Source organism: Oryctolagus cuniculus, chromosome 9 (assembly GCF_051225735.1).
Source record: "Oryctolagus cuniculus isolate XC-2025 breed Fujian yellow rabbit chromosome 9, ASM5122573v1, whole genome shotgun sequence".
Lineage (NCBI taxonomy): Eukaryota > Metazoa > Chordata > Mammalia > Lagomorpha > Leporidae > Oryctolagus > Oryctolagus cuniculus.
Window position 1 is genome coordinate 70842023 of NC_142875.1, and position 487714 is coordinate 71329736.

General features: G+C 43.3%; 4 protein-coding genes, 2 long non-coding RNA genes and 1 pseudogene across 13 annotated transcripts; 4 read left to right on the top strand and 3 right to left on the bottom strand.

The window, feature by feature from the left end:
• Positions 1 to 16894: 16894 nt before the first annotated feature.
• Positions 16895 to 47156, top strand: SERPINE3 (serpin family E member 3). The gene is made up of 9 exons (XM_008273863.5): positions 16895 to 17117; positions 18141 to 18413; positions 24179 to 24412; positions 26068 to 26265; positions 28121 to 28319; positions 35494 to 35594; positions 42868 to 42954; positions 43420 to 43503; positions 45898 to 47156. Exons 2-9 carry the CDS (start codon positions 18158 to 18160, stop codon positions 45939 to 45941), a joined length of 1203 nt encoding a protein of 400 aa, XP_008272085.3. The 5' UTR covers positions 16895 to 17117; positions 18141 to 18157; the 3' UTR covers positions 45942 to 47156.
• On the bottom strand, positions 46897 to 139511 carry INTS6 (integrator complex subunit 6). 3 transcript variants are annotated; one of them, XM_051832218.3, is made up of 18 exons: positions 138854 to 139511; positions 138394 to 138471; positions 137453 to 137602; positions 118196 to 118285; positions 80404 to 80587; positions 75246 to 75371; positions 73731 to 73885; positions 67152 to 67304; positions 66855 to 66987; positions 64890 to 64984; positions 61763 to 61873; positions 60572 to 60787; positions 58804 to 58930; positions 57526 to 57668; positions 56049 to 56280; positions 50436 to 50810; positions 49379 to 49472; positions 46897 to 47525 (listed from the first exon to the last, which is right to left on the bottom strand). In XM_051832218.3, the coding sequence occupies exons 1-18, from the start codon at positions 138962 to 138964 to the stop codon at positions 47432 to 47434; spliced, it is 2667 nt and encodes an 888-aa protein (XP_051688178.3). In that variant the 5' UTR covers positions 138965 to 139511; the 3' UTR covers positions 46897 to 47431. The 3 variants fall into 3 exon arrangements, with proteins under 3 accessions (XP_051688178.3, XP_051688180.3, XP_051688183.3); XM_051832220.3 differs by lacking the exon at positions 138854 to 139511 and adding an exon at positions 138619 to 138698; XM_051832223.3 differs by lacking the exons at positions 118196 to 118285; positions 137453 to 137602; positions 138394 to 138471; positions 138854 to 139511 and adding an exon at positions 108967 to 109172.
• Positions 139512 to 144758: 5247 nt separating this feature from the next.
• On the top strand, positions 144759 to 146558 carry LOC149124607 (ATP synthase peripheral stalk subunit F6, mitochondrial-like; annotated as a pseudogene).
• Positions 146559 to 184220: 37662 nt separating this feature from the next.
• LOC138843807 (uncharacterized) lies at positions 184221 to 198685 on the top strand. The gene is made up of 3 exons (XR_016213310.1): positions 184221 to 184366; positions 191163 to 191239; positions 198443 to 198685. It is a non-coding gene; the product is annotated as an uncharacterized LOC138843807 (long non-coding RNA).
• A 58603-nt stretch (positions 198686 to 257288) lies between these two features.
• On the top strand, positions 257289 to 450873 carry WDFY2 (WD repeat and FYVE domain containing 2). 6 transcript variants are annotated; one of them, XR_011378806.2, is made up of 13 exons: positions 257659 to 258413; positions 333622 to 333689; positions 349200 to 349273; positions 386280 to 386334; positions 400014 to 400164; positions 409818 to 409930; positions 420045 to 420171; positions 429816 to 429921; positions 440407 to 440508; positions 441318 to 441448; positions 443014 to 443122; positions 444650 to 444839; positions 445354 to 450873. XR_011378806.2 is itself a non-coding variant. In XM_070048896.2 (12 exons), exons 1-12 carry the CDS (start codon positions 257495 to 257497, stop codon positions 444677 to 444679), a joined length of 1125 nt encoding a protein of 374 aa, XP_069904997.1. In that variant the 5' UTR covers positions 257289 to 257494; the 3' UTR covers positions 444680 to 450873. The 6 variants fall into 6 exon arrangements, 5 of the variants coding, with proteins under 5 accessions (XP_069904997.1, XP_089160324.1, XP_002720784.1 ...); XM_070048896.2 differs by lacking the exon at positions 257659 to 258413 and adding an exon at positions 257289 to 257553 and having other exon boundaries at positions 444650 to 450873; XM_002720738.6 differs by having other exon boundaries at positions 444650 to 450873.
• Positions 450451 to 483497, bottom strand: DHRS12 (dehydrogenase/reductase 12). The gene is given in 7 exon segments (XM_089303306.1): positions 450451 to 452690; positions 453600 to 453835; positions 455552 to 455663; positions 455766 to 455826; positions 474351 to 474418; positions 474421 to 474457; positions 483368 to 483497. Coding segments are annotated over 7 exon segments (1074 nt in total). The 5' UTR covers positions 483464 to 483497; the 3' UTR covers positions 450451 to 452226.
• A 3088-nt stretch (positions 483498 to 486585) lies between these two features.
• On the bottom strand, positions 486586 to 487366 carry LOC103352142 (uncharacterized). The gene is made up of 2 exons (XR_011378815.2): positions 487241 to 487366; positions 486586 to 486720 (listed from the first exon to the last, which is right to left on the bottom strand). It is a non-coding gene; the product is annotated as an uncharacterized LOC103352142 (long non-coding RNA).
• Between the last annotated feature and the right edge of the window lie 348 nt (positions 487367 to 487714).

A 487714-nucleotide genomic window follows, 5' to 3' on the forward strand; every position in this document is an offset into this window, starting at 1 on the left:
TGGAAAATCATAGGGAGATAGCCCAAGTGCTTGGGCCCAGAACTCACATGGGAGCCCTGGACGGAGTTCCAGGTTCCTGACCCAGCCCTGGCCATTGCAGCCATTTTAAGAAATGAACCAGCAGATGAAAGTTCTCTCTCTCTCTCTCTCTCTCTCTCTCTCTGCCTTTCAAATAAATAAATATTAAAAAAAAAAAACCTCCACCATTGTTCAGCTAAGGATTTTTGTTAAAGTCATAGTCATAGGTCCAGGAAATTATTCAAGTGTCTGGTCACCTCATACCTGGGGAAATGTTCAAATACAATCATCACCACATAACAACATTTCAGTCAATGACAACCCCTATAATGAGCTTATGACCATGGTCCCATAAAATTACATAGCTTTAGGGTGGGTGTTATGGTGCAGCAGGTTAAGCCATGGCTCACAACACTAGCATCCCATATCAGAGTGCTGGTTCCAGTCCTGGCTACTCTGTCTCCACTGCAGCTCCCTGAGAATGCACCTAGGAAGGCAGCAGAGGTCGACCAAGTACTTGGACCCCCACATGGAGTTCCTGGCTCTTAACTCTGGCCTGGCCCAAGACTATTGGCCTGGCTCCTGACTATTGTAACCATTTGGGCAGTGATCCAGCAAATGGTAGATCTCTCTCCATCACTCTGCCTTTCAAATAAATCTGGCACATGCTGACTCTTGCCTACATTCTTCCTGGGGCCTGTCACACACTTACCCCAGGGCACCCCGGCAGGGGCAGCCAGCACAGGCATCACCCCAACACCTCCTGGTTCTGCCCCCCTCATTGAGGCTGAAGGGGCGTGCTGCCCAGGCCTACAGAGGAGCACACACTGGGAGGAAAGTTGTAAGAGACCAGTGGGGAATCAGGCCAGTGTTGCTGTGATGGGAAGAAAAAGCCACCAGGACTCATGGCTCCACCTGCTATTTTGCATGCATTTGCCTCACAGACTCAGGCAGTCCTTCTCAAGGACATCCCATGGTCAAAGCTCCCGGTTAGTGTAGCGTGAAGCCACCTGTTAGGGCACCTGTGTCCCACGTTGGAGTCCCTGGATTCCACACCTGACTCTATTCCTGACTTCTGCTTCCTTCAGTGCCACCCTGGGAGACAGCAGCGGGACCTGGACTGAGGTCCTGGCTCCCAGTTCTTCAGCCTTTGCCTAGTCCTGGCCAGCACGGGCATTTGAGAAGTGAACCAGCAAATGGGAAGGCACTCTTCCTCTCACGCAATGCCTCTGTCGCAGCTCCCGTTTGGTGAGCGTGGTTGGCATCACTCCCTCCCAGGCATTCAGACACAAAAGTTCCTGCCCCTCCCCACAGAGTTCAGCTTACTCAGCACAGACCCCCAGGCCTCCTCACAGGTGGAGGATTTCCTACAAACTGTGTTGGGTTGTGTTCCTCCAGCAGACTTACTTGGTAGCAAGTTTTTCCCCTGTGTAAGAGTTTGAATGCCCAGCTTTTACAATAACTAACCACTGGGCCAGCTGACCTCCCACACCCCACAGGCACGGAGAAGGATCTTCAGAAACGGAAACTCACCACCCGCACCATGCTGCGTGCTGCTTGAGTGTTAGGTGTCACCTTGGCTGGGCCACAGGGGTCCCACACTTTTGGTCCAACAAGATGTGGGAGTGCCTGTGAGGGTGTGACTGGGTGGGCTGAGTAAAGCCCACTGCCCTCCCTGATGTGACTGGGCTTCAGCCCATAAAAAGCCTGGATAGAGGGGCTGGCGCTGTGGCTCAGTAGGTTAATCCTCTGCCTGCAGCGCCTGCATCTCATATGGGTACCAGTTCTAGTCCCAGCTGCTCCTCTTCCAATCCAGCTGTCTGCCATGGCCTGGGAAAGCAGTAGAAGATGGCCCAAGTCCTTGGGTCCCTGCACCCATGTGGGAGACCAGAAGAAGCTCCTGGCTCCTGGCTTCGGATGGGCGCACCTCCGGCCGTTGCGGCCATTTGGGGAGTGAACCAGTGGACGGAAGACCTTTCTCTCTGTCTCTCCCTCTCACTGTCTGTAACTCTACCTCTCAAATAAATAAATAAAATCTTTAAAAAAAAAAAAAAAGAGCCTGGATAGAACAAAAGGCTGAATGAGAGGAAAGTTCTGCCCCATTGCCTTGTGCTGGGGTCTCAGACTTCTGCCTTTGGACTCCAGTGGGAACCTGGGTTCTTCCTGGGTCTCAATGCTGCCAGACTGCAGAAGTACACCTTGGGCTCTCCTGGGTCTCCAGAATCAGGAGAGCTAGAGTCCTCCCCATGAAGAACACCCTTGCCAAGGAGAACCGAGATTAACAAGACAGGCCCTGTCACCCAGTGAGTAGCAACATGACGGTGTGGACTGGGAACAACAGTCTCGGGCCCTCTTGCCCTCCTTCCTCCCTGCACCTCCCTGAGGGTGCCGCCTCACCCCTGCGGGAGCCAAGCACACCCTCAGATACACACACCTGTCTCCAGCCCTTCCCCCTCAGCTCAGCTGGCCCCAGCATCTTCCAGAGGAAGAAAGAAAATGACAATTACCCACAAATAACAGTGGGTGAGGGGAATCTTGGCTATTTTTTTGTTTTCTCCTTGATAATGCTTTATTTCGTTAAAAATTCTGCAGTGACTGTGGGGAACATTAAAGGAGACAATGTTTGTCTCATTTGAGAGCTGCGTCTCTCAATGAAAAAAAAAAATCAAAGGAACAATGGAACTTCATGGTTGACAAAGTCCTTGCATGTTCTTTGCCTCACTTAGATACAGTTTGTGGTAGATTCCTTATTCCCATTCTACAGATCAGGAAACTGAAGCTCAAAGATGTGAAAAAGACAGGGCGCGTGCACCCGAGGAAGAGCAACATGGCAGAGCCCAGATGAAGCCAAGGGGCTGTGATATGACCTTGCCCGTGGACTTGCTTTGCGGGGCCACGCGGTCCATGTCTGGTGCAGAGGGCCTCACTCCTGCCCCTTTTTGGCACCTCAGCACACACTAGGGGCTCTCCTAGCACATGTACTTGCCCGGAGCTCCCTGCAAACTCCTGAGTTTAGAAGCCAGGCAGGGCCCCTAAGCCCTGCAAGCACCTCCCACTCTGTGGAACCTGGACAAACCCCAGGCCTGAGAGACACGGGAGGGAGGCCAGTTTCTCCAAAGAAGTGGCAGGACAAAGAGCCCTAGGGCTGGCACGGGCCAAGAGGCTGCCTCTGCCCAGTCCCTCACAGCTGCAGGAGCCAGGAGACAGCCCTTCACCTTGACCCCGCCAGGATACCCAAGGGCACAGCTTCCAAAGTACTGATTTTATTCATTCGATGGCTCAAATATCTGCTCTGTTCTCATCTCATAGAGGATGAGCTGACAAAGTATGGGTTCATTCTCCCATTCAGACTCTCAGTAATTATGTACTAAGCGCCCATCCTATGCCACATTCTGCTCTCAACATCAGACATACAGCTATGAACAAGAAAAACCACCCCCCTCTTCACGAAAAATAGCGTCCATGAAATCCAAACCTGAACAACTGGCAGCCAGTACTGTCAGTTCTCCATTATTCTGCTGAGCAGTTTTTGCAGTTTTTTCTTTTCCCAGTGAAAAGCTCCCTAATAAAAGCAGCACGATCTTGCTTCTAGGATGTCAAACTCACTGTATCAGAAAATGCAAACTTAGGGGCTGGCCTTGTGCTGTAGCAGATAAACACCACCTGCAGCGCTGGCTTCCCATATGGGCTGATCCACTTATGATCCACTCCCTGCTAACATCCTGAGAAAGCAGCAGAGGATGGCCCAAGTACTTGGGCCCCTGCTACTCACATGGGAGACCTGGAAGAAGCTCCTGGCTTCGGCATAGCCTAGTCCTGGCTGTTGTGGCCATCTGGGAAGTGAACCAGCAAATGGAAGATTCTCTCTCTCTGTCTCTCCGTGTCTCTCTGTCTCTCTTTCTTTTTCCCTAACTCTTTCGAATAAATAAATCTTAAAAAAAGAAAATGCAAACTTAGAATCTAAACACACATCGAAGCAAACAAGAGGTATAAACAGTAATTCACTGTAAAATCTGCAACCCGCAAAATAAATTTTTGGAAAGGATGCCTTATCCTATGTTTTAACAGGCAGGAATAAAAACTTGTTTACTGGGTAGAAACCCGGTAAACAAGCTTTTTCACTGAAAATGGTCGTTTGCTTGTAAACATGTTTTTCTCCAAAGCAGTTAAAGCTGTAAATGTTTACCCCATCACCAAGGAACCTGTGCCCACCTCCTTCAGAAGAGATAAATATCTGTTGCATCCCAAAGTTACAAACTGTACTGTGCAGAAAAAGTATGGAATATATTGGTAAGTCATGGTCCAAAGGTACTTCAAAGACTTCATGGAAAATGGAATGAAAAGATAAATTTATTTTTGTGCAAAAAAAATTGTAACCTGTACACATGAGGGGTCTTTCAAAGTTCACAGAAATGTGTATTATGAAAAAAAATTAATTTCAAAAAATTGATGTGTCCAAATAATCTTTTAATTCCATTTTCCACAAACTCTGAAATACCCTCATATAACTTGGAAACAACTTATATAGCCAATGATGTAATGACTGAATTACTTTTCAATGCAACCAACATGTTGCATGCAACTACAGGCCCTTAGATGGGAACCAGAGTACCAAGCCCCTCAGCATAGAGTCCCTGATGCAGGCCACCTGAGCCTGGACTGCTTCACCTTCCCCAAGAGAGATCATGGATGCCCCAGTGGAGAGCAGTGGCAGCCGAAGCCCTGAGAGAAACTGGCCAGCCCCCAGCAGCTGTTCATGCCTTCACAGGTGCGCCTTAGCTTGTTGAAGAAAACAAATGCACGAGCCCTTTTTAAATTAGGTGATGTTTGTGTGCAATGATTCTCCTCTTGACATCCTGAACCTTGCCTTGTTTTTTTGGGTTTTTCTCATGCTTTTATGTAACTTTTTTTTTCTTTTTATTAATATAAAGAAAACAGATTTCATTTATTTTATAAGTACAATTCTAAGATAACCATAAAGTCCTATGTTCCACTTACCCTGCCCCAATCCCCCTCCTTCCTTCTTTTTAATTTTTGTGAAAACATAATTTCAGTCCACTCTATAATCGCAGATGTAGTGTACCACTAACCATAACATTCAACAAGTAAAAAGTATAAAGACCACAGTTCCACAGGAGTAACAACAAGAGCTAAAAACAACAATCAAATCACAAGATGTCCATTTCAGTCCTGTACATTTACATTTAATATTTTTTTAAACTTTTATTTAATAAATATAAATTTTGAAAGTACAGCTTTTGGATTATAGATTATAGCAGTTTTTCCCCCATAACCACCCTCCCATCCACAAACCATCCCATCTCCTACTCCCTCTCCCATCCCATTCTTCATTAAGATTCATTTTCAATTATCATTATATACAGATGATCAACTTAATATACACTAAGTAAAGATTTCAACAGTTTGTTCCCACACAGACACACAAAGTATAAAGTACTGTTTGAAGACTAGTTTTACCATTAATTCACATAGTACAACACGTTAAGGACAGAGGTCCTACATGGGGAACAAGTGTACAGTGACTCCCGTTGTTGATTTAACAACTGACACTCTTATTTATGACGTAGTGATCACCCGAGGCTCTTGTCATGAGCTGCCAAGGCTATGGAAGCCTCTTGAGTTCACCAACTCTGACCTTAGTTAGATGAGGCCATAATCAAAGTGGAAGTTCTCTCCTCCCTTCAGAGAAAGGTACCTCCTCCTTTGATGGCCCGTTCTTTCTGCTGGGATCTCACTCACAGAGATCTTTCATTCAGGTCATCTTTTGCAGCAGTGTCTTGGCCTGGCCTTGCTTTGATGTGAGGTGTAATTGCTCAGAATACAAAAGCTAGTCACATCAAATGTGCAAGGCCAAACCCCACGAAGACTTTCTAGGGATCCCACTGTGCTTGGACATTCCCATCTCTTTTTCTTGAATAATCAGGGTTGGGCTCTGCTGGAGTTGCTCCAAGGAATAATGAAATGAGCCTTTTCCCAAAGTGATAACCTCATGATGTCCCCTGAATTCTCCACCAAGACCTCCATGCCTCACAACCTCCATCAAGAAGCCCACAGGGCCCATAGATCTTCATCTTCCAAAACCCCAACCCCAACAGGGTCTGCCTTATGTCAGAGGCCCAGCACTGACGCTGTCTCCTTACAGTGGGCTTGCTGGGGAGGGGTCGCCATCTGGTTTTGTCACTGCTGTTCACATGGACGTGGTCCCTGGCTTGTGCATTCACAAGCATTCCAGCCAGCGCCAGCCCTTGTGGTGCCTTTGCCCTGCCCCTCCCCCAGACTCACAACCCCCACCACCACATCACAATCACTGTTGTGTTGAAAATAGAAAGAAGACAGTTCTAAAACCTCAGTCCCACCCCTCCCCACTTCTCACCTCCTAGTCTCCTGCAGGGCTGCATCCACGAAAGTGCGTTCTGGAATATTCTGCCACCTTGTCACACAGGGCTCTGTAGCACAGCCCCAGCTGAAAAGTGGAGGTGCAGCCTCCTGGTATCCAGGACATCCACCCACACATCACAGTGCCAAGGGCCCACGTGCAAGGAGAGGGCTTTCATGAAACACCCTAAGCTCATTTGAATGTCCACTCTGTCTCCCTTATTTTCCTCTTCTTCCTGTGGGGAAATATACGTGGTCATTTTGTCTAATGTGCAACTTAGAATCAAGCAGAACTGGTCACATTGGTATATCCACACGGCAGCTGCTCAGTGCCCTCAGTCCGCCCAGGGACCAGGCGATTCTCTCTCAAGCCCAGGCCCACCCTGGGGCAGAACCAGTGTGAAGCCATCACTTTAAAGACTTATCTCACTCTCCCAACCTGGAGGCCCTCACACCCACTCCCAGGGCCCCCCACAGCGTTCTTTTTTTTTTTTTTTTTTTTTTTTTTGGACAGGCAGAGTGGACAATGAGAGAGAGAAATGTCTTCCTTTTCCGTTGGTTCACCCCCCAGTGGCCGCTGTGGCCAGCGCATCGCGCTGTTGCGAAGCCAGGAGCCAGGTGCTTCTCCTGGTCTCCCATGCGGGTGCAGGGCCCAAGGACTTGGGCCATCCTCCACTGCACTCCTGGGCCACAGCAGAGAGCTGGACTAGAAGAGGAGCAACCAGGACAGAATCCGGCGTACTTAAGATTTGTGGTTTTTTTCTCATTTCCCAGCCATTGTGTCACCAGCAGCAGATGTTTCTGGTGCCCTTGGCTCAGGCCTGCAGGACGGCACCCACAGGAATCCCCGGCACGGCAGTAGTCAGCCACATTCTGGTGGCCACCTGGGAACTTCAGGGTCCCCTGGCCTGTGTGCACCCTGCCACTCTCTTCACCGTGAATTCATTCCTGCAGGCACTTGCCCATGCTGCTGTCCCTTGAGTCAGCCAGTAGAGCCCTGAACATCGTGGGGTCACAGGAGGTCGGAGGCTCCACAGCTGAGCCGAGGTCCTTCCGAGAGACTTCCGGTGTTATGGGCTGGGCTGGGCTGGGCTGGGCCTAAATTAATCTTCCAGACTCTCGTCTCTTACTTAAAGAAGAATTCTAAGTACAAACCCAAACACAGCGGGCAGTGTGATAAACTTTATTTACAAAGTGAGAAAAATACACGGGCTCATTAGGGCTTTCTTTAGGGAGAGTGGGCCAAAGAAAGGGAATTAGCATACCCTCCCCGGCTCGCCCTGAGTCCACTGGGAGAAAGGGCCTCCATCCTTCCTAGCTTTTTTCATGAGGTTAGGAAAACGGAAGTGCTTACGTGGTACCACCCCCCCCCCCCAGGGTAAGAGGAAGTACTTCCTGGGGAGGGGTTCCCTGATTGACAGGTCGGTGGACTGGGTGAAGGAGGTGTGGCGTCCAGCTCATGAGCTTGCAGTTATCTGTGTAAGCTTTCCCGCCGCATCACAGGGACGACAAACGCGTTTTCCCCAGACGATTTTGGCACATTAAAGCAGCACCCTCGGGTCCTCCTCTGAGAAGATGGTAGGTCCCGGCCCAGCTCACTGGGAAGAACGGTTGTAATAAGTCAGTGACGCCTTCAGCTCCGGGGCAGGAAGGAGAGCGCGTGCCCTGTGCCTATAGCCCCGGGCGGCTTTTGTTCAACCAGCAACACCTGCCGGTTCCTGAGGAGCGAGGCTGGTTTAACGAGGAGAGCAGCCTCATCTGTCCAGGTCGCCATTCTGAGGGCAGAGAAGAAAACAGGCAACAAACTCACGTAAGTGGCCAAATACTGAGGATAAAGAAATACATGAGGGGGCGGTGCTGTGGCACAGCGGGTTAACGCCCCGGCCTGCAGTGCCAGCATCCCATATGGACGCCGGTTCAAGACCGGCTGCTCCTCTTCCGATCCAGCTCTCTGCTATGGCCTGGGAAAGCAGTGGAAGATGGCCCCTGCACCCGTGTGGGAGACCCAGAAGAAGTTTCTGGCTCCTGGCTTCGGATGGGCGCAGCTCCGGCCATTGCGGCCAACTGGGGAGTGAACCAGCAGATGGAAGACTTCTCTCTCTCTCTGTGTAATTCTGACTTTCAAATAAATAAATAAAGCCTTTAAAAAAAAAAAAAGAAAAAAGCCTTTAAAAAAAAAGAAAAACATGAGAAAATAACACTGAAAGCAAAATTTAAAGAAGCGGAGCCTCCAAACGCAAATAAGGGCCTTTCCTTCCATTTTCTTTCTTTTTTAATCTAATTAAGACAACCTTTATTTCTAGGATAAACACATAGTATATCTTATATATCAGAGTATTTCAAAAAAAAATTAGAAAGATGGAATTAAACGATAGATTTATTTGGTGCAAAAATTTTTTGGAATTCTTTATATAAACATATATAATGTTTATATATGCATTAATCTCTATTTTCTTCCTAACATTTTCAACTAAATATTAGTAGAGGATAGAAATCCATACACAAGTTCCTAAATCCATTTATTTAAAAAAAAAAGCTGATAAGTTATGCAAAATATGTTGACAACATTAAATCAAAATTAGGGATTTTTAATACTTTATGATAAAAGCCGGCGCCGCGGCTCACTAGGCTAATCCTCCACCTAGCGGCGCCGGCACACCGGGTTCTAGTCCCGGTTGGGGCGCCGGATTCTGTCCCGGTTGCCCCTCTTCCAGGCCAGCTCTCTGCTGTGGCCAGGGAGTGCAGTGGAGGATGGTCCAAGTGCTTGGGCCCTGCACCCCATGGGAGACCAGGAGAAGTACCTGGCTCCTGCCATCGGATCAGCGTGGTGCGCCGGCCGCAGCGCGCCGGCCGGCCGTGGTGGCCATTGGAGGGTGAACCAACGGCAAGGGAAGACCTTTCTCTCTGTCTCTCTCTCTCACTGTCCACTCTGCCTGTCAAAAAAAAAAATACTTTATGATAAAATATTTATGCATACCTTATTTTGATTTTTAAGATTCATTTATGTACTTATTGGAAAGGCAGAACAACAGACAGGCAGAGAGAAAGACAGCAGTGTGTGGAACATTCCTTCTATTTTCAACCTGCGTTACTTTCTCCTTAATTCGATCTGGTTTTAGGATTATCTCCCAGGTTAAGTAATGAAGGCTTTAAGTTTATCCTGCAGCCTTATCTGGAGCCAGCAGGCTTTTGAGGCAGAGGCACTATTCATACTGGTTCTGGGACCAGACAGAGCTACAGAGCAGCTGGGCTGGGGATTCAAATTCATTAGTGTAAATGAACCCGTGCTGCCCTCGACACACAGGCGGGGCGTTTGCAATGTCCACCTGTTTGCCTAATCGCTAAGTCTCTTACATCTTGTGCACAGCACCATATTCTTATACCATATTTACACTTTCTGCTTCTTGTAAATACAAAGTTTGATCTTCCCAATCAGAACCAAAATAGGAAAATTTAAAAAACATCAGACATCCTTCTGACAGCTGCCCAACACCACCTCACATTCAGTAACATTCTCCATCAGTCAGTTCCTGCAAGGCCATGTCAATCATGCGTCGATTGCATCATCTACTTTTCTTTGACATCTTCATATTTACCATCTTATATTCTATAAATATATAAAAGAAAAAAAGTGGGGTCTTGTGGGGAGCAGCTCGGACTAGACTAAGTTACTCGAATTAAGACTTATTCTATGCATCTGCTCTCCCACAATATGGCGCTGAGAGGGGAGGAAACAGCTTCTACACAGCTGCCTCCAGTTCAACCAACAAGCTGCAGGACCTGCTCCTGATTGGAGGAGAGCAGCGTACTCGGCGTGTGGGTAGCAGAGTTGGGATTGGTGGAAGAGGACTATAAAGGAGGAGAGAGACAACATGCACCAGGAACATCTAAGGGGAACATTCGGATAACATCTGTGCAGCCCCCGAGAGAGCCGGCCGGCGGTGTGCCGCTCCCCCATGGAAGTGGGGAAAGTGGCAGGGGGAACCGCCCTTCCACGGAGGTGGGAGGGACGGTAGCCAACCCGGGAAGAACCAGCAGCAAACCCGGGGAGGGCCAAGCAGACAAAAGAACAGCGCAGGGTCCTGTGTCGTTCCTCCACAAAGAGGGGGAGCGACATAATGGTGCCGTGACTCGGATATGAAGCCTAGGCAGGGTTTAGTGTCGTTCCTCCGCGAAGAGGGGGAGTGACAGGGTCTGTGTTGTGGTACAGTGGGTTAAGCCACTACCTGCGGTGCTGAAATCCCATATGAGCACTAGGTCGAGTTATGGCTGCTCCATTTCCAATCCAGCTCCCTGTTAATGTGCCTGGAAAAGCAACAGAATACAGGTCCCTGCACCCACATGGGAGACCCTGATGGAGTTCCAGGCTCCTGGCTTCAGCCTGGCCCAGCCCCAGCTGTTGCAGCCATTTGAGGAACAAACCAGTCAATGGAATTTCAACTAAATAAATTACTTATTTATTTGAAAGGCAGAATTAGAGAGAGAGGTATCTTCCATCACTCCTTAGATGCCTCAACAGCCAGGACTGGGCCAGGCTGAAGCCAGGAACCAGGAGCTTCTTCTGGGTCTCCCACGCGGGCACAGGGACCCTACCACTTGGACCATCTTTCACTGCCTTCCCAGGCCGTTAGCAGGAGCTAGATTGGAAGTGGAGCTGCTAGAACATGAACCAGCACCCATATAGAGTGACAATGCGGCAGGTGGTAGCTTAACCTGCTACACCACAGCACCAGCCCCTGAAGAGATATCTTATGAAAGAAGATATATAGACAGAAAACATGCATTTGAAAAAATGCTCAATATCATATGTCATTGTAGCACTACAAATTAAAACAATAAGGAGATGCCACTACACACCTAGTAGAATGGCTAAAATATAAAATTGTGCTAACACCAAATGCTGGCAAAAATCAGGAGCACCAGGGACTCCCATTCTTGCTGTTGGGAATGCAAAATGGCAGAGCCGCTTTAGCAAATAGTTTGGCAGTTTATTAGAAAGCTAAATGCAGTTTTACCATACAGTTCATTGTGTCTCCTAAGTATTGATCCAACCGAGTTGAAAATTTATACCAAAGCAAAAATCTGCATACAGACGTGTATAGCAGTTTTGCTCATAGTTGGTAAAACTAGGAAGCAACCAAGATGTCCTTCCATAGGTGAATGGATAAATAAATTGTGATATATGCAGACAATAGAATATTACTCAGTGTTTAAAAATAAATGAGCTTTCAAGCCAAAAAAGGAAAGACGTGGAAGAATCTTAAGTGTATTTTGTTAAGTGAAAGACACCAATCCAAAAAGGCCATGCTGTGTGAGCCCAGCTCTCTGACATTCTGGAGAAGACCAGGAGCTGAGAAGGCAGAGGAGGAGGGAGGGCTGACCAGGTGGAGCCCAAATGATCTTGAGTGCAGTGAGACTATTCCGTGTGTTACTGTAGTGGTCACACATCGTGACACGTTGGAGATAGCCACAGGACTAGACCACAGAAAGAGGAGCCATAATGCAAACTACCAGCTTTGGTTCACAGTGATGTGTCAGTGCACAGCAAGGCAGGATGTCAGTAACTGAGTGACAGCAACTCTGTTACACCCCCCCCATCTGCAGTCTAACTTTGTGCTGCCATTACCCTCGGGGCCACTGTGGTCCACAAATAGTAAGTGGAAAATCTCAGAAATAAACAATTCATAAAATTATTTAAAATTATGGTATATTATAAATAGTGTATTATATGATATGCGATTATTCTGTTTTATTATTAATTATAGTTCTTAAGTTCATACTGTGCTTTCATAGGTATGTACATAAAAAGAAAAACACAGTATATACATGTATAAGGTTCTATAGTATCCCTGATTTCAGGCGTGCATGGAACATCTCAGAACATATGCCCTGTGGGAGCTGGTGTTGTGGTGTAGCTGGTTAAGCCACTGCTAGTGACCCTGCCATCCTATAACAGGGTGGCAGTCCAAGTCCTGACCATTCTGCTTCTAATCCAACTCCCTGCCAATACACCTGGGAAGCAGCAGATGCTGGGTCAAGTAACTGCGTGCCTGACACCCACATAGAAGACCCAACTGGAGTTCCTGGCTCCTGGCTTCATCCTGGCCCAGCTCTAGCTCTTGGCCCATTTGGGAAGTGAACCAGCAGATAGAAGATTGTCTCTCTCTCTCTCTCTCTCTCTCTTTCATTTTCTCCCTCCCTCTCTCCCCCCACCCTTTAAAATAAACAATAATAAATAAATCATTTAAAAGATATGTCCCCTATGAATAAAGGGGGGGCACTGTACCTTCTGCTTAATTTTTCTGGAAACCTAAAACAGCTCTAAAAAAATAGACTATTAACCAAAATGTGGCAATAAGTATAAAATCTGGAAATTTAATCAAGTATACAAAAAGTTCTATTAAAACTATCTATATAGAAGATGATTTAATAAGTAGAAAGATAGTTAATAGTCTTGAATAAGATAATAATATTATTAATACATTCATTCTTTCTAGATTAGCCTGTAGATTCAGTGACATAATTATCAAATTTTAATTGGAATTTTTGAGGTGCTTAATAAGTTTGCTTTAAAATTGATTTAAAGGAATAATAAAAGTTTATGGAAAGCTGAATAAATATTTTTTAAGATAACCTTATTTATTTAAAAGGCAGAGAGAGAAAGTCTTCCATCCACTGGTTCATTCCCCAAATGGCTGCAGCGGTCAGACTGAGCGAATCTGAAGCCAGGAACCAGGAGCTTCCTCTGGGTCTCCCATGTGGGTGCAGGGGCCCAAGTACCTGGGCCATCCTCTGCTGCTTTCCCAGGTGCATTAGCAGGGAGCTGGATAGGAAGTGGAGCAGCTGGGGCTCAAATCAGCATCCATATGGGACTCCTCTTGGTGTTCATGTCTCCATAGGTGGTGTGTCATCTGTCTTTGGTGAACTCTCCAAGGGCAGAGCTACGAGTGAAGATTCTCTCAGTACAATCCAAGACAAGCAACCCACTCAACAAAGAGGAGATGCTCATGTACTAATTATGTTCTAACTGAATGAAATGCAATGTTCCTATCCATCACATTGGTTTGGAAGACCGCTGGGCTTGAAGAAAATTGGTTTATGCTTATAAGAAATCAGCCAGTGAAAAGAAAAAAAAACGTAACTAAAAAGACGCTAGGTCTCAAAGAAGTCCATCTGCAGGTGATTCACCACTGCATACCGCTACGTGCAGGCGGAGTGGACACATGTCATGGACCAGTACGCTCTGGGCTGGCACCAACCATAGGATTTTTGAGACCTTACACTTAGGCCTCTGACAGACACCACCAAGACTGATGAAAAGCATGACTCCTGGAGTCGGGTGGCCCCAGGTTCAAACCCCAGGTTGGCCTGGTAGGGCCTTGGGCAAGGCCTTCTGTTCTTCAGCCTTGGTTCCTTCTGCAAAATGGGACTCATAAGGCAGCCGTCATACATTATGGTGAAGACTCATTGTTATAGTGAATGGAAGTAGCTAACAGTGTACCTAGAGCACAGTAATGAACAAATATCCCCAAGAATGAAGCCTTCTTTAGCAGTGTCACTAGTACGATACAGTGTCCACTCTTACCTAGGATTCCTCTTTCCACAATTGTGGTAACTGATGATTAATTGTGGTCCACAAATATTAAATGGAAAATTCCAGAAATAAACAACTCATAAGTTTTAAGTTGCACACTGTTCTGAGTCACATGGTGAAACCTCTTATTGTCCTGCTCCATGGTGCCCCGGACTTGACTCATCTCCCTATCCAGGATATCCACGCTGTATACACTGCACACCCATTAGTCACTTAGCTGTCTTGGTTCTCTGATCAACTGTGGTATTTCAGTGTTTGTATTTAAGTAATCCTTATTTTACTTAATTACCACCTCAAAGTGCAAGACTAGTGATGCAATGAGGCTCCAGGACATAAGAAATGAAGGACACACGCACTGTGGCACTAAGTGACAATACAGCTGGACACAGAGGGAAAAATCAGTCTGTGTATTTCCATAGGGTTCAGTACTACCCAAGGATTCAGGCATCCACTGGTGGTCTTGGAACATATGTCCCTTGGATAAAGGGGATTATTCTATAGGAAATGTTGGTTGTATGTTAAATTTCCCTAGCATTTTCCCTTGAGAATGTTTTTAAAAAGCAATTTAGCACAGTGCATTCTTAGAGTTAGGAAGGATATTTGCAGAAGTCACACAGCCCAACGTTTTCCCAATTTGAGAAATTGTTTTACAGGCGTCTCTCCACCCCTATCACTGGCAAGTAGTGAATCAGCTTCTGCCTCAGTAATTCCAGCCGTCCTGACCTTGCAGCGATGCCAGGCAGCTCTTGGGAGTTACTGCACCTCCCTCTTTTTCTTTTTCTTTTCTTTTTTTTTTCTTTTTTGACAGGCAGAGTGGACAGTGAGAGAGAGAGACAGAGAGAAAGGTCTTCCTTTGCCATTGGTTCACCCTCCAATGGCTGCCGCGGCCGGCGCGCTGCGGCCAGCGCACTGCGCTGATCCGATGGCAGGAGCCAGGTACTTATCCTGGTCTCCCATGGGGTGCAGGGCCCAAGCACTTGGGCCAACCTCCACTGCACTCCCTGGTCACAGCAGAGAGCTGGCCTGGAAGAGGGGCAACCGGGACAGAATCCGGCGCCCCGACCAGGACTAGAACCCAGTGTGCCGGCGCCGCAGGCGGAGGATTAGCCTAGTGAGCCGTGGCTCTGGCCCTGCACCTCCCTCTTAACACTCTCAGTGCTGACACCTGAAATACCTACTCTGTGGACAAGACTCTAAGTCTTGTTGAGCCTAGACAGTTGATTCTCTGCTGTATCCAGCTCAGTGCCTTTGAACCCAGCAAGTGATCAGATCCTTGTTGATGGATGGATGGATGATACGCCCTCTCTGGGTGCCATAGAATAAGCCAATAGGGGAAGGCATTGTGGAGCAACGGGCTACGCCACCACTTGGGACACATGCATCCCATATTGGAATGCCAGTTCAAGTCCTAGCTACTCTTTTTCCCATCCAACTCCCTGCTGGTGAGCCTGGGAAGCAGCAGATGATGGCCCAAGGGCTTGAGTTCCTGCCACCCATGTGGGAAACTCAAAGGGAGTTCCTGGCTCCTGGTTTCAACCTGGCCTAGCCCCAGCTCTTTGTGGCCAATGTGGGGAGTGACCCAATGAATGGAAGAACTCTATCTCTCTACCTCTTTCTCTGTGTGTCTCCCCCTTTGTCACTCTGCCTTTTTAAATAACTAGATAAACTTTTTAAAAAATAATAAGTTAGGGGCCGGCATCATGGCTCACTTGGTTAATCCTCCGCCTGCGGCGCTGGCATCCCATATGGGAGCCAGGTTCTAGTCCTGGTTGCTCCTCTTCCAGTCCAGCTCTCTGCTGTGGCCCAGGAGGGCAGTGGAGGATGGCCCAGGTGCTTGGGCCCCTGCACCCGCATGGAAGACCAGGAGGAAGTGCCTGGCTCCTGGCTTTGGATTGGTGCAGCACTGGCTGTGACAACCATTTGGGGAGTGAACCAACGGAAGGAAGACCTTTCTCTCTGTCTCTCTCTCTCTCACTGTCTATAACTCTACCTGTCAAATAAATAAATAATAAGTTAAATGTATGTATTTATCATACTTAGAGTCTGACTTATGCAATAATGAATTTAAATCTAAATTAACCATTTTGGAGAAACAATTATAGATCTGTAACTATTCTATGAGCTATAATCTACATCAGACTTGAGCATCAGCTGTAAAATTCTGCTTTAAAGTAAATAACCTCCTGATTATAGGGATATGGATAACTTTCAGGTAAAAATAAGTCCATTATTTTAAACATATTAACACTAACAGGTGCCGGAGAGATAATTACTAAGAACTGCCTTCATTTCCAAATGGCTTCTCCTTTTTCTTCACCTAATTTGAGCTTAATACAACCAAGATCTTCGTAGGAGTGTGTATAATTCTGAACTGGTCACAAGGAGAGACTTTTGACAGCACCTGCTGATACGGAGTTTATTCACTGAGAGCCTGGTCTCTTTCTCAAGTTCAGTCGTTGAACTTCTTTAGTGTTGTAGCTGAGAAGAACAGGATTGTTAGTAGTGCTCGCATTTCTGATAAATAAATGAGTCCATTCACGTGTATTAATAATAACCGAGGCAAGTCACCCTGCCCCAAAGTGACTGAGCCATGGCCCACATTCTTTCTCCTTTACAGCATTCCCTTCACTATGAGTTTCCAGTGCTGCCCAATGACTGATTTATTGTTTTCTCCCCAGGAGGAGGGGGAAGCCTTAGGTACCTGGTACCCAGCAAAAGCCCAGACTCAGAGTTATCAGTGGAATTCCTCAAAGTGACAAAGGGCTAGGCGAGGGGTTCCTTGCTGGTACAACCAGGTCACAAGCCTAAGAAGGCTTGCCGGGTGTGGCTGGCTCCGTCCCCAGGGCTCTGCGCTGCTCCCGATCTGGGCTGTGCTGCCCTGGGGCTGGGCTGCTCCTCCTGGCCTCTGCAGGACCTCCAGGCTCCAGGAATTTGGACCGAGTGGTAGAGACATCGCCGGCAGAGACGGCGGTCGCCAGCTTCCTCCCTGCGTTGACTTGTGATTCAGAGCACATTCTGCTCCGCTTTTTAAGAAAGGGAGCACGTTAATGTTGGAGGCTCACTGGGACAGAACAGAGCAAGCAGACGCAACAGTGGGATCCAAGAGTTGGTGAGTGGGCAGCTCATCCGAGGGGCATGGACGGGTCATGGGGAGCCTGCAGGGTCAAGGTCTGATTGCTAAGAACTCTCTTGTGGATAGCTATAGCAGCCGCAGAAGTCTTGGGACTTGAAGCTTTCACAAATAATTCTGGGCTGGGGCTTGCTACCTCCTTACACACACACACACACACACACACACAGCTGGTGTGCCAAGGTCACCATGTACTGTGTCGTGTTTGGTCATAGGGAGGAAGAGTTGAAAAACAAGAAAATGTCATTCTATCTTGGACCTTGATCTAAAGCCAACACCATGGAACCAAGGGCCTTGCATGCATACTCCTCTAGGAAGTGACTTTGAACTTGGCCTCTCTCACATCAATTCCAACTGATACCAGAGTTAGACAGCTTAGCAAAAATTGCTGCTCACTGTCTGTGTGTCCCTTTGGGCTATGCCGTTCTCTTATTGCATTAATTTCTGCCTGATGGATGCTCTCTCCTTCTTGGAAGGGTGCATTTCTGTGGCAGGAGCACTCTTGGCATTATTCCACACTCTGTGAAGGTGCTTTCTTATGAGAATAATTTACATCCCCAGGATCCTGGTTTCCTAGGTACAATGAGCTTATACATCAATATTTTTAGGGAGCATACACTCTCAATATTTTATCAGCTGTAGAAGACCAGGGCTTGAGTCTCAGCCCTGTTGCTTTCCCCATGTGTTTCTGTGAGTCCCTGAGCGCTGTAAACCTCAGATAGCATCTCTAGAACATACCAGCTACCGTAGCTCTGACCAGAGCCTTGCCAAAGCCACACAACCAGTGACAGAAGCAGGATTTCCCATCCACGGTTTGGTCCTAGGGAGTATTTCTAGACTGACATAATAGGAAGCAATGAAGCAGGCTGGCCGGTGGCCCTGGGGGTGGGTGGCCCCCACAGCCTGCATTCATGCCAGCCCCCATGAACGCAGCCAGGGGTCCTGCTGCTCTGTGGGGTGGGACCCAGCCTCCTCACTGCATCTTTTCCCTTGGAATTACAGGAGCCCCTCCAGTCTCCATGCCGCCTCTCCTGGTCACCTTCTTCCTCCTCTGCTCCTGTGTCCCCAAAGCAAATGGCCACCTCCGTGAAGCCCTAGCGGTGCTGAAGGCTGAGTTTGCACTTCACCTCTACAGGAGCGTGGCAGCAGGTAGAAATGGGACGAACTTCGTCATCTCCCCCGCGGGCGTGGCCTTGCCCCTGGAGGTCCTGCAGTTTGGAGCCCAAGGGAACACGGCCCAGCAGCTGGCAGAGGCACTGGGGTACACCATCCATGGTAAGACACCTGCTCTCCCTCCTTCCTGCTCACTCTCTGGCTCAGGCCACCTCGGGAGCTGTGGAGCTCAGCAGCCAGTGGGTCACACAACTGGGCAGGAGGTGCAACAGCAGGTTTCAAACTCGGGAAATGCAATTACCCTTGATGATGATGATGATGATAATAATAATAATAATAATAACCTATGTACCTATGTACTTATTTTGGCAGAGTTACAGAGCCAGAGAGAGAGAAAGGGAGAGAGAGAGAGAGAGGGAGAGAGAGAGAGGTATCTTCCATTGTTTATTCACTCCCCAAATGGCAAGAGCCTGGAACTCCATCCAGGTCTCCCTCATGGGTGGCAGGGGCCCAAGTACTTGGGTCTTCTTCTGCTGCCTCCCCAAGTGCATTAGCTGGATCAGAAGTGGAGCAGCCAGGACTCAAACCTGGCTCAAATCCATATGGGATCTGGGATCACAGGCGGTAGTTACAGCCACTGCACAACACCAACCTAATTACCCTTGATTTTTAAGATCTCTTCTAACCCCAGACTTCATGGCAATATGTCCATTTCCTTCCACATCACTTTATGATGCTCACTAGGTGCTAGACAGCATTTAAGGCCCCTGGCAAGCGTTAATTAATTATCACAACAACCTCCCTTCTGAGGTTGGTGACTTTTTATTATCATCTGTATTTTGGAAAGGCACTAATAGGCACAGAGAGTGAAAGCAACTTGCTCTAAGTCACAAAGCCAGTAAGTGGCAGAGTTGGGCTTAAACCCAAGCTGTCTGGCTCAGAGCCCATGCTTTGGACCAACCCGCTTTAATAAATCCGTGATGTCTAGGCAGTGCCAGATCTGCCAGCTTAATCCTATAGATTCTGGATCTCAGAGCAGCTCTGCCAGCAGCAGCAAAGAGTCTCCCAAATGCAGGCCAGGTTCTCCTAGGCTACGTGCAGGGCCTCAGCTCAATGCTGGGCCCCCGCACCACCTACCAACTCCAGGCTAAGACAAACACAGGAGTTTTTCCTTCTCTCTCTCAAAAAAAGGCATCCATAAAAAAAAAAAAGATGCAGTGACCTTTGCATAAATTAGTATTTGTCAGAAAGCACAAGAACTAATGCCAATATATCTGGTGAGAGTGTGCTTTAGGACGGGACCTTGAACTGGCAAATAGAGGTCAACACTCAACGTGTCAGGCCATAAGGCCCCAGCAGAGCGTCCTGTCCCTCCTCCTTCATACTCCTCCCCCACCAAAATGATTCTCATGAGCCTGCTGGTTGACAAACAAATGATTTTTTCTCTTCAGGGACAACTGAAGTCAAAGGTAGTTTGTTGAGCTTTGTTTTTCTCCGCAGTGATATCACAGCTGTGCACATAGGCAGGGAGCTATTCCTCAACCATGTTAGATTCCGAGCCATGCCATTCCCGGAGTACTACTGTGCACCTGCTCCATGGGCCAGTGCTGTGCCAGGAACTCAGCATCGGGATCTATAAGGAAAAGCCTGAATGCAGGCAGCTCAGTCTCATAGGAGCCGTGCACATGGAAATGTGCTCCAGCACACTGCTGTAGGTACAATTTTTAGAAATAAGTTTATACAAGGGAGTGTATGATTTATTCCACCGGCAGCTTAAAGGGCTCCCCAGAAGATGTGATACTGGAGCTGGGTGATGAAGAATAAATAAAAATATCAAAGAAGGGCAGGCTTGTCGGCCTTAAGATGGAGTCTCATAGAAGTCAGGACTGGGGGGAAAGTGAGAAATGGAAGTGTCGCCACACTGCAGGGAAAGCACACTGAGCGCCATCAATTCTCCTTTGTTGGGACAGTCGTGGAATCTGGCTAACCAAACAGACGGACTCTCAGAGTTTCCATAGAGCCTGTGAGATGTTCTCCAAATGTCAAGGATGCTGAAAGCCTAACTCTTGGAACAATAATCTCACACTTTCCTCTTAATTAGAAACTGTATTTTTTTTTTAAGTTCAGTCTTAAATTTTTACTTATTTATGTGAGAGGCAGAGAAATTGAGAACTCTTATCCATTGGTTCAGTCCTCCAAATGCCTGTGATGGCTAGAGCTGGGCTAGACCAAAGCTGAGAGCTGGGAACTCAATTCAGATCTCCACCTGGGCAGCAGGGACTCAAGTGCTTGAGCCATCACTGCTTCCTCCTGAACTCTGCATCAGCTGGAGACCACAGTCAGCAGCCAGAGCCAGAAACTGGACCCAGATACTCAATGTAGGAAGTGGGCATGGTAACAAGCACTTTAATTACAAGGCCAAGTGCCCACCACCAAAAACTGCATTTTTCAACTTATGCAGCCATGGTTAATTATTATGAACCAGAATGGGCAACTTACATATGTCAGTGTGCTGGTTAACAGAATACCCCTATACTTTGATGTGCCCCAGGGTAGCTCAGAGAGTCACATGTGTGCAGCTTAAGACAGCCCACCAGAGCCAGCTCCCTATCTGGCCCAGTCCTTTTAAAAGTCAGTACAGACCAACGACACAGGTGTAACAACAGCAGCAAAGTCCATCCCAGGGTCTGGGGCCATAGTGCCTGTTTAATTGATGGAAAGACCCATACAAGTTGCAATGGGATACATCAGCATTGTCTCCTCGCTGTGCCTCCAGGCAGTAGGTGACAACAAGGAGCTTTGTGAGGGCACCGACCCGCTCGCCCTACAAATACAAGGCAAGATGTTCCCAAAGAGAGACCGTGTTTTCATTATGTGAAATGCAGAATCTCCCAGTGTTCCAGCTTCTGGGGATTGTTATTGTTCTTCAGTTCAAATTAATAAGGAACACTTTGACAAGAACTGTTCCAAGAACAGAGACCTCGCGGATGAAGAGTTCTGCTGAGTGACATCGCTGGGTTCTACTGTGGTGTTCGTTATGCATTCGGTCCTCATAGAAATCAGATAGAGTCACTAGACCTCTATTGATTTTCCAATTTTATAAATAAGGTAAGAGGATAATGATTTGGGGAAACTTAGGTCACCTAATGAACAAGTGGCAGAACCAGAATTCAAGTTCCAGACTTCCTGATTCCAAATCCCGTATTCTTTCAATAATTCCTTAGCACCATTCTAAACTATGGAGCAGTTGCCTTCTCTATTTCTATGTCTCACCAAAGGCATCTCTATTGCCCTCTAAGCGCAACTAAACCCTTTGGAGAGCATCCTAAACTTAACCTTTTTTTAATTTCTGATAACAAAAACATCAGCCTCAGAAAGATGGTTCTTACAGTTCATGAATTTTACATACATTAACTTTAAAGTCAAGACTCACCAGATTTGGTGCCATATTCAAGAGGTCAGTTTTGTAGATTATGGCACTCTTCATGCTGGTAGAGTTAAAAGGCTGGTTTGCAGCAAGACTCTAATACTTTCTTGCAACTCTTCACACAGCCTGGGACCCTATCCTCAAATCTTCCCTCGCTACATTCTTGGTCTGCCCAGGTGGTTTTCTTGCCTTCTTCTTCTTCTTCCTTCTCTTGCTCAACATCTTATTAGAACTACAAGTTATTAACCCACCTCCCAGCAAGGAAGGTGGCTTTCTATTCAGATGCTAAGACAGAGAGAAATGAAGTCAGCAGACGTGGTTCTCATTCAAGAGCTGTGACGGGACAATCCTGCCCTCACACTCGCATCATTCACCTCTGCCCCATCACAGAGAAGGAGCCGGAACGCCACATGTACAGCAAGTAGGAGGTTAGGAGCTGCATCGCCCCATGTTCACCCCAGGGCGAGTGAGGTGCTCATGTGCAGAGTCTTCTCAGTCCATCCATTCTCACCCTGTGAGGTCACTTTGTGACACTGCACTTCTATGCCACCCTGGCGGCGGATGGGGCAGCCAAATGCCACCACCTCCAGCTGGGTGACCCTGAGCAAGTTTATGAAGTTGTCTGACCTCAGCTCCCTCATCTATAAAACAGGAACAATAGTCTTCGTTCATAGGGTTATTGAAAGGATCCGATGCAATCAGGAACGTAAGTGTTTAGCACAATTCTGTGGACGTAGTCTACCTTCCGTATTCTTTATTCTGGCAATGCAAATTCTGGAAGGTCCAGAAAAGCCCTTTCTGTGTTCAGATGAGCACAAACACAGAGACTTGGTGGAGGCAAGATTTCGCACCAAACTAAACTTCAAGCAATTTTTATGCTATGCTAATGCTTCTGTCTAAAAGAACACTAGTTCTTGCATCCAGAGAGGGTAGGACTGGGAAGAAGGCACCAACCATTTCCAAGTTCACAATATGCACTGTGGACCAGTAGAATGTCTCAATTCTCCTCCTCCCACAGTCAACATGCTACAGGGATATGAGCCTGGAAATATATATGATCTCCCTCAATAGGGCAAAATCTGATTATAAAGTGTGTGTTCTTTTTCACTGCAATAAAATGCAAGCACTCAAGTTGGGTGATAACTCACGAGACCTATATCCGTTTTATATAGTTGTGGATTCTAACAAGCAGCTTTGGTAGTGTGTGGTATCTACCCACTACTATGAGGTCTGTGGCCTGGTGGCTGGGCACTTTGGCTGAGGTATATTCTGGGTGCCTATATCCCCCTCAGCAGATGCTACTCAGGCAACTTGGGGTTCTACTGCTGCCTCCTGAGTTGGACTCTGTGACACAAAGTGCATTGGAGTGGAGCCAGCCCATGCTGAGACAGTGGGATTCATGTACTGGGTGCTCAGGGAGAGCCCGAAGGGGCTGGTGGCTCAGGAAGAGATCTCCAGCATCATCAATTGTACACAGAAGGTTGTGGGCAGTGCCTAAGAGGGAGGAGAAGTGGGGAGAAGCAGTGGAAGGCCACATTGTAGAGTCAGCCTGCGCACAATGGTGCTTCACTCTAGAACTATCCAGCTGGCATGTGTCAGGAGTGGGAAGCTTGGGGAACTCAACTATATGTAGACTCACTGGTGGGCATGAGGCCTCATTCCAGATACAAGATGCCTAGGGGAGCTGCAGCCTGCAACTAATAGCATGCAAATGAAATCCACCATCGGAGATAAATGGAGATGAGGAAGCAATCTCCTGTGTAAATGGTAAATAAATAGAAGTCTGACTATTGTCCAAGAAGGTGGAAGCTATTGACTCTTGGCAATGGGCTTCTTACTTGTATGTCCTCAACAACATTCATGCAGTCAACGCCAACATTAATAACAGGAGCTCTCTGCTGGGTCTTAGGGAGATGGCAGAGGGGAGGAATTATTGTCCTTTGCATTTTTCACATTGAAAGCATAGTGCTAAAAGAGATTGCTTGTCACTGTCACTCAGGCTTCTGACAGGCAGTCATTGGGATGGATTTAAGGCCCCAGACAAGATGTATGGACAATGCAACATTCTGGCCACTATCCATCACTGATCTTTGTGACATTGCACATAAATCTCTTCACTTTGTAAATGAAACTGGGCCCTGGAACTGCCATTTTTCCAGCCCAAGATCTTGTGAGTGGCACTTGTGAGTACTCCTGAATCAGGAAGTTAGGAAGAAGAGCTTCTTTCCAGCTACAAGATGTTAGCGACGGTGTTTGTTTAATTTCATCACAGCCTGATTTCTTTCAGATCTTGCATGGTTTCTTCCCAATTTTAATCTTTGAGTCCAGGCTGATTCCTGAGTGATCAGCTCGGAGTTTTCCAAACTGACTGTGTGTGTTTAGACTTGGGACACAAAGTGGCATTGCTGGGGCCCCGTTCAATGCATTGTGCAGGTGGGAGTTGTGCTGGCTCCTTCCTCACACCCACTTTTGTCAATGGATCCCAACTTGTTTTTCACAGACCCAAGGGTGAGAGATTTACTGCACACCATTTATGCCACGCTGTCCAACTCCGGCCAAGGCACTGAGATGGAGCTGGCCTGCACCCTTTTTGTGCAAGCAGGAACGCCATTGTCCCCCTGCTTTGTGGAGCAGGTCTCCTGGTGGGCCAACAGCAGCCTGGAGCCAGGTGATCTCAGAGAGCCCAATGGCGCCACCATTCAAGTTGACGACGGGGCCTCCAAACAGACCTCAGGTAAAAGAACACCAAGCACCTCACGGGTAAGGTCAATGGCTGCACACACAGAGTATTTCCCATCACTGTCAAAGACATGGTGACAGTGTCCGTGCCACCCCCTTTGCAGCAGAGCTTGTCCTCTTGGGACACTGATCCTTGAGTGGCTTCCTCCTTGAAGCTTCCACAGTTGACCTTTGCCCCCCTCCAGCCCATACACTCACACACAAATCTACATGCACATGAGCACACCGAGAGAGACACACAAGCACACACACACAGAGAAGTGTGCTCCTCATGGCTTCCTACCTCGGGGCACATCCGGCAGTCTTTGTCCCCTGCACCTGTCTCCCCCACCGAGTTCCACTGAACTCTGCTCCTGTATATGGTTAAAAACCTGTGATAGAGGCCGGTGCCATGGCTCACTTGGCTAGTCCTCCGCCTGCGGCGCCGGCACCCCAGGTTCTAGTCCCGGTTGGGGCTCCGGATTCTGTCCCGGTTGCCCCTCTTCCAGTCCAGCTCTCTGCTGTGGCCCAGGAGTGCAGTGGAGGATGGCCCAAGTCCTTGGGCCCTGCACCCCATGGGAGACCAGGAGAAGCACCTGGCTCCTGGCTTCAGATCGGCGCAGCGCACCGGCCATAGCGGCCATTTGGGGGGGTGAACCAACAGAAGGAAGACCTTCCTCTCTGTCTCTCTCTCTCATTGTCTCACTCTGCCTGTAAAAACAAACAAACAAACAAACAAAAACCTGTGATAGAAAAATGAAGCAGCAACCCAAACAGTAGTTTCTTGGGAATTTAGGCTAAGGAAGTAAATCAAGAGAAGAGAAGTTACATTCAGTAAGATGCTTAGCTCAATTTAATTGATGAAACAGGCTGATGAACAACCTGTCCTACAGTTGGGGAGGGTTCAGGGAGGCACAGCACAGGCATATTGTACAGTTGTAATTATGACTGTGATGGTGAAAATCAGTAACCGTCACTGTTTAATTTATGTCTTATTGTTCTAATTTTAAGGGATCAGTTTGCCCTCCCTCACGATAATCCTAGGAGGTCAGCACGAGTCCTGGCCACATTTTACAGATGGAGAAACTGAGGCAGGCCGGCGCCGCGGCTCAATAGGCTAATCCTCTGCCTTGCGGTGCCGGCACCCCGGGTTCTAGTCCCAGTCGGGGCATCAGATTCTGTCCCAGTTGCCCCTCTTCCAGGCCAGCTCTCTGCTGTGGCCAGGGAGTGCAGTGGAGGATGGCCCAAGTGCTTGGGCCCTGCACCCGCACGGGAGACCAGGAGAAGCACCTGGCTCCTGCCATCGGATCAGCGCGGTGCGCCGGCCGCAGTGCGCCGGCTGCAGTGCACCAGCCGTGGCAGCCATTGGAGGGTGAACCAATGGCAAAGGAAGACCTTTCTCTCTGTCTCTCTCTCACTGTCCACTCTGCCTGTCAAAAAAAAAAAAAAAGAGAGAGAGAGAGAAACTGAGGCACAGAAGGTTGAGCCTCCTGCCCAGGATCCACAAAGCCAGGCGGTCTTCTCCACATGCTGAAAAAGGACAAAGATTACACGGCAATAAATGACATTCGAGGATGTTTTAGCTCTGCCCTCCTGGACCCGGCACCGTGGTGTTCATTTCAATCACAGGGCACTTGTCCCTCCCCTCCCCTGTTGCTGTCCCACCCGCAGGTGAGGGCCCAAGCGGCTCTCCATGGGGGCCCGTCGGCGCCACGTCTGCTCAGCTTGCCATTGTGAGCACCATGTCGTTCCAAAGCACCTGGAGGAAGGCATTCTCCTCCAGGGACTCGCAGCTCCTGCCTTTCACCTGCGCCCACGGCCTCGTCCTCCAGGTCCCCACGATGCACCAAATGGCTGAAGTCAACTACGGTGAGCGCTTTCCCACTGGGCTGCCTGAAGCGTGAGGAAGCGCGGGGCATGGGAGTGGGAGCCAGGAGCTAGCTCTCTCCTCCCACAGGCGCTGGGCTGTGTGTGTGCTGAAGAAAAGCCCAGTGTGGCAGGGGACTCTTACCTAGGGGTCTTGGAACGGCAGGAGGCTGGACAGTGAGGCTGCGGATGTGGGAGAAAAGCTGATTTCCCGCTTGACATTTCCCTCTGCACTTAGGAAAGGAGAGAGTTCATGTGAAGCCAAAAATATCCTGACCCAATCACTTCCCTCGGACAGGCAGCCCCACAAACTGAAAGCCACTTAGCAAGGAAGAAGATTGAGTCTAAAAGGCTCTCCAAGAGCACCCCAAAAAGTCCCCTCGTCCTGAAATGCCGTAGTTCTCTGTGCCCACCCTGCCTGATGACTCCGTCATCTTGGTCAGGGTGAGGATGTGGAGAGGGGGCAGGTGGCCAGTGCCAGCGAGGGTCTGGTAGCCCTCAATCCAGCAGGTTCCAGAAGGGCCGGCACAGCAAGGGAAGAAGGGCCCCCAACTCCTGCCTTCATACCCGACCTGCCCCACTTCCGTCAGCCCTCCTTGTGGGTTGGGCCTGTGGCTTGTGGGGCTCCTGTCAGACGTACTCAGAGAAAAGCCAGTGAGATGTCAGAGTTTTAGGGTCTCTGTCATCTAGAGGGCTTACTAGTAGTTCCACCCTGATTCCATGAGAGGCACGTGGTGCGTGCTCAGTAAATGTAGCCATTGGCTTATTCAACCACCAATACCATTGAGGCCGAGTAAGATGAGAACCTACCTATGTGACCCCAAGAACTCCTATGGGGTGAGGACACATGGACAAGCTAACCTCGCTCTTGTCCCTGCTGTTTTCTCAACGTAGCTGTGACCGGGCTGGCTGATTTGGCTGTGTGATGATAAGCAGCCTCTATGTGGCTCTGGTTCTTCCAGGACACAGTGTGCTGCCTGTGCACTGCCTCATAATGGATGCCAAATTAGTATCGATCCAATAGGGAAAGTAAGTAGAAGCTTACTTTCTGCCTTATCAGCCAGCCAAACTCTGCTGTGGCTCCACACCAGGGCCTCGGTCTCCCTCCTGCTCCCAGGAGAAGGATCGGGGCTGGAGTCCAACCCACAGTTCTTCTGTCCCCACCCCGCCTGGATCACCCCACATTACTCACACTCCCCTCCCTGTCCCCGGGCCTGGTCACAGTCTGCATTCACCAGCAACTGTCACTGGGTCTCCCTGTTCCCAGCCGTCTGTGTCCGCTGCCACCTGCCACCTGTCCCATCATGCTGCTCCACCTGACAGGCTGTGCTTGTCCTCAGCCAGCCACTGCCCTTGCCTTTAAGCCCCCACTGCCCATCCTGAGGTCTGTGTGTTTAGGCACAGCCCCCAGCTCATGTGCAGCTGGACTCGTGTTCTGTCACGCCTGCGTGGTGGTTTACAAGTTGGGAAATCTATGAAATCTAGATTTACAACTTTTATTGGAAGATGGGAAGATCTGGCACGAAGAGCCTGGGTTCCCCATGGCTGTGGTTGGCCAGGGTTGGACTGGCAGTTCCTTTAGGACAGAGCAGATTGCTCCCCCTTCTGCCATTGTCCCCACCATGCCCCACCACCACTGGCCTCTGTCCTGGCCCTGAGAGAATCTTGGAGATCCTAGGTGTTAAGATCAGAAAAGGTGACCATGTCACCCAGAAGGCTTTGCCTCAAACTGCTCCTTGCGGATGAGTGGGTGCCCAGTGAAGTGATCCCACTCAGGGTGGCCCCCGCGAGGGGTCTGGCACTGTTTGGATTCCCTGGCTCTAGGGACAGAGCCAATCCCTGACAGCTGAACCCCCAGGCCAGTTCCAGGACGCTGTCGGCCATCAGGTGGGAGTGCTGGAGCTGCCTTACCTGGGAAGTGCGGCCAGCCTGTTCCTCGTGCTGCCCCGTAACAAGGACACCCCCCTGCATCACATTGAACCTCAGCTCACAGCCAGCGTCATCCACCTCTGGACCAGCAGGCTGAGGAGAGCCAGGATGGACGTGTTCCTCCCCAGGTGAGCAGCGGCCTCCCCCTTCCAGAGTGCTCTGTGGCCAGTGGTCTGCACAGCACGGGTTTCAAGCCAGGCGGTCTGGCTCTGGGTCTGTTGCTAACCATGGGCTGGCTTGTCTAGTGTATCCCTAGAGGTAGAGCAAGGGGAAGTTACCCTAGAGTCCATCTGGGTCCATTTCAGAGTCCTACTAACTGGCTCATGGCTCAGGCTGACATGAGCTAACTCCCTGTGGTCTTCCAAGGCAAGCCCCTCTGTTGTCCCTGGGCCAGATGGATGCCCTCAGGCCCCTGCCCCAGCCTCATGCCTCAGCCAGTTTGAGAACAAGGGGAGGAAGTGCAGTGGGCTCCCCTTGTAGGAATGTGCCCCAAATCCTCATCGAATATGATTGTCACTTTTCCTAAACCAAAGACATGAGATGTCTTATTTGATTGAACAGTCTTACAAATATACCTGTGAACAGAAGCCCAATTAAGGCATAAAAATGTGAAACTTTAAGTCTCTGTGCTGAAGTCCTCATTTGTTGTATATAGTGGCGAACCCTCCCTTCAGGAAACCCAGTAGGTACAAATGCAGGTTTCCAGAAAGTTAAATGACAGTGCTCGATTTTTGGCCTCCCAAAGCAAAAGTCTATTAGGAAAACTCAATCCCTAACAAAAGTGCTTAGCACTTCTTTAAATGATGCACTTCTCTGAAATCAGAAATTTATCAGCAATTTGTGGACCAGCACTAGGTGAGGAACACTGTCCAGGGCCACCCGGAGTATGTGAATTCAAGCGCCTGCTCACATGGGGCCTGGCCTCCTGCCCTGCCTGGGCTCTCAGCAGGCCAAGGCAAAGGCCTTGGCCATGCTCCCTCAAGGAGTTAAAAATAAGTCCATGCAGCAGAACAAAAACGTACCAAGAGAGACCAAGCAAATAAAGGGCAAGGTCTAACGTAGCAGGTGGCCCAGCCCAGGGCCAAAGGTAAACTTAACTCGAAGATAAAGTCTATCTTTCAAAACCAAATAGTTGAAGCCCAAACCAAAGCACAAAGTCTGGGGAGGTATTTCAGCGGCTCTCTGTGGTCTAGAGAAGCAGCTACTGTAATCTTCTGGGCCTATTTTAGAGCAGCTCAGAGAAGGAAGGAAGAGGAGCCTTCAATGTCAAAAGAGGAGCGAAAGCAGAGCCCCATGCAGGAGCTTGCCGCAGTCATCCTGGGTTTGGGCAACAGATGGCTCGTCCCATCTTGGAGCACTTGATGGGAAACCCCTGGCTCCCCTAAGCCCTCTCCTTCCCTGTGATCCTGCCTCCAGAAGACTCAAACCCGTAAGCCATGATCTTGGAAAGCATTGGAGGATGGAGGAGGAATGAGAAGGCGGGGGATCTTAGCAACAAGGCCATCGGTTAACACTTGACCTCATTGTGGTCATTTTTGTTTTTTAATCTCTCTAAGATGGTCAAGTCTCCTGTCCAAGAAGAAGAGAAATTTTGAGGGAAGTGAGGCTATTTCACGGGCCCAACTAACCTAGTTCTTGTTTTGCGTTGTTTTTTGTTGTTTTTTTTGTTTGTTTGTATGTTTTTTTGACAGGCAGAGTGGATAGTGAGAGAGAGAGACTGAGAGAAAGGTCTTCCTTTGCCGTCGGTTCACCCTCCAATGGCCGCCGCTGCCGGCGCACCGCGCTGATCCGAAGGCAGGAGCCAGGTACTTATCCTGGTCTCCCATGGGGTGCAGGGCCCAAGCACTTGGGCCTTCCTCCACTGCACTCCCTGGTCACAGCAGAGAGCTGGCCTGGAAGAGGGGCAACCGGGACAGAATCCGGCGCCCCGACCGGGACTAGAACCCGGTGTGCTGGCGTCGCAAGGCGGAGGATTAGCCTAGTGAGCCGCGGCGCCGGCCTGCGTTGTTTTTTAAAGCTAGCTTCAAGTACTTCAGAGAGTAAACAGAATAAGAAGTGAAAACTGTCTTAGGTCTAGATGTACGTACAAGCTTTGGACCGAGGTAGACACAAAGTCATCATTTGGGCAAGGATTTCCTGCTGGTTGCCTCAAGCTATCCATTCCTCATATAGCATTTGTCACTTAACAAGGGCAAAAAAATGTGCATACTGTGAGAAGCCATGCAAGTATGGGGTGACAGCTAGGTGGTGTATGCTGCCAGGCAGTGGATTAGTAGCTTCTGGATAATTGATGATATTTAGCTTCCAAAGTAACTCTTTATTTATAAAGAAGCAAAGTCGAATGCATGGGACTATTCATCTTCATTAGGGACACTCAGCGTATTTCAGGAGTAATCAGGAAACCAAGACTGAGTGCTAAGAGTCATTTCTATTTATAATCATGTAAAGCCCCACAAGAAAGACTAATAATGTCAAATATGTATTTAATGAATGAAGCCCTTAGTTATCAGGTCAATCTTGTAAGCAGCTGAGCATGAACTTTTTTCTGATATTAAATATGATCTACGTCTTTTACAAATCCAGCACATTGCAGGTTTCCACAGGGAGTTTTGCTCTTCCTTCCAGGAGGTGCTGATCATCATTGTGTGTGCTTTATGTTTTTCCAAGAGGGTTTTCTTTCCTTTTGAAAAAATTATACAGTTCACATACAGTAAAATTCACTCTTTTAAAGTACACAGTTCAGAGATTTTTGTTAAATTCACAAAGCTATGCAGCTATCATTACTATCTAATAATTCCAGAATATTTTCATCACTTCAAAAAGAAACCCCAAACCTATTAGCAATCACCTCCCATTCTCCCCCAACCCCTGCCTCCAGCCGCTGGTGACTGCTAATCTATTTTCTTTCTCTGTGGATTTGTCTATTCTGGACATAGCAAGGAAATTAAATCGCACAGTATGTGGGCTTTTGTGCCTGGCTTCTCTTAGCATAAAGTTTCCAGTGTTCATCCTTGCCAGTGCTTCATTCCTAAGGCTTCTTTTGGCTAAGATCACATGTAGAGTTTCATTCCCTTTTTATGGCTGAATAATACTCCATTATATAAATTACTACATTTTGTTTATCCATTCATTAATCTGTAGATATTTGAATGCCAAGACACTTTTTGTCTTGTTTCCACTTTTTGGCTACTCCAGACATTTATTTTTATGTGGATATATACCTTTGATTATTTTTGGTATACATGTACCCAGGAATAGAATGGGTTACGTGGTAACTCTACATTTTGAGAAACTTCCAGACTGTTTTTCAGGTGGGTGCACCGTTTTACATTCGTATCATCAATATAGGGGTGTTTTAATTTCTCCACATCCTTGTCAAGATGTTATTTTCCATCTTTTGATTATAGGCTTCCTAGTCAAGGATCTCATTGTGATATTTCGTGGGCTGTCATTTGCATTTTCCTAATGACAAATTATGTAGAGCATATTTTCATGTGCTTGTTGATCATTTATATTTTTTGAGAGGTATCTATTCAGATTCTTTGCCAATTTTTATTAGTAGTGGTTTCATTGTTGAGTTGTTTCAGTCCTTTCTTTTTTCTGGATTCTAGTCCCTTATCAGATATGTGGTTAGTGAATATTTTCTCCAATTCTGTGAGTTTCTTTTAACTTTCTTGATGCTGTCCTGTGAAACACAAACATTGTTAACTTTGATGGAGTTCAATTAATCTATTTTTTCTCTGTTCCTTGTGCTTTTGATGTCATATCTCAGAAACCATTGCCTAACCAAGATCACAAAGATTTATGTCTATTTTTTTCCTAAGAGTGTCATAGGTTCAGCTCTTGTATTTAGATCTTTAATCCACTTTGAATTAATTATGTATGTGGTATGAGGACTGCATAGATATGCAGTCAATATTGACTGCATATGATATGCATCGACTGTCCATTTTTTCCCAACATCATTTGTTTAAAAGATTATTATTTCCCCTATCGAATTTTCTTGGTTTTCTCATCAAAATCAGTTACCCATAAATATATGATTCTATTTCTGGACTCTCAATTCTACTCTATAGGCATAAATTTATATACAGTTTTGATTACTGTAACTTCCCAGTAAGCTTAGAAATCAGGAAGTAAGAGTCCCACAACTCTTCTACCCTTCCAAGATGGTTTTAGTTTTTCTGGGTCCCTTACATGTCCATATTAGTTTTAAGATCCTTCTATCAATTTCTGCCAGAAAGTAAATGTGATTTAGCTGGGGATCTACATCAATGTGGGAAGTGTTGCTTTCTAAAAATATTAAGCGTTCCAAGTCATGAACTCAACATGTCTTTTCATTTAGATCTTTGTTTCTTTCAACTTCAGAGTGTAGCTTTCAGTGTACAAGTCTTACATTTCTTTTGAGAAATTCATTTGTAAACATTTGTTTCCTTTTGATGCTATTGTAGATGGAATTGTTTTCTTAATTTCATTTTCAAATTGTCCATTGCTAGTGCATAAAGACACAACTTATTTTTTTTATCTTGATCTTATTCCCCACCACCTTGAAAAACTTCTTATTTTCCAAAGGTTTCTTGTATATTCTTTAGGATTTTTTTAGTTATAAGACCAAACCATCTATGAATAGAGAAGGGTTTTCTTCTTTCTAACATTCACAGCTTCTATTTCTTTTTCTCATGTACTGTCCCTTCCCAGCCTCCATACAACATGAAATACAAGTCGTCAGAATACACGTCCTTATCTTGCTCCTGATCTAAGGGGGATGTTTCAATCTCTTGCCATAGCATTATGATGTCAGCTGCGGGGTCTTTTTTCCATGCCTTTCATCAAATTGAGGAGGTTACTTCTACCTCACGTTAGTTAAGTGATTTTTATCCTAAAATGCTATTCTATTTTGTTAAATGCTTTTCCTGCATCTATTGAGATGATCATGAGAACTTTGTCCTTTATTCTATTAATATTGTATAGTGTAGGAATTAATTTTCCTATGTTGAACCCACCTTGGATTCCTGGAATAAATCCCACTTGGTCATGATGGGATTTATATGGAGCTGGGTTTAATTTGGGAGTGCGTCATTGAGGATTGAATATCTATCTTCATAAGAGATGCTGATGTGCAGTTTTCTTTTCTCATGATATCCTTGTCCAGTGTTGGTAAAAGGTATTTTGTTTTGCCTTGTGTTAAGTTGAGCTATTTTTGTACCATTTCTCCTGGATCCTCCTTCAGGGCATGCAAGAAATCACTCTAATCTTTTATAGTCATACCTCACTTTCATTGCTGATTTTGGTTTACAAAAAGTGGTACCATGGTTTTATCATCCACCCTAGCTGTGATGCTTGGTTTCAAACAGCCCTTAGCTCTTTCTCAGTGTTGTTGAGAAGCAGTAATAAACCACGATGGTGACAGTGTGTGCACAGGCTGAGCTGGGTATTGTTCTGTGCATTTTCTAAGGATTATTTCATTTAGTCTCCACAACCCACAGGCAACCACTACTAATCTGTTCATTTCACAAATGAGGACAGCAAGGCAAAAAGAAGCCAATTAATTCGCCTCAGGAGTAAACTAACCCGTTCTTCGACTAGCCAGAGGCTGGGCCAGGATTCAAACCCTGACCCTGGGCTCCCAAGTTCATGTTCTTAATCACTGTGTTTCAGCACCCAGAGTTTTCAGAAAGAATGTGTTTTCAGTATTTCAGACAAACTTTAGAAGGGTCCAAAATTTTTTTGAAACATGTCAGCATACCTGGAGAGAGCAGACGCTGTTTTTGGAAACCATTCTGAAGAAACACACTTTTATGAGAAAGTTTGGTACTTTTATTTAAAATATTGGTCACATTGTCTTGTAGAACAATGAAGATCTTTGCTATTCAATAGTCTTAAGAGGCAAGTTCTGCATGGTTTATAGAGAAAGATCATCTAAATTCCATTTCCAATGCTTTTATTTCCAAAGAAAAATAATAGCAGCAGCCCCTTGAAAGGATCCTTCTACAGAATGGCGTTAGATGCCTCGCCCTGGGGGAACCGGAGAGAAGCTGATGTGCTGGTACTTTCCACTCTCCAGGGCTTACCAGCAAGGCCTTCCGTTGCGCTCCTTCCCTGCTGTGCATGAAAGGCACACGCTGCTCACAGCACCATGAAAACATGTCTTATCTGATAGAAGCATACGAAATGAGACGCTCTGTTAATTGTCCATTAGTCAACCGCTTCTCTTCTGCACCTCCCATGTGTGAGATGACACACAAGATAGGAGGTGGCAAAGCACAGATGATCAAAGCATGGACTCTGCACCCACACAGCCTTGCTTTGAATTGAGATCCACCACGTATGCATTAGGTCATCTTGGGCAAATTTCTTAAGCTCTTTAAGCCTCAATTTTCCCATCTGCAAGAGGAGGATAATAATAATAGTTATATGGAGATGAAATGAGATAATCTACATAAAGTTCTCATGATAGTACTTATTGTAAAACAAGCACTCAATATTAATTAGGACTAAGAAATAAAAATGAACTGGGATAGCCTCTCAAGTAGTTTACAATATCATAAAGAATGGTAGTAGGAAGCAGAATGTTTCATACATCATAAAAGTAGAACAAACTATTAATGGAGCTTTAAGAACCAAACGTAGTGTGGGATTATTCCACTCAGCAGTAACACACTGCTTGGGACTTTGCATCCCATATCCTGAATCCCATGAGTGCCTGTTTCATGTCCTGGCTCCTCCTCTTCCAATCCAGCTTCCTGCTAATGCACAACCTGGGAGGCAGCAGGTGATGGCTCAGCACTTGGGTCCCTGCCACTCACATGGGTGACCCAGATTGGATTCCAAAGTTCTGGCTTCAGTCTGGCCTAGCTCCAGCTGATGCACACAGTATGGGGAGTGAACCAGCAAATAGAAGATCTCTTTCACTTTCTCTCTCTCTCTCTCTCTCTCCACCTTTCAAGTAAAGTGAAAATAAATAAACATTGCAAAGGAAAGAGAACTAAAGATCAAAAAACAGCTGGAGAGAGGGGGAGGGGGTAACGAGTGAAGAATGAATAGTTATGAAAAGGCAGCCAACGGGAGTGGGAGAGACGTGGAATGGTCAGTGTGAGCCAAGGTGCAGAGATGGGAAAGACCCGAGTGTGGCCAAGGTTACCCAGTGGGAAGTGTTCATGGAAAGGAACAATAAAAGGTAAAACGAGAAACAAATGTGGTGGCTCCTGACTTCCAAATTAAGGAACTTTGGACTTCATTCCTGTGTATGAAAGATTGAGTGTAATTTTAAATGAAAGCTGATGGTTTGTTTTTGTTTCTTAGATTTAGGATTCAAAATCAATTCGACTTGAAAGGCATTTTAAATTCTTGGGGAGTCACTGATGTTTTTGATCCACTCAAAGCTAACTTGAAAGGAATTTCAGGTAACAATAGTTTTTCCAAGTCTTTTGTTTTTTCTTTTTTGTTGTTGTTGTTATTGTTGTTTAGTATTGTTTGGGGGTGGTTTTACTGGATTAATGGGTTCTCATTGTCTCTACAGTCTTCAGTGGTCACAGTCAGAGTCAACATCATGTAATGAATGACTAAAGAAAGTGCTTTGCTTTGGCTGAGAATATGTTGCTTGTGAAGCCAGTCACGCTTGGGTTAGATTTCATGGTGGAGGAGATGTTTTTGAGAATTTCAAGCATGGTTTTTGGAGACCACCTTCACAGAGATGTCTATGGTCATGGACCAGGGAGCCCACCTCTGTCCCAACAGAGGGTACCAGAGATGCTGGTGCAACAGTAGAACTCTTCCTCCTGACGGCCTGCTGTCATGCTAGCTCTACTTCCTCTCCCTCCCTGTACTTCCTCTGTCCTCTTTTAATTAAGCTAACTTGAAACTTGCCCTCATCTATCCAATTTCCTTTCATCAAATTACTCATACTCGTATAACCTTGCCCTAAAGTGTTCTACCAGCATCCATATTAAATTTCTTTGCCCATAGTTGACCTGCTACTACCAGTCAATAGCACTGAGACCTGCACTTCTATCAAATACAAGGGAACTTGAAAGGGTTCATGGGAAAATGGAATTAAAAAATAAGTTTATTTCAGTGCAAAAAGAATGTTGAAATCCATGCATGAGGCCGGTGCCACAGCTCAATAGGCTAATCCTCCTCCTGCGGTGCTGACACCCCAGGTTCTAGTCCCGGTTGGGGCACTGGATTCTGTCCCAGTTGCTCCTCTTCCAGGCCAGCTCTCTGCTGTGGCCCGGGAGTGCAGTGGAGGATGGCCCAAGTGCTTGGGCCCTGTACCCCCATGGGAGACCAGGAGAGGCACCTGGCCCCTGGCTTCAGATCAACGCGGTACACTGGCCACAGTGCACTGGCCGCAGCGGCCACTGAGGGGTGAACCAACGGAAAAGGAAGACCTTTCTCTCTGTCTCTCTCTCTCACTGTCCATTATGCCTGTCAAAAAAATAAATAAATAAAATAATAATAATAAAAAGAAATCCATGCATGAGAGGTCTTCAAAAAGTTACTGGAAAATGTTTGATGAAATAATTATGCATGGATTCTCATTTTTTTTTTTTGCACCAAAATAAATTTATCTTCTGATTTAATTTCCACAAACTTTTTAGCACCCTTATCTTTGAAGGGAATAGACTGCCAGAACCTGTGTCCCAGAATCCTCTCAGGAGACCATTGGCTAAATTACTTCCAATTCAAAGGCTCAGTTTTGTTTCTACTCTAGATAGAAAATTAACTGTGTGAAGACACTGTAGCAGGAATACTCCTTGGCCTTGACGTTCTCCTCACCTGATGAGCTAAAAAATCACTATCTTGAATGTTAGTTGTCTTAACACAGAAAAGTTCAGAATCTTCCTTTTTAACCAAAAAAAAAAAAAAGAAAAAAAAAAGAGAGAGAGAGTTTGATCCACAAAAGAAGTCGTGGCTTGGGCTTTATATGTGACCAGACTGACTGTCAGAGTTATTTATCACAAAACGCAGGAGGAAAGATCTGTTCTAGCATGTAAAAATTCTACCATCTTGGGGCAGGCATTTGACCACGGCTAAGACGCCAGATCAACATTGGAATACCTGAGTTTCATACCCAGAAATTACTAATACTGACCCTGGGATACAGTAGTAATGGCTCAAATAATTTGGTTCCTGCCACATACATGGGAAACCTTTACTGAGTTCCTGGCTCCTAACTTTGGCTCAGCCTGGCATTTGAGCAGTGAACCAATGGATGGGATCTCTCTGTGTCGTCTTCTAAATACATTTTAAAATTTGTATAATATTCATTTGACAGGAAGAGAGACAGAGACAGTCTGAGATCCTCTTCTACTGGGTCACTTGTGAAATGCTTACAACATCTGGGGCTGGGCCAGGCCAAGGCCAGAAGCCAGGAATTCAATCATGGTCTCCCACATGAGTGGCAGGGACACAAGCTTCTGAGGTATCACTTGCTTACTCCTAGGGTGTGCATTAGCAGGAATCTAGAATTGGAAGTGAAGCCAGGATTTGAGCCCAGGCATTCCAAAGCGGGATGTGGGCATCCCAAGCTGTGCCTGCCCCTCAAATAGATCTTTAAAAATAATTTTCTAAATCAATCATCTCTTTGTTGATTGCCTGGACATGCCAAGGGATAAGCAAAGCAATAGTCACACAGTGCCCAAGATGATGCTTGACATGTAGATGGAATAAATACTGATGATTTGGTTGAATGACTCAAAGTTTGCCTGGGTGGTACAGGAATAATCTGACACTGCAGAGAAAGGAAGAATATTGGAATACAAAAGATCCAAGGGCAAGAGTGAGCAAAGGATATGGAACTTAGGTGTGTTCTGTCCTTAATAATATGCGAAATCAAGCACAGCTGCTTCTGACTCCAGAGCTCAGCTATGGCATCCCCGTTGTTGTTGGCAGTTCTATTCTCTTTTTTTAAAATCATTCTAGTTCAAAACTTTGGGGCCATTTTTGACCTTTTCCTCCACACCACTATATTCAGTGAGTCACTGTGGCTTAGGATTCTTCCTTCAGAACTCTTAAAACTCTTTCATGTCCTAGGAGTACACATCTTAAAATGCCATCAATGCTGTTCTCAAATAGGACTGTCTCAAATAGGACAACTCCCCTATTGGCAATGACACCTAAGGTCCACATATGCCCCCCGACGAGATCTAAGAAACAATCTAGTTTGAAAAGTACCTTTTTAGCACCTAATCTCTTTTTTCTTAATGCAATTCAAGTCTACTTATATTAGTTCAAACCAGGAGAGACACGGACTCATGGATCTGGCTGCTGGAATAATTATTGAGCAGTTACCATGTGCCAAATGTGAAGCTTGCAATTCATGTTTCTTCTGGACAAAACATACCAACTTCTAGCTTTCTCCCATAAAGTTTTGTTCCTCTAAAGCAGAGGTCAGCAAATGACAGCCCACTACTTGTGTTTATAGACCAACTTTTACTGAAATAGCCACTCCCACTTATTTACATATCACCTATGACAGCTTTTCTACTACGATGTCAGAATTGAGTTGTTGGGGGCAGATACTATATGGCATGCAATGGCTGAAGTATTCAATATCTGGACTTTTATAGGAAATTTGCCAACTAAAGTATTGCTTTCCAATGCCCAAATGAGCTTTGGACTCTATTCTGATAGAGACAGGGCCGCTGAATCTTGATAAGAAATAATTTCCTCATTGCTAAAATGGGAGATCACCTACCTTACATCTTAATTGTAAAAATATAAATATAGTGCAGCGTCAACAGTGTTGACCAGAAAATAAGTCGTCAGGAAACACTGGCCTCCCTTTCTTTAATAAGAGGCTGCTAAGCAGTTTGTGCCAATGTTGGGAGCCTATAACCATAGGGGACATTTCTCCTTTTCTTTCCATTTGGTTCCAGAATCACTTTGCTTAAGTTCTCCTTCCCCATTCAGAGCTCTCTCATCTGTTTCTTCTTAGCATCACAGCCTTTTTTGCTGTCTGAAGACCTTGCTCAACATCATTTCAAGGCCCAATTGGCTCAGGGTTTAATTTTCCCCCCAGCCATCCTTGCCACTGTTATTAAGCTTTTTAAAGAGTAAATTGAGTCTCCCTTCACACTAGATACTAGCTGGAGACATTCTTTGCACAGTGGGCCCATGTCCTCCAGCATCAGTAGGTTTTGATACAGATCTGTGCCATCTAGTACAAGGCACACTTCTTGTGTCTAAACTTGAAACCCTGAAGAAACTATCTTGTTCTTCGCTTTAGAAGTGAATCATTAGTTTCCAATCTCAGCTCAACAAGAAGTACAAGCTCTCTCTCTTACTGTGACTTAAATGAGCAAACCACTGAGTTGTCCCTTTGAGTTCCTAAGTATGCCACGCCAGATGGCTGTCTAGTCAGAGCTGCTACACAGAGGAAGGAGTAGGTTCGAGGAGAAGCATGAAGAAAGCAACTAATCACAGCTCATTGTCAAAGGTCATCTCAGATCCTTCTCGGCACTTTCTATATCCTGCGCTGGGTGCTATGTGACACTCACAAACATACCCTCCAACTCTTAGCAACAAGGTGACAAGAAGATGAGAAAGATAAACTAGAAGCCATGCTCTGGCAAAAACTTGTTGAAAGCCAGTAACCCTGCCAGTAGTAAATAGTTGGAAAGACAAAAGAACCAGCAAATGATATATTTACCCTGCTTTATGAGAAGCTGAGGATGAAATGTAGGGACACTGATTTACATTTTGAAAATCCTGTTTACACAATGTCATGTTTTGAAGACGCTTAATCCTCTGGAGAGTATGACTAACTGTATACAAAGACTAATGGTCTCCACTAACAAAAGGGGAAAGGCGGCACTGAAATACTCATTTGGTTGAGTCTTGCCAAACATCCGTTTGCTATACCCTTATAGTTGCACAGACACCAACCAGCATTTCCTTACAAGGATAACCAGGTTAAAGAGCATTAGGGAAGTTTCCCTTATGGGGAAAAGAAACAAGCAGTTAGGGTGCGGGGTGTCTTGTGAATTCATCCAACATTTACTGAGCACATATCCATACCAAGCTTTCTAGTGCCAGCTGGGTGAGAAGTATTTAGAGTAAGACAATGTTTCTGCCTTCCAGGAGCTAAGAGTCAAAAAAAAAAGGAAGGTTAACGCCTGTAGGAGGTGCTATGAAGAATGCAGACTATGCCAGGAGAGAGGGAGGAAAAAGGGCACCTCCCTGCTGGAGACACTGAAATGTAACGCAGGAGCAAATGAGCTCTTGGTGGGCTACGTTCCAGAAGTATGTTCCTCAGAATGCTAACCCAGGAAATTTAGCCATGGAAGATGGCCAGGCTGGCTCCATGTTTAAATGCTATACATTGTAATCCTCCTTGTGGAGATATACACTAGAATGTCAGCAAATTAGCAGCTCTGAGAAGTTCCCTGCTAAAAACACAAGCATGAACTTGTTTAACTCTTATCTCCCACATTCAACTAATCTTGCAACCCTTTTTCCAGAATAGCACCTCGCAATGATTTTGAGAACAAATTCTAGGAAAATAGGTTGTTTGACTTTCAGTGGTACTAGGCAGCTGCCACTTCAGGTGAGGAGAAAAAAGCCAGGAGAATCCCTTTTTGCTTAAATTTTAGGTGGATTTCATTAGCTGCCTCACATTTCAAGAGCTAACAGGGATCTGTAATAGATCAAAGAAAAAACAAATTCACAGCTCCCAAATTCACATCTCCCCCAAACTCCTATCATACATGTTGGTCTTCTGAAATGTCAGTCTTACCAGAAATATAATTGAAGAGATGCTGATGTTGGGGCCATGTCAGGCTATGGGTCTAGCTGATGGCTGTGCAAACATGGATGCCAATTACTAGACTATTGCCACAGCCTACCTAACAGAAGACTCAGCCACACCAATTGGTCCCATTTCTCACACTGTACCAAAGTACCTGGGGTAACACACACACTGCTCATAGTGAAGAGCCTCTGTTCATTTCATCGACACTTGTTTAAAATGTTCAGACACCAACAAATGGTAACCAAGTCCCCTAGAATTGTAAAACCTTATGACTGTCAAAGAGCCAGGTTTCAACTATGAAGTTTTACATTTTGGTACTGCATTGCAGTTTGCTCAGTGACCTAGTCAGAGGAACTAATTATTGAGAGAGAAATTTGGTTCTTTTCTTAAAGATCCTGCCCCTCCCCCCAAATTAACTGTTAAAATAACCAATCTTCCACTAACTTTTAGGACAAGTGATGCTAACTATTTCCACTGATTCCCTCCCCCCACTCCCTCTGGCCTTTGCTTGTCCCCTTTGCTGATGCTGGAAAATAATTGCTCGTTTACAGGAGAGAGGCAGTGCACAAGAACGCTGCACATCCTCTACTCTGAGTTAGCTTTATTCTCTCATGACATTCACGGCCATCTCATTGTAAGTGCATTGACAAATGCAAATCCATTTAAATATTAATCTAACATGAAATGAAGTTCCTTCAAAACACAAGTACACGGTTACTTTAATTCTCATGCCATAGATCTCTTTCTAACCTCTCTACTTCTTTGCAGATTCTAGCTCATGAGGCAAGTTCATTGCATAACTGATAGACCTAAGTGCAGAATGCAGTCATGCAACATCAGGCATTTTTAATTCACTGAATGCCTCTTAAAACTTGTGTCTTAAAGATGTTTAAGATGCAATCTACTGAGGTTGGTGTTGTGACACAAAGTATTATGCCACTACTTGCAACACCAGCACCCCTTATCCAAGTGCTGGTTCAAGACCCAACTACTCCGCTTCTGATCCAGCATCCAGCTAATGTGCCCATGGGAACATAGAAGATGACACAAGTGTTTGAGTTCCTGCCACCCATGTGGGAAACCAGCAAGGAGTTCCTGACTCCTGAGTTTGGTCTGGCACAGATTTGACTGTTGCAGCCATTTAGGGAGTAAGCCGGGGAATGGAAGATCTCTCTCTCCCTCTTTCTCCTTTACAAATAAATAAATCTTTTAAATGCAGTTTAAGAAGGCATTCAAGGAAAATCTTAAGATGCTTGCTGAAAAAAGATTCCTGGGTTACAAATCTGCCTTTTACCACATATTGGGTGATTCTAACAACCACTGAAGTTTTAGAAATATTAGCTTAAGGCAAGACTTTTTGGGGGATTCTATGGTAAATTTAACAAATTGCATTTTTGGGAGTTATATAAAATATTGCAACTTAAGAATTTTCCAAGCAGATCATCTCCTTAGCTACACAATCAGCAGCATCAAATGCTGTTTTAGAAATACATGATTTTGGGGCTGGCGCTGTGGTGCAGTGAGTTAAAGCCCTGGCCTGCAGAACCATCATCCTATATGGGAACCGGTTCAGGCCTGGCTGCTCCACTTCCAATCCAGCACCCTGCTAATGCACTTGGGAAAGCAGCAGAGGATGGCCCACATCCTTGGGCCCCTGCAACCGTGTGGGAGAAGCTCCTAAGCTCCTGGCTTCAGATCAGCTCAGCTCTGTTGGCTCGCTCCAGCCTTTGTGGCCATTTAGGGAGTGAACTGGCAGATGGAAGATCTCTGTCTCTCTGCTCTACTTCTCTCTGTAACTCTTTCAAATAAATAAATCTTTAAATATATATATATATATAACTTTACAGTGTACTTAAATTCTTACAGTGAGTACATAAAAAATGTAAATGATAATTCACATTTTTATCATTTCCTGGAGTTAGGCCAAGATGGCTTTTATGTTTCTGAAGTGATCCACAAGGCCAAGATTGAGGTTTTAGAGGAAGGTACCAAGGCATCTGCAGCCACAGGTATGTTTCCCTTGGAAGTAAGCAATTCCCAATACATAGCTTACTTATATCTGCCTTTGTTAAATTCATCCAGTTGATTCTACAGTTCTAAACCTTTCCATTCAAAACCCCAAATCCACATGTAGTTAAAAAAAAAAGCAAAAATATTTTTGGAAAGTGATAGATTTCCATTTTGATCATCCCATAAACAAGGAATAGTAATTCTGTAAATTACTTGAGTAAGGAATTTATCTTTTGGAATATTTTGAAAATGGCAGACAGGCTTGGCTTAGTGTTATTTTTCTCTTTAATTATCTTATTTGTACCCCCTGCCCCGCCCCGCATAGTAACACTAGACAATGAATATTCAATAGGATGCTTTGATTTCTTCAAAAACTAAGGGATATAGCTAACTTCATATGCGACTTAAATTGTGGTTTCTGCAAATGAATAGAAAACGCAATGAGACTCTTCTCTTTCCCACAGCTCTGCTGTTACTGAAAAGGTCTCGGATTCCTATTTTTAAAGCAGATCGGCCATTCATCTTTTTCCTGAGAGAACCCAAAACAGGTATCACAGTATTTTTTTTTTTTTATATAGGATTCAGATAAATGTCTGACTAGCATCCCTCTAGCAACAAGAGCTCATTTGTCCACTGCAGCCTACAACAAGCATTTCTTCTAGCTATTTCTATAGTGTTTCCCAGTTGCTATGTCTTGTGTCCGAATAAAGGAAAATATTTTATAAGCACAAACTATTATAAATTTTTTTCTTTCTCATTCTCTGGGCTCATTAGTGGTTAATCTAGATTTAAAAAAAAAATTCAGTAAGCTTTTATTTCTTAGAAGACTTTGAAAAGTCATGTAAGTAAAATAAATCATAAATCTTGCCTTCTTTTCTCTGCTGTCCCCTATCTTGTCATTTTAGGTAAGCTGGTTTTTTCAGGCCACTAGAGTGTATCACACCGGTCGCCCAGTGACTCAGCGGCTCTAGTGTTCTAGTCAATGTACTAGGTTTCTATACTATTGTTCTGTTGATCTCTCTCAAAAATCAAATATTCTCCCTAGTACTCTTAAGTCCCATATACAATGATATTCTAATCCAAAGATGGCATGGCACAGACAAAGCCTTAGCACATCAGGACAGACAGATGCCATTGACGTTTCAACTGTAACATCTTTACATTAGTTCCTTTAGTGCTCCTCTTCCCACTCTGATAATTACTTATTAGCCTAGGAGGCAAAGAGATTCTCAGTAAAGAGTGTTGGCAAGTCTAAACAATGTACTTAAAAGAAATAGGATGGAACAAGACTAATAAAATCAAGCAAAGGTGGATCTACTTTAACTAAACATCAGGCTTTACTTTTATTTATGGAGAAAAAAAATGTCAGAAGTTAGAATAATGAAAAGTATGCATAGTTTTACACAAATTATTAAGGAAATACTGTCAACATCATTTTATCTGAGAATCATTTGTATACTGCTGTAACGTGTGCTAGAAATCAAAGGAACATTTTTTGTGACAAAAAGGATGAATATAATCATTCACTAGAAAATAATCTATTTGGGGATTATTTGGAGAGAAAAAGTCCATCGACAGAATATATCTTCTCAGTATTTCACCATGATCATCCCAAACCCATAGTGATTAGATGAAAATGTCATTCATCACTCAGAATAGGCAGCAGAGCCTTTCTTGGAAAGGATACATGTCAAGAAACTGAAAGATGAAAATAATGACAGGTTCTGCCCCCTCAAGGAATAATGGAAACAGGACTAAATTTGAACATAAAAGCCATTACCAAAAGTTGACAGCCAATAAAGGTTGATGATGGTTAAAAGAGAAAGATTGTTTTTGGAATTTAACTACATAAAAATGATGTAAAATCCTCAAAGTAGGAAAGGACACACCACTAAATCAATATGACTTTCAGAACTGCCTTAGTTATTAGAATGAAAATATAAGGTTAATCTAAAACCAGTTCCATAATCGGTAGCAAATCTAAGTATAATCATTGTGAATTTATTTCCCTCTCCTTCTGGGAGGCATTTGCCCACATCAGACAAAGCAAAGTGGTTTCTCCTCTGTGATGGTTATTGAAGAGATTAAAAATGAATCTTAGCCCTTCACCACTCCAAACAAATCTGATTAAAAAAAAAAAACTAATAAACCAATCAATTGACAGATGGGACAAATACAGAAACATGAAAAATAATAATCTACAAACCTCAAGATTAAACTTTTGGAGGATATCACTTATCAAGCCGAAGGTCATCCAGCAACATAGAGAGATTAAAAGGCATGCTGTTCTCCCCAGATAAAATCCCTTGCCCCTCTGCTGACAAGATGAATTCCACAGTTAAGTATTTCACAAATTAACTAACGTACTCTTAGTTTTTTGAGAGAAATGGGATGTTAAGCTGTAGTTATGAGGAACTTAAAATTGTAGAACTAGGTTTTGGGATGAAGATGCAAAGAGCATAGTGGCAGAGAGATAAAGGACAAAAGAAGACAGAACAGACCGCTATTCCCAACTCCCTTAAGAGTTCATTCTGAAAGATGCATACAATGCTGGGTTCTAAAGGATAATGACCCCTTGTGCAACCTGTGAGATGGAAATAAAACTTTTAAATAAGGAGAACTGCTAACTATTGGAATAGACTGATTCTGTCCTAGAGGTTCCTATCAAACATGGACTTTTATCTGAATGACTTCTAATCCCGTCTGTTACTCTCAGGAACTAACTATATCTAATTTAAGACCAGACAATATATTCTGGAATTTTGTGTAGCTCGTGTTGAATTTAGCAATGCTGACTGCAGGCAGTTTCCTTAACAATTCCTAATCTACTGAGTGATATCTTGCTTTACTTAAAGGTGTTTTGTAGAGGTAAAAAAGCTTTAGAGAATTGCATATAAGAATATTACACAATGCTAACATTAAAAGCTTCTTTTCCTTGGCAGGGTTTATCTTCAGTATTGGGAGAGTCTCAAGTCCCCTTGACTGAATTAGAAGATCTCAAGCACATTCTCCACTTTCATCTCTGCTTTACTTCATAACAAGTTACAATTTCATTTTGCTATACTCTCAAAGCTTAAAAAAATGTTTTGATAAAATGTAAAAGTTAAGGATATGTGGTTTTCCAATATTATGGACTTAATAGTTCAACTGTATATGTTTATTTTGCTCTGTTAATTCAAATCCTTTTTAACTATCTTTTCTACGGGGCACTCCCAAACCACTGAAAGGCACAGCAGTGATCTACGAAATATGAATGAGTCAGGCCACAGGACTGCTTCCCTAATCATGACACACAAGGCCACACTGGATTGAGGGTAGAAAATGAAGTGTTGGATTTCCTTATCCTGTATAACTTGGGGAGAATGCAAAATGGGCAAAGTCTTCTGAAATGTTTCCTTTTCATTTAATTTCTAAATAAAATGGAGAATTTCAGTGTGAGAACAGCAGAGCAGAACATGAGAGCCCCCTTGGAACCTCTAAATTGTGGGCTTTTGTAATAAGTGTGGTATCAAATTGCTAAAATTTCAGAGTATACAGTGTATCCCAAACTTAACCACTCCCTAACAGCCTCCACTTAGTGCCGTTACAATCCTAGTAAGAAGAAAACACAGTTGAAGGGAAATAAAGAAACCAATAATGTCCAAAGTTGTCTGCTTTTTAAATAGCTTTGAAAGTGTCTGTCTATCTGCCACAGACAATTAGTCACTCCCATTAACCTAGACAGAAATGGGAGTATGTTGGCTTGGCCAACAAAAACCACAAACATAGTAAAAAGACAATGCAGACTATGTAACATGTAATTACAGTTAGGTTTAACAAATATGAACTTCAAGTGTGCATTTTTCCAATGCTATAAAGCAAGGCCTTTAAAATTCCATTGTCTTAAGATGTTTTTTTGAGTGATTACTTTAAATGTGATTATTTCCTAAACCACACAAGAGTAAAATAGAGCATTTATTGATGGAATAACAAAAGTGCTTTTCTTAAATATTCTTCAAAATACATTTGTACAACTTACAATAATATATCCAAAATAACTGTATATACAAAACATTACCTAGTTTTAATGTATGTGCTTTTTTTCCCCAAAAATTACAAAGTAACTTCTTTTTAATTTTTTTTTTTGGCAAAGTTCAACCTTAACAGAGGTGACAATTTTAAAGGTTGGTTTAAGAAAATAGAACCTGAGGGAAATTGACACGCAAGAGTCAATGACAAGCAAGAGATTTGGAGGAATTATTTTTAGTTTGTTAAATAAAAATGTTTTTTAGAGTGATACTTTTCACATTACAAAAATAAACCAAAATGAAGAAAAGGTCACTGTAAAATGATGGAAAAAGGATCTGTAGACTTGCTCTTAGTATTTCAAGTAGCCAACAATGCATGTCAAAAAAATGAATGCAAGATCACAACAGTCTTGTATTTACTTTGTATTTGGAGAAGACAGTGAAATAAATGGCCACATTCTATTTTCTTTTAATTGCTATTAATGTGGTTGATCTGATTAGCTCTTCGATGAATTTCATCCAAGAAGTTCTCCAGTTGTTCTATTAGCATTCGTTTTTTAAACCTGTATAAAAATATAAATAATAACATTCTCAATTGCTTTTCTAATGAATGGCATGTTATGATGTTTAGAAAAGGGCAAAAAACTGTTTTTGGAAGATTTTTCAAAGTGAAATGAAAACCAAAAAAAATCAACAATCCATGACATAAAAATCTGTTGGAAGATTAGCATGTTATTTTATCAATACACTTTGATAGATTATCCCTAAAACAAATAGTCTAAGCCCAGAAATAACAGGAATGAGTTTATCCCTTCTACAACTTTTGAAAAGGAAAAAAAATCCTACCATCTGCAGATTGCATATATTCTAGGAAAATTGGGATTCCCAAAGCAATTATTCCAAGAGCTTCTCAAACTCTTTGAAAGGCATACAAAGAAAGTATAATTCTCCACAAAACAAAAGGAGAAATTAAAAAGGACAGTAATATTTAAAAACCATAATGTTCCATTATTATAATTTAAATAGTCAGCAAATCAATAATTAGACATATGTTACAGAGGGTATAGCAAGCACTTAATGTTCACAAAGTAATTTTTTAAAAAATTTTCAGCAATAAATATAAGTAGACTACAATTACAGTCCTCTACATGAATATTAATCAAAAAAACTAAATTCTACTCTACTTCCTCTCTTCCTGTAACTAATATAAAGTCGCCATAATATTATACTGCTCCCTGAAAGTGGCAGAAGCATAGTAGAGGTACCAGGAATAGAACTGAATCTATGAGGCTTCATTCAACAGAACATCACCACGAAAAGCAGAGAAAGCTAATTTGCTAAAATTGTATAGAAAAGTTATGGTCTTATCTTGATCTTTCAAAGTAGTTTATGCTCTAGCCACTCCAGGAAAAAAAAAAAATTGCTTTATCTAAATCCTTTACATGTAGCAATAGAGAGATGGAAGATTAATCAAAACATGAGTATGTTTATATTTGAAAGTCAGATGAGATAAACCATAAATCTTCTAATATTAAAATTCTCAAGGTCTAGAAGGAAACACTAAAAATGCGTGTAAACTCATACAAGTATGCTTTCCAATTAACTATACTTTGTAGTTACATTTATAATTTTGATCCACATTCCTTGTCCATAGTCCTGGGCTACTGAAACAATCAGATTAAGGTCCATCTGTCCAACTCTGGTCCCCTTAATAACATGTCTTCCTAGGGCCAAAACTGCGGCATAGCAGGTAAAGCCACTGTCTGCAGCACTGAAATCCCATATTGATATCGGTTTGAGTCCCAGCTGTTCTTCTTCCTATCCAGCTCCCGCTGATGTGCCTGGGAGTGCAGTGGGAGATGACCCAAATCCTTGGGACCCTGCATCCATTTGGGAGACCCGGAAGAAATTCCTGGTTCCTGGATTTGGATTGGCCCAGCTCTAGCCATTGTGGCCATTTGGGGAGTGAACCAGTGGATGGAAGATATCTCTCTCTCTAACTCTGCCTTTCAGATAAATAAATCCTTTTTTGTTTAAAAATGTCTTCCCATGCAAAAATGAACTGTATTCAAATACTGTCTTCCTAAGTTACTTCTAATTACTGATTGACATATAAAAGAGAAAAATTAAGGCCTATAAAATATGAAGACACCAAAAAGCTAAAGAGGTTAAATAAGAATTATGAAAAAAAACTAATAATTTGCATGGAGAAAAGGTTCATAATTCTTGAAGGATTTGTGTATCTACTTTTTAAGTGAACTGATTTCAGTAAACAGAAAAAAGTTCTCCTATGTATTTGTGTCATAAACATGCATAAACACAAATGCATGATGGGTACTAGTAAAATATTTTCTATAAGTATAAACTGGGGACCCATTTCATCACCAATTCATATTGTATAAAATAATCTGTTTACCTTGATGCTTCCTTAATGACATTTTGTAAAAATATTAGTCTTGTTTGTAAACTGCCTTGCACATGCTTCAGTAAAGTGAAGATTCTTTCATATTCTTAAAACAAGAGAAGCAAAAAGAAAAATTAAATGCCTTTCAGCATTAACATATACTGGAACAAACAAAAAGATACAATGAAACAAAACATTCTACATAAAAATTTCACTACTCCGTTTTACAATACATTTTAACATAGACTTGTGAGAAAAGTATGTGTCAACAAAGATAAAACAACTTGTTAAGCAATGCTTTTTTGGGTAAAAGTTCCCATGAAGGTATCAAACATAAAGCTTAGAAGAATGAGTTACACGGCTTTTTTGGTAGTACCACTGACAAGAAAAAGGCAAGTGGCCTTTTCAGAAACAAAAACCCCAAACAGTATAAGAACGCTACTTCAGTTTCAGGTTTTCACACACAACCCTGCCAAGGACTTATACACTCCTAAATGCCAAGTTCTCTGAGTCTTACCCACTTCTGGACCACTACAGGTCATTTTTGCACTATCAGAGCAAGTGATCTATTAACATCTTCTGAATGAATCCAAATAATATCGAATTTGATTACCATGAAGTACTTCTGTACTAATATAATTAGCTTTTTGGCTTAAGGATATTGTTGGTCACTATCATAGTTTAAATCTGAAACACAACGTACATTCTGTAAACAATATAGACATGAAGTCATTTAATACTATAATTTTTGGGGTTGGCAGGTTAAAATACTATGGGTTCCTGTCATGGTAGGAACCCCACACACAACCTATCTATAGTTTTCTTCAGCTCTCAGTTCTTACTAATCCTAACTCACTCAATTCCATAATCCTTTAGCTTCCATGACATTAACTTCTATCATATGTAGTACCCTGGACATTGCAGATAGTAAGTGTTTGCCGAATGAACAAAGAATCAATCTTAAATGGTTTAAATACTGCTCAAGACCATGGTGTATGCTTTCAGTAATTCAATCTGTTTTCTGAGCACATATAGAAATCAAATCTGAGGTTTGGCCAATTATACATACTTCTTCCTGGTTTTCGGATCTCTTTCATTATTTGTGCTTTTAGTTCAGTGTTGACCTCTTCATGGCTTCTGCAATGCATCAATTTCTTTCCTTTGTTGAGTGAAGATGCTGGTATGTTCTCCTCAGCACACTGTTCTTTATCTCTTGGTTCCTCATGATTTTCTAAAAATCCACCAACACTGAGGTCATTAGTTCCTAAATGATCATGACCAAGAGCCTCTGTATGATTGGTTGGTCGTTCCAGTAAATTGGCTGGAGAAGATGATGTTGAAAATTCAGTATCCATAGCATTTGGTGTAACATCTGATGAAAGTTGGTCTGCAACATGATTTTCAATCACATCATCTATTGTTGAATCATTAGTGGTTTCTGAAACTAAAAACAAAGGAGAAAAATGCTGAGAGCCAATTTGAAAGCACATGGTAAAGAAAGCCAATCACAACTTCTATCTTTGACTAAGGTAAATTAACAAATGATGAGATCTGGTTCTGAAGCTTTGTCAAAGATATGGTGGACTTCAATGTGCAACATTCACAATATTCACTAAATCTGTACACTTTTCTTAGAAAAAAAAAACAAATCAAAAAGCCAATTCTAACTAGATTTTAGTCCTCTGTTTTATTCGACAGTTTTATTGAAGAAGATTTTTTTAAAATTTTTTTTATTTTTTTTGACAGGCAGAGTGGACAGTGAGAGAGAGAGACAGAGAGAAAGGTCTTCCTTTTGCCATTGGTTCACCCTCCAATGGCCGCCGCAGCCAGCGCACCACACTGATCCAATGGCAGGAGCCAGGTGCTTCTCCTGGTTTCCCAGGGGGTGCAGGGCCCAAGCACTTGGGCCATCCTCCACTGCACTCCCGGGCCACAGCAGAGAGCTGGCCTGGAAGAGGGGCAACCGGGACAGAATCCGGGGCCCCGACCGGGACTAGAACCCGGTGTGCCGGCACCGCAAGGCGGAAGATTAGCCTAGTGAGCCGCAGCGCCAGCCCTGAAGAAGATTTTTAACACTTCAGTAAATACATGTGATGTAAATTATCATGGTCATCTTTATCTTAGAGAGCTTCAGCTCATTCTGATGATCTATTACATCTGTTACCAGTTAGAGGCAAAAGTAAAACATTGAACGGTTTTCGCTCTTCCCAACTTTGCAGAGAACATACTACCGAACAGGTCACGTTTCTCAGTATACCATTCCTTCTGACCAGCCAGCCAGTCCTCAAGAATTGAACAGTGCAGAGCCACTTGCTGTCTACTTCATTAGACCATTGCACCCACACACTTGCAAAGTTGCCAGTTAACACCAGGTTATTATACTTGGTCCCCAGAAAAGCAGCTGAATTCCAAGTCCTCAAGGACCAAAGCTGAATTCGTCTCTGCTGTCCTCCTTACACTATCTCCAAATGTCAATTCCTGGTTTACTCACACTTCCCTGTACTCAGCCCCACAATCCCCTGAACACCTAAATCCAATTTTGTGCCTGACTAACTCCTCTTTACTGGATATTCTCTACAATATTTTACACTTTGAGACTCAGTGCTCCTGTAAAGAAACTGCACTCCTTTTCAGACCAGCAGTAAAAACTGCTCTCCCTCACACACTCTTCACGTGCTTAAAATCTCCACATGGGGTCACAGATTCTTTTGCCTCCCCATGTCCTTTCAAGATTTCTTCGGGCACTCATGTAAAAATTCTTGCTCCTTTGAGGCTCAATGATGCCACTCATCCTCTCTCTCCTCATTACTACCCTATAACTTCAGGGCACATTCTTGGAGCCAGTGATGTCTTTGGCATCTGGTTCACAGCCTTCTTCTTATCCCCAAGTCCCTCCTGACAACAGATCCTTACTACTCAAAGTGTGGTCTATAGACAAGCAGCATTGGCACTGAGCGCCATCAGACTGAAGGAACAAGCACCTGCAATTTAACTAGACCCCCAGATGGTTCACATGAACATTAAAGTGTGAGAAGTGCTGTGGTGACCAGTGTCTAAGCAGATCACATGCCAAGAATCTGGCCTCCCATTCCCTGATTTTTTTTTTTTTTTTTTTGACAGGCAGAGTTAGTGAGAGAGAGAGACAGAGAGAAAGGTCTTCCTTCCGTTGGTTCACCCCCCAAATGGCCACTACAGCCGACGCTGTGCTGATCTGAAGCCATGTGCTTCCTCCTGGTCTCCCATGTGGGTGCAGGGCCCAAGGACCTAGGCCATCCTCCACTGCCCTCCCTGGCCACAGCAGAGAGCTGGACTGGAAGAGTGGCAACCGGGACAGAATCCGGCGCCCCAACTGGGACTAGAACCCGGGGTGCCAGCACCGCAAGCGGAGGATTAGCCAAGTGAGCCAGTGCCGGCCCCCCAATTTCTTAACTCCAAAGAGCTGCCTCCCCACCCAACCAATTCACATTCAGGGATGCAGGAGCACAGCCCTCATCTTTGAAGGGCCCTGGCTACGGTTCTCTAGCTCAGCCACTCCTCTACTTTCTCCCTCCTTTTAATTAGAGCTGTTCTAGACAGTGGCTTACCAGCCAGGCCTATCTCTCATGATACATCACTATTATCAATGTCTTTACTTCTCTTGTTCCATAGTCCTCCTAGGACACATGCTAGGCAAAACCTCAAGCTTCATGACTCATTATGTACCTCCTTCCAACCTGCATTCAGGAATGGTAAGCACTGACGGAGAAACAGGACCCTGCTCCAGAGTGGTCACAGTCACCATCAGTCTGCAAGTGCTCGGCACTGACCAGCAATCTTTTCTTCCCCTTCTGCAAAGATTATTCAAACTTCCACCATCCGCTTCAAATCTGACTTTCACTTTGACTCCCTTTCCCTCTCAGCAGTTTATCTTCTGTATCAGAGAAGAAAAGCAAAGCAAAGTTGTAGTCCAGGAACTTCCTCTATTCCCCCGACTAAACTTGTACCCATACCCATGCCAGGCAATGGAAGCAGCAGTCTTTCAACTGTGGTCTGATTTATGGCTCTTTTGCCTACTCAATGCTTTGGTGCTCATCATGCCTTTTCTCATTTTATCTCCAACTTCTCCCTCTACTGGTACTATCACACCAGAATTTAAACACATCCAAGTTTCTTTGATGTTAAAAAAACAAAGCAAAACCAGAGCCGGCGCTGTGGCGTAGCAAGTAAAGCCGCCGCCTGCAGTGCTGGCATCCCATATTGGTGCCGGTTCAAGACCTGGCTGCTCCATTTCCAATCCAGCTCTCTGCTATGGCCTAGGAAAGCAGTAGAAGATGACCCAAGTCACTGGGCCCCTGCACCCGTGTAGGAGACGCGGAAGAAGCTCCTGGCTCCTGGCTTTGGATTGGCGCAGCTCCGGCCATTGTGGCCAACTGGGGAGTGAACCAACAGATGGAAGACCTCTCTCTCTCTCTCTCTCTGCCTCTCCTTCTCTCTGTATAACTCTGACTTTCAAATAAATAAATAAATCTTAAAAAAAAAAAAAAAGCAAAACCATCATTTTCACCCCAACAAGACCTCCAACTACAATTCGTTTCACACCTACCTTTTATAGCTAACCTTCATAAACTGGTGGTTTACACTTATAATCTCCATTTTCTCAACTTACTCCTCTAATCCACATTTTTAGGGTTCTGCTCCCTTTACTACAAAGAAATCGCTCCAGCTAAGAGAGCCAAAGACCAAGAGTCCTTCTACTCCTCTCAACTGATCTGTTTTTTTAAGCAGTTGACTCTCAGCCACTCAAGTCTATATCCCTTTAGCTTCCATGACATTAAATTCTTCCCTATATTCTTATTTCATGGATTTTTCCTTCTCAATCTCCTTTTCTGTTTTCTAATCTTAATGTTTGCACTTTCAAGGTTCCGTTCTGACCTTCTTTCCCTCTGTTTCTTGCCTGGTGAGACAATTCACTCCAGGGGATGGTTAACCTCCCATATCTACGCCTCTTGCCCAGCCTTCTCCTGAGTCCCAAATTCAAATATTCATCTTCTAACTTAGTATCTCAATTATGCTACCCAATATGCATTTCTATACTAAACTCGATGATCACCATGTCTTCTTTCAGCTCCCCCAGTGTTTCAGAACAGATGCCCGACTCCTCCCTTGTCACTAAGTCCTTTGCTGATACATCCAACTATTTCTCAAATACAAACTTTTCGCAATCTCACTGCAGCCAGATCACAATCGTCTCTTCCCTGGGTTTTCTAACTAGTTACTGTGCATACACAGCAATTATTTAATAACATCACAAATATTCAGTCTACATTCTCCAATTACCTTCTATATATTTTTTTTTTGGTGGAAAAGCTTGATTTTTATTTGATTCTGGATCCAATCAAGCCTGTTACACTGCACCTGGCTTATATGCCTCTTACCAACCTCTCCATTTGTGAGATCCCTCTGTACTTCTCTCTTTTTACTATGTGTGTTTCATACAGGGAAGGGGAGAACAACAGACACTTGATTCTGTAGCATTTTCTAGAGTCTACATTTTGCTAATTATATTCCTGTTTTTTTATTTAACACGTTTCTCTGTCCTCTCTATTTTCTATGAATTGCTAGTTAGGTCTAGAACCTGATCACACCAACATTCCTTTTTCTTCCCTTTTTATTTGGGCAAGACTCCTTTAGAGGCAGTATCATATAAGTCCACCAGGAAGTTTACAATATCCGGTTTCTCTTCTTTAAGATATTTTAAGTCAGGAATGATGACTACCTTCAATTAATAAATCTACTCATTCATTAAGGAATCTCTAAATTCATTTTTCCTCCATCCTAACAATCCACACGTTACAGTCAGCTCAGTATTATAAAAATGTAGTCAGATCAAGTCACCATCTCTCAAAATCTTTCACTGGATGCTAAGTGTCCTTGGAATAAAGAAGAGAATCTTCACAGCAGCGTCCAAGGCCCTGTATTATCTGGCTTTTTATCTATCTTTCAGTATTCATGTACCTCACGGTCAACATCCTTGCTGTACTGGAATTCTTTTAGTTCCCTGAATGCCCCTCTTTTTATTAACTGTCCGAATTACTTGTCTTACATTACTGCTCTAGCATAGGCAAATGCACAGCTTTATTTAATTCCCATTCGTCCTTCAAGTGTCAGTTTAAATATGACTTCCTCAGGAAAAGTGCTGTGACCCCATTGACGAAGTTAAATCTTCCTGTCAAATGTTTCCACAGTATACTTAGCTTCTCTTTCCTAACATTTATAACACTTCTAATTATCTATTCAATGGCTTTCTCCCTTTGCTCACCATAAATGAGGGCAAAGATCACTACTGTCTTGTTCACTGCCGTACAATGCCTAGCATTGTCCAAAGTAGCCTAAATACTTATTTGTTTCTGAAATAAACTGAAATTGAATTATCTGCCAGCACTGATAATCCTTTCAAAACTACTATTTTGAAAAGCTCAAGAATCACAAATATTTTGGAGAATGACAGCTAATAAAGCATTATGAATTATTGAAATATTCAACAAATGGTCACAAAAAACACATACAAGTTATTACAAGCTAATTTAGAGCAAACATCTTCTTTAGATATTCTATTAACTTTTTTCTATAATCTATAGCAAAAATCTCTTCCCTAAAGAGGAACCCAAACAGCATCAAATAATGTTAAAAAAGAAAATCATACTTTTATGAAGAGGAAGGGGTTTAATAAGATCTGGCTGTGCTTGAGTCATAGGTACAGGTGGTCCTTTTCCTCCAATATGATTGTTCACTACAGGATTCTGTTGTCTGCCTCGCAGGAGGGGAGACATACACCGACGTCTTTTAGGGATCCCTTGCATATTTGGTTCTCCAGGGCGCTTATGTTTATTTTGAGGTCCAGCCACAAATTCATCTGCTTCATCTATCATCATACCCTAAAAAACATACATACATAATTTTGAGTTTACATACAACTGTTATTTTAAAATTTTGTCTCTTTTGTCTTTTTAATTGGCAAATTGTGCATGCTTACTGGTTACAATGTAGTATTTTGATCTCTCTCTATCACACACACATATATATAGACCTCTCTCACACACACACAGACACATATATATAGTAGAAAGATTCAATCGAACTAGAAATCTATCATCTCATCAATTGAGAATTTTTTTTTTTTTTTGGCCTGGTAACAATGTTAAGAATCTACTGTTTTAGCAATCTTAAGTATACAACAGATTATTATTAACTATGGTCATCATACAGTATAGTACATACATTACACCAATCAAATGGAAACTGTACCCTTTGATTAACATCCTTTTCCCCATCCTTCCTCCTCCTCAACTCCTTAGGTAATCACCTTTCTGATCTATTTCTAACAAAAGAATACAATTTTCATGAATTTATATACAATTTTTAAATGGTATAACTAACCCCAACTCCAATTCTGGGGTGGGTATCTCGTGTAGTGGTTAAAACACCACTTGAGAGTTTAGCATTGTAGTGCAACAGCTCGAGCTACTACTTGGTATGTTTGCATCCCACACTGGAGAGCCAGTTCAAGTCCTGAGTGTTCCACTTCCAATGCAGCTCCCTGTCGACCTATAATGGATAATGGACCAAGTACTTAGACCCCTGTTACCCACGTGGGAGACCAGAATGGAGTTCCTGGCTCCTGGTTTTAGCCTGGGCCATACCTAGCTATTGTAGCCATTTGGGAAGTTAAACAGCAGATGGAAGATTTCTGTTTCTTTCAAATGAATAAAAAAAAATGTCTTTTTTTTTTTTTTAAAATGCCACTTGGAATGCCTGCCTTCCATAGTGGAGTCCCAGCCTGGAGACACAGCTCAGTCCCCAATTCCAGCTTCCTAATGCATACCCAGGGAGGCAGCAGCTGATGGCTCAAACAGGTGGGTCCTTGCTACCCACAAGAGAGACCTGGATTGAGTTCCCAGCTCCCAGCTTCAGAGTGAGCAGAGGATGGGAGATCACTCTGTCTAACTGTGTGTCTCTTTCTGCCTTTCAAATAAATAAGTTTAAAACAACCAACTATTCTAACTATACTGACTCAGTTTGTTAGACAACCTATCAGGAAAATAGACTTTAGTTAAATTAGGAACTGTTAAATCAACAATGCATACTCAAACAAATTATATAAGGGAACACTTTAAAATTACCTTTTTATCCAGCTTAAATGGGTTGCCAAATGTATGCAACCTTCGAGGTTGATCGGGATCAAGTTCTCGTAGCGGAGAAGGTACTTGCTTGAGGTATTCCTGGTAATTTCCCATTTGTGCTATAGGAACACTGTGCACTTGATCTTTTCAAACACAATACAATAGAAGTTAACCTCACTAAAACTATATTCCATCCAGTTATCATATACACAAATGCTACCTAATGTTATTCTAGAGAGTATTCACCCTGACCATTTATTTTAGTTTGGTGCAATTATAAATATTGTAACACAGTCCTTGAGATTTTTAAAATAAAATTTAAAATACTAATTTCATTTCTATCAAAGCAAAAACACTGTAGCTAATCTCAGTGCACAGAATAAGAAACAAGTATGAATTTACCACAAAAGGTATAGCTTTTCTACTCTACCTGGTTCCAAATAAATAAAACTTGATTACAGAATTTGCAGAAAAGTATAAAGTGTAGTACAGTAGAAAATGGAAGTCATATAAATAACCCATTTATATAAAGCTGTACTTAGATTACTTAAATCAGAGATGGCAAGGGGTAAATTCCCATCTGATTTGATTTTCAGTAGATGCCATTAACACAGTAGAAAGAAATAGCAAAACATGCCATGTATTGGTCATAAAGTTACACTATGCTGTGGTGTAGCAGGTAAAGCTGTTGCCTGCAGTGCCAGTATCCTATATGGGAGCCGGTTCAAGTCCTGGCTGCTCCACTTCCAATCCAGCTCTCTGCTATGGCCTGGGAAAGCAGCAGAAGATGGCCTAAGACCCTGTGCCCCTGCACCTGCATGGGACACCCAGGAGAAGCTCCTGGCTCCTGGCTTCAGATTGGCTCAGTTCTGGCCATTGTGGCCATTTGGGGAGTGAACCGGAAGATGGAAGACCTCTCTCTCTCTCTGCCTCTGCCTCTCTGTAATTCTGCCTTTCAGGTAAATAAATAAATCTTAAAAAAAAAAAAAAAGAAGAGAAAATGATTGTATGGGCTTGCATGTAGGTAAGTGTGATGAAAGCTAAACTAAACTGTTAACAAAACTATTATTTCTGGGAAGCAGTCTGGGGTAACAGTGACAATCAGAAGGAAAGGAGAGTATCAGGGATCATTTACATTTGATTTCATTTGTTTAAATTTACAATGGGAATGTAACACTAGTGTAATAATCCTTTAAAATTTATGCTACCATACTAAATTTTCTTAAATTATAAAGAAAAGAACTATAAAAAATACTAATATTAAAACCATGATCTAACCTTCATCCTGTCCTTTAAGAAATTTACGGGTGCTCTTCAAAAGATTAGATCGCATTCTTGTCAAGTGATCCAAAAGATTACGTCTTGGGATGTCATAAGCATTTCTAAATGTCTGAGGCTTCAAATCCTATTGAAAAACATTCAAGGACAAAGTTTATTTTCAATTCAGAGTTAAAAGATACTAAAATCTCTAGACTGCAGTATGAATTTAGAAATAAGATAGGTAGATTAACAAATTAACTAAAAAAAATAATAATAATGACACATGGTATTATCTTAGTGTACTAATTTAGGGCCAAAGGATGGAAAATATGGTAATGAGCACAACTATACTCATATAATCTCAAATGCACATCAAAAATCTATTAAATTTTTATTATACCAATCTCCAAATTTTGAAGATTGATAGTTTTGTAAAATAGCTTTGATATATAATGTATATACCATATAACTACTTATTTGAAGTATACAGTTGGATGAGTATTGGCAAATTTAGTCATGAAACCATCACCACAATTCAGTATTAGAACACTTCCACCATTCCAGAAAGTCTCCGGTACTCAGTTGTAGCCATTCTCTATTCTTATCCCCAGCCATCACTGATCTCTTTCTGCATTCCATTTTATAAATGGAGTCTTACAATATCTAGCTTTTCATATCAGGCTTCTTCTATTAAGTATTATGTTTTCATCTGAGATTCAAGCATGTTGTTTATCTACCAGTAGTGTGCTCTTTTTATTATTTCAGAATAATTTATTGTAAGGATACACAGCACCACTGTTGTAGAATTATTACAGAATAATCTACAGTAGCATTTGCATACTCAATATATGTTTAACTTCTTAAGAAACTGCAAACTATGTCCCATCAGGCAGTAGTGTTTTAGTTCTCCACATCCTCACCAACACCTGACACTCTTCAGTCACACATTTTAGTCATCCTACAAGGTATAAAGTAGTATCTCACTGTGTTCTTAATCTGTATTTCCCTAATAGCTAATAAAGTTGAGCATCTCATGTGTGCCTGTTTTTACTTGTATATCTTTGGTGAACTGTCCAAATTCAAAATTTGGCCCATATTTATTAGGGAGTTTGTCTTTCTATATTATCTAGAGTTGCACAGATTTGTTATTTATACATGTTGATACAAGTCCTTTAGGGATATGTGCTTGTGTTCCAGCCTGAAGCTTGGCTGTTCATTTTTAAAGTTTCTTTTAGGGGTTGGCACTGTGGCATACTATGCTAAACCTCTGCCTGAGGCACCTGCTGGCATCCCATACGGATGTCACGGATGCCGGTTTGTGTCCCAGCTGCTCCTCTTCAGAGCCAGCTCTTTGCTTATGGCCTGGGAAAGCAGTAGATGATGGCCCAAGTGCTCAGGCTCCTGTACTCAAGTGGGAAACCCAGAAGAAGCTCCTGGCTCCTGGCTTCAGATCAGCCTAGTTCCAGTGGTTGCAGCCATTTGGGGAGTGAACCGGTGGATGAAGACCTTCTCTCTGTCTCTCCTTTTCTCTGTAACTCTATCTCTCAAATAAATAAATAAATAAATAAATAAAATCCTAAAAAAAAGTTTCTTTGAAGAGCACAATTATTTTTTATCTTAATGAAGCTCAATTTATCAACTTTTTTGTCTCATGCTTTTTGTATTATATTTTAGAACCTCTGTTAAGGCAACATCATAAAGATTTCCTCTTACAATGTACAGAAAATCTGATTTATTCAACAATATAACACAACATAAAGTACTGCAAATTTTATTTGACTAGTACCTTATTTAGCAAAGCAACTTGGAACCCAGTGTATTCCTTCATGTTAAGATCTAGCAGTCTGTGAGGGACATCCTCTGAAATTCCCTGGAGCAGTTGTTGAAAATCTTTCCTATATGCCATTGATAAACCATGTGATCGACTTCTGACTTTAATACCAGTTTCCTGTACTACTTTTTTGCCTACAGATCCAATGACTCGATCAGATTCTATTTTGGCCTAAAGTAAAAAATAAACAACAGTTATTTTGACATAATCTAACTTGATAAATCAGATACTAATAGTTACAGTCTTCTATAAGTTTTTATTATATATTCAAAAGTATCTAATAAGAAATTTGAAACTCAAGTAGTAGAGCTTATGTCAACTACTGAGTAAACTAAACAATGAGGTCTTATGGTTTCAAATCATTACAATTCTAAGTCGGAGCAGGACAAACAAGCACAATTTCAAATAGTTATTTTATCTTTTAATCCCTACCACACTTAAACCATGAAATGTAAATGTGCCCTACGTAAAAATGGATATTCCCAATTGAGGGGTTATAGGAGATTACAACAACAATCACATCAACATTTACCTAAAGACACTGTATTAGCACATAAACTATCAAAGATACAGCAAATGATGATGCAGTTTTTCAGTGGAAAATAAAGAGCAGTATTTTGACTCTTCCCAAACTGCATTCCTGATTAGCAAATAAGGTACAGATGTCAGAAATACTAGAAAAGTAATATATTTCACAGAACATTAATAAACTGGCAGTCAGTTAAACTATATACTGCTTGACTATCATAGGATCTGTTAATGTGATTTATAGCCAGAATAACAAAATTCAGTGTTTCTAGAAACATTTGAAAAGAGATTCTCATTTTCAAGAAAAATCTACATGTTGTAAAAGCAGCTTTCTAATATGAATTTCTCAAAAGAAAACAATGCTCACATACAGGAAGTCTGTCACATTAATGAAGCCATTTTCATAAATTGGAATTATAAAACCTTAAAATCAACATTTGAAAGCACAGCACACCAAAGACCTAAGACAGAATTATATTACTATGTGACACATAGGGGCTTTAAAATGCAATGTTAAAAAAATGGAATTCCATTAGAATCATCAATAGTTTCTGCCTATTGACTATCTTAGCCAATATCTTGAAAAACCTAAAAGCTCATTAAATTTCTTGACAGTACCTGTTGACTCAACTTCTTGAGGTATGAAATGACACTGTAACTAAGTCCATATTCCATACTGTCTGCTATCAGATTAGGTGCTCCCATCATTCTAACGGCTTTCTTCAAAGGCTACAGGAAAAAAACGAAACATTAGTCAACATTAAGCTTAAAAATGTATGGTTCTACGTATAAAGTTCATTTTAAAAATTTCTCCAAAAAATTTCCCCTTTTTTCTCAATAGGTAAGTAATATAATCATATTTATATTTCAATAAAATGTCAGTGTTGTGAAAAGCACTTTGAAACAGTTAAGAAGGATTGGAAGGCATAAGAATAAATAATTTGGGACCAGTATTATAGCATAGTGGGTAAAGCTACCACCTGCAGTGCCAGCATCCCACATGGGCTCCGATTTGAGTCTCAGCTGCTCCACTTCTGATCCAGCCCTCTTCTATGGCCTGGGAAAGCAGTGGAAGATGGCCCAAGTCGTTGGGCCCCTACACCCATGCGGTAAGACCCAGGGGAAGCTCTTGGCTTCAGATTGGCGCAGGTCTAGCCATTGTGGCCAATGGGGGAGTAAGCCAGCAGATGGAAGACCTCTCTCTCTGCCTCTCCTCTCTCTCTGTGTAACTTTCAAATAAAAAAATAAATCTTAAAAATAAATAAATAAATAATTCCCCCAGCAAGAAGGATGAAGTGCTACATTTCTTAGTACTATAGGGAGATAGAATTCAGTTGAGATGAAATGGACAGGAGATACATTATAAGGTAGATTTAATATAACTCAAGAGGCAAGTAAAAAGGACTCAGGAAAATATGATTTCTACTTGGGTAACTGGCTGGGTCTGACTCACTCAGAAGCCATATTATTTGGAACCAGCTTATAGAGCCTCTCTGTGACTGATTTCTCATTTGTATAGTGGAAGTAACAATAGTACCTACCCTTGTAGGATTATCATGATATTAAATAAGTAAATACATGAAAAGCACTTATAAAAGCACCTGACATACAATAAGCACTCAATATGTATTAATCATTACTGTTATTAGTTGAGCTGAAAAAAAAAAAAAGAAAATCTCAAGAAAAAATAAGTAGGAAGAAAAACTGGTCTAATATTTGTAATGGATGTGGTATAGTGAAAAAACTTACAACTATAAAGACAGATTGACCGAGAACTACTTTGTGCAGTGAAAAATACAATCAGCAGGAGCACCTAACATAGATGAATGGGACAGAGTCAGAGAGAAATCACCACTGACATTCTAGAAAGTATATGAGCACTACTGTCGAACTGGAATCAAAGCCCTGATCTGTTACTTAATACCTATGTAACTTTGGATGAGTCTTCAGGGTTTAATGAAATGGAAATGAGTCAACACATGTACCAGTCATATTCCAGATATTTCTTCCTTTTTGTTCCTTTACGTGCCAAGTATTGTGGCCTAGACATTCAACATAACTTATCTCTTTGAACTATAACATTATTCTGATTTTCAAAGCTCAAGAAATTAATCTTCAAATTAAATTAGGAATCATTTAGAAAGATTAGTTATAGCCAAATGCTGTAATAGTTCTGTGTCAAAAACAGAAGTAATGTGTTAAAGCAGTTTCGGCATAGACCTTTATAAGAACTTTTGGGGGCCATTGCTGAGATGCAGCAGGTAAAGTTATCACATCCCATATGGGTGCCGCTTCGAGTCCCAGCTGCTCTGCTCTGATGCAGCTCTCTGCTAATGTGCCTAGAAAAGCAGAAGATGGTCCAAGTGTATGGGTCCCTGCTACCCATGTGGGAGACTGGAAGAAGATCCTGGCCCAGCAGTGGCCACTGCAGTCATGTGGGGAATGAACAAGAGAGGAAGACCTCTCTCTCTCTATGCATCTTTCTGTTAATCTTTCAAAAATAAATAAGTCTTCATAAAAAATGGTTACTTTTTGCAAGCTAAATAAATCAGTGTATTTATTAAAATATGTTATTGGTCTTACCTACAGTGATACACTAGTTTCTAAGAATAAATACTTGTCCACTTAAAAAGGTGTTCCTGGAGATTTGGGAATTTATGCAACATAAACCATTTTGTACCCATAAGGAGAAATAATCATAAAACTGCAAATGGGGGACAGCGCTATGGTGCAGTGGGTTAACGCCCTGGCCTAAAGTGCCGCCATCCCATACGGGCGCCAGTTTGAGACCCAGCTGCTCCACTTCCGATCCAGCTCTCTGCTATGGGTCCCTGCACCCATGTGAGAGACCCGGAAGAAGCTCCTGACTCCTGGCTTCTGATGGGTGCAGCTCTGGCCATTGCAGCCAACTGGGGAGTGAACCATCAGATGGAAGACCTCTCTCTCTCTCTCTCTCTCTATGTGTAATTCTGACTTTCAAATAAATAAATAAAACTTAAAAAAAATTAAAATAAAAAAAACTCTGCAACAGGGGGTCAGTGTTGTGCAGTGAGCTAAGCTGCTGCCTGCGACACGGGCATCCCACATTACAGAGCTGTTCTCAGTCCTGGCTACTCTACTTCTATAATTCAGCTTCTTGCTGATGTGCTAGGAGGGCAGCAGAAGATGGACCACGTACTTGAGACAGACAGAGCTCTGAGAACAAGCAGATGGGAGACAACTGTCTCCCTTTCTCTCCATCCCTCCCTCTCTCTCATTCTGCCTTTCAAATAAACAATAAATCTTAAAACAACAACAACAACAAAAACCTTGAAAAAAACAAAAACTGCAATAACAAGGTTAAAAACCTAAATTCTAAAGTCAGACTGAATTCCAATTCCCCTTATCCATCCATTTATTAGTCATGTAACCTTGGATAAATTGCTCAACACCTTAATGCCTTAGCTTCTTCATCTATAAAATAAGAATGACAAACAATTCCACCTCATATGGAGATTGTATGAATTAGATATTAACACATGAACAGTACTCCAGAGAGCACCCAGCCTGGAATAAGTAGTATATAAATATTCTCATGATCATGATCCTCAGCATTGTTCTATAAATCTCAGAAACCTTTAACATTACATCTATATTGGCCATTTGTACACAATTATCCTGCTGTTTAATCTACAACAATTTCTTATACCTAAGCTATGAATACAAAATTTAAAACAAGTTCTCCTTTTAACAATAATAACCTTACCCCAAGATAGTAGGGAGGCATTGTCTTCAAATAATTTTCAAATGACTGTCTCCATTTCAATGTTGGTTTTGCTTTATGCACTTTAAACAAGTCATCTATAAATACAAAACATAAACAAACTATCACCACTCATCATTTCTGCAAATAAAAATCAAGTCCAAGAAATTTTCTTTTCAAAGTCTGCTTTGTTATTTGTGACACAATAACATTAGATACATGTTTTTAACAAAATTAAAAGCAGGAAAATTTCTGGTTTTTGCATTTTCTATTTGTAACATCATTTTAAAAATGAAAATTATATGCAATTACAGAAGAATCAGGAAATAAGTAAGTAAAATCCACACCCTATCTGCAGCCCTGACAACAAAATAGATTTGAGGCCCAATGTTTGGGAAAAAAAAAAAAAGAAAAAAAGATTTGAGGACAGAAACTACGTACAATGTTGAAACACACCTACTAACATTCTGGCTATAACTTAAAAATCAGATATGATTTCATGGAGGGAAAGAAGTTTTCTCGATCATACTTCTCAAAAACTCATACCCAAAAGATACCTAGAAACCAACTTTAGATTTTTATCACAGTGTTTTATAACAAATTCCATTTTCAAAAAAAAATTTGCCAATTAAAATTAAAGTGTTTAGATAAATTATAAGAAAATCCACTCAGATCTTACAGTATGCTTCCACAAAATGTCTTATTTACCAAAAAGAAAGGGTGTAAGAAGGTACTTCAAAAAGTTTATAGGAAATAGAATTAAAAGGTAAATTTATTTTGGTGCAAAAAACCTGAAGTTTACACATAGTTTTTTTCATAATATACATTTTTCATGAATTTCTTAAGACCACTTTTATGGATAGGTTTCAAAAATGTTTTGCATCAAAATAACTTACTTAAATTCCATTTTTTCAAAAACTTTTTTAAAAAAGATTTATATATTTATTTGAAAGGCAGAGGCAGAGAGAGACAGAGAAAGAGGTCTTAGATCTGCTGATTCTCTCCCCAAATGACCGCAAAAGCCGGAATTACGTCGATCTGAAGCCAGGAGCCTGGAGCTTCTTCTGGGTCTCCCACGTGGGTGCAGGGGCCCAAGGACTCAGGCCATCTTCTACTGCTTTCCCAGCCATAACAGAGAGCTGGATCAGAAGTAGAGCAGCCAAGTGGCCGGCGCTGTGGTGTAACAGGTAAAGCCGCCATCCGCAGTGCTGGCATCCCATGTGGGCACTGGTTCGAGTTCTGCTGCTCCACTTCCAATCCAGCTCTCTGCTATGGCCATGGAAATGGCCATATGGGATGCCAGCACTGCAGGTGGCAGCTTTACCTGCTATGCCACAGCGCTGGCCCCTTTTTATGAATTTTTTGAAGTTCCCTTATAATATCAATTCTAACCATGTAAGATACCCAACTTGCAGAAAAATTAAAAGTTTTAAATATACTATCTTTATTATAGACTCAGAGCCATTTCAACACTAAATTTTAATTACCACAAACATGAACAACTTCTATAAAAATGTCCTTAAAGGGGTTGGCACTGTGACGTAGTAGGTTGAACCTCTGCCTGCAGTGCCAGCATCCCATATGGGATTCCTCCAATTCTGATCTAGCTCCCAGATAATAACCAGGAAAAGCAGTGAAGATGGCCCAAGTGCTTGGGCCCCTGTACCCACATGGGAGACCCGGAAGCTTCGGATCACACAACTCCGGCAGCTGCAGTCATTTGGAGAGTGACCCAGTGGAAGGAAAACTTCTCTCTCTGTCTCTTCCTCCTCTGTCTGTGACTCTGCCTCTCAAATAAATGAATAAATCTTTAAAAAAATTTCCTTAAAGACATTTAATATTTTAAAATACTAAAAACATTTTCAGTAATTTTGAGAAGATAAGAATTACAAAGAGATGTTCCTAAAGTTCATGGTTAGGAAAATTTTCATATGCTAAGCCACAGAGAACATGATAAAAATGACTTACCTAAGAGGGGAAGAAGGACTGGATAATTGTAAGGCATCACAAATAAATTGACACAATTCAGTGCTGTACTGGCTTTCAAGTAACCAAAAGGATGACCAAGTTCGCTATATTTTGCACTATTGCTCACATATACCTGTTAAAAACAAATGGTTAAAACATCACATTTACTGACCTTTGAAGAAATGATTCTTTAAATTCAAAAAATTTCATAGTTTTTAAACTTTAACTTTCATTTTTTTCTTCAAAAGTTACATTAAGTCATTTAAATTTTAAAATCACTACAGTTGTTCAGCTCACCTGCCAACATGTTTGAGGAGATTTCCTTTCCAGGATAAACTGAGTCAGTGGTGAAGGTTCCAACTCGTATTTGTCAAAAGGCAGTTTATCAATAACCATTGGTTCACAGTCTGTGCAAGAAAACTTCACTACAGGATGAGATGTACGAGGTGGCTAGAGAGAAAAGTCTTACTATTACTAGTTACTCAAAATACCAGAAGAAAATTCATTTTAAGTATACCTCACTATGAAAATTTACTTAGTTCCTCAGTTTTGCTAGTGAGTTTAATTTACAATTAAAAGCAATTATTATGCTAAAAGAAAATACTTGAAAATGAAATGTTTAAATTGAATAATACATACCCAAAAAAGACAAAACACTTAAAAATCTATATAAAGTGAAACTTTTAGGGATTAAAATCCAACTTATCAGAAGTTAAATGAAAACTTTTTAATTAAATGAGCATCCATTAATTTTTACACCCAAGAAATAATATATAGAAAGCGCCAAGTTCTCATTTGCAATAATTTATTTACACGTGAGTTCCAAACTAATCATATACTGCAGGGAGTTTTTGAATACAAGTCAGAACTTCATTTATTTTTAAATTACTTATAAATTACTAATATATGTATACAGGGGCCAGCACTGTGGCACAGTGGGCTGGGCCTCCACTTGCAGTGCCAGCATTTCATGTAGGCACTGGTTTGTGTCTCACCCGCTTCTCTCCTGATCCAGCTCACTGCTTGTGGCCTGGGAGGGTGGCAGAGGACAGCTCAGGAGCTTGGGCTCTGCACCCATGTGGGAGACCCAGAAGAAGCTCCTGGATCCTGGCTTCAGATCAGCCCAGCTCCGGCCATTGTGGCCATCTGCGGAGTGAACCAGCAGATGAAGAACCTTTGTCTCTCCCTCTCTCTGTCATGGCTCTACCTCTCAAATTTAAATATATATACATATATAGCATATATGTATATAATAAAGAATATCAAAATAATATTACAAAAGAGGAAAATAGAAGTTCTAATGTTTTTCTCCCTTTTCCAATGAATTGCTTTGGTTATTTCTGTTGTACACATAACACCTTATTTTGACTCCTGTTCTAGAAGAATTAGAAACATAACTTGTTAATATTCTTTTTTACTTATTTGAGAAGCTGAGAGACAGAGACAGAACTATCCACTGGTTCACTCCCCCAAATACCCATAGTGGCCCCCAGTTATGTAATTCAATCCAGGTCTCCCAAGTCAGTAGCAGGAACTCGATCACTCGAGTCCTCATTGCTGCCTCACAGGGTCTAAATTAGCAGAAGCAGGAATCAGGAGCAGAACTGGGAATGAAAGCCAGGTAATCCAATATGTGGTGGGGGTGTCTTAACTAGCATCTTTTTTTTTTTTTTTTTTTTTTTTTTTTGACAGGCAAAGTTAAACAGTGAGAGAGAGAGACATAGAGAAAGGTCTTCCTTTTTCTAATGGTTCACCCCCGAAGTGGCCACTGCAGCCAGCGCATTGCGGCTGGCACATTGCACCGATCAGAAGCCAGGAGCCAGGTGCTTCCTCCTGGTCTCCCATGCGGGTGCAGGGCCCAAGGACCTGGGCCATCCTCCACTGCACTCCCGGGCCACAGCAGAGAGCTGGGACAGAATCCAGCACCCCGACTGGGACTAGAACCCAGGGTGCCGGCGCTGTAGGCGGAGGATTAGCCTAGTGAGCCGCAGCACTGGCCCTTAACTAGTATCCTAACCACTAGGACAAACATTCCCTAAGAAATACAACTTTTTAAACAGGTGTATTACTCTCTCATATATCCCTTAATTGTCTCTTTCCTAAAATTGTCACCAACTGTGATGAAAATGTGAGCTGTAGGGAAGTAATCTGGAATTTCCAAGCAATTAAGGATTCCATTGGTCACCCTGGTAGCTCTCAAATCTGTTAGGACCAGATCTCTCTCATTCTCTTCCGTATCCAACTACCTAACCCAAATCTTCTACAGGTCCCTACATTATGTCCAACTAGTTATTTCTCCCCCAAACCACAAAACTTGTTCTATAAATCTAGATGTTATCCTTAGTATTTCCTGTTTATCTAGTCACAAAGACCTAGCTAAAATGATATTGCAAATCCTAAGGCACTCACCAAAACACATAAACATGGCAGGTGTTCAATATGTTCAATACAATGGACCCCTGAACACATATGGGAGACCTGGAAAAAGCTCCTGGCTCCTGGCATTGGCCTGGCCTAGCCCCGACCATTGTGGCCATTTGGGGAGTAAACCAGCAGATGGAAGATCTCTCTCTCTCTCTCTCTTTTTCTCTTTCTGTATTCTTGCCTTTCAAATAAATAAATAAATCTTTTTTTAAAGTAGTAGCCAATCACCTAAAAATAAGCCCAGACTCTTTTAACATCACTGTGAAATTGATACATATTTTTTTGGTTTCATCCACTGCTCCTGGCTCTTAATTCTCTCCCCATAGTAGGATATAGAAACCCAGGAGAGCAATCTTAAGCCCCTCCTTGCTGCAGAAGGCTCCTGCGCCACCCTTAACAGAGAGGAATGCGGGAGAATCTGCACACACAGGCCTGGCTGCGCACCCACCACCTCCCTGCCTGGCATATCAGCAATGACGCCTATGTCTCCACAAAAAAACAAAGGGTAGGGTTGATCAGCTTCCACAGAGCTGAACGTGTGGAGGTTCCTGGAAGGTGGTGCACCCAAAGAGGACCTGGAAGTTCTGTGACCCCTACCCCAGATCTCACCCTGTGCACCTCTGCATCTGTATCCTTTGTACCATTCTTATAACAGGCCAGTAAACCCACCTGTTTCCTGAGTTCTGTGAGCAGCTCAAGCAAATTAATCCAACCTGAGGAGCTGTGGAAACCCTGAATTACAGTTAGTTGGTCAGGGGCACAGGTGAAGGGGAAAGGCAGTCTTTGGATCTGAGTCCTTAACCTTTGGGATCTGACACTACCTCCAGGTCGATAGAACAAAATTCAGTTAGAGGAACTCCCCCAGGTGGTATCTGCTGCTACAGCACTGACCAGCTTGCCTGTTAGTAGGCAGCAAGCTCTATACCTTTAGAGGTCAAAGAGTCTTCTGTGTTGATTGTTGTGGTGTGAGAGCAGGGGAAAGATGGTTGATTTTCCCATCACTTATAAAGATCTTTGATGATATTACTTTATAAAGAACTACAAGGAGTTTGTAGGTTCCCAATATTAAAAAGAAATGATAAATGTTTAAGCGAACACAAACTTTAATTGTCCTGATTTAATCATTGCACATTGCATACATGTTGAAATATCACGTTGTACCCTAAAAATATGCAGAAATGTTATATGTCAATAAAAAATAAACATTTTAAAAAGTATTTTAGGCACTGGTGTTGTGGCTTAGTGGGTATAGCTGCCAGCTGCAATGCTGGCATCCCATATAGGCACTGGTTTGTGTCCCAGCTTCTTCACTTCCAATTCAGCTCCCTGCTAATGTCCTGGGAAAAGCAGTGGGGGATGGCCCAAGGGTCCCTGCATCCACGTGAGAGACCCAGATGAAGCTCCTGGTTCCTGGCTTCAGCCTGGCCCAGCCTTGATCTTTGCAGCCATTTGATGAGTGAATCAGCAGATGGAAGATCTCTCTCCCTGCCCCACCTCTGTAACTTTGACTTTCAAATAAATAAATAAATCTTAGGAAAAAAAAGTATTTGATGATCTGGTCACTGTCTTTCTACTACCACATCATACAGATCCTGTGTTCCAGCCATGCCAATCACATGCCCAAATAGGTCATCATCCATGTCCCATGTGTCAACCCTGTATTTTCTTCCTTGCATATTGCAAACAACCTTAGTTTTGAAGAATGAGTTGACAAGTACAAGGTTCTAGAGGCAGCCCTTCCTACCTTGTAGGACAAATACATCAGGTAGACAGGCCCTACCTCCTCTGCCTCAGCTCCATTCCACTAATACAGCTGGCACACTGTTCTCTGTGATGTGCATGTCTGACCTGCCCATGGAATGGTAAGGCTCAAGAGAATAAGCACTATGTTTTATTCATCTGGTGTCCCTGAACCTCGTTGCTATCTGACACATAACTTTTTCTACCAGTCCACGAAACACACTTTTAAAAAAATCCCCAAACAACCCTGAGATAGGATCTATTATCTCCATTTAGCAAATGGAAAACTGAGGCTTAAATAATAGAATTAACCAAAAACATATTTAACATGTCACGTGATTCAAAATCAATAAGTTTCTAGGAAATCGCATTTAATTTCAGTAGTCATACTTCTTGTTTAAAATATTATAAAAATTTCATCTCTTCTAATATCTACCAGTTACTAAATTCTGTCATCTTTCCAGTATTATCTCTTATGAGCCTCTCTCCTATCATCTTAACTCATCTCTTACATTATCCATAGCCCTCTAAATAAAACAACCTGCCTTCCAATTCCATTTAATCTTGCTGCATGTAACAATCAACAAATTAATTTTCCTAAAATGACAGTCTGTTAAAAACATCTTCAATTATTTTTGAAACCTCACTAGAAAAAAAAAAACCTCATATTCTTTAACTTTGCATTTAAAGTCACAGGCAATCTAGTTTACTCAATAGTATTCTCAATGTCCTACATGGATGTTACAAGCCTTCCATACTCAGATCCTTATCATTCCTCTAAATAAATCTTGTTCTTTCCTACTGCCATGTTTTTCTCAAACTATTCCTGCTCCAATTGAAATTTTACCCATCCTCTATCGCTTTTAACCATGTGCAAGACTACTAGAGCAATATTAATAGATACGGCTTTTAATTCTGATTTTGGATTTCTTTCCATTAAAGAAATAGAAATACAAATATGGATAGTATTTGTTTTATATGTGTTGAAAATGTTCCAAAAGAGAAAATAAAATAACCAAAGAACTGAAAGCTTCTTTATAAGGCTAGAGTAAGAAAGTATAATGGTTCAATCAGAAAAAACAAAATAAAGAAGATAATGAAATCTGTAAAACCTTACACACAATATACAACTTCATTAAATCCCTAATGAATAAAGGAAATATCACTTCATAGACTTTGTATAGATTCAAAGTAAACATTACCTGGAAAATATGACACAGTTTTAAAGTACAAAAGGTTTCAAAAAGGATTCAGTTAAATTCATAGTTGAAGGAAATATTATTAAAGACTGCTTAATGATCTTTGAAATATAATTCTTATCTTTTAAGAATATCAAAAAGAAACACTCTCTCACAAAATATCCCTTGAAGTCCTCAGATACTAGAGAAAAAAACTAATCTGAAAAAACTACACTGACAAGACTGAATAGATATTTTTAAACATTGACCCCATTAAGAACCATATAATGAATACTAATAAGCATGGTCAGTCAATAATCCTCAGTGTTCCTAAAAACAACTCACATAAACAAGACCAGAAAATCTTTTTTCTGCTTAGACTTCCAGATTGCAACATTAAATATAACCAAAACCATACAAGTCAACATGAATTTCTAAGACTAGATCACGTCCTGGGGCTAGCATCATGGCACAGTGGGTTAAGCTGCTGCCTGTGATACCAACATCCCATGTGAGTACTGGTTTGTGCCGGGCTGCTCTTCTTCCAATCCAGCTCCCTAGTAATGTGCCCAGGAAAGCAGGGGAAGAAGGCCCAAGTGCTTGGGCCCCTGCCACCCATGTGGGAGACCTGGATAGATTATCTGGCTCCTGGCTTCAGCCTGGCCCAGCCCTGGCCTTTGCAGCCATTTGAGGAGTGAGCCAGTGTATAGGAGATCTATCTGCCTTTCAAATTAAATAAATAAATAAATAAATCTTAAAGGAAAAAATAAAAAAAGACTAAGTCTTAAAAGATGGCAGGCAAGCTATCAAAATAATTTTTCTTAAAGATGTATTTATTTATTTGAAAAGCACAGCTATAAAGAGGGAGGGAGGAACAGAGAGAGTGAGACATCTCCCATCTACTGGTTCACCCCCCAGATGGTCCCAATGGCCAGGGCTGGACCAGGCAGAAGCCAGGAGCCTGGAACGCCATCCGGGTCTCCCATGTGGGTGGCAAGATCCCAAGGACTTGAGCCATCTTCTCTTGCTTTCCCTAGTGTACTAGCAGGGAGCTGGATCGGATGCAGCTGGGACTCAAACCAGCACCTACATGGAATGCCAGTGTCACGGGTGGCAGCTTAACTTGCTATGCCACAACACTGTCCCTCAGAATAATTTTCTAAGCTTTCATTTATATTCAAATTGGGTCATCACTTCTTGGCCTTTTGGCTAAGATCAAGTGTAGTAAACTTTAAACTGTGTCCCAAAGACAAATCCTCATGCTACATGTTTACAGTCCTAAGACAAAATCTTGCTACATATCCAGATGGCAAAAATAAAAACATAAGCATATACTAGATTCTAAAGCATTCTTTTGCTGTTCCATAATGAACAATATGGTATATTAAAGCACATAACAGTTTATCATAGCACTGTGAAATCTATCTAGTTCTAGTAAATGAACCACATTTTTGACAATAGTACTTAAAAAAATTACAAAAAAAAGCAGCTATATGGATGCTATTAAATAGTCATAAGTTTCTCTCATACTTACTAGTGTGGGAGAATTCTGGTCTGGCCAAAAAGATTCTGGAACAGGCCAATGACCTATAGGAACCCCTGTTTTAGGATTTGGTCTGACATATATGAGTTTGTGACAGCTATGCCAAGGTTGAGATCCAAAAGGTCTTGATATATCTGGCTGTCCATCTATAGCAAAGCAATTAAGACAAAGCATACATCATTTGGGGAAAAAAACTGTAAAGTTAAATTATATTTATTATTACTTAATAAAAATGTCCTGATACTTCTTCATTCCTATATTTTCCTTAAATTTTCTTAAATGGCAGACTATTATCTCTGCTTAACATTTAGATTATAATTCACTAGATAGTAAATCCCAACTCTGAGTTTACCTCTTTAAAAGGAGGTCCCAGAGCATCTTTTTCTTGCCCAGTCAAAACATATAAAATCTATTTGGTGGTGAATATTTGTGTAATGAATGCCACTCTTCACCCCTACCCTGAAATAAGGGCAGGCATCCAATTTGCTTTCATCATCACACCCTCATTGATAAAAACAGTGCAGGTACAGGGTAAATACTAGGTAAACATTGCTTAACTATAGCCTCATAACTAAAAGAAAAAATATATTACACAAATCTAGATTCAAATCACCCATCTTTAATCTAAAATAATTCTAGCAAGAGAACAAGTCTCTTATTATTTACTTAGTGCCTAACTCTAAACCAGGTGTTAAAATAATTTTAAAATAAGTGCATTCTATTTCTAAACAATTTCTTAAAGAAGATTTTTTAAAGTTGTTTTTTTTTTTTAAATCAGACACAGTAATACAACTTATTCTTATCACCTGCTCCTTCCCTATACAGCTTTTGAATGCATCGTTCCGTCTTCTTTTTCTTCTCTTAACTACTCACTCTAGTAGATCCTCTCTGCCAGGTGTCCTTAACAATCTTCTAATTCTTGAATGAAGTTATAGACAATGCAGAGGATCTCAGTTGTAAACTGTCCACTGGTGCTACTCTAACTCCTGGTACCCATGGGTTATTATAAACAGTTCACTATCACATAAGCCAAAAATAAAGCTAGGTGAGGCTTGACTGGATTAAAAGAATCAAGCTTAACGGCAGAGGCTAGTTCCTTATTTCTCATCCACAAAACCCACTTGGTTCTGATCAGCTTGATTCCGGAAACAAAGGTAGCTAAGGAATTAAATAAATGGTCTTATAATGAAGGCACATGGGAAAAGCATATATACTAGAGAGAAGTTACAATACTTAAAGGAAAATATGAGATTGCTTAACTATAAATGCTTACAAAGGTTTTTTGATCTTACTAAAATTTTAGATTGAACAATCGTTAATAAAAAAAGGTGATGCTACTGAACCACCATCAGTTAACCTTGATTTTCTTATTTAATCAACCCTCTTACCAAAGCAGCTTTGTCATCTTGATGATTTGGCCTTGTCAATCTTAAAATCAAATTTTCAATTCTACTTGAGTAATTTTTAAATCAAGTTAGAATTTCTAAAAGAAAAGTTCAGTAATACCTTCTACAGGGGAAGGATCTGGTCCTGCTTTTTCAAAGTTTATTACCACCCCACTTTGCACTTTCTGCACCAACGACTCCAGACACTGATTAAGCATTCTTGGAGAACACACAGAGTATGAACGGCCTGAGATAAAAATAACAATAACAACAAAAAACTAGTTAGTTGTGAGAGTTCCTACCTTTAGCAAGAAAGAACCACGGTGGGGTTTCAGACAGTATATGACCAATTAACAAAAATTCAATGGGAAAGGGTATTGTCTTATGAATGAAGGAATAAAATTAGTTATTTTCAACCAATCAGTAATCCTATTTTTGTGAGATAATGTAATTTTTTTCTAATTATCACTAAATGGAACAGAGAAAATTTTGATTTAAACACACCAAAAGGAAAAAAAAATCACATTTTTTACGTAACACTATATCCAGCTTTCTCCAATGTAATTTTTCTTTAAAACACACACACATGCATGGACAGACACATACAAACACATACGCACACAAAAATATCCAGTAATGATACTTGTAAAATCTTTATCCAGCATTGGAAAAGTATAATCACTAAGATTTATGCTAATCACATAGAAGATGCTTAAAGTCATTTATCTGGTCTGCTAGCAATTATTGCATATTTTTAAAATGTTACATTTTGATATAAAGATAGTAGCATGTGCTTTTCTAAATTTTATTTGGCCTATGTACTTGTGAACTACCTCTTAAATGAATTTCTCTTTAGTATATTTTAACCTATAACATCTTTAGTTTATAAACAAAATGTTACTGATTTTTTTAAATGATATTAGTAAAAAGACCTTTGAAACAAAAATTTTCAACAAAAACATCAAGACTTTTTTTTTTTTTTTTTTTTTTTGACAGGCAGAGTGGACAGTGAGAGAGAGACAGAGAGAGAAAGGTCTTCCTTTTGCCGTTGGTTCACCCTCCAATGGCCGCCGCTGCAGCCGGCGCACCGCGCTGATCCTGGCAGGAGCCAGGAGCCAGGTGCTTTTTCCTGGTCTCCCATGGGGTGCAGGGCCCAAGCACCTGGGCCATCCTCCACTGCACTCCCTGGCCATAGCAGAGAGCTGGCCTGGAAGAGGGGCAACCGGGACAGAATCCGGCGCCCCAACCGGGACTAGAACCCGGTGTGCCGGCGCCGCAAGGTGGAGGATTATCCTATTGAGCCACGGCGCCGGCTTAACATCAAGACTTTTTGCCATCTGATACCACACACACTAGCCAGATTGGATAACGGAGAACTTGAAATATGACTAGTCTTAAAAGAGATATACAGTAAGTACAAAATATACACCTGATTTTGTAGGTCTCATATGAAAAAATGTGAAATACCATTAATAATTTTTAAATAATTCCATGTTGAAATATATTTTGGATATACTGATTTAAATAAAACATATTACATTAACTTCACTTCTTTCTTTTTAATATGGCTACTATGAAACTTTTTATTACGGGACTTAAATCAGAGTTCTATTATACAGTACTGATACAGACCAACATTCAAAACCTTCTGAGCTAAAACTCAACGTTCAACCTAACATCTTACAATCTCATTTGTAATGAGCTCAAGATAAAGTCCTACTCCTTTATAAATACAGCCAATTATTTCAGAAAACAAGTTACACTATTATATTTAACATCAAATTACTGATATCAACTTAACATGATTTGCTAGAGGCTACTCAGAAAGAGAACATTAAGCAATAGTGCTTCAAACCCTCATAAGTAAGCATTACTTAAAAAATAAGTATCACATTAACAACTTACCTGTAAATAAAATAATGACCATAATTGTAACAATATCTACCAACTACTCAATATATGCCTGGCAGTGTTCTAAGCTTTTTATCATATTAATATAGTAATAATCATATAGCTTATTCCTCTCATTTTACAAACAAGAAAACCAAGGCACAAAGAGGTTAACTAACTTCCCTAATTTAGTACAGTGTACAGCCAAGATTCAAGTCCTTACAAGGTACGAGAAACTTTACTGTAGATACACTTTGTACACCACAAATTATGTACTAATTTGAAACAATATTTAAAATATGGAACCATGCTTACTTGAATAAAGTGATTTTAAATTTCTCCTAAATTAAGCATATACATAAAACAATACACAAAAAGGCTGACCATCTTTATACACAAACCACTTAGAAGATTATATATAAATGTTGATATCTAATGTCATATAATTTAAGTATTTTTCCAAAATGTTAATAAACAAATATTTAAGCATATGACCAGTACTATTCCCCTAAGCTATATCATAAATAAGCTGGTTAGAAAAGTATATGCAAAACTAGTTATCATCTTAAAATGAAGTAAAATTACCAACAAAGATGTTTTCTTAAAATTAGAGAAATCAGATGTCACCCTCTATAAAAAGCCCTCCAATGGCTTCTCAACATATTTGGAAAATAAAACATATTATGGCCTAAAACTGTATTCAATATCTGGCCCCTGCCTGTCTCTCTAAACCTATATGCAACTCTGCTCCTCCCTACATAATCACCCACAACAGCATTCCTGTTGCTCCCAAGTGTACACAGCATGTTCCTTCCCTTTATTTCTTCTGCCTAGATCTTCCTGCAATTAACTCCATTATTCAGGTCTCTACTCAAATGTCACTTCCTCTAAAGAAAACATACCTAGAATTCTGCCTTGAGTTACTCTCTAATCTCTAACCCTGTTTACTTCTTTATATAGCTGGAACCACTCAATAAAATTATGCTATTTATTAATTTTACATGGTTATTATCTAGCACCCAGTTCAAGGACATAACTTATATCTATTGTTTCTGATGTACTCTCAGCATCTAGAACAGTCATTTGGCAAACAGTGGGCACTCATTAATTACCTGATAACACAAGAAAAATGTTTACAATAACTGTAATTGTGGAATCTTTTAAAAGCACATAGAAAAATACAACAAAATATTACTTTTATAATACAGGCAAGTTTCACTTTTTCCTTAATTAATATGAATAATTCTTTGACGGTTAAATAAGTGCGCGTGCACACATACACACACACACACACACACACCATTCAGCACAGGAATTGTTAGTAAGTAACTATATTTGGACAGTACAATACCAGGAGACATTTGCTATTTTGTTCTTTCTACTTTTCTGGTGTTTTATCCTCAAACTTTCCTGAGTGAACATTCTTTCTTTTACATTAAAAAAGAAAGAAAACACATTATTCAGATATATGAAAATGTGAGTGGCATCTGAGCAAGGTTCCCATTATTGCTAGCAAGAGCACGAAAAGGGGCAAATGGATGATTATATTAGGAGGGATTCAAACTAGATTTAGGGAAAGCTTCCTCATTTTTTGACTAAGATTTTTGGAGCATTGAAAAATATTACCAAGGATGACTTCAGAATCTTCTCCTTTGGAGATGTTCCTTTCAAAGAATAAACAAAATATCTTTAGTACACCACTGCCCAAAGGCAAAGATACCAACTACTACATGATGTCTCAAGGTTCTTTTCAGATCCTCTCTGATTATACCACTCACTTCATTTCACACTAAATATTCCTGATTCCACAAAACAAAAGTCATAGCACACATATATATATAGTCCCACATCTTCATCATAATCCTAAGTTGAGACTTAGTGATTCATAGTAAGAGATTTCCAATGAAAGAATGTTTAAATAACAGCCTCAAAGCCCTTCATGATCTGTTAAGTAAAAAAACACTTAGTTAAAAAACAAAATCAAGATTTTAACAAGTAGATCAATTCAAAGCTGAAAACAAAAATTTCTTAATATATAAATGTACATCCTCCCACAGAAACAATTAAGACTACCAGTAAAAAATATGATTATCCATATACATAGGAAACTGTTAGCAAATGTTTCAACTTAGATAACAGGTTGTCCCTAAGAATATATGCCTACCTCTCTTGGGCGGGGAGGGTAAATCATATTGTGTGGAAATATTAAAACAATTCACAGAGTTATTTGGTGGGAGCATTTAATAATGTGAATAATAATTTCCTAACTTTTCCCACTTCATATACCTCTCTAAAGCTAATCCCTTTCTGTCTGTGAACATTTGCGGATTTCTAAAATTCATGGAATTTTAGAAGCAATGTATCTAAAATATTAATCAGCATTTATAGTTTCTCTTAACTTACGTAGCTTGGCTATGATGGAATCTCAATAAAGCATCAGCTTTGGCTGGAGCCCCTGTCAGAGGCCCCATCACATATGAAACAGCAGTAATGCCAGATTTCAACATTTTAATATCAGACTACTTAGGTGAGAACTAAAATGTTCCATGAAAGCAAAAACACCATGCTTGCTGTATTCACTATTAAAGCCCTAAAGCACACACAGTACTCAGGACAGATTGAGTATTCCTTATCCAAACTGCCTGGGACCAGAAACATTTCATATTTTAAAGTTATTTGGATTTTGGAATATCTGCAGAGACTACCAGTTGAGCTTCTGTAGTCCAAAAACTTGAAACCCAATATGCTCTAAAATCTAAAACACTTTGAGCAAAACATTCAAAACATTCTATATTTTGAAGCATTTCAGATTTCAGCTTTCTGCATTAAGGATGCACAATCTGCACATAGTAGGCACTCAATATAAACTTAATGAAATTAATCTACTTGGTAGTTAATCTCACACTGTAGAAATTCTGTGTTCATTACAAGTTCTATGTCAAGATTTCCATTAGTGTTCACCAAGCACAGTGGCCACCTGATTCCTCTAAGCCATCTACCTCCTTGTCTCTGGGAAGAACTGCCCTTATCTAGGCATAAACATCAAATGAATGATGAAATGATGCTCAAAGCATTTTCCACAGAAAATGATGCTACAGCATTTATAAATCATTGGCAATCTTTGTAGACAGAAAAGTTAACAACTTCAAATACCAGCAATTTCACATCTATAAGGATATTTAAAAATTACCATTCACTATCAGATCCATTATTAAACACACCCTATTAAAACAAAACCATTAAGCCATCATTAATTAGTTTTGAAATCATACACTAATTCTAAATAATTTGTTAAGCAAAAACAAATATGAAGTTTTTGAAATGTAGATTTTAAAACACTCAGGTAAACTCCGCTTTTTAAGTTGAATTACCGCCAGCATAAAACTTACCGCCTGTCACTTCACACATTGGTGTGATGGCAGAATCATCCAAAGGCACGCCTGTCAACTGTTCTGATTCTACTGACATGGTGCCAGGCAAGCGCAACACTAATGCAAAGAGTCTCTGATCCCAGCGGAAAGGTTCCTTGGTCAATTCACTTCCAGGCAAAGGAGAATTAAGAGGTAAATGGAGCTGAAAGTAGAGGGGAAAAATCTGTAAGATTTCCATACACCATATTCTTCAGAAGGCCACTTACATTAAAACTGCACTGAGCTTCCTATTACTCCAAAAACAAGCTACAAATAAATCCTCATTCAAGTACAGTTAAAATAGCACATGATATCATTACCTTGATTTAAATTTTACTCTGAAGAATTGCATTGAAAATTAAATCTGTAATACTGTAATGCCTTTCAGATTTTGGCTCAACTAACTGCCAGGTACTGGAATGATTCCAAATAAATCATTTTATTTAGTCATCAAAACAATTCTGTGACAGATACCTTTTATTCCTCTCTGGGCCCAAGTCAATATTCGTTCTATTACACAAAGCAGCCCCAAACATCTTTACAGTACCTTATCAATTTAAAATGTTTCATTTTATACAAGATATACATTCTCAAAGTATTTGCATAAGAGTAAATTCTGCCACTAATTACACATTGAGTGTAATAAAGTAGTGATTCTTATCGTACCTGAATAAATAAATGTAGAAGAGATTGGAGTGTGTGTTTAATTAATGCTTTTCCCCACTGCCATCAGATTTGTTAAATAAGAATCTCTTTTAAGATTCTTAAGAATCTTTGAAAGTTTTACAGTGATTCTAATGAGCACCTCTGCATCAAGAAAATTCAGCATACCAATAGATTGCACACATCAATCTTAGTTTCACCGGAAAAGGGACAACCAGACAGCAATTGTAAAGGTATTCTTACCAAAGAAGAAAAAGACTAGGAAGACAGAAGAAATAGAGACTGGTCAGGAGGCAAGGGGAAGAGACAGGAAGGAGAAAAGGAAGAGAGGGGGAAGGAAAGGGAAATGGAAGGGGAAAAAGAAAGGCTTATTCTAAATCAAAACAAACCTTTTGTTCTAACTACCAGTTTGCCAGGAATACAAGATCAAGTTAAACATCACTACATGGAAGCAAGCAGTCAAATCCAAAATGAGACATTCTATAGAATGAATGACCAACATCATGGAAAAATCCAGGGTGGGGAAGAGTTGGAAATGTCACAGAACAAGAGAAAAAATACAAACAAAAGAAAGCTTTCTGGAAACAATCAGGAAAGATTTAAATATGCTATTAGAATTATTAATAGTATTTGATAATGGTATTGTGCTTAGGGACACAAAAGTTCTTATCACTGTAAGACTTTTAAAAATAATGTCCAGGGCCAGGCATTTGGCAGAAGATGCCGCTTGGGATGCCTGCATCCCAACAGAACGCCTGGGTTCAAGTCCTGACTCAGCTTGCAGCTAATATACACCCTGGGAGGCACCAGGAGACATTGTTAGTACTTGGCTTGACCACCCGTCATGGAGACCCAGACTGAGTTCCCAACTCTTGGCTTTGGCGTAGCCCAGGTCCTGGCTGTTGTGAGTCTTTGAGAAATGAACCAGCAGATGGAAGCACGCTCTTGCGCATTCTGTCTCTCTCTCTTTTTCTCTTTCTCTACCCAACTCCCTTCCTGCCAGCTTTTCAAATAAATTTAAAAAGCAAATAAACAAAGCCCAAGATCAGAACACTCACAGACTTATTTCCACAAATATTAGAAGTTTGGTTTTTTTTTAATAGAACACAGTTACAAATTATCAAAATTAACTGCCAAAGTTTACAGTAATTTCTTCATAAAGCAATACTTAATTACATTTCCTTACAGCCCTTCTAAATCTCAGAGACTTCTGAAATTGATAAATTGGAGACTGAAGTCATTCTACACTTATTGAAGATTCGATTCTCTTCATTGACTTACATCAAATCCTTAAAAACATCTCTGATTCTATTCTAGGAAGAGTTCCTAGTGAAGCTGTGCTATGCTTGCTGGCACCTCTCCCCAAAAGACTCATGCCAAGAGAATATGCTGTGAGACTTTACCACGATCAGCCAAGATTTTGTGACCATGGACAGGAGTCATGAGCTTTTCCTCTGGCACCGGTCCTACTGCAGCAGAAGGCAGAGGCAAGAGGAAGGAATGCTGAAGAAGTTGGGGCCAGGACGTTCTCTGAGGAAGGTTCCCAAACCTTCAAGGCTCTGGGACACTTGCAAACAACTCAAGGAACAGCTCAGGAACTCCAGACCCTCGCTATTACCACACCCTGCCAGAAGACAGGGGAGAAAGCACTGTTTATATATAATCTTCTTGCACCACAGACCAACCAACCACCTTAGTATTTAGGAAATACAACTACCAAATGTTTAGCCATTTTTTTCTCTAAAATAGCAGAAACAACAAAGCACCTGTGTCACTGGTTAGAGAGGATTTTAATTGTTAATGCAACTGCTTGGCATAGTAATGGGTACATGAAACTGCTTTGAGAATTCAGGGACAACAAACACTGCAAAGAGACTGTAACACACACACACAAACACAAACTAATCATGTGATGATGAGCATCTGCAGAGCAGAAAATAAACAACAAAACAGTTTGCTTTTACAATCTAAATCTAGAATGCATTGAGTCAAAGTATTTTTACAAGCATTTTACAACACAGCTATTTCAATTTTATAAAACCTTGTGAATTCTTATTTTTCTATTCTTATTTTTCTCCCCCCATATAACCATCAACCTCTCACCACCAAAGGGTAGGAGAGAATTCCATGTAGTGGAAACATATTATTAAAATAGGAAGAAGTAATGCCAAGCAAACAGGAATAAAAGAGAAAACATTTGTAAGTAGACTGAACTACCCAAACCTGAACTTTACAGCTGAGATTCTAGTAATATCATAACATCACAAAGAGGAAGATTATTCGGTAGTACTTTTCAACGCAAATTGCACATAAATCAAGAAGAGAAATATAAAATTAACCATTAGGAAAATGCAATTAAAATGAACAGAATTACGGTAAGTGAAAATTTAGCAAAGGAACACCCAAGACGAAATCAACATGGCCTTTTAACAAGTGGAAGGATGCTGAAATACACTGGTTACTGCATAATACAAACCAAAGTATCAGTGAGATATAATTTCACACCCATAAGGTTACCAAAAATTTTATAAGTTTGAGAATACCAGTAACAAGAATATAAAAACAATGTGAACTATCAACTTGAAAGTCTAATAAGGCAATCAAAAAATAACTGTGGTAGGTTCTCATATTACCGCTGACAAATAAACTAGATCATAAAACAATCATGTTGGGGCAATTCAATATATATACATAAAAAAACCCACAAATTATAAAGGTACAGCTTGATGAAATTTCAAAAACTGAACATATTTGGGCAGTTAGCATACACATCAGGAAAGATTATTAATTTATGCCTCTTCCAGGAACTACCACTCCCCAACTGATTATTTTTGCCTGACTTTGAACTTTACATAAGTGGAATTATACAGTATGGTCTCTCTGGCTTATAGCCTCTTTCATCACTATAAAGGGTGACATTCATCCACACTGCACATGAAACATGTAGAGCATTCATTCATATTGCCATACTACGTATGGGTCTCTGAATATACCATAATTTATTATCCATTTTTCTGGAGGGTCAGCACTTGGGTTATCCGTACTATGAAGAGTGTAACAACAAAATACCAGTACACGTCTTATGGAAAACACATGTACACTTTTCTGTTCAGAATATACCTAGGAGGTGAACTGAGGGGTCATGGGGCATGAAAATATGTACTTTCATTTGACACTACCAATTTTCCAAAGTGGTTGTGCCAATTTATACTCCCACCAGCGGTATGTGGAAGAACAAGGTGTTCTAACACATAGTATCAACTATCTTTTTCATATTAGCCATATTGGTATGAGTAGAGTGGTATCTCAGTGAGGTTTTAATTTCCCTGACGTCTGTGGAAACTGAATACCTTTTCATACATTTATTCACCATTTCAATGTGTTCTTAAAGGTATGTTCTTTAATGTATTTCTTAAAGTCTTCTGCCTTCTTTTTTTAACTGGGTTGCCCATCGTTTTCTTATTGACTTGAAGGACTGTTAATATAATCCCAATATCAGTCCTTAGTTGGACATAGGTACTAACACTACGTTCTCCCAGTCTGTGTGTGACGTCTTTCATTATTTAAGAGCTATCTTTTGATAAAAAGAATTTACCTTAATTTTGTTTTCACAGTTTGAGGACACAAAGATCTTGACAACTTTCTCCTATGTTTTCCTCTAAAAGCTTTATCATTTTATCACTTAAAATTAAAACTGAAATAAATTTCTTACATTAGGTGACTATGCATGTGTGAGTCTATTTTTGGGTCAATATTAGATAAAAATAAAGGGTAGCATGTGACATGATATGCACAGAATCTATGCACTGTTAAGAATAAACATTACTGGAGTGGCTATTTGACGCCGTGACTAGAACACTGCTCAGGATACCCACATCCCATGTTGGAGTGCCTGGGTTCAATTCCTGGCTCTACTTCCTATTTCAGCTTCCTGCTAATGTGCTCCCTGGGAAACAATGAATGCGACACACTTCATCTTCAGTTTCTGTTTTGCTTACTCAGTTTTAAAAAGCCAAAACAGGGACTGGCGCCGTGGCTCACTTGGTTAATCCTCTGCCTCCGGCACCGGAACCCCATATGGGAGCTTGTTCTAGTCCTGGCTGCTCCTCTTCCAGTCCAGCTCTTTGCTGTGGCCCGGGAGGGCAGTGGAGGATGGCCCAAGTGCTTGGGCCCTGCACCCCCATGGGAGACCAGGAAGAAGCACCTGGCTCCCTCCTGGCTTCAGATTGACCCAGCGCTGGCCGTTGCAGCCATTTAAGGAGTGAACCAATGGAAGGAAGACCTTTATCTTTCTTTCTCTCTCTCTCTCGCTCTCGCTCTCGCTCTCGCTCTCTCGCTCTGTCTATAACTCTACCTATCAAATAAAAAAAAAAAAAGAGCCAAAACAAAAATGGAAAAAACTAGACATATATGGCAGAAATTCTTCTTGTCCAGAATACTAGAACACGTTAATGTGGAGACAACTGTCAACACTCAGGAAATTACTCATTCAAGTAATTATCTACACCTCTTTTTTAACACGCCATTATTCTTTGCAAAATCAGAACCAAGAAAGTATCACATGCCTCAACTCAATAAGAGGTAGATTGGACAAAATTACTAACCCAAAATTCAGACATTTGTAAGGACCCTTTCAAAGAGTTCTACTTGACCAGCTATTAAAGTGCTCTGCAGAAGGGTTGAATACTTCCTGGAAATTATGCATAATATTCACTCATCATTTTTTATGCATCAACCAAACCTGAGGCATGTTGAGATTCTGGGGATTTAAAGACAAATAATAAAATACTGTCCCTATGGTATTAAAAGAGTTCTGAGAAGAGGGATCATTTTCTGAAAGGAACTTGTTTAAAGATAAGTCAGCAGGCTGGCGCCGCGGCTCACTAGGCTAATCCTCTGCCTTGTGGCGCCAGCACACCGGGTTCTAGTCCTGGTCGGGGCGCCGGATTCTGTCCTGGTTGCCCCTCTTCCAGGCCAGCTCTCTGCTGTGTCCAGGAAGTGCAGTGGAGGATGGCCCAAGTCCTTGGGCCCTGCACCCCATGGGAGACCAGGAGAAGCACCTGGCTCCTGCTATCAGATCAGCGCTGTGCGCCGGCCGCAGCACGCCGGCCGTGGCGGCCATTGGAGGGTGAACCAATGGCAAAGGAAGACCTTCCTCTCTGTCTCTCTCTCTCTCTCACTGTCCACTCTGCCTTCAAAAAAAAAAAAAAATTAAATGTCTAAAGTAGTGAAGCTAAAAATACTGTTATATAGTAACAGTAATATTGTTATAGTAGCTGCTACTAGATCCTGATATTATTCTAAACCATTCATATTTGAGTATAGTAATTCTACCATCCAAAAAATGAACAAGTCAGATAGGCACTATTATATTCCCTATTTACAAATAATAAAAACTGAAGTACAGACAGCTTCTGCAATTTGCGAGAAGGTATACAAGTACTAAGTGGCAAGGAGAACTCAAACCTAGGTAGTTTGGCCCCTTCTTTGTTCTTAAATACTTCACTATACTGCCTAATTAACATTGAAGCTATAACCTGCAGTTTTAAAATCAAATGTTGGGGCCGGCATTGTGGCAGAGCAGGTTAAGCCGCTGCCTGGAACGCCAGCATCCCACATATGCCCCTGGCTGTTTCACTTCTGATCCAGCTCCCTGCTAATGCAACTGGGAAAACAGCAACCATGTAGAAGACCTGGATGAGTGTCTGGCTTCAGCCTGGCCCAGAGCTGACTGTTATGGCCATCTGGGGAGTGAACCAGCAGATGAAGGACCCCCCCGCCTCTCTCTCTCCCTCCCCCTTTCCTCCTTTCTCTTTAATATTAATAAATAAATCTTTAAAAAATAAAAATAAAATGCTGAGATATCTGTATTAAAAAGAAACTGATTTTGAGGTCAGCATTCTGGTGCAAATTAGGCTGCCGCCACCCCCAATACTGGCATCTCATATTGGTGCTGATTCAAGTCCCAGTTGCTCCACATCCCTGCAAATGGCCTGGGAAAGCAGAAGATGACCCAGATCCTTGGGCCCCTGCACCCACATGGGAGATCCAGATGGAATTCCAGGCTTCTGATTTAGGCCAGCCACAATCCCGGCTGTTAAGGCCGTTTGGGGAATGAACCAGCAAACAGAAAATCTCTGTCTCTCCTTCTGTCTGTAATTCTGCATTTCAAATAAATAAATACATACATACATATATATATATTTAAGCTGTACCTATGAAATTTATATTTATTAAATAGAAGCCTTCTTAAAAAAAATGATCACCTTTAGAAAAAAATGTTAATCAAATTTCTCCATCAGTGATTTTAAGCCATTAATTAATACATCTTATAAATATCTTTTTTATACTGTACACTTATATGCTTTTCCCATAAACTTTTATCCAATGGAAAGGAGTAGCAATATAATTTTCTCACTCTTGCTTTTCTGTTTCAATTCTCAATAAATGGGTAATAACAATTAAAAACAAACAATAATAATGATATCAAGCATATGTTGAATATTTACAATGTTCCAAGCATTATCTACTAGCTTTAGATATAATATTTATAACAAGCAAGTGGGGTATATACTATTACTATCCATATCTTAGAGATGAGTTGTAACATAAAATTGTATAGTAAGACACATCTGCTTGGAGAATATACTCAAGTTAGCCCTGCCATACAATCAAATTTAGAACACTTAAAAAGGACTGTAAATTTTAAGAATCAGATAAATAATGCATGATTCAATAATATAATTTTTCCATAACCGTGGTATTTCTGGCCTTTATAAGGGTCTTTAAAGATTATACTTACCAAAGCTTCAGTATAATGGTCTAACAAGCCAAGAAAATTATTGTTTATTCCTACCAAGTTTTTTTTTTAACTTGGATACAATATTTTCTATATTTTTTAAATGACTAGTGTTATCACCAATCTAAACATCTTAATTATCTAGAAAAGGAAATGTAATTTAAATTTAGAAACACTCCTAATTTTCCTCCTTTCCTTCAGAGACTTTTCTACCTTTTCACTTTTGAGTCATTTCTGAACTTACAAAAAAAAAAACCTTAATTCTAGCAATAGTATGAAAAATGAATGGTAAATTAGGCAGGTAATGATCTATATCAGGCATGGCCATTCTTTGTACATTTAAAAAATGAAGCTTCACCTTTATTTGATTGTTTACATTTAATTATGGTTCTGATCCTCATTATTTGTGATTTGGCTAAAATTGGACTAACACTCAACTGAATTCTAATTACTTATCCAGAATGCACATGCCATAAACATGACACTATTTCAGGATTTAATAAGGATAACGGAAGCCAGATAAACAGCATTCAAATAAAATTTAAGCTAGCTCACTTAAAAAAAAGTTATTAGTTATTATAAATTTCAGATAATGTTTGTTTTTATTATTAATATTATTTATTTAGTATTAATATTCTTTTTTTTTGACAGGCAGAGTTAGACAGTGAGAGAGAGAGACAGAGACAGAGAGAAAGGTCTTCCTTTCTGTTGGTTCACCCCCAAAATGGCCGCTACGGCCAGCCTGCTGCGCTGATCCAAAGCCAGGAGCCAGGTGCTTCCTCCTGGTCTCCCATGTGGGTGGAGGGCCCAGGCACTTGGGCCATCCTCCACTGCCTTCCTGGGACACAGCAGAGAGCTGGACTGGAAGAGGAACAACCAGGACTAGAACCTAGCGCCCCAACCAGGACTAGAACCCAGGGTAACAGCACCACAGGCGGAGGATTAGCCAAGTGAGCCGTGACATGGGGCTTAGTATTAATATTCTCAATACTCACTATTATTTATTTAGTAGATTATTCTATATATAGTTATTATTAGTAGTAGTATTATTTAGTATTATAAATTAGTTTTTAAACTGCAGAATATAAAAAAATAGAAGCAAGTAGTTAAAAAAGGTAGAATTCGTTTTTTTTATTTTTTATTTATTTATTATTTTTTTTGACAGGCAGAGTGGACAGTGAGAGAGAGAGAGACAGAGAGAAAGGTCTTCCTTTTGCCATTGGTTCACCCTCCAATGGCCTCCGCGGCCGGCGCGCTGCGGCCAGCGCACCACGCTGATCCGATGGCAGGAGCCAGGTACTTCTCCTGGTCTCCCATGGGGTGCAGGGCCCAAGCACCTGGGCCATCCTCCACTGCACTCCCTGGCCACAGCAGAGAGCTGGCCTGGAAGAAGGGCAACCAGGACAGAATCCAGCGCCCTGACCGGGACTAGAACCCGTTGTGCCGGCGCCGCAAGGCACAGGATTAGCCTAGTGAGCCGCGGCGCCGGCCTAGAATTCATTTTTAAGACATCTTTAACTCAGGAATATAAACAGATTTTCCTAGAATACAACCTAACATGACTCCTGGAACAGATCACGCCAGTGCCCACCATGAGTCAAGGTTGATCTGTACCAACAAATAAAGAGGTTTCTCTTTGAATCTGGATGTTCCCCCAACTGGTTCTATTACTGAAGTAATTAAAATTATTTTAAGTCCTTTCTTAAAGTACCTCCCACTTCAGTTTTAATGAGCCATTTCCTGAGCTGCCTAATCCTATCAGTTTAGAAGGGGACAAGAAAAATGTGTTTCTTTTCTCTGCCTCTCCATATTGTCAAATGTGTAACTGAGGTCCCACTCCCACAGTCTAGGGAAAGTACAAGAGAAGTACAGTGAGAGCTGTAATCAGTGCACAAGCACCTCTCAGTGTGCTACAAACAAAAATTGTGCTACTTAGGTTCAGCACTGTGGCACAGCAGATAAAACCGCCACCTACAGTGCCGGCATCCCATACTGGCACAGCATCAAGACCTGGCCGCCCCACTTCCAACCCAGCTCTCTGCTGTGGCCTGGGAAAGCAGTAGAAGATGACCCAAATCCTTGGGCCCCTGCACCTGTGTGGGAGACCCAACAGAAGCTCCTGGCTACCGGCTTCAGATGGGCACAAGTGGATGTGGATGCAAGGCTTCTCTCTCTCTCTCTCTGCTTCTGTCTCTCTGTAACTACGCCTTCCAAATAAAAATAAATAAATCTTAAAAAAAAAATTGTGCTCCCTCCAACCTAACATACACACACACGTACATGTTTACTAACAGTTTCCATGGAAATGTGTGTGATGGATCACAGAACTAGATAGTTTTAATTCTAAGAGCTGCTAGTGTGTTCCTTGTGTGTGTAACTAGCTCATTATCGTGACCCTTGTATGTATATATACACCCTTGTATGTATATATACTCCTATATATATACACACTCATATATATAAATATTTATGAGTAAATATATATAAATATAATATAAATATCATAAATATATGAGTGTATACACACACACACACACACACACCTAGAGGACACAAAGATATGAGCTGCAAAATCTGCCTCATACCTGAAGGACAGGGTGGGGAAACAAAGATTTCATGTCCTGGTATGACAGCAACTACTCCATGCAGCTCAGGATATAACAGTCATAATGAAAATTTACAGACATACTTCTGCTGAGGTTCACATGGAACATAAGCTCATAAATGCTTGCTTTATTTATTCATAGTAAGAGATATAAAAGGATTTGACTACACACTATTTCCTATAATTTTTCATCTCAAACACTTAACTGTAACTTTTCTTCATAGATTATCACACTGGTTAGTACCAGTAAACTTGGAACAGTATCAAAGAGGGTCATTATAAATACCCATATTTTAACTATTACCAATGAGACCTATTTTTTAAAACTAATGGGACTGCCAATCAAGTTATGTCTCAGAAGTTATTAAATGAAAGACAACTCATTAAACATGGGTATTTACTACCTTCAAGACATGTAAGTAAATAACTATAACATATACATCAGCAAAACTATACATAGGTACATGAAAAGGAAAAAATTATCTGGGGGGTAAACCAGGAAACACTTCCCAGAGGAAGTAGATCTGAACAAGTTTGAAGAATTAATATTTACTGAGAATCCAGAACTATCTGCAGAGGGAACAATGCAGAGTGAACAACGTGACCAAAAACCCAGGAGGCAAGAAATAATAATGAAGGGGCAGGTGTTCAACATAGGACCTGCTTGGGACACCCTCTTTCTGTATCACAGTAACTGATTTCAAGTCCCAGCTCCACTCTCAACATCAGCTTCCTATTAATGTGCACCCTGAGAGGCAGCAGGCAACAATTCTCTTATGTGGGTCCTTGTCAACCATGTAGATGACCAAGAAGGTGTTCTGGGCTCCTGCTTTGACCTGGTCTGGCCCTGACTATTGCATGCATTTTGGAATGAACCAGTGGACGGAAGATCTCTATCTGTTTCTGCCTCTCAGTGTCTAATTGCCTTTCAAATAATTAATAAATATTTTTAAAGGAAGTTATAATGGAAAACAAATACTGAGATTAAACACAACTTCAAGGGGCCGGCACTGTGGCGCAGTGGGTTAAAGCCCCAGCTGCTCTACTTCCTATCCAGCTCTCTGCTGTGGCCTGGGAAAACAGTAGAAGACGGCCCAAGCCCTTGGGCCCCTGCACCCACGTGGGAGACCTGGAAGAAGCTCCTGGCTCCTGGCTTCAGATCAGCTCAGCTCTGGCCATTGCAGCCATCTGGGGAGTTAACCAGCGGATGGAAGACATCTCTCTCTCCCTCTCTAATTCCGTCTTTCAAATAAATAAATCTTTTTTTTTTTTTTTTGACAGGCAGAGTTAGACAGTGAGAGAGAGACAGAGCCAAAAGTCTTCCTTCCATTGGTTCACTCCCCTAATGGCCGCCACAGCTGGCACTGCGCGGATTCGAAGCCAGGAGCCAGGTGCTTCCTCCTGGTCTCCCATGCAGGTGCAGGGCCCAAGCACTTGGGCCATCCTCCACTGCCCTCCCAGGCCACAGCAGAGAGCTGGACTGGAAGAGCAACCGGAACTAGAACCTGAGGTGCCAGCACCTCAGGCGGAGGATCAGCCAAGTGAGCCACGGCGCCAGCCTCAAATAAATAAATCTTAAAAAAAACTTCAGGAACAGTTGGACAGTAAACAACTTTAAAAGAAGAGAGAAATAAAATATTTTCTCTTAAGAAAGTCTTTGAGATTTTAAAATGGGTAGAATTTTAATATCAGGAGACAGAAATAGTAGTTAGGGGAAGGAAGAATGTGAGGAGAGAAACAGTAAACATTCAGGAAATTAATCATCTAGGTCAAATTTAGGGACCATAAGAGAATGGCTAGGAATTTTTCTTCATCTCCTAGTCATTTCCCAGTCCTCTCACCTCACTAAAAGATCTCTGAGAGTAAATCATTTGTGGCCTCTTTTGGGTGTCAGTGGTAGGTGACACGCTGTGGTCAAAATATTCTAGGCCTAAATCTCCCAAGGCCTTGCAGCTTCATTTTCACCTACATGAAAGCTGGCCACCACATAAATAAGTTTAAACCAGACTACTGAGTGATGGACAAACAGAAGCCACAGGGAGGAAAAGCAAGGTGCCTAGCCAACAGTCAGCACCAAAGGCACCAAACATATATAAGAATATGTTGCATGTTCCATCCCACTAAACCCCCTACTGAATGCAACCATACCACAGAATTTTAATAACAAATTATTGTTGTTTTAAATCACTCAGTTTCAGTATGACTTGTTACACAGCGATGGGAATCATTAAGCCTAGTGGAGACTTTCCGTTTTGGCTTCCACACAACATTCCAAATGCTTCCCACTCTTTTCAAAGCCATCTTCCTTTCGTTTCACAGATGTTTTCACAGCTTTCCTCCTTTTCTCTGGCCGGTGGCGCGTCTTCTATCCTCATCTCCAACCCACACTCAGTCTCCAAATGCCAGCAATCATGTGCCACAGATCCTTAAGGCTCACTCTTATGCTTTGGTCAATTTATACTCTCAATCCTCAACCTCTCTACTCACAGCTTCAATTACTCATTTTTACATAGATAATATTCAAAAATTATCTGTTCAGCTTATTATTTCACTTCTGAGCACCAAGTATTCTTCTATCTGCTTGACATTCCCTTTTGAATGGCTCATAGGTACCTAAAACCAAACATGTTCAAAATCAAACTGATAATTTTCCCCCACCAAAAATGGTCCTCTTCCAACAACATTTAATTAGTTCAGTAAATGGCATCATAATCTATATAGTTTTGTAAAAAGCTATTTCCCTGCTCCTTATACCCTCAAATGTAGGACATATCAGTGAATTTTATTGCTTTTACTTCCTAAATACATGGGGCCAGTGCTGTGGTATAGTGGGTAGAGCCACTGCCTGCAGCGCCAGCATCCCACATGGGCACCAATTCAAATCCTGGCTGCCCCACTTCTGATCCAGCTCTCTGCTAAGGCACTTGGGAAGGCAGTGGAAGACAGCCCAAGTACTTGGGCCACTATACCCATATGGGAGACTGGAAGCAGCTCCCAGCTCCTGGTTTTAGATCAGCCCAGCTCCAGCCATTGTGGCCATTTTGGAAGTAAACCAGCACATAAAAGATCTCTCTCTCTGCCTGCCTCTCCTTCCTTCCTTCCTTCCTTCCCTCCCTCCCTAACTCTGCCTTTCAAATAAACAATTTTTAAAAATTTCCTAAATATCTCAAGACTGTTGCTTTTTTCTATCTCTTCTACTGTCAACCAACTTCTTTGTCAAAGTTATTGTCAAGTTTAGCCCAACAGTGCAACTGGTTTCTTGACATCTACTTTTGGCTCTCTTTCCTCCACCTCCTACCTCTAAATGAAACCCTCTATGGTTTCCTATTACTTTTATATTTACAACAGTAATACTTAGCATGGCCTCAAAGCCAAGTTCAACCTCAATTTCCATCTTGTACTACAATCCTTCTTCTATTACACTTAAAGCCACATTAGCTTTCTTTCAGTTCCTCATTCTCAAAACACATTTCCTTCAAAGGAAAAAAAAAAAAAAAAGCCTGTGTATATGCTAGTCCCTCTACCCGGTATGATCTTCCTTCCCACTTTTTGTGTAGTTAAGTCCTACTGTCTCTCTAGATCTTAGCCTTCCATGACCTCCTTGACTAGATGTAGTATGTTTATAGTGTAAGCTCTCATATCATAAATCCCACCCTTTTGTAGAACATATGATTGCAAATTTACTTTCACCTAGGTGGTATTTTTATTAATATTTGCCTTCTCCAGACCCATGGAGAAAGGGGTGCTGTTTCATCTGGCTCACCATTTTATCCTCAAAACAAGGCAAAGTATCTGGTTCATAAAAGAAGTTCATTGAATATAGTTGAATGAATACATGGATGAGTAAATAACATGACTGGCTATACTGTCAAAGGCACTGAGGAATCTAGTGGATAGTGGAAAGCAATAAAACATTTTGAGTAGAATAATACACTAAGGTGGTATGCTTTACAGGAATTCTAATATGTAGGAAGATTGAGGGCAGTCAGGACGAGTTAGATAATACAATGGTTTAAGAAAAGTACCAGGGTGACTCACAGCAAAAGGTATACGAATAAAAGGGAGAAACTAAGAAGAGCAAAAGGCAAAGAACTAATAACAAAGACAAACATGGCATAAAAGATATAGAACATGGTATGTCCTAAGGCCCTAACACTTTCTGTACCTCTACTATTACAGAAATGAGTTAACATTCTCAAAGGATAACAAGCAAACATAAAGTATGATGTAAGAAACGACAAAACTAAGCCGGCGCCGTGGCTCAATAGGCTAATCCTCCACCTTGCGGCGCCGGCACACCGGGTTCTAGTCCCGGTTGGGGCGCCGGATTCTGTCCCGGTTGCCCCTCTTCCAGGCCAGCTCTCTGCTATGGCCAGGGAGTGCAGTGGAGGATGGCCCAGGTGCTTGGGCCCTGCACCCCATGGGAGACCAGGAAAAGCACCTGGCTCCTGGCTCCTGCCAGGATCAGCGCGGTGCGCCGGCTGCAGCGGCGGCCATTGGAGGGTGAACCAGCGGCAAAGGAAGACCTTTCTCTCTCTGTCTCTCTCTCTCACTGTCCACTCTGCCTGTCAAAAAAAAAAAAAAAAAAAAAAAAAAAAAAAAGAAACGACAAAACTAAGTTCCAAACACACATACATGCTTCCCAAAAGAAATATTACCAATGCTAAAAACTGTACGTAATTATAAATACCCACGAATTTTTCCGAATTTAGCATAAAACATTTAGACGAGTAAGTCATAAAATATTAAGTCAGAAGTACATAGGTAAAGAAATTTAAAAATAAAGGAAAAATTTTGTGAAACATTTTGAAGAGCTATTATTTTCTAGGTAATTGAAAGCAAATTAAGACCTCACACACAAAAAAAACTTATCAACAGAAACTTACTGCAGTGCATTATGTATGTCCTGACTTGTGGAAATAGTTTTTTTTTAATGATAATCTTTTCTCAAAAGTTCAAAAAATCAAGTCTTTGTAGGACTCGTGTCCAGTCCAGTATTGCCCAAAACCACATAGCAAGTTAACAGATGAACAATTCATCATTTATTAAACTCTTATATCAGTTTTAATTAGATACTCTGTTATATCACCTTATTTAATCCTCTAATAAACCTATTATCTATAACTTAGATTCTAAGGTATACTGTCAATGTATTTGATTCCCCAAAATTTAACTTTAAATGTATATTAAAAATCTGATATGCCATGTTCACAGATCACAATCATCAATAATGTAAATAGTACTCATTTCCCCAAAATAACTTCTATTCAATGTAATTTCAGTCAAAAGTACATTATAGTGACTTTTCTTATAAACATTTAGAAACCTAATTTATATGTAAACTCAAAGAACCTAGAATAGACACAGCAATTTTGAAAAAGTTAGAGACTTAATACTGAGTTCAAGAGTTATACTATAAAACAATAGTAGTTCAGAGTGCATATTGCCAAAAGACACAGATACTAACAAAACAGAACAGAAAGTCCAAAAATAGACATACAAATCTGTGACCAACTGACTTTCAACAAAGATGTCTCAGCAATAAAACAGAGAAAGAATAATCTCTTCAACAAACAGTGCTAATGCAATTAGTAAATCATATGTCAAAAAATGAACTCCAACACTTTTCTCCTATCTCACATATAAATTCTAAATAAGTCATGACCCTAAAAGTAAGTGCTGATACTATAAATTTACTTGGAGAAAATACAAGAGAAAAATCTTAATCTTGGGCTGATAAGGATTTCTTAAACAAGACACAGAAAGCATAAAATATCATCAAAGAAAAAAATAGAGACCAGCATTGTGGCACGATGAGCTAAATCACTGTTGGCAACATGGCATCTGATACTCCATATATAAGAGCACCAGTTCCAGTTCCAGCTGCTCTGCTTCTAATCCAGCTTCCTGCTAATGCTCTTGGATAGGCAGCAGATGATGGCCCAAGTAGTTGGGCCCCTACCACTTATGTAGGAGACTTGGAGAAGGTTCCAGGTTCCTTGCTTCAGAATGGCCCAGACTTAGCTGTTGGTTGCAGTCATTTGGGGAGTGAACCAGCAGATGGAAGATCTCTATCTCTCTGTTGCTCTGCCTTTCAAATTAATAAATACTTAAAATTTGTTTTTAATTCACTCTTCAGTAACACTGTAAAAAATGAAAAAGGAAGCCACAGACAGGGAGAAAAATTTTTAAATATTTATTTATAAGTCAGAATTACAGAGAGAAAGGGAAGGGGAGAGAGACAGAGAGAGGGAGAGAGAGAAAGAAGGAACTTCCACAAATGGTTCACTCTACAAATGGTTCGCTCCACAAACGGTTACAATGGCTGGGACTAGGCCACTGAAGCCAAAAGCTAAGAGCTTCTTCCAGGTCTCCTATGTGGGAGCAGAGGCCCAAGCACTTGTGCCATCCTCCGCTGATTTCCCAGGCACATTAGCAGGGAGCTGGATTGGAAGTAGAGGAGCGAGAACTTGAACTTGCACCCACATGGGATGCCAGCACAACAGATGACAGCTTAACCCCCCACGCCACAGAGCCAGCTCCGGGAGAAAATATTTGAAAAAACATATATTCATAAAGGACTTATATCCAGAATATGTAAAAAAAATTCTTATAACTCATTAACAAGAAGATAACTCAGTACAAAAACAGTCAAAGAATAAGAATACTCACTTCACCCAAAGAAGATATACAGATAGCAAATAAGCACATAAAAAGATGTTCAACATCTTTAGTCACTAGAGAAATGTGAACTGAAATTAAATCAAAATAAGATACAATACACTCACTATATTGTCTTAAAATCTGGAAAACAGTGAAATTCAAGCATTGAAAGGATGTGGAATAACTGGAACTCTTATATTTCTGGTGGGAATACAAAATAGCACAGCCAGTTTAGTAAACACTTTTGCAGTTTTAAATACAGTTAGATACTACTATTCAACCCATCAATTGTGTGCCTATGTTTATAACCGAGAGAAATGAAAGTATGTCTATTTGAAGACTTGAACATTAATTAATGCTCACAGTGGCTTTATTCCTAATGACTAAAAAATCTAAATGTTCTATTTAGTGAATGGAATATTAGCAATAATAAACAAATTACTCATATATGCAACAAGGATGAATCTCAAAAACACTACACTAAGTGAAAGAAGCTGGCCAGTACAACATTACAAACTATATGAATCAACTTTACATGAAATTTTAGAAAATATAAAACTGGCTGGTGCCGTGGCTCACTTGGCTAATCCTCCACCTGTGGCACCGGCACCCCGGGTTCTAGTCCCAGTTGGGGTACCGGGTACTAGTCCCGGTTGCTCCTCTTCTAGTCCAGCTCTCTGCTGTGGCCCGGGAGTGCAGTGGAGGATGGCCCAAGTGCTTGGGCCCCTGCACCCGCATGTGAGACCAAGAAGAAGCACCTGGCTCCTGCCTTTGGCCATCTTGGGGGTGAACCAATGGAAGGAAGACCTTTCTCTCTTTCACTGTCTAACTCTGCCTGTCAAAAAAAAATTTTTTTAAATAAAATATAAAACTATAAATGACAAAAAGCAGATCAGTAAGTGTCAAGGGAGAGTGGTAGAGATGGCCAGAGATGGCCCAAGATGGCCCTTGTCTCCCTGCACCTGCATGGGAGACCTGGAAGAAGCTCCAGGCTCCTGGATTTGGATGGGCTCAGCTCCGGCCGTTGGGGCCAATGGAGGAGTGATCAGCAGATGGAAGACCTCTTTCTCTCTGCCTCTTCTCTCTCTGTGAAACTCTAACTTTCAAATAAATAAATAAATCTTAAAAAAAAAAAAAGAAATTAACTATAAATGACATGAAGGAAATTTTTCGCTAAAATAGATATTTTATATTTATACTGTGGTATTAATTATATGACTACTTACATTTGTCAAAACTCATAAAGTTTTATACCTGAAATTGCTTTATTATATATATATATATTGTACCTCAACAAAGGGGACAAAACATCAACAAAAAGAAATATAAACAAACGTAAAATTTGAGTATCATATATTTAATGGCCCAAAAAGAGAGGAGTCATTTGATTTAGGATCTGCTGCCTTAGAGTGTATCATGCTGACTTCTTTCTGAGAATATCTCCTTACAGATTCAATGGCAGGAGAATATTGAGTGGGGAGCCACTGTGGCACAGTAGAGCTAAGCTGACGCTAGCATCTCATATGGGCCCAGGTTCCAGTCCTGGCTGCTCCACTTCCCATTCAGTTCTCTGCTAATGTGCCTGAGAAAGCAAAAGACAGCCCAAGTACTTGGGCCCCTGCACCCATGTGGAAGACAAGAAGATGCTCCTGGCTCCTGGCTTTGGCCTAGCCAGCCCTGGACATTGCAGCTATCTGTAGAGTAAACCAGTGGATGGAAGATCTCTCTCTGTCTCTTTCTCTCTCTGTAAAATTCAGCCTTTCAAATAAATAAATCTTTGAAAAAAATTCCACAGGGACACATGTAAGAGGCACATGCACACACACAAATACAAACACTCCCAAGGAATACGAGAGTTCAATTCTTAGGAGGATAATCTATGCATCTATTTTCTACCACTTAAGGCAACATAACAAAAAGGAAGCATCAGAGTTGCTTCATTAAAGTACTTTAAATTTTAATTAACAATCATTACTAAGCACACATTTCATGATATACCAGTATATCCACACTGTAGCTGAAAATCTGACCCAAACAGATGGAGCAAAAACCAATTCATTCATTGACCTAAAATCTAAGAACTAATACTGCTAGTTAGTGGATAAATGAGCCAAGATCTCTAGAGTATTGGAAGTTATTGATTTTTAAAGAACTTAGCTTAATTAGTAGTCCCTGAGCTACATACAGCAGAGTTAGCAAATAAGGTTATCAATTGCAGACTAATAATATATATATATATAATCAAATACTTCACCCAGGCTATGAATATCAACTGAGTGACCAGTATGTACCACACACTGGGGTTACAATGGTAAACAAAAGGAAAATAGGATAGTTTGTCTTGATGGGGCAAGAATAAAGGCTGAGAGTAAGAAATTAGTGTACAGACTACAAAATCATTACACACTATCACACCATGATAAATGCTATGAGGAGAAAGCATTTTTTTCTTTTTTGAGGGCAAATAAGGACCTGCGCTCTTGTCTTGATCATAGCCCCTCCCCTGGCAAGTACTTTGTCTGGATATTTCTTTTTTATTTTTTTTTTTTTTTTTTTTTTTTTTTTTTTTTTTTTTTTTTTTTTTTTTTTTGACAGGCAGAGTAGACAGTGAGAGAGAGAGACAGAGAGAAAGGTCTTCCTTTGCCGTTGGTTCACCCTCCAATGGCCGCCGCTGCAGCCGGCGCACCGCGCTGATCCTGGCAGGAGCCAGGAGCCAGGTGCTTTTCCTGGTCTCCCATGGGGTGCAGGGCCCAAGCACCTGGGCCATCCTCCACTGCACTCCCTGGCCATAGCAGAGAGCTGGCCTGGAAGAGGGGGAACCGGGACAGAATCCGGCGCCCCAACCGGGACTAGAACCCGGTGTGCCGGCGCCGCAAGGTGGAGGATTAGCCTATTGAGCCACGGCGCCGGCTTCTTTTTTATTTTTTTAAGATTTTTACGTATTAATTTGAGAGGTAGAGTTACAGATAGTGAGAGGGAGAGACAGAGAGAAAGGTCTTCTTTCTGCTGGTTCACTCCCCAATTGGCCTCAACAGCCAGAGCTGCGCCGATTCGAAGCCGGGAGCCAGGTGATTCTTCTTGGTCTCCCATGCGGGTGCAGGGGCCCAAGCATGTGGGCCATCTTATACTGCTTTCCCAGGCACAGCAGAGAGCTGGATTGGAAGAGGAGCGGCCGGGACTAGAACCGGCACCCATATGGGATGCCAGCACTGCAGGTGGAGGATTAACCTATTGCGCCATGGCACTGGCCCCTGGGTATTTCCTTTAAATAAACATCTACATCCCACCTAAAACCCAACCCTCTGGTATGGCGCAGGTGTTACCAAGTCTTCTGTAATTCTTTTTATTTTTTTTTTTAAGATTTATTTATGTATTTGAAAGAGTTACAGAGAGAGAAGGAGAGGCAGAGAGAGAGAGAGGTTTTCCATCTGTTGGTTCACTCCCCAGTTGGCTGCAACAGCCGGGACTGTGCTTATCCGAAGCCAGGTGCTTCTTCTGGGTTTTCCATGTTGGTACAGGGGTCCAAGACTTGAGCCATCTTCCACTGCTTTCCCAGGCTATAGCAGAGAGCTGGATCTGAAGTGGAGCAGCTTGGGCTTGAACTGGTGACCATACGGTATGTCGGCACTGCAGGCGGTGGCTTTACCCGCTAGGCCACAGTGCTGGCCCCCTGTAATCCTTCTAAGAATCTCGGAGCCAGCACTGTGGCACAGTGGGTAAAGCTGCTGCCTGCAGTGCAGGTGTACCATATGGATGCCAGCTCATGGTCCCAGCTGCTCCACCTCCAATTCAGCTCCTTGCTATGGCCTGGGAAAGCAGTAGAAGATGGCTCAAGTGCTTGGATCCCTGCAACCATGTGGGAGACCCGGAAGAAGCTCCTGGCTTGGGATCAGCACAGCTCTAGCTGTTGTGGCCATCTGGGGAGTGAACAGGCAGATGGAAGACCTCTCTCTCACCTCTCCTCTCTCTTTCTCTCTGCCTCTGCCCCTGCCCCTCTGTAACTCTGCCTTTCAAATAAATTAAGCAAATCTAAAAAAAAAAAAGAACAAGGAATCTCTACTTGTTGTACTGTGATAGAGACTAAAGTCAGCAGAATTTCTTAAACAGTTATTATCTCATTTAATCATTACAACTGCCATGAGATGTAGTTATTATCCTCATTCTAAAGTTAAAGAAACTAAAACTTGGAACAAAAGAGAATATGGTTATATTTATTTTACTTTCAATTACTGCAGAACCAAGAACCAAAACTTGGTATTTATGAGGTAAACATATTCTTTAACCAATATGTTTTAAATACCTAGATTCAATTTTAATTGGAAATGCTAGTATGAATTAATGACATATTTTCTTTTTAGGAAAAAAGTTTTTGTGTAGCTCTGTCTACTGAAAAGGACTGAAAACAGTGACTAGCTCAACAGCAGTGATCACCCCTTAAAATCCAGGTTATGGTCTCCATATACCATTTCCTAATACATGGAACTTGAATTGATTCCAAACTGAAGGCAAAAATATCCAAGCTTAGAACACGCTGAGACACTAGAAAACAAAGCAGCTTTCAAGCTTTTAAAATATAACTAGCTTCTTAACCACCCCTTTTATTTTAAAAACTGTTAACTGTACCCCTTTCAAATCTAATCTCTCCTTCTTCCTCTACTAATCAAAACCCCTAAATTTTAGGGGGAACATAGCCACCAAGCTGAGATTTTAGTTTTCACTCTGCCTTGTAGCTGAGTTCTCGCTGATGGACTCTGATCAGAAATGCCATGTGTTACATCATGCTCATACTAGGAAGTTGCCTGCCCTCTACACTCTTGATGCCTTCCTACAGGCTAGAATTCAGTTGTTAAGATATGTTGTAAAACCAACATCAACAATTAAGATGAAGGCAAAGACAGCAATAAAGTAGATGGAATCTAGGACAATCACTTGGTAGAGATCCATCCCACCTCCTTGACTACTAAACTATTCTGTGGTGTGAAAGAAAAAGCTTTTTATCTTTTTAAAATAATATTATGGGGCTGGTGCTGTGGCGTAGCAGGTAAAGCCGCTGCCTGCAATGCCGGCATCCCATATGGGCACCGGTTCGTGTCCCAGCTGCTCCACTTCCGATTCAGTTCTCTGCTATGGCCTGGAAAAGCAGTAAAAGATGGCCCAAGTTAGGAAACTCCTGGCTCCTTGCTTCAGATTCACACAGATCCGGCCACTGCAACCAATAGGAGAGTGAACCAGCGGATGGAAGACCTCTCCCTCTCTCTGCCTCTCCTTCTCTCTCTGTGTAACTCTTTCAAATAAATAAATAAATCTAAAAACAAAACAGAACACTATTAAGGTTTTCTCAACTAATATCCTAAAAAATACACCTTGCCCGAAGCTTTTCAGAATCCTTGAAGGTTCAATTAGATGCCTGTCAATTTGTTATTCTTTACTGCACAAAACGTGCAATGAGGCACTGTATGTGTTATGGGCAGGAAAGCACACATTCTAATCAAACTAATGCTAAATGCCGTCATGATTCACTTAGAAGGCTGGCACCTCCAGCTCAAGTCCCAGTTACTCAAATTTGCTTGGATAATGTGAATGGGAAAAAAACTTCAAATAAAATTTTAACATTGTTAGTATAACTATTTCTTAAATCCCATTCCTCAAATATAACACAATTTTAGATCTTAAAACAGTAACAATAAACCATGTTCAGTAGTGACAGACCTTTACAGATGCATTTCAGTTTCCTCCTTCCCAACAGATACAGCGATAGTTCTAAGATTGAAGATTTGATCCTTCAAATGCCTTTCTCTCCCTACCCTCTAACAATCTCAACTCCTTGGTTTTTGTTTTTTGTTTGGTTTTTTTTTTTTTAATTATTTCCAAGAACAATACAGATTTCAAGAATTTCCAAACTGAAATCATGTGGTTGAAGATAAGTTGACTACAGAGACTTGTCCATGCTAGAATTGGTTGCTTGGGAAACTCACAAGTAAAGAACTACTACACTGTTATTGTGCCTTCACTTCTGCCAAGTATGAATAGTGTTATTAAAAAGAAAGAACTGATGCACTAAATACAGAACTGATCACTTTTAAATGACTTTGTTTTGTTAATTTCATCTCAAGTGTGTGTGTGCATGTGTGTGTATATATATAAATCATTAGTAAAAGCAAAGTCAGTTAAGGAAAAGTCCCAGACAGTACAACAAAGATAGGAGAGAAATTATTAAAAAAAAGAAGAAATCAATTCAGAAGTTTGATATTTACAAAAAAGAGAGAGGCATAGGAGGGGGAAAACTGTCCAAGAAATAATACAACATTTCTGAAAGTTAAAGTCAAACTGAAAGGCCCTTCAGGGTCTGGCGCCGTGGCATAGTGGGTTAACACCCTGGCCTGGAGCACCGGCATGCCATATGGGCACCAGTTCTAGTTCCGGCTGCTCCTCTTCCAATCTAGCTCTCTGCTATGGCCTGCGATAGCAGTGGAGGATGGCCAAAGTGCCTGGGCCCCTGCACCCATGTGGGAGACCTGGAAGAAGCTCCTGGCTCTGGATTGGCGCAGCTCCGGCTGTTTCGGCCAGTTGGGGGGTGAACCATCAGATGGAAGACCTCTCTCTCTCTGTCTGCCTCTCCTCTCTATGTGTAACTCTGACTTTCAAATAAATAAAATAAACCTTAAAAAAAAAAAAAAAAGGGCCTTCCAGGAACCTAGCACAATAAATGAGGAAATATCTATACTACAGATCATCATCTCTTTAAGTCTAAAAACTTCAAGAGAGAAAAACAAAAACAACAACAAAAAAAACTCTACAGGTCACAAACAGAAATAAGAATCGAATTTCATATATAGCAACACTCAAAGCTGTAAGTGAACAGAATATTGTCTTAAAGAGAAACCATTTCCAAACTAGAAATCAGAAACCACAATGATTATCAATAAAATAAAAGGCTAAAACAGAGATTAGCAATTCAACAATGCTTTTAATTTACCTCCCATATGAACCCCTTCTCCTGAAGCTACTGGAGAAGAATGTGCACCATCAAAAGGAGGCACTTAAAAAAAAATCAAGAAATATGGCGCCGGCGCCACGGCTCAATAGGCTAATCCTCCACCTTGCAGCACCGGCACACCGGGTTCTAGTCCCGGTCGGGGCCCCGGATTCTGTCCCGGTTGCCCCTCTTCCAGGCCAACTCTCTGCTGTGGCCAGGGAGTGCAGTGGAAGATGGCCCAAGTGCTTGGGCCCTGCACCCCATGGGAGACCAGGAGAAGCACCTGGCTCCTGCCATCGGATCGGCGCAGTGCGCCGGCCGCGGCGGCCATTGGAGGGTGAACCAACGGCAAAGGAAGACCTTTCTCTCTGTCTCTCTCTCTCTCACTGTCCACTCTGCCTGTAAAAAAAAAAAAAGAAAGCAAGAAAGAAAGCAAGCAAGCAAGCAGGCAATACAGGATCTAGGAAATAGGAGAAGTCGAGTTGGGTGTTTGAACTATCTGTTACACGTTCTGTACACAGAAGTGCCTGGCTCACAGGCCCAGCTCTGCTCCAACTCCAGGTTCCTGCTAATGTGCATCCTGAGAGGCAGCAAGTAATGGCTTTAGTAGTTGGGTCCTTGTCACCCACATGGGAGACTCAGATTGTGTCCCAGACTCCTAGCTTTAGCCTGGCCCAGCTCTGGCTGTTGCAGGCATCTGAAGAGATGCAGCAGATGGAAGATATCTTTCTTTCTCTTTTTCTCTCTCTGCCTCCCAAATAAACATAAAATAAAACTTTTCAATAAAAAACAAATTCTCACACTAAAGTATAAAGAACAATGCACTTGAAATAAAATGAGAAAAATCAATGGTAAAGTCCCAGCTCTTACTTGGGAATCAGTTTTAGTAAAAGTCATTTCCTCCATTCCTACAGAATTGAAAATTAAGATATAAAATTATTATGTGTACAATAAAAGTGTCTATACTTTTTTCTTATACAATTAAGTTTATACTTGTTTTCTTATTTATATTAAGCTCAATTTCATAATTATTTTGACAACCAGGAATAAAACAAAGTAGCATAGGGGCCACTTGAGACACCAGCATCCCCCATGAGCACCAGTTCAAGTCCCAGTTGCTCCACTTCTGATCCAGCTCCTTGCTAATGTAAATGGGAAAGCAGTGGAAGATGGCCCAAGTGCTTCTGAGCCTGCCCCAACATGGGAGACACAGATGGAGCTCCAGTCTCCTGGCTTTGGCCTGGCCACTGAATCAGCAGATGGAAAATCTGCCTTTCTCTCTCTCTCTCTCTGATTCTGCCTTTCAAATAAATAAATACTATTTTAAAAGAAAGTAAAATAGTAAAAAAAAAAAAAAAACTTCATAATTATTTCTAAAAACAGTACCTAGTCATAGCAAGCCCTAAATATTTTTAACAACTTTACTAAGGCGAAATTACCTGTCATAGAGCCCAATTCAATGATTTTTAATAAATTTACAGACTTGTACAACAGTCACCACCCTGCAGTTTCAAGACATTGCCAAAACCCTAAGATCCCTTTTGCCCATTTGCAATCAGTCCCCACTCTATCCTCAGGCAATCACTAATCTACTTTATGGACATGCCATATAAATACAATCACAAAGTATGTGGAATTTTGCATCTAGTATTTATTTATCAGAAAGATAAAGTGACAGAGAGAGAAAGAAAGACAGAGATCCTCATCCTTTATCCTTCATCTCAAATGCTTGCATCATTTGGAGCTGGGCCATGCTGAAGCCAAGAGCCAAGAACTCCAGCCCAGTCTACCAGTCTACCATGTGGATTACAGGACCCCAATCATTTTAGCAGAGCCAGACTGGAAGCAGAGCAGCCAGGACTTGTACAAGCACTCCATTATGGGATGAAGGCATCACAAGCAGCAGCTTAACCTACTGCACCACAACACCTGGTATGTTTCTTAGCTCAAACAAGTTGTAGCATTTCAATAGTTTATTGCTAAATAGTATTCCAAGTTATTCCATATATCTGATATAAGTTAACCCATAATTGTATCATCTTTGCCAAAATGTAAAAACAGATAAACTGACAAAACCATTCCTCATATGTACAGTAATGTACATATATCTGCTATTTCTCTGAAACACAAATCTGATCATTTTTATCTAAAATCTTTTCAATAGTTCCCACTAGCCTATAAGGCAAAGCCCAAGCTTCTTGGCCGACCATATGCACGTGGGCCATGCTAACGTGTTCAGTCTGATTTGCTGCTATTCTTTTCTTGAACATTTTACAAACCAACAATACCGAGGTACATGAGTCCCCCAAATTCTCTTCTGCTATTTTTTGCATCCATCAAGTCAATCATATCTTGAATTAATCTTTTAAATCTCAACTCAATACATTTCCCAGAGGCAATTTCTTATTTTTCTCAACTATACCATCTTATTAGCTTATATTTCAATCATGTTACATTTTATTCCATGCCATAACTTTCACCAATCTCTCTAAACACGCTCATGAGCTAATGTCTAACCTTGCGTCTCAACTTTATTGCTGCTCAATAATTATTTGTTCAATTAAATTGAATAACATTCCATTAGTGTTCATAGTCTGCTTTATTAAGGAAGATCAATTGCATGGATAAAGTCTACTAGCAAACGAATGTGAAAAGGACCTAACAGAAGCAGTTACCTCCAAGATGTAAGGTAGTGGTATACAAAATAGAGTGTATTCCAGGGGTGGGTACTGTAGCCTAGTAGGTTGAGTCACTGCTTGGGACACTACCATCCCCTAGGTGCCTGGCATTTATACCAACTGTGCTTCCCAGCTTCCTGCTAATGTGTACTCCAGGAGGCAGCAAATTATGGCTCAATTGCTTGGGTCCCTGACACTCAAGTGGGAAAACTGAATGGAGTTCCTGGCTCCAGGCTTCAGCCTAGTCCACCAGAGATGATGCAGGCATTTGAGGATGGAAGATACTTTCTTTTTCTCCTGCTCTCCCTCCATCCTTTCTACATTTCAAACAAATTAATGACTTAAGAAAATAGAGTACACTCCAGAGGTCAGCAAACAATGGCCCATCAGCCAAATCCAGCCTATTTTTGTAAACAGAACTTCATTACACACAGCCACATTGACTCATTTAACATACTGGTTATGGCTGTTTTTGCGCTGAGGCAGCAGACTTGGTTAACTCCAACAGAGATCATATGGGCTGAACACTTCACTCTCAGACTCCTGGTATGAATCAGGATTCATACTGTGCAGAAACAAAGTATCAGAACTTCCTTCACACAAGTTTTCTTCACCTCATCTTTTCAAACTTTTATTTTCAGTGCCAATGTTTCATAAATGTTTATATGGAAGTGATATATTGTTTAAAAATGTATACACATTGGGATGGTATTGGTGTTCAATCTAAAAAAAAAAAAACCACTCATCCTTCCTAAGTCTAAGGACAAATTTTTTTTTTTTTTTTGAAGATTTTATTTATTTGAGAGGTAGTGTTACAGACAGTGAGATGAAGAGAGAAAGGTCTTCTTTCTGTTGGTTCACTCCCCGAATGGCCGCAACAGCCAGAGCTGTGCCAATCCGAAGCCAGGAGTCAGGAGTCTCTTCCCAGTCTCCCATGCAGGTGTGCAGAGACCCAAGCACGTGAGCCATCTTCTACTGCATTCCTAGGCCATAGCAGAGAGCTGGATTGGAAGAAGAGCAACTAGGACAACAACCAGCACCCATATGGGATGCCGGTGCCACAGGCGGAGGATTAACCTTCTGTGCCACGGTGCCGGACCCAGGACAAGTTTTAATAGTTTACTTATATTTACCCATAAAGGTTATTACATGGGGCCGGCATTGTGGTGTAGCAGGTTAAGCTGCTGCCTGTAGCACTGGCATCCCATATGGGTATCAATTCGTGTCCTGGCTGCTCCACACCCAATCCAGATCCATGTTAATGGCCTGGGAAAGCAGTGGAAGACGACCCAGGTGCCTGGGTCCCTGCACCCAAATGGGATATCCAGATGAAGCTCCTGGCTTCTGGCTTCAGTCTGGGTCAGCCTTGGCCATTGCCATTTGGGGAGTGAACCAGTGGATGGAAGACCTCTCTCTTTCTCTGTAACTCTTTCAAATAAATAAAATAAATATTTTTAAAAAGGTTATTACATAAACAACTGGGTTCTGTAAGTGCTTCAAATCATAGACAAAAGACCTAGAATTAAATGTTTTCAAAACTGAAATGCTCAAAACATCTCTAAAAAATCTGTTCATGATACTGAGATTATTACTTTAATGATACAGGTACTACTAATATTTTTCAAGTTAAATATGATAAAATATGAAATACATAAATCCAAACTGCTTCAAAGGATGTTTTTTAAGTTTATTATGACAGATCAAATGCAAACTTGTGCTAGGAACCCCTGAATTTCAAATGCCTGATACATCATTGGTATTTGATAGGTACACAAACTAAGAGAACAATCTGCTAGCTAATTTTTAAAATCTATCTGGTCTTAGCGACTTAATGCAATTTTGTAATCATTATGTTCCTTAGCTATAGCTAGCTGCAAGGCTATTTGTTCAAGACAACAGAACCCAGTCTAAGGCCCTGAAGATGAACAGCCCAGTAAATAACAGATTCCTCTCTTTCTAGATCTTAAGCTTAATAAGGTGATTTCTAACAACTCAAAAGTTGGAATCTGATCATCATCATCAACCCACTTTATAAGCTCAAAGTTAATTTACCAATTGAATCTGGATTTCTCAGGTTACGATTGTCATTCTACGTTGAATTGGATTCTCCAACAAATAGTCACAGCCCCCAGAGAGAACTACACTCTACTCTGCTCACCTTTAAGGCTTTTTCTGAGGCCTTCTGAGATGACTAGCATCAGACTTTTGAGGAAGGCTAGCCATTAGACAAGGCTTTTCCCCACGATCTGACTGCTTGAAGTGACATCCAGGATCAGGTCGATCCTGTATCCAGGAATCACGACCCTCCCTGAGGCACCAGTCATCATGAGACAGTCAGTGCACTTTGGCACTTCTTGAAAATCACTGGGCTGCGCCTTTAGCTGAAAGGAAAAAAAACATCAAAACCACAACAAACAAAACAAAGGGGGGAAAATCAGTAATTCAATCTGAAAAGACAGAACGTGGGGAAAAATACACAAAAACAGCCTTGTCTAGATCAAAATGTAGTCTTGCCTTGAAATAAAGAGCATAGTTTGAGTATCATTCCAGTCACTGCATAAGATTTCTACCTAATATGCAAATCTAAAAAATTTTAAATCTACTGTATTGTATCTGAAAAGAACTGAAAGTTGAAGTTAACTATAAAAATATCCATACAGCTAAATAAGTATAACTTAGGTATTTATAACCTACTAGCAGTAACGCTTATATGACTGTGATGCCTAACATTTTTATTCTCAAATTGAAATCTCACTTACAGGGGCATGAAATACCCAAAAAGGCTGAGTTTAACAGCAGAGTACCAATGCAGTTAAAATCAATCTACTAAGTTCTTAAATAAAAAATTAGACTTGCATGCTCTTTAACTGACTGGACACTAACACAAGGTATACCCCCGTCCACACCCTCCTTCCCCACACACAATGCTCTAGGTCCTTGCATTCTGTTAAATTTCAATGTTGATGCTTGCTTGAAATAAGCAATTTTAAATGTTCACATCATAATATCCTTAAATTTAAAAAAAAAATTGAAAAAGCTGATGAATAAATAGGATGCTTAATGTTTATTTAACCTACAAAGTTACTTTCCTAAGAAACAATACAAAAGGGCAAGAAAGGGGCCAGCACCATGGTATAACAGGTAAAGCTGCCACCTGCAGTGCCAGCATTCCATATGAGTACCAGCTACTCCACTTCCAATCCAGCTCTCTGTTATAGCCTGGGAAAACAATAGAAGATAGTCCAAGTGTTTGGGCCCCTACACCCGCATGGGATACCTGGAAGAAGCTCCTGGCTCTTGTTTGTGGCCATTTGGGGAGTGAACCAGTGGATGGAAGCTTATCTCTCTGCCTCTGCCTCTCTGTAACTTTGCCTTTCAATAAATAAATCTTTAAAATAAATAAATAAATAAATAAATAAATAAATAAATAAATAAAGGCTCCCTCCAGGGCCATTCAGGAGCGGGGAGGGGGAGGTGGGAGGGAGGGAGGGAGGGAGGGGAAAAAAAATAAAAGGCAAGAAAAAGTCTCAGCCGGCGCCGCTGCTCACTTGGCTAATCCTCCGCCTGCGGCGCCAGCACACCGGGTTCTAGTCCCGGTTGGGGCGCCAGATTCTGTCCCGGTTGCCCCTCTTCCAGGCCAGCTCTCTGCTGTGGCCCAGGAGTGCAGTGGAAGATGGCCCAAATGCTTGGGCCCTGCACCCACATGGGAGACCAGGAGGAAGCACCTGGCTCCTGGCTTCGGACTGGCGCAGCGCGCTGGCCATAACAGCCACTTGGGGGGTGAACCAATGGAAAAGGAAGACCTTTCTCTCTGTCTCTCTAACTCTGTCTGTCAAAAAAAAAAAAAAAAGTCTCTGAGCTACAGCCTTACTCTAATCGTAATAATACTCTATCGGGACCATCACTGTGGCACAGGGAGTTAAGCAATCCCAGCATCCCATGAGTGCCAGTTCGTGTCCTGGCTGCTTCATTTTTGATCCAGCTTCCTGCTAATATCCCTGAGAAGGCAGACAAACATTGTCCAAGTTCTTGGGCCCCTGCCACCCATGTGGTACACCCAGATGTAGTTCTAGGCTCTGGGCTTTGGCCTGGCCCAGCCTGGGCCACAGTGGCCATTTGGGGAGTGAACCAGCAGACAGAAGATATCTCTTTAAAAAATAAATATTTCATTAATAACTTCCTTTTTCCTACTTTACCATGTCTCAGTTAATACTACCAACATTCACACAGACATCCAAGATGGAAACCTGGATCAGACTAGAGTGAGACTTGATCCCAGGCTTTTATCAGAAAAATATGCATGAAGACAGATAAAGAGTACTTAGATATGATTTTGGCAAATTCACAGAACCCTCTGAAGTCCAAGTATGCTTGTGAAATACTTTTTTTTTCCCTGCTACTTTACCTGCCATTTTGAAAGCCTGCCTAGCATATCTATCAAATCTCTCAGATTTCTGGCTTTCTGTTCACTGCTGGTTTATTTTGGGCATTCTCCATGTTTTCCCTGGGCTGTTACAGGCTTGTTCTTCCCATCTTACCACCTTCAATCCATCTTTTTTCACCTTGCTAGCAGAATAACCTTACTAAATACAAAATTGACCATGTCACTCACCTACCTAAAATCTTCCACACTTCCCCTGCACATGTTAACAGAATTAAGTCCTATCTCATTATGGTGATATTATGTCTTCTACTGTATTTCAATCACCCATTCCTCCCACCTATATTTCCCATACTCCTGACATACAATTTAGAATCTCCTCATACGTTGTGTTCATGTCTTAGTACTTTCACATACTGGTCCCTCTTCACGAAATGGCTCTATTCCTTACCATCCCCTCAAATCTTAGCTTCTTTCTTCATGCTCTTTCAGAACTTTCTGTTCATTTCTTCCACAAGATTTACCCCAACGTGTTATGAATGCTTATTACTTCCCTGTCTTCAAGAATGTCATGTTTAGAGGCAAGGGCCTTGCCTAATTCCTTCTTTGTGCCCCCAGTTTAGAACATAAAGAACCTAAATGTAAGTGCATGGGGCAGTCACTATTCTCATACACAGACAATATCACTATGTATCACAGGGAACATTGTTGCTGAATTAATCTACCTCTGGTTCACTGACCAAATGCTTGCAACAGCCAGGACTGGGCCAAGCTGAAGCTAGGGGCTGAGAATGCCATCGCAGTCTCCCACGTAGGTGGCAGAGACTCACGCACTTGGACCACTACCCACTGCCTTCCAAGGCACATTGCCAGGAAGCTGTATAGAAAGCAGAGCAGTTGGTACTTGAACCAGAACTTGAATATGGGAGGCCAGAGTTAAAAACAGCAGATTAACCTGCTATGCCACAATGCAGTACTCAGATTTAAAAAGTTTGTGAAGGTATCCATCAACAGATAAATGGATAAAATGTGATATATGTACACAAATAATTATTCAGTCATTTTGTAAAAAGAATGACTTTGCCGCAAGATGGATGGAACTGGAGGACACTATGTTAAGCAAAATGAGCCAGACACAGAAAGACTACCTACTGTGTGTTCTCACTCACATGTGGAAGCAAAAGACTAGAATAGAGGACACCAGAGGCTAGGAAAGGGAGAGGCCAGTTATCAGGTACAACTAGTTAGGTAAGAGGAATAAGCTTTAATATTCTATAGCACAGTAGAGTGACTACAGTTAGCAATAATTTCTTATATATCCCAAAATAAAGGGAAGAAAAGACTTTGAATGTCCCCAACACAAAGAAATGATAAATGTCTGACTTTGGATCAGCACAGCTCCAGCCATTGTAGCCCTTTGGGGAGTGAGCCAGTGGATGGAGGATCTCTCTCTTTCTCTTGCTGCACCTCTGCCTCTTTGTAATTTTAGCTTTCAAATAAATAAATAAATCTTTAAAAACAAAATCATCTGTGCTCCATGAATACGTATACTTATGTATCAATTTTTTAAAGAGGAAAAAATTCCAGTTATCTTTTAATCATTAATCGATAATACAAGGCATAATTATAGATCCTTGCCATTTACATTGCCTAAAATGATCCATAAAAAAATCACCAATACCAATCTACAACTCAGAGATTAAACCTTTGTCTCAACTTCTGAGGACCTACAAACTGAAATATAAATCCCAATGTACAACCTTTTCAACACCTACCTGGTTTCTATAAAGAAACACATTCCTGGCCGGCGCCGCGGCTCAATAGGCTAATCCTCCACCTTGTGGCACCGGCACACTGGGTTCTAGTCCCGGTTGCCCCTCTTCCAGGCCAGCTCTCTGCTGTGGCCAGGGAGTGCAGTGGAGGATGGCCCAAGTGCTTGGGCCCTGCACCCCATGGGAGACCAGGAGAAGCACCTGGCTCCTGCCTTCGGATCAGCGCGGTGCGCTGGCTACAGCACGCCAGCCATGGCGGCCATTGGAGGGTGAACCAACGGCAAAGGAAGACCTTTCTCTCTGTCTCTCTCTCTCTCACTGTCCACTCTGCCTGTCAAAAAAAAAAAAAAAAAAAAGAAAAAAAAAAAGAAACACATTCCTTACTGAATATCTGACCCCCAGAAGTTATAAAAGTAGTTGTCCTAGTTGGCCATAAAAAGCTGGGAAAGCTAGTAAGAAAGCAAAACTGTTATCACCAAAAATCAATGGTTTAGTTTGCAAACACCTTCTCTAAAACATTAGCCTCCAGGGCAATCATAATATTGATAAAGAGGTACAGAAGGCCTCTTCAGCATTTGGAAATCTCAATATTTGAAAGATAATACTACTCTTAGCACTTTCAAGGAAGAGAAAAATAGCTGCTACACTATCCTGGGAATGTCATTCAACACTAAGAAGGTACTGGCAGGATTTCTTCTGAGCCACTTTATTGAGCAATATAGTTAGCCACCTGTTTTGGAATCATAGTACTGAATAGTTTTCCATTGCAAAGTAGTACTAGAGATGATCTCTGCAGGAAATAAAAACCATAATATTTTCAATAAGTAATATAATTTGGGTGACTCTACCAAAACATTTGAGCTATCAGTAATATAACATAATGAATAGTACCTATGAGCATTTGGCCACATGTATGTTTAACATCAAAGATAACTACTTAGAAAGGTAAGCAGTATAGTTTTCTTATGTTTTAGAATTCAAAGTCATATCTAATTCACTCCCTGTAAATAAAAATATTACAGTTTTATAAAATAGCTACATTTTTTTAAAAATGAAAAAAATAATTTCCAACCCAAAAGATCAGAAGAAGTCCTAAACAGTTATTCCAAAATGCTACACTAGAAACATCAGAAAATAACCCAGACTTTTATTAAAGGAGGCCCAAGAAGATAATTAAAGTCATGAATTAAAGTAAAATTATACACAGCTCAGGATTTTCACCCATTATACAACTTCTATTACTCTTTTCTCCTAATTCCTAACACATTTCTAAGTGATAAGCTGTCACAGGATTTTCCTAGATTCCTTTGACAAAAAAGTTATACAAAATTAGATCATTTTGGCCTGTATGTAATTAGCCAACTGAAGGACAACAGGACATCAAATTTTTCCATTACCTATTTTCTAGGCTCGAAACAACTTTAAACAAGGTTTCTTTATCATTTTCAGAGACATAAGCTATCAATCACATCCTATATCAAATCACCCATATGGTCCTTGGATTTGGTTAATTAAATTAAATTATACTGTAAAAGTTCACATGACATAGGATTTGACACATACATAAGATAGTTAATAGGGGCCAGTACTATGGCATAGTGGGTAAAACTTCCGCCTCCAGTGCCAGCATTCCATATGGGCACTGGTTCAAGTCCTAGCTGCTCTACTTCCGACCCAGCTCTCCACTATGGCCTGGGAAATCAGCAGAAGATGGCCCAAGTCCTTGGGTCCCTGCACCTAGATGGGAGACCTGGAAGAAGCTCCCAGCTTCAGATCAGCACAGCTCTGGCTATTGAGGACATCTAGGAAGTAAACCAGGGGATGGAAGACCTCTCTCTCTGCCTCTCTTTAACTCTGCCTTTCAAATAAAGAAATAAATATTTTTTAAAAAGATAGATAATGTAAATCCTTCCCTACCACTTAAGAATCAACTACCAATGCTTAGTAAATATCTACTTTATTACTCATAAAACTGCTTAACATGCTATTCCTTATAAGACTGTGAACTTTTGAGAACCAGAAATCCACCTTGTTCATCTTTGTTATTCTAAAAACGCTCTGGTCAGAAGTCATGCATGGAACACCGAATGAGTAAAAAACAGAATACCTGTATTACACTTGTACACAAAGATTAAGTTGACAAGCAAGAATTCAGGTAAATAGAAAGTAAGTTTTAAGAACACACAAAGATGAAATGAAATGAAGAGGCAGTGCGCATATCAGGAAAAAGGCACTAGTCTTGAAGGGGCTGGGATGTCTTGGAATTTAAATTCTAATCTGAATATTGGCAATAACAAACACTATCCCTAAGCAAATCCCTTTTTCTCTCTGGATCTCAATTTCCTCATTTGTAAAATAAAAGGTAAGACTAAATTAGCAGGCACTATGATATAGTGCTATGGTATAGCGGGTAAAGCCACCTGCTGTAGTGCTGGCATCCCATATGGTGCCAGTTCGAGTCTAGGCTGCTTCACTTCCAATCCAGCTCTCTGCTATGGCCTGAGAAAACAGTAGGAGATAGTCCAAGTGCTCGGGCCCCTGTACTCGCATGGGAGACCCGGAAGAAGCTCCTGGCTCCTAGTTTTGGATCGGCACAGCTCCGGCCGTTGTGGCCATCTGGGGAGTGAACCAGCGGATGGAAGACTTCTCTCTCTCTCTGTAACTCTGACTTTTGAATAATAAATAAATAAATCTTTAAAAAAAAGACTACATTAGCTTTATATTTCCTCATATGCTCAAAGAATGATTTTAAAGCAGCAGGAATACTTATTCCTGAAAAAACAGCACTAACAGAACAGTTAATATATCACGTCAGATGACACGACTGTTGAGCAAAGTGTCATACGGGTAGAACATACCACTCCATAAATAGTAATAGGTCACACCAACAGCCGCCACACAGTCACCCATGAATTATATATACACATCCCTAATGTTCTGGCAAAGGCAAAGGTTAGGAGATCGGAAGAGAAGATATAAAAGCAAAATTCTGCTTATTATTCCTTAGTAGAAACTACAACAATATTGATCATATATAGCACTCATAAACATGTATACGTATACATACAAAAGAAAATCTTTGTTTTTCTATGAACTGAAAGGGGTTTTAAAAAATGAATAACATAATTCAACTACTTGGGTGAGTACTTTGCAACATTTTTCCACATTTTAGCAAAAATTAAACTTCATCAACATACACATCTGGGGTACATTTGCAAACTGCCACCCAAAAAATGAATCTAAAGATACTCCCTCACTTTAATACCAAAATAACTCAGAGGAGTACGTTCCATTCATAATGAAAATAAACCTCTCCTTAAAACAAATGATCCTTCTACTTCATAAAAAAGTAACAATAATCAATTTTGAACTTGATGACTATGACTATCACATTCAACTCAACCACACCTATATTTAATATTTTTAAAAAATATAAATATGTTCTCTGGACTATGCTAAATATTGTAGAAGATAAAAGTAAAAGATCCTTGCCCACAGGAAAATCTTCCTAATCTTGCTAGCAAACACATAGGTACATTTCTCCAATATCCTTTCCAAGGAAGGACCTAGAAGAGGAGTAAGCAATTCTAATATACATATATATTTCAAGAGATTTTAAGATAAAGGAGATCCTACAAAACAAATTTTACAATCCAGATCCAGATATATGGCAACAAAATATACTGTAGCCTAAACAACATTTCAAAGGCAGTAGCCTAAGCATCTTGAATGGATAACCTCACATGTGAAGAATATTTCACAACAGAAAACAGAAGTAACTTTTCAACTGAAACCATTCAGGATAAAGACAAAATAATCAAAAGACTTCTAATGTATACAAAACAAAACTGAATGAAGATGTTAATTACCATGAGTTCTATTTAGAGGGAAAAATCACCATGGAAGTTTCAAATTTAAAGTGACATTTCTATTGCTTATTTACATATATAATTCAATGTCTATCTATTCCTGATAGTGCCAGAACCATAACTGGCTCTACATGTCAGTTAAGACTAAGAAAGTCCAAAACCCATTAAGTTCAGCTATGGAGTGTTCCAAGGCTACTAAGTACACAGTATATAATCCACCTGAACTTTTCAGCTTATATCCTGAATTCCCTTTAATAACAATGGCTCACACAAAACAACTCTAGCTCACTTCCCCAAATCAAGATAAGGAAATCATAGTTCTCTACTGGTTCTAATACCTCATGACAGAGCAAAATACTACGTATTTTTCTTTACAGTCTACCACGTACTTGCATATTCATTATTTCAATTCAGACATCCAAGAACCTTAAAAGTAAGCCAAAATTATTACCTTTATTTCATGGATAAGAACAGAAACTTAGGGAATTTAGGTGAATGGTACAAAAATCTACTGCCAGAAAAGTCACTGAACCATGTGTCCTGATTCCAAGTCCTATTTACATTACACAATGTCACACAAATGACATTAAAATCTATACTTTTCCCATTTAATCAAACCCTTATGAAAGTCACAGGAATTAAAAATTAAGATTCTAAAGCAAATGCAAACAGTAAAAATAATAGTCTAAGCAATCATCTTTCTACATCAGTAATATTAAAAATTAAATAGTGTCCAAAATCAGTTTGAATACTACAATAAAAACACCTTAAAGTTAAAATTAAAAATAAAAAACTTGCATTCACCCTCCTACTACACCACACACAACATCTCCATAAAATGTATGCTGGGAGAAAACACGTAGGGGGAGCTATAAATTATTTATACTGTATTTTACTTAGATAAATAAAAATGCTCAAAAGTCATTACTTCTCCTGTCTTAACCCACTCTTGGGTTTGCTGCATGGCTGTCTTGGGGGCCCACAGTAGAATGCACATGATAATCTACTGAAATATGGAAAGAAATTATTAGAATGCTGTTTCCATTTTTTAAAACCTAAAATAAAAATTCATTTTACTAAAATATACAATAATGTACTAACACTGTCCCCCTCATATAAACTCCATAAGCAAGCATGTAATAGAGGACATACAAAAAATTTCACAGAAGGGATTCCTATATAAGAACATATGGAGGCTACCCCTTTAAACAAAAAAAGTAAATGGATCCCAAGAGACAGATTCTGGACTACATCAAATAATCAAAGAGAGAACCTATTCAGGGTGTTCAATATCCTACTTTGCTTACACAAATAAAGATTTTTTCATCTGCATCTGCATATTCTGTGAGATATAAGCAAACTTACCTCTTCCTGTACTCCACTGGTAGTAGTCAACTTGCTCCCATCAGTAATTGTGATAATTATTGCTGGCTCCAAGAAAAAAGGGTTTCTTCCCTAAAGTAAAAAAAAAAAAACAAAACACACATTGATACTATTAGGATTCAGACACTGGCTTAATTTCTTTTTAGTAGGAGTCAATTCTCAGAACACAGCATATACTCCCTTCCTGTTAAAAAATTTTACACATAATATATACCTGCTTATTTAAAAACCGGTTCAGAAAAACTAAAATGGTTAACTCTGAAGAAGCAGGATTGAGTGGATTAATTTCTTTATATATTTTTATATTATTTTAATTTCACATTTAATTTTTACAATAAACATTTATATTAATATACCTAAAAGCACTTTTTAATTTATTAAGAGACTCTAATAGTTCAATTCTAATTAGACTTTTTTAGGTACTACAAATTACATTAAATAAAAGACTATTTTCTGAGAAACTTTCTTAAAGAGGAAGGCAATATTACCACGATCTTCAACTCTAAACAAAATGTCTAAGTAAGTAATTATGTATATGGGTGGAAAAACTACAAAAGTTAACTTCATGGCAATACTAGGGCTACAATAAACTTTGCAAAATTTAATAATTATCCAAGATGAAAAGTTAAAAATTAAGAATAGTAACCAAAAGAAAATGACTGGGAAGAACACTAAACAACAAAGAACACAATGGCACAGAGCTCTCAACGATTCTACACATAAGCTTTGTAAAACTTCAGTTCATTGAGCTCTCTGACCCACCCGAACTAAGTACTATGATCAGTTTCAAGTGACATCCTATGTAACAATAAGACAAAACTAAGACCAAAGGGTAGAAATGTCAAGAGCATAAACTTTATGCTTGAAATCAAAGGTATCAAACTCTCTGCTGCTAATGGCAGCAAATAGTAAATGAAGTTTTTTTGGACATGATATAGAACAATATATAATTTTAATGTAAATATGAATCTCCTGGAGATCTTGATAACATGCAGTTTCTGATTCAGAAGTCTGGGATGGAGACTTAGATTCTGCATTTCTAACACGACCACAGGCTAGTAGACGCTAATGTCCACAAGCTACGCTTAGAATAACAACGTAGAATTACATGTATATAATATTCTATGATTCTATAGCCTTTGTCTTACATTTATAAAATTCCAAATTCCTAGTGTATTATAGTATATATTTATTGAATTCATACTAAGTACGTAAATACAATTTAATCATCATGTAGAGTAAATGTTTCGGGTTTTTTGTTTTGTTTTGCTTTTCTGTTTACTTATTTGAAAGAGATTTTCCTCAAATGCTTACAATAAACAAGGCTGGGGTTAGGCTGGTCAGGAGCTGGGACATCGATCCTGGGCCTCCCACATGGGTTGCAGGAAGCCAAGGACTGGCTCTATCATCTGCTGCCTCTCAAGGTGTGCTTTAGCAGGAAGCTGAATCAGAAGTAGAGCCAGGACTCAAACCTAGACACTACAATAAGGGATGCAGACACCCCAAGCTGCGACTTATAACTGCTCCACTATCCACCCACACCCAAATTAAATGTTTTGACCTAGCCATACAACTTAATGGAAAGTATATTTACTTTAGTCAAATGAACTTAAAATATGTTGGATATAATCTAGAAGATTTTGAGCATATTGCAGCATTAAGAGGTCACAAGAGTATCATAGGAAGAAAACATGACTTTTTATCCTATCTTCCTCTCTGCAACATGTTAAATGGAATGCATTTTAGGAAACATTACATTATACTATTTTGCCTTATGCCATTACCCCCAAAATGAATAGCCTCTAATAATTTAGGTCTTTCCATGAAACTAGAAACATGCTAAAATGCTTTTCCTTTTCCATGCTCACAACCTATCCAATTCTTACTCATTCTTTAAAGATTAGTTTAAGTCTTTCTCTTCTTGCCTGAAGACTTCACTGGGTTACCCAGGCCCTCAGTAACAGCTCCTTTCTTCTCTAAATTCTAATAGTGGTAGCTTTCAAATTTTAAATTAAATAAATATGGGCCAGCGCTGTGGCACAGTGGATTAAAGCCCCAGCCTGCAGCACCAGCATCCAATATGGGCGTTGTGGTCATTTGGGGAGTGAACCAGAAGAATGGAAGACCTCTCTCTCTTCCTCTGGCTCTACCTCTCTCTGTAACTCTTTCAAATAAATAAAACTAAATGTTTAAAAAAATAAATTATAAAAAATTAAATAATATACATTCATGAAACCTTTATCACAGTGTAAATGAGCATTCACCAAACTCCACACGTAGCAATTCACAAATCTGTTGGGCTACAATGGTATTTAAAGGAGCACTGCCTCCTTCTGATGTCTACCCACTATCTACTGACCACACATTCATATTAGCTATTCAATTATTTATTGAGTGGCTATTTTAAATCAGGCATTGTGTTAGGTACATGATAGATCATCTCTACTCTTATGTATAATAAACATATGTACTTATAGTAATTATCTTCTTCCTCGGTCTCTACAATAACATTTTAGCCCAAAAACTGACAAGAGGGAACAACCAAAATATCAAATATCTTCTAAATAATTTTATCTTGCTCCTAATCTTAAAATAAAACTATTTTTGTTGACTGGTTGCCTCTCAAAAACAAATCAACAAAGCTCTTTAAAGTCCCCAAGGAAGGATCAAATATTTATAGTAGGGTCTTCTGTATAACTTCTTTTTACCCTAAATCAAAGTCAGATTTTCTGACCAAAAGCCTTGACATTCATCCAATTCTTATTCCTGTATAAGCACATTGAGAATTATTTTTCAGAATAATAATAATTATAATTTAAAAAACTTACCATATTAGACCTTTATGGATGATGATAACTATAAACTAATGCAGTTGGCTGTCCCCATCCATGGATACTGAACCCACAAACTAAAACAATCACAGATTGGAAAGATTTGGAAAAAAGAATTGAGTCTATACTAAACAAGTACAGACCTTTTTTCCTATAATTATGCCCTAAACAATACAGTACAACAACTTATTTATATAGCATTTTAACATGAGGTAGTATAAATAATCTAGAGATGATTTAAAGTATATGGGAGTGTATGTGTAGGTTTACATAAACACAACATTTTATTTAAGGGACTTGAACATCCACAGGTCTGGTAACTGCAGGGGTCCTGGAACCAATTCCCCATGACTACTGAGGGACAGCTGTACACACATTTTAAAAAATCATAATGCAGGGGCTGGTGCTATGGTATAGCAGGTAAAGCTACCGCCCACAGTGTCAGCATCCCATATGGACACCAGTTTGAATCCCAGCTGCTCCACTCCCTGCTAACACGCCTGAGAAGGTAATGGAAGATGGTCCAAGTGCTTGGGCCCCTGCACCCACGTAGGAGATTCAGAAGCTCCTGGCTCCTGGCTTCAGATCAGCTCAGCTCCAGCCATTGTGGCCATTTGGGAAGTGGACAGATCATCTCCCTCTCTGACTCTGCCTGCCTTTCAAATAAATAAATAAATCTAAAATAATAAAATAAAATGCATACAGATCAAGTTAAAATGTATTAAAACATAGCAGAGTCTGAATTATTCAGATTATTTAATCTAAATTTGAACACTAGAATCAAAGTTACCTTTTCTTAAGACAATAAAACAAAACTTTTAAGTTGAAACTTTATACTAGAGTTTTACACATAATACCATCTGTAGAGGCCGTGTTTGAAATTACTATAATGATCAGATTCTTAACAATAAAGCACTCAACATTATTTCATTTGACCATAAAAAGCTTGGTGAGGTAACACATTCAGGGAGATTAAATGCTGTTAACTACACACACCAGAACCTAAATAAGACTGTCGATTCAAAATCACACAGCCTTTCTTCATCTAAACGGCTGTCTAGGTAGCCCCAGAATTCTCTTGGACACAATTCTACAGCAACCTGACTGTGTAATATTCACCAAATAAAGCATGGCAGTAACAACCAATTAGTTTTCTTAATATATTCTATCTGCAGTAAAAGTACCTATAATAGGACTGACAGTCCCTCTAATAGGTGGTTTTCTGTTCCATGATTTTCTACCATTTTTTAAATATATTAATCAATATTAAAAACAAACAAAAAAAAGACTGCAGGGCCCATCCCTACCTCCACTCCCTCCACCAAGCCCCTTTTCCCAAGAGACCAGCTGCCTCCACACCCACCCAACCCCCGCTTCGCCCCCTCCCCCAGGCCTGATTGCGAACTGCCAGTTCAGTTCACAGTGAAATACTAACCGCCAGAGTGTTCATGAGAATAAACTAAACAGCTTTGAAAAAAAAAAAGAAAAAAAAGCGCAATTACTTTATAAATTTTTATTCTGAGTATGTGTTTAAAGTCACTTGATGTAGGGCCAATGCACTAGAAGTTTCCTCGATATTCACCTTGTCAAAAAGTTACAAAGTCTTTATCATAATTTATAGTAAGCTATATACTTTCTAATTAAATTTTTTTAATTAAAAAAAAAAAAGTGCTGCTACATCAAAGGCAGCCAGTAGAGGGACTAGAAGTTTACTTTTGTCACTGGCAGAATAAACTCACAAGCTTCACTGTCAGACCAGTGATTCTTAGCATAAAGAAATCCAAACATATCCCTAAAAAATATAATGCAAAATAGTTGTAAAACATGTTCTGCATCTAGAGCTATTTCCTAATGGGAAATTTTTTCCATTTAGAAAAATCTGATTTCAGTGTTGGCCAAAAGCCTCAAGTAAAGGAATATTGCCACACAGTATTATAGAGTAAAAACTCACTTCACTTAAGATTTCCTATTATCATTCTCTCATCAATTGATTACCATGATGCTAATTCAATTAAGGCATAAAATCTCAGTGAGAAAATTTAAATTAAGGTAAGCAGATATTGTCCACCTCACTCACTTATTTACAAAAAAAGTTTCTCAATATTAAAACAAGTTACTTTGAAAATGTAAACAGAAGGTAATTTTCCCCAAATATAAGCTAATCTACATTCCAGATTCAAGACTGTTTCTACTCAAGAAAATGAAAATGGGGAGGGGAGCCTAGGACTCTTACTGCACCCTTAAGAGGCCATAACTAATCTGAAACAAAGGGAGAGCAGCCCTGAGCATTCAGTAAAACTTGTTTTTCTTCCAGTGCCAAGGCATTCCACCACGTGTGCCAGTTCTTTGAATAATCTGTAAAGCACAGTTAAGCACCTATGGGCACTACAATTTTCCCATGGCTTAAGACTTCTACTAAAGAGAAAAGTGCACCAAGAGTTAGCTCTCTGGCTCTCCTATCACATAACTTTCAGTTATACATATGTTTTATACTGGTCATGTGTTTTACTATATTCTAGAAAAGTGATGGTCAACAGAATTTAACAAATTAGACATTAAAATATATATCCCTAGGCCACAGATTAGCACCAAGTAAAAAACAAAAAAAATAGATAATACTTTGTGCTTTCTTCAATACAAAACTTCAGATTCAAATAAAAACCAGCAACACAACAAGCCAAAAGATGAAAAAGGTCACCTTAAGAGATAAGTACAACACTTACACATATACTGGACAAGCATGTCAGAGGACTGTTGTTTAAAACCTCCTAATGGTTACACTACTAGACTAGATCATCTCTAGGTTCCCTTCATTATTATCTTTGTAGGATCTACATAGACAGTAAAAATCTTAAAGAAATGAAATGTGTATTATCTACCCACTTTCCTCTACCAATATATGTGGCTATACGATAGGAGAAACTATCTCATATTCATTTAGAAACATTTCCTGATATTTGGTGATATAATTTGTCAAAATTCAGATTCCATAAAGCTAGTATTAAACTACAAAATATAAAAATATTCTCCTACTTTAAGCTTAGTTCTAAAATTGCACAAATAAGATCCAATTCATATCCAAAAACTTATTAGTGATAAAATTACCAATAGTAACAGTTACTACTATATAAACTGAAGAAGCTTCTTTTAATTCATACTTTTCAAAGCAAGACAACCAGATGATTTCTTAGATCATATCTTTTCCTCTAATCAGTTCCATTTCCATTAATCCTCAAAAATAAGATCTAAGAAATTATAGTTTTGATGTGCTAGTTATATTTGTCTATTCACATTATTAATACTGTTAATTTTTTAAGGTATTTAAGGCAGTTCATTAAATTAGGGGGTGAACACACTATTAAACATTCTAAACAAAATATAATTATTGAAGTCATTAAAGGCCTGACAAATCTACATTAAAGTCAATATTCCAAAGTGAGAATTGGAAATTTTGTTTGTTTTAGAATTCAGCAATACTACTTTTACTGTTAAAATTTCAAATGGTGTGGTTGATCTTTTGATGTCAAACTTTAAAATATTCATCTTAAGAAATCAATCCTTTTGGAGGCCGGCTCTGTGGCATAGTGGGTTAACATCCTGGCCTGAAGCAAGAGCCTGCTGCTACTTCCGATCCAGCTCTCTGCTATGGCCTAGGAAAGCAGTAGAGGAAGGCCCAAGTCCTTGGGCCCCTGCACCCATGTGGGAGACCCAGAAGAAGCTCCTGGCACCTGGCTTCGGATTGGCACAGCTCCGGCCATTGCAGTCAACTGGGGAGTGAACCAGCAGATGGAAGACCTCTTTGTCTCTCTCTCTGCCTCTCTTCTCTCTGTGTAACTCTGATTTTCAAATAAATAAATCTTAAAAAGAAATTGCTTTTAAAATAATACCTTTGACTTATACATAAAACATCTCTGAAGGATATATTAGAAGCTGGTGAACCACGCATGCATTGCCTCTGAAGAATGTAAGTGAGCAACTGGATAACTTTTTATAAAGCTTCAACTCTTTTTAACCAAAGACTTTTATTATATATTCAAAACAACTATTCTCTAAAATGAAAATGTGCTTGATATGCCAAAATAAAGCTTTAAAAAATCTGCTAGTGAATAAAAACCCAGTATTTTAAGATACATTAAATCTGTAACCATAGAAAACGTTTAAGATCCACCCCACCCGAAAGGGGCCAGAGCTGTGGTGTAGTGGGTAAAGCTGCCGCTTGCAGTGCCGGCATCCCATATGGGCGCCAGTTTGTCTCGGCTGCTCCACTTCCAATCCAGCTCTCTGCTGTGGCCTGGGAAAGCAGTAGAAGATGGCCCAGTCCTTGGGCCCCTGCATCCTCATGGGAGACCCAGAAGAAGCTCCTGGCTCCTGGCTTCGAAGGCGCAGTTCCAGCCGTTGTGGCCAACTGAGGAGTGAACAAGCGATGGAAGACCTTGCGACCTTTCGACCTCTCTCTGCCTCTCCTTCTCTGTGTAACTCTTTCAAATAAAAAATAAATCTTAAAGAAAAAAAAGATCTACCCTAAAATACGAGAATTTCTATTAATTTCATTATACAATTGTATATCAATTCTTTTATTTAAACATGTAATAATTCCTTATATTAAAAATATAATAGCATTAAAACCACATGGAATAAGACTTGAGCAAAAGTACAGGGAGGCAATCTTATATATTCTAATAAAATGACTAAGGAATACTATCCTAGGATTTGAATTAAATAATAAACCAAATAGTAATAATTCATGAAAAGAACTTGAGAAAACTGACAGTGTATTATTACCCACTTGTGTTGGTTGAAGGCCTACCTTAATTTAATTTGGTAAGACAAATACAAGATTAATTTCAGGGATTTTGCTTCATAAAAATAAAAGTAAATGTGGATTTTTAGTTTTCTAACAAAGAATTGATAGTAACTCAATTCAGTAAGATTTTTAAGGAATACCTTAAGTTCCTGTAAATCCACTAAGTTTACAGACTTGAGTAAAAGTTCCAGGAATCAATTCTTGTTAGATTCTGATTCAAACATTAAGTGATATTTGTGCTAAATACCTTCCCAAATGTTTACAGATTTTAAATTTTCAAAACAGATGACATTTTGGGAAACAAAAATCTAAGCATATAATATTGGGCTTCATCCTTTAAACACTTTGTTAAGGCTTCCTAACTATATATACAAATTCAGCAATGATTTTACCTTAGAAATATGCTCCAAGAAGCAAATATGGATGACTGTACAGAATCACTACATGTTTCAGAATATTACTTTACCTCATTAGGACATGACAAATTACCATTTTACATTAGGATTTGCACTCAACATAATCCAGTTTGGGATAAGACATTACTCATTCTGGATTCCTGTAAGATTTAAAATAAAAACCTCTTATTCTTTTTATTACCTCATTTAGGCCCAATCATCTGGATGCATTCTCAGGTTTTCTAACTTAACTGGTTTGAGAAAACTGTACAAGTAATATCAAATTTTTTATTCATTATTACGCGCCAAAGTACATAAATGACCAAGAACTATCACAACTCAGGCAGTGTCAGAGGCCACCAAGACATCATTTTACTAAGGACTGATGAAGGACTGTACCTTGTGTCTTGGAGACAGCCTCATGCAGCCAAACCTTTCACGGCACACTGCATACCTAATCATCTTCAACTCCTTATGTAAAACAATCCATTGTTTTGAATCCTTTCAAAATTCCATTTGGAAGTTTCCACTGTTGAAATCCCAGAATAATCACAAAACTTTGTTGATATTTTCTAATAACTAACCAGGGGCACTAGTTTTGAGACAGAGAAGTTTTCCTTTAATATGCCAGAATCAGTCCTGTTATGTACTAATTATAAAATGTATCACCGAATAATTAACATTACAACTTCTTTTTATCACATATTCAGAACTGTTTTCATAAACAATAAAGTTTTGTAGATGATATTCTTCCAAGGACCTTCATCACGAGTCCTACTTTTTTTTTTTTGACAGGCAGAGCGGACAGTGAGATAGAGAGAGAGAAAGGTCTTCCTTTTGCCGTTGGTTCACCCTCCAATGGCCGGCGCACTGCGCTGATCCGATGGCAGGCGCCAGGTGCTTCTCCTGGTCTCCCATGGGGTGCAGGGCCCAAAAACTTGGGCCATCCTCCTCTGCACTGCCTGGCCACAGCAGAGAGCTGGCCTGGAAGAGGGGCAACCGGGACAGAATCCGGCGCCCCGACCGGGACTAGAACCCGGTGTGCCGGCGCCGCTAGGCGGAGGATTAGCCTAGTGAGCCGCGGCGCCAGCCGAGTCCTACATTTTAATTGGGCAAAACTAACGGATGGAAAAATGTTAAAATGGCATACTGTTTTAAGGCATAGTTTTAAAAAAAAATCTCATCAGTTACCCTGCCTTTCAAATAAATAAAGTTAGAAAGAGGCAGGGACTTCATGGCAAAGCTGGTTAAGCCACTGCTTGGAACACCTGCATGCATTACATTATGGGAGTGCCAGTTCAAGTCCTGGCTATTCCGCTTCTGATCAGAGTCCTGCTAGTGTGCCTGGAAAAAGGAGCAGATGATGGCCCACTTACATGGGCCCCTGTCACCTATGTGCGAGGCCAGGATGGAGTTCCTGGCTCCTGGCTTTTGGCCTGGCACAGCCCAGAGTGTTGTGGCCATTTGAAGAGTCAAACAGCAGATAAAGATCTGTCTCTCCCTCTCTCTAACTCTGCCTTTCAAACAAATGTTTTTTATTTTTTTTAAATAGTATATAGATAGGACTAGAATACATTTGTTAACACTAATCTCAAGATTAACATAAATTTGTCCTTTTGTTAAAAGGAATCTTCTTACAAGATTTTTAGGTTAACATGTTTCAGATACAATTCTCTCTCAATATACTAATAATCAAATTTCAAAGCACAGATGACCTAAAAAAAAAGAAATATCTTCATATAAAACAGCTTTCTCAGGCTAATCCTATTATATTTTTCCCCACATATATCTACAAGACAAATTATAAGAAAGATCATACCTTTTACATTTGACCTTTCTTCTGTACAGGAACATCTTCCCCTATATCCACCCCATTACAGCCATCACCAACTTGAATTCTAAAACATATAAAGTCCTAGAAATGGGCTCTTCTCTATATATCAAGTTAAAACATTTCTTTCTTTGAAAATCAAAAACATTAAAAAAAAAAAAAAAGAATTTTCAGAGCCATCTTCAGAGCTTCAATTCAAAGCCAAAACCACCACGTGCTCCATGACAAGAAATTTTACTTCAGCTAAACCACTGCACAGCTATGCTAGCTGCTTCTCAAAGATACATGTCAGGTTACGGGACAATTTTACCATTTTTTGTATAAAGTTTCAGATCAGAAAGCTTTTAGCCTGTAAGTGTTTACCACAATATTGGGATGGCGGTCATCTACACCTGAATCTTACCAGATGACAGGCACTGTGCTGGGTGATTCACAATTAGTATTTCAAAATCCTTCGAAAATTAAGGATGAGAAACTTGAACCTCAGAGAGGTTAAAGGACTTATCAAAACATCATAGGTTGGTGAGTGGCAGGGCCAAGCATAGCTAGTTCTTTAAGAAAGCAGTTCTTTGAATATCACCACTGCTTGTTCAAAAATAAAAACAGCAGGATACAAAAAAACTCTGTACCTATAATTTCAATACTTAAAATTCAAACAGAAATTCACCAAAAGGATAACAGGTTGTGTTACAACAATAAACTGTTACATATCACTAAATCTTCACCACCATCCTGCAAGATACATCCTATCTTTTATCTTCCTAATGGGGAAACTGAAGCTGAGAGGTTATATATCTTGGCATACGTAGATTAAGAATTCATAAATTGAGCCAGAGTTTTCTGAATCGTTAGCTATAATGCTCAAAAATTTTCAAAAACTTCTTTAAGTCAAAGAAAAACATGGTAGTTAACTAAGTGTAAAACTGTCCAGATGAAAAGTTATGATCTATAGTCCTAACATTAGCTGGCATACTACATTGGAAAAGTAAACTATTATCAGAAATGTTAATTATGAAATACACAATCAAAAAGTACACTAAGTATCTACATATAATGGAATCTAGGCCTTTAAAAAACAATGTATGAAAATCCTATCCACTATGCTCTCATTCTTACTCTTTTTTCTAAACAAGGGGGAAGAAGGAATCCAACAGAGGCTGATAATGTAACAAACAGCATTTAGATAGAATGTTACAAAAAGGCTAACTGTAACATAATGTCAAAATGAAATGACTGATTTTTCAACAGGAATTGAGAGAATTTATATTGTACAACTTACAGACACAACTCAAGAAAGTAACTCAGATCTACTGGTTCTATCTCTATATAAAATTTATTCCTAAATAATATAAAAATTACTAACAAAATCTGTAACTACTGTTCCACAAATAAATCATTTAAAATATCTTATAAATATGAAGTAATAAGTATGTTAGCCTTCCTGGGCCTTACTTTCTCAACCTATAAAATGATGAAAAATGAAGTTAATTTCTAGCATCACATTATTCTAAAGCTCTATAAAATATGTGAAACACAGAAAATCTAATGAAAAGTTCTGTCAATGGATACAAATTACAATGTTTTCTTCAAGAATATATATAAAAATTCACTGAGGCTGACGTTGTGGAGCAGTGGGTTAAGCTACTGTCTGCGATGCTGACATCCCACATGAACACCAGTTCAAACACAGGCCGCTCCACTTCCACAGCAATTTCCTGCTGTGATCCTGGCAAAGTAGCAGAAGATGGCCCACGTGCTTGGGCCCCTGCCACTCCTGTGGGAAACCCAGATGGAGTTCCAGACTCCTGGCTTTGGCCTGGCCTAGCTCTGGTTATTGCAGACATTTGGAGAGCGAATCCTTATATGGAAGACCTCTCTCTCTTCTCTGGCTCTCTCTCTCTCTCTGTAACTCTGACTTTCAAATAAATAAATTAAGCAAATAAATCCTTTTTAAAAATCACGAAGCTTCACACTTACAATTTGTGATTTTAAACTACATCTAAATTAAAAAGTTGGGGGACATAAATCAGGGAAAAAACAAATCAAGACAAATTCATTTTAAAATTCAGTATTCATTTATAGTCTAGCAACCATGTCTAAATTATATATGTTAATAAGAGCAAGCAAAAATAAAATAAGTTACTTTTTAAATTTTAAACAAAGGAACACAGGGCTAGTATATAAAAACCATACAAAGACATTTTACTAAGAATACAGATTTGAGTGATGGGTATAATGGCTGAAAACAACTTTTAAGTATTTAGAAAACATTTCAAATTATAAAATAGTATATAATCTCTTTGGAGAACTCCAAGACATGAACACAGCTCAACAATTCTTTTAGTCTATTCTAATCACAAATAGCCTTAGGTCTATTCAAAATACTTGAATAAGTGAAAAATTCTTTCATTCAAATATTAAATTTGTTCCTGGTCTTTTAATTTACTCCATATAATTTAGTACATAATTATTCACATTCTCTTATATGAAAATAAAATAAAACTTTTATTTTTGCCTTTTGTACTTAGGACTTGTTTCGGATAGTTTTTAATTAAGAATGCAATGTCCTTAGAATATTATTTTTCATTTTCTTTTGAAAGATCATAACCCAGAAATAGTGATTCTTTAGAAACCAGTATTTAATGAATAAAATTATTTAGAAATGTTATGGCAAGTATTCTGAAGAAAAATTTCAAGCCATGAAATATTTTTCACTTAAACTGCCACTATTCAATGTTCAAAAGGAAATCAATCATATCCATTTGATGCTACTCTGAGCTTACTCAAATCTTACATAAATATTCTTTGATTCACCCAACAGAAGGGCTCCTAAAAGGTTCCCTGAAAACCAAACTCACCCTGAACGCACTAGGGGGAGCTCCCTATTTGAAAGAATCCTAAAACACATGCTTTTGTCACAGCAGTGTTACCAGCAAAAAATGACTTTTTGATTTGTCTGGTAAACCATTCAGATCCAGTTTTCATTTAATCGGTCTTTTTAAAAACACCATCCCTGTTCTTTAAAGTTTGCTATCATTTAACATATTTCTTCTAAAATACCACACCATGCTTATCAATTATTGCTGGTATAACTTTGATCAAGTTATATTAGTTATTTTTCTTTCATATCTACTTTCCTTAGGATGAAATAAAAAGCCCAAGGCAAAATATACACTTAAAATGCTAATAAAATTAGCTTTAAATACCATTAGATTTTTATAATGGAATTTCAAATATAAAACTGAAAATACACAAAAGTAGAAGTAAACTAATCTTTTGGGAAAAAAGTATGCTTTGTATCTATTGAGCACTTTGTAAAGTACATCTTAAATATGCCAACCTACTTAAATCTCTCATCGACTCTACTAAAGGGTACAATGACTTCTTGACTACTCATTTGGAATAGGAAGCAGAGGTACAGAGTGGTAATGTAATTCCCAATGTTATATGGTAATTCAATGGCAAGGTCAAGATTGGGATTCCAATTCTCACATTTCTGCAGAATGCTCTTCTCTTAACAAAGATGGAAGGAAAACATTAAGTTTGACTACAGAGTCCTCTATCCATCAATTGTCAAAAATACTTTTTAGGTAGCTTAAAAGTTCAGGGACTTGCCAAGACTGTTCAGTGGAGAAGGGGCAGGCTCTTCAACAAACGGTGATGAAGAAGTTATATATCAACTCATATTTTGATTAGATTTCTATCAGGTTAAATACCTAAACATAAGGTCAAAAAACGACAAAACGTTTTAAAAATATGAAAAAAACTCCAGAGACACTGAAATTAATAATAACTTTGTGACTGACAACAAAAGTACAGGTAAAAAAAGTAAATTGGACTATATCAAAATTAAAAATTTATGTGTATCAAAAGACAGAACAAAATAGGCAATGTAGAGAATGGGAGATAATTTATGCAAATAATATATCTGATAAAGAGTTAATATTCAGATATAAAAGAATTTTTATAACATCAACAAAACATTTTAAAACTGACTAAAGGACTTGAATAGACATTTCTCCCAAGGCAGTATATATATGGCCAAAAAATATGAAGATGTTCAAAATAAATAATTCAGAGAAAATAAAAACACAATTAACTATCACCTCACATCCATTAGGATGGCTTTAAAAAAAAAAAAAAAGCAGTAGGGGCAGGCACTGTGGCATAGCAGGTAAAGCCACCTGCAGTGATGGCATCCCACATGGACGCCGGTTCTCGGTTGTTCCACTTCTGATCCAGCTTTCTGCTATGGCTTGGGAAAGCAGTGGAGGATGGCCTAAGTCTTTGGGTATCTGCACCCACATGGGAGATCCAAAAGAAGCTCCTGGCTCCTGGCTTCAGATCTGCCCAGCTCCACTCGTTGTGGCCATTTGGGGAGTGAACCAGGGGATGAAAGACCTTTCTCTCTCTGCCTCTGCTGCTCTGCAATTCTGCCTTTCAAATTAAAAAAAAAGTGTTGACAAGGATGTAAAGTGACCCTTATGTGTTGTTGGTCAGAATGTGATGTAGCTGTTAGGGAAAACAGTATGGTACATCATCAAATAATTAAAATCAGTGTATCATCCAGGAACTCCACTTCGGGCTGTATATTTGAAAGTACTGAAAGCAGGATCTCAATGAGATTTGTGCACCCCTGGGGCCAGCGCAGAGGCGCAGCAGGTTAAAGCCCTGGCCTGAAGCTCCAGCATCCCGTATGGGATGGATTCTAGTCCCGGCTGCTCCTCTTCCAATCCAGCTCTCTGCTGTGGCCTGGGAAAGCAGTGGAAGATGGCCCAAGTCTTTGGTGCCCTGCACCCACGTGGGAGACCCAGAAGAAGCTCCTGGCTCCTGGCTTCGGATCAGTGCAGCTCCGGCCGTTGCGGCCATCTGGGGAGTGAACCAGCGGATGGAAGACCTCTCTCTCTGCCTCTACCTCTCTCTGTAACTCTTTCAAATAAATAAAATAAATCTTAAAAAAAAAAAAAATTGTGCACCCATGTTCACTGCAGCATTATTCACAAAGGCCAAGGGGCGGAAGCAACCAAAGAGACCATCAACAGATGAGTGGATAAGCAAAATGTAGTATATACATACAATAAAACATAATTTATTTAGCCTCAAACACAAAGAAAATCTGACACAGCTACTACATGGGCCTTGATGGTACTAAACTAAGTGAAATAAGCCAAGTCACAAAATGACAGTCATCAGTGTCTGTGGGAATGGGTTCCAGGTTCCACCATGGATACCAAAATCCAAGGATGCCCATACAACCTATGCACATCCTTCCATGTAAGTTAATAATCTTTAAGTTACTTTCATACCTAATACCATCTAACTGTTCCATATATAATCATTGTGGGAATAATAACAAGGAAAATTTTGCATAAAATCTGTACAGACGCAACTTTTTATCAAATATTTTCTATCCGCAGTTGCTTGAATCCATTGATGTGGAACCTGCAAATATGAAAGGCCAACTGGATGGCATGATTCCACTTTTGTTGGGGATCTAGAGTGGTCAAAAAGTTACTGCCATGGGCTAGGTGGGCAGAGAGGGAAGGAATATCTATACTTAATGTGCAGAGTTGCAATTTTGCAAGACAAAAATATTCTGGATACTGGCTGTACAACAATGTGAAAATACAAAGGTACTTTAAAAAGTCTCTGGGAAAATGGAATTAAAAGATGCCTATTTTTTTGTACAAAAAAAATTGAAATCTATGTATAGTTTTTTCATTACAGACATTTTCCATAAACTTTCTGAAGACCCCCTCATCTTAACACTACTGACCCACACACATAAAACTGGTTAATACATTTTTTTGTCACATGTTTTTCCAACTTTTTTTTTAATTAAGGGACTTAAATTTACAAAATGTTATTCACCAGTGTTTCCAGTTCACAGTCAGGCCAGTATGACCAGGTTTAGTAATCTACTTTCTTTTGAAAAGATGTCTATATCTTAATAAATACCAAATTCTTAGTTGATAGCTTTAGGGAACCCAAATGGGAATCATGTTTTCACTACTTCACCTGCCAACATTAAAAGAGAAGCCTGTATTTTCAACCACTTTAGTTCTGAATGAGAACTACTTGGGTTAAGGGAAAACAAAGTAGTCATATTAGAACTTTACCTGGAGTATCTGCTAAATTTATAAACACATCTTTATGCTGAAAAATAAAGTTTGTTAAAGTTATTCTCCCCAAGATCTTATCTATCTAAAAGTCACCATTTCCAATGAAAATCCTCAAGAAATTAAGCACATTTTATCTCCATTTACGATACTGGTCATGGATTATCTTCACTAAGGGCACTTAATAAATCGGTACCATTCTAAGTCCTGAAACAATCTATTCCTTACTAGCATCCTGACAAGTAAGGGTGTGGAGTCAGACCAGTGACAAAATAAAATTACAGGCAAGAACAAGATTTAGCAGCTAATTCAAAATGGAAATTAACTTTCCAAAGAAAGAAATGATAATGTTAAAAACATCGAGGGAAAAACAGAAAAATCTGGAACAACATGAAAATAAAATATACTTAACAAAGTTTTAATGAAAGCCCTAAAAATTCATACATTTACTAATTTTGTAAACTAATACTGGTTCCGATTTTCGGTGACTCTCAAATGATCAGCATTATTTGAAACTGTTGAACATGTGAAAAAATGTCAAATTTATCTGCAATGATAAGCAATTTAATAAGATAGTGCTAGAAAGGAAAAGATTAGAGGCTATACATTGTTTCCTGACTGTAGAAATGTCAGCAAATGGCATTGATTTTTAAAATTAAATATTTATAGGGACTTCTATCAGTAAAAAAAATTTTAGTGGGCTATCCAAAATGCTTGAGGAAAACTTTGAACAAGAATTGTTCTTCTTTCTCAGCTACTTTTCTTTACAGATGCCCTATGAATTCTGTAGCACTCTAGTTAATCTCAAAAATGTATTTGTGCATATGCTACTAAATTAACAGGTGTAATAGACATTAATACTCTTGTAATTCTGTAATTGATTATGGAAAATCACATATGTGCATGTGTGTGTGGGGCTGGAAGATTATCTAGGTAAATATACAAGTAGATACACATTAACCTATATTTAGACTTTTAAAAAATAATTGTATAAACTTTTCTAAATGCTCTATAAAATAGACAGGCTGTCTTCCATCTAACTCACCTTTTCTTATTTCCTTCACTACCTGAGATTACATACATGTGGTTGGTACTGTGGGTTCCACAGTTCTTAGTATACAGGGGAAGTATTTATGTAAAACACTGAGGTTATAGAACGAAGGTATTCCATAGAAAACAAGTAGATACAAAGTGCTTTTACAAAGAACACATGAATGGTGTGTAGTATTAAATATTTTGAGGCATCCAAAATTCCTGACCATTTATCTCTGCTTGTGAATAAAAAATGTGAAATATTTAAATGAATGTGATAAAATTTTATGATGAGAAAAAAATCTTCTAGAAAGATATTTTCTTCTAATCAAAAACTTTACTCATTTTGTTCAGAGATTCAGGCTTCTTCAATTACTTTAATGTTAGTGTCATTTTTATGTACCAACCAGGATATAAGCATTAGTATTACTTCTTGCATCTTTGTTCATTCATCAAAATAACTGAGCATTATCCCTCCCTGTTGATGACTTAATAAGCCCTAAAATGCAAAAACATCCCAATCTCCAGGCTCTTCTCTTGGTCAAAGAAGTAGCAACAGCATAGAAGGACCACCTTCACCCTCAAAGTTTTTATAAGCTTTACAGACAAAAACTAAAGTGTTCTCTGTGGAAGATGGCAACTGGAAAAAGAAAATACAGGGGTAAGTTCCAAACGTCCTCAGGCTTCCATTAGGAGCAGTTCTCTAAGGAAGTATCCCAAGGAATATTTTGAATATTGAGGCGAATGTGTCCAAATACTTTTCCTACTAGACATGTGATGCAGAACAAGAAGAAACAAATAGTTCTGCTATATACTGACAATCTAGTCAGCTAACCAAATAATGGCTACTTTTGAATGTGTCTTTGAACGCAAAGCAGTTTAAAGTTTTAGCAGTGAAAGACTGTATACCTTCTACCCAACAAAGGAATATGAGAAGGAAAAAAATCCATTGTAATTTTTACAGAAACAAACCCAAAAGTTCATGGCAAGCTTAGTTCAAGGCTAAGTTATTAAGAGTTCAAAACAGAGCAACACAGACAAAAGCTAAAGTGATAAGAAAATACATATTTACCTAATTAAATGATGGAAGTGCAATCTGGCAAATGGTTCTAAATAGCAATGTATACTGTAATTGCTTTGGGACTAAATTCAACCATTTCTAAAGTTGCTTAGGGGCTCAACAGTTATCCCCGGGAAGAAAGTCATAAAAACTTCTAAAACAGAAACAATTCTGCTTCCAGAAATGTGCAAAACTCATGCAAAGGGTGTACAACGAACTTGAGAAAAACCACCCCTAAATGCACAATTTTAATAGTGCTTTGTACTACAATGAAAGACTTGAACTCTTTTGTGTATAATATTCTGTGCTTATGAATAACACTACACATTCTTCAGTATCTTTTTAATTCTAAGATAACAATATCCTAAAAAGTCATATGGATCACCTTGCGTTATTCCTTAGTGAACCATCATTGTGATTCAAAGCTTCTCTCACACTCAGATACAAGTGCTATACAGAGACAGCAGGTCAAGGAAGCTCTGTCCTATTTTCCAGACAGCCTTGTTTTCCTTGATGGTTTGGAGATTTAGACTTTGTTTTTCTAATTAGGAAAAGTAAAAACTCTGGATTCTGGACCTGTAATTTAATTCAGACTTTCTCTTGCAATAATTGCTAATTAGAAAAAATCGTAATGTACTCAGCCAGTTATTGTGCTTCCATAAAAATCTTACCTTTGAGAGAACTCACACAATACTAGAACACAGGGTTAAGTTAAACCCTGATGCAACCAACAGGATAATTCCCTCTGCCATGCTTACTAAGATGGAAATGAAGACCACTGACAACTAAGTCCAACTTGGCCACCGCTAAAGCTGCACACCTGCCTGAGGATGGAGGAGCAGAGCAACTGAGGATGCTGAGGTGCGAGGTCTTCCTGGCCTGTCTCCCGTGAACTTTCAAGGAATGAAAACCACATTCACATTAAACTCTACAGCAAAGACTTCAGATTCTACTTCTGAATACAAATGCCTTTTAAGGGAAAAGAAACTAAGGGATATAAAACCATGCACAGTAAGTCAGAGCTTCACCTTTGTACTATGTGCATACTGTATTTTACTCTGAAATGTTCCACACTTGCACTTCACCTTAGATAGTTTGGGACTGGGCTGTTTTCTTTTTCCCCACAAGAAAAATCAACTATTTTTCCACTTTTAATATTCAACCTACCTGCCCATAGTTGTCTATGCCAGTTACTAATCTATTTAAATTTAATAAATCAAAAGCTGTCCTTAGGGATTGGCCAAGAGTCGTAAGTCCTTCAGCCTGAAGGTTTTTCAGTTCATTCATAAACGTTGCATGGTTTTCTTTCCATCCGGCCTGAAAAGAAAAACGTGAGAATTTTTTTTTTCTTCCTGTAACGCTAAATGCACACGGCCAGCCGTTACAATCTGACGTGCACCATGTAGCTGCTTCACTTTGGGTTGACATGGTTGGGTTAACGTGTTAATACTGTTATCGCTGCTGAGGAAACTCTCTGCCAAAGGTAGCCGGCAAGCAACCGGCCTGCTCTACAGCTTTTGGTAGCCAGCAGCCTGCACACTTTCTAACTTCACACTGGGAAATCTACTACCTAATCTAACCCTCAAAATGTGGGGATGCAAACGTCCTAGGGGCAGGCGGCCGGGAGCGGCACTTGGGAAGTTAACCTCCAGCGGCCCTCCCAGGGCGAATCCGAGCAGCCCCAGCCTCGCAGCCCCCTTCGGCGCGCCTGATTCCCCTTTAATGCAAACCGGGGCTCGGCGCGGCCGGGCCCGGCTGTCACTCGGGCTAACTTGAATAAATATCCCCCACAGTTCATTGCTGCCGCTCACGCCGCGGAGGGGAAATGTCGGCCATGTTGATCGCAGCGCCGCCGCCGCCGCCGCTGCCGCCGCGGGGCCGGGCCGGGCCGGGGAGGGGACGGCGGTGGCCCGGCGAGTCCGCGCCGCGCCGGGACGCTCCCGAGCGGGGGAGGGGGGTGGGAGCCCGCAGGGGAAGGGCCCTCCGCCCCGGGAGCGCAGCGGGTGGGGGAGGGGAGCATAATGAAGGGTGAATGGGGGGGCGGGGAGGGCGAGCGAGGAAGGAACTGGGAAGGGAAGGAAGGGAAGGGGGAGGGCGAGGGCTGTTACCTTGATAGCATAGGGCGGCTCTTCGAAAGTGACCAGCATATACCTGTCTCCTCTGCTGGCAGGGTCCCGGGCACGGAGCTGCGGGCCGGGAGGAGGAACGGGGCGGGCGAGAGGGAAGCAGAGAGGCGAGGTTACGAGGCGAAGAAGGGGCGCCCAACGTCCCCCGCCGCCCCCCACAGTATCCGCACACGCAGCGGCCACCCCTCCACGCCGCCCCACACACACCGATCGCTCCCCACACACCAGCCCCGGGGCCGGAGCCCGGGCCCGGGCCGAGCCCGGCTCGCAGCGCCCGCCCGCCCGCCCGCCCGCGCGGTGGGGGAGGGGGTCCCGGAGCCCGGCAGCTCCCGCAGTCAGGTCCCCGACACCCCCGCCCCGCCGCCCCCAGCCGCCCTCCCCCACCCTGCCGCCCGCGGGCCGCCGGGCCGGGGTCGCCGCCCCGGGCTCGGTCAGTCGGTACCTTCATGAAGGTCTCTACCGCGCCTTTGGCCGTGTCCAGGTAGGTGGTGCCCAGATGGCTGCGCTGGTTCATAGAGGCAGACGTGTCTATCAGGAACAGTAAGATGGGCATAGTGCTGGCCGGGGACACCGGGGCCCGAGGTGGTGGAGAAAGAGGAGATGGTAGAGGTGGAGGCGCCGGTGGCGGCGGCAGTCGCCGCCGCTACGCGGGGCGGGGGAGCGCGGCCCCCGGGAGGAAAACACCGTCTGGGTCTTTCCTCCGGCTGCGGGGAGTTTCTCCCCCGATAGTTGAGAGGAAACTCCCCAGACCCAGTCCTCCCCGTCGTACCCCCGCCTCCGCCTCCTCCTGCCTGCCTGCCCGCTGGGGCGGGCGCCCGGCCGTCTGTCTGTCGGTCCGTCCCCCCCGCCTCGGGGGTCCCGTCCCCGCTCCCGGCCCCTGTGTGTGTCCCAGCGGGAGACGGGCCTGGCTCCCCCACCCCACCCCCGGTGCAGGGAGTGGGGACCTGGGAGCTGGCGAAGAGGGGAGTGGGCTGAGGGGAGATTGGCCCTGGGGCTGTTGGGAGAAGTTTCAGGGACTCCCTCCGCACCCCGGCGGTGTCACCACTTTCTCAGCCCCTCTCGCTACTGAAGCGCTTTTCTCTCTCACACTCCGGTTTTAACTCGGGTAGGGGCTGCGGGGGCTCCGCCCCCTGACACGTCCCCGGGCCACGTGACGCACCGCCCCGCAGTTCCATTGGCTAATCCCGAGGCTCTTATTAGCATATTCAAACAGGTCAGGGGCGGGGGCTGCTTGTAGGCCGGCTCTGAGGGTTGTTATCGAGCATGCGCGGAGGCGGGGCGTCGGGTGCGCGCGAGAGCGAGCGCGAGGGACGAGCAGGCGGGCCGTCGCGGAGGCGGGCTCTGGGAAGGGGCGGGGACTGGCCTCGGAAGGACCGCGAGGTGGGGGGCGGGGGCTGCGTCGGCGCGCGCAGGGCGGCCGCCACTGTGAGCCTGCGCGTCAGGGCCACTGCCTCTCCTTGGCTGTTGGAGGTGACAGGGGTCGGAAGAAGGCAAATGGAGATTGTCCTCAGCTCGCCCTCCGAGGTCGCTGGTAACGTGGACGACCGAGGAGGGCTGAGTAAAGTGAACACACACTCGGTTAAGGGCAGGGGGCAGGCCCGCGGCCGCCCTCGCGAGGAAGGCTCGGGACCCGCGGTGGCGGGAGGAGGTTCCCGGGCCTGGGAGGGCCGGCCCAGCGCGGGCGGGCCCGGGGCGGGGGAGGGGAAGTGAGAGGTTGTTTATGACCGGGGACTAATCGCGGCGAGTCACACCGCTCCCGCTGGGGAGTGGGCCCGAGGGCCTCGCCTCGCCCGGATCCTCGGGCGCTGCGGGGGCGACGGCCGAAGGCTGAGGGCGGCGCTCGGCAGACCCGGAGCCTTGCCGTCGGAAGGGGCACCCAGAAAGCCGCCGAACCCGGGAACGGCCTAGGGAGAGACTGGAGCTTATGGATAAGTGCTTTGCTACCCTTTTTATCCTGAGCAAACGTAACTGCTCCTTCCCAGAGAAAAAGACTTTTTCCAAGCTGTTTACTCAGGGTCATAGGATATCAGTTTCAGAGTTGAAAGGGACTTTAGCAAATCATCCATTGCCCTCATTTTAAAGTGAAAAACCTGACATGAACTTGTCCAGATAACACAGTGACGGGGGTTCCCAGAACCCTCCCTTACAAGCAGCCCCTCCAACTCCAAAACCCGTGTGTGTGTGTGAGAAGCAGTCTCGGTCAAGCCCCTGCCTTACCTGAAGTCATGAATCTGCTCCGAGAAAAACAGCTTCCTCGAACTCGCTGAAAAAAATGAAGACTGCCTTAGATACAATTAAGAGACTTAATTAAGCGGCCTTTGTAGGGTTAGCTAATTTGTAGGACGCCTCCCGTTAGCCTGTCCTTTCCAGATTTTATTCTTTAATCTTGAAATTTTATGTGCCTACTGATCATTTAAAGAAATTGTTCCTATTAACACAGAAGACATGTTGTGGCATTTTTTTTTAAAATCTTGAGTTTCAAAACTTCCCGATATTTATGACAACCTTGGAGATTTTTTGTTAATTTATAGTCAGGCTATTTCAGTGAAAAGTGTTTTGTAAGTGTGGACCATAGAAGAGGTATGGATACTTGTAAGAGTATTTGGACTAAAAATTATGACGGAGTACAGGTCTTGCAGCCAGTATTTGCTAAGGACCTACTGTGAAATAGGCCTGCTGGAAATAAATGAATAAAATGTGGCCACTGCCTTCAGTGAGCTTACGGTTTTCTAGGTGAATATTTTTCATATGTATTATTAGCTACTCCAACGTAGAAAGTGATAAGATACTAAATAATTCAGGAAAGAGAAATTTATCACTTGGAGTGATGAAGAACATTGTCCAAGCTTCATATATTTAAGCTGTGCCATTTTGTTCCTCAAACTGGAATCATAGATGTGAAGAAAAGAATCCATTCTATTGCAATATGCAAATTACTTTAGCAGCTATAAAGATTGAATTTTTCAGAGTGATCATTTGCACAGTTCCATAGACTTGCTCTGTAGTTTTCTGTATCCGTGCTTTTCAAACTGGTCTGTGGACCCCTGCCTGTCTGAAAACATATTCTCTAGGATCATAAGCATTTCTTTTGTGAGTCTTCTTTCTTTTGTGAGTTACTCGAGTTTGAGAGACACTGCTTGAAAAATTGGCAGAATTTGGATATGGATGGGGAAGCTCCTGGTAAAAAGTCCTTCCAGAAATTCCAAATGTAAAGAAGTTAGGACAGCTTTGCTGATTGCTTCCTGAAGGACAGTGATTTTCAACTAGGCTGCAGCACCAGGTGCGGGAAGACAAGTGTAAGATCCAGAGAGGTGGCCGGCGCCGCGGCTCACTAGGCTAATCCTCCGCCTGCGGCACTGGCACACCGGGTTCTAGTCCCGGTCGGGGCACTGGATTCTGTCCCAGTTGCCCCCCTTCCAGGCCAGCCCCCTGCTGTGGCCAGGGAGTGCAGTGGAGGATGGCCCAAGTGCTTGGACCCTGCATCCCATGGGAGACCAGGAGAAGCACCTGGCTCCTGCCATCGGATCAGCGCGGTTCGACGGCCGCGGCGGCCATTGGAGGGTGAACCAATGGCAAAAGGAAGACCTTTCTCTCTCACTGTCCACTCTGCCTGTCAAAAAATTAAAAAAAAAAAAAATCCAGAGAGGCAAGTCAGATCTAACTGGTAGATGGCTTTTATTCCAAGCTATTTTGTCCCTATAAATTGGAGAATTTTTTGTTTGAATGCTAAATACAAAGCAATGTTTGAAGGGAATTGGACTAGCCTAGTGGAGATTAGTACACAGTAATAAAAACCTTCCTGATTACAGCTAATCTGAAATCATTTTCAAATAGAGTCATCATGGCTCCCTCTTCAATGATGTTGGCAGGTTGTCATACTACAGTCATACATGGAGGTGTCAGGGACAGAGTTAGATGCAAAGGTCAAGTACAGTAAGCTGACCAGGAACATATAACCAGAACTCAGGCTTATGAGGGTGCCAGAGATCAAAGATCAGGTTTCCAGTTCAGAAGTCCAGAAGCACTGGAAGGCAAAGCCCTGGGGCAGAACAGAAAGGAATGAGGACATACATAGGCAGCAAATCAAGAGGCACACAGAAACCAGGAGACACTGACAAGCAGTCCTTAGACAAAATTGTGAAATAGGCCAAGTTTATTCTTAGTTTCTCTGGTTGACAATTCAGCTGTTGGTTGATAGTGGCTTAAAACAGTGATTCTGGGGCCAGCGTTGTGGTTTAGCGGGTTGGGCCACTGCCTGCCATGCCAACATGTTATTTAAGTGCTTGTTTATGTCCAGACTGCTCCACTTCCAATCCTGCTGTCTACTAAAGTACCTGGGAAGGCAGCAGAAAATGACCCAAGTGCTTGGGCCCCTATAACTGGTGTGAGAGACCTAGATGAAGCTCCTAGATCCTAGATCCTGGCTTCTTCCTGAGCCAGCTCCAATCATTGTGGCCATTTGAGGAGTGAACAAGCAGATGGAAAATCCCTCTTTCTTTCTCTCCCTCTCTTTCCCTAACTCTGCCTATCAAATAAATCTTTAAAAAAAAAAAAAATGTGATTCTTAGCTGGGAGATGTACATCAGACATGACCTACAGAGCTTTACAAAATAACATACCAGGGCCAGCGCTGTAAGTTGGCAGGTAAAGCCAACGCCTGCAATGCTAACATCTCATATGGGCACCGGTAGGAGTCCTGGCTGCTCCACTTCAGATCCAACTCCCTCCTAATGTGCCTAGGAAAGCAGCAGAAAATGGCCCAAGTCCCTAGGCCTCTGAACTCACGCAGGAGAACTGGAGGAATCCCTGGCTCCTGGCTTTGGCCTGGCCCAGCCCTGGCCATTGCAGCTATTTGGAGATTAAACCGGAGAATGGAAGATTCTCTCTCTCTCACTGTTCTATCCTTTTCTCTCCCTCCCTCTCTCTCTAACTGTGCCTTTCAAATAAATAAATCTTAAAAATAATATACCAAGTGTGCATCACCAGCAGAAAGTGATTCAGTAGATTAGACTAGGCCCTATTTGCCAATTTTTAAAGCTCAACAGATGAGTTTTACAAATAATACTGGTGAAGGACTGGAGGCCTAATATATTAGAATAAGGTATCTACTATCAGTACTCTTCACATAACTTCAGAGTTAGTGTATTGTTAAAAAGAACTAAAATAGGGGTGCGCATTTGGCTCGGCAGTTAAAGATAGGGTTTGAGACTCCCACATCCCATACAGGGTACCTGGATTAGAGTCCCAGCTCTGCTTCTGGTACCAGTTTCTTGCTATTGCACACCTTGGGATGCAGAAAGTGATAGCTCAAGTAATTATGTGCATGGATTGAGTTCTTGGCTCCTGGCGTTGACTTAGCCCAACCCCAGCCACTGTGGGCATTTGGGAAGTGCTCCCTTGCTCTCTTGCCTGCTCTCTCTCCCTGTCTTTTTGCATCTCTTATAAATGAACTAAAATCTGTATGCTAAAAAAAAAAAACTGTAAATGTGACTAAAACTCATTTATGGTGGATTTCTATTATATGTTTATTTAAATTGCTTGAATTCTGCCACGTTTGGGAAAAAAAGAAAATACTGCTGGAGATTTCACAGTGTTTTCTCAGTGAACTTCAGCCCTCCAGTAAGCAGACAGGTGTCAGGAACTCTTCTGGGCCTCCCACGTGGGTGCAGGTGCCAAAGCACTTGGACCATCTTCCACTGCTTTCACAAGCACATTAACAGGGAGCTGGATTGCAAGTGGAGCAGCCAGGACTCAAACCGGCACCCATATCAGATGGTAGCTTAACCTTCTACACCACAGTGCCAGCATCAGCTCTAAATTTTTTATTTGAAAGTAGAGCTTATCCTCAAAAATTTACAAACTACAAAACCAGTAATAGAAAAAAACAAAAGTCACTTTTAATCTCACTTCTTAGTGATAGCCACTGATGACATTTAGTATGTATGCCCTCCTTTATATTTTAAATTAATTGAGATCTTATTAAATATTTTATATCTTGCTTTTTCCCACTTCATATAATGTGATAATTTGTCATAGCAAATAATTTTTTTAAATATCACTTTAAAAATATTCATTTATTTGAGAGGCAGAGTTACAGACATCTTCCATCACTGGTTCACTCCCCAAATGGCCACAACGGCTGGAAGCCAGGAGCCAGGAGCTTCTTCCAGATCTCCCACGCAGGTGCAAGGGCCCAAGCACTTAGGCCATTTTCTATTGCTTTCTCAGGCCATAAGCCAAGAGCTGGATCGGAAGAGGAGCATCCTGGACACCAATCAGTGCCCATACGGGATGCCAGCGCCTCAGGCGGAAGCTCAACCTGCTACACCACAGCACCAGCCCCTAAATGTGACTTTAATGAGTATATAATATTCCACCCCATGGATATATTAATGATTTAGTTTTCTCTTATGACTGGATATTTTATTTCCAGATGTTTCACTTTTGTAAGTAATGATGTATTGAACAACACTATACAACAAACTTTGTAATAATTCAACAACTAGTTACTGCTCTGGATATTGGAGATACATTAGTGAACAAACCATCCAGAGTCCCTGCCGTAATGAGGAGGAGAAACCATGTAAACTGAAGGTTATGTTAGATGACGGTAAGAACTCTGGAGAAAAATAAAGCAGGAAAGGGAATAAGAAGTGCAGTGGTGGGAGCCTGAGGATTGTATTTTTAAGGACAGTCAGGAAGGAACTTGAAAATGACATTTGAGAGACGACCTGAAGGCAGTGGAGCAGTAGGCCAATGAAAACATTCGGGGCAGAGAAAAGCTTGTAAAATCCCCAAGTTTGGTAGTGGATTGGGCTTGTGTAAGCAACAGCCAGGAAACTAGAGCAGGCAAGGGAAGCTGAATGAAGTGGAGTCCAAGAGCCGGGTGAAGCCAGCTCATGTTGGACACTGCTGATCACGAGTAGAGTTCGGCCCCTAACTGTAGAACAGCGGCAGCTGTGGTGGCTCTGGCAGTTCCATACCAAGTCCAAGCAACATAAAATCACCATGATTGTGCACAGGCTCCTCAGGTTCTCCTCGGTTGTCCAGTCGGCAGTCCCAGTCCATCTGCAGAGGAACATTGGCATTACAGCAGTGGGTTTTTTATTTTTTTATTTGAGATTTATTTATTTGAGAGGCAGAGTTACATAGAGGCAGAAAAAGAGAGATCATCCATGTGCTGGTACACTCCCCAAATGGCTGCAACAGCTGGAGCTTGGCTGATCCGAAGCCAGGAGCCAGGAACCAGAAGCTTCCTCTGGGTCTCCCAGGCAGGTGCAGGGGGCCCAAACACTTGGGCCATCTTCTACTGCTTTCCCAGGCCACAGCAGGGAGCTGGGTTGGAAGTGGAGCAACTGGGTCTCCAGCCAGCACCCATTTTGGACGTCAGCACTGTAGGTGGCGGTTTTACCCACTACACCACAGCGCCAGCCCCAGCAGTGGAATTTAATAAGGAACTTCATCTTGTACAGAAACTCTGCATGAACAAGACTAGAGAATACAAATCTAAGCAGGATTTTTTTTTTTTTTTTTGACAGGCAGAGTGGACAGTGAGAGAGAGAGACAGAAAGAAAGGTCTTCCTTTGCCAGTGGTTCACCACTCCAATGGCCGCAGCGGCAGGCACACCGCGCTGATCCGAAGGCAGGAGCCAGGTACTTCTCCTGGTCTCCCATGGGGTGGTGCAGGGCCCAAGCACCTGGGCCATCCTCCACTGCACTCCCTGGCCACAGCAGAGAGCTGGCCTGGAAGAGGGGCAACCGGGACAGAATCCGGTGCCCGGACCGGGACTAGAACCCGGTGTGCTGGCACCGCAAGGCGGAGGATTAGCCTAGTGAGCCGCGGTGCCGGCCTCCAGCAGGATCTGAAGAGGGAGCTTTTTAAGGTGCAGCAAATATTTGGTAAAGCAGACGTGAACATGTTCCCTCAAATTTGAAGAGCCAAAAATTGAAACCAACAAAAGACCCTGGTCCTGAAGAAGTAATGTAAAATTAATCTGTTGTAGATTAGTTGTACAATTAATCAGAAGCATTGGAGTAAACATACCTTTCACAATTATCAAATGTTATTTTAATTTTGATTCCAAATAAATTAATTGGTAATGTTGGGAGAAAAAATAACCAAGAATTTGGCCTCTAGACTGACTTAAATAGAAGGGTTTTGAGCCGAGGGATATCTAATCATTTTGACTTTTCTATAAGGGGTAGAAACACATCAAGAGATTATTGCTATAATCCAGGTGAGCAGTGATGGTGATGGTGGTTTTGGGACAAATAGGATGACAGTAATTGGGGTGAGACGTGGGTTTTTTTTTAAGGGGGGGGTGAGACTTAGAAATATGATATGAGAGAAAAGAGGCAGAGATGACTTCAAAAATCTCCAATTAGCATCTTGGGATGACTTTCTAGAGGGGAAAAAATCATTATATGCATTTTTTCAGGTTCTTTTTACCTAGGGCTAAATTGTTCACCTGAAGAATCAATTTATACTTGCAGAATTCTTTTTTTTTGTTTTTTTTTTTTTGGACAGGCAGAGTGGACAGTGAGAGAGAGACAGAGAGAAAGGTCTTCCTTTGCCATTGATTCACCCTCCAATGGCTGCCGTGGCCGGCGCGCTGCGGCCGGCACACCGCACTGATCCGATGGCAGGAGCCAGGTACTTCTCCTGGTCTCCCATGGGGTGCAGGGCCCAAGCACCTGGGCCATCCTCCACTGCACTCCCTGGCCACAGCAGAGAGCTGGCCTGGAAGAGGGGCAACCGGGACAGAATCCAGCGCCCCGACCGGGACTAGAACCCGGTGTGCCGGCGCCGCAAGGCGGAGGATTAGCCTAGTGAGCCGCAGCGCCGGCCGTTATACTTGCAGAATTCTATAAAGAATATGGTTTATAAAAGTTTTTGAGGGGCCGGAGCCATGGCTCACCTGGCTAATCCTCCGCCTTCGGCACCGGAATCCCATATGGGCGCCGGGTTCTAGTCCCGGTTGATTCTCTTCCAGTCCAACTCTCTGCTGTGGCCCAGGAAGGCAGTGGAGGATGGCCCAAGTGCTTGGGTGCCTGCAACTACATGGGAGACCAGGAAGAAGCATCTGGCTCCTGGCTTCAGATCGGCATAGCTCCAGCAGTAGCGGCCATCTGGGGGGTGAACCAACAGAAGAAAGACCTTTCTGTCTGTCTCTCCCTCTCACTGTCTGTAACTCTACCTGTCAAATAAATAAATAAAAAATCTTAAAAAAAAAAAAGTTTTTGAGAAAAAGTGTCCCAACCAGAATTTTGAAAATAGCTTTACAAATTACTTTAGCCTTCATAGCATTATCAGAGAGCTGAAATGTTCACTGACATTTTCATGTTTATGTTACCATGTTTTAAACAGGAAAATCTTTCTGGTAGAGATTATCAAGGGCTAAGTGTTTCTCTTTTGAACTTATAGAAATAACTAAAACATGGAGTGAAATACTATGAGAAACATTTACCCAAAAGGACAGGACAAGGAAAAGGAACTTTAAAAATTAGAGGAAAAGGCCGGCACCGTGGCTCAATAGGCTAATCCTCCGCCTTTGGCGCTGGCACACCGCGTTCTAGTTCTGGTCAGGGTGCCGGATTCTGTCCCAGTTGCTCCTCTTCCAGGCCAGCTCTCTGCTATGGCCCGGGTGTGCAGTGGAGGATGGCCCAAGTGCTTGGGCCCTGCACCCCATGGGAGACCAGGAGAAGCACCTGGCTCCTGCTATCAGATCAGTGTGGTGTGCCGGCCGCAGCGCACCAGCCGCGGCGGCCATTGGAGGGTGAACCAATGGCAAAGGAAGACCTTTCTCTCTGTCTCTCTCTCACTGTCCACTCTGCCTGTCCAGCTTGCTCACTGCAGGTCTTGGCGCTTCTTAGTCTCCATAATTGCAAGAATTGTGTGTGTGTGTCTTCCATCAGTTCTTTTCCTCTGGAGAACCCTGATTAATACACCCCATATATAGTCGATGTTTAGTGTATGTTGAATGACAAAACCAATCGTAGTCAGAAGTGGAGGAGACGGATACACAGGGATCTCTGGGAGGTAGACAATTGTCCAAGCTGACCAGTGAGACTAAGGGCCAAGCTAAATGCTCTTGGAAAATGCCTTTGGTAGTATGGACTAGCAAGCAGATATCTGGACTCTAGATGGGCAGAGATGCAGACAGGCAGGTGTTCCTGTGAGTGTTCAGAGATCTGTGTCAGGAGAGTAATGGTAAGTAACCCGCAAAGACCAAATGTTGAAAGCCTCAAGAAAGCGAGGAAAAGCAAACATTTCTCTGTCAGTTTGTGGTGTGGCTTTCCCCGATCACTTAATCCAACAAATCTGGAAGTCCAGTGTTCTTGCTTTATCAGAAAAGGAAATGGAGAATAAAAATAAATAAAACTATACGAACTGTGATCCAGGGTAGAGACTCAGGCACAGAGGAAAATGATAGGGAGACAGTCCTCAAAATACCTTGCATGGCAGGAATTTGCTCATAAGAACAAGGATGGGAAGGATAAAACTGGATGTTAGAATGGCATTATAATATTCAGTTCACCAATCTGCAAAGACCCATGTACTAAAAGAGTGAATGAAATAGCTTAACATCTTATTATGCAATTTCTATAATTGATGATGGGCACGCAAGGAGTGCTCCTGACATCCACTTCATTTGCCAGATTAACTGATGCTCCTCATTTCCTCTTTCACACATATCCTCTGCATGGTATATGCTGAAAATGAGTATAATTCCCTCTAACATATTTGGGAACCTCTGCTCCCACTACAGCTTTCTTGCTTGTGGAGCCACTTGCATTTTCCCCATACCTGTTTATGCTAGTTAAACTTATTATTGTAATTATGTTAATTAATTAAGTATTATGTGAACCGATGAAATGCGAAAGAAATACCACTAAAGAAGTTACTGTCGGGCCGGCGCCGTGGCTCACTAGGCTAATCCTCCGCCTTGTGGCGCCAGCACACCGGGTTCTAGTCCCAGTCGGGGCACCGGATTCTGTCCCGGTTGCCCCTCTTCCAGGCCAGCTCTCTGCTGTGGCCAGGGAGTGCAGTGGAGGATGGCCCAGGTGCTTGGGCCCTGCACCCCATGGGAGACCAGGAGAAGTACCTGGCTCCTGCCTTCGGATCAGCGCGGTGCGCCTGCCGCTGCGGCCATTGGAGGGTGAACCAGCGGCAAAAGGAAGACCTTTCTCTCTGTCTCTCTCTCTCACTGTCCACTCTGTCTGTCAAAAAATAAATAAATAAATATAAAAAAAAAAGAAGTTACTGTCAAACGAAGTGTAAGCAAGACAATTAGAAGAGCCTAGCAAAAATTAGTAAATATCCATATTTATATTGCAGGCGAATGACAAACATTTGTAGTATACATTAAAAATGGAAAGTTTAAGATACATATGCATCATGTTTTAATCATGCCATTTTAATTGACTTTTCTGTCCACCAATCACCTACCAGGGTTGGAGAAGAGAGCTTTTACTATGTGCTGTATTTGTGTAGCACTTTGGATCCTTCCTTCTATAAAAACACAAGTTGCCTAGAAAAACAAAAATAAAGGATGGAGCCTACATTCTTTCGTGGCTGTGTTCAGTACTTTTGTGTGAAACTTTAGTACAGAGTATAATACCACATGTCTGCTTTGCCTGTTCCTGTTAGTCTTAGGCTAATGTTTCTCTTATGCATGAAATTTTGCAGCAGGAATATATGGGGCTCACTAGGAATTATGCATTTAGATGCCAGGTTGCTGTCATTGTCTCTTCATGGGCCAATGTGTATGGTGTTTTGATAGTTCTCTCTGAAAGGAGCCTTAGAAAGAATCTAGCGCAGTGTTCTTGTGTTAAACACGAGTAGCGGCAGGTGTTTGGCCTAGCGATTAAAACATCTGCAACCCAGATCCGATTTGCTTGGGTTTGAGCCCTGCCTCCAGCTCTTGACTCCAGCTTCCTGCTAATTTAGACTTTAGGAGGGAGCAGTGATGGTTCACATAAATTGATTCCTGCCACCTAAATGGGCCCCAGCTTCAAGCTCAGTCGACTTGGCTGTTGTGGGCATTTGGGAGTGAACCAGCAGATGGGAGTGCTCTCAATCTCTCGCTCTCTCTTTCCCTCTCTCTCTCTCTCTCTCTCTCCCTTCCCTTCTCAAATAAATAAAATATATTTTTATCAAAAAAAGTTTTAAATAAAGATGAGTAAACCAAGCACAAGGAATGAAGAAACTTTCTCAGTGTAAAAAAAAAATTTTTTTTAATTTGACAGGTAGAGTTACAGACAGTGAGAGAGAGAGAGACAGAGAGAAAGGTCTTCCTTCCGTTGGTTCACCCTACAAATGGCTGCCACGGCCAGAGCTACGCCAAATGGCCCATGTGGGTGCAGGGTCCCAAACACTTGGGCCATCCTCCACTGCCCTCCTGGGCCACAGCAGAGAGCTGGACTGGAAGAGGAGCAACCAACACTAGAACCCGGCACACATATGGGATGCTGGCGCCGCAGGCGGAGGATTAACCTAGTGCACCACCACATTGGCCCCAGTGTAAACATTTATTAAATTAAGGGAAATGTTTATACATCCCTTAACATTGTATCTTCTCCATGATATGTAACACTTGTAATCCAAGGATCTCAAAGGATTTTTAAATTAGATAATTAACTATTCTTATACCTATATATCAAATTATTCTCCTAATTTTTTTAAGATTTATTTTATTTGAAAGGCAGAGTTACAGAGAGGTAATGACAGAGAGAGAGAGAGAGGTCTTGCATCTGCTGGTTCACTCCCCAGATGGCCACAATGGCCAGAGCTGTGTCAATCTGAAGCTAGGAGCCAAGAACATCCCCTGGGCCTCCCACACGGATGCAGGGCTCAAGGACTTGGACCATCTTCTACTGCTTTTTCAGGCCATAACAGAGAGCTGGATTGGAAGTGGAGCATCCAGGACTTGAACCGGTGCCCATTTGAGATGCCAGCACTGCAGGTGTGGCTTTACCTGCCATGCCACAGCACTGGCCCTATTCTCCTAATTTCTAGCAGCTGTGTTACCTCCTGTCAGACACTGAATTAAAATTCAACATTCTCTTTGCTGGTGAATCAGTTAAGAGTTATATTAATCTGAGAATAAGACTCCTGAAAAACGAGGGTTATTTTTATCACTTAAGTCACAAGTAGGCAATCCAGGCCTCATCTGTCTCCTCTGGGTTCTCATACTGTCATCAGAAACATTTATGCTTTTTCTGTTTTTTTGTTCAGCCATTTTCAGAGTGTGCTTATCATCTCATACTTAGCTAATCCACCTCAAGTATTGTAGGCTTGCTTTGGTAAAAGTAATAGGAAGGAGGGGAAAAAAGCATGAAGCTGATCTGGCTTGCCTTCAAAAAGAGATTTTCTGAAACTGCGCCTAGTCATTTTATCTTCCACCTGACTGGCCAACCATGTCACATGACCGCTTGTATCTGCAAGAGAGGCTGGGAAATGTGGTTTTTGGCTGAACATTTTGCCACCTCTAAACAACTGAGGCAGTTAGTAAGGAAGAAGGAGAGAATAAGTGTTGGGTAATTAGCCATCTCTGTCACTGCAGGACTGGTGCCAAAATGAGAAAGACTGTATGATACCTCCCATGTACCTGGCACTTAATAGATGCTGAAAAGCTGGTAGCTCTTATTTTCTTAAAAAAAAAAAAAATGAAACCAATGGTGATGTCCCAGATTTCTTCCATAGAAATTGTGAAGAAATATTTTCATACAGGTAATGAATCAAATATAACAATAAAATAATCTTTAATAAAAAACAAATTTTTACTAAATTGCCATGTAGCATTAAAATATTTGGAGACATGTGTTTGGCAGTGGTAAAGATGCAATTGGGTCACCTTCATCCCATATCAGACTGCCTGGTTCAAGTTTTGACTCTGCCCCTGACTCCAGCTTCCTGCTAATGTGCACCCTGAGTGGCTGTAGGTAAATACTCAAGTAGTTGGGTCCCTGCCACCCAAGACCTGTTGAGTTCCAGGCTCCTTGCTTTGTCCTAGCACAGTCTTGGGTGTGGGCATTTGAGAGGGTCAACCAGCAGAGGGAAGATCTGTCTCTGTGTCTCTCTCTTTCAAGTAAAGTCAAAATAAACAAATAATTTTTTTTTACAAAATCAGCACTAAAATATTAGTACAACAATTTTTTAAAACTCATTTGATTAACCAGATTATCATTTGAACATTGGTCAGTGAATGTGTACTATAGTCTGAAAATTTTTAAATACATCACTTTTTTCTCTCCTTATGTTTTCATAGTTGAAAAATATTCATTATATTTATAAAATAAAATATTGTGTATTTTATCTAAGTAAAATGGTGACATGTTGAGTAAACAACATCGGTTGTGTCATTAAAATTGTATTACGAATATTTATTTGTACTGTTCGTACATTGTTAAGTGAAAATCTTGACCTTTGTTTTTTAATTTTTTTTTATTTTATTTTTATTTTTTATTTTTTGACAGGCAGAGTGGACAGTGAGAGAGACAGAGAGAAAGGTCTTCCTTTGCCGTTGGTTCACCCTCCAATGGCCGCCGCGGCCGGCGTGCTGCGGCCAGCACACCGTGCTGATCCGATGGCAGGAGCCAGGTGCTTCTCCTGGTCTCCCATGGGGTGCAGGGCCCAAGGACTTGGGCCATCCTCCACTGCACTCCCTGGCCACAGCAGAGAGCTGGCCTGGAAGAGGGCAACCGGGACAGAATCCGGCGCCCCGACCGGGACTAGAACCCGGTGTGAGCCGCGGCGCCGCTGAAAATCTTGACCTTTGAAAGATGTTCCTGTGGAGATCATTGGGTTTCTGATTTAAGTGGCAAGAATTTTTAGTTTCTGTAGACATTAATACTAGAATGGCAATTCCAGAAGTTTTATGTATGATGTTTGTTTTGTGAAGCAACAATAAGAAAAAGGCAAATATTTTTAGAAAAGCAACTCTTTTTCACATACAGAAATAAAAAACATCTTAGCATTTCATAGATATAAAAGTATCTAGGCCGGCGCCGTGGCTCAGTAGGCTAATCCTCCGCCTTGCGGCGCCAGCACACCAGGTTCTAGTCCCGGTCGGAGCACCCGATTCTGTCCCGGTTGCCCCTCTTCCAGGCCAGCTCTCTGCTGTGGCCAGGGAGTGCAGTGGAGGATGGCCCAAGTGCTTGGGCCCTGCACCCAATGGGAGACCAGGAGAAGCACCTGGCTCCTGCCATCGGATCAGCGCAGCGTGCCAGCCGTGGCGGCCATTGGAGGGTGAACCAACGGCAAAAGGAAGACCTTTCTCTCTGTCTCTCTCTCTCACTATCCTCTCTGCCTGTCAAAAAAAAAGAAGTATCTAGTACTAACATCTGCCTCACACACGTGATATATTGTGCAGTCAATCCCATGATAAAATAGAAAGCTAACCAGCCGTTGCGGCCATCTGGGCAGTGAACCAGTGGATGGAAGGCCCCCTCTCCCCCACCTCTGCCTCTGTGTAACTCTGCCTTTCAAATAAATAAATAAATAGTAAAAATAGAAAGCTGGGAGCCAGCACTGTGGCGCAGCAGGTTGAGGCCCTGGCCTGGGGCGCCTGCATCCCTCATATGGGCGCCAGTTCTAGTCCTGGCTGCTCCTTTTCCAATCTAGCTCTCTGCTGTGGCCTGGGATGGTAGTGAAGGATGACCCAAGTTCTTGGGCCCCTTCGCCCATGTGGGAGACCAGGGGGAGGCTCCTGGTTCCTGGCTTCGGATCGGCACAGCTCCAGCCATTGCGGCCATCTGGGGAGTGAACCAGAGGATGGAGGGCCTCGCTCTCTGTCTCTACCTCTCACTGTAACTCTGTCTTTCAAATAAAATAAATAAATAATAGAAAGCTAAAGCACAATCCAGTATTATTATACTGAACCTTTATCATATATATTGTTTGTAAATGCATAGGCATAATAATAGTTCATATAAACCTTTCTCTAAGTATTTGCTTTAAAATGCACTAAATATGAAAAGGGTATGTGTGTGTGTGTGAGAGAGAGAGAGAGAAAGAAGGAAGGAAGGAGAGAAAGAGAAAGAGAGAAAGAGAAAGAGAGAGAGAGAGAAAGAAAGAAAGAAAGAAAGAAAGAAAGAAAGAAAGAAAGAAAGAAAGAGAGAGAGAGAAAGAAAGAAATCTAGCCATTTAAAAAGATTTTCCAGGGACCAGTGCTGTGACGTAGTAGGCTAAGCCTCCACCTGCAGCACCGGCATCCCATGTGGGTGTGGGTTCAAGTCCCAGGTGCTCCTCTTATCCAGATCACTGCTTAGGATGTGGGAAAGCAGTGGAAGATGGCCCAAGCACTTGGGCCCCTGCACCTGCGTGGGAGACCCGGAAGAAGCTCCTGGCTTCGGATCAGCTCAGCTCCAGCCATTGCAGCCGTTTGGGGTGTGAACCAGTGGATGGAAGACCCCTCTCTCTCTCTTTCAAATAAAAAAAAAAAAATCTTTAAAAAAATAGTTTTTCTAAAGATGGATGTTGATGCCTGGGTTTTGAGTCCTGGCTGTACTTCTGATTGCAGCTCCCTACTAATGCACACTGTGGAAACCAGAAGGTTCCAAGTACTTGGGACTTTTCAACCATATGAGAGACTCAGATTGAGTTCTTACTCCTGGCTTCAGCTTGGCCCAGCTCTCACTCTCTCTCCTTCTCTCCTCTTTCAAATAAAATGCTTAAAAAATTTATTTATTTGAAAGGCAGAGTAGCAGAGGGAGAGGGAGAGACAGCTATATCTTTAATTTGCTGGTTCACTCTCCAAGTGGCCACAACAGCCAGGGCTGGATCAGGCTGAATCCATGAGCCAGGAGCTTCTTCCAGGTATCTCACATGGCTGTCAGAAACCCAAGTACTTGGACCATCTTCTGTTGCTTTCCTAGGCATATCAGTAGGGAGCTGGGTTGGAAGTGGAACAGCCAGGACTTGAACCAGTGCCCCAATAAGGGATGCCAGAGTCACAGGCAGCAGCTTAACCCACTATGCCACAACACCAGCCACCTCAGTTTTTTTAAAAAAATTTTAATTCTACCACAGATGATCTCTAAATTATAAGTCTTTCTATGTAGGAGTCATTATGCTTAATACTCTATAAATACTTATGTCTCTCAATCTTTACAGTAATTCTGGGTAGTTATTACTCCAATGAAAGGAATCACAGGGAAAGGAGACAGAGAAATTATGTGTCTCATACAGAGACCACAGAGCTATGATTCGAACTCAGATCTGACTGTGAAGCCTATGTAGGTTCCTCTTTTCCATACCGAAAAATGTCATTGCTCTCGAATCAGACACAGCCTCTTAGTTTTTAAAGTGACAGTTTGGTGACCTCTGATATTGGTTTTTTTTTTTAAAGATTTATTTATTTTACTTGAAAGTCAAAGTTACACAGAGAGAAGAGAGGGGGAGAGAGAGAGAGAGGGAGGGAGAGAGAGGTTTTCCATCCGATGGTTCACTCCCCAATTGGCTGCAATGGTTGGAACTGCGCCGATCCAAAGTCAGGAGCCAGGAGCCTCCTCCGGTCTCCCAAGCGGGTGTAGGGGCCCAAGGACTTGGGTTATCTTCCACTGCTTTCCCAGGCCATAGCAGAGAGCTGGACAGGAAGTGGAGCAGCCGGGTCTCGAACTGGTGCCCATATGGTTTGCCAGCGCTTCAGGCCAGTGCATTAACCCACTGTGCCACAGCGCCGGCCCTGACCTCTGATATTGTTAATAGATGTAGTTCTCAGATCTGTGAAATTTAATTTTGATTCAGATTTACTTTCCAAATACAGCCAAATGCAAGCAGAATAATATGAAGAAATGAATAATTAATGAATTCAGTTTATAAAGTTTAAACCCAAATTTCTCCCCTTGATTGTAGGATTTAGCTTTTTTTCACTGTCATTACCAAAAATACTTGACTCCCTTATCCACTTAATTTTACATATGTGTACATCTAGTATGCTTTATCTGTGTATGTGTGTATGTCTTGAAATTGCAGCTTTTAACCCCATCGTTCCACCAGGAAATTGTTTCTGCTTTTTCATTTTTTTTTTTAAGATTTATTTATTTTTTTGAAAAGTAGAGTTACAGAGAGGTCTTCCATTCATTGGCTCACTCCCCAAATGGTTGCAACGGCTGGAGCTGGGCTGATCTGAAGCCAGGAGCCTGGAGTTTCCTCTGGGTCTCCCATGTGGGTGCAGGGGCCCAAACACTTGGGCCATCCTCTGATGCTTTCCCAGGTGCATTAGCAGGGAGCTGGATCAGAAGTGGAGCAGGGCTGGCACCGTGGCTCACTTTGCTAATCCCATATGGGCACCAGGTTTTAGTCCCGGTTGTTCCTCTTCCAGTCCAGCTCTCTGCTGTGGCCCGGGGAAAGCAGTGGAGGATGGCCCAAATGCTTGGGCCCCTGCACCCCCATGGGAGACCAAGAGGAAGCACCTGGCTCCTGGTGTAGCTCCGGCTGACACAGCCACTTGGGGGGTGAATCAACGGAGAAAGGAAGACCTCTCTCTCTCTCTCTCTCACTGTCTAACTCCATCAAATAAATTAAAAAAAAAAAAAAAAGTGGAGCAGCTGGGACTCTAACTGGCACCCATATGGGATGCCTGCGCAACAGGCAGAGACCTGACGAACTACTCCACAGAGCAGCCATGTGTTTTCTATTGCAGTTTTTCTTGCTTGTCTCTCCTTGAGTTAGGTTAATCCCATCACCTACAGTTAAGCCTGTTTTTGATGACTTTCTTTAACTCCATTAAACCTAACCCCACCTCCTCTATTCCCATGCCACACCTCTTCCCCACCCTCATTTAGTGTACTTCCTGTTCTTACCCATAGTGCCTATGTCAGTATTATCATTTCCTTGGCAACATCCTCATGAGTGGAAGTTAGGCCTCATCACAAAGAATTTGTTCGAGTATAAATATCCTTTTAAATAACTGAAATAAGGATACACAGAATACAAAACATGTAATGCTTATGAGCAAAATTGACATTTTGAGACTTGATTTTTGTTTTCAGCCCTTGTCTATACTCTTGAGTAAGTGGTTTTTCTACTTACTACTTGTTGAATTCTTTATTTGGTGGAGGGTTAAGTTTGTGATTACGAAATAAATGGAAAGTATGTAATTGTGAAAATTAAAAGAAAAAATAAGGAAGGAAGGAGGAAGGAGGCTGAGAGCATGGTAGGAAAGATGATAGGGTGGGAAGTATCATTATACCCTTAAATCTATATATATGAAATATATCAAATTTGTACACCTTATATAAATAAAAAATTTTTGAGGGAACTGAAATAAAATGCACATTTTTAATTCTTTCTGTCTTTCCCAAACTTCTTAGTGAGCCGGATGATGCCTTTCTAAATTATTTGCATTACTCCTTCCATATTTATATTTTATCTCTTTCAGTTTTTCCTGATTTCCATTCCAGAATCCTTATAGTACCCAACTTGTTTTATGCTTTTTCCACTCCCACGTTAGTAGAATGTGCACTTATCTCACTGAATTTAATTAAAGCATAGTGCCTTCAGACAACTCTATAGCTTTAAGGACTTCGCTTAAAGCAGTTTTCTCCCTATTTCTCTTAGCCCCCTCATTTCCAGTACCCCAGCTACCATCCTCAGCATCCTCCTTATCACTGTTCCAGACCAAATTCAGAAGGCCACTTCTTCCGCCTGAGTGCTTTGCTCATTCCTCAGTTCTAGTACTCTGTAGGGCTTGGGACCATGTTATACTCATCTTAACCATTGCTCAAATATTTTTTTTTAATTTTTTAATTTTTATTTTTTGACGGGCAGAGTGGACAGTGAGAGAGAGAGACAGAGAGAAAGGTCTTCCTTTGCCGTTGGTTCACCCTCCAATGGCCGCCGCGGTTGGCGCGCTGCAGCCAGCGCACCACGCTGATCCGATGGCAGGAGCCAGGTACTTCTCCTGGTCTCCCATGGGGTGCAGGGCCCAAGCACTTGGGCCATCCTCCACTGCACTCCTGGGCCACAGCAGAGAGCTGGCCTGGAAGAGGGGCAACCGGGACAGAATCCGGCGGCCCGGCCGGGACTAGAACCCGGTGTGCCGGCGCCGCAAGGCGGAGGATTAGCCTAGTGAGCCGCGGCGCTCCACCATTGCTCAAATATTGAATTGGTGAATAGTTAGGCCAAATGCCTTATCCAATTCATCTATACTTTTACAAGTAGAATTCTCCTTTACAGTAAAACAATTTTTTTTCATTTTGACCTTTTCCTGAACATTTCACTTCTTGTTGCCACTGGATATCTCCTTCTAATCCAGTTGATCTTTTGCAGATGAAAGATTTTTTTTATTTGTTAAAGTGTACTCTATTTCTCTTTCTAGGGCATCCAACAGGATCCTTTTGTACTTGAAAGAGTACTATTTTCACTTTCATAAAGAATCCCAAGCCTATTACCTCCTCGGATCTGGAAAGTCTGCTCCTGCCCACAGGTCAGGCTGAGCAACACCCCTGGCAGAGCAGCAGCAGAGACCCCAGCTGCAGGCTGCTGGATCCCTCCACAAAAAGAAAGGGCATTGAATGTGCTTGCAAGGCCCAGTTCTTCCCAACCATCTCTAACCCATAGCCAATGAAGTGGTAAGCAGAAATGCATGGCATGGTAGATCTTAAAAATGAAATAAAAAATGCATATATGCATTATGGATAGACTACTTTGTAAAGTATATTCTTGCCTTATTTTCTTAGGGATAAAAATATTTCAAGGCAATTACGATAAAGCAAATGTTAAGAAACCACTAAAACATTTTTTCAGCTGTTTTCTTTGTGTCTGACTTAAAATGTGTATTTCAGCACTGTGTTATACTACAGAGTATGTAGGTTTGTCTGTCCTGTCATCGCTTTCAAAGGGAAGTTCTTATTTTTAAATCTCTACATCATTGTTAAATAGTTCTAATAATAAGAGGCCTAAATTTTAAGTCTTCAGGGACATCAAGGTGTCTCATCTACTATTTTATTCAAGCTCTAGCAGAATATTGCAAAACAAGGATGTGACAGGCAATAGAGGGCAAGAACAAAGCCTGAAGTTACTTTGCTGTTGACAACGCCTAAGACACAGCATCAAGTTATAACATTTTTTTGTTTAAAACTGGTTGGCTACTAAGCGAACGAAAAGAGGTAGAAAGCTTCTAGGCATATCTGTTTCAGGACAAATCTTGTAACTATTTTTCCTCCTTTAGTAATTATTATATTCTTCCTAGTACCTAGCTCAGAGCACTGTTAAAACATTCTTGGGAAAGTAGTAATTTATTTTTTTAAGATTTATTTTATTTATTTGAAAGACAGAGTTACAGAGAGAGATAGAGAGATAGAGGTCTTCCATCTGCTGGTTCACCTACCAAATGGCCCCAGTGGCCAGAGCTGAGCTGATCCAAAGCCAGGAGCTTTGGATCTCCCATGCAGGTGCAGGGACCCAAGCAATTGGGCCATCCTCTGCTGGGGAAAGCAGTCATTTAAAAACAGAGTTAAGAAACTCACATTTCAGCCTTGCAATATGGTTTACTTGTGTAATGACCTTAGGGATTTACTCCAATTGGTCGGTCTAATAAAGTAGACCAGGCATAGCCTACAGAATCTAAGTCCTAGGATCAGGTGTTTAGCCTAAGTGTTAAGATGTCCCAAATCCATATCATAGTGCCTGGGTTCAATTCCTGGCCCAAGCTCCTGACTTCAGCTTCCCAGTAAAGCAGACCCTAGGGAGCAGCAATGATGTTTCAAGTGATTGTGTTCCTGCTACCCACATGTGAGACCTGGATTAAGTTCTCAGCTCTTGGCTCTGTTCCTAGCCCAGCCCTTGCCAAAGTGGGCATTTGGGAAGTAAACCAACAGATGAAAATATTCTCTCTGTCTCTCCCTCTCCTCCCTCTCTCTCTGTCTCCATCTCTGTCTCTGTCTCTCTCTCTCTTTGTGTGTGTGTGTGTGTGTGTGTGTGTGTGTAGCTTGCTAGCTGATTGGCTGGCTATCTCTCTGCCTCTCAAATTAAAAAACAAAATTAAGACTCAAAAATTTATTTCAACTCTACCAAATATTTTTAGTTACTACAGTTTCCTTGAGGAAGGGGTGGAGCTAATGAAAGTGCAACAGGCATTTGGTAATGATCTGAATTTTGGCAGCCAAAAATAACCATAGTGGAAAAATATCATGACTGACAGTTGTGTAACTTTGAGATTGGGCACAGACAATTCAAGTTTACCTTTGCATTATAAAAATGATTTACTAGGCACATGGGTAAACGTTAGGGTTTATCTTACTTTATAATGAATGTTATTTTATGCAAGATCTTTTATCCTCCAAATAGTTTATTCAGAAATAATAAAGCACATTGCAGACATACCTTCTTGTTTCCCCCAGAGGCTACCCTCTGGTGTTTTAAAGTAACAAAATCTGACTAATACTCAGCCTCCAGTTTAGAGGTTCACAGTCCAAGGTCAAGCAGCCTTACTGGAGTAGCATCTGAGGACCTCAGAGGATGGAAGAGGGATGACCATATGGAGAGCCAGGAAGCAGAGGGGGAAGCTATATTGAACGTGGCTTAAATAGGCAACCCGCTCGTGAGAATTACCTTCCAAGGGCAAGTCCCATGTCCTAAAGGCCGCCTACCAGTGCCATAATTGGACCAAGCCTGCACCCTTAATCCATCAATCCATTAACCACGAACATAAACTTTGGGGTGTGTGGCTGACATTGAGGTGTAGTACGTTAAATCACCTCCTATAATGCCAACATCCCATATTGCCGCCAGAGGCTGCTCCACTTCCAATCCAGCTCCCTGCTAAAGGAGCAGGGGCCTGGCAAATTAAATACTTTAATCACAAATAGGGCCAGATAATATCACCATTCATAGGGAACTTCCAAAAATAGCAGGAATGGTATCATGTTGATTCATTCTCTTCCCAAGATTGTCACAAAGTCCAAAATCCACTAAACTGGAATTGATGACCAATCCCCTGTCACTCTTGGTTTCTTTTGCTACCTTCCAGACCTTCACTTTGTTAAAGACTTGATATTTTCCACGTATTTTTAGCCACACATTTGCGTTATACATATGCACCTACTTTTCTTAGGAGACTCTAAAGTGGCCATATCAGGTGAGCACCACTGTGGATGTTTCTCAAACCTCTGTCTCAGCCATCGTCCCCTCCCTTGTCTTCCAGTGTTCATGTTCCTGAGAGCTATTAGATGTCACTACTGAAATACAAATATTAAATCTTAAAATCCACACATTTTCCCCCTTACAGTTCACATCCAAACCATCAATGTGTTTGGTCTGCTATTTTAAAAATACATCCAGAATCTGATCACTTCTCGCTACCTCCATCCCAATCTGATGGTGGCCATCAACCCTTCCTGGATTGTTCCAGTAGCCTCCTCCCTGGTCTCTGTGCTTCCGCCCTCACTGCGCTCGCTTTCTTCTGAACATGGCAGCATCACAGGGTGAAACTTTAAAAATGGAAGTCACATCACAGGACAGCTCTGCACGCACCCCTGCACTGGCATGCCATCTCATTCCAAAGATAAACTAAATTTCTCATGATCTGTGAGGTCTCAGACAACAAGCCTTGGCCCCCATCTCTTACTCCTCTTCCCTCAATCACTATTTCCCGTGCTCCCTCTGACTAAAATGTGCTAAATCTTACTGATTCCTGAATGATTTGCTTCCTCACACTGTTACCATTAAATTAATACTTTTTAAAAAATATTTATTTACTTATTTATTTATTTATTTGAAAAGCAAAGGCAGAGTGACAGAGAGACAGAAGCAGAGAAAGAAAGAGAGCCAGGAGATTCTTCCAGGTCTCCCATGCGGGTGCAGGGGCCCAAGGACTTGGGCCATCTTCTACTGCTTTCCCAGGCCATAGCAGAGAGCTGGATTGGAAGTGGAGCAGCCTTGGAGACGGTGCTGTGGCATAGCAGGTAAAGCTGCCACCTGCAGTGCTGGCATCCCATACGGGCGCTGGTTCAAGTCCCGGCTGCCCCATTTCCGATCCAGCTCTCTGCTATGGCCTGAGAAAGCAGTAGAAGATGGCCCATGTGCTTGGGCCCCTGCACCTGCATGGGAGACCTGGAAGAAGCTCCTGGTTCCTAGCTTTGGATCGGCGCAGCAGATGGAAGACCTCTCTCTCTCTCTCTCTCTCTCTGCCTCTCCTTCTCTCTCTCTGTAACTCTGATTTTCAAATAAATAAATAAATCTTAAAAAAAAAGAAAAAAAAAAAGGAAGTGGAGCAGCCTGGAGCAGCCAGGACTAGAACTGGTGCCTGGCACTGCAAAAGGCAGCTTTACCTGCTGTGCCACAGCGCCGGCCCCTAAATGAATACTTCTTGAATAAATCAAAAAGGCTGACTCCTAAAATAAGATCCTCATGTGATTTTCTTGTTTATCCTGAAGGGCCACAGTTTTCTTCTACTAAAAATCTACCCAGCTTCAAAATTGTGCTGTTACCTTTTGTCTCTGTCACTAGGCCTTCTGATTAGTTACCAAATACTTTCAATTTCACAATGTTATTCAAACCCTTCTCCTTCTTTCTATGGCTACCATTGTTAATATGAGCAAGGCTGGAATCAGGCAGACTTGGATTTGAGTCCTATCTTGTAACTGATCTTAGGCAAGTTCATACGGGGTTGGAAGAGAAGGTTTCATTGATCAAGTATTGTACAGGCTGGTTGGAATAGGAAATGAGATAATGTATCTGAAACATCTATTCACACCTGACACAAGGGAAGTGACCAGTCCACTCCCTCATGGCTAATCCATAACAAATGGGTATTGTCCCTTCTCCTTGTCGTACTCCTTTTTAATACTGTACAGCAGCATATCACTACTACCAAAAAATCTTCCATAACTATTACATGCTACCCAATTACTTAGCCTACTATGGCCCAAGGATTATATACACGTTATATAATTTAATACTACCAAACCATTCACCTAGCATTCATAGCCCACCCAAGTCGACCTCTCCTCTTCCTAGCTGTGATGGTTAACTTTGTGTGTCAAAGTGGGTAGGCTACTGAGCGCAGTATATTGGGTAAAACACCTGTGAATGTAGTGTTTAAGATGAGATTCACATTTAGCTTTGAGTAAATCAGATTATCCTCCATGAGGCATGGCCTTGACCAGTCAGTTAGTTGAAGGTCTTAAAGACAAAGGAGGAGGTCCCATGAGAAAGAAGGAGTCCCTGAGAGAGAAGACTCCAGCTGCAACATCCTCTCCTTCCACCTGCCTGCCCGGACGAATGCCGACTTGCCAGCCCCACTCTCATGCGAGCCAGTTTTTAAAAACCTCAGGACCTGTCAGAATCCTACCTGTTCCCCCTGTCCGCACTCCTCTCTCATCTGTGAGCATTTTACCCAGGAGGGGCTCACTGGTGACTCTGGATTCCTTGAACTCCTCAGACACATTTCTTTGCATTGCTGTAATCTGTATTCATGATAGTTTCCTGACAAGGATGTAAGCTGTTCCAGCTCCGCCACTGAGTTATCTGGGGGAAGCTACGGAACATCCAGGAGCTTCTGTTTCTTCACTCAAAAACGAAGATAATCAGTTTCTTACTGAAATGATGTATAGGGAATATACATGCACACAGTATTGTGAAACACACAACTTGGTATGCAAAATGTACTTAATACCATTAATCTCCTGGGAAGCCTGTGTGGCAATGAAATGAGCCATATTATGTCCTGTCAGGCTGAGGAATGAAGACAGATCTGCAAGGTTAGGTAGTAACTGAGAATCTCAGAGCACAGACGACGTGTGATTCTAAGAATGAGCACACAAGGATGTAAGTGTGGAGGCAGACCCATAACCACAAAATCACTCCAAGACAAAGAGAGCTAAATAGACTCAAGATCCAAGGTACTCACCCACTCTGGAAGAGAATCACCACTACTTTAAGTAGATGGGATGCTGGGGTCAGCGGGTTCCCAACAGTAAGAGTCCAGATATGGACATGAAAGTATAAGGCCAGGGGTTGAGTGAGCTTTCTTACATTAGTGCAAGTTCAGTGGTAACAGGGATTCAGTACAAAAAAATCAATGACTGATGTTGTGACCACCTAACTAACTATACACACAAATGGTTCTATAAATAAGGTTAAGGTTAATTACAGGTGATAGCTAAATTGCTTCAGGTGATTGGAATAAAGCATCCGGGAACAGAGAGCTGAAGTGTTTATATAGTAGCATTTTGAGAGAAACAAGACTTAGGGGTGGGGACAGAGGTTTGGTTAAGTAGCCACTTGGGACACCTGCTTCTCATGTTAGAGTGTCTGGGTTCGAGTCCCATCTCTGCTTTTGATTACAACTTTGGTGGAAGCAGATGGTGAACCAAGTGCTTGGTCCCTGTTACCCCCATAGGAGACCCAGATTGAATTCCTGGCTCCTGACTTGCATCTGCCCCAGCCCCAGCTATCATGGGGAATAAGCCAGTGGATGGCAGCTCTCTGTCTCCCTCTGTCTCTCTGCCTTTCAAATAAATAAAATAAAATCTTTAAAAAGAATTAAGGATTCCATCCTCTTATCTGTGTATATGCCAACTTGCTTCACTCATAAAATTAGCATCTTTATCAAAAATTGTTGGATTAGTTTTAGGAAGCTTTATTTTATTAACCAAAAGTCCTGCTTGCTCAGTTGCATGGCAGAGTCTGGGTAGGAGCCCAGGCTCTAGGCAGAATTATGGCTGGAATTAAATTTTGCTATTGACTCCAATAAATAAAAGGAGCTATTGATTGGAGATAGAACAACCTCAGTGTTCCCATTTGTTCACCTGATCAACACTTATGTTCCTGTTAGAGTTTACCAGGCATAACAGGTGTTTCAATCAGCATCCCAACATGAAAAACAAAGGAAAAACTCACTCTAGGATAATTTAGTAAGGTTTATAAAGCACAGGGTTAAGGAAACAATAGGGATGAGAAGAATTTGGATAGCAATTGAGCACTTACCCCTCTTGGGAACAAAGGGGGAGAGAGAACTTTACAGAGCCTGAAAGGAGAATCATGCACAGCAGGTGCCTTGAGGAGTGCAGTGAGTGACCCTAGCATAGCGGTCATAGCCAGCTCAAGGCAACATCTCACTCTTGGCTCCTCTTTGGATCCCCTTTAACTAAACCCTTCCTGACCTGAAGTCAAAGGGTAAGGAGTCACATAGGGCAGCCCCTGAGTTGAAAGTAGGACAGAGAAGGCTGGAGGGTGAGTCTGGAGGACAAAATACATGGTATCTGGCACCCCTGGGTTTTCAAAGCACAACAGAATCCTTTTTTCTTTATCCCTCTAACGAATCAATCTTTGTCTCTTCTTTCCCAGGTTATTCTTTTTTTTTTTTTAACTTATTTGACAGGTAGAGTTAAACAGTGAGAGAGAGAGACAGAGAGAAAGGTCTTCCTTCCGTTGGTTCACCCCCCAAATGGCTGCTACAGCCAGTGCTGCGCCAATCCGAAGCCAGGAGCCAGGTGCTTCTTCCTGGTCTCCCATGCGGGTGTGGCGCCCAGTCACCTGGGCCATCCTCCACTGCACTCCCAGGCCACAGCAGAGAGCTGGACTGGAAGATAAGCAGCCAGGACTAGAACCCAGCGCCCATATGGGGTGCCGGCACCGCAGGCAAAGGATTAGCCAAGTGAGCCATGGCGCTGGCCCCCCAGGTTATTCTTAAGCAAGACCACTTCCCAAAGGTTCACCCTCAAAGAACTTCTTCAAAATCACTGTTCTCTCTCGCTCTTTCTCATGGGTTTAATTCTCATCACTATGCATAATTCCTGAAAATGCAGTCCTACCTCTAACGTACTCTTTCTACCTGTTGAATAATGACTTATATGTCTATTGGTACCTTAAAATCAATGGAGCTAGGGGCCAGCGCTGTGGCATAGTGGGTAAAGCCGCCAATTGCAGTGCTGGCCCCCATGTGCTGGCCCGCCAAGTGCAGTGCACCCATATGGGCACAGGTTCGAGTCTCGGATGCTCTATTTCCTATCCAGCTCTCTGCTGTGGCCTGGGAAAGCAGTAGAAGATGGCCCATGTGCTTGGGCCCCTGCACCTGCATGGAAGACCTGGAAGAAGCTCCTTGTTCCTGGCTTCGGGTTGGCGCAGTTTCAGCCATTGCGGTCATTTGGGAAGTGAACCAGCAAATGGAAGACCTCTCTCTCTCTGTCTCTGCCTCTCTGTAACTCTGCCTTTCAAATAAATAAATAAATCTTTTTAAAAAAATCAGTTGTGCCCGAAACAAACCCATAATCTCCCATTCTCTCAGAAACAAACTAGCTTCTCCCTCTAAATTACCTTACTTCTGTGAGTCGCACCATCATTCCTCCAATTCCTCACGATTGCAGATTCAGTCATGCTTACCTGTGCCTTCCTTTTCTTATTCTCCACTGCTCACAAACCCAAATCCTACACATTTTCTCCTCTGGTATGCCTTTATAGTGTATGTCTAATCTCATGACTGTCCATGGTCTCCACTTTTTACCTGGACTATTGTAATAGATTCCTAAATGTTTCTCTAGCTCCAATCCATGCCAACGCACAACCATCTGAGTTTACCAAATCGCCTCCTTGACACCATGGTTTCTGTCTCTGTGCTTGAGATGGGACATTTAAAGGGAAGGGACAATCTAGGACTTGAGTCTTCCTGAAGCAGTACTTTACTCCTTTCAACACGGAACATTTACAGTATATGTATGCGTAGAGGGTGTGTAGCACATCGCCCTCATTTTGCGTGTAACAACCTGAAGCCCAAGGGGGCTACTTGTCCACATAACCTGTCTCCAAAACCCAGTGCTCTAAGGCTCCTTTGACAGCTCTCTCTTCCCTGTCTGGCTGATGGATCAGCAGTTCTGCAGCTTGCCTTTACAGGCTGCTTCTGCAACCTGTTCCCAGCTCATCTTTTTAATCCTTTATTCTGCAACCACCCTATATATAGCCTACCCTCTATGTAAAGTCAACATTCTGGAATACAACTTGTGACCGTCACCATTAATGTCCTTGCTCATGCCTTCTCTGTTTTAATTGGCCTTCTCACCCTCGATTCTCCAAATTCTACTCGTTGAAAAATCCATGTATCCTTAGAAGCATATGCCATAAGAACTCTTCCTTTAAAATATCCATTGCAGAGCACTTTACAAAGCCTTTCTAGATTTTTCACAATCAAATATGACCTTTCTGTCTTTTGAATTCCCCAACAACTTTCAGTACTGTTATTTTACCCTGAGCTATAGAATATTTGTATCGCTTGTCTCAACCCCATATTATAGTATCAATGCAGTGTATTTCATAGACATATCTTTGAAGCTTCAAACATTTTTAAATTTTGACTTACACTACTTTTTTTTTTCATTGGAAAGAAGCAACTGTATTTGTCCACTATGTTTTTTTTAAGATTTTATAAATTTATTTGAGAGGTAGAGTTCTAGACAGTGAGAGGGAGAGAGAGAAAGGTCTTTCTTCACTTGGTTCACCTTCCAGATAGCCACAATGGCTGGATCTGTGCCAATCCAAAGCCAGGAGCCAGGAGCTTCTTTCTGGTATCCCATGTGGGTGCAGGGGCCCAAGGACTTGGGCCATCTTCTACTGCTTTTCCAGGCCATAGCAGAGAGATGGATTAGAAGAGGGGCAGCTGGGACTAGAACCAGCACTCGTATGGGATGGCAGCGTTGTAGGCGGAGGATTACCTACTGCACCACGGCACCAGCCCCTGTCCACTATTTGAATATCACATATCTCATACATTCCTCCCTTTAGCAGGAGGGGATAAAGTTTTGTTGTTAGTGTTAGCTTCTTATTTACTAAGATGATGATATCTACCAGAGCATATATCATTTTCCTCTGCTTCCTTACCATCCTCCTTATCATGTTGGCAGGGGACAAAGACCAAGCAGTTTAGTCTTTTTTCTAAGTCTCTTTGCAGTTAAATGTTGCATGGAAGATATATTGAAGAAATCAGTAATTGAAAGATTTCACGCATATTGTTTTAGTCCATTTGTGCTTTTTATAACAAAATATCTGAGACCAGATAATTTATAAATAGATACTTATTTATTTCTCACAAGTCTAGAGGCTTGGGATATAAGATGTAGGTAGGTTTAGTAGGATGGCACCTTGTGCTATGTCCTCATGGTGAGTGGGACAGAAAGTAAGAGAGAGAGAACAAACTTCCTCCACCAAGCCCCATTATGTTCATCCATTCATGAGGGCAGAGCTGTCACAAGCAAGCCTGTTCCCCAAAGTCCTTGCATGCCAACACTAGTGCACTGGGGATTAAGTTTCTAACATGTGAATTTGGGGGACACATTCAGACCATAGCATATATCAGAACTGGTACTAGATATACTTTCTTTCTCTTTGGACATATTTCTATTCTAATCTTACCTCTACTACTATCTAACCAAAATACCTTGGGAAAGTAACTCAATCTTTCTGAACCTTAGACAGTCTGGACTAGGTCCAAGTTTTCGACATTGCTTTTAAGCCGAGAAACTTAAACATGTAGTATGTAAAACTGTTGAAATCAGAGTCAGAAGTAGTTCGGCTGAAAATTTGGGAAGGCAATTTGAGAAATGATGCGTGAAATCCAGCAGACAAGGTGACCTCAGATCCAAACTCGCACCAATTAGCAGGGGGTTCTAAAATGCAATTGAAATGCAACTTAAATGGGCCAGTATTGTGGCACAGTGGTAAAGCCTCTGCCTGGACACAGGTATCCCATATGGGTGCCAATTCATATCCCAACTGCTCCACTTCTGATCCAGCTCCCTACTAATGCACCTAGGAAAAAGCCATGGAAAATGACACAAGTACCTGGGCCCCTGCCACCCATGGGAGACTTAGATGGAGTTCCAGGCTCCTGGCTTTGGCCTGACACGACTGTGGATATTGTGGCCATTTGGGGAGTGAACCAGCAGGTGGAAGATCACTCTCTTGCTCTGTCCCTCCCTCTCTTTGTAACTCTGCCTTTCAAATAAATAAAATAAATCTTAGGAAAAAAAAAAAAGAAAGAAATGCAACTAAAAAGGTTGTACTCACTAGAGAAAGACCTGAACAGCACTAAATCAGTGGGTCATCCCAGTGGCTCTCAAGACAAGTTAGACTGTTCCTTGTTCACTACAGTGGTCTGAAGCCTATGTCCTATTTCTAGTAGAAGTAAGAAGGAATGAGGCTACAACCAGTGATCAATATCATCACATTGTCGTACTTGCCTATGAAAGGCTTGGGGAATCCAGAATTGGCTTGATGGCCCTGTGTCAATCCACTGAGAGAACTCAATCACAGCTCTGACTGAGGCAGTGCTCAGCAACTGTGGCCAAGGGAAAGGGAGAAACTTTGAGGACACAGCTTGGAGCCAAAAGGCTGGCAGTTCTCAGGGAAAGCCTTGGTCGGGGCCATAGTTTTAGCCTATCTTTCCAGCTGAAGCTATTTCTGAACAAGCTTGCTATCCAACAATTACCAGACCTTCCTATCATCTGCTCTGTTAGTATGGCTGTCGTAACACAGAACACTATTAAAGCAGTTCGTTGTCAAGGTTGTAGCTTTATAATGCCTGGGACCCAGGTTTTTGCTTTTATTGTTCTGTCATCCTAGGGTGTGGTCCTTTTCATCACGGTCCAAGATGTCTAATTATATTCAGCAGCAAGATGGAGAAAAGGGAGTGCAAGGCATACTCTTACCCTTGAAAGTCACAACCGTAAGCTTGCACATATCACTCAGAGGACCACAGACACACTCAGACACCAGGGAGGCCGGGTGATGGAATCTGTCCCTGGTATCCATCTAAATCCAAGGTTCTTTACTAAGGAAGGGTAGAAAGGGTATTAGGGCAACAGTGCCTTCCAGGAGGTCTGGTGCCACCCATCGTTGGCAGCCAGCTTCTCCAGGCCAGCTTCTTGGCTCTCAGAGCTGTGTCTTAAGCTGCTTTCTCCAGCTTACACAAGGCTTTTAGGGCAAGAATCTCTGACTCCATATATCTACTTGAATCAATTATGAAGTCCACAAAGACAGACTAACTGGAGATTTAGTGGTATTTTTATGTGAAAATATTTTACTAATGAGAATTGTAGAGAGAAACTCTCGTAATTCTGGTATAAGTAGGAGTAAAAGAGGCCAGTTAGGTCTCTGGAACTTGATCTGTCGCTGTAAAGTGGAAGATTTTTTTTTTTTTTTTGACAGGCAGAGTGGACAGTGAGAGAGAGACAGAGAGAAAGGTCTTCCTTTTGCCGTTGGTTCACCCTCCAATGGCCGCCGCGGCTGGTGCACTGCGGCCGGCGCACAGCGCTGATCCGATGGCAGGAGCCAGGTACTTCTCCTGGTCTCCCATGGGGTGCAGGGCCCAAGCACTTGGGCCATCCTCCACTGCACTCCCTGGCCACAGCAGAGAGCTGACCTGGAAGAGGGGCAACCGGGACAGAATCCAGCGCCCCGACCGGGACTAGAACCCGGTGTGCCGGTGCCGCAAGGCGGAGGATTAGCCTAGTGAGCCGCAGCACCGGCTTAGTGGAAGAATTTTTAAGGATGGAATTTTGTGATCTTGGTAGTGAGAAGTTTTGGGTTTCAGGGAGAAAGAAAGTTTTCGATAGATATGGAAACATATTCGAGTAAATAAACACAGGCATGGAAATTTCAATAGCGGCTGGTGTCAGGAGTACGGGGCTGTTCTTCAGGTTATCACACAGAGGCAGGCTTCTGAGGCCTCCGAATATTCGTTTGGTCACTGGTCAGCCCCGTCTCATAGCTTCCCTGATCCAGAGAAAAACACTGAGAACGAGCTGTCCCAGGGAAGCTTCCAAGCCCTTCAGCACTGCAGAGCCAAGGGTGGCAGAGTCCTGATGAGTGACAGGTCCTGCTGTCGGGATTCAGGAAGCTGGCAGTGCCACTGAAAGAGCAAGCACCTTCCACCCCAGGCAGCACTTCTAACATATCACAGCTGAAGCAGACGTCAGCTCTGGGGAAGCTGCAAGGCACAGTCTGGGCAATGAGGGCAATTTGGACCCTTGAACTGTGAAGTAGGCTGCTGGGATTGCTTCTGCTATCCCCAGCCTCATGGCTCCCATAATTATTGGTATTCTCAGTCTCACTCAAAGACTATAGGAGCAAACATGTTGTCCTAACTAGGGTTTGTTTGTGAGACAGACTGGGTGGAATGGTCCTAACTGGGAAGGTTAGGCTCAAGGTTTCAAACAAATCCACAAGTTTAAGCAACGGCATATAATTAAATATGGAAACATTGCCAAAACCTTTTTGTTGCAGGGTTAGCCTGAAGGCATGTGAATTCAGACAGTAGATCTGCAACCACGATGCAAAGCCTAGATGGAAAAGTCCATTTGGAATATGAGTTCCCTCATCCAAAATAAGCAGAAAGAGATAATGGATTCAGCAACAAGCATTGCAACCTCAGGAAGAATTCATTTCTATCTAGAATTCATTCTTTTTTAATTTTAAAAAGTCTATTTATTTGAGAGGAAAAGAAGGAGAGACATAGAGGTCCCATCCACTGATTCACTTTCCAAATACCTGCAACAGCTCGGGCTGGGCTGGGGAGGGAGTCAGGAGTCAGGAAGGCAATCCATGTCTCCCATGTCGGGGGCGGGAACTCAGTTACTCGAGCCATCACTGCTGCCTCTAAGCGTCTGCATTCACAGGAAGCTGGAGTCAGACCAGAGTTGGGAATCAAACTCAGCTACTCTGATATGGGGCACACAGATGTCTTAACTACTAGGCTATATACTTGTTCTGACTATTTACAGTTAGAAATCTGTGACACAACCTAATGACGATTGGGCGATCTCCCCAAACCTACTGTTGAATTAGAATTAGCAGTCAAAAGTTCCACAGTTGGGGCTGATGCTGTGGCGTAGCTGGTAAAGCTGCTGCCTGAAGTGCCATCATCCCACATGAGTGCTGGTTTGAGTCTCGACCACTCCTCTTTTGATCCAACTCTCTGCTAATGGCGTGGGAAAGCAGTGAAAGATGGCCCAGTCCTTGGGCCCCTGCACCCATGTGGGAGACCTGGAAGAAGCTCCTGTCTCCTGGCTTCAGATCTGCTCAGCTCTGGCCACTGTGGCCATTTAAGGAGTGAACCAGCAATGGAAGGCATCTCCCTCTCTCTCTGCCTCTCCTTCTCTCTCTGTGTAACTCTTTCAAATAAATAAATAAAGTTTTTAAATAAATAAACAAATAAAGCTTTTATTTATTTATTTGAAAGAATTACACAGAGAAAGAAGGAGAGGCAGAGAGAGAGAGGTCTTCCATCTGCTGGTTCACTCCCCAATTGGCCGCAATGGCTGGAGCTGCGCAGATCTGAAGCCAGGAGCTAAGAACTAGGAGCTTCTTCAGGGCATCCCACATGGGTGCATGGGCCCAAGCACTTGGGCCATCTTCTACTGCTTTCCCAGGCCGTAGCAGAGAGCTGGATTGGAAGTGGAGCAGCCGGGACTTGAACAGGTACCTATATGGGATGCTGGCACTGTGGGTGGTGGCTTTACCTGCTACGCCACCGCGCCAACCGCAATAAATAAATCTTTAAAAAAATGTAAAAAGAAAGTTGCACAGTGAAGCTTGAGACTTCTGTATCCACAGGTGATGAGCCTACATTAAATTAAACACCAAGTAATGATGGCCAGTTTTATGTGTCAACTTGTCTCCAGTTATTCTATCAAATACCAATCTAGCTGCTGCTCTGAAGGTATTTTATAGATGAGATGAACATCTACAGCAAGTTGACTTTAAGCAAAGAAGAGTATCCATGATAATTTGCTTGATAAGCAGTTGAAAAGCCTTCCTGGAAGAAATGAGGTTTCCCTGAAGAAGAAATTCTACCTGTGGACTGCCTATGCCTTCCTGATAGCTTGCCCCAGAGATTTCAGATTTGCCAAGGCAGTCCTTGCAATCACATATGCAATTTGTTAGTTTGCGTGCGCACACACACACACACATAATATGTATGTGCCAGATTGTATCTATTCTTTTAGAATTTTGTTTAATTTATTTGTTTGAGGGGAAAAGAGGTTGGGGGTGTTCTTCCATCCACTGGTTCACTTCCCAAATGGCTGTAACAGCCAGTGCTGGGCCAGGCCAAAGCTAGGAGCCCAGAGTTTTTTCCAGGTCTCCCATTTGGGTGCAGGGCCCAAGGACTTGGGATGGCTTCTATTGCTTTCCCAGGCCATAGCAGAGAGCTGGTTCAGAAGTGGAGCAGCTGGGACTCAAACCAGCATCCATATGGGATGCCAGCTTCGCCAGGCAGGGCTTAAACTGCTATGCCACAACACTGGTCCCATGGTTATCTTAGAATTGTACCTATGGGGGCTGGCACTGTGGTATAGCACATAAAGCTGCCGCCTGCAGTACCAGCATCCCATATGGCCACTGGTTCAAGTCCCAGCTGCTCCACTTCTGATCCAGCTCTCTGCTATGGCCTGGGAAATTAGTAGAAGCCAGCCCAAATTCTTGGGTCCCTGCACCCATGTGGGAGACCTGAAAGAAGCTCCTGGCTCCTGGCTTTGAATCGGCTCAGCTCTGGCAGTTGCAGCCATTTGGGGAGTGAACCAGTGGATAGAAGACCTCTCTCTGTTTCTCTCTCTCTGCCTCTGCCTCTCTGTAACTCTGTCTTTCAGATAAATAAATAAATAAATAAACATATTTTTAAAGATTTGAGAGTTAGAGTTACAGACAGTGAGAGGGAGAGACAGAGAGAAAGGTCTTCCTTCCGTTGGTTCACTCTCCAAATGGCTGCCAAGGCTGGAACTGCACCGATTCAAAGCCAGGAGCCAGGTGCTCCTTCCTGGTCTCCCATGCGGGTGCAGGGGCCCAAGCACCTGGGCCATCTTGTACTGCTTTCCCAGGCCACAGCAGAGAGCTGGATTGGAAGAGGAGCAGCCGGGACTAGAACCAGTGCCCATGTGGGATGCCGGCTCCGCAGGTGGAGGATTAACCTACTGTGCCATGGTGCTGGTCCCAATAAATAAATCTTTTAAAAAAATGAATTGCACCTATGAAATACATGAAATTGGTTATTTTTATATTAATAAAAATTTGAAAAATATATTTGTAACCTGGATGTATATCTACTTATTACATTGTGAATGAATGGCTTCTTTACACTCATATTATTTCTGGTGCCCTTCACTCTTCTGGACCAGGAGTAATGCAATCTTTGCAATTCTCAGTTACCCACAGAGGAAAAATAGTGGAATGAAAAATCCCAATTGGCAGATCTTCCCAAAATCATTTACGTTTGACCTCATATTTAATCATAGGATATTAAACCAGACAGTCATTATAAAGGGCCTGGAAGAACACATCACATTTTCACATATCCATGGTTCTCAATCCTGGCTTTTCAGCAAGATCTGCCATGCCAAGGCCTTGTCCCCAGAAGTACTTTATTCAGTAGAGCTGGAGGGAGTCTTTCCTTGAAAACTCGCTTGCTTTCCTTTCCCACTTGGTGAACCAATTCACTGATGCCCTTGATGTTCCTCTGGAATCACAACACATAAGGGTAAAGGGGTAGAAGCTCAATTCTGTGCAATCAGTCAGTGATAAATCACTTGAGCAACAGCCCAGGTTAGCAGCCAGCCCGGTTTTAAGGACCTGCAGTGACAAGCACCTAAGGCATCTGCTCCATTTCAGGAGAAGGTTGCTAGAGAGCTTGGCTATTTTTTTTTTTTTTTTTTTACATTGAACAGAATCTCTCTGAACTTTACATTCATACCTCCTTCTCCAGTTCTCCACTTAGGACTCATTCCTATCATTCTGTCACTTTTACTCCAAGTCTATCAAATGTGTTAGAAGTCTCAAAAAGGTATTGATGGCCGGTGCCGTGGCTCACTTGGCTGATTCCGGCGCCAGCACCCCGGGTTCTAGTCCCTGTTGCTCCTCTTCCAGTCCAGCTCTTTGCTGTGGCCCGGGAGGGCAGTGGAGGATGGCCCAAGTGTTTGAGTCCCTGCGCCCGCATGGGAGACTGGGAGGAAGCACCCAGCTCCTGGTTTTGGATCGGTGCAACACCGGCCGTGGCGGCCATTAGGGGAATGAACCAATGGAAGACCCTTCTCTCTGTCTCTCTCTCTCACTGTCTATAACTCTACCTGTCAAATAAAAATTTTAAAAAAGGTATTGATTGGGTCTGCTGCAAATCCGAGTGATTCACCATTGCTTGCCATCTCTTGTATTCATGTTTTTGACTGATTCTCAAATTCCTCACAGCTGCTAAACCAAAATTTTATTTTTGCCCAAGTCCTATTCTTACTCCCGCACTTTCCCAAAAGATAATCTCAGCTCCCTCTTTGATTGTGTATCAGATTAAAGCCAGCTCTGGGTAGCTATCTTTTCCATCTCTAAAGGGCTCTATTTTCACTATGAAGATGCTACTTCCATTGAGTATCTATTTCTAAAAAAGAAAACCCAAACCTGTATTTTTTCCACGTCTTGACAAATTTACTTACGTCCATCTAAGCCTCTCATGCTTCACCGGACATTTCCTGTTATTCCTTGCATATTTACCCTTTCTCATTACCTGAAATTACAGCACCTAACCCATTCTGATTTGTATTACAGAGTCTGCAGCCTGTCTGCTAGGTCCTACTGGATGCAAAGCCACTGGAAGGCTCATTAGCTTCATAGTACTGAGCACAGTGACCCACACAAAGAAGGCAGTCAGTAATTATTTGATGAAGAATGTGCAACACCTTAGAAATTTACAGCGCAGCCATGTATCACTTCACAAGCCGGATATGTTCTAGGAAATGCATCATTGGACAACCTCATTGTGCAACCAATATGGAGTGTAAGATGTGGGCAATGTTATCTTCCAGGACCACTGACGTATGTGCAGTCCACTGTTGGCTGGAATGTTGTTATGTGGCACCTGGCTTTATTTTAAGTCACAATGAAGCCACATAGCAAAAATATGTCTTAGGAGGCAGCTACCCTCTCTCCATGGCTCCTTCTTGTCCTCTTCACTTCCCTCTTCTTGTTGAAGATGGCTTTTATGCTGATGAAATGTGTGTAAGAAACCAAACTGAAGCCCAAATGAACCACCTTCAGCTTTGTCTCCCTCTTTCTGATTTATTATTCATTAAATCACATCTGTGTGCACACATGTGTGTGTGCACACGAGAATACATAATCCACACCTTATTCTTGTTGTATAGAATTCTTATCAAGCAAACTAAAACATAAAGCCCCCTCCTCCCAGAGGTAACTGCCAGTGGCACTTGGATGCATATGTTTAAGTTATTTCTTCTAGGCATTTAGTACCTTCAACGGAAATGCAGAGCAAGATCTGCTATAAATATCCCTGATGAAGATAATCAAACACTGTAGCCACGTGATTTCCTATTTGTCCTTCACTGTGATTTGTATCTATGCCACGTTCTTGGAGATCCACCTACTCCTGTTTATCGCTGCAAATTCCTGGACGCCACGTCCTCCTGAATGGTATGCATTGCGTTCCTTTTTTTCCCCCAAATACACAAGGCTTTTAACAATCTTTCCTCTACAAGGAAAATGTATAGCAAACACAAAATGCCACATCAATTCAGGTTTTCAGAGAAACCCTGAAAGAATCAAAGCAAGTACATTTAGCTAAGCTGAGTAACAAAATGATTGTTTCTAGGGAAGTTATGACTCAGGAAAATGTAGAGTGCAGTAAATAGACCAAAGTTCTCAATTGAAAGTTCTGTGATATGAATATAATACAAAACTTGTTTCTGTTTTTTTTTTTGAAATGGAGAGCGAGAGAGACAGAAACAGATGGAGAGAGATTCCCCTACCTGTTGGTTTACTCCCCAAATGCTGCAATGGCCAACTGCTAGAGCAGGTCTAAGCCAATAAAATTTATTTTCAATAATAAAATGGCTGATTTGTATGAAAGCTTATTAAGTATCAGGCACTGTTCTAAGATCATTGCATGCATTATATGATCTAATCCTGAGGGAGGTACTTTTGTTACTTATTCACATTCTGTAGATGGTGGAACTGTGCCCATGTCACATGGTTTGTAAGCAGTAAATCAAGGTTTCAAATTCAGGTCTGTCTGACTTCAAAGCTCACTGATTTCCCTTCAACAAATAGTCGAGTCCCTACTCTGGTGAACAAGCAGCCAATGGCCTCTGTCTGCACAATTTACAAGGCAGCAATGGAGGTAGACCTGCATCAGTAAGACAAGAGTAATTATTTAAACTAAAATTGTGATCCTCACCATGAGCAAAAGGTGGAATGTATCTTCTGATGTATTCCAAACTCACAGGCAGTGCTTGTGTTAGATGCCCCATAAGTATTGCCTGAAAGTTGAGTAAGGTTCTAGGAGGTAAACAAGAGTGGGCTTAGCCAAGTGTTGGTGGAGGCTGGGAAAGGCCTTCTCTGAGAAGGTGGCTCTCAAACAGAGTCCTGAAGGCTGACGTGAGCGACTGCCAAGGAGGAGAAGCTTGCAGGGACCGGGGACGGGTGTTGGCAGCTGCATGCCTGCGGTGCTTGACTCAGGAGAGACACTCTGGAGACAGAGAGGAGGGACAGAGGGCCCTGAGGTGAAGCACAAAGGGTTAGGAGAGCACAGGGAAGCAAGGGCAGCCTAAGACAGACTGCAGGCAAGAGGGGCTATGATCAAGCCCTAGGAGGATGTTATTTCTTGGTCCCCAGAGCAATGGTTGCTAGGGAAGTGCTCTAATGAGAAGAATGCCAGCCACAGATTTCCACTGCTCATTTGAGCTGGAGTGTAGTCAGCTAGGGAGTCAGTTAGTTGTCAAGTGCAGTGGTCCAGACTTGGAGAAGGATGATTTCAGTGGAGAAACACAGAGGCGAAGAGATGAGTGATGCTCATGTGACTGCCTGGGTATGAAGAAGACAGGGAATGCATCTGTCAGGAGGCCTGCTTTGGTTGCTAGTGCTATGTAACAAATTACTCCAAAATGGAGTGACTTAAATGATAATTATTTATGATCTCACACAGTGTCTTCAAATATTAAGAATCTCAGAAGCTGGCGCTGCAGCTCACTAGGCTAATCCTCTGCCTGCAGTGCCAGGACCCCGGGTTCTAGTCCCGGTCGGGGCACGGGATTCTGTCCCGGTTGCTCCTCTTCCAGTCCAGCTCTCTGCTGTGGTCCGGGAGTGCAGTGGAGGATGGCCCAGGTTCTTGGGCCCTGCACCACATGAGAGACCAGCAGGAAGCACCTGGCTCGTGGCTTCAGATCAGCGCAGCGCGCTGGCTGCAACATGCCAGCCATAGTGGCCACTTGGTGGGTGACCCAAAGAAAAGACCTTTCTCTCTGTCTCTCTCTCTCTCTCACTGTCTAACTCTGCCTGTCAAAAATAATAATAATAATAATAATCTCGGAGCAGCTTACCTAGTTCTAGTCACCTTGTGTTGACACACCCTGACCACTCGTGGTTTCCCGCATGCAGGTAACTTTGACTAACAACTGAAAGCAATCAGTTTTCTAGCTGGGCCAGTCAATGAACTCTTTCTTAAAAAACAAAAGACTCTGGTTAAAAGAGAATTTATTAGGAAGATATGGGACAGCTCACGGAATCCCAAGGCTTGGGAAGGACATTCCCAGATTATCCCAGTGGTAGAAGACCACTGGACTCCTCAAAACATCATTGGTGAAATAAATCATATCCCATTTATTTTATTTTATTTTTATTTATTTATTTTTTATTATTAGAGAGAGAGCTCTTCCATCCGATGGTTCACTCCCCAGTTGGCTGCAATGGCCGGAACTGTGCCAATCCAAAGCCAGGAGCCAGGAGCTTCTTCCGGGTCTCCCATGCAGTTGCAGGGGTCCAAGGACTTGGGCCATCTTCCACTGCTTTCCCAGGCCATAGTAGAGAGCGGGATCAGAAGTGGAGCAGCCGGGACTAGAACCAGCGCCCAAATGGGATGCCAGTGCTCCAGGCCAGGGCATTAACCCACTGCACCACAGCGCCAGCCCCATCCCATTTATTTTAAAGATTATTTATTTGAAAGGCAGAGTTACAGAGAGAGAAGAAAAGACAGAAAAAAGAGAAAGATCTTCCATCCATTGTTTCATTCACCAAATGGCCATAATGGTCGGAGCTGGGCCAGTCTGAAACCAGGAGCCAGGAGCTTCTTCCAGGTCTCCCACATTGGTGCAGGGGCCCAAGCACTTGGTCCATCTTCCACATCTTTCTCAGGCCATCAGCAGGGAGCTGGATCAGAAGTGGAGCAGCCAAGACACAAACTGGCAGCCATATGGGATGCTAGCATCTCAGGCTAGCACCTCAGCTTTACCAGACCCCATATTCAAAGATTTTTTAGTGGTCCTTGAGTTATGCTAACCAAGATTAACCGTCCTAGAATAAAAGGCGATTGGCTAACCTCAGCCACTAACCACTCTTGGCAAAAAAGAAGGCAGGTTCCTTAACTAACAGTCCTATTGGAATTGCTACAATGCGGAACCAGTAATTCCCAACAAGGAATTCAGCGCTCTGTTAAGAACAGAAGGTGGGACCGGTGCCGTGGCTCAATAGGCTAATCCTCCACCTAGCGGTGCCGGCACACCGGTTTCTAGTCCCGGTCGGGGCGCCGGATTCTGTCCCGGTCGCTCCTCTTCAGTCCAGCTCTCTGCTGTGGCCTGGGAGTGCAGTGGTGGACGGCCCAAGTGCTTGGGCCCTGCACCCCATGGGAGACCAGGAGAAGCACCTGTCTCCTGCCTTCGGATCAGCGTGGTGCGCAGGTCACAGCGCGCCAGCCACGGCGGCCATTGGAGGATAAACCAACGGTAAAGGAAGACCTTTCTCTCTGTCTCTCTCTCTCACTATCCACTCTGCCTGTAAAGACAGGCTGGAAGGCTGGGAAGGCTATGAGCAGCAGATACCCCCTTCAATCTGGGACCAGACCTAGTTCCAGGGTCTCTCCTGGGTTGCATGGGGAAAGGGACCAACTTTCAAACCATTAATGTGAAAGGAATTAGGAATTAATTGTTCTTTAAACAATTTCTCAGCATCATGTCAATAATTCAGAATGCCATACTATTTGACATTGACTTAGCATTTAAAAACCAAATGCATTCAAATAAATATCGGAACTAAAATAGGAGGGGCCAGCACTGTGGCACAGTGGGTTAATCCTCCTCCCTCGGCGCTGGCTTCCCATATGGTTGCCGGTTCTAGTCCTGGCTGCACCTCTTCCAGTCCAGCTCTCTGCTATGGCCTGGGAAAACAGTGGAAGATGGCCCAAGTCCTTGGGCCCCTGCACCCAAATGGGAGATCAGAAAGAAACTCCTGGCTCCTATCTTCAGATTGGCGCAGCTCTTGCCATTGCAGCCATTTGGGGAGTGAACCAACAAAAGGAAAGACCTTTTTTTCTGTCTCTCCCTCTCACTGTCTCAAATAAAATAAATAAAATCTTAAAAAAAATAAAATAAATACGAAACTGAAAGAAAACCCAAGATACGCTGATGTTTAAAGGAAAGTCAAATGCCACTGTTTTGCCAAATCTGGTGACCACATAAGTATGTTTTAGTAGCATTGGGAATAAGTAGAAATTTTTGAGATAAACTAGAGACAGATGGAACTATTGTGAGTTTGTAGGAGATTTTCTGGTATGCTTCAGCTATAAAAATGAATTAAGAGAAAATGTTCTTTACAGCCATGGGTCCCCTGAGTTGCATTGTTCTCCTTCTCTCTCCACTCCTCTCAACTCTGCTGCCCATCAAGACCCAGCTCCACATGTCTTCTGCTTCTTTGAGCCTTCCTGGACCAAATCCAGACCAATCCATGACCAACTAGTGCTTCTTGTCTGTTCCATGTGCTAGGAACTTCCCATAGCTTTCTCTCTCTCTCTATCTCTCTCTCTCCCTCCCCCCCCTCCCCCCTCCTCTCCTTTCCTCTCCTCTCCTCTCCTCTCTTCTCTTCTCCTCTTCTCTCTCCTCTCTCCTCTCTCTTCTGTCTTCTCTCTCTCCTATCTCCTATCTCTCTTTTAATTTCTGTCCTTCATTCATTCCTTTTCTTGCACATCCTGAATTTTCATCTAGGGTCCAAGAATATTGGAGGCAGGATCGCTGATGCTAAGTTGGTTTTTGGAGGTTCCAAGTAATATTTTTTAAAATTTTGGTCTTTCTTCCCTTTTCTAGTTCTGCCTAACCTTGCAAATATGGATTTTAATAAGGGTTTGTCTCCCTTCCCCCCTTTTTTTTTCTACTTCAAATATTCTGTGTTTAAGATTAATTAATGAGAGAGTACATGTAAAAGTTCAGGTAGCACTTACATTCAAGTGTTTTAATTTTATCTGATGCTCATGCTACATGTTATTCCTCAATGATCTCATCCACTTGGGTAGTTTCAACTGTGATCTTTAAGGGGGTGACTGCCCATCTGCCTCTGGCTGACTCATCTCCCAAGCCCCAGGTCCACATTTCCAACTGCGTGTTCTGTAAATGTCTCAGACTCAAAACGTCCTAAATTGAACTCATCCTTCCATCCAAACGTAGTCTTTTCTCTTTGTAGAAGCTCTCAATCTCAATTCATAACTGTACTAGTTGTTTATTATGCTTGAAGACTCAGAATTATTTCTGCTCCGGAATCACCCTCTCATTCTCTTCTTCCCACTATTGGTTGCCAAATCCTGGCTGAGTCTCACACTGTGCTCCTAATAATCCCTTTTCTCAGCTGCTCTAAGTCTGACCTTTATTAACTCTCAACACAAACCATGCTAGAACATTCTGAATAGTTCCTTGATCTCTGTCCCCTACCTCAGGCTATCTGCTACACTGTCACTAGGGTTCTTTTCCTAAAACACTGATAAGATCTTGTCAAACTCCAACAGTGCTCCCCACCCCTCCCCAACACATACACCACATACACCAAAGCTTTTGGTTCCCTTGCTGTTGCCCGTAAACAATTCAAGCTGTCCACAAACAAACTCTCTGGCCTCATCTCTTTCTACAGTCTCCAAATCTGCCACCTCTTTGTTTCACATCCCAGAATATGCCCTTCATGGTCTCATGTTTTGTTGAAGCTGTTTCCTTTGCCTTGAGTGATCTTGCCACCCAGGATCTTCTCAATCTTGCATCCTCTAACGCAACTTACGGATTTTACCATTTTAAATTAATTGTAACTTTTCATTGTAATAACCGCCTGATGTAGAGAACTGAATGCGTGCCACAGCCATTGCATACATTTCCACATTTCATCTTGACCACCATCTAGCAAGTAGGTATTACAGGCCCGCAATTGCCCTTCCAAAGTCGTGAGGCCAGCTGTGCCCCCAGTTCCGAGTGTGTTGTTTTTCAGAAAGGCAATACGTAGGTATGCACCTCAGTTCCTCCTCTGTGAAATGGAGGGGACGAGTGCAAATGCAGTACCTCCCCATTGAACTTGTGAAAGAGACGATGCATGTCCTCAGAGAGGAGGAGCCTTGTGCAATGTCTTTTTACGTGCATTTGGGTCTCCTGTTTGTCTGTCAAATGATATGTGGGGTCTTGTGTTTTGTTTCACTGCTATAAATACTACTGGTTTATGAAATATATGGATCTAACTTTCACAATTAGCTTATGCATACCAGGGACGTCATTTAGATGGTGAGAAGAGCCGTCATTTTGTTGGAAGTAGCATGTCATTTTCTTTCTTAGCTTTTACTTCCTTCTGCTACTCACCCCACCCTTTACTCAGCATTTCCCACAATAAGCACAGGCCTCCTGCTGCTATCATAAGAGCTCTTCCTTCAGTTTTCTGGCCTACTTTACTATTAATTCATCATTTTTTTTTCTGGCAAAAGAAAAAATTATGCCAGACAATTATTCTCTTCCTCTCTGACAAACACCTCATGACCACTATTGCTAAATTTTGAGAATTGAAAGTAAACACAGCGAGCAGGCTCTTTCCCTTTTCTGGATGAAGAAGAGACCAAGAATTTAGTGCTACAAGGGACATTGAGATCAGTTAGTCCATGTGACCCTGGTTTACCTGATTATCTGCTACATTTCAAAGAAGCAAAGGAGCAGGCAGGCAGTGATCTGCTCAAGTTCACACTGCTAATTAGTGACGTGACACTGCTAGACCCCAGCCCTCCCATCCCACCCCCAGTCCCAGGCAACCACTGATCTTCCTGTTGCTCTAGGTTGGTTTGTTTTTTTCCTAGAATTTCAGATCAATGGAATCCTATAGTATGTGCTTTTCGTGTCTGGCTTCTCTTATTCGCTATAATGTTTTTGAGATTCACACACATCATTGTACATTTTTTTATTGTTGAGTAGCAATTCATTATAAAGATAGGCCATGGTTTATTTAGCCATTCTGCTGGTGGACATTCAGGTTATTTCCAGGCTTTGACTATCATGAATAAAGATACCATGAACATTATTGTGTATGGCTTTTCATGAACATATTTTTATTTCCTTTGGGTAAATACTCATGAGTAGGTTTGATGGGTCATAGGGTAGGCATACATTCAGTTTTAGGAGAAACTGCCAATTGCTTCACATCCCCAGCCACAACTGGAATTGCCAGTCTTTTAAATTTTAGTCTTGCTAATGTGTGTAAAACTATCTTACTGTAATTTGAATTTGCATTTTCTGGATTATTAAGGTATATTTCCCTGATGGATATTCATGTACTTTTGGGCCATTATCTGCACCTTCTTTTGTGAGGTGTCTGCTCAAATGTTTTGCCTATTTGGTTGAATTGTGTTTCCCTCTCAATATTGAGTGGTTCATTTTCATTACATAGTTTATTCTCAATACAAAGTCCTCTGTCAGATATATTTATTACAAATATATTCTTCTAGGGGTCAGTGTTGTGGCACAACCAGTTAAGCTGTTGCCTGCAATACTGGCATCCAATATGAATGCTGGTTCAAGTACTGACTGCTCAACTTCTGATCTAGCTCCCTGTGCCTGGGAAAGCAGCAGCAGATGGCCCAAGTGCACCTGGCTCCCGGCTTCAGCCTGGCCTAGCCCCACCATTGTGGACATCTGGGGAATAAACCAGCAGACAGAAGATCTTTCCCTCTCTGTCTCAACATAACTCTTGGTAACTCTGCCTTTCAGATAAATAAATAAATCTTTAATATATATATACATATATATATTCTTCCAGTCTGTAGCCTATATTTTCATATTTTAAAAATGCCATTAGAAGAGGTAATTATTAAAATTTAATGAGTCTAATTTGTCATTATTTTCTTTTGTAGATTTTACTTTTTATATCTTATCAAAAACATTTTTTATTGCTTGCATACTTCAGTCTCACACTTCTATATTTTCCAGAAGTCTCATAATTTTAGCTTTTTAAAAAAGATATATTTTATTTATTTGAAAGTCAAAATGACAGAGAGAGAGAGAGAGAGGCATAGCAGGTAAAGCTGCTGCCTGCAGTGCTGGCATCCTATATGGGCACCAGTTCAAGTCCTGGCTGCTCCACTTCTGATCCAGCTCTCTGCTATGGCCTGGGAAGTAGAAGATGGCCCAAGTCCTTAGGCCCCTGCACCAGCATGGGAGATCCGGAAGAAGCTCCTGGCTCCTGGCTTTGGACTGGCCCAGCTCTGGCCATTGTGGCCATTCGGGGAATGAACCAGCAGATGGAAGATTTCTCTCTCTCTCTCTCTCTTTCTCTCTGCCTCTGCTTCTCTGTAACTCTGCCTTTCAAATAAATAAATAAATATTTTTAAAAATTTGTATGCCTTCTATTTTTCTTTCCTTTTTGAGCCCCACCACTCCTCCCCAGACATTGTCCTGCAGGTTCTCTATTACAATGTTGAGTGAAAATAATGATATTGGACAGGCTTACTATAGTTCCAGTATTGGAAAACATTCATTCTTTCAGTATTAAGGATGACTTTTTTTTTTAAGATTTATTTTATTTATTTGAAATAAAGTTACAGAGAGACATAGAGACAGAGAGAGAGATCTTCCATCTACTGGTTCACTCCTCAGATGGCCGCAATGGCCGGAGCTGTGCCGATCAGAACCAAGAGCCAAGAGATTCTTCCAGGTCTCTCATGTGGGTGCAGGGGCCCAAGGACTTGGGCCAACTTCTACTGCTTTCCCAGTCCATAGCAGAGAGCTGGATTGGAAGAGGAGCAGCCAGGACTACAACCGGTGCCTATATGGGATGCCGGCACTGCAGGCCAGGGCCTTAACCCACTGCACCACAGCAATGGTCCCAGGATGACTTTAATATTGAATATTTGGTTTTAGTTTTTGTCTTTTAGATGTCCTCTATTAAACTAAGAAAGTTATGTTCTTTTCTAAATTTATTGAGAATTTTCTTTTAAGATCTATTTATTTATTTGAAAGGAAGAGTCACAGAGACAGAGGGGGAAAGAGAAAGAGATCATCCATCCACTGGTTTACTCCCCTAAATAGCTGCAATGGCCAGGGCTGGGCCAGTCCAAAACCAAAAGGAGCCTGGAACTCCCTCTTGGTCTCCCATGTGGATGGCAAGGGCCCAAGCACTTGGGCCATCTTCCACTACTTTTCCAGGGGCATTAGCAGGAAGCTGGCTTGGAAATGGGGCAGCCAGGAAGTGAATCTGTGCCCACAGGGGATGCTGGTGTTGCAGGCAGCAGCTTAACCTCCATGCACCACAATGCTGGCCCTGAGAGATTATTATCACGGCAAATTCTTTCCCAGTGTGGTGATTACATTGATCAATGTTCAAATGTTGACCAATCTTGCATTCTTGGAATACATTCTCACTTATTTATTATATATTATATTACTTTTATATCTTACTGAATTTGATTTTTAAAATTTATCTAAAAATTTCTTTGGCTTGAGAATATTGAGAGCCAATGGTGTTAGTTCTAGTCCAGAAGTCAGCAGGCTAGAGCCCCAAGGAGAGCTGACTTTTCCATTTGAGCGTGAAGGTAGAAGACCGATGTCCCAGCTCCAGCAGTCATGCAAGACCATCAATATTATGAAGGCCAACTTTTTTTATTCAGTCTAGCACATCAAATATTCTCATCCAAAAACACACTCAAAGACACACCCAGAATAATGTATGACCAAATGTTGGAGTACCCCACATTCTAGACATGTTGATTGCAAAATTAACCATCACACCACTGAAACAAAAATTTGAACCTATAAATTTCAAAGCTGAAAAATAATTTTAAAATTTCTCTTCAGCACTCTCTTGTTGTGTAGGCAATGAAGGGATGTCCAGAGTTATAAAGCGCTGATGTAGGGGCTGGGGCGGTGGCATAGCAGGTAAAGCCACTGCATGCAGTGCCGGCATCCCATATAGGCGCTGGTTCGCATCCCGGCTGCTCCACTTGTGATCTAGCTCTTTGCTATGGAAAGCAGTGGAGGATGGTCCAAGTCCTTGGGCCCCTGCACCCATGTGGGAGACCCAGAAGAAGCTCCTGGCTTCGGATTGGTGCAGCTCTGGCCGTTGCGGCCAGCTGGGGAGTGAACCAGCAGATGGAAGACCTCTCTCTCTCTCTCTCTCTCTCTCCTTCTTTCAAATAAATAAATAAATCTTTAAAAAAAATAAAGAGCTGATCTAAAATTATGTACAGGGGCCAGTGTTGTGGCCTAGCAGGTAAAGCCACCACCTGTGTCACCAGCATCCCATATGGGTGCCCAGCTCCCTGCTAATGGCCTGGGAAAAGCAATGGAAGTTGACCCAAGTGTCTGGGCCACTGACACACACATGGGAGACCCAGATGAAGCTCTAGGCTGCTGGCTCTGGCCTGGCCCAACCCTGGCCATTGTGGCTATCTGGGGAGTGAACCAGTAGATGGACGATCTCTCTCTCTCTCTCTCTCTCTCTCTCTCTCTCTCTCTCTCTCCCTCTGTTTGTCTATCCCTCTCTCTGTAACTCTGATTTTCAAATAAATAAATAAATCTATTTAAATAAAATAAAATAAAAATCAAAGTCTTCATTTATTCATTCACTTAAAAGTTTAACATTCATTTTAAAACATTTATTTAGTGCTTACCATATACCTGCTATTAAAGATACAAAATGAGGAAAAACTGAAGACTGCTGAGTTGGATATTTAGGCTGGTCAGTGTTATAGTATATAAATTATACTTCCAATAAAACTGTTAAAAATAGGTAAGATCCAGTTCTTTCCACGAAGGAGATCACAGGTTAGTGGAAAGACAAGCTTCAACAATCACAATGAGATGGGAATGCGCTGTGACAGGCCTGTGTGCTAAGCTGCTCCACTTTGGAGTACTATGGGACTCAGCCTTGGCACCCTGTTATTTTCCTCCTATCACTACTCCCTTCGTGATCTCAGTGTCATTGCTTTAAAAATCAATTGTAGGCCGGCGGCGCGGCTCAATAGGCTAATCCTCCACCTAGTGGCGCCGGCACACTGGGTTCTAGTCCCGGTCGGGGCACCGGATTCTGTCCCGGTTGCCCCTCTTCCAGGCCAGCTCTCTGCTGTAGCCAGGGAGTGCAGTGGAGGATGGCCCAAGTGCTTGGGCCCTGCACCCGCATGGGAGACCAGGATAAATACCTGGCTCCTGCCATCGGTTCAGCGCGGCGCGCCGGCCGCAGTGGCCATTGGAGGGTGAACCAACGGCAAAGGAAGACCTTTCTCTCTGTCTCTCTAGATCTCTTTCCCAAACTTCAAGTTCATACATCCAGTTGACACACCTAAAAGCATTTCAAACTCAGTATGTCTAAACCACTCTGGTTTTCCCCTCCAATTGTGCTCTCGGTGACTTTCATCATCTCAATTCCATCTTTCCAGTGGCTCAGACCAAAAGCCATGGTGTCATCTTTGGTTTCTTTCTCTTATACCATTCATTTAATCCTCCCAAGAACTCCTACTGGGTCCACCTTCAGCATGTATCCAGACTAGGACCACTTCTCACTAGCCACCCGGCCGCCCTCCTGGCCCACACCACTGTCTTAGCTTGTCCAGATTATTGTCTTCTCCTCTAACGATGCATATCCTGGAACAACCTGAGGGAGCCTTTAAAAAGATCAAACCTGCTGAAAAAATCCTCCAGTGGCTTCCCATCTCACTGCCGGAAAAAGTCACAGTCCTCACAATGGTCCCTGAGACCCATGAGATGTGGGGCCCCATCATCGATTTTACCCTTCTGATCTAGCCTCCGTTTCTCTTCTTCCTGTTCACTCTGTTGTACTCACGTGGGACTTCCTGATGTTCTTCATGTATCGTGCGCAAGCTCCCCGCAAAGGGCTTTGAGAATCTGTTTCCTCCACCTGGATGTCCCCAGTGTTCATTCCCTCACCCTCTTCAAGTCCTTGCTTAAACCTCACCATGTCTATGAGCTTCTTCCTGGCTCTCTGTTTCAATTCACCCTCCCTGGGCGCTTCCTTCTCCCTTGCCTGCTCTATTTTTGCCATTAGCACTTATCATCTTCTAACATACTACATAAATAATTTCTTTATTTAGCTCATTGTCTGTTTATCTCCATTAGGCCAAAGGCCCCATGAAGCCTTGTTGGTTTTGTTCACTAGTTTTCCCAGCCTCTAGAACAGTAGGCATTTAATAAAACATTTGAGGAGGCGAATACATGTATCTAGGACTCTTACAGAAGGAAATGAGTTGATTTCTTCTCGGGCCAGGCTAGGTTTTTCTTGGAGGGAGGAGGACGGCGAAGATGAAGGGAAAGGTTGCTAGCCATCACCAGTCAAGAGTTCACTGTGGGAGTGACAGTCGCCCTGGATTGTGAAAGACAATCAGAAATTTTCCAAACAGAGAAGGCAGTGAGGAGCGTTACAGGTAGATGGAACGGTGTACGCAAGGCCAGACTATTTTGTACAAGTCCAACATGGCCAAGAAAGCTGAAGAGGTGAGTGTTTCCCCGGGGAAGTGTGGAACAGGACAAGAGAATTGGTGGAGCCAGAGAGGACTGGAGGGCCAGTCCACGGCAGCCATGGAAGACAGAGACAGATCCGATCCCTGTCTCCCAGAGCCCTGCCTATTGCTTCATTCAGACTCCTCTTTCTGCCTAAAACTTCTTTTTCTTTTAGGTATTACAGGTTGATAACTTCACCAGCTACATTTTCCTTTAGAAAAAGGAATACATTTATGATTCCCAGTGCAAAATTTAAGGCAGGTAATTATAAAAAATACGCACATTTTCAAAAATAAGAAGCTGAAAGGATTTATATTTTGAAATGGATTATAAATTTTTGATCACTGAAATCCAAAAGAGTGAAATAATTGAAACTTCAAAAGAAATGACAGCTGTTGCCTGGTGCCAGCCTATTTCCATCATCAATTTCACTCTGTAGGGAAAAAGAACAACCACAGAGGACTGCAGAAATAGATGTAAACTCGAGAGGACTGGAAAATATCCTTCAGATTTATTGGCAATTGGCAACTGTTAAATTTACATTGATTTTATATTAATTACTATATAATAATTTGAATTGTTAAGTAACGAGGAGTAGGAAATTGTCATAAACTGATCATGGACTATAATTGTTTTAATTTTTAGAAATACTTTAATTCTCCTTATTTTGATTAGAAAAGCTGAAAATGTCATAGTTTTTTTATTTTAAACATAGACAATGAGAAAACAATTATACATCGGATCATTCAACAAATTTTTTATATTGTCCTATGACCAAAGAATATAATTTAGGTTTGAATTCCAAATGACCACAAAAGCAAGTGGCTATTTCTCTTTTCTGAAAATTCTCATGAGGAATACATAGGTCTAGTGTGCAGAGAATAACCATTCAAGTGAATCTGTGAGGCTACAGTTTTATTTGATGAAGATGAAGTAGTCTTGAGAACTCCTCACAAGTCCTACGGGAATCCTATCAGTTCCACAACGTGTATGTGCAAAAGCTAGCTAAAACTCTGTCAGCTCCTGGTTCTCGTAAAAATATGTAATTGGGGCCAGCACTGTGACATACGTAGCGGGTAAAGCTGCAGCTTGTGGTGCCGGCATCCCATATGGACGCCAGTTTGAGTCCAGCTGTTCCACTTCCCATGAGCTCCCTGTTAATGCACCTGAGAAAATAGCAGAGAGGATAGCTCAAGTCCTTGGGCCCCTGCACCCATGTGGGAGACCTGGAAGAAGCTCCTCACTCTTGGCTTCGGATAGGCACAGCTCTGGCCGTTGCGGCCATTTGGGAGTGAACCAGCGGCTGGAAGATTCTCTCTCTCTAACTCTGCCTTTCAAATAAATAAATACATCTTTTTTTAAAAAGAAAATATGGGGCCGGCGCTGTGGCTCACTTGGTTAATCCTCTGCCTGGGGCGCTGACATCCCATATGGGCACCAGGTTCTAGTCCCGGTTGTTCCTCTTCCAGTCCAGCTCTCTGCTGTGGCCCGGGAGGGCAGTGGAGGATGGCCCAAGTCCTTGGGCCCCTTCACCTGCATAGGAGACCAGGAAGAAGCACCTGGCTCCTGGCTTCTGATTGGCACAGCACTGGCTGTAGCGGCCTTTTGGAGAGTGAACCAACGGAAGGAAGGCCTTTCTCTCTGTCTCTCTCTCCTGTCTATAACTCTACCTGTCAATATAAAAAAAAAAAAGAGGCTGGCGCCACGGCTCACTAGGCTAATCCTCCACCTTGCGGCGCCGGCACACCAGGTTCTAGTCCCGGTCGGGGCGCTGGATTCTGTCCCGGTTTCCCCTCTTCCAGGCCAGCTCTCTGCTGTGGCCCAGGAAGGCAGTGGAGGATGGCCCAAGTGCTTGGACCCTGCACCCCATGGGAGACCAGGATAAGTACCTGGCTCCTGCCATCGGATCAGCGGCCATTGGAGGGTGAACCAACGGCAAAAGGAAGACCTTTCTCTCTGTCTCTCTCTCTCACTGTCCACTCTGCCTGTCAAAAAAAAAATATATAAAAAAAAGAAAATGTGTTTTTGTCTCCAAAAAGAGATGTCTTCAAGATGCTTTGCACTGGAATGAACCTACCCCCATCTAGAACCTGGCGACCTGATACTCTATAACAAGGTACATATGTATGTACTTACATACACACATATATATGTATATATATGCATATGCATATACATAGCATTATATTATTTTTAAAAATTTGAGAAGCATCAGGAGAGTAAGAAAGCACTCCCATCCACTGGTTCACTCCCTCCAAGTATTTGTGGTGACCGAGGGTACAAAGCTGGGAGCCAGGAACTCAACTTAGACCTGCTAGGTGAGTGGCAAGGTTCCAACTACTTGAGCTACCACCATTGGCTCCCAGGGGCTGCATTAAAAAGAAGTTGAAATCAGGATCTGGAGCCAGGACACAAACCCAGGCACTCTGATGGGGAATGCAGGCATTCTAACTGATGACTTAACCAATAGCCCAAATAACCTTCCTAAAGTGTGGTCTTTGCAACAGGTAGCAAGAACCACACAGCTATCCTGTCTCTTTGACACAGCAATCCTGTTCCCAGAACTCACAAAGGAACTAATTCTACAGAGATAGAACTCTAGATGTACAAAGACTTTTACTACAAGGCATAGACGGCCAAAAAAAAAAAAAAAAAAAAAAAGGACAAAATCTGGAAGCAAAATAATTTTCCACATAAGACAATTACTTAGAAAAGTGTAGTGCATCTGCAAGGTGTTCTACTATGTGATCATTAAAAATTATAACTACATAGACTACAGAAGTGTCAAAATATGGTTGATAAACCTTAAATTAAAAAGCAGTGCTGGGGCAGGCATTTGGAGTATTGGTTAAGACATTGCTTGAGATGCCCAGAGTATCTGGGTTCAAGTACCTGCTCTGCTCTGATTCCAGCTTCCTGCTAATGCACACCCGGGGAGGCAGCAGGTGAGGGCTCAAATACTTGAGTCCCTGCCACCCATGGAAAAGCCTCACGTTCAGTTCCTGGATTCTGGCTTCAGCCTGGCTTTTGTAAGCATTTGGGTAGTGAACCAATAAATGTACTCTCTGATTCTCTCTCTCCTTCTCTCTTTGCTTTTTAACTAAATAAAGTAAATATTTTTTTAAAAAGGAGTTTGCAGGATCTCAATACAAAGAAATGATAAATGTTTGATGAGATGGAAATGTCAATTACCCTGACTTGACTGTTACGCATTGTACACAGGTAGAAGATTACCACACAGTGCCTCATAAATATGTACAATTGCTACGTGTCAATCAAAACAATTAAAAAACTTTGAAAGCAGCACTCTTCAAATGACATTTAGACTGTATTTACAAATATGCAAAAGCGTATCTATAGAAGCATGTGAAGGACTAGAAGATAACATGGAAACTGAAGACAATTGCGTTAGGATGAAGGAATTAGGAATTTACTTGACTTATAAAAATGACTCAAGTTTTGGGGCAGGCCTTGGCACAGTGGTTAAGTTGCTCCTTCGAACTCCTCATTCCACAGATACAAGTCTCTTTACTTGTATCACTGTTTTTGTTTGAAAGTACACATTCAATCACCTAACAAATATTTGCATTGAGCACCAACTATGTGCAGTGGTATGGGTGCTGGCTGTGTAGCAGTGACCAGAACAAATGGGAAAACAGACAATAACTGAAATAAATAAGTAAAATATGTGATCTACTAAACAGTGATAAGAGAAAAATAAGGCAGCTGGAGGCTTAAGGATACGATGGTGCTTTTAAATAGGAAGGCCAGGGAAAGTCTCACTAAGGTTCCCATGGAGTAAAGACCTGAAGGCTGGAAGAGAGGGAGGAGTACGTGTGTCAGCCAAAGAACATTCCAGAACAACAGAGAAGCAAAGGGCCTGTGGTAGGTTGGAAGGAAGCCAAATAGAGCAGTATGGCAGAAAGGAGAGGAGATGCCATAAGAGAGAGGGCAAGACACCCATCACGCAGGGCTTGCAGACCTTTTAAAGGGTTTTATTTATTTATTTGAAAGGCAGAGGTACAGAGAGGCAGAGGTAGAGAAAGGGGGTGGGGGTGGGCTTCCATCCTCTGGCTCACTCCCCAAAGGCTGTAATGGTTGGAGCTGAGCCGATCTGAAGCCAAGAGCCGGGAGCTTCTTCTGGGTCTCCCACGCAGGTGCAGGGGCCCAAGGTCTTAGGCCATCTTCTACTGCTTTCCAGGCTACAGCAGAGCTGGATTGGAAGAGGAGCAGCCAGGACTCGAACCAGCACCCATATGGGATGCCAACACTGCAGGTGGTGGCTTTCCCCACTACACCACAGCAATGGCCCCAGAGCTTGTAGACCTTCTGCTTGGAGCCAGGAGCCGTGCAGCGTGCCCCACGTGTCAGCAATGTTACTTAGGCTGCTTCCGCAGGCTTCGGAGCTAAAAGCAGCTGTGAAAAACATGCTGGATTGGTTTCCCAGGACTGTCAAAACAAATTGCCTCAAGTGGTGGCTTAGAGCAACAGAAAGTCATTGTTGCCATTTCTGGAGCCTGCAAGTCTGCAACCAAGGTGCCTGTCGGCTGGGCTAGTTTCTTACAGAGCCTCTGAGGGAGCTCTGTGACTCCTCACTCTGGTGCTCGCTGCAATCCTAGGCCTTGGCCACTTTGCTCCACGCTGCTTCTGTCTTCACACAACACGTTTCTCCATGTGCATTTCCATATCTTTGTGTTGGAATCACCCTCTCCTTTCTCATAAGAAACCGGGAATTAGATTTCAGACCCACCATAATACAATATGGTCTCATCTTAACGACTTCCATCTGCAAAGACCCTATTTACAAGTAAGGTGATATTGACAAGTTCAAGATGGGCATGAATGAGTGGGGGAGAGGGATAATATTCAACTCGCTATGCATATCTATTGCTAAAATACAGCAATGAAAAAAAGCTAGCCTCTTTAAAAAAAAAACTACATTAGTTCCATTTCTGCAGTTTCTAGGATGAGAATACCATGTGAAATGACGATGGCCCCTCAGCAAGGTGGAACTGGCTGAAAACAAAGTCTCATTCCAAAGACCACAGCCTAGGTCTAGAAGACTCACCTATTTCTTTTTGTTCAGAGTAACAGTGACCATATATGAACACTTGAAAAGAAACCAAATCCTGCCACAAAATTACCTTCAGTAACGATGGCTGCAGCCCTGGCCCTGGCAAATGGCCAGACTCTGGCCAGGTGGTCCAGCAGGTGTCTGCCCAGCTCTCCCTCCGATATAGAGCTGGGCTAAGTTGCTGCCAATACTTCACCGGCCACTTTTTAAAAGGGAACCTGTTTGTACTCCATGAACCAAAACTGGAATAAATTCAACCTCTACAAATAATAATCTTCTCTCCTCAGTTCTTACCTGGCCTCATCTGTCCCCATGACTCACCCTTTGACACTTTGCTCCACTGTGCTTTCAAGGCCCAGTTCACCAAAGTCCAGGAAATCCCCAGAGAGAAGGTCGACATGGACCACATGGCTCCCTGCCCCCTCTATCTGCCCGGTTTGCTGTGGCTAGCCATGCTCTTCAGATACCATTGTCATAACACATTTTTGCGTGGCTGTGTCTCCCTAAATAAAGTCACAGACATTTCCAGGGCACATATTGCACAGGAGGTTGTTTGCAGCCATGAGCTAGGAGTGTCTGGTTATCACGGGGATGCTGTGTGCCTCTCTCCCTGGTGTGTCTCTCTGTTTCTAACACACACATATACACACATACACATACACACATCCAGGCACACATCCAAATACTAAATTAGTTCAGTCCCTGTAGTTGTCAGCAAGGAAATCACCATGTAAAATGAGGGTCAGTCCCTCAGCAAGTTGGCATTGGCTGAAAACAAAGTCTCGTTGACAAGGAGAAAGTCCCACCCCACATTCATGCCCATTGAGAACTTGTCAGACACACATACTGACAATGTGCTTTGGTTCATGGCCTCTTCAATGCAGCACCACACCCCACGCCCACCCATGCACATTTTGCCCTCCCCCACTGGCACCAGTGCTGGATCTTACTGAGGGCCTGCGCCTCCAGCTCTTTGCCCCAGTACTGCCTACCTGGTCCCCATATTCCTGCTTCCTTCCCTTCTGCAGGTGTGACACAGCTTTAGCTGGATCACACAAGAAATCAAATTGCCTGCAAAAGGGCAACTCTGTCCACCATTCAAGCTACATTGAGAGAGTCACCCCACCATTCTGTGCAGGAGCAGCAACCATGGGGAACAGCAGTGTAGACAGCATGCATTGCCTCTTCTCACCGTAGACCACCTGCCCCAGCCTCTAGCCCATGTTTTTGATCTTTCAATATTAAGGCTAGACTGAAGCACAGAATAAATATGAAAGCCCAAAGATACTGACAAACACCTTTTGCATAGCAGTTCATGAAGGTGCAGGCTCTTTTACCATTCTTTTGGGTTTCTCACTTTTCCATCTAGATGTTTATTTACTTACTTATTGAAAGGCAGAGCTGGTAGCCTACGTATTCGCTCCCCCACATATCTGTAACAGCTGGAGCTGGGCCAGGTTGAAGCCAGGAGCTGGGAACTCAATCTAGGTCTTCCGCATGCGTGGGAGAGAGCCAAGGACTTGTACCTGGAAGGGCTGCTTCCTCCTAGGATGTGCTTTAGCAGGGAACTTAGGTACTCTGATACGGCATGCAGGCAGAGAGACAGAAAGGGGAAAACAGAGACAGAGATCTTCCATCCACTGGTTCACTCCCCAAATGTCCCCAACATCCAGGTCTGTGCTAAGCCATAACCAAGAGGCAGGACCTCCACCCTGGACTCCCACATGGGTGGCAGGGGCCCAAGTACTTGTGTCATCATCTGCTGCGTCCTACTTGCGTTAGCAGAGAACTGAATTGGAAGCAGAGCAGCGGGGACTCAAACCAACAATCTGATATGAGATGCCAATGCTGCAGGCGGCAGCCTAACCTGCTGTTCCACAATACTGGCCCCAATATATTTTTTTAACTTTGGATTATTATGATCTCAAAGGTTTTTCCAAACTGAAAAACACAAACTTGAGATAAAATAAGGCATCGTCATGCTCAGGTACACGGGGAAATGCTTGTCACTGACCATGTGAAGTTCTGGGGTTGTTTATTTAAAAGCTGGGGCTGGCATTTGCTGGTGGTTAAGATCTTGATTGAGATACCTGCATCTGATAGCAGAGCACCTGGAGTTGAGTCTGGGCTTTGACCTTGATTCCAGCTCATGCATACCCAGGGTCACAGCAGGTTGGGTTCCTGCCACTCACGTGGAGACCCAAATTGACTTCCCAGTTCTGGGTTTTAGCCTGGTCCACCCTGGTGGTTGAAGGCATTTGAGGAGTGAACAAGCAGATAGAAAGACTTCAATCTCTCTCTCTCCGCCTTTCAAATAAATGAAATAAATAATAAAAAATTTTAAGCAAAAGATTTAAAAGTGAAAGAAGGCATAATCAAGAAACACAGAACTCAAATGAAGACTCCATGAGGCTTTTCTGAGGAGTGGGGGTCAATCACAGAAAGCTAAGAAAGGCAACCAAGTGACAACACAGTGCAGTCCTACTCAACACACACACACACAAACACAAAAGTGACAGTGCAGTGCAGTCCTACTCAACACACACACACACATACACAAAAGTGACAGTACAGTGCAGTCCTACTCAACACACACACAAACACACACATACACAAAAGTGACAGTGCAGTGCAGTCCTACTCAACACACACACACAAACACAAAAGTGACAGTGCAGTGCAGTCCTACTCAACACACACACATACACAAAAGTGACAGTGCAGTGCAGTCCTACTCAACACACACACATACACAAAAGTGACAGTGCAGTGCAGTCCTACTCAACACACACACATACACAAAAGTGACAGTGCAGTGCAGTCCTACTCAACACACACACATACACAAAAGTGACAGTGCAGTGCAGTCCTACTCAACACACACACACATACACAAAAGTGACAGTGCAGTGCAGTCCTACTCAACACACACACACATACACAAAAGTGACAGTGCAGTGCAGTCCTACTCAACGCATATACACACACACACACAAAAGTGACAATGCAGTCCAGTCCTACTCAACACACACACACATACACAAAAGTGACAGTGCAGTGCAGTCCTACTCAACACATATACACACACACAAAAGTGACAATACAGTGCAGTCCTACTTAACACACACACAAACACACACAAAAGTGACAATGCAGTGCAGTCCTACTGAACACACGCACACAAACACACACAAGAAAAGTGACAATGCAATGCAGTCCTACCTAACACACACACCCACACACACACACACACACAGAGTAACCATTTCTGCTTCTGCTTTCCTCCATTCTCCATGAGGGTGGGAGCATAGTCGGTCTTAAACTAATATTGACCGAAAGAAATCACATGTGCAAAGGGAGTAAGTCACAGCTATCAAGGTGAGCTTCCTCCTGCAGCCATGGGGCACAGGGCAAAGGTGAATGAGGCTCTGAGTGAGGCTGAGGTGGAAAGCAAGAAACAGTCTGTGTATTGATTAGCAAGGATTCTGCAGAGAAACAGAGCCAGTGCTTTTTTTTTTTTTTTTGATGCATATTGTGAAAAAAGCTATGTGTGGATTTCAATATTTTCTTGCACCAGAACAAACACCTTTTGATTTCATTTTCCACAAATGTTTTGAAGTACCCTCCTGTGTGTGTGTGTGCAGAGATAGAGAGAGGCTTGGAAAGCAAAAAGGTCTTTTAAAGCCACCCTAAGATACCTCACCAGAGGGGCCTCGCTGTGGCGCAGTGGGTTAACGCCCTAGCCTGAAGCGCTGGCAACCCATTTGGGTGCCAGTTCTAGTCCCGGCTGCTCCACTTCTGATCCAGCTCTCTGCTATGGCCTGGGAAAGCAGTAGAAGATGGCCCAAGTCCTTGGGCCCCTGCACCCACGTGGGAGACCCAGAAGAAGCTCCTGGCTCCTGGCTTCGGATCGGCACAGCTCCAGCCATTGCAGCCAATTGGGGAGTAACCAGTGGGTGGAAGATCTCTCTCTCTCTCTCTCTCTCTCTCTCTCTCTCTGCGTCTCCTCTCTCTGTGTAACTTTGACTTTCAAATAAATAATTAAATATTTTTTAAAAAAAGATACTTCACTAGAAATATCTGGAGAATGACATCAGAGCCATGAGCTGAATAAACTTCTATTCTTTATAAATTATAGTTTGTAGGGGGCTGGCACTGTGGCATAGTGGGTAAAGCCCCAGCCTGTGGTGCCCACATCCCATATGGGCACTGGTTCCAGTCTCAGCTCCTTCTCTTCTGATCCAGCTCTCTGCTAATGCACCTGGGAAAGCAGTAGAAGATGGCCCAAGTGCTTGGGCTTCTGCACCCACGTGGTTGACCTGGAAGAAGCTCCTGGCTCCTGGCTTCGGATCAGCCCAGCTCCAGCTGTTTCAGTCATTTAGGGAATGAACCAGTGGATGGAAGACCTCTCTCTCTCTCTCTCTCTCACTCTCTCTTTGCCTCTCTGTAATTCTGCCTTTCAAATAAATAAATAAATCTTCAAAAATTTTTACAAATTATAGTTTGTGATATTCAATTCCAACAACAGGAAATGGACTTAGAAAACTTTTAAGGGGGCAGAGAAGAGAGGACTATACAAAGTAAATTGTTTATTTCCATACAGTGCCTTTCTAATTCTAGAGAGAACTTCGCTGTCAACAAATCTTTTTGTTTGAACTTCATTAAGTTCCAAGTTGGGGGCAGAGTTTTGGTGGAGTGTTTAAGACTGTGCTTGGTATGCCCACATCCCGTATCAGAGTGCCTGGTATGAACTTGGTTTCTCCACTTCTGATCCAGCTTCCTGCTGATGTGTGCTCTGGAAGGCAGCCAATGATGGCTGAAGTACCTGAGTCCCTGCAACCCACATAACTGAGTTCTGGGCTCTGGAGTTTGGCCTCGCTCAGCACTGGCTGTCGTAGGCACTCTAATAATAGTGGAAGATCTAACTCTCTGTCTTTCAAATAAAATCAAAATAAATTAAAAAAAATTTTTAAAAAGCTCAAGTTAATAAACCTTTCTGGGATGAGTATTATCTACATCGACCAAGGTGGGCAATATCTATGTGAATAAAGGTCAACATTTCCAGAACAAAGTCAAGGGAACAGTCCCCTTATAGAACTCTCTCCTGAGAAAAAAAATGGTTAAAGGATTAAAAAAAAATTCGGTATGGCTTATTGGTTGAGGTATGCACTTACCCATCCACACGGTACCACAATAACTTGCAGACAAGCTCATTGCTTGATGAATTTACGTATTGGATAACAATTCATGGATAGTTCATGTCTATCTATGCCTGATGAAGAAAAGTTACTAGATCCTACCATTAAGGCAACTCAAGTTTAAAAAAAAAAGGGGAGAGGGGAAGGAGAAGCAGGAGAATTCAGAATACGACTTCATAACATGGATGAAGTGTGCTGGCTTGGGGATAAGGGTGCATGCTTATTTCAACATTGCTGGAGTACACACTATGTCTGCAATTGCAGCAATGGCCCCTGAAGATGCCCAGCCCCTCTCCAACCCCACAGTGCTGCTTAAAGGCACCACCTCTTCTTGGCATCATACATCATTCAGCAAGCCATTCATGAAAGCAAACACTGATGAAATTCTGTGAATATTATCATGCACTCTGAATTAATGTATCCTAATAAGCATCATTTTATTACATCTGATAGTCTTACAAAGTAAAACTTTGCTGAATCTTCAACTAGTTGGTTCTTTGGCATTTGAGAAAGCATGGAAAAGAAGGGACAGCCTCTGGCTTCACACTGCTGACCTTGGGACAGCCACTGCTGCTCTCTGGCTGAGGATTTCCGCCGCGGCTTTTCTGGGCCTGGGACTGAGACATGATGTTTTAATCCCTGGAGAGGGGACATGGCCACACTTTGGCACATCTGCCCTTTTTGCATGCTCCCAAAAAGTTAACAGCTGCAACTAGGCCTGCCAAAGGGATAGTTTGGTGACACAAAAAGCCTTTCATTACAGTTCTCAGTGCTATTTGTGATGTTTGAATTCTTCTGTTTTTACTGTTACTCTTAAAGGTTGCTTCTCATTTGAGGCACAAGTTAAAACTTGGGGATGTCCTTTCCGTAGACTTACACTATTGTATGCACATGCACACAGTAGTACATAAGCACACTCAATATACTGTTTGGCACGAATCATCTTTTCCAAATGGAGTGAGAACACCTGAACTACCCAGTGCAAATCCTCCTTTTTAGTAGGTGACGTACAATGTCTCACATTTCAGTGTGGCAATCTTCTGGCCTCCAGTCTTCATCATGTTTTAAACAGGAAAATTTCCCTTCATCGTATTTTTTAACGAAAAAGGAAATATTAGACAGATTTTCAAGTTTACAATACACTTCAGAGATATCAATTTATTCACTTTGTACCCACTGGTGAAAAGGCTCCCAAGCTAACTTAGAAGGGAGCAGGGTATTTTGACTTTTAGGCTTCTGTGCAATTAATAAGGACAACAGGGTGGTGGAGGGGAGCCTTTCATGAAAATTGTATCTTTAGGTTTACTCTCTCTCTCTCTCTCTCTCTTTTTCTTTTTGCCTTAATATAACATGTTGGTTTCTAATGCCCCTCCATACCCCATAATAATTAGGTTAGTAGCCAATCAGAAAGCAAAGACTCCTTCCTTCCTTCCTTTCTTTTTTAAAGATTTATTTATTTATTTGAGAGTCAGAGTCCCAGACAGGGAGAAGGAGAGGGAGAGAGACAAGAGGAGTGTGAGGGAGAGGGAGAGAGAGGGATTCTATCCACTTGTTCACTCCCCAGATGGCCGCAACAGCCGGAGCTGCACCAATCCGAAGTCAGGAGCCAGGAGCTTCTTTCGGGTCTCCCACGTAGGTGTAGGGGCCCAAGGACTTGGGCCATCTTCTACTGCTTTCCCAGGCCATAGCAGAGAGCTGGATCAGAAGTGGAGCAACCAGGACTGGAAACAGCGCTCATATGGGATGCTGGCACTGCAGGCGGCGGCTTTACCTGCTATGCCACAGTGCTAGCCCCTCAATGTAAGTTTTGAAGGAAACAAAACTATATTCAAACCACAGCACTTAATAGAAAAAGGTTGGGGGCCGGCACTGTGGCATGGTAGGTTAAGCCTCCATCTGCAGTGCCAGCATCCCATATAGGCGCCAGTTTGAGTCCTGGCTGCTCCAGTTCTGATTCATCTCTCTGCTAATGCACCTGGGAAAGCAGCAGAGAAAAGCCCAGGTACTTAGACCCTACACCCATGTGGGAGACCTGGAGGAAGCTGCTGCTTCCTGGCTTTGGTTTGGCCCAGCTCTGTCCGTTGGCGGCCATTTGGGGAGTGAACCAGCAGATGGAAGACCCCCCCTCCTCCACCCACCTCTGCATTTCTGTAACTCTACCTTTCAAATAAATAAATCTTTTTTTTTTTTTTAAAAGCTCATATTGAAATTTGATTGCCATTGTGGCGGTGTTGGGAGGCAGGACTCTTAAGAGGTGATGGGGTCCTTAGGAGAGGTTAACGCCGTGCTGCAGGACTGGATTCATCACTGTTAAGAGTGTGCTGTTGGGGCCAGTGCTGTGGCATAGTGGGTAAAGTCACAGCCTGCAGTGCCTGCATCCCATATGGGAGCCAGTTCAAGTCCCAACTGCTCCACTTCCTATCCAGCTCTCTGCTATGGCCTGGGAAAGCAGTAGAAGATGGCCCAAGCCATTGGCCCCTGCACCTGTGCAGGAGACCCGGAAGAAGCTCCTGGCTTTGGATTGGCCCAGCTTTGGCCCTTGTGGCCATTTGGGGAGTGACCCAGCAGATGGAAGACCTCTCTCTCTGCCTCTGCCTCTCTGTAACTCTTTCAAGTAAAATAAATAAATCTTAAAAAAAAAGTTGATACAAAGTTGTTAGAGCGTGAGGCTGCCTTTTGTGTTTTATCTTTGCCGTAAGTGCCCACTTGCCCAGTGTTGTTGTGGATCAGTGGGTTAAGCCACCATCTGCAGTGTCTGCATCCCATATGGACACCAGTCCAAGTCCCTGCTGCTCCACTTTTGATCCAGTTCTCTATTAATACTCCTGGGAAAGCAGCAGAAAATTGCCCAAGTCCTTGGGCCCCTGAACCCATATGGCAAAACCTGATGAAGCTCCTGGCTCCTGGCTTCGGCCTGGACAAGCCCTGGCTGTTGCAGCCATCTGGGTAGTAAGCTAGCAGGTAGATCTCTCTCTCTCTGTCTCTCCCTCCCTCTCTGTAACTCTGCCTTTCAAATAAACAAGTCTTTTTTTTTAAAAAATTAGCCTCCAAAACCATGAGGTTAAGTAAATTTCTTTCTTTCATAAATGACCAAATCTCAGACATTATGTTAAGCAACAGTAGAAGGATTAAGGCGTTAATGTTAAGTAGGTATTTAATATAATGAATCATTCCTAATTTTTAATTGTAACACTAATGGGGGGTGACGTCATTAGATAAGTTATCCCCTTCAAGACACAGTTAATGTTATAATTAATTTCTTTGATGTTTGTCTAGTATTACTGAGTTTCCAAGAGGTTGGAGCCATATGCTACATGTATTTCACTTTTTTTTTTGAGCCCAATATAACTTGGGGATCTGTCTTCGAGGGTCTTGTTAAGCAGTAGGAGAATTCAAGCGCACAGATATGCAAACATCATTACCCGGCTGTTGTCGAGCATCATGTTAGAGGTGGCATTGGAGCCACCTTCAGGACTGTGCTCATCTCTCCAACTGCTAGGAGTCCTGGGGACCCACAGCCTTCAGATACACCCTTTCCCCAGATTGCCCTCAGCTAAATATTGTGTCCTATCTAAGATCCAGCTATTGCCCGAAAGCAATCTACATCCAATGACTGCTTGCGTCAGGAGAGAGTAGAGACCCCAGGCCCTTGCCTCACCGGGGCCATCCCAGTGGCAGAGCACTCTGTCGGATCATTCGATCTTCCTTGCAGTTACATCATAGTTCCACTCCTGCTGTCTAACCCTGCTCTGCAGGGGCTCACCCCCCAGGCCCTTCCTAATGTTTCCCGCATGCAAATCTCCGTCTCTGGGTCTGATTTCTGGGGAAACACCAGCTCCAGCAGCACCAAATGGTTGTGTAATAAAACTGGGAGGCTCAGGTTTTGGTCTTGCTCCTGCCACCGTGGTGATTCACCCCTCTGTAACTTCCTTTCCAAGGAAGGGCTGGACTAGATCTCTGAGATAATTTATATCTCTAAGTCTATCATATGTTATACTAAGCGCTCAGTTTTGATCGCTCTTATAAAAATCATAACCACTAGCAACAGAAAAGAATGCAGAATAAAAATCCAATGAATTGGATTCAGTTCCCTAAATCAATTTCTAATTTGTTTGGCTACACAAAATAGAGATTCTTCCCAAATGTCTTGGACAAAAGAAGCTATAATGCCACAGTATTCTGATTTCAGTCCCATAGCTTTCCGTTTCTTTCTTTTCGCTAGGAGCACAGGTGAACCTATTCAAGTATCTCCCTACAGAAGTAGATCAGCCATCTCAGAGATGTTTGGTAGAATCCATCTGGCATCAGACATTCAGAATCAAACAAGACTGCATTAGAATTCTTAAATGGTGATTTTAAAAGAAGAAAGGATTCCTTTAAAACAATTTGACAGAGAAAAAAATTATAATCAACTTACTAAATGGAACATTTCCAACTAATTGCAATATATGACTCCATTACTTAAATCCTCAAGCCCTTGCTGTCTTGTTTTAGCCCCCATATTACTTTTTCTGATGTAGGTGTTGTTAGAGGCAGGGCAGGACTCGCATTAACCCTCTCCTTCACGGCAGGTGCTTTGAACTCCCTCTGAAAGGGCTCCATTGTCAGTGGCTGCCACCAGCACACTCATACAAGAGCATCCTTGCTAATGATAAAGTGGACCTTTTGGTTTTTGCTTGCTTGCTTTCTTTCTTTTTTTTACAGTAATGAGTAATAGTTGTGCCTTATCCTACAGAAGTGAAGATGGACAAGAACATGTGTTCTCTCTCCACTATTTTGTTGTATATGCTGTTCCCCCTGCCTCGAACACAGTTGCCCCACTTCTTCATCTGGTTACTTCCTCCCATTATTCACATCCTAAAAACCCTCAGTTCAGTCATATCCCTACAGAAAAGTGCTCCTGATGTCCCAGCATGGATGAAGAAGCTTCCACTGTTTTCCACAAACTTCTGTCATGTTCTTACCAGAAAGAGATGTATCTGTCTCTTCTAAGTGACTATGCAGAACAGCTTAAGGACAGGAGAAGGGACTTCAGGTCTGCAGCCTCAGTGTCCAGTACAGCATCTGCTACATAGTATGAGCATGTGATAAATGACTTAAGGATAATAAAAAAGAACGAGCCGGCACCGTGGCTCAATAGGCTAATCCTCCACCTTGTGGCGCCGGCACACCGGGTTCTAGTCCCGGTCGGGGCGCCGGACTCTGTCCCGGTTGCCCCTCTTCCAGGCCAGCTCTCTGCTATGGCCAGGGAGTGCAGTGGAGGATGGCCCAGGTGCTTGGGCCCTGCACCCCATGGGAGACCAGGAAAAGCACCTGGATCCTGGCTCCTGCCATCGGATCAGCGCGGTGCGCCGGCTGCAGCGGCGGCCATTGGAGGGTGAACCAACGGCAAAGGAAGACCTTTCTCTCTGTCTCTCTCTCTCACTGTCCACTCTGCCTGTCAAAAATTAAAAAAAAAATAAAAAATAAAAAAGAACACAGCCTGATAGTCTTTACAAGCTGTGCCAACGCAGTGTCCGGTACCACAAGCCACCATTTTACAATGGCATAAGAAGCCAAACCTTATTAAATTCCCCTTTTTCAACACTCCTGGGAAGAACTAAATTGTTTTCAGAGTCACCTAAAAGAAAATAACTAAGTTAAGTGGTGAGAAATTAAAACAAAATGTCACCATTATCTCAGCAAGATAACCATGGAGCTAGTAACAGTAGTGCCGAAAACCTACGTGACAATAGCAAGACTGGAGTCATTTCCACACAGCAGCCGTGGTTTGACTGATAAAACTACATGGAGCAGGATGTCAGAAGGACTTTCAGGAATGCCTTTTGAAATGATAAAGGCATTCAAATACCTCTGATTGTCAGGGAGGAACAAAAGACGTGAACCCAACTGCAGCGAGTGGTTTTGATTTATGCTAGAGGGTCATGGCTGTGACACCCCTCCCCACGGTGGTTTAGGGTGACCTGAGGACAAGCATGAGGCATCCAGGGAAGGAAGACTTGGGCAACAGTGGGGGAACATGGCTCCCACCAGGGGAAAAGTTTTCAAGTTCACTTCCTGACCATCCTTGATGAGCTCCTCCTAGGGTGGCTGCTACCACCGCCCCCATGGTACATATGAAAGGACTTCAGAAAGTTCATACGGGAACTAGTGTTTGGCCTAGCAGTTAAGATGCTACTTGAGGAGCCAGTGCTGTGGTGTAGTGGGCTAACCTGCTGCCTGCGGTATCACCATCCTATATGGGCGTTGGTTCGAGTCCCAGGCTGCTCCACTTCCAATCTAGTTCTCTGCTATGTCCTGGGAAAGCAGTAGAAGATGGCCAAATTACTTGAGCCCCTGCACCTGTGTGGGAGATCCAGAGGAAGCTCCCGGCTCCTGGCTTCGGATTGTCCCAACTCCACCTTTTGCTGTCATTTGGGGAGTGAACCAGCAGATGGAAGACCTTTCTGTCTCTCTCTCTCTCTCTCTCTCTCTCTCTTTTTAATATGTTATTTGAGATGCCTTTATCCTACATCAGTGTGCCTGGGTTCAAGGCCCAGCTTTGTTCTAGAATTTAGCCTCCTGCACACCCTAGGACACCCTAGGACATAGCTGGTGATGGCTCAGGTAGTTGGGCTCCTGCTATCTACAAGAGATACTTGAATTCAGTTCTTGCCTCCAGCCTGGCCCAGTCTCAGCTGTTGTTGCCTTTGAGTGAGTGAAGCAGCAAATGGGAGATCTCTCTCTCTCACACACCCTTTCTTTTCTCTCCTATATATATATGTATATGTGTCTCTTTCTTCCTGTCTTTGGGCCCTTCAAATAAACAAATTATTTTTTAAGATTCATGCAAAATGTGTTATGAAAAAACTCTGCCTGAATTTCATAATGGTTTGGGCACCAAAACAGACTTATCTTTTGTTTCCATTTTTCCATGAACTTTTGAAGCATCGGAAACAGCCTCATCTCCACATAGCCAGGATTCACTCTTCCCTTGTGGTGTTGTGAAATTCTGCTGACCTGGAGCCAGTGAGGCCAGCCATAGCCATTTGAGTGGACCAGAAGGTTCAGAGAGTGATCCTGGGCAGGGCTCTGAGTATTTTAAGAGCTGAAATCTTAGTCCACTAAAATGAATTCCTGGTTTTCCGAGTTTCAGGCATGGTCCAGTAAAGCAGTGGGAGGGGCTTGGGCCTTGTCCATGGCAGCGGTGGCTTCCACCTCCTCCAATGGCTGGTGTGTCTTAGATCTTACTTATTTTTTTTCTTTAAAAAAAAAAAAAACTTCTCTTCCTTCTATAAAAGCTTGCCTAGGGTTATGGTCCCTAACAGAAATTACAATCGCATGTACTATTTTGAGGAAAACCATGGTTATGAAAACCTCAGGGGTAATCTTTCATCCAAACACTTCATATTATCTGGAACTATCAAAAATGAATATAACTACAAACTTCCACCCCCCAAATCAGAGCAGGAAGAAAGGCATTTGGAAGTCTAACAGTCTTTCCTGAGCAAAAATTGTTCTGGAAAAAAGAAAAAAAAAATCCGAATCTGCCAAGTCTCGGCCAGGCTCTTTTGGTTGCTGTGCAGACTGCTGCCCGGTTCCCAGTGGCTCCCTTGCCCCTCTCCAAACTGTTTACAATCGCCCCTCCCTCCCCAGGGGTTTTGGAATGAATCATCAGCTTTTCTTTTTCAAGCGCACTATTAAATTAGGCTACAGCCTGGAAGCGGACGTTTGTTCTTACAAGCATTTCGTTCGTGTCATCAGCCGTAATGGAAACCAGAAATTCAGGAGGCAGAGGCCTTATCTCCAATGAGGCAGGAGCGGCTCCTCAGGCCCACACTTGGGCCCTCATGCACCATTTGGGCGAAATTTAAAATCATTTTTAAGGGTTGGGGAATTAGTGCCAAATTAGGAAAGGCCAATTTAAGTTGATATAAAAATTCATAGTTCATTTTAATTCAGAAGCAATGTATGTCATTTCTAGTGAGTGAAAAGTTAAAAAACAGCTTCCTCCTCTGCATTCCCATCCTGCCTCAGAAGCCTTGAAAGGACATCCACATGCTAAAATAAACAGTGTTTTTCCAACTCCAGCTTCCAGAAATTAAAGGAGTTTTCAGGCCATTTTTTATTTGGTTAAATATAAAACCACATAATTATAATGAGGGCTATCATTTAGTGACATAGTATGAGAATCACCTCTGATCAACAGGGGTCAACGAGGCAGTGTAGGCAAACATGCCTAGCATCCTTCATGAATTCATCCACCTGTTCAATGGACAGGGTTAGCAATCTGCCACTATACAAGGAACTAGGAACGTAACAGGGGACAACACGTACCCAAACCCCTGCTGGGAGGAACTTTGATACACGAAGGGTGGGGCAAGATTTATAAACAAAACTTATCAATACATAAAAAGGAAGTCAGGTGGTGACAGGCTATAAGGAAAGAGGGTGGGGAAGGAGACTGCGAGGTGGTTGTGGGTTGTGGGGAAGTTGCCATTTTAAATAGGGCAGTCAGGAAAGGTGGTGCTTGAGGAAGGCCATGAAGGAAATGTGACTTTGAAGGAATAGAAACCTCCAGGCAGAAGGAACCACAAGTGCAAAGGCCCTGAGGCAGGAGAACCTGGCATAGTTATGGGACAGCCAAGAGTACAAAATACAGAATGAGGAAGCTGTGGAAGTGGGCTGTGGCAAGCAGATTGCATAAGGGCTTCCAGAGCGTTGCGAAGATTTTGCCTTTTACTTTGAATGAAGTGGGAAGATTCTAAACCGGGAAGTGACATGAGTTGGCTTAAGTCTTCAAAGCTGCTGTGTTGCAAAAAGATTTGAGAAATTTAAGGATGGAAACAGGGGGGCTGGCATTGGAGCACCACCGCTTACGCCAGCATCCTATATCAAAGTGCCTGTTCAAGTCCTGGCTGCTCTGCTTCTGATCCAGCTTCCTGCTAATGTGCCTGGGAAAGTAGCACAGGGTGGCCCACAAGCTTGTGCCCCTGCCACCCATGTAGGAGACCAGGATGGAGTTCCTGGCTCCTGGCTTTGGCCTCGCCCTGCCTGGCCCACCCTGGCTGTTGTGGCTATTTGGGGAATGAACCAGTAGATGAAAGTTCTCTCTTTTTCTGATACTCCACCTTTCAAATGACTAAATACGTAATTTTTAAAAGATTTATTTATTATTTGAAGGGCAGAGTTACAGAAGGGCAGAGGCAGAGAGAGAGAGAAAGAGAGATCTTCCATCTGCTGGTTCACTCCCCAAATGGCCACACTGGCCAGAGTTGGACTGATCAGAAGCCAGGAGCTTGTTCCAGGTCTCCCACCCAGGTGCGAGGGCCCAAGCACTTGGGCCATCTTCCACTGCTTTCCTAGACCATAGCAGAGAGCTGGATTGGAAGAGGAGCAGCCAGGTCTCGAACCAGCAGCCATATGGGAAGCTGGCACTGCAGGCAGCAGCTTTATCCGCTACGCCACAGTGCCGACCCCATAATGTTTTTTAAAAAGGATGGAAGCAGGTAAATACCAGGCACTCCAGAATATTTTCTAATTATTATTTTATTTTTACATTAAGTTCCCTCTATTTTCATCTATTCTACTTTTTTGAAAATGTACTTTATATTCCTTGCTTTTGGAGTTGTAATACATGAGTGGTCTTCAAAAAGGCACATTCTAAAAAACCTATGCATGGATTTTGTCGCTCCCCCTCTTCGTGGAGGAACGACACAGGACCCTGCACTGTTCTTTCGTCTGCTCGGCCCTCCCCGGGTTTGCTGCTGGTTCTTCCCGGGTTGGCTACTATCCCTTCCACCTCCGTGGAAGGGCAGTTCCCCCTGGCCACATTCCCCACTTCCGCAGGGGAGCGGCACACCGCCGGCCGGCTTTCTCGGGGGCTGCACGGGTGTTCCTTCAGCTAGATGTTCCCCCTTAGATGTTCCCTGGTGCATGCCGTCTCTCTCCTCCTTTATAGTCCTCCTCCGCCAATCCCAACTCGGCTGCCCACACGCCGAGTACGCTGCTCTCCTCCAATCAGTAGCAAGTCCTACAGTTTATTGGTTGAACTGGAGGCAGCTGTGCGGAAGCTGTTTACTTCTCTCCCAGCGCCATATTGTGGGAGAGCAGATGCATAGAATAAGTCTTAATTCCAGTAACTTAGTCCAGTCCGGCTTGCTCCCCACAGGATTTCAAAGTTTTTTGCACACAAACATTATTGGGGGTGGGCATTCAGTCTGTTCGTTATAATACCACATTCCACATTGAGTCCAGTTCTGATTCCAGCTCCTGACTCCAGCTTCCCACCAGTGCACTCTGGGAGGCCATAGACAATGCCTCAAGAACTTGGGTTCCTGCCGTCCACATAGAAGACCCAGACTGAGTTCCTGGCTCCTGGTTTCAGCCTGGCCCAGCCCAGTCAGTTGCAAACATTTGGGGAGTGAAGCAGCAAATAGGAGCACTCTCTCTCTATTTCTCCCTCTCTGTCTCACAAAAATTTTTTAAAAGTTATATTTTAATTCCACATTTCTGAAAACTCTTTGAAGTCCCCTTCTAGTTACAATTTTTTTTAAAAAAAAGATTTATTTATTTATTTGAGAGGCAGAGTTACAGAAAGAGAGAGGGACTGAAAGAGAGGTCTTTCATCCCTCTGGTTCATTCCCCAGATAGCCGCAACAGCCAGAGTTGGGCCAATCTAAAGCCAGGAGCCAGGAACTTCTTCCTGGTCTCCCATGTGGGTGCAAGGGCCCAAGGACTTGGGCCATCCTCCACTGCTTTCCCAGGCCAGCAGGGAGCTGGAGTGGAAGTGGAGCATCCGAGACCTAAACCAGCATTCATATGGGATGCCTGCACTGCAGGCAGAGGCTTAATATATTACGCCACAGCACTGGTCCCTTCTAGTCACATTTGAGAGCAATACAATTGCATTTCTTTATAATATGGTATCCATTTCAGTCTTTTTAAAAGATTTATTTACTTATTTATTTATTTGAAAGACAGAGTTAAATAGAGAGAGCGAGAGACAAAGAGCTTGCATCCACTGGTTCATTCCCCCAAGTGCCTGCAATGGCTAGGGCTAGGTCAGGCTGAAGCCAGAAGCATGGAATTCCTGCACATTAGCAGGGAGCTGGATTGGAAGCGGAGCAGCCAGGATTCGAAAAGGCACTCATATGGGATTCAGGTGCTGCAGGCAGCAGCTTAACGCAGTGTGCCACAGTGCCGGCCCCCTGCTTCAGGTTTTTATCTCGTTTGATTTTTCTATTTCTTTTTCCTAATCTGGAGAAAAGATTAAAAATAGTGTCTTCTCCCTGCACAGAGACAACCTGACAGCAGTAGACAGAGTAACCCTAACGCAAAATGGTGAAGAGTCTTTGCAGGTTCCACGTGTACCAGGCACACTGTGAAGGCAACCAGCGACAAATTCGCTCCATTAATCTCTACTGTGATTGGCTACTTCATTTCAGGGGAGAAGGAGGAAAGCTAAAGAACTACCTGAGGTGACATAGCTGATGTGTGGCTCACGATCAAGGGGCTCAGCACCTGCACAGTTACCTGTCCCTTACCTATTATCTGCCAGCCATCTCCAGGAATGCCTTTCTGAGACAGAAAAGAGAAAAACACCCTCAGGGGACTGCCTGGAGAGCAGCTTTGCAAAGCAAATCTGATCCACTATGTTCTGAGTTTTGTGTGTGTGTGTGTGTGTGTGTGTGTGTGTGTGTGTGTGTTTTAATTTTAATCTTAATTGGGAGACAGAGAAAGAGAGAGGCCCCCACCCACTGTTTCATTCCCCAAATGCCCACAACAGCTGGAGCTGAGCCAGGGATGAAGCCAGGAGCCTGAAACACAATCCCAGTGTCCTGCAAGGAGGCAGAGACCCAGCTACCTGAGACATCACTCGCTACCTCCCAGGATCCTCAGGAGCACAAAGCTTGAATCATACCCAGAACAGTCTGGTGCGGGACAAGGGAATCCCAGCTGGAGGCTTCTGCACCAGGCCAAGCACCCACCCCCATTCAGGGTTCTTGTGGTTCACATCTTGAAGCAATGAAGTGTTAACAGAAGGGAGTGGAAGGAAAAGACTCACAAAGTAGAGATGCAGTACAGTAACATACACCAGAGTTTACCCACCAGTGCCCAGGAGGTAGAGGGCTTACGTATTGGTCAGGAGTCTCCTGCAGAGTGGGACAGCATATTACTTTTTTTTTGCACAGTGAATAAAACACTCCTCTAACCCCACCCTGTGCTGGCTAATGAACAGATTTAGAAATCTGTTTAGAAATCAGCCTTTTGTGAGTTTGGTTTGCTTGAGTTAGCACCTCCCTGCCTCCAGCCCGATCATTTCCTCCTCCCCACCCCTCCCCCATCTGCCTGCACTGCCCAGACCCTTATCAACCCCAGGCTGGGCTATAGTGACTCCAGGAAAGCTGCTACTCTGCACCCGGCAGCCAGCTCGCTTCTATACAGACTCCCAAGCGATTCCTCTGGGTTGTTCATAGCATGATCCCAATGTATTTGGGGAAGGCTTATAAGCTACTTCGGTGCCATGATTTTGATTTATTTAGGCTTCTACCATCTAACTAAAGCTGCTTAGCACATTTGGTACAGACATCTGATCTGTCATTTTGTACTCGTGATCTATGGCATCTCAGGAACGTGTGGTCCCCATTGCATGTGCTGGTGGTGGGCATTCATATTTTATGCACTTAATGTGGCATAGATTCTAGATTCATCTCTTGCTGCAACTTGGTGAGGAAGCGCATTTGGAGTTTAAATAAGCTGGGAACTGACAGTACTAGAAACCCTTGGAGTTTTCTCAGCTGCTTCTCTTTCTCTCTTTAAATAAAAAAATTAACTTTAATTTGAAAGAGAAACAGAGATCTTCCATCTGCTGGATCACTCCCCCAAATGCCTGCAAGAGCTGGGGCTGGGCCAGGCGAAAGCCAGCAATCTGGAACTCAATCTAGGTCATGTCTCCTGCATGGGTGGTAGGGACATCACCTGCTGACTCCCAGGTGCATTAGCAGGAAGGTCAATCAGAAGCAGAGCAACTGGGAATCTAACCAGGCATTCCATATGGAATGTAGGTGTCCCAGGCAAAGGCTCAACCTCTCTTGCCACATGCCCTCCCCTTCTCTCTCTTTCTGTGAGCAGACTCAAGGCTCCTTCTTAGGTCTTGCCTTCCATGTGACTCCAAAGTGCATTGTTCTCCTGTATAACCACTGACATACTCTTGTACGTGTATTGCATGTATCTGATATACCTGTCTCTGTGTGTTTGTGTGTATTGTATAGGTATAGCTTTCTTTTACTTTCTTCTCTTCTTCTTCTTCTTACTTTCTCTTCTTCTTCTTCTTACTTTCTTTTCTTCTTCTTCTTCCCTTCTTCTCTTCTTCTTCTTCTCCTTCTTTTTCTTTTTTTTTTTAAATGCCTGCTCTGTAGTAAATATAGGAGGCACTTGTGTGGAGAACATGATGACCAGGAATGGGGTTCAAAAGAAGAATTCTACTGTATTTAGTATTTTCTTCCTTTTGAAATTTCTGCACTACCGTCATACAATGCTTAACAAGGGGGTATATTCTGAGACACGTGTTGTTAGATGATTTTGCTATGATGTGAACATCCATAGCATACTTACACATACTAAGAGGGCTATGACATCATTAGGCAATGTAGTCACACAGGACCACTATCGTAAGACTTCCAAGGACTTATAGTGCATGACTATATTTGTGAACTAGCTATTCAAATCCATTAATTTATTTACTTTTTTTAAAAAAAGATTTTTTTTTTATTTGAAAGACAGAGTTACAGAGAGATGTAGAGCCAGAGAGAGAAAGAGAGAGAGAGGTCTTCCATATGCCGGTTCACTCCCCAAATGGCTTCAACGGCCAGAACTGAGCTGATCTGAAGCCAGGAGCTTCTTCCAGGTCTCCCACATGGGTATAGGGGCCCAAGGACTTGGGCCATCTTCTTCTGCTTTTCCCAGGCCATAGCAGAGAGCTGGATCAGAAGTAGAGCAGTCGGGACTTGAACTGGTGCTCATATGGGATGCTAGTGCTGCAGGCCAGGGCTTTAACCCGCTGTGCCACAGTGCCAGGCCCTTCATTTACTTTTAAAATAAAAAAGTATTTCAGACTAAAAGAAAGTAATCCCCTCTTTTTGGAGGGTCAAAAGCACCATGATGTTTATAATCTGTTATTTTTAAAATAGTCAGTTGCTAATAGCATATGTTCGTCTTGATCTGTGGTAACTAATAGAGTACCTAAAAGGTAATCTAGGCTGGTGCCACGGCTCAATAGGCTAATCCTCCACCTGCGGCGCCGGCACACCGGGTTCTAGTCCCAGTCGCAGTGCCAGATTCTGTCCCAGTTGCTCCTCCTCCAGTCCAGCTCTCTGCTGTGGCCCGGGAAGGCAGTGAAGGATAAGCACCTGGCTCCTGGCTTTGGATCAGCGCGGTGCGCCAGCCCCAGCACCGGCCACGGTGGCCATTGGAGGGTGAAGCAACGGCAAAAGGAAGACCTTTCTCTCTATCGCTGTCTCTCACTGTCCACTCTGCCTGTCAAAAAAAAAAAAAGGTAATCTAGAGGAGTGAAATCGACACTTTGAGATGAGATGATCTTTAACAGTCCTTGTCTATACTCTTGAGGAGAAGTGTTTTGTTTTGTTTTCTTCAGACTATTTGTTGAACTCTTTACTTAGTGAAGGGTTAATCTTAGGAGTGTAAATTAAGCTGAAAATAGATCTTTGTAAAAATCAAGAGTGGGACTAGGAGAAGGAGGAGGAAGAAGGGTGGGAGCATGGGTGGGAGGGGGGTAGAGTGGGAAGTATCACTATGTTCCTGAATCTGTTTATATGAAAAGCATGAAATTTGTATACCTTAAATGAAATTTTTTTAAAAAAGAAAAAACAGTCAATTGCTTTGGGTAAATACTATTTTAGGAAAATGGTTTCTCAAACATACTTTGTAAAAGAAGACTCCCTCCATAAATATTAAGCTGTTGTCTTAGTCCAGATTCTGTTGCTGTAACCAAGTGCCTGAAAGGAGTTGATTATGAAGAGCTAGGGTTTGTTTGCCTCCTGGTTCTGGAGGTGGGGAAGATGGAGAGCATGGGGCAGGCACTGACTTGGCCTCTGGCTGACGACCCACTTGTTACCCCATAGCTTGGCAGAGGGAGAGGGCATCACGTGACAGGACAGAGCAAACAACGTCAGCTCAGATCTCTTTTCCTTTTCTTGTGAAGACACTGATGCCATCATGAGGGCCCTACTCTCATGAGCTAATCACCTTCCAAAGGCCCTACTTCCAAATATCACTATCATGAATTTGAGAATTGAGTCCCCAACACTTGGGGAACATATTCAAACCACAGCAGCCATATTCAGGTAGAAATTATGATAATATATTCCTCAAATATAATTTTAGGGGCAGGTATTAAAGTCACCAACCAAGATGCATGTATTCCATATCAGAGTAACCAGGTAGAGTTCTGGTTCCTATGCTTCCCATCCAGCTTCCTGCCAATGCATCTTGGGAGACAGCAGATGACAGCTCAAGTGCTTGGGTTCTTGCCACTCATATGGGAAACCCAGATGGAGTTCCAGTGTCTGACTTTGTCCTGGTCCAGATGCAGGTGTTGTGGGCATTTGGGGAATTATTTAGCAGATTGAAGATTTTTTTTTTTGACAGGCAGAGTGGACAGTGAGAGACAGAGACAGAGATAAAGGTCTTCCTTTACCGTTGGTTCACCCTCCAATGGCCGCTGCAGCCTGCGCGCTGCGGCCGGTGTACCGCGCTGATCCAAAGCCAGGAGCCAGGTGCTTCTCCTGGTCTCCCATGTGGGTGCAGGGCCCAAGCACTTGGGCCGTCCGCCACTGCACTCCCTGGCCACAGCAGAGAGCTGGACTGGAAGAGGAGCGACCGGGACAGAATCTGGTGCCCCGACCAGGACTGGAACCCGGTGTGCTGGCGCCGCAGGCGGAGGATTAGCATAGTGAGCCGCGGTGCCAGCGCAGATTGAAGATCTTTGTCTGTCTGTCTGTCTCTCTAAGTCTGTCTCTGTCATATATACATATATACACACAGAGAATTTTAAAGAGGTTTCACAGTACTACCATACATAAGTTTATATCAACAGTAGCAAAGAAGCAAATGGTAGAGATACAGAAATGCATTTGTTACTAAGTAAGCACTGAGTGCCTTACTTAGTCCTGTCAAAACTCTAGCAATATGCCCACTGAAGTGGAGAAAAATACAAAGATGTTGTGATCAATATTATTTCTAGTATCTGAGAAGACAAAATAAGTATAAATATTGTTATGATGAAGGCAAAATGGTAATTTATTTTGTATGTGCCATTACCTACTTGAACAAATAGAAGAATCTATTAAAACTAAGAGAACTAATGTTAGGTAGTAATTAGAGAGTGTTTAGAAGTCGACAGGTTAGGTGCTGGGACAACAGAATATCCCCATGCAAAAGAATGGAGTTGGGTCCACTTGCCCTTTAATATACACAAAAATTAACTGAAAATGAGTCATAAACCTCAAGATACAAGTGGAAACTACCAAAGCAAAGACAAAGGCAGGAGTCAATCTCCATAACCTTGGATTAAGCATTTCTTAGCTATGACCCAACATTACATATATCAAAATAAAAACTAGGTAAATTAGACTTCATCAAAATTTTAAAATGTGTGCTAAGTGAGGACAGAACTAGAAGGCCCATCCACAGAGCATGGGCCCTCACTGGGCATCAAGTCCACTAGCACCTGGCTCCTGGACTTCTTAGTCTCCAGAACTAGAAGACATAAATGTCTGTTGTTTATGAACTACCCAGTCTCAAGCATTTAGTTTCAGTAGCTAGAATGGCTAAGACAGTGCTTGTTCAATCTCTACCTCAATGAGGGGTTCCGCAATTCAATGACACGAGGGCAGACCCCACAACTAAAAGGGCCCCGTCTCCACAAGGCTGTTCTTGTTTCAGACACCAGCCATGCCCCAGTGTTCCCCCTAAACCACCGGCACCTCTCACCAACCACTTACAAATTCAGGGGTTGGCATGACCCCTTTAGGTGAGGTAATTCATTAGAACGACTAGAGGACTTTTCCTGCCATTCCTTTGCTCTTGCCTCTGCTGCAGCTCTGCGTTCCCCAGGCGTGCTCCTTGACAAGCTGACAGGAGTGCCATTGTCAGCCAGGACATCATCATGTACAGGTGCAAGTCTCACAGAACAATCAATCAGAATAAAAAGTCCAGAGGTTGATTTAAAGTTATTTAAGGATTTAGTATAACTTAAAGATAGCATTTCAACTGAGGATAGAAGGAATGGATTATCTCATAAATGTTGGAATAATTGCCTAACAATAGGAAAAAATAAAGATAGAATCCTATCTTAGGGCAATAATCAAAAGTTTGGTAGATTAAAGATTTAAAGAATGCATAAATTACTAAGACAAAATATTCTTTCTCTTAAGGTTGTTTATGTAATCTTGAGTACAGAATATTTCTTCTTTAAAGCAATGCAACATAAGCAAAATTATAAAGAAAAAATGTTTTTACATTTGTGTATATTAAATTTAAAATTAAGACATCAGGAGAAAAATCAGTGGGATTATATATAATTCTATACATATGATAGGTATAATTCTCTATGAATATATATTTTTATGATAAATATGTAGATAAGACTCTTAAAACTCAATTAAAGAAGTAATAGAACTACAGACCACAGCAGGCAGGTTAAAAAGAAGCCATATACCTGGCCAGGAATACTTTAAAAAATTCTGGCTCACTAGAAACCAAAGATGTGCAACTGAAAACAAGATCCTGCTTTTTGTCTATTAGATTAGCAACAATGAAAAAAGAATGATGTCCTCAGGGTGACAAGGACATTCTCAACTACTAAGGACAGGAATATAAATTGCAACCATTTAGCAATAAGTGTTTTTTAAAATCTTAAATGTGTGCCTACTCTTTGATCTAGAGATCTCACTTCTAAGAATTTGTCCTAAGGAAACTGCCAGCTATTTTTACAGAGATGTATTTGTAAGCATGTCCATTGATGCACTGTTTATAGAAGTAAAAAAAAAAAGAAAAGAATGTGAATGTTTAGTAGCAAGATATTAAATAAATTATACACCCATGCTATAAATTATCATGTATGTATTAATATTTTAATAGAGTGAATATTGATATGGACAATAATTATTACATGTTGTCAAGTTAAATTATAAAATGAGCATGTTTTGCAAAAATTATAAATCCTATATCCAATATTTGACCAAAGTCTGGAAATGAGTGAACAACCATGGTTTCTGGATTACAGATTATGGATGATTTTTCTTCTTCACTTATATCCCACTTCCATTTTTTCCATAATCATATAATAAAAATAATTTTTAGCAAAGAATGAAAAAACTTACAATTTAAAAAGGGCGGGGCCAGCGTTGTGGCATAGCATGTTAAATTGCTGCCTGCAATGCCAGCATCCCAAATGGCTGCTGGTTCAAGTCCCGGCTGCTCCACTTCTGATCCATCTCCCTGCTAATGTGCCTGGGAAAGCAGTAGAAGATGGCTCAAGTGCTTGGACTCCTGCACCCACATGGGAAACCCAGAAGAAGCGCATTGCTCCTGGCTTTAGCCCTGCCCAGCCCTGGCTTTTGCAGCCATTTGGGGAACGAACCAACAGATGGAAGATCTCTCTCAGTCTCTCCCTCTCTCTCTCTGTAACTCTGCCTTTCAAATAAATAAAATAAATCTTTTAAAAAAGCTGAAAAGGGAATAAATGGAGAAATAGCAATTAAAAAGTGTGAGAATCCTGGGGTGGGTATCTGGTCTAGGGGGTAAGATGCCCACATCCCTTATCAGAGTGTCTTGTTTCAACAATCGACTCTGACTCCTGACCCCAGTTCCTGATAATGCAGACCTGCAAAGCAGTAGTGAGGGCTTACGTTATTGAGTTCCTGCCACCGATGTGGGAAACCAAGACTGAATTTTTGGTACTTGCCTTCAGCACCAGCTCCCCAGCCCCCAGTCCTGGCTGCTCTGGCACTTGGGGAGTGAACCAGCAGATGGGAGCTTTTTCTATCTGTCTGATTCCATCAGTCTGTCTGCCTGTCAAATTTAAAAAAGAATCTGAAAACAGACCCTTTGTGACTTACCTTGTGCATGTTAGTTGGGCTACACTGATGCTATGAAAAAAAAGCCCTGCCCTAAGTGATGGGAGAGGACAGGAACGCTTGAACATTCTCTGGGAATGGCCTCCACGGTGCTATTTTAGAAATCTTACTAATGGTTGCAAAGGAGCTTGAAAAGTGAGAGCTAAACAAACTACAATGACAGAAATTTATCTGCAGAAAAGATCTAGGATCTCAGAATTGTTACAGGTATGACAAACCAACTCAACATCAAAGGCCTAGTTTTTAGATGCAGTCACACAGCCCCTACTGGGAGATTCTTAAGGAGAATAGTTATTTCATGATTACTGTTCCTTTCTTCTAAGAATACTCGACCTGAAATTGGACTCCCTGTTGTTACACATCCTTAAGAAACAAAAACAAATCCTAGCATGATGAGATCAAAACTCGGTTCTCTCATCTTGTAGTGCACTCACAGATCAGTTATGGTGAACAAAAGACAACTCCCTGCTACATCCAGAAATATGCCTCCCAAAACAGGTATAAGAAAGCTTTTCTCTTCCAGAAATCTAAGTGTGATAAGCACAAAATGCATCCAGCAAGCTCTGGACACAACTGAGAGTATGTTCTAGACTTTGGGCATTATCCACCATGTTTGCCTTTTACACTGTGGCTTAGCTTACACAAAACATAATCTGTAGGATTTGCTTATTTATTATTTGAATATACTGGGTTTTCATCAAATTATTTATTTATTTGAGAGGCAGAGCTACAGACAGAGAGGGAGAGACAGAGAGAAAGGTCTTCTATCTGCTGGTTTACTCCCCAAATGGCCACAATGACCAGAGCTGGGGCAATCCAAAACCAGAAGCTGCTTCTGGGTCTCCCATGCAGTTGCAGGGTCCAAGCACCTGGGCCGTCTTCCACTGCTTTCCTAGGCCATAAGCAGAGAGCTGGATTAGAAGTGGAGCAGCCAGGACTTGAACTGGCATCCAAATGGGATGCTGGCACCATAGGTGGAGGCTTAGCCAACTATGCCACAGCACTGGCCCCTGAATATATTATTAATGAGCTCTACTGGTGTCTTAGCTTAGGTCCCCCCAGGAAATAAACTCTGAGAAAGAAATTTGCATGCAGAAATACTGTTAAGGAATGACGTCTGTGAGGGATAGAAGAGGACACAGATACAGTTTGGCCTCAGCTGACGTGATGGGGAGCTCAGGGATGAGCAAGGCTCATCCACATCATCTCAGACTGAGGCAACTGGGCTGAGTATTTGTAGTCCCTCCTCCCTGCCATTGCATCTACTCCTTGTCCCCAGTGGCATAGAGACCTATGGGAGCAGTTACATCACCAAGTGTATGTCTTTGGGAGGACTCAGTTGTAACTGGTCAGCAGCCAATCTTTTAGGCTCCTGAGAGGTTGAGGGTCTCCCCTTGAGATGGGTGCTATGCTATAGAATAAAGGTGTTGGGGCCCTCATCCTCAATGTGATGGTATTTGGAGGTGGGGTCTTTGGAAGATAATTAGGTATAGAAGAGGGCATGAGCTACTATGATGGGATTAACGCCCTAATAAAAGAAGGAGGAGGGGGCCGGCGCTGTGGCACAGCGAGTTAACGCCCTGGCCTGAAGCGCTGGCATCCCATATGGATGCCAGTTTGAGACCCGGCTGCTCCACTTCCAATCCAGCTCTCTGCTATGGCCTGGGAAAGCAGTGGAAGATGGCCCAAGTCGTTGGGCCCCTGCACCTGCATGGGAGACCTGGAAGAAGCTCCTGGCTCCTGGCTTCGGATCAGCACAGCTTGGTGGTTGTGGCCAATTGGGAAGTGAACCATTGGATGGAAGACCTCTCTCTTTCTCTCTCTCTCTCCATCTACCTCTACCTCTACCTTTACCTCTCCTCTCCTCTCTCTGTATAACTCTTTCGAATAAATAAATAAATCTTAAAAAAAAAAAAAAGGAGGAGGGGCTGGCACTGTGGCATGGTAGGTTAAGCCTCTGCCTGCAGTGCCGGCATCCCATAGGAGTGCCAGTTCAAGTCTCGTTGCTCCACTTCCAATACAGCTCCCTGCTGACAGCCTGGGAAGGCAGCAGAGGATAGCCCAAGAGCTTGGGCCCCTGCACCCATGTGGGAGACCTGGAAGAATCTCTTGGCTCCTGGCTTTGTATCCACCCAGCTCTGGCTGTGGCAGCCATTTGGGGAGTGAACCAGCAGATGGAAGAACTCTCTCTCTCTGCCTTTCCCTCTCTGTCTCTGTTACTCTGCCTCTCAAATAAATAAATAAATCTTTATTAAAAAAAAAAAGGAGGACCCCTGAAATGTGTGTGTGTGCTCCTAGGAAGGTCATGTGAGGACACAACCAGGAAGACAGGTGTTATCAGAACCTGACCATGCTGCCACCCCAGTCTCAGAACCTGGTCTCAGACTTGCAGTCTCCAGAAATAAAAAAGTTGTTTAGGCTCCCAGCCTCCAGTAATTTGTTACAGTAATCCAAAGTGACCAAGATACTGGGCATCACAGCACACTACAGCCAACACTCTCCTGCTTTAATATTAACACTGGGACCATTCCAAAGTCTGCCCTTCTCAGGATAAACAAAGAAGAGAAAAACTAGCAGGAATTTGAAGGTCAAATTCCTTACAGCAGGTTTGACTTTTTACCAACTAATATTTATTCAATTTCTAGAGCAATAAAATAGGAAAAATTATTGCTGCACTGTCACTGTCAGTCCAGGGTTTGTGGAGTGACTGTTGATGGAGATGTGAACTCATCTAAGACAGAATGTTTACATCACATGTGATTCCCTGTATTTCTGCCACTACAGGAACCTGTCCTCATCTTAGCCCATTTGTGCTACTATAAATAGCAAAATACCACATGCTATGGAATTTATAAATAACAGAAATTTATTGCTCACAGTCCTGGAGGCTGAGGGTCCAAGATCAAGGCTCCAGGTTTGCTGTTTGGTAAGGAGGCCTGGGCCTCGGTGTCAGAGATGGTGCCTATTGCTACATCCTCCACAGGGAAATAGCACCGTGTCCTCACATGATGGGAGGGAAAGGGTAAGGACACAAACTTTGTGTGGAGTATTTTTTATTATTATTATTTTTTATTTTTGACAGGCAGAGTGGACAGTGAGAGAGAGAGACAGAGAGAAAGGTCTTCCTTTTGCCATTGGTTCACCCTCCAATGGCCGCCATGGCCAGCGCACTGCGGCCGGCGCATCGCGCTGATCTGAAGTCAGGAGCCAGGTGCTTCTCCTGGTCTCCCATGCGGGTGCAGGGCCCAAGCACTTGGGCCATCCTCCACTGCACTGCCTGGCCATAGCAGAGAGCTGGCCTGGAAGAGGGGCAACTGGGACAGAATCCGGCGCCCCGACTGGGACTAGAACCCGGTGTGCCGGCGCCGCAAGGCGGAGGATTAGCCTATTGAGCCACAGCACCGGTAGTGTGGAGTCTTTTATAAGGCACTTAATCCCATTCATGAGAGATGAGCCCCTCCTGGCTAAATCACCTAACAGCCCCATTTCTTAAGACTACCACATTAGCCATTACTTTCAAAACATCGACTTTTGGAGGTCGCATGTCCACAAGACAAGAATCCTTTTGCACTTTGTCCCGGAGATTGAAAAGGCCACTCAGAATAGGAGGCTTTTGTTTCACAGTAAATAGTGAAAATCCTTTGATTTTAACTGTATCTTGAAAAATGAAACAAAAATTGTGAAAACAGGGGTCAGCATTGTGTCACAGTGGGTTAAGCCACCACCTTACCAGTCATCCCATATGAACACTGATTTGGGTCATGGCTGGTCCACTTCCAATCTAGCTCCCTGCTAATGCAACTGAGGAAGCAAAGGAACATGACCCAAGTGCTTGGGTCTGTGCCATGCACATGAGAGACCCAGATGGAGTTCTGGGCTTCTGGCTTCTGCTTAGAGAAGCCCCAGCCATTGTAGCCATTTGAGGAATGAACCGAAAATGGAAGTTCTCTCTCTTTTCTCTCTGCCTCTCCTTCCCTCTTTGTGTAACTCTTTCAAATAAATAAATCAATCTTTTTTTTTTTTTTTTTTTTTAAAGATGGCCCAAGTCCTTGAGCTCCTGCACCCACATGGGAGACCCTGGAGTGGCTCCTGGCTTCAGATTGGCTCAACTCTGGCTGTTGTGGTCATCTGAAGAGTGAACCAGCGATGGAAGACCTCTCTTTCTCTCTCTCTCTCTGCCTCTGCCTCTCTGTAACTCTGCCTTTCAAATAAAATAAATAAATCTTTTAAAAAATGAATCAAATGATTAGAATTTGGGGACATAAAATTTCCAGCAAAGCTTCATAATGGCCCAAATTATGTTCTTCACTTTAAATTTTCTTCATGTAGCATGATAAAGAAGATGGAATCTTCACAAATATATGGGAGGATTTTGCTAATTTTCCCCAGTCTCAATCCATTCATTCTGAATGTATTATCTTTGGGAACATTTCTTCTTCTGTCATTAGCCTTCCTGATGCTTCTCTTTAGTTGTAGACCTCTAAGAGGCACACCAGGCTTGATGTATCCAAGACAGAGCTCTCAAGTCTCACTTTTCCCTGCTCTCTCTACCTCCACCCCATCTTCTATTCTCCTGTGTGTTCAAGGCACACTTCTAGCAATTACCCTTGATTTCTTCATTTTTGTTTTGTTTTTGTCTCTTACATCCCATATGCAACGCATCAGCAAGTCCAACTGGGTCTGTACCCGCAAGCTGACTACTTGTCACCACCTCCACTTCTACCTTCCAGTGGTAGCCACCATCAGCGTGGGTCTGAACTACTCTAGAGGTTTCCAAAATGTTTTCCCAGTTTCTAACCTGCTGTCCTCAGGTGCTACTCTCTGTGAAGCGGCAGGGGGTGATTTTTAAATGTTTTCGTGTTTATCAGACAATCACATTTACATGATTCACAATACAGCATGCTGTAGAAAGGTATGCTCAGAGAATTCTTGTACCCCATCCTGCACTCCTTACCCCAGTCCTTTAACAACAGTCACTTCCATTGCTGTTTTTGTCTATCTTTCCAGGGACTTTTATGGCAAGCACAGAATATAAAAACATATTTTCTGCCATCTTGTCACATAAAAGTTGGGCTACCACATACATTGTTATTTTTTTTTTTTTTACCAAAGTCTTTCCCCATACCAATATGTCCAAAGACTTTTCCATACCAATACAGACATCTTCTTTGTGTGCTGTTGCTATGGTTTCAGAGGCACATAGACAAAGAGAAAAACAGAGAGGGCAAAGTACATGCTTGGAAGAGAAGGGTGGGGAGGAGAGCGCTCCTATCCTCCTATCCACTTGTTCATTAAATGCTCGAAAAAGCCTGGACTGGGCCAGACTGAAAATGGGAGCAAGGAATTCAATCCAGATCTCCTATGTGGTATTGCAGAAACCAATGGAGCCATTACCACAGTCTGCCAGATGCTCCATTAGCAGGAAGCTGGAGTCAGGAGCCGGAGCCAGGTACTGGCCCAATTATTTTTTTAACTTTTATTTAATGAATATAGATTTCCAAAGTACAGCTTATGGATTACATTGGCTTCCCCCCCCACCCAATGACTTCCCTCCCACCCGCAACCCTCCCCTTTCCCGCTCTCTCTCCCCTTCCATTTTTATCAAGATTCATTTTCAATTTTCTTATATTCAGAAGATCAGTTTAGCATACATTAAGTAAAGATTTCAACAGTTTGCACCCACATAGAAACACAAAGTGAAAAATATTGTTTGAGTACTCGTTATAGCATTAAATCACAATGTACAGCACATTAAGGACAGAGATCCTACATGAGGAGTAAGTGCACAGTGACTCCTGTTGTTGACTTTACAAATTGACACTCCTGTTTATGGCATCAGTAATCTCCCTATGCTCCAGTCATGAGTTTCCAAGGCTATGGAAACCTTTTGAGTTCACTGACTCTTATCTTATTTAGAAAAGGTCATAGTCGAAGTGGAAGTTCTCTCCTCCCTTCAGAGAAAGGTACCTCCTTCTTTGATGACCCGTTCTTTCTACTGGGATCTCACTCACAGAGATCTTTCATTTAGGTCTTTTTTTTTTTTTTGCCAGAGTGTCTTGGCTTTCCATGCCTGAAATACTCTCATGGGCTTTTCAGCCGGATCCGAATGCCTTTAGGGCTGATTCTGAGGTGGCCCAAGTATTTTAATAAATACCTGTACCTCTTGACTGATTTTATAGTTTCATGACATACTATTATTTATTTAACCAGACCCCCTTTCACTGAATATTGTGATTGGATCTAGTTTTTATTCTTCCAATGATGAATAACCATGTATATGTGTCATTTCATACATGTTGGAATGCATCAGTGGAACAGAGTTATATGATTGCAAGATCATATATTTTAGTGCACTTGCTGGATTCAAAATAGCAACTTTAGAGATATATTTGGTTGTCACTTCCCATGCCGAAGGTCTCCAGGAATTCCCCATCCCTATCAAAAGGAAAACCATTGGTGAGATACACAAGGCCCTTCCTTATCTGGCCCTTGTCTACATCTTTGATACCACCTGTTAAATAAAAAATGTTAAATAAATTAAATTTAGTAGAGTTTATTTGAGCAAAGAAATGCATCGGGCCACAGTCTGGACCAAAAATGGTTCACAGTGCTCCATGCTACAGCAACTCTAGGCTATAATTTAGCCAGAAAAAAGGACATGACATCAGAAGCAGTCTGATCGGCTATAACCAGTATTTGCCTTAAGGGGGTGTGGTCATGTCTTGGCAGCTGCCAACCTCTGATTGGCTAGAGGTTCAGCTCTTATGTTTAGCTGAGAGTCCACTACTTCTTAGCAAAATCTATTTTCATGTTAGCTTGCAATTTGTTTACATATCAAGTTAGGTTGCAATTCATTTTGTACAGAGAAAACTTTGAGTCAAATAAAATATATATGGAAGCTGCTTTAGGCCAAACTTTATTCAATTTAACACACCTATGTCTTTTCCCCCCTCTATGGACTAGGTAGCTCTCATTAGTAAAAATCCTGTAGTTTGGCAAAAGTTGGTTTGCATTGTATTTGTACTGTATTGTCATGTGTTTAAAAATCCCATCATTAGTTAGAGACTTGACAAGGAAGTTGATATTCCAAAGGAAGAAGTGATGTCCAATGGAAATAACTATTTCAGTGGATTTTATAAGCAGTCATTGGAGAAGCAAACATTTCTGGGCTATGCTGATTTTCAGTCTCCTGCACAGCTTCAGACCTCAGGGATGTAGATAATGAATGATAAGATTGTGTGGACTTTCTCTCCTTCAGGAGCATTGTAACCATGGATCTCAGATGCATCCAGGTCAAATGCTGACCTTATACAGAAATATAATATGGTCAGATAAAGAGCATGGGGCTAGGGACAGCAGGTCCTGGGTGCTGTTGCAGAAGCTGCTACTGATTAAGCTATGAGTAGTTGTGCAATCGATTTAGCCTTTCCTTACCTCATTTTATTGGTAAGAAAAAGAAGAAAATAGAATTCATACTGATTCTCGATATTTTTATTCACCAGGGATTTCTTTCATCTCCCTCCCTCCCCATGTTTGTATATTGAAAAATTTGGGGGGCTGGTGCCATGGCTCAGGGGTTGATCCTCCACCTGCGGAGCCAGCATCCCATGTGGGCATCAGTTCTAGGCCCAGCTGCTCCTCTTCCAGTGTGGCTCTCTGCTGTGGTCTAGGAAAGCCATGGAAGATGGCCCAGGTGCTTGGGCCCCTAAACCCACGTAGGAGACCAGGAGGAGGCTCCTGGTTCCTGGCTTCGGATCAGCACAGCTCCAGCCGTTGTGGCCGTTCAGGGAGTGAACCAACAGAGGGAGGACATTTCTCTCTGTCTCTCCCTCTCACTGTCTATGGCTCTACCTCTCAAATAAATAAATAAAATCTTAAATAATTGGGGGGCCTCTGTTGTGGCATAGCAGGTTAGGCTGCCACTTGCAAACACTGGCATCCCCTAGGGGTGTTGGTTTGTTCCTGCCTGCTCCACTTCAGATTCAGCTCCCTGCTAATGTGCCTGGAAAAGCAACAGAGGATGGCCCAAATGTGGGAGACCCAAATGAAACTCCAAGCTCCTGGCCAGCGCCACGGCTCAATAGGCTAATCCTCCACCTTGTGGCGCTGGCACACCGGGTTCTAGTCCCAGTCGGGGCGCCAGATTCTTTCCCGGTTGCCTCTCTTCCAGGCCAGCTCTCTGCTGTGGCCCGGGAGTGCAGTGGAGGATGGCCCAAGTGCTTGGGCCCTGTACCCCATGGGAGACCAGGAGAAGCACCTGGCTCCTGCCTTTGGATCAGCGTGGTGTGCCATTGGAGGGTGAACCAATGGCAAAAATGAAGACCTTTCTCTCTGTCTCTCTCTCTCTCACTATCCACTCTGCCTGTCAAAAAAACAAACAAAAACAACAACAACAAAAAAAACTCCAAGCTCCTGAAATCTGCAGTTATTTGAGGACTGAATCAGTGCATGGAACATCTCTCTACCTCTCCCTCTCTGTCTATAACTCCACCTTTCAAATAAATAAATAAATCTTTAAAAAGAGAGACAAAAGTGAGCTAACAAAATATATACATTAGTAATCTGTTCATGTTATATTTTTGTAATCATTAGTAATACGTAATACGTTCATGTTATGTTTATTGTTCATTAACATGCAAATATTTGTTATTAATAAAAGATATATGGTATATAATTTTTAATTCTATTTAGTATTAAATAATCAACTGACATTGGTTGAGTTGATACAATATCATCCAAAGTAAAGAAACTTTTTTTAAAGGTTTATTTTTTTATTTATTTGAAAGACAGAGTTACAGAGAGAGGTAGAGCCACTGGTTCTCTCCCTAAATGACCACAATGGCCAGAGCTGAGCTGATCCAAAGCCAGGAGCCAGGAGCTTCTTCTAGGTCTCCCACGTGGGTGCAGGGGCCCAAGGATTTGAACCATCTTCTACTGCTTTCGTAGGCCATAGCAGAGAGCTGGATTGGAAGTAGGGCAGCTGGGACTCAAACTGGCACCCATATGGGATGCCAGCACTGCATGCCGGGGCTTTAACCTGCTGCACCACAGCACCAGCCCCAAAGTAAAGAAACTCTTAATTTGCCCAAGTAGTTTTTTGTTGTTGTTGTTGTTTGTTTAGTCCTTAAGAACTAAGAGACTGCAGGTTGGGAATCTCTGCACCCAACTGATTATGCTTGCTTCCAAATCTGTGATCCAATGTTATTTATATTTATATTTAGTTCAGTGAGTTTTCAGGACTCAGTAGAGTGGCTCAGGAACAGAAATAGGGGTGGGCAAAGGGTCCCCAAACCTATTTTATACAGAGTATTCCCCCCTTTTTTCCTGATCCAAGTATTGAGTTCTGCTGAAGATGTTCTTTGAGGGGTCTTCGTTGTGGCACTGCAGATTAAGCTGCCCCCTGTGACACTGGCATCCCATTCGAGCACTTGTTCAAGTCCTGGCTACTCCACTTCTGATCCAGCTCGCTACTAATGCACCTGGGAAAAACAGCAGAAGATGGCCCAAGTGCTTGGGCCCCTGCCACCCACGTGGGAGACCCAGAAGAAGCTCCTGACCTCTGGCTTCATCCAGGTCCAGCCCTGGTCATTGTGGCCATCTGGTGAGTGAACCAGTGGATGGAAGACACCCCCCACTCTGTAACTCTGCATTTCAAATAAACAAATGAAGCTTTTTTAAAAAAAAAAAAAGTTGACTATATTATTTGTAGAAAAGTTTCTCTGCCTCACTGCCTTACATGACCATCCCATTACCATTGTCACACTGTTCTGCTTATGTGCCTGGGAAAGTAGTAGAAAGTAGCCCAAGTACCTGGGCCCTGCCACCCATGCGGGAGACCCAGAAGAAGCTCCTAACTCTGTTTCTCTATCTCAGTCTCTCTCCCTGCAACTCTGACTTTCAAATAAAATAAATAAATCTTAAAATAAATAAATCTTAAAAAAGAAATTGGCCCAAGGTTACAGATGTAATTAATGGTAAAATATTCTCCAATCAACAAATATTTAACTGAACACTGTGGAAATAAGCATTATAAATATAATAGTCTTGATCTACAGTCTTGGTATAAAAACAATGTGTGGGTCACTGTGGCATCTGATCCAAAGCATTATGATGAAAGAACTTTATAGGCCGGCGCCGTGGCTCAACAGGCTATGACTATTGGAAATGTGTAAATTTAATCTATAAGACATATTTGTAAAAATAAATAGGTTAGGCCGGCGCCGCGGCTCACTAGGCTAATCCTCTGCCTTGTGGCGCCGGCACACTGGGTTCTAGTCCCGGTTGGGACGCCGGATTCTGTCCCGGTTGCCCCTCTTCCGGGCCAGCTCTCTGCTGTGACCTGGGAAGGCAGTGGAGGATGGCCCAAGTGCTTGGGTCCTGCACCCCATGGGAGACCAGGAGAAGCACCTGGCTCCTGGCTTCGGATCAGTGTGGTGTGCCGGCCGCAGCGCACCAGCCGTGGCGGCCATTGGAGGGTGAACCAACGGCAAAGGAAGACCTTTCTCTCTGTCTCTCTCACTGTCCACTCTGCCTGTCAATAAATAACTAAATAAATAAATAGGTTAGATTTGTTCAAGTTGAGATGTTAATAAGTTCACTGCCATTGTGGTAACTTACCCACGACTGGGTCTTGGGTATCTCTTGTTTGTCTGAAAACTGCAGCTCTTCTGGTTCTCACTTGCTCTTTGCAGACTATTTAAGGCAGAAGGCAGCTTGGGCAAATTCAAGTCCAAATAAAAAACACAAACCTTTGTTATTTCTCAATGCTAATTAAGAGCCAGTCACTGAGGATGCATCGATGTACATGTTGGACAAGTTTCCTGCTTCTGTGGACTACAGCTGGGGCTCTTGATTACTGGTCTCATGCTGTTCCCTCTATGGTACACAAATCTGAAGACACATTCCACTGGGTTACAAGTACCTGTCATTGCAAAGTATGTCTATACCTCTTCAAAATCACTGATTCAACAAAATACATTGAGTAGCTTCTATTATCAGACTCTATGATATTACTAGCTCTTGAGGGCTCCTAGACTTAGAGGAACATACACCTGTACACGAATTCCAAACCAGAGTTATAAGTACAGTGAATAGGAGAAGGACAAGGTACAAACATAATATATAAAAGTGACTGATGAACTCCTTCCAGAATAACGCCATCAACTTGGTTTTGGAAAGTTAACAGAAGTTTCCCAGGCTTATCAAGGACACTGGGGCCAGGACTGACCTGTAGGAAGGTACAGAGGTAAGAGAGAACACAGTTCTGGGAACTTAAACTATTTGGTATTGAAGGAGTATAAAGTACAAGGTCGATAGGATGCAGAAAATTGAAGGAATTTGTGTTTAATGGCCTTTGTTTTCTCTGTGAGATAAGAGAGGCAGCATTTGTGGAGACTGTAGAAGGCAGGTTCTAGGCAGGATATTTGGGGAGAGGTTTAAAAGAGCTGCTAAATTGTTTGTAAGATAGAGAGGACTGGAAAAAACCTAGAGGTTCATCAGTGGGGCATGGCCTTAGCACATTACAGTCCACCCATGCAGAATGCCACACAGCCAGGAGGGAAAGACAGGCGCTGATGTGTGCTGATATGAAAAGCACTACGTGATAAATTGTTTAGTGAAAAAAGGCAAGATGCAGAACTGTGTGTACCAAGTTACCTTTTGTATAAAAGGAAGTAGGGGAAAAACATTTTCCTTTTGTGCATAAAATGTCTTTGGAAGTAATAGCTTCTGTTGCTCACATGTTGAGAAGCCAGATGGGTAGGGAGCAAGAGCTGGGGGTTGGGGGGGATAGATTTTTATACTATACAGTTTTGAATTTAGGATCATGGGACTGTATTATTTATTCAAAAGGTATTAGAAATGAAATCTCTAATACCTTTTTAATAAAACAAGAAAGAATCACTTCTAAGTTCAGTGAAAGTAAAATAGTGTTCTGCATCCACCAATGCAAGCAACCGCAGATCTGTACTGTATAATTATGGCTGCATGGCTATGTCCATACTGAGCAAGTACAGACTTCTTCCCTTATCACTGAACCCTAAAAAATACAGCAGAACAACTATTCCCACAGAATTTACATTGTATCAGGTATTATAGGTACTCTAGAGATGATCTAAAAAAATAAAGGAGGATATGAACAGGTTCAGTGCAAATACTATGCCCTTTTATATAAGGGTCTGGTGCACCCTTGGATTTCGGTACCTACGAGGGGTGGAGTGCTTCTAGAGCTAATTTCCCCCTGGACTCACAGATGCAACTGTAACTGAATTTTATCCTCATGGATATTTGCCTCTGGAACCTTGTTCCTAAGCCTACTATGGGGAAATAGTTCTTTTCATTAGGGGTTCCTAATTGGGAAAGGTGATTTGGTTAAATCATGAGGATCAGAGCAGGTCAGCAGTAGAAAGATAAGTGTAGCCAAGACTGCTGGTTTGGCCTCTCATAGCTGGGGGTTTCTAACCACAGTCTTTCCATCATACTCACAGCATTGCTTTGGTTATATCAAAGCAGCACTCCATGAAAGGATTCTAATTACTTTGCTGTATGTGTTGGTACAAAACCCTATTGCTATAAAGTGAGTCAAAACAGGGCTGGTGTTATGGCACAGTGGGATAAGCTGCTGCCTGCAGTGCCGGCATCCCATATGAGCACTGGTTGGAGTCCCAGCTGCTCCACTTCCAATCCAGCTCCCTGCTATTGTACCTGGGAAAGGAGCAGAGGATGGCACAAGTGCTTGGGCCTCTGCACCCACGTGGGAGACCTAGAACAAGTTCCTGGCTCCTAGCTTTGGATTGGCTTAGCTTCAGCCATTGTGGCCATTTGGGGAGTGAACCAGCAAATGAATACCTCTAGCTCTCTCTCTCTCTCTGTAACTTTGCCTTTCAAATAAATAAAATAAGTCTTCTAAAAAAGAAAACATGAGTCAAAACAGACCACTGGAAGTGAGTGTTCAGTCTAGTAGCTACAATGCCTTCATCCATATCAGACTACCTGGGTTCAATTCCCGATTCCAGTTTCCTTCTAATGCAGACCCTGAGAGGTAGTGGCAATGATTCAAGTAATTGGGTTCTTGCTGCCCACATGGGAGACCTGGACTGAATTTCTTCCTCACAGAAATGGCTCCAGCCCAGCCATGGCTATTACAAGTGTTTGGGGAGTGGATCAATAGATGGCAGATCTCTCTTTATCTCTCTCTCAAATTAAAAAAAAAAATTTAAAAACAAATAACCAGAACTCTGCCCTTCAGGAGCTACAATATTAAAACACTAATTATTATTTAACACATTAATAGTAAGCAAGACCTTTTGTTTGTGGATTGTTGGATCAGATTCATTATCTTAGAGTCAACCCCCTTTCTCTCTAGAAAACATTCTCAGTATTCAGCAATGAGCCTGTGAAGTATTGTCTATGCACCAGATAACGATAGACAGTGGCGACATGAGGACAACCAGATTGTAGTCCCCGGTGTCTGGGACCACACGGGGCAGAAGGAGAGAGACATAAAGAGAAAACCGAATAAAATAAAATCTATGATAGAGGCATGAAGGGAATCCGGGGAGCACCCAGAGAATCAGGGAGCAGCTCCGCCAGGAAGATGGAAGAAAGGCCTCACCGGGGCCAGCATTGAGCCACGGCATGTTAAGCCGCTACCTGGGATTCCGGTACCCCATATGGATACCAGTTCGAGTTCTGGCTGCTCCACTTCCAATTAAGCTCCCTTCTAATGCACCTGGAAAAGCAGCAGAAGATGGCCCGAGTACCTGGGTTCCTGCACTCATATGGGAGATGCAGATAAAGCTCATGGCTCCTAGCTTCGACCTGGCACAAAGCCAGCCATGGCAGCCATTTGAGGAGTAGACCAGAGGATAGAAGATTCTCTCTCTCTCCCTCCTCCCCCCTCCCCACCCCGTGTGTGTGTGTGTGTGTGTGTCTCCCTCTCTATGTAGCTCTGTCTTTCAAATAAATAAAAAATAAACCTTTTAAAAAAAAAAAGAAGAAGAAGAAATGCTTCGTCAAGAAGAAAATGCACGTAAGTCTTACACAAGGAATTGAACTTGAGGGGGAACAAGAAGAACATTCCAGGCAAAGAGGATCCAATGTGAAAGACAGCAAAGATAAAAATAACACTATGACTGTGGGACCTGGAACACCTCTGTCTGCCTCCAGAGTCAGGTGCTTTTCAGGGAGTGGCATGAGTCGAGGCTGGACAGGCAGGTTGGGGCTGGGTAATGAGGTACCACATGTGCCAGACTAACAAGTCTAGACTTTGTCATGTTGGCAAAATACTGTGTTCTCAGTCGACATGCTGAGAAGCCCTACCTTTCCATTCCTGTGCAACCCCTTCACTTGCTTTCTTGTTAAAGATTCAATTATTTATTTGAAATGCAGAGCTATAGAGGGAGAGAAAGACATCAAGGGAGAGACTAACACAGGGAGAGAAAGAGAGATCTTCCATCCACTGGTTCACTCCCCAGATGGCCACAACTGAGGCTGAGCCAGGTGGGAGGCAGGAGCCAGGAAATCCACCTGGGTCTTTCATGTAGATGCAGGGGCCCAAGCATTTGGGCCATCTTCTGCCTTCCAAGGTGCATTAGCAGGGAGCTGGATTGGAAGTAGAACAACTGGGATTAGAACCGGCACTCCAATATGGGACATGGGTATCACAAGTGGCAGACTAACCCACTATGCCACAATGCTGGTCCCATGTATATAACCCATTCTCCAATGGGCTGCCCTTCTGTCAGCTTCCATATTCTTGAAAGAGGCACAAGGTGATATGGAAGGCAGCCTACAAGAGTGGCATTCTCCAGTCTTCCTTTTCATTCTTCATCCATAGCTATTAAGCTACCTAAGCCTATGACTATCCTGTTACAATTGCTTTCATTCTTTTTCACTGATCAATCACATACTAAGAATGTACCTGTGACAGGTACTGGGTTAAGGGCTTTATATATACCCTGTTGCTCAATCCTTAAAAAAGCCCTGTGAGGTCACGCCAGAGTCAGGGTTTGGTAGCAAACAACTGGCAACTTAAGCAGAATAGGGATTTATTATAAGTGTATCAGGCAACTCATAATATCCATAGGAAGGTGGGGGGCTGGGTTAGGGTGGGAGCTAAAGGGAAAAGCAGAGCTGAGTTGACATCCTACCTCAGTAACAATTTCCCAGGACAGGTTCTGTCATGCCTCTGGACCCTTGTGACAGTCACAGAGGCTTGAAGATTCTCAAACTGACCACAGTGCCTTTGTATCACTACCCTCAAGTACTGACAGATGAATGAGTATCAGGGGACTTTGCCCAGAGTACATGCCTTTAGCTACCAGAGGTAGGCAGAGGAGCAGCTTCTCTTTCATGGCTTCTCACTTACACTGAGATTGACTCAAATTAGGAAGGGTATTCAGATTCCAGACAGCCAAAATGACAAACACCACCAGTGTATTATCATTTCCTATAGTTCATGGATGAAGGAATATACTTAGATCCCAGGTAAGTTAGTTACCCAAGTAACACAGCTAGTCAGTGGTGGAGCCAGGATTGGAGCCCAAGTCAGCTTGTCTGCAAAGCCCACGCTATTATGCAATTGGCTGCATTGCCTTCTGTAACGCATCCCAGCTATATTTCACAGCCCACACACTAGTCCAGGCTCCCATCACCCCGTTTGCATTACTGCCTCCTACCTGGTCTCCCTGTTTTGTGCTTCTCCCATCTCAGTTCATCTCTATCTAGTTGCTAAGATAACATTTTTCAAGTAACATCTACATCATGTCAGCCTCTTGTTCAAAAAATCTGTGACTCAACCCTCTGAGAGCTTGCCCTGACTAATGTCATTCCACACTGATCACTCCCTCAGTAATCAGTCAAATGCTGCTGCTGCTGTGCCATCACAGAGGTATAATTTATACTATACTACCCTGTTCTTATTAATAGTCACTAGCTGTTACATCCGTGTCTGACTTCACTGAGGTCATTGAACCTGTCTTCTCCACCTGTGTGAGTCTAATGCTGGATAACAGCACCTAACACAGTGCATGTGCCACCTCTGAGTCCCATGAAGAATATTACTCTCACCAAGGCAATTATTTGCAGAGAACTTCTTATGTGTTCAATACATTATTGACCTCCCTGAAATTGCCTAGTTGCTTTCTGTGTCTCTCTACCACATATGGTGCACTAACAAAGGTAAATGTGTTTTAAAATTGTTATTGTGATAATAATTTTATTTAACTTTTTTCCTAAATGTTTAATTCTTTATTCCATCCTCAGATATAATAACCTGAGGAAGGTAAGAGTAGTATACTTTTCTCAGAGTTGTGAGGCAAGAGCAAATCATGTTTAATGCTTAGTTATTCTGATTAAGAATAATAAAGGTTGGGGCCGGCGCCATGGCTCACTTGGCTAATCCTCCGCCTGCAGCGCAGCATCCCATATGGGCACTAGGTTGTAGCCCTGGTTGCCCCTCTTCCAGTCCAGCTCTCTGCTGTGGCCCGGGAATGCAGTGGAGGATGGCCCAAGTGCTTGGGCCCTGCACCTGCATGGGAGACCAGGAGGAAGCACCTGGCTCCTGGCTCCAGATCAGTGCAGTTCCAGCTGTGGAGGCCATTTGAGGGGTGCACTGGCAGAGGGAAGACCTTTCTCTCTGTCTCTCTCTCTCTCACTATCTATATCTCTACCTGTCAAATAAATTTAAAAAATAGAAAAAAAGAATAAAGGTAAAATAAACATGGAGTATAAAATGCAATGTTCATTTTGCTGGCCAAGTTACCAGGTTGAGCTTCCTCTAGGGAAGGCTCTTGCTGGGTCCTATCTTTCTATGGCAGATGGCATCATTAGCAACTAATAATGCTCTACATCACAAGGACCTTTACATCCCTCTAAATTCAGACCAAATAGACTGAGATTAGAGAGATGCAGCCAATTCAGCTCCCATCATGAAAGAAGTACAAGATAGTACAACACAAACCATACGTCTGTCTCTTTCTTGAATGTATAATGCCTGAGGACATTACATATACACGTAATATACAACTTGGTGACCAATACCTCTCATAGAATTAATAAAACCTGGAATTTATTCAAGCTACACTCATATATACCCTGGTTGTTTCATGGATGCTAGGCATAATGATATATAAGAAGAAACTTCTGCTCTCAAGAGTCAACTTTTCACCCGGGGAGGCAAATCTATTCAATGAACAGTGACTTGAATGAAGGAGGGAAAGCAGTAAGTTACATCTGTACCAGGTATAGAATGGCACTTGGAAGGGAGTGATCCATTCTGTTCAGTATGAGACCCCAAAGGTGTTTATAGAGAATGAGATGCTTGAGTTGGGATTGAGGGAAGAGGAAGAGTTTACCAGAAAGATGAGTGAAGGTGCTTTCCAGCAAGGGAGAAAGGGGTTTCTCAATGAAACGAAAAAACTTGCAAGTAGTTTAGACTCTGAAAATGCGTATTCATTACCCTCTCTTCCCTTCTGTCCATATTTCCCAGTCATAGCATTGACTGCTGTGTGATTGACCAGATTGTCCGCTGTGAGGGTGGGTTCTGATGGCCCTTAGCCAGTTCACATAATCCATCCCCTTAACACAATAGTTTCTCATACAGGCACATTCCTAGGTTTGACAGGATTTGACTCCCAAATTCATTCAGATGTTGAATCTTGGAGTCATGGGTCAATGGTATGAAGATGGTAGAAACAATCAAGTTACAGTGATTGCAAGTGGGGACTAGTGGGAGGTCCTTAGGTCACAGGGGGCCTGCCCTTGGAAAGTGACTTCCAAGAGACAGGGTTGGCTATAAAAGTCAAATTGAAACCATTTGCTCTATTTTCTGGCTTGCTCTGTGATCCTTTTTCCACATCCTTTCCCACCATTGCCATCCAGTTTCACCAGATGTCCAATCCAAAGGGGCCTGTCTGGCCTTGGACTGTGAGCCTCCAAAACCAAGCTGAAATGAACCTTTGTTCTTCATAAGTAACTTGTCTTAGGTATTTGTTGTAGCAGCAAAAAGCTTACTAATAGGAAATTGGTACCAGGGAAGTGGAGCGGGTCATTACTATAATTGGCTCAGTGGGAAGATTTGGAGGAGCAGGCTGGAGAAAGCCCAGAGTGCTGTGGACAGAGTGTTGAGGATGATTCTGATGAGGGCTCAGAATGCTCATAAAAACATGGACAGTAAAGGCCATGCTGATGAGGTTTCAAATGAAAATGAGCACTCTACTTAGAAGTGCTGCAGAGACAAGACTTCAACCTGTAAGAACTGAAGCATGGGCTGTGACCAGCAAAGCCCCGTCAGTGTGCCCTGGCTATATGGTGTCCATGTAGTGAGGATTGTGGGAGAAGGAGCTTAAGGGTGGTAGACTAGTTTGCTTGGTGGAGGAGATTTCAATGTAGTGAAGTATTCCATCTACAGCACAGATGCTACTGGCTGTTGTTAGTAAGTTTTACAGTGAGAATCAGGAGCATAATGGAAAGATTTGGAAAATTCACAGCTGGCCAGAGAAGGAAGGAAGAATAAGTTCGTTCCAGACAGGAAAGTGAGGTGCAGAAATCACTTGCTAAAGAGATTAGCACATGTGCTAATAGCGATGGACCCATGTGCTAATATGCAAGAAAATGGGGAAAAGATCTCAAAGGCATTGTTGAGATCTTTGAAACTTCTCCTCCCATCACAGGTCCCTAGATTTTAGAGCACAGAATGTTTTCAAGAAATCCCGGGGCACTTTCTAAGAGCTTGCACAAGGCTGAATTAGGGTTCCTTTCCCTGCATTCAGTAGCTGAAGCATTCTGGGGGATGCAACTGTGATTCTACTGGGCCCAGGTGGTGCTTGTGCTGGTGGCAAACGTTGACAGTGTCCATGCGATGCTGCTTTTGCAGGGGTACAGAATGCAAGAGTTATGGGTCATGGTAGCTTCTATTGAGATTTCAGAGGAATGCCTGGGGAGCCTGAGAGAGAGATACTGCAAGGTTGGAACCCTCGCGGGGATCCCCTGGTGGGGCAATGTGTAGTAAAGCTGTGGGAGTGAAGCCAATATGAAGAGCCCAGGAAGGAAAAACAACCGGCAACATGCCATCGCCACCCAGGAAAGCCGGAGACATCTGTGTGCAGCCTCACAGAGCAGTCATGTGGGAAGAGACCATCAGAGCCATAGAGGACTCCACTAGATTTCTTTCTTTCTTTCTTCCTTTTTTTTTTTTTTAAGATTTATTTATTTATTTATTTGAAAGGCAGAGTTACACAGAGGTAGAGGCAGAGAGAGAGAGAGAGAGGTCTCCTATCCGCTGGTTCACTCCCCAATGGCCACAACAGGCAGAGCTGCACCAATCCAAAGCCAGAAGTCATCTTCTACTGCTTTCCCAGGCCATAGCAGAGAGCTGGATCAGAGCGGAGCAGCCGGGACTTGAACTAGCACCCATATGGAATGCTGGCATTGGAGGTGGCATCCTTACCCACTACGCCACAGAGCTGGTCCTAACCTAAATTTCAAAGGACATCTCAGACAACCTGGGGGCCCAACCTATTCCAGAAGTAGAACCACTGCAGGGTCCCCACTATGGCAGTAACAAGTAGAAATGTGCTGTTTGATCTTCTGCAGAGGGTCCTCGCCACGGCGATGCCCAGTGGTGCTGCAGAGACAAGACTTCAACCTGTAAGAACTGAAGCATGGGCTGTGACCAGCAAAGCCCCGTCAGTGTGCCAGAATGCCAGACTAGGAGCTTTAGGATTTAATGTGTGTTCTGCTGGTTTTCAGTCTTGCTTTGATCTGATTAATCCTTTCTGTTTGTTTGTTCCTTCCTTTTGAAATGAAAATTCACTCCCTGTGGCTGGCTGATCCATCATATCTTGAAAGTATATAACTTGTTTTTGACTTCACAGGGCTTCAGCACTCAAGTAGTTTGCCTTGAGTCACAGGATGAGGGTTTGGACTTTGGACTTCTGAATTAGTGTTGGACTGAGTTAAGACTTCGGAACTATTGTGAATGGAATTGTATGTGAGAAGGATGTAAATTTCAAGGATCTGGGGTGGGGTGGGATTTTTGGTTTGAACAGTATTTGGTTCCTGAATTGATGTGCATGTTAAACCCCAAGGTTAATGGAAGCAATCCAATTGGTGATCAGAAGTGGGGGCTACTAGAGCTCTTTTGGTCATTGAGGGCAAGGACTTGGAAGGAAGGTCTTGTGACAGGGTTGGTTATAAAAGGCTGAGTCAGGCCCAGTTGTTTTTTGCTTCTCGGTGTATCACACCCACTCCATCATTGCCATCCTCCAACCCTACCAGTCAACCAAACCAATGGGGCTCACTTGATCTTAGACTATGAACCTCTTCAACAGTGAACTTTTCTCTTTGTAAGTAGCTTGCCTTAGGTATTTAGTTACAGTAACAAAAAGTTGACTAAGATACACATCATCCAGGCCTAAGCAATAAGCCATGGTGTTGTGTTCCTCAGGGATATTAGTTGAGAGCTGTATATGTCCAATTGGAAAAAAAGCCCAGGACTTTGTTGTGCTGGTTTGGTGAAGAAATGCACTCCTTGCTATTGAACAAGGAAGAGGAAGCATGGAAACCTAAAACTACTGGTTTCCATTTTACTACTCCAAAGGAAGTCAACCCCAGGATAAAGATATCACACTGAGCTAATGGAATTGCAGAAAAATGGCACCATTGACCTCACCACAATGAGTAAATGGCTGCTGGTCTTCCTTTCATAGTTTAAAAAAACAAATAGGATGACTTACAACTAAAATTATTCTATCAGGATGTGTGTTGTAGCACAGATGGTTAAGCCACCGCCTATAAAACCAGCATCCCATTTGAGTGCTGTTTTTTTTTTTAATTTACTTATTTATTTATTTATTTGAAAGTCAGATTACACAGAGGGAGAAGGAGAGGCAGAGAGAGAGAGAAAGAGAGAGAGAGATCTTCCATCCGCTGCTTCACTCCCCAGTTGGCCACAACAGCTAGAGCTGTGCCGATCTGAAGCCAGGAGCTAAGAGCTTCTTCTGGGTCTCCCTCATGGGTACAGGGGCCCAAGGTGGTAGGCCATCTTCTACTGCTTTCCCAGGCCATAGCAGAGAGCTGGATCAGAAGTGGAGCAGCCGGGACTCAAACCGGCGCCCATATGGGATGCCGGCACCGCAGGTGACAGCCTTATCAGCTTCGCCACAGCACCGGCCCCTTGAGTGCTAGTTTGAATCCCAGCTGTTCCACTTCTGATCCAGTTCCTTGCCAATGTGCTTGGAAAGGCAGTGGAAGATGGCCCATTTACTTGGACTCCTGAAAACCATGTGGGAGACCTGGATGGAGTTCCTGGCTTTGGCCTGGCCCAGTCCCAGTTGTTGCTGAGATTTGGGGAGTAAACCAGCAAATGGAAGATCTCTCTCTCTCTCTCTTCCTCTTTTTCTGTAACCCTATAAAGTAAATCTGGGGCCAGCGCTGTGGTGTAGTGGGTAAAGCTACTGCCTGCAGTGCTGGCATCCGATACAGGTGTCAGTTCGAGTCCTGGCTGCTCCACTTCCAGTCCAGCTCTCTGCTATGGCCTGGGAAAGTAGTAGAAGATGGCCCAAGTCCTTGGGCCCCTGCACCTGTGTGGGAAAACCTGGAGGAGGCTCCTGGCTCCTGATGGGTGCAGCTCTGGCCATTGTGGCCAAATGGGGAGTGAACCTTCTCTCTCTCTCTCTGTGTAACTCTGACTTTCAAATAAATAAATAAAATCTTTAAGATTTTAAATAAATAAATCTTTAAAAATAAATAAATAAATAAATAAAATCATTCTACTTTGAGGAGATAGAAGGTGGAAAATGGGATTGTAGAAGGAGATGTGAGCCAGACAATAAGTACAGATTCTATTCTAGAGACATGGAAAGCTTCTGAGTGCTTTGGGCCTTGTCAATGTGTAATGTGATCTGATAGTATTTCAGAAAGATTACTATAGGGGCTGGTGTTGTGGCATAATGGGTTAAGCCCCTGCCTGCAATGACAGCATCCCATATAGGCACTGATTTCCATCCTGGCTGCTCTGCTTCTGATCTAGCTCTTGCCAATGTGCCTAGGAAAGCAGTGGAAGATGGCCCAAGTGCTTGGGCCCCTGCGCCCAGGTGGTAGACCCAGAAGCTCCTGGCTCCTGGCTTTAGCCTGGCCCAGCCCTGGCCGTTATGACTATTTGGAGAGTGAACCAGCGGATGGAAGATCTCTCTCTATCTCCACCCGCCCTTAACTCTGCCTTTCAAATAAATAAAAAAAATTTAGAAAAAGAAAGATTATTGTAGCAACAATGAGAAGGATGGTTTGGAGAGAGCAAGGTTGAGAGTAGTGAGGAAACTGGGTCGCATTTCCACTTCCTTCATCATTCCATTTAAGAGTGCCACTGCTAACTCCTTATTGCACCAAACTCAAAAGCGAACCACCTCTTTAAAAATACTTAATCTGGGGGCTGGCGCTATGGTGCAGTGGGTTAGAGCCCTGGCCTGAAGCACCGGCATCCCACATGGGCGCCGGTTCTAGTCCTGGCTACTCCTCTTCCAATCCAGCTCTCTGCTATGGCCTGGGATAGCAGTAGAAGATGGCTAAAGCCCTTGGGCCCCTGCACCCATGTGGGAGATCCGGAAGAAGCTTCTGGCTCCTGGCTTTGGATCAGTGCAGCTCTGGCTGTTGCAGCCATCTGGGGAGTGAACCAGTGGATGGAAGACCTCTCTCTCTGTCTCTGCCTCTCTCTGTAACTCTTTCAAATAAATAAAAGAAATCTTAAAAAAAAAGACTTAATCTGGTGTGAGCATATGGCCTAATGGTAAAAATGCTGGTTAGACCCGCAATCCACACCTGGGTTTGATTCCTAGCTCCGGCTCCTGCTTCCAGCTTCTTGCTAATATGGACCCTGAGAAGCAGCAATGATGGACCAAGTAGCTGGGTTCCTGCCACAACAGGGAAGACCTGGATTGAGTTCCCAGCTCCCAGCTCCATCTGGGGTCCAGTCCTGGCCACTGCAGGAAATTGGAGAGTGAACTAGCAGGTGGAATGTTCTCTCGCTCTCTTTCTCCTTCTTAAATACATCAGAAAAATTGCTTAAAAATCTTTCCTCTATGAATGTGTGATGGAGGTCTTACTTTTTTTTAAACATTATACCCTGCAAGGAATGATGCATATTGTAAGAATTTTTCTGGAACTGAATGTAAGTGACCCAAGTTCAGGTTACACTATTTGGGGTCCCTCTGCTTCTCTTTGTTCTATACTCCAGGTGAACTCTATTTATTTGTCAATGTAGTCTTTCATCTCACTGTTAGGGTGTTTTTGTTTTTGTTTTCCCTAGAGACAGACCTGCAGTTGAAGAAAAAGAGTAACAATAAGTTATATGGCACAAAAGCCTTTTTCCCTTGGTATCTGCTACTCTTGAGGGAGATTCACCTGAACCCAATCAATTTCATTTAAGATGAGTCACCTTTGGTAACAAATGTTTGCCCTGAACACTCTGGCCTCCAGGATGAACTGCCAAGTGAGTTCTGTTCATAGAGTTACGTGGGCATGTAACGCTGCTCCATTTTTACTGAAAACTGTTCAGCAAAGATATTAAGATTCAGTCTTTCTACTTCCTTGTCATTACTGATCTCCTTCTTCACTCTTTGCACTATGCTTAATACTAGGGGCAGTACAAGAGGTCTCTGCTTAAAAAGAGCTTACATTGCAGAATCTGACGATGGGAAGTACTGCTCCTAAAACCATGCTGACGAAGTCTAAGTACATACAACAACAGCACAGCTATGCTGTGCTAACTAAAAGTGTTATCAGATACATCCAAGACTTTCAGATAAAATTCTCCCAGGACTCCAGTGACAGCATTAACATTTTGAACAAGCTGACCGTCAGTCAAGGTCCTTGAGGATAATAAAGACAGTTTGATTCTTTGTTAACAGAACCACACCTTTTCCTCATTTTAGGTGGAAAATGTAACTAAAAGGAGCCACTTGTTGAAACACACATTATCCCTCAAGACTGTCACAAGGTATAAATCATTCATCCTTAATAAAGCAACCATAGTTTTATATGAGGATTTGGAATGCATTCCTTCCAAATGATTAAATAATTTTGCCTGCATAGTAATATATCTTACCCTTTGCCATTTCACTCTTTTGTATGGGCAATCTTCATTTTCAAAGGGCTTCTCTCTTTTTTTTTTTTTTAAATATTTATTTATTTACTTGAAAGTCAAAGTTACACAGAGAAAGAAGGAGTAGCAGAGAGAGAGAGAGAGAGAAGAGAGGTCTTCCATCTGCTGGCTCACTCCCCAGTTGGCTGCAACTGCCGGATCTGTGCCAATCCGAAGCCAGGAGCCAGGAGCTTCTTCTGGGGCTCGCACACAGGCGCAGGGGCCCAAAGATGTGGGTTATCCTCCACTGCCTTCCCAGGCCATAGCAGAGAGCTGGATTGGAAGTGGAGCAGCCGGGATTAGAACCGGCGCCCATATGGGATGCCAGCACTGCATGCGGCAGCCTTTACCCGCTACACCATAGCGCTGGCCCTGGGCTTCTCCTTTTTCACTCATCAACATGTTCAAGTAAAAATTATTTGGTGCAGAAGGCATATAGCAGACCTGACCACATTATTATGTCCAAGAACTGCAGCATAAACATGACTTTGACTTTTAAACCAAATGCTTGTCACACCAACTCCTCCTCTCTCCTTGCTCATTGTCCCCTAGAGCCAGGATCCTTGTAATGATAAACTCAATATATGAGCCACTTTGAGCTCTGTCCTTGATTTCACAAGAGCGTTAGTCATATCCATCACCCAGCTCACTCCCTGGTACATAGCAAGCACTGAACAAACATCTTCCGGAAGAAAGAATGAATAAAGACAGTGTCCATGCAATTTTGAGTGGAGGTGAGTGTCCTTGAGCTAAACTGAGAACTGTAACAGATTTGGGACTCTTGAATAGCAAACTGAGGAGTAGAGATCTTCATTCATGCTTTCAGTTAAGCAACATATTTCTAAAAAACATTTATTTGAAAGGAAGACCATGAAATAGACAGAGATCAAGAGATTTTCTATTCACTGGTTCACCCTCCAAATGACCACAACAGCCAAGGCTGAAGTCAGGAGCCTGGAACTCCATCCAGTCTCCTAGGGACCAAGGGTGGCAAGGGCCCAATCACTTGGGTCATTTGCTGCCTTCCCAGACACATAATCAGGAAGCAGGATGAGAAGCAGAGCAGGCAACCCGGGAACTGGCACTCCAACAAGGGATAGCAGTGTCACAAGTGGTGGCTTAGCCCACTGTACCACAATGCCATCCCCAACCAAAAAACTTTTGAAAGTCATCATAGTCTACAACAGTAGATGTACTTCCCTTGATCAAAAGTCCTTGCACTTGGGATTCCCCTGTTCTAGGTCTTCTAAGAAGCTGACCTCATCAGCCAAAACTCTTGCTTCTTTTTACTTCAGCCCAGCATGGGCAAGTCTTGTGGTGACGTGAATGTTATTAGGAAAGAGAAAGCAAAGAAGGAACAAAAACACAGAAGCAGAAACTCTCTTCCTTCCTCCTTTCCCCCCCCCACTATTTTACCCTATTACCATTTCCCTAAGATTAGTTCCTACTACCACTTCATTCAACCCTGTCCTCCTAGTTTCATTGTAAAAATTCCAGAAGAGTGAGCATTTGGTGCCTGGGCTTGAGCTGAAGCTTGGAATGGCTGTACCCCTTTATGAGAATGGCTGGGAGTCTTGGCTACTCTGCTTCCAATCCAGCTTCTTGCTAACATGTACTTTAGCAGGCAGCAAATGATAGCACAAGTACTGGGGTCCCTGCCCCCAACATGGAAGATCTAGATGGAGTTCCAGGCTCCTGGCTTTGGCATGAACCAGTCCTAACTGTTGTGGGTAGTTGGGGAGTGAACCAGCAGGTGGAAGATTCTTACTTGGTCTCTCTACCTTTCATACAAAGCAAAAATAAATACATAAAATTTTCTAAACTTCCAAGACAGTTGGTTTTCCTCTGAAATTTAGATAAATCTATTCTCTTATTCATTGTTGGTAGAAATACAAAATGATACCATCAATCTGGAAGTCAGTTTGGTAGTTTCTTAAACAATTAAACAGTTTTAGAATACAATCTAGCAATCATTCTCCTTGATATTTACCAAAACAAGTTGAAAACTTAAGACCACAGACAAATCTGCATGTGGATACTAATTACCACTTTAGTCATCATTGCCAAAACTTGCAAGCAACCAACATATCCTTTAATAGGAGAATGGATAAATAAACTGGTAGGCACCCATACAATGGAGTATTATCCAGCATTAAAAAAGAAATAAGTTATCAAGTTGCAAAAAGACACAGAGGAAACTTAAATGCATATTACTAAGTGGAAGAAACCCGTCTAAAAGGACTATAAACCATGGATTGCAACTCTGTGACAACGTGGAAATGGCAAAGCTAGGAAGACTAAAATAAGAAAATAAAAACAAAAAATCATTGACTGCCAGAGTTGTGGGGAGAAAGGGATGAGTAGGTAGAGTACAGGATTTTTTAGGACAGTAAAACTACCCTATGTGATACTGCAATGGTGGAAACATGTCATTATCCATTTGTCCAGACTCACAGGGTGTACAACATGAAGAGGGAACTCTGATGTGAACAATGGACTCTGGATGATAATGATGCACCAACGTAAGTTCACTGATGTACCACCATGGTGAAGCATGTTGCTAGTGGGGAGGCTGTGCATGGGTGGAGACAGGGGTACTTGGCTTTTCTGTAGTCCTGGCAAAGTTTTTTTTTTTATTTTTAAAAAAAGGTTGAATTATAGACAGAGAGAGGGAGACACAGAGAGAAAGGTCCTCCATCTGCTGGTTCACTCCCCAAATGGCTGCAAAGGATGGAGCTGAGCCAATCTAAAGCCAGGAGCCAGGAGCTTCTTCTAGGTCTCCCACACAGGTGCAGGGGCCCAAGCACTTGGGCCATCTTCCACTGCCTTCCCAGGCCATAGCAGAGAGCTGAGCTGGATAAGGAGCAGCCAAGATCCGAACTGACAAAACAGGAAGTGGCTTAGCCCGCTTAGCCAGCTTAGCCCACTATGCAATAGCGCCACCACTCCCCTCCCCCACATGCAGTTTTGTTATGAATCTAAAAGAGCTCTAAAAAAGAAGTCCATTAACAATATAGATAGATAGTAAGAGATAAATAGATACTGAAAAGTATATGGGTGATTCTTATTTCAGCCCTTGCTATGTGAAAATCTATTGTTAGCATATACTTGCCTGGATTAGAGAGGAATAGGGAACACTGAGGATGCGGAGAAAAAGATTGAGGCAGAAGCCTAGTAAAAACCTTGTGCTGGAGGTGCTGTGCTATAGCAGGTTAAGCCTCCACCTTTGGCCAAAGTATTCCATATGGGCACCAGTTTGTGTCCTGGATGTTCCTCTTCTGATCTAGCTCCCTGCTGATGCATCTGAGAAAGCAGTAGAAGACGGCCCAAGTGCTTGGGCCCCTGCACCCATGTGGGAGACCTGGAAGAAGCTCCTGGATCCTGGCTTCCAATCAGTCCAGCTCTAGCTGTTGCAGCCATTTGGAAAGTAAACCAGTGGATGGAAGACCTCCCTTTCTATCTCTCCCTCTCTCTGTCTGTAACTCTGCCTCTCAAATAAATAAATCTAAAACAAAACAAAACAAAACCTTACACTAGTTTCCAGTACTGGTGAGTAGAGGAAAAGTCAGAGGCTGTGTTCACAGAAATGTGACACTGGGCTGGTTAGAAACAGCTACTGCTAACAGTGGCAAAACAAGTGAGTTGGCCATCAAAGAAAAGGAAATGAGAGGTGTCTCATGGTTGGAGGTCTTGCCCTCTATCTACACTGTGAGACATTCTTCCCGAACCTTCCATTGGATTCCCAGGTCTGGGATTCCCAGATGAGATATAGGTATGCAGAGCCACCTGCACTAGAATCACTTGGAAATACCTTATAAAAAATTCATAGGGTTGGGGCCAGCACTGTGGCCCAGTGAGTTAACGCCCTGGCCTGAAGCGCCGGCATCCCATATGGGCTCCAGTTCAAGACCTGGCTGCTCCACTTCCGATCCAGCTCTCTGCTGTGGCCTGGGAAAGCAGTGGAAGATGGCCCACCTCCTTGGACCCCTGCACCCACCTGGGAAACCCGGAAGAAGCACCTGGCTCCTGGCTTCACATGGGTGCAGCTCTGGCCATTGCGGCCAACTGGGGAGTGAACCATCGAATGGAAGACCCTCTCTCTCTCTCTTTCTGCCTCTCCTCTCTCTCTGTGTAACTCTGACTTTCAAATAAATAAATAAATCTTTAAAAAAATTGATAAAAAATTCATAGGCAGCTGGCATTGTTGCAAAGTGGGTTAAGCGACTGCTTGCCAAGCTAGCATCCCATATTTGAGCTGCAGCTTGCCCTACTTCTGATCCAGTTTCCTGCTAATGCACCTGGGAAAGCAATGGATGGCTCAGGTGTTCCCATGTAGGAGACCTGGATGGAGTGCCTGATGCCTTGCTTCAGCACAGCCCTGACTCCTATGTCCCTTGGGAAGTGAACCAGCAGATGGAAGAGTTCTTTCTCTCTCTGTCTCTCCCTCTCTCTCTGCCTTTCAAATAAATAAAATAAATATTTTTTAAAAATTCACATTCTTGGGGCTGGCGCTGTGGTTAAAGCCCTAGCCTGCAGTACCATCATCCCATATGGGTACCAGTTTGAGTCCTGGCTGTTCCACTTCTGATCCAGCTCCCTGCTAATGTGTTTGGGAAAGCAGTGAAGGATGGACCTGTGCACCCACGTGGGAGACCTAGAAGAAGCTCCTGGCTCCTGGCTTCAGATTGGCTCAGCTCCAGCCACTGCAGCCATCTGGGGAGTGAACCAGCAGATGGAAGACCTCTCTCTCTGTCTCTACCTCTCTCCGTGACACTTTCAAATAAATAAAATAAATCTTTTTTTAAAAAAATCACATTATCAAGCAAAAGCTCTTAGAAAACCAAATTCATTAGTTTGGGAAGAGGATCTAGGAATCTGCATTTTCAAAAAGTTCCCAGGCATTCTGGGGTACAGCCAGGTTTCAGAACTGCAAAGCCTTGCTGCAGAGGGAGTCCCTGTGCCTGCTGCCAGGAAGGGAATGAGGAAAGCAGGAGGAAGACAAAATGGAAGAATGTTTATCTGCTGCTCCTGGTGGTAACTAAAAAATACTCTTCTAGAGAAGCATTGTTTGTCGTGGTAGTTATATGCCCAGGGACCATCAGCTTTATACCACGGGGATTTCGTGAGCATGCCTGGGAGTTACCAAAGCATAATTGAGCCAGCAAGAAAATTCACTCATGTTCAAAACAATGAATTCTAGGCAGCTGACTGAGAATTAAAGGTGAGAATCATTCATTCTCTATTCTCAGGTTCTGAGCTTTGAAAAATTGGGACTTGCTCTAAGACTGTGGCCTTGGCTTATGATGCAGTTCTGATCATTAGATTTCTGTCTTGTTTTGAGGCAAGGTTGCTATCTCCACGCCCTCTCTTCACTCTGTGCCCACTGTGGTTCCCTTCCAGCTCCTTCTCCTCTTTGCCCTCTTCCTTTGGAGTAGTTAGTTGCCAACACTGGGTTGGCTTCTTCAAATGAAGACCTTATTTATGTTTCACAACCACTCCATAAGACTGGTGCTGTCATTATCCACAGGTCACTGATGAAGAAGGTGGGGTATTTAGTCCATTTTGTGCTACTATAACACCTGAAGCTGGGTGCTTCACAAAGTAAAAAAGTTTCCTTGGTTCATGATTCTAGTGGCTGGGAGGTCCAAATAGCATGGCACTGGTGTCCTGGCAAGGGTCCCCTGGTTATGTCACAACATGGCAGAGACACAGAAAGAGGGCCAATCATGTGTAGAAGGGGCCAAGCACATGGGAGAAGCCTCACTTTATCACAGTCTGCTCTCATGAGAACTCACTCACTTCATGAGACCAGCATTAATCCCTTCCTAGGTGTCACCCCCATCACCTAATTATTTTCCACTAGGCCCCAGCTCTTAAAGGTTCCACTATCTCTCAGTGCTGTCAGACACATGAAACTTAGGGGCACAAACCATTTTAGGAAGTCATCCAATAGATTAAGGGACTCACGACAAGACGCCCTGTTAAGTGGTTCTCCTTTTACTTTATTCCCTAGTCTAACACCTAAGATCATGTCTAGCCCTCCCAGCTGAGAACAGTAGCCTCCATAGCCCCAAGTCCTCACGTTGCCTTCCTAAGCTGTCCCCACAGATTTGCATCTTGCTCTTGAATTCCAGCCTGGAGGACAGTGCACTGCTGCCTGTTAGCGGATGTCACTGCTGCCCTCTGACTGCTTTTCTAGGACTCAGAACATTGTTCTGAGATTCCTCTCGCTAGGCCAGGGTTTTATCTGATGCTGCTTGGGTCCCAGAACCCTGCTCAGCCTTCTATTCTTCATCCAGGTTGCTGAGGATGTGCTGGGAAAATGCATACTGTGTACCACCAGAAAGGGCTTTGGACTCTGCTCTGAGCCTTCTTTCCCTCACTTTCATATTGTTCCCTAATTAGCTTTCCAAGGAAGAAGAATCAAACTACCTTAGTCCAATTGTTAAGAATAATCTACTGCTGGCCGGCGCCGTGGCTCACTAGGCTAATCCTCCACCTTGTGGCGCTGGCACACCGGGTTCTAGTTCTGGTCGGAGTGCCAGATTCTTTCCCGGTTGCCCCTCTTCCAGGCCAGCTCTCTGCTGTGGCCAGGGAGTGCAGTGGAGGATGGCCCAAGTGCTTGGGCCCTGTACCCCATGGGAGACCAGGAGAAGCACCTGGCTCCTGCCTTTGGATCAGCGCGGTGCACTGGCCGCAGTCCGTCAGCCGCGGCAGCCATTGGAGGGTGAACCAATGGCAAAGGAAGACCTTTCTCTCTGTCTCTCTCTCACTGTCCACTCCGCCTGTCAAAAAATTAAAAAAAAAAAAAAAAGAATAATCTACTGCCTATGTACAAGTTCCATCCGTCACTAGAGCTGCTCCCTGCCATATCTACTCCATGTTTCCTGGATTAAAGGTGTCCCAAATGCAGCAGTGCAACTCAGGTCTGCAAAAACCCTTCCAGTGGTGCACAGCTGAGCATCATTTTAAGGTTATCCATTTCCAAGTCTTAAACTTTCATAGGTACTTTTTTCTAAAATCAATTTGCCCGAGGATGTGTCTGCATTTACATTATTCTCCCTCTTCATAACCATTATCCACTCCCAAACTTACTGGGACACTTTGTCTTGAGTAAGAGAAAAAAAAAATCCTCCTGGGAAGCAACAACAGCAAAATACTAAAATATTGTTTTTTGGGGGGAAGTTTGATGATTAATAAGGCAACTTAACCAGTATATCATTCTGATCTTTCTTGTCTTACGAGTATTTCTATGAAGGGAGAGGTAGCAAGGTGATTTGGGTTGTGAATGTAAACATAAGACAGAGTAAGGCGAGTGATGGCAGTTTTTGTGTGAAGATGGCCTCTTCCCTCTACTGGATGTTGCCAAAGAGCACTTCATTCTGGAAGAAGAGCGCTGGGAGAGTGAAGCTCAGTGACCCACAGTGAAAAAGCCGAATGACCCAAGTGCCTTTTCTCATGTATTTTCCACAAAGTAGCTCTTTCCAGCTACCCTCATTACTCATCCCTAGTATGAGTCATCATCTAGGAAAAAGAAAAGGCTCTGGGTGGCTGAAGCAGCATAAATGAATGACACTGATCCTGCTCTGTTCAATGGGAATCTTTTCTGGTACTACCAAGCTTTCAAAATATGTTGGAAAAAGAAACCGGTTTGTTAAGCTAATTTTTTCAGATTCAGTTTTTGTTACTGAATATGGTAGTCAGAACCTATTTATCAAATCATATGAACTATTTATTTTATTTACCATTAATCACCATCTTATTTTATAAAATGATTAATATTTTTTATTTACTATTAACACAAATTAAGTTATATGCTAATCCCAGACCAGTCATGTTTAAGGGGTATTTATCTTTCCCTTTTATTAAAAAGATTTTTTATGATTTTTAATCAAATGTAGTATTTTTATGATTCTTGTATTTGATGATTCTTTAATTGTTCTCAAAAGTTTAACACCAGAGTTCAAAATACACATAATTATTCAAAAATATTATAGCACACTTCTTATTACTTTTCTTGTTTCACAAGAAGTTATTACATTAAGTAATACGAAAGTATACTGGGGGCCAACATTGTGGCATAGGGGGTAAAGCTGCCACCTATGATGCCATATGGGTGCTGGTGTCTCAGCTGTTCCACTTCTGATCCAGCTCCCTCCTAATGGTTTGGGAAAAGCAGCAAAGATGGCCCAAGTGTTTGGGCCTCTGTACTCACCTGGGAGACCAGGAGGATGTTCTGGTATCTTGGCTTCAGTCTGGCCATCTGGGGAGTGAACCAGTGGATGGAAGATCACTTTCTCCCTCTGTTGTTCCCTCACTGTAATTCTGACTTTCAAAATAAATAAATAAATAAAAAGAAAAGCATATTGGTTTACTATTTTCACAAACTATTAAAATCGATAAATTAATATTAGATCTACATCATTGAAATTTTGACATTTAACAATCCATTTTAAAAAATGCTTTCCATTATGTCTCTGTGATATTTCTCAAAGTGCACATTAATATTTATTTGAATGGAAAAATGTAGTCTGAATTTTTCTGACAGAAAGTAAGTCTTATTTCCCTGATTTAACTGTCTTGACTATAGGACTTTTATAATTAGGATACAAGGTGGATGTTTTTCGTAAGAAATCTGCATTTGGAGAAAAACATACTAAAGCATGTGATGAGGTTGAAGCATTTTATTACAAAACAATTATTGTAGGGCTAAAGTTGTGGCACAGTGAGTAAGCAATGTACTGTGCCCCATATTCTGATCCAGCTCCCTGCTAATGCACTTGTGAGGCAGCAGATGATGGTCCAAGTACTTGAATTCTTGTAGCCTTCTTCGGAGACCTGAATGGAGTTCCTGGCTCCTGCATAGCCTAGACTTTAAAAATGGGTGAAGGATCTGAATAGACATTTCTCCAAAGAAGATCTGGATAAAGTTCCTGGATACTGGCCCCAGCCTGGCCCATACTTGGTGTTGCAGCTTTTTGGGGGAGTGAATCAGGGATGAAAGTGCTCTGATTCTGACTCTCTCTGTTGTTGTGGGCACTTGGGGAGTGAACAAGCAGATGGAATATCTTTGTGTTTTTCCGTCTCTCTGTCACTGTGCCTTTCAAATGAATAATAAACCTTTAAAAATTATTGTATTGGCAAAAGCATACTGATTTTAAAATAATATAGATGTTGCCCAATTTTTAAAAGCATATGGGGGGGCCAGCGCTGTGGTGTAGTGGGTAAAGTTGCTGCCTGAAGCACTGGCATCCCATATGGGCACCAGTTTGAGACCGGCTGCTCCACTTCCGATCCAGCTCTCTGCTATGGCTTAGGAAAGCAGTAGAAGATGGTCGAAGTTCTTAGGCCCCTGCTCCCATGTGAGAGACTAGGAAGAAGCTCCGGGCTCCTGACTTCAGATCAGCACAGCTCCGGCCTTTGTGGCCAACTGGAGAGTGAACCATTGGATGGAAGACCTCTCTTTCTCTGCCTTTCCTTCTCTCTCTGTGTAATTCTGACTTTCAAATAAATAAACAAATCATTAAAAAAAAAAGTATTGGGGCTAAACAAACACCTTTAAGTGAAAGAGTATCAGATTAAATAAAAGTTGTATTATGTGACTTTATGTATTTCCAGAAATTAAGAAAATGAATTACTTTAATGATTGCATAAAAAATACTTCCACATATCAGGTCCCCAATACTTTTACTGTCAATAAAACGGATGGAGACCCAATATAACTTACCAGCCAGTTATGGAAAGTATTTTTGGATAATCAACCATGGTAATTTACATAGCATAATTCACTATTTTAAAGTGTGAAATTCAACCACTTTAGTATGGTCACAAGCTGTGCAACCACCACACAGTCAATTTTAGAATACCTTTATCATCCCACAAAGAAAAGACGCCCAGTGCTCCTTAGCTGTCATTTTCTATCTCCTTTACTCCTACCCTCCCACCAACATGGGCAATCACTAATCTGATCAGTATCCCTATAGATTTTCCCTTTCTGAATATTTCAGATAATGTAATCTTACCATTTGTGGTTCTTTATGTGGCCTTTTTCACCTCACATATTGTTTCCAAAGTTTATCTATATTGGAGCATGTATCAACATTTCATTTCTTTTTTTTTTTTTATTATTTATTTTTTGAAAGGCAGAGAGGCAGAGAGGCAGGGAGAGAGAGAAAGAGAGAGTATTCCATCTGCTGGTTCACTCCCCAGATGGCCGCAATGGCCAGAGCTGCACTGCTCCGAAGCCAGAAGCCAGGAACTTCTTCCAGGTCACCCACACAGGTGCAGGGGCCCAAAGATTTGGGCCATCTTCTGCTTTCCCAGGCCATAGCAGAGAGTTGGATTGGAAGTGGAGCAGCAAGGACTCCAAGCAGTGCCCAAATGGGATGCTAGCACTGCAGGCAGCAGCTTTATCTGTTACGCCACGGTACTGGCCCCTCATTTTTTTATCGCTGAATAATATCCCACTGTATGAATATACCACCTAAGTTTTCATTTCTCTTGGGTATATATTTATGAATGGAATTGTTGGGTTATATGATAGCATTATGCTTAACCTTTTGAAGAAATGGCCATACTGCTTTCCAAAGAGGTTGCACCATTTTACATTCCCATCAGAACTGTATGAAGAGTTCCAGTTTCTCTCCATCCTTGCCAACTTTTGTTTTTAATTTTTTTTTATCCTAGTCTTCCTAGCAGTTGTGAAGTATTCTCACATTGCAGTTTATATCAGCATTTCCTTGGTGGCTAATTTTCAGCCATTTGTATGTCTTCTTTGGGGAAATGTCTATTCATATTCAGATCCTTCACCCATGTTTTAAAAATTCTGTTATTTGACTCATTATTGAGTTGTAAAAGTTTTTTATATATTCTGATAGACATCTACATTATGAAATTGTATGTAAAATTCATTCTGTTCATACATATATGCCTTCTCCTCTAGGGGAAACATAATATTCATCTGATTTTTAATAATGCCTGTGACCTAAAAAGTTTAAGATTTGGGGCCCACATTGTGTTGCAGTGGGTTAAGCCACTGCCTGTGACATCTGCATCCTATATCAGAGGGCTGGTTCAAGACCCAGCTGCTCTGCTTCTGATTCAGCTCCCTGATAATGTGCCAGGGAAGGCAGCAGAGGATGCCCCCAAGGACCTGGGCCCCTGGCACCCATGAGAGAGACCTGGATAAAGTTCCTGGCTACTGGCTTCAGCCTGGCCCAGACCTGGCTGTTGTAGCTTTTGGGGGTGTGAATCAGGGGATGGAAACGTGCATGTTTTCTCTTTGTCTGTCTCTCTCGCTTTCTCTCTCTCTCCCTCTGAAACTTTGCAGTTCAAATAAATAAATAATTCTATAAAAATAAAAAGTTTAAGAATTACTATGTGTAACTACCACCTTCCTATCACCTCACTGTTATTCTTACTACACCAACAAAGTATGCTTTTGTGGAAACCAAAAGAGTTTCAAGGCAAGAGTGGGGGTCAACTCTGCTAAATGCTGCTAAGAAACAGATTAATATGAAGGTAAAGAAGCGTCTCTTGCACTTGGCAGGACAGAGGGTGTGTGACCTTGTCAAGAGCAGTTCCAATGAAGTGTAGATTTAGGAAGTTTCTTAAGATTAGTTCAGAGAGAATGGAAAACGAGGACGTGGGAATCATGAGTCCACACAACTTATTTAGGAAGTCTCCTGAGAAGAAGAACAGAGAAATGGGGAGGTATTTGCAGCCAGGAGAGTTTTCTATTTATTTTTTTCAATCTGAAATAGTAATGCACAATGTATGCTAATGGAAAGATCCAATAGAGAAGGGAAAAACAGTGCAACACAGACAGTAAATGACTGCAGGAGTCCTGAATGGGCAACGACAGGTCCATTTATCTTGGCTCTAATAGAAGCACAGACTCTGCATCGTTACAGAAGAAAAGCAGAGCGTATGGGCATGGCTGCAGGCAGACTGACAGATCTGATGACATGAAGTTGAGCTAGTTTCTACCTGGTTGTTTCCACTTTGTCATTAAAGTCTGAAGAGAGATGAGGCTTACTAGAGGCATGCAGTTCTGAATCTAGGGTGTGACCAATGAGCATGACCTGTGCAATTTTCTCCTTTAGAGTTCAAAGCAGGTGTGCAGTAGGTGAGAAGTTGAATTAGGATTGGGGTTTAGCCTGCCAAGAATGAGAGACAGGTAAAGATGTAAGGGTTTTTGTGAGATATTGTTAGGATAATGGAATATGGGAACTAAGTGGTAAAAGCAGGAAAGAGAACATGGAGAGGATAATGGAAACTAATAATATAATGGCAAACCTTATGAGGTAGTTACTGGGTGCTAGGCACTGCTTTTAGCTTATTACATATAATAGCATGTAATCTTATGAGTACATTGGAGAGTGAAAAGTGTTACGGTCAGTGGATTAGAAGTCTCCGACGAAGTCAAAGACTCACTGGGTTGGAATATTTGAATAAATGAACTGGATGTTAGGTAGACAGACAGACTTAGAGGTATCTGACCTCTGCTACCTGTTGTATCTATGTGACTACAGGAAAGGCACTTCACCTCTCCGACTTTCCATGGAATAATCCAATAGAAACCTCCTCCTTTCTTTTTGCAGCTAATGGTGCTTTTGTTACGTGTGACCAAGGGTCTCAGAAAATACAGGAATGAGGGTAGAGTGCTACTGTCAGGGAAACACCATGAATGTCCTACAATTACTAATTGTCACCTCATTCCCCTCCCAGCAATGGCCCTCAGTAGATGTCTCTTGTATCATTCCAGGGGCTGACTTTGTGCTGGGCACAGTAGCCTTGTGCTCTGAGAATACAGCACTTCTCCTTCACATAAATGTTAAAACTCAAGCTCCCAAACAAGGCTCTCTGCACCTTCCTCAATACATCACTTGTCCATGTTCCCAGTCCAATTTCATGGACTTTAGCTCTCCTCAAACTTTGCCCTCCAGCTAGCAGAGGGTCCCAAGAGACACAAGGCATTCTGTACTTCCTCACCCCTTGCACATGGTGTTCCCTCTGGATTTTCTACTCCTGTTCCTGCTGTAGAAACCCTCCCTGATTTCCCAACCAGATACAGGTGAGGGTTTCTAGTTCCCATTGCACTTCACAGCTCAGTGATGTCAGCTGCCACATTGTAGTGTTACTGATGGTTTCCTTGAGTGCCCATCCCACCTGAGGATGGCATGGCAGGTGCCCGGAATGCATTCCTTCCTAACAAGGACAAGGCACATCAGGCCACGGTCCATACTCAGGTCCTGTATGTCTTCATCTTTTTTTTAGCTCTGCTGTTAGCCTCACTAGGTTTCTGTAGCTATACTGAATTTCTTTCATTCCCAAACAACCATGCGAGGGCTGCCACCTGGCTTTTACTCCCCCATTCCTCCAACACACTCTGATCCCAAGTAACTTACTTGCTTTTGAGCACTGTTTGAGAATCCATATAGACTAAACCTGCTCAGGGCAGCTTTTTCTGCACAATCTTCCCTATTGCAAGTCAGGTTACATACTTATGCCCCAATCACAGCTCTTGCCATCATCATTGTCCTGTCATGGCCTGCTCCCTTTCCTTTCTCTAGTGATCTGTGAGATCTTTGAGAATTGAGAGGTCTGTGTTCAAATCTTCATTCCCATCACCTACTATTGAGCAGTTACTAAATATTTCTTGGATGAATTACAGGATGGAGATTCTGTTCTTTAGAACTGAAGGTGAGAGTCAGGGTTGTTGATTCTGTGCCCAGGACGTTTTTCTCATAAGAGCAGGGGTAGTCGCAACCTTGTTCACACCTCCTCCGTGGTGAAAAGACGCTCTCCAGGGGGAAGGGGTCTGGCTCATAACTGTGTTGCCACCAGTGTGCAGAGAGGGCTTAATGCACATGAAGGCACTCAAGTCACTTGTAAGCCTCACAACTACCACCCAGGTGTTCTCATAACCCCGCTTTAGAGATGGAATACCTTGCTTTATCTCCTATAGCTGTAAACTACCAGAATCTCCTTTTGGAGGTCTTTTTTGAAAATTTCTGCAAAAAGGGGCAATGGTGAAGAGTTGCCTTGTGTGCTTTGAGACAGGGCCTTTGCACCATATAGCCTTGGTTGCCACAATCCTCCCTTAGAAATTCATCCCATAAGGCCTGTGCCACTCTTCGCCCAGCTCTTGGCATATTATTTTCTGGCTTCCAGAGCTCTGCCAGCCTGATGACATCACACAGACCACGACCACTCCTCAGTTAATTTAACTCCTGAAGAGCCCAGTGGGGATTATCACATACTGAATGGCCCCACAGGGCAGGCCTTGTGCGTGCACCTAATATCCATTCAACAACCACAGTAACTGTCCACCATCTCAGGCAAGCGTAAAACGCCGTATTACTGCAGAAAGGAAACACCCCAGCAGGCGGGGCCTGGGTTCAGGTCTTGGGGAGTGGGTCGTGTTTATCCTTAACATAGGGTTAAAGTAACTGTGGTTTAGTAACTTACCTATGTAAGAGAATGAGGAGTTTGACAATACAGAATACCGCTAAGCTCCCTCAAAGATGACTTCATGAAGAGATTCTCTGCCCTCCCACCACGCATAAGCCAAGTCAATATACTTGGTAATAGCCCGTCCCAGGGAGTGACGCCCTGCTCAGCAGGAGGCTGCCTCGCAATTCCCCGTCTTAGAGGCCGCTCCGGGCTCTCTTGGCCTTGGGCCCCAGAGGCCTCCGAGTTCCCCAGACCCAGAGCGCTGTCAAGTGGGCGATAGGTCATTCCAGGACAAGGAGAAGAGGCTACGCGGAACTACAACTCCCAGGAGGCCACAGGCTGCAACCCAGCGGCCTGGGCCCGGTGCATGTTGGGAGCAGTAAACTGCCCTCTTGCCTCGCTTCATTGTTCAGGACTCTGCGCCAGGTAATACGCACGCATGCCCAGTCCTGTCTCAAGTAGTTTGGCTGCTTTCCCTCCTGCCGGCTCTTTCCGGTCTTGCTGAGGCGCGTTTTTCCCCGCCCCCTCTCCGCCCCTTTAGGGGCTTTGGAGAAGGCGGAACCCTGGAAAGCGCGTTCCCGGGGGTGTGTACACGCGCGTTCACGGGAGATTAAAAAAGGAGGGGTATAAACTCAGGACGAGGAAGATAAGGCAGGAGGAGACCGTAGGGAACGTAGGGCGCATGCGTCCTGGTGGTGCTGCAGCGCACCATGAGCCGCCGAAGGGCGGGGCGGAAATGGGCTGGTGGGTTCGTGGTTTGGCGCACGCGCATTGGGTCCCCCGGAGCCCCGCCTCCTTTCAGGTTTCCCCGCCTCTTTCACCGCCCTTCCGGAAGTGGAGCCGCCCTCGCGCCCACCAGCGGCCACCCCCTGTGGAAGGCCCCGCCCCCGGCCCCGCCCCCCAGCTCTCCGCCCCCTCCTCTAGTGGTGGCGCCGGGTTGCAACCCCGGTTGTGGCGGTTTTGGTGCCTGAGGCCGGGAGCGCGGAGTCGTTCCCAAGAGAGGCGGCCAGGCTATGATCGCCGGGCCCCGGCGTCCCTATCCGGCCAGCGAGACTCCCTGTCTCTGTCTGTATCCTTGCCCGAGCGGTCCCCTCAGCCCGGCCCCGCGGCGCGGTTGGCGGCGGCGTCCGCGGCGCGCCCCCTCCTCCGATGGCGGCGGAGATCCAGCCCAAGCCGCTGACCCGCAAGCCGATCCTGCTGCAGCGGGTGGAGGGGTCCCAGGAGGTGGTGAATATGGCCGTGATCGTGCCCAAGGAGGAGGGCGTCATCAGCGTCTCGGAGGACAGGTACGGACTGCTGCCCCTTGGCCGCGAGGAGATGCCGGCCTGGCCGGACTGGAGGTTTCCGAGCCAGCGTCTGGGGGCCGTACCGCGCGAATGTGGACGTGCTCCCCTGAGTTTATTATAATGTGCATCCAAGTGGTGCTGGTGTCCAGCTGTGCGACGCTGCCGCCGCCGCTGCGCGGCCCGGGGAGGCTAAGCCCGGACGGCGGTGTGCGCTTCTGCCACGCCTGGGGCCGGGTGGCGCCCTCGGGTGCACGGGTGGCCCTTGGGCTAACGGTGTGCGGACCACCGCACCTTGATCCACCTCGGGACCAGAGAGGAAGAGGCGGAGACTGCCCTGCCCTGCAGGTGTGTGCGTGGAGATGATGCTCCGAGCTGCCTCTAAAAGATAACTCAGGGTTTTCGGGTACTCCCTGGTTCTTTGGTCTCCAGAGTGAGAAAGCAAATGCCACTCCCTTCGCCAGACGTTCCGTCTGAATCCACACATAACCCGAGTTGAATGAATAATCCAAGTTGTGAAACGAGTAACTTTGGGCTTCTGCGTTGTGCCTTCTCTCTTTTATCCTTATCTCTTCGAGCTCAAGGGGAAGCTCCGAGAACATGCAAGGGACCACTGCTGCAAATAACTCGATTTCCTTCCCTTCGTTTGCTTCCTTTCTTTTTGCTTAATTTGCAGAAGTGGAGCTACTTGTATTGCCTTCACTATTTCACCGTTTTTGCTTTAACTTAGTGTCCTTTAATATGCAGGAAAAAAGGTGTACAAAGATGCTGCTTGAATATAGTAGTTACGGTCATGTAACCAGAACTGTTACTTCAGTGATATCTGCAAGCTTTCTAAAAAAAAAATCTAACGCTAGAGAGTATGTGACAAGGGGCCCTTACATTAAAATGGTAGTTCAGTTTTCTTAATATAAGTTCCAATCATGCTAAGGTCGAGATATTCACCCTCCATGATTCCTAAAATTGCAGGGATAAAGCAGCCAAGTATTCATTACTGTGTTTGGAGTCACTTCAGCACTTTGCATTTAGTGTGGTTTCAAAACTTTTGCTTGATCTATTCCCATCTTAGCTTCTTCAGTATAACTAAGATGAGAGTATATTAATAGCATGCCCTTGTCTACATCATGCTCTATACAAATGGCTCCTGATTCATTTCTCATGCAGACACAATGGAAAACATTGTAAACATACACCGATGGAAAGCAGCAGTGAACAAAAGAAATCCATGGCTGAAATGGAATAGATGGATATAGGAGCTTTTTGAAATTTGCAAACAAGCTTTATGAAAGTGTATAATTTTACCATACAGGCAAAATTCTATTAAAAGAGACTGCTTCTGGACCTGGAAATTCTGTCATCAAATTATTTTTAAGGAATATATTCTATAAAATGTACTGATATTTGTCACTTTCCTAGTCTGTAAATATGAGAGATGAAGCCAATTAATTCCTAACAGCTATAGGAAATTAATAAGTAAGTTCACTGCATCAAGTAAGAGAAGGGGGAAAGGTAGATAGATCTAAGCTCCTTTAATGTGACTTTTGAAACTTTTGATTCTCGTTCTACTACGTTTACTTTGGAATTGTTATTTTTTACTAACTGATTTTATTTACTGGAGAGACAGACACAGAGAGATCTCCTATCTACTGCTTCACTCCCCTGAGTGGAGGTCTGGGCCAGCTCAGGCTGAAGCTGGGAGCCAGGAACTCAGTCTGGGTCTCCCATGTGCATGGCAGGAACCCAACTACTTGAGCCATCACCTGCTGCATCTCAGGGTGCACCGTTAGCAGGAATCTGGAATCAGAAGCAGAGCTGAGACTTGAACCTGGGCCCTCTGATGTGGGATGCAGCATCTCAAGCCCCAGCACCCCACTATATATACTTTGAATGAAGCAGCTGTAGTGAGGAATATTTTCCATAACATTTGGAGAACCTGAAGTAATATATCTGAAAGAAACTGAAGAATAAATTTCAATTTATTACAGGAAAAGGAAAATGTTTACTTTATCTTAGCTTGATTTTTATTTTCTTAGTTTACAGTATAATTAATACAAATTATTTCATCACAGAGTTGCTATTATATAAATAAGATCCATGCACAAGTCCAGGATTATTCCTTACATATCTTTTATTTTATTTTTTTTTTTAAACTTTTATTTAATGCATATAATTTTCCAAAGTACGACTTATGGATTACAATGGCTTCCCCCCCATACCGTCCCTCCCACCCACAACCCTCCCCTTTCCCACTCCCTCTCCCCTTCCATTCACATCAAGATTCATTTTCGATTATCTTAATATACAGAAGATCAGCTTAGTATACATTAAGTATGGATTTCAACAGTTTGCTCCCACACAGAAACATAAAGTGAAAAATAATAGATGATTTTTTTAAATGATGATGAAATCAGAGCAGACCTATTGTCATGTTTAATCCCAGTGAGAGTCAAGTTGGGAATTGATAATTTTTTTTTTTTACAGAGGATCAGTTTAGTATGCATTAAGTAAGGATTTCAACAGTTTGCACCCCCATAGAAACACAAAGTGAAATATATTGTTTGAGTACTCGTTATAGCATTAAATCTCAATGTACAGCACATTAAGGATAGAGATCCTACATGAGGAGTAAGTGCACAGTGACTCCTGTTGTTGACTTTACCAATTGACACTCCTGTCTATGAAATTACATATCTTTTATTATTACAAGTTGACAAGTTTGTTTCTTTGGATCATATGCTCACACGTGAAAATAATTATTTAGAGCTCGGTTTTGTATATGGTTTTCATTAAAAGAGAATTCATTGTTTTCTCACTTTTCAAAATCCAGAGTTGATGTTACTTGACATAATGCTGAAGATATGAAAATAGAATATTGATTTTCATCAAAACCTACAAAGCCATTACCATTAACCGCTTCAGCTAGAGCTAGTCATCTTCATTCCAGAACTGTCAGGTTAAGCCCAAGCAGTGTCTTAACCACTGTGCCAGTGCCTATCCTCTGTAAGTTCTTAGGAAGCCTTGGCTTTACATGTTGACCTCTCACTCTATATAGCTTTCATTTCTGCTTTCAAAAAATACTTAACATTTTCTGGTTTAAGCAGTATTATGTAACCTTCATGTACATTTTATCTCCTCTTTGGAGTTCCTTATGGAGTTTCATGTGCCATCTTAATTATCTTCAGGGCCTAAGGTAGAACCTGACACACGGTAGCATTTTGTTGTATCAGGAACTGATTTTTTTCAAACGTTCCTGAAAATACAGCATTTTAATTATGGTGCATGTTTAATTAATATTTGTTGAATAAATTTTATGATGACTTATGAAGAAGGGCTTATGTGGACAAATGTACTCTTGTTTGTAAAGTTGTTGGACTGGGTAGCTTTTTAAGGTGCCCTAAGATCAAAAGTCCATGCTCTGCCTCATGTATTCTATCCACAAACATGGGTACAGAATAGTGATGAAAATGATAAGTTCCTTTCAAGATGCTGACAGTTCAATGGGAAATTTTAGAGTATTGCTTAATAAAACGAAATCACTACCTCCAAGATTTTGTATTGAAAAGAGAATTTTCAGACGGGGAAGAATGCAGGATTCCACAGACCTTTTGTCTCCTAAATTTTACCTTCCTTTAGAACATTCTTTCACTTGCTTTACTGTTTTTGCCCTCAAACTGCCCTTGGTAGTGGGCTGATATACTCAAATTTTCCAACCCAAGAATAGGTTCCTTCGAGTTCATCTTGGTACAGTTCAGATAACTTCTATAACAACGGAAGAAATCTAAAAGAACCTAAGAAATATACAAACACTGATTTACAAGTAAAGATTTTCAGTGCCTCCTGATGCAGAGACTGTTCCCAGCACTCACTGGCCTTAATCTCAGTCTGTTTTGCTTTGATTGGAGCTGGGTTCTGTACCCACTAAACACACCACACTTTGGTTCTTTGGGTTCCTCAATGCTCGGCCTCTTTCTGGATGGTCTTTTCTGAGTGAATGTTGTAACGTTCCAAGCTTAAGAGCTTCCTCAGACATTTCTGTTCTTTTTGGTCAAGACTTAATGTCTAATCTACAGATTGTCAGGGGCCCTCTTATTTGGTGGTAACTTCTTTTTTTTTAAAAAAATATACTTATTTATTTAGTGATTTATTTGAAAGAGTTACAGAAAGAGAGGGAGAGACCATCTTCCATATGCTGATTCACTCCCCAGATGGCTACAACGACCAGGGCTGGGCCAGGCCAAAGCCAGGAGCTTCATCTATGTCTCCCATGTGGGCGGCAGGGGCCCAAGCCCTTGGGTCATCTTCCACTGCTTTTCCCAGGCCACTAACACAGAACTGGATCAGAAATAGAGTAGCCATGAGAGGAACCAGTAGCCATATGAGATGCTGGCCTCACAGGCAGGTAGACAGTAGCTTTGCCCACTAGGCCTTGGGAATGGCTCTTATATTCTGACTTTATTTGGCATTAATTTATGCAACATAGTTAGGTGTATTCTCTGTAAACCACATGCCTTTCACAAAGGAGATAGGCAGTATGTGTTCACCAAGTGAATTAAGCAAAGCTGAACAATCTTTACCTTTTTGGAGTTTCCTTGAGTAAATCCTTAAGCTGAGCCTGAGAAGGTTTAGCAGTTTACCTTAGGCCAAGGTAACAGTGTGACACAGGATAGGGGTGAGAATGAGCTGGGTCAAGGTAGGGGTTAGATTTTTTTTTTCCCCTATATCTAAGACCTTTTTTTTCCCCAACTCCAAACTACTGTGACTCTAAGTGGTCATGACTGTTTCTTGAAAAGATAGTTAAAATAGAAGATAGAAGTTTCATTTCCTCTTATAAACCCCTATAGTATTGGCTCCTTTAGCTTTAACTCTCTTCATTGTGAAATTGTACTATCTCAGTTCTCTCCTTCAATTATTAGTTTCACTAATAATTGGACCTTGGCTCTGTTCAATTGAGTTCCTGATGAGGTTTTATGTGCTATATATTTTATAATATCTGTGTAAAGTTTTGAAAGAAAAGCAAATCAAAATCTTTCCCCTAGTGCAAACATTTCTGAAAGTTGAAGTCTTCCTTCAGCGATGGAGTGAGGTCTTTGAAGTCAGCAAAATTAGAACCCTAATCTTTGAGTGTGTGAAATCTGTTTAGTGGCATAAAATTGACAAATTTCTAGCTGTGCACTTGAGACTCATCACTTGGCAGTGATAACTACTGGTTTCAAGATTCCAGAGAAAGAATTTGCTCCATATGATTGTTGAAAACTAGACCTTTACCCTGAATTTAAAACATGAGGCCGCCTTCGTGTCAGTGAACATTTTCTGCAAACAGGCTGCCTGTGCGTTTCTGAAGGTCAGGCACAGGCTGTGTTTTTAAGCAACGATCACTGTGGAAAACTTGTTCAAGGAAGCTCACCAGAGGCGGCTCGGTTTCAAGTGCCCCTGGAGCTCCCTCCGGGCTCTGAGTTTCCTACGTCTCTAGTCCTGCTTTCTGTCCAGGACCTCACAGAGGTTAGTCAGCGCACGTTCACCCCGATGCTGCAGCACCATGGTTATTAGGGCTGCAGTTCTATCAGTCCTAAAACAAGTGATTCTCAGATCATGAAGTCCTGACCAGCTATCTTAGACCTCAAGCATTACCTAACTTACTGTGAAAAAGAAAAATGGGTAAAAGGCACAGGATTTCATAGCCAGAGAGACTTTAGGGAAGTGGTCTTTGCCAAGCAAACAAAATTGAAACTTTTAGAAAGAAAATAGGACTTCTGACTTGTATAGCATCTTTTCCTGGCTCTCTGCTTTTACTTCTTTTTGTTTTGTTTTGTTTATTGTTGAGAATCATCATGATATCATTGAAAAAATAATAGCCTGGGAGATACCAAAACAAGTACACTTGTGACTGGAGATAATTACAAATAGTGATCTGTTGATATCTGTAACGTTAATTATATACAATATATGCTTACTGAGAAGAATGTGGCCAGCAAGCTCAGGTTTTCTTCTCAACTTCAGTATAAGAATAGAAAAAATTCAAAAGGAGGCAATAAACCTTTATTTTTATATGAATAGGTCTCCCAAGGACAGAGCCATAATTAATTTAGAGACTCCCTAGCAGAAAAAAATAACTTTCTTGTGCAAGTTCAGCAAGCAATCTCATTAACTTTTTTTTTTTAAGGGCAAGGAACTTCATCCAAAAGCTTCATTTAGTCATAACTAAAAATTATTTCAGAGGTATAAGAAACTAACCAATAAGATCAGAAATGAAGAAGTATGGTTTAATTTTCTCTTGCCTAGGAGTGCTAATTTGTGCCCAGGTGTGCCTTTCATTTAAGGATTCCTGGAAAAGGACTGGGACTGGGAGCCAGATCTCAGCCACCTCTGCTCTCCATTAACCTTGACAGCTCCTAAGGTGTCCCATCCCTCTGAGCCTCAATTTCTCCATCTTCAAAGGAGGAATTTGGATTTCCTAATACTGTATTGTGTCCACATAATGACCAGATAAACATAAAGTCTGCACAACCACATTATCTTTTTATTTTTTTAAAGATTTAATTTATTTATTTGAAAGACAGAGTTACAGAGAGAGGTAGAGACTGAGAGAGAGAGATCCTCCATCCACTGGTTCACTCCCCAGATGACTGCAACAGCCGTAGCTGTGCCGAACCTGAGCCAGGAGCTAGGAGCTTCTTCCAGGTGTCCCACATGGGTGCAGGGGCCCAAGGACTTGGGCCATCTTCTACTGCTATCCCAGGCCATAGCAGAGAGCTGGATGGGAAGAGGAGCAGCCGGGATTAGAACCGGAACCCGTATGGGATGCCGGCGCTTCAGGTCAGGGCTTTAACCTACTGTGCCACAGCACCGGCCCCACAACCACATTATCTTGAAATCTCAAGTTGAGAAAGTACATAGTGGGGAGAAAAGCAGGGTATTTGCATGAGATTGTTAGCAGCTTTCAAACCATGCTTTACTTTCCCTAGCTTTTGGATGGTAGTGATATTTATTCCAGGATGAAATGTTAAAGAAGTGTTTATCTTGTGTTGGTGTCTAATACCCAGTTGAACTGGATTCACTGCATTCCTACTTCTAGATGAGTGCTTTAGTTTCAAGCACTGAACACTTTTTAGCTCTGTTTGGTTTGCTGGCACCCACATCAGGACCTGGGTTATCTTGAGTAATGCTTAGGAAACTTTTTGACCATATATCAAAGTAAGAGGTATATTTAGCATTGCTACCTGAGATGCTGTCCCGTGTATACAAATATGTAACGGAAACAAAAGTTTTTATGAAATGATGTCCTTTTAATGTGATGTGCACGCTCATACTTTCTGATCTGTTACAGCCCTTATAAAATCCTGCTTGTGACCCTTTTGATCAATTTCCTGACCCATTAATAGATTATGAGCAACAGTTTGAAATACAGTGCTTTAGAGGAGTGGTTTGAAGGTTTATACCCTCTTTTTCTCTGTGAAGTTTGTTTTCTAGAAGATGGACATATGATTCAGCTTGGGGACCTACTTCCCGCCAGACTGACTGGAAGCCTCTAAGTCAGGGTGTAAATTCTGAAGGGTATAACCACTATTCCAGCCCAGAGTCTGAAGGAGGTTGGAAGAAACTAGGAATGCAGCATTGTTGTTAGTTTTAACATTTATTTGAGAGTCAGAGAGGGAGAGGAGAGTTTCCATCTATTGGTTCACTCAACAAGTACCTGCAACAACCAGGCTGACTGGGGCCAAAGCCCCGAGCGGGGAACTCAGTCCAGGTTTCCATGTGGGTGGCAGGGCCGATTACTTGAGCTATCACTGCTGCCTCCCAGATCCATATTATTGGAAAGCTGAGATCAGGAGCCAGAGGTGAGCATGAAACTGAGCCTAGGCATCTTAACTGCTAGGTAAACACCCAACCTAGAATGCAACATATTGAGCAGCTGTTTGAGTGACTGCATTTTGGCTTCCTGTGATATGTTCATTTATTACTTAGTTTTAGGACTCAGAAATGATACATCTCATCTAAATTATGAATGTCAGTTGCTAATCTCTCTTGATGATTATGCTTTTCTTTTTAAAAATCTGTCTCCCCTTCCCCTCTCCCTCCTTACTCCTTTGTTACTTCTTTTTCATTTTATTTGAAGGCAAAGAGACAGATATAGATGAAGAGAAGAGATAGAGAGATATCTTTCATCTGCTGGTTAATTCTCCAAATACCTGCAACAGCCAGGACTGTCAGGTGGAAGCTAGATGCCGATGACTGCATCTGGGTCTCTCACTTGGTGGTCAGGGGCCCAGGTACTTAAGGCATCATTTCTTGCTTCCCAGGGTGTGCATTTGCAGGGAGCTGGATTGACAGCAGGGAAGCTGGGACTTGAAGCAGGCACTGTACTATGGGATGCAGACACGTCAAGCAGCAATTTAACTGCCTGCCAAACACACACCCCTTATGCTTTTCTTTTTAGCTGGGGCAGATTTACCTACAACATAGAGCTATTTGGAAGTTCTTTACACATTTTCCATTAGTTATTAATTTTTAAAAAAGTTTCTCCAGTTTTTAAGGATTAACTTAGATTTTAAGCAGTCATAATAAAAAAAATCTCTTTTGGAGTGTGTTTACCTTTAAATAAAGATAATATAACCACAACAAAGAGTAACTGCTCATAAACCTCTTAACATAATTATTCTTAGTATTTTACATATTTCCTTCAGGCAGTTTTTATGATGCAGTATTCAAAAATATGATTGTAATCATATACTTATATATTCGTGCTCCCACTTAAAATTGGGCTAGCATCTATGAAATTTTTAACCATCATTTTAAGTATATATTTTCTTTGCTTTCAGTGTTCACTTATACCTATATTTATTTAATACTTTGTTTATATTTATATACTTGGCCGTGGATTTACCTACCAGCAAGGGAAATCCTGTTTTCAAGGTACTAGCAATGTAGTGGATATGTCAAAATTTATCCATCTCTGTATTGCTATCTGTATTTAAAATATTTTTCTGTTTTATAAATATTGTAATGAACATTATTGTGCATATTGGTGTCTCCTTACCACCCACTCTCCAAGTTTTTGATTATTTCTTTGAAATATTAAAAGAACAAAGTGCCATATTTCTTTCTAGAGGTTTATGCTACTTTAAAATATTTATAGTGGGGCCGGTGTTTGATGCAACAGTTAAGTAGCCACTTCGGAAATCTGCATTCCTTATAGGAGGACCTGGTTCACTCTTTTTTGAGCTTCTTTGCTTTCCATCCAAATTCCTGCTATTGCCACCCTGGGAGGCAAATGATGGCTCAAGTACTTGGGCCCCTGCCACCCATGTGGAAGACCAGATCAAGTTCTGGACTCCAGGTTTTCAGCCTGGTCCAGTCCTGTCTGTTGCTGGCATTTGGGAAGTGAACCAGTTATGGGAGATCTCTGTTGATCTCTCTTCTCTCTTTCTCCCTCTGCCTCTCAAATAAATAAGAAGATTTTATAAAAAGAAAATAAACAGATTTTATAAAAGATTTGAATATTTTAAGAGTTATCTTGGATAACAAAGATTAGGCTCTCAAATTTTTGTTTGTAGATTTCTGGATCCTCTCTTCTCTAAGCATATAAGCCATGAGGTTTACTCTATTGTGTTTTTTTTTGTTTGTTTGTTTGTTTTTTACCACCACTTTCCAGACTTGCCCCATGAAAGCCAGTGATCAGGAGAGGCATGTAGGGAGTGGGTGCTTTTGCAGGCTTCTGTATCTCAATTTGCTGTCTTGTCCCAAAACAGTCTGCTCATTGTACCCAAGGGCCACCTTGAGGGCAAGGGCTATATCCTCATGTCTTCTCATTTAGTAAGCTCTAACTAAATGGTCTTCACCTGGAAGTCTGGGCATTATAAACTGGCAACTAGTGCACTAAAGTCCGACCATGTACAGACTTTGAGTGGTCCAGACATGGATTTTTCAGAAATTTTAAATTTGCAGTCAAGGTTTAAAAACACTAATTTCACATAAAAATCCAGATTGCCAGCTTCTCTTGACAAATGGAAAGATGTTGCTATGCCAAGTTTTGAAATCTCTCCTGTAGATCTTTGCTTTTGTTCAGCCTGCATGGGCCAAGGTTATCAGAGTTGGACGGTGAGAGGTGAGTTGTACTTTGTCTGGGCTGCCTGGTGGGAAAACAGCACGTGAGAACCAGAGTCTTCCTCCAAAATCTGAGAGGCTTCCCCTTTTATAGAGTGGTTCCAGCTTTGGGTTTTTGTTGTTGTTGGTTTTTTATTTTGTATTTGGAAGAATAAAAGGGAAATTGAAAGCTATCTAGAAAGCATATTTCCACAAACTTAGTGGGAGTTTTGGAGAGGAAGCATATACTTCAAAAATTAAGACACTTTTTATAACAGATCCTGATGTTGTACAAGGAAAATATGTAAATAAAGGTAAGTGTTAGTAAGTTAAGGCTGCCGTTTACCCTTCCTTATTCCTTCTGTGAAGGTGTTGTTTGGGACCAGGGGACAAAGCCAGGGAAGTCTGGGTTTGACTGTTTGCCACTAACCAGTGATATGATCATAGGCAAGACATTTCACTTCTAAACCTTAGCTGTAAAGGGGGAGTTTAACAAATTTACCTCATTGGCTTCTTCTCTGAGCTCAATGATTCACTGTGGTAGAATGTTGGCACCCAGCCATTCTTCCATTCCTCCATGAATATTAGGGTTTTCTCTCCGTTCTTCCAAAATCAGTTTCTAATTCTCCAATGACTGTCTGATGTCTTTTACTCTTCTTTATCTTTTCTTTGTCTTTTAATCAGTCCTAGTGTTTCTCTTTCCTTTACTCCTCTAGTTTCTCCCCATTTTGATTTGATAAAGCAGTGCTTCTGGAAAGAGTACTCAAGCATCACATTACTAGCCTGATGACTTTTGGAAAGTGACTTTCCTTCCTCACTCCTCACCTGAAGTTGATTTCTCATAATTTGTAGTTACCTCATATATGTGAAAGTTCTTTGTTAACCATAGGCTTCTACAAATATTAAAGGTTGTTATCATTTAATTGGTCATAAACACAAAATATGGAAATATACATTTTTATATTAGAGAGTTTGTATTTTTCATCTTCGTTTTAAAAATAGGTACATAGCTACATGTAATATTTAAGTATATTGAAATTATAATTTTAGAAAAACTTAAAGTTATACTATTGCTTTTTATTTTGTAGATCTGGATTAATATTTTCCTGAGTCAGTTTCCATGCCTTGCTGTTAGAATCTTAGCAATCTGTTTTAGTATTTATTGGCACTTTTGGACTTTGGAAAATAGTAGCTGTTTTATGTTTTGTATGTTGATCTTTGTTGGAGGAGAGGGGTGTTGGGAATGGATAATTTATTTAATTATATTTTGACTTTTGGAATACTTTTGGATATATTTGATTTATTAAATTCTGTTTACATTTCAAAGCTTATTTAGATTGTTAAATAATTTTGAAGAATAAACAATTTTTCTCCAGAAGGTAAAATTGAAGAGTTTAGTTATGCTTAATCTGAATAATTAGCTGAGTTGGCATGCTGATTGGACGAATCAAATTGATTTGGAATTTGGTGGCAGTGTGATTTCTCCAACTTATTTTTCTTGTTGAACTTCCATTTGGAAAGTTTCTCTCCTATCAAATATATTCAATATAGATCCTTTAGCAAAGCTTGAAGAAGGAATGTTCACTCTGAAAAGGTTCAAAGTAGCAGAGGGAGAAGGGGAGGCATAAGTACAAGTCTGCAGGCTGCTGAAACATGTGTGAGTTTGTCAGTAGGGAGAGCATATTTCTGTAGGGTGTGGTCTTCCATCACTCCATTCTCATTTTTTGTTTTCCATTCAAAATATCCTGCCTTTTTCTTTAAGAATTTCTCATTACTGTGGTGGGCACTGTGGTATAGTGGGAGTGCATGGGTTCTTATTCTGCCTCTGCTTCTCTCTAGCTTCCGCTAATATGAATCTGGGGAAGCAGCAGATGATGACTCAAGTACTTGGGTTCCTGCCACATACGTGAAAGACCTAGATGGAGTTCCTGGCTCCTGGCTTCAGCCTGGCTCTGCCCTGACTGTTGCAGCTATTTGGGGAGTGAACAGGGGATGGAAGATCTTTCTCTGTTGCTCTGCCTTTAAAATAAATTAAATAAATAAGCATTTTTAAAAAATCCCAAGCCTTTAAAAAATAATTTCTAATGACTAAATTAATACTTTAGAACTGTACACTTCTGGAAGTATAGATCAGTATAAGTTTTTTGATTTTAATATTTTATTTGTTTAATTGAAAGGCAGTCTTAACAGAGAGAGAGGGAGATCTTCCCTTCACTAGTTCACTCCCCAAATGACTGTGATAAAGCCAGGAGACGGCCCCAAGCACTTGAGTCATCTTCTGCTACTTTCCCAGGAACATTAGCAGGGAGCTGTATTGGAAGTGGAACAGGCAGAACAGCTTCATAGGCGGTAGCTTAACCTGCTGCACCACAATACTGACCCCCGTCAGTATCAGTGTTGAACCTGAAGAACTATATATGCTCCAAGTTGTTGATTCATTGACAAGTGAACCAAAGGTTGATTTCTTGAGATAACTGTGTTCTGAGTAACTTCCAGGGGTCTTAGACATTGTTCTGCTTGTCTTGGCTATATTTTGGACCAAGCTCTTTTTGATGTCTTACTGCTAAATAATGATTAGAAAATTCTATTCTTGATCATGAAAGACTGAATATGAAGTTGAAAGCCTGAAAGCCTGAACCAATGAGCAGTTTTTTTTTTTTTTTTAAGATTTATTTATTTGTTTGAAAAGCAAAGTTACAGAGAGGGAGGGAGGAAGGGAGGGAGAGAGAGAGAGAGAGAGAGAGAGAGAGAGAGAAATATGAATACAGAGAGACAGAAAGAGAGATTCCCTCCACTGATTCAGTCTCCAGATGGCCACAACAACTGGGGCTGGGTCAGGCTGAAGCCAAGAGCTGGGAGCTTCATCTAGGTCTCTCACGTGTTTAGCAGGGACCACACAAACACTTGAGCTATCTTACACTGCTTTCTCAGGCCATTAACAGGGAGCTGGATAGGAAGTGGTACAGCAAGGACTTGAACTGGTACCCATTTGGGATGCCAACATTACAGGCAGTAGATTGACCCGCTGTGCTACAATCTGGCTGCTATGGGTGGTTTTTACTTTGCACATATATCAAGTTTGTTTTTTGGGGGATGCTGCTGTAGTCAGTATTTTCAGTGCCCAGCATTGCTTATTTCTGTTTTTCCAAAACTTTTACTTAAAAAGTTGAACTGTCTGTTGTTTTTGTTGGTGACAGACTGTGTTTATGTATGTGGAAATATAAGGTTAATACTGGTAACAAAAACTGGATGGATTTGCAGAGAGAATGGGGTAAAAATGGCAGAAACATTTAGTTACTTGAAAGTGAATTTAGCAAGGAGGTTGCAACAGTTTGAGAATCGAATTATATTACAAAAGAAATAAGATTTTATAAAAATAGTTATTTATTTGCGTTCTGTTTCCTATGAAACTAATCCATACCATAACTGAAGTTTTAAATACTTGATGAAAAATAGCTGGAATAAAAGTAGATACTAGATTTAAGAAATAATTGGCCTTTTTTTTTTTTTTAATTTATTTGACAGGTAGAGTTATAGACAGTGAGAGGCAGAGAGAAAGGTCTTCCTTCTGCTGGTTCACTCTCCAAATGGCCACAAAGGCCGGAGCTGTGCCGATCCAAAGCCAGGAGCCAGGTGCTTCTTCCTGGTATCCCATGCGGGTGCAGGGACCCAAGCACCTGGGCCATCCTCCATTGCCCTCCTGGGCCACAGCAGAGAGCTGGACTGGAAGAGGAGCAACCGGGACTAGAACCCGGCGCCCATATGGGATGCTGGCACCGCAGGCGGAGGATTAACCAAGTGAGCCACAGCGCTGCCCCCCTGGCCTTGTTTTTAAGTTAATAGTTCATATAAAGGGTCTTCAGTGTGCATATTGTGCAAAAACTGCATGGGGTTCAAACTTTTTTTGCACCAAAATAAATGTATCTTTCTTTCTATTTTCCACGAACCTGTTGAAGTACCCCCTCATTCATGCATGTATACAATTCCGACATCTGTGCTGTGAAGTTAACCACTTGTGGGTTTTAAAATTTTGTGAAAGGAAAACTGATGGGATTTGCACATGCTCCGATAGATGCCCTGAAATGGATCTCTGTGGGCGTATCTGCCTTGGCAAATGTAAGCTTTCACTGCTCTGGGGATTAGTGGTGTTTGCGTGTGGCCACCCTTCAATAACCTCCTCCTCCTCCCCAGCTCCTCCTCTTTCCTCGTCTTGTCACAGCTGCGTTCCCTCAGCACACTCTTCATGTGTTTGTTAAAGCGCTGCCTCACGTGCATTGGCAGTGTTCACCTTCTGCCCTGGGTCCCTCATCTCTGTGTCACTCAAAGCCTTCTAGCTCAGGGTCTAGAACATAGCAGGCAAATTGGAGCAATGTAGGCTTGTGTTGTGTATTTGGTCATGGTGAGGGAGGGAGTCACTCTGTAAACCAGTTGTCTTCTAATGATCTATAATAATGGCGTCTCCTAGCTTTCTTTGATTCAGAAACCAGCTCTGACATTTCTTGGCAGGAAACTCAAGTATCTTGCAGAACCCAAGGACAGGGATGTAAAAGGGCCTGAGGAATAGAACCAAGATTGGAGCACGAGGAGAACCCAACCCGCAGATCCCCTCTCCCTTCTGCTTCATTCTCTCTTGCTTCCACTGGCTTCTTTGGTTTCTTTCTTAGTCCACGTGGCAGAACAGAGCCGCCAGCTGTTCCTGAATTTTACATGCTACAGTCCAGACAAACAGGCAGAGATTGATGTCAGGCTCCCAGCTTTAGTTGCAGAATTCCCTGGGAAAGGACTTACTGGTCCACCCAGGGTCAGCTGTCCACTTGGGGATTGTGGCCACAGGATGATGTTGCCCACATCATCCCTGCTGCTGTCTGTGGGTGCAGAGAGGAGAGGGGGAGGGGCAAGTCTCAAAAAAGTGCTGTGCAGTCATCAGTCTCGTAGGTGCCCACCTGGCTGCGTGGGCTGGGGCAGGGCCTGGGAGAGCTTTGTCCCTGTGTTGTTGGTTGTTGCTCCAATAGCAGCAGAATCATGAACACTGACTTTTGCTTTTTCTCCTGACCATCATTGTTCTGTTTTCCTTTAAATTTGCTCATGTAGCACTTGACATGTTCGCATAGCCATTGTCCCCTCGTGACTTCATTTGCTGACTTGACATGTGAACTGCTATGTTTCTGTAGTGAATATAAGGTGGGAATGAGTAGGTTTTTCACTATAATGCTAAGCAAAAGCCACTGTTATGTGACAAATTTCAGCAGTCCATGCATGAGTAGACCCCATATAGTAACCGGATTTCTTAAACTCCAAATCAGAACACATGTCTCAATAAAAGATTTTTCCCCTGATGGATATATCAGGGGAAAAATCATTTCATGATATATTTAATAAAATGAAACTTTAAAATAGCATGAAACTAGAGTGGAAGGGTATTATGGCACAGTGTATGTTCTGTCTCAGGAAGGAGGCTGAAATGCCTCCAGTATGTAATAGTAATTAGTAATTATTTTTTCTGAGTATGAACCATGTGCCAGGCACTGTGTTAAGCCCTTTACATGCCTTTTCTCATTTGAACCTCAGGAGGCTTTAATGAAGTAGTATTTCACTCTGTTTTAAAGATAAGGAAACAGATGCAGCCAGACAGAGGCAGAGTGGGGATGTGCCGGTGGTTCTTCAGGCCACACAGCCCTTCCATCCAGCCTCACTGTGCTCTGCCACCTCCTTTCAGGCTCTGCTAAGGAAGGTGTGGAGGGACAAGTATGGAGCCTTCATGGAAATCCCAACAGGCTGAACTTGGTTTTTCAGAAGAAAAGCTATCATGTCAGCTAACCAGTCAAATATTACAACGTAAGCAGAAAGGGAGTAGATGTTCCTGAGGCTTCCCATTTATACTCTTTCGACTCTTTTTTTTACTGGCTCTCAGTATTGGTGTTACAAAATTGTGATGGTGTGAAAATGATCTAGATCCAGTAGAAACTGTAGTTTGAATTTTGACCTTTTCCTAGGCTAGCAATCTATGGCTGCATCCTCTCATGATCTGGGCAACTCCAAGTCAGCCATGCAGTCACAAGAGTAAATAGCCAACACCCTACAGTGTACTATGTTGCTAGTGTTTCTTTTTTTTTTTTTCTAAGTTTTTTTTTTTTTTTAAGATTTATTTATTTGAAAGTCAGAGTTTCACAGAGAGAGAAGAAGAGGGAGAGGGAGATGGAGACAGAGAGGGAGAAGGAGAGAGAGAGAGAAAGAGAGAGATCCTCCATCTGTTGGTTCACTCCCCAGTTGGCTGCAACTACCAGAGCTGCACCAATCCGAAGCCAGGAGCTTCTTCCGGGTCTCCCAAATGGGTGCAGGGGCAAAAAGGTTGGGCCATCTTCTACTGCTTTCCTAGGCCATAGCAGAGAGCTGGATTGGAAGTGGAGCAGCTGAGACTTGAACCGGCGTCCATGTGGGATGCTGGCACTACAGGTGGCAGTTTTACCGACTATGCCATAGCACCGGCCCCACCATTGTTTTTTGGATACAGGTATTTCAACAGACTACCTGAGATTGTCAGCACTGTATTATAAAATAGGCTTTGTGTTAGATGATATTGCCCAACTGTAGGCTAATATAAGTGTTCTGAACATGTTTAAGATAGGCTTGCTAAGCTATTGGTTAGGTTAGGAGTATTAAATGCATTTTTGACTTACAATATTTCCTGATGAATTTATTGGGATACAATCCCATTGTAAGTTCAGGAGCATCCGTGGTATGATGCCTTATGAGGTCTTTGGCTAAGGAAACTAGTATTCTTTGTATTCAGTATTCTTTGTATCAGTGTTGGGTTTTAAGCTAGGAGTAGCTTTGTCTCTAAATGGTTTCCATTGGAATTTTGTGCTCTATAAATTGATCATAACTTTTCCTCCACCCCCTAACTCTGCTCTTGTTGTTTATGTTTCAGGACTACCTTTGCTGCTTAGAATAGATGAGCAGAATAGAATCAATGTAGTAGTCTAAATCTTCTTATCTAGGGACTGTGGCTTCTTGAGGTCACGCATATGGGCCTGGCATTTTTATGTATGTAAGTACTTTGGCCGCAAACCACCCTAAAGTTCATCAGTGAATCTGGCAGTGAGAAATTCGAGGAGTAAGAACCCATCCCAAATTATTCCTTTGCTCTTCTCTTTAAGATGCCAGATATTGAACTTCTGAGAAGATTGTGTCAACTACTGTATGCTTCCTAAAATTGCAGTCTGTTTTCTACTACTGGTTTTACTCTGGAGCAGATGTTCCTTATTGGGGTTTAAGTTACAGGTGTGATGAGGTAGTGATGCATTCAGCCTTCTGGGTAGCCTGGAGAACCAGAAGCTCCCCTAAGTCCCCAGCCCTGGCTGAAGAAAACCTGTCTTATTACCTTGGGTGCTATGAAGGGTTAATAAGTCTCTCTGTGAAAATACTCAGTGTCTTTTCTGTTGCAACAGACAGATCATCAACCTGGCTGTGCGTTCCCAGTGACATTTTGAGCAAGATATTGAATGATGTGTCCTTTATGTTATAATGTAAGGAATTTATCCACAGTTTCAACTGCAGCTTTGTCCCTGGGCTGTTGTCAAACATTGCCCTGTGGTAGGTAGCGTGAAAGGACTTAACAGGACTTGAGTTAAAACCATACTTCTCCTACATATTCCTTCCTTTTAAAAAAAGAGTTGTTTATTTATTTGAAAGGCAGAGAGATCTTCTACCTGCTGGTTTACTCTGGGTGGCCACAATAGCCAGGTCTGAGACAGGCTGAAGCCAGGAGCCATCCTGTCTCCCAGTGGGTGCAGGAGCCCAAGCACTTGGGCCATCTTCTGCTGCCTTCCCAGGCGCATTAGTAGGAAGCTTGAGGGAAGCGTAGTAGCCACGACTAGACCCAGCACTCCAATATGGGAATGCAGGTTTTGCAAGCAGCAGCTTCACCTGCTGTACCACATTGTGTCCCCTTTCCTTTATTGTTTGTATAATTTTCCTGAGAGTCATCTTTTGTAAATAAGGAGAATAATACTATATTCTTCATAGGATAGTGGTAAGAATTAAGTAAAGTAATAAATATGAGAATTCTTTGTAGGGGCTGGCACTGTGGTGCTGTGGATTAAAGTTCCAGCCTGAAGTGCCAGCATCCTGTATGAGTGCCCGTTTCGAGTCCCAGCTGCTCCATTTCTGATCCAGTTCCCTGCTAATGTGCCTGGGGAAGCAGTGGAGGATGGCCCAAGTCCTTGGGCCCCTACCCCCACATGGGAGACCCAGAAGAAACTCCTGGCTCCTGGCTTTGGATTGGCTCAGCTCCATCCATTGTGGCCATTTGGGGAGTAAACTAGTAGATGGAAGACCTCTCTATCTCTCTTTGTAACTCTGTCAAATAAATAAAATAAATCTTTTTTTTTTTTAAAGGAAACATGTTTCTCTAACACTGAATATTAAAAAAAAATTATAAAGCTTTGTTATGGGTCACAGACTCACATGACCATTGGTGTAAGCAGGTGAAATAGATGAGTGAAGCTGTATGCTTTGCCTTGGAATCAGAGATGCACAAGGGAGTAGGGGGGATTATGGCACATAGGAGAGCGTTTCTCTAGTGAAAGAGATGACTGCTTCATGGCTCTAGCAAATGTTTACCATGTAAGAATGCTGCAGACCCAGTGTCTCCAGATGTTTGAATTTTTCCAGAAGTGCTAGAAGTCCAATCCTAGAAATCTTTCAATTTTTAAAGTTAGTGCAAATTAATTAATTAGTTTTTTTTTATTTTATTTGGAAGGCAGAGTTACCAAGAGAAAAGGAGAATGAGAGTATTTCAGGCATGGAAAGCCAAGACACTCTGGCAAAAAGATCTCTGTGAGTGAGATCCCAGTGGAAAGAACAGGTCTTCAAAGAGGGAGGTGCCTTTCTCTGAAGGGAGGAGAGAACCTCCACTTTGACTATGACCTTGTCTAAACAAGATAAGAGTCGGAGAACTCAAGGGGCTTCCATAGCCTTGGAAACTCATGACTGGTGCATAGGGAGATTACTGATGCCATAAACAGGAGTGTCAATTTGTAAAGTCAACAACAGGAGTCACTGTGCACTTACTCCTCATGTAGGATCTCTGTCCTTAGCGTGCTGTACACTGAGGCTTAATGCTATAACGAGTACTCAAACAGTATATTTCACTTTGTGTTTCTATGGGGGTGCAAACTGTTGAAATCTTTACTTAATGTACACTAAACTGATCTCCTGTTAAAAAAAAAAAAAAAGAAAAGAAACTATCAATTCCCAAAAAAAAAAAAAAAAAAGAGAAAAGGAGAAGCGTGCACACATGCACACACACACACAAAGATTTTCCATCTGCTGGTTCACTCCTCAAGTGCCCATAATGACTAGGGCTGGGCCAGGTCAAAGCCAGGAACTAGGAGCTTCTTCCAAGTCCCCGACATGGGTGCAGGAACCCAAGCACTTGGCTCATTTTCCACTGCTTTCCTGGGCTCATTAGCAGGGAGCTGGATTGGAAGTGGAGCAGCCAGGACTTGAACTGATGGCCATATGGGATTCCAGCACTGCAGGCGGAGACTCAACCTACTACGCCACAGTGCAGGCTCCTATTTTTTTATTTTAAAAATTTATTTGAGAGGCAGAAGAGAGGGAGCAAGTGAGAGAGCACACTCTCATCTACTGGTTCACTCCCAAAACACCTGCAACAGTTGGCCCGAAGCCAGAGAAACTCAATCCTGGTTTCTCAGATGGGTGGCAGGAACCCAATTACATGAGCCGAGCCATCACCGCTGCTTCCCAGTGTCTGCATTGCAGAAAGCTAGAGTCAGCTTCTGGCTGGGAATCAAATCCAGGTACTCTGACATGGGATGCCCACGACTTAACCAGTGTCTTAATGGCTAGGCTAAATGCCCACCCTCAACTTTACTTTTTTAAAACACTACAGACCAAGGGGCAGGTGTTGTGGTACAGCTGGTTCAGACATTGCCTGGGACACCCACATCCCATATCAGAATGCCAGTTCGAGTTCCAGCTCTGCTTCCAATCCAGCTCCTTGCTAATGTGCCTGGGAAACAGTAAAAGAGGGCTCAAGTACTGGGGTTCCTGCCACCCATGAGAAAGACAGGGATGGACTTCCTGGCTCCTGGCTTCACACTGCCCCAGCCTCAGCTCTTGGGAGCCATTTGGGGAGTAAACCAGTGGGTGGAAAATTTCTCTCTCTGCCTTTTGAATAAATAAATAAATCTTTTAAAATCAACAAAAAAAAAATCCACACACTGTAGACCAAACACAATATTAATGTGGATTGAAGTCAGCCTTTTGTGCTATAAATATTAATTTTTTTTGAAAGCAATACATGCCAATTTATAATCTTTATTGACAAGGTTTCTAGTTCAAAAAGATGTTTGAATTGAGGTGGCTTCCCTCATCTTGCCCCTGAAAAAATTCTGCTTCAGTTTCTCCACTAAAAGGTTTTTGCCTAGATGTGTTGAGGGGAACATGTCACTATCGTCTTGTGTCTATGAAACAGAAACTCTTGTGGAATTCATTTTACTACTTGGGAATCAGACTAAGTCTTGAATTTTAGTTAAGAAACAGAAATGTTCCCGAAGACCCAAAGAAAGGGAGAGTTTCATATGAACCTTCAGGGTAACTCCTAGAAACCAAGGAAGGAGTGTGGCTGGGCTTTATGAACGTCAAGGTTTGAGAACCAGAGAGATTTGAGGACTGTGTGGAGCCGTGTTGTGTCATATGACAGCCACTTGACACAAGTAACTCTTTAAGGTTAAATTTAAATGAAGTAAAGTTAAAAATCTTTCAGCAGCATCAACCATATTTCAAATGCTCAGAAACCACACATGCTGAGTAGCTACCATATTGGACAGTACAAATTGTAGAACACGTCCCTCATCACAGAAATTTCTATAAGCATTGTGGATAGAGAAGTGTGGGCTTAATGCAGGAGCTCTAGGTAAAGGTTAAACTAAATGAGGGTGGTTCCTGAACTGGAGCATTGGCAATAGGGCACATTGAGAAGGATTACAGAGTTACTAAGCAAGCTTACCCTTGAGGAGGCTGCATAGAGTCAGGATTAAGAGCAAGGGTTGGAGATACATTTGAGTCCTGCTCTACCATTTTTGTTAGCTGTGTGGTCCTAGACAAGTGACTTAAAGCTGTTTCCAAGATTGAAAAATGGGGATTATTGAAGCCTGGGGGACGGGACCAATAATCCAGGGACAGTGGGTAGAATGAAAAGGAAGGAGGGTGGACAATGATCAAAGAGAATGCTATGGCCGCTCACAGTGAGGAAGGTAAGAGGAAGGAGATGGTTGCTCACCACATTTCTGAAGGTGAATGGATTCTGGATATTTGAGTTGGTCAGTGTCCACGTATGGATAACATGCACTGGATCGAGAGCATGGCATTGGAATCACACCGGGGTTCAGCTTCATCACGTAGTAGCTGTGTGACAATGAATAATTAACACACAACATTTAGTGACCTGGACCTTTATTTTCTTAAGTACAAAATAGGGTTAGTGATAGAATTTATCTCAAATGGTTGTGAGGATTAAGGGATATTGTTCATATTGAGATGTATTAAGGGACCGTTATATGGTAAATACTCAATAGATGTTAACACTCCTTGTTAGATAGAATCCATCCTTGAAAGGTGACAATTCAATGTGGAATAATAGAGAATCACTGTGGATGTTGATTATACAAATATTAAGAATTTCCATACAAATATGTATTATTAAAACTAAAGGACATCCTTGCTAGGTACTTAGAATGTAAGAAAAGTCATTTCAGTATACACGAAGAAGTTGTCCTTTACATTGTTATTACTTGTGGAACTCATTATGCAGATCCTCATAGAGAAATAAGTTTAAGTGAAGTTCAGAGTGATTAAAGTCCTGAGTGATGAATCTACCCAGTACAATTAAGGAGCATGCTAGGGGTTTTGTTGCAACTGAGATGCATATTAAGGTGCAGGCAGCCTTGTCACTGTTTTCTCTGGGGGCTGACGATCCCATGCCTTCCAGGGAACAGGCTAGAGTACTGTCCTTGCATTTCATCTTGGTGACTTGTTTCCAGGATGGCTGCTTTTTCATTGTTCCTCGGTGAGATTGTTCTTTGCTTTCATTCTAGCATAAATGCAATTACTCACTTCTCACTTATCAAAAAGCACAAAGCAGGGAGGCCTTTATTTCTATTGCTTATTTATCTTCAGTGATGCACCCAGGTAGATGTTTTTATAACTGCATATTTGGGAAATAAATTCTCTGTAAGTGAGAGCTATTATAGTAACCTAGAAGCTGAATTTTAAGGCAACGGTACAGAAAACGCACCTTTTACAATGGGGCTGACATTTGACCTTTTGGTAACAAGTAGATCTTATTTGCATCAATGGATTATGAACAGAAAGATCACAACATGCTTGCCCATTTTTTTTTTTAAAGATTTATTTATTTGAAAGTCAGAGTTACACAGAGAGAGAAGGAGAGGCAGAGAGAAAAAGAGAGGTCTTCTATCTGCTAGTTCACTCCCCAGATGGTCACAAAGGCTGGAGCTGCACTGATCCGAAGCCAGGAACCACGAGCTTCTTCTGGGTCTCCTGTGCAGGTACAGGGGCCCAAGGACTTGGGCCATCTTCCACTTACTTGCCTATTAATGCAGCATTGTAGTAAGAGATAGATAGAACCTTTTTATTATATTTATGATAATATTGGTTAAAAATTACTGATAGAATAAAAAAGGGAGTGAATGATCCAACATGGGAAGCAGGATACACAGCAGACTCATAGAATGGCAGATGTCCTAAACAGCACTCTGGCCTCAGAATCAGCCCTTAAGATCTGGCTGAAGAGCCCATGAAAGTATTTTAGGCATGGAAAGCCAAGACACTCTGGAAAAAAAAAAAAAAGGACCTAAGTGAAAGATCTCTGCGAGTGAGATCCCAGTAGAAAGAACGGGCCATCAAAGAAGGAACTACCTTTCTCTGAAGGGAGGAGTGAACTTCCACTTTGACTATGACCTTGTCTTAATAAGATCGATGTCTGCGAACTCAAAAGGCTTCCATAGCCTTGGCAACTCATGACGAGAGAGCCTTTGGAGATTATTGACGCCATAAATAAGAGTGTCAATTTGTTAAGTCAACAACAGGAGTCACTGTGCACTTACTCCTCATATAGGATCTCTGTCCTTAATGTGTTGTTCACTGTGAATTAATGCTATAACTAGTACTCAAACAGTATTTTACACTTTATGTTCTGTGTGGATACAAGCCTCTGAAATCTTTACTTAATATATACTAAATTGATCTTCTGTATATAAAGATAATTGAAAATCGGCCGGCGCCGTGGCTCACTAGGCTAATCCTCCGCCTAGCGGCGCCGGCACACCGGGTTCTAGTCCCGGTCAGGGCGCTGGATTCTGTCCCGGTTGCCCCTCTTCCAGGCCAGCCCTCTGCTGTGGCCAGGGAGTGCAGTGGAGGATGGCCCAGGTGCTTGGGCCCTGCACCCACATGGGAGACCAGGAAAAGCACCTGGCTCCTGGCTCCTGCCATCGGATCAGCGCAGTGTGCCGGCCGCAGCGCGCCGGCCGCGGCGGCCATTGGAGGGTGAACCAACGGCAAAGGAAGACCTTTCTCTCTGTCTCTCTCTCTCACTGTCCACTCTGCCTGTCAAAAAAAAAAAAAAAAAAAAAAGAATCTTGATGTGAATGGGATGGGAGAGGGAGCGGGAGTTGGGAGGGTTGCGGGTGGGAGGGAAGTTATGGGGCGAAGGAAGCCATTGTAATCCAGAAGCTGTAATTTGGAAATTTATATTTACTAAATAAAAGTTAAAAAAAATTACAAATGTACTTAAACATACCTGGCGTTACTTTGTTTTCTGTTTTCTGTGGGGTGGGTGTTCAGTGCAGCCCATATCACAGGCCTGGTTCTAGTCTACTTCCAATCAAACTTACTGCTAATGCAGACCCTGGGAGGCAGCAGTTGCTGGCTCAAGTACTTGAATCCTTGCCACCCACTTGGGAGACTCAGATTGAGTTATAGATTCCTAGCTTTGACCAAAAATGCATTAGTAAAATGACCCTTTCCTTGGGTCTTTGGGAACATTTGTACAACATTTTGCTTGTTTATTTAACCTTTTATTTTAATTTGTTTTTAAAATTTTTAATTTATTTGAAAGGTAGAGACACACATACAGAAGGAGAGAGAGAGAGACAGATCTTCCATCTACTTGTTTACTCCCCAAATGACCCCTGTGGGATACTGGCATTGCAGGCTATAGTTTAACCCATTGCACCCCAAAAATAACCTCCAAAGTTAAAACTTTAAGAGAAGAGTAATACATGTTTGCCATTTGGCTCCTAATTAGGGTCTTTCACACTAGTAGCAGGGGAGGCAGCTTGGTTGACTCAGTTGCTTCACATTTACCTCTCCTTAAAACAGGTATAGGAAATCTAGTGTCTTTCTGGATTTAAAAAGAAATAAGTTGGTATGACCTTGAGTAAAGTAAAATCAATCTCCAAAAAGCCCTACTGAACACTCATTTGTTTAGAAAATTTAGGGGTTTTCCTGCAAATAAATGTGCATAAGTATTATGTATGTATTGTATAAGGCTACTAAAGAAATTTTTAAAAAATATTTTATTTACATTATTTTCCTGAAAGTCAGAGAAAGACCCTCCATCTATTCCCCAAAATGCCCACAATAGTTGCGGTCAGGCCAGGATGAAGCCAGGAGTCCAGAACTCAATCCACGTGGGTAGCAGGGACCCAAGTATGTGGGCCATCGTCTGCTACCTCCCTAGGTTGTGGAATAGTGGGAAGCTGGAATCTGAAGTAGAGCCTCGCAAACCTAGGGACTCCCATATGTGCTGTGGGCATACCAGACAGTTAATTAACTACTGCGCCAGACATCTACCCTTGGAGGGTATTCTTTTAACTAGAACCCAGGGGATAGATTCTTGCTAAAGTTCATATATTTCATTGTCATTTTTAATTGATGTGACCCTTTGGTAGCATTGAACTATTTTTGCAGATAGGAGGCATAAGGCAGCAAAGACCTCTTTGTCTCTTTGTATCCAGTAATATGCCTATCCTGTTCCATTAGGATTAGTGTGAATGTAACATTTATTTGTACCATTCTTAGACAAATGAATAATGTTGCATCTACTTTCTGTTAAATGGACAGCAATCATGGAAAATCTACATTGTGGTATGTTCTTATGACTGATTCTCTGGTTATCTGTAGTTGCTGTATCTTTGATTTAGACTTTAGATAGTGTCAGTTTTAGTTTTGAATTTTGCAACTACCATTTTCAGAAATGGAGTGTGCATCTGCTTTTTGTCACTAGCCCAGAATTGGGGAGAAAAAAATGACAAAGAGGAGTCTGGTTACCATGTGTCTGTTCTGTTGGTGACAACCTTTTTCCGCCCCACCCCACCCCAGATCTATGGTTTTATTTCTTTGTGGGGAAGTAGGAGAAGTAAATAAAAACCAAAGTTATTGTAATTAATTAAAAGTTATATGTGTTTTACTGATTTGAGTTCAACATATGTTAGTAGCTAAGAATGTTTATCTTCAAAAGTTGTTACGCAGCCGAGTATACAGTGTAAGCACCCCCATGTGGAAAGTTTGCTTTGTTCACTGGTATCCCCAGTGCTTAGAATAGTGCCTGCTACATAAAAAGTACTCAGAAAGTATTTGTTGGATGCAGAATGGAAATGTATGTTGCTTGTAAAATCTATTACTGATGCTTTACTTGGTCACTCTGCACGTACTTGAAGAATGCATATATTCATAGTAGCTCAAAACCTCAGGGGCCCGTGTTATGGTGCAGCAATTTAAGCTGCTGCTCAAGACACAAGCCTGCTATATTGGAGTGCCAGTTATAGTCCCAGCTGCTACACTTCAGTCCAGCTCCCTGTTAATGTGCCTGGGAAGGCAGTGGAAGATGACCCAAGTACTTGGGTTCCTACCACCCGTGTGGTAGATAGGCCCAGGGAAAGTTCCTGGTTCCTGGCTTTGAACTGGCTCAGTGCTGGCTGTTGTGGCTTTTGGGGAGTGAAGCAGCGGATGAAAGATTTCTCTCTTGGGCATGTGTGCCCTCTCCTTGTCTCTCTTTTCCCTCTGTTTGTTTCTCTGCCTTTCAAATAAATAAATCTTTTGAAAAAATACCCTCACATTTTTTTTATAAAATTTGAATGATGATCATTATAGTTTGTTATTTTGTGATCTTTTAAAAAAGAATTATCTATAATTTTCACTGAATATATATTTGATTTCATCATTAAGGCTTTATTTCGTTTCCTAACAGATCTCCTTAAATGAATGATAATCTCTCACATCTATAAAACATTCTATAGTTTATAGTTTCTTTGCGCTTTGTTTGATTCTCATTATAGTACTTTGAAGTAAGGGGTTCCTAACACTGTTGATTATCTGCCCACTTGCCTATTTCATGTTTTTGGTTGGCTACACCCCAATTTTGCTCAGGTGTCCACCCCTTTCCCACATGACTCTGGACAAAATCCTGATTAGTCCAAGTCTGTTAGGTTAAGTTCATTCCATTCCCCAGGGGTTGGTTTAGGCCTAGGCAGGTGACCCACTTCTTGCCTGGAACCTGAGAGGGGACGTCTGCTATGGGTAAGGTAGGAAATACATCTGGGAGAAAATCCTCCCTTTTTGAAATTTATATGTTGCCTGTTGTCATTACTGGGAGTGGCTACTTGTATATTTGTGACTACAAGGGGATATAGCTTGAAAATAAGTTGATATGCTGAATATCATGGAAGAGAAAGATGGAAACAACCAGCCACCAAATGAACCAACCCTAGAGCTGCCCTGCTGCCTGACTTCTTGTTACTAGTCCAGAAATTTTCCTCGTTCCAGTTGAGATCACGCTCATTGATACTGGTGTCATTATTCCCATTTTACAGGGAAGGAAACCGGGACTCAGTAAAAATGGAATGATCATTAGATGGTGAATTCACTTTTGAAGCCAGAATTAAAACACATATACTTATTCCTACTCTAATGGTCTGCCTGCTCCATTGTGTAGCTTTTGTACAAACAACGCTGCCTATGTTTGAAATGCATTTGAGATATACTATTTGGTGGTTGATAACCTGTAATGGATACTGTGTTGAAATTCATGTTGACTTTTTTGTTATGCGCTCTTACATAAATTAGAACTTATATTTACAAATTGAAATCTGAAAGAGAAGTCCTTTTACAGCTAATTTTTTGTTACTGTTTTATGGGTCTACATTTCAAATATCTACACTTGTAGATGCATGTATTTCCAAAAGTATACTAAATTCTGAGGAATGATGTGGTCCATTTGTAAAATGATAAGTTAAAATAACTGGCCAGCCCATTGGACTGGGAGGGAGTAGTAGCAGGGGCTTTCTGTCTGGCTTTGGAGGTGTTTTTAACCCGGAGAGTTTATGGTAGACCACATACACGATGTTCTGTGCACTGGCATTCTTTGTGGGCCTTCTTCTGTTTTCTACCCTCTTCTCAGCTCCTTTTTCCTTTCCTTTACTGGAGGTGGGTAAAAAGACTGTGATCGTAGCATGTGCTACATTCCCCTTATTGCAGAGGCAAATCGGGACAGTATTCAGTCTGAGTAAGTGAGTTTATTCATAGTTGAAGAATCCAATTTAAAAATATCCAATGCCACGTGAAAAACACTGTCATGGGGGAGGGCTAGGTATTTTTAAAAAGCAAATTATTCTTGGTGCTGATAAGGAAGAAGCAGCAAAGATGACTAAGATATCCCAGCCTCCAGGCGGGACAGTCTGTGACTCCCATCACCTCTGCTTTCTGAAGTGGAAGTGACTGCCATGTTGGAGAGGACCTGGTTCCATGGACTGTTTACTTCTCTTTCCACCCTTATGCTCCTTCCGGGTTGAAGGCAGGCTGGCTGCAGTGAGGACAGAAATAAGACTAAATTTTGAGATTGTTCTTCCCACTAACAGGGGTTAAACAGTTTTCTCAGGTGTTCTTTTCCTCCCTTGTCTAGTGAAGTACTTAAAAAGTTTTCTTTTAAATTTTATTTTTAAAGACACACACAGAGACACACCCCACACACAAAACAAGAGCTCCCTTCTGCTGGCTTACCCCCCAAATGCCCACAACAGCCAGTGCTGGGGTCAAGCTGAAGCCAGGAACCTGGAACTCAGTCCACATCTCCCAGGTGGGTGGCAGGAACCCAAATTAATGAAATGCTTTGAAGAATATAGGTCTTTTTTTTTTTTTTTTTTTTTTGACAGACAGAGTGGACAGTGAGAGAGAGAGAGACAGAGAGAAAGGTCTTCCTTTGCCGTTGGTTCACCCTCCAATGGCCGCCGCGGCCGGTGCATCGCGCTGATCCGAAGCCAAGAGCCAGGTGCTTCTCCTGGTCTCCCATGTGGGTGCAGGACCCAAGGACTTGGGCCATCCTCCACTGCACTCCTGGGCCATAGCAGAGAGCTGGCCTGGAAGAGGGGCAACCGGGACAGAATCCGGTGCCCCGACCGGGACTAGAACCCGGTGTGCCGGCGCCACAAGGCGGAGGATTAGCCCATTGAGCCACGGCGCTGGCCTGAAGAATATGGTCTTGAGCAGAGGTGGGACTTTCACTGGCCATCTTCTGGAGTATTTTTCCAATTCCTAATTTCATTTAAAATGAGTGAGCTAAAATTCTTGGGAACTATTGATGAAAATTCAATATTGTATAACTGTTTAGAATACTTCCTTAGCTATGATTTTTTTTTTTTTTTACTGAAACATCTATGTCCTTAAAATTTTAAGTCACAACTAAAATAAGCCATGGAGTATCCCGAAAGGAGTAGTTTAACAAAAAGATTAGCACAGGAGACATCGTATGTTGCTGGTTGCTGACTCCTTAAGGTAATTCTTAAGTTCCTATTTGAAGTGTTGAATGGCTTGATTTCTCATTTTAAAAAAGTGTTTGTTTATTATTTTTATGTTCTCGGAAGGCAAAAAGAGAGATAGATCTTCCAACTTGCTAGTTCATTCACCAAATGCCCGAACAGCCAGGACGTGGTTGAGCGAGGCCAGGAGCCAGGAACTCCCAACAGGGCTCCTGTGTGGTGTCAGGGGTCTGTCCAAACACTTGAACCATCATCTGCTGCCTCTCAAGATGCATTAGCAGGAAGCTAGACTGAAAAAGGAGTAACTGGGACTCGAACCAGACACCCCTCTGTGGGGCACATATGTCCCAAGCAGTGTCATAACTCACTGCACCAAAACACCCACCTCTCTCCTTTTTAAATTAAAAATATCTGTGAATGGAGAACTTGTTCTTCCAACAGTGTAGCTTTTCTTTCAGAAATTACCTGAATTTATAAAAATGGAAATTGTGTTTTAAAATCTACATGAAGATGTGTGAGCCCCTATAGTGTAGATATTATATTGTGCTATAATGAACAGAAAACTTGACCCATTAATAATGTCTCAAACAAGGCCGGCGCCGCGGCTCACTAGGCTAATCCTCCGCCTTGCGGCGCCGGCACACCGGGTTCTAGTCCCGGTCGGGGCGCCGGATTCTGTCCCGGTTGCCCCTCTTCCAGGCCAGCCCTCTGCTGTGGCCCGGGAGTGCAGTGGAGGATGGCCCAGGTGCTTGGGCCCTGCACCCCATGGGAGACCAGGAAAAGCACCTGGCTCCTGGCTCCTGCCATCGGATCAGCGCGGTGCGCCGGCCGCGGCGGCCATTGGAGGGTGAACCAACGGCAAAGGAAGACCTTTCTCTCTGTCTCTCTCTCTCACTGTCCACTCTGCCTGTCAAAAAAAAAAAAAATAATAATAATGTCTCAAACAACTGAAGGGGTTATTTTTCTCTTTTAACAAGAAGTCCAGAGGTGGGCATTCATTGTTGGTCAGTAGCTGTAGGAAGCCATCACAGACTCAAATTGCTTCTGCTTTGCCATTCAACCATCCTTAGTAATCTTGTCATTTGGAAGTCTCACGATGGCTGCTCTCTAGTCAGCACTGTGTCTGGCTTCCAGGCAGGAAGGAGGAGGAGGGCAGATGGCAAAAGGCATATACCAGCTGTGCCTGTTCCTTTTCGGAGTGCTTCCTGGAAGCTCAGTTCAGTGACTTCTGCTTAGACTTCCTTACTCACGACTGTGTCATGCTGCCACACCCAGCTGCATACAGGGCTGGGAAATGTGGCTGGCCCTGCTGTCACCACCTGAGTACAATTGCAATTCTCTTGGAAAGTGTTGCAAAAAAGAGTTCTGTGTCTGCTTTCGCTGAACTGATAGAACTCGGGAGGAGTATAATCATTGAACATGTATAGGAAATGTACAACATGTTGAATGCCATGCCAGTTGCTTTTGAGCACCTTAGCACTCTGAGAGCTGGCTTATATTTGCATTATGTAAAACGATAAAGTGAGCTCAGTGTGTCTTTGAACAGCTAAAAAAAAAGCACAATTAATCATATTCTTTGTGGCTATGTTCTCTCAGTTGACCTACTAAACTTGCAGTTAATTGGCTAATTAATTTGAAAGGTGGAGAGACAGAGACCTCCCATTTCACCCTCCAAATACCTGCAACAGCCAGAGTTGGGCCAGGACAAAGCCAGGGGCTAGTAACTCAATCCATGGGTGGCAAGGATCCAACTACCTGAGCCATTGCCTGCTGCTTCCTAGGCTGTAATTTAGCAAGAAACTGGGATTGGGAACAGAGCAGGATTTGAACCCAGTCAGTCTAACATGGGATGTGGGTGCCTTAACTGCTGTGCCAAATGCCTGCCCTGCTTGCAGTTAATTGAAAGGACTATATTTTGAAACCCAAATATTATAATGGGAAATTTTGACAAATATAATAATATTTTTAAAATGTGTGTTTAAAGCCACCATTCAGAAATGCAGTATCAAATAATTGGAGAAAATATTTGCAACATATATTTAAAAACCTTAGTATTCATGGGGCCTGCACTGTGGCACAGTGGGTTAATCCTCTGCCTGTGGCACCAGCATCCCATATGGTTGCCAATTCTAGTCCCAGCTGCTCATCTTCTGATCCAACTCTCTGCTATGGCCTGGGAAAGCAGTAGAAAATGGCCCAAGTGCTTGGGCCCCTGCACCCGCATGGGAGACCTGGAAGAAGCTCCTGACTCGTGGCTTCAGATCAGCACAGCTCCGGCCATTGCAGCCATTTGGGGAGTGAACTAGCAGATGGGAGACCTTTCTCTCTGTCTCTGCCTCTCACAGTCTGTAACTCTACCTCTTAAATAAATAAATAGGGACTGGCGCCATGGCACAGTAGATCAATCCTCCACCTGCAGCACTGGCATCCCATATGGGCACTTGGTCTAGTCCTGGCTGCTTCTCTTCCAATCCAGCTCTCTGCTATGGCCTGGGAAAGCAGTAGAAGATGGCCCAAGTGTTTGAGTTCCTGTACCCACATGGGAGACCGGGAAGAAGCACCTGGCTCCTGGCTTCAGATCAGCGCAGCTCTGGCTGTTGAGGCCATTTGGAGAGTGAACCAACGAAAGGAAGACCTTTCTCTATGTCTCTCCCTCTCACTGTCTGTAACTCTACCTCTCAAATAAATAAATAAAATATTTTTAAAAATAAATAAATAAAATCTTAGAAAAGTATTCATCATAGATAAAAGCCTCTACATATAAATAATTAAAAGAAAATTAATCCTACTACTAAAAACCAAACACATGTATAGGTGGATACTTCTTCAAAGGAAATAGACAGGTAATCAAAGTAAGAATCAGAATCAGATATTGAAATCAGTGCTAAGTAAAGGAAACACTGAAACATTACTTTTGATTCCCAGCTTGATAAATATTTTTGATGGCATCAAATTTTATAAGGAGAAAAGGCACTGCCATGTACCAGGCATCTTCAAAAAATCCATGGAAAATACATTTTATGAAAAAACACTATGCATTGAGTTCAAATTTTATTTTGCATCAAAGTAAACTTATTTAAATTTTTGTAAAAATTTATTTAATGGAGAGACAGAGAGAGAGAGAGAGAGAGAGAAATGCTCCAATCTGCTGGTTCACTTGTGAAATGTCTAAGATGGCTGGGCTGGGCTGTGCTGAAGCTCAGAGCCAGAAACTCAGTCAAGGTTTCCCACATGGGTAGCAGGAACAGGATCACTTGAGCCATTTCCACTGCCTCCCAGAGTGCATTAGTAAGAAGCAAGAGTCAGGAACTGGAGGTGGGTATGAACTCAGGCACTCTGATATGGTACTTGGTATCTCAACTACTAAATGCTCACAAGTATTTTATTTTATTTTATTTTTTTTAAATTTATTTATTCAAAAGGCAGAGCTACAGAGAAGTAGAGGCAGAGAGAGGGAGAGAGGTCCATCGTCTGCTGGCTCACTCCTCAAATGGCCACAATGGCTGGAGCTGAGCCAATCCAAAGCCAGGAGCCAAGAGCTTCTTCTGGATCTCCTACATGGGTGCAGGGGCCCAAGATTTAGGCCATCTTCTTCTTCTTCTTCTTTTTTTTTAAAGTTTTTTTTTTTTTTTTTAATTTATTTGAAAGTCAGAGTTACGCACAGAGAAGGAGAGGCAGGGAGAGAGAGATCTCCATCTGCTGGTCACTCCCCAATTGGCTGCAACGGCTGGAGCTGCGCCGATCTGAAGCCAGGAGCCAGGAACTTCTTCCTAGTCTCCCACATGGGTGCAGGGGTTCAAGGACTTGGGCCATCTTGTGCTGTTTCCCAGGCCTTAGCAGAGAACTGGAGAGGAAGTAGAGCAGTTGGGACTTGAAATAGTGCCCAAATGGGATTCTGCCACTGCAGGTGGTGGCTTTACCAGCTATGCCACAGTGCTGGCCCCTAAAATATTTTATTTTTATTTATTTGAAAGAGATGTTATCTTCCATATGGTAGCTCACTCACCAAACTCTCACAACAGCTAGGGCTGGACCAGGCTGAAGCTACAATTCTGTGTTTCATGTGGGTGGCAGGGACTGAAGTGCTTGAGCCATTACCTGTTGCCTCCCAGTGTGTGCACTAGCAGGAAGCTGGAGTTAGACATGGGGCTTAGACTGGAACCTAGATATTTCAATACAGTGTGCTGGCATTCTAGCAGTGTCTCAACTGCTGTGCCAACCCCTGTATTTTAATTTCGCTTTTACACAAACTTATTTATGGTTTCCCCATGAACTTTTTAAAATACCCTTGTACTATTGATAGTACAGTTGCTACTGTCATTTTGGTAGTTTGGCAGTACTTGTTGATATGAAATTTATTTATCATTGCGTTTAATAAGCCTACTTCTTGGAATAAATTTTATTTTTTTTTTCTTTTAAAGATTTATGTATTCATTTGAAAGGCAGAGCTATACAGAGGCAAAGGCAGAAGCAGAGATAGAAAGAGAGTCTTCCATCTGTTGGTTCACTCCCTAGATGGCCACAATGGCCAGAGCTGTGCCGATCCAAAGCCAGGAACAAGGAGCTTCCTGTGGGTCTCACACGCAGGTACAGGGCCCAAGCACTTGGGCCATGATTTACTGCTTTCCCAGGGCACAGCAGAGAGCTAGATCGGAAGTGGAGCATCTGGGACTTTAACTGGCACCCATATGGGATTCTGGCACTGCAAGCAGTGGCTTTACCCGCTATGCCATGGTGCTGGCCCCAAATTTGGATTTTTTTATTGTTTATTTTCTTCTCCTTGAAAGGTAGATCAAGAGAGAAAGAGTGAGAGGGATCCTCCATCTGGTGGTTTAGTCCCCATATGTCTGCAACAGCCAGGGCTGGACCAAGCCAAAGCCAGGAACTTCACTCACATCTCCCACGTGGGTGGCAGGGACTAAAACCCTTGGACCATCATCCACTGCCTCCCAGAATACACATTAGTAAGAAATTGTATCGGAATTGAAGTAGCTAGGACTCAAACTGGCACTCCAATATGTAGTGTGGGCATTCCAAGCAATGGCTTAACCCCTTACGCCACAACACTTGCCCCCAAATTTTACTTCTTAGAACAAATCATGCTGAAGAAGTTTTAGCAAGATTTTACAAGGTGTTTGTTATAGTACTGTAATTAAACAAAAATGTGGAACAAGCTAAAATATTTAAATAAATTACATTATGATCATACAATACTGGAAAACTATCTATGGACTATTAAGTAAGCAAGTTGCAAAGAATTATGTACACTGTTCTTATGATATCTCTCCTAAAAAAGTTTATATATGCATGTGAAAGAATCAGAGTAAGAGTCTGGTTAATTTTTTACTGTTTTAAAATTAATAAGGAAACAGTTCATCTAGCTCATAGAAATGATTCTGGAATATAATGTTACTTCCCTCCCTCCCTCCTCTTTTCTTTCTTTTTTTAATTTTTAAGATAATAATATTTTTAATTTACTTTATAGTCATAGGCTTAATCCTCCACTAAATAAGGAACTCAACAAGTAAAAAGTAGAAAGACCACTGTTCTAAACAGGCTGCCCACCTTCCTTTGGAATCACCACATTTACAAATGTACTATGAGAATAGCAAGGGAGCGGTGAAGGCACCCGCAATCACAGTTCTTGTGAAGGCAGGTTACCTGTGCAAGCTTTCTGGATGTTTTTGTTTTAGCATGAGCAAACCAAATAGGATAAAGGATTTAGCAGGTCTTCTGATGGTTTTTGTCCCTGCCTCGTAACTGAGTGCCAATCTGATTGTCAAGTTTTTTTTCCTTCTAAATTGTACTTAAAAACCCAAATGCTGTGAGGTTTTTTTGGGTTCTTTCTTCTCTTGGAAGCCCCTTCTGTGCTACTGCGGCTAGAGGTCCTTGATTCTAATAAATACTTTTAAATCTCAAAAAAAAAAAAAAAAAAAGACTACTGTTCTGCAGGAATATAGACAAGTCTATAAACAATAATCAAATCCCAAGATGTCAGTTTTTAAGTTTTTGTTTGTTTGTTTGTGTTCTCTCTCTTAGTTGCCACGAATCAGAGTAAACATGTTTGTCTTTTGGGGCTTGGCTTATTTCAGTAGTGTAAAGATCTCTAGTCACATCCATTTTGCTGCACAAGGCAGGATTTCATTCTTTTTATGGCTGAGAAGTATTCCATTGTGCATATGTATCACATTTTCTTTATCCAGTCATCAGTTGATGGACATCTGGGTTGATTCCATATCTAGCTATTGTGAATTGAGCTGCTATATACATGGGGGTACAGGTAACTTTAATATGCTGATTCCCTTTCCTTGTATATTTTCCTAGGAGTGGATGGCTGGATCATATGATAGATCTATTTTCAGATTTCTGATTAATCTCCATACTGTCTTCCATAATGGTTTTGCTAGTTTACAGTCCTACCAACAGTAGATTAAGGTACCTTTTTCTCTACATGCTCTCCAGCATTTACAATTTTTTGATTTTTGGATGATAACCATTCTAGCTGGGGTGAGATTAAACCCTCACTGCAGTTTTTATTTGCATTTCCCTGATGATTAGTGATCCTGAATATTTTTTCATGTGTATGTTAGCCATTTGTATTTTTCCTTTAAAAATGCCTATTCGTGTCCTTTTCTCATTTCTTAACTGGATTATTTGTTTTGTATTTTTTTTACTTTTTTGTACTTAGTATTATCTGGATTTTTTACACTGGAAAATCACTCTGTGCTTGTGTTTATTTTACATGGATGAATTACTGTTTTTAAAACAAATAATTATTTTATTGTGGAATTCGATTTTATTAAGCAATTTTAAAATTTATATTTCTTAGAAAGGTAGACAGACAGAGAATGATTGAAAGAGATCTTCCATCCACTGGTTCATTCTCTAAATGCCCACAACTGCTGGGTCTGGACAAGGCCAACGCCAGGAGCCCAGAACTTAATTTGGGTCTCCCACACGGGTGGCAGGGAGCCAAGAACTTGAGCCGTCCGTCACCTGCTGTTTCCCATGGTGTGTATTTACAGGAAACTGGATCAGGAGTGGAGGCAGACTTGAACCAGGCACTCTAATTTGGGATGGGGACATCCTAAGTGGTATCCCAACAACTGTGCCAAATATCTGTCTCGTAATGTGGATTTTTTTTAAAATAAAGGAATATATAAATTTAATCTCAAAATGGTGAAATGTAGATCATTTTGCTTCCTGGGAGAGATGGGGAGGCAAATGATGTGATCAAGGAGACCAGAGTCTGAATTAATGAACTTCTGGATTCTCGAATATTGGGAAAGAAATGGAATCTGATTTCACTACTCAGCACTCACTTGTGTCACTGAGGATAGGCTAGGTTAAGTTACAGTAACTGAGGGCCCCCAGATCTCAAGGGCTTGACCACAAGTTTGTTCCCCTCTTGATGGTCCATGACTCTTGCAATTATCTGCAGCTCTAACAAGGTCTGTGGCTAACTGAGCCCCTATCAGGTTGAGCAGTGCCACTCACCATGGTGGGGGGAGGGGTTTAGCACATCCTGCAGTGACTGTTCAAGGCTTCTTCTCAGAAGTGACACACATCCACTTATTAATCAAAGCAAATCTCATTGTCATGCCTGAATTTAAGGGGGCTGGGAGCACTGTCCTCCCCTGTGCTCAGGAGAAGAATCACAGCATTGTGAACACTCTGGCAGCTAGTACATTTTAAACAGGCAGAGTGAGATGAGTTAGCATTTGTAAAGCTTTTAGAAGAGTGCTTGCACATAGTTCTAAGTATTTTTATAAATACTCATACAGTAACAACTCAGCTAGAGGAATTTCTCTTTTTTTTAAGATTTATTAAATCTTAAGGATAGGGAAGAGATGGAGGAGAGGGAGGAGGAGTGAGAGGAATGGGAGAGATCTTCCATCCACTGATTGTCTCCCCAAATGGTCTCAACAGCTGGGGCTGGGCCAGGTTGAAGCCAGAAGCCAGGAACTCCATAGAGGTCTCTCATGTGGGTGCAGGGGTCCAAGCACTTGGGCCATCTTCCACTCCTTTCCCAGGCACAACTGCAGGAAGCAGAATTGGAAGGGAAGCAGCTGGGACTCAAATTGGTTTTAATATGGGATGCCAGCAGGCCTTGCAGGCTGCAGCCCAAGCTGCTGTGCACACTACTGGCCCCTGGAGGAATTTCTTTTTTCTTTCTTTTGTTAAAAATTATTTTGTTAAAATTTATTTGAAAGGCAAAGTTACAGAGAGAGAGAGAGAGAGAGAGAGAGAGAGAGAGAGAGAAATCTTTTCCATCTGCTGGTTCACTCCCCAAATGCCTGCAATGGCTGGAACTGAGCTAGGCCAAAGCCTGACACTCCATCCTGGTCTCTCACATGGGTGATAGGGGCCCAGGCACTTGGGCCATCTTCTGTTGCTCTCCCAGACGCATTATCAGGGAGCTGGATCATAAGCAGAATAGCTGGGACTCAAACTGGCACCCATGGGATGCTGGTGTTGCAAGCTTTGGCTTAACCCACTATATGCTGTGCTCAGCACAGGACCCTAGAGGAATTTCTTAAGAAATACATAAGAAGTGGTTTACATATTTGTTGAATCAACAGGTATTTGCTTGTTTTGTTTAAATCATTATAATAAACCTGTTAAAGATATAAAGTTAGTTTTGAAGTGAGATTCCGTGAACAATTTTTCTTAAATGTTTTTGAGCCCCTAACACCTCCCCCAAACCCTTGTTTATTCTAACTCTGTGAAGGAAGTGCTTGTTATAAAGGAAATTTCAGTGGAGTACTCGGTACACTTTTATGAGCCTCTGGCATCGTTAACTCTGATAAACTGAAAGTAAAACTCTAACTTAACCTAGTTAATAAAAAATTCCTACTTATATTAGCCATCGGATGTGTTTTACGACAGTAATTCCTTAGCTATGCTTGTAGGATTTGGCTGAGTGGGAGGGAACATTCCATGACAAGAAAGGAAATCTTTTTAGCCAAGCCCAGTACACATGAAGTCCAAGGGCAGAGTTCTTTTCTATTGCGATATCCAGAAAGCCATCATTCAGTACAAAGTTGTCCTTTGGTCATCATGAAGTTCCTTCTCCCTCTCTGATCTTTTTTCCTTTCTTTCTTCATAATCCTCAGTCTTTTTCCTCAAGGTCCCCAAGGACTCAGCCCAGGACCATAAGTTCCATCCTGCTCTCCCATAAATGAACAGGCTTTTCAGGTTCTTAGATTCCTAAGCATGAAACATCTATAAAACAGACAAACCTTTCTCCTAGGATCTGGGAGGAGACAAGAAATCCCTCCTTCCATTTTAATAAAGGTTAGGTTGAGTCTTATAAATTTCAAGAAATGTGTCTGCAGCTTGATTTCTTTGTGATGCAGGCTAACTTCCTAGGCCTCAAACTTTCTGTGTTAATGCATGTGATTTATTGTTTTTATTTTTCTTCTCTAGCTATAAGAATAGCAAAAACTCTTAAGCCTTTGCCTTACTTAAAGAAACTTGTTTATAAAAGGTGAAGCTGCCGATGTGTTTCTATTTACTGTTAATTTCACTTAGCATTATTCAACCAGTCACTTCCTGATTGATGTAGATGTACACTTTAATGTGAAAATTTGAGATGCCTCTGGAGTATGAATGACAAACACTCTATGAACGCAACAGAATTTTGTCTCATTAGCCTCAGGCCCCTGTGTTAAGAGATACTTCCTTGGTAGTTTCAGTACAGAGAGGATAGGAAAGAGCTAGCTTTTTTTGTTTGTTTGTTTTTTTGTTTTTTGTTTTGACACTGTGTGCCAGCACTGTTACATATGTTCCCCCAGAAATTTGCTTTGGGCTAACAGGTGGCCTTGTTCCTCACACTAGTGGCAATGATATTAATAATAAATTAAGAATCGGCATGATGTGCTTTTCTAAAGTCTGTCCTCATTTCTAGCTTTTGAACTTCTTGAGGGAATGGTTTGTATCTTGCCTAATATATATCTGCAGGGATGTTGCACAGTGTATTATTAACAAAGTTACACATGTTTCTTGACCTGCGATGAGGTTATGTCCTGATAAACCTATCCTATATGGAAATAAATGGGAAATTTCCGAAGTTGCAAACACATACTGGTGACCTATCAGACATTGTAGCTGAGCAACATGATACACTCTAGGGTATTGCTTGTTCCCCTTGTGATGGCATGCGGGTCACTGGGAGCTGTGGCTTGCTACAGTTGCCCAGGATCATGAGGGAGTGTTGTACAGAATATCACTAACCTGGGATGAGATCAAAATTTAAGTCCTAGTACAGTTTCTACTGAATGCATATTGTATTCATGCCATCGCAAAGTCAAAAAATCCTGAGTCAAACAATCATAAGTTGGGGACCATCTTAAATGTTTGAATAAATGAGTGGACTTGGAGTCAGCTGTACCACCTGACCCCTAATCTGGAGATCTTTATGATTTAGAAATAATTAGTGGATCTTAAAGTAATTGTTGGTTGTTAGGGGGCTTTCCTACTTGATAGACAGCAGTACAGTTTGTCTACCGTGTACCAGTGAACCCACCTGTTGCTGTCACTCATGATTCCATCCCAGATTCTCCTTGTTAGCATCCAGCATCAGCCTGGGGCTGACTAACCCATCTTCTCACAGAATGTTGCTGGAATCTCCCTGCACACAGAAGATCACAGTTGTAGGAGATGGGAGGTTTGCCAGTGCAGAACAATAACCGCTTGGAGGGCCTCCTCCCTGCCTGTCGCCATTGTGAATGCTGGAGGAAGGAGTGTTGGAGGGGGAAGGGACAGTGCCACATACCTTTCATCAAGCAGCAATCACAAGACTGCTGGAGCTTAGCCACCTTTGGTAAGGTTAGAGGAGTGAGCAAAATACATGATGGTTTGGCTGCTCTAAAATGTTATTCCTGTAATGGTGAGCTAAAGAATAGCTCAAAGCAGGAAAAAGCAAAACATGTCTCCCATCTCTCTCTCTCTCTTTTTTAAGTTTTATTTCTTCATTAGAAAGTCAGAGTGAGAGAGAGAGAGAGAGAGAAAGAGAGAGAGAGAGAGAGAGAGAGAGAGAGAGGAGTCTTCCATCCATTGGTTCACTCCCCAGATGGCCACAATGGCCAATCCAAAGCCAGGAGCCAGGAGCTTCTTCCAGGTCTGCCACGTGGGTGCAGGGGCTTAAGGACTTGGGCCATCTTTTACTGCTTTTCCAGGCCATAGCAGAGAACTGGATCGGAAGTGGAGCAGCCGGGACTAGAACTGGTGCCCATATGGGATGCTGGTGCCCATAGGGGATGCCGGCGCTGAAGGCGGTGGCTTTACCCACTACACCACAGCGCCGGCCCCCTGTCTCTTTCTTTAACCTTCCTTTCTGTCTCAGCTATTTCTTTTCCTTATTCATCTTCAGAAACAGGCAAATAAGAACTCTAGAAGGTATTTAGTAGAGAATCTGCACCCTCCCACCCCACCCAAAATTGCATCATGGAAATGAGGTCCTTCAAATACAACCAATTTCTCTAGCTCTCATTCTACCTCAAATATATTAAGAGTCAAGAGAAACTGGCTGTGTATGCACCACGTGTATAGAAAGAACGGTCCCTTATTTTCTAATCATCTAAGATCTTTATAAATTCCTTCCCAGTATAGAAATAAAAGAAGTGCTAAAATGTGGCTAATCCAGTGAAATGAGTCAGATACAACAATTTCAATCACTTTTAGGTAAATTCTTTAAAAAGCATAAAGTTCTCTGATTCTCTTACCCCCTTGCCCTCCATGTTCCTCACTAGGATGGCACATGTTTCTCACTAGGGGGCCAGTGGGTTGATGAAGTCTGTAGACCCAGCTAGCCACCTCTGGTCATTTTCAGCTCTGTTGTGGAGCAGCTGCTCTGACCTGTGCTAGGGATGGAGCTGGCTGAGGGAGGCTGCCCCTGCCTGGGCCCTCTGTGGAGGACTCTGCCTGGCCTTTGCCTGTCTCCTTTCTGTCATGGCTGCTGATGGGCTCCGCAGCCCTAGGCGCTTGTCACTGCCTCCCCCGTGTCTGCCACGTCTTGCTGTTGACCTAGTGATTCCCTGCAGCCTTTGCCCGGGCATCATCCCTTCCCTTCCCACTGAGGGAGCCAGAACTCCTGCAGCTCATGACCCATCATCCCACCCCGTTTGCATCCACTCACTCTTCTTGCTGTCATCCAGAAAGTGGAAACAAATGTCAGGACCACAGAGGGAAGATAAATGAACTCCAGCTATTGTTCTGACTTTGCTGTAACACTGACTTTTCTTTGATATGGCTGACCCAGGGATGATGACTATGGCCTGTAAGGCAGTCTTTTCCCAGAATCCTAAATGGGGAGTGTGCCAGAAGCCCCCCACCCCAGCCCAGGACCCTTGCGTGAGGGAAAATTGGACACACTCAGTTCCTGCACCTTTCTCCTTCCTGTGGCTCTCCTAGTTCCCCCTCTCCTCACCCTGTCAGATTAGAACTGCATTTAATGTAAAACTCTGGTCAAGTCCTATGGGCTTCACTATATTTTATTGAGAGAGATTTGGAAAAATACATTTTCTTTGGAGAAAACGGGTAAAACTTCCTCTTCTCCCTGCCTCTCCCCTTTCTGCATTTTTGCTTTAACAGAAGCCCTGCTTGAACAAAGGTTACCTGTGATAGATTGTGGGGTGGTCATATTCCATACAAGTACATTAATAGCTCTCACATATACTTTTTTTCATGGGCAAGAGTTTGGCACAATGGTTGAAATGCTGTTTAAGATTCCTGCAGCCCATATCAGAGTACTGGGTTTCAGTCCCAGCTCTGCTTCCTGTTCCAGCTTCCTGCTAATGTGTAGCATGGGAGGCAGTAGGTGATGGCTCAAGTAGTTGGGTCCCTGGAACCCACCTGGGAGACCCAAACAATGACAGACACTAGCTTCAGCCTGGCCCAGCCCCAGCTGATGTGAATGTTTGGGGAGTGAACCAGCAAATGAGAGATCTCTCTGTCTGCCTCTCTCTTTCACGTAAATAAAATAAAATAAATAAAAATTTTTAAAGGGGCATTGATTAGTGAGAAAGTAGATTTTGAAGCAATTAAAACTATTTTGAACTGAAGATTCTTTCATACTTTATATTTTAAACGGGATAGGGGGTAATCGTCTCAGCTCTCTGGGGTGAAGTTTTAAAGGACACAGTGTGATGGTGGGTACAGGAATGAAGGGGAACTGCCCCTCTGCCTCTGAAGTTTCGCTGGAATTAACTGACAAAACGGATTAAACAGGGGAAAGACATCATATGTATTACAAGTGATTACGGACTGTAGTTACTGAGCCCCAGATGACTGGGAAGCATCTGTGCCCCATTTCTATAGGGGAAGGGAGACTGTCAGCAGTTTGGAGAGGTTCAGAATTATATTTAGGAGAACTCAGTGGGCTTGGAGATATATGATGACCTGTTTGTCCCACACAATGGACTGTGGTTTATAAATGGCTCTCTTTGGAATGTTGAATGGGACCAAAATAGAAAATGGTGGTGTGTAACCAGAGTCTTTCAAGGTGTGTTGACAGACTTCAGTCTCTCTTCTTGTGACGTGAGCTTAGTTAATGGAAACTCAGGGAAGGAACCAGAAGTCATTGTTTTCTTGCTTGATGGGTCCAGAATTTAAGCAGATGATGGGCTGTCAGAGAAACAACCTCTACCAGCATTTGCAGCTTTCTAAGTCTCTTTGATTTAAACTTCAGTGTGCCATGGTGCCATATTCTGGGGGGAGAGTCTCTGGACTCCTTCACTGACCAGATTGGTACTTTTGGGTTCCTTCAGGCACAAATGACAGACACTATTAGAAAAGATACAGTTAACAGCCACATGGTACTAATGACTGAAAAACTTGGATGGAGGGTAAAAAAAAAAAAAAAAAAGAACTCCCTTAATAAGATGGACTGTTCCTAGTTACAGTCAGTTACAATGCAGTGCGAGTGTTTTTTTAAAATCAACTAAAAACTGGACTATGGTTCTTTTTCTTAGTTTTGTCTTTTTGTTCATTTTAGCTTGATATAGAAAAAGAAGGTGTGCTTATGAGACAGAGAGGGGAGCAATTAAACACTGCATTTTAGGTTTATAAAACTGTGCTGAAATTGGAGGTCATCATTAGTTCCATTTTCACAAAGGCACAGTATTAACTCAAAGCACATTTGTGTTATGATTCACTCCAGGAAGCCATATGCTCACTCTGCAGTTTTGTAGTATTTTCATCCCTAAAGATAATATCTGATTTTTAAAAGAATATTTAATAGGTACCCTTGACATTCCTATCTGTGTTGTGAGCCCCTTTTCCTGTAGGTAATTGCTTTCCTTTTATTATTGTTCTTTATTTCAGTTTTGTAAATTTGTCCAAATATTTATAAGCCCATGCACATTTCCTTGCTTCCACTGCCTCTGATGGTGGCCCGTTGGTGGGTAAATGGATATTCCTGGGCAGCAACACACACACAGCTTTGGCACATTTTCGAATTGCATGATCCACGTTGCATACAATTGGAGCAGTTTATGAGTTTCCAGTTCTACACCTGGTGGAAGGCAAACTCCTTCTGTAAAATGAAAATGAACCAGTAGGAATTTTAGGATAACATTCATTCATTCATTTGTTCATTTAATGAACATTTATTAACAGTATGCCCAGCACTATGCTGGATGGTGAGCATAAAAACATAGGATATACAGTAACCATTCTCAAAAAGTTCACAAGTCAGTCAAGGAGGCAGGTAAGTAAACTGTTACTGTAGAGGAAGAGAAGCATGGTCATATAGTTATTTATAGTCTAAACCAGGACAGTCTAAAGAGTGGAGATAGGTTGAATTGTATTAAAATGGCGTTTTTCATTTGTTTTTTTTGCAGTTGAAAAAAAGGAAGTGAGGGAGTCAGTGCTGTTAATGGACAATGCCATTGAGGCATAAACCAGGGCAGCTGTGGGCAAACAGGATGAATGGCCAAGTCAAGTAAGAGCAACGCTGGAAAGATGAAAGGGAGCCTGAAAGAGCAGCAGGAAGAATGGCGGGGACTTGGAGAACCCTGGGTCTTACTTTCCTCATCTCTAAAATGGGTGTGATTATAGCACATATTTCATAGGATTTGTGATGAGGATTCAGTCAATGAATTCCAGCTCCTGGAATATTGCCTAAAAGTTCACTTTTAAAAAATCTCTTTCCCATTTTTTATTTATTTTATTTATTTGAAAGAGTTACAGAGAGAGGTAGAGACAGAAAGAGGTCCTCCATCCGCTGTTCATTCCCCAGATGGCCGCAACGGCCAGAGCTGCGCCAATACGAAGACAGGAGCCAGGAGCTTCTTCCAGGTCTCCCATGTGAGTGCAGGGACTCAAGCACTTGGGCCATCTTCTACTGCTATCACAGGCCATAGCAGAGAGCTGGATTGGAAGAGGAGCATCTGGGACTCAAACCGGCGCCCATATGGGATGCCAGTGCTTCAGGCCAGGGCTTTAACCCACTGCACCACAGCACCAGCCCCCCCCCCCCCCCCCCGCCTTTTTTTTTAAGATTTATTTTATTTATTTGAAAGAGTTACAGAGAGAGGTCTTCCTCATTTTTAAATAACCACCTGTGATTTTCCTTGGATGCAGATGTTGATTTTGTGTGTGTGTGTGTTTTGACTGGCGGAGTGGACAGTGAGAGAGAGAGAGACAGAGAGAAAGGTCTTCCTTTTGCCATTGGTTCACCCTCCAATGGCCGCCGTGGTGATCCGAAGGCAGGAGCCAGGTGCTTCTCCTGGTCTCCCATGGGGTGCAGGGCCCAAGCACTTGGGCCATCCTCCACTGCACTCCCGGGCCACAGCAGAGAGCTGGCCTGGAAGAGGGGCAATCGGGACAGAATCCGGTGCCCCGACCGGGACTAGAACCCGGTGTGCCAGCACCGCAAGGCGGAGGATTAGCCTATTGAGCCGCAGCGCCGGCCTATGTGTATGTTTTACAAGTAGCTCTTCAGTGAATGTTTAGGGTTTAAATCGGCCAGCCCTTGTCATTCTGTCATCAATGAATACCACCCCTCAGTCCTGTGCCCCACACATCAGAATGAATGTACATCTTACACCCTTGAGAAGCTACCTTTTTTTCCAGTAGAAATTTTGGGTGCTCTGTGGTTTCTGCCCTCCCAACCTTGTGGCCATTTCTGTCCTTCCACAACAGGTAGTTATTACAGGCAATTCCTTCTCTCTCTCTCTCTCTCTCTCTCCCCTCCTCCTCCTCTCCCTTTTTTAAAGGGATGGGTCCTTTTCCCATGAAGTAGTTTATTCAGTATATCCATCCTATTTCTGCTTTGAAATAAAGGGGGCACAATAAAGAGATATAGACAGTATTCCTTCTGTTGCCCAACATTTCTTTCAAGAGATGTCTTTTTTTTTTTTTAAGTTTATTTATTTATTTGAAAGAATTAGAGAGAGAGAGAGGGAGAGAGATCAAGATCTTCTATCTGCTGGTTCATTCCTAGATGGTTGCAATGGCCAGGGTTGGGCCAGACTGAGCCAAGAGATTCATCCAGGTCCCTCATGTGGGTGGCAGGGGCCCAAGTACTTGGGGCATCTTCTGCTGCTTTTCCTAGGCCATTAGCAGGGAACTGGATCAGAAGTGAAGCAGCTAGGACATGAATTGGTGCCCGTATGGAATGCCAGCATCATAGGCGGTGGCTTTGCCCACTATGACACAAGACTGGCCCCTCAAGAGCTGTCTTTGAAGTGGTTGAACCTTATTTTGAGATAATCTGATAAAGCATAAAGGATTAGAGAAAGGATCAGGTTGGGAGAAACCAGCATATGGTGAAACTGATTCATTTAATCCGAGGCTGCTCCAGGCCACGTTTCTCTTGGGGCAGTTGTGGACAGATTACTGCTGGATTCTGATTAAATACACTTGCTAAAAGCAGGACTTCAAATGAGATGCCCAAACTCGGAGGCCTTAACTGATTATTTATAGTTCTGTCCCCAAGAACTGTGGTGGGAGTCACTGCTTTTGCAGTTTGTGACTCGTGATTTGCTTTTTCCTGGCTCCATTTGTTGTGTTGAGTAGCAAGAATCTTCTGTGTTGAGATCTTGATATGACTGTAGCACCAGGCCACTTCCACTCTGCTTATTTTACTTCAGTTCCTTATGTGTTCAGCAGATACCGGTGAGCCCCTGACTCTGGGGCAGGCACTTTTTTAGGCAGAGAATATTAGTAAACAAAACAAAGATCCCTGCCACTGTGGAGCTTATGTGCTTGTGTGGAGAAATAAATAATCATAATAGATAAATATAGAATATGTTAGAAGGTGATAAGCACTGTGGGGAAAAGAAACAGAGCAGGGTTGAAGGACTGGGAAAGTAGGTATGAGCAAGCAAGGAAGTGAAGTTTCTACTTTTTAAAAAGGAAAGGCTCAGATGGTGCTCACTGAAAAGGTGATTTTTGAGCAGAGATTTGAAGGAGATGAGATTAGCCACAGGGCTATCTGGGCAAGAGTCTTGCCAGAGGGAACAACTGGTGCAAAGGTCTGTGGCAGGGTCAGCTTTGTCCGGCCAGAGGCCACTGGGCCGGGGTGAAGAGAGAGAGAGAGAGAACGAGAACTAGAACTAGAGAGAGAACGTGTACTAGGTGATGAAGTTCAGGGCATGTCACAGAATGAAAGATTATGCTTTTATCTGATAGAATGTGGAGCCGTGGCAGAGTTTTGAGCAGAGCAGTGGGAGATTTAACTTAAAATTCTCACACAAGTCAGTTAGGAGGCCATCCCAATAGGAGAGGTGATAGTGGCAGACATGGTAAGACAGGCTGTGTATACTTTCATACTCTAAGCTTGGCAGTTTCTGGCCAAGTTATGCTATTGTGAATTACATATTTGGTCTTCCCATTCCCAGAACTACAGCTCTTAAAATTCTTAAACTCTCTAGCATAAGATTTTTTTGTGCCCTAATGAGATGACTGGTGGCTGCAGGCTTCTAGAAAGCTTCAGGATGGGAACTGGTCGTCAGAAAGACTAAGGCAGGGTTAGAGGGTTAGGGCTGAGGGTCGAGCACATCACCAATGGCCTGATTTAATCATTTGGTCATCCGGTGTAATGAAGCCTCTATTAAAACTGGAAATGACAGGTTTCCAGTGTCTTCTGGGTAGGTGAGCAGGTTCAGGTGCAGGGGGAATGCCATACCCAGAGAGAGCAGGGAAGCTCTGTGCCCCTTGCACAAGCCTCGCCCTGTGTGTGCCTCTTTTCCCTCTGGTTGTCCAGCTGTGTCCTTTGAGGTGTCCTTAGTAATATTTTTTATAGTAACATGAGTAAATATAAGTAAAATGCTTCCCTGAGCTCTGTGAGATGCTCTAGCAAATCAAGCCCAAGGAGGGGCTTGTGAGAAGCTTGACTTATAGCTGGTAGGTCAGAAGCTTTGGTCACACCCAGGGCTGGTGACTGGCGCTTGATGTGAGGAACAATCTTGTGGGACTGAAGCCTCACCTGTGGGGTCTGAGGCTGTCTCCAGGTAGATGGTGTCAGAATTGAATTGAATTGGAGGATCCACAGCTGGTGTCTGCTGCAGAACTGTGTAGTGTGTGGGGAGCCCCCTGCCCTCCAGTCTCTTGTTAGAAGTGCTGTGTTGAGTGACTGTGTAAGAGAGACTAGAAAACACACTTTAGTTTTTCCCTCTCTTAATACCAGTATATTCTGACTGAACAACATGTAAACCGTACACATTCCTAGTGTCTGTATGATGGTTTCCTCCTCAGTGAAGAGGACCTGTGGAAGCATCTTTGTGTGTAAATGTTTGGGGTACAAAACTTCTATTCTTGAATTTTAGTTTGCTTTGTTTTAAAATTGGAATAAATGGACCCTTTCTTTAGCTTAAGTTGTGTAATAAAAAGGTATATCTGCTTTATCCTAAAAATAACACATTTTTTCTTACAATTCTGATATTTATACAATATATACAAAACAAAATTATTGCGGTCTGCTCCAAAGCATCCACCTCTAAAATTTGGTACCTATTCTTAATAAGAGTCAGTTAAAATATTCCCCATTTGGGAGGTTTTCAGAAGCTGGGTACAAACATGGCAGTCATTTATAGAATAGGTATCTCTGGACTTGAGAGCTAAGCAAAAAATAGAGGCCAACTAAAATCACATGGAATTCAGCCAAGATGAGGCAGCTCAGTCAGCTCTGGCCAAGGGAATGCTGACAGGGCAGAGATGAGATGCAGCCAGGACTTCCAGAAGGAAACTGATGTAACAGAGGGAATTTTTGCCATATGTGGCATCTAATACCTTTCATTCCAGTGAGTTTCTCCTGCTGGATTATTTTAATATTTCCATGTGTTGTTGTTGATATATTGATCAGTAAGTTCAGGCAAAAATTTTTAGTGGCCCCTTCAGTCACAGTTGGGTAGCCCCGAGCATCCTGGCACAACAGTGGCCTCCTAGTGAGGATCTAGGGAGTTGGAAAGGATATGAGGTGCTTCAAAATATTCATGGAAAATGGAATTTAAAGACAGGTTTATTTTAATGCAAGATTTTTTTGAAACTCATGCATATAAGAGGTCTTTAACAATTCATTAAAAATTTTTATTATGAAAAAACTCTGCATGGATTTCAAAGTGTTTTTACACTAACTTTCTTTTTTAATTCCTTTTCCACAAGTTATTGAAGTAGCTTCAAATTTCAGAATTTCACTTTGAAATCTTGACATCTTACGTAATCGAGGGACTGAGGCTCAGGTTTGTCTCTAGAACTTCAAACCTTCAAGATTAGGATCTTTTTCTGTTCTCTGTAAACACTGTGGTAATGTTTGCACAACAGAAAGAAGACAATATTGGCAGTGGGATCAGACTAGCTCAGATTCCAGTTTTTCTTCCTTATACTTGTGAGATTTGAGCATCCTGTATAGAAGAGGCTTTGTTTGATTTTAAGATTTATTTATTATTTGAAAGAGTGACAAAGAGGGAGAGATAAAGACAGAGACATCTTCCATCTGCTGGTTCACTCTCCAAAAGGCTGCAATGCCTGGGGCTGGGCCAGGCTGAAGCCATAAGCCAGGAACTCCATCTGGGTCTCCCACATGGGTGACAGAGGCCCAGGTACTTGTGCCATCTTCTGCTGCTTTCCCAGGTGCATTAGCAGGAAACTGGATGAGAAGCAGAGCAGCTGAGACTCAGCCAGGTGTTCATATGGGATGACAGCATCACAGGCAGAGGCTAAACCCACTATGCCCAACGCTGGACCCTAAAAGAGGATTTTAAATACTAGAAGTGTTGTAAGGATCATACCAGGCAGCATTTATGGAAATACAGGAAGCATCTTCCATGGTGCAGGATTCACTAACTCCTTCCTTCCTCTTTCTCTACCAGTAGGGCTCAAACCATTAATTTTGATGGAAAATTAGTGTCTCAGATGTTTATAGTTTTTTTTTTGTTTGTGAAGTCTGAGTCAATAAATTATGTAATTACTATAACAAAACCTAAAAAAAGGAAACCTAACAAAAGCTTTGTTTTAGTAAATTTTTGTCTACAATTAGGTGTTTACAAATTCCTGTCTTCAGTGTCTTCTGTCTTGTTATTAAAGACAATCACCATAACAACAACAAAAGAAGGTAGAGATTAGTTCCATTCCTTGTTGGAGAAGAAAAGGCAGGATGACCTAGTAGGGCTCTTGCATTATAGATGCCAATTAGGTGCTTTAGTCTGCACATTATGCTTAATCCAATGGAATTTTCTTACCTACTGGAGGATTTGTAATATTTAAAAAGGGCCTTAGAAACTGGCCAGCATTTTAAAAATAGGGTCATAACTTTCAGACTGAGCAGCAGGATAAACCCCTGCAGGGTTTAGACCTCTTCTGAAAACATCTTCATGTGCCCTGTGGACCAAGTTTTTCTGTTTCTGTGATCTCGTTTGCTGGTTTTAAGCTGTATGTTGAGTTACCTTGGGGATGAAACGAGGAAGTTGAATATTCTCTTTGCATGAACTTCAACTTTGAGATGGAAGTTCTGAGACCCAAATTTTTTTAGTTTTAGGCTTTGGAGGAAAGAGTTTTAGAAGACGAAACTAGCGGAGAAGTGATTCTCCACACATGGGAAGTGGCCCCATCTGTTCTGTCTCTTCATGTGTTAGCACAGGAAAGTCACTGAAGCACACCAAATGGAAAGTGTGACTTGCTCCATGCCTGCTTTGGTCTCAAAACATTCATTTTGTCCACAGTAGACTTAAGAGTACAACTAGCTACTGCTATTAATTCGATATCCCAAAGAACTTGAGCCCCTTAGAAATTGATCTGAAACAACCATGGATTTGTTTTAATCTATCTTTATGAAGAATAGTGGGTGAAAAGAGGATGCGATTTAAGCCAATTGCATTTAACTGTCCTAATTATTAACTGTGGGAGAAGCTCTTGAATGATTACAGTTTCAAAGCTCTTCACTGCCAAGGCCTGTTTACCTATTGTTGCTTTCCTTATAGATCTGTAAGGGTTGTAGGAAGTAATGAATGGTATAGAGGCATGTGTAATACTCTGTGGTCTGTTCAGTTCTACACAAGTGTTACCCTATACGTGAAGGATTATCATCAACCCTATCATGTAGTTTTTATATAAAATTACTGTGCTTTTGGTGAAGAATTTAATCACCTCATAAACAGCAAATCAGCTGGAAAGAATTCTATTTGGAAGTTGAGCCCTGGCTTTTTCTTGAATAAACAGTTTCCTTCTAGTTCATACACACACACACACACACACACACACACTTCTTTCTTTGTGTGTTTTATACACATATAACATTCTTATGGAAAATATGGAGAGGACAAAAAAAGGATATGAAGCAGAAGAAACCACCCATGATCTTGAAGCAACCATTATTAATAAGTTTTTCAAAAATATTAATTTATTTGAAAGGCAGAGTTACAGAGACAGAAAAGGAGAGACAGAGATTGATTTCCATCTGCTGGTTCACTCCCTAAATGGCCACAAGGGCCAGGGCTGGGCTAGGCTGAAGTCAGGAGCTTCTTTCATGTCTCTATGTGGGTAGCAGTGGCCCAGATACTTGGGACATCTGCTGCTGCTTTCCTTAGGCACATTAGCAGGGAGCAACATCTGGCGCCCAACGTGACTGAGAGACAGCATGTCGGACTTGGCGAGGTCCCCCCTTGATTTCAGCAAGTAGGCCCCTCGGTGTTTTGTGTGTTGTTCAGTTCTGTGAAGGTGAGCACAGAACCTGCTTCTACGCCCCTTTCCCTTGTCCCTGTCCTCCCTTGAAGTGACCCCAAGTTAGGCACACACTGCCCGGAAGCATAACGCCGCTTCTTGGCTCCTCCTTTTACTTTCAGTTTGCCTGGTGAATTCACATAAGGGACTGATCATCCCAGAATTCGGAACCAAGTCATCTTCCCTCACTTGAGGGAGGTGACGCTTCGGAGACACCGTGTGGGCATACGGCCTTGACCTAACGAATCAAGGAAGTCCCCCACTAAGCTCAGGACATACTTAGGATCTGATACACCACTGTCTGTTTGTCTAACGTAGGGAACCCCCTGCAGAATGCCATCAGCCCCTGAGGTGCTAGGAATTTGTTTTGTTATGGCAGCAGTGCTCTGTGTGTCTTTTCCTTTGGCTAGAGTTGGCATGGTGCACTGCTCTTAAGCGCTCAAACATGGGAAGGATGCCCCCCTCTCAGAAACCCACCCAGATTACCAAACGTAATGAATCTGTGAGTGATAAGAGCCTGTCACTCCAGGCCGCTGCCTCACAGGCAACAGTTGATGATTTAGGGAGAGAGAGCTCTGACAGTGAAAATGACAGGACAGCAGAGAAGGCAGCAATGCCTAGTCAGCCACCCCCCAAATATCCGTGGGATGAACTTAGATGACCTCGAGGCAATAACCCACACGAGGTCATCCCATCCGCACCCAGTAAGGGTCCCCATGTTTTTGTGGTCATCCCCGGGTACCCCAGGCTCTCAGGGCAGCTGCTAGACCCCATCCCACCTGCATGTTTGCCATTAATGTCTGAGCGGACACAGAATTCAGGCCCTGGATTCCAACGCCTGTAGAAAGGTTTCTGCTAAGCAAGGGCCGAGGATATGCTTGTGTCTTTCCAGAGAATGCGGGACAGCCCATTTGGGTACCAGCCAGAAACATCAAGCCTGCAACTGACAGTCAACCAGAACCAGCTGAACAAGACTGAGAGTCCGCCTTGTTAGCGAATGCACCTGCTACCGACTGTCAAGCCCCTGCCCTGTCATCCTTCCCTGAGGAACTGCCCATAGCCACATCCGCTACTGCTTTATACTCCCTAGCTCTGGTCAGCCACTCAAACAGCCCACAGCCTGCATGTGGTCATACCATTCCTGATTACCATTGTTCCTCATTCCTACCCCCATCTGAGCAAGCACTCCTGTGGTCTTCTGTTTTGAGGGCTGGTTAGTCAATGACGGGTAAGATCCCCTGGGGGACAACCTAAGACAGGCACAGCCGCGTATAGAGACCACATGGAAACGGGGTCAACAATGGTATGGCCAAGAATCATGCCTTCCGTTGCTCAAAAATAAACGAAAAGGGGGAAATGTGGTGGAATGAGAAGGCCATGCCAAGGTGGCCGCTGGCAAGCGAGCGTCAGTTACTCAGGAATGGCTTCGGAAACCACCTGGGAAACCACCTGGCGAAGGAGCCTGCCTGGCAACAGGCTGTGATTGGTTAGGGCATAAACTGCCCCTTGACCAGATTGAACCCCTTGAACTGCCTCAGTTACATAAGCTGCTGTACCAACTGAAATAAACGAGTCTACGGGCTGCTCGCCTCTGACCCGCTTTCCCCCGACTCCCGGTGTCTATGTGGTGACTCCGCCGTCTCTTGCCTCTGAGAGCAGAAGCCTTATTTTGAACAATCGCGAAGCCTGTTCTGTTGATTTTGTGTATACAATTAAAATAACTCACAAGCATCCCTAACTCTGAACCCTGAGTGTCCAGGTTTTTCTGTTTTGGTTCTTGGAGTGGGGAGGCTAGCTCCAGCTGGAGGGAGCTGAGTGATGGAAGAGCCCCACTGTGCTGCTCTTCTCAGAACGTATCCACAGCAACATGGAGCTGCTGGACTTGAACCAGTACCCATATGGAATGCCAGTACTGCAGGCAATAGTTTAACCTGTTGTGCCACAGTGCTGGCCCCAATGGGTTTCTTTAATTCTTCTGTTCTTTTGACCTTAGTACAGTTAAGATCACTTTCTGTATATTAATCACATTAACCTTGTATTCACTTACCATGATGATACCAGCATATTGAAGGTGACAGAGGAGCAATACACAGGAACCTCAGGCATCACAGATAGCGGATTACTGAACTATCCCAGAACTATCCATTTTCTAGTCCTTTGCTGAATCAAGTCTATTTCATTTAATCACTAATTCAATAACAAAATACTGAACTGAGAAAATGAATCAAATTATTCCCATGTATGATTTCTTACTTTTATAGCATGTGAATGTAGACTACATTTCTAGAAGTGGAACTTTTGGGGCAAAGATTATACACTTTCTTATTTTTGATCTCTGAGGATTTCTTGCCAGCTTGTTATCAGACTTAGTTTTTTTTTTATTTTAATGATTTTGGTGTTTTAACCTGGTGAGGTTTCCTTTCTGTTTTTCCTTTTTTTCAGTTCACCACAGTGTTTGCAATGCTATTTTCTTCTTTATGTACATGTTTTGAACAACTGCTATATACCTGTCATGCTTGCACACATTACCTCATTTAATAATCCCTGTTTTTCATTATTTTCCTTTGCATTCCAGGAGATTTCATTGAGCCTGTCTTCTCAGGCACCTGTAAGTAGCCAGTCTGCATTTGACTGCCTCTTACACTACCAGCTTTGCCTTTTCACTTTCAAATACTACTTCCTATTGCCCCCTTTCACCTTCATTAGCAGTAACTTCTTTTAAAAAAATTCAGTGATGTTGGCCGGCACCGCGGCTCACTAGGCTAACCCTCTGCCTGCGGTGCCAGCGCTCCGGGTTCTAGTCCCGGTTGGGGCACCGGATTCTGTCCCGGTTGCTCCTCTTCCAGTCCAGCTCCCTGCTGTAGCTCAGGAGTGCAGTGGAGGATGGCCCAAGTGCTTGGGCCCTGCACCTGCATGGGAGACCAGGAGGAAGCACCTGGCTCCTGGCTTTGGATCAGCACAGCGCACTGGCCGCAGCAGCCATTTGGGAGGTGAACCAATGGAAGGAAGACCTTTATCTCTGTCTCTCTCTCTCTCACTGTCTAATTCTGCCTGTCAAAATAAATAAATAAATAAATTGAAAAAAAAAATCAGTGATGTAGTGTCCTTTTGAGTCTTACAGTTTGCAAACTTGTCTTGTTTCTTTAGTGATTCAGATTTTTCCTCTTAAAATATTAAATCTTTTGTCTAGTTCGCTTGTTTCCTCTGAGCCAAGTGAGGCGTAGTGTGTTCAACATCGGTAACTGAAATATGCTTTGTCAGAGATTGTGTAGGACGTTGTTCACTTAGTCTTTCTATGCTAGGCCAAAATTGGTGGGGGAAGGGGGTGAGATTTACTGTAATTTTTCATTGGCATCTTAGAACTCTAATAGTCTGTAGGCTGTGGGAGACAGCTGCAGGACAGAGTTCACCTTTGTTCTGGAACAGTGTCCCTTTTGTGTCTGCTGTGGCCACTTGAGGCCTGCGTAGTTGTCTGGTATTGCCATCCAGGCAGAAGCACTAGCACAGCTGGTTCTCCAGCACTGGTCTGCTCCAATTCAGGAACTCGTTGTAGGTTCTGAGGAGGGGATCCTGAGGACTTGGCTCCTGTTTATAGAGTGGATTGATTAAGAATTTATCCTTGAGTCTGATCACCAGTGTGTTTCAGATCCAGCTTTGCTGCTTCTTAGCTGTATAACGTTGATCATCTTGTTCAACCTCTGAGCACCGCTTTACCCCGTGGGGCTAGTAATACCGACATTTGTTAATGGGTTAAGGCACTTAGTAGGGTTTCTGGCCCTCAATAATTGATGAATGGCAGCAACCTTATTGTTGATATTCTGGAAACTGGCTGCTGGCTGGGCTCTCTACTCACTGTGCTTTTTCCCTCACCATTTCCCACTGACTAAGGGTTCAGGTTCATGAATGAGGCTCTGGGTAAGTGGCCAATTCATTTAGAGAATCTTCTCTGTTCAATTAGTTGTGTCATTTTAGAAAAAAAATGATGAGGGGAGGGATTCTATGCATCAACTCTGTTCCAGATGCTCACATATAATTCTTTAAACAACTGATATTTATTTTAATAAATAGAATGAGGTAATTATTTGGAAACAAATAATTAAATGGTTATGGTACCACATTTTACCATACCATATTTATAATTTATCTATCCTTCTGTTACACGTAAGACTTTTCTTTTTATATTTTATTTATTTATCTTGAGAGGTAGATTTACTGACAGAAAAAGGGAGAGACAGAGAGGTCTTCCATCTGCCAGTTCACTCCTCAAAGGCTACAGCAGCAGGAGCTGGGTCAGTCCGAAGCAGGAACCAGGTCTCTCATGGGTGCAGGGGCCCAAGTGCTTAGACCATCTTCTACTGCTTTCCCAGGCCATAGCAGAGAGCTGGATTGGAAGAGGAGCAGCCAGGACTTGAACTGGTGCCCATATGGGATGCTGGCGCCATGGGCAGAGGCTTTGGCCCACTATGTCACAGTGCCAGCCGCATAAGACATTTTTAACATGCTAATTTGGACATATAAGTCCACCACAAAACAGACCAAACATTGGAGTTAAAGGAAAGGTTTATTGTCAGGAGGGAGAAACCTGACAGGCCAGAGGGCGAGGGCAAGAAAGCAAGAGAGAGAGCGAGAGAGAGTCAAGAGTGCACATGTGTAGGAAGCAGGTCCTGTTATGCTCTTGCAGGGAGTAGGGAAGTGGGAGCAGTGAATCCTGTTAGGGTGGGGGTGGAGCTGACACTTGTGGTTAGGCCATTTGGTCACCTGACTTACAGCAAGTCAGTCTGGGCTTAGGACCGACGCTTACTATGCAAGATGGTATCGGGGACCAGAGCCTAAGATGATGCCTGGGACTTAAGATGGCACCACAGATAAGACCGCACCATTTTACTAGCAGGACATAACTTGGATCTGTATATACTAGAGATTGGCTGTTAATAGGATGGCGCTGGAGACAGGCTGTTGGGGTTTGAATTCTGATTCCTTTAATTCCTAAGAGAGTAAACAAATGACTTCTCTGTGTTTATTTCATCATAATCTCTAAAATAAACATAGTAATAGTGCCAATTTATACGATGATTGTAAAGATTAAATCAAATAGGGGCCAGCACTGTGGTACAGTGGATTAAAGCCCTGAGCTGCAGAGCTGGCAACCCATATGGGCACCAGTTTGAGTCCCACTTGCAATGCAGCTCACTGATAATGTGCCTGGGAAAGCAGCAAAGGATGTCCCAAGTCTTTGGGCCCCTGCACCCATGTGGGAGACCTGGAAGAAACTCCTGGCTCCTGGCTTTGGATCAGCTCAGCTCCAGCCATTGCAGCCATTTTGGGAGTGAACCAGCAGATGGAGGGCGCCTCTCTCTCTCTCTCCTCTCTCTCCACCTTTCTCTGTAACTCTCTTTCAAAAAATTTTTTTTAAAAAACTTAAAAAAAATCAGATCAAGTAATTTCTCATGAAATGATTAAAACTGAGTTTGCCACAATGAAATAGCTCAATAAATGTTAGTTATTACATTTTAAAATCTTCTGGGGCAGGTGTTTGTTGTAGCAGTTAAGACACCAGTTGGATGCCTACATCTCTTATCACAGTGCCTGGGGTTCAAGACCCCAGCTCTACTCCTAACTCTAGCTTCCTGCTAATGTACACTGTGGGAGGCAGCAGTTGATGGCTAAGTACTTGGGTCCCTACTGTGCACATGGGAGGCATAGAGTGTGTTACTATTTCTTGCCCTGCCTATTGCAGGCATCTGGGGATTGAATCAGCAGCTCAGAGCTCTTGTCTCTCAAATAAAAATAAATAATTTTTAAAATTTAAAATAAAATCTATTGCCTTGAGCAACATAGATGTTTATTTTTGAGACTAGCTTCCAAAACTGAAGATCAAAAAACTGGATTCTACTTCTGTTTCATTATCTTCGTATCTCTCTCTGTCTCTAAGAAAATACTGTTAAGTGGCCTTAACAACGCCAAGAACTAGTAATGTGGTCTTGGAAAGCCTTAGAGGGGTGTATTTTGGAAACAGTGGATGAAAATCCAATTCTGTGTGCTCTGGGACCCATTTTTACTCTCTTGTCATTTCTAGTGCTAGTCATGGTTCATGTTAAATACATGCTTTTCAAAATGAAGAAAAAATAGTGCTTTAGACTTTCAATAAACAAAGATTTTTTTTTTTTTTTGACAGGCAGAGTGGACAGTGAGAGAGAGAGACAGAGAGAGAAAGGTCTTCCTTTGCTGTTGGTTCACCCTCCAATGGCCGCCGTGGCCGGCGTGCTGCGGCCGGCGCACCGTGCTGATCCGATGGCAGGAGCCAGGAGCCAGGTGCTTTTCCTGGTCTCCCATGGGGTGCAGGGCCTAAGCACTTGGGCCATCCTCCACTGCACTCCCTGGCCACAGCAGAGAGCTGGCCTGGAAGAGGGGCAACCGGGACAGAATCCGGCGCCCCGACCGGGACTAGAACCCGGTATGCCGGCGCCGCTAGGCAGAGGATTAACCTAGTGAGCCGCGGCGCCGGCCAATAAACAAAGATTTTTAACATATCAAGAATCTAGGTAAGAAGTTAAACTTTTATAATTTAATATTTTAAAATTGAAAATGGCTAAGGCTGATTCTTCTCATATATTGGCGCTGAAATAACTTTACTAAGACAGGGAGGACTTTGTTGCAAAAACTGTGCACTGCTGAAAGCAATTGGGTATGCTATGGTTGGAATAAGTGTCTTTCATCCGCGCTGTCGATGCTGGCTGAAGGAAAGGACGGTGAAGTGTGCAGAGTATCCCCAGAAAGAAGCCCCAAACCTTTTACTTGGCTTCAGAAGAGTTCAGAGCTAAATTATGGAGTGATCATTCTATCTTATACCAGCCTGTGAAGAACAGCAGCTTTATTAATTGAGAGAATTTCACAGAGCAGCATGTTTTGATATCACAAGATATCAAATCCATATCCAAGTAATGCACTGTGCAAGGTGCTGTAAATGCCTGTAAGCTGTTTTCTTTGGATTCCTGTCTTTTGGTTTCTAAATAGTGAAAGCTTCTCACCTAACTTACTCCATTTTTACCTTTTGTCCTCATGTTCTGGTTTATTCCTTTGTGAGCATTCAAAATTCAGATAAGTTTTGTGGCACATTTTGAACATCCCTAATCCAAAAATCCAACATCTGAAATGCTCCAAAATCCAGAACATTTTGAGTGCCAGCCTGAAGCCATGTGGAATATTCAATACCTGACTTAATGTGCCTGGTCGTAATCAATGCAGAAGTGCACCAAAAATATTGTATGAAATTACCTTCAGGCTATGTGTATAATACAAGGTATAGACTTTATGAAACATAAATGAGTTTCTTGTTCGGACTTGTGTTCCATCCCGAAGATACTTCATGTATCTGCAAATTTCAAAATCTGTAAGCAAAATATCTAAAAACCCAAACCTGGGATCTAAATTTTTTTTTTAACTTTTATTTAATGAATATAAATTTCCAAAGTACAGCTTATGGATTACAATGGCTTCCCCCCCATGACTTCCCTCCCACCCTCAACCCTCCCCTCTCCTACTCCCTCTCCCCTTCCATTCACATCAAGATTCATTTTCGATTCTCTTTATCTACAGAAGATCAGTTTAGCATACATTAAGTAAAGATTTCAACAGTTTGCTCCCACACAGAAACATAAAGTGAAAAATAATAGATGATTTTTTAAATGATGATGAAATCAGATCAGACCTATTGTCATGTTTAATCCCAGTAAGAGTCAAGTTGGGAATTGATAATTTCTTCTTCTTCTTCTTCTTCTTCTTTTTTTTTTTTACAGAAGATCAGTTTAGTATACATTAAGTAAAGCTTTCAACAGTTTGCACCCCCATAGAAACACAAAGTGAAATATACTGTTTGAGTACTCGTTATAGCATTAAGTCTCAATGTACAGCACGCTAAGGACAGAGATCCTACATGAGGAGTAAGTGCACAGTGACTCCTGTTGTTGACTTTACAAATTGACACTCTTGTTTATGGCCTCAGTAATCTCCCTATGCTCCAGTCATGAGTTTCCAAGGCTATGGAAGCCCCTTGAGTTCTCCGACTCTTATCTTGTTTAGACAAGGTCATAGTCAAAGTGGAGGTTCTCTCCTCCCTTCAGAGAAAGGTACCTCCTTCTTTGAAGACCTGTTCTTTCCACTGGGATCTAAAATTTGAAATGCTTCTGGTTCCAAGCATTTCAGATAAAGGATGTTCAACCTGCATAACTCAAGCTTTGGAGTCCTGCTGCGTGAGGGTAATTCCTGGTTCTTCCTCTCTCTGGATGGGGGATCATAATCACATTAATGTCTTCACTTCTAAAATGGAAATGAAAGCAAGATATCTTTCCTAGAACTTTTGTGAGGTTGAAATAATGTAAAACAAGTAAAACACAATGTTTCACATAAAAAATCCTAAATATATTGTTATTGTTCTACTAATATTTAACTTTCTCAACTAACAGAAGGAGAGGGGAAGAGATGGTCTCTCTCTCTCTCCCCCCCCCCTCTCTCCCCATATATATAATATATGTATAATATATATGTAATATATATATATAACATACATATATATATATATTATAGTACTGATTTTATTTGAAAGGCAGACTTACAGGGAGAGATCTTCCAGCCACTGATTCATTCCCCAAATAGCCACATCAGCTGAGGCTGGTCCAGCCTGAAGCTAGGAGCCTGAAACTCCATTCAGGTCTCCCTCATAGGTGGTGGGGCCTAGGCACTTGGGCCATATTTGCTGTTTTCCCAGGCATGTTAGCAGGGAACTGGATTGGAAGTGGAGCAGCTGAACCAGTGCTCACATGAGACGTTGGTGTTGCAGGTGGCAGATTAACCTGCAGTGCCACAACCCCAGCCCCTCCCATATATTTTAATCTGGCTTGACTCTCTTAATGGAAGGGAAGTAATTCTGGCTTTTACTTATCTTCAGGTCAATCAGTCACTTCAGCTACCTTTGTAATCCATATTCATACATAGAAACATTAATATACTAACACATAAACTGATTTGTAAACATGTTTTAGACTTAAAAACCCCCCATTTTGCAATTACTTTTCTTTATCTCTAGCCATGGTTAACTAAATCTTATCAAAATGGACCTGTAGGCTATGGTCAGTAAAACTTGGAATGTGCCATCGTAGCAGAAAGGGCAATGAGGGAATTGACCTTGACCCATGTGGGCAGGATGGAAAACAGCTAGTTTTTTGGCTCTGAGGTAAGAAATGTCTCTTTACTCATGGAAAGCAAAATCATTGCAGCAATTTCCCAGGGTCAGTTAATTGAAAGGGCTCACAAGACTTCACAAAGTATATTTACCTAAGGCTAATAAAGGCAAAGCATACAGTACAGCAGAGGAAAGGAAACACAGGCAAACATCAGAAATGTTGGGGACATTCCACATCCTTTGTCATTTGCTCAGAATGCTCTTTGTCTCTGAATCATGAGCCATCGTGCTATATGTGAGATAGCTTGGCCTAGACAAATAGATCAGTGGACTAGAGTCCAGGAAAAGACCCACACACAGATGGTCAGTTGATTTCTAAAAATATTTTTATTAGTTTTATTTATTTGAAATGCAGAGGGAGAAATATATATCATTTCCCAAATGCCTGCAACAACCAAGGTTTGGCCTGGCTGAAGCCAGGAACCAGGAACTCAATCTGGGTTTCTATGTGGGTATCAGGGACCCTGATATCCTCCTAGGGTGCATGATAGCTTCCTAGGGTGCACATTAGCAGGAAGATGGAATGGGAAGCAGACTGGGACTCCAACCCAGGCATTCTAATATGAAATGCAGGTGTCCCACGTGTCCTCTTAGCTGCTGTACCAAATGCTGGCCCTGGATCAGCTGATTTTTGACAGAGGAACGAAGGCAAGTCAGCTGAGAAATGATAGTTGCTTTAACAAATGATGTGCAAATTATTTGATATTCACAGCAAAAAAAATGAACTTCATTCTATATTTTATACCATGTACAAAAATGAACACAAAGGAGACTTAAGTGAAAAACCTGAACCATAAAGCTTCTAGAAATATAGGACAAAATATTTGTGACCAGAATCTGCATTTTAACAATATCTCCAGGCATGTTAAAATTTGAAGTGGACTTGCCTGTAAGGTAACTGCTGAAGGATATACTAGTTATGCGCATGAAAAAGGGGTTGGAGGAGGGACAGATGCTTCAGCTTGAGAGCCAGCCTGTCCTGTGACATAAGATATGAGTTAGCAGAGTGATTTCATTGAACACTATGAGGCATAAGTTTTTATATCATTGCATGGGAAATAAAAAAAGGACAATACAATGAGTTTTTTTTATTTTTGAAATTACATTTATGAAAGCTTTCAAATTGTAAGACCAGTCCTTAATCTTTACAAAATGAAAGTGCTAGCAAATTGCAGGTTTTGTTTTTGTTTGAAATTCATTCTTGGCAAATAAAAAGTTGGCAACCCTATGTTTAACTCACCACTTTTGCAGTTGTTTTTGTAGTTGTGGTTTTTCCTGAGCTATGAAATCCAAAGGTTCGGCAGAAAAAAATTAGAGAACTAAGAGTAGCTTAGTAGAGTATGGGACTAGCCAATATTGGGCAACTAGGGTTTTACCTAGGTCCAAAAAGCAGACAAAAGTCAGATCCTGGAGGGCTTGGTGGACCATAGAATTGGACTTGATCCTCAATTATTTTTGAAGGTTGTGACATAATTATTTTTGTATTTTATATGAGAAGCAGACAGGCAGGCAGACAGAGAGCTCCTATGTACTAGTTTATTTGCCATATGCTGCAATGGCCTGGCCTATCCTGGACCAGGCCAGAGCTGGGAAGTGGGACCTCAACTGATGTCTCCCATGTAGGCAACAGGGACCCAACTACCTGAACCATTACTGCTGCCTTCCAGGGTCCAGATAAGCAGGAAGCTGGAATTGGGAGCAAAATGGGACTAAACCCTGGCCTTCTGATATGGGATGTGGGCATCCCAGTCTGTGTTAGAACTGCTGGACCCAGTGCTTGCCCTTTAAAATATTTTAAATTTATTTTTACTTATTTGAGATGCAGAGAGAAAGAGGGACAGAGAGAGAGAATGAATCTTTGCAGTTTAGAAAGAACATGTCAGTTGCTGGGTGAAATGGGGGTCAGAGAAGGATGAAATGGGAGTTAGGAGGCAGCTCAGGGGCTCTTTAAGGTATCAGTGAGTGAGAATAAGGCAGCATGGATAGCAGAGAGTGGACCCCTGTTACTTACAGTAAGGAAGTAGTTTTGACAGGGCTTGGCAGCCTATTGGATGGAAGAAGTGACTTTACATTATTTAAACTATTTTCTCACTTTAAATTTTGCTGAATTTAATATGCCCAAATAAGTGCATTTCTCAAAAGTCCTAAGTGGATTGATTTTAAATGACTACAGAGCAGAGTGATTGAGCTTCTGTGCAATGTAGTCCCTCAAAGACAAAGAGAAACTCATTAAAATGAGATCAGAGAGTTAATCCATCTTTACACATAAGTACCCATTCATGAAAAGCTATGCTGTGTGAGTCAGAAAATGCTGATTTCATTCATTTTATTACATATAGAACTCCTTGGGAGAAGCTGCCTGGTGGAAAGCTTGGGTGTAATGCTAAGCTTTTCAGACTTTTATTTTTATAGGGCTTAACTTGATTCTGGTACATATTATATTGAGCAGTAATTTACATACCATGCCTGTATGATGGCCTTTGATGGAATGGAATTGTGGCTTGTCAGTCTTAGTTCAAGATTCTCAATGAATTTGAGAATTGTTTTGCAATTTAATGAATTCTTGAAGAGAATTTTAGAAAGTAATTGAATTGCAGCTTTTACTTTTACCCCACTTCACCCACAAAAACATTAATAAAGGTTGACTAATAAACAGAAGGTTCTGTTCCCCCTGGCTTCTGTGTGCATTTAATGGGCTTACTTGTAGGCTTTTCTGTTGGCACAGTTTAAAATCAAGGCAGTCAAGATATAATTTATTACTTCCGGTAATAGACTTTTCTCCAACCAACATCTAAATAAAATTTGCTATTGTAGGTTCATCTCTCTCTTTTCACACCATACGACTATGATGCATTGATGTACAATTTGTGGAAATTTATGGGAAAGGTTCATCCAATATTGATCTATGGGGTTTATTAGCATTAGTGAATATATATTATCTATCTCCAAAACCCAATGGAAGAAAGGTCGATTATAGAAGGGAGGGATTACCTGTGTACTGTGGTTTCTCAAGATAACATGAGATGTTTTTCAGTCATTCATTCTAAATCAGCACTTTATATCAAGAAACACTGTAGAGGACAGCAGCTACTGTTACATGTTTATTTGACTTGGCAAAGTAAAGATGTAATATCATTTGTCTTTTTGATTTTCCTATTTTTTACCTGCCTTTACTACTATAAAACATGTCAGCTGTGCTTAAAAATGTGTGAGAACTATGATTCGTTACTTTTTAAAAGAGGTTGGATTGTAAAGGCTTTTATGCTTCCACCTAAAAACTCAATACTTGTCTCTTTGTCTAAAGCAGAATAGTCAATGGGTGCTGGAAATAATGTAGATTATTTAGTATGGAATCTGAATTATTTTAGGCCATTTAGTGTTCTCCAGTAGAGAAGGATTTAGTCTTCTACTGAAATGCATTTAAGCAATGCAAAAATAGGCATTTTCATCCACTATAACAACTTTAAAGAAGCCCATATGTTCTTGTCTCCTTCATCATTGACATATACTATCATATTTATATCAAGAATATTTGCCATGGGAACTTTAAAATAGTTTCCAAGCAAAATTATTCTGATACTATATACCAGTTTTTTAATAGTTGGGCATATTATAACAGTCTCAACTGTTCAAACTTTTTAAAACATAACAGATTATCTGTGGGGAGCAATCCGGACTAGACTGTTACTCGAATTAAGACTTATTCTATGCATCTGCCATCTGCTCTCCCACAATATGGCGCTGGGAGAGAAGTAAACAGCTTCCGCACAGCTGCCTCGAGTTCAACTAATGAGCTGTAGGACTTGCTCCTGATTGGAGGAGAGCAGCGTGCTCGGCGTGTGGGCAGCCGAGTTGGGATTGGCGGAGGAGGACTATAAAGGAGGAGAGAGACGGCATGCACCAGGAACATCTATGGGGAACATCTAAGGGAACCCGTGCAGCCCCCGAGAGAGCCGGCCGGCGGTGTGCCGCTCCCCTGCGGAAGTGGGGAATGCGGCCAGGGGGAACTGCCCTTCCACGGAGGTGGAAGGGATAGTAGCCAACCCGGGAAGAACCAGCAGCAAACCCGGGGAGGGCCGAGCAGACGAAAGAACAGCGCAGAGTCCTGTGTCGTTCCTCCATGAAGAGGGGGAGCGACATAATGGTGCCGTGACTCGGATATGAAGCCTAGGCAGGGTTTAGTGTCGTTCCCCCATGAAGACGGGGAGCGACATAATGGTGCCGTGACTCGGATAGGAAACCTGACTTGGATAGGAAACCTAGGACGGATAGGAAACTTAGGAGGGAAGAAACGGGAAGAACTGGGAAATTACCGGAGAGAGAGACTAGCAAACAGCCTAGGGAAAAGCCGGACGAAAAGGGTGCCGGAAGAAGCTATTGAAAGCCTAGGCATAGACTCAGATACGGACTACGGGGGGAAGCTGGGAGAAATCTCTAAGGTCGAAAGCGAAAGTGAAAGCTAGAACAAACAGACTCGGACGCGGACTAGCAAACAGCCTAGGGAAAAGCCGGACGAAAGAGGTGCCGGAGGAAGCTGTTGAAAGCCTAGGCATAGACTCAGATACGGACTACGGGGGGAAGCTGGGAGAAATCTCTAAGGTCGAAAGCGAAAGTGAAAGCTAGAACAAACAGACTCGGACGCGGACTGTGGGGAGAGGCCAGGAGAAATGAGGGAGGAATATCGTTGGAGGAAAGTTTGGGGAAACATACCGGGTAGAGAAAAATGTTAGGGAAATTGAAGCCGCGGGGGGCAGGCCGAGGCGGAAACGGAAGCCACTTTGGGGTTCTCAAGTTAGCCCGGGAATAGGGGGCGAAAAGTTGAAACCAGAAGCTGAGACGTAAGCCAGGTTGGGATCCGTCTGATTAGCCCGGGGAGCAAAGGACGGGAAGCCAAACCGTGGGGCGGAGACGTACGCTGGGTTGAATTCGCCAGGCTAGCCCGGGGAACTTAGATTGAATGCTAGTGGCGGACACGTAAGCTACGCTGTGTTACTCGCGGAAGCCGCCGCGTGCAGAGAGAGCACGGGGCGTGAATAAATAGAGAACGGGGCTGGCGTAGGCCGTGGTTCAGACGCGAAAGGGTTAAGCGTGGAGACCGCGGAGCGCGCGAAGCCGAGCCGCGCAAAGCCGGGAAGCTGCGCAGATGAGAGAGGCACGCGGGCTGAAGCAGCGCAGAGCCGGGAACCCGCCGGCGGGGCGAGGTGCCAGAAAGCCGCGGGGATAAGAGAAATAGAAATTTAGAAGCAAAGTGAGAGAAATAGGAATGCTGGAAGATAGAAGTAAAATGGGAGAAATAGGAATGCCCGGAGATAGAGAAATAGAGAAATAAAAAGGCCTCCCTACAACACTGCAATGTGAGAGCTTGGATTCGGTCTGCCTAATCAAGTGAGGCGATGAGCACCTGCGGGCAGCTAGCAGCTTATGCGCCGCAGGTCACCGAAGACAGGCACGAATTAACATCAGTAAGGCTTCCCCACAATACAACAATATTAAGCTTGGATTCGGTCTGCCTGAATTAAGGCGGTAAGCGCCAGCAAGCAGCTTGACCAGAGTATGAGCTGCAGGTCACCGAAGATAGGCACAAACCAACACTAATAAGTCTCCCCCACAATACGGCAATGAGAAGGCTTGGATTCGGTTTGCCTGATAGGTTTTGTAAGCCCCTGCAGGCTCGACCAGAGCATGCGCTGCAGGGCACCGAACACAGGCACACATCAGCGCCTAAAAACCTCCTCACAACATGGCGAAGAGAGGACCCGGATTCGGTTTGCCTGATGGATAGGACTTGTAAGAGCCTGTGGCAACTCTAGCAAGTAGAGCAGAGTGTGTGCCGCGGGACACCGAAGACAGGCGCGTATCAACGCTAAAAAATAAAACGAAAGGGGGATCTGTGGGGAGCAATCCGGACTAGACTGTTACTCGAATTAAGACTTATTCTATGCATCTGCTCTCCCACAATATGGCGCTGGGAGAGAAGTAAACAGCTTCCGCACAGCTGCCTCGAGTTCAACTAATGAGCTGTAGGACTTGCTCCTGATTGGAGGAGAGCAGCGTGCTCGGCGTGTGGGCAGCCGAGTTGGGATTGGTGGAGGAGGACTATAAAGGAGGAGAGAGACGGCATGCACCAGGAACATCTATGGGGAACATCTAAGGGAACCCGTGCAGCCCCCGAGAGAGCCGGCCGGCGGTGTGCCGCTCCCCTGCGGAAGTGGGGAATGCGGCCAGGGGGAACTGCCCTTCCACGGAGGTGGAAGGGATAGTAGCCAACCCGGGAAGAACCAGCAGCAAACCCGGGGAGGGCCGAGCAGACGAAAAGAACAGCGCAGAGTCCTGTGTCGTTCCTCCACGAAGACGGGGAGCGACAATTATCCAAGATTGTCCATTTTCAGAACTTACTGAATGAGTATACACTATTTTGCTATTCATAATCTCTTCAGTGCTGCCAAAGAAGACTGTTGTATGTGGCCTGTGATAGCTTGAGTCTTGTTTTTTTACTTTTGTACCCAAATTTCCTTGCTGCTCCCTTTGTGCACGGGAGAATTTATTTCTCATTCTCCCTTAACACTAAAGGTGTACTCTTTGTGGATCCAGCTTTAAATGTGGTCTCTTTTATGTATTTATTTTTAAAGATTTCTTTATTTGAAAGGTAGAATGACAGAGACAGAGATCTTCATCTACTGGCTCACTTCCCAAATCTCCACAACAGCCAGGTCTGAGCCAGGCCAAAGCCAGGAGCCAGAAACAGTATCTGGGTCTCCCACATGAGTGGCAAGGACCCAAGCACTTGGGTCCATCACTGGCTGCCTCCCAGGTGCGTTAACAGAAGCTGCATCTAAAGCAGAGGTGGGACTTGATCCCAGGCACTACAATATTGGGTATGAGCATTCTGAGCAGTGGCTCAGCCCCAAATAGGATCTCTTTTTAAATTTTCCATCTGTGTCCAGACCTAGGCCTTATCTTTTACAAGGATTTGTGAAGATGGAATTAAAAGGTGAACTTATTCTGGTGCAAAATAATTTGAAATCCATGCATACTTAGGGTTTCTAAAAAAATCATGGGAATTGTGTATTATGAAAAAACTATCCATAGATTTTAGCTTTGTAGTACCTCATATTTTCCTTGCCATGCCCAGTGTAGCGTTAAAATGGGTACTTGGTATCTCTAGGATTCAACAGAAACTCCTGAGGTTTAACACTTGAATTAAAAACTCTTGGGATTTGGGGATCTGCAGATTCCCTTCTTTCAAGTATCTTGCAGCATTTAAAAAAATGACAAAAAAAAATTCTTTATCTTATCTTGCATTTTGATGATTTTAATGCAGAAGAACTTTCCAGATATCTGTTTTGTTGCACTGCTGAAAATAAGATTTTCCAGTTTGTCTCTTGGGAAAATGATTCCATTTTATGAGGCCTCTTATTTCTAAAATGTGAGTGTGAAGTGTGTACTGGAATGAGGCTCCATCATCAGGATGCCTTCTCCAGACTAGAAAAGGTGTAGCCTCCTTTGGCTCCTTCCCCTTCTCCTGATTTTTCTTGGAAACATACCAGGTCTTTATTCTCTGTTCTCTTGCCACTCCTGTATTCATACAGGTTGGTTGCCATAGGAGGCTCTCAACCGGTCTTGCGGCCTTTGGTTTTTCTCTTGTCTAATCCAAGTTGTTCACTACTGCCAAAGTAATCTTTTGTAAATACCTCTTTTCATTATGTAATCTTACCCATGCACACGTGGTTCAGAAACTCTGTTTTTGTTTCTTCTTTAGGGTACCACGTCTAATTCTAATTCCTCCAAACCCTAAGTTCCAGTTGGTTTGAGTGCTGAATAGGTGTCTTGCCACCCTACTGCGCTGGAGTGGGCCAGTGAATTCCTTTTACACATTTTTAGCCAAGAGGCTGTTTGCTGACCTGTTCCAGGGCTGATGTGTCCACAGCTAACTTTTAATTGCTGCTTCTTTGGTAAATCCATGAAGACTGCAGTTTTGGAGAGATAGACATTCTGGTGTTTAGTTTTTATGTGTGTGGTAAAATATATATGACAAAAGTTACCATTTTAAGTACACAATTCAGTGGCATTAATTGTAATCACAATATTGTGCAAACATTACCACTATCTATGTCCATAACTTTTTCAGTAGCCCCAACAGAAACTCTGTTCCCATTAAACAGTGACGTTCCATTTCCCCTCCTCCCAGGTCTGCTGTTTTTAAAGTGATTGTCCTGGAAGAGAACCGTAAATCTGGCTGCAGATTCAAAGCAGTGCAGCCAGTGGCATCCTCTGAATCACTGTTCCTTTATTTTAGTATTTCATTAGGCCCCTATTGAGCATTTGTCACGTACCGGCCACTGTGGCAGGCCGTAGGAATACAGTGTTGAGTAGTAACACACAGACCATGTCTTCCCACTGTGTATGGAGCCAAGTATAATATTTAAATCTGTGTTATTCCCCTAATGCTATCATCCAGCTTCCTCCTACTCAGTGATGAGATGAATGCTCTCATATTATTGAAATGCTTAGACTGATAGTTCAGGGTTTATACTCAGGTTTCTCTTACCTGTGGGGGACCCTGGCTGAGGAGCAGATATCATTGCTGATGCTGCCAGTCAGGGCTGTTGTCCAGCCTCTCTGCTGTTCTGCATTGCTGTTCCTAGTGCCTCCCTGCAGGGGGTCTTCCTCTCCATTGTGTGCAGATGGGTGTCTGTTTCTTCTCTTTCCTTTCTTGTACTTTTTTCTTTCTTTTACATATTTATAAGGCCTTTTCAAGCTCCTCCTCTATGCATATGATAGAAAATCCAAGTATTGGTAGTACTTTAAAAAAATAAAAGATAAAAATATTCCAAGATAAAAATCTTAAAAGTCCTCAATGGATTCAATGTCTCAGGCATAGGAGGGTGGACCTGCTCTAGTGTAGACTGCTTGTGTGGCCTGTTGTGACCTAGGCCTATACAAGGTACAGTGCGATGCTGAGCTGAGTTTTGCCAGAGTAAGTCCTGAAGGTTTCATAGGAGAGTCAAGCATACAAAGGAAAGTGGATGTTCATGTAACACTGGCAAGAAGGAGGGAGTCTGGGAAGTGTAAAACACACAACTAGGGGCTGGCCCTGTGGAATGGTGGGTAAAGCCGTTGCATGCAGTGCGAGCATCCCATATAAGCACCAGTTCCAGTCCTGACTGCTCCGCTTCCGATCCAGCTCTCTGCTATGGCCTGGGAAAGCAGTAGAAGATGGCCCAAGTACTTGGGCCCTTGCACCCCGGGTGGGAGACCTGGAAGAAGCTCCTGGCTTTTGGCTTCAGATAGGCCCAGCTCTGGCCGTTGTTATCATCTGGGGAGTGAACTAGCGGATGGAAGACCTCTCTCTTTCTTTCTCTCTTTCTCTCTGTGCCTCTGCCTCTCTGTAATTCTGCCTTTCAAATAAATAAATAGATCTTAAAAAAACACCCCAAATCCATAATTATCCAATGACAGAAACGATTAAGCATTAGCCACTAAGAGTGAAATTACCAAGAAAACAAAATATACAAAAACAAGTATACAGTGCAGGAACACTATTTGCAAACACAAAATAGTGCTTCATACTAATCATGCTAGTTAGATTGAAGACTGTGTGGGGGTGTCTTGCTCTCCAGGCTCTTGCTACATACTGAGAAACACAATTACAGGCATTTTGTGTTTGCTTTCACCCAACTTTTTACCTGGTGTATAGATCTCTTTAATCTATGAGACTTTGTTTTACAGATTTAAAAAGCACCAAAAATGTTGTCACTTGATTGTGATTTTTTAAGATTCTAAATTGTGAAGGCTTTTTTGTAGCCTTTGGATTAGGAGAAATGACCTAGTTGATTAAAATGCAGAGGGGAGATAGCTGTAATAATGATGCACAGGACTCCAAGTGATCAGAGTGGCCATTAATATGTGTAAAACCAGAATGTCATTAACAACCCAAGGTGTTGAAATATGAAAGGGCCACACTTTTTCTTCAGCCAATTGCTGGGTTGCTACAATGAAGAGGAAAAAAAAAATCCAGGTGTCTCTGATTCAGTAAAGTTGTTCAAGTCTCTTAGAACAGGGTCTGCATTGCTGGGAACTCTGCCTGGCAGAGGGGACCAGAGCTGGACAGGACCCAGCTACAGCCCTGCAGTTTAACCCTCTGGCTGCCTTAATTCACTGGCACTTTCTACATAGCAGCTTCTGTCCGTCTGTGGAGAAACCCTGGATACCAGAGATGCACAGTATGTTGTGATTAAGTTTATTTACTATCCAGTCTTCAGAAAGTTCGTGAAAAATATGTGTTAGGAACAAAAGTTGTGCGGATTTCAAGTATTTTTTGGCGCCAAAATAAACTTATTTTTCATCCATTTTTTCTACAAACTTTAAAAAGCATCAACATATGTGATCTGGTTGCAGTTATTGGGAACCTGATTGTTTATTCTTATTACAAGTAATCAGAAAGATCTGTTAATCATAAAGAAATAAGCATTTGTAAAAAGTCTTTCAGATAAGATCTCTAAGAATTTTCACAACAGTCTATGCACTAGAGACCTTTTTTTGCTTTTAGACAAATCACTGAAAAAAAAAAAAAACTACAAAAGGATACCGGCTGACTTCCTGTTCCTCAAAGTTTCTCCATTAGTTTGCAGATCGTTAGGGGCTTCCTTCCTTCTGTTTGTGTTGCTGTTGCAATGTATAATCTATTAGAAAATTATTCCCTGGAAATTCAGGGTCTTCAGAAAACACTGAGATTCACTCCCCCACTCCCTTACCCCAAGTTACTTCAGTGGTGGCAAAAATAACAATTGTCCCCTGGGAAATGAAGCTCATCACTATGGTAACTGTGAAGGTTGCATCATTCTAGGGCACATTTTTAAAAGCCTGGATTTCAACATGGGTAGATACCTCAACTTATTTTATTCAGTAGCTTAGCAACCTGTGGTATAGTGTTTGTCACTACCTGCATCTGCCCTTTCTTCTTAGAACAGCGACCTATATAGACTTATATAGGATATAGACTTATATAGACTTATAGGATTCTGTTGTCAGCATGTTTTTACTATAAATTTGGTTTGATTCTTAGGGATGTTTTTGATGACCTTATATTTCAAGCCAAAAATCAGGACACATTTTGTGTGTGAGAAGTAAAGAAGGATTTTTCTTGAACCTCTTTGGTGACCTGCTCTAGGTTCTTCACAGATGTTTTCTCTCTACACAAGATATTAGTGTTACTCAAAGGGTTGTCGTTGGTTATCTTTTCTCCTTAGTCACTGATCTTATTACTTATATGCTGTGACTCCCAAACCAAGTAGACTGCTTAGTCCTCTCTTAGTCTGTTTTCTGTTACTGTAACAAAATACCTGAGAGGGGGTGATTTATAAAGAATATTTGGCTCATGGTTCTGCAGGCTGAGAAGTCCAAGTTTGTGGTGCTGGCATGTGCCTGGCATATGATAAGGCCTGCATCAGCCTCACAAATATGCATTGTAATTTGGCAAGATGGAGCAAGTGAGCCATCTCAGATCTCTCTTCCTCTTCTTATAAAGCCACTAATGCCATGGGCCTCCCCCCACACCTGGGACCTCATTTCACCTTATTCTCCCAAAGGTCCTACCTCCAAATATCATTAATAATATGAATTTGGGTATTAAGTTTTTAATGCATGAACTTTTTTTTTGGCATATGGCGGGGGGGCATTGAAACCATAGCAGTCCACAGATTGTTCAAGATGAACTCAACATTGCCCTCCACAACAATCAGATGGCACCACCTACCATTTATGTGGCAGCCCACATCCAGTCACCCTGCAAGCCCAGATGCTTCTTCTGGAATGCTCTAAAATCTGTTGTCATCTCTCTTCTAGGACCTCCTCTTTTTTTAAATTTGCTGCCCACCTCTTCCAAACTGGTTACATCAGAGTAACCAGGCTTCCCCCAAACAAATTTCTCTGCTTATCCTCAGTGGATTTCATTGTCCTCAAAGTAAAATCCAGAATCTTCCTGATGGACTCCAAGACCCTTGGTGGCCTCATGCCAACCTCTTTGGCTTTTTTCTCGCTGCTCTTACTGCTCTTGCCTCCTTGAGCTGCTGGGCTGCTTCTAGTAGGAGCCTACCCTGCCTCTCCAGTCTCCACTCTCTGCTTGCTGTTCATCCGCTTCTAAGACCACATCCTTTCCAAGAAGCTTTCTCTGACCCCGGGCTCCATACTCAGAGTTAGATGCTCGTGTAACAGCATGAATATCTCCTTACCTTGACGGGGGTGTGAGGGTAGAGAGAGAAATCTTCCACCTGCTGGTTCTCTCCCCAAATGGTCATAACAGCCAGGACTGGGCCAGGCCAAAGCCAGGAGCCCAGAATTTCATCTGGTCTTCCACATGGTAGCAGGGGCCCAAGCACTTGGGGCACCTTCTGCTGCCTTGATAGGCACATTAGCAGGGAACTAGACAAGAAGCAAAGGAGCCAGGACCTGAACTGGCGCACTGATATGGGACACCAGCTTTGCAGTTGGCACACCACAGGTTATGTTCTTCCCAAAATAGTCCAGCTGCTGGACTTTGAGATGCAAATTGCCCATTTCCTGGCTCTCCTAGTGTCTTGTTGCCTAACTGGGGGGAGCTTAAGGCAGAGAAAGAGGGGGAGAGTGGACAGTGCAGTGCAGCTGGCCCTTTTGGGGTATGCGTGTGTGTGTGTGTGTGTGTGTGTGTGTGGTTGGATGACTGGGGGGACACTTTCCCTTCAACAAGCATGCATTTTTCTTCCCCAACACACTGACATCTATTGGCTTCAATGTGACTCTTTTCTTTCTCTCTCTTTCTCCCCTCCCTCCCTCCCTACCTCCCTGCCTTCCTTCCTTCCTTCCTATCAGATAATACTGGTCTCTTAGAATGTATGATAAAGTATTTCCTCCCAGATGTTTGGTTGATTTCAGCTGTGAGGCCATGTGGTCTGCACTTTTCTTTGCTGGCAAGTTTTTCATTATTGATTTGAGGTGTGTTGAGATTATTCTTGAGTCATTTTTGGTAAATTGAATGTTTCTAGGAATTTGTTCTTTTAATCTAGGTTATCTGGCTGGCATATAAGTATTCTTTAATAATTCACTGACTTTCTTTCTTTCTTTAAAGATTCATTTGAAAGGCAGTTACAGAAAGAGAGGGAGAGGGAGAGGGAGAGGGAGAGGGGGAGAGAGAGAGAGAGAGAGATCTTCCATATCCTGGTTTACCTCTCAAATGGCTGTAACAGCCAGGTCTAGGCCAGGCTGAACTCAGGAGCCCAGAACACCCTCCAGTTTACCATTATACCTGTTCACCTCATAAATTAGTATAGTTGACCACAAACACTAAATTTTGCCTGTGTCTGTACATACCACTACATTATAACTTGTTGCCATTTAGTGAAAAAAACATTGCTTTATTGTGCCTGTAGTTGGTCTCGCCTTTTTCCTGCTACTTATTTATAGGAGATCTACCGATTCACATGGGGAGAGTATCCAATGCAGTTTAAAATTTGGTCCAGTATAATGACTTAAATAATCTCTCTCTTTTTTTTTAAGATGTATTTTATTTATTTGAAAGTCAGAGTTACAAAGAGAGGTAGAGACAGAGAGAGAGAGGTCTTCCATCCACTGGTTCACTCCCCAGATGGCCGCAACAGCCGGAGCTATGCCAATCCGAAGCCAGGAGCCAGGAGCTTCTTCCAGGTCTCCCACGTGAATTCAGGGACCCAAGGACTTGGGCCATCTTCTACTGCTATCCCAGGCCACAGCAGAGAGCTGGATTGGAAGAGGAGCAGCCAGGACTATAACTGGCACCCATATGGGATGCCGGCACTTCAGGCCAGGGCTTTAACCTGCTGCACCACACACCGGCCCTTAAATAATCTCTTTAGATAAGATTGTCCAACTCTCTCTGGGAGAAAAATGCTCAATTTCTCAGTCTACTTTTATATTTGGGATGATTTAAGGGAGTGGGGCAAGGTATGTGGCTTCTGTGGGAGCAGCAGTGGGACCATTTCCCTTGGTTTGAGGTCCGCCATATTCTCTGGTCCAGAGGGTGTGTTTGTCTTGTGCCATGGCAAATGCAGATGATATCAAGGTTGGTGGCCTTCATGGTTGGCCTTTTCATGTTGGTCAGAATCTAATGATCTCCCTAGCTGGTTCAGACTGCACTGCCTTTGGCTGCTGCTCTCTGAGTTCTCCTGGGTACCTTGTCCCTATCCAGCATGCTGGCTTGAAACTTTATTCACAGCTGTTGCTTCCAGATCTCCCTGAGCCCCGTGACCTGCCTACCAGCTCAGGAAATCAGAATATCAAAGTTTACCATTGCTTGACCATGCTTAGAAAAACTGTGCCTCTGGATGATGACCTGGCTTTCAAGACTATGCCTTACTCTGTAATCCTTCCTTTCATGTCAGATGCTGCACATTATTTCATTTGATCTCCTTGCACTTCCTTCACTAGAAAACCTAATAATTCCCTAGGCAGGTGTATGCTTCCAGCAGACTAGGGCAAAGGTCAGATGCTTGGAAAGGCAAAACAACAACAAAGAAAATAATAGCTTTCAAAATACTATTACAATTAAATGTGTGTGTGTGTGTGTGTGTATATGAGAGTGATTTTCACAGAATCGTAGGTAGTTCTAAATCTACAAAAGCTTTAAATTTAAGGAATATAGGATTTTTAGAGAGGCATGTGTACATACATATATGTACATATACATACATATATACATTTTTTAGATAGGCATGTGTGTACATATATGTGGTTAAGGCATATACTTAATGTGTTGAGACATAATATGTGTATAATATGAAGAGGTTTGCTTTCTGTATATCAGCATTTTGCCATAATTAAGCATACTGTGTTTTCACGCACCCATTTTTTTCTTCTGTTGTAGGACAGTTCGTGTTTGGTTAAAGAGAGACAGTGGACAGTATTGGCCAAGCATATACCATGCAATGCCTTGTAAGTATCTGAATCTCTGTGTAAAAACACCAGACATGCACCCCAACTCCCTTTCCTCCCCAGATTGCCTTCTCTGTATTTTCTTCTTAAGTTGGGAAGGCTGAAATTTAGAAATCTCATTATAATGAAAAGTACCATATTAAATCAATTGAGATTTTCCAAGGTTCTCACTATGTAAAGTAGGAAAATTATCTGAAATTGACTATATACTCATAGTTTCTGAATAAGATTAATGGAAGAAAGAGTACAGCACACAGATTCTCTGATCACAGCAGTCTTTCCCTTTTTCAACTTTCTGTTTAATTGTTTTGTAAAGTACATCCTTAGGCAACTCTAAATTTTGTCCAGTGATTACATTTGTGAAGTAAATTTGTCCTTGCCTTATTGTTGTATCACTTATTCAAATTCAAGACATTCAGCATTGACAATTCAGTTTCTCACAAAGATTTGTTTAGGATTAAAACATTTTAATTAGAAGTGGATCTCATTTCTCCAATATCTTACTTGACAAATATGCTGCTGCACTGATAAGTAAGGACTATTCCAAGTACACTTTAAAGAAAGAAATGAGTGATTTTAAGACTGTTTGACAAAAGTTCCCCTACAGGTGGAGAAGAGCTGGCCTTCCCCAAAATAAGAGATTTCTTTTTAGTCTAGTTTTTTATCTTTAAGATGAATGAAGTTTGGGTGTGCTATCCCATGTTTATTTTTGTGCAGAATAATTATTTAAATTCATGATCAGTTGCATTCAGTATTTCCTTTATTCTTTTTCTTCAACTTTTAATTAAAATTGGCCCCCTAGAAAAATCTCCCAGATTTGTGTTAGGGCTCATATACCCTCTGGTTTCCTGCAGTGTGCCCCCCCCCCAACTCCTCTGATAGAAGTACCCCAGTTTCAGAGGTACATACCACTATATACAACCAAAATAAATTCATGCTAAATTGTAGATGTGATTAAGTTTATGCCTCTGGCAAAAGAATAGTGTAATAACAATTTTGCCTGTTTATGAGCAGATGAATTATTAAGGATGTAATGCTTTTCATTGATTTTTCAAATTATCTCCAAGGCTTTGCATATCTTTAGAATAGTAACTAGATGTTATCCATGAAGTTGTACCAAGCATTCAACTTTTTCTGTGATGAAGAAACTTCTTCTAATTCTGAACACAGTATTCTTCTTTTACTTGTTGTGCTTCCAGCAGAAACATTATATGTTATTGGCACAAGATAAACTTGCTTTTCAAGCCACAGCAGAGATGAGGGTTTACGTAAATGGAAAGGGAAGAGAATTATCTGGCTTTTAAGTGATATAACCAGTCTTTTCTGTGGTCTTGCTTCATCATCAAACTTGATAAAATCTCTAAAGGGAAGGGATGGAGAAGAGCTATCACTCAGCAGTTTGAAGTTGGCTCTCAAGACCTGTAGCTCTGTTGGCTGTGCAGACAGGAAAGGAGTATCTGATAATTCTCTTCCTCAGTAAGCATGAATTTGTTGTTCAAAGTGTTGTCTATGGACCAGAAGCATCAACATCACCTGAGAATTTATTAGAAAGGCAGTAATGGAATCCACAACCATGCTACTGAATCAGAATCTGACTTTTCTTTTTCAATTTGAGAGAGAGAACTGGTAACTCAATCCAAGGCCCCCATGTGTGAATTAAGGACCCAACTTCTTGACCCATCACCCAGAGTGTATGTTAGCAGGAAACTTGAATCAAAGGTAGAGCCAGGACTCAAATACAGACACTCCAATTTGAGATGTGGGTATCCCAAGTGGTGTCCTAACTGCTCTATCAAATGCCCACCCTAGAATCTGCATTTGAATAAAACCTTTAAGTGATTTGAATATACAATAAAGTTAAAGAATATTGTCTTATGGCATTATAACCAGCATGTTGATTATCTACATATATAGGTTTGTAGGAACACATGTGAACCTCATACATAGCGGTGATTTGGAAATACTTAGATGTAAGTACATGTGCTGGTCATTCAAGGATTTACTGCATACCATACCTGCTGTACGCAGGCTACCAGTCTAGGTGCCAGGGCTTTGCAAATGAACACATTGCATATGATGAAGGTGGTTTCTGTAATATTTCATTGTTAGATTGCTGTAAGAAAGCGAAAGAAAAAAGGCTATATGCCTCACAACTGGACAGAGATTGCCTTTTCTGTTCCTGGGGTTCTTGTGCATTCAGATGACATAGTCACTGATTTCTGAGCAAGAATTTGAGCATTGTTTAACTCGAGGCAGAATCTGATTATGTAAAGAAATAAACAGTACTTTAGTCAGTTAGAGAACCAGAAATAGGTTTTAAAAAATGGAAAAAGAAAGTGGGGGGGGGGGGTAGGCCAGCACTGTGGTGCCGTAGGCTGATCCTCTGCCTGTTGCACTGGCATTCCATATGGGTGCCGATTCAAGTCTTGGCTGCTCCTCTTCTGACCCAGCTCTCTGCGGTGGCCTGGGAAAGCAGTGAAAGATGGCCTAAGTGCTTGGGCCCCTGCACCTGCACGGGAGACCCGGAAGAACCTCCCGGTTTTGGATAAGCACAGCTCCGGTTGTTGCAGCCATTTGAGGAGGGAACCAGCAGATGGAAGATCCCTCCCTTTGTCTCTCCCATCTCCATCTGTAACTTTGCCTCTCAAAATAAATAAATCTTAAAAAAAAAAAGAAATGAAAAAAGAAATAGGTTTGAGTTTCCAGGGATTGTTTTGCAGTCATTTCTATTGGAAGGTATTTTGTTAAGAGGGTATGCAGCATTATCCTTAAATAATGACTGTGCTATTAGTTACAAAGTAAGTGAAAAGGTACAACCTATCTGGAGGCTGTAATATGGACATCACAAGGCAGATATACTACATTTTGTGTTTATAATTGTACTAGCATGTCAAGGAGTATTCCAAATACAGAAGACAAAAATATTCTAGGCATTTACAATATAATTTATTGGCTTATTTTATCTATTAAAATATCTTTTAAATGTGGTACCTGTTATCTACTGGGTAGGTGAGTAGATGTTATGTAGCTCTGAGAAGAATTTGAAGTTTAATGGAGGAAAAGCACCCAAGGTGCTGGCTGAGAATGAATAGATAGGGAAGGCTAAGGTTGCTGACAGGGAGTCAGCCTTGCGGGAGAGTGATGAGGCTAGTGATCTCGGGGATTAACTCAACAAGAAAATGATGAATAGCAGACACATCCTGATCAGAAGCACAGCCCTGCCTTGGGAGTGTCTTTATGCTCTGTCTTTTCTGGGACACTCCTCTTCCCTCCTACAGAGGAGCCAAGAGAAGCCAGACTTTCGTGGCAAAGACTGTTTGCCCCTGGGCCAATCTGATTTTCCCAGGAATTTAGAATTTGGAGTTAAAAGTGCCAGTCTTTGCCTAAGCAGGTCTTTTGAACTGGGAACATAAAGAGAGACCCAAGAGCCCTGAGGTGTCTGTGTGTATGGACAAACTGTGAGAGCTGCGCTGCAGCCACAGCGATGGAGGACATCCCAGGTCCTGGGGGAGAGAAATCCCAAGTGGGTGCTGTCTGATTGTTTTCCTTTCTCATCATCCTAATCCCCCAAGAAGCCGGGCTCAGCTTCTGAATTCAGCAGCTACCTATTTGTACTTACGTTCACCCAAGTTTCTCTTAGTTGTGATGGAAAATATTTGAGTGAGCCTAACCCTGATTGTATATATCCTAATTCTCATTTGTTCAGTTTTTCTTGGATCTTTGTTGTCTTTATAAAGAACTGAGCCATGGCCCTATTGTTGCCAATATAGGGTTGAACTGAGCATGGTGTGGGACAAGAGAGGGCTTGGGAGGAAGAAAGCAGAAAGCTGTATTTTATCCTGTTTTCTTTAATTTCTCTGTCCAGTTCATTCAGCAAATGTTAAGTATTTCTTCCATACTCAACACTGTACAGTGTATTAAGGATGTAGTGGTTAAAAATGGCACACACTACCTGTCTTCATGGCGTTCACAACCTGCTGGGGAGGGCTGGTGTTCACTGAGTTCCAACCATGATGTGTGGGGACTGTTAGTGAAGTAGGCATGATGGGATTGTGGTCATAAAATCTCTCTGAAGAAAATCCATTGTAATCTCTGTTCTCCATACAGAACTTGAGGTGACTGATGTTTTGTGTTGTAGTTTCCTTAAGCCAGCTGACTTTATGGATGAATGAGAAATCAGAGCATATTCCTTAATGAATATGAGGGTGCATCAAAAGTCTTACTGAAATGGAATTAAAGGTGTGTATTTTGGTATGAAATATTTTGAAATCTGTGCATATGAGAGGTCTTCCAAAGGTTCCTGGAAAGTGTATACTTTGAAAAAACTATGGGGCTGGTGCCACTGTTCACTAGGCTAATCCTCTGCCTGTGGTGCCAGCATCCCGGGTTCTAGTCCCTGTTGGGTTGCCGGATTCTGTCCCAGTTGCTCCTTTTCCAGTCCAGCTCTCTGCTGTGGCCCGGGAGTGCAATGGAGAATGGCCCAGGTCCTGGGGCCCTGCACCCACATGGGAGACCAGGAGGAAGCACCTGGCTCCTGGCTTCAGATTGGTGCAGCGCGCCGGCCACATCATGCCAGCCATAGTGACCACTTGGGGGGTGAGCCAACGGAAAAAGGAAGACCTTTCTCTCTCTCTCTCTCTCTCTCTCTCACTGTCTATCTCTGCCTGTCAAAAAAAAAAAAAAAAAAAAAAAAAGAAAAGAAAGAAAGAAAAAACTATGTATGAATTCCAAAAAATTTTTGCACCAAAATAAGCTTATCTTTCAATCCCATTTTTCCATTACTTTTTGAAGCACCTATGTATTCTTTCAGAAAAGAAAGTTCTCTTGGTGTGTCTCATATAGTAACTGCTGATTGTCTTTGACAATACTGAGTTCCAGCCTATACCCCCAGGGGCCTGCCTAAGCCTGTAAGAAGGGGCCTTCCTTAGGAGTACACAGTTAAGTTTCATTTGCAGCCATAAATATAATTGTTTTATCCAGTCTTCCAATAGGTACCATTTCAACTAATATATTTGCATCATACCACAGAGAAAAAGCACAGGCAAACGGCAGGAATTCCCACTTTCATAACAGATATTTTAGGTTTACTTTACCAACTATGTTTGCCATTCATTGGGCTAGACAAAGGAGAGGCGGGGAGGAATCTCTAGCATGGGCTAGGCCTGTAGGTGCTGCAGGTTGTTCCTCCCTGTTGGAGGATCGGGTGGCATGGCTGGGCTGTATTGCCAGCCTTTCCTCTGGGTATGGAGAACAGGGAATTCACCTTGGCTGCCAAAGCTGCCGTGAATAGGAAGCATGAGAGGCCCGAGTTCAGGCTGGGGTGTACTTCTACAGGTTCTGCTGTTGCCAGGCCAGACAGGTGGAATTTACTTTGGCTCCTAAGTGTTTGTGAACTTATCCCTTAACTACCTTTGAGAAGTTATTTTCTCAAAGGTAGTTAACAAAGAAAAAGACACACTTAACATAGCAGTACAATGCCCTGTTTGGTCCTCTTCCCCTCCCTCTGCTTTGGGCAGGTGGGATGGCTTCTGCACTGTTGCGATTGTTCTGGGGCCCCTCGGCTTTCTCACGCATCAAGCCGTCTCTCCATCTGCTCAGCTGACTTTTCAAGCACAGGAAACACAGTTTTGAACTGTCTACATCGTGGTTTTTATCTAAAGCCTGGTTGAGGGAAAGGCTGTTTGTAGTAGGCAGCATGCACATTCATCTAAATTCTGAATTTTGCCACTTTGTGTTAGTGCTTGGTGGAAATGCCTGGATTCATTGTGCCCTTAGCTGTTACTGATGTGTACATTTTATGAAATGCCCTGTGATTGTTTTTGAAGTAATTTTCTATCATAATACACAGAACCGTTTTATAAAGCAGCACGGGGCGGGGAATATTTTTCATATACAAAGGCCAGGGGCCCTTTGCTGTCCCTGAGGTAGAACCTTGCAACCTGTGTGCCACAACCTACTGGGGTGGTCCAAGTGGAATACAGGTCCTCTGAGAACTGATCCCCTCAGCTGGGGAGGGAGCAGGGGTACCAGCAGAGGGGAAGGGATCAGTCTCTGCTGTTACTCCAGGGGTATGCACACGTGTGAGTTTCTGTGTCTATGAGTGAAAAACATTGGGGGCAACATCCCTCAGGACCTGGTACTTGGGCTTCAGAGATAAATGAAACATGATCCTGAAGTTCCCAGTGAAACATGGAACTCATGAACTTTCCCAACAGATCTTTATTTTCGTTTTCTTCTTGCTCTTATGCATACATTTCCTTACTTCTTTCTGTTGTTTGATATTCTTTTATCTGCTTTTTAAGCCACTTTACAATTCTTTGTGAAATGAGATTGAAAATACATTAGATAAATTAGCTTAGTTCAGACAAATAGAGATGAAGTTTGAACATGGTTTATTGTTTATATTAAATTCACCTTCAAAAATGCATTACTTCATATTGAAGTATTTAATTGTTTATTTATTTAAATATTTACTTAAGTACTGAGTATTTGGTTTGTAGATTAGAACTTGTGCCTGGTGGAAAACTGGAATTCAGTTTTCATTTTTTGCTACCAATTTGTTGAGTCATTTTGGGCAAGTCATTTACATTTGCTGTGCTTTGAAACTTAATAAACTATTTGTTCTGGAATTTAAAAAAATATTTTGGTGATTAGATATACCAAATAACTCTTTGTAGAGTATTTTCTTGGTGTTTAAAATATTTACTGGCATTACTGGCATTATCCTAGAGTTACTGGGAAAAATTGGAGTTTGTAATGTTGTAGCTTGGTTTCTTTCCTTCCCCCGTTGATTGGAAAGGACTATAATCTTAAGGCAACAGAGAACTTGAAATTGAGGATTTGTAAATAAAATTGACTGATATACCTTCTATCTGGGATAGGAATGAGTTGTTTGGTATGTAAATTGCAAAAGTTAATTTTCCCATTGGTAAAAAGTCTTTGAATAATTTATGACTGCAGGTCATTTGTGTGCTTGTCATATCTCTTCTGTTGGGTTTATTGGAGTTTTGGGGAAAAGTTTATGGCAATAGATGAGTTGCAGAAAAAATTAAAAATTATGAAATTGGCAATTCTTTAGTGATTGTTTTGGTGACTTTTAAACATCTTTAACTCTTGAAAGAGCTTCTTAACAGACTGGAGGAGATATTTGTATAATTGGGAACTGATCATCCTATTTCAAATAACTCCTTAATTCTTGGTTGTGAAGCATATTACTCTATTTGTTGTTGTTGTTGTTGTTGTTTTTGTAAAGATTTATTTATTTATTAGAAAGTCAAAGTTACACAGGGAGAGAGAGAGAGAGAGAGAGAGAGAGGTCTTCCATCTGATGGTTCACTCCCAATTGGCTGCAACTGTGCCGATCCGAAGCCAGGAGCCAGGAGCTTCTTCCAGGTCTCCCACGTGGGTGCAGGGGGCCCAACGACTTGGACCATCTTCTTCTTCTTCTTCTTTTTTTTTTTTTTAACTTTTATTTAATGAATATAAATTTCCAAAGTACGACTTATGGATTACAATGGCTTCCCCCCCATACCGTCCCTCCCACCCACAACCCTCCCCTTTCCCACTCCCTCTCCCCTTCCATTCACATCAAGATTCATTTTCGATTATCTTAATATACAGAAGATCAGCTTAGTATACATTAAGTAAGGATTTCAACAGTTTGCTCCCACACAGAAGCATAAAGTGAAAAATAATAGATGATTTTTTTTAAATGATGATGAAATCAGATCAGACCTATTGTCATGTTTAATCCCAGTGAGAGTCTAGTTGGGAATTGATAATTTCTTTCTTTTTTTTTTTTTACAGAGGATCAGTTTAGTATGCATTAAGTAAAGATTTCAACAGTTTGCACCCCCATAGAAACACAAAGTGAAATATATTGTTTGAGTACTCGTTATAGCATTAAATCTCAATGTACAGCACATTAAGGACAGAGATCCTACATGAGGAGTAAGTGCACAGTGACTCCTGTTGTTGACTTTACCAATTGACACTCCTGTCTATGGCATCAGTAATCTCCCTATGCTCCAGTCATGAGTTTCCAAGGCTATGGAAGCCCTCTGAGTTCTCCGACTCTTATCTTGTTTAGACAAGGTCATAGTCAAAGTGGAGGTTCTCTCCTCCCTTCAGAGAAAGGTACCTCCTTCTTTGAAGACCTGTTCTTTCCACTGGGATCTCACTCACAGAGATCTTTTTGCCAGAGTGTCTTGGCTTTCCATGCCTGAAATACTCTCATGGGCTTTTCAGCCAGATCCGAATGCCTTTGGGCTGATTCTGAGGCCAGAGTGCTGTTTAGGACATCCGCCATTCTTTGAGTCTGCTGAGTATCTCGCTTCCCATGTTGGATCACTCTCCCCTTTATTTATTCTATCGGTTAGTGTTAGCAGGTACTAGACTTGTTTATGTGCTCCCTTTGACTCTTAGTCCTTTCATTATGATCAATTGTGAACTGAAATTGATCACTTGGAATAGCGAGATGGCATTGGTACATGCCATCTTGATGGGATTGAATTGGAATCCCCTGGTATGTTTCTAACTCTACCATTTGGGGCAAGTCAGCTTGAGCATGTCCCACATTATACATCTCTTCCCTCTCTTATTCCCACTCTTATGTTTAACAGGGATCACATTTCAGTTAATTTTCAACACTTAAGAATAACTGTGTGATAATTACAGAATTAAACCAGTCATATTAAGTAGAACAGACAAAAAAAAATACTAAGAGGGATAATGTATTAAGTTGTTCATTAACAGTCAGGGCTATGCTGATCAAGTCACCGTTTCTCATAGTGTCCATTTCACTTCAGGAGGTTTCCTTTTTGGTGTTGAGTCAGTTGTCACCGATCAGGGAGAACATATGGTATTTGTCCCTTTGGGACTGGCTTACTTCACTCAGCATGATGTGTTCCAGATTCCTCCATTTTGTTGCAAATGACTGGATTTCGTTGTTTCTTACTGCGGTATAGTATTCTAAAGAGTACATATCCCATAATTTCTTTATCCAGTCTCCCATTGATGGGCATTTAGGTTGGTTCCAGGTCTTGGCTATTGTGAATTGAGCTGCGATAAACATTAGGGTGCAGACCGCTTTTTTGTTTGCCAATTTAAACTCCTTTGGGTAAATTCCAAGGAGTGGGATGGCTGGGTCGAACGGTAGGGTTATATTCAGGTTTCTGAGGAATCTCCAGACTGACTTCCATAGTGGCTTGACCAGTTTGCATTCCCACCAACAGTGGGTTAGTGTCCCTTTTTCCCCACATCCTCGCCAGCATCTGTTGTTGGTAGATTTCTGCATGTGAGCCATTCTAACCGGGGTGAGGTGAAACCTCATTGTGGTTTTGATTTGCATTTCCCTGATTGCTAATGACCTTGAACATTTTTTCATGTTGGCCATTTGGATTTCCTCTTTTGAAAAATGTCTGTTGAGGTCCTTGGCCCATCTCTTAAGTGGGTTGTTGGTTTTGTTTTTGTGGAGTTTCTTGATCTCTTTGTAGATTCTGGTTATTAACCCTTTATCTGTTGCATAGTTTGCAAATATTTTTTCCCATTCTGTCGGTTGTCTCTTCACTCTCCTGACTGTTTCTTTTGCAGTACAGAAACTTCTCAATTTGATGCAATCCCAATAGTTGATTTTGGCTTTGACTGCCTGTGCCTCCCGGGTCTTTTCCAGAAATTCTTTGCCTGTGCCAATATCTTGAAGGGTTTCTCCAATGTTCTCTAATAACTTAATGGTGTCAGGACGTAGATTTAGGTCTTTAATCCACGTTGAGTGGATTTTTGTGTAAGGTGTAAGGTAGGGGTCTTGCTTCATGCTTCTGCACGTGGAAATCCAGTTTTCCCAGCACCATTTATTGAATAGACTGTCCTTGCTCCAGGAATTGGTTTTAGATCCTTGGTCAAATATGAGTTGGCTGTAGATGTTTGGGTTGATTTCTGGTGTTTCAATTCTGTTCCATTGGTCTATCCATCTGTTTCTGTACCAGTACCATGCTGTTTTGGTTACAACTGGACTTGGGCCATCTTCTACTGCTTTCCCAGGCCACAGCAGAGAGCGGGATCGAAGTGGAGCAGCCGGGACTAGAACTGGTGCCCATGTGAGATGCTGGCGCTTCAGGCCTGGACGTTAACCCACTGTGCCACATCGCCAGCCCCTTGTTGTTGTTTTTATATAGGTTATTATTATGGAACCATTTGTAAATAATTTATTGTTATTATTTTCATTTTAAAAACAGTAATGTAATATGAAATTTTAATTCTGCATTTACAAAGAAGAAAATATACCCAAGGAACTTATGATTTTTAGTGGAAATGAAGGAAAACATAAATTATCTAAACTAAGGATACCAGATATTAATTAATCTGAGTAAGTACTGCATTTAGTTAGCATACTCTTGTTTAATTTGACAGAGCATGGTAAAATTTACTACAGTTACATCATTTTACTGTGACTTAAAACTTGTTTGGGGGAAAAAATTACCACTTCTGTTACCACTGTAACAGACTAGATTTAAAAGAAAACATAAATGATTAGCTTTAGTAGAGAGCATAAATGCCTAAGCAGAAAAGTACTTTTTAGTTCTAGGCAATTCAAGTCATAAATATATGTGTGCTTAATAAAATAAAACATAGGTTGAGTACTGCAGATCTAATATATATATTATCCTATGACAAAAAGACTGACTGAAATGTCTGTGAGTTAAATCCTTGCCTTGTGGGAATGTAATTGCTCTGTCAAAAGCCCTCTTATCAGGAGATCCTGGCATTTCACTTAACCACTATACCTTTAGCACCTGAAGTTTTATTCACAGATATCCCAACCATAACATCTCATGAGGAAGATTAGTGTCTCCTGCCAAATAACGCCTCTAGTATCGTAAAGCAGTTGGTGTGATTGAAACCCGCAGCTTCACCTTCAATGAAACTTGTGTGTATTTGACCAAAGTTCAACCAGTCAGCAAAGGACAGACAATAAATTAGTCTCACAAAATGAAAGAAGTATAGGTATAAGGAATGGAAATTATGAAACTTATACCCAAAAGGAAATATTTTGAGAATGGTTCCTTTCAACTACATTTTTTAGGAAAAGCGAGGGCAATGTTTTATATGTATACCCACACACACACACACACATACACACACACATATACACACACACCACCTGTTGGACTAAAGTATTAGAAGCACACTAACCAGTTTTTCTCTAATCTGTTTAATTGTAGACTCTGTTGAGGTTTACGTTGGTCTCTCAAGGACCCTTTATCTAGGGCTCTTGAGCTCCCCCCCTTCAAATTATATGATCATTAAAATAATCACCCATACTGGGGGTTTCTCTTTATTTTATTTTTCCTTGAACTTTAAACCAACTACCCACCTTAAATTACAAACACTTCACTTTAAAAAACACTCAAATATTCTAAAGTATTTAATTTTAAAGGTGAGAGTCTGACATACCATCAAAGTCCAAAGTCCTGATACTAATATAAAAGAATAAAAAGTCTCATTAGCCATACACTTGCACACATTTCTTTTCTATCTTATTTGTACCTTTCACTATCTTCTCAATTTTACCAGTGGACTTCTTTTGAATGTCATTATTTTGGACAGGACAAGTAGATGGGAAATCTTATTCAGATGGTATGGAAAATGAGTTCTGTATTATATTATCATCAAGAAACAGCTCGTTTCCCCCCTACATTTCAATGAAAACAGAGGGGAAAAAATAGGAAGCTAGGGTGCAGTATCAACGTGACCTGTGGCAAGGCCTTGAATTTCTCTTATTGGGTCAATCAGAGCAGTCTCAGGCAGACTACATATAGCATGATGTATGTGAGAGGCCTTGACTGGGGCGGGGGTGGGGGAGTCCCTGCCACAGAGCTTATTCAGTGTGGTTGTCATTTCACGTGGGCAATCAGGTAAAGGTGAGGGGAATGAATATATCTTCACATTTTGTTCCTGCTGCATTTATCTCATCAGAGTCCAGGGTTGGGTTTTTGAAAAAGGAAGTCAGTAGAGGGCAGCTCTGCCTTCCTGGTCAGCCACTTCACTCGCTCTTTGGAGAAAGCAATTTAAGATGGGAGAATAAAACAGCTTCCCAGCCAGTTTGTCTCTAACCTGCGTGGTTAGCCGTACAGTATTTAAAGCAGAGTTCTTACTGGTAAAAGTATCCCACTTTTGCAATATAGCTACGATTATACCTAAATCCTATTTGGTTTGTTTCCCTTCTTATTGCTGAAGGATTCCGTTTGCCATTTTGCTAAAATGACCTCCACTTTCTTTTGTCTCATTAGTTTTCTCCAGACAATTTTGCCCTTTTGAAATCTGCCTTCCGTGGCTGGAAGCTGTTTTGTGTGGGCCTCAGCAATAGGCTTTCAAAGGTGGCTTTTTTGTTCATTTTGTTAAGGTCAGGTTAGAAAGATCTCTGTGTCTACTCCCTGACTACAAAGGGAAAGATTTACTGCAGCAATCAGTCTGGACACCAATATTCTTATGAATCTACTCCCTGCCTCTTTGGCCCTGCGAAGGCTTATGGGTGACCAACCCAGGGCCTGCTCCTATGGGAATGTGAGAAATGATTTGAGGAGCATATCATAAGGCTCGCCTACCAAATCCTTTCCCTACACACATAGGCAGGTTTACTTACTGTTTCTCCATAATACCTTTCTCAGTGGCTGTGCCTTTGAGGGGTCTCCTGAGCTAATGCTGAAAGCTCTGGTCCTCTCCTATCCAGAACATCTTAGGTTCAGGCATAGGAGTTCTAGCACAGCAGGATTTTTGTTAAAATTTCTTTTGTTTAAGCTTCTTATAGGAAAGGTATTTTGCTTTTGAATTCTGGTAGTGGTGTTTCTCACTATACATAAAGTGAGTCGAACCAAGAAAGTAAAATTATCTTACACAGTTCCTAAATGTAGCTGGTATCACAATATATCAATTCCTTAATGGAAGCAATAATACCTTATATATCACTGTATGCCTGGAACATGGTAAGCATTCTATATTTTTGTTGAAAGAATAACAAGAAATATAGTAAATAGGGGGAAAAAACAAGGACTAGAGAAATAGCTACGTAGATTCAAGGGTAGCCTATGCAGTGTTATAAAAAAAAAGTCTTTTAAATCACAGATCAGAAGGTTTTCTAACTATAGCATTCTCAGATATGAACTTTGGAGAAAATCACATAGAAAATACTTTCAGATGATTCCACGATAAGGGTGCTTGTTGGCTAGGCTCTACCGTCAGGTTTTGCTTTATGTTCATGCTACATCTTAATAATTAATTAGGCATTTAAAATTAACTTTTTTTTTTAAGATTTATTTATTTGTTTGAAAGTCAGAGTTACACAGAGAGAGGAGAGGCAGAGAGAGAGAGAAGAGAAAGAGAGGTCTTCCATCTGATGGTTCACTCCCCAAGTGGCCGCAACTGTCGAAGCTGTACCAATCCAAAGCCAGGAGCCAGGAGCTTCTTTCAGGTCTTCCACATGGGTGCAGGGGCCCAACGACTTGGGCCATCTTCTACTGCTTTCCCAGGCCATAGCAGAGAGCTGGATCAGAAGTGGAGCAGCTGGGACTAGAGTTGGTGCCCATATCGGATGCCGGCACTGCAGGTGGCAGCTTTACCTGCTACGCACAGCGCCGGCCCCCAGTAATAGATTCTTTACTTACTGCCTCAACTGTTTAATAGTTTTCTTTCCACATATGAGAAATCCTACTCAGAGCTTATGTATTCCGTTTTGTGAATATAGAAAAGAATTTTTAAAAAGTGGTGTTTTTCTCTAACCGGCGCCCATATGGGATGCTGGTGCTTCAGGCCAGGGCATTAACCTGCTCCGCCTCAGCGCTGGCCCCCTAAAATTAACTTTAATTTGGACAGCAAAATAATAAGATTAAAGGCAGTGGTACAGATATGATCTTATCACTTGAACACAAGAACTGTGCTTAATGTGTTTTTCTGTGTATATGTACTTTTACGTAGTTGTAGTTTGTCTTTTGCTCTGTTTTACTAACATGATAATGTTCCATGAAATCATTAGATTTTAATTCTTATCACATATTATGAGATTATGAGAATTGGTATCTTAGCATTTGTGTAGAAATTGTGCCAAATAGTACATAGGCCAAGATGAGTAAGACCAATGTTGTCAGGGCAGTGCATTCAATATCATCTGACTGTTATTTCTCAGCAGTGTACTTTCGGGAATCTGGTTTTGTGATTGAACAGAAAGAAGCTGGTCGGCTATGCTGATGGAAGTTTTTAGGGAAATGTCTTTTTTGTATGTTTTTATTTTCTGAACATTTCATGATTGAAGATTAGAAAAATAAATATTTTAATCAGTTTAGAAAATCTTTTGTTGTCGTTCAGGGCTCTTTTTAGAGAATGAAAAATAGTTACTAAATGATGTGTTTATGAAGTGGCTCTGTTGGTAGAACTTGAAGTTCTTTTATAGTTTAAAGATAATCTAAGTTGGGTGTTTGAAAATGAGACTGTGTTTGAAATATGCCTTTGAACCTTCTCCAGCTTTTTTCCCCCTGTGTGTCCTTGAGTAAGACATCTAATCATAACTGTGAAAAGTAGGAATAAAAATATCCGATGTTGATTATGATTATGATGATGAATAGTTCATGATCTCCAGGGCTACTGTGAATATGTGGGCAGACATTTAAACATTGTGTTGGGCTCTTTAGAAGTCGTTTCAGTATGGAGTAAACTGTCAAAAGGCCCGTACTCTTAAGAACAAGCACACGTAAGGAAGGCAGGAACCTGGAAGTTGGCAGGTTAGTAAACACTCACTGGCCACAGGTAGCTTCATAGCTTAGTACTTAATTTATTTAGTCTCAGATGTACTCAGGCAGCCAGTCTTGCAGAACAGGGAGTCCCAGTCCAGGATTGAGTGTACTGACCCATCTCTCTCTTTCCTGCAATGCCTAGTCCTATGTTGATTTCATCGACTTTTAGATTAAGACAAATCCTCAGTCATTTTCAATCAGCAGTCTCCAGCGTACCCCCTGAATAACAAGAGTAGAAGACTCCTTTAGTTCACATGCCCTATATCAATTCTGGGTCAAAAATAGATTTCTGTACTAGCATGAGTACATGTATGTGTATGGGAAGGGAAGTGGGGCAATAATGAGATCTTTCTTCTGTGCCCATAGTTCAGAAAGGATAGGTTATTTCTGTTTAAGATGGGCTATGAGTGGAAGAGAGAGATTGGTGACAGAAAGATTACACAGCACAAAGCATTGCTGATCTAATCAAGCAAATTTACACTAATATTTACAGAACAAGCTGGGACCAAGTCCTTGGGAACTTGCCCGGTTTGCTGTAGTCCTTGAAAGATAACTGAAAAACTAAGGATTGGTTATAAAGTTATTTTTATTTTTTCATGAGTGAGAGTTACATGAACTATTTCAGGAAATGGAGAGGGGGGAATACGATACACTTTTATCTAGTTAGGCACTCCTGAATCGAAGAGAATCATCGTTTTGTTAATTTCATCAACATGTTCATTTCTTTCAGCTCCATGTTCATGCATGTCTTTTAACCCGGAAACAAGAAGACTGTCCATAGGTCTAGACAATGGTACAATCTCAGTAAGTACACAAAAATAAGATTTCCAGTTGAAATACTTCCCTTCCTGTGGGATATGTCTATTATTGTATTGAGTTGTTTATTGGAGTTTTCAAATTAAGAGAATAATTTTCTTGTTAAGGAAAGTACTCATTGCAAGGGTAGCACATTATGGCAAGGGAGAGATGCAGTGCAGGGTGAGCTGTCGTTGATCTCTGCTTACATGCTGACAAGTCCAGCTTGCCCTGCATGTACACAGAGGCCAGACTGGGGCGTTAGGAAGCCAGCGACTACACCGCATGAATCTGCAGTAGTGAGACAAGCTGTGCCACTAGCCTTGCTGTGATACTGAACTTTGATCAGATGGTTAATGGTGATGTCCTGAGCTTTCCCACACAAGCAACAGAACATGGGGGAAATGCTTTCTCTTCCATCTGCATGTCTGGTCTTGTCTTCTGATACTCTGTGTTCTTCCCCTCTTCCTTCTGCTTCTCATTGTTTTCTCACCTTCCTCTGGCATGCGAATGGAATTCTGTAAATTTCTTTGGATCTGTAAAGGAAGCATAGAATCTAGTCTATAGTTAGGTTCAGATAAATATTAGACCTTTTGACTATAGATCTTGGGGGAACTGAAGTGATTCGAGATTGGAATTTGGGGTTTTATTCACCTTCATAATCTTTATGCGTACAAATGCTTAGTTCCAGCTAGTGTATTAACTGGTAACAAAGCTGATCTGGCAGTGAATTATCAAGTAGTGCCTTTACTGCTGGGCAAGGGGGTCCTTGCTGTGGAATGCACACATTTGAAGGCCCTGCTCTGGTCACACCTCACCACAGGGTGAGCATTTGAGGAGCCAAGGGGCCATGACCAGCCTAAGCCCTCATTCCTCCAACCCTGATCTCTGTGCTCAGGGACTTGGGAATTTCCTTCCCCCAAACAGCTGAGAACCTGCGCTTCCAGAGTCTACATGAGCCTGTTCCGTGTGTTTGATAAAACCGGTGAACATGAGAAGTGGATAAGGGACAGCAGGTTGAGGTATGTAGGATGTCCAGATATGTGTGCAACACCCTGCCTAGTGTTGGCAGGAATGGGGAACGGAAATAGTAGGAGGGGGCTGGCCCTTTCGTGTCACTGTATTATGAGGCAGAACCTCAAGGAGTCTGAGAATTCTAAATGTCAACCTGACCTGCTCTTGCAAGTATATTTATCAGTTTTAGAGGCTAAGACTGTATTTTATGTAATAGCTTGACTTGCCTTGTAATTTTTTTTCACTTATTTTTTTTTTATTTATTTGACAGATAGAGTTAGACAATGAGGGAGAGAGACAAAGAGAAGGGTCTTCCTTCCATTGGTTCACCCCCCAAATGGCCGCTACAACCGGAGCTACACCGATCTGAAGCCAGGAGCCAGGTGCTTCTTCCTGGTCTCCCACGTAGGTGGAGGCACCCTACCACTTGGGCCATCCTCCACTGCCCTCCCAGGCCTCAGCAGAGAGTTGGACTGGAAGAGGAGCAACCAGGACTAGAACCTGGTGCCCATATGGGATGCCAGCGCTGCAGGTGGAGGATTAACCTAGTGAGCCACGGTGCTGGCCCCTTGCCTTGTAACTTTTAACTATGTAGACAAGTGGCCTGTTGGCCTCCATTTATAGTCTTGCCCTGGTTCCTGCTAATGTTCGAGATGGGTTTGACATTTTCTATTTGATCTTTGGTCAAAAAGTTTGTTCAGAGGCGTTTATGGAAATATTAACAATGTCACTAAATATAATTTATACTACTGATGAATATTTGTGGAATTTCCATAATATCCATTGCATTTGATAGATCTGTAAACTCTTTTCCTTAGGAGGACAGAAGAAAGGGTTATGGCACATATCTTTGTCTACTTTAAGGAAAACCACTTTTTATTTTCTCAGTTTTTTTATTTTTAAAAATTTATTTACTTGTGAGGGAAAGGGAGAGACAGACAGATAGATAGAAAGCCCCCTTCTACTGGTTCACTCTCCAGTTGCCTGAAATGATCCCAGGCCAAAGTTAGGAGTCAGGAACTCAATCCAGGTCTCCCAGATGGGTGTTAGGATGCCAATTACTTGCACCATCACTGTTGCTTACCAGGGTCTGCATTAGTAGGAAGCCGGAATCAGGAGCCGGAGCCAGGTAGTAAACCCAGGCAAACTCCCTATGGGATGGAGCTTCTCAGCCACTGGACTGAATACCTGCCAAGCACAGGAGAGTGTTTTTAAAAGGAGGAGGGGATTAAAAAGAGGTAAATTTATTTTCAAAAAATAAGGAGAAATAATTGGATTGTTCAATGAACTGAATGAAGTGTTTATTACAAAGGGAATCTGAAAAGAGACTGAGATCCACATGTTGCCCAACACTCACTGTACATGAAAAGACTTGGTATACATAACATATGTGTGGTTCTTTGCACTTTTGAAATCAATGCAGATGCTTAATGGCTGCTGATAAATTTGGTTTTGAAGGCAAGAAAGTTGAGCACTATAAGTTATAGAGAGCTGTAGCTATTTATTATATATAAGAGGAGAAACCATCTTAGCCATTATTCTTATAGTGAATGAAACTGCCAGGGAGCAGTAGCATCAGTCAGGGACATGGACTCTGTCTCCTCCCTGGTCCTGTCAGTATAGTGTTGAGATAACAAACTATGCCAACGCCGCGGCTCAATAGGCTAATCCTCTACCTAGCGGCGCTGGCACACCGGGTTCTAGTCCCAGTCGGGGCGCCGGATTCTGTCCCAGTTGCCCTTCTTCCAGGCCAGCTCTCTGCTGTGGCCAGGGAGTGCAGTGGAGGATGGCCCAAGTGCTTGGGCCCTGCACCCCATGGGAGACCAGAAGCACCTGGCTCCTGCTTTCGGATCAGCGTGGTGCACTGGCCGCAGCGCGCCAGCTGTGGTGGCCATTGGAGGGTGAAGCAATGGCTAAAGGAAGACCTTTCTCTCTCTCTCTCTCTCTCACTATCCACTCTGCCTGTCAAAAAAAAAAAAAAAAAAAAAGAGAGAGAGAGAGATAACAAACTACTTTTCTCCGATGTTCCGAAAAAGAGTGAGGGTCCTGGCCCCTGGCTTGTGTGAAATAATTTCCTTAAAAGTACCTCCTTAACAATGTTGAGGAAAATGAATTGCATACTCTACCTATTCTCATCTGAAGATGTATAAAGAACTGTAAGTTAGGCAAAGATACATTGAGAGAGCAGCATGTTTAAAGTCCAGGATTCTGCAGTAATAGATTCTTTTTTTTTTCTAAGATTTGTTTATTTGAAAGGCAGAGTTACAGAGAGGCAGAGGGAGGGAGTGAGGGAGAGAGGGAGAGAGAGAGAGAGAGAGAGAAAGAGAAAGAGAAAGAGAAAGAGAGAAAGAGAGAGGTCTTTCATCTGCTGGTTTACTTCCCAGATGTCTGCACCGGCCAGAGGTGCGCCGATCCGAAGCCAGGAGCCAGGAGCTTCTTCTAGGTCTCCCACATTGGGTGCAGGGGCCCAAAGACTTAGGCCATCTTCTGCTGCTTTCCTAAGCCATAGCAGAGAGCTGGATCAGAAGTGGAGCAGCCGGGACTAGAATTGGTGCCCATATGGGATGCCAGCATTGCAGGTGGCGGCTTTACCCAATATGCCACAGCGCTGCCCCCCCCCCCCCCCATTAACTTTTAAGGCATCTCTCAGATGTTACTTTTACTGTTTCTTTTAATATTTTTTTTGGCAGATGAGTTGTACCAGTTGAAATTAAAACAATATTCAGCAAGTTAACTATATGGTATTGCTTATTTAACTTTCGTGGAAGTTTTTTGTTTTGTTGTTGTTGTTGTTGTTTTTGAGAGAGATAAACAAACACAAAGGGAGATAGAGCTGTTATCCATTGGTTCATTCTCCAAATCCCCAACAACTGTCATGGCAGGCTGAAGTTGGGAGCTGGAAACTCAATCCAGGTCTCTCACATAGGTGTCAGGGACCCAACTAATTGATTCATCACCTGTTGCCTCCCAGGGTCCACACTGGCAGGAAGGTGGATTAGGAGTTGGATCTGGGACTTGAACCAGGTACTCATATATGGGACACAGGTATCCTAACTGGTAGCTTAACCAGGTGGCCAAATGTTTGATCCTGTGAAATGTTAAGTTTTTCTCTTCTGTTAGAGTGTTGAGGCCTTGGTTAATCTTTCATTCATTTCTTAGTGTGATCCCTTGTATAAATTAGGGACTCAATGAATAATTTGTTAAATAAATTTCTTGATTAAAATACAGATAATTGGGGCCTGTATTGTGGTGTAGCAGGTTAATTCATCATCTGCAATGCTGGTATCTCATATGGGTGCTGGTTCAAGACCCAGCTGCTCCACTTCCAATCCAGTTCTCTGATAATGCGTTTGGGAAGTTAGCAGAAGATGGCCCAAGTGCCTGGGCCTTTGAACCTATGTGGGAGAGACTCAGAGGAAGCTCCAGGCTCCTGGCTTCCACCTGCTACAGCCCCGATCACTGCAGCCATCTGGGAAGTAAACCAGTGGATGGAAACTTGATCTCTCTCCCTCTCTCTCTCTCTCTCTCATTGTAACCCTGCTTTCAAAAAAAAAAAAAAATACAAGTAATAAAAAAAAAACTAACCCAGACACTTGATTATAGTACAAAAACTGTAGCTGGTTATGACAAGCACCCACTTAAATTCTGGCATAGTGTATGTGTACAATTCTATTACTATTCAAAATGGTTTTCAGAAGGAATTACCTTATATAGAGGAAAAGTTATGTGAATGATTTAATTTCTCTTGAGTTTTCAGAAATATCTTCTGTTTTAGTATTGAAAGAAGAAGTCAGATTGTTTTGACTGCTATTCATGCTGAAGAGAACTTTCATATTTTTAATTGCTATGCCTCTTATTTCTAGGTAACAAAATATTTAAATATCAGTAGTGAACAAAAGATGATGCTCAGTTTTAATATCGCATGGCTTCTGGTCTCAAGGACTTTGTAATTCAGTTGGGGAGACTATGAAAAAAATGAAGTTGTGAAATAAGTACATCAGAGTAAGCAAAAAATAGTGAAAATACGGGTACACCAGTGAGTGTGATGCTGCCAAGGCAGTGAGGTCTGAAGAGAGTGGCAGGGAATCATCTTGAAAGCTCCATGGGGAAATGTGGGTGAACTGGATGTAGAAGATGGACTGGGATTTGAATATCTAAAGATGAGAGAATAACATTTCAGGCAGAATTATTGGCACAGGGGAAAAACATGGGGATGAGAAGGGGCAAAAAATCTTTGGAGAGAGATCAGTCAATTTAGAAAGAGGATTAATGCAATATTGTGAAAGTCTTAACTCAAGATGAGTGGTTAGCATTCCTCCCACCCATCCTGATTAGCTTAATTTCCATTAAACTGTTTTTTACCAACTCTATTGGATAATGGCTGAAGGGTAGTCACAGAGATGTTTATATGCTCATGTTTATAAATATATATTTTCTTCTTCATCAAAATTACTATGGGGGAGTGGGTATTTAGGCTAGCAGTTAAGACACCTACATCCCATATGGAGTACCTGGTTGGATTCCCAGCTGTGGCTCCCAATTCCAGCTTCCTATTAATGCCGATGCTGGAAGGTAGCAGTGATAGTTTAAGTGATTGGGTTCTTGTCATCCACATGGGAGATCTGGATTGTGTTTCTAGTTTCTAGCTTCTAGCCTTGGCCCCAGCCCAGCCTTGGCCATTGCAGGCATTCGGGGAGTTATTAATATCTTGCCAAAATAAATGCATCGTCATTGAAGATTTTTTTTTGAATACCCCAGAACATCTCTGTGCTGTGATGGTTAATCTCATGTATGTGTTATGTTTGGTGAGGATGAGAGGAAAGGCTTGCTGTATATAATGATTAGCAGCAAGAATGTTTACTGTCACGTAAATAGTTGGTATTGACTATGTGTCTCAGTCTGTTTGCTGTTACTATAACGGAATGAAACAGACTGGGTAATTTATAATAAACAGAAATTTGTTGACTCACAATCATGGAGGCTGGGAAGTCCAGGGTAGAGGGGGGCTGTATCTCATAAGGACTTCTTGCTGCATTGTAATGTGGCAGGGGGACAGAGAATGAGAGAGAGGGAGGGAGAGAGAGAAAGAGAAAGAGGAGGCACACTCGTCCTTTTATAAGGAACACACTTACCACATTACTGGCTTGAATTCATTCATGAGGGTTGTGACCCCATGACCCAAACACTTCCCACTGGGCTCCACTGTTACATTGGAGTTAAGTTCCCAATACAAGCTTTGGGGGGAATACATTCAAACCATACCACTGTGAATGGATTCATTGTTGTTTGGTAGATCTTGTGATAATTAGTCTCTTATAGTATATATTAGTTTGTTTTCAACTGGAGGATGGAAAAGGAATGAGAGCTAAACATTTATTGATCATGTTCTAGGCACTCTGCCTTACACACATTGCCCCATCCCAACTTCATGGTAATCCTTTGATGTAGGGGGTATTACTCACATGTCCCAGGGAAGGAAATTAAGGCCTGGAAGGTGCACATACCTTCACTGCTTATCTAGGCTCCGCTGATGTGGGGACTCTTGTCCATGTGCCTTGAGGCCTAGTTTATTCTCCATTTATGATTCTGTGTCCTTCCTTACCTGTGGACAGTCTGTGCCTGAGGAGAGAGACTATGTCTGCTTCAGTTTTGTGTCCTGATAAAGCTCCTGGGACTCTGTGGTGCTTTGTAAAATGTCAGTTAAATAAAAGAAAGAAGACATTTCAACTCATGGTAAACACAGTTGAGCAGTAGGCCAACAGGGCAAATATGCTTTCAATAGGTGGCACAGTATGAGCAGATTGACTGCTTTGGACATGGAGAAGTTGAAATCCTGCTCTCCTTCTTGAAAATCATATATAGATACATTAAACAAGGAAATAAGAAACCAACGTGGAAATATGACATGTTCCTGGCAGTTTTTTGAACCCTAAAATATGCAATTAATACGCCTTTCATTGCCTCTTTCCCATCTAAGACTAAAAACTTGAGAAACTTTTGAGGATATTGAAAAAATGTGCCTTCTCACATAGTTTGTCATTATTTAGAGATTTGCATTTTGCAAGTTAAATTAACAGCTTTGAAAGTTTCACTGTTTCCATCTCTTTCACTAGTGGTATTCTGTTTAGAAGATATGTTCTGAAATCATGTGATGTGGTGGGATTAGTGATGGACTGTCTTGACAGAATCTCATGGAATGGGATTGTGTATCATAGGTAACAGAGTACTCAGGCCAGGAGTTCTCATTGTAGCAGGGAAGTGTATCCCGACTCCAGAAGCTTAAAGAGACAGGAATGTAATTTCTGTAAGAAGATATACTACTTTTTAAATAAAAAGGAGAAATTGGGGCCAGCGCTGTGGTGTAGTGAGTAAAGCCGCTGCCTGCAGTACCAGCATCCCGTATGGGCACTGGTTTGTGTCCCAGCTGCTCCACTTCTGATCTAGCTCCCTGCTAATATGCCTGGGAAAGTAGCAGAGGATGGCCCAAAGTGCTTAGGCCCCTGCACCCATGTGGGAGACCCTAAAGAAGCTCCTAACTCCTGGCTTTGGATCCGCCCAGCTCCGGCCATTTGGAGAGTGAACCAGCGGATGGAAAATCTCTCTCTCTCTCTCTCTCTCTCTGACTCTGCCTTTTAGATAAACAATCTGAAATTTTAAGATAAATCTTAAAAACAAAATTACCTCTTTTGAAGTATAACATTTAGCTTACTGTAGAAGGAAATCTAAGCTTTTTTTGTTACTTGAAACCAGGATTTTGAACTTCAAATGCTTTTGTTATATTTGGAAGAGCTAAGAAGTTATAGTGTTTGGGACAGTCCTCCTATCTGAGTACAGCAGTCTCCCCTTCTCTGTGGTTTCTTTTGCTGTGGCTTTCAGTAACCTGTGGTCAACCATGGTCTGAAAATAGTAAATGGAAAATTCCAGAAATAAGTAGTTCATAAGTTTCAAATACCTTTTATTTCTGCATATTGCTATAATTATTTTATGTCAATACTAGTTATTGTTGTTCATCTCTTACTATGTCTAATTTACAAACAAAAGTTTATCATAGGTATATATGTATAGGATGAAGCATAGTATATGTAGGGCTTGGTACCATCTGTAGCTCCAGGCATCTACCAAGGATCTTAGAACATACCCACCATGCATAAGGGAGGACTACTGTATTTCTTTGAGATCAGGGTGAGTCATTTCCAGTTGCAGAATATCAGTACCTGGTATACCAGCTTCCTAGGACTACCATAACTATGTATTGCAAACTGGGTAGCTTCAAACAACAGAATTTATTTCCTCATTATTCCAGAGGCTACAAGACTGAAATCAAGATGTTGGCAGGACCATGCTCCTACTGAAGGCTGTAAGAGAGAATCCTTCCTTGCTTTTTCTTAGCTTCTGCTGGCAATCCTCAGTGTTACTTGGCTTGGAGATGCACCAGTGCAATCCTTGTCTGCATCTTCACAGGCTCTCTTCTCTGTGTCTTCATGTGGCATTTTTAAAAAATATTTTATTTGAGAGGTAGAAAGGCCGGCGCCGCGGCTCACTAGGCTAATCCTCCGCCTTGCGGCACCAGCACACCAGGTTCTAGTCCCGGTCGGGGCGCCGGATTCTGTCCCGGTTGCCCCTCTTCCAGGCCAGCTCTCTGCTGTGGCCAGGGAGTGCAGTGGAGGATGGCCCAGGTGCTTGGGCCCTGCACCCCATGGGAGACCAGGAGAAGTACCTGGCTCCTGGCTCCTGCCATCGGATCAACGCGGTGCGCTGGCCACAGCGCACCGGCCACGGCCATTGGAGGGTGAACCAACGGCAAAGGAAGACCTTTCTCTCTGTCTCTCTCTCTCACTGTTCACTCTTCCTGTCAAAAAAAAAAAAAAAAAAAAAAGTCTCTTAATTCTTCTGCATCTAATGCCACCTTCTCTAGGGTAAGTAATCTATTGGCTAAGGGACATTACAAGATAGTGTGGCAGAGCTAGGACTTCCTTGACTCTGGACAGATTTGGCTGGTATTATACCAGGCTGATTCTTCATACAACCAGGACAGCCCAACTGTAAAAACTTCCATAATGAAATTGGGAGCTTGCAATGGGAGTTCATGTAATGCCATTTATCTAGCCATTATTTTTAAAAGGGAGGGAAAAAAAGAATTTGAGCATTGACTTTAACAAGGTATTTAGGATGAGTTGTTTATTACTGTAGGCTATAATGAGCCTACAGGGAACAAATTCAGGTGGTAAGGTTACATTCTGTAGTGATCACACGTAGCCTTTGCCTGTGCCTAAGTTGTGTGTATAGTTGGTCTATTCCTGCTGGAGAGAAAGTCTTTGAAAACCTTCACCTTGATTAGCTTAGAAACAGCAATGCAACAGAACACTCCAACTGTCAGTCATCGCGATGCACTCCAAGGTTTGTGTTTTTGAAGATCTTGTTTTGGAATTTCCCTGCTTTTCTTTTCTTTTAATTTATTTATTCGAAAGGCAAAGTTATAGAGAGTCAGAGGCAGAGAGAGAGAGAGAGGTCCTCCATCCTCTGGTTCACTCCCCACATGGCTGCAAAGGCCAGAACTGGGCAAATCTGAAACTAGGAGCCAGGAGCTTCTTTCGGGTCTCCCGCGCAAGTGCAGGGGCCCAAGCACTTGGGCCATCTTCTGCTTTCCCAGACCATAGCAGAGAGCTGGATCGGAAGTGGAGCAACCAGGATTTGAACCAGCACCCATATGTGATGCCAGCACTGCAGGTGGCATTTTTACCAGCTATGCCACAGCACCGTCTCCATATTTTTTCTTTTTTAAAAAGGCTTATTTATTTGAAAGGCAGAGTTACAGAGAGGGAGAGACAGAGTGAGAGATCTTCCATCCACTAGTTCACTCCTCAAATGGCCACAATGGCCAGGCTGTGCCAGGCTGAAGCCAGGAACCTGGAATACCATCCAGGTCTCCCACATGGATGGCAGGTGCCCACACACTTGGGTCATCTTCTGCTGCCTTCCCAGACCCATTGGCAGGGAGGTGGATTGGAAGTGGAGCAGCCAGGACTTGAACCAGTGCCTTTACAGGATGCCTGTGTCGCAGGCAGTAGCTTTACCTGGTGCATCATGATGCCGGCCCCTCCCTACTGTTCCAGGTATCCAATGCCATTTCCTAATCATGAGAGCAACAGAGGGTGAATTTGAAGAAAGTTTCAGGAACTCTTGACTTCAGAGAAATGTGGTTTTAGGAACTACAAGTCCTCCTTTTTAAACTCTTACATAACCCCACAGTTATTTCCACTGACTTCTGAGTCTCTCATTTTATTGTAGCTTTTACCATAAAAGACCACCATTTCTGAGTCATTTCATCATTGTGAGTCACTGGACTTTCTAATGTGGGGAGTGTATTTGATAGAATGTTAGACCCTTTCTTCTGAGCATATGCTGATATGTCACAAAGAACACACAACACACATTTTACGTGTTGGAACTATGCTTAGAAAAATAGTTCTACGGTTCTGATTTGCCAGTTGTTTACTATTTATTAATAAAGTATAATTCACGGAAGGTGGTTTTGCCAAAGAAAACACTTGCTGTTGTTGTTGGAGTCACTATGCCTGCAGCATTTATGTGGATCAGTGATTTTTGTGGAACCTCTCAAGGACAAATTGTACATGGTAGCCTTGTCATCTTTCGCTCAGTACTGCCATGTTATCTAAGAGCTTGGTCTAGCAGTAGTGAACACAAATGCCAAGAGCATTCTTTGATCTGAGATTGGTTTGTGGCATCTCCATGGCAATTGTGAGTATTTGAAGGTCTTTTTTGATCCAACTTTTAGACCAGTTCTGTAGCATGAGTATCCTTAGGAGCACTCCCATTGCCTTCTTTTTTTTTTTTTTGACAGGCAGAGTAGACAGTGAGAGAGACAGAGAGAAAGGTCTTCCAGCGCGCTGCGGCTGGCACACCGCGCTGATCCGAAGGCAGGAGCCAGGTGCTTCTCCTGGTCTCCCATGCGGGTGCAGGGCCCAAGCACTTGGGCCATCCTCCACTGCACTCCCTGGCCACAGCAGAGAGCTGGCCTGGAAGAGGGGCAACCGGGACAGAATCCGGCGCCCCGACTGGCACTAGAACCCAGTGTGCTGGCGCCACTAGGCGGAGGATTAGCCTAGTGAGCCGCGGCGCCGGCCCCCATTGCCTTCTATTTTAAATTAGGTGCTGAGGAGATCCATTGGAGTCAGTGGTAGACTGAAGTCCATTCTGTGCTATCTGTATGTGTTGCTTTGATCCTAGCAGTGCAATACATTTATACTTCAGAAAGGCAGTAGCTAGGAAGTGAAGAGTTCATTGTGTTCCAAGTTGGTTTCCTTTTTCTCTTCTTAGGAACCTTATACCCTAGTACTGTCTCTCAGATCCTCCTCTTAGGTTTTTAAACACACCCATGAATCTTTTTTTAAGAAGAACTAAAACATCACAGCTCTCACTCTGCTCAACCAAAGATCCGTTTCTCTTCCCTCCTTATAATTAGACTTCTCCAGAGAATTCTCTGTAGTCACTTTCTCATATCCTCCTCCCCAGCTCTCTTCAAATCAGTGCAGTTGGCTTTCAGTCCCTTCAGTCTGCCCAAACTGCTCTGGCTGTGGGAATAAAGCACCTCCCTGTAGACTTATCCAATTGGCTTTTTTTTTTTTTTTTGACAGGCAGAGTGGACAGTGAGAGAGAGAGACAGAGAGAAAGGTCTTCCTTTGCTGTTGGTTCACCCTCCAATGGCCGCCGCGGCCGGCGCACTGTGGCCGGCGCACTGCGCTGATCCGATGGCAGGAGCCAGGTGCTTCTACTGGTCTCCCATGGGGTGCAGGGCCCAAGCACTTGGGCCATCCTCCACTGCACTCCTGGGCCACAGCAGAGAGCTGGCCTGGAAGAGGGGCAACCGGGACAGAATCCGGTGCCCCGACCGGGACTAGAACCCGGTGTGCCGGCGCCACAAGGCGGAGGATTAACCTAGTGAGCCGCGGCACCGGCCTCCAATTGGCATTTTTAAGTCTTTTCATGTTTGATCTCCAAGTAGCATTTAACACCATTCACTTTTTCTATCTGAAATAGTTTCTTTTTATACACCCAAAGCCTGGTTTTCTTCCTGGTCTCTGGCTGGTTCTGTCATAGGGTATTCTTTAACCAACTTCGTTCAGTGTTAGAGTTTCTCAATACTTGCTCCTAGACCCTTGCCACTTCTCTCCCTGAGTAGTCTCAGCCATGCTATGGCTTCATTTGCTGTGCATATGATAATAGTGTCATTTTTTTATCTCTCTCAGACCTTTTCTCTGAGGTTCCAAATTCTTTCTTAATATTTCTTATTGACTGTCTCAAAGGAACCTGAAACTCAATAGGTTCAAAATCCTGTCCCTCCCCTCATACCTGGTCTCAGTGTTCTGTGCTGCTGTACAAGCTAAGGGTCTTGCATGTCATCTTCCCTACTCCTCCCTGGACTACTTCTTCTCTCCCACCATTACTCTGCTCCATCTTCTCTTACTTGGACTCCTCAGGTGCCTCCCTCACTGGTCATCCATATCCATTCTGCCCTCTCCAGTGAGTTTTCCATATTGGAGCTAGAAGAATCTGTTTACAATGCAAATTTTACCTTGTCATGCACCCTGGCAGAATCTGTTGAGTGGCTTTCCCTTGCTCTTAGGACGTAGGCCAAAATCCTTCTCATGGTCCGTGCAGCCTGCCAGGTCTGGCCCAGCCTACCTTTGGTGCCTCGTTTTGTTCAGGGCCCTGCTCAGTGCTTCAGCCTCAGAGACCCACTTTTTGTCCCTTCCGTTCACTGTGTTCTCTGTTTCCATAGAGCCTTTAAAATTGCTGTTCTTACTAGTTTGAATGTTCTGCCTTCTGTTTGCCTGTTTCACTCTCACCCTTCACATCTCAGTTTATTTCTCATGTCCTTGAGGGAGTTCCCTCAAGATCTTCCTATAGCTCATGTCCCCGGACTGTACGTGTTCCTAGCTCTGAGTGCATCTCCTTTGTAGCATTATCATAGTGCCATTTGACATTCACTGGTGTAGTTATTTTATTAGTATGTGTATTGAGCATTAGCTCTACAAGGCAAGAAATGTGTCTGCTTAACTGTTGCACCCTTGGCACCCAGTATATGAGGGTTTATTGGTTGAAGTAATGAATGAGTGAAGGAATGTGTCTCTTGAATTGACAGTCTAGAGGTTGAGAGTACAGACTGCCTGAATCAAATCATGGCTGTACCCCTTCAAGTGGTATTTCTAGGCACACTGCTTTGCTCTCTGTGTCTATTTCCTTGTCTGTTCAATGAGGATAGTAGTTGTATCCATTTCATAAGTCTGTTGTCAAGATTAGCTGACATAATACTTGAACAGTGCTTTGAACAGTGTAAATATTAACTCCTGTGAATACCATGGTGGCCACAGTAGCAGCACCTCTATTTGCAGAAACCAGGAAGCCTCAGTTAAAGTCTATGTCATGTGGATTTTGTAGGCTAGGGAAGAAATGTCTTAGGATGATTCAACTTATTTCTGGTCCCACTTTTCATCTTCACTGCCTCATCACAGTAATTCACCAGTGATTTGCAAAACATGAACTGTCAAACACTGATTCTTCTGTGGAAGAAATGTTATACAAGTTGTCATTTTATCTCCATCACACTCAAGAAAACAGTATGGAGATTCCTCAAAAGACTAAAAATAGAACTACCATATGATCCACCAGTCTCACTTCTTGATATATATCCAAGGGAAATGAAATCCATCTGTCGAAGGTCTGCACTCCATGTTTATTGCAGCACTGTTCACTATAGCCAAGAAACAGAAACAACCTAAGTGTCCATCAACTAATGAATAAAGAACATGTGGTACCTATACACAGTGGAATATTACTTAGCCATAAAAGGGATGAAGTCTTGTCATTTGCAGCAATATGAATGGTATTGGAGGTCATCATGTTAAGTGAAGCTGTAGGACCAGCTCAGAAAGACAAATATCACACAATCTCACTCATAATGTGGAATCTGAAAAACAGGTGATGTCATAGAAGTTAAAAATATATGTGTGTTACCAAAAGCTGGGGAGGGAACATAGAGGGAGGGTTTGGGAAAGGTTGATTGGTGGGTACTAGATTATAACTAGATAGGAGTTAGAAGTTCTGGGTTCTGTTGCACAGCAGGATGAAGATAGACAATTTACTATAAATTTCTCTGTAAGAAAAAACTTGGAAGATAGGGTTTTTAGATATTTTTACTATGAAGAAATGGTCAGTACTTGAAAGGATAAGTATATTTACCCTGTTTGAACATTATATAATGTATACATGCTACAAAATAGCACATAGTATCCCACAAAAATATATACAATTTCTATATGTCTGTTACTCTTTTTATTGAAACTTTTTTTTTTCAAAGAAGAAAAGGGTTGGGCCTGGACAGGTGTACAGATTATTGAAGGTGCTCTAGTGGATGATTGAAGTGGAATTGGATTGAAGTGGAAGGGGGAGCGTTACCAGCCATCAGGGGTTATATTGATTTCTATTCCTTTAGGAATTTGGATTTCATAGGCCAATGTCTAGAGAGCTGTCTGGCCCTACAGTTTCATTTTGTTTTTCAACAGTAGAAATCACTCTTGTTAGGACCAAAAGTCCTTTGTTAACCATTTCCATGAAGCATTTGAGAATATTCTTTGTATTATACACAAATATTTTGCCAATTTTTGCACTGAAATAATTTTTTACATGAACTAACACCAGATCCCAGTTCTGCAACTGTCATTTAGATTGCAAGGTTCATAGCTTATATGGATTGGTGTGACATTGCCATTGTTAATCACTTTTGGTGGCATTCTTTCCAAGAGTACCCTGACAACAACTGTCATAAAAAATATCCTCTAAAGAGCCATCTGACACTTATTCTTTGAAAGAAGCAGTTATTCCTTTACAGCCCCTCTTGTTGCTCCACCTACTCTGTGATCTTGGGCAGTCTTGAAAAGTGACTGCCCTCTCACTGGCTAGAAGCTTATGTAGCAGAGAGGGGAGTAGTGTTAGGTGGGCCCTGGTCTCTGGGATTCAGTGCTTGGCTTGTATGTCTTTGTTTGACTATTGTTGGATGCTGTGGCAACCCAGGGTAATGATAACCAGAGTAGTTTCTCATTCCAAAGAGCATGTCTCTCCATGCTATGCACTGCTCCCCCTCACTGCACCTCTAATAAGGTCATCTCCAGCTTTACTTCATCTTCTCTCAGTCACCAGTAAATGTTGTACATTTTTAGAAATACATACTCATTCAATACAGGGAGAAAACTGTCAGACCTTAAACTCATTGGAGCATATTGCACAGTGACACAAAGAATGGCATAACTTTTCCATCAGCAGTAATCACACAGGTCCGGCTGATTTCCTGCATTGTCAGCTCAGAGCTTTTCTGTTACGGGTAGAGAGAGGGGATGCATTTATGCCTTCCAGTGCATTGAGCGGTGTGGTGGTTGTGTATTTGGTAGTTTTTAATTTTGTAAACCCCGACAACTCCTCAGGTCTTCCCTCTTCTTTTTTTTTTTTTTTTTTTTTTTTTTTTTTAAGATTTATTTATTTATTTGAAAGTTAGAGCTACACAGCAGAGAGAGGAGAGGCAGAGAAGAGAGAGGTCTTCCATCTGCTGGTTCACTCCCAATTGGCTGCGGTGACCAGAGCTGTGCTGATCCAAAGCCAGGAGCCAGGAGCTTCCTCTGGGTCTCCCTCGCGGGAGCAGGGGCCCAAGCACTTGGGCCATCTTCCACTGCTTTCCCAGGCCATAGCAGAGAGCTGGATGGGAAGTGGAGCAGCTGGGTCTCGAACTGGTGCCCATATGGGATGCCAGTGCTTCAGGCCAGGGTGTTAACCCACTGTGCCACAGTGCGGGCCCCATGATTTTCTCTCTTCTAGCAGAGCTGTGGCTGTGATTCGCCCCACTGTTCTGTCGTCCTGCCGCATGACCTTACTTGGGGCTCTGCCTGTGTGGCCCAGTTACCCTATGCCTGCTATTCTCCAGCTGCTTGCTTGCCATCCCTACCTGGGCATCTCTGATTTAACATGATTCTGCATAAACACAATTGTCTTTCCCCCTACATAGGCACTTTCTCCTCTACTCCTTCAGTAAATGGCATTGCTGAGTAGCCCCAGACAGAAATAGGATTCACATTTTCCCTGCAGCCATGACCCACTGACGTGCCTCAAGACTATCTACAGCCTCCTCCCTTTATGTCTGACCCCACTAGTGCCTGGCACATTCCGCCCCTTACAGACGTTGCTTTGTCTATTGTGGTAAGTTCCAGACTAGACCTAGTCTTTGATGTTTCCACCTCCCTCCAGCTGCTCTGCCATCAGGTATGTTAAGGTTCAAGTGTAATCATGCCACTCCTCTGTACCAAGACTCTCAACAACCTCTGGAAGGATGAAGTTTAAGGCCTTCCTTATTTTCTAACTTCGTCAGCCTCATCCACCACACTGTTCTACCAAATAGCAAATTTATTTTGTATGTTATACCTCACTGACTTCTGTTTCCAGATCTTACCAAAACTCTTCTCATATCTTTAAGAATTACCCTAAATCCCCAAGTCTGTCCTGCTTGAAGGCAGGATTAGAAGGCTTTTTGTAAGGACTCTCAATGGCACTGAGTTCAAATTTCTACTTTAATGTTTGTGTGATAATTATTAGTTTATATGTATATTTTGTTTACATAATTGTGTATTAAACAGCACAATGGTCCCTAATGTCTTGTAAACAAGAGGAGTTTAGTATGTGTCAATTTACTTGTTTCCTTTACCTCTGTTAGTCTTAGCAATTAGAGGCAGGAAACAGTGTATGTGTTGGCGTTTCCAATATCCTGTAGAAATCCTTGGACAAATTGAAACTTCAGTGAATTTTTTTTAAAGATTTATTTATTTATTTGAAAGGCAGAGTTACAGAGAAGCAGAGACACACACACATACACACACACACACAGAGAGAGAGAGAGAGAGAGAGAGAGGCAGAGGTCTTCCATCCTCTGGTTCACTCCCCAGATGGCCCCAACGTCTGGAGCTGCACCAATCCGAAACCAGGAGCCCCGAGCTTCTTCTGGGTCTCCCATACAGGTGCAGGGGCCCAAGAAGTTGGGCCATCTTCCTCAGTGATATTTTTTGAATGGCTACAAAGCACAGCAGCTTCATCTGTGTTCCCATCCAGAAGCTCTTTCTCCTTTCACTTTCACTCTTATATTGCAGTCATCCGTATAGAAGCCCTTGTTTCCCACCAACTCTCTGAGAGGGAGGAAGCAATCGTTTTATGCTCTTTACTCCCTTTAGCTGGTAGAGCTCAGTCAGAGTTCATGGGAGAAGTCCTTGTTAACACATTCTGCCTTCAGATAAAAGGGGCAGATGTCATTGCAGTTGAGGTGTGAGCCTTGCTTCCAGAGAGATCTGCAGTTACATTCCACTTCTATTAGCCAGATCATCTGCAACAGGTTGGTTAACTTCACGTAAAATTCAATTTACTCATTGTTGATTGGGGATGGTAGGAGTATGTGCCATGAGAGGCTGTGGTGAAAATGACCCAGCTGACTTGTATACAGGCCTGGGCACTCAGTGAATCCTTCCTAAATGGTGATTACTGTTTTGAATGGCAGAAATTATTTTAGCAATGGGTAAACTTTATTTTTTGATAAGCTTAATTCTTTATATAAAATTAGATTATTTTTATGCAATTATTTGCTACCTCAAATTTAAGGATAATTTTTTAAAAACTCATTGTTTTCAGACTTTGTTTCTTGTGAGCATCACTTCTGGAGAATAAGCTTTACTTGTAAAATTGGCTTTCTTTTTTTGTTCTCTGCTTGCTTTATGTTTATTTGAATAAAGCTCAGAACTGCAAAGTTGTGAATTTAAATAAAAGAAAATTATAATATTTAAGCATGTATAACATGGTTAGAAATAGGTTGAAAAAGCTAACCATTTTGTATTTTCTTTTAACCAAAAAACAAGACATTGGTTAGTCTTGAGATATGAGTCAAAAGTATATACTGTTCTATTTTTTGTCATCAGTTAGGAAAATTATTGGCCTAGCAATTAGAATATCTTCATTTGTTCTCTTACTAATTAAATATCTTGAAAATATTTTCATTCACACTGCTGTAGGTAACATTAAACCCTCAAATGAGAAATCTGGGCCTACTTCCAAGCCTACTATTGATAAACAAACCAGTTAATTCTTCTTTGATGGTTTATCTAAATGAAAACATAGGTAATAAGTGTCACTTATTAACTGCAACCATCACTTTAAAAAAATCCACCATTTCATATTTGTGTAGTATGTTATATACTACTGTTTATATTCTTCATAAAGCATATATGAAAATTAATATAGTATTAAAATAGTATTTTGATATTTTTCATTTTATTCTTTTAACAAATTATATTAAGCACCTACTATGCGCCAGCTCGTATTCTAGGTGCTTGTGATACATCAGTGAACAAAATATACCACCCTTCCTTAAAAAGGCTCTCCCCTTGTGTGTGTTACATATAGTAAATGTGATATAAATAAGAAGCATAATAATTTATACATTTGTTAGAAGATCATGGAGGCAATAGGTGCTATAGGGGAAAATCGCAAATAGAGTAAAAGGTATTGGAAATGTGAGGGTGAGGTAAAAGGAATGGATTGCAATTTAAGAAGTGTATTTCTTTGAAAGGCAGAGAGAAAGACATACATAAATACAAATATTTTATATTTTCTGGTTTACTCCACAAAGCCTACAACAGCCAGGAGGGACCAGGCCAAAACCAGGAGCCAGGAACTCATTCTGGGTCTCCCACATGGATGGAAGGTACCCAACCACCTGCAACCTCCCAGAGTAAGCATTAGCAAGAAGCTAGAATGGAAGCTTAGTAGCAGGAACTCTAACCAAGCACTCCCATATGGGATGCAGGCATCCCACCTGGTGTCTTAACCATTAGGCCAAACACCTTCCCTGATTGCAATTTTAAAAGTGGTATTGGTTAGGCCTCATAACGATGGTGTCTGCGTAGAAGACTTGAAAGTGGAGGATGAGTGATGCTTACTATCTGGGGAAGGATGTTTAAGAGAGGCCAAGCCAGGGCAAAGGCTCTGAAGCAGAAGAGTTTCTCATCATACAATTAACATTTTGATTGGATTTTTAAAAAGAGAATGATCATTCCCGTATTTATAAATATTTATTGGTTCTCTCTCACACTATATATTAGGGGAAAAGCTGAACATATAGGAGACACACATATTGGGAAAACAAAAACTCCCTTCCTTTCAACTTAAAATCTGTAAAGAGGAAAATAATCTGATCATAGATAGCTCTGACTTAATGCAGACTGTGATCAGAAGCATAAAAAAGTGCTGGAATCGCTTGAAATTCAGGAAAGAAAAGATCCCTTCTGTCAGGGATAATTTTGCATGAAAGCAGGCCATTCAGCCTGGCATGGAAGGATGGGTTGAAGAAGTGACAGAAATGAATCATTGTGCTAGATAATCTCTAAGAGCCTTTACAAACTCTGAAACTCCACGAAATCTACCTATCTAAAGATCCAGACTTTTGGCTGGTGCTGCGGCTCAATAGGCTAATCCTCTGCCTGCGGTGCCGGCACCCCGAGTTCTAGTCCTGGTTGGGGCGCCGGATTCTGTCCCAGTTGTTCCTCTTCCAGTCCAGCTCTCTGCTGTGACCTGGGAAGGCAGTGGAGGATGGCCCAAGTGCTTGGGCCCTGCACCCGCATGGGAGACCAGGAGGAAGCTCCTGGCTCCTGGCTTCGGATCAGCGCGGTGAGCTGGTCGCAGCGCGCAGGCCGCGGCGGCCATTGGAGGGTGAACCAACAGAAGAGGAAGACCTTTCTCTCTGTCTCTCTCTCACTGTCCACTCTGCCTGTCAAAAAAAAAAAAAAAAAAAAAAGATCCAGACTTCTTTCACCATCTAACTAGGAATAGTTGTCGTCAGCCATAACTATTAGGCAAGGGCCTGACATTGGGCCTAGCAATTAAAATAACCAGTAGAGATTTGCTGACTCCCACATTGGAGAGCCTGGTTGCAATTCCTGGCCCTACTTCCTGACTTCAGCTTCCTGCTGGTGGAGACCCTGGGAGGCGATGATGATTACTTAAGCATCTGGGCTCCTGCCACCCATTTGGAAGACCTGGTTTGAGTTCCTGGCTCCTACAACATCAGCTATTTTCGATTTCAGCAGGCAGTTTCTTCCTTTGGAATAATTTTCTCAAAAGTTTTGAGCTTTTTTTTTTTCTGTTTAGGTAAATAAATAGCAACGGAACTTTATGTAAACTGATTTCTCACATATTTTGCTGTTTAATATCACTTCAGAATTTTTATTTATTGAGTATCAGTATTATTTAACATACATAATTTCTTTCACTGTGAAGGATAATGAAGGCTCAGGAGACTTAGTGGCTTTCTTTGTGTAAAGCATCAGGCCTCCGGTGTAAGATTTTGGCCTTAAACAGGATAGTCCCCATCCACTGACTCACTTCCAAGAGCATTTGTCCTTAAGATTCTGCAGTTTGCCAGAGGCAGTCTTGGAAGTGGTTCCGTCCTTTTCTCTTTTGACCTCTCCCTTTCATCATCTTGGGAAAAATACAATAAAAAGCCAACTGCGTCTGGTTTCTTACAGTCAGTGCTGGGGAACCAGGGTTGGGAAAGCACAAAACCATGTTCCCATCGATGAGCTGACAAGTAAACCCTTCAGCACTGTAGCAGCCTAGAGGCAGAGCAGCCAGTTAAGCGGTTTATGTGCCGCGATACCATGAAATGTTTTGTGTGCAAACCTGAATTTGAACAAGAATTTATGGAGAGAGTTGATGAGCCTGACTTGGTTTCTCTGTGGGCAGTATTGTGAATCTGGAGAGGCTGGCTGCTGCTGTTGCGCACACACCCCGGGCATCTTTGTTCTCCCTCTTGTTTCAGATGCTTCTGTGTGTTGTGGCACGTGTCAGTCTTCTAAGGCACGTGACCAGGGGTTTCTTACTAAGTTCAGAGCACAAACTGGGAGTCTGCTGCTAAAGAATTCATTCCCCTGGCTTCTTGAAGTATGTGTGTTCAGACAAGATTAGAGTCTGTAGGCATTTGACAGTAGGAGGAAAGACACCAACCCTCTCAGAGCCTGGGTGAGAGAACATCCCATTGATTGGTAGCCAGCAAAGCCTCTTTGCATAATCATAAACAAGAAGATTTCTCTGAACTCTGCAGGCAGACTGGCAGAATCTGAAATGAAGACTGTGGAAAGGCTGATGTCAGTTCAGTCACTGAAAGCAATAGTTCTCAAACTGCGATCCCTGAGATGGAAGCTCTTTTCATAATAACATAATGGTACTTGCCTCTTACAATTCCATTTTCTAACAAACGTACAGGTCTGCTGCAGGAACTGAGGACCCGGATAGCTTCTGTTAAGCTGCTATCTTACCGCTCCATCAATGAGAGCTGCTAAAATGGAAAACAATGCTACTCGCTTCACTACATTCTTCGTTTTTCTTTTAAGTCACTTTTATATTAACACATAATAAATCTGTCATTGTTATAATGAATTAATACTTTAAAATTTCCTCAGCTTTAATTTCTAATAAGAGTTATCAGTCAGTACAACCCACAGAATCAAAGGTCTTCAGAATCAATAATTTTTTAGAGCAAGGAGAACCAGAAACCAAAATTTTGCGAACTGATTGAAACAAAAAGGTAACTAAGGGATGTAGGTTCCAGGCCACTGATTGATAAGAGTATAGGAGGCAGCCATAAGTAATAGGCCTAAATACCTTAGAGGATCTTAGTGTCATTCTTATGGGTTTTCAGGTTTTACTTGTTGGTGATTTTTAGAGGAGTTTTAGGTTGACATCAAAATTGAAAAGAAGATATAGAGAATTCGCACAGACTTCCTACTTCCATACATGCATAACTTTCCCTGTTGGCAGCAGTCCCTACCAGCGTGGCACAGGAACCTGTATTGAGAACATCATTGTCAGTCAAGTTTACATTAGGAATCACTCTTGGTGTTGTACATTCTAGGGGTTTGGACCAATATGTAATGATATGTATCTCCCATCTATCACAGTGTATTTTTACTGCCCTAACAATCCTCTGTGCTCTATGATGGCCACATGCAAGCTCCAGTTGGGAGAGAACAGGAGCTGAGTTGTCAGAAGATGCTCATTGGTTAAGAAAAGATACTAGATTATTGCGCTCATCGGAAAAATCAGAGATGCCAGGAGAGGGGCCCTGAGTCTGTGAAAGAGACAGAGGATAGCTACTGCAACCTCAGTGGCCAGTAGCCTCTGTGTCTCTGCAGTAAATCCTCTCCTCTGCAGTGGTTTGTGTTCCTTGCAACCAAAAAAGCCTGAGTAAAACCTGGAATAACACAAGTATGCAAATTATGAGGATGAGCAAAGTTGGTATGGTTAAGACTTGAATTTGATTCAGAACCTCCTGGTATCTGAGGCAAGAAAAAGATACTACTAATCTTGAAACTATGTGAGGAAAAAGAAGTCAGTTTTAAAGGTAATAATATATTTCTAATAATGAATTTAAATCAGTCATTTGCTTATATACGGAAATTCTTCAAAAAATTAAAAACAGGATCACCATATATGATCCAGCAGTTCTACTTCAGGGTATATTTCCAAAAGAATTGGAAGCAGAGTCTTGAAGTGATATTTGCATGCTCATGTTCATTATAGCATTATGCACAGTAGTGAGAATAGAAGAAAGTCAAGCATCAATCAACAAATGAATGGATGAGAAAATATAGTGTATACATACAATTCTGTCACCTGCTACAATATGATTGAACCTGGAAGACATTAGTCCTGGAAAGATGTTTTGACTCCACATATATGAAATATCCCAAGCAGTCAAAATCATAGAACCAATGAGGAAGAAGGTAGTTAACCAAGAGCTGGGGGAGGAGAGGAAGAAAAATGAGTGTTTAGAGTATCAGTTCTGCAAGATGAAAAAGGTGTAGAGATCTGTTGCACAATGCCGTGGATACACTTAGCCCTACTAAACTGTATACTCAAAAAGGATTAAGGTGGTAACTTTAATGTTACATTTTTTTTTTCGCTACAATAATAATCAATCACTCTCATTTCAATTAGCAATTCTGACATTATGTAATATGTTTGACAACATTCTGGACATTTCTAAAGCAGACACAGAAATGGATTAAAACATGAATATAATGAGAGAGGTTTACTAATCTCAGACTGCTCTTGCCTTTACACCACACTCACTTTTATGGAAGCAGATGCCGAAAGACGACAGCTCTATCCAGTACCTCTTGGTACACCAGACTTTTTAATGTGTTTATCTCTTCATTAATGGCTTTGCGTAGGCACACATACAAGATTACCTCAAAGCTGTTTACTCTTTTATTTTTTAGCTTTTATTTAATGAATATAAATTTCCAAAGTACAGCTTATGGATTACAATGACTTCCCCCCCCTTAACTTCCCTCCCACCCGCAACCCTCCCCTTTCCCGCTCCCTCTCCCCTTCCATTCACATCAAGATTTATTTTCAATTCTCTTTATATACAGAAGATCAGTTTAGCATATATTAAGTAAAGGTTTCAACAGTTTGCACCCACATAGAAACACAAAGTGAAAAATACTGTTTGAGTACTAGTTATAGCATTAAATCACAATGTACAGCACATTAAGGACAGAGATCCTACATGAGGAGTAAGTGCACAGTGACTCCTGTTGTTGACTTAACAAATTGACACTCTTGTTTATGGCATCAGTAATCACCCTAGGCTCATGTCATGAGTTGCCAAGGCTATGGAAGCCTTTTGAGTTCGCCGACTCTGATCATATTTAGACAAGGTCATAGTCAAAGTGGAAGTTCTCTCCTCCCTTCAGAGAAAGGTACCTCCTTCTTTGATGACCTGTTCTTTCCACTGGGATCTCACTCGCGGAGATCTTTTATTTAGTGGTGTTTTTTTTTGTTTTGTTTTGTTTTTCCAGAGTGTCTTGGCTTTCCAAGCCTGAAACACTCTCATGGACTTTTCAGCCAGATCCGCATGCCTTAAGGGCTGATTCTGAGGCCAGAGTAAAGCTGTTTACTCTTATGTGATACTTGTGTTAGGTAGTTAAACAGATATTTTCTCTTCCTTACTCTTTATCGCATTTGGATTCGAGTCTTGTTTGGGGCCAGCACTGTGGTGTGGAGGATACAACTGCCTCCTGCAGCACTGGTATCCCGTATAGGTACCATTCATGTCTCAGCTGCTCCACTTCTGATCCAGGTTCCTGCTAATGCAACTGGGAAAGCAGCAGAAGATGGCCCAAGTCCTTGGGCCCCGTATCCACATGGGAGTCCCAGAAGAAACTCCTGACTCCTGGCTTCAAATCAGCCCAGCTCCAACATTGCTGCCATTTTGGGGAGTGAACCAGTGGATGGAAGCTTGCTCGTTCTCTCTCTCTCATTCTCACTCTCATTCTCTCTTTCTCTCTTTGTGTAACTCTGACTTTCAAATAAATAAATCAATCTTAAAAATCCTATTTATCAATTTGAATGACTTTGCTGGTTGATTTGAAATGTATTTTTCAAGAACGGGAAGGAGGAGGGGAAGGAAGTCTCTGTCAGGAATATAACTATAATTCTGCTCTTCAAAATTAGAAGTTAGTTCATATCACCAATATGCAAAGGACTTCACAGAGAAGAAGTAGCTAATAATCTAGATTTTTTTTCCTTGAAGTAGTGCTATGTTTTAAGAAATAAGGGATCGTTTCAAAAAGATAGGGTATGTGTCGATGAGATTTCACAAATAAGACCAGTGTAAGCAAATAATGAAGGATAGAATTAAAAGGGAGAGAATGATCCTGCGGGGGAAACAGGACACACAGCAGACTCATAGAATGGCAGCACTCCTGCCTCAGAATCAACCCTTGGGACATTCGGATCTGGCTAAAAGGTCCATGAGAGTCTCACAGGCATGGAAAGCCATGACACGGTGGCAAAAAACAATCTAAATGAAAGATCCTGGTGAACAAGACCCCAGCAGAAGGAACAGGCCATCAAGGAGAGAGGCACCTTTCTCTGAAGGGAGGAAGGAACCTCCACTGTGATACGGCCTTGACTAAACAAGTTCAGAGTCGGTGAACTCAAGGGGCTTCCATAGCCTAGGCAGCTCATAGCAAGAGTCTCGGGTGATTGCTGACGTCATAAATAAGAGTGCCAATTGTTAAATCAACAACGGGAGTCACTGGGTACATGCTCCCCACGTAGGATCTCTGTCCTTAATGTGTTTTACTATGAAACTTAAAAACAACACTACTAGTCAAACAATACCCTATACCTTGTGCGGTTGTGTGAGTGCAGCCTGTTGAAATCCTTGCTTAGTATATACTAAGTTGATCTTCAGTATATGAAGGTAATTGAAAATGAAACTCGATGAAGGGTGGGATGGGAGATGGAGTGGGAGAGGGGAGGGCCACGGGAGGGAGGGGGAGGGAGGTTGTGGGGGGAGCCACAACAATACAAAAGTTGCACTTTGTAAATTCACATTTATTAAATAAAAAAATAACTATATAACAACAACAAAAAAAGGGATTGTTGACAAACTTTCAAATAAAGGAAGAAACTAAAAGTTAAATTGTGTATATATGTTTGTGTGTGTATTTAAGATATTATGGTGGAAGAGATATAAGGGAAGAAAAGATGCATGATCCTTCACACCTCTTTTATAAGGATCCTAATCCCATTCGTGAGGGTTTCACCTTCATGACTTAATCACCTCCTTAAGTCTCATCTCATAATGCTGTCATGTTGGCAATTAAGTGGGATTTTTTTTTAAGTTTTTTTTTTTTTTTTTTTTTTTTTTTTTTTTTGACAGGCAGAGTTAGACAGTGAGAGAGAGAGACAGAGAGAAAGGTCTTCCTTTTCCGTTGGTTCACCCCCCAGATGGCTGCTTTGGCCGGCGCGCTGTGCCGATCCGAAGCCAGGAGCAAGGTACTTCCTCCTGGTCTCCCATGCAGGTGCTGGGCCCAAGCACTTGGGCCATCCTCCACTGCCTTCCCGGGCCACAGCAGAGAGCTGGACTGGAAGAGGAGCAACCGGGACAGAATCCGGCGCCCCAACTGGGAACCCGGGGTGCTGGCGCCACAGGTGGAGGATTAGCCAAGTGAGCTAATAAAATAATCTCTTAGGAGATTTATTTTATTTGAAATGCAGAGTTACAGAGAGAGAAGGGGAGAGACAAAGAGAGTTCTTCCATCCGCTGGTTCACTCCCCAAATGGCTGCAACTGCTGGAGCTGGGCTGTTTCGAAGCCAGGAGTCAGGAGTTTCTTCTGGGTCTCTTACGTGGGTGCAGGAGCCCAAGCACTTTGGCCATCTTCTACTGCTTTCCCAGGCCATAGCAGAGAGCTGGATCCAAAGTGGAACAGCCAGGACTCAAACCAGTGTCCATATAGAATGCTGGTATCCTACTTTATCCGCTATGCCACAGCTCTGGCCCCAATAATTAAGTTTTTACACTTAATTTGGAAGACACAAATACCAAAACCACTGCAACATTCCTAGGCATTACTGTGCCCCCGCCAAGCCCAGTCACTGAATGAAACCATAAGCCACCAACAGCACTGTGGGCCCTAGTCTTCCTGTCCATTATTTCCTGTCTTTCACAGAAGGATCCAAGATAACACTGAGAACTTGTGATGTGTAGGAGCCTAAGGGTGGCCAGGAAACAAAGTCATACCTTTCATCTGAGTGGAAACACAAAGTACTGCTTTTTGACCTCTTACACAGACTGACAGAGGCTGAGTAACAGCTTGTCTCCGATAAGGTGACCTGTTACCAAACGAAAAGCAATGTATCTACTTGACAGATGTGTTTTTATAATTCAACAGACAATAATGCCGGTTCTTGTGAAACATGCCACAAGAGGGTTGTGAATGGCATGGGTATACACAGGCTTGGGCCTCCTTGTACATTCTTTAATGACAGGACATGCTAGCAACATTTTTCAAATATCATGTTGCCCAGATACAGTCATGTTACAATTTGATTGATTCATTTTACAAGGCTTAGTTTTCATAAGAATTCAGAGACAAACAGGAGCAGAAAAGGCATTGACAAACATACAAAGAAGCTGAATAGCTTTCTCTGTCTTTTTTCTTTACTTCACCACAAGCCAAAAATGTTGGCTGCTAATAACATTGCAGCTTATATAGACTGGCCAGCTTTATCTCCGTTTCCTTCTGTAATTTGGTCGGAAGCATCAGAGAAACAGCCCCCTTCCTTTCCTTCTAAAGCTTAGGAAGAGAGTGGTGCTTCTTTCTGCCCTTGGAGTTCCAAGTGTGTTGAATGTCCCTTGTGGCCCAGTACTCATCTAGTATCGATCACCTCACCCAGCTGCCACAAATCAGGTTTCTAGGGGGTTTGGTAGTGAGCCTCCCAGGAACTGTGATAGCCCTGTTTCTCAGTTTTGGCCCCAAAGTAGCACCTGTAAATCTATCTTGTTTTAGTGTTCTAAAGTGATACAAAAGGGATCTCATTCACAGACGTTAAGAAGAGAAGAAATCTAGAAATAATTTCAAAAAATATATAGTTAGTTGAAAACAACTATAAAAATTTATTAATATACCTAAAAGAAGACCTTAAATGTCATTTCTTTCTGAATTTATATGCATTTCTTTCTGAATTTAATGCAATTTAGGTAAAAATCTTCTTATTGGTATGTGAAAAGATGACTTTTATGATCATCTCCCTGCTTTTTTTTTTAAAAGAAGAGAAATTAGGATATACATGTTGACATGTAATTTTAAAAAAATGTTCATCTTTAAAAAACAGCATTTACTTATTACTTTGAAAGGTGGAGCAGCAGAGATCTTCCATCTGCTGGTTCATTACCAAATGAATGCAACAGCCTGGTGTGAGCCAGGCTAAAGTCAAGAACCAGGAGCTCCATACGGGTCTCCCACATGGGTGGCAAGAATCTGGATCAGAAGTAGAACCTGATCTCATGCACTATGATACGGGATGTGGGCTGCCCAAACAGCATCTTAACTCCTATACCACAATATCTGCCCCTAACACATACTTTATATCTGTGATAATGAAATCATTTTGCTCTGGCACAGGAATAGAACAGCAGTTAATAGAGCAGAGTTGGGTTATCCCCAACAGACCCAATTATATAGAAGAGTAGTCAATACCATGAAGAAGACATCACAAGTCTGTTGTGCATGGGAAAAGCTATTAAATAAATGGTGCTGCAGAAGTTAGTTTACTCTTAAGAAAAAGATCAATTTTTAATCTCACCTGTGTGTCTTGTACCAGGATAAATTCTCGGAGCTTTAAAGAGTTTTGAAATGTACAATGCCTTCAAAAAAAAAAAAGAAGACGAAGAAGAAGTAGAGGTAAATAGAGTCGACAATCTCTCTACAGAGAAGAATATCCTAAGTTTAAAATAATGGACATCTCAAATGATAATATTATATTTAACTGAATAAAATTCAGGTCTCAGCATTAAGAAAAACTACTTAGATACAATTAAGAAAATAGGGGCTGGTGCTGTGGTGTAGCAAGAAAAGCTGCTGCTTGCAGTGCAGGCATCCCATATGGGCGCCAGTTCAAGTCCTGGCTGCTCCACTTCCGATCCAGCTCTCTGCTATGGTCTGGGAAAGCACCTATTGTTGGGCCCCTGTACCCGCATGGGAGACCCAGAAGAAGCTCCTGGCTCCTGGCTTGGGATTGGCATAGCTCTGGCCATTGTGGCTATCTGGGGAATGAGCCAGTGAATAGAAGACTCTCTCTCTCTCTCTCTGTCTCTCTGCCTCTCTGTTAACTCTGTCTTTCAAATAAACAAATCTAAAGTAAATAAATAGACTCTTAAAAGCTAGCAGAAAAATCAAAATCAAAGAAATACCTAAGGCTAATAAAAGTTCCATTTTTCTCAAGTAATACTATATTTTAGAATATGTTGACTAAGTTTGAATAAAATAGGCACTATTATATACAAATGGTGGGGACATAAATTGGTGTAAACTCTTTAGGAAAAATATTGGTAATATTTATCTGGAACTTTAGAAATATTTTACCTTTACATCAGTAATTCCATTTCTAGAAAAACACCCAAAGAAAATAATCATAAAAGCAGATGGAGATTATTTTTAGTCTCTTTGTGTTTTTATCTTTATTTATTTGAGAGGCAGAACCACCGAGGCAGAACGAGCTGCCATCTCCTGGATTGCTCCCCAAATGGCTGTGACAATAGGAGCTGGGCTGAGGGGGCAGCCAGTGTATGTAACCAGCATTAACAGTCTCCTGTGTCCTTCCACGTATCTCTTTTAATCCTTTTTAAAAAACATAATGAGACATAAAGGGATATAAGGTTTTTTGTTTTGTTTTGATATACAAAACTAAGGTCACAATACAGACACTTAAAAATATCAGAGCTTCTGCGCAGCGTGCTGGTTATAGCAGCCATTTGGGGGGATGAACCAACGGAAGGAAGACCTTTCTCTCTGTCTCTCTTTCTCTCTCTGACTGTCTGTAACTCTACCTGTCAAATAAATAAGTAAAAAATATATATCAGAGCTATCCTTCCAGAAAGCACATTATTCTAACTTTATGGTGGCCGTATAATCCTTTATAAAATACATATGCCATATCTATTCAAATACTTTCCCCTTTAAGTGGACATTCCACTTGTCAGCTGTTTTTTACAATTACAAAAATATGATAAGGGGCCAGTGCCGTGGTGTAGCTGGTATGGCCACTGCCTGCAGCGCCTGCATCCCATATGGGCGATGACTTGAGTCCCGGCTGCTCCACTTCCGATCCAGCTCTCTGCTATGACCTGGGAAAGCAGTAGAAGATGGCCCCAGTCCTTGGGCCCCTGCACCCACGTGGGAGACTGGGAAGAAGCTCCTGGTTCCTAGCTTCGCATTGGCACAGCTCCGGCCATTACAGCCAACTGGGGAGTGAACCAGTGGATGATAGACCCCCTCCCCCACCTCTCCTTCTCTCTCTGTGTAACTCTGACTTTCAAATAAATAAAATAAATATTTAAAAAAAGAAAGAAAGAAAAAATGACAAGTGGTACTAGCCTTGTAGTGCCAGTGGGACCGTGTGGCAGGAGACTGGGGTACAGGCAGAATACACGCCTATTTGAAACTGTGGATGGGCTTGCTGTGAGACTGGCTTCCTCTTCCATGAGATCCACTCACCAGGTATCAAAGAACTTAGCATCCATGACAGCTGGATTAGGTTCTTAAATGGCAGCAGCCCCGAGTGCGGCCTGGTCCCCAGCCTGAGCTCTCTGGTGCTAGCTGCAGCTACATGTCCTTCATTCATTCCTGGGCGGCTGCTCCACGATCATTGCCTACATCTGTGATCAGGCTTTAGCAGTCACCAAGCCACGGCACAGGCAGCAGGGAATGTGTGTCTGCTCAGGGACAGCCACTTCCTGGCCCTCAACATCAGCGACTAGAGCAGCTTCTGCAGCTTCCTGCAGGCTCCGCAGAGGAACCTGGAGCTCCGTTGGAGCTGCATGCCATCAGCCTGGAACCTCAGGTAACTGCAGTACAGCAGTTAGAGGTGGCAGCCACATCCTTGAGCCAGGACCTTATCAACAGTGCAGAAGGGCAACCCTGGCCACCTGAAGGCCTGGATGTTCAGTGACCAACTGATCCTGAACCTGGGAGCCTTCCCAGGGAAATGCTACTCAGCCATGTGCTCTGGGGACCCCACACCTGGTTCCATAGCCGTATTCCTGGCCTGGCCCATGCCTACTCCAGGGCCAGGGACACAGGCCGAGAATCTGGAGTTTGGGCTGTGGTACAGAGGCCATTCAGCATCGAGGGTACATTTGCCATCCTGAAGCCTGTGACTGACCTCTGACCCCAGCCCTCTTTCTTTAGCTCTCCTTTTATCCTAACTCTCTCCACTTCTTTTCCATCTTCTCTTATGCCAGGAGAGGCCACGACCACAGGTCTCAAGGTTCTGAGGCAACAGTTTGGGGTCTCACAAGTTTCAAACACCTAAAGGGAGTGGCAAACCCCAGATGACAATCACCCTCATCCAGGTTCCTGATTGACAGGGGATGGACATCAGGAGACAGGGACAGTAGGGGATGGCAAAACCACCAACTGCTCAGGGTGGGTGGGTGGGTGAGGATGGGATATTTAATGCAGGGAAACAGGCCCAGGATGTAAAGGACCTCGTACAGGCTGTGTTCCTCTACCCTCATGCTCTTGGTGTATTTCATCTTCCCCAACACTTGCTCAAGTAAATGAAGTCTAAAGTCTGGCCTTTACCCCCAAAAAAGGAATATAGCAAGAAAGGTCATTTATATGTAAATCCATATGAACTGATGTATATGCAGAAGAGATTGCTGGCTCAGATTATGCATATTTACTATTTTTTATTTTTCTTCTTTTTAAAGATTTATTTTATTATTTATTTGAAAGACAGAGTTACAGAGAGAGGTCTTCCATCTGCTGATTCACTCCCCAGATGGCCGAAATGGCCGGAGCTGTGCCAATCCGAAGCCAGGAGCCAGGAGCTTCTTCCAGGTCTCCCACGCACGTGCAGGGGCCCAAGGACTTGGGTCATCTTCTACTGCAATCCCAGGCCATAGCAGGAACTGGATCGGAAGTGGAGCAGCCAGGACTCAAATCATCGCCCATATAGGATGCTGGCGCTTCAGGCCAGGGCATTAACATGCTGCGCCACAGCACCAGCCCCATACTATCTTTTTTAAAGATGTATTTATGGGGCCGGCGCTGTGGCTGAGTGGGTAAAGCCGCCGTCTGCAGTGCTGGCTGCTCCACTTCCAATCCAGCTCTCTGCTATGGCCTGGGAAAGCAGAAGTGGGCCCAAGTCCTTGGGCCCCTGCACCCACATGAGAGAACTGGAAGAAGCTCCTGCACCTGGTTCCTGGCTGGGGATTGGTGCATCTCTGGCCATTGCAACCATCTGGGGAGTGAACCAGCAGATGGAAGACCTCTCTCTCTCTCTCTCTCTCTGTCTCTCTCTGCCTCTGCCTCTCTGTAACTCTTTCAAGTAAACAAATAAAATCTTTAAAAATAACTAAATCAATCAAAGCAGAATGACAGAGAGAGGGAGAGAAGAGGAGAGAAAAAAATCCTGCATCAATGGACCCATTCCCCAAATGGCTGCAACAGCCTGGGCTGGACCAGGCTGAACCCAGAAGTCAGGAGCTCCATCCAGGTCTCCCACATAAGTGGCAGGGCCCAAATACTTGGGCATTCTTCTGCTGCTTTCCCAGGTTCATTAGCAAAGAAATGGATTGGTAGCATAGCAACCAGGACTTGAACTGAGCTCTGATATGGGATTACAATGTTGCAGGCAGCCATTAACTCGCTGTGCTGCAATGCCAACCCCTGCATTTTGTTTTGTAAATATTTATTTTTTTATTTGAAAGGCAGAGTTACAGAGAGAGATGTTTTCTATCCTCTGGTTCACTCCCAAGATGGCCTCAATGGCCAGAGCTAAGCCAATCTGAAGCTAGGAGCAGGAGCTTCTTCTAGGTCTCCCACATGGGTGCAGGGGTGCAAGCACTTGGGCCATCCTCTACTGCTTTCCTGGGCCATAGCAGAGAGCTGGATCAGAAGTAGAGCAGCCAGGACTTGAACCGGCGCCCATATGGGAAGCTGGCACTGCAGGCAGCAGCTTTACCCACTATGCCACAGTGCTGGCTCCCAACCCCGACATTTAATATCTTGATAAACATTGCCAGATTACTTTCCAGAAAGTATATAGCCATTCACTCCTCCACCCACTCCCACTGTCATGTGATCATCTATTTTCCCATATCTGATCAGCGTTGGTCATTCCTAACTTTTCAGTTTTTGTCACACTGAAGCAAAAAGAAATAAAAGATATTTAATTGTGCTTTATGAGTATTGTCCTGTTTATGAGCTAGGGCACTTTTGATGTGTTAATTTGCCATTTTCATTTCCTGTTCTTTAAATTTTCTGTTCAAATCTTGCATTAGTCTGGCTCCCTGGAAAATGTCCTGAGGGAAAGCTTAAATGCTAATACTTTATTTGGAGGTCCAAGATCAGCAGTGCAAGTGAAGGAACAGCAAACTCAAACAGCGGGCTTGTTCAAGTGTTGTGAAGAAGCCCAGCTGGTGCTCCAGGATACATAACTCTCCGGACAAACAGAAACACCAGTTTCTGAAAGAATCCATTAGAGGGAGCGATGGAGTGGGGACTCATCTACCAGCTATTTCCCATCTCCCTTTGAATGTTTTTGAATTTGGATGCCTCAAATGGATGAGGTTGAAGATGGAGACAATTACTAACTTTTTTTTTATATGAGGGTACTTCAGAAAGTTCATGGATAAGGGAATTATAAGATAAACTTATTTTAATTCTAAAAATTTGATATCTATACATTTTTTCATAATGCACATTTTCCATGAACTTTTTGAAGATCTGTATTATTTGATATATTATAGCATTAGAAATATTTAGGTGATAAAGTACTGTTGGTGAGTGTTGATAGAGAAAATCTTAAAAATGCAACTGGGGGGGGGCAGCGCTATGGTGTAATGGGCTAAACCTCTGCCTGCGGCACCAGCATCCCTTATGGGCACCAGTTCAAGTCCTAGCTGCTCCTCTTCCAATCCAGCTCTCTGCTATGGCCTGGGAAAGCAGTAGAAAATGGCCCAAGTGCTTGGGCCTCTGCACCTGCATGGGAGACACAGAAGAAGTTCCTGGCTTTGGATCGACCCAACTCCAGCTGTTGTGGCCATTTGGGGAGTGAACCAGCAGATGGAAAATCTCTGTCTCTCCCTCTCTGTGTAACTCTGCCTCTCAAGTAAATAAATAAAAATCTTTAAGTTAAAAAAAAAACTCGGTTTGGAAATATCTGTCAAATTTTAAATGATCATAACCTTCTTAACCATTGATTCTCTTTTTAGAAATTTTGTAGAGCTACTTATCACTAGAGTTACATAAAAATACAATACCTTTTCTGGAATATTTTTAATAAGAAACCTGGAAGCAGTCATCAGTAAAACAACTCTGGAGTGCCTCCATCCTATGCCAGTTCTTACTAAGAATGATGTTGATAGGTGCTCTTGGAAAGATATGTGTGATTTGTTAAAAACAAAAAGCATTGCTAAGTGGCTTAACATTTTGTTTTATTATATTTTATTACATTCATACTTTCCATAATACTTCTTTCCAAGAAATGGTGTCACAAAGAACTTCAAATGTTTATCTCTTTTATATTTCTTAGAATAGCAAATGGTTTCTATGATTAAAGAAAATAATAAAAACTGACAAATATCCCCATTTTTCCCCAAGGTTACATGTTTTTATTATCATATTCCCATGGTTATATTTTTTTTGACAGGCAGAGAGAGACGGAGACAGAGAAAGGTCTTCCTTTTCCATTGGTTCACCCCTTAAATGGCCGCTAGCTGCGCTGCGCTGATCCAAAGCCAGGAGCCAGGTGCTTTCTCCTGGTCTCCCATGCGGGTGCAGGGCCAAGCACCTGGGCCATCCTCCACTGCCTTCCTGGGCCACAGCTGAGAGCTGGTCTGGAAGAGGAGCAACCGGGACAGAATCCGGGGCCCCAACCAGGACTAGAACGGGGTGCCAGCGCGGCAGGCGGAGGATTAGCCAAGTGAGCCGCGGCGCCGGCCCATGGTTATATGTTTTTATTAGCATAGGAAAAAACAGATAAATAAAAAAGTAGGTTTGGCCGGCGCCGCGGCTCACTGGGCTAATCCTCCGCCTTGCGGCGCCAGCACACAGGGTTCTAGTCCCAGTCGGGGCGCCGGATTCTGTCCCGGTTGTCCCTCTTCCAAGCCAGCTCTCTGCTGTGTCCAGGGAGTGCAGTGGAGGATGGCCCAAGTTCTTGGGCCCTGCACCCCATGGGAGACCAGGAGAAGCACCTGGCTCCTGCCATCGGATCAGCGTGGTGCCAGCCGCAGCGGCCGTTGGAGGGTGAACCAACAGCAAAGGAAGACCTTTCTCTCTGTCTCGCTTTCTCACTGTCCACTCTGCCTGTCAAAAAAAAAAAAAAAAAAAGTAGGTTTTATTTTGCCTGCATATACAAACCTTTGTGAGAAGTTGTTTTATTTTATACCTTGTCTTGTTCCAAAAGTAAGTGAAATATCTTTTGCCCAAGCTAAAGAAATACTTCAGTAAATTAAAAATAACATGAACTATATGAATTCAGTAAACACTTGCCCTAGTAGAGACAATTGTCTTTAAGAAATAAATTTTTTATATCTGCTGAGGTATTTGGGGCTCCCTAAGGAGTGGGGCTCAGGGCCAGGGGCTCTTGCCTGGGATTAAAGGCTGACAGTGAATTGTTGCTTAGGCACATGGAAGCTGTCCCTACCCACAGTCGAGTCTTCAATGGGCAAGCCACTTTACTTCTTTAAAAATTAGTCAGCTCTGCTCAATTGTTAGGCTAAAAACTCTTTGGAATTAAGAAATGGATTTAGTGCCACTCCTTGGAGGAATAATGATACAAATTTAAAAAGTGACAAGTCAAATAATGTTATTACTGAGAAAATCTTGGTGAAGAAAATCCATTTGTAGGGGCCGGCGCCATGGTGCACTAGGTTAATCCTCTGCATGCGGTGCCAGCATCCCATATGGGTGTTGGTTTTAGTCCAGGCTGCCCCTCTTCCAATCCAGCTCTCTGCTGTGGCCTAGAAAAACAGTGGAAGATGGCCCAAGTGCTTGGGCCCCTGCACCTGCATGGGAGACCAGGAAGAAGCTCCTGGCTCCTGGCTTCGAATTGGCACAGCTCTGGCCTTTGTGGCCATTTGGGGAGTGAACCAACGGAAGGAAGACCTTTCTCTCTCTCTCTCTCTCTTTCTCTCTCTCTCTCTCTCTCTCACTGTCTGTAACTCTATCTGTCAAATAAATAAATAAAATCTTTAAAAAAAATAAAAAAAGAAAATCCATTTGTAGATTTACTTCTTAAAGGGGGCTGGGATAGAAAAATGAATAACCAAAGGAACGTGTATATTCTCTCACAGCACCTGCTACTTCACCTTTGTGACATTTATCACACAAATCATAATAGTTTTCTTCTAAAAAATTACACATACTGTGTAAACTCAGTAAACACCTTGATTGATAGCAAATAAAGAGTTTCCATGTCTCTTCTCCCACTCTCCTTTCCTTAAGTCTTCAAAGAAAAATTCTCAATGCTTCCATTCCATTCATTTTTCTGGTTTTAAGTTCAGATGAGGCCATCAATTTACTATGTTTCTCAGCTTTCCTTACTTTTGGTAACTTACCTTTGGTGAATGTATGGATATTTTGCATTTGCAAGAAGCTGAAGAAGTCATAACCTGGGCCTCATAAACTTTGATTGGCGTCTACATGTGGCTCACTGTTTAAATGCATAGATGCTGACATGACTACACATATGCAAGTCTTATGTGGCCCCACAGGAGTATATACAATGTGCTATACAGAAGCTGATTTTTTTCCTGAACTAATCTCATCAGACTGGGAGGTGCCTTCCACATACCTGTTTGACCACTGTTTATTAATACTCACTGTGCCAAGGTAGTATGCCAGGTGCCCAAGGGATGCAAGGATAGTAAGCAGGGGAAAATAAATTGCTAATATTACAAATAGAATCTTTAAAGTATTTATAATTTATTTCTCTACTAGTGCAAATGCCATCCATTCTCTCACTGACCTGAACCTAGCAGATTTTCAGTTGTGACACCCTTGAAATAAAAGTACTTTTCATCAGATTTACCTTCAGAGTTGCCAGTATCAATACTCTGAACTTGATCTGTTTTTCTTTTTCATGCGTACACGAAGTTAACTTAAGGGTTGCAGGGTAAACCTATAATAATTGAATTAGATCATAATTGTGATTGTTACTTTTAAAGAGGTATGAAAATGCTTGTAGGCAAAATACTAATGTTATATATGTTGGAAATAATTCTCTGATGATATTTGTTTTACACAATCTAATTTTACCAAAACATTCATTTACATAATTTCTTTTTACTTATTATTTTCCTTTCTTTTTTGGCAGGAGTTTATTTTGTCAGAAGATTATAACAAGATGACTCCTGTGAAAAACTATCAAGGTAGGAAGTGAGAGGAGTGTATTCATTATCCACTTTGAAATGTTTCTTGAGGATTAGGCATTTGGCCCAGTAGTTAGGATACCACTTGAGGTGCCTGTGTGCCTTATTGGAGTGGCTGAGTTTGAGCCTTGATTCTGCTTCTGATTCCAGCTTCCTGCTAATGCATACCGAGGGAAGCATCAAATGATGATTAAAGTAGTTGGGTCCCCAACAACTATGTGGGAGACCTAAATAATTGAGTTCTGGGCTCCTGGCATTTGGGGAATGAAGCAGAGAATGGAGAAAGTCTCTGCCTTCCAAATTAAAACAAACCAAAAATCCCTTGCCTTAAAAATAATAATAACATATTTCTTGGGTAGTCATTTAGCCTATATTATATCCCATATCATATACCTGGGTTCCACACCCGCCTCCTTCTCCTGACTCCAGCTTCCTGGAAATGAATACCCTGGAAGGCATCGATGATGGCTCAAATGATTAGGTTCCTGCCATGCATGTCAGAGACCTAAATCATGCTCCTGGCTCCATTCCAACCATTGCAGGAGTGAACTAATAGATGGGAGCTCACTCTCGCTCTTGCTCTCTCTCCCTCTCTCTCCCTTTCTCTCTATACATAATATATATAAATTTTTAAAAAAATATTTACTTACTTGAGAAGCAGTAAATATAAATATATATAAATAAACATATCTATTTATATATATTTATATTTACTGCTTCTCAAGTAAGTAAATATTTTTTAAAAAATTCTTGGTTTTCACTGCCACAAGAGAATATAGTTGTTCTTTGGTATCCATAGGGGGATTAGTTCCAGGAGCCTCAGGAACACCAACATTTGTGAATGCTCAAGTGCTTTATATAAAATGATACAACATTTGCACATAACCCACATGTACCTTTCCATATATTTAAGATCATCTGTAGAGTTCATATAATACCTAATCCAATGTAAATACTATGTAAATAGCCATTGTACTATACTATTTGGGAATAAAGATGAGGAAAAAAGTCTATACATGTTCAGTACAGATGCAATTTTTTTTCCAAATATTTCCAGTCTGTGGTTGTTTGAATCAATGGGTATGACACCAGGAATACAGAGGGTTGACTGTACTTATAATAGTTGAGGATCAAAACAGAGCAACACAGGGCTGGCACTGTGACATAGTGGGTACTGCTGCCACCTGGGACACTGGCATCCCATACAGGCACTTGTTCATGTCCCAGCTGCTCCACTTCTGATCCAGCTTCCTTGCCAATTTGCCTGGGAAGGCAGCAGAGGAAGACCCAAATCCTTGGGCCCCTGCAGCCACAAGGGAGACCCGGAAGAGGTTCGTGGCTCCTAATGATATGGCCCAGCCCTGACTATTGTGGCCATTTGGGAAGTCAACCAGCAGATGGAAGATTTCTCTCTGTGTGGAACCAGACTGCGTTGGTATGACCTCCAGTCTTTGTCTTCCTTCTACCCTAAACTCACTGGAAATGGCAGCCAGCTGGAGATCAGAGTAAAATTGCTTTACCTGGAACTCCATTTGTGTTTGGTGGAACGGTTGAAAGTGCTTAGAGTCTTCATGCTGTCCAAAGGACAGAGTGACAATTTTAGTGTGCCTTCACAACAGTTTGCTGTTGTTTTTCTAGATCCTTGAGATGCAGTGATAGCTCATTTATTTGGAGCCTTTCCAATTTCTTAATGTAGGCACCAATTGCTATAAAGTTTCCTCTTAACACTGCTTTTGCTGTACCCCATAAGTTTTGATATGTTGTACTGTTGTCTTCATTTGAATCCAGAAAGCTTTTGATTTCTCTTTTGATTTCTTCTGTGACCACTGTTCATTCATGAGCATGTTGTTCAGGAGCAATGTGTTTGCATATGCTCTAGGGATTCTTGAGTTGCTGATTTCCAGCTTCATTCCACTGTGGTCAGAGAATGGTTTGATTTTGATGTTTTTGAATTTGCTGAGACTTGTTTTATGGCCTTGCATGTGGTCAATCCTAGAGAATGTTCCATGCACAGGTGAGAAGAATGTATATTCTGCAACTGTAGGATGAAAAGTTCTGTGGATATCTGTTAGGTCCATTTGGTCTATGGTATTGATTAAGCTGATTTTCTGTCTGGTTGATCTGTCCATTACTGAAAGCTGGGTTTTGAAATTTCCCATTACTATTGTATTTGAGTCTATGTCTCCCTTTAGTTTCTTTAACATTTCTTTTAAATAGCCAGGTGCATAAACGTTTATAAAACTCACTTCTTGTAGAATTGATCCCTTGATCATTACATAGTTCCCTACTTTGTCTCTTTTGACAGTTTTTGTGTTAAAGTCTATTTTGTCTGATATTAGGATGGTTACACCAGCTCTTTTTTGGTTTCTGTTAGCATGAACTATCTTTTTCCATCCTTTCATTTTCAGTTTGCATGCATCTTTGTTGTGAGATATGTTTCTTGTAGGCAGCAAATAGATTTTGTTTTAATCCATTCAGCCAGTCTGTGTCTTTTAACTGGAGAGTTAAGGCCATTTACATTCAAGGTGACTATTGTTGAGTAATGACTTTGCCCTGCTGTTTTTCCATAAATATTCCTATTTTTTATTTTGGATTTCCTTTGTACTTTTACTGGGAGCTTTCCCTCTTTACCTTCTTCCATAGTGATGACCACGTTTCTGTGTTCCTGTGTGCAGCACACCCTTAAGCTTCTTCTCCAGGGCTGGACGGGTGGTGACGAATTATTTCAGTTTCTGTTTGTCATGGAAGGTTTTTATTTCACCTTAATTTGTAAGCTTTGCAGAGTATAGTATTCTGGGTAGACAGTTTTTTTCTCTTTAGACTTGTACTATATCTCACCATTCTCTTCTAGCCTGTAGGGTTTCTAATGAGAAGTCCATGTGAATCTAATTGGAGGTCCTCTGAAAGTAATCCAGTGTTTCTCTCGTGCACACTTTAGAATCTTTTCTTTATGTTTTACTGTGGGGAGTTTGATTACAGTGTGTGATGGTGAAGATCTTTTCTGGTCATGTCTATCAAGAGTTTTATGTGCTTCTTATACTTGGATGTCCCTTTCTTTCTCCAAATTGGGGAAATTTTCTGTTATTATTTCACTAAAAAGGCCTTCTAATCCTTTCTCTCTTTCCACACCTTCAGGAACTCCTAGATGTTGGGTAGTTTGATAGTATCCTATAGATTCCCAACAGTGCTTTTTAGTTTTCTAATTTTTTCTTCTTGTGTTTGGTCTGACTGTATAATTTCCTGTGCTTTGTCTTTTAAGTTGGATATTCTTTCTTCTGCTTCACCAATTATCTCCACTATATTTTTTATTTGTTCTATTGAATTATTCATTTCCAAGATTTCATTTTGATTTCTCTTTAACATCTCAATTTCATGGGAGAAATTTTGTTTTATGTCTTGTACAGATTTCAGTAGTTTGTGCATTTGCTTCTGATTACTTCTGAGTAATCCTATGATTAATTTTTTTAATCGCATTTCTGGCATTTCTTCAATCTCGTCATCTTAACAATCTAGTATTGAGGTGTTGTGTTCTTTTGGGGGTGTCATGTTGTCTTCCTTATTCTTGTTTCTTGGATTGGTACATTTGTTATTTGGCATTTGTGGGGATACTTGTTGGTTTCTTTGATTTTTCGCTGTGGTGGCTTTTATTTTTGGACTATGTCTGATTGGATTAGTGGAGTGTCTGCTTTCAGGAAATACCTAGAGATGTGTGGTGAGAGTGGCCACAAGCTCTGTTCAGTGCTCCAGGGTGAAGTGTGTGTCTGAGGTGACACACCCTGGTTTGTTGTGGTAAATCTTTTTTTTTTTTTTTTATTATCAGAGGGGAGATATCTTCTTGTCTGTTGGGGTAGACTCAGCTGAGCTTCTGTCCTGGTAGGAGAGCAGTGCCTGGGCACTAACCCCAGTGAGTATATTATTTGTTCGCTCTGCCATAGGACCACACAAAAGATCTGTGCAGTCCTCAGTATAAGATCAGATTCCCCAGCAATGTCTCTTGCCAGGTAACCAGGGAGCCCTGATCATGTGGATCCTCCCACAGTGACTGCCCAATGTCCCAGCCACACCCTGAGTCCTCTCACACAGCCTCAGTATTTTCACTGACCTGGCACACAAGCCTCTTACAGTCACAAGCACCCGACTCCCTGTGTATTCTCCCCACCAGACTCAGGAGTCTCTGCTTGGCTGGTTGCTGGATGCAGACATGAGCTGGTGTAGCTCTTACGTATGTACAAAATGGCACCTGCTCTCTGTCAGCTTATTACAGGACGCCATTGCAGGGTGATCTAGGAGAAAGAAATGTATCCCTCCTTTTTTGTTCTCCTCTAGTTTGGCAGGTACACTATCCCCCATGGGGCTCCAAGCCAGATTTCTTCAAGGCGCTTCCTGCAGTTTTGTTGCCAGTGACTTGGGCTGCTAAAGTCTGGTCTCACCTTACTCTCCAGTGCTTGTGTAGAGGCTCTCAGCTTTTGGGGTCCTAAGTTGTGCACATCTTTGCCCTCCACAGAGGTCCACTGTGTTTTCCAATTACGTAGAGTTTCCTCTGCTGTTTTCTCCCTAACTCTTCCCTGAGACTGCACTCTTTTCACTTTTGTAAAACTTTTTTCTCCTAGACTCGAGCAGCAAGCTTCCTCCCTACTCTGTCACCTTCAGAAGCCCCATTTGGGGTCTTTATTGCAAGATTTGGAGCAAGCATTTGCTTTCCTGAAGTACAATTTTTTGATTTTTTTAGTACATAGTATGCTTTACTCTCTGAAAATTATAATAGTGAATAAATGAACAAGATTATTATAACAGGATTATAATAGTGAATAGGACCTGTCCATGTGAAGGGTACAGAAAGATAAACAGACCATTGTACAGTAAGTGCTACAGTATTCCCCTGTTGGTCTCTGCTTAGCCTGTTGGAACTACAGGGTTAGGGTTAGGGTTAGGGTTTGGGTTAGGGTTAGGGTTAGGGTTAGGGTTAGGGTTGGGGTTACAGAAGCAGAGTACAATCTGTCCTACACATGACAGCCTCGCAGTTATTGAAAACAGTAGTGAAAAGTCCTACCCTTCTCCCTCAATCTGCTTTTTTTCACTGCTATTTTCCAGCCTAAATGTTCTACATCAAAACTCCTGCTTAACATGACCTGGGCTTTTTTCCTTGTAGGGAGCAGATTTTTAAATATGCTGATCACAGATTTAGTTATTTAAAAATCTGGCATGTTAGAATAAGCAGCCTTAATCCTCCGCCTAGCGGCGCTGGCACACCGGGTTCTAGTCCCGGTCGGGGCACCGGATTCTGTCCCGGTTGCCCCTCTTCCAGGCCAGCTCTCTGCTGTGGCCAGGGAGTACAGTGGAGGATGGCCCAAGTGCTTGGGCCCTGCACCCCATGGGAGACCAGGAGAAGCACCTGGCTCCTGCCTTCGGATCAGCGCGGTGCGCCGGCCGCAGCACGCTGGCTGCGGCGGCCATTGGAGGGTGAACCAACGGCAAAGGAAGACCTTTCTCTCTGTCTCTCTCTCTCGCTGTCCACTCTGCCTGTAAAAAGAATAAATAAATAAAATAAACAGCCTTGAAGATTGCCTCCTGGTATTAACACTGATCCCCTTGAATGTGGGCTGGACATAGAATATGGCAGGTGAGGGACGTCACTTTGGAGATTGGCTTACAGAGAGCCTGTGGCTTCCATTCTGCTCACCCTCTCTTGCTCTCTTGATGCCTTCTCTGATAGAGGCTGGCTATCCTGTGGAGAGGCCCATATGCAAAAAAAAAAAAAAAAAAAAAAAAAAAAGGCCAGAGAGGAACTGATGCCCTCTCGTCCATATCCCAGGAACTGAATCCAGCCAACAGCTGTGTGACGGAGCTCTGAAGCACATCTTTTTTTTTTTTTTTTTTTTTTTTTTTTTTTTTTTTTTTAAGATTTATTTATTTATTTGAAAGTCAGAATTACAGAGAGAGAGAAGTAGAGGCAGAGAGAGAGAGATCTTCTATCCACTGGTTCACTCCCCAGATGGCCTCAAAGGCTGGAGCTGTGCCAATCCGAAGCCAGGAGCCAAGAGCTTCTTCCAGGTCTCCCACGCAGGTGCAGGGACCTAAGCACTTGGGCCATCTTCTACTGCTTTCCCAGGCCATAGCAGAGAGCTGGAATGGAAGTAGAGCAGCTGGGACTCGAATGAGTGCCCATATGGGATGCTGGCACTGGAGGGCGGCGGCTTTACCCACTATGTCACAGTGCCGTTCCCTGAAGCAGATCTTACCTCCACCAAGCTTTCAGACGAAACTATGGCTGCACTTCACACCTTCATTGCATCCTGTGAGATGCCTTACAGTAGAGGCACCCAACTAAAGTGGCCACAGGATTTCTGAAATTTGTACAGAAACTCAGAAACAATGAATTTTTATTGTTTTAAGCCATTAGTGTTTGGATAACTTGTTACAGAGCAGTAGGTAACTAATACATGCATGTAACCTGATAAGTACAAAATCATGTTTCCCTTCTCTCCTCTGTTGGGCAGTATCCTAATATTAATAGTATGCCATTCGGCAGCCACTTGACACTGTGGACTTGTGTCAAGTCATCAGCTCTCAAACTCCTTCAGAATTCTCACCTAAGTTGTTCTTAGACTTGAGTCTCCTGTAGGTACTTTTGAGGATGTTTCTTGTTTTTATTTTTAATTTTGCTTTTAGGCTAAATTTAGGACTTCACATTGTTATTTATCATTGCTTATCATATTTTTTACCCATTTCTCAAGTTACCAAAGTATTTTGCAATCCCAGTTGTCATTAAATACTTTGTTTCCATCTAGTTCTATGTTTTCATTAAATATATGCTCATAAACTGTGTCATTCCCTGTCTTTGTTTAATGGTTGTCCTCACAAATACACATAAATGATGAGCACACCACTAAAAACCACTCTTCATGTGCTATTAGTATTAGAATCTCTTAATATGAAAACATTAATATAATATTGAAATATTAATATAATATGGAAATATTGTGTCTACAAGGGAATTATAAAATTGACATACAGACTACTGTTGAAACCCTTTCTCCACAAACACCTAGAGGTAATGGTAAAATGACATTCTTGTTGTTTTAGATATTCTTTTCGATTTGATGCTAAGTTCCTGAGGGATACAAATGGAAATTTCCTGTGTATCAGAAGCAAAGAGGAACCATAAACTCAAGAGTGATACACATATGATCTGACACTGCCACTGTCTTGGAGAGAGAAAGAAAACCAGTAATAGTTAGATACTTATGTGTGGCCATGCAGTTGGGGACAAAGATAAAGCCCAAGGCCTGAGCAATATGGTAATTGGAACTGAGATTTTCATACAAAACCAACATCCATAAAGCACTTATATCCTCTTAAAAAGGAGAGGACCAGAACCCTCCACTCACTGGTTCAGGAAACCACAGGAAATTTATCCTTGACCATAACTCTAGATGGGGGTGGAGTGTGTGTGTGGAGGGGATGTTCCCATGATAAATAAAGCCAAAACTGAAAACATTTGAATTTGGAATATAGGTTTAAAGTAATTATGTGGTACTGGAAGCTCCACCATAAGAAATTAACATAAATTGATCTTGGTCAGTGATATCTTTTGAATATCCACTGAATATGAATTCAAAAGATCTCTTCCAATACAATGAAGTCTACAAAGGGTTCACAGCGAAAACAAGCCCTTTTAAGATTAATTCATATTTTTTTAAAGATTTATTTATTTGAAAGGCAGAGTTAACAGAGAGGCAGAGAGAGAGAGAGAGAGAGAGAGAGAGAGAGAGAGAGGAAGAGGTCTTCCATCCTCTGGTTCACTGCCCAAATGGCTGCAGTGGCTGGAGCTAGGCCGATCTAAAGCCAGGAGCCAGGAGCCAAGAGCTTCTTCTGGGTCTCCCATGTAGGTGCAGGGGCCCAAGGACTTGGACCATCTTATACTGCTGTCCCAGGCCATAGCAGAAAGCTGGATCAGAAATGGAGCACCAGGAATCTAACCAGCACCCATATGGGATTCCAGCACTGCAGGCAGTGGCTTTACCCCATATTATTTTTTTAATTTACAAAAGTAACAAGCAGTCAGTCCACTTTGAGTAAATATAAGCAGATACCATAAACATGAGTATTAGAATGTCAGGAATCTTAGGTGTTGATCAGCAATCTCAAAGAGACCATAACATTTTTTTTAAAGATTTATTTATTTATTTGAAAGTCAGAGTTACACAGAGAGGAGAGGCAGAGAGAGAAAGAGGGCTTCCATCCACTGGTTCACTCCCCAAAGGGCTGCAGTGGCCAGGGCTGAGCTGATCCAAAGACAGGAGGCTCCTCCGGGTCTCCAGCGTGATTGCAGGGGCCCAAGGACTTGGGCCATCTTCTACTGCTTTCCCAGGCCATAGCAGAGAACTGGATCGGAAGTGGAGCAGCCGGGACTCAAATCATCAACCATATGGGATGCTGGCATGGCAGGCTGGGGCTTTAACCCCCTGCACCACAACACCGGCCTGTAACATGATTTTTTAAATGATTAAAGAAATCAAAAGTATTTAGCATTGTGGCACAATGAGTTAAAGGCGCCCCCTGGGATGCCTGCATCATGTGTTTGTGCCATTTCAAGTTCCAGCTCTTCTGCTTCTTTGTTAGCTTTATGATGATACACCAGGGAAAGCAGCAGATGATGGCCCAGGTGCTCGGGCCACTAGCATCCATGACCCAGACCTGGCTGTTGCAGCCATTTGAGGAGTGAATGATTAGATTCAAGATCTCTGTCTGTCACTCTGCATTTCAAATAATTCCAAAAAAGAAAAAAAAAATGAAAACAAACAAAGTGTAAAATTCAGAAGGGAATAAGAAGACTGCAAGGGGCAGATACTGTGGTGTAGTGGGTAAAGCAGCCGCCTGCAGCACCGGCATCCTGTATGTGTGCCAGTTTGAGTCCCAGCTGCTTCACTTCTGATCCAGCTCCCTGCTAATGTGCCTGGGAAAGCAGTGAAAGGGGGCTCAAGTCCTTGGGCCCCTGTACCCATGTGGGAGACCCAGATGAAGCTCCTGCTTCCTGGCTTCAGCCTGGCCCAGCGCTGGCTGTTGCAGCCATTTGGGGAGTGAACCAGTGTGATAGAAGATATCTCTCCCTCTCCCTCTCCCTCTCCCTCTCCCTCTCCCTCTCCCTCTCCCTCTCCCTCTCCCTCTCCCTCTCCCTCTCCCTCTCCCTCTCCCTCTCCCTCTCCCTCTCCCTCTCCCTCTCCCTCTCCCTCTCCCTCTCCCTCTCCCTCTCCCTCTCCCTCTCCCTATCTGTAACTCTGACTTTCAAATAAACTAAATAAAAATTTTTAAAAAAGTAAAAACATGCCTGGCCATGGCATAGCGGGTAAAGCTGCCATCTGCAGTGCCGGCATCCCATATGGGTGCCAGTTCGAGACCCGGCTGCTCTGCTTCCAATCCAGCTCTCTGCTGTGGCCTTGGAAAGCAATAGAATATGGCCCAGTTCCTTGGGCCCCTACATCTGCATGGGAGACCTGGAGCAAGCTCCTAGCTCCTTTCTTCCGTGCAACTCCGGCCGTTGCGGCCAATTGGGGAGTGAACCAGCAGATGGAAAACACCTCTCTCTCTCTCTCACTCTCTCTCCCTCTCCTTCTCTCTCTGTGTAACTCTAATTTTCAAGTAAAATAAATAAATCTTTAAAAAAAATAAAAATCAAATAGAACTTTTATATACAAAAAATATAGGCATAGAAATTTTAGAAATCAGTGCGTAGGTTGAGTCAATTAGACATAGATTACACTAGGGAAAGGTAGATAGTTTTTTATGTCAGTGGAAAAACATCTTTTAAGTATTGAGAGGAAAAAATAAAACCTGCTAGCATAGAGTTCTATACCAAGAGAAAATACCTTTTAAAAACGAAAGTAGGGGCTGGCACTGTGGTGTAGCGGGTAAGGCTGCTGCCTGTAGTGCTGGCATCCCTTATGGGCGCCAGTTTGAGACCTGGCTGCACTACTTCCTATCCAGCTCCCTGCTATGGCCTGGGAGAGCAGCAGAAGATGGTCCTAGTCCTTGGGCCCCTGCATCCACATGGGAGATCTGGAAGAAGCTCCTGGCTTTGGATCGGTGCAGCTCCAGTCGTTGTGGCCAATTGGGGAGTCAACGAGTGGATGGAAGACCTCTCTCTCTGCCTCTCCTTTTCTCTCTGAAGAAATGAAAGACCGCCAACCTATTCAATGAAATCAGTATTACCTAAACTAAAGCTGAGCAAAAAGAATACAAGAAAAGACAAAACCATCATCTGCTGCTTTCCCTGGTGTATCATCATAAAGCTAACAAAGAAGCAGAAGAGCTGGAACTTGAAATGGCACAAACACATGATGCAGGCATCCCAGGGGGCGCCTTTAACTCATTGTGCCACAATGCTAATCCACAATGCAGTCCACCTTTCCTCATGAAAATAGATGTCAGAAGTCTGAACAAAATTTCTATAAATCAAATCCAAATACATAAAAAAAAACACATCATGATGAGATGAGGTTAATCAGAAATCAAGCATTCAAAAATTAATAAATGCTGTACACCCAAAATGAAAAGGGAGTGGGTTCAAATGGATATTTGTACACCCGTGTTCATAGCAGCTTCATTCATAATAGCTAAAAGTTGGATGTAATACAAATGTTCATTGACAGATGACTAAATAAACAGAATGCAGTATATATGAGAGCAATTAAAAACATTCATGGACAATGGAATAAAAGATAAACTTATTTATTTTGATATCAGAAACATTTGAAATTTATACACAGAGGGCTATTCAAAAAGTTAGTGAAAATGTTTATTCCAAAAAAAAAATACATGGTTCTGCTTATATTGTTTGGTATGCAAACTACAAAGAGACAAAGAGCCATCTTGGTACAGAATTCTGGTATAGCAGTTAAGATGATACTTGGGATACCTGCATCATATATTGTAGTGCCTGTGTTCAGTCCCAGTTCTGCTCTCGATTCTAACATCCTACTAATGCATACCTGGGGACAGAGAGATGATTAAAAACTCATGTAGTTGGGTACTTGCCACTCATGTGGGAGACCTGGCTTGATTTATAGGTTCCATGCTTCACCCTAGCTCAGCCCTAGCTGTTGCCATCTAGGGAGTAAATCTACTAATGGTCTCTCTCTCTCTCTCTCAAATAAATAGAATTAAATTTCTTAAAATTAACAAAATGAAATGACCATCCTGCAAAGGTCAGATTTGCTATGAAGTGAGGAAGTCCCCTACTTCGCAGGGTCATTACAGTGATGAAGTGACAGAACGTGTTTAAGTCCCTGGCACTTGTTAGACACTCAGAAATTGGCAGATGCTATGGTTGTTATCAGCAGAACTGTGTTTATACACCCATACTGCCTAACACTGACTTCAAGATCAATATAGGAAACCAATGTCTTGTCTATCAACCTCATCACACTCAAGATAAGAGTGCTGAGCACCCTCCCCCCCCCCCGCCGACTGCCTGCTCCCAGAAGCAGGGTCTGATGAGGACCTGGGAGCAGGATAGCAGTTTTTGTTCATTCCATGCAGCTCTGTTGAATGACCCCAGTCTCCCTTCACCTTGCTGCCTGAAATTGTGTAATAACAAGAAAACACAGGGCCGGCGCCCCGGCTCACTAGGCTAATCCTCCGCCTTGCGGCGCCGGCACACCGGGTTCTAGTCCCAGTGGGGGCACCGGATTCTGTTCCGGTTGCCCCTCTTCCAGGCCAGCTCTCTGCTATGGCTCGGGAGTGCAGTGGAGGATGGCCCAAGTGCTTGGGCCCTGCACCCCATGGGAGACCAGGATAAGTACCTGGCTCCTGCCATCGGATCAGCGCGGTGCACCAGCCGCAGCGCGCCGGCCGCGGCGGCCATTGGAGGGTGAACCAACGGCAAAGGAAGACTTTTCGCTCTGTCTCTCTCTCTCACTGTCCACTCTGCCTGTCAAAATAAATAAATAAATAAAATTAAAAAAAAAAGAAACTATTAAAAAAAAAAAAGAAAGCACAAATCCTCCTACTTGATTTCGTTTAGTAATTGAGAAGCAAGGAGACCTTGGCCACACTACTCAATTGTATTGTGCCTAACTTTGCCCATATATAAAATAGGGAGATGGGCTGGATTCCATGAATAGCCTCTTCTAGGATTGTGTGGTGCAGTGATGGTAATAGTGTTGCCCTTGTAAATGAGTGATTCTAGGAAACTTACTCTCATTATCACATGTAAATGAGGATGTGCACGTGCATACACTGTGGTGTAAGGGAAACAGTCATGCACTGTGTAATATCCCAGCCAACAACAGATCCCATGTGCAACAGTGATCCTATGAGATAAATCACCTAGTGAAGTCATAGCCGTCTTTCTTTGGGTGAGTGTGCCCTGGGATGTTTGCACAATGATGAAATCACCTAATGGCACATTTCTCAGAATGTATACCTGTCATTAAGTGTCACCTGGCAGTATCTCATCCTCTTTTATATGGCACTTGGGAATTATTCTGTCCTCCTTTCCAAGCATTTGATTTCTGCCAGAAAGTTCTCCATCTAGAACTTTGTTACAAGTTTGTTAAACGGATTTTCAAAAGAACAATGTCAGGGGCCAGTGCTGTGGCAGAGTAGACTAAGCCTCCGCCTGTGGGCCAGCATCCCATACAGACACTGGTTCATGTCCTGGCTGCTCCTCTTCCAATCCAGCTGTCTGCTAATGGCCTTGGAGAGCATTAGAGGATGGCCCTAGTGCTTGAGCCCCTGCACCCATGTGGAAGATCCAGATGAAGCTCCTGGCTCATGGTTTCAGCCTGGCTCAGCCATGGCGCAGCCCTGGCCATTGCAGCCACTTGAGAGTGAACCAGTGGATGGAAGATCTCTCTCTCCCTCTTTCTGTCTGTAACTCTGCCTCTCAAATAAATAATCTTTTAAAAAATAACAATATGCTCTGTACTTTGTAAGTGCACAAAAACCAACCACAATGACTATGTTCTTCTTTTTTTTAAAGATTTGTTTTGTTTATTTGAAAGACAAAATGACAGAGCGGAGATGGAGAGACACAGAGAAAAAGAGAGATCTTCCATCCACTGGTTCACTCCCCAAATGGCCATAAGCCAGGAGCCTGGAACTCCATCTGGGTTTCCCACATGAGTGGCAGGGACTCAAGTACTTGTGCTGTCTTCTGCTGTCTTCTGGTTTGGAAGCAAAGCACCCGGGACTCAAACCAGCACTTCAATATGGGGTGCTAGCCCCACAAGCTACAGCTTAACCCACCGTGCTACATCAGCCCCATTGGGACAGTATCACACAACCAGCAATGCTGGTGTATTTGTGGTTACATTGAATCTGGCCCTCTCTAGCCCAGCTGTCTGTGGGTCATGGGAGCTCTCCATGGTGGTAAGCACAAGCAGGGTGAAGCAGTAAGAAGGAATGAATAGTTTTTACAAATCATATAAAAACACAGATATGCGTGTCTATGGGGCATACTTCTATCCCTGGTGGGAACCACTGTTCTACCCTGTCTTAACTTGTCCCGTACTGTGCAGCTTACTCACAGGGAGGGAGGACAGAAGGACCCATCTCTGCAGACCATGCTTTTCAACCTCTTTAGGGTACTTTATTTTTTTCCCCAAAGAAATATTTTATTTATTGAATATAAATTTGGGGGTAATTTAGTGATTGTTTTCTTGTCTCTTGATTTTCAGCGCATCAGAGCAGAGTGACGATGATCCTGTTTGTCCTGGAACTGGAATGGGTGCTGAGCACAGGACAGGACAAGCAATTTGCCTGGCATTGCTCTGAGAGTGGACAGCGCCTGGGAGGCTACCGCACCAGCGCCGTGGCCTCTGGCCTGCAGTATCCTTTGCTGGACAGAATCCTTTAGTGCAGAAGTGACTGTCTAGCTCTTTGATGCATGAAAATCTGGGCTGTGTGCAATTTGAGAGGTTTATGTTTTGTTATTTGTTGAATTGTACCATCTGATTAAGATGCTTATAGATTTCCCTAAGACACGTCATCAAGGATTCCCATGTAGAGGGAGTGAAGTGAGATAACTTCACTGGAAACAATAGACCCTGCTCAACATATTGTTGTCTGCTGACATGAGGTTTGACAGCTAGACAGGATACAGTCTACTTTGACATCTCCAACTGTCAGAATTAGGCTACATCAAGATGAAACCATCACCAAAATAGAATCTTTGGTTTTTGTACAAAAGTGATTCACATGTAGGCATTAGAGTTGTGAACTTTTCTATTGGGGCCTGGGAAAAGAATCAAGGGATTCTTATTTATTCTATTGTCATTTATTGAGAGGCTGTCACACCAGGATCCACATGGTGACGCTGCATATTACTTCCAGGCGTGAGGATTCCCTCGGATGTGTAGAATGATAGTATTGAATCTCAAGTTGCCAGCATCCATGTGCTCAGGGTGAATCCCAGCTTATGCTGGGTAACTCTCACATCTGGCCAGCTAGACTCCAGGAAACAGTACTGTCTGGTGTGTAGCTTGTGTGGGTGATTCTGGTATTCTTAGTAAAAATCCTAGAAGCTCTCCACCTTCTGAGAAAAGGGAAGCAAGTGGAAACAGATCACTTGTCAGCAAATGCAGAAGAAACAATAGGACCTTTTTTCTAATTTTCTTCTCCATGTTTATAAAATGTCTTTTCAGTCATTCTGAATAATTTGACAAATGCATTACTGTTTCTTTGGAGACATGTGACCATAGTTGTATTTTTGTGTATATATAGGCTTACATTCTTTTTCTTGCTGGAAGGGCAAGATCAATACAGTAGGAATGACCATGTGGAAGATTGTAAAGTGGCAAGTTATCAAGAAGACCAGAGGCAAGGACAGTAAGGAGTGGAAAGCAAGATGAGCTTACTTTTGAGAGGGCAGCACCACCTAGGAATAAGGCACCGCAAAGCCCAGCTTCTAAAAGCCAGGTCAGAGGAGCATAGTGCTTGAGTTGAAATACGTGAACTCTGTTGCCAACAGAGTAATGATTTTTCTTAATTACTCTTATTTATTTATTTAAGAGGCAGAGAGAGTGAGAAAGAACTCCCATCTGCTAATTTACTCCCCAATTGCCCATAGCAGTCCCCCATCTGGAGCCCAAGCTGGGAGCCAGAAACTCAGTCCAGGCTTCACACATAGCAGTAATCCATTCACTTGGGCTGTCACTGGGTACGGTACCAGGGCATTCCAGTATGAGACATTAACCACTAGGCCACATGCCCACCCAAATAACTGAATTCTTGTGGTGGTAGAGGTAGAAGGGCCCTTAATCTCACTCTTCTCTCAGTCTGCTTAGCTGCTGTAACAAATTATTATATGGATAATTTACGATGAACAAATGTATTGCTTGTATTTGTGGAGACTGAAAAGCCTAAGATAAGGGTACCAGAAGATTTGGTGGGGGCCCACTCCCTGGCTCACAGAACAGCTGTTGTCTTGCTGTGTTCTGACATGGTAGAAGGGGCAAGGGAGCTCTGGATCTTTTTTTATAAGGGCACAGTCCCATTCATAAAGGTTTTGTCGTTTTGACCAATCACCTCCTGAAGGCTGTTATCTCCAAATTCCATCTCATTGGATATTAGTTTCAACATCTAAATTTTAGGGGTCTGTAAAAACATTCAGTCCTCCTTACCATGCACAAACAAGCATGTACACATGGTAATTATGGGTGGTGATGGATGTGTTAATTAATTTGTGGTAATTATTACAGTGATACATCAAATCATCATGTTGTACACCTTGATTATGTGTGGTTTTTATTTGTTGATTAGATTTTTAAGATTTTTTTCAGTCTATAACACTCTCATGTCACAGATGAGCCAGCTGAAGCCCAGAAAGTGTCCCATCTTATCTGAGGCTACCCAGCCAGTTAGTAGGAAAACCACCACCAGAACCCAAGTCCTCTGCCTTAGATTCCTGGTTTTGTCCCCATTATACTGCATTGCCCCTTTCAGAACAGAACTAATGGTTTCAATATATTTGCTCTTATTCTGGCTAGTATGTCACTAGCCCAGTCTAGTGATAAATCTCTCTGTATGTTTTATGTATCCCTTAGCCAAGCCAAAGAGTGCAGGAAAAATTAACAGATGTTGCCTCTGGATCTTATTGATCTTGCCTTAACTTTTTTAATTGTCTGAAAATGAAAAGCAAAAGTCAAATGCATATTGTTAAACTTGTCCTCATCGTAGTATTCTATGGTGTAAGAATATTGGCTGCCAGTTCTTGTCTTTAGGCATCTCTAAAAGGCATCCTCAGTTTTTGATTGTTTGTTTTGGCCATGCTGTATGGTTTACCAAGTAGAAATGCATGTGATTGGCTATCAGAAGTGTGTGTGTTTATATGTATAGGCATCTAGGCTTCAGTTCTCAGTGGAAGGGACCATGCAGCCAACATCACTGTTAAGGTGAAGGGAAGCTGTCATACAACAGATAATTCCTCCCAGAAAATTCCTCAGCTTCAAACAGTTCTGCCTCACCAGCACTGATTGGTGCCAACACTTATTCTTGTGTATTTTTCCAGTGCTAAACACTGATGGCACAAAAGCTCTGTGCTGCCGCCAGAGGGTCTCAGCCAAGAACCATGCGATTTTACAAGGCTGAACGTTTTTTCTGGGAACTGGCTGGTGAACACATTATTAATGGGCAAGCCATCAGTATTAGGGTTCACTTTTCGGTCTAGCTTTTAAACACATAAACTTATGAGACCCCCACCACCAACATCACCACCACATTCTTCTCTCCTCACTTTCTTCCCGCCACTGTCCACACTTTGAGAGTTTTCTTTGCGATGAAGGAAGGAGGAAGAAGATCTTATGCCAACAGCATAAAATGTTCAGAATTTTATCATTACCCCTACTTATCTTCACAGGGACCAACTAACGGTTTAAATAAGGGACCTCTATGGATGAACTGATTGTTTCCCATTTTCCTCAATCATTTCATTCAAATCAACAAGTAGCAAAATAAACCAGATGGAGTTACGTTTTTTTTTTTTCTCTCTCTGCTTTCAGGTCTCTTAATGGAGAAATAACTGTGCAATGCAAATAACCAAAATTCAGGTAGAGAAATAAAGGAAGATGAAGAGACTAACCATTTCATAGATTGTATTAACAGTTTCTGAATAACTTGAGATCCTTTGCTTATGTTATGTAGAAATCTGAAGCTTTGAATGCTAAGGGCTGAGACTGGATGTCTGGCCTGTATCCCATATCAGAATGCTTGGGTACAATTTTTGAGTCTGGCTTCTGACTCCAGCTTCCTGCTAAGGCAGACCACGGGAAACAGCGGGCGATGGCTCAAGCAATTGGACCCCTACCTCCCACACAGAAGAACCGCAATGAGCTCCCAGCTCCCAGCTCCCAGCTTCAGCCCAAACCTGGCTGAGTGAGCCAGTATATGCGAGTGCTTTTAAGCCTTCCCACCCACTTCAAATAAATAAATAAAATTTTTTAAATGTTTTAAATATTAAGTGCCCTGTAATAGCAGTACTAGGAATAATATTTATAAGGGGGAGGAAGAAAATTTCTTACATCTACGGTTTCTAGGTTTACAAAGTACTTCTGTGAACATACCTTCCTTCACATCAAAATAATAATGTGCAATAAAATAAAATAGCTAATTCTCAATTTTCATAGTGTAGCAACCAAGACTCAATGGCACTCAGAGAGATTGACTTGCTCAGTTGCATGGCTTGTTACTGTCAGAACCAGGACTAGAACATGGATAATAAAATTTTTCAGCCCTTCTACTGCACAACCTGATAGAGCAGGCTGGAGGTTTTTTCCAGGTCCTCTGACAAGGAAGTGAGGAAATAGAGATGTTTTCCTTTTTAACCTCACTTGCTAGTATAAAATTTGTAGATACTTGATCCAACCTTACCTGTCAGTGTCTTGTTATCTGACCATGTTTTTATCATATTTTTCATGTTTTACAAAAATAATTCAGATACTCCTTATTTTAGGATTTTCTTCATGATGGAGATATTTCCAGATGTCACACCATGCAGTGAAATACCTTCCTGCTAAATGTAATCTCTTAGATTTATTCCTTGAAGGTAAAGAGTTCTGAAAAGCTATTAAGATTATCTCAATTTCTTGCTATCATACTTCATGCCAATCACTCTGGCTTTGAGGTTGTACTATCTTTTTATTTCAGCCTCTTCTAAATGGCTTTTGTTGAATTGGTTTTTTTTTTTTTGAGAATACAGTTCCTTAGAATTGAAAATAGTATTCAGTGTCAAATTGAGTCTAGTTTTTCATCTTTGTTTTTAAAATTAATCAAGATAAATGTAAGGTGATCTTTTTCCTTATAAATTTTAATATCTTACATAAGTTTGATAATTTGCTAGAAGAGTATAACTTGTTATGCTTTGTCCTCCTTTACTTTATTTTAATATTTTATTATCAAAACATTTTAAACATGCAGCAAGTTGGAGAAAATAGGATAATAGACACTCACCAATCATTCACATCCACTGTCAATTCTTCTGCCAGATTTTTATTTATTTTCTTTTGACACTAGACTATTTTAAAGTAAATTCTAGATCTAATGTCGTTTGATCTTTACATAGTTCATTATATCTAAAATATATGGGTTTTTTTTTTCAGTAATCTCAATGCTATTATTACATCTGGAAAGTAGTCATTCCTTGATATGTTGAATAATAACCCATTTTCAAATCTCACTGATTGTTGTGCAAGTGGATTTTTGCAGTGAGTTTGTTTGAAATTGCATCTAGACGTGGTTCACATGATGCATGTGGTTGTCATCTTCCAGATCTTTCTTCACCTATAGCAGTGTCCCCTCTCTACTTTTTTTATGCCACTGCTTTGCTGAACATATAGAATCAGTTCTTCTACAGTCTCATACTCCAAGTTTATCTCTGCTTTCTGTTGATGTCATTTGTTTTGGTTTGGTTTAGTTTTTTGGGAGGCAGAATGATAGAGAAAGAGAGGGAAAAACAAAGAAGAAGAGGGATCTTCCATTGCTGATTCACTCTACAACAGTCAGAGCTAAGCCAGGCCAAAGCCAAGAACAGGAACTCCATTTGGGTCTCCCATGTAGGTGGCAGGGACACAAGCACTTGGAGCCATTGCCTGCTGCCTTCCCAGGTACATCAGCAGGAAGCTGGATTGGAAGCAAAGGAGCTGGGACTTGAACCGGGACTCCAACATGGTATGCTGATGTCCCAAGCTATGGCTTACCCCAGGGTGCCCAGTGTTCGTCCCTTTCATCATGTCATTTAACTTGTTTGTTTACCTATCCTTTTCTCATATTTTCTGAAAATTGAAAGTTGCCTGTAACCTCTTGATTCCCTCTGACTCACCATTTTGGTAAGAACACTTGCAGATTGTTCTTTGTGCACTTAATCATAGTCTCCCTGCGGAGGAGCATGAATTGGGGATTGGCCTTGCAGTTATCCTAAGATTGATCAGCAATTCAGGAGGTGACACCCAGGTCCCTGCAGCAGTGCCATCCTCCCTTCCAGTCTTTCTTTCTTTTTTTTTTTTTTTTTTAATTTTATTTGTATTTACTTGAAAGACAGAGTTACACAGAGACAGAAGGAGAGGCAAAGAGAGAGAGAGGTCCTCCATCCACTGGTTCACTCCCCAGATGGCCACAACAGCCAGAGCTGCGGTGATCCAAAGCCAGGAGCCAGGAGCTTCTTCTGGGTCCCCCACGCAGGTGCAGGGTCCCAAGGACTTGGGCCATCTTTCACTGCTTTCCCAGGCCATAGCAGAGAGCTGAATGGGAAGTGGAGAGGCCGGGTCTCGAACCGGCACCCATATGGAATGCCGGCACTGCAGGCGGTGGCCTTACCCGCTACCCCCCCCCCCCCCAGTCTTTCTTTTACTGGTTTCAGCCATTGGGAGTGTTGCCTGAAATAATTCTTTCATTAGAGTTGCAAAATAGCTATTTTCTAATCCTGTCATATTTTCCCACATGTAATAGTTGGAATTCCTTTATAAAGTAGAATTTTCTGTCATTAACTAATGCTCTTTGATTACTCTGAAATACAATTACTTTAGGAAAAGCAGGATAATTTCTTAATTCTTTTTAAGCTAATTTTCAAAGTGGAGATTTATTGCCCCAGTAACCTCTAATAGGGATCTTTTCTTTGTGTTTTTGAGCACTTTTATGAACCCTTAGTTTTTGGTTTCTTTGAGGTGGTGGGTTTTTTGTTTGGTTGGTTTTTGGTTTTTTAGTTTTTTAAAATAATAGCTTTCAATAAATTGCCATTTTTTATGTTCAAATTTACCACCGTTGGTTGAAGAGCCTCATCATATTGTCCCCAAAGTTTTCTAGTTTTAATCTTTAAAAACTATTTTAAAGAGCAGTTCTAGATTCACAGCACAAAGGAAAGAAAGGTACAAAGATCATACACCTCCTGTCCTGACTCCTGCCTAGCCTCCTCCGTTACCAGGATCCCCCACCAGGGGGATCATTGGCCCCCAAAGTCTGTAGTTCCCATTAGGGTTCACTCTTGGTATAGTATATTCTATGGTTGTGGGTGTCTACCATTGTATTATCATACAGTGTGTTTTATTGCCTTAAAAAGCCTCTGCCCTGCCTATCTATACCTCACCACTACCTCATGTTTTTTATATAAGCCCTCTAGTTTTTGGTAGCTTCTTGGCTTTCTGAAACACATATCTTAAGCCATCATGTACCTTTCCTGTCCCAAGCCTGGAATTAGCCATTCTTTTAGTGAGGAATAGTATGCAGAGTTAACTCTGAAAAATACCCATTGTTGTGTTTATATTAAAATAAATTAAGTCATCAATTCATATAATATATCTAATTCAAGTTTAAATTACAGAGGGATTTTTTTTTTGTTTGCTTGTTTTAAGATTTATTTATTTATTTGAAAGGCAGAGTTAAGGAGAGAGAGGGAGAGACAGAGAGAGATTCTTCCATCTGCTGGTTCACTCCCCGAGTGGTCACGACAACTAGGCTTGGGCCAGGCCGAAGCCAGGAGCTTCACCCAGATCTCCCACATGAGTAGCAGGGGCCCAAACACTTGGACCATCAGAGGATGCTGCTTTCTCAGGCACATTAGCAGGGAGCTGTATCAGAAATGGAGCGGCCAAGACGCAAACCAGCACTCATGTGGCGTGGTGCTTAATCTACTGCACCACAAGGCTGGCCCCCTGATAACAGGTTTTTTTATTTTTTCATTATGGTACTTGATTCTTTTATCTTAAGCTGAAAACCTTGGTTCCTAAAACATTATCATATTTCCTTATTTGCCTTATCCTATATTTCAGTTGTTTGGAATAATAAAAATAATAAAAATAAAACTCATGAATGAGATTTTAGATTTCTTTGAAGTCATTTGAAATAATTCTTTCAACTATATTGTTGTTGTTGTTGTTTTGGTTTTTTGTTTGTTTGTTTGTTTGTTGTGACAGGCAGAGTGGACAGTGAGAGAGAGACAGAGAGAAAGGTCTTCCTTTGCTGTTGGTTCACCCTCCAATGGCCGCCGCGGCCGGCGCACCGCGCTGATCCGAAGGCAGGAGCCAGGTGCTTCTCCTGGTCTCCCATGGGGTGCAGGGCCCAAGTACTTGGGCCATCCTCCACTGCACTCCCTGGCCACAGCAGAGAGTTGGCCTGGAAAAGAGGCAACCGGGACAGAATCCGGTGCCCCGACCGGGACTAGAACCTGGTGTGCCAGCGCCGCAAGGCGGAGGATTAGCCTAGTGAGCCATGTCGCCGGCCTCAACTATATTGTTGTTTACCAACCTGATAGTTCCATTCATTCCTTTTACTCTGTTTTCATTTAGGGGATTTTTTTCTCATTTTATTTTATGTTTTTAACATGTAAAATACTTACAAGATTTTAAAAGAGAAAGTATAGAAAAGGGAAGCCTCACTTCTGTCACTATCCCTTCACCTGTTCTCCCGCCTCCATGGGTAGCCACTTCGGTTAGATCTTAATCATTCTGGTGCTTCCTTTCCTAAATATGAACACTTATGTGTACACATACGCACACGTTTATGTTTGCTTCCTTTTCTTACACAAGGGCAAATAGTTTATAGACTCATATGACTTGGTGTTTTTCCCCCACTTAATAATATAGTCAGGAAATTACTCCATGTTAGTGAATGGAGATTTTCTTTTCTGTTTGCTAGCTGCATAGTATTCTGTTGTATAGGAGTATCATCATTACTTCAGTAAGTCCCATACTGCTGGACTCATGGATTATTTTCAAACTTTAGCTAATGAAATAATATGGAATTAACAATCTTGGGATGTGCCTTTTTGTATTTTTGCTAATATATCTCTGGGATCAGTCTCTAGAAATAGGATTAGTAGGCATGTTCAACCAGCACAGCTCATTGGGGACTGGGTGTTCAGGGCTTCTGTTGGGGGCTGGTCACAGATAGCTTCCCCCGGCATGTATTAACACTCCAGACTTACAGGAGGAAAGCAAGTATTTAGCATAAGCCATGTTGCTGTACAGTTAAGGCACAATGAGCCATTCCTACCAGTTAATGGTAGGAACTCCCTAAATGTCAAGTTCACAGATACTATGCCAATTTTGTAAGCCACCTTTCTAACAATAGCAGTCAAGCCTGCTGTGTTAATTCTTTTTTTGTACAGCACCATATTTATTTTTGTGAATTCATTTGGAATTTTTCCCATTTTTTTTAGGTTTGTGGTCTTTTTCTTCTTGATTGTTTCAGGATTTGGGCCATTTGTGACATTAAATTGCAGATTTTTTTTTCCCAACTTGCCTTTTGGCTTTGTTGGTATTATTTTTTGTTTGTGTTGGTAAGTTGTAGTTGTTCTGTATCCAGGGTTACAGGGAAACTCTCCTGTCTATATGTTTTTATTTTTTTATTTTTAGATTCCTAATTCACTTGCATGATTGTGTTACACAGTGTATAACACAGATCCAATTTTTTTTTCAAATTGCTATCCAATTTCTGCCAACATTATTATTTTTTAAATCCATCTTTTCCTTATTCATTTGAAGGACCCAAATGTACTAACTTTCTGTATGATTTGAGGACTGTTTCTAGACTTTCTATTCTATTCCATTAATCTATTTATGCATCAATATTGCATTCTTAATTAAAGAAACTATATAACATTTTAATATCTGGTAGGGCTAATCTATCCTTATCACATACTATATTCTTATTTTCAGAGTATCTTGCCTCTTCTTGCTTATTTATTTGTCCATATGACCTTTGGGATTAACATATCTAGAGAAAGAACCTGTTGATATTTTTATTGGGGTTGTATTAAATTTATAAATTAACATAGTAAGAGGTGATGTCTCTATCAGATTGAATCTTCCTCTCCAGTAGTACATCGTGTCCCCCTCATTTTGTTAAGTCCACTTTGTGTCTTTAAGCACCATCTTCAAGCTCTCCTCATATTTAATTTGCACATTTCCTGTTATATTTATGCCTTTTTTTGTTTGTTTTCTATATAAATCTTCCCATTCAATTTTGAGAAACAATCCTTAATGCCTGCATGATAGATTTGATGTCGAAACTCGGCATGTGTTTATTGGTGACCACTCAGGCCAAGTGACAATCCTCAAACTGGAGCAAGAAAACTGCACGCTGGTCACAACGTTCCGAGGACACACAGGTAGGCTGCGAAGTAAAACCCTTGTGTGCTCATATAACAAACAGTGTGCTGTCACCTGCTGCATATTCTCATGTTAGATGTTATGTTTTCAAAGTAGCAAAGAACTGTCCCTGCTTGTACAGAGATACCCAAGACCTTTAACTGACACGAGAATGATTCAGTAATACATAATGTCAGAAACTTTTCTACAGAATCCAAGCAAAAGAGGAAGCAATCTATTTTGAAAACGTTGGTGGTTTGGTTCTTTGTCAGACTGCACTGGAGAAAGCTAGTGTTGGCATGCATTAATAGGCTATTGTTTGAGATGGCATAGCAATTGCTCAGACCCTAGAAGACCAAAAGGACAGTTGCTTCCATCTATCCTGGCCATTCTTGGAGTGAGAAGATGTTGTGCAAGAAAGAGATTCACTTTCCCTTCAAATGAAGAAAAAAAAAAAAAAACACTCATCATGAGTAGCTTGGCTCTACAAAAAAGAGAGGAAAGAGAGGATCCTCTTTCTTTCCAGACAACTCCTTTCAGTTTAAAACCCAAGGTTCCCTTAACATAATTGTTCTGTTCAGGGTCATGTAAACAAGGTAATATAAAATATTCACATTTAGCCTTTGAAAGACCTGATGATGGTTAATTTTTTACTGATATTCTTGACATGCTGGCAATGTTTTAAAATCTAGAAAATACTGACCCTGGAAATGAGTTGCTGCCTATTTTCATGGTTCATGGTGGACTTTCGTGTTTTCTACAGACTATCAATCCATAATTTATTGTACAACAGCTATAAAACTGAGTTTGAGTATTGTATAAAAAGAGAAGTAGGGAGAGAGGATATTCAATGGGATAGTACCTAGATTATAAGGGATTTCCTGAAGAGAAAAAATGAGATGCTGGAATAAGAACCATAGTAAAGAGGAAATTGAATCAAAACATTTCTAAAATATAACCTTAATTATCTGTGCCCTTGGGTGAAAGAACATACAGAAATGTCCCGTGTAGTCGGGACCCTGGTGTTTCCTGGTTGGATTTCTCTTTTTAGCCACCCTGGGCCCAGTAGGAACCCAGAACTGCCCCACCCCAGGAATCTTAAGCTTCTATGACTCACTGATACCTTCAGGCTCCTCATCTTTCACTTCCTAAACCCTCACTTCGCTCCCTTGCTCTCTGCCCTTGTTGGGAAGTCTGGTCCTCCATTCCTCCTTATCCCCAGAGCCTCAGCCCCTGTTCCCTTCCTTCCCAGTGTTGCATCGCTTCAGCCACGTGCCTCCCAGCACTCTTAGTTCCAGGAGCAAGGGTGTGCTTCCTCTTTGGGAAGCTTTCCTGTGATTCACTGTCCCCCTGTCTCCTTATGCAGCCGGCTGCCATGAGACTTAGACCACCAGGACCACTGCACGAGTTGGAGTTCTGATCCAGATTCATCTGATAATCTTTCTGTGTGTCCCTGTTCCCCTAAACAACTCCTGCAGATCTTCCCGCCCTCCCCAAGACCCTTCCCTAGCTCTTGCCCAGCCTCTTCCTCTTCACAGCTATCAGAGAGAAGCCTACTCTATATCCTGGGACCCCAAGAAACAAGCATGTCTCCCCCCCCCCCCCCCGCCCCGCCATCTCTGCTTTCCTCTGGCCCTGGCCAGCTCTCAGGATCTGCACACCACACTAATCCCCTGTGTCTCCCTTTAACACACTCTTGTCAATTTATGAGCATGCTTAATTTGCCCTTGTTAAAAACCAAACCAAACCATCTCAAGTCCATGTCCTTTTGTAGCAATTTCCATTTTATTCTCCTAATAGCAATGCTTTTCTTTTCACTTTTTAAAAATTAGAGTAGAATATACAGAAATTGACCATTTCCACCATTTTGATGTATTCCATTTAGTGGCATTAACTACATTCACGTGAGTGTGCAGCCATTACTGCCATCAGCCTCAGAATATTTTTCATCTTGAGAAACTGAAACTCTGGGCCCTGAGACAATAATCCCAGCACCCCAGCCCCTGGCGGCAGTCATCCCACTTCCTGCCTCTGTAAATGTGACAACCTGAGGTAACTCCTATGAGTAGAATCCCAAGTGTTTATCCTCGTGTGATTGGCTGATTTCATTCAGCGTGATGTCTTCAAGGGTCATCCAGGTTGGAGCAACCAGCAGTGCTTCTTAGGAAAATGTAATTTCCCAGCTGCTTTGAGATCCTCACTCCCGCCTTGCTGTCCAGCCCCTGCAGTCTGGGTGTCTCTAACTCCTCTTATGCTGCTCTCTCCAAGGTGGCCAGCAGCCTGCTGCAACAGGTTGTGAACTTTGTCCTACTTAACCTGCTGGCAGCATTTTACATGGGGCCTTTCCTTCTTGCTCCAAATACTCTACTTTTTCTTCTGTGATTCAGCCTCTCCCAAGTTTTCCTTCTATGCCTCTGATGATTCTTGCTCACAGTTCCAAGGTTCTGTGCTGTATCCTCTTCATTTATTTTTGTTTATTTATTTGAAAGTCGGAGTTAGAGAGCCCTTCTCTCTGCTGGTTCACTCCTCAAATGGACACAATGGCCAGGGCTGGGCCAGGCAGAAGCCAGGTGCCAGGACCTCATTCAGATCTCCCCCATGGGTGGCAGGGGCCAAGCACTTGGGCCTTCTCCCACTGCTTTTCCCAGGTGCATTAGCAGGGAGCTGGATTGGAAGAGGAGCACCCAGGATACTACCTGGTGCCAGTATGGGATAACAGCATCATAGGAGGGGGCTTTACACACAAGCCACAATGCCAGCCCCAAATCTTCTTCTCTTTAAATGCTATTTAAATGATATTTCCAATACCAGAGTGGTGACTAAACTGGGAGAAAGTGAAGGGTAGCCAGGGAGACCTCCCCAGCCAGGGGTTGCTTGACCTGAGATCTTTGGGGATGAGTACGAGTTGAGTTCACGATAAAGGAGTGAGAAGAGCAATCCAGGCAGAGAAAAACAGTATTGCTCAAAGCAAGGAGGTTTGCAAGAGCATGGCTCTCAGGAACTACTGGTCACTTGTTTTGTGCCTGGAACCCTGGGTGTGAGGGAGGAGAGGTAGGGGACTAGAGCAGCAGAAAGGCAGCAAGAGTCCTTCGGACCACCGAGGTTCATCTCAGACATTATTCTGACGTCTGTGAGAAACCATTCATGATTCTGAAGCAAAGAAGATCATCTGACCAGATTGTAAACATTGTTCTGGGAATAGCGCAGAATTGGAAAGCAAGTAGGATACATTCCCTTGAAACATGACAGTGGCCTTGGGGAAGTGAGGAGCAAATAGACTCAGAGTAAAATTTAGGAGGTGACTTCAGGCCTGGTGACAGACCAGATGGTTACCAGATTTGGTTTAGGCAGCGGTGGCTTTCAGCCTGACCTCTTGAATCCTCAGAAGTCAGTCACCATGCAGTGCCTCGTAAGACTCCACTGAGTTCCTAATTGTTGCCTCTGGGAGAAGAGGTAAGGAGCTGCTTCTAATCAGCAGCCAGATGTGGCTCAGGGCTCTCATGTTTTGCAGGCTTGTTCTAATATAAAATGTTACCTGGGCATTGTGTCTTATCTTTCTCTGAGTTTAAAGCATTTCATTTCATCTTTATCACGGAATGTCTTTGAGGAAGATAGCACATGATCCAGGAAGGTCACGGACATGAAAGCAGATAGAGAGGTCAGGTAGTTACCTTGTTGTTATTATTCCTGGAGAGTAGTGTCTACCTACTCCTGCTCCAACTGCAGCACCACTGCCTCACTTAGAGCTAGAGCAAGGACGTCTAAGAGATTCCGGCATGATTCACACATACTGTGCTGGCTTTTCCTGTGGTAGGCCGATTGTGGACTCTGGGAAGTCCCAAACTCAGCCAGATATATAATTCTGGAAAGAAGCTTTTATAAGGACCAAAGACCCATTAAAGAGTGGGCTTGGGGTCTCATCCATCTAGTCCAAACTCGGGAGCAGGTGAGCCTTCAGTCTGTGTATGGAGTCGTAACCATTCACCCCATCCACTCCCGTATAGCACAGAAAGTCATTCCAACATGTGGGTTAGTAATAGAATCCTCCCGAGAGTCATGTCCAGAGGCCAGAGACATTTTCCAGTCCGTGGGGACTCAGGAAACTAGTTTTATGTTCTTATGCTCCCTCTGCTGGCTTTCCTTTGGGAGCTAAATGCCAGATACCATAGTTCTTTGCTATTTCTGAAGAAATTAGAATATAGTTCCACAAAAAGTCGTAAACTGATTTGAACAAAGTGGAGAAAAGTCCTGTTTTGACCACTGGACATTAGTAGTGCCAATGCATTTTTTTTCACGTATAGGAACTTTTTTGACCAGCATATACATATTTGAAAAAAGCATAGTAGTAAATGAAAATTGCACATGGACCTTTTCATTAGCTGTTAGGAGAATTATTGAAAGGAACAGTGTAATGATAGCAGAAATAACTAAACAAACCAAGAAAGTTCACTGCAGATATGCAAGGTCATGCAATTAAATTGAGAACATTAGTTTTGTTTATAATGGACACTTTCACACAGTTCCATTTTATAGCAAGTGCAAGCCAGTAGACAGGGATTATCCTCAAGTTGGTCGCATAAGCAGTCGCAGTCTGTCTGTGGTGAGTGCCGGGAAATGTAGGTAAACACAACAAGCATAATCCTTGTCCTTATTCAGCCCCCAGCCCAGTGTGGAATACAAGCATCAGATCAGTGATTAGATAATTCATTAAAACATTATATGATAGGAAGTGCTGGGAACCCCTAATGGTCACACTTTGGCTGCTGTGAAAGCAAATAACTAGAGGACCTTTCCTCATGCAGAGAGTTAATGGGAAGCATTCCAAGGAAGTGGGGTGTACATAGCTCCTTAAGGAGAAGAGGCGTTCCCAGGAGGCAGGAGCACTCCAAGCCCTGGAGATAGCTGGTAGGAATCCTGGAGTGGGGAAATGTGAGCAACCATGCGGGTTGAGCTTATGAGAGTATTAGGAATTGCAGACATTATTCTTGGGTGGTGGGAAACCAGTAACAGTTTGAACTGGGGAGTGACATTTTAGCAAGTCAATGAGACAGTAGTCATGATAGATTGGTAGGAATGAGAATGGATGTGGGTGGCTATGTGAGAAGCTACTGCTGAATCCCCTGGAGAAGGTAAGATCTGGACTCCATGGGTGGCTGTAGGGTAGAGAGGAGGAGAGGATCTGAGATCTTTCCGGAGATTTTGGAGATTAGAGGTCAGCTGCATTTGGCAACTGATTGGGATAATAATGGCTCCCAGCTTCCGTTTGGAGCGTTTAGGGAGACCGTGATGCCATTTCCTGACCAGGAATGCTGGAGTCAGGGCAGGATTGGGAGAGACTGTCACAGCATTTGAACTGAATGTGTCTAGGAGACATCCCTGGGGTGGTGGCAAGGAGAAGCCATCTAGACATTTGTGGATCTCACGAAGAAGACTATAGCCTGGAGAAGGAGCACATTTAGTTTTACACATTAAGCATCACTTCAGCCTAGAACAAAATGCAGTAACCAAAAGGTCAGATATTTTATTCAAGAGGCTCCATGGTCTGAGGACTGACTGAGGCACTTCTTTAGCCACATATTCCTTATATGCAGCTGACCCTACAGGGTGTGATGTCACACTGTTTGTGAGGCACCATGCCACACGCTGGTACAGGCAGAACCAGCCGTTTCCAACACTGACTTTGCAGTACTCCATGTTACAAGGTATGTTGTAACTATCTTTTAAAAAATTACACATTTTGACATGTATTAAATTTTTTATTTTTTTAAATTTTTTAAAACGTTTAGACTCTGATCCAGTTCTACTAGTCAGAAATGTGAATATATGAAAATGTTCTTCTTAGCATATTATGTAATACTTAAAAGTTAAGAAAAATCTAACCATAGGTGAAATAAGACAATACATATGAAAGGATATTACTCAGCCTCCAACAATTACATTTATGATATATATTGTAGCATAGGTACATTTTATAATTATCAAACTTTTATTTTAAAAATATTTTGGTGATGACTATTTTGATAAAAAAAATACATAGCATGAAGTTTGCCATTTCATCATCTTTAAGTGTACAGTTGCGATATTGTGCAACCTCACCACTATCCATTTCCTGAACTTTTTTCATCATCCCAGCTCTGTACCCATTAAAGGTAATCTCTAAGAACAAAATCATTTTAATTTAAAAAGTGTCCTGTAGGTCATATTGTGGAAGTCAAGGGCAGGAAGAAGCATAAAATGAAACCTTGAAGAGGAACAGAAAGATGGGTTAATCTGAAATGGAGTAAATGTAATGGAAGAAATGGTTTTTGTCACTGAAAATACCACGAACACTGGAAACCACACCCTTGTAGCCCCTAGCTTGCCCTCAGTGTGGGTTGGGGCACAAGGTGCAGGGATCTGTACTGCTGCAGGCCATTGACTTCCCCACCACCTGATTGTTAGAATGCTTGTTCATCAGGAGCCCCATCTACAGAGAGGTGCAGGAAGAAAACCCTCACAGAAGCACCAGGTTGTTCGTGTCAGTAACTGTCCCCTCCGCTTCTTAGTGCCCCTCAGCATTGCCAGCCTTGTATTAACTTCTCACCAGCCCTACCCCAAGGGCTCTCCTGAACACCTCTTGTTTATTGCCCCCCTTCCTCTCTGCCATTTGGTTCATCAGACCCGTTGAAAGTTTTTATGGAGAACTTTCTGTGTACCAGGCACCCTGCGCAGTGCTCAGATACGCAGATACAGAACCTAAGTCTACCTTGGGGATGGAGACATATTTGCAATCCCACAAAGTTCAGTTTAGCAGAGTCAGTTGAACAACAGAGACCTGCACGGAGGCCCAAACGTTCCCTTGACTGAAAGTGTTGGGGAGGGCTTCCTGGAGGAGCCAGCCCCTGAGCTATACCTTGAAGAGGGAGAAAAGCTCTTCCCCAGCACCAGCACCGCGGCTCACTTGGTTAATCCTCCGCCTGCAGCACCGGCATCCCATATAGGTGCTGGGTTCTAGTCCCGGTTGCTCCTCTTCCAGTCCAGCTCTCTGCTGTGGCCTGGGAGGGCAGTGGAGGATGGCCCAAGTGTTTGGGCTCCTGCATCCGCATGGGAGACCAGGAAGAAGCACCTGGCTCCTGGCTTCAGATTGGTGCAGCACAGGCCATGGCAGCCATTTGGGGAGTGAACCAATGGAAGGAAGACCTTTCTCTCTGTCTCTCTCTCACTGTCTATGACTCTACCTGTCAAATAAAAAAAAAAAAAAAAGCTCCTCCCCTCCCAGATCTTAAATTCTACTGGATTGGGGCAGTAGACAATAAATTTTTTTAAAGATTTATTTATTTATTTGAAAGTCAGAATTACAGAGAAAGAGGAGAGGGAGGGAGGGAGGGAGAGAGAGAGAGAGAGAGAGAGAATCTTCTATTCCCTGGTTCTCTCCCCAAATGGTCACAACAGCCAGAGCTGGGCCAGTCTGAAGCCAGTAGCCAGGAGCTTCTTCTGGGTCTCTCACATGGGTGCAGGGGCGTAAGGACTTGGGCCATCCTCTGCTGTTCTCTCAGGTACATTAGCAGGGAGCTGGATTGTAAGTGGAGCAGCCAGGACTCCAACCAGTGCCCATATGGAATGCCAGCACTGCAGATGGCAGTTTGACCCACTATACCATAGTGCTGGCCCTGACAATCAGCTTTTTTAAAACACACAGAATACAAGGAAGACATGAGAGTAGACGAGGAAAGTGTCTCTAGGGAGGTGGCATTTAAACAAGAATTTATGTGAAGTTGGAGGGGAAAAAAGGATTTCTGTTTTTTCATGCAGCTTCTCCTTCATTCATTTGACAGACATCACTTTTTGGCCTTTTGGCTAAGATCACATGCATTTGACAGACAGCGCTGCAGCCTATGTGTACCCAGCACTGTGCATGGTTGGTTGCTGTTGTGGGGTAGTTGGTTTTGGAAGGGGGAGGAGAAGACCAGGAGCTGCTATGGGTGGTTGGTCACAGAAGCAATGCAGCAAGTGATTTTATTCTTCCATGGACAGGAGTATATGCAGCAGAATGGTATGGGTATGGGAAGATATAGGAAAAAACTAACAAGCAGAATCGAGAGAATGGGGATTTTGTTGTTGCTGTTCTTTTTGATCTTAAAACAACAAATCTTCTGAGACACTTAGGCGAGAAACTTTACTAACCACATTTACAGCATAGCACTTCATTAGAACAAATTGATGATCTAAATAAGAAAAATGTCAGATCCCAACAAATAGAAAGCTATTTTATGTTCTTTTCAGAATACAGTATTTTTTCACTAATGTAAAACATAAATATTTCTGACATTCATAAGTATGAGTAGGCTTTGGGTTTACCTTACATGGAAAAAATTACTTCTGTTCTCATTACACAAGAAGTTTGATTTAGAAGGTGACTATAATCGAAGATAATCTGTCATGATGTTTTGTAGCCACACCACTAGAATAATCCCAATAATATGTGTACTACACCTTGAAGTTTACAGAGTGGTCCAGTGTAGTTGCGACCTAATTCTCACTACCATCCTATGAAGTAGGTGTAAGCTAGGTTGATGTTATCATTATTAGCCACAGTCAGTGTGATCAGGGCTCACCATCTCCATTTTACAGATGAGGACACTGGCAGTTAAAAGATATCTAAGTTATTTGCGTGGAATCTGTAAATCAGAATCCCCAAAAAGAAGACATAATTTTAAATTCCAATATTGTAGCCCAATTACAATTGATGTTCAAGAATAACAAATTTGTAATAGACATTTCTCAAAAGACAACATATGGATGGTCAACATTTTATATTTTATATTTTAAAATGCTCAACATCATTAATCAGGGGAATGTAAGTCAAAACCACAGTGAGATTCATCTTAGTCCAGATAGACTGGCTGTTACCAAAAAGAAAAACAAAAGTGCTGGTGAGGATGTGCAGCAAAGGGACCCTTTACACACTGTTCATAGGAACATAAATTAGCATAGCCATCATGGAAAACAGCATGGAGGTTCTCCTTAAGAAAAGACTACCATATGCACCAGCAGTGTCACTGCTAGGTATCCAAAGGAAATTAAATCAATATGTTGGAGAGATACCTGCACCCCCAGTGTTTATTACTGCACTGTTGTTAATAGCCAAGATATGGAATCAGCCTATGTATTTTCCAAAAATGGATGAATGACTAAAAAAAGATGTGAGGTCTGTGTGTGGTTGTGGTGGGGGTGTATTTGCAGTGGAATACTATTTGGCCTTTAAAAAGGATGAGATCCTGTCACTTGTAACAGCAAGTGTGACCTGGAGGACATTATGTTAAGTGAAGTAAGGCAGATACAGAAAAACAGATACCATATGATCTCACTCATGTGAACGCTTAAAAAGGTGATCTCATTAAAGTAGTGAATAGAACAGTGGTTACCAGAGACCGGGGAGGGGAGAGCACTGCAAATGCTTTGTCAGTGAATAACAAAGCCACAGCTAGAAGGGAATAACAGGTTCTGGTAATCCATTGCACAGTGGGGTGACTATAGTTAGCAATATGGTATTGTATCTCAAAATAGCTTTTACAAAGAGGATCTTTTAATGTTCCTACCATCAAGAAAGTTAAATGTTTGAAGAGATGAATATGCTAATTACCATGATTTGATTATTGTACAATATATACTTGTATTGAAACATCGCATTGTACCCCATGAATATGTACAATTATTATGTACCAAGTTAAAAGAGGAAGAAAAGTCTAATTGAGCATTTTTAAATCCCATTTACTTCTGATCTGTTATTGTCAGAGTGGGCGATAGGTAATAGTTAAGAAAATGTGGTTGATATTTCCACAGACAATTCGATATTTTCTACTCTTCTTAGAATTGTGTCTATTTTTTGAAGGTAATTTAATTGTCTTTCATTTCCCTCCATTCTTTATAGTTGTTGATTTTATAGTACCTTAAGTTGGGGAGAGAATTCATAAGGATGGGGTTTTCATTGTTGGAGCCAATATTTTTCTCTTGAGGGACCGACTCATTTGTTCTTTCAGCAGAAATCTCTGTGTGCCAGGGACTGAACCAGATCCTAACTCCTTTGCGTTCTCATTTCTTTGATGAGAAACCTTGTGACTTCGTGACTAACGTCCGGTGTATGTGTTCTGTCAGGTGGGGTGACCGCCCTCTGTTGGGACCCAGTCCAGCGAGTGTTGTTCTCAGGCAGTTCGGATCACTCTGTCATCATGTGGGACATTGGAGGAAGAAAAGGAACAGCCATCGAGCTCCAAGGACACAAGTAAGGCTGCTTTTGCAGAGAACTGCGAGAAAAGACTGGTCTAAATGTTGGAACATGGAGTGCGGCCCAGATCCCAGGCAGGATCTTAGCCTGGGGTGGGATGTGGCAGGAACACAGATACAGCCACTTGGATTTATATCTGTGCAAACGTATGCTTACATACTTACACATTTTATTCCTCAGAGAATTTGAGAGTGTGTACAGAAACTATAAAATAAAATAATGGCAACAAATAAATAAAAGGTAAAAATTAGAACCAGGCAGAAGAGAAGAGTAAAAAGTTTCAGAGCAAAAGAAGAAAGAGCTTATAAATACAGTTTTGGTCACTGAGCTCAAGTGTGGCTTCTTGAGGCGGAGGGACAGACAGTACCCTCACCCAGTGCACGCTGTTCGTCAGCAGCTGTTTAGCGAGTGCCTGTGTCCATTCCCATCAGGCTGTTCTTCCTTGAGGAATGGGCTTTGAGAGCGGAGAGCAAGAGCAGGGAAAGCCTGGTGTGTCCTCGAAGCAGTTCTCAAACTCAGCTTTGCACAAAGAATCACTGAGGAGTTGTTTGAGAGTGGATTCCTGAGCCCTGTCTTCTAAGATTCTGGTTGCTGGTCTGGAGCCATGGGAATCTGTGTTGTGACACAGCCACCCAGGCAACTGTCTGCAGGTGACTCTCAGACCGCCCTGAGCTGCCCTTCCAAGTGCTGCCACCATCCCTGGGGGCAGAGCCTGTCCTTTCTTAGACAGGAGTGTTATATTTGCTTTACAATGCTGAGCTAATCTGCTTGGTTGTTACTGGTAAAGATTTCAAAATGATATTAAGAGTGACCCTAGCAACCATTAACACAATGTCAGTTACGCTTCTGTGAATAAATGGGTTTTTATCAGTGTTAGCTTTTCCTGCCTGGAACACTGGCTCCCCAGAACTCTCCTAAGTAGTTAAATCTCCAGTTTGGGATTATTGGATATCAACTAATTATGTTTTAGAGGGCCCATGACAAGTAATTATTTTAGTTTAGAGTTTACGGTTGGAGAAGCAGCTTTGAAGCCCTGTTTCTCTCAGCGGAGAACAGCCCCCTTGTCTGGGGCCTCTCGTGGCTGGTAGGGCTGCGCAGACCAGACCCCCTCAGCTCACCAGAAGCTTGCCTCTCTCATGTTTAACTCTATGATCGGGGAACACACATCCAGGTCAGGTCGAGTTTACATCACCCACAGAAGTGGAGAGAAAGAGAATGCAAACCACGATTCCATTGACTAGCACTCAAGTTGTGACTTATGCTACCAGGTAATTCCTGCCCCTTCGGACTGTCTCACCACAGTCCCTGTCATCCACGTAGGAGATTCAGGTGGAGTTCCTACTGGCTTTGGCCTGTCCCAGCACAGGTTGTTATGAGCGTTTAGGGAGTAACCAGCTGTTGGGGGATTTCTGTCCACCCGTCTCTCTGCCCTTCAGTAAAATGAAGATAAGTAATAATTTTTTTAAAAAAGGTAAATTTAAATATATATAGATATGTGTGTGTTGTAATGCATCAGCCCAAGAATAAAGGCCTAATAAATGGCAGTTAAAATTATTGCTAATAAAATCTATAGGTCAAAATCATACTTTTGGATATGACTACTATTTCTGGTCGTAGCATTTCCTATGGAAATATTGCACATATGTCTAATGCCTCTATTCATAAGTCATTCAGCAAATGTTTGCTGAACTCCAGCTACAAACCAGACTTTGTATTAGCCCGTTTGGAAGCACAGAAGTAGGAAAGTAGTCGCTGCCTTAATGGAGCTGTACTGGAGGGAAGTGTGAGGATGGGTTTGCCAAGTTCACAGGACAGTGGAGGCCTCAGGAGGAAAGCTGGTGTTGAGTTGGATCTTAGGGGGTGAAAGTCTCATCATCCTCAGGATTAGGAGTTTACTCAGAACAGAGTACGACATGAACTAAAAAACACTGACTTGAGGAAATGCAGGTGCACAGAGGCTCAGGGCCCAGTCTGTACTTCTGCCCTCACCACTAAATAGCAGAATGTCCCTGGTGCTAAAATAGGTACCCTTAGACAGGGGTTCCTCAGTTCAGATTCAGACTGGCTGTGGCCCAAGGATCTCGGAGGGCTGGGAGGGAGAGCTTTTTGGGTCCTTTAGGCATAGGGTGACCCCAGGTATCATTATCCAGGAGACCTCACATGTGTGACTTGCCCATGAGCCTTTTCTTTGAACGTTTGGAAGACTTCGGTTTATGGGAGAGTGAGGTATCTGGTGGTAGATCCATAGCTAGATTTTTACCACATAATGTAGACTTTTCATTAAAGAAATGAAAGATGCTATACATATCAGTCCCCCTACCCATGGGAGATGGAAGGGGGTCCACGCTGACCTTTGGGCAGATGTTAGCCTGTCTGAGACTCTGCTTCTACAAAGAGAACAGGCATCTCTGCCCTTCTCCCTTAAGGATCAGACACAGGGACTTCATCATGAGTGTGTGACTTAGGCAGTCACACAAGGCCCCATTCTTAATAGGATGTGACGTTCAGTTTAATGCTCTGCTGTCACCATCTTATAATTCTTAATGCATTTTTAACAAAGAGCCTTTATTTTCATTCTGCACTGGTCCTCTCTAATTATATAGCTGGGCCTGATCAGACATGTGTTGCTTCTAAGACTGGTGAGAAAGCAAATGAGGTCATCCCACTAAGTGTAGTATTTATAGATCTCAGATCCTGGTTGTGAAAGTGTGGGTTTGTGCACTCATCAGAGCATTTGCAGTGTATCATGGAGTAGTCATCCATGAAATAGCAGCCAGTGTTGGAATGCTTTCTCACATCAGGCATTTCCTAGTGATGTCAGATGAAACATGAATATAAGAAGCTATCCTTTTATTCTTTATAATCCTTAATCTATGAACCTGGGGATGCTCCCTCACCTAATTTTTAACTACAAAGTAGTTATATTTTATATCTTTAAGTCAAGAATTCCCTGAACAGCTTTATTATAAAGCTTGGGGTCCCTCACTGTTCCACTTGTCTGTGTTGGGATAATTCACTGGAGTACTGGAATCCCATAAATTATCTATTTGTTGCTGAATGTTGTTGCCAGCGGTAGGTGGCAAGGCAGTTCCTTCTGCAGGTTATTTTGATTTTACAAGATCATTGACATGTATCAGGGCACCCTATCAAGTGAAATGCAGTTCAAATCACAGAGTTAGGAGTCTGTTTGACTAGACAGATGTTTCTTCTTTCCCATAAGTGTCAGAATGATGATACTCTGTACCACTTCTAAAAGTAATAACCAGGAGAGGTAGTGAGAAAAAAATGGCTTTAAAAAATAAATTCATGTCAAAGATTTTTTTTTAGTCACTAATTAATAAGGCACTGAGTAAGATGTTACAGCCATTCTGAAGGAATATCCAGAGTAAAAATGAACCTAAGCAGAGGAGAATCTTAGAATGCATTTGTCAATGAATGCAGTGCTGACTTTTTCCGTGGGAAGGAGTGAGAAGGTTTCTTCACTGAACAAGCTTTGTTTACAGTAATATCAATGTTCTATAAGATCCAGGGTTGTAAAATGGCTCTCTTAAAGATAGTGAGAGTTACAGACCCCTCTGGAGTCAGATAACACAGGAAGCTGTGCTAGGCAGCACCAAATACTCCATTACAAAGATACTCAGTTAGCTCTTTTTGCCCATTTCAACTCTCCTACTGTCTACTTGCCAGTTCTCCCCCATCCCCAGCCCATAATAATGATAACCTCAAAGATTATTTTTTAAAAGAATTATTTATTTATTTATTTATTTATCTGGAAGACAGAGTTACAGAGAGGCAGAGGCACATAGAGAGAGGTCTTCCACCTGCTGGTTCACTCCCCAGATGGCTGCGATGGCTGGAGCTACGCTGATCCCAAACCAGGAGCCACAAGCTTCTTCCGGGTCTCCCATGCGGGTGCAGGGGCCCAAGGTCTTGGGCTATCTTCTACTGCTTTCCCAGGCCTTAGCAGAGAGCTGGATCGGAGCAGCTGGGAATTGAACTGGCACCCATATGGGATGCTGGCACTGTAGGCAGCAACTTTACCTGCTACACCACGGCACTGTCCCCAGCCTTGTAGGCCTCCTTGAGTTTGTGTATCTAGAGCCACACAGTATTCAAGAACTGTTAAAGCCACAAAATTAACTTCTGCCTGGAAAACTTAATTGGACTTTTCAAGTCCTCTCTTATTTGTCATCCCATATCTAGGGAACTAATCTCAAGAAAGTCTCCTTCATGTTTCACCTACAGTACTTATAACCTTGATTGAATTTCTTGAGGTTTTCAGTCTTTGCTGGGTTCTGGTACTGTAAGACCAGGATCATACAAGCTAGGTTACCAGGCCAGTTTCCTGGAAGAGCAATGCAGGTCTCGGCCCCATGAGTTCATAAAGTAGCTAGTCAAGTCTGATTCAGGGAGCATCATTCTTAAATATGGTACTTCAGGAAAGGTCTTGGTTGTATAATTGTTTTTTGTCCAGTTATATCTTGTAAATTGATTTTCACGGAACCTGTGCAGTTAGGTACATTGCCGTGAAAACTAAGAGGACTATGTAACATTTTGGAATTCTGGGCAATCAGTGAGAATTGGGGGTGCCTGTCCAAAGTTTTGATTTAGCTTATAAAAGCAGAATTTACTAAATTATATGTTAGCGATACCTTTAAGAGAGAAAAGCCAACCTCATGTATACAGAAAATAGAACATTAACAAAAACAACAATATTCCAGACAAATAACCTTAATAAAATTTCCCTTATCTGTTATTCAGTCCTGTGAATGAACTTTAATTAGTTCTTTTTCTGTTGTTTCTTGGTATAGTAGTCCATATTCATGAAGCCATCTGCATCTAGACTAAAAAGAGTCCAGAAATCCAAGGAAATTCTTAATCTACTGGCACAGCTTTAAAATCACCTAAGCAGTGTCAGCTCAATGTTCGATACCAAAGAGTCTATTCTTTGAAATGTTGATTATTTTAAAATACCTAGTACATGCCATAATTGTCCAGGACACTCTGAAGCTGTGTTATGGAAGTCACGTGCTCTGAGCCTTTAGGCAAGCATCAGAGTAGTGCAAAAGTTATCTGTAGATTGTGGAGACTGAGTGAGATAATGGTTAACTTGTCACTGTCACCAATATCAGAGTGGGTGAAAGTGGAATTCTCTATTAGGATACCCTACATAACACTCTTAAGAGTTTTGAGCAGTATTTTCCCTGAAAGAAAAATATATTACAGACAGTGTGGGCACTGGCAAATCTCCAGAGACTTTTCATAATATACCCAGTTTCTGAAGTGTTTGCATTAATGATGTATAATGACATTTCAGTAGTGCTGACTTAACCTAGGGACGGTGGAGCATCTCTTCGGCTCTGACAACTTTTGCCATGCAACTCTTAAAATGGTAACACATCAAACACAATTATTTATATCGTCTTCTCAATAGGGTGAAGACATGAATCTTTATGGTTTTATAGGACCTCTTTGGGAAGTCGCAAAGAGAATTTTAGTAGTAAAACACCTCCTAAAATTTCCTTTTTTTTTTTTTGTCAGAATAGAGGTTCAGTCTGAATAAGCAAAGCTACCAGAGGTGTCAGAGGAGTTTAGGTGCTTAGTGAAATAGGAGCATGGGTACCCAAGAAGCACTACCTTGTTCATCTTTGTAATCAGAGTAGCAATGAGACTTTGAGAAATAAACATAGAAAAGTATACCATTGTAAAGAATTTAGCTCTTTTTATAAATGAGAGCTCTTTGTGTTTTTTTTTTCCTTAAATAATCAAGGACATTAATCAAGTCAACATAAAGCAGTGACAGTAATTCTGTGAGACGTAAAATCTCTGCTTGCTAGGCAGATTCCACAGACATTTAAAAAAAAAAAATCCTCTCCGATTGTAGTCAGAGGCATTAATCAGTAAACCAAGGAAGCAAGCCATCAAAGCTGAGAAAACTTTGCCAAACTGCAGTGCTTTTTATAGCTTTTTTTCAGACTCAAGTATTCTAAACGAAAGCAAATAAAATTTACTTTCCAAGTTCTGTCCTTCATGTTTTCCCTTCTCATTCCAGAACAGAGTGACACTTTAGGGTTGCCTTTTCATCCTTATTCTAGGAAGTACATGTGGAGTCTTCCAGAAGCTGCCTGACGAGAGGTATCATGATATGTGCAGAAAGAGATGAACAGCCAGCCCTCCCCTATTAATCTGAGCATTAGAAAGACTTGCAAAAATGTTAATGCCACTTTCTCATGAAATATTTTTTTATTTTTGAAAACAAATTTTTTGGGGCCAGTGCTGTGGCATTGCAGGCTAAGCTTCTGTCTGTGGCACTGGCATCCCATATGGGTGCCAGGTCATGTCCAACTGCTCCTCTTCTGATCTAGCTCTCTGACTATGGCCTGGGAGAGCAGTGGAAGATGGCCCACGTGGGAGGGAGACCTGGAGGAAGCTTCTGACTCCTGGCTTCCAGTTGCCCCAGCTCTGATCACTGCAGCCATTTGGGGAGTAAACCAATGGATGGAAGACCTTTCTCTCTGTCTCTCTCTCTCTCTCTCTGTAACTGTGCCTCTCAAATAAATATGAAATCTTTAAAAAAGAGAGAGAGAATTACAAGATATTAAAATTTTTTTTTCACAAAATATGTATGATATTAAAATGGAATTGATTCATCATTGCTATTTTCCAATGTATCAGTATTTTTTAAATTTCTCAATTTTAATTTCAAATACAATACATATTGGTAACTCTCACTCATTGAAACCAAAGCTCTTTGGTGTCCTCAAATAAGTTTCTGGAGTGTAAAGAGATCCTGAGACCCAGCAAGTTTGAAAAACACTGCTTTAAGACAAAACTACTCTCTTTGTTTTTCAAAAACAAAAGCACTTACAACAGTTGCATTTCTTTTTCATTATTGCCAAACCACATGTTAAAATTATAATAATTAATCAAAGTAACATAAATTACATAGAGAAAATATTTAAATTTCATAGAGAAAAATGGGAGGAGGAAGTAAATGGACAGTGGAGAATCATCTTGTCACATTTAGGCATTTCAACAGACTTTTCCCTAGCTCATGAAAACACAACCAAAATTTCCACTGTGGGGCCAGTGCTGTGGCGCAGTAGGTTAATCCTCTGTCTGCAGCACCAGAGTCCCTTATGGGCACTGGTTCTAGTCACGGCTGCTCCTCTTCTGATCCAGCTCTCTGCTATGGCCTGGGAAAGCAGTAGAAGATGGCCCAAGTCCTTGGGCCCCTGCACCCACATGGGAGACCTGGAAGAAGCTCCTGGCTCCTGGCTTTGGATCGGCACACCTCTGGCTACTGCAGCCGTTTGGGGAGTGAACCACCAGATAGAAGACCTTTCTTTCTGTCTCTCCCTCTCACTGTCTGTAACTCTTTCTCTCAAATATACTGCTTTTACATACCCTTAAAATGGATAGAAATGAATTCAACCATTGATAAGACCCAAAGGAATAGCGTCCCTACAGGGTGAAGAAATAAGAAGCAAACATAAATTTAATATCATATGTTATAATCAAAGTTTCAGTGCTCTAACTTAGAAATTATCTAGGTACCAAATGGTTATCTTTCAGTTCACTCAAGTTAATATTAGTCTGTTTTAGGTTACCTAAAGATCTTAGAAATTATCTTTAAGATGATATACTAGAATATATAATTACTGTTTATATAAAGAGTATATTGTAACAATTTAATGAAACATCACAAATTTATATATTCAATAACCTTAAACATTGAGGAGTAATATGAACTTATCTGACCAGTTATAGGATAACATAGGATGTAAATTTAATAAAAATAAACCCAGATTTAAAAAAAAAACCTATATGCTTGTATTAAACTTAACACTGAAAAGTCAAAGAAAGACATAGCTGGTCTTTTATTTTTTAATCTATCATGGGAGTCTCCTTTGATGAATGAGACTAATTGAATGAACTTGGATTCTTTAATTTTTTTTTTAAAGATTTACCTATTAATTTGAAAGTCAGAATCACGCAGAAAGAGGAGAGGCAGAGAGAGAGAGGTCTTCTATCCGCTGGTTCACTCCCCAATTGACCGCAACGGCTGAAATTGTGCCGATCTGAAGCCAGGAGCCAGGAGCTTCTTCCCAGTCTCCCACGTGGGTGCAGGGGCCCAAGCACTTGGGCCATCTTGTACTGCTTTCCCAGGCCATAGAAGAGAGCTGGATCAGAAGTGGAGCAGCCAGAACTAGAACTGGCGCCCATATGGGATGCCAGAGCTTCAGGCCAGGGCGTTAACCCACTGTGTCACAGCACTGACCCCTGAACTTGGATTCTTAAAATGTTACTGAGTTGGTTCACAGTTTCCAGAAAAAAAAAAAAGATTTTTATTTTAAATCTGGCACATTTAAAATGTTAGAAGGGGCTGACATTGTGGTATAGCTGGTAAAGCGGCTGCCTGTGATGCCGGCATCCCATATGGGTGCTGGTTCAAGTCCCGGCTGCTCCACTTCTGATCCAGGTCTCTGCTAATGGCCTGGGAGAGCAGCAGAAGATGGCTGGAGTGCTTGGGCCCCTTCCACCCACATGGGAGACCCAGAAGAAGCTCCTGACCCCTGGCTTTGCCCTAAACCAGCCCTGGCTGTTACGGCCATCAGGGGAGTGAACCAGCAGATGGAAGATCTCTCTCTCTCTCTCTCTCTCTCTCTCTCTGAACTATTTCAAGATAGATAAATCTTTAAAAAAAATTTAAAGGTTCAATATCTCTATTTTCTGTGAATTTTAGGAGTATTCTACATATGTAGACACCTGTTTCTCTATAAACCAATACAAATGAGTTATTTTAATGTAGAAAGTGTATAATCTAATTTATGGACACCCTGTGGTAATAGGAAAGCATCCAGTACACAGGAGACAAAGCCCTATCCAGATTGTAGACATGGAGATATACAACTGTTTAATAGCTTTAGCTTTACTTTCAGTCACAAGTCAAGAAGAAATAAAGAAACACACACATACCCCACCCCCCAAGAAAAAAAAATCACCAAAGGGCTATTCTTCCCAGTAGATACAAAATTCTTAATTGATTTGAGCTAAAAATGGGCAAGCATACAAAGAAAAACAATCAAGAAACCAATGCCCTATTGAGAGACAATTGAGGTCTGTTATCCACTGGTCGTGATCACCAAATTGTCAGCCATAAAACTGAATTCTCCACCGTTTCTGCCACTAAGAAGAAATAACTTGTCAGTAATGTCCAAACTGGAAAGAAAAGACACAAAATCAGGAGAAGAAATAAAAGCTACAGAAACAGAGTCAGTGAAATTCAAGTCTATGACCGCTTTGGATTCACTCTGGGAGACAAGAAAAGACAGGCCTGGGCTTAAGTCATCATGAGAGCTAAGCCTCATGGTAGCACGGTGGACCTGGCTCTGGCAGGAAAGCCTAGTGGGCACCTCAGTCTTCTTCTCAGCCTTAGCAAGTGAGAGGACCAGACCGTTCAGACTTATTTTGAATCTTGGAGACTCCGTCCCATGAGCATTCTGAAAATTCCACCAGGTTTCTAAGACCCACACATGGGGCTCAGGAGTAGTGTGCGTGTTGGCCACTTCTGCTGGGATTTCTGCCATCCGGCTTCCAGCTGCTGTCCTCGTTGTGGCTGACCTTGGTTTCTTTCACAGTGACAAAGTCCAGGCTCTGTCCTACGCACAGCACACGCGACAGCTCATCTCATGTGGTGGTGATGGCGGGATTGTCGTCTGGAACATGGATGTGGAGCGGCAGGAGGTAGGTGGCACCGCTGGCAGGTCTGGCCCTGCAGTTTGGGTCCCTTCTCCCTTCCTGCTGCTTCTTTGATTAAACCTGAAATCAGATTTTTACCCCTCACACTTTGACATGTGACATTATTGTGATGAAGATTTCATGAGGACTTTGAGACTAAACTGTGTAGACTCTAAATCTGTTACGCCATTCCCAGCAAAAGTCCAGATGAGAAAAGGGAACCATCCATTTCTTGGTGATTAACCCTTTGGTTTAAAATGTCCTATGAAAACAGAAAATTCATATGCTGTTATTGAGGGAAATAGCAGGCAAGATGAAGTAAATACCTTTAGCTTGGTGCCAACAGAAATATCAGAAAGAACTGGTTTGGGGCTTCTTTGAGTCATGTTCTAAACAGTTTCCCAGATGTGAATACATACTTTAACGTTTTTAGCACATGTTTAAATGTTATCATAACACTCTCTTTTATGATTTTTCTTTTTAATCTCTGAATGTCTTCACAATTATGTTTATCAATCATCCCCTTTGACAAGTACCTTGAAGGTCCCATTATCTAGCGTTATTCTGGGTAAACTTCCTCGTTGATAGTGTCCATTCTTCTCATTTATTTCTAGCAGGATGCAAGAATTATATAGAAAAGCAACACTTTAAAAGGATAAAAGCGATTTCCCGAATTTCTTTCCATGTCCTCACTGCAGTCAAGAGAGTAGTTGCTATTACCCACAATGTAATGCCTTTCAAAAGCCAATAATTAAATGCTTAAGGAGATTAAAGCTTTATTTGCTCAAACCATAAATCCACAGGAGTTCTATTAGTAACTAATTAAAATGGTCATTACTGTTAGGAAGTGGAGAGTTGTAGAATACTGCTTTTGAAAAGTACACTTGGCACCATCAGTGTGAAGGCAGTGGATCATGGCAGTGAGTACTGGTGATGTTAACAGATTCCCGTGGGACCTTTGTGTCCTGGCTCAGCTTGCGCATGGTAGCCTGCTTTGGAGTAGGGAGCAGGATGCCTGGTCTGTCCCAGTGTCTTTCTAGGCTTAGCTGACCAAACCAGAGAAGGGGAGGATGGCCAGGTTCTTTTCCTCAGTGCAAGTGGCCTCTGCCCTTTATGAAAGAGGCCCAAGAGAAGATAATGCTGTGGTTTCCAAAGATAAATCCAGGTGGTTGGGGCGGGCATTTTGTACAGCAGATTAAGCCATTGCTTAGGAAACCCACTTCCTGTATTAAGTACCTGGGGATTGATACCCCCCGCACTCCCAATACAACTTCCTGCTAATGGACACCCTGGCGGGGGTGGGGGGTACAGCTGATGATGGCTCAAGTACTTGGATCCCTTCTGCTCACAGCAGAGACTCACACAGAGCTCCTGGCTCCAGGCTTCCACCTGGCCCAGTCTTGGCTGCTGTGGGCTTTGGTGGAATCAGTGTATAGAAGATATCCTCTCTCTCTCTCTCTCCCTCTCTCTCTCTCTCTCTCTCTCTATATATATATATATGTTTGTCACTCTGCCTTTCCAACAAATAAATAAACTTAAGGAAAAAAAAGAAAAAGTGGTTGACAGACAGCCCATCGAGCCATCATGTATAAATTATGCCTCTTGACATGCAGATATGTGAGCACTCGATACTTGGTGACTGATTTAAAATCTTGTTGAGTGAGTCAACGCTCTAAGTAAGCATTGGAGATGGCTCCATCCGTATTTTGCAAGCATCCTATTTTATCAGCATAAATCTTCTGAGTATATTTTCTTGTAACTCAGCATCCATGAAGCTGCAGGTGCTGTGGGGTGCGTGCCCTGTCAAGAGGCAGTCCTTACTGTCTACTGGCAGACTTTCTGGCAAGGGAAGACATAGACGAGAAAATCCAGATTCTGTGAGGGGACTTTAGAAAGTTGGTGCTAACAGAAATAGCAGAAGTAACTGACTAATTGGACTGAAAGATAAGTTTGGGGGTGGGGAGAGGCAGAGTTTTGATACAGAGGTTAAGATGCAGCTTGGAATGCCCACATCCCATATTGGAGTACCTGGATTCAAGTCTCAGCTCCACTTCTGACTTCAGCTTCCTGCTAATGCTACCCTGGGCGGCAGAAAGTGATGATGACTTAAGTACTTGGGTCCCTGTCATCTACATGGGAGACCTGGGTTGCTCCTATCTTTGGCCTGGCCTAGCCTTAGCTGTTCTAAATATTTGGGGAGTAAACTAGCAGATGATAGATCTTACTTTCTCTGTCTCTATGCCTTTCTTTTTTTCTTCTTCTTTTTTTTTTTTTTTTTTTGACAGGCAGAGTGGACAGTGAGCGAGAGAGACAGAGAGAAAGGTCTTCCTTTGCTGTTGGTTCATCCTCCAATAGCCGCCGCGGCCGGCACACCGCGCTGATCCAATGGCAGGAGCCAGGTGCTTCTCCTGGTCTCCCATGGGGTGCAGGGTCCAAGTACTTGGGCCATCCTCCACTGCACTCCTGGGCCACAGCAGAGAGCTGGCCTGGAAGAGGGGCAACCGGGACAGAATCCGGCACCCCGACTGGGACTAGAACCCGGTGTGCCCGCGCCGCTAGGTGGAGGATTAGCCTATTGAGCCGCGGCGCCAGCCTCTATGCCTTTCAAAAATAAAAATAAAAAAGATAATTTTAGGGAGCGAGTATTTAGCCTAGCAGTTGAGATTCCCTTGTTCCACATCAGAGTACCAGGTTCTGTACTCACTTCACCTCTGACTCCAGCTTCCTGCTAATGCAGACCCTGGGAGGCAGCCACGATGACTCAAATTATGGGGCTCCTGCCACCTATATGGGAGACCTGGATTGCATTCCCAGCTCCCAGCTTTGGCCCCAGTCATTGTGGGTGTCTGAGGAGTGAACTAGCAGATTGGAGCTCTCTCTATCTTTGGTTATTTCTCTCTGTCTCACAAGTAAATAACTTTTAAAAAAAAATTTAAGTAACTTTATTTTAGTGCAAAAATTTTTTAACTCCGTGCAGAGCTTTTTATAATATGTATTCACATGACCTTTATGAGGAACCCATATATTAAATTATGTAAGGGGTGAAGTTACAGTCAATGAAAGAACACTACTGCTGGCTATCCTGAGAAGGGTGTTGGCTCATGTTCTCAGTAAAGGGTTTGTGGAAGGCCAGGATGCTGAAAGACCCCTGGGGCCTGGACATGCTCTGACCAGGCACAACATGGGCTTTGCAGGCCAAGAAACACCAGCACGAAGTTCAAGGTGAATGTGAGAGGTCACTTGTGGTGTGCTGTACTCAGGAGCAGTCTAGAAACTTTTGGAGACAAGAGAATGGCAGATGGATGATAGGTAGGGGCAGATGATGGAGACCTTGCAGGGCTAGTTGTCAACATCCATAGGTTTATGTGCTTATACAGGTACTGAAGTCCGTTTATCTCAAACTTCATCGTTCTTTGAAAGTACATATAAGGGGCTGGTGCTATGGCGCAGCGGGTTAATGCCCTGGCCTGAAGCGCCGGCATCCCATATGGGCACCAGTTCTAGTCCTGGCTGTTCCTCTTCCAATCCAGCTCTCTGCCTTGGCCTGGGATAGCAGTATAAGATGACCCAAGTCCTTGGGCCCCTGCACCGGCATGGGAGACCCAGATGAAGCTCCTGGCTCCTGGCTTCGGATTGGCGCAGCTCCAGCCGTTGCAGCCATCTGGAGAGTGAACAAGCGGATAGAAGACCTCTCTCTCTGTCTCTACCTCTCTCTGTAACTCTGTCTTTCAAACAAATAAAATAAATCTTTTTAAAAAAAGTACATATAAAACAGTAGTTCCCCTTATCCTCGGAGATATATTCCAAGACCTCCAGTGACTACCTCAAACTCTGGATAGTACCATTTACTATCTCTATATACTGAGTTTCCCTGTCTTACCTATGGCATTGCCACACAGTACCAGAGTTAATGTCTTTTACCCTGGTGCCTCCCTGGCTGGTTCCTCTGCTTTGGGGGCCATTGTTAAATAAAATAAGGACTACTCAGGCACTACATTGTGCTGTCACAACAACTGATCCCATTGTGGGAATGGCTTTTTTTTTTTTTAGATTTATTTATTTATTTATCTATTTATTTGAGAGGCACAGTTACAAAGAGAGAAGGGGAGATGAGAGAGAGAGATCGTCCATCGGCTGGTTTGCTCACCAAATGGCCGTAACAAGCAGGGCTGAGCGAGGCCAAAGCCAAGAGCCAGCAGGAGTTTCTCCCAGGTCTCCCACGTTGGTAGCAGTGACCCAAGTCCGTGGGCAATCTTCCCCTGCTTTTCTAGGCACATTAGCAGGGAGCTGGACTGGAGTGGAGCGGCCAGGACTTAAACCAGCACCCATATGGAATGCCGGCGCTGCAGGCCACGGCTTGAACCTGCTATGCCACAGCACTGGCCCCGTGGGGATGGCTTCTGAATGACTGATGGATAGAGTATACAACATGCATACGTTGGACAAAGGACTGATTCACATCCTGGGTGAACAGCAAGACTTCTATCACGCTACTCAGAACAGTGCACACAGCTCAGGCACATGTTTCATGCAGTAGTTAAAGCACTGCTTGGGACACCTGCATCCCACACCAGAGCATTGGGTTTAAGTCCCAACATGGGCTTCTGACTCCTACTTCTACTGATGCACGCCCTGGGAGGCAGCAGAAGTTGGGTCCCTGCCGCCCAAATGGAAGAACTGGATTCTGACTTCAGCCTGGTCCAGCCTTGGCTGTTGCAGTCATCTGAGCAGTGAACCAGCGGATAGGAGCCCTGTCTCCCCCTCTCTCACTGTCTCTCTGTCTTTCAAATAAATAAAGTTAAAACTTTTTAAAAACAATAGTGAGCAATTTAAAACTTACCAATTATTTCTATCTGGAATTTTCCACTTACTATTTTATGATTGCAGTTGACTGCAGGTAATTGAAATCACAGGAAGGGGAACTGGAGATAGGAGGAGACCACTATCCATGTCCTTTGTAGCAAAGCTACAGAAACTCATAACAGAAAGCATGTCAGTCACTCAGGAATACCGCCACCCAGGAACATCACCCTAACTTCTCCACACATGCCTTTCCTTTCATGCACACGTGTGAGAGGTGGTGTTTGTTTGTTTGTTTGTTTGTTTGTTTTTTAATGAAAAATGGAATGATACTACACGTGCTCCTTAATTTTCTTTCCCTTTCCTGGTGCCCCACCCTCTTCCCTCCTCATAGAAACTCTCTGTGAGGCACTCACTTTGTGTCCTAAGCACGCTGCTTCCTCCTAAAAATTATGATGGGGGCGGGGTGGGGGTGAGTGTTAAAGTGTGTAAGGGATGCACTGCAAGGGGGGGGGAGGGGGAGTGTTAAATTGTGCAGAAGGGATGCACTGTAAGGTGGGGGGGGGGGAGTGTTAAAGTGTGTAAGGGCTGCACTGCAAGGCTGCTTCTGCTTCCAGGTGTTCTCTTGGAGCCTTGTTTGAGCCCTCCCCACCTGGCTGTGTGTATCTTGGGGTGCTTCTGCGAGGGATGCCAGAGGCACATTTTCCCTGTTTCACAACTAGGGTGTCTCAAACTCCCTGTTTCCAAACGTAGTGCCCAGGGGACCACCTTAGATGAGGAGACTTCTGAGAGCCTGTGGGAAAATGAAATGAAAAGATAAATTTAAATTTATTTTGGTGCAAAAAAAAGTCGACATCCATACAGTTTTTTACCTCATTTTCCATGAAGTTTTTGAGGACACCTCCTACGTGTGCCCTCATACCTGTGTCCCTGTGTCAGACGGTCAGAGCTATAAGAGTGGGAGGGTGGTGAACTCTTTTTTTTTTTTTTTTTTTTTTTTTTTTTTAAGATTCATTTGTGTGAAACAGTTAAAAGAAAGGAGAGGCAGAGACAGGTCTTCCATCCGCTGGTTCACTCCCCAATTGGCTGCAACAGCCGGAGCTGCACCAGTCTGAAGCCAGGAGCCAGGAGCTTCTTCCGGGTCTCCCATGCAGATGCAGGGGCCCCAAGACTTGTGCCACCTTCTACAGCTATCTCAGGATACAGCAGAGAGCTGGGTCGGAAGTGGAGCAGCCAGGACTTGAACCGGTGCCCATATGGGGTGCCAGCACTGCAGGCAGTGGCTTTTACCCACTACACCACAGCACCAGCCCTGGTGGTGAACTCTTGACTGTGCTAAACAACCACCAAACAGCTATACCCACATATCCATCCAGGGGCGGGCACAGAGCTTCCTGATGCCCCATCCTCACCAGCAGCTTCACCAAAACCTCTTTCTGGTTTTGCCTTTTTGGGGATGGGTAAAATAGTATGTGAATTGCACGTGTCTATTCTGTCAGTTTTTTAATTGTTTCCAATTGATTTGCAGAGTCTGTATTTTACAGATACTGGCAGGGATCCTCCTAATCTGTTCATTTTGTGCAGTTTGCACTAGTTACTTGGTTGTTTTTTTTTTTTCAGTTTATGATTTGCTGAACATTTTCCATGTCTTTTATTTTTCCACATAGTTTTTAATAATAATAAACTGATATTTGAGAAATTGTGCCATAAACAACCATTAATCTGCCCCTTCAGTTCTCTAAGGAAGATATCATTATGGGTTTGTTTTTTTTTTTTTTAGAGAAAAGAGTAACATTATTTTATTTTATTAAGACTTGTTTATTTCTTTTTTTTCCAAGAAATCTTTTATTTAAGGAATACAAACTTCATGCTTTTCATAAGTACAACTTTAGGAATATAGTGATTCTTCCTACTGTACCCACACTCCCAACCCTCTTCCTCCTCCCTCTCCTATTCCTATTCTTCTTTTTTTTTTTTTAAGATTTATTTATTTTACTTGAAAGGCAGAGTTAGAGGCTGAGGCAGAGAGAGAGAGGGGTCTTCCATCGGTGGTTCACTCCCCAGATGGCTGCAACAGCGAGAGTTGTGCCAGTCCCAAGCCAGGAGACAGAAGCTTCCTCCAGTCTCCCATGTGGGTACAGGGGCCCAAGGACTTGGGCCATCCTCCACTGCTTTCCCAGGCCATAGCAGAGGGCTGAATTGGAAGTGGAGGAGCCAGGACTTGAACCTGCACCCATATGGGATGCCGGCAGTGTAGGCCGCGGCTTTACCCTATGCCACAGCACCAGCCCCACCCCATTCTTATTTTTTATTTATTTATTTATTTATTTATTTATTTTGACAGGCAGAGTGGACAGTGAGAGAGAGAGACAGAGAGAAAGGTCTTCCTTTGCCATTGGTTCACCCTCCAATGGCCGCCGCGGCCAGCGCGCTGCGGCCGGTGCACCCCGCTGATCCGATGGCAGGAGCCAGCAGCCAGGTGCTTCTCCTGGTCTCCCATGGGGTGCAGGGCCCAAGCACTTGGGCCATCCTCCACTGCACTCCCTGGCCACAGCAGAGAGCTGGCCTGGAAGAGGGGCAACCAGGACAGAATCCGGCACCCCAACTGGGACTAGAACCCGGTGTGCCGGCGCCGCTAGGCAGAGGATTAGCTTAGTGAGCTGCGGCGCCGGCTCCATTCTTATTTTTTACTAAGATGTGTTTTCAATTAACTTTATACACATGATTAACTCTATACTAAGTAAAGAGTTCAACAAATTATATGAAACAAACAAACAAAAAAACTGTTCCTCAACAGTCAAGACAAGGGCTGTTTAAAGTCATTGCATCTTGAAGTGTTAATTTCACTTCTATAGATTACCTTTTAGGTGCTGTATTAGTTATCACAGATCAGGGAACAGATGATATTTAATAACATATGATATTTGTCTTTTGGGACTAGCATATTTCACTAAGTATGATGTTTTCCAGTTTCATCCATTTTGTTGCAAACAACAGGATTTTTTTTACCACTCTGTAGTAGTCCATGGTGTATATATCCCAAATTTCTTTATCCAGTTGTCAGTTGACAGGCATTTGGGGGTGTCATGTTGTCTTCCTTATTCTTGTTTCTTATTGGGTATTTGTGGTGATACTTGTTGGGGTTTTTTTCCTCCCTGTGATGGCTTTTATCATTGAACTATGCCTCTGTGGCTTGATGGAATGTCTGCTCTTTCAGTGAATACCTAGAGGCATGTGCTGGGTATTGCCAGGGAGTTCTTATTCAGTGCTCCAAGATGAGGGGAGTGTCTAAGGTGACACCCAAGTTGGGCGTGGTAAATCTTTTTTTTTATTTTTATTTTTTTTTCAGAGGGGAGGTTTGTTCAGCTCTGTTGACATAGTCTTAAATTCACCCCCGTCCTCAAGGGAAACCAATGCCTGGCACTAGCCCCAGTAGGTAGAGTTTTCATCTGTCAGAAGAACCACACAAAAGATCTGCGCAGTCCTGGGTGTGAACACGGATCCTGCAGCAATGACCCTCTCCAGGGAATCAGGGAGCCCCGGGCATGTAGAGCCTGTGGAGCTGCCTACAGTGACTGCCCAAAGTCCCAGCTACACCCTGCGCCCTCCCACGCAGCCACAGTGTTTTCACAGTCCCAGCACACAAGGCTCCCACAGTCATGAACTCCCAGCCCCCTGTCAGTTCTCCCAGCCAGACTCAGGCGTCTCCTCTTAGCTGATTGCTGGGTGCTCGGATACGAGCTGGCACAGCTGTTACATATGTCCAAAATGGCGCCTGCCCTCTCGGCTAGTTTCAGGACATGATGCTGGGTGGTCAGGGAGAGAGAAACGTGCTCCCTTTTTCCCCCTCTAGTTTGGCAAGTACACTATCCCCCACGGCGCTCCAAGCCGGACTCCTGCCAGACTCTTCCCACAGTCAGTGGCTTGGGCTGCTGCAGTCTGGTTTTACCTCACTCCAAAGCTGGTGCCGAGGCTTTCAGCTGCTGGGTCCTGAGCTGTATGCGTTCATACCCTCCATGTAGGTCCACAGTGTCCCTCTAATTTGCATGGAGTTTCCTCTGCCTCTCCCCTGAGACTGTACTCTCTCCACTTTTTTTATAACTACCTTACCCTAGACTAGAGCAGTATGCTCCCTCCCTATTCTGCCGTTTTCCTCAATATATTTTTTACTATGTGAGGTGCATTGCTAATTCAGTTTTTTCAGGTCATTAGAACTTCCTGATTAACCCAATCTGATTACAAACTATGGGCATCATTTGATTTGCTTGTATAACAAATAAATTTTTGTTTCTTCTTTTTTTAATCTTCCTGATTTTTCTGCATCACAAATTTTCTGAGAAGAACCACAGCACAGATAAATCTTTTAAGGGTAAAATGTTTTTCACTTAAAAATTGGTATTATTTGGTTAAATCTTTCTTTCAACTAAATAGGATATGAAATTACAAAGTTAAATCAAGACTTACTTCTTTGATTTGATTTGATTACGATAAATAGATGAGAAATAGAGCTGTTACATTGTTACCTTTTTCCTTTTGTTTCCTTCTGTTTTTATTTTGTTTTTAACAAAATGTGTAGCATCAGGTTTATTTCTGCCGGAGGGTGGAAGAAGCTGAATCCTCAAACCTGGCCCATAGCACAGACAGGCCCTGTGGGGCCGCCGCTGTGTTGCCGTCCTCTGTGACTCTCCAGAGCGGCCGGCAGCTGTCTGTCATGTGTCCCAAGCTTGTTCACACTCAGGCCCCTTTCATAGCAAGTGTCCTGCACATTGACGTGCCCTGGAGTTCACTGTTGGGAGACCTGGGAGGTTGGTGGCCAGGCTCCTGGGGTCCTCTGTTGTGTGGAAGGAGATGCTGTCCTCTGCCAAGTGACGAGTTGCAGGGTTTGTAAACAGGACTCTGCAAGCAAGTGCAGTTGCCAGGCTTGCAACCTAGGAGGAGTTGCTAAAGAACCACTTTCTATGAACATTCTTTTCAAACCTGCCAGCCTTATATAGTTAGAGTACTCTGATATGAAGCCAGAACACCGGGACCCATGAGGCAAGGGACAGAGTCTCAAACCCCGCAAGGCACTGCCAATGAGGGGACAGTGGACAGGTAGTATCCCTGAGTGCCCACTGTGGTCAGGCTGTATCATTGCAACACTGGTGGCTGTGTGTGTGTGTGTGTGTGTGAGAGAGAGAGAGAGAGAGAGAGAATGATTTGCAGTTGGATAATGTTGCACATGCTCTGAGCTAGTGAAACTGCATACAAACAGGCTATGAGAGAAAGCTCCAAATTCTTAAGACCCACGCAGTGCAGCCCTTGCCTCCTTCTGGCCTCCCCCATCCATCCTGACGTGTCGGCTGTCAGAGAACCCCAGCGGGATCAGGCTCCCTCCTACGCCTCTGCCAGAGCACTCTGGCCGTCACACACTTATTTAAATCATTCTCGATAAGATGTGTTCGTGCTGGTCTTCCCCAGCAAATTACAGGCTCTGTGATGGAAGAGAAGATTGGATTCACCACTGCGTCCCACCCCTGGGGCCTGACATTTAGTAGACATTCAGAAGATACGTTTGAATCATAGACCGAAAGCCATGCCCCTGCTGCCTATAAACATGTCCTGAGTCCGGAAGTCTCCTCGGCGTTAGAGACGCTCGCTCGTGTGCTCACCACTTCTCACTGTGCCTTCTTGTATGTTTTATTTGACAAGACTCCTGAATGGCTGGACAGCGACTCCTGCCAAAAGTGTGATCAGCCTTTCTTCTGGAATTTCAAGCAAATGTGGGACAGTAAGAAAATTGGCCTGAGGCAGGTGAGTGAAATGGATGCTCCGTCCAAGGTGTAGCTGTGTGGAAGTAACCTGTGACCTTAGAAGAAATAACACCCCAGGGTGGGCCTTGTGGCGCGGGTAAATTATCACCCTGGAGTCACCTTGTGACTGCACACCAATGCACTCCCTTTGCCTGTTGGAGCTCACCCTGCCAGATCCACCTTCTTGTAGTGCTTTGTTCCCAGGGAGTGGTTACAGATAAGTGGCATCTATTAAAATACACCTTAAAATTAGAGGCATCATGCTTAACTCATCCTGGTACCAAACCACGAAATAGTGTAAGTGGTATTTATTTCTTCTTAATTATTTTACCTTCCCTCCTTCACACATAGTGTAGGGATTTAGATGTGCTTAGAATACAGTCCTTTTCAGTCTGATTCTGTGGTTCCGTTTGGTCTTCCCCAAGGAAATCAACTGTTAGGTCGCCTAGGTTGAGCGTGACCGAAGTCGACACAGTGGATCGGCTCAGGAGCCATCCTCGTTCTCCTTCCTCCAGCAGTGCCGCATCTGGAGATGGCACTTTTTGGGACAGCCACTTTAAGGTCCTCTGACACCTGGTTGCTTTCTCTGTGGTTCCTAGTAATGAGAATTGGAAAGGCCCGAGAACGGGGGAGAGGGCAGGTGGCACAGTCAGGCACGCTTCCCGGCAGCCTTCCTTCTGGTGTGTTCCTTTCATTGTCTGGTGCTCTGGTGTTGAGCATGCTCACCTGAACGCAACGGACGGTCCCCACGTCTGCCAGCAAGGGCACGGCTCGGACCACGGCCAACGCGGGCCTTCTCTCCCCCTGCAGCACCACTGTCGCAAGTGCGGGAAGGCCGTCTGCGGCAAGTGCAGCTCCAAGCGCTCCTCCATCCCCCTGATGGGCTTCGAGTTTGAAGTGCGGGTCTGCGACAGCTGCCACGAGGCCATCACGGATGAAGAGTAAGTTCCGCAGTCCACAGAACGAGAATCCACGGGGAGAACGACACCCTGTGCTCCAGCCGGAACTCCTGTTACCCTAGCATCTGCTGACAGAGTGTAGACCATGGCAAGGGGCAAAAGCTGTCTTGTGCCACCAAGGGATCTGTGTGGTCTTGTAAGATAGGAGAAGACAGAAAATGCTCAAAGAATTCTCTGTATTCTTCCTAACCCCGGCTATGTGCGTTTAAAGCAGATGTTCCCAGAGCACACCCTTCCGTCTGCTCATTTACTTGAGGATTGCCTACGAGTGCAGGGGCCCAGGGTTCACTTTCTAGCCCAAGCTGGGATCTTGCCAGGAAGAGCTAAGCTGCTTTGTCTAAGAAGTAAATATGCTCTGTTGCCCAGCAACATAGCTGCTGCTTGTCAGTCATGCCCAGTAACCTGGGACCTGAGGATACCACACCCCCAGTGAGTTTTGAAAGCTGTGTTGTCGCTAACTTGGGCTAGTTGAAAACTGCCCAAGGCCGTAAACAAGTGTCCAGTTACAGCAGGATCTCCTCGGTACCTTGTCCGCCTGCACTGTGGACTATAGTAGAATTGTGTTGTGTTCTTATTTATCCATATGAAATACAAATTAAGATGCCCTTGTATCGGTAACCATTTATGTTCATTGATTACTTTCCACTCATCAAGCATGATGAAGTGAATGAGAGTCCTTCTAATTGAATTAGAGAGCTACAAGAGACCTTAGAGAGATTCTAGCTTAAATCTGCCTTTGAGAAAGACACAGACCCCAGAGTCGAAGGGACTTGCAAATTAAGCCTAAATTGTTAGTTCTGAGAATTTAACTTGATCATTTTTAGTGTCCTGAAGGTCTACCCTACAAAGTCAGCTGTAGAAAAATGGCAGAAGAAACCCATCTTTAGAAAGCCCACTGCAGCAGCGTCGGGGAGCAGCTGCCTCCTTTCCCACCTCCCTGTCTCTGGGGCCTCTTCACAACAGAGCAGCCTGGCCCCTGGAGCCCCAGGCAGTTGCTAAGTCTTCCTGCTTAAAAAAAGAAAAACATTAAAGTATACAAAGCAAATAATGACGTATGCTTCTATTTGGTTTTACTTGTTAATGTCTTACTAGTGAATGGGGAAAAGGATGGATGGCTCTCCAGTGAGGATGACGGTGTCTTGAGCATTTTAATGAGCATTTTTTATTAAATAGGTAGAAGTTGACAGTTTCACCGGCAAGTGCTCCGAGCTTGAACTTAGCAGAGGCGCTGTGGTTTTAAAAAGATGTCTCAAAAGCGCAGGTGGAGGTTGTCACAGACCCCATCAGAGCAGACATTCTGTTAAGGACTTCGGGGATTCATCCCTTCCCATTCTGGAGACTGTCAGGATCCTTGCACCTGTTCTGTTTTGCTTTGCTTTGCTTTGTTATCATAGCAGAGCACAAGGAATAAAGGCAGATCTGAGGAGCACTTCTGCCAGTGAAGCAGCCTTAGCCAATAGACGGACACGCGTGCCTCGTGCCAGCCTAGGTCGCCTTCCTTGATGCCACTACCCTTTACTCTCAGAAACCTTCTCTGCCCTCTCCAGACGTGCGCCCACGGCTACCTTCCATGACAGTAAACATAACATCGTGCATGTGCATTTTGACGCAACCAGGGGGTGGCTACTGACTTCTGGAACTGACAAAGTTATTAAGGTAAGACATCAGCTTACTAAGAAGCTTTCTGTCTTTGGCTTTATGCAAATAGACGAGGGTACCAAGACCATGTGAGGCACTGCTCAAAAAGTTATCCTTAGCGGGGAGAAAGCCTATTAGCCTATGAGGCTCAAGACACTGATTGTACACAAAGCGTAAGACATGGTTCCAGTCTACAGGGAATGAATGGTCTACAGGGGACATACTCTTAAAAGGACAGGTAGTCATAGCTGCCACGTGCAGCAGTCAAAGAGTAACATAGACGAGAACTACGCCAGAGCAGGGCAGAGGTTAGACGGTGCTATGCAGAAGGCTTCGTGCTGGAGGTGGCCAGTGACTGACAGGCGGGGCTTGAGTGAGCCAACAGGTACCATGCAAGGTCTTTTCCCTGCGAGACCAAAGAATTCAGAAGCGTTCATGCAAGGCCTCCCCGGGACTGTGGTGGACCACACGGTTTCAGTGCCATGACCAAGGCCCAGGACAGACGAGCTGCTCCTGTGTCATTCCCCGAGAACCACAGAGGCGCATGCTCACCCAGTGCCCTGAGCTCTGCCTCCCTGACCCATTCCAATTCCATTCTCAGAGGCAGCAGGGGATGGGGTGGGCGGCATTATGGTGCTGTGGGTTAAACCGCCACCCCCAGTACTGGCATCCCTTATCGGGTGCCGGGTTCGTGTTCCGGCTGCTCCACTTCCGAACCAGCTCCCTGATGATGTGCCTAGAATAGCAGCAGAAAGCGGCCTGAATAACTGGGGACCCGCCACTCACGTGCCACTATACCACAGTGCTAGCCCTCCTCTACGTTTGACAAGACATCTTGTGGAGTTGTTAGGAAGATTAAAAGAGAAGGTATCGGGGCCGACGCTGTGGCGTAGCGGGTAAAGCCACCACCTGCAGTGCCGGCATCCCCATATGGGCGCTGGTTTGAGTCCCAGATGCTCTACTTGTAATCCAGCTCTCTGCTATTGCCTGGGAAAGCAGTAGAAGATGGCCTAGGTCCTTGGGCCTCTGCACCTACGTGGGAGACCCAGAGAAGGCTCCTGGCTCCTGGCTCCTGGCTTTGGATTGGCACAGCTCTGGCCATTATGGCCAACTGGGGAGTAAACCAGTGGATGGAAGACCTCTCTCTCTCTGCCTCTCCTCTCTGTGTGTAACTCTGACTTTCAAATAAATAAATCTTTAAAGAAATAAAACTAAAATAAAAAATAAAAGAAGGTATGAAAGGGACAAGGGACACAGCACATACTTGGTGTCCAGTATATGTTGGTTTCTTCCTCCTTTCAATGGGGCCAATCTCTTTCACTCTCCACTAGCTGGATCAAAATGTCAAGTTGCCATTGTCATGCTTCCCAGCATATGTTGAACTTCTTAATGAAAAAGCATTCTATAGATTTAGAAATCCTGTTTGTATATAGTATGTAGTTGCTTGTTAAATGCAGATGTTTCAGTTGAAGAATTCAATTATAAGGATTGCTTACCCTCAACACGATTTAATTGTATTCATCCTGTATTTTCTTCTGCTTACAGTTGTGGGATATGACCCCAGTAGTGTCTTGATGACTCTCCCAGGAATCGGAAGGATAGTGTTTACTAAAGAAATGGTTATTCTAACCCAGATCATTACTGGTGAAGTAAAGCGGTCATGTGAGAAGTAAGAGAGAAACTCGAGGCCATAGATGAGTCTGCATTTACCGACACGCACAGTGGTGAACAGTGAGTGAGTGCTTGCTGGAGCCTCTTCCAACTTGTTCATACAATATAAAAGAAGATATTTTTTTAACAAATGGTTTATACAGTCTGGCTGTGCTACCTTGTTTTGAGTATACTGAAAAATCTGTGTAGTGTTTAATTTCTGTGTTTTCCAATGCTTCATGTTCCTTGTTGCTTTATGTGGGGAAGAGATGAGGATGTGTCGTTCAGGGTATGTGGGTTGCTGGAGCGTAAGTTGCTGTATTTTCTTTACTTGGGCACGCACCACATGGCCAGCATCTTTGTCTTCTTTTCTGTCTGCCTCTCCCACACCCTCTCTGCTTTCTGCCAGAGTACGTGCACTGGCACCATTTATCTCCATTCACGCCATTATGGTTCTGCTTCCATGTCCTTGTCAGTGGGGAGATTTGGAAAACCATGTGTGTGGCGTCAGCAACTGACTCCTCGAATCACCTGAAGATCATTTGTAATGCCTGACACCTTCATGTTCTTACGAGTAGAAATGTTATGTTTCTGCCTAGGTTTTCTGTCTTGCCCACATTAACAAAAAATGCTGTGAGAAAAGCTGCTCCCAACCATTGTGCTCACAGAAGTAGCTAACTACATAACTCAGCTTCAACCATCAGTGCCTGGATAAGCGATAACTCAGCTGGAGCCTCCTGAGCCTCTTATGTTTCAGTGTTTTTGACACAACGCCCCTCACTCATAACCTTAAACACAAAGAAAACAAAACCCAGAAACCTACCTGCTTCAAAAATAAGTGTCCTCAAGGCGTGTTTTTGCACGTGACATCATCTCTGAACTTGACATTACTGCCAGATTGTAATCCTGCTCTGTTCCTGTCACCTGCATCTTCTGCCCCTTCAAAGCTAGCTGTTGTAGACATTTTATCTTGATGTGTTTCACCAGAACACTTTGCACACTTTCATACTTGATCTGTATGTGACCTGAGACATGAAGGTACTAAATCCTACAGCACACGCGGTGTTCCTGCTGGGGATGTAGAAGAGGACTTGAGAATGAACCTGAAGAACTCCTGTCTCTAAGGGAATCCAGTCAAGCTTGAGAAAGTGGAATATTCTTATGTGTAATAACTCAACTCAGGATTTTGAAGTCCTTCTGAAAACTCTTGTTTTCACCTGTCAAAGTCGGCTTTAAATTAGCAGCAAGCATGTGCTGGGTGCCTGCCCCGTGCCAAGCACTTCACCTGCACCGCCTCACCCCATCGGCATCAGGCGGATCAGTCTCTTGAGGATCTTCAGGCTAAATAAAGCCTTGTGGATAAATCACAGGCCAACTGCTCGCCCTTGTCCACAGCATCTTGTTCACTTCTGATGAGAGAGGTTTTTTGATGCTGGTATTTGAGTGAAATCAGAATCCTCCCAATCTCCACTCCCCAGAAAGCAGTGTGTTCCCCTCACAGTCATTCAGGACTTCGCCATCTAACTGGGGGAATGACCCTGAACCATACTTGGATACCAGCCCTCACACCAATCAAGCGAGCCGCCCTGGGAGGAGGCTTCCTGGAGATGATGTTGCTGGCCTAGCAGTGGGCAGCAGGGCCAGTGTGTGTCCCACGCAGCCATGGTACATGACAGCCATCACAAGACTTCAGAGCAGATCAGCCCATCTGACCGGAAGGCTGCAGGTGTACATGCGTGCACGCACACACGCACACACACACACACACACACACAAGGAAGCCATTGCCACTTGCCATTGTTGTAACTCCTTTGAGTCTTTTCTGCATGATTGCTCTGTGAGAGAGCTTTAAAAAGGGAATTACATTTAAAATATTCGAATATCTATTTTGAGTTTATTACTAGAACCTGCAGCTGAATTGCACATAATAGAGAACTATGTGTTGGAAATGAGTAATAGTACTGCATCGCTCTGTTTTCTCTTCCTAAACTTAAGAGAGTGGCGGGGGGCGGAGCCGGGGGTTGGGGGTGGTGGTGACAGTAGTAGGGGAGGTGGAGGCTCAGGCACCCAGCAAGGCTCGCATGGATTCTGAGTTAGGTCTGGATGGGCTCAGCCCTCCTTCAGGAGGCCAGTTGTCCCCATTAGGTCCCCCATCGTGGTCACTCTGCTCTAGGACCCTGTGCTTCCCTCTGGCCACCCCACTCCTGGCATCGCCATGGCTCACTCAAAGGCTGAAACCATTCATTGGTTTGAAAACTACAGATGCGTCCACTGCTCAGTCCTTTTCTTTCTCCTCATCTGTGGGTTACCTGAACTTGGCGAAAAGAGTTAACAAACCAACCGTACGTGTTTGTAACACTGTGAGTTCTGCAGCTCTGCAGGAGTGTCTCCACCGTTTTTCTAACTCGCAGAGTAGCCTTTGCCGGTGTTGGCGTCTTCCAGGCGTGTTATGGGGAGAGAAGGTTAGCACCAGCACCTAGCTGTTCTCCTGCCTGTCTTACTCTGTTGGATATGCACTTTACGTATGTTTTTTGCTCTGTTACTTAAGCATACAGCAGCCCTGGCAAATAATGTCTAATGTGACTACAGGGAGAAAGTGACAAAATTGCACACATCACACACAGAGCTCTTCTCTATCTGACAGGAGAAAACCAATCGCGTGTTTTCAGTTCCTCTGATGGGACAGTTCCTTCAAAGGGACAATATTAGTGGAGCCTCCAGCTGCCTACATGTTTCCTCAGTAGCAAGAATAGTTTTAGATTAAGTACCTGGAATCTCATGTCATTTTATTTGAAGTCAATTGGTCATAACGTAGTTCTCATTTAATTATTTGAATTATTCAAAGAAACAAAATCACAAAACTGGAAGGGATCTTGAGATCTAGCATGTTCTAAGCAGAAAAACACTTCACTCATACAGGCAGGCAGACGTAGCCAAGGTGTAAGCAAGAGAATCTTAAAGAATGTTTGTGAACATTGCCTCGTGATGGCCGGAGTGAGAGGAGCAGCTTCCAGTGCCTCGAGACGGGGAGCCCCCTGGAACCAGGTCTGTTCCTCTGACTGTAAGCACATTTGACACTGCGGTGGCCGCCGCCCTCTGGATATAAGTAGGCGGGTTCTGTATGAGGAGGCGATGATCGCAGTTTTCATCCACATAAACTCCTTCCTACACTCATGCCTCACAGTGGCAAAACTGGAGTGGAGTCAGGGGCTCTGAAAACACACCTTCCCCTGTGCGTCGCAGGCCCCAGGCGAGTCGCTCAGGCCTGCAGTGTTGGCCTTTCTTAGGGAGCGTCACCTCTCCATCGTGCAGATTAGTTGCTAAAGAGTATGACTTCTTTTTGCTTAGCACGAACCAACTCTTAAAGCCCAAATCTTGGCTTTTAAGTAAAAGGCTAGCTCTAAACTACATGTCACAGTTACTGGACACAAACATTCATTCATTAGAGGTTGCTTTGTTTTTGCCTCTTCATAGCAATTTAATTGTATGACAGTGAGCATGTTTACTAAAATTTAAAGTAAAAGAAAGCTTCCTGCCAAAATGTTATTTCACCCTAATTTAAGACAGGTTAAATTTTTCCTGATGTGATGGTGGGTATTTAATGACTTGATTGTAAAACAGAAGTCAAGGCCATTTTGAGCTCCCAGTTCCCTAGATGAGCCTTGAGATTCTAGCCCAGAGCTACTCGTTGAATGCCCTCGGGAGAACCAGGCTTTGCCAGAGACACTAGGCTTACAAGACCCCCAAGGCCCATTCTCTGGCCAGGCTGAGGCCACACGTGGGTAGATGGAGGATGGTGGCACCAGGTTATGAACACAGGGCCCCACCCACAGCACCTCAGCTCCGTGGGAGGGGCTTCAGAGAGGAAAGGGCCTCGGAGCCGACGTCAGATGTGGCCGAGTGAACTGAGGGAGGGGAGGAAAGGAAATGACCGCAGGCTGCAGGCACGGTGTCGGTAAAGCCAAGAGCTGGGCTCCGCCTGTGTGTGCAGGGCCCACGGGGGCTTGGCGTTGCCTGAGAAGGTTGAGCAGCTCAGCCACAGTCCCGGAGCCTGAACTGGACACTGTGAGGTGTGGCTGCCCGTGGCCCTGGAGAGGGTACAACACACAGTGCCCGAGGAGCGGCTCTCGCAGAGGTTCAGCCTCTAGCCAGCCCCAGCATGCGTTTCTGTCTCTTTGGAAGTTTAGAACTGTTCCCTGAGGATGACCCATGGTGACTAATTGGTGGTCTCTCTGCGAGGCTGGCAGGTGGCACTGGACACATCACACGCATCGCCCTGGTCCTGGAAGGACTTCCGGGCTCCTCCTTAGCAGGGCCGGGCTTGGCTCACCTGCTGCACTTGGGAAAAGACCCTGACCCATCACGGGGTTGCGCTGCACTCATCTACAGCACTGCGTGTTTTGGTGCACAAGCGGCAGTCGCCGCCTTCCCTGTTCTTGGCCTCAGCTTGCCTGTTCTTGCAAGTAGCGGATCCTTTGAGCACAGCGTGGTGCATGTGGTAAATGCTCATCCCAGTGCCTCTTGGCAAGTGGAAGTGAACGGTTTTTCTCAATTCAGTTGTGGAAAGGGCTCGGGGCAGCCACAGCCAGGGAGCCCTGGCTCTGCTGAGGTCGGGAACATGTGTGTTTGTGGTTAAACTTCAGCTCAGCTTTAGAGCGGGAGCCACGCTCTACCCACCGGAGTTTCCGTTGGTGTTTTCACCAACCAACGGCCTCTCAACCCAGAAGCCTGTTTTAGCCCGCACACAGAGCAGTGGCTGAAAATTAGATGTGTCCTAAACGGGAGTGGGATGCCCCCTTTTATTCCCCATGCCAGGGAATTTTTTTAAATAGTAGTTAGCACCTTGACCGAGAAGTCAGAAAGGAGATTGAAGCTCCAAGTGAGGTATAGATGCACTAGTCATCCTTAAAGTTGTTCCAGCTCTGTGGCCTGTGATTCCATGAATCCAATTTATGATTAGACCGGCCTGAGCCATTCCCAGTGACCGGCCCACGCATGTGTGGCTGACAGCTCAGATGATGAGAGCGTGTCACCATGCCTTTGTTGCCTTGTGTCGTACCTAGCGAATTCCTTTCCGGATTTTCCCATACTCGGCCTGGGACACTCGGTTTTAGAAAAAGATGGTGAAGATGGGAGCTAATCACGGTACTATCTCATTAAAAACAGATACCTCAAAATGTTCGTCTCTGTGAGTCAAGAAGAGTATCTGACTTTCTTGGGAGAGGGTATGTCAGGGCACTGCAGGTTGGCCCATAGGTTAGATTTAAAATCCCACTTTGATGTTTGTGGGTCTTTCTCTTTTTGTTTCTCCACTCTGGGGCAAACAGAAGAGTCGGCTGTATAGCTCACAAGAAGGGGAAACGGTTCGAAGATAGTATTGCACTTTTTTATCATTTAAAGGGATGCAGCCTTCTGTCATAGGGTACGCCAGTACAAAGTATGGACCAAAACACTTGTGTCACTCTTAACCATTGTATTCTTACATGTTTGTTCTTGCGCTATTTGCCTTGTTTTCCAAAAGCAATCAAAATGGCTTTGATTTTCAAGGTACCGTTGTTTTGCCGAAGAAAGTCTTTATATACAAAGTATAAAAACTGTTATTAACTGGACAGGGAAGGTGCTAGCCCCACATTAGTGCCTTCCCAACTCCTTATTCATAACCAGGGACACGGACATGCTGCACGTCTGCTGGGCCGGTGGCCCACATCTGGACCCAGCTGCGGCGGGCCTGTTGCTTTATAGATACCTTTTTCTTTTCCTTTTATGAAATGAAGAGCTTGCCCAAGGGGCCGGGCTGAGAGGCTGGTAAGCATGGAGCTGCAGCAGGTTACACCAGTCTGGCTGCACCCCTCTCTGCTCTCTGCCACTGGCTTCCCCCAGCCAGCCTTGGCACTGAGCTCCCGGATGTGCAGGTGGTATCAAGCAAGACTTTCCTCTGATGTCAGAGCGTCTGCAGCCGGTGCCTCCCGGGCGCTGCTGAGCGTCGGGAATGCGTTTACGCGCTCACTTTCCCACTGTGCTTCCTTCTAACCTAAATGTCCCTGTAGCCATTACCAATGTAAGACTCAGTGCAGAGTCGCCTCCATGGTGTGAAATAAACCTGTGCAAACCTTCCTGCAGCCATGGTCCCATCATTGTGCTTACATGTGACTTCACACACCCCAGCAACCCTGCTTTGGTGGTACCCTTTGTGGGTTCGGCCCAGTGCCGGGGGCTGGGGGTGAAGGGGAGATCCTCCTGTACTGAGCGGTCCAGACGTCCAGAAGCCCAGTCCAGAGGCAGAGGTGAGCCACCATCCTCCACAGGCTCTGAGCACAGCCATGGGCAGTAGCCATGCCTTCCTTTTCATTTTCTTTACCGTTCATATTAGTCTGCTTTTACTGTGTTTCATAGAAACTTTCCAAACAAGGAGAAAACATTTCAGGGCAAATTCAGCTAGGAAAGCCTCTTTTAAAACCCCATGAAGTCCATGTTACAGAGAAGGAAACAGGTGCAAAGAAATTAAGTGGCCATGGGCCAGCATTGTGGTGCAGTGGGTTAGCCACTGCCTGCAATGCCAGCATCCCATATGAATGCCAGTTCAAGTTCCCGCTGCTCCACTTCCAATATCCAGCTCCCTGCTAATATGCCTTCAGGGAAGTAGTGGAAAATTGCCCAGATGCTTGGACCCCTGCACCCACGTGGGAGACCCAGATGGAGTATCAGCCTCCTAGCTTCTGCCTGGCCCAGCCGTGGCCATTGCACCCATTTGCAAAGTGAACCAGCCAATGGAAGATCCGTGTCTGTGTGTGTGTGTGTGTGTGTGTGTGTGTGACTTTGCCTTTCGAATAAGTAAATCTTCTAAGAAAGGAAGGAAGGAATCAAGTGACCTTAACAATGTGGAACAGCAGCCAATGAGGTGGCCAAGTGCCCCACTCTCACCCTGCTCTCCAAGGCCCTGTGCCTGGTGCTGCCAGCACAATTCATTAGCTCCCAGCACTGCAGAAAGAAAGCACAGACAGTCAAATGGTGCCAGGCAGGTGCACCCAGAACAATCCTTTTCTTGGGGGTCCTTGGCTGATGAGCCCTGTATCTGAATGTCTCAAACCCCACCAAGGAGCCGCATCCATCAGGGGTCTCCTCTGCTGTGGGGCATGAGTCATGTTCACGTCACCTTAAATACCAGGAACCTGGGTCCAGGAATTCTAAATCTGTTCCTTGGTTTTGTTACAACTTTCTCATATGTCACGAAGTGGTAAACTGTCCAAGTGTAGCACCAGACTACCAGGTGCCCCCGCAAAGCCACTCTTCATCTTAAGCAGATGTACAGTAGGCCGTATTTACATTGTCTATGAAAATATGCCTCATTGCCACAGTGGTGTACCTGGGGTGGGGGGTGGGGGACAGCTGTTCACTTCCAGTGTTTTTTAAGGTGATTCTGGCCCCATACTGGGTATGGCCTGGCCTTATTTATTTATTTTTTTAAGACTAATTTATTTATTTGAAAGGCAGAGTTGAGAGAGAGAGAGAGATGGATGTTCCCTCCATTGGTTCACTCCCCAAATGGAAAAAAAAAAAAAAAGGGTTGGGCCAGGCCGATCCAGGAGCCTGGAACTCCATCCAGGTTTCCCACGTGGGTGGCTGGGGCCAAACACTTGAACTATCTTCTGTTGCTTTCCCAGGTGCATTAGCAAGGAGCTGGATTGGACGAATAGCAGCTGGGATTCAAACTGGCACTCATGGGATGGATATAGTATAGCAAGCAGTGGCTTAACCTGCTGTACCATGATACCTGCCCCTGGCCTGGGCTGTTTAAATCTCTGAGTCAGCTCTTGCAGGATTTCAAGAATCTCTCTTGCCGGTGAAGAGGATGCTTTAGCAAAAGGCAGATGTGTGAGAACTGGTTTCTGATCGACAGGTGAGTTGCCGCGGTACACATCAGCCTCGGCCCCTACTGCTGCTTAGGCCCCGTCACTCAGTCACCTGGCACCTGCTGGGCCAGGGGCGGGGCCCACAGAGGAGGCACCACAGGTCAGTACTGTGAAGGGAGAAGTTAGAGGTGAGTTTTGACAGGTTCACAGAGGTTCTCCAGGCAGGCACCACAGCTGGGGTGGAATTTTGGACATGGCAACCAAGGCTGGAGGGGGGCACACATGGGCAGCCGGGGTAGGCAGCGCCACCATCCTCCTGGGCTCCCCACAGATTATTCAGGCAAGGGTGGTTATCTCAGTAGTGGGGTGGAGCACTTGAGAAAGCATGGGGTCTGCCCAGGCAAGTGTTCCAGCCTCTGGAGCCGGCCCTGGGGGTGGGGCCCCTCAACTCTGCCCCCAGGGGTAGCACTGTCCCAGATGAGCCTAACTTCTGTGGATCCTGGCCGCTGGTTCCCTGGACTTTTTGTCTTCCTTTTAGGGAGGACTAGAAGGAGGGACTTTTCAATGCTTCCTCTGCACGTGTGCATCCCAGAGCTCCCCAGAGGTGCTCTCCACAAGCTGTGGCTGCCCGGCCTGGCCCCAGGCCATCGGTGGCCCTCTGCTGCCCACTGCCCCCTGCCAGCCTGCCCAGGCACGCGCTGGCAGTGGGCAACACCTCGACTTCACACAGACCTCAGGGGACACAGCATCTCTGCCGTGAGCACACTGGGAGACAGCAGTACTCTCCGAAGCTGAGGGGAAAAGCAACCAGAGAAAACCTGGAAGAACCTTACTGAGACCACAGAATTGAGACAGGCAGAATCAGCTCATCTAAGGCTATCATTTGATGTCTTCTTTTTCCGGAAGCAATCTTGTTTACTGGGAGGAAAATGGATATACCGATGACAGAAAAGAAGGAATGTGAAACCCTCTGCCGCGGCCCTCAGAGACCACACCTGTCCCCGTCTCGGCCCCTGCCCAGCCCTCTGGGGCCTCTAAGGCACCCGAGAGGCTCAGTGGGAACTTGGATGACAGATGGCACCTGCATCCTAACCCAGATCTCCCATCCCAGCCGTGGCCTTGCTGCACACAGATTTTGGTAAACATGCCAGTTCTTGGAGTTGTTAGGATGGTGTAGGTCAGGGGTGTAAGAAGCTGGGGGCCTGACAGGCTGAGCCAAGCATGTCCCCCACTAGGAATGAGAAAAACGGAGAAGCCACGCCCCCCAAGTGCCCCCGGTCTGTCTGCCCTGGCGTGCCTGGCTGAAACCCCCCGTGTGGTGTGTGTACCAGGAGATGGCGGGCCACCTCCACTCTGGGCAGAAGAGGCCCGTTTCTGCTGTGTCTCCAAGCCAGGTCTCTGCAGGTGCCACACGGCACCCACTGACTCCTCTTAAAGGAAGATCGGAGGGTGTGTACTATTTTGGAAGCCTGTGTCTTCATTTAACGACACAGAGCAGACAGTGTGCCTTTTCCATAGACATCTATCAGCAGCAGCTTCCAGACCCAAACAGATCTCTTTTGTACAGGCGTCCCATGATGCATTCACTTCGTCGCCTGTCACCTGTGCTGGGATGAATAGCCTTGTTTTCCATCTCTTCTTAGGATGAATTCCAAGGATGTGTGTGCACATTTTAAAGCTTTTGGCACAGCACTTAGGATGCCGCATGAGATGCCTGCATTCCATGCTGGAGTGCCTGGGTTCCAGTCCTGGCTCTGCTCCGGATTATAAAGATTTATTTATTTATTTCAAAGGCAGAGTGACAGAAAGGGGGGCAGAGATCTTCCATCTGCTGGTTCACTCACCAGATGCTGTAACAGCCACAGCTAACCCAGGCCAAAGCCAGGAGCCAGAAGCTTCACCTGGATCTCCCACATGAGTGGCAGGGGTCAAGCACTTGGGCCATTATCCACTGCCTTCTCAGTCCATTAGCAGGGAGCTGGATTGGAAGTGGAGCAGCCAGGACACCAACTGCCGCCCATATGGGATGCTGGCATCCCAGGCGGTGGCTTTACCCGCAATACTGGCCCCTCTGCTCCGGATTATAGCTTCTTGCTAATGTGCACCCTACAAGGCAGCAGGTGGTAGCTCAAATACTTGGGTTCCTGTCACCTGTGTGGGAGACCTGATTGAGTTCTGGGCTCTTGGCTCCAGCCTGGCCCAGCCCCAGCTGTTGCAGGCTGTGAACTGGCAGCTGCAAAGTTTCTCTCTCTGCTCTCTTTCTCCCTGTCTGCCTTTCAAAGAAATAAAACATTTTGTTTAGAACAAGGCTCCTAACAAGTAGTGGCCCTCAGAAAGGCTGTGCCAGTGGTGCAGGAGAGAGTGCCCACTTCTGAAACCACCACAGGTGGCACCCACCCCCCAGGGACTGCAAGGACACCAAGACAGCACTTGGCCCCATGTGGCTGCCAACTGCTGCTAATTTTAGTTCCCGCTTTGGGGAGGAGGAAGGCGCTGCAGGGAGCACCTGGGAGCAGCTGCAGGTTCTGCGCCCCTTCATTGCTGCTCCAACACACTTCCCGGAACCCAGGCTCCTCAGTGGTTTCACCGACATTGTGTGCTCAGTCTTTCCCAAAACCCAGGGAGCGCAGAGGTGGCCTGGGCCTGTCCCCATGTGTCCTTGCCTCTCCCGTTGACACCTCTCAGCCCCCGCTCATCCCTAACAAGAACAAGGTGCAGCGCCCTCTCATCAGGACATGCTGTCCTTAGGAGGGCCCAGGAGGATGGGCCCCACAGGCACCCACCCCCACCAGGCTCTGCACAAGGCAAGCTGGAGACAAAAGCTTCCCCTCTTTGGCCCCCAGGCGCCTCCACTCAGATGCAAATGAAGCAACTCCCTGGTCCTGACACTGCTTTTAGGTCATTCCTGAGGAGATTGGATCCTGAGGCCACTCAGATATTTCGAGACAGCAGCTCAGCCATTAAAGGATATGGCAAAGCTGGAGTGTCGGCCCAACCAGGATGCACCAAGGACACAGCGGTGGCAGGGTGCACCTGGGTGCACTGCTCGGTCAGAACCACTTATCTCACCCCCTGGGCACCCGGATGCTCAGTGAGCCAGGGTGGAGTCTGCCCACCTCTCGGATGCTCCTGGCCCCCAGCGCGGGCTGGCACTGACAGACTGCCATTCAGACGGAAATCAGCTCTTGCCTTCAATGGAGTGAAGCAAGCATACTGGAGACACTGGAGAACACACCAGTTATAAACAGTAAAGGTCACAGCTTCTCCCTGGAGGGTGGCGAAAGCCCACCTGGGTCTGGCAGAGCTGAGCTGAGCTCCTGATGGAGAAGAGGAGGGCCCCCAGCCAGGGAGGACGCTCAGTGCTGCTGCCGAGTACACAGCTCCCTGAACGCACTCCCTCAGAAGCCAGACCGCAGTCCTGGAGACACCACCAACTCTCCACGTTTTGTGCACAGCCATAGTTCCATTAAATGCTGTCCTTTCTCTCTCGTTTTAAATTTTTATGTATTTGAAAGGCAGAGAAATAGACAGAGAGAGAGAAAGATCTCCCATGTGCTGGCTCATTCCCCAACTGCCCACAGTAGCTGGGGCTGGGCCTGGGCCAGGCCAAAGCCAGGAGCCTGGAACTCTATCAGGGTCTCCCACATGGGTGGTGGGGACCCAAGCACTTGGCCTGCCTCCCACTGCTTCTTGGCACAGGATGCCAGCGTCACAGGCTGCAGCTTAACCCGCTACACCACAATGCTGGCCCCCATCCTGACTGGAGATCATGGGGGTTCCACTTCTGAGCCAAGGTCACTTCTGAGCCTACAACAGATGTCACAGGAATGTCAAACACACACTGCGGCCCTCCCCCTTCTCTTCTACCTGGGCGACAGTGCATCAGATGTCTTGTTGCCATTGTGACAAATAACTATAAAATTGCGGCTTCAGACAATTCTGTTAAGAGTTCTGGAAGTCAGAAGGGCTGCAGTCAAGATGGCAGCAGGGCCGTGCCCCTCTGTAGCTCTGGGGAGAATCTGCTGCTTGCCTCCTCCAGCTTCTGAGGCCGCCTGCCTCATGTCTCAGTCTCAGACTGTGGCCCCCTCACTCCCTCTTAATAGAACCCTTGGGGTGGCACCAGGCCCACCAGGATAACCTGGGATGCACCACCCCCAACTCAAGACCCTTAGCATCCACATCTGTCAAGCCCCCACTGCTGGCTAAAGGTGACAGTCACAGGTCCCGGACATGAGGATGTGGACACGGGGTGTGTGTGTAGGGGGCATTATTCTGCCCACTATGGCAGAGGGAAGGCGGCCCATATAAGCAGGCTTCTTCTGTCATTCAAACCCACTGGGGCAGAGCAAGCCCCATTGGCCTGTCCCTTTCCTTTGAGAAGCAGGGTGTCCAGGAAGCACGCCCACCCCCACTGCCCTCCGTCTTGATGCTTCCCAGTGCTCACAGGACCGTGGGAGAAGCCTGCACTCCCGTCTTAAGCACAGCTTTTGGCATGACTGCATCTCCCTTTTGGCCCCCTGGGCAGAACTGGGTTTTCCCTGGATGTGCCCAGATGGCCCCCTTGGCAAACCTGCCCCAACTTCCCACCAGGAACAAAGGCCATTGTTCTCAAAACACCCCCGGAAGGTCCGCTGGCCACTCTATGGCTGTGTTCTTCCCTCAGCCCTGGGATCGGGGTGGTAGCGCGAGGACACGCGCCTGAGCAGGCACAGGTGATCCCTGTGGGCAGGAGCTCTGAGGAAGGTGAGGTGGGCCCTGAGCACCTGTGCCCGGAGGACAAGCGGCCTCTGCCTCCCCCTCTCTGGTGGGGTCTCAGGTGCAGCGTGGACACTGGCTAGTGTGGCTACTGCTTGCTGGTTCGCTGCTTCTCAGTCTCTTCAGGTTTTCCTGGCCCCAGGACTGAGAGAAAGATCGCTTCTGGCCTCCTGTACCGGGAGGAAAAGGCGTGTGCACTAGAGGGACACAGATTGCAGAACTGCATATACGCCCACTTTACGGAAGGAAAGCCGCAGACACACACACACCAGGGGCCTGCAGAAAGCTCATGGCAGATGTGTAGCATGGGAAAATGACGCATGGATTTCAAAATGTCCGCACCATAAACACTTCCCTTTCAATTCCATTTTCCACTAATTTCTCTGAAGTACCCTTGTACATATGTCTAGCCTGCACACAGAAAAATATGAATATGAAATTTAGCAACACTGCTTATGTCTCAAGATTGAGATTAAGACTTTCACTTTTTTACTATACTTTCTGAACTGTTTGGATTTGAATATTTTTACAATAAGCATGTAATTTTATGATTATTTCTGCAATAAAAAATATAACTATAGGGACTGGTGCTGCAGGTAAAGCCACCGCCTGCAGCACCGGAATCCCAAATGGGTGCCAGTTCGAGTCTGGGTGCTCCATTTCCGACCCAGCTCTCTGCTATGGTCTGGGAAAGCAGTAGAAGATGGACCAAGTCCTTGGGCCCTTGCACCTATGTGGAAGACCTGGAGGGAGCTCCTGGCTCTTGACTTCAGATCGGCCTGGCTATGGCCATTGCAGCCATTTGGGGAGTGAACCAGCAGATGGAAGACCTCTCTCTCTGCCTCTGCCTCTCTGTAACTCTGCCTTTCAAATAAATAAACAAATCTTTAAATATATATATATATAAAATATTTTTAATGGAATGAGAGAAAATATTGCTGAAGCATATTTGACACAGAAAAATATTCATAATATATATGGAATGAGAAGTTCTGAAGTGGTGGGAATAACACAATTCCATTTTTGTGAGAAAAGATGTCATACACAAGAGAAAATGTCTGTAAGCATAGTATTTTGGTGCACTAAAATGTTAAAAATGTTCATCTCTGAACAGTGGAATTACTATTTTTATGTTCTTATTCCCACCTGTATTTTTTTAATTAATTTATTTATTTGAAAGTCAGAGTTACACAGAGAGAGAGGAGAGGCAGAGAGAGAGAGAGAGAGAGAGAGGTCTTCCATCTGATGGTTCACTCCCCAATTGGCCACAACGGCCAGAGCTGTGCCGATCCGAAGCCAGGAGCCAGGAGCATCTTCCGGATCTCCCGCACAGGTGCAGGGACCTAAGGACTTGGGTCATCTTCTACTGCTTTCCCAGGCCATAGCACGGAGCTGGATCATAAGTGGAGCAGCCGGGACTCAAACCGGTGACCACATGGGATGCCAGCACTTCAGGCCAGGGCGTTAACCCGCTGCGCCCAGTGCCGACCCCTCCTACCTGTATTTTTTTTAAACAATGCCCGTATATTACCTTGTGTTTTTTAAAATATTTATTCATTTATTTGAAAGGCAGAATGACAGGGAGAGACAGAGAAGACAGAGAGCTTCCATCTGCTGGTTCACTCCCCACATGCCCCCATCAGCCCAGGCCAAGCCAGGCCAAAACCAGGAGCAAAGAACTGCATCCAGTCTCCCACTGTGGGTGGCAGGCATCCAAGTACCCTGGCCATCACCTGCTGCCTCTCAGACACATTAGCAGGAAGCTGGATTGGAGGCAGAGGAGCCGGGACTCAAGCCACACTCTGTGGAATGCAGGCATCCCACCAGCAGCTTAACCCACTGAGCCACAACGCTCCCCCCACCTCATGTTTTAAAGCAGGGTGGCTGAAGTCTCCTACCCCCAGGTGACCTGGGAATCGAGTAAGGGACTGCAGTGGGAGGCCCTGGGATGCTTTCCGAGCTACGTGTACGAGCAGCTCTCCCTGTGGCTTCACACGCCGCTGTGTGTCACTTGCACCCGGCTGGCAGAAGCAGCCTGGCATGGAGGGGAAGGCGCTGGAGGTGGAGCCCTGGCAAGCGGCGTAGCACTGTCAGCCTGGTCTCTCCGTAAGGAAGGGAGATCACAGCCGACCAGCCCACTGCGCAGCATCAGAGAAATACAAATGTGTGTGGCTTCTGGGAGGACCAGGAAGTTCTCTAGGCAGGTCTGCTCTGTCAGTTCATCGTGGGGTTACCATTTGTCATTCTGAGTCGTGACCTTCCTCCCACACAGCATTCTTAGTGGTCCACGGCCCAGTTTCTTTTCGGAGAGGCCTGCCTTGTCCGTCACACCTGCGGGTTTGTACGGTCTCCTGAACAGCTGTTAATCTCACAGGTGCCTTCTCATATCCGCGGCCAGTGGCCCTCTGCGATTCCACCTGCGAGCAGAAAGCACTTCTGCCCAAAGCGATCTGCCCCAGCCGAGCCTCAGCCTTGACCGCTCAGAGTCAGGGAAGCAAAAGCTGGCAGACCCAGCTGCTTCTCCCCTGCCCCCCCCACCTCGCTTCTCCAGGACAGGGAGAGCTGTGGTGAGCCCAGGAGGTGCGCATGGGTTTCGTTTCCTGTTTGTGACACTGCAGTCGCCCGCAAGGGGCCAGGCTGGGCCACTCTTCCCTCCTCCAGGGCACCCCAGGGGGCAGGTGCTTTCACAAAACCGCTAGGGAAACAGCACAGCTTCTGGCCACGGGACTTCAGGTCTTCTTAAAATCTCCCTTTCCCCAAGCCCACGAAGGGGCCTTTCCCCCTCCCTCCGTGTCCAGCTTCCATCGAGGGAGCAGAGCTGAGACAGCAGAAGTTTATGTGCGGCCCTCAGGACACGCGCCACTGCTCACTCCCGGCAGGCGGGGGCGCTGCTCTCTCCGCAGCCACCAGCATCTTGCAATCCCCAGCCACCCACTCAGGCCCTTCCGGTGCCATCGCAGAGTCTTTTCAGGCCAGCAATCACCTGCTGAATTAATAATGTAAAACATATAAGGAAGATATGTGCCCACACGGAGGGAGTTACAAAAATTAAAAGAATTAAAAGATAAACTTAGAGGCCTTATGGTGTAGAGGGTAAAGAGCCCACTTGCGGTGCTGACGTCCCACATGGGCACAGGTGCCGGCGCTGGTTTGAGTCCCGGCTGCTCCACTTCAGATCCAGCTCTCTGATAAGGCCTGGGAAAAGCAGCAGGAACTTGTTTACACGTCACTGACTTGGGGAACGTGGCCCCAGGTGCTCCCTGCCCAGCTCCACGCCTGTCCTCAACACCTGAGCCAGTGTCACTCTCCTGCCCCCCAAATCTCCCAACACACCGGGTTCCCCTGGTGTAGTCAGCTTTGGAGATGTGCCCTGTGCTCTCCCCACCCCACTCACCCTGTTTCTATCAGCAAGGAGCACAGAAGTGAGCGTTAGTCTGGGCCTGACCCCGGGGGCAGAGTGGACTGAGTCAGGGGGATACTTGACCCAAGCCAGGCCAGCCCTCCAAGAGCTTGACGCCGGGGGCACCTGGATCCACCCTACTCGTGTGGAGAAGCAGAATGACCACCGGAGCCGCTGTGCTGGGAGTCTGCAAGCAACAGTTCCCAGCAGGCACCAGGTCACCCCTGCGGCTCATGCTCTGCAGGGCTGTCCCCAACCTCCCAAAGCCAAGCCGAACCTCCGTGTCTGGATTCCACAGGGGTTGCCGGAGAGCCATGGACACACCCTTTCTGCTTAGTCGGCTTAAGTGGGTCTCTGCCACCAGCAACCCAACAGCCCTGAAACCACAGAAAGTCCCCTGCAGGGAGGATCACCGAGAAGGCCGCCGGGCAGGCCTCCTGGGACACGGCTGATGGCTGCCTCCAGTCCTTCCCGGCTCAGGCACTTCCCTGCTTCCTCGACTTCCCAGCAAATATCAAGGCCATTGTGGGAGGATGGGGGTGGGGGCAGGCAAGGTATGGAATCATGGCCTTGATAAAAGAAAAAACGGAAGAGAGGTCTTGCAGAGCGTGGGCTCCCAGGAGAGAACAGGCTGGGTGTAGGGAGGCATCCTCAGCCACTGGGAGATTTGCCTAAGGTTAGTGCTGTTCCCAGTAATAGAGGAAATAATTCCATGTCATTATGACTCATTAGTGTTTCTCATTTACACAATGCTTCCTTCCAAGGCACTCATTATGTGGACGAAGGTTCATTACAGCAAAGAGATTTGGGAGTGGGATTTATGTTGGACATAGTCTTCTAAATATGGCAACAAGGACTTTTATTACATGGGTGCATGACCTGAAGCAAATCTGCCTCAATAAACCAATTAAGAAGGGATGTGAAACTGTGTCCAGCCAGGTAGTGCTGGAGGAGAGATGCCCAGCGTTCTAGATACTTTGCTATCCTCCAGTGAAACTCACAGTGCTCCTGAAATAACACAATGTTTCAGGTGTGACAGATTTTAAAAGCTTTAAAAAGTTATTTTGAAAACATTTATCATTTGAAAGGCAGAGCATCAGAGAGAGAGAGAAGAAGAAGGAAGAGGAGGAGGAAAAGACAGAGGGAAAAAGCTCTTCCATTTGCTGGTTCACTCCCCAGTGGCTGCAACAGCTAGGACTGAGCCAGGCTGAGGCCGGGAGCCAGAAGCTTCATCCTGGTCTCTCAGTAGGGGGGCAGGGGCCCAAGCACTCAAACATCTGCTGCTGCTTCCCAGGCACGACAGCAGGAAGGTGGATTGGAAGTGGAGCAGCTAGGACATGAAGTGCAACTCCAATATGGTATGCTGGTGTCACTGGTGGCAGCTTAACCCTCTGCACCAGAACACTGGCCCCAGTAATGATGTTAAAGAGAAATACAGGGGCTGGCACTGTGGCATAGTAGGGTAAGCCTCCACCTGCAGAGCCGGGATCCCATATGAGCACGATTTGGTGTCCCAGCTGTTCCTCTTCTAATCCAGCTCTCTGCTTATGGCCTGGGAAAGCAGCGGAAGATGGATGGCCCAAGTGCTTGGGCCCCTGTACTCGCATGGGAGACCCAGAGGAAAACTCCTGGCTCCTGACCTCAGATCGACCCAGCTCTGGCCATTGTGGCTATTTGGGGAGTGAATCAGCAGATGGAAGTTTTCTCTCTCTGTGTCTCTCCCTCTCTGTGTCAGTAACTCTGCCTCTTAAATAAATATATATATATATAGCCATTTTTAAATTGAACATAGGAAAACTGATTGGAGTTTCTCTTAAGAAGCCTTCAGAGCCACCTTGAATCAAAACCACGTTGGGTACAAGCCAATGGGTTACCTACTTCCTCCACTTGGAAGTGGAGAAGAAAATCACTGTCTGTCTATCCCTTGGAAGTCACTAACATCAACTTTAAAAGTGCAGGTAGCTGGCCAGCGCCATGGTTCACTAGGCTAATCCTCTGCCTGCGGTACTGGCACCCTGGGTTCTAGTCCCGGTTGCTCCTCTTCCAGTCCAGCTCTCTGCTGTGGCCCGGGAAGGCAGTGGAGGATTGTCCAAGTGCTTGGGTCCCTGCACCCATATGGGAGACTGGGAGGAAGCACCTGGCTCCTGGCTTCACATCAGCGCAGCGCTGGCTGTGGCGGCCATTAGGGGAGTGAACCAATGAAAGGAAGACCTTTCTCTCTGTCTCTCCCTCTCTCTCACTGTCTAACTCTGCCTGTCCAAAAAAAAAAAAAAAAAATGCAGGTAGCTGCCCCAGTGAATATCATTTGGAACCTCTCCTTTAGTACAGTAATGGAGACGTCCCATTGTGACCCTGGGGACCCAGTCACTGACCTTACCAATTATACATCAGTGACTTCAGAGATCATGCTACCCGGGAAGCCAGAGTCCCAGGGGAGAGAAGCGTGGCTAGAACAGAATGGACTCAGGGTCAGAAGGTGGTGAGTGTGAGTCAGCTCTTCTCCCTGGCCCCAGCCTCAGCTCATCCCCCTCCTCTCCAGTTCCACGCCCTCAGCAAGTGCTCATCAAGGGCCTGCTAAATGGCAGACCCAGTGCTAAGCAGGAAACACACAGAGGGCTCCCTGCCCACTGGCACTCACCAGGCATCAGCACACACTAAACACACTATTATGTGATTAACCTGCACTCCCACGCTGCCGGAGTGCAGCTGCTGTGAGCACAGGGGGCGCCGTCGGGGGAGAGCCCGCATCAGCAAGAACATGACATTCAGCCAAGATTTACACGAGAGGCAGGAACAGGCAGGCCCAGGTCTAGAGGAGTGTGTTGCAGGCAGCCAGCACAGCCTGTGCATACAGGCCCTGAGCTGGGAAAGCTCCACCTTGGCAGCCTCAGTCAAGCGAGCAAGGCAGAAGGCCAGGCAAGGTGAGGCTGGGCCACGAAGGCCAACGCCAAGACGCTTGGCTTGTCTGAAACCAAGGGATGGACTGGGTCAGAACAAAAACCAATCCGTATTTTTATTATTCATTTGAAAGATACGGAGAGAGCAAGCACTCTCCTCCACTGCCCAAACGCCACAACAGCCAGGGCTGGGCTGGTACAGAAGCTGTGAGCTGGGAATTCAATCCAGGTCCTCCCACATGAGTGGCAGGAACCTAATTACTTGAGCTATCTACACTTCCTCCCAGGGTCTGTATTAGCAGGAAGCTGGAGACAGGAGCCAGAGGCAGGCATCCAACCCAGACACGATGACATGGGATGCAGGCCTCCTACCTGTAGCTTAACCACTAGGCCATACCCCCACAATCTGCATGTTTAAGGAGCCCCCTGCCAGGCTTATGGAGGATGCCTCTGGGGGATAGGCGGGTAGGAGTGGGCACAGAGCACCCTTGTGTTATGGCCCACACTACATCACAGCGACCAAGGTGGCCTAGGCAGAGCAGTAACAGTGAAGCTGAAGAGGAGACAGACAGGAGACACATCGTGGAGGCAGCTCAAAGGCACGGTAGTCAGCTGGCTACGGGAGGGGAGGAGGGGTGTCAGAGATGAGCACGTGGGTGGCTGAGCTGTTACCTACCGAGATGGGAGTGGTTGGGGGAGGAGCAGGTGGCAAGGCAAGATGAGGACACTGCATTGGGACACACTGAGTTCAAGGTACCTGAAATCTGGGCTCAGAGCTCAGCAGAGACATCTGGGCTAGACAGAGATCCTTGGGAGCCAAGGCGCATGACTGCATTTGGGCCTGGGGTCAAAGATGAGCTGTTGTGCAGAAGAAGAGAGGAGGGCCCAGGACCTGACTGGAAGAGACTCTGACATTTAAAGGCCCTGTAGAGAAACCGGTCCCAGTGTTGGTGACTGGTGGAGGAAGGAGACAGGAGGAGGAGGCCAGGCAGGGTGCAGTGACAAGCGTGAGCCCAGTGGATGAGGCCAGTGGTGCCCAGTGCTGCTGCGCAGCCTCTGCAGGGGCAACGTCAGGCCACAGGTGACCCCAACCCCGGGGAAAGCAGGCTGTAGGGGCTGCAGAACCAGGGCAGTGAGAAAGGGAGAAGGGGAAGTGAAGCTGCCCTGCTTCCTCTCTATCTCCCCTGTGCCATCCAAAGTCTCTGGCCGAGGGCAAGACAGCAAACCAGTGTCCCTGACCCAGGCAACTGGATTTCAACCCCCGATGTCACACTGGCAGGGGCACCTGAGGACTACACTCAGCACAGATCAAAGAATCGGCTTTGGAGCAAGGAGAAACCTCAACGTGGGCACTTGAGCCTCAGCTCATGAAAAGGACATAGTTGGGATTTTGTTTTTCATTGGAAAAGCAGAGAGCCAGATCCCATCCCCTGGTTCAGTGGTTCACTCCCTCAGATGCCCACAATCGCCAGGGCTACACAGGCCAGAGTCAGGCGCCAGGAACTCACTCTGGGGCTTCCACACGGCTGACAAGGACCCAAGTAGTGCAGCCATCACTTGCAACCTCCCAGAATGCACATTAGCGGAAAGCTAGAATCAGAAGCAGAGCCAAGACCTGAACCCAGGCACTCCAATATGGGATGCAGGCATCCCAAGCAGCCTCTTAACCCCTACATCAAACATACCTTGAGATCTACTCCCAGATGAGTGCCTGCTGGTAGCACTCCTTTATAAACCTTCCCCAAATCCTGGCCAGACAATCAGCTATGGCCCTGAGCTCACAGGATGACTTACTGGATTTGAGCCAGGGCTCCTTGGCCAGGAGGTGGGGAACAACAGGCCCCACACAGTCCAGGAGGGCTCAGACCTGCGCAGGATAAGATGGCAGGCAGAGAGGCAAAGGGCCCTTTGTTGGTGGCCAAGGGTAACTCTCAGACCTTCCCTGTGGGCCCTCCAGCCACAGCCCTGTCTCGGGGAGGCACCCCCAGCAGCACTGCCTCTGTGCTTTTGTCTCCATGGCTCCTTGGCTTTGGCCGCCCTCAGCTGCTTGACTCTTGCTGCTCCTTGGTGACTGCTGACACACCCCCATCAGAGCCAGGTCAGGGGCTCGTCCAGGTTAAGGAATTTGGACAGTGACCACCATTAGCCACTGTTCCTATGGTACTTAGTGTCTCCCATGCACTGGGGGTCTTAAGGGTCTGTGAGTTGGAGATGGGTCTTGGGAGTAACGTGCTGCGGGGGTAAAGATTGACAAGTGAGAGTGAGAGTACCTACACCCAACAGTGGGTGGCTAAGGGAGCCGTGCACCTCAGGAGCGCTGTTCTCTGCTTTCCTCTGAGGCTTCATGCCCCAGTTCTCTTCACGGGTGATGACAGAACTCGGCACATGGGTATTGACGTCGTTTATCTGTCAAACTCCTCTAGACCAGAAATCCCTTGACTTCTGAATCCTCACCACTGGCCCTATAGCATGTCCTCGATAAAAGTTTATGGACAGCCGGCGCGACAGCTCACTAGGCTAATCCTCCACCTGTGGCGCCGGCACTCTGGGTTCTAGTCCTGGTTTGGGCGCCGATTCTGTCCCAGTTGCTCCTCTTCCAGTCCAGCTCTCTGCTGTGCCCCGGGAAGGCAGTGGAGAATGACCCAAGTGCTTGGGCCCTGCACCCGCATGGGAGACCAGGAGAAGCACCTGGCTCCTGCCTTCGGATCAGTGCAGCACACCAGCCGTAGAGGCCATTTAGGGGGTGAACCAACAGAAGGAAGACCTTTCTCTCTGTCTCTCTCTGTCTATAACTCTACCTGTCCAAAAAAAAAAGTTTATAGACAAATAAAGTGCTTTTGTTCATTAACTATTTTGGTTAATAAATAGCTACCATATTGAACCCAGGTAATCCACTTACAAAGAATTAGGATGTACAAAATAAACCCTGGTGGTAGATTATTGTTCAACAACATTCACACCCTCCTTGGTGCCTTCAAGGGAAATGTACATTTCCCTGACGCATGCTTTGGGCAATGCTAGCATACGTGAACCAAGCAGGGGGTGGAACTGCTTGCCCATGGGACTTTCTGCCATTTCCATGAGAACATACCCTGGGGCCAGCCCAATGGTCCAAGAGGATACAAAACATCTGGAACATACTCCAGACCAGCTGATCCCAGCTGAGATCAGCTCACCCAGGAGACCTGCAGGAAAGTAAAAAAAAAAAAAAAAACAAACCACATGCTTGGGACTGGGTACGCTGAGACTGTGGCATGGACTGCTAGGCAGCCCAGCTGATGGATACAACCTCCCATGTCTTGGCTATGGATTGAGTATGTCCACAAAGGTTCATGAAGCTTAGTCACCAATGTAGTAATGTAGTAGGCCTTTAAGAGGTGTGGCCTGGCCAGCGCTGCGGCTCAATAGGCTAATCCTCCACCTAGTGGCGCTGGCACACCGGGTTCTAGTCCCAGTTGGGGCACTGGATTCTTTCCCGGTTGCCCCTCTTCTAGGCCAGCTCTCTGCTGTGGCCCGGGAGTGCAGTGGAGAATGGCCCAAGTGCTTGGGCCCTGCACCCCATGGGAGACCAGGAGAAGCACCTGGCTCCTGGCTTCAGATCAGCGCAATGCGCTGGCCACAGTGCGCCAGCCGTGGTGGCCACTGGAGGGTGAACCAATGGCAAAAAGGAAGACCTTTCTCTCTCTCTCACTATCCACTCTGCCTATCAAAAAAAAAAAAAAAAAAAAAAAAAAGGTGTGGCCTGGTAGGAGGTAATTAGGTCATTAGGGGACTTACCCTCACAAGGGATTAATGTAGTTTTCACAGGATCAAATTAGTTCTCACGAGAATGGGATTTTTTTTCTTTTTTTTTTTTTTTTAAGATTTATGTATGTATTTGAAAGGCAGAGTTGGTTGGGGGGGGGGTGGGAGGGAGGGAGGGAGGGAGAGAGAGAGAGAGAGAGAGAGAGAGATCTTCCATCTTCTGGTTCATTCCCCCAAGACAGCCACAAAAAGATGCGGCTGGGCCAGGCCAAAGCCAAGAGGCTAGAACTCCATCTGGGTCTCCCATGTGAGTGGCAGGGGCCAAAGCACTTGGGCCACCCTCTGCTGCTTCTCCAGGGAACTGGATCAGAAGTAGAGCAGCCAGAACTTGAACTTGTGTTCTTATGTATCCATATGTATCCATATGGGATGGATAAATAAATCTTTTTTAAAAATTAAAAAAAGTACCCAGCCTTGAGTATTCTGTGAGAGGAACATAAAATGGAAAGAGAAAACCCTCTACTAACAATGCCCCAGTATAATTTTTTGTCTTCTTTGTTTAAAGACTTACTTATTTATTTGAAAGTCAGAGTTACACAGAAAGTGAAGAAGAGGCAGAGAGAGAGAGAGAGAGAGAGAGAGAGAGAGATCTTCCATCTGCTGATTCACTCCCCCAATTGGCTGCAACAGCAGAGCTGTACCGATCCAAAGCCAGGAGCCAGGAGTTTCTTCCAGGTCTCCCATGAGGGTGCAAGGGCCCAAGGACTTGGGCCATCTTCTACTGTTTTCCCAGGCCATAGCAGAGAGCTGGATCGGAAGTGGAGCAGCCAGGACTCAAATTGGTGCCCATATGGGATGCCGGCACTGCAGGTAGTGGCTTTACCCGCTATGCCACAGCGCTGGCCCCTGACCTTTGTTTAGGAGGGCGAGCCACAGACTCTGGATTCAGATGACCTCTGATCTCAGTTTCCTCACAGGTAAAAATCCATGAGGTTGTTATGAGGATTGAGGAGGAGAATCCAAGAAAATCATTTAATACAGCCCCTGGCACAGGCTTCAGTATGTGCTAAGGTGTTCCTGGGCCTTGGGACCTTGACCAGCAGCTGGCCCTGGGCATGGGGAGTGCCAGTGAGCAGAAAAGAATGTCAAGGGACACAATGACTGACCACAGGAGCCCCCTCACCTGCAGCAGAAGCATTCCAAGACCCCGGTGGATGCCTTAAACCCCACAGAGCACTGACCCCATGTATAACGTGCTTTTACCCTTAGACACCTATTAAAGTTCATTTCTACATTAGGCACAGTAATAGATTAATAATAACTAATAAAATAGGAAAAGTGTAACAGCATTATTAAATAATAAGTTACACGACTATGACCTCCCTTGAAAAAGCCGCGACAGATACAAGGATATTTCAGAGTTCACGGAAAGGGCTCAGTGTTGTGGTGCAGCAGGTGAAGCCACCCCTGCAACTCGTATGCCATATGACAGCACTGGTTCAAGTGCTCCACTCCTTTTTTTTTAATAGAAAGCCTTTATTTAATAAATATAAATTCCGTAAGTACAACTTTTGGATTATAGTGGTTCTTCCTCCATACCCGCCCTCCCACCCCCAAACCATCCCACCTTCTACTCCCTCTTCCATCCCATTCTTCATTAAGATTCATTTTTAATTATCTTTATATACAGAAGATCAACTCTACACTAAGTAAAGATTTTAACAGTTTGTACCCACACAGACATTCAAAATATAAAGTAATGTTTGAAGACTAGTTTTATCATTAATTCTCATAGTACAACACATTAAGGACAGAGGTCCTACATGGGGAGCAAGTGCACAGTGACTCCTGTTGTTGATTTAACAACTGAGACTCTTATTTATGACGTCAGTGATCACTCTTGTCATGACCAACTGCTCCACTTCCAATGCAGCACCTTGCTAATGTGCCAAGAAAGGCAGCATATGATGGCTGAAGTACCTGGGTCCCTGACACCCAGGTAGGAGACCTGGATGGAGTTCTGGGTTTCTGGCTTCAGCTGGCCCAGCCCTGGCAGTTGCAACCATTTGGGGAGTGAACCAGCAGATGGAAGATCTGTCTGTCTCTCCCCATCTCTCTATCACTCTGTTGTTCAAATAAATAAATGAATAAAATCTTTCAAAAAAGGAAAGATCTTGGAAAAGAGAATTAAAAGACGATTTAGTACAAAATGTTGAAATCCATGTATCTTTTTTTCTTTTTAAGAGCTTTTATCTATTTTAAGAGCTTTTGTTTATTTAAAAGGCAGAGTTACAGAGAGAGAGGGAGGGAGAGAAAGAGAGAGAAAGAATCTTTCATCTGCTGGTTCATTCCCCACATGGCCAAATCGGCTGGGTCTGAGCCAGGCAGAAATCGGGAGCCAGGAACTCCATCTGGGACTCCCATATGGGTACAGGGTTCCAAGGGTCCAAGCACTTGAGCCATCTTTTACTGCTTTCCCAAGCACATTAGCAGGGAGTTGGATCAGAAGTGCAACAGCCAGGACGTGAACCAGCAACCATATGGGATACCAGCATTGTAGGTGGCAGCTTAACCTGCTGTGCCACCCTGCCTGCCCCTGCATCATATTTTTCTTACTACATGTTTCCAAGAGCTTTTTGAAGACCGTTCATATTAACATTTTCAGCCCACGGTTGACCGTGGGTCACTGAAACAGCAGAGCACAAAGCTGCAGGTAAAAGGGGAGCTGCTGCACTGACAGAGACCTCTCCGCAAAAACCTGGAGTGACCCGCCCCACCTGCTGCCCAAGAGCGAGGACACCGAGGCCCATCCTCCCCGACAGTAATGGTGGCGCAGCTGTCCTGGAGGTGGCAGGAGCGTCCCCATGTTGCATCCCGTGGTGTGAGGGAGGCTGTGGTGTGGGTGAGGGCTTTAATCTGCTCATAGCAAGCAGAGGCAGGTCGCCAGCAGAGCACTTAGCACAGCCTCCCCACCCATCTGTCTTCTCTGCTCGTGGCCTCTTAATGCTGCCGAGCACTACCAGGCAAACTGTGTGCTGGGAAAAGACCCCGCACAGGGTGCAGCCCAGCCCCACCACAGTGCATCTCCCCGCGCCTCCCCGCAGCAGCTCATGCTTGTCCCAGAGCAGGATAAACCACAAAAAGCTCCCCATGCCCCCCCCACCCCACCCCCCACCAAGGTAAGGAGAATGATTTTCAGACTTTGGCTAACACAGACATGGAATCTGAAGCTATCTCATATTTATCTAATCCACCAACTTGCAAACCCTTAGGATCTGCAGCTAAACTGAGCAAATCCTGGTGTTTGCACTATCCAGAGAGCAGGAGGGACTTCCTGATGTTTGATTGGGGACCGCAAATGTTTCTGGAGGCCCAACTGAATCTTAGAAAACAGAAAACAACCCATCCCACATTACATAATCGGGCCAGCAAAACATGCTTCTTATTAAAAAGGCAGCCAGTGATTTCCAGGGCTCGGACTGAGCTCTGCATCTTTTGTTTGGCCCTGAACCCACTAATTTTAACCTCTCCGCTTCTCCCCATGTCTCAAGCACAGACACATTCAGCTGCCTCTCCGTGGCTGGCACACCTCTTTGTGTATTGTGTTGTGTGTTTCACTCGAGAGAGGTGAATAGATATTGAAGCACAAGAATTATTATGCCTGGCAAAGAAGATGAGATCAATAAAATGTTCCTATCACAAATAGGAAATGAAAATGAAGAGCTATCAAGGTTCTCCGAAGCAGGCCTGGTCCATACAAAAGTGCAACAAAAGCAAACATACTCAAAAGGCCAGTCCCTCCAGAGTCATGCATCTTATCCACCCTCCCCCATCCAGCATACCCACCCCCTTAATCCTCCCCCCAGAACTTTGAGCTCCCCCAGGAAGGCCCCCAGCCCTGGCCTGGCCAACCCCCTCCCAGTACTCCTTAGCTCATCTTCATGACCATACGGTGTGAGGGAAGAACTGCTGCGGATGGTGAAATTGTGCGCTGCTCATGAGCATGGACTATGCAGGCAGTCAGTGTTAGCTTCAAATTCTGGGTCTGGGGCCAGTGCTGTGGCGTAGCAGGTAAAGTCACTGCCTGCGGTGCCGGCATCCCATATGGACACCGGTTCCAGTCCCAGCTGCTGCATTTCTGATCCAGTTCTCTGCTATGGCCTGGGAAAGCAGTGGGAGGTGGCCCAGGCCCTTGGGCCCTTGCTCCCATGTGGGAAACCCAGAAGAAGCTCCTAGCTCCTGGCTTCAGATTGGTGCAGCTCTGACCACTGCAGCCAATTGAAGAGTGAACCAGCAGATGGAAGACCCCTCTCTCTCTCTCTCTCTCTCTCTCTCTCTCTGCCTCTCCTTCTCTCTCTGTGTAACTCTGACTTTCAAATAAATAAATAAATCTTTAAAAAAACAAAATTCTGGGTCTGTTGCTTGACCCTAGGCAAGCTATGTAACCTCTCTCAGCCTCACTTTCTTTCTTTTTTTTTTTAATTTATTTATTTGACAGGTAGAGTTATAAACAGTGAGAGGGAAAGACAGAGAGAAAGATCTTCCTTCCGTTGGTCCACTCCCCAGATGGCTGCTATGGCCAGCGCTGTGCCGATCCAAAGCCAGGAGCCAGGTGCTTCCTCCTGGTCTCCCATGTGCGTGCAGGGGCCCAAGCACTTGGGCCATCCTCCACTGCCCTCCCAGGCCACAGCAGAGAGCTGGACTGGAAGAGGAGCAACCGGACTAGAACTGGCACCCATATGGGATGCTGGCACCGCAGGTGGAGGATTGACCAAGTGAGCCACGGCGCCAGCCCCAGCCTCACTTTCTTCATCTGTAAAGCAAAGGTAGGAATACCTCCACCACTGGTGGCCCCGAGAGTTAAGTGAAGTATGTGTGTATATACGTAAAGATAAAAACACTCTTGACTACCAGCACACAGCAAACACCCAGCAGCGTTTGGTGGATGGGTAAGTGGCAGAGCTGGTTTCATCCTGTGCAGGTACACACTTGGTTTCATGCTCTCATGTCACTGTAGATGTTTCAACACAGAGCCCCCCATTTTCATTTGGCACTGGGCTCAGCAGAGCCTGTAGCTATCCCGGCAGCCCCTGGGAGGCCAGCTGTAGCTCTGGAGCAATCTCGGCCATGCAGCGGATGAGCCGAACCCAGGCATGACCTTGGGTCGAAAGCACATTGTTGTACTTTTATTTTTGCAATGATGCCACATTTGGAACCAAGTCAATGCTGGGAATATTTCACACTAAACACATGCCATTTCATAGCAAGCTTCAAGGTATTTTTTTTTTTTTCTTAAAAAAAAAAAAAAAGCAACTGGGGCAGGTGCTGGACTCCACTTGGGATACCCACATCCCATACTGGAGTGCAAGGGTTCAAGTCCTGGCTCTGCTTCCCACTTCAGCTTCCCACTAAGGTGCACTGTGAGGGGCAGCAGGTGATAGTACTTGGGTCCCTGTGACGCATGTGGGAGACCTGGATTGGGTTCGTGGTCCTTGGCTTCACCCTGGCCCAGCCCTGGCTGTTGAAGGCATTGGAGAGTATACCAAATCTCTCCTTCCCCCTCTCTCTCCTTCTCTCCATCCCTCTGATTTTCAAATAAATAAATACATCTGGATAGAAGGCCTGTAAACATGACTATAAGCCTTGGCTCCAACCCTGAGTTTCAGATTCAGCAGACCTGGGGGGTGCTGCCCAAGAATGCGTACATCTACCAAACGGTGGTGCTGCAGCTCTTCTGGGAGTTGCGCTTTGAGAAACAGCATCTGACATAAAACGGTTTCCACCCATTACAGAGCCAGAGCCAGAGCCACAGCCCAGGTACCTGTGCTTTGGCCCAAAGCCCTTCCTGGACCATCTTCTTGTCCAGTGGTTTTGCCTTCATCAGCCCCAGTCAGAAAGAAGTTCCCTTGGTTGTGGTTTTTACATTTGTCTGCTCCACTTGAACTAAACTTGCTCTCTGCCTCAAAATAATGTCTATGATGAGCCTCAGGCTTCCTAGAAAAGAATGCTTTAACAACACCAAGTATTCCTGGCACTAACACGTATTATAAGAAGCATGAAGAAAGAGCAGTTTATAGAAAAATAATGTAATTGAAGATAAACTTAAATCCCTCCAAAAACCAAGAACCCAAAAGGTGCATCAACTTTTGGGGGGATCCTTCTGGGTTTCATCTATGCCTATGTTTATTTTGTTAAAAAAAAAAAACAGAAACATTGCTTGCATGCACCTAGAATATTGGTAATCAAGTTTTTTTTCCAAGTCCATCTTTTGAAAGCCCTCTTTTCTGGGCATGCAACCTGCATTACTGATTTAGAAATTACAGTTCCCACTTTAAGTCACAGAAAAATAGGGCCTAGGGATCTATTTCCTCCACCACCACCCAGGGGCTGACAGCTCTTGCCCAACATTCAAGTGATGGCAACAATTCTGCTGACCCCTCCTTCTATACCCTGTCCAGGAAAATGCCCCTCATGTGAGGACTCAGCCACAGAACTGCGAGCATACAGAGGGCCAACTGCATTGGGATCAAAAGGCAGCTTAGCTCCAAACAAAAGACCTGGGAAGAGCACACTGGGCACATTCCCACCTTGGTCCTTCCAGACTCGCGTTTCATGCAGATGATGTCACTGAAAGATTTGCTTCTCTGCCAGAGGTCATCTTTTGGACTAAACCTTTTATTCTGCCCTGAGCCTCTAATTTTAATATCCCAGTCCCCAAATCTATGGAATGCAGGCATGGTCATTCTATGGAAAATGGAACAGTGGCTGGTCCCCTTGTCTCCCCACAATCTTGCCTGCATGCTGGGTCTCTGTTTGAACCCAGTGAGTAATCTTGATGACAAGAGTAGGCCCAACCGAGAAGGATTCTTGCATAGACTCACAAGCATACATATCCACCCACACCCACACAGACAAAATGTGTACAAACATGAGCTTTATCCTCTACTTACATTTACAAAGTTCACCAGAACACAGAGTTTATGTTCCTGCTTGAAATTTTCAGCAAATTTACAGATTTTCTGGGATCAGACAAGTTCATAATATATAGAAAAATGGTCTAAACCAAAAAATCGAAAAATGTAAAGCTTTTTTGATTATTTATTTATTTGAGAAAGAGAGTACATGCTCCCATCCATTCAGTAGTTCACTCCCCAAATTTCCACAAGGGCCGAGACTTGGCTAAACCAAAGCCAGAAGCCAGGAAATCAACCCAGGCCTCCCACATGTGCAGCAGGTGCCCAATCACTTGAGTCATCACTGCTGTCTCCCAGGGTCTGCATTAGCAGGAAGCTGGAGCCAGGAGCCAGAGACAGGTATCAAAACCAGGCACTGGCCGGCACCATGGTTCACTTGGTTAATCCTCTGCCTGTGGCACCGGCATCCCATATGGGCACCAGGTTCTAGTCCCGGTTGCTCCTCTACCAGTCCAGCTCTCTGCTGTGGCCTGGGAAGGCAGTGAAGGATGGCCCAAGTGCTTGGGCCCCTGTACCCACATGGGAGACCAAGAGGAGGCACCTGGCTCCTGGCTTCAGATCGGCATGGCTCCGGCCATAGCGGCCATTGGGGGGTGAACCAATGGAAGGAAGACCTTTCTCTCTGTCTCTCTCTCTCGTTGTCTGTAACTCTACCTGTCAAATAAATAAATAAAAATCTTAAAAAAAAAAAAAAACAACACGCACTGCAGTGTGGGATGTGGCCACCTTAACTGGCATCTTAACCACTAGGCCAGACGCCTGACCCAGACCAAGTGTTAGTGAACTTATTCATTGTTTTGCTATTAAGTTGTAGGATTAATAATAGGTCTTAGACATGTTTTTGTTGGAGTTGGCATTGTGGCATAGCAGGCTAAGCCACTGCCTACAACACCAGCATCCCACATAGGTATCAGTTTGTGTCCTGGTTGCTACACTTCTGCTTCAGCTCCCTACTAATGCATCTGGGAAAGCAGAGGAAGATGGCCTAGGTGCTTGGGCCCCTGCCACCCACGTGGGAGACCCAGAAGAAGCTCCTGGCTCCCGGCTCCTGGTTTTGGTCTGGCCCAGTGCTAGCCACTGCAGCCATCTACAGAGTGAACCAGCAGATGGAAGATCTCTCTCTCTCCCTCACTCTCTCTCCCTCTCTCTCTCTCTATATATATATATAATTCTGACTTTGAAATAAATAAATAAATATTTTTTAAAAAGAAAGTTTATGCTATATATAAACATACTTTATTTCCTTTAATGCCTATGTAACATCCCTTTGAGTTGGTAGGTCGCTGTTTTCTGCTGCCAATCTTTTAGAGTTTTGTAGTCAATATACTGTTATTAAAACAATGTGCTAAAAACATTATAAACTGATGACAACTTCCTTTGTGACCTTGAGTCCTTGCTCATGATGCTTATCAGTTTCTGCCTTGTTTTATGGCTGTCACTACATCCCCCAGGAGACAAAACTCCCTGAGGGAGGAGCCATGCCTAATGCCACCTCTTCCCGTATGGGGGTACATACAGTCACACACATGGTGAGTGTGTTAGTCAGCTTTTTGTTAAGGGAGAAGGTGTATTTGGAGGTTCCTAGGTCAAGATCAGGCAGCCCCACGAGTGTGGCATCTGATGAGTGCAGTGGATGGTGTACACATGATGAGGGAGGATCATACGGCAAGCCAGGAAGAACAGAGAGAGACAGAGAGAGAGAGAGAGAGAGAGAGAGAGAGAGAACGAATCCTAGTCTTCCATGTCCTTGTGTCTCTCTTCATAAAGCCTCCATGATTCATGGGGACTCCACACCCGCAACTTAATGCAACCCAATGACTTTCCAAGGATCAAGTTCCATCCTTAATTAATTAACATAACACTCTGCAGATCAAGACTTTAACAGGCAGACCTTTGGGGGACATCCAAACTATGATCCAGACTACAACAACAGGTGAAAATGTCCACTGTTTGTTTAGACCCTTTTTGCAAAGCCATATGGAAGCATCTAGTGTATGGGAGGCTTTCCTCTGAGCTTCAGCAGACTTTTGTGACTTATCACCCACCAAAGGCAGAGGTTCCTGCTGCTGCAGAGACCTGAACACTGAACCTGCAGACACGAATCTGGGCAACAGCCCCAGATAAAGCAGAGGAGTCAGTGCCCTGCCTTGGCTTCCCCATTCAGGGAGCCACAGAACACAAAGCATACCTTCTGTTTTAAAAAAAAATGCTAAAACCTGTTGTTCTCTCATCCTGAGATCAAGGCTCAGAGAATGAGAAAACAGAAGCAATTCTACCCTTCATGACTCAGGAAGTCTGTAGTTAGCTTGCATACCATATTCAGCTTCTGTCTGGCAGAACCAAATATTCCTCCATTTTCAAAGGACAGGCAAAGTATTGTCTGTACAGGATTGGGTTCTTTGCAAACGTCTGTGAAGGTCCTCAGCCTGCCAGAGCAGACACAAGGCTGCTGACTCACACTGGGATCAGCTGGAAGCCTGCACCAGTGACTCCAAGATGAGTCTCCACACTTGATCCTTTCATGCCAAGGCCTTCCCTAAACCTAGTCCCGGACTCCCTTCTGCCCAACAGTGCTGCACAGCACTTTTGCAAAGTCTGGGCTAAAAACAACAGAAGCAGCAACATAAAAGCCCATTCTACTTTGCACACCTCACAAGCTCTCTGAGCTTCCTGGAAGCACCTGGGGTGTTTCAATGAAAAGGAGGCAGTGCCAGGGACAAGAGAACCACATTCCATCAGGGAGCCTGGTAGGATGCAGCATCATGAAAGGGAGAAGGAAATCACCCATCTCCCTCTGGAGCAAAACAGGAAGCCAGAAAGCTCTCAGAAGAAAAGGCCAGCAGCAAAGAAGGGGCCAACATTGTGGCACATGGGTTAAGCCGCTACCGGCGATCCCAGCATCCCATATGGACATCAATTTAAGTCCTGGCTGCTCTGCTTCCAATCCAGCTCCCTGCTAATGTGCCTGGGAAAAAAGCAGAAGATGGCCCAAGTTCTTGGATCCCTGAACCCACATGGGAGACCCAGATGGAGTTTCTGGTTCCTGGCTTTAGCCTGGCCTAGCCCCAGCCATTGTAGACATTTGGGGAGTGAAGCAGAAAAATGGAAGATTTCTCTCCCCTCTCCCTTCTCCCTCTGCCTTTCAAATAAATAAACAACTCTTTATTAAAAAAAAAAAAGGAAGGAAGGAGAACAGGTGCACATGTATACAAACCCCAACCTATGGATCAATACAATAAAAAGGTTCACCCTGGGAATCACTGCCCCCCTGTATCCTTTAAACCCTGGGACACAAGTGTGATTACCAAAATGCAACAAAACTCAACTGCAGATGAGCCAAGTGGCCTCTGTGTGGCCTAAAGTCATGAAGTGACTTCATGGGAACTGACCTCCCTATGTCAATTCCCACAATCAGTAAACACAAACAATGCATGGATATGCTCTCAAAAGTAGAAATCATCCTGTAGGAATGGGGTGGGGTATTTAATATTAATGATGAACACTAGGCAACTAAAGCAATCCTACTTGAAAGACTGGAAAGCCACTCTGGCCTGGGACAGCTGGAGAGCAGAAACCCTGTTTTCATCTTGGAGTTTGATGCCGATGGGCTCAGTCCCCCACAGGACACTAGGGCATCAGCAGCACCTTCCAGCCACATCAGGAGGGTGACAGGAGTTGAACTATTGCCTAGGCCCCTGGCCCTCTGCGATCTTTCCTTCTAAAATCCACAACTCCAATTTAATCATGAGAAAGACATCAGACAAATCCCAGCTGAGAGACTTTCTACAAAATACCTGATTGTACTCTTCAAATCCATCAAGGTCCTCAAGAAGTGGGCGGGGGTTGGGGCTGAGAAACTGTCATGGCCAAGAGGAACAGAGGAGACATGAGGAATAAGTGTAACGGGGGGACCCAGAGCAGAACCAGGACATCAGGGGGAAACAGGAAATCTGGATGGGAGACCTTTCTCTGTCTCTCCCTCTGTCTGTAACTCTGCATCTCAAATAAATAAATCTTTTTTAAAATAATGAATAAAGTAATGTTACTCCTGTTTTTCATAGGAGGAAAGTGGGGCTCAGGGAAGCTAAGAACAGTGCCCATGCTCCCAAGGCAGGTGAGTACAGTACCAGGACTCACAAGGGAGGGAGTCCAATCCCTCCCTGCACACCTGGCCGCTTGTGTGAGCAGCCTCTGGTCTAGGCACCTGCCTTGGGCTGTGGAGAGGGTACCTCTGCCTAACAGGGAGGATGCAGAGCCCAGGGGGCCCTAGAGTCAGGGAAACACACCCAGAGATCAAAGCAGGGGTGCCACCGCTGCCTCGGACCCTCTAAGCTCTGCGTGCTGGAGGACACTGACGATCACAAAGGAGAGTGGGTTTCCTGTGTGTGTGTGTTCTAGTCCCTTCTACATGCAGACATGAGGGTGAGAGGGCAATGGGTGAAGGGCTCACTCTCCACAGCCCCCCAGGAAACAGGCTTACTTCCCTTTGCAGCTCTGGAGCCCTCCCAAAGATGAGGGAAGTGGATATAAGGATAGGTCAATATTGTGAACAGAGCCACATTATCATGTTTCCATATAAATCCACTTTGTAAAAAAACTGTAGCCCAAACCCCAGTGAGCTGGAATCCAAGCAAACCTTCCTCTGTCCACAAGATTAGTATTCTTGTTGCATCCCGTAGCAGCAAAACTGAAAGTTATCAGCAGGCAGACAGCCAGCTTTCAATCCCAGGCACCGCAGCCCGCAGATCGTAGCAGCACTTGCAGACATTAGAGAAGATTTACAGACCCTCACCGTCGCCGCCAGCTCTGAGCCTCTGTAAGGCATCTGATGGTGTGACATTCATCTGTGAGCAGGGGAAAGGAACAAAACATAATAACAACCTTCAGGAGCCATGCAAAACCCTCCGTGTGAGGTTGGGGCATTCTTCTCTCTGGCCATGCCAAGCCTGAGAGGCAGGGCTGAGATCAACCACCCACTCCACCCCCAGTCCCTCTTTTGGGACTCCCAGTTGTGGGGTCTGCTGAAGAAGCAAGCAAAAATAGAGTGGTAAAAATGGAATGTGCCTATTCTTTAGTTACAGTGAGCTGGGGTGGCCAAGCATCATCCCCAGGGGTCCTCTCTCTCCATTTGACCGTGGTGGCCAGGGTTTCCCATGTACGGCCCACCTAATAGGCAAAGGATTTGTGCAGTGGCATGGGCTCCACGTTGAGAATGGTCTCATGCTTGGTTTAATACTCTGCCTTCACCATCTTGAAACTGTCAGTAACTCAGACACAAGGGTCCCACCTTTTCATTTGGCACTGAGTACCGCCAACTAAGTAAGCCAGTTGGGGTTCCAACCCTCTCAAAAGAAGACCACAAAACATGGGCCATATCTGCAGCTCTTCTTAGAAAGTAACTCTCCAGGGGCCAGCACTGTGGCCTGTGACACTGGCATCCCATATGGGTGCTGGTTCTAGTCCCAGCTGCTCCTCTTCAGATCCAGCTCCCTAAAAATGTACCTGGGAAAGCAGTAGAAGATGGCCCAAGCACTTGAGCCCCTGCACTCATGTGGGAGACCCAGAAGAAGCTCCTGGCTCCTGGTTTTGCATCAGCGCAGGTCCAGCCATTGCAGCCATTTGGGGAGTGAACCAGCAGATGGAAAATTTCTCTGTCTCCCCTCTCTCTGTAACCCTGCATCTTTTTTTTTTTTTTTTTTTTTTTTTTGACAGGCAGAGTGGACAGTGAGAGAAAGAGACAGAGAGAAAGGTCTTCCTTTTTGCCGTTGGTTCACCCTCCAATGGCCGCCGCAGCCGGTGCGCTGTGGCTGGCGCACCACGCTGATCCGATGGCAGGAGCCAGGTACTTATCCTGGTCTCCCATGGGGTGCAGGGCCCAAGCACTTGGGCCATCCTCCACTGCCCTCCCTGGCCACAGCAGAGAGCTGGCCTGGAAGAGGGGCAACCGGGACAGAATCCGGCGCCCCGACCGGGACTAGAACCTAGTGTGCTGGGACCGCAAGGTGGAAGATTAGCCTAGTGAGCCGCGGCGCCGGCAACCCTGCATCTTAAGGAAGGAAGGCAGCCAGGAAAGAAAGAAGGAAGAAAAAAAAATTTAAGTAGCTAAGTAACTCTTACGGAGCAGGTACGGTATACCCCTACGGCATACAAGAGTATCTGCATTAGAGTCCAGGCTTCACTCCCTCCCAGCTTCCTCCTAATGCTCACCCTGGGAGGCAGCAGCAACAGCTCAAGTAGCTGAGTTCCTGCCACCCACCTGGGAGACCTGGACTGAGTTTCCGGCTCCCAGCTTCAGCCCAGCCCTGGCTGTTGTGAGCATTTAGTAGCTGTCTGTCTCTCAAATGAATGAAAAACAAACAACAACAACCAAAAAAGCAGTTCTCATCAAGACCATAATGCTGTTGATTATTCCTCTTCATGGCAGGCCACTGGGTGAACTAATCCATGTCTTGGTGGCCCCTTGATGCGTCTTCACGATGGGGCTCCTCTGGGGTGGAAAAGGTAGCAGTGCCGCTGTGCAGTGTAATGTTCCTGCAGCAGCAACCGGGCTGCTGGCTTCTGCTCGCTTCACAGGCAGCCAGGGCTGCAGGGGCAGACCTTGGTATGCCACTTATTTTGGGCCAAATCGAGCAATTCCAGGTAGGTAGGGCACTGTTGGCTGAGGCTGCCTCTCCAGTGCAGAGGCACAGACACAGGCAGTTGCCCAGTGAACGCGGGCTGGTGCCTAGCCTCCTTGAAGCTGACCACAGAGGCAAGAATGCCCGGAGAATGGGGACTAGCCACTCACCTGGTTACTGCTCTCCCCATGATCTCACCTCTGGCCCCTTGAGCTTGTTCTTGTCCTGACAAATCAGGTAAACTGTGCCACCTGCTGGAATTCAGAGAAACCATCTGTGAGTCACAGCAACAGCTATGCAAACCAGGTTTGCAATGGAAAATTGAGACACATGGAAGACCTACAGAAAGAGTACCTCCAATTGAGACTATTCTGGAAAATCCTAATGCTTCATCCCACATGTAGAGTGGTAAGGTAACAGTGAAGGTGACAATAGAATGAATTTTCTCTCTTGCCCATCTGGGCTGGCAGCACACCTGGAATAACATCTTTTTTCTTCTTCTTTTTAAGGATCTGGACACAATAAATTCTTGGCTATATCTGCATTCCCAGCATCTTACCTTCTGATTCAGAGGTCTCAACCCTGGCTGCTTTTTGGACTCACCTGGGGAAACTTTTAAAGATCTAGATGATTGGCCCAGGCCTCAGTATGTTTCTTATTTGAATTTGTTTATTTGAGAGGCAGAGAGATAAACAGAGATGGTTCCCATCCACTCCTTCACTCCCCAAATGACCACAATGGCAGGGGGACTGAAGTCAGAGCCAGGAGTTATATCCAGGTTTCCCATGTGGGTAGCAGGATCCCAATTACTTGACTCACCACCACTGCCTCCCAGGGTCAGTATTACCAGGAAGCTGGTGTCAGGAGCCAGAGTCAGGTACTACACACACCTAGGCACTTCAGCATAGCACTCAGGTATCCCACCCAGAATTTTAGCTGCTAGGTCAAACACCCATTCCCTGGGTGGGTCCTAAAAGCTCTGCATATGATCTAACATCCAAAGTGGAAAAGCACTGGCCCAGCCCGTAGAAGGGACTCAATAAACAGTTACTGAATGTGGAATCCACAGATGGTTCCATGTATTCCAGCAAATACCATGGCATCATCAGTCAAGGATCCTCTAAAGGAGGATGCCTTGGCTACATCAGTAAAGAAGCATGGAGGGTGGCATGGTGGCGTAGCAAGTAAGCCTACCACCTGCAGTGCCAGCATCCCATATGGGTGCCAGTTCCAGTTCCAGCAGCTCTACTTCCGATCCAGCTCTCTGCTGTGGCCTAGGAAAGCAGTGGAATATGGCCCATATCCTTGGACTCCTGAACCCACATGGGAGACCCAGAAGAAGCTCCTGGCTTCAAATTGGCTCAGCTCTGGCCATTGCAGCCATTTGAGGAGTGAACCAGCGATGGAAGACCTTTCTCTGTCTCTCTCTGCCTTTGGCTCTCTGTAGTTCTGCTTTTCAAATAAATAAATAAATCTTAAAAAAAAAAAGAAGTATGGAGTCTGCTTCCTTCACTAAAAATAGCCCATGGGGTCTACTTCATGGGAGGCCGCAGGCAAACTACAAAACCAGCCCCTGTTCACAACCCAGCATAACGATTCCCAGTTGCCAAGATGCAGTTAATCCTCCCCCTGATTTGGCAGATAATTAAATAAAGCTCCCAGGGATCTCATATTCCCCTGGAACACACTGAACTTGGTTTTAGAGGGGGAAGAGAAGGAATCACCTTCAGTATCTTGAAGAGTGATAAATTCCCCACCCTATGTCCCTGGCTTTTGCCAGACATCCATGTTTCCCAGAAAAGAGGCTCTGGAAAGATTGGGCCAACTTCCCAAGCCACTGTAGAGTCCAGGCAGGAAATCCTGGCATTTGCCCCAAGGAAGTCTTTCACTGAACAACTGATGGGGCACCTGGTGAGCCCCTGCACAGCCAAGCTTAGGGAAGGGGAGTGCTAAGCTGCTCTCGCCTCCAGCTGCTCTGATCTGGGCACCAGCAAGCAAGTGCACTCCGCTCTCCAGTTATGTTGGAAGCCCTGTGCTCTTCACTAGGGTTCACATCTAGGCAGTGATGCAATGCCCCTCGTGAGAATCTCAGTAATAGCTCTGTAGCCACGGCTCCAGCGGTGATCCTGGTGACCAGAGTCAGCTTGAGCTCCTCATTGCTGTCATTCAGAAAACACGGTGACCCGGGGAAGGCCCTGAGCCCTCCTGTGAATTAAGTGTTGAAGAAAGGGCTCCAGGTACTGGCTCTGTCCACCTCTAGCTCGAAGCTGCACGCATCACTCACATGGCTGGCAGCACGCCCATCACTATGCAATCACTGTCCAGGACTTCCAGGCCTGCCAGTGACTCAGGCTGGCCACGGGGCACGCTGCTCACCTTGCTTGGCTAGTTCAGTGGCAGCTGCTTTTCCAATGCTGCTGTTCCCTCTGCAGACCAAGAAGGCTCTTCCAGGGACTCGGACCTCCAAGGCATCAGCGGGTAAAGTCCTCCGATGCAGACTCCTAGTCACTACTGGAAAAAGCAGACCCACAGGAAGAATGGCCATCAGGAGCCAGGACACAGACTCCTTCAGAGAGAAAGCCTGATCCTCTCTCTGCCTCTTCCAACACACCGCACGCCTTCCTTCCTCTTCTCTTTTCATCCTCCCTGCTTCCCTTCCTGCTCTCACAAACACCACCATCTTCTCTAGGCCTACGTCTCCTGGAATATTATCTTCCTCAGATTTTAAAAATATAAGAAGACTTCAACATTTTGGTTTCTGAACTGTCTCTCTGCCTCTGATACTGGAAAGTGGCAAAAACAAAGACCAAAAAAACCCCAAGCCCTATACCCTTGATCAATGGACAGTCTTTCTCGTGTTCTGAAAAGGAACGTGTGGGAGGCCACTAACAACGTGCTGATTGCACCTCACGCTATCCCTGCCTTGAGGACAGGGGCCGATTTGCAAGTGGGCCATGAAGGAGGAGGAGGCAGAGTGATTTGGGCTCTGCACCTGCTCAGGGGGAGGCAAGGCAGCTCCTTCAGGGCACACAGTGCACTGCACAACTCCAGAGGCGCCTTTCGGATTACAGCAGTGAGAGACCTGCACCTGCATTATGACAATTTTCCAGCAGATGACGGTGAGCATGCAAAGTGCTTTTACCAGTTTGCACAAAGGGATCACACCAGACAGGCATAACCTAGAGTGGCTGCATGGCTTCACTCCACCTTCCTCTTGCAATACATCTACTTTTACTCTGCTCCTTTCCAGTTTACAAAATTGGCAGGCCTGGGGGAGGGGGAGGGGGAAGACCATGAGGGCAGACTCTTCCCATACACAGCTCTGTGCCCCCACAGAGCCACACAATCCCCCCTCTCAAGGGAGAGCAGGACTCTAAGCCAAAGGGTCCACTATTTCCCCCTCAAGGGAGAGCAGGCCTCTAAGCCCAAGCGTCCACAAGAGGCCGAGAGCCTTCCCACATGCCCTGATTACACACACACACTGCCAACAGCTGGCCAGCTGCCTCAGGCCCCGGCCAGGTTCAACAGCCCGTTACACGCCCCGGAAGAGGCCCAAGGATGTTTACAAGCCTGGGTTTGGTTTGGAAGTCAGTGCCAAGGGGCAGGCATCACCTCTTGCCTCGGTCAGGTCAGTCATTCTTTTGTGAACAGGAAAAATGTTCCTGTTTGCACCACCTATAACTTGCCTGAATGCCCAGGCCATCCAGAGAATGTTCTCCCCTTTCCTTCCACTGTGAGTGGCTCACTGGTGGTTCAAGCAAGACTTCTTATTCCAAAGCCTTCCTGAAAGGTTGACTTGAAACTAAAAATAGTATCAGCAGCAAGGGCTTGGACTGAACAACCTGGGAGTAAATCACAGATCTGCCTTTTTAAAAAATGTTTATTTTTATCTACTTCAAAGTGGGGGGGGAGAGAATGAGAGAATCTTCCATCTGCTGGTTCATTCCCCCAAATGCCTGCAACAGCCAGGGCTGGGCAAAGCTGAAGCCAGGAGCTCCATCCAGGTCTCCCACAAGGGTGACAGGGACCCATCACCTGCCACTTCGTAGGATCCACTAACAGGAAACTGCATCGGAAGCGAAACAGCTGGGACTCGAACCAGGATACAGTTTAACCCACTGCGTCACAACACCAATCATACAGTTCTGCCTCTTAATAGCTATGCAACCTAGTGTGTTGACTTAACCTTTCTGAGTTCCTGTTTCCTCATCTACAGATGAGGAACAATAACACAGATAATAAGTGCTACCTGTCGGATGGCCTAAATGGAAAAAAAGAGAGCGAGAGATCGTGTGTGTAAGGTATTTATAATAGCACTTGGAACATACTAAGAACAGTGGTTGCTGTTTGTACTATTATGATTATTCAAGCCAATTCCTTCCATGTTTGGTTGAGCTCATGGACCTCCTAACCCTTGGCATTAGTAGGGCCTCTAAGTACATTTCAAACTGCAAAGACCTGCCTTCCCTTCAAGCAGAAGTGAGCCCTAGGGTTGCCTTGAAAGGATTTGCTGATGGAACCAAGGGCCCTGGGTCAGTGAGTGGGGACCTGCCCAGGAAGGGCACTGGCAGAGAATGAGCGAGGGCTTCCTAAAGCACAGAGAGCCAGAAAAACAGCAGGCCACGGGGAACATGGAGGAACCCGGCCGGAAGCCCCCCTCCTCCAGGCAGGAAGCCACGCAGGTGTTCCTCTGACACCCACTAGAGGAGGCAGTGGCCTCTGGGCTACCTGGCTGATCCGCATTAGACTGCTTGCAGGGAGGTTCTGTGGATGAAAGCTCTCCCTCAAACTCCAGGCTGGGAGCCCCGCCAAGCGGGCAGTGCGTGGCCAGCCTGCAGGACGCGTCCTACCTGCCCTTGGCCTTGGATCTTGGCCTTCCACACCAGAACTCCAGCCTGGCCCAATCTGTTGTTAATAAGACTTGGCTTTCATGTGAGCGCCCTCTCCCTCTTGGGGAAGCATTTCCTTTTCACAAACTCTGGATGTCAGTTTTAAGGTCATGAGATAGTAGAGGATAAAGGCCAAGGTCTTCCGTGTCAAAGGGGGAGGCCCCAGACCAACCTCACCTGGAGACCTGTGAGAAATGCCTTCTGTCTCCTAAGTCAGACACTGTGGGGTGAGCTCTCCCCATGATTCTGATTCCAGCTGAGGACAATGGAACTTAGTGCTACCTGAACCCCAGATAGTAGGAATCACGGTAGGGGTGGTGGGTGCCGGCTAGGAGGCATTCGGGTCCTCTCACCCCCTACTCACCCAAGTAGAGAATTTGTTCAGGTGGCACCCATACCTGCCTGGGGCCTGGGAGTCCTTTTTAAAATAGCCAGGGAACTGTCAGATTCTGGCAAGTTTAGGAAACACACACCAGACCCTGCTGCTTAGGGACCGAAAACAGGAAGGCTTTACAAAAATCCTGGCGTGCCAACAAAAATATCATAAATCCTAACTACAGGTTCTCACAATGTAATCAAAAGAAGCTGTTGTCTGCCCCCACAACTCACCAAGCGGAGCAGGCAAAGCCACCTAAGTCTGTGCCGCAGCCGCCTGTTCCACGCACACCACTGGCTTGGGACGGGCCCTTCAAGCTGGGTCAGAAGGAAGGGGTCCAGAGCCCCAGAGAGGGATTTCTACCCGCTTGCTCTCCCCGGGCTGCAAGCTGGCGCAAGCGTTCCTACTGTGCTCTGTGTAACACAGAAAGATCCAGCCAACAGTGGCCACTGCCAGAAGACATCCTTTGAAAGAAAGAGGCCGTCACCTGTCCTTTAGTGGGACAGGGCGGAGAGTTATTCTCAACATTCTCCACGCCTCAGGAGGGACTGAACTTTTCCCAAAACCCTGTGGGGTGAAGAGAAGGGAGCTGCAACTCCTGCCTCTGCTCGGAGCTCCGCCTGAACCCAGGCAGGACGGAAACGAACAAATGATAAAACCCAGTGCAGGGACGGACGGAAGTCGCCCACCTGGCGGGTTTGAAAGACTGCCAGGCGAAGCCACGCGCAGCCCCACTGAGTCAGCGTCCCTACGGGTGGGGCCTGGGAACTGGCGTCGTTAATTCTCCCCCAGGCTCTGACGCGCACGCAGGGTGGAGATCCACCGGGGAGCTTAATGAATTCTCAGATAAGAACCTCCCTCTGCCCTCCGCGGAATCCGCCAGCCCTGGGGCGCCTGGAGCCACCGCCAAGCGCCCTTCACCAGGCGCGCGCACGCACGCGCGCCGCATCGTCTCGCTGACCACAAACACGCCCGGGGAAGTACCAAGGCAGAGTCCCGCATGGCGACTCGCAAAGAGCGAGCCTCACGCCGCAGCCACCCTCACGAAGGACGGTCCCCCAGTGCGGGCGCTGACTTAACGCCCAGGAGGCTCCACGGCGCTGGCGCCGCCCTACGTCAGTGGGGCGGACGCGGGCGGGGGCGTGGCCAGCTCCCGCCCCCCAGACGGAAGCCGCGCCCCCCAGCACCCGGGAGCAGCACTCTGGCTGCTGCACCACAGGCACCCCTGTCGCTCCAGACTCGTTTAGTCCCTCCACTTAGACGGCGAGAGAGCCGCGGGCTCGGCCCCTCCGGCTCCCATTAAAGCGGGCCACGTGACAGCTCTCTGGCCCCGCCCACCGGCCGCCCGCGCGCCCGGACCCACGCGGCGCTGCGGAAAAGGCATGGGGCTTGGACGCGCGCCGCACGCCGAGCCCGCGCCGCGTACCCGATGCCCTCCCCCGGCGCGGCCCCGCCCCC

Excerpts from the sequence above, each read along its gene's own strand:
- SERPINE3 (XM_008273863.5), top strand. The coding sequence starts at position 18,158 with ATGCCGCCTCTCCTGGTCACCTTCTTCCTCCTCTGCTCCTGTGTCCCC. Across the intron at positions 24,413-26,067 it reads GGCCTCCAAACAGACCTCAG|GTGAGGGCCCAAGCGGCTCT; the intron begins GTAAAAGAACAC and ends TCCCACCCGCAG. Across the intron at positions 26,266-28,120 it reads AATGGCTGAAGTCAACTACG|GCCAGTTCCAGGACGCTGTC; the intron begins GTGAGCGCTTTC and ends CTGAACCCCCAG.
- INTS6 (XM_051832218.3), bottom strand. The coding sequence starts at position 138,964 with ATGCCCATCTTACTGTTCCTGATAGACACGTCTGCCTCTATGAACCAG. Across the intron at positions 80,588-118,195 it reads CCAGTGGAGTACAGGAAGAG|CTCCATTTACCTCTTAATTC; the intron begins GTAAGTTTGCTT and ends CTCTACTTTCAG. Across the intron at positions 56,281-57,525 it reads CATTTAAGCTGGATAAAAAG|GGTATGATGATAGATGAAGC; the intron begins GTAATTTTAAAG and ends TATGTTTTTTAG.
- WDFY2 (XM_051832227.3), top strand. The coding sequence starts at position 258,277 with ATGGCGGCGGAGATCCAGCCCAAGCCGCTGACCCGCAAGCCGATCCTG. Across the intron at positions 409,931-420,044 it reads AACGTTCCGAGGACACACAG|GTGGGGTGACCGCCCTCTGT; the intron begins GTAGGCTGCGAA and ends GTGTTCTGTCAG. Across the intron at positions 441,449-442,290 it reads GAGGCCATCACGGATGAAGA|TGTCCTGAAGGTCTACCCTA; the intron begins GTAAGTTCCGCA and ends GATCATTTTTAG.